This window comes from Canis lupus, chromosome 2 (genome assembly GCF_048164855.1).
Source record: "Canis lupus baileyi chromosome 2, mCanLup2.hap1, whole genome shotgun sequence".
Taxonomy (NCBI): Eukaryota; Metazoa; Chordata; class Mammalia; order Carnivora; family Canidae; genus Canis; species Canis lupus.
The window spans coordinates 70,796,369-71,341,459 of NC_132839.1; the positions used below are offsets into that span (position 1 = coordinate 70,796,369).

The following is a 545,091-nucleotide window of genomic DNA, read 5'->3' on the forward strand; positions in this document are numbered from 1 at the left end:
TAGTGAGGTCTTTTGACCTTGTTGCTTTTTAATGTTCCGACAGATAGGGAAACCTCTAAAGACACAGATTAAAGAGTCATGATTGAATGTAACAACTGCTGGTTACATATAAAAGCAAGCTCATAAGCTTGTTATAGCCTAGCTATCCTTGAGTGTATGTGACAAAAAGAAGTATCTAGAAGTTGTGCTGTAGTCTTCAAGTCTTAAATTGTCCAAAAATATTAGAACTGCATGTTTTTAAAGTATTCCTTTTAAGATGCCTAGATAAAAGCTAGGTGCATAATGTAGTCTCTTATCTGGCTAATACCTGTTTCTCCTTTAGATTCAAACTACTACCCCCCCCAAAAAAAAAAATGTTCTTGTACTCTTGTGCTTACTATCTGTAGCCCTGGTCCCATAACCTTTTGTAGGATATTAGGGAGGTAACAAAGGCTATGTCAGAGATGGACGACTTTACCTTGGGGGCATTCCTCAGAGTAGTGGAGCTAACATCCCTGTCCTGTAGGCCCAGGCTTTGGTAAAGACAGCCAGATTCAGGGTTCAGTTCATAGAACTAGGTCTCAAAAACTGACATGCCATGTACATAAAAGATCAAGGAAGAGGGCTGAGATTATCTCAGGAAGACTTGACACCCTAGAGAAACATGTTAGAAACTGCCTACTGGTGCTGGTAGAGGTGATGGAGAGAGGGTGACTGTCTTTCAGCTTTGAGCTCCATTTCCTTCTGCATTGAACTTAGAGCTAAATGTGGCTTGAACTTTCAGGCGCTCAGAACAAGGCACAATAATCTCCCATCTCTACCTTTCTGAAGTCAGAGGTGAAGGACAAATTTCCAGGTTGGGCGGGGGGGGGGGGGGGGGGGGAGGAGGTGGGCAGGGAGTAGAAACAGGATTCTCTTCCAGCCCAGGTTCTTTGGAGAAGGGAAGGAGTTATCTTCCCTTCTAGGTTCACTTTCTAGGCACTTCCATCAATGAATCTTTCTGAAATGAGTGCTACCAAGTTTCTAGTACCTAGAACTACCTGGAAACAACTTGCAATGGGTATCAACCAGGGCTAGACGACGTTTTACATCATTAAATCCCAGTGGCAGAAGATCTATGAAGTTGAAAGGGAGAGAGCCAAGAGAAGATATGCAATGAAGTCTGATGTTACAGGGAGAAGCTATAAATTCAGGCTCTAGTTAGGCTCCAGTTAACTATAGCTTAGTTAGGATTTAAGTGAACATTTTTTTATACCTTAGTACTGAAATAGCAATGCCAGTCACATAATCATCAGACCCCCAGTGTGGTAACAGAAAGCAGTTAGCATAGAAACGCATCTACCTTCAAACTTTGGCATTTGATTCAAGTAGTAAAGGCAATGACTCCCATGGGAAGCCAGACAGAAGTTGTCAGACTCCTGACAAAGTAACTCTCCAGAGGACAGTGCAATGCAGCCTGCATGGTGGCCATGACAACATGTCCTGATGGAAGTTTGAGCTGCTCCAATAAAGCCTGTTTTATCAGGAGACATGTTCAAAAGCTGTATAAGGTTAGTAAGATCAGCCTACTCTAGTGACCCTAGGTGTATACTTAGTTCTGTCTTCTGCTCACTTCCATGAGACTGATTACCTTCTAGGGTCTAACTTACCCTGTAATTAGTGGTCATAGTCTTCTGGTCTCAGTGCCAACATCCCCCTTTGCCTGCCTTCAGAACAAGACCTCTAGGCACATGGTCCCTCACAAATCCTCAGATGTTCATGAGCTGCATTTTTGTCTGCCACAGGGGTATGAAATAGGAATTATGGAAGAAAACCTTATTCAGTTAGCACCTATCAGTCAGCCAACAGCACAGACCTGGTCGATGAACAGGACTAGACATAGAGTGTTACTGGGAGAAGCCAGGCATTAAGGAGCACACCAAAGGCTAATATTGGGCCTAATTCGACGGGACATGTCCTCCATTCTAGAGGGGGCCTCAACAGAAGGCCGAGAAGCAAAATGACCCAGCCGGTCTGAAGATTCAACCCAGGAGAACTGGCAGAAGGGTTACTTCTGGATACGTTCAGATGAGCATCTCATGAGATTTTAGCACAAGTGGAGAAATCTTGGACAAGAGGTTAAGGGTTTAGAACCTCAAAAATATGTCTGTGATTAAAGTTCACAGATTGTATACTGCTCCCAGTAACTCTCGCCCTACCCCATTCACCCAGTTCAGGGAACTATGTAAGATGCATAAAAGATTCAACAATTGACAACCTAGTTGCTTCTGGCTTTTCAGAAGTGGGATTCATTTGCCTCTGAAAAACTGAAGGACAATAATGGTCCTTTCATTCTTGTAGTAATGTATCTGGCATATATAACACCACTGAAAATCTGTCAGTATAACAAGTATGCTATGGAAACTTGCACTGATTTCCAATACCACAAAGATAGACCAAGGCTTTGGAGAAATTCATTCAGACCAGAAATTAAGTATTGCAATAGGAGGGTAACAGTAAGTCAAAAAAACCTGAGAATAAGGCTTTTATGAACTAGTATTAGACACTGCAACCATTACAGTGGTACTCTGAATGTTATTTATAGGTTTCCATATGAAGTCTTGTCAATAGCATCACCCTGCAGCCATATCCAGCACTGCAGCAATATTTGGAAAGATACTTGTCAGACACCACTGGCTGATCCACTTTAAAGATGATGACCCATGTGGGTGCAATAGCCCAAGTTCCAAGGCCACTGGAAACCCATGCAAGGGAGTTTTTAATCCTGAACACTCTTGGAATCACTAAAAAGTCACCAAGTCCATGTGACAGAACTGGCTACTGCTTATAGAAGTCTAGATATGCCCAGTTTTGAGTATCCCCCACCAAGCCTCTGTGGAGACTTTCCTGTCCTTCTCTTGCCCTGAAACCCCTACCCAGCACTTGTCACGCTGCCCCACTTTGTTCTCAAGGCAGGACACTCCTTCCCTCTCAGATGTGCTGTGGGATTTCAGGAGGCACCCCGCATCCCTGTAACATTCTTCACAGTTGTGGACCTGAGGTGCTCCCTATACCTCCCTAATGTGCTTTTCCCAAAGAAAGGAACACCCAGGATAGGTAGACATGGGAATAAGGATGGGGAAGTTTGGAGGCTGTTCCTCCTTCCAGCAATGTTCCAGTATTCGGCCCCAGCTGGGTGAAATGCTTTACCCAAAGACTCTTGTCTAAAGAATCAAGACTTAATGTATACAACAGGATATTAATCAGCCATCAAGAATGAAATCTTGCCATTTGCAACACCATGAGTGGAGCTACAGCATATTAGGCTAAGTGAAATTAAGTCAAACAAATACCATATGATCTCACGCGTATCAGGAATTTAAGAAACAGATGAACATATGGGAAAGGGGGGAAAAAGGAGGGATGCCTGGGTGACTCAGTTCATTAAGTGCCTGCCTTCAGCTCAGGTCATGATCTTGGGTCCTAGAATCGAGCCCCACATCGTGTTCCCCATTCATAGCAGGGAATCTGCTCCCCTGGCCTCTTCCTACTCACTGTTCATACTCCCTCTCAAAAAAAAAAAAATATATATATATATATATTAGAAAGAGAAAGCCGTAAGTGACTCTTAGCAGAACAGAGTTGATGGAGGGAGATTGGGGAGGGATGGGTTAGATGAGTGATGGGTATTAAAGAGCACTTTTGAGAAGCACTGGGTCTTGTAAGGAAACCCTACAGGGTTTCTGGAATGCATTCCAGAAACCAATATTGCAGTATATGTTCACAAAATTTAAGTTAAAATTAAGAATTTAAGAAGTTTCTACAAAGCTCTCTGTAGTGAACTTTCAAGGCCAGACTCAGGACTCATGGCTACTCCATTATATGCCCAAGCAAGAAAATATTGGAAAACCTGGAGATTGCATTCAGAAGATAGGTTTAGTATTGGAAATTCCTGAAAAAGGACAGAGCCCAGCTATTATGTCTGGGGCATTGGGGTCAGCCATGTCTTCCCACCTGGAGCTTCTAAATCCTGGTTTCAGGTCCATTACCATACAGATGTCAAATGTTTTTCCACATTGCAACATGCCACCACAGAGGTGTTATGGAAGATAACTTCCATAGGCCTGGAGTGACTGTTCTTGTGCCAAGGACCAGTAGAGGAATATAAGAACAAATCAGAAGGAGGTTAATTCCCTCTAAGTGCTACACATCCAGGGAAAGTCCCTATGCTTGGTAAGGTTGTGATTAGTTCTAAGAGGCTTGTTTCTCCATCCCTCACAGGAGTGGGTCTCATGATTAAGCATCTCCCAGATCTGGGCAAATGGGTCTCTCACCTACAGGACAGCAAAAATACATCTAGGGGAGGCATTTAAAAAAAAAAAAAACACACACACACACACACCCAGGAAGAGAACATGGGTACCTCTTTCAGGGAGAGAGATTAACAAGGGAGTGGTCCCTCAGGCCTGGACACGAAACATTCAAGAGGTGACTCAACTCAAAGAGGGTTGATGCTTTAAGGCATTCAGAGAAGGGACTGGTTTGTGTCAACTCCTTTGGAAACGTTCAACTCCTATCCCACACCTCACTCCCCAAAAGTCTCAGTGGGCTGTGTTTAATGCCCAAAATTTCACTGGAGCACTTATGAAGTTCTTAGCATTCATGCAGGTCACAAGATTTTTATCCAATGATTCCCATTATGACAGCCTAGTCCTTCACTGACAAACCAGAAGTTGGCCACAGGGCTGTCCTTGCTTCCTGTGTCCTCTAAGGCTGTAGAACTCCAAGTCCCATGAGTGAGCCTCCCAGCCCAGCTCCCACCATCCCAGATCAGTTGGCACCCCTTACCCAGCCACACCTATACTTCACACTGGCCCCATGCTGTTTGTTGTTATTTTGGGGGGCATTGTTTTAAGGTACATTGCAGATCATGTGATCAGTCTACCCCAAAAGCAGGTCTTTGAAGATAGAACTCTGATGGCCAGTTGCCCAAACACTGGGTGTGTGTGATCTCACTTTACATGCGGTCCTTCCAGCAAGAGCAAGGATTTCAGAGATTTGAATCAGGTATTCATAGTTTATAACTTATGCCATAAGAAACATCTGTTCTAGACAATACCTGGAGGCTGAAGAAACAGTGGCCAGTGATGGAAACTAGGAAAAGTGTGTTTATGCAATTGCATTTTCTAAGCCCCAACCAAGGACTGAAAATTGAAGTCTCTATCAACTTTCTGAGGGTGGTCAGAAATTATGTGAGGATAGCTGCCAGAACAGGTTGTCAGGGGGCCACTCATGCCACCTCCAAAGATACATATCAGTGACATCAACAGGACCTCTTCTCAACATCTGCATAAACACTCTAAATGACCACACAGCTTCCTACATAAGGATACAAGGGTTAGATTCACATACTTTAGTACCAAGAAGCCGATACTGGCATATACAACAGGATGTAGCTTTGACCTACATGTTTTGCAGGACCAACATAAGAGGCAGAAAAGGATTTCCCAGAGTGAGAATGAGTAGAGACCTCTCAGAAGGCCTATTAGCTAAGTTTAGGGTAATTGTGGGAACTCCCTAAGAGCAGGCTCTCTACCTCCTGGGTTGGCATCTGACATTCAAACTCTCCCACTTACTGTAATCAGTTGAAACTTCAGTTCATCAGCTGACATTCCACCATTCCAAAAACTACAGGACACCCCCTAGGGTTCCTAGAAAAGACCCAGTTAGTAATCAACTGTGGAGTGAGATCACAGTGGAGGAGAGGTTTGTCATTTGTTGAAGGGTACTAATGGCTTCGAGAAGAGGTTGGGGTGCTGCTAAAAAAATTCTAGAGCGTGGTACAGCCATGTATACAATTCCCCACCCCACCCTGGGCAAAAAAATCATTTAGTCTAAAATGTCAATAGTCCTGAGGTTGAGAAGCATAGAATAAGCTGGTGCTTTTACAGGGAAATCTGAAGTTTGCAGCCTTTGGTATCTGTTCAGCACAAGACCTTCAGGATTTTGAAGTATTCATGACCTGAAGCAGCACACAAACAAGTCCAACCCAAACTGCTGGAGCTGATTTCCAAGAGAAGATAGATAAGGCATATTTAATTGAGCTCTTCGAGCTTTCCCCAGTGACCCTTCTGCAATGCACTGTTGCCTTCGAGTATATAAACACTGGAGGGAAGTTGGCTTCCCCCCGCCCCATTTCCTTAAGGGTACATCACAGTACAGGGGCTGCTTGACAACTCTAGGAAGGTATGACTAGGAAGCAAACCTACCCATCACTCCTCTGGAGGCTAAGTCTGCCATGCTGGGTGCAGGACTCAGACCCCAGAACAGCACTCTGTGGTCCTGCCCAGGTCCCTTTTCCATGCTAGGTTCTTTGTTCACTCTGGATCCTTCCTCTACTTAGCAGCAAAGCAGCATGGACAAGAGCCTCATGGATGTGAATTTAAACTAAGCTTCAGTAAGATCAGGGTATCCATGAAATATGCCTTAGTCTCAATGGCAATTGGCAAACAAATTCTTTTCCTCCATGCAGAGTAACTTCAAGGAGCACATGAGGCCCTGACACCTCAACCATGGGAAATACCTCCATAGCCTCCATGTTTCTGTTGTCCTGCAGATTCTGCAGGCAGGCTGCATTCTATAGGGAAAGTGTCCCTAATAGAGTTTTGCTGGTCAACATGCGTTGAGATTAAAAGACCATTGTTTGAGGCAAATAAACATGAACTCTGGCTACAAGTGTCCAATAAAAATGATTTACAACCAGCTGAACTAATTAGGGCACCTTCAGGAGCTTTAGATCTTATTCCTGTCCATCACCAGCTGCCCCTGATGAAGGCCATTGTGCTGTATTGTGGCATACACTGAACACCACCACTGCGCATCTCCCAGGAGATTGGTCCTCAGTAAGAACTTCTAGCCCTAGACTTTATGATAGAGAAACTCATGGCTCTGGAGCGCCTAGATTTGAAGGTAATCCTGCCCATAATATTTAACATTTCTGATGCCCTTCAGCCTTTGGTTGGTGCCACCTTCCCAGCTTTCCTTTCAGTCCCATTGCAATATCAGTTCTTATAGGTCCTTCCACATTTAACACTGAAGGAACTAAAGATGTAGGGGAAACCCAGCTCTATCAAGAGGAATTGGTCACACTGGAGGGAAGCAGCCAAGGTGATATCCAGATATACAACAGACCTAGCAGCAAAGGGTAAGTGACCTGGAAAGCAGTGGACTGCATTAACGAAGTAGCAAATATCATGGGAAAGAGCACAACCAACACAGAGGAACCTGAGAATGACACCTAAGGCTATGCTGATGGCAAACCTGAACTGTGCAGGTGACCTGATACTACACAGGAAATACTGCATGTTCCAAATGAGGTCTAGAGACCTGGGGTGAAGACTGGGCCTGTGTGGTCCTGTGTCTCCCACAAAAATGTGTATTCAAAGAGAACAATTAAGATATCAACTGAAAAGGTCTTGGTCTGCTATCGCCTACTTCAGGACAAAACCAGGCATTTTGCCTGGTTTTAGGAAGCTCCTGGAAACAAGCTTGATCATAGACATTCAAGAAACAGACTTGCAACAGTTGACCATGTTTGGCTTAGGGCTATTGGAAAGCAGGAGACTGTGTTCATGAAACAGCAAGTGTTATGAGGAGGAAGAGAGCTCAACCAATACAAGGGAACCCAAGAATGCAGCCTAAGGCCAGGCTGATGGCAAACCTGAAGATAAAACCACCTGGTTGACCTTCAGGATCACCTCCATGGGAAACAAGCAGCAGCCTTTTTTTTTTTTTAAGCCTTCATCTTTCTATGTGACACCACCACCTAAAGTAGAGCCTAGCCTATGAAGACGCTCAAGTTTTTAACTGGGACTAAGGACAACACTGGAAAGGTGAACCACACCTTATCAAAACATTCCTATACCCTGGCCAGATCCTCATATTCACAGTACATCTCTGAGCATTATCATTGAGAAGATGTACCCTGATCAAACAGGCCAGGCTTCAGCAGGTCCATGACCACCCCTCCCAGCTGGCATCTACACATAGCCAGCCCCATCAGCCTACCTCTCCCATCAGCTGTAGCAGCCTACTCCTTCTGGCCAGATGTATATACCCTATAAGCAAGCTCGGGGAGGCTTGAGAACATTCTAGGACACTGAGCACAGAAAGATTGCCATTTTATGAACAGTGAGGAATAAGTCTGAGGCCATTTGTCTAGGAGATGGATGCCTGATTGGACGAGCCTATGTCATTTGTTCTGATACCTTGAGGCCCAAGTGAAGGCCAACTGAGCCTGTCCTAAGATTGTTCAATCCAGATAGTACTACATATTAAGGGCAATTACCAGTGAACAGCTATCCTGACATCACCAGTCCCTTTGGCAGCAAGCCAAGCCTGCCCAGTGCCAGTATTTAAAAGGCCATATATGAACAATAAACAGACACTTCCTACATAAAAACAAACATGATCCTCTGCTTTCATTAGAAGCCTCTTCCCTTCTCTAAGTTACCCCCAATTGCTCTGAATTATCTGCAGTTACTGGTGTTGTGACTTAGACCCCACACCAATGATCCAAAAGTAGACTTTGTTATTTATCAGGTAATATGAAGATATCTAGTAAAATAAATGGAAGTCAAATATCTGCCTCTTAAACTCCATTGTACCATCCCGCTCTCCAGATCCATAGAAGCCCATAGAATTGACATGGGCTATAGCAGTACAGGAAGTAATAAAGAATTTGTGAACCCATGCAGGCCTGGAACCCTTTGCTGCAGCACACACTGACATATGCAGCATGAGTAGGACATATGGGGTACTGCTACATGACTCGAGTCTGGATACCTATTGGGATTTTGGATTTATGTTTTGGGAAAAGAGCACCCTGTTGATAAAGTGGTATATAGAAATGTCTTATTGTATAAGAGATTCCCCTTCCCCCGGGGTTTCTAGCACTGGACTCCATTTCTTCAGAAACAATCTTAGGATATATGATGGGTAGTTTTATTTGTCAACTTGTAGCCTAACAAGTCCTGTTCTTCCAAACACTAATCTAGGTGTTTCAGTGAAGGTATTTTGTAGGTACAGTTGAAGTCCATAATCAGTTGGACTTAAGGGAGATGATCCTAGATAATGTAGGTAGGCCTGACTTAGTTGAAAGGCCTTAAGAACCTAGCAGATTTCCCTGCTGAAGAAAGGTCCCTTGTAGGCTGCAGCCTCAGTTCTTTCCTGAGAGTTTCAAGCTGCATTTCCTAACAGGGTATACTATGGATTTCAGGCTTGGCACAGCAGTCTCTTCAATCAGATGATCAACTCCCTGGGGAAAAAGGAAAAAGATTCAGCAGACTTAAGTGAAGCCCTGAATCGTACCCTTGACTTCTGAAGCTGGTTTTGGCTCCAGGAGGACATGGTTCAGGTGCAGCCCCTTAGGTCAGCTATTAAGGTAGAGGCGCCACTGTAGTCAACAGGGCACACTATTCAGATAAACTAAATATGAACCAGGGCATATCTGACAAACACTCGGTCAGATTCAGATCCTGAAACAGTAAGAAGCCCATTATAGGCTGTGTGTAACAGGAGGTTTAGCTCCAAGTTTGATGGCAGGAATCAGTGGTGGAAAGGACTTCTCAAAGTAAGGGGGTGGGGGGGGTGGGGAGGAGAATGGAGCAAATCCCTGGCTATCACAGAGCTAAATCTGAGGGAGAGAATTTTGGCTTCAGTGTAGCAGGGAAACCATTTCATCCCTTCCCCAATATATTCTCTGCCAAGGAGCTTGTAATATTCAAGAATCCAACATTCCATCCACAAAGGCCCCACAATGGTTGACTTCCCATTAACCACAGTGAGCTACAAGATGCACTCAGGTGTTTCTTGAAGCACTTTTCCAGTGGTTCTCATCCTGGCTACATTTCACTCCTAGGCAAATATGGCTACATTTGGGGACATTTGTCACAACTGTGGAGATGCTATTGCATCTATTAGGGTTAGACAAAGGCTAAACATCCTATGATGCACAGTACAGCCCCCCACAATGAAGGATCATCCAGCCAAAGAGGTCTACACTGACAAGGTTAGATGCAGCTTTGAGATGAAGTCTAAATATGAAGTCTTTGGATATTGTATAGGACTAGCAAAACCTTCAAGTTTCAAGGTTCTTTGTGCTGAAGAAATGGCTTAAAAATTCCTACCTTTGTTGGTGAAGCTTATTCTCCAGATTGGATGTGAACTATCTTCCACCTATTCCCCCTCAAACTTTCCCCCCAAAGATCCTGCCCCTCTGCCAGGCACTGTTACCTCAAGGGCTTTTAAGGCATTGAAAGTAACGGACAGTTCAGTGTTATCCATGGACAACACCGATAATATGGTTGCCACATTGTGAATCTTGAAAGCTAGGACTGGAGACCAGTTTGCCAATTACTTCATACAAGACAGACTAGACATGTTGAGTGCAGGCCTTGAATCTCTGGTCCTATCCAGGCACTCTTTCATGGCTAAGCTTTGTGCACACTTTCTGCATTCCTTCTACAAATGAGACTAGCAGGAACAAGTGTCTCACTGACTAAAACTAAGTTTCGGTAGACCGAGGCACTGATGAAATAGATTTTGACCTTAATAATTGACAGTTCAGACAATTCTGTCTTTGTACAGAGACTTCAAAAAACTTTGGGTCCTGACTTCAGCAAGGGCAACTTCTGCAGCCCACACAGCCAATCAAGTCTTGAAAATGCTGCATTCGACAATGCAGAGGACTGTTACTGGAACTTCACTAGTTCCCATAGACAGAGCAGTCCGCTTACACAGAATCGGGCTAAGAGGTCCCCAGTTAATAAAGTTCAGGTGTTTCTACTGGTTCTGAAGCTTAAAGAACATGATCACAGATACCAATAGCCACGTCGCTGGCCATAAATGTACAAAGAGTAGATGCAGAAGTTCAACTTATCTGGAGGATTTCCCTCTAGAAAAATCAAGAGGTTAAGGGTGAAGTGAGCCAAGGTTCCGAAACATTCCTGGCTCTTTGTTCAAGTGACTTCATTTTGATTCAACATAAGACCCAGTACCATGTATCAGAACAGAGATCCTCAGGAGATGGATAGTATAGACAAAAATCCATAAAGGAAGTCCACTCACCTACTGCTCCAGGATGATCCAGATTTATGGGCTGATTGAGAACTTATGAAAGATCTCCTAGTAAAACATATGTTCCTTCATTTTCCATGAAGGGCCACTTGCTCTGTTCTGTAGTTCTGGATACCTGAACTCATCACCACGGATGCTAGTAGGTCTTTGTTGGCAGGACAATTTGTTCAACCTTCCCCACTTAACCACATATTGGGGTCTGGCCTGCCCAACTACATAACAGGCCTTGCCTACAGCCCCTCAGCCTGTGGACAAATATATCCTTTATATCCTTTATATCAGATTTTAGTGCTCAGCTACCCAGTGAGAGAATCATCTCTAAGTCTAGTACTAACAGCACATCAATTTTTCTGTAGCTCAGACAGGCTGGGTTCTAGATCTAGCTCCATATCCAGAAACCAAAACGGGAGAATCTTGGTCATCGAAGGACCTCACGTGTACTGAGAGGTTATAGTGCCAATTCTTTACTTTTGTGGAGGAATTTGTACATCTTATCAGAGGACAGGATGTGAATGAATAAGTCAAAGAAGTCTGAAGTGTACGGTTTCCTGCAAGCACTACGCAGGTTCAGAACTATCACCCGGGCCTCGGTAACAGACAGAAGCGGCCATTGCAATGACAGGCCTCAAGCTTCATTACCACAACCCCTCAGGCAAGGTTCACACAGCCATGTGTTTCCTAGTATAGACCCCCTATCTAGATTCTCATTCCACTGGGGAAATAGCTGCCTAGATGCCATCCAGTAAGTGGGTATAGGCCTTCTCCCTGAGAAAGGCACAAACATGAGGATTCCCTTAAGCTTTAGTCAGACACCTGAAAGGTGACAGCCTCTAATCTTCAGTTCCCTACAAATTTAAGAATTTGTATAACAAAAATGGTTGACTTCCCATTAACCATTCTACGACAACCCCTGCAAAAGCACTCTCACTAGGCCATGCTTAATACTTAAACTTCATTGGAACAGTTTAAATCACGAAGTTGCCAACGTTCATCTTGGTCATGGGACATTTATCTAATGATACACCTACTCACACAGCCTTTCCCATTGCCAGCAAACCATAAGCCTGGCAAGTCTTCCACACTCCCACCTTCCCAGTTTGGTGAAAAGCCTGCTAAGCTTCAACACTGTAAGTGGACTTTAAAGCCCTATTCCCATAACTCCAGACCTATCATCAGCACTCAGGCCTGTGACTCTTCAGCCAGGCACACCCACCTCATATTGGCCCTGGGCTTGAAGATATTCCTGGACATATTCAACTCCCAGGTAACAGAAGTTCTGAGTACAGGAATCAGGACTAGCTGTCCCAAACAGTGTATTCCCATCGAGCCCTGCCATCCTAGGACCCATACTTTAGGGCTATACATGAAACAGAGTTCTTGATCTTTCCCTAGATGGGGATCCATAATACTTCCGTTTAAAAAAATCCTTCCTGCTCCCCTTTTTTCTACATTAGTCTATTGGTATTCATTTAAATGTCAGGCAATGTTAGAGCTCTGGGTAAATGGAGCAGACATAGCTAGTACCTTATGAAGACTATCAATATGGGACTCAGGGACCATTTAGACACCATCTACCTGTCCACATTTTCACGTAGAAACCGCATTCTCTGGATTCTTGTGGAGGATTGCTATATAGGAAGCTAACCAGAGGGAAGTTCAGAAAAGCATTCCATGGTCTGGAGCCATTCATGCCATCTGGACAATCAAGATCACCTCCTAGTATCTCTTCATGGTAAACCACTCAGTCTTCAAGTAATCTTGCTAACAAGCCAGGTCTCTATGAAAAGTTAAGGCTGGTGTCCTGATGAAAAGATGCCTCCTATATCTTAAATCTCCCATAGACTTGCTCCAGGTAGATCTTTGTGAGCTTGACCCCTACCTCTATCCACTGTAGACAGTTCTAGGGACAAATGTGTGAGTAGGACTACAGTACTGGTTTCATTCTTATTACTTTGTAGTCAAAAAGACTAATCTAAGCAAGGAGTAAGGATCTGGAGTCAAACAGCATTTCTTGGCTTGGGAAACCTCTTGATTCACAGCGAGAGGTTCAGTGAACCTAGACTATGACCTTTTGCTGCCCACACACGGTCTCTCCCTGCCACCCCCTCCACAACTAGCTTGACAGCTTGTAAGTCCTTCTAGGTGTGAATGTGTACAAACTGGAAGAGGATCCGTTTCTGTGAAGGTACTTCTCTTAAGGTGGATAAATATGGCATCTTTAGGAAGCAGGCAGCCCCACAGGAGTCAAGCAGGTATTGCTGACCTTCCTTCAGGTTGCTTCTAGGACATCGCCCTCCTCCCTTTTGCTCAGACTCCTATACCCAGAGCAATGGTTAAGGCCAAGTAAGCAGGTCAATTTCCTCCCTTTCCATCCAGCATCTGGGGATGGAACACCAGTTTTCCTAAAGTTTAACCTAGATTTCTAAATAATGGGTCTGTAAAAGAAGTAGAATAGTGGTTGCCAGGGTCAGTGGGGGAAACAGACAACGGGAACTTATTCTTTAATGGATACAGAGTTTCACTTTGAAAGGATGAAAAATTACTGGCAATGGATAGTGGTGAGGATTCCAAGGTAATGTGAATGTACTTCATGCTACTGAATTACACTTTTAAAAGTGATTAAGACGTAGATATCAGATGATGTATGTTTTTCTACAAAACATGAACCAATTTGAAGTGGACACTTCGGTGGTGTTTAGTGCATTTGCAAGGTTATGTTTTAGAATAGGGGTAGTAGTTCCACTTCTATCACCCCAGAGTAAAGCTGCTAAGCTTTCCTTTGTCTTATTTAGCTAGTCTCCAGAAGTCACCAATTTGTGTTATATCCTGTGTTAGTCTTCTGAGTGGGGCCATAATGGGATACCACGGTTTGGTGGGGGGGGGGGGGGGGGACGGGACTTTAATTTCTCGAAGTTCTGAAGGTTAGACCGCTAAGATCAGTTGTCAGCTGGTTTGATTCCTAAGGTGTCCTTTCCTTGGTTTGTAATTGATCATCTTGCTGTATTTCAATATGGCCCTTTTCTTGTGAATAAACACTCCTGGTGTCTTCCTTTTCTCAGGAGGACACTTATTTGATTGGGGCCCCACCTTTAAGACTTTAGCCTTATTCACCTCAAGGACCCTATCTCTACATGCAGTCAACATTGGGGGTTGAGGCTTCTGCCTATGAATTTGGGAGGCGGCGGGGAGAAAAGACATTTCAGTACATAGCATTCCACCCTCTGACCTCCCAGTATTCCTGTCCTCATCTACAATAGATTTATCCCATTTCAATAGCCCCCAAGGTCTTGACCTATTCCAGCATCAACTCCAAAGTCTCATCTGAATATCTAAAGTCAAGTCTGGGTAAGACTAGAAGTTGCAATTGTGATTCATCCTGAGGCAGAACTCTAAAAACTAATTTAGGTGCTTCCAAATATAATGGAAAGATCCAAGGACATGAAGCTTCCCCTCCCCACACCACGTGCTTTCTTCTAATAGATGGAGTTTTGATCCACTTTAAGATAACATGCATATGGCATGGCTTAGGGGTACAGCCTTAGTCTTTTGCATGTGGATGTGCAGTTTTCCCACCACTAGTTGAAGGTTGGGTCTTTTCCTCCATTGAATATTCTTATCACACTTGTTGAAAATTTTTATTTTATCCTTGTCCTATAAGTCATTATGTCAATACCATACTATCTTGATTACTGTAGCTTTGATAGGGAGTTGCATTGCAAGGATCAGAGTTTTCTGTAAGAGCTTCTAGTGGGAGCATCAACCTGCCTCTACATTAATTTGACCTCTTATCTACAGACCTATGAGAATACATTTATAATGCGGTGGAAAATAAAGTCTTAGCTCAAAATAATTGCAACAGCTACTTCAAAGGCTCATCCTCAGGTCTCCTAGAAAGTTGCCAATAGTTCTGGAATGTTCCCCAAGGAGCAACTCTGTTCTACTTCAGTGAGCAGACTAGGAAAGCTTCTCAGCATAGAAAAAACTCCCTTTGACCACTGGCTCAAGTTGACTAGCTAACATCAGGTCTCTCACTGGCCTGCTACTCACCCGGCTATTAAGTATAGAAGAGAGGTCACCCTGCATTTGACTTGAAGTCTTTGAAGTTCATTTAACATTTGGAGTCCCATGGCAGGATAGTAAGCTACTTATATTTAATCTGTCCTAGCTGTTATGCAGGATATGGTATCTTGATTAGAAACACTATTTCTGACATTTAGTATGTAGCTACTGGTCTAGATAATTAGTTCTTTAATTCTCCATGAAGGTGAATATCAAGTCTGCTTTTTTCATGGGAAGGTCAGCAGTACACATTCACAGCCTCATAGCTTGGGATTATGCTAACTTTTCTCATCTTTGCCATAATAGAAGCTGCAGGAATCTTGATTATATTGACCTTCCACAGATCATCTTGCTAGTCTACCATTAGCATTAGACTGTTGGACTTAAAGATCAGGAAGTAGTAAATACTCTGGGAAAACACCTATATGCCAGAGTGTGGGAGGTAAATTTACAAGGATTCAGGGGCCTACCACTTGAGTGATGCTTTTAGATGTCCAGGACATGCAGGAACAACACTTCCAACTTGCAATTCAAGGACAATGTTATATCTCCTACCATGAAGTGAAACTTCAAAACTGGTAGGGCTCTGGATTGTAGAGATAGCACATATCCTGCTTGGAAACATTTTCCACTGGAATCCAAAGGCAAGTTTTGAGTAGAATGTAGAGCAAAGATGGCTCTGCAACTGGTCTAGGTTATAGTACCTATGGCCTTGCCACTCAATATATAACTTGACAGATCCTCAGTGTTAGGCATACCCCATGGTAGAAATGTATGTGAGGCCTCCATAGGACTCAACAGGAAAGGTATGAGTGGACCTTAAGATTTGAAAGTCTATCCATTTGGCAATAGAAGACAACTTAGGACCTAGAAATTGGTCCCAAGCATTACTAGTCCTTAGTAGAGACTGAACCCTTAGCCATGAAACATCAAGTAACTGTTTATCACTTCCCATTATAACTGGATGCTGGTAAGGCTCAAAGGCATAAGATGAAGTAGGCACAATTAGTTTTATGCAAGAAATATACTTACAGGGAGTCCCAAGCATATCTAAGGTCACATTGAAGTTACAAGAATGAATAGCTCAGACCCATCTTCCCCTGTTTCTATAGCATCTCAGCTCATACTTATGGCCTCATGGGAGATTCCTATGACAAAGAAAATTAAAGCCCTGCTTCATAGATGGATTGGTTCAATATGTAGCAAGGGATAGTAAAAGGATTATCTCAACACTAAGACTCCTTAGAAGGTACCTAAAATGGTTCTGAGAGAAAATCCTCCCAACAGGCAGAAGTTCAGTCAGTGCTTTTGGTCTTTTTTATAAAATAAGGAGTCTAAAATAGATATTCAGAATCCTATGCATTAGTGAGTTGGCTGGCTGGTTAGGGTCCTGGGAAAAGATTAGAGAGGTGGTCTGGGAAAAGGCATGCAGGAGGGACCTATGGGAATAGGCACAAAGCCTGAGGATTTTTCTATCATGAGAATATGCCTACCAAAGCATTTGCCATAGAAGTTGCACTAGTCAAGTGGACAGGATGTCTTTGGTAGAAGTCAGCTGGCTTCTGTGTTCAGCCACCCCACTTATAGAAAGTGCCTACCTGCCCTTTGGGTCCAACACCTCGGGCTCCCTGTACCCATTGCCACAGTTTAAATATTTTATTATTTATTCATAGAGAGAGGCAGAGACACAGGCAGAGGGAGAAGCAGGCATCATACAGAGAGCCTGACATGGGACTGGATCCAGGGTCTCCAGGATCACGCCCTGGGCTGCAGGTGGCGCTAAACCGCTGCGCCACCAGGGCTGCCCCCATTGCCACAGTTTTAAAGTTGACCTGTCAGCAGCAGCAGATAAAATCCTTCCTATAGTGCCATCCAGCATCTTGTTGGCAAGGGGATTATATCGGACCATTTTGCCCTTAAGGAAGGATCCATCTTATGGTGATTGGTAACTATTCTGGATACAGATTTCTCTTCCATTCCCAGGCACGTCTACACTCAGCCGTCTACAATCTCCCCCGGACTCGCCGTCTACACTTTCAGAATACTGCAGAAAAGCCTATAGTCACCTAGAACAAGGGACGCATTTTAGAGTGAAAAGGGTAAAACAATGGACACATGACCATAGAAACATTTTATGTTCTCTAGAAGCAGTCAGTCTGATAGAATCTTAAATGATTAGCTAAAGTCACCAAATGGAGGATGAGCTGCAGAGATGGAATGGCTCACATACACGAACATACCACCCAGATTTCCTTTCCAGGAAGCACATGCTATTTGGTAGACTGCTGTCAGTAGAGAGCCTCCAGCTAGTGTCCCCTCCAAGGCAGCCCACATCCAGGTCTAAGCAAGCCAGGTATAGAAATTCCAGCCATTTTAGTCTGAGTGGGACAACTCCCACAGAAGATATCTGCTATGGAGCCCCCACCTGGTTCACCAGGGCTTGGCCAATCTTCTGATTTCTACCCAGCCCCACTCCCTCTCCCCCCAATAAGTCTTTTATACCCCAAACTCTTTTGTAGTCCTAAGTCAGCATCTCAATATCTGTCCCAGAAAACTCAACCACACAAATGCCATGAAGCATAATAGACTCAACATGGTCTAAGAGGTAGAAAGAACCAGACTTGTGATGTCTACTTTTATAGTCCTCCTGAGGTCACTAGTAAAACAGGAACTGGAACTGCAACTTGAATGTACTCACAGGTTGGGGTCCTCTGCTAGCCTTATGCCCAAATAATGCCACATTTCTGGGAACCAGAAAATAGAAGGGAGAAAACCCCAACACCCTGGGACTCCGTTGGGAATCTAGTGTTTTCCATCCCTCCAGGTTAAGTTCAACAGGTCGGGAGGTCTTCAACCCATAAGATTTTGTCAGGGGACTCAGAATTTGCTGCCTGGTCGTTTAGGGCTCCTTTTGCCAGTAGCCCAGCAAGATTTTCCACCACATGAAATGGGAAAAGGAATATAAAACCCAGATGATCCACTGGAGTACTTTGGTGCTTCCATGCCTGGTGTTAAAAGTATATAGGCAATCATAGTAAACATGGCCAGATAAGGCCACCAGGGGTTCAGACCTGTTAAGGTATTGCTCACCTACCAAGAAAGCTTAATGATGGAAGTGCTGGCTAATAGGGAAAGACTTTAGAATTAAGGGTAGGAGAAAGAATACCAGTTGTATTTTATGTCAATGGTCCTTAAACCGGTTGCAATGGCAACGGCAGTTAAAGAATGGGGGATTGCAGCTGCCTATCACTAATGTACCAGATAGCTTCCCCCCCAACAGAAGGGACTATTCAGCTGTGAGGAGCATGGTCACCCGACTGCCTGCCTCTACTTGTTAGCTTTTGCTCCTAGGGTGGCTCTAAGCCAACAACTGGGTGTGCTTAGCCATTCCTGTCTATGTGGGATTTTTAAGCTGGTCTCTGCCACAGGCTGTTGGGCTAGCAGAAATCAGGTTCACATTATGGTCTGATCTCTCCCCTCTGCATAATCCTGCCTCTTCCCTGGTCTTTTCACAAGTGTCATTCCCAGGTCAGGTTTTTGTATTCCTCATCTCAGTATACAGCATAACCACTGAAGCAAGAGGGACAGTGGATTCAACAGATTTCAGGGGTAGAAAGAATCAGATTTACAATGCCCTCCTTCCATAACCCACTAGCCATTTTAGGAGGCACCTCCAGCACACCAACTTCCCCACCTCAAGTGTCTATATCTGCCTGAGGACAGTCTCTGGCACCACTTGAGTTTACTTGGTCAAGAGAGAATGCATGTGACTTATTCTCGGGTTGTGAGTTCAAGCTCCATGTTGGATATGGAGCCTATTTATAAAACAAGACAGCCATATATGCAACTGATAAGTATTGAACTACATCTGAGACGAATGATGTACTAGATGTTGGCTAATTGAAGTTTAAAAAATAGACCTCGGGATCCCTGGGTGGCGCAGCGGTTTGGCGCCTGCCTTTGGCCCAGGGCGCCATCCTGGAGACCCGGGATCGAATCCCACATCGGGCTCCCAGTGCATGGAGCCTGCTTCTCCCTCTGCCTATGTCTCTGCCTCTCCCTCTCTGTGACTATCATAAATAAAAATTTAAAAAAAATATTAAAAAAATAAAAAATAGACCTCTAAATGCAAACTAGAATAGGTGTATTTAGGATAGGGCCTAGAATGCCCCTACGGTGGGCACACACCATCCTCAACCACTGAAGGCAGGATAATCCTTGAACCAGCTCACCAAGCATGCACTCCCATCCCCACCCCCACAGTAAACTTACTTATAACCACATGATCTTCAACTTCCTATTCCTGCTTTCCTCACTGCTTCATTCATGCTTCCTGGAACCCCCTACCAAATGACCTCCTGCTCCCAGAGCCTCACCTCATGATCTGCTCTGGAAAGAAATTGAGAAGTCTGGGTGAAGCTATAGGATTACAGGGAGTCGATGAAGTCCAAAATCCAGGGACACTGTTAAACGCTGAACGTTTGGGTCTTCCTCCAAACTTCATATGAAGCTCTAACCCCTAGTATGCTGATATTAGGAGGTAGGGTTCTGGGAGGTAATTAGGTTTAAGTGAGGTCATGAGGGTAGGGCTGAGGGTCTGAAGGATACCAGAGCTCTCATACTCTCCACTATTTGAGGACACTAGAGAGGACAGCTGTCTGCAGGTCAATAGCTCCCCCACTGGAACCAAGTCTGCCAGCACCTTCATCTTGGACTTCCCAGCCCTCTATCCCTTTAGACCCAACAGGTCCCTGGCTCAACTTTTTTTTTTTCCTCCACCTTACCCCAGAAGGCTGCAGGGTCTCAGCTTCACTTAGTGGCATTTTCATATGTAGACCTCTGCTTTGCTGGATGAAGTTTGGCTTTCCCAATGACCAAAAGAACAAGGATGGGGATATTCCCCAGTACTGAGCACAGGTATATGCATGCCTGTCCAAGACCACCATGTTCCTCAGTCTGAGCCAATAGGTTCCCCTATCCAAAGTGAATCTGAATCAGGTCTGCTATTAGTGCATGAAAGAATCTCTCACTCACTCTCACACCCCAAAAGAAACCTCTATATCCAGAGAGGCAGCTAAGCAGAGTTTGAGAGGGAGAGAATGCCAACATTCTTAGATCAGGAGGTCATTAATTGCAGAGGACTAGTTCCGACTTTCTGTAAAGATACTATTTGAACGCTTGCCCATGTATCTATCCCATGTATCTATCCCTTTAATTGGTCAGTACAACTTATTCTAGCCTTACTTCCAATGTATTTAGGGTGCTCTCAGGCTGTTAATAAAGTTTAAAATGGTTTAAGTTCTTAGAAAAAGTTTATAGTCCTTAACACTTTGTCCCTTAGATATTCAGTAAGGCCTGGCTTGTGGAATCGAGCAAAAGTAGTTGACTGGCAAGGTGGGCCAGAAGTTTAAAAGTAGTAGAGGAACTCTGGATAGTCTTCCTATCTAGTCTTCTAGATCATCCTGAGAATTTAGCAATTGAAATATGCTTGTGGGCCTTTCGGTATGTTACCAATGTTTTATGTAAGACCTGTTTCAAGTAAAGCTTTAGACTGTTAGTCACTATAGGTAACTGCTAGTTATATATTCATCGGTCTTGAAGTCAGTTTTATTATCTTTATACCCTGAATACTTAAGAGCCAGGCTTAGAATCAGATCAAGATGTGTTGACCACTACTTCATGGATTACTGCGATCTGTAGTGTTAAGCTCTTTGCTTGGAAGCTTATCTTTTATTATTGTGAAACAACTTGGCTTTACAAAGTTCAATTTCTAAATTGGGTTTTACCCAATTTCTAAATTGGGTTTTGGCTTTATGTTAATAAAAATCTCCCCCAAAATTACGTGAGGCCACATGAGTAAGATCACAAAGTGTTCATGATCTACAGTTTGTTGAAAAAGGAGTTTATCTCCTTAGTACATAGCCCTAGCTTGGGAGGTAGGAGGAGGCACCCGGACCCGTGGAAAGATCTTGGGCTCCCTGGCTCAAGAGGGTGGCTCCCCACACATGCATGACATCCAGTAGGTCTTGAGAGGTCTGCAAGCTTGGTGTGAAGGATGGCGTGGGGTGATTCGTGGAGGATAAGGCTTTCTCTGAAGGGAAATGGGGCAAGAGCAAAAGGTGCTGAAGCAAAGGGAAAAGCTCCCCACAGATGTCCTCAAAACCCATTCTTTCAGGTGAAAGCCCAGGTCTCTCCTTGTTCCACCTGGCTGCTGGCTGAGGGGAGTCCTCTATCACCACCTGGTGGCCTTGAGGTATAACAATAAGAGCACAGAACCCTGTGGAAGCTTAACATTCTGGCCTCAGTGTTACACTGGAAGATCCTATGTACTCTGTGACCAGTTTTCTAGGAAAGTGAGATAGACATCCCATTAAAGGGAAGAAAAGGGAACCAAGCTGGATATTTGAAAGCGCAAAATGGTGTGGCTGTGTAGAACCAGCAAGAGGCAGGCTCGGACCCATGGTCTTCTCAGGATGGAGCATAGCAGCCAGCACTCTGGCCGCCAGACAAACAGCTTCCGAGACATAGGGGGTCCTCACAGCTTAGGAAGATCCTCACTTCCTTGTCAAAGGCACTTGACCCCCCCCCCCCCCCGCCATGTGACTGTAGGGTTACATCAGAACTTGACAAATATACAGAGCGACCCATCTCTTACCAAATTGTGATTGGGGAATAACTGATGTCAGTTATGACAGATATTGAAGGATTTCTATCAAAAGCTGCTTCCTAGGATGGCTCCCCTCACCCCTGAATCCAAGGTAACATGTTCCCATTACATCCCTTCATCCTTCTATCCCCTATCTCAAAGCCCACACCAGGCCCCAGGAAGCCAGGCTAGCATGCTCATCAGCAAGCTCACTCTCAACACCCCCCACTCCAAGAATGGGCTGAGGAGCAAGTTCTGGTGGCTGACAGCCCTACAGAGGAATATACAATGTTGAAAGAAACTGGTGTCCAGTTTCTCTAAGGACTATACCTGTGCACAAACCAGTCTTCCATTCTCTTCAGGTCTCCTAAAAGAATTCACCTACTTAAAACCGACTCCTGTATGATCACTTTGCTTTGTGAGAAGACTCACAGGAGAGCTCTGCTGCTGCTTCTGGAAAAAAGCAGGTCATTTAAGCCCCCAGAAACCTCCCCAGTGGCGATAATCAGAGCAAACTCTGCCTCTGCTTCTTTCCGGTCAGTGACCAGCCAACTGGAGACCTCCTGGGCTTCATGGTAGAAGGTCAAGGCAATTGATTCTCAGTGGGAGGATGCAGAACTAAATATGGGATTTGCACTTAAAAGGGTATTCTTTCTGTGAAGGAAACTGGTCTCCCAGGACATTCCTTGAGCTCTGGCTCTGAACTTCAGCCTCCCAGCTGGTCCCTCCAGTCCCACTAGAGTTGGTTTGTGCATTGCCCTTTACTTTGAGCTGATGACCACTCGAAACAATCTCCCTGGAATCTCCCCTCCTCAGACAGGTTAAGGTCAGGTTGGGCCTGGGCTAGCAACCATTTCCTCTCCAAGCCCTGACACAGGATGAGAGCCTGCTTACCATATCTTCTGGCCAGAGAACACTAGAACAGAGGACCTCCAAACCCTTGCCAAGTTGCTCCCAGCCACCACCTTTTCATGACAGCTGGGTGAGCCAGAGAGGATGATCACAGGCAGTAAGACATGCTGAGATGACCCTGAGAAATATACCCACCTCTGGACAGTAGCATGGCCTTATCTAGGGAGTTTGGTGTGGGAATGCCGATAGCACCAACTCCATCTGATGTCCATGCAGTGACCACTACCCCCCCCCTTTGGGTCTACATATAACAGGTACCATGTAGATTAACATATGCCCCAACTGGAATCCAGGAAGCCTTGTTCTGATCTTCCTTAAAATGGTTTACTAGTAGAGATAACTTAAGTTTCTTCCCCTCCTCCACTCAGGTGCTAATGGTACCACAGGATCTGTGCAGTCCTCTTGTTCTACAAGATCTAGAGATTAAGGTCCAGACTTGGTGGAAAATAGCCGCCGCAAGGCCCCTAGGTTTTCTGCTACTCAGCCCCCAATTAGTAAGTTACCCTGAATAAGACTGCCGAGAGTGTAGAGTGGCTGAATTCATTTTTCAGTCTTAAAATATTGTTTAGAGGGTACTTTACTGTCCCCTCTAACAGTTGGGGGCGCATGCTTCTCTTTGACAGGAGTACCCAGCTATCAACTAAGAACTTGGGAGTCGTCCTTTCCTGGATCCAACCTGTAGGTGGACTAGCCCTGGTGACGTTTGTGCTCCATGATTGCTAAAGCAGCAAGTGCTGTAAGGCCATTTTCTTAGTCTAGGCAGCATCCCATGATCACTTCCAGCATAATCACTACCTTAACTGCCTCAGAGGGGACTCAGGACAGCATCTGGTGAACAGCAGCATGCAGAGTCTAGGAGATCATGCTGCATTCATGTTATACTGTGTTATGCACATTTATAAGCTCTTAAAACTGTCACACAACAGGATAAAGTGGTTTCTGCAGTTCACTTCCTTAGTAGTAAGGGATTAAGAATTAAAAGGGTTGGAGATGTGAGGGCACAGCAGCATTTACACTTTCCATTCTAAGACAGAAAAGCAGGAACAGTCTAGTCAAAGTCTAACCTTGACAAATCTGATCCATTTTCCATGGAATGGCTTCAGTTCATATTTAAGATCTGTAGAATGTATCTGTTTTAACATGAACAGCAAAACGGAATAGCCTAACGAGCCAGGAAAAGGGGCCATTTTGCCAAACCCATTGCAACCTGGCACAAGTGTTAAATTTCAAGGCCTATGATGGATAAAAGCCATGATGCTTAAAGTCCTTGTTAGATGCTTAAGTCAGAGGATTTTACATAAGTTTACTCTTTGATCACAGTTCACACTGAAGAAAATCTAGGAGGAAAAAAAAAAAATCAGGCTTGACTTATCACAAGTGACCCTGATGAACTTGACTGACTTGCAGGTTGCTCTTAGCCCCTACCCACCTGGACCCCACAGAAGTAGAATCAGCCTCCAGACATGTGGACATGTGACTGAAGAATGAAGACCAGCAGAGGAGATCTGAAATTCTGGTGTCCTCTGGCCACCCTCAACTACCTTTCCTCTGGGCAAGGGGCTTAATAGTCCTCTCCCTTTGTCTCTTGGCCAATAGCTTCATCTGACCAGCATAAACACTGGCATCTCTTACTCTGCAGTAAAGACTACTCAGGAGGCAGGAGTTTCCTAGAACAGTGAATACAGATTGAAGGAGGACAGCAACTCCTTGGAGATTGAGTGCCAAGGTGTACACACCCAGAGATAAGGAGGTTTCATATTTAATCTGGGAGAGTGCAAGTGATCAGGCTGTGCAAGATTTCCTTATTCTGCATGGCCAACTGACTTAGGCAAACCATGCCTGTAGATGAAGGTACATGTACAGCTTATAGTTGAGGATGATCTACAAAATGGCAAGTCTACTTAGGAGTATTGAGGATTTGGGACATCCCAAGTCTCTACTGGCAGGTGTTCATGATTGTACTGTTCTTGTAATCAGAAGACCCTCAACATAGCTCTTTTCTGGGAACATCCTTCACCAGAGATGACAAGGGGGTCCAGTCACAGATGATCACCCAGGACCTCCTGGGGTACCCAACAGACTTGCTCCAGGGCCTGCTCTTGACCACTCATCTAACAAGGCTAGTTTCAATGCTTTAGAACTGACCCCTTCAAGATTACTATAACAGTGTAGATGTTAAGCAGCCAGTCCATCCAAAGGACTTTGGGAATGTGATAGAAGCACTCAAGTCTTGATTTTAAAAAGATAAAGTAGAAGTTTTAAACTTTGTTCCTAAGTCACCAGACGGATCTACCTTCAGGGATCAAGGACAAAGTCTAGAAAGATTCAAGAGTGACAGATCAGCATCATGGTGAACCACTCAAGGCTTAATATTGCTTGCCTCATGAAGATGGGCAGGAAGAGGACTGATTAAGCTTTCAGTGGTCTTTGACTCAAACAGCCTGTGATTAAGTGTCCTTGAGGTAAGAAAGGATCTGGACCATCCAAGTAGGTCATTGGGCTTCTTGATCTAGATACTTGGAAAGCATATAGGACCTTCCGAGGTGCTGTTCAAGTATAAAACACCAAGGAGTGATTTTTATCAAGGCGGGGGTAGGGGGGGTAAATATTCCCAAGAGACCTCAGGAAGAACTCTTCTAGAGAACCACCTGCAGGAACAGTTCATGTTTTGGCAGTTCCTCAGAATACTAAACATGGAATTACCATCTGACCTAGAGATTCCTGTTAGGTAAACATTCAAAAGAATTGAAAACAGGGACTCAAGCAGACACCTGTGCATCACCATTCATCACAGTACTTAACAGCCAAGATATGGAAACCCTAGCATGCATCAGATGAATACATAAAATGTAACCGACAAGATTGTTCATCCAGAATAGTCAATGAAGTTTATATGTTGTTCTAACTGGCATGGACCTTGAAAAAAATTCTAAGTCAGACAAAAGAGTTGTCTGAAGTAATCTGAAATCTTGAGCGCAATAAACAAGCTAAATTAGAGGCTTCCAAGGGCTGGGAAGCAGAGGCAATGGGAGTTTAATGGTTGTAGGATTTCTTTGTGGGATGATGTACATCCCTAATTTGAAAATTTGCTCAGCATGGAGAATCTAATGCCCCTGAAAGATGGTTCTGTTGGCAAGTTGTGCTATATTTCTTACAAAAAAAAAAAAAAAAAAACAGCTACTCTATTGGGGGTGAACTATTTTTTAAAGCCTACCTGGTAGAGACTAACTTGTATGATGGGATCTGGAGGTAGTGCCTTTGGGAGGGAATTAGGTTTAGGTTAGGTCAAGTTGGTAGAGCTCATATGACAGGATTACTGCCCTTCTATGGAGAAGGGACTGGAACTCCCTACCACATGAGGGCACAGCAAGAATGCGACAGTCTTCAAGCCAGGAAAAGGGCCCTTACCAATTTGCCAGCACTTTGACTTCCAAACCACCACAACAGAGAGATCCATTGTTTAAGCTACTCGGTCCATGGTCTTTTGTTATAGAAGGCTATAAGGAGGTTAGGAAATTTCCTCTAATGTTAGGATCTGATGTGTGAGAAGTTTAGAGGTCAGCTTTTCCTTTAGAAAAGTAACAAGATGGCCCTGAAGAAACTTGGGGGGAGGGGGGAACCCCTTAGATCCAAAGAGAAGGCTAAAGGCTGAACTGCTGTCCCAACTACTGGAGAGCCAGATAAGGATACCGAATCTCCATTTATAAGGAACAGAAGCCCAGAAGAGGCTGGGGGCAAGCCAGTACCTTTAGGAATAAGTTAAACTGGAATTAACTTCTTGATCCAGGCACGGTGTTAGCTGGTTGAGGATTAGAACTCCAGTGGGAGCCCAGTCACAGGAGGTTTCAACAGTTTTAGGACTTACCTCTAAGAGCCCCTCCAAGTCTCACTGCAGATTAGAAGGAAATTTTTGTGCTTTCAAGCAGGCAGAGGGCAGAATAATCATTCTGGAATCTACTCAGCTCTGTTTAACAAGGCCTGTAAACTATTACCAAAGCTTAATTCATCTGAATAATGGACAGTACACAACCCTCAGTCCCTTTAAGAGGCTTTCTAGCTCATCTGAAAAGTACTTGAATGGTGGGCAAGAATTTTCCAATGTTAGTGGCAGACAATAAGCCAGATCCAAGAAACAGAAATCCAAGATAAAGGCCAAGATATTTATGCCTAGCCATATCACATTCAAGTCTCAGGAAGTTCAAGACAGAGCAAACTTCAGAAGTTCTAGGATAGACAACCAAGACTGAAGAGAAGGGCTATGAACCTGATTCCCCACCAAGAACCTGGTGAGGGGTTTCCCCAGCCACGCTCCTCTTATGTGCTCTGAAGCCATAGATCCCCTTCATGAGGAGACAAAAGTCCATGATGGCAACCCCCTGAGCTAAGACCTTCACCAAGCTGTGTGGGGACTGCTCAGTGAGAAAGCTACAAGAGGAGCCTCCCCATGCACAAGGCCTGAATGCTCATTAGAAAACACTTCCTGCAGATAGGACATGATTACTTCTGCCTAGAAGTGGCAAGTATAAGAGCGGAGGGACCAGGAGACCACTTAGCACCCAGCCCCCTGATCCTCATATCCCATGTGGTCCTTGGTTGGGAACAAGTCCTAACAAAAGATACCTTAGGACACCTGATCCTAGAAGTCCCTGGCTTGCTGGGACATTAAGGGACTAGAGTTAGGAGGCAGGCATGTGGAGCACAGGAGGTTACAAGACTACCCTAGCTGGGTCCAAGGCATGAAAGGATTTATTCCCACCCACTGAGACCAATAACCAAATGGTTCATGGACTAAGTACAGCAACTTTATCCAGACTTCTTTCATTTGCTTTAAACTTCCCGGAGTCTCCTCTGGGGAGGTAAATTTGAGGCTTGCTCTCCCATCTCCTTTGGCTGCCTCTCAAATAAACCCTTCCCTCGCTGCATATTCCATGTCTCAGCAATTGGCTTTGCTTTGCATCAGGCAGATGGACTGAGATACACTCCTTCCTCAGCCTAAACTAGCTCAGCCTTGCCCTAGAGCTCAGGAAAGTCTTCACAGTGTGGTGTGCCAGGGCAAGATTGAAGGGAACTTCACTTTCATCCTTATGTCAACCTGGTGAGTTCACAAATATCCAGGTTAATCCTGGCCCAAGCCCAACCTCTGCTCCCTGGGGTCCTGTTCACCACAGTCCAGGGGTGACCCTTAACTATAGGAACAAGGAACCTGGTCCAGGAAGAAGTCCCGTCTCTCAGAAGGTAAAGACCTGCAGGAGCGAGGTACTCCATTTTCCAAACCCAGAAGCTGATAGGTTTCACAACTGAAGGAGAACCACTTCCTGGAAGGTCAGTGCCTGTAACCAACATCTAAAACCAGCAGCTCATTATGGACTCCATGGGACTTCTCCAGCTGTCCTAGATACGGGACCACTGATGTGCAGGACTCCCCACTTGCAGGTTATGGACCTATACATGAGTCCAGGTACATGAGGAATTGAGAAACAAGCCACAACTGAGTGAACTAAACTTTAATTCAAAGGAATCTTGCCAACTCAGTGGTGTCTAACTTGACCATATAAAAAGTGAGTCACCCAATGCACAGATTGCCATCCAACAGTGAATGAAGACTCATTGGCATCAAATCTGACATCACATTTGTTAGGGCAGATCTTAATGCTTCTTTAATTTGTGAAAGTGAGTAAAGAAAACCTCATAAACAGAAGGCCCCGAGGAGTGCTTTTACTCATTACTACTGCCATTGGCAAACCCCAGCAGGAAGTAGCTACCTCCACACCAGCACAAGGAGCATTTCCTCCTTGCCTACCAATAACCCAGCCAGCAGGATCACCACAGCCTGAACTCCAATGGACTTTCATTCCAGATATCCCCTTCCTGACTTCTACAATAAGGGCTCCTCCTCTTTCTCTGGATTTGTGCCTCTTGTTTGCTTATGGTTTGTGTGTCCCAAATTGTAATCCTATTCCTGAGTAGGATTACCACTTTGTTGGTAATCTGGCTATGTTTAAGGTTGACCGTTTACAAAATGACTGATTACTGATGTGTCTGTTGAATCTTAGTAGCATGGACCCCAAAGTGTCCTTGACATAGAAAGGATGTTGACACTCTAAGTGGGCGGGGGGGGGGGGTGGGAGGGGGGCAGGGGAAGGCTTTCTGGATCCGGATACTGAAGCAGTTATCTTCTTTCAGTGTGGAATTTCAAGCATGAAACCAAGCAGCGGATTTTGTCACCTAAGGGGGAAGGTGGTGTTATTCCAAGGACCCTAGAAAGGTTTTCTACATAGAACTACCTCCCGAATTAGTCTAAAGATTTGCCAGTTCCTCAAAATACTAAGTATAGAAGTACCTTACAATGAAGCAATTCTGTTATATACCCATGGGAACTAAATCAGGGACTCCAGCAGGTAAGCATCAGTATTTACTGTATTCACAGGATCCAAAAGGAGGAGACAAGGGTCCTTACTATGGAGGAATTTATGTGCATGCGAGGGGGTTCTCAGCCACTGAAAGGAACAAAGTGCTGACAGATGCTACAATACTGATAAATCCTGAAGACAAAGTGAAATAAACCAGACACAAAGACAAGTGTGGTCTTTTTCCACCTCTACCAGTGTCCAGCAAGGAGTTATCAGTTGTACTGCTCATGTGCTCTAAAACCACATATTCCACAATGGTAACAAACAAGAACCCATGAAGAGCATGGGCCAGACATAAGGAAAGCTATCTGGTGATACCTCAGTACAGAACTACAACAGTCATTCCTCCATGCATTAGGTCTGACTACACATTTGCAAACACTTGCCATTATTCTCCGTGATTTAGACATTCTTCCTTCTACCTCAATTCAATGAGGTGGCAACATGACCCAAAAGCAGCATATGAATATTAGAGCTGAGAGAACGACCCTTAAGAAAATCCTGGTACCAGCCCTGGACTTCATAGGTCTCTTGTGGATAAACCATGGGCATTTCTGGCACTGGGGTTACAAGACAACCCCAATGAGGTCTGGCCAAGGACCAAAATGAGACCCCATATTTCCCAACCTCCTGTGCAACCAGTGTGTACTCAGTCTTACCTGGATAAAGACTACTATTTGGGGTGGGAGGGAATGAACAGAAGAAAACCTTGTTTCCTTCTTGAGTCATTCATGGAGGGATACACCAGTGAGCCACAAAATAAAGCCCAGTTTAATCCTGAGAACAGAACCTAACAACTGAACCTGTAGTAAACCCCATCTATAGGGAAGCCCCACACTGACAAGTATGCCGGTTTCCTCTCTTCTGGCACTATGAGGGGACACCTCTTAATAGAGGAGGAGCCCCATTCCCATAGCCCGACAACTTAAGGCCACCAGTGATCCAAGGTCTGGCATCTAAAAAAAAAAAAAAAAAAAAAAAAAAAAACACCACCCAACTTAGCATCAAAGGCCACTGCTTTACCCCATACCGATTCTGTAGCTGATAACTAGACAGGGACTAATGTAATTTCCATGGGTGAGGCTTACACTTCACTTCCAATGAAGACCAGTAGGTAAAGAGAAAAAGCAAACAGGGAATTAGAGGCTAGCAAAGACTAGTCGCTGGAGCTACAAAAAAAAAAAAAAAAAAACCCACCCTCAATAGTCTACATGGAGGGTTCCAAGTCCAAGATGGAAGAGTAAGAGGCCTTAGTTTTGTCTGGTCCCAAGAATTCAGCTAGATAGTTTGAGAACTATCTGTTCTCTGAACACCTGCAAACTCAGATCTAAGAAAATAGCTGCAATTCTACAAATAGAAAAGCAACCACTTTCTACAAGAAGGACAAGATAGAAAAGCCTAAAAGAAAAAAAAAAAAAAGCGGTACTGACTGCCAGGGACTTAATCAGTATCAACATAAGACATCAAACTAGTTTCAGAACAATTATAATACTAGCTGGGCTTTGGGGGGGTGGGCGGAGTATAAAAGATGCTAGAGAATCCCTTTCTAGAGAAGAACTAAAGTCTAAGTTTTATAGAAATCTAATCAGGATTCACAGAAACATGAAGAACTGTTCAAAACCTTTAGGATACAGCAAAGGCAGTCCTACGAGGGGAAACAAAGGTCTCCAATATACAACCTAACCTTACACCTTAAAGATCTGGTGAAAGAGTAGCAAATAAGCCTAAACCCAGCAGAAGAGAAGATTAGAGCAGAACTCCATGGAATAGAAACCAAAAGAACATTAGAACAGAAGAGCTGGTTCTTTGAAAGAACATCGATAAGCCCCTCAGATTGAAGAGAAAGGACCCAGATCAAAGTCCTGAAGAGGAGACATCACAACCAAAGAACTACAAAATTGCAAGAACATTATGAGTAACTATATACCAGCAAATTAGGCAATCTGGAAGAAATGGATGCATTCCTAAAGATCTGTAAGCTACCAAAACCGAAACAGGAATAGGATATTTGAACAGACCCGTAACCAGCAAGGAAATTGAAGCAATCTTCCAACCAACAGGAGTCCAGGGCCAGATGGCTTCCCAGGGGAATTCTACCAAACATTTAAAGAATATTTTTTCTTCTGAAGCAGTTTCAAGAAACAAATGGAAGGAAAACTTCCAAACTACGAGGCCAGCATTACCTTGATCCCAAAACCAAAGACCCTACCCAAAAGGAATTACAGACCAATATCCCTGATGAAGTGGATGTATGCCAAGAGTCTCACCAGGATGCCAGCCAATAGAATTCAGTATGTTAAAAGGATTATTCACCACTACGAAGTGGAATTTATTCCTGGGCTACAAGGGTGGTTCAGCATCCACAAAGCCATCAATGTGATATATTAAGAGGACAAGAACCAGATGATCCTCTCAATAGATGCAGCAAAAGATTTGATGAAGTATAGCATCCTTCCTTAAAACTCTTTACAGTGTAGGAATAGAGAATACATTCTCTATCACAAAAGCCATCTACAAAAAGCCTACAGTGAAATTCTCAATGGGGAAAAACTGAGGAACACCACAGGGATGTCTGCTCTTCCCACTGTTCAACATAGTACTAGAAGTCCTAGCTTCAGCAGTCAGACAAGAATAAAAGGCATCCAAATCAGAGAAGTCAAGCTCTTCACAAACGACATGAATTTTTATGTGGAAACCCCCCCAACAAAGACTCCACCCCAAAATTGCTAGAACTCCTACAGGAATTCAGCAGTGTGGCAGGATATACAAGTGCTCAGAAATTAGTTGCATTTTTATACATGAACAATGAGAAATTGAGGAGTCGATCCCCTTTATAGTTGTACCTAAAACCATAAGATACCTGGGAATAAACCTAACCGAAGAGGCAAAAGATTGGTATTCAGAAAAGCTATAGAACATGTGAAAAATTAAAACAGATGAGAAAACATTCCCTGCTCATAGGTTGGAATATTAAGATGTCTATGCTTCCCAGAGCAAACTATACATTCCAACCAACCCCTAACAAAATACTATCAACTCTCCCCCCCCCCCCCAGCTGGAACAAATATTCCTAAAGTTTGTATAGAACCAGAAAAGACCCCAAATAGAGGAATGTCAGGAGAAAAAAAGCTGGTGGCATCACAATCCTCGACATCATCAAAACAGCATGGTACTGGCACAAAAAGATCAATGGAACAGAATAGAGAACTCAGAAATGGGCCCTCACCTCTGGTCAAGTCTACAACGAAGCAGGAAAGAATATTCACTGGGGGGCGGGGTGGGGGGGGAAGACGACTCAAATGGTGTTGGGAAAATTGGACAGCCAAAGGATGGAACTGGACCACTTTCTTAGATCATACACAAAAACTCAAGATGGATGAAAGACCTAAATAGGAGACAGGAATCCATCAAAATCCTGGAGAACACAGGCAGCAATCTCTTAAACCTTGGCTACAGCAACTTCTTGCTCAATACATCTTCAAAGGCAAGGGAAACAAAGGCAGAACTATTGGGACTTCAAGATCGAAAGCTTTTGCACAGCAAAGCAAATAGTCAACTGAATTAAAAGGCAACCTATGGAATGGGAGAGAGGATCTATAAAGAACTTCTCAAACACCCCTAAAAGATTGGAGAAGTGACTGTTCAGGTCTTCTGCTTAGGACAACCTACAAATGGCCGACAAGCACAAGAAATGTTCTCGCATCACTTGGCACCAAGGAAACAAACCAAAGTCACGGGATACCACCCCACATCAGTCAGGATGGCCAGAACAACTCGGGAAACAGATTGGTAAGGATTTGGAGAAAGGGAAACCCCCTTACACTGTTGGTGGGAATGCAAGCTGGTTGCAGCCACTCTGGAAAACAGTATGGAGGTTCCTCAAAAACTTAATAGAGCTACTCTAGGACCCAGCAAGCACTACTAGGGATTTACCCTAGATACACAAATGTAGTGATCTGAAAGGGCATTACAGTGTTTATAGCACTAATATCCACAATAGCCAAGCTGTGGAAAGAGCCCACACGTCCAACAGATGAAGATGTGGTACATATACACAACGGAATACTACTCAGCCATCAAAAAAGAGATCTTGCCATTTGCAACAACGTGGATGCAACTAGAGGGTATTCTAAGCAAAATAAGTCCACTATTTCACTTGTGGAATTTAAGGAACAGGATCATAAAGGAAGAGGGGGGAAAAAATAAAGGTCAGAAACTGCAAGACTCAATCATAGGAAATAAACTGAGGGTTGCTGAAAGGGAAGGGGTGGGGAGACAGGGCATCTGAGTGATGGGAATTAAGGAGGGCACATGATGTAATGGGCCCTGGGTGTTAGAGGTCAGTGGCTCATCAGTCTAACCTATCTCTGAAACCAACAGTTTAATTGAGTTTAGAGACAAAACAAGACAAAACCCTAAAACCCTAGAATGGTTTTCTTAATAGGAAAAAAGTCTAGATGGAAAAAGTCAATGGAAGGCCCCTCCATGACTAAAGCTCTTTAATGAAGTGCAGAGATCAGAGGAGAGGTGTCTAGTGGTGAGATCTGATCCAGGCAGTTCACAATGAAGAGCAGAACTATCTGGTGAATAGAAACAGTTTATGGATGGAAGGGATTAAATGCTGAACTAGCAGAACGCATATAATGGGCCAATAGGCCCCCTTATAGGGACCAGATCTATGATTCCATTCTTTCCCACCCTCATCCCCCTTTCCTAGCACTCCCACAAAGGAGGAGAGTACACCACGGAGAACAAGAGTCAGGAAGGGTTGAACATCCAGGAGTTTCCATGCCTGACACCAGGTGGTCATCTAACAAGTAGCAGCTTCATCCCACTCATGTGGGAACTATTAGGTGTCCTTGGTTGAGCACATTGTCCATCCTGAAGGGTGAAACTTCAATTTGATCAGGGGAACAGGGCTCTCCTTCGGAGTGTCCTTAATCACTCCTTTAGTCAAGATACTTTGCAAATCCAGGGATCCATCATAATCTGGCTGTTCTTTGGTGTAGGTCACAACATCTATATGCTCAACACCCCTGGGGATTACTGTTGAAAGGTCTAACATCCTAAGCTAAGATGGAAAGGAGTTGGTCACTTTTAAGTACTAGAGGCACAGCCATCACACTATGCATGTCCTTATTAACAGTCTGCAGAGACTCCAGCTCAGAAGGTATAACAATTATTAATCAAGGGAGATGAGAATCAGCATGTCCTGCAAGTTCAAAGATGGCATGAGTGTAGGAATTCCACATCCACTAGGGCAACTGCCAAGCCAAGCATGCTGTCCCCAAACCAGCTGCTGTACTCCTGCCCAGCACCCCCATCCCAAGCAGCTGGCCAAAGCCTACATGAGATAGTGTCATTGGTCACAGCCCTTCAGGACATCAGGGATTACCAAGAAATCCCCTGAACTTATTCCCCAAATCTTTTTAGGCAGCCCAAGAAGCCCCTCGGACTGTGGCCCATCCCAGGCCTTGAGGTGCAGTGATAGGCAACTGCAGGAAGCAAGGTCTCCCGGCTTCACCTATTTAGAAGCTTCCATATGTATGCCCCTGGGAACACTGGGCACCTGGAGGATACTGTCCTCTTACCAGGGGGTCTTCAACATTGGACACTTTGTCCTGGGTAAGGTTCCACACATATACAAGTGTGAAAGTGAAAGGTTAGAGAGGCCATTTCTTGTCTTCCCCATTTTCGACCAGTTACTATATCTGTGGGACTCCAGTATGGTCACACTGGCCACCATCCCCTTTCCTTCTGTTGAAGGGTTAATGTGCCAATTTCCATCACAGCCCAGAACTTAGAAACTCAGTGCCAGTTTATCAACTCCAACTACGACTGGATGCAACCCCCTCCTCCCTCCTGTGCTCACAACTCTAGCTCCTATGGGTGACCCGGTCCCAAGAGCCCCCATATTCACCGACGTGTCAAGATACTAGCTCCTGATTTATGCCAGGCACCCAGGTTTTAAGATTGCTCCTTAAAAGTTCTAGGACATGTTTGCTGGATAGGACCTGATAAGGACACAGGTTGGCACTAAGCTCACTCAGTCATGACTCTCACAGGAAGGACTTGGGAGGCAGGATTCCAGACGGCTAGGCCTGGTTAGGTACGATGGGAGGCACTTCCTAAGGGACTTACTAGGAGAAACTGCCGCACCCTTCTACCCAGTTGGCACAGCCCTCCCAGGATCGGATGTCTGATGCCTCCCCATTCTACTTTGTCCCAATCCTAGTACAATCTTGCAGGAGGGGTTGGTGGCCCACTTAAGCTGTGCTGTGCAGAGCTGGCCACACTCCCCTGCCTTTGTCTCCTTCAGATACCTGTCACATCCAGGGCTCCTTGTTCATAGACTAGGGCCCCTGGCTAGTGGAGAGACTCAGATACAGACTTCAAGAACAGAGGTGTCAAACTAAAAGCCCTACATAAAGGGAGGTATTTGGAGAAAGTTGGGCAGGGGGATGTTCCAAGATGTTAGACCATGAGAAAAAGCCAACCTTCCCCTGTAGCTCTCAGAATGGGGGAGGAGGGGGGTCATTTTTTAAAGGAGGCATTTGTTCTTACTACAGTTCTTTTGAATTTGACTTTCTCCCTTACAGCTCATTCAGTTGAATACTTCGCTTGAGCCCATCACAACTTAATAGGACCTAGCTGCTCACGGCCAGATTGTGTTTTTCCTTATGGTCTCCCCGCCCTCCCACCTCCATTGTATCTGCTAAATGTTCCAGGACACCAAATCACGTTTGGAAGGCAAGATGAACAAATGTCATGAGTAAAAAGGAAAGTTGGAATAGCATCCACCCCTCTCCGGGCCAACCTTGTATCTGTATCCATGGCCTTCTCAGGGCATCTTCATCCAGAGTGGAGGGGTTTTAATCTGACGCTAGAGAATTAGGCATGGCAGAGTTCCTGTGGAGAAATGGCCAGGGCTGCAGGACTAGAACTTAAGACCAGGGCAAATTAGCTTCATCGAGGGGCTATCAGCACAGGAGTACAGTCCCCAGAAGTCCTATCTGACCACCAAGTCTTCAAACCAACGCACACTGGCCCCTTCCGGTCTTCCATCTTAACGTCTTTTATATAACCAGTTAAGGAGTAGATTCTGTGACCCAAACACCATCTAAAGGGGCTACACAGGATGGGAAGCTGGCTTCCCTGGGGAGCACGCTCTCAGCCTAACGGCATCTTCGTTGTAGTCTTGCAAAAATATTTCTCAACGGTGAGTCTGACCAATTTCTTTACAGCCAACAGTAAGAGAGACCAACATGTTTAAACCCTCCAGTTGCTCTATTCAAAATTCAGATTAACAGATGCTGAGGGCATCCCCACATTGAGGCCATGCTATCCTCCCAGTGAGACCAATACACACAAAAGGGAACCCCTCGCCATTTAGCATACTTGGGTCCACCAAGTTTCTTCCCAATAAGATCAGATCCCACCCCCCAAGGGATGCAGGACAACGCAAGGCAAGAATTCTTCTCCACGGTGGAGAGTTGCAGGTCTGAAGAGGATAAGGACCATTCAAGGTGTTCGCAGTTACTGCATTCAGAGTTTGTCTCCCAGGGAGCCCTCTGTTCTAGTGAGTGTATACCGAAAGCTCCTCACACTGACGACATTCAGGGTGTTTCCCTCCATGAGTTATGCCTTGTCTCCTACAGGTAAAAAGCCCTGAAACCAGTTGCATTCATAGGGTCCTCTTAATCCAACACAGAGGAAATTGGTCTCCTTGATCCTGAGACTCCAACACCATGGTTTAAGCATCTCTGTATGGTGACTGGTGATAAAGGCCCAGGAAGGCCCTACCTCTGGTGAATTTAATAGTTGTGCCCCCATAGGTAGCACCACCTTAGCTGCAGCCCCTGTGAGACGAGCTAAGTCTTAAGACTGGCACAGATCGGGGACAAACTGGCTACCGAGACAGTAAGTTTGCTTGAACGAGGTCGTGAGGCCACCCCAAGTCCGCTTACTCCGGGCAAAGGATGGCACACCCAGAGATCCCAGACCAGGGACACCAAGGCTTAAGAGTGGTACCCTCCATGATCCTGGAATGGCTCCCCCTGCCTTGGCTCACAGAGCCAGTTTTTTAAGTTGTGATCACTGCATCACCAAGCAGGTTTCTCCAGCTAAGTTCTATGGTCAGATCACACTGAATCTATTTCACTGTGTCAACCTACCAAGAGCTCTGAAGATACCACCCAGTAGTATTCCTGCTCCATTCCAGGACCTCTTCTATCTTAAGTCTGACTTTTCTCGTTGAGCATGGCCCCAGAGGAATCAGACTTGGTCAGTAGAAGAGCCAGCTGAGCTCCTGCCTGGGCCACAAGCTCTGGTGTTGTGTCCTGGCTTCCCTACCTCCTCAAGCCTCTTCAGATTCTGGCAAAGAAACTCTGCTCAAAATTAGGGTGTAGACAGGGGTCTTAACCTAAACCTTTCTCCCCCAGCCCAGCTAGAGCCTTGGGCTGAAGGGTTGCAGCTAGAGACATATTTGATGCTCTAGATGTTAAAGACCCCAAATGGCTGTACGGGTTAAAAGCAGTTGTAGCCATGGTAGAGGCTAACTTCACCCAAAACTGCCACAGAGCAGTCCTTATACAGCCCATAGCTGTAGTCATTTAAGCAGAGAACATCAGCACCTTCGTAGCCACACCAAGAAGTACAGTCTTCAAACTGGCCTTCAGGGTCAACCCAATGACGACCATGTACTTGACAAGCAATTAATAGAAGTCCCATATTACCCTGGAGTCTAAGCAAGCTGAGCTTTACCATTACAAAATGGATTCATCTATTGCCATTGTTAGGAGTTCCTTGAGTGCATGGCCTTCCAGAGACCTCAAGGGCAAGAGGATGGTTTGGATTTAGGCAATAACACTTCATCCCAAGTACAGGAGGCTGACTGGGTAAGCTTCCATGAAGCATACTATAGGACCTTAAGGGCAGCCACATAGATCTGACACTAAAAAGAGCCAGAAGCCAGGGCACACAAGAGTGGCCTTCCTTCCCAGAGAAGCCAATTGTTCTCACTACCAGACAATGGTGATTAAGAGCAGGTCAAAGGGCAGCTGTTCCCTCCTGTAGGGTGTGGGGGGTGCCTTATTCCCCCCCTCCCATAGGGAGGTAGCTACTTTTTGACCCTTCACCTCTAGTATCCCTTGGATTCCCCAATCACAGAAGCCAAGGAAGCTTCTCCTAGAGCTTAAGACACCACCCGACTCCAGCACCAAATTTCTAAAGAATCCCCAAGAAACAGCTAGTCCTTTAAGTCAGCTGAAGTCCGCACTTAGAACCCTACCAGTTCTCAATAAGCCAACAACATGCAGTCCCCTATGAGCATTCAAAAGAATGCTGGGCACAGCTGGGTTTTCTAAAAATGCACATAGCAACTGCCAAAACTAGCAAGACCCTCCTCTCCTCTTAACTGCACAAAGCAATGAGAAGGCCTTGGTATAGGAATGGTAAACAAGGAGCAAAACTCCCTGGAAACAAGGGTTTAAGTTCAGAATTTCAAGACCACTTTCATTTGTGGTTCTCAAAGTAGTAATTCAGTGGTCTTTCCATGGGTTCAGAAGTATTACAGAGGCGATGCACTCAGTGATAAAGTCTTTGTACCCAGACTGGTCTATGCTGGCAAGTCTTCTCACTAACCTAGGCACCACAGTGGTTTAGGGAATCAAATGCAAATCGCCACCACATGCAGACACTGCTTTCGTCTGGATACTTGACATTAGTGAAAGACATGAGGCAACCATGAGGGGATCAGTGCCTATTCTACAGAGTCCCTATCCATCAACTTCAACTTGGCCGTGGCCACAAGAGAGCCAGATACTCCCAGACTCCAGTCAACTATAAATGATGTCCCCATAGGTGCACTAACTTGGTCTATTCCCATGCTCGTTTAGCACAGTCTACCCTGCAGGGTCAGCACAATGTTGCCAGGAGAATGAGCATTTGCTGCCAGTCCCTAGGGATGTGAGGATGCAGACAGTCCTCAAGCAGTAGTCTGGTGAAATTTCCTTGCCCACCACCTCCTGCTCCCCACCCTCAGGAAAAGCACATGCCTCAACCAGGCCAGCCCTGCATTCCCCAGCCCGCTCTCTGGGTAGTCTTCAAGGACAGTCCTTAGCACCTGCACCTTCCCCTGCAGCTGCCAGCCTTCATTCTACTTCCCTTCTGTATATTCCTTGGCTGGGAATATCTGCATATCTCAGCACCTAAAGGAATTTGTAATTCCAAAGCTATTTCTGCCATAGGGGCATCTGAGTGGCTCAGTGGTTGAGCATCTGCTTTTGGCTCAGGTTGTGATTCTGGGGTCGTGGGACCGAGCGAGTCCTGCATAAGCCTCCCTGCTGGGAGCCTGCCTCTCTGCTTAATGTCTCAGCCTCTATCTCCCATAAACATCTTTAAAGAAATTTCTCCAGATCACAAGAGGTAGGGAGCAGCCCTCCCCAATCTGAGCTTACCCACTGTTATTCAATTGGTTATGGACTATCATTCCTTTTACCACCCCTACAAGTCATCAACCTCCTTCCCACGAGGGAATCCTGGCCAAGGCAGCAGTCAGTTGCCAGCACCTAGACCTTGAGTCCTTACAGACTAGAGTAGATCTAGGAGCAAGGACTTAGGCACCAGAAATCCATGGGCCCTCATTGCCTTTTTAGCTGAGAGGTCTTGGGTTCTCAGCACCTCATCTGAATGTAACTTTACAGGTATAGTCCATGTGGACTTCTATTTGGAAAGCAATGTGACAGTTTACAAAGCACTTCATCTTCAAGCCCCAAAAGCTAGTACGCATTGGTGTGGTGGAGACTTAGTGATACGTTCTATTGAGCAAAGAATGCATCTGAGGTGGTTCAAGTTCCTGTCCATAGGGCCAGAAAAAGTTTGGTACATGAAGTTCTTTTGAGTTGATCTGGAATTAGGCAAAATAGAGGACAAGACCAAGTTCTCCTTGAGTCATTTGTACATACAGTACTCCTAATGCAGATGATCAGAAATTGCTTTCATTTAGAGGTCTTGGGATCACGTTATAGTTTTGGTCATGTTAGTGACTTGGTTTGCCATGGGATTAAGGGGCTAATTCGGCTGTAATAACCAAGTCCGGAGCTAATTTGTCGACAGTGAAGATTTCTTGTATACTACTGCAGCACCATTAGTTCAGCCAATTCCCTTTACATTAGGCATATTTAGCCATTATTCTTAGTGAGCCAGTCAGAGGGAGTTGATTTGCTGCCTAATCAGACTGCTTTATAGGAAGTAGCTTTGGGACTCTATGTCTACTCTCCAACTTTAGGGTTAAAGCCAGCTCTGTCCAGGTTGAGAGTTTAGAAGTCCACTGTGCATCTTAAGTCTAGGTATCTATATCAAGTGGGAATAAAGCAAAGCAGAAAATATTAGCATTTATTCACCCATAGCCATGTCCCAGGGCCCTCCTCCGGATGCTTAAATAGAAGTGGTTCTTCTAGTCACTGGGACATACTCCAAAAACCAAAGACAAAGACCATGGCACAGGGCAGTATACACAAGGATGTTATCACTTCAAGTTTGAGCTTCCAGTGTTAGGACCATAAACCCACACACACACACACCTCAAACACCCCTGGTAGCTGAGACTCCTCTGCAGACCTAAGGAGCTTGAGATGAAACTATTTTAGAGTCCGGAGGCCTGGCTGCAGGACTTTGCCTAGCAGTCAAACAGCCGCTCTTGAAGACTATCACTACGTGTTTAATATACAAAGTTTTTAGAAAGCTGCTAATTACAATTTCAGGCACTATCAAAGAGTACAGGTTAGCCCCAGCTGTCTTACTCCCTTATACATGGCAGGGGTCCTGGGAACTGGAGTTCGCAATTGCTGGTTCAGACAAAAGACTAACATTTAGCCATACATGAGGCACATAGACCACGCACTTGATGCTTGAGGTCTCCGTGCTTAGGTACTAAAGGACTCACCACTCCAGTGTCCACACCAGAAATTGGGCACCCCTGGGCTCGACTCCCCCACCTGGAGGTTAGTTCTGTGCAGTACAGTCTAGCACGTATCCGTGTGGCTCTTGTACATCCCTGCTGCCACCAGCCTCACCCTGCCTACTCCGATGATCCTTAGCTGGTCCTCCCACTTCCAGCTTTGTTCTACCCAATGCACTCCACAAGGCCAGAAAAGTGGCCTCAAAATCTGACCTTCATCCTGTTTAACATATCCTAAGATGCTCCCTTCAGGGCCACAAAGATAGTCTGAACTTAAGACCCTCAGAGCCTTTTAAGAAAGCCTTAGGATCCCCCTTGCACCTTCTCTGTGCCACTTCTATTACTAGCATTAATAGGGATGGACTGAGCAGTTTCCTGTCGGATACATAAATTCTTCCTTCATAAGGCACCCCACATACTTTTACTGGTCCTTCAGGATTCAATTGGAGTCGTTTCTCCTGTGAAATTTCCCCAACCTTCTTAAATTGAGGGCACAAAGCCCCATGTTCCCTTGGCACTTCCAACTCCCTGGCATGGTGCCTAGCACAATAAGGCACTCCTGTTCTTCCAAGTTACATACTTCCAGTACAAGCTTGTGATTATGCTTTATACCATGACGCACTCAGTTTTACAGAGGGCTATAAAGCCCAATGCACACTAAACTCGAATATTGTCCATTTAACTTTTCAACGGGCACAGCCTTAATGCAAAGGGTATGCAGGTCTTTCATTTACTGTAGATGTATGGAAAAGACTTGGAAACGTCCATGTGTTGGTTTAATTCCTCAACAGTCAAAAATGATACTCAAGCATTTAAGTACTAAAAAAATAGGGTGGTTGTTGGGCACCAAGGAAGGGTTGAAGTCAGTGTTTTGTGAACCAATACTGAAATACCATATTCTCACAATAAAGAGACATTCACTGGAAAGGCTGACTTTGTATCTGCTCTATGACTAAGCTCTTGTAGCTAGTAAACTATGTAAGCTATGAACATTTCTTAACACTTAGAATTTAAAAGCTACTCCCTATTGATTTTTAGTTGGAGAATCATTCAATTATCTACAACATACTTGGCAGACACTAGCTGCATGGCTAATGTGCACATGTCCTACTGCCTGACCTTTGTCATCTCTAACCTGCAGGGGCAAGGGTCTCAGGACCTACACTCACTCTCCCCTGTGTAAGTTCACTGAAGCTAATGGCACCATCCCCCAGTTCCAGGTGGGAGGAGGTAGTCTCAGATATTCAAATATCTACCAATCCTGAGAACTAACAGCTGTAGCCCAAAGGCTATTTAAAGATTTAAGACTCCTGTCTGGACAAGATTAGAAAACCTTGCTTTAAAAAAAAAAAAAAAAAAAAAAAAAAAAAAAAAAAAAAAAAAAAAAAAAAAACCAACAATCTAGAGAACTTTTCAGTAAGCTCTACACCAAACATGGGGCTTGAGAGCATGACCCTGAATATTAGGAGTCATCAGCTTTTGCAACTAAGCCAGTCAGCTACCCCTATATAGCCAAAGCAAACTTGGAAAATAGCCAAGCTGGAGGCCTCACGAGTCTGGATTTCAAGCGGATATTACAAAGCTGTAGTGAACAAGACAGTAGGGTACTGGCATAGAAAGACCTGAGTCGAGGAAACCGGAAACCCAGGCGTGAATCCCAAAACTATGTGGTCACTTCATCTTTGACAAAGCAGGAAAGGGTACCCGATGAGGAAAAAATATGGGCAACCCACATAGCAATATGAAGGCTGATACTGGACCACTTACACCATACACAAAAAATTCAAGATGGATGAAAGACTTAAGTGGGAGGCTTGAAACCGTAAAAATCCTAGACCACACAGGAAGTAACCTCTGACATCGGCTGCAGCAACTTTCCAGGTGTTATTTAGCAAGTATCTTCTCCAGGTGTGTCACTTAGCATCTTCTCCTATTCTGTAGACCTTTCCTTTGCTACGTACAGGTTTTATTTTGATGAAATTTGCTTTTGTTTCCCTTGCCTTAGCATAAGGGGTTTAGTATAACTTCTAGAACTCCAAGAGGACCCAAGTAGTCCAATTAGAAATTAAGACAGGAAAAGACCTCCAGATGGCCAATAGAAATGAGAAACATCACAGATCAGGGAACTAAAAGTCAAGACCACAAGGAGCTACCCCCTCACACCTGTCAGAATGGCTAAATCAACACAAGAAACAGGTGCTGGCAAGGATGCGGAGAAAGGGAAAGTCTACTGCACGGTTGGTGGGAAATGTAAACTGGCGCAGCCACTGACAGTATGTAGGTTCCTCAGAAAGTTCATAGAAGTACCTAGTGATCCAAGAGTTGCACTACTAGGTATTTACCCAAAGGATACAAAAATACCAATTCAAAGGGATACATGCATCCTAGTGTTTATTGTAGTATTATCCACAGTAGCCAAATAATGTAAGTAGCCCAAATGTCCATGGATAGATGAATGGATAAAGATGTGGTCTATGTATACAATGGGTTACTCAGCCAGAAAAAAATTCTTGCCATCAGCTACGACATGGAGCTAGAAACCAGATGCTAGTCACGCCCGAGTATATATAGTGGTGCTCAGTTAACTTTGACTCCAGAGTCCACTCCATCTCCAGCCTCCCTCCACCCTGCAGTCTCTGTAGAGCTATTGCCTGTAATAAGTATTACAATATGGAAATCAAGTTCTTGTACAGAGGCCTACTGATCCAGTCCCAACACCACCATTGGTATAGAACCTACCCAGGCAGGACAAGAGGCCAAGAATTCCTGGGCCCAATTGGTCTTAAACTGAAGACACTGAGGCCAGAAAGCAGCTCCTGGCCATCTAGGAGCTGGCTACCACCAGCCTGCAGCTGCACTTGAATGCAGAAGTTCCTTAGTCCTACAGGCATGGCCGTGAAAGCATGGGGCTCACAGCCCCAGAAACCAAGTAGCTCCCAAACATGACAATGTTCTGGTGCTGGTTTAGAAGGTCACTCTAAGCTGCTGTATTGGAATATTTTATGATAGAAGCCAGTTCAGGGGTGGGATGGGGACTAGTCATTTGATCATTTCCTTGGGGATCCTTTGGCAGGACACTTGTCCATCGATCTGTTTGCACCCTAGTTGGTGGTTTTTCAAGGGCAGGTTCTCCAAAATAAGTGGCAAACTTCTGGCGCCAATGCTAAAGTCCCTGCCAAAGTGCATGCCTGCACACTCAAGCATCTTGGTCTTTTCCCTCCTAGGGGGCCTCAGGCCAGCAGTCAAGGGCTCAGGGAGGGAAGACCTGCAAGCCTCTTACCTACTTTCATGGATTGAAGTGTATTCCCCAATGATCCACTCAAGGCTTTCCTCCCATCCTGCAGAGGGAACCATCAACTATCACCAGATGGAGATGGTCTGTTGCTTAAGTCCCTCAGCTTGTAGTACTTGACTACAGCAGCTCTCGTAGGTTAATACACCTTTGCCAGCCACATGCAGATTTGGACAGTGGGCCCCGCTTTGGGGGTTGGGTGGTCTATATAGAAACACTTGACCAGTTGGAGGAAGCAGAGGACCTGTTCGCAGAATGCAGGCACAAGGGCTCAGCTATGCTTGTTTGGCCAATTCCATTAGCTGAGCTACTGGTCTGAGCTAGTGGATTCTACGGTTTGCTGGAATGAAAGTTGCCTATTGTGAGTTTTGTGTTCCTGGAATGGTCCGGTTCGCTTATGATTTTATCGGGGGTGGGGGAAACAGGGAGAGGAACAAATCTAGACTGAATGAGCTCAGAGCCTGATGTAGGGTTCCATCTCACCTTAAGATAACCTGAGCTGAAATCAAAGTCAAATGCTTAGCTGACTGAACCACCCAGGCGCCCCTGGTTCTTTCACTTTTCTTAATAAGGAGGATAGCTGGGTTCTGGAGAAAGCAGACTCAAGCTTGAATCCTGGCTGTAGACCTTTGCTTGGGAACTTGGGCAAGCCATAACCTTTGAGCCAAAGGAGAGTATGCAAGGGAGGGCCGGACTCACAGGAATTGCTCCCAAGTTCGAGGCTAGGGAAGTCTGCAGTTCTAGCAAGCCTTACAGGGAGGGAGAGTTGAGGACAGGACTCCATCTGCCCTCAGGGCACCATTTCAGCCACTGTGCTGAGTATCAGGCAGCAGAGAAGCAAAAATAGCTGTGCTCATTCTACAACTCCAGAGTTTAGTGCAAAGAGCAAAGACAGGCCAGGAAGTGGTGAGACTGGCCCAGAGTCTTCTCCACTCCAGAATGGACCCGGAATGAAGCATCAAGGCCTTGTACTGACACCTGGAAGCCGATCTAAGGGTTTTGTTGGGAGTTAGCCGAGTAACTGCAACCAGATTACCCAAAGCCAGCCTAGGAGTTTAAGCTTTAAGGAGTTACTTAAGTAGGTTTTTAAGACACTAATTGATGCTTTGGAATGCAATGCAAATTCAGGTGATACTCTTCATTGGTCTGGTGGGCCTTTTGTTCAATATTTGAAGAACATGTGGTCCCTATTCAAGTTCACTGTGGGTGTGAGGAGGCAAGTCAATCCAGCAAGCAGAGGAGTAATGTGGCCTTAGGCGAGTTCAGTTGAACAGACTGGCCTAGAACTGGAACGTACAGGGAAGGCTCAGAAACCACAAGTGCAGCAGCCAGGCAGATGCTGTGCAGAGCAGTGCTGCAGAGTCCTCCAGGGTGGGCCCTGTGGCTAGAAGGGAGCCAGGCAGAGCTACTGGAGAGTAGGACAGGGGCTGGGTCCCCCAGGGCCTTGGAGAGCAACATCCTTCCCAAGCCTACATCTTAAGAGATAGAAGATGCTGGGGGTGCTGACAAGGTTTGAGGTTACTCTGGCTCCAAGTGGGCACAGCAGTTAGGAAGTGGTTAAAGCAGCCCTATGGCAGGTGAGGTGGGTGGTGGTGGTGGTCTTAGTCTGGCCTGGCCTCAGGAAGTGCCTCCAGGAATATTCCTACAGAGATGCCAGGGAGACAGTTGGTAATGGAGGGGAGGTGGTGGGATAAGTAGCTGGATGAACCACGTAGAGCAGGAATCACTAGGATACTGACATTCAGAGTCCCTACTAGAAACCCAAGGCAGGTTGTTAGGAGGTTGTATTAAGGTGTATGTATGCAGAACCCAAGAAGTGCTGGAACCACAGCTGATACCAGTTATTACTGAGTCCTTACAGCTGAGACCACTAAACAGACCATCCCAGAGATTAACCAGAGAATAATGCTGACGTCTCTCCCCCGCTTCAACCCTGGTAACCTTCTACCAAGTCCTGTCTGTAGAAGGACTATGTTTAAGCTAGGACCAGCATCCCCTCACAAACTTCGGGTCCCCAGGTTAGCAGAATTTCCTAAACTAGCAGCAAGATCTTTTGCCAGGGTTTTGAGGTGGTTTTACTTAAGTCTCCTTTTCAAACAGCATTAAGTCAGATTCTGTACACCTGTCAGTACCAGCTTGCAAGAGCTTGAGGTTGGTGCCAGTTTTACTTCCACATACATCCTTATGTTAAGCATCCTAGGGGTGAACTTCAGTCCACCTGTTCTGAATCCAAGTCCCATTAAAGGCTGATAATTAAATCCCGGTTTCTCAGGATAGTTACAGCCACCACTTGTTTGACTACTTGTTTCAGTAGTTACTCTTTTGTATGAAGGCTTAACATTCCTTCAGGGTCCTTCGAGTTCACAAGACTACCCTCCCATCCATGGTTTCTTGATCGAAGATCCCATGTGGGGTGTGAGGTCAACCATTTGAACATCTGTGTGCCAGGTGTATACTCCGAATGTTTCAGGAAAGAACCAGGAATATGCTCCTAAGGGCTGGAAGCTTGGAATTTAAGAGAAGGTGGTCAAAGAAGCAGACCTGCATGGAGCAGGTGACACTGGAGCAGTTAGGTACTTGGGAAGAGTAATTTGAGGTAGAAAAATTGCCCAAGGCCCTGCGGGCAGGGAGCATTCCTGGAGCAACAAGGCGGACAGTTTGCAAGAGAAAGAAAGGAAGGTAGTTGAGGGCAGTAGATGGAGGCTTTCCTAACCCTTAGACTTAGCCCTTAGGGCCCAACCAGCTTTTTTTTTTTTTTTTTTTTAAAGGCTTTAAGCTCTGGAGACTTGAAATTCCCATAGAGTTTAAGGTGAAAAGTAGGTTTCAATTGAAAGGCTGCAATCTGGATAGCAGACGGAGGTGAAGGTGGGGAGGGTAGGAGCCTAGCAGGCCAGAGAGCAAACACCTGCCCACACTAACCCAAGGGCGCCTTCAGAGCTTGGCCCTGTGGGACTAACAGCCAAGGAGGCAAGAAGGGATTTGTCCGGACGTATTTTGAGAAACAGTGCCTTTCCAGTATGTTAGAGGCGTGGAAAGTCAAGGATCACCCTCCAAGGGTTCCCAGGTGCTCCCTGCTCAGGAAGGCGGTTCCCCTGCTGGAAAAGGAGCCTTGGGGCAACACCTCGGAGCCCTTGCTCCCCACCCCCCCGCGTTAATTTAACGAGAAGCCGCTGCCTCGGTCTAATTCAGAGTCGCTCCTTTCCTTCCGCCTCACTGATTGACAAAAGCCCCGCGGCTTCCCTTTGCTTTCCTCGGCTTTTGGCTTTCCCTGGAAGTTTTGAGCTGGGAGTTCAGGCCCACCGAGGAGATCCCCAAAGTTTCCGCTGCCGTCGGATTTTTTAGGGGAAGGGCGACTCCTACACCCAGGTTCTTAAGAGAAGCAGCAGCAGTCTGTTTGCGACAGCTGAGCGAACACAAGCACGAAAAAGGCCCCGGCCCGCAGCCCCGCAGCCCCGCAGCCCCGCAGCCCCGCAGCCCCGCAGCCCCGCAGCCCCGCAGCCCCGCAGCCCCCGACGCCAGCCTCGAGCGGCCGGAGCAGGAGCCGCAGCCCCACCGCGGCCAGAGCCAGTCTGACGCCCGCCGGCCCGCGCAGCCCCCTTTTCACGGGGCCGCGTGGGACGTCACTTCCGGGGCGGGCCGGGGCGGGGCGGGCCGCGCGGGGGGAGGGGCGGCGCGGTCCGCGCAGGCTCACGCGGGCTGCAGCCGCCGAGCCGAGCGCTTGACTATATATGGTCAAAGCTGGGGGCGAGCCGCGCGCGGGGCCGCGCTTCCGGGTTCGGCGGCGGCGGCGGCGGCAGCGCGCAGGGCAGGGCGCGAGCCGGCCTCGGAGCCCCGGCCTCGGACCGCCCCCTCCGCGCCCGGCACGCCCGGCGCCGCCTTCCGGCCCCGCGTCCCCGGCCCGGCCCCGTCCCGGTCCCCGGCCCGTCCCCCGCCCGGCCCCGGCCAGTGTGCTTCGCGGCGCGGGCGGCCCCGGAGGCTCGCGGTAACAAGTGGGCGAGGATGCCGTACGAGATCAGTAAGTGCCGCGCCCGCCGCCCCCGGCCCGGGCGCCCCCCGCCGGGCCCCTCGGCGGTCGGCGGGGCGCGGGGCGCGGGGTGCGGGGCGGCGGGGCCCCGGCCGCGGGGGGGGGGCGGGCGCGAGCCGGCGACGGCCCCGCCGCCCTCGGGGCGCCCCGCGGCGACCCCCGGCCCGGGCGCCCCGGACTGGGCGCTGCAGGCGGGCCCGTGGGAGCCGCCGCCGCCCCGCAGGGCCTGGCCCGGGGCGCCGGCCGGGAAGTCGCGCGGTCCCCTGCGCTCCTGCAAAGAGGCAACAGGTGACCGGCTGGGACCGGCCGGGGCCCCTCTGGCGTCCGCTCGCGGCCCCCGGCCCCCGGCCCCCGCGGCCCCAGCCCGCCGGGGCCACCCGGGGGCCGCCCCTAACGCGCCCGCGCGGTCCTGTCTCCGCAGAGAAGGTGTTCGCCAGCCTCCCGCAGGTGGAGAGGGGCGTCTCCAAAATCCTCGGCGGCGACCCCAAGGGCAACAATTTCCTTTACACCAACGGAAAGTGCGTCATCCTGAGGAACATCGACGTGAGTAGCCTCGCCCCACCTCGCGCTCGACCCTGGCGAGCTCCCGGGTTAATTCCCCTTCGCCTCCACCCCCGCCCCCCACGGTCTCCGCGGGAGCCGCGGCCCGGCCCGTGAGGACACGCCACGCCCCCGCAGCCCGGGGGACCGCACCTCGGAAGCCGGGAAGGCGGTTTTCAAGCTTACCTAGGCCCTCTTCTGTCGGTTCTGGGGAAACTGAGGCTCAGATTAGCTCAGTGCATAAGTATGGGGCCCCGGATTAATCCGGTTAGCTGCGGCCTGACCGCGGGGCACTTGCTGACTCGGGCCTCAGAACCCCTGTCCTCATCTGTAAAATGGAGGTGGTGAGAGGAGGCTCCCCCCGCCCCCACTTCCCTCTGCCGGCCTGGGCCCACGGAATGCGACGAGGCGCCCCTCCAGCCCAGCACGCCTGGCACACACCCAGCACTGGGTAGATGGCACTTAGGTATAATCGTCGTGAACACCCAGGGTCTCCGCGTGGCAGAGCCAGGACTCCTGCTCAGGCCTCTGCGCTCCAGCCTGGTGTGAGCCCCAGTGGAAAATCAGGAACCAGTTTACTCCCGTGAATCCTTTAGACAGACCTCCTGTACCCAGGCCGAGAATGCTCCTGGAGCCAATGTCGTGGGAAATCCTCGCAGATTCCTCTTACTCCTCTGTAATTACTGAAATGGCCCAGCCTGCTTGTTGGTCTCCCCACTGCTGGGTTCGCACACTGAGATCTTTCTTCTCCCTTCCTCAGCCTGAGTTATAGAATGGGGGATGGAAGGTGGAAGTGCCAGCACGACCATTGGTGGGGGGAGGAGTTCTCCTGCCCAGCACTCGGGGGTTGGGCCATGCGCACAGTTTGTAGGTGGATGATTTTGATTGGTTATGTTCCCAGGGGTTGTCAACTTAGATTCACATTTGTTGTGATTACCCTTAGTTGGTTGGGATTGTTGCTCATCAGATGCACTTGCCCTCAGGGGCCTCACAACTGGCTGAGGGAGTAAAGGGGCTCTGTGGGCCTCGCCTTTTTTCCTGACCTGTGAAAGGAGAGCTCTGAGTGGTCTGAAGTGCTGCTGGCCCTCCCGTCATCTCTGGGTGATCCAGCCTGTCACTGCTGTCCCTCTGCTGAAGGACCGAGCTCCAGGTGGCAGTTGCAGTCCTGCCCCTGGTTGCTGGGCACCTCACATGAAAGGGTGGGAGGGTGTGAATGTTCACTGAAGGTGCTAAGAGCTCTTGTGCTAGTCACACAGATTCCTAGAAAGCTGATCTGGCCTCCCTCAGAACTGAGGGAAACCTCACCAGGGACTTAGGTGGGAATGATCTGGAGCTTTCCCGGGTGAAGTCCCAAGATTTTTGAGTAAATAAATGTTAGATGGCCCTAAGCAGGTACTCACTTGTAGTCTGGCAAACAAAATGGACTCAACCATTCTCAGAGATCCAGCAGGGGGGCTCCCGGGTTTGGCCCTGACTGACGATCCCCTGACTGATGATCATGCACGTGTCGTGGCGGTCTACATGTACTTCTGGGGGGAGGCCTCACGTGAGGTACCTACTGTGTGTCTGGTTGCCGTGAAGGGTTCTTGCACTGCAGCATCTCCTGCAGCCCTGTGGGCCCATTGCTCTGCAGAGGGGTCAGGCCCGCAGGCAAGGGCGGAGCAAGTCATTGGAGCTGCTTCCCAACCGAGAAATAGTTCTCAGCAGTGCACAAGCACCCCCTTTGCAAACGTTCCCCAGCTTGTGAAAGCCATTCTGCTCATTCTTCCGAGGTCTTTTTTTTTTTTTTTTTTTCCTGGTACCCCAGAGTTTACCATTCTTTTTTGAGGGCATGTCTCCTTTCCTCTCCTATCTATATGTAAGTTTCTGCAGGGCCAGGACAGCATGAGATGCTGCTGACGTGTTCCTTTTCTGGATGTAACTCAGGCACTTAGGCTCTTGTAGGATTGGGAGCCATTGGTACTTACTTAACGATGGACACCATTTTTATTGGGGCACAGCATTCCTGGGAAAAAGACACAAACCCTTATGAACGTTCAGGCGATAGGAAGGAAGGTGGTCTGCCTATAATACAGGCTCAGGAGGGAGAGGAGGCCTGAAAGAAAGGTTGGGACCAGGTGAGGGAATGTCCCAACAGCTATCTGTTTGGCTTCCCCTACTTTGATGTGTCCAAAGCACGTTCAGGTTTCCCACATGTCCTTCCCCCAAAACAACAGTGCCGTTCCTCTAGCTGTTCAGGCCCCAAACCTTAGCCTTCTACTTGATTTCCTGCTTTCTCTCCCATCCCATAGTTAATTCTTTAGTGGATCCTGGAGACTACTTTCAGACTAACGTCAGAACTGACATTTTTTCTGCCTGTTCTGCTTCCACCCTCATCTAAGCTACCATCCTCTCTGGATTGCAAAACAGAAAACCCAGACTGGTCTTCCTGATTCCATGCTGGCTCTCCTCCAGTCTCCTCTCAGCACGGCTGGACCAGTTATGTCACATATCTGTCTCAGGATATAAGAATTAACAGCACTTCCATCCTGGCCTTCTCTGCCCCTCAGTGCTAACACAGAACGAGCCAGGAAGCAGGCCAGCACATTCTACAACTATGTGTGCATCTACCTATCTTCTGTAACTAGACTGGAAGCTCCTCGAAAGCAGCCCTTTGTTCTCCTCTGTTTCATTTGCTATTGTGTCCTCACCCAGGAAAGTACCTGACACATAACAGGTGCTCAATAGGTTTATTCATTGGTCAAAAGGCCTTGAAAGCCAAGCTGTGTCATGGAGATAATAGGCAGCCATCGAAGGTTTTACTGCTGAAAATAAAAGTTCAGCCGGCTTGAGGTTGCTGGACTTAATACTTTGCAGCATTCCCCCTTCTTTCAAACCAAACAGGTATCTATGCCCATATGACTTCCCGGTTGGAGCCACTGCTGTCATCCATTGTGTTGACTTAAAAGTTATTTTGTGAACCTAGCATAATGGTATTTCATAAGCTTGTAGAAAAGAGTGTTGCTTACCTATTTTCTTTCAACACATCTGTGGCCACACAGAATTAAAAGCATGCAGTGATGTAGCCATCTAGGAAGAATAATCCAGAAGGGAGGGCCTGGTATATTACCGTGAGGCCAGAATGCCACTCACTGCCCCTACCTGTTCTGCAGAGACAGGCGAGAGTTACTCCCAATGGCAGTGAGGGAGCCTTTTCAGGATTCTGAACTGCCCAGCATCATGGCCCTGTAAAAAAACAGCTTTGGCAAATGAACTTCCCAGCAGAGGCGCCTCAAAAGCTGCCAGAAGCAGCCAGCAGACCTGCTACAAGGGCAGGTTTGGAGCTTCCTTTTAAAGCAATCCAATCCCTAGATTCCAGAACCAAAACGTATATTTGAAAAAGTGACATATAAAATCAAATTCCAGGAAGTGAACTATCTGTTGCAGTTCAGCATGCTCTGCTTCAAAGCGCAGCGTGAAACGCAGGGTTGTTGAACTTGAGTCCTGAGTTTCTCCAGGAGCAATCTGCTGCCAGCCATGTGCAGAAGGACCACCTGTGCGTGCCCACCCCTCAGGGGGTGGGGGGTGTACATGAAGGGACAGATGGCTCGAGAAGGATTGACATCGTCCCTTCTGTCTATTTGTACATGCCTCCTGAGTCCCTGCTGTGCGTCAAGGAAGGCCACCAGCCCTGGGGGGAGCACAGATACAGAGGAGGCCCCTCCTGCATGGAACTCCTGCTCTTGGTGGGGAGTGAAACCAGCTTCCAGGTGACAGAAGGGAGTGATGTATTTGGTTACCCCCTGGATGGGAGACCAGCAGGCAGCATGTGCACGAGGTTGAACCAGTGAGGACACGGGCTCAGACAAGGCCACGGGCTCAGACAAGGCAGCTGTGTGGGGCCCAGCTGGAGCTGTCACATGGGCAGTCATGGCAGGGGTTCCCTGAGCCTTACCTGGCCCAGGACAGGCACTTCCTTTCCACCCCCGCCCAGCTGCCTTGCTCCTCCCTCTTCTGTACTTGTACTTATCAAGCATCTGCTTCGCTAAGCCCAGGAGCCTGTCCTCAGAGCTCGGTCTAGTGGGGAAAACCGACACGAGGGCATGGATGGGACGGACACTGCGGGGAAGCACGTGTGCCGTGGGGCCCTCGCTACAGGGTCAGTACTGTCAGGCAGGTGAGGTAGGCTTGGCCAGAGGTCCCTGGCAGGGGTTGTGGACTTCTGGGGCTGGAGCCCTGGGTGTGAGGGAGCTGAGCATGTGCAGGGCCCAGGGGTGGGGGGCTGGGCAGCCCTGTTGTGGAGGCCACCAGGACAGTTAAAAATTAGGCAGAGGGGATCCTTGGGTGGCACAGCGGTTTGGCGCCTGTCTTTGGCCCAGGGCGCGATCCTGGAGACCCAGGATCGAATCCCACGTCGGGCTTCCAGTGCATGGAGCCTGCTTCTCCCTCTGCCTATGTCTCTGCCTCTCTCTCTCTCTCTCTCTCTCTCTGACTATCATAAATAAATAAAAATTAAAAAAAAAAAAAAAAGAAATTAGACTGCAGGGCACCTGGGCAGCTCAGTCGGTTAAGCATCTGCCTGTGGCTCAGGTCACAGTCTCAGGGGCCTGGGTCAAGCTCCACATCAGGCTCCCTGCTCAGGAAGGAGTCTGCTTCTCCCTCTCCCTGTGCTGTTCCCTCTGCCTGTACGCACGCGTGTGTGCTCTCTCTCTTAAATAAATCTTAAAAAAAAAAAAAAAGATGAAGCCGACCAGTAATATGACCAGATCTGTAGTAGAGATTGTTCTATACCTAAGATTTGAGGTTTAAGATGAACACACTCAGCAAGTGCCTAACAGATGATAGAACCAATCCTTGGCTCTTGGTGTTTCCCACACACATTCACTAAGCTCGTCTTTCTGAGCCCTGCCCATGGCCACAGTGCCCAAGATTTAAATCCGTGGTTATGAGGAGATTTTGCCCCAAGCTCCACCCCCTGAGAGATATTTGGCAATGTCTGAAGTTATTTTTGGGCTACTAGTACCTATCTAGTAAGTAGAGGTCAGGGATGTTGCCAAGTGTCCCACAATGCACAGGACTGAGCTACAGGTAACCTGGCCCAAACTACCAGTAGTGTTGAGATTGAACCTTGGTGGGTAACTTTCGAATGCTCTGGTTAAGCATTTTAAAAAAGAATGTCCTGTGTGACTTGGGAATAAGAGGGAAGATCCAGTTTGCCACGGAGCAGCAGGAAAGGTTTTTGGAGAAGGGAAACATTTGAGTTGGGCTTTGGAGGCTGAGTAAGAGTTTTCCAAGAAGAGGAAACTGTCCAAGTCAGAGACAGCAGAGATGAGAGACAATATAGATAGGGAACCATGTGTGCACAGAGTGTGCACAGAGGTTGGAAGACCTCTGATTTGTATGCTCTCAGCACAGTTATGGGCTCCTGCACATGGTTGGTGGGTTTTTTTTTTTATTTTATTTATTTATTTATGATAGTCACAGAGAGAGAGAGGCAGAGAGGCAGAGGCACAGGCAGAGGGAGAAGCAGGCTCCAAGCACCGGGAGCCCGATGTGGGACTCGATCCCGGGTCTCCAGGATCGCGCCCTGGGCCAAAGGCAGGCGCTAAACCGCTGCGCCACCCAGGGATCCCCCTGGTTGGTGGTTTTGATGTGTTTCTTACCCTGTTCCCATTCGTAGAGGTAGAGAGAGGGACATCACACCCTTGGAGGTTAAAGAAAACAAGGTTGCAGCCTCATGCTTGAGGCCAGTGGAGAGGTGGTCCTGATTCCTGTTGGGTGGTGGAAGCCAAGCCTGTCCTAGGATGGCTGGAGATGCCTGTTTGGATCCCCGTGCGATCCTGACCCTGTGACTGTGCCCCCACCAACCCATCACCCTCCACCACGGGGCCTTCTTACAGATGGTAGACTCCTGGAGTGGAAAGGGCTGTTTGTGCTTCTCTTCTAAAGTCTCAGTGGTGGAACCTGCCCAGCTTTGGTGGTGATATACCCCCTAGGAAGACCTGGATCCCAAGCTTTGGTCTACTTGCTAGTAGCTTCTACCCCTGGTTTTATCTCTGCTCCCTGGGATCTTATCCAGGAAATGGCTGTTCCTCTCCCCCACACCATCCCAGTGTGGGCGCTCCAGGCACTTAACACCCCCGCCCATGTTCAGCTGGTCTCCAGGGAACACAGACTTAAGGCCAGTCCAGCATGCAACCCGGAGCACTGGCTCTGGCAAAGGAGCTCATCTTGGTTGAGCGCATTTTGTGCTGGGCTGTGGCCGAGCACTTACTGTACTTTATCCCATTTGGCTTTCTTATCTGTAAGAATAGGGACACGAGTCATGGGGTCACTGTAGGATTTAGCTTAGTTCATTTACAAGTATCCCTAGGGCCTCATGCTTGAGGCCAGCGGAGAGGTGGTCCTGATTCTGGACCCCTAGAGGGTCACCTGGGCTGAGATGGTACACATTGCCCTCCTTTTCACAACTGCCCTATTGGCTACAGACTGTCTCCTAGAGATGTGGCCACCGAAGCCCCAGGAGGTGCTGGGAACTGTCCCCAGGTAGTCTCCCCTCATGACTCCTCAGGAAGGCTCTAGGCAGAAGAGGGAAAGGTGGGGGATAGGCGGGGAAGTGCCAGTGTCCTGTGTGCAGGGGTCCCTGTGTTAAATGTGATTTGCTCCCGTCAGGAAAAGGTTGAGCTGGAAGCAGGAGGAACAGTCCCTTGGGGAGTGGCAGACCATAGGGATTCCTGAGTGGCCCCACATGGTTCTGAAATGCTCAAACATTAGCCACATTGATGTGCTCCTCTGAGTCAAAGAATCCGGCTAACAATGGTACCAATCATAGGTAAGAGACTAGAACTGAGGAATAAAGGCTCTTACCTGGTTTCAAGTCCCCACCCCCACCACTTACCAGCTGGGAAGCCTTGGGTACATCACCCTTTCTGTGCCCAGTTTGCTTGTGAAGTGGGTTGCAAGCTTACCTTCCTGTGAGGCTTTAGAGGAATCAACAGAGTGAAACTTCCATGGAGCACGGTGGTTCAGGAATGGTTCTTGGGGTCCAGCCAGCCTGAGTCTTCTGGGGCATTTGGAGGCAGTGGTGTTGGATCAGATGCAGGCCCTATTCTCTGCGGAGTCTGTTTAGTGAGAAGCCATGTGGGTGTAAGAATGGTACAAGGCGGAAAGTCGTAAGGGTGATGGGGTGGGAGGTGAGGCAGGTAGTGGGCATTCAGGGCTGGAAGAGATTGTTTCCAGTTGGAGCAGCAGGAAAGGATTCTTGGAGGTGACTTTTGCCTGGGTGGTAGAAGATAATTAGAAGGCATCATTGAGGACCAGGAAGGAGGGAAGGCATTTCAGGCGGAGGCAGGTGAAGAGAAGAAAGTCAGTTAGTGATTTCACGGAGGAAGGAGTGAGTCATAATGGACGATGGACTTTGGATTGCCAGTTAGGACGCCAGTCCTCTGGGCGAGCGGGAGCTTTGAAGGTGGAACAGGGAAGTGCTCACTGGTCGCTACTGATCGCAGGTCATATTTGTATGAAGCATTTGCTCACTACTGGATGTCTAGGGCCAGCTCAGAGGGGGTGCAGGGAGTTCTTGGAAGGAGTAAATGAGTCATACTTAGGTGTTCTTTCTCTCTTCAGAGGCAGCAGGGGTGGAGGGGGGGCTCAGCCTCTGGGTTCAAGCTTGCCGCTTGAAGCACACATGTCTGCACGAACCCCACACAGGGTTACTGTGCAGTACTTTGAGTTTGTCCTCAGTCATCAATGGACAGAGGTCCCTGCAGATCGTGTCGGATACCCAGGTCCAGCTACCAGGGAACTGCTTTTAGGAACTAGAAGTATTTGGAAAGCCAGTGCTCTGAATGAAATGCAATCCTCCCAGAAGGTCATGCTCACTTTGTCTGGTCTGAGTTTGGAGGAGCCCAGGACACTCTCTGGAGGCACCAGGGACCAGCAGCTGCTACAGGAGAGCACAGAGGCCCTTCTCAGAGTGCCGTGCCCAACAGCTTCTACACTGGTCTGTCAGGGAGGCCGCACTGTGGGTGGTGTGGTGACCTCTGATCCCTCCTGAGCCTCAGAGGACATAGGACCTGAAAGAGCTTTGGGGAGCCGGTGGCTTAGGTAGACCCTGCCCGAGGAAGGGAGTTTCAGCATTCCTTTGGTTGATGTCTTGAGTCTCCTCCTGCAGGGTGGAGATTGGGACAATGTGGGGCATTTGGGATCCTTTTCTGTTTGACAAGATTGTCAGAAGGAAGTCTGGTCCTGGGGAGGGGCCTCCACAGGTAGGAGCCCCCAGGCCGTAGTCCACAGGAGAGTGGGCCTCCTCGGGTTGGCCGTGGTGCCTCCTGTCACCTGGCTCCCACTGTGGCCAGAATGCCCTCACCTTGCTGTCCCTGCAGGTGTTTGTAGAGTCTGCAAGGCATGTGATAGGCCAGCCGTGTCCCAGAGTCTTTTGTCACATCTCTGACTGTGTCTTTTCCTGTCTTCTGTGAGGCTCCCTGACCTCCCAGGCGGTGGGGGTGGGATGGGAGGTGGGCAGCATTCTGGGGCTTATGCCAGGATCTCACTAGCCCTGAGCTCTGCCCCTCACTTGGCAGTATTGCTGAGTGCCCACTGCCAGGCCCTGAGCTAGGGGTGGTGCAGGGGAGGGGCCTTGGCCTGGGAGGGCAGGCCTGAGGGGGGCCAGAGTGGGGGTCCTGTGTGTGGTGCGGGGTCTGAGAAGAGTGCAGGCAGTGGGATTGGGTCTTGCAGCTCCTGGGGGAAGGATACCAGGCAGGGAAACAAGGTAGTCAGAGGTGGGACTTAGAGACGAGAAATAGAGACTAGTGGTACTAGTGTAGGCCCCAAGAGGGGTGGGAGGAACTGGATGGAATCTGGGGAGGGGGGAGGAAAGAGGAGGTGGGTTTGGGAACTGTCAGAGAAGACTGGGCAGGGCTGGGCCAGGCCTGGGTCAGAGACCAGTCAGTGGGAAGCTGTGGCGGGCTGTGTCAGCCAGCCCACATCCCCTTTGACACCCATGGGGCCTCAGGTGCCAGGGCTACCCCTGTTTTTTCTCTCCCTGTAGAAGTGCAGGAAGTCCTGGGAGAGGGGTACCCCAGCTTCAGCACCCCTGGTTGGATGACTTCAAAGCATTCCTGAACCACCTCCCCAGGCCCCTAGGGAGGGGGAGCCCCTGCCGTAACAGGAATATTCCTGTTACGGCAGGTGCACCCAGAATTGGCTTTCTTCCCTTTACTGGCTCATTTTCCCTCTTCCCTAGCTCTGGCCAAATAAATTACTCATCCAAGTCCTAGTCTTCCCTGAGGCAGCAGGGGAGGGAGGATGCGTGAGGGGAGCTGCTGCCGCACCCTCCCCCCCCCCACCCCCCATGAGGCAGGGAGTATTGGGTCCAAATAAATCCTTGTGCCTTGTAGACCTTAGTTGATCTGGAATGAGCTTGACTGGGCAGGACAGCAGTGGGAACAGGAGAGCTGTCCTTTCTGCCTCTAGAAGCTAGCCGCCTTGTGTCTGCTGAGCAGAGGTGGAGAGCTTGCCACCGACTGCGATGAAGTCATTATGTTCAGCTTGGAGAATCTGGCCCCCTCCCTCGCTGGCTCAGTTGTATTTGCAGTGCAGACAAGGGAGATGTCTCATCCAGCCTGGGATTCTGGTGCTGAGCCTGCTGGGGATGACCTTGGGTGTCTACCACCACCCCCCACCCCTCCCACCCCCCCCACCCCCCCCACCCCCCCCCCCCCGCACTTGCCACCCTGACCATTTAGGGGAAGGAATGTGTAGGGGCAGAACTTCTCCCAGGGGCAATGCCTACTCATCTTGCATCCTTGACCCTGTGCCCTCAGAGCCCACCCTTTTAAAGGCAGAGCCCAGTGGGGCTGAGTGCCAGCATGGGCAGTCCGTTGCCCATGGGATGTGTTTCTCATATGTAAAGTGGGCTGGTGGTACCCACTGTGTAGGATGTAAGATCCCTCAGTCAGCCTTGAAACAGAGGCTTGGAAAGGATCTCAGTAGGGGTGGCCTGTCCACATTTGGCCAGCTTCTTTGCTGGCCACCTTCTTTGCAAGGGATCTTGTCCATGTTAGAGTGTTAGAATAAAGCACTAATCTGGGCACGAGTGGGTTGGATTAGGGAGCTGTCTACTGGATACCAAGTGTTTTTGTTTTATTGAGGTGTAATTTACATACAGGAAGATTCATCTGCTACGTGACGGTGACAGATATGTTCAGTCCCATAACCACCACTTCAGTCCTGACACAGAACCTTTGCATCATTTCCAGAAGTGCTCTCTTAACCCCTCACCATCAGGGGTTGCTTCCTCACCTAACACCTGGCAAGGCCCAATCAGTTTTCTGTCCCTTAAAGTTGGCATTTTCCAGAATGTCATAAAAAAAGGAGTCCTGCAATCCGGTGTTATCTTTTGTGTCTAACTTTTTCACATAGCATAATGCCTTTGAGGTTCACTGGAGCTGCTGAGCATGTTAGTTAGTTGGTTGGTACTATGTTCCTCTTTGTTGTCTGGGCTGGGGCACAGTGTTTCTTCAAATGCCTGTTAGTAGACATTTGGGTTGTTTCCAGTTTGGAGCTGTTAATGAGTAAAGCAGCTATGAATCTGCATGCATGTGTCGTTTTGTGGATACATGCTTTTGTTTTCCGGGCATAGACCTGAGGGTGGGATTGCAGTTTTTATATGTGGTAAGTGTATGCTTAACTTGATGAACAACTGGCCAAACTATGTTCCAGTTGCATCCTTTTACATTCCTACCAGCAATCCATAAACTTCCAGTACCCTGTGCCCCCCCACTCCACCCTTGCCCCCCCACCTCCCCACCATCCTTGCCAGCATTTGGTGATGTTGGTCTTTTAATCTTGCTAATTCTGGTGGGTACGTAGTGGTACCTTGTTGTAGTTTCAATTTGCTTTTCCCAAAAGGCGAATGACATGGAGCACGTTTGTGTGTGCCTATTTGCCATTCACAACAATCCTCTTTGAATACCTGATACCTTTCTAATTTCATAAGCAGATATTTATCCTGAGATGGATTAATTTAGGAAGTATGTATATTAAGTGCCCACTGCATCACATAATGATGAGTGTTAAGTCTTAGGGGTGAAAAGGACTTGGTAAACTTTTCTCTCCCTGCCAAAAACCATTAATTGAGCACCTACTATTTGTGAACTGCTCTGATGGTTGAAGAGATAAATGCACTTGAAGCTGGTCACAGAAAAACTAATTGGAAGAGATAATAACAAGGTTTGGGACTACAAAATTTGGGACTACAGGTTTCCCCACTATCCAAAACCAGAGCATTCTATGAAACCTTACATGAGCCAAAATGGACTAAAGCAAAGAAGCAGTTACCGTTACTTTATACAAAAAAAAATTTGAGCATTCTTAGACCCCCCCAAAAATCACCTGTCCTGGTTTTTCTGATACCTTAGGACACATCTTGCTAACAGATGCACCAAATAAATGGAGGTAAAGCCCAGGTGCTTCCAGACACAGCTTGGAGGTCTGGCAGCTTGATGCTGAGATGCTGAGTGGGTCTCCTGGCGAAGGAGCCGTGGGCGCCACTTGGCTGCTCCCGGGTGCGTGCTACCCTATACCGGCTCATCTTGCCACAAAACCAGTGCTGAATGCTAGTTGGGCTTTTTGCCTTTTTTCGTGGAAGTGAAAATCCTTTTCACTTTTCCACAGAAATCCTGTGGATTTCTTTCGGTTAGTGAAAATAGGTACTAATGTAGGTCTTTGGAAAAGTAAAGTGGCATAGTGCAAACTTTGGAAAAGCAGGGGATACTTGTATCGCGCGTGTCATAACTGCCGTAGGGACATGTTCAATGCTTTAGGGGCACAGAAGAGAGGCCGTCACAGTAGCCTTCCTGCAGGAGATGGCTTTTCAATTAGGCCTCATAAGTGTGAGGTGTGGCCCTGGCCAGGGGAACAGCATTTGCAGATAGACATGGCACTAACAGGAATGCCAGAAGGTGACTGGTGGTGGGTGGGGGTAGAATTTAGGGTCATCTTCTCCAGTCTCGGTCTGGTAGGATGGGGGATGTGCAGATCCTGTAGCCGGAAGGCTGAGAATAGTACAGGCTTCTGATCTTGTGGTCAGATTGGGGACAGGTGAGGACAGTTGAGGGTCAGGCTAGATGTGCCTGCAGCAGCTGCCTCTGAAAAGCTGGGTGTCCACCCTGGGACCTGATGTGCCCTTAGCCTCCAGCCTGTGGGAAGCTGCCTCTTTCAGGAGCATAGAAAGCCGACAGTGGGAATTGAGGATAGATGACCGACTCTTTATTCCCTCCTCAAGAAAGCCCGGCTGTAGAGACAAATTGAGAGCCATCTCAGTATGTGTGTTTCAGGTTTGCTGAGGCCACTCGACTGTGTGTGGAAGTGGGGGCGCCACAATCTACTTTTAGTAAATTAGATGTTAAAACCTTCTCGCTGAGTAGTGACGGTGCTTCTAGTCCCAGATGCTGGCCTTGTTTTTGCTGTGAGTCCAGCCAACCTTCCATCTGTGCTACAAAGCGAGTAGGAAGTCCACATTTCCCGGCAAAGGTTGGGACAAGGGGAGGCTCCCAGCCCCACGCCCCACCGTGCTTGCTGCTGGAGCTCAAAGCCAGGCCTCCGCTTCAGGCTGTGCGCGGCTTGGCAGCTGGGGCGGAGCTGCTTCTGAACAGGGAGACCACACACAGGTGACTCAAGAAAGCAGCCGCTACTGGAAGCTTCCCATAGAGAAACGTAGAAGAGTAGACTTTTTTGCAGTGACACTTCATGTGTGTACTTCACAGGTATGTAATTCACACGCATTTGTGCCATGTCAAGGGCAGAAAAGCAAAAGACCATCATCTCAAGTTCATGACAGCCGTAAACTAAAGAGAAAGAGTTAGAACACCGTAGATTTCTATGACCCAAAGATAGGCAGGCAGGCGGCAGGTGCGTGGGCAGGTAGTCATACCGCTGGGATTTTTCTTTACGAAGGTTTTGACTTACGTGCGTGCGCGTGTGTTAATTTTAGCCCCCAGATCCACTGATCGGGATAGTGGGAGGCAATTGACTGCTTCTCCGTTCCTTGTGTTCATTCTGGTCTCCTCCCTGCAGAACCCAGCCCTTGCTGACATCTACACGGAGCATGCCCATCAGGTGGTGGTGGCCAAGTATGCACCCAGCGGGTTCTACATCGCCTCTGGAGGTACCTGTGTGCGTGCGTGGCTCACGGATGCGTGTGATGTGGCCCAGCAGTCCCTCCCAGGCCAAACCCGGCTCCTGGCTTGTCCGGTGGTGGGAGGTGGAGAGGGAGGGTAGAGGAGTGGGGGGCGGGGAGGGTAGAGGAATGGGGGGGGTTGCAGCAGGTGGAGCCAGTGTGATTAGTTTCATTTGAGGCTGACAGGAAAGCACATAAGCCGCCAAAGAGCCCCATTGCAGAACTTTGTCATTGGCGGCGTTCCAGCTGCTTCCAACTCAGAGGTCAGCAGAAATGCTCCTGTGAGGTTGGCCAGGGGCCTTCACGGGTAGCTGTACCATGATGTTTGAGAGCTCACTTTGTGTGTGTGCGCGTGCGCGTGTTTTCTGGATTGTGGCTTTGTCTGGTGTCACCTTTATTCATTAGCTGCTCCTTTCGCAGTCCCTGTCAGTGCTGGCCTCAGGCAAGCGCTCCATTTCACTCTGGTCTGGGCCTTTGCTCTCTCTAGCCTGGCTTTTGTGTGGCTCTGTGGGAGGCTGGCTAGGAGGAGGGACACAAAGATCTTTACCACGTTGGATGCTTTGTTCACCCACTTCTTTGAGGTAGATGCGTTACCATTTACAGATGAGAGCCAGGAATCACAGAAGTTAGCGCGGCTTACCGGTGCCTCCCATTTATTCACCCATTCATTCATTCACATGCTCAACAGATACTTGCTGCTTTGCCGGTGCCCGGCCCTGTCTCTCGCGGGCCTGGGCCTTGTCAGCCTCCCCAGAGAGGAATGAATTGCTGAGAGAACTAATATCCTGCTGAGAGAGGAGGGCTGGGATTCATATGCCCGAGGGGCTGGTCTGTCCTACCGTTTGTCCCTCCCTGCTTGGGAGGCACTGGGAGGCATACCCCTGGAGGGTATGTCCCTTACTGCTTGGCCTTCCTTGAAGAACTTACCTTCCTGGGTCTCCCAGAAGCTGGACAGAGGTTCCAGAGCGGGAGCGTATACAAAATGCCTAGGAGGGTCTTGTGCTGGTGGCACCTGACAGCAGGTGATCAGTGTCTTCCACTAAACCCAGGACATGCCAGGGAGACAGGCATGCTATGGCTGGCTGCTGGCTAAAGCAGGCAGTCAGGGTTGTGTGTGATGGGCTTGGCTGGGAGTCTGGCCCAAAGTGGGCACTTAATGATGTTGGTGTTTAGACCTACTCCAACTCCATCTGTAAAACTTGCTCTAATTTATATGCCTTGATTCATTTTAACTGTGTATTTTTTTTTTTCCGGCCCTGCATGCCAGCAAAATACCTTTTCCTTGAAGGCCCCAAGACGTGGCCTTGGTTCCTTTTAAAATTATGTCTTCTTCTCATAAGAGAAGTGTGGTTGGCGAGGGCCCCACTGCCTGTTTGGCGTAGCTTCTCTGCCCTGGCACTTGGAGCTGCAGGCCCGGCTGCTGAATCACTTGGGAGCCCAGGCCTGCACTCCTGCATCCCAGGGCACGGTGTTCCATCTACCAGAAATCTGGGCTCTTCACATTCTAATGCTAAATCAGTGAGGCAGGCTGGCACAGAGACCATTACAAAGGGCAATTCACATAAGTAAAGGATCAGTTTGACATTTTTTTTCTCATGAAAGCACCCTGATTTGCTAGAGGAACTGAGGGAGGTTTGGGCTGCATGCAGAGATCATATTTATGTTTCTAGCTGGTCCTTTGAATTGAATGAAGACCAACCTTCACTGCAGGGATTAGGTCCTGGGCTAAAAATAGTGTGATTGTGTAGGGTTTGGAGTGAGAGGAGGGAGGCTGAGAAAGTGCTATGCTCTCTGGCTAAGTGGGTTACCTGTTACCTGGGGTTCCCCTGGGGTTGAGGTGGGAGTCCCACCTCTGGAGGCCTGTGGCTTGCTCCCAGTTGGGGTTCCAGCCCTCTGTGGGACCTTTAGATTCCTGTAAGTCTGATGGTCGGTGTTTGTACTGAATGATGGAACCTTCCAGAAGGCCTGCTGTGTGAGAAGTCCATGCCAGGGGCTAGTCCCCCAGCCCTCAACAAAGTGGTCAGTCTTTGCCCTTGGATTGACATGGCCCATGGTACCCTGTTGTCTCATGCAGAGCCATTTCCAGGGCACATCCAATTCCCTTTTTCTAGCCCTGTCTTCTGTGCTAGTGGTCTATGCCGCACGCTCAGTCCCTTGGGCACCCACCAGGGCTGTGAGTCCCAGGCTGCCCTCAGAGTAGTGCACCCAGGCTGCAGAATGGCAGATTTCCTAGAGGCGGGGGGCAGGGGGGGTAGTTAAGGGTTGCTCAGGTGAGGAACGTAGAGGAGAGACCAGGCTGCGGAGCTGAAGAGCAGGGGCCTCAGCAGGCACTGGAAGGCCCATCTCGCTCGCTGCTCCCCATTGCTACCCCATCATGTTGCTAAGCTGCTGAGGAGAGGGGGCAGGGGGCAGGCTCACCCAAACCTTTCCCCTTGGGGCGGTGTATTATCTGGAGGGGGAGATGCCTTCCCAGCGGTGGACAGAAGGTACTTTGTCCCTGTTGTCTCTGGCCCCGGGCAGGTGTCTTTGTTGTATCCCCGGAACTTAGCACGGGCCTTGGCACCCGTGGGCACCTAGTCTGTATTGTGACTGCAGGGGGCTGCCATCCTCATCGGGGCCCAAGTGCCTGGTCTCCAAGCCCCACTCTCTTTCTGGCCCCAGCTGCTTCCAAAAAGAATAAAGTGTATAAAAGCAACTTAAGTGTCCCTGAATAGATGAACGGATACAGAAACTATGCATATGTATACGATAGAATCGTGATGCAGTCTTAAAGGAGGATGAGATCGTGCCATCCCAGACACCATGGGAGACCCTAGAGGGTATTAAAGTAAAATAGACTGGGAAAGGCAAAGACTGTATGATTTCACTTAGGAGTGGAATCTAAGAAAGGAAAAAGAACAAACAAAAGCAGAATCAGACTATAAATACAGAGAACACACGGGTGGTTGCCAGCAGGGAGGGGCGGAAGGAGGGAGAGAGACACGGGCTTCCAGGAATGGGATGAGGGAGCCTGGGGATACAGGGCGCAGGACGGGGAACACAGTCGGGAGATACATCGGGTCAGATGGCAGTTACACCTGCTCTGCGCGCAGCATAATGTATCAGCCTGGCGAGTCACTAAATTGTACACCTGAAAGTATGGGCCATTGTCAGCCCTCCTCAGAAGGGTTCATGGGGCAAGCAGGGCCCACCCGGGGAGGCAGTGGGAAGATGACTGGTGCCAGCCTGGAGAGGAGCCTGAGCCCCCCCGAGGAGCAGGAAGTGGCTGGCAGGGCCCCGGGGAGGCAGGAAAGCTGGCTCTGTCCTGTCCAGGAGGGTGGGACACCGTCAGCCTGAGCTGTGGACGCTGATTCCGCTGGGCTGTAGAGCCCCTTGGACCAGCCTGAGCCTGGCTGACCACACGGCCTAATGTGTGCATGAGTGTGAGCACAAAACCACGTGCACACGTGTGTCCTTCCTGCACACACACGGTGCTGCTCCTTTTCTGATGCTCTAGCCTCTGCCTCTTCCTGTCCTTTCCCTCTGGCCTGTTTGTTAGGGACTTACCTAGTTCCAGGTCATCTTTGGAACTCACCTCCACCAGGCAGCCTTCTTGGACCTCACCTGGAGAGGCCGAGGGCCCCCGGGGCCCTTCAGGTAGTGCTCCTCACATGGCAGTCGGTGTCCCCTGGGTGAGCCCGGGTCTCGGGTGGCCTGCAGAGCAATGGCCAGCTTGCAGCGAGCACCCACAGCATAACCAAGTGCTAGGCTGAGACTGCACATATGCTAACTCGTGTTCCCTTCTCTGCCGCAGTCCGCTACCCCCACCCCAGGTGGCACTGTCGTTTCTCCTCTGGTAGGTGCAGTTGTAGGGGTAAGGTGGTGTTTGCCACCCGTGGAGGGCCCTGCAGCCTCTGTCTCCTCCCTCAGCTCTGCGGCCTGGATGGGAAGACAGAAGCTGTTCTGTGCTAAAGTGGGCCTGGGGATCCTGGGAACCCACGGGAGCCTACCTACTGAGAGGACTTGTCCCCAGACCCAGTCTGGCCTGAGGATTTAAGCCTGAGGAGTTAGTGTAAAATCCTCCATCCTCATGCTAATTTGGAAAGGGCTATGTTGGGTTTGGTCTCAGATCTTGGTGACAGGATCCTTCTGGGAAGGGAAGGGGGTGTGCCTCTCCCTCCCCATCCCGTTCCTTTATTACTAATCCTGGAGGAGAAGCCTGGCTTCTGATCTGCCTGTAGTACCACCCTCCTGGCGTGCCTCACACAAGGATCCTGCTCACACCTCAGTCATCTGGGCTGTGGCATGCGCCTTGCCCTAGATGCTGTAGATGCGGGGGTGCCAGCGGGAGGGTGCAGGCAAGGCGCTGGAGGGGAGCCCAGGTGGGGGCTGCATGCAAATCATGGCCCGCGCCAGCCACACACAGCTCTGCTCCTTGTTAGCTCAGCCACTGCGCCGGAGAGGCAGCTGTCACTAGTATTGTCATCACATTTGGCAAACGAAGAACTTCAGTCCCAGACCTTAAGAAAGCTGCCCAAGGCCCTTCTACCATTTTGATCCCCCCTTGAGATTACTAGCATTTTAGAACCAGACTGCTTCCTGATGCCTTGGGGTGTGCCTTGGTGTGTCTTGACTTTCTGATCCCGCATAGGGCTTGTCATTCAGCTGATGGCTGGTGAACTGCAGAGGCCCAGAAGTGGTCCTCACAGAGGCCACAGGCTCTGCTTGACCAGTGGTAGATTTTACTTACCTGAAACAGGTCCCTCTTCCCAGCTGCATCCTGGGGTAACTCCAGCAAGCCTGTGAACCCCTGGACAGCGCTGTGTGGGTGTGCCTTGTGCCCACATGGCCCTGGCCCAGTGATGAACCTGGCTCTCACCACCCTGTTGTGTCCACAGATGTATCTGGAAAGCTGAGGATCTGGGATACCACGCAGAAGGAGCACCTCTTAAAGTATGAGTATCAGCCTTTTGCTGGGAAGATCAAGGACATTGCTTGGACAGAAGACAGTAAGAGGATCGCAGTGGTCGGGGAAGGAAGGGAGAAGTGAGTCTCTGGCCTTGGCCCCTCCCTGCCCGCGTTTTGTCTTTGCTTTCCTCCTGGGTGTCCTGGCTGGGAGGGGAACAGTGACACCTGTGCCAGCCTGGACCTGGACAAGTGTGTGTGCGTTCCCATGGGGCCTGGCCTCTTGGGGCCCAGGCACATTCCCTCTCTGTCTCTGACATCCTTGGTTCCTCACCTCCTGGAACATTCACGCTCCAGTCAGCAGGAAGGGAGAAAGTGGGAGGGAGCCTGAAGAACATCCTTGGGGTCCCTCCCAGCAGACCACACAGCCACACATGCCTGCAAGGGGTTTGGGCACGTCCCCAAAGGTGGTGCAACATTACATGGGAAAAGGGGACAAGTGGAAATAGGGTAGGGTGGCCCTTGGCAGTGGCCGTACTCAGGGGTCCGGTGACAAGCAGCGTCAGTACCACGGGTCAGGGCCCCTCCAGGGCACTACGGCTGTGGCAAACACTTGGACCTGGCAGGCACGCACCTCGTTTCCCTTACTCAGAGGCTATTTTTACTGTGTGCTCCTGCAGGTGGCAGTTCTTCCACTGTTTTCAGGTCATCTGGTCCAACCAATTCCATTTTCATTCAGTCACAAAGTAACCCCCGCAGTACATTTTCATTGGGTGTCCGCTGACAGCAAGGTATCCTCTCCTTTCTCAGAGCGATGGCAGTTTGTAAATACTGCCCAATGAAACCGTTAGGAAATTGATAAGCCCTGGCAAGTGTCTGTAGGGGACTGTCCACATGGGAGGCTTGTTGGCCGTGGACCACGTAGACGCAGACGTCCAGTCCCTGCCAGGGGCGCCCGTGCTCAGATTCTTTGACAGATAGGGCACACAGCCGAAACCACGGTGTGTCCAGCCACAGCTGTGGTGGGTCTCCCCTCTCCACCCCCAAGCTTTGGCCGTTCGGCAGCCCACATCTCCCCCATCACTCCCAGCGCTGATTGTTTTCTTCCTGTGGTCCTCTCTTTGGGTACAGGTTTGGAGCCGTCTTCCTATGGGACAGTGGCTCTTCTGTGGGCGAGATCACAGGACACAACAAGGTCATCAATAGCGTGGACATCAAGCAGAGCAGACCGTATCGGCTGGCCACGGGCAGTGATGATAACTGTGCCGCGTTCTTTGAGGGGCCACCATTCAAGTTCAAGTTTACAATCGGCGTAAGTGGACTGTCCCCTGGGGTGGTTTGCATGTGAAACCAGCAGTCTAGGCCTGCAGATACCGATGGCAGGGTTGTGGGCACGTGCCATTGATGCTATGATGTGTGGATGGAAGTGGGGTTTATAGGGGAGCTTCAGGTGATGGGGGACAGCACACTAGCCCCCAGCCCATGTGGCCCTGTGCACAGGCCAACAAGGGTGCTTTCAGCAGGGAGGGGCCCACCCTGGGAGACCTTTGTGTTTCTGGGGTTGCAGGGAGGGCGCATCTCTGATGCCCTGTGATCAGAAGAGCATCCTGGCCTAGAAGAGCCTTTGTTAGAAAGGGGTAACCCAGGCTTGGCTCCGCCAACTAGAGACCTGCTGAGCCTCCTCAGTGGTGGAGCTGGTGAGCTTCCAGGGACACCTGGACTTGTCTCCTCTGGTGAGATGATGAGAGCAGGGTCACAGCTGGAATGTGACATGCAATGTGGAGAGTTAGATGCTTTGCCTGTAGAAGACGCCTTAGAAGAGTGTCTCAGCTCTGAACCTCCTCCCTGGTTGGATTAAGGGTCAACCTCAGCCTCACTTATCCCATCTACAAGGTGGGTGTGGGGGACATCGATATTAGTGCATTTTAACCATGAACTTAACTGCACAGGGCTGCCTACGGGTCCAGAGCCATTCCCTGTCCTACCTCATCAAGGATTAAATGAGAAAATGTCCTTAAAGTGACTCAGTGGGGACTGTTTACTTGGACGATTGAATGCAGTGATTCATAAACCGAGGGCAGGGTGTGGCTGGAAAGGATGATGCCGCTTCCTGAGCAGGTCCCCACAGGGTAGCACTTGGGCCGTGGGCAGAATTTCCAGTGCACACCTCAGCTCAGGTACAGCAGGGCTCTGCGGGGTCCTCTGCTGGTAGTGAAACAGACTCCATTCCATCCCCAGGGCCCCTGAGCCAGGGCCAGGCTGGCTGCGTGGGAAGCACAGCCAAGTTTTCTGTGCCCTGCGGGCTGTGCAGCTCGGAGGTCCTTTTGCCGTGGTTCTTGTGGCTGCTGCCCGGTTGGTGGGCGGTGAGGGTTTTGTCCAAGGCTGTGGTTCAAGGTCAGTATTTACTAAGTGCAGGTTAGAGGTACTGTGGGATGAGTTAGATAACTGAACAGCCTGCCTGGCACCCAGGAGAGCGAGGAGGAGGGAGATAGGACATTTCTGTGGCAACAGGAGGCTGTCTCTCCCCCCCCCCCCCACTGTTTGATTTCACTTGGTTGATCTGGGCCATAGGCCGGTGGGGCTCGAACCCCCACCCTGGGGGAAGAGGAAGATCACTTCCTCTTAGCAAATGTAGGCCGAGCCCGGCACAGAGCAAGCTCAGTGGCAAGTAAGCAGAGCCAGGTTTGAGTCCAGTCAGCAAAAACCTGTCACTTCACCATACTGTCAGCCTTCTTCTTGTGCTCTTGTGCTCTCCTGGGAACTTAGCTGGAATATTCTTTCTCTTTCTGGCTTCCTTTCCAACATGAGAGCACGGCCCAGGGGTGTCAGGTACAGACATTTGCCCAGCTGGCACCTGTGTCGAGTATGGGCACACAGCCTTGCCCTCAAGCCTGCCTGTGGAGCCTGTCACCCATGGGTCCTGCGTAAGGACTTGGCTGCGGACCAGGAGTGGGGGACACTGGGTGGCAGCCCAGCGCTGCAGCTGTCTGTCTCTGTGACCCCTGGATGGGCTAGTGGTGTGTCTGGGTCCCCTCAGGAGATGGGACAGTGATGGCTCTCCCCCTATGGCCCCACAGAGCTGTGGGAAGATGTGAGATGCTGGTGAACGTCTGAGTGTCCATGGGGAGTTCTCTGGGCTTCTGTCAGAGAAGATTGTAACAGACTCAGTTGGCCAGTGTATAATGGATGGGAGAACACTCGGGGCCCCCCACACCAACCCACAATGCCTTGTAAATTGTTGACAACTGTGTGGATCAGTCTGACTTACCCACATATATCTGCCCTGGACCCTGGAAACCCCAGGGTACAGCTGTAGTGGATGGCTGGCTGCCTGCCTGTCTAGGCCCCAGCTCCTTGCTGTCTTCCTTTGACCGTGTTTAACACCGTGAGATAAGGGGTGAGCATGTCCAGAGCACAGAGGGGTTGCCCTCAAATTGCTGCCTTGAAAAAGAGTAAATTGTGTTCTCATGTTCAGTACGTGCTGAAGTAAAACGTTGGTGGTGTGAGTACCCAAGGGGAAGTGAAAGCACTATTTCAGACAAACCAGAGTGACCATACATTCTCAAGTCAGACCACTTGTCCATCCTGCTGGCCTGAGTGGGGGGTCGAATTGCTTTTCTTTTTTATTCTTGAGTTTACTGGCTTAAACCGGCTGGCTGCTCACGTGGTGCAGAACGAGCGTAGACTTCTGGTTCCTCCGGAGCTGAGTCATGGATCAGCTTCACCCAGACTCTGCTAGGCCCTCAGGCGGTCAATTAGTGTTAGTTTTCCTTTTGCCTAAATGTGCTGTGGGCTCAAGAGGCTGCAGGAAGATGGGATGGAGGACCCTTTACATGCAATAGGCCCCGGCCCACCCACGTTACAGATGCCGTGGGCCACCTGGGGGGAGGTGGCTTCCAAGGGTCATAGGAGACCATATGGCATGGAGACTTTGGGCCTCACTGCCTCTGCCTCTAGCATTCTGTGGACAAGGTCCCTTGGGGGACCTGAGAAAAAAGGGGCAGGGAGGCCCTTACCTACTCCTGCTTCTGCAGCAAGAATTTCTCCTTGCCTCTCTCGGCCCTGTAACAGATGCTTGGCTAGCTTGCCCGCCTCGTCTGTGCACCTAGCCCTCGGGGGCATTGGACAACTTTCAGTGCTCCTCTGGCCTTGTGCTTCCTCTTCTGTCGGCCGAGCAGGTTGGCTGCTGGGACTGATCGTGGAGCCCCTTATGGAGCTGGCCCTTGGAAAGACTGTGTCCCGTCCCACAGCCAGGTGTTACGGTCAGTAGGATAGTTTGTCTCATTCAACGATTGCTCAGTCGGCACTCAATTACTTTGGGCCCGTTTGTCCAGTCTATGACTGTGTGATCAGAAAGTGGAAACTTCCAGTCTGTATTTGTGAGAGCAGACTGAGCACACCTATGGCAGCGGGGACACCTGGTGTGTCCTCTCCACCCAGGCGTGCTGTGTGGTGTGGTCGGCTGCTCCCGGAATGGCTGTCCCCTGCCACCTACGTGCTCTCACCTATCACAGGTGGCTCTAGGTGGGGGTGCCCCACTTCCTTCTACACAGTGGAGGTGAGTTGAGCTAGAAATCCATCTTGGCTATTATTAGAGGCATTGCCTTTCTAGACAGTTAATTAAAATTGGAGCTCTGATACGCAGGATTTTCTGTTCCTATTTTTCCTGTTTTCTGACTCACAACGGGGCAGAAGCAGCAATGTCGTTCCTTCAAATTGTATCAGATGCCTGCTTTGTCCTGACCCCGGATAGGGCCCACACAATACCCTGCCTCATCCTTAGCCATTCTGCCTTCCACCCTTGCATCTGCTGGTCTTGCTTTTCAGAGAGCCATGGGTGCATTAGTGCTGGTCACTCTGGGGGTCGGCAGGGCAGGTCTCCTCCTCAGCAGGCTGTGGCTGACGGCAGGGGAGTGGCCTGGCCAAGCTCACATGGACAAGCTTCCTGTCCCTTTCTCTAGAGCAAAGTGGTAGATGAACTGGCCTGTCCAGGGTGGCAAAAGAGGCAGGCAAGGAGGGGGGGTCATTTCTGTGCTTCTCAGCCAAGCTGAAGCAAATGAAGGATGTGTTGCTACCCCTCCAAGCCCCTTACGGGGAAGACTTCACAGAGTGAGGGCGAAGCCAGGTGTGGAGGGGACCGTCCACCGAAGGAAGGTGAGGCCGTTTCAGGTGAAGACGGGAACCCATTTTCAGAGCACCAACTATGGAGCTTGTGCTGAGCTCAGGGAGGATGAGGAGGTGTACGCAGGCATCAGAGCCTATTTCTCCCTCCGTGAACTCATGACAGGGAACAAGACAGGTGGGCAGGGCATTTCAGTATGTTAATAGCAATTGTACATTCAGGGGACAGCTGAGGCCAGTGAAACCAGGGAGGGTTCCCAGAGGGGACACCTGAGCTGACACCAGCTCGTCTGCCTGTGCTCGCTGGAGTCAGGCCATGGAGCCCAGTGGTGCTCTGACCCTATCTGTGACATGGGCTCAGGTACATTACTTATTACCTAATGGCTTCAGGACTCTGTTCTCAGTGTCAGGAAGGGGTGACTGTGGGTCAGGTGATGATGGGGGAGGGATAGTGACAGCAGGGGATTCTAGGGAGGATCCACTGACTCGGTCCCCGCCAGAGCTCTTGTCGGCTGTGACTGATGGGAGGGCAGGTGTAGACCAGAAACCGAGGGCCTTCCACATTGGGGGATGGCCTGCAGGGTGGTGCTGTGACTCTTCCAGGGAGCATGAGAAGGGCCAGGGGCTGTGAGCCCTAGCTCAGTGGGTGGTGGCTGGGCTGGGCCACCAGAGGAAGCCTGGCATGTGTCTGGACCCTCCCTGTACCTTACCCCCCAGACCCTTCCTTCTTTGTACTCAGGCCTCACCTCCCTGTGGAATAGGCTATTTTTAGCCCTCACTTTTTTGGTTAATGGGCTGTTCCCGGCTGTTTCCCTTTAAGTGGGCTATTTCAGGAGCAGACAGTAGTTTCCTGCTCATTTGGACTCTTGGCTCAAGCTGCGGGAAAAGCTGACGGAGAGGAGTTTCTAAAGCCAGAGACCTTGGGTTCACATAGCACCTAGTCCCGGGGGGGAGGGGCGCATCTGCTGTTTCTGGCCCTCACCAAACCTAGGCTTGCCCAAAAGGCTGCCTTGTTCCGGGGCCTGAGGAGGGCCATGCCATGTCTCAGCAGAGGATGGCCACAAACCCATCATACGCAATGCTCCCTAAACATCAGGGATGCTGAGTACTGTGAGGAACCAGATCCAGAGAGATGGAGGCAGATGATCAGGGGAGAAAGCCTTTCTGAGGAGAGACAGCAGCATCATAATGGGATTACTCTGGCCGCTGGGTGGTTGTGGGCAGGTGCCGGGCTTGGGTCTCTTCAGGAGGGCATCCTAACTTGTGAGCTGGGCTTGGGGTATAGGAACATTCCTGAAACCAGGGAAGCAGCAAAACGAGTGAGATGATCTGCTCCATCTGTTGTGTATTCTTTGGGCATCCCAGTTCTTGGGGATAGGATCCCTACTTCCCTGGGTCAGCTGTGGCCAGCTCCCTTGTAGCCTTGGGTGGATGGTACCACGGTGGTATTTGGCATTTGACCAGTAAGGATTGGACCTGGGTGGCTCTGCCACAAGGTGCCCGGCCTGCCCAGGCCCCAGAGGCAGTGCAGTCGAGTCGAGAGTTCTGGAAGAGAAACAAGAGACTCAGGTTCTCTCTGACCCTGGTTGTCTCCTAGGAGGCGCCTGGAGGCTCCCCAAGACCTGTGCAGCAGTAAGGTAATGAGTGACAGGGGCAGTGGTGGAAGCAGACAGGAGGGCTTGAGAGATCCTGGTTTCGAAAGCAGATCCGTTCCACTGTGGCTTGGATTGGTGGATTGCACCTGCTGTGAAACATGGAGCACAATACCTCAGGGCAGGGAAGGTCAGCCTTGACACAGATGAGCACAACCAGAAGCTCAGGTCCGTGGCCTTGCTGTCACCCTACAGACCTGGCCTGGTTGAGGCTGGGCCCTGGGAGGCAGGTGGGTGGCATGTTAGTAACAGGACTGCTCCCAGTGGTCACAAAACCAGGGCCACATTCAGGCTGAAGCCACTAGCCACCCCCCCCACCCCCCCCACCCCCGCATCTCTGTCACAGGCACTGATGACAATGCCCCAGAGGACAGGCTCTTCAGTCAGAGCACGGTTCAGCCCCCACAACAGTGCTCGCTTAGAGGAGGCAGGACAGAAAGCCAGCTTGTGTGGATCACCAGTGTCACGGGGCTCAGAGTGCTCAGGCTTTTCTGTGTCTGCCCCTGCAGGGGATCCCTCTGAATGACATGAAGCGTTAGCTGCTTCTGGCCTTGTCAGCTGAGGGAAGTGATGGGATTGCTGAAGAGCAGGATGCGGGGCTGGCTTTGTGCACCAGCTCTGGACCAATTGCCGTGGGGCCCAAGGTGCCTGGCCTAGAAGTGTCAGCGGGTAGAGATGGCAGTCTCGTGGTTCCACGGGACCAGAGCTACCTACACCAGGGAAACTCCAACTTAGGGATGACTGTTCTGCTCCCCCTCCCGGTAGACCTCTGCAGACACATGGATTCCTCTGATCCTGGCTCTGTGGCTCACCTCCTTAGGGTCCTGGCCCCCATTTCTCCTTCCTGGCCTGGGTGTCTTCACCAGTGCAGCGAGCATAGTGTCCTTGGAGGGTTGTTATTACAGGAGCGCTACAGATGATGTGTTTACCTGTTAGTGTCCTGGGGCCGCCATAACAGAGTACTACAGACCAGGGGCTTCGTTGGGAAATTATTCCCGATTCTGGAAGCCAGAGCCTGAGATCAGGTGTTAGCAGGCTTGTGTTCCCCTGACTCCTTCTAGATTCTTTCCCTGGTCTCCTCCATCTTTACATGCTCTTCCCTCCCCACCCTCTGCCTGTGTCTGTTCCGATCCCCCTCAATTGGGACACAATTGCATTGTGTCCCACACCAGTCATTGCATCAGGGCCGCCCTACAGACCTCACTGTAACTCGATTTCATCTGCACAGACCCTCTTTCCTAAGGAGGTTTCTGTGCACAGGTTAGCACCACTTCACGATTCCGCCTCGAACATGACCCAGACAGGTGTAAGCCTTTCTGAGAGCAGCTTCTGATTTTCGCTCAGTGCTTGGTCTTGGAGGGCGAGGTGTGGGCAGGGGTGGGCAGCGGTGTTCTTCCTGAGGTTAGGTGTTGATACCTGCCGAAGCCCTTGGCCCTTCCTACTTTGAGGAGAGTCAGTAGTTTGCTAAAGGGGGCTTGCAGGTGGGGAGGGGGCGGGGGAGTGTTTAGAGGATATTTTCTTAGGCAAACCCTTGATGGAGGAAAGTGAATTTACTTATTTGGGAAAGGGAATCATTCCTGGAGATCATTTGGAGTCTTACTCCCTGAAAATGCAAGACCATTGTTTAATTTCTTCGGAACCTCCCTTCGGTCTGCTCCATCCTGATCCCACTGGGCACCTACTGTGTGTTGGCTTGGAGACTCAGGGAAGAGGCCTAGGGTTCTGGGCTGGGGATGAGGATGAGGGGAACCCAGCATAGCGACCAAGCGTGGGGAGGGGAGGCCTAGCGGGGGGACAGCCTCCTGGCACAGATGGGCCTGGGCCAAGGCAGGCAGGCTGAAGCAGACCTCCCAGTGAGTCAGGAGCTGCCTCGGGCTTGTGTAGTGAAACTCGGAGGTCTTCCCATGGACTCACACTTCACATTGGCAGCCAGAGCAGATGTTTGAAGCAGGCTGCATATTTCATAAGGAAACTCCTAGAACCTCCTGTCATCAGGTGAATAACCGTATGCATACGCTTTCCCGCAGGACCACAACCGCTTTGTCAACTGTGTGCGATTCTCTCCTGATGGGAACAGATTTGCCACGGCCAGTGCAGATGGCCAGGTGAGGCCCGGGGCCCGGTGCAGTGGGGGCTCATCTGACCGCCTCCCAGCTGTTCCAGGCAGACAGACCTCCCAGGAGGGACTAGGACTCTCCCCTCATCCCCCTCCTGGAAGCGCTCGGTTCCTGGGCTGTGTCATCACAGCGTGGGGGACCCCTTTCCATTTTTCTCCTTTTAAATGGAGCTGGAAACTCCACCTGTTAGCACGTATTTCAGATTCCTTTTTTAAGAGTCACAGTAGCAAATTCTTGACGGTAGAGCCAGGGACAAGGAAGAGCTCATTTCGAGTGCCAGCTGGTGAGAGCATCCTCCCACCTGTGACCCACATGTGTGTTATTCCTTGAAAGATCTACATCTACGACGGAAAGACAGGAGAGAAAGTGTGTGCCCTGGGAGGAGACAAGGCTCATGATGGAGGCATTTACGCTGTGAGTACGGATCTGTGTTGTGGGACTGTGACTGTGGCGGGGCCGAGGCCATGTTTGCAGTTGTTGGCTCACAACTTGGGAGATTAAAAGCGTGAAGTGTGAGGGGCATTGAGGTAGGGGTGGTGGGAGAGCGCTTCAGGGGCACACAGAAAGGGTGTCGTGGCCTCGAGAAGCCAGCGGTAGGAGCTGGCACCTGGACACTGGTCCCCCCGGGTCCCTCCTGGGCTTGGCTTCTCCCTGCTCAGAAATGGAGGTGGTGTGGGTGGGCTGCTTTCAGAAGCCCCTTCCCCCTCTGTGCTCGCTGACATGTAGCCCACGGTTTCATTTGAGTAGATCAGTTGGAGCCCTGATAGCACCCATTTGCTCTCTGCTTCCGGAGACAAAACCTCTAAGATCTGGGACGTCAATGTGAACTCTGTCGTCAATACGTTTACAATGGGCTCCACCGTTCTGGACCAGCAGCTGGGCTGCTTGTGGCAGAAGGACCACCTCCTCAGCATCTCCCTGTCTGGGTACATCAATTACCTGGACAAGAACAACCCCAGCAAGCCCCTGCGGGTCATTAAGGTAAGGCTGCGCTAGGCAGTGGCTCTGCCTGGAGGGGCTGGCAGAAAGAGGTGCACACCCAGCGAGGGAAGGGGAGAACCTGCGTGAGGCTGAGTGGGGCACCGGTGGCCCTGGGGGTCTGGTCAGGGGCAGGATGTCAGTTGCTTTGGAATGTGTGAGTTTAGCAGAAGGAGGCTAGGGGCTCAGGCCCTTGGGCCGCGGGGATTGGGACAGTGGCCCACACCCTGCTATCAGGAGTCCCTGTGTCCTGGGGAGAAGAGCCAGCCAGGAGGGAAGGGCTGCATGCTGAGGTTCGGTCAGATGGCCGGTCAGCTGGGGAAAAGCTGGCCGTGGCTCCTGGAAGGTGTTTGCGGGCACACTGCGTGCGGCACAGTATTGGGACTGACCTCAGGCGCAGTGTCGAGGGTCTTCTGCCTTGTTCCCCCGCCCCCCCAAGGGCACAGTCCATGTAGGGCGGTCAGCAGGTCGCAGAGGCAGAATGGCATGTTCTCAGCCCATGCCACCCCGTCTGTCTGTCTCCACAGGGTCACAGCAAATCCATCCAGTGTCTGACGGTGCATAAAAACGGCGGCAAGTCCTATATCTACTCCGGGAGCCACGATGGACACATTAATATCCTTTGACTCACAGAGCTGGCTCCAGGGCCACTGGCAGGAGAGAGGGGACTTTTCTGTCCCCATGGAGCTGGGGGCCCAGCCAGCCAGGTGGCGGCAGCAGGGCTCCAACCAGCCATGGCTGCTCAGGCGCGCTGTGTCCATGCTGGGGGCCCCTGGCTCCAGGCTGCAGCCTCCACCTGCTGGGTCACTTCTCCCTGTGCAGCAATAGGTGGCTGTTCAACTCTGAAGGGAGCTGCTGCTCCCGCCCGAGCCCCTAGTACTGCCTGGTTCCTCTCATAAGCCATGAGCCAGGAGTCTGGATTCAGTAGGACCTACAACCTGTCAGCACTGTCCCCATTTTAGAAATGGAGAACAGAAGCTCAGCATGCTCAGGTGCCTTCCCCAGAGTCACACCGCTTGTCGGCAGCAGCTGGGACTGGGACCTGCATCTCCCTTCTCCTGGGTGAGGTATTTGTGGTCCCAAGAGACTTTCCCTAGAGGCATGTGAAACTGCCCCTAAGCCCCCACTGTGTGTTTGCACCCCTGGGGCCGGTATCCCCCTCCTCCCAGGACTGTTGTCTGTAGAGTGAGGTGCAGGTAGTCACCACAGGCGCATCGTCAAGCATTTCTCTCCTGCTGCCCACATTGGGGCCCTGGAGCTGCGTGAAAGGCCTGCACCTGTATGGACCGTGTCCTAGTCCACACGCTTCTTACCTCCTGGCAGGGGCTGTCCAGGAACCCCATGTTTCTCACCTCTGCAGAGCTGACTTTTCCCTGTGGGGCTTCACAGTTTCCACAAAAGAGCTCCAGGCTAGGGAGGTCTCCCTGCAGTCCTGGGGTAGGAGGGCAGATAAGTCACCCTCTTCCCCATAAAATGTAAGGAGGGGAGTGTGGAGGGATAGGGGAGTGCGATTAACATGAGGGGCAGAGAAGGCTCTGCAATCTGCCCCTCCTGGTGCGGCGTGCCAGTCTGCAGTCATGCCGTCTCAGCTGCCCTGCCTTGGCTCCCCTCCTGGCGCTACGCCTCCTCTTGCAGATCTTCCCCAACTCCAGCGCCAGTGCACCCTGGCATGACCTCTGATGCTCTCAGACATTTATGTGTCCTTGGGTATCAAGTGCTGGGGTCTCTGTCACAAGAACATGTTCGCAGTGGAGCATGCCTGTGGCTCTCGAAGGCGACAAGAATCTTCATTTGAAATGAGATTTCCAGTTGTTTCTATAGAAGAAAAATCTCATCACTTAAAACACCCCTCTTACCTGAACACCTCCGACTCAGTCTGTGAACCAGCCCTGCCTGGGTGCGTCAGCTCCAGGCTGCTACCTGGCGGCACCTGGCTGGCACCCACTGAGCAGGGCGGGACAGCCAGCCTCCTGCAGACGGTCGTGAGCTTGACAGCACGCCACAGAGAGCAGAGTAAAACATGGGCTCAGCTGTGCAGCGCCCAGTGAGCAGCTGTTCCCTCACTACGGGAGCCCATCATGGGCAGCTTGTGATCCGTGGGTACCCCTAGCTGGCAGGGATCCGCACGCCTCCTTGCTTGGCTCCCTTGGCCTTGTGCAGCACTGCTGCAGGAGGTCCAGTTCCAGCCTACTGATGGCCTGGCTGTCTCGCAGCTTCACCGGAGCATCTGTTCTGGAACTCAGACCTAGACTTGTCATGTAGACTTCCCCTCGGGCCCTGTGCTCACAGTCCTGTCCCAAATATGCTGCCCTGAATGTGGGATGGCCAGGCCTTCCCGGTGGGGCCTACCCTGAGTCCAGGAGACTGCTCTTCCTTAACCCCCATCCCACATTACTGGGATTCAGAGACAGGGGAGAATGACTCCTTTGCTGGGAAGGGCCACACGAACCAGGTGTCCAGGATGACGGTGGACGAATCTGGGCAGCTGGTGAGCTGCAGCATGGATGACACAGTGCGGTACACCAACCTCACGCTGAGGGACTACAGGTGAGGGCGGCCGGGGGCCGGAGCATACCCTGGAAGAGGAGGCCTTTGCCTGCACTGCGTGCCGCTCTCAAGGGCACTTTGCTCCTCTCACTGCTCCCCCCTGAATACTACTCCTGTGGCTAGGCCCTGGGCCAGGGGCCAGGTTAGAGTCCAGGTGGCCCGTGGGGATGGTGCTCAGTCTAGCCTCTGCCTGGGAAGCCAGGCGGAGCATCTCAGCCCACATGCCCTCCCTGTTCTGTTCCTCATCAGCAAAGGAAGGTAACAGGAGATGGACGAGAAGGCCTGGCACGGCCCTCAAAGGCTCCTGGCACGTGGCAGGTGCTCTAAACGACAGACAGGCACCCGGGCGATCCGCGGAAGCTGCAGTGTGGTTTGGCTTGGCTCCAGTGCCTTGGATTGGCCATCCTTGGAGCTGGGGTAGTAGCTGTTAGCAAATAATCTGTAGTTTCCTGTGCGCAGTGAGGAGGACGGAGAGCAGGGTCTGACTCGTGGAAGTACGGACTGGCACTTGTAGCCCCCACGCCCTTGCTGCCCTCAGTACGCAGACCCCTGTCCTGCTGGGCTTGCCTCGCTTGAGGCAAGAGGGGCAGAGAAAGCTTTGCATGGGGGAGGACATGTTGGTGGCCCTCACTTGCCTGGCCAGACTGAGCGTTAATTATGAGTTGGTCGAGCTTCATGAAAAGTACAGAAGATGTCCCAGAACCTGGTAACCAGGCCCCGGCCGTCCTCTTCATGCTGCCCTCTGGCGACCCTGCATTAGCACAGCCCCCATGAAAGCCTTCCCACTGCACATACTATACTGCCTCACAGGACACAGACCCTGAGGCTGAGCCATGGGGACCCCCCCACTTGGCCCAGTCACATGGGATTTTCCTTAGTTTACTATTTTCAAGAAGTTTGCATGTGTGTGCATGCGCATGTGTGTGGGTAGGATTTTTCCAAGAACGTGTTTTCAGGGTATTAGCCAAAAACAAAGACATGATTTTCATCTGTGAAACCATTGATTCTTCCAAAGTGTCACCCTACTGAGCTGAGTGGCTGTGACCATGGGAGTAGGAGGTGGGCTCAGTTCCTTCTCCACACAGGGATTGCCAGGGTGTGGCCGATGGACACAGGGCGAGATCGGGTTGGGGTCTCCCAGGGGGTGGTGGACAGCCCTCACACCACAGCAGCAGAGGAGCCCCCCGCTTCCCCACTTTATCACTTCCTCTGCCCCCTCTTCGCTCCACCCCCAGCCCCTGCAGGATTTCTCCTCTCTTTCCCTGGAGCTGGGAGCCCTTTCTCATGGGTCCCAGGTTTTAGCACCTGGCTCCCTCGGTGTGGATGGAGCAGAATCTCCACTCGCCAAACCCTGAGTTACTGTGGGTGTGCAGCGCCGAGCCCCCGTGAGCTGGACGTAACGCCTTTTCCCTTGTCTCCACCAGTGGTCAGGGAGTTGTGAAGATGGACATGCAACCAAAGTGCGTGGCTGTCGGCCCTGGAGGCTATGCTGTAGTCGTGTGCATCGGGCAGGTACGGTCCACTTCAGTTTGGCTGGAAGGAGTGGCAGGGCAGCTGGGCACTGCTGGCAGGCGGCCGCATCTGACGTGTGTCCTCCACCGGCGTCCTGTTCACTGGGAGCTCTGATGCGTGTCTGTCCGAGCACCCTTTGCATGTGTGTTCACTCAGTCTGGGAGGCACGGGGTCCTCCCCATTATACACATAAGGAAACAGGCACCGGGAGAGTAAGTTCTTGCCTGGGGTCTGCAGCTGGCAGAGGGCACAGCTGGGATTTGAACCTAGGCAGCCGTCAGGCATCAGCCTCCGTGTGTGTCTATCAGCCCTTGGGGCCTGCTGGGGGCCCAGCAGGAGCAATGCTGTCTTTCCAGCCCTGAGCCCCGGAGCTGTGTGACTCCATGCGTGTTCCTCACCTTCTCTGAGCTCTGGTTTTCCGCTCCCTGACAGCTCACAGGGAGGCTTATGAGGAAGTACACGCAAGGCTCCTTGCAGCCTTGCAAGTTCCTTTTGTAAACAAGGCTGAGGCGGACAGTGATCTGGTGACTTCCCCAAGGCCACATGGTGGCAGGGCGCACCCGGGGCCAGAATGGGATTTGGAATCCCAGCTCTGCAGCCTGGGTTCTCATTCAAGGCAGGTCATCCCCACACCTTTCCTTTGGAATTTCTGGAACAAAGTGCCCTTGGCTGAGACCCTGGCATGACCAATGCATACAGCATACTGTTCCGAAGGAAGTGGCATCTGTCAGTAGACCCGGGCATCTCAGGGTATAGATCAGGGAGGGCAGGTGTGATCGAGCCCCTGATGGGAGGAGAGACAACCCTGCTGAAGAAAGCCGCCATGCAGGGTCCGCCACCCCTCTTCCATTCTGTGCACTTAATTGCTCCAGGGAGGCTGGTTTTGTGTGTGTCCTAGATAGCACGAACTTCTGCCAAGCAATTACTGCCAGCAGCCTGGATGGGTCAGTGGGGGAACGGTTGGAATGAGTGTGCGGAGAGCCATAGCAGCGTGGGGGCTGGGGGGGCTCTGAAAGGCAGCCTTCTAGAAGCACGGGGGCTGGGCTGCCTCTCCACCGGGTAAGCTCCGTGTCTCGGGCCCCAGTTTCCTGTCCTGGAAGGCCCTCCAAGGCTCACGGCGCAGGAGTGCACGATTGTTCCGTGATGTGCCACTGCTACCCTGGCTCTGTGCCCGCCCTGGGTAGGAGGCTGTAGAACCCCTCCTTGCAGGTTCGAGGGTCAGCAGAATGTGCTGGGAGGGGCCCATGATTTTAGCTCAGGAAACAGCTAGGTTCATGTCTCACCTCTTAGGCGAGTGGCAGCAAATGCTTGTACCCCTGGTGCTTAGCTGTCGGATGGGTAAATCCACTATCTGAGTCATCCAAGGGGCTGGCAAATGTTTCTCAGCCTGCGTTTTCAATAGTAGATCTTATCGAGGGTGCTGCCACCTGTCTGCCTGGGGGTGGGGGTGGGGGCCTGCCTGCCTTTTGTGGGGCAGCTGGTAGCTTGGGCAGGGGTACAATGGGATGAAGCCAGAGCTGTCACAAATCTAGGCCATGCTGTCTGGGAGTAGTCCAGTGAGCTAGGAGCAGGAGGGGGAGAGGCACGTGGGGGGAGGGCACAGAGGGCCTCTTCTGTGAGCACCGGAGGGCAGAAGGTACTGGGTGGTAGCCAGGGATTCTGAGTCCCAGCTTGGTTTTGAGAGTTGAAAGGTTTTGAGCCTGTGATTCTCTCTGTACCTTGTTTTCTCCTCCATTACAGGGGTGGGGGAGGCGGTGATCCTGTCATCTCCAGGGGCGGAGTGTGTGTAGTACTATTAGCATGTGGCACACGCTAAGTGGAATTTAGCTGCTATTTTTGTTTGCTTTTATTAAGGACTTTTTTTAGCCAGGGAAGCTGAGGCTTAGGACAAAGCTGTCCCCACAAGCAGTATGCGGCTGTGGGGGAGGGGAATCACGCCCTAGTTTGTCTGTGTGCAGGTCCTCATAGGGTCTGGACACCAGCACACCTCAACCCTGCCTGGGGACCCTGTCTTGCGCCAGCTGGAGTCAGGGGGAAGCAAACAGGTGCTGGCTGGGGAAAGCCCGCATAGGCTGGGTGCCTCCAGCCGTCTTGCTATCACCATCTCCTCCCACCCTGCTTCCAGGGGCGAGGCGAGCTCTGGTGGGAAGCTGGTTGGGAGCAAGGAGCTTCTGTGTACCTGGGGCCCAGCTCTGCTGTCCGTTCTCGGCACCCACACCTGGGACCCTGTTTTCTGCTGGAAGACGGGTACCGAGAGCGTCTCCCCAGCTGTGGGAGACGCTCACAGGGGCGCACATAGGATGTTTTATGTGCTACGGGGCAGAGCTGCAAAGGGGGTTTCTTTAGACCTGGAAAGCCAGAACTTAGAATCCTGCACTGTTCATTCCCTGTGTTGCTTTAGAGCCTTGTTCTTTGGTTGAGTGAAGAAACGCTTGTGTTCTCTAGAACCTCATGAGGGCGCCGTCCCACAAAGCTTGTTTACTGGGTAATGAGAGGAAGGGAAGTTCAGGTGTCCAGTGGCTTCCTGAGAAGTCCGTGCTCGTGGTGATGACAGCAGCCCATCCTTACTATGATTCTGTGACTAGGAACAGTCACTGTCCCTGTCGGCTGATGAGGGAGGAAGTACCACGCAGGGTCACAGGGCCCCCACCCCCAGCAGGCTCCGGGTCGGAGCCCGTAGCTGGGCCCAGCGGTCTTCCCCAGCCTCAGCACCCTTTCCCGGGCCTTGGCACCCTGACCACCATCTGTGATTTTCAGATCGTCCTGCTCAAGGATCAGAAGAAGTGCTTCAGCATCGACAACCCAGGCTACGAGCCCGAAGTTGTAGCAGTGCACCCCAGCGGTGACATGGTGGCTGTCGGGGGCACGGTGAGTCCCTGTCCCTCACATCCTCTGCCCCTGGCTGTCAGGAGGTTTTGGGGTGACATGCGCTGTGTGAGTGTGGAGCTGTCCCGAGGTAGAACAGGAGGGAAGTGGTGGGAGAGCAAGGGTCCAGCCCTGAGCAGGGGCTGGCCTGGGACGGCGCCACTTGGCCGTCAGCCGCATGAGTGCTTGGGGCATACGTGACCTCTCCCACTGAGCGAGGACCTGCATGGGTGAGCTGGGCTGGCTGGTTGCAGGTAAGACTCTGGCTAGAAGGTTCCTAGCACCGGCGAAGCAGCACTAACCCAGTGGTTCGGGGCTTTCCTTCACTGCTGACATCTGTCCTGCATGGTGTGGACTCCTGCTTCCCTCAACTGAGAGCCGCAGGGACCCAGTGGTCCCTGCCTACCAGGCCGAGTCCTGAGTGCTTTACAGACCAGCTCCCTTTGTCCCATCCGGCCCCAGGGGGCTCAGGTGCCCTGACAGGGGTTCTGCAGCCAAGATGACAGACCTTCACGCCCCCCAGGAAGGAAGCCAGCATTGAGCAGCACCTGCCGTGCCAGAGGCCAGCCCAGGGGTCACCTGCAGGTGCCTCCTATGAAACCACCTGCTCCCCAGCCACTCAAAGACCCCTGGGGCCAGCTGCCCACCAAGAGGCCCATGGCCGTTCTCACAGAGCCACATGAAGGCTGATGAAAGGCTGGTACGTGGGCAGTGCTTTGCCCAGTACCTGGCCTGCGGGATGCGTCAGCTCTGCGCTCACTGGCCACTCCAGTTGCTCACCAGGCGGTCCCGCCTCCAGCCTCAATCCTCCTTGGTACCCTGCATCCAGCCTGTAGGAGGACCAGCCAAGCAGGCCACTGGGTGTTCTGACTGCAGGTCAGAGTGCCTTCTCGAGTGGGTGAAGGAACCCATGGACGCCAAGTCAGCCACCACTGCCCAGATACAGAGGGCAGGGCTTGTTGTCCTTGCATCTTAGCTTCTCATTTGCTGTCATCCTTGGTGGCAGTAAGACGTGGGCTTTTCCGTTTCGCACCCACGTAAGCTGTTTCCAGGGTCAGATGCGTCCTGTCTGTGGCTGCCCCTCCATGGAGTGCTGCATCTCCCTATCACCCAGCCCCACCCCTGGACTGGGCAGCAGCCCCACTGGTTCCCACGGGTTCCTTGGCGCTGCTCTCCTGCACGTGCTCTGCCTGGACGCTGTCCCTATAGGCCTGCACCCCAGCAGTGCTGCTGGTCCCTTCGGGGCCCGTCACCCTTTCTTGCCCGAATACCTGCCCTCTGGCATGTCTTGAGAAACAGCCTTCCCTTTTTCAGGGAGTTGTTCATAGCTGTGGTCCTGGGGCAAGAGGTCACAGTGAGACGTGGGGTTTGAACCTGGTGTTCCCCCTTGCAGGGCCGTAGCACCGTGCCCTGCTTCTTTCTTTGACTTTTTACTTTTTTTCACTTGAAAAGAGATGACTATCTCGTTGTCCCCTCAGCTACCACCTCAAGGTCTTGGCAGCTCTCATCTTCCTGGTGCTCTGCGAACCCTGGGCCTGTGAATCTCTCTGATCACACAAGACACATTTGTGCTTGTACCAAGTTTCCCCTTTGTCCCGCACACACTAGTGGTCTCCATTCTCCATTGATTTTCATGGCATTCCAGCGAGTGGGTGTCCCATCACTTAGCCTGGTGGTGGACATTGGTGGCTTAGTGCCTTCCGTGATGACCTCTGTGTAGTCTGTGAACATAGCCATTTCCTTCCTTGGAATGGTTTCCTTGTGGGCAGTTTACTCACAAGACCTGGAGCCCAGACTCCCGCTGCGGGTAGGCATCAGGTGGGCTTGTCACTTCCAGGGCATCTGTGCTCAGAAACCCTGCAGGGCCGACTGAGCTGTTCCTCTTGTGTTAGAGGCGGAGCCAGGGCTGTTTCGTGGACATAGCTGGGAGACCTTGGATTAACTTTGCCTCTCTGACAGCTCAGTGACCCCAAGAGGGCAGGCTGGTCCGCGATCGGCCTCCCAGGGCAGCCTTGGGCACTCACAAGGACACCACCTGTCCCTCTTCCTTCTGTCTGCCCATCATTTTTCAATCCCAGAACCTGGACAAGGCTCTGGAGGCATGAAGTTGGGTGTTCCCTGGCCTGGAGGAGAGATGCCCAAGGGGTGTCAGCCTGGCTAGGCTCCCAGCACAGGCGGAACTTCCAGCAGAGCTGTCAGACACCCCTTCAGAGGCTCCGGCCAAGGAGAGCTGGGTAGAGACAGATCATCCCATGGGCATCCCGGGCTCCAGAGGACAGCCCATGGGCTGAGTGGCACAGGCCCTCTAAAAGAGCAGGTGTGCCTTCCCTGTGAAGAAGTGCCTGGGTCACGACAAGGGTGGGAGACAGCAGGCTGGACAGAGGGGTTTTGGTCAGAGAGTGAATCCGTGCCCAAAGGAACCTGCTGGGTGCTGAGAAGGGCCGTGTGGCCGGAGGGGACAGAGCCAGACCAGGGGCCCTCACTGGAGCACTTACACATGTATAGGTGGTTCTCCATGTTTGGCCTGTGGACACCTGGATTAGAACTTACTGGAGTGTTTATGAAAAAGGGCTGTGTCTTGAACACCCAAACATGCAGAATCAGAATTGGGGCGCCTAGCATTCAGCATTATAGTGACCTTCTGGAGTAATTTTTCATGCACTGCTGAGTATGCCGTGGGAGCTGCTGAGAGGTCTTAGGGGGGCGTCTGGAGCGTGTGCGCGCGTGTGTGTGTGTGTGCACATGTGTACACTCCTGTGTGTGCTCCCCCAGTGAGCACATCGGGAAGTGACTCACCGCCCCTCTGTCCTGCAGGACGGGAATGTCCGCTTGTACTCCATTCTGGGCACCACGCTGAAGGACGAAGGCCGGGTCCTGGAGGCCAAGGGCCCTGTGACCGACGTGGCGTATTCCCACGATGGCGCCTTTCTCGCCGTGTGTGATGCCAGCAAGGTGGTCACGGTGTTCAGTGTTGCCGACGGCTACTCGGTGAGTGGGTGGGCTGCAGAGAGCACGGCTTCTCCCTGCTGTCATCAGCATTTGCAGAAGAACTTGTGGCTTCCTTGCTCTTGGAGCTGAATGCTGTAGGACGAGGCGGCGTACCCTGTCGTCCAGGACCTGGTGGTTTTGTTAGTGGTGTAGAACAGCCGCCGGGAAGTTAGGGCCCTGGGTGGCAGCGAGGCCTGTTGTGAAGACAGGCTGGTTGGTCCACCTGGGCTGTCTGGCTAAGTGACTTCCTGGCTTTGGGGACCTGGTTTTCTTCTCAAGTCTCATTGCCATTTAAAGTCTTGTGAAGATGAACTCGGATCATCCCGGCACAGCCTCGTGTGGGGGCACTGGGCAGTGGACTGGCGAGGGCAGACCAGGGTGCAGAGACACCTGGGCGTGGGAGGGCAGCCGAGGGGCGAGAGCCTTCCATTTCATCATGGGACAGACTTGGCAGTGGGAGCTGCACCCCGGTTCACAGACTGAGCTTTGTTAGGGGTTCAGTCACTTGTTGGCCAGAGTGGGAGGGTGCAGGATGGAAGGTCTCCGGTCCCTGGGCCCTGTACCCCATCAGTCCCCCAGCACTTGGATGGTTTTGAAATGAGGCAGAGGCAAAAGAATTCACCCCCCAGATCTTGCCATTAACATCTCCCTGTGTTAGGTTACCCATCTGATAATCTCGATTCTGGGTGTACTTAAAGTAAATTTAAGCATCCATACACTTCCCCATAAATTCTTGTGCTTATATGTTATTAACTAGAATTGAGGGTTTTGGGGGTTTTTTTGTTTTTGTTTTTAACCTATCTGATGCTATAATGTTAATTCTGACAGAAGGAGCAAGTGAATGCAGGACATAAACCTGTAGCCGGGACCTCCATCGGCCTAATGCCCCACCTCCCAGGAAGTTTCCTTCTGTCCCTTAACTGCATTTCTCAGATTTTGTGTTTAACTCATTTTAAGTGATTTCCTTCCTATACAACTGAAGTCTTGTTGAGGGCATGCTAAGTCAGCAGTCTACAGAGTGGGATCAACACAGCACAAAACAGGCAAACTGGAGAAAGAAAATCATCAAGTCGACCCTTTCTAGGGATTAAGAAAATGGAATGCCCTGAAGAGAAAGCATTCCTAAAGCGTCCTTGCCCAGCTTGCAGAGTCCTCGCTCTGGGCTGCAGAGTAGTGGGTGGGTGTCGGGTGGGGAGGCCGGCTTCCCTCTGCTGCCCCACTCACTGAGTGCCACCCACCCTAGGCGGGGCCTCCTTGAGCCCTCCTGTCTGCACTGCTCTGTCCGCTGGCTGGGCTGAGCTCCGTGAAGGAGAGTGGGCACACCTGGCACCGCAAGCTGCGTGCTGTGATGGAGGCCCTCTGGGCTCCCGGGGCCGCAGTGGCTGCTGCCTGATGCTGGGCCGCGCCCTCTTGGGCCTCATCACGGAGCAGCGGGCGCCTCGGGTCCTCATGAGGCCTCCGTGAGGCGTGCCAGGTGCCTGGCAGAGAAAGCACTGCATAAATGTTGGCCCTGGTGGTGGTCACTGCGGGCCGGGGGAGATGACCTGCGCCACTCCGGCCCAGACCCTGACCTGCTACATCTCTGTTCTCAACCCGCCACTAGGAGAACAACGTTTTTTATGGACACCACGCGAAGATCGTCTGCCTGGCCTGGTCACCGGACAACGAGCACTTTGCTTCCGGTGGCATGGACATGATGGTGTACGTCTGGACCCTGAGTGACCCCGAGACCAGGGTCAAGATCCAAGGTGACTCTTGCTTCTGCCTCAGCTCCTTAGAGAGGCTGTCCCCGGGGCCTGAGGGTCCCATCTGTGCTTCTGGGCTCTTGTTCTGCGGGCCCCTACCAGACCCTCAGAGGGATGGAGGACGTGCGTGTTCCTAGTGTGCGGGCAGGTGGTCTCTGTACCCCAGGCACGTGCCTTAGCACATGGAGCGGGGGGTCCCTCTTGATGTCTCTTTCTTAGTCCATAACAAGGTACCGCAGCCTGGGCAGCTTATAGACCACAGAATTATTGCTCACGGTTCTGGAGGCTGAGGGCCCAGATAGGGGGTGGGCAGTCCCAGACTTCTCATGGGGCCTCCCACACAAGGAAGGGCGGTGCTCCATGGGGCGCGTAATGAGGCACTGATCCCCTTCGTGTCCTCAGCTCTTTCTCGGCATACAATTTTGAGGGTCAGACACAGACATTCAGACCCCAGCACTCCTCTCCCCCGCCCCACCCCTGAATTAACTTGCTGACCAGGTTCTCTCCACAACCGGCAGTGCCCAGTCGGAGTGTAACAGAGCCTCATGTGCACTTCCCATTTTTTTAGCAGCCCCATTTAAGAATAGTCTCACCTGTTTGTTTGTTGTTGTTTTTTTAAATTATTTTTATTTTAAGATTTTACTTATTTATTCATGAGAGACACAGAGGCAGAGACATAGGCAGAGGGAGAAGCAGGCTCCTCACAGGGAGCCCGATGTGGGCCTCCATCTCAGGACCCCAGGATCACACCCCGAGCTGAAGGCACATGCTCAACTGCTGAGCCACCCAGGCATCTCTGTTTTTCATTGTTGTTGTTGTTTTGTTTCTTTTGATAGTAAGTTTTATTTAGCCCAACGTATTTTTTCTACATGTAACATTTCTTCTACATTTCTTCTACATTTTTCTACAATAACTCACTTCAAGGGCTCTAGTCACATGTGGCTCGTGGCACCAAGAAGGACTGCACCTGTCCAGGGTGGATCAGAAACCTTCCTGTCCCGGTGCCACCTGTGACCGCACCTCTCTCCTGAACCACTCCTCCCTGGCCTTCATGTGCCGTCCACTCCCCATTGTCCTTATCTACCAAGTGGGCAGCCTTTGGCATTAAAACAAATGGGATGATTTCTATTTAAAAATCCATCTGAGTCCACCTCTAGGCCCCTGGCACCTGCTGTGGAGGGAGGGCACGGGCAGGCTGCAGCCCCAGCCGGATGGGAGGGCCAGGCTGGAGGCGGCACAGGGCATTCTCTGGGGCCTGCTGGTGTGAGGCTTCTAGTAAGACCCAGCCAAGGTCACGATGCAGCTGGAGTCCGTGGGTAGAGGCGGAAACCTGAGGGGGAATCTGGTCATCTCTGGTGCACCTCTTACAGAGGGGGATTTCTCAGGGTATTCTGGTCACTGGTCCACTTCTTATAGAGGTTTCTCAGCCTTTATTCATTGTCTCCCCATCTTATTACAGCAGATGGACAAGAAAGCTGTGTATTTTCTGTGCATTGTTGCCTTATGCATCAAAAGAAAGACTTTTCACCCCTTTGTGGGAGGAGCAGTTTATCTCCCAAGGGACGTTTCTGATTGTCGGGATGGTACTGTGTCTGGGAGGGAGAGCAGGGATGCTGGGCTGAGAAGACCTGCACCCACCTTCCATCTTCCAGATGCTCACCCTTCTGTGAAGAGGGCCAGGGGTCTGATGAACAGCAGCCCACAGTCAGCTCTGAGGGCCAGTTGTTGGTGTTGGCACAGCTTGTCCCATGCCCCTAGTGTGGGGCATTGGGGGAGCGGAGACGCTGGGCTTCCCTTAAGCGCCTGCTTTCTCCCTAGATGCGCACCGGCTCCACCACGTCAGCAGCCTGGCCTGGCTGGATGAGCACACGCTGGTCACGACCTCCCATGATGCCTCCGTCAAAGAATGGACAATCAGCTACTGAGGAGCCCCCTCCTTTGGACAGACCGAATCAGGGACTAGAGCTTAACCGCAGCAGAACACGTCATTTCTCTAAATATTTCTGTAATGCGCCCCCATGCCCCCCACCCGCTCAGGAGGGAGGGCCTTCACTCGAGTGCCCTCATCTCTCTGCAGGGTGTTCCTATCTGTACACGTCCTTCTGAAAGCTTTAGACAGTGACAGTTTGCACATGAAAAATAAAACAAGCACTTAAACAACTTGTGGAGCGTAACTAAAACCCCCCACCTAGCCCAGCCCCGGTGCAGAACATTCCAGAGGCAGAGCCTCAAAAGCACACAGACCCGCCCCCGCGGCTCTTGCTGTCTGTCCGGGGAGGCCACAGTGGCAGGCCGCCCCCCGACCTGCAGAACGTCCTGTGCTGGCAAGACGAGGGGGCGCCCGTGGCAGCTCAGCAAAGCCTGGGGTTCTGTGTGGAGCAGGTGCCGCTCGGGGCCGGGGCGCGTGTGCCACACCATGTGGCGGCCAGCGGGGCACACTCGTGAACCTTGTATTCACTGTCAGTTTTTGTGCTTGATTTCTAAGAATGGAATTGTGGGATTTTTTTTTTTTTTTTTTTTTAATGTATCTTAACTGTCGCCTGTCCGTGTTTACAGGCTAGCGCACCGAGGGCACCGCTGTCTCCGGGTTTTCGGAGCCTGAGTTAGCCAGACCCGGGCGTCTTGGCCACCATTTTGCTCTCCTGCTCTGATGTGTTCCTGTCTTTCTTTCCTCCTGCCCCCAAGAGCAAAGGTTAATTTAAAGGCAGAGGTGACGTCACTGTAAACTAACCTGTCATGGTTTTCACCTTTTTTTTTTTTTTTTTCAGTGCAGAAATTAAAAGTAAGTATAAAGCACGGTGATTTGTAGTTTTTTTGCGTGTGTTGGAATTACTGGTAAATGTTGGCTGAGAGCAATCGCTCCCTTTGCACTTGTGAAAACACTTTGAGCGCTTTAAGAGATAAGACCAAGAAGTGATTAAATGTCTTTCTCTTCACTGTGGATCGCTGACTTTGTGTGGCGGGGGGCCTGCGGGGGAGGGGACGTGGAAAGCTGTGTCGGACCCTGTGGCTTCTCCCCGGCCTGCAGCCTCAGAGGCCTACGGTTCAGGAACCTGAGTCAGGAGAGAGATACCCCCAGGAAGGGACCGTGACTTCTGGATCCTCATCCCAACTGCCAGAATGCTGTGTGACCCAGGCCACCTCCCCTCCCTTCTCTGGGCCTAAACTTGATTGTAAGCTGAAGACATTGTACCAGATGTACCTAGATCCCACCTGATACTCCGTTCTGGGGCAGGCTGTGCCTTTTTTGGTACTGCCTTCAAAAGTAAGGAATAACATGCATTTAGGCATTGAAAAACCATTCCCAAACATTCATATTAATCATGAAAGATGATCTTGGCTAGAAAGATAACATTAACATTGTAAAGATGTCTAAATTTGCAGTTCCAATAAAAAACTTTTCCCCTCCTGGTTTCATCATACTATTCTACAACTCCTATATGAAATAGACCTAAGGAAGGAAATGAGGATTAAATGTTAGTCTAACATCTGGAGCTGGAGCCGCCACAGACGAGTCCAGAAGTGTACTTCATGCCTGTGCATTTGGATTTGGGGACAAACGGCTTTTCATTTCACATCAATGGGAAAATGGCAAATTACTCGCTGAACAGTGAAGATTCAGTTAGTCCAATCTGGAAAAATAAGATTTCTTACTTGTCCTCACACCAGACTAAATTAAAAGTAGATCCAAGTTTTAAATTGTAAACAATGGAGTTTAAATAATACTAGGAGAAAAGTTCAGGGACTTTGTGTCCCTTCAGACATGAGTGTAAGGATGACAAAAACTATAAGGGATAAAAGATTGATGCGTTTAACTTTTTCTTTTTTTTAAGATTTTATTCATGAGAGATGCAGAGAGAGAGAGAGGCAGAGGGAGAAGCAGGCCCCATGCAGGGAGCCTGATGTGGGACTCAATCCCAGGACCCCAGGATCACACCCTGGGCCAAAGGCAGTCGCTAAACCACTGAATCACCCAGGGATCCCCCTTGACTAATTTTTAAAAGTGTATTGAGGCAGAAAAAAACCCCTTGGTAAACAGATTTTTAAAACATGGCAAATGGCACACTTTCTACACATGCGAGGCCAAAGGCTGTATGTGTTTTGATGCTCAGCATAATTTCCCTTGAGTACATGGAATTTTTCAAATGGAAGTTTATCCATACATGGGAAGTTTTCAAAATCTGTGATGGAAAAATAAGTGATAAAATAATGCATATAAAGTCACCACATTTATGGAAAAACATCACAGGTGAGGATCTTTGAAACCAACACTTTGAGATTGAGAAGACCAGTGAAGCTGGGGGCCAGGAGGACGCCCACCAGCCAGCCGGGCGCCCCCTCCCTCAACTCCACTCCTCAGTAGAGGCTCTTTCTAAAGCATAACTTGCCCCAAGATCCCTACTATAGGAGGGAGACCTTCATGCTGCACCCTATGACTCTAAGGGAGAATGGAGCGTACTTCCAGGCAGGGGTTGTTAAAGGCTGGGTATATCCATCTCTGCTTCCACCCCTGATGTCAGAGGTCACATATTCCAGAAAGGCTTGGCCATAGATGGAGGAGGGCCAGCAAACCTGCAGAGGGTGGTGTGAACAAGTAAACCTTAATTCCATCCATCCGTTGAGGTTTCATTGTTAGCACAGCAGAACCCATCCCAAGCTGAATTAACGCAAACAAAAACGAATGGTCTGCACGTGGGGACTGTTAGTGTCTACAACAGTATGCATCAACTTCCACGGCTGTAAGATGGGGGTAATGGTACACGCCTCAGGGTCGTGTAGGAATTATGTGAGATACTCCAGGTAAAGCCAAAGTCGGTTTGGCCCACAGTAAACGCAGTAACATTATTGTAGATGTAGAAGGAAGTTTGCCAAAACTAACGTATAGTAGTTGTGTGGGACACTAAGTTACCATCATCAAATGGAATAATATACAATGAACTGTGACCTGTGTCCTGGGAGGAAAATCTCAGGAAGGAAATAGAGGCAGGCTTCCTGGAGTAGGTGTTCTCTTGAAACTGGGGAGGAGGCTTTCAGAAAGCCAAACAGGAATCAGGTTGTGGCATCCTTGAAAAATATCCAAGAGTATTTAATATCATCATCCAATGTTCTTGTTTGGATTCATTCGTCTCTTCATGGAGATAAGTATAAACTTCACATTCTTTAATACCAAAATCACTATTTTTTTAAAGATTTTATTTATTTGAGACACAGAGAGAGACAGGCAGAGGGAGAAACAGGCTCCATGTAGGGAGCCGGACATGGGACTCGATCCCGGGTCTCCAGGATCACGCCCTGGGCTGAAGGCGGTGCTAAACCGCTAAGCCACCAGGGCTGCCCTATATTATATATATTTTTTTCTATTCTTGCATTAAGCCCCAGGTTTCTGTGAGAATCCTGTTTTCTGATTTACCCCTGGCTATCACAATCCTGTCTAGTATCAGGAGTTAGGAGCCACTAGGAAACAGAAACTGAGAAGGGAAGTTCTTTTCATAGGTTTACTGTAAGCCAGGATTGCAAGGGGTGCAGGGCACAGAAAATCTCAGGGGAGGAAGAGGAAACAGCATCAACAATATACAGCTTTCCCCGAGATCTGAAAGTACAACGTGGCTGTGGAACTTTTCCTGAGCTAAAATGGCCAAAAGCAAAGAAAGTTACCACTAATCTCTCCGAATTTTTTTTTTTTTTAGCATTCCCAGACCCCCAAATAAAACCTCCCTTAGGTGCTTTTCTGCTACTTAGGACACAGCTTGCTGACACGCACACGGCACGGGGAGGTGAAGCCGGGATGCTCACACACAGCTCAGCTGGCCGGGGCGGAGATGCTGAGTGTACTTCCGGGGGGGGGGGGGGGTGCGCGGGAGGGTGGGGGGGTCGGGGGGCGCCACTCCTCGGCCAGGTGCGCGCTGCCTCCTCAAGGCTCCTCTCACTGCAAAACCAACGCTGACCGCTACTTTTTTGCTTTTCACCATTTTTCGTAGAAGTGAAAATCGGTACTAATGTTGGGTTTTTCCCAAAAGCGAAGGGACATAACGCAAAGTTTAGAACAGCGAAGGACACCTGTTTGTGCTTTCCACTTGATGAGGTGGACGTTTGGGGCCATCCACTTGCCTTCCTGCTCCTTCCTGAAGACCTTGTCACCACAGAAGTGTTCCTGCTACGTGGCTCATAATTTATTAATTTATCACCAATTTTTTATTTCTTCATGTATCATCATTTTAATAGAATGATGTTAATAAATATTGATATAAATTAAAATTGTTGATACAATTAATTCCTAACTACTAACTAATTTTGAAAAGTAAAAAGAACCTTGGAAACCATTGACCTGAGACTTTAGAGATCCCACGTCAAGGTGTGTGGGATCCTGTTAATAAATATTGATATAAATTAAAATTGTTGATACAATTAATTCCTAACTACTAACTAATTTTGAAAAGTAAAAAGAACCTTGGAAACCATTGACCTGAGACTTTAGAGATCCCACGTCAAGGTGTGTGTGTGAAAAAACTCTCTTGCCTGAACCAGACTAGCTCCAGTGGCCCTAAATTGGGCCCTTTAATTTGGATTCTGCTGCATTTTGTAATTGTGTATCTGATTGGTATACCTTCCACATCCTGGTTTAAAAAAAAAAAAAAAGAGGGATCCCTGGGTGGCGCAGCGGTTTGGCGCCTGCCTTTGGCCCAGGGCGCGATCCTGGAGACCCGGGATCGAATCCCACATCGGGCTCCCTGCATGGAGCCTGCTTCTCCCTCTGCCTGTGTCTCTGCCTCTCTCTCTCTGTGATGACTATCATAAATAAATAAAATTAAAAAAAAAAAAAGAAAAGGAGGAAGATGACAGCCCTCTTGCCGGTCGGACTAGCACCCCGCAGGTAGATGGCAATCACGGTGGGGGAGATGGGGGAGCCACTCGATCAGTTCACACCACAAAGCAGGTCTTCCCAGCCTGGTGGGTGGGTCAGTACTCTCCGTCCCATGTTCAGGCATGCGGAATCGAACTGGAGGCCAGGTGGCTTGCAGGGACTCAGGACACAGAGTGCTGGAGCTGGCTGCCCCCCAGGCCTCAGGGTGAGCACCCCAGAGGGCAGGTGCCACTGCTGCTGCCCGAGGACAGAACAGACTGTGGGGCCGAAGTGAGCAAAGGGTTGGCAGAGCAAAGGAGGCCGCCGTTGGACAAATTAAGCTTGAAGCCTGCAGAACCAGAAATAGTAGTATATTCCCAGGACACACCTTCAGCATCAGATGCTGATCAGAAGAACAGCTGTGAGTTTCGGATCTGCCTCCCCTCTCAAGGGATCTGGGACAAGCTAAGCATCCACCCTGAGCCTCCAGATATAGAATGGGCATGGTGAGATGCAGGGAAGCCAGATTTAGGGGTGACCTTTATGAATAGTAGGGTGATTGAGGTACAAATGCAGGGAACGATTATCAAGGACTTTATCCAGGATGTGTATTCTTGTATAATAAATAAATTAGCTTGAACTAGTACAACCTTCACAGAAGATCCTGTTCTATATCCCCCCCTTCCCCCAAAAGAGACTGAAAGAAATATTGGCTGGAACCATCATGTGGCCACGTGGAGAGCCACATAAGCAGTCCGCAGGTGAAGACTGACACCATCTTACTGGCAACTGAATTATAATCATCAGCTTGCTTTTTTTTTTTTAAGATTTATTTATTTATTTATTTATTTATTTATTTATTTATTTATTTATTTATTTATGATAGACATAGAGAGAGAGAGGCAGGCAGAGACGCAGGAGGAGGGAGAAGCAGGCTCCACGCCAGGAGCCAAACGTGGGACTCGATCCCAGGACTCCAGGATCGTACCCTGGGCCAAAGGCAGGCGCTAAGCCGCTGAGCCACCCAGGGATTCCCTCAGCTTGCTTTCTTATGATGTGGTCATGGATTAGACTTCCCAGCATACCAAGGATGATAAGTCTGAGATATCTTATTTTTTAAGGGACTAGGAAGTGGGAAAGTTCACCCTTCTGGTCGCTCCGGGAGAACCACAAATGGCCTTGTCTTCCGACTTTTTGTTTACCCTAATGTCCTTTCCATGACATGAAAGCAGGGCAAGCAATGTGCCCCAAATAACTTGTATTTTGGACAATTATGCTTTCTTTGATTTAATCCTTCCTTCCCTGGCTCCCTCCTTCCTCCCTTCCTTCCCTTCTCTTCCTCTCTTCTTCCCACCTTCTTTCCTTTCCATTCTAGCATCCAGTTCATTGGGTATGGGAAACAACACCAATAATATTTGAAGGTTGCAAAGTACTGTTCATCAAAATGAAGCCAATACTCCAGGTCTGGCCAAATGAAATGGCCGCACACCACAGTCCTTGGGCTGGGAGGAAGGCTGCATTTATCGCCGTCTTAGCTACAAGATGCAAACACATTTCTGGGTTTAGGTGGCACGGACATCCTAGAGAAACACCACCCATTCACTTCTTGACACACAGATGTACCAATTCTTTGGCTTCTGCTGATACAACTTGTGAAATCTTCTCTGACCGGTTCTTACCTGTTCCAGTCTTTTCATCTTGCTTTCAATCAGAGCAAGTTTCTCCCAGACAGCTTTCGCTGCTGCCACTCTGCACAAGCAACGTCAACGCCAGCCCTCCAGCAGGCCACGTGCCCACATCTGGCTCTCTTGGCCTCGACACTATTGACAGTTTGGTTAGGATGCCTCTGCGTTGTGCTGGACTCTCCTGTTCACCTCGGGGTGTGTGATGGTGTCCCTGGCCTCTACATGCTGGATGCCAGTAGCACCCCGTGCTTCAGTTGTGATGACCCCAAATATCTCCAGACATTGCTAGTTCAGACAACAGGGTCCCTTTTTATTTTGAAAGAGCTAGGGATTTCTTGTTAGGAAGAAGATCACTCTGTGATCCTAGCAGCTTAATTCTCTGAAAAAGAGCATGAATAAGATATTTGACTTCTTCATTCATTCATTCAAAATTCACTCAATTACTTATTCACTCATGTATTCAACAAAATATTCATTGATCGTATTATGTACCAGGCAACACATTGAGCTCTAGGGACATACTCAGGTTTGAGGTTAAAACACTGTTTGTCTTGTTTCACTGGGTTTCTAGAGAAGTGAGGGTGAGTGTAAACAGTAGTGTTCTGGTAGAGGACACTCAAGGAGGGACATAGGGCCCAGCCAGGTGGGTGGGGTGGGTGGGGTTTAGAGCCTGCTTTCATGTGAGGAGCCTGGCTCCTTTAATAACCACCTCTCACTCCCCCTGCCCGCTTCCACGTGGAAGCCCTTCTCCCATTTCTGGAGACCTGCAGGTGTCTCTGTTTCTGCCACCCCTGTTGTAGTGCTCAGCTGAAAACAGTAGAGAGCAGGTTGAGATCATGGCTGGGCCAAGGCTAAGCCAGCCTGCTGAGATCACTGGAATCTGGAAGGGTAACTGGCTTCTGGCAGAGAGACCAGGGAAGCAGCACATTGGCCAACACGACAGGCAGGCCCTCCTTCCCACACCTCTGCTACTTTCCCAGCATGAAGTCCTAGAAGTTGGCTGAATCAATGGCAAAATGGCCAGAGTTGGCTAAAAAGGATGGTTTTTCTATAACTGGCCTTTGTTGTCAGACCTGCTGGGCACCTCAAGAGGAATGCCATCTCTCTTACTTCTTGCAAGTCACTTCCGTCATTAAGAGAGTGGGGGAAATGGCTTTGCAATTAGTATCAAGTGAGTTGGAAGGGTCAGTTGCTCCCCATATGGACAACCCAAGGTCCCATACAAATCCCCCCTTGCCAGCAAATAAATGGATGTTATTATACTAGCTCATGGTTGGGATGAGATAGGGCTTGGTTGATGGGGCACAGTGACCTGACTTCCCACTTTCCCAGCCTGATCAAAGCTTCCCTTGTCTCAATTTCTTCTCTTGGGAAAAAAGTAGTAAATTACAAAGATTTGTTCCAAGGAGGTGCTAAGAGGTAGTATAAATTTAGTTTTCTTATTCTCCTCATTTCCCCAAGTCACTTAGCTGGTGTCTCACTGTAAGCAAGCTCGTCCCCACTTGTACCCCAAGTAGCGTACCCCAAGGAAGGGTCAACTCAAGGGAATGTGTTTGCTCACATAATGGGGCTTTTAGCTAAGTAGAGTTTCTCAAAGTGTGATCCAATACCACCTGCATCAAAACTCCTTCTAAAAACATGGATTTCCACTGTGTGGCAGTGTCTACTGGAGTTAGACACATACCTACTCGGTAGCCCAACGATTCCACACCCAAAATGAAGAATGAAAGTCTACATTTCGCAAAAGATATGGATAAGAACATTTGAGCAGTGCTATTCAAAAAAGCCTCAAGCTGAGGTCATCCTGGGTGCCATCCACAAAAGAATGGAGGGGTTGTCCACCACATTCAGCGATAAAAGTGACCAATTACCTTCCAGGTAACAACCTGGAATTCATCTTGTAAACATGTTGTGGAGCAGGAGAAACTAGACACAAAAGAGTGATACAATATGGTTCCCTTTATGTGAAGTTTAAGAACAGACTAAGTTATCCACGTTGACAGAATAATGGCTACTTGGAGTGAGGGTAGGGATTATTGATTGGGGAGGGGTCTTTGGGATGCTGGAACTGTTCTTCACCTGGATCTGAATGGTGGTTAGACAGATATATACATATGTGAAAAAGCATGTATACTCAGGTATGTATGCTGGTATATTACCTGTACCTGTATACCATATGTATTCTAGGGTGCGGATATACTGTATGTGCATACGTGTATCATGTGCATTGAGCTCTATGCTTAAGACTTATAAACTTTACTGTTTGTTTCACACACACTTCCCAGCTTCATTCCAGACCTGCCAAAATGAGAATCTCTCAGTATGGAGACTGGGAATCTGCATTTTGTATATTCGGTGGTATTGATCACCATGAAATTTGACGACCAGCATCGTAGGCTGTGGAGCATGTGAGAGAAGTGGTTTCGTCATTTCCACAAATCACACCGGAACCCCTTTTCCCATCTGGGTTAAAATGTTTTGAGATTCTTGTAAGTCAGTCATTTGGGAATAAGATTGGCATGAGATTTCTCACCTGGAGATCTCCTACTAGGATCCCGTGAACAAGATGGTCCCGATCTCCACCCAGGACAGAAGCCACACTCTCATGGAAATTTAGACAGGCAACTCTTTTCCACATTTCCTTAAAAATGGAAAATTGAAACCAACCATGTGTCCTTCTAAGTCTTAATGGATAATAATACATATTTATGTGTTTTAAACTTATAATCAGTCTGTACATGAATCTGGGTTCTTGCCTCTTCCCTCCACATGCTACATAATCCCCATGTTCAGCATTATTAATAAAAGGAGGCAGGTAGGGCTATCTTCTTTATGTGGTTTCATTGGATCCTTAAAACAATTCTGTGAGTAAACCTGAGACTCAGAAGGACGAATCAACTTGGCAAAGGTACACAGCAAACAAGTAGTGTCTCTGGGATTTCACCCTGATGTGTCCAACTCCACTAAAAACTGCTGTTGCATTACTGGGAAGAGTCTACAATTCCAGTGTTGTTTTTATTTGTTTTAACTTAGAGCCATGAGAATTAATCTTTGTCATTAAAGCTATAAATAGGGCAGCCCAGGTGGCTCAGCGGTTTAGCACCGCCTTTGGCCCAGGACGTGATCCTGGAGACCCGGAATCGAGTCCCATGTCAGGCTCTCTGCACCGAGCCTACTTCTTCCTCTGCCTGTGTCTCTGCGTCTCTCTCTGTGTGTCTCTCATGAATAAATAAAATCTTAAAAAAAAAATAAAGGCTATAAGTAAACAATCCCTTAGATGCCTGCATCTCATCCAGCAAGTGGGTACACATACTGTATTTCATGATTCCCCTAATATTTACTCTGTTTCCATTTTTGCCATTGCAGATGTCTTGATGAATGGGTTTTAACATCAACTACTTCATTTACCACTTTTGGTTGGGAAGGATGATCACAAATGGAATAACTAGAACACATTTTTAAGATGTAGGAACAATCTTACCAAACTGCTCTCCAGAAACATTCTAATAAATTTGCATTCGGCCCAGGACAAAAACAGTGAGGGAACACCTATCTCATTCCACTGCTTGCCAACCATAACTCCCACTTTGCCAATATTGCGCTGCAATTCCACTTGCTATAGTGAGTTTGATATACTTATTATTTTTGATATTTTTACTATTTCTGCTTTTCTTTATATTAATCTTTTAGTCTTTGGATTGTCAGTGTGAGCTTTTGATATATCTCAAAAGGTTAATAGTGTTTCATATTTATTGTAAATGGTTTATGGATTATTCTTTGTCTTCTAACTTTGTTAGGGTGCTTTCTGGAAAAATGAGTTACATCTTTATGCAAATATTTTTTATGCAGTCAAATTTATCAGTAACTTTCATCATGATTTTTTTTATCGCTTTTAAGCTAAAACAATCTTAGGAAATTTATTACCAAATCAGAGGAATATTCACCTATATGTTCTTTTGTGTTATACTCCACTTTTTATCTACATATCAACTGATCAGGAGTGCACATATGTGCACACACAAACACAAGCATACTGCGAGGTTAGGATCTGTCTGGATATTTATTAAATAAGTAAATATAAATATTAAATAAATTGCTAATTTATTGGAAATTCCCTTTTTAAAAACAGTGTTTATGATGTTACCTTTAATTTATATTAAATTATTAGGCATAGTTGGGTCCATTTCTGGTATATTTATTCTCTCATTCCATAATCCATTCTTGTAGCAGAATTGCATTAGCTTTATAGTCTTCTAGTATCTAGTAAAAGGATCTATTTTATTTTTTTCCTTTTTCAAGATATTTTGTCATTACTTTCTTTCTATGTATTCTTCAAGATCAATTTCAAAGTTCCTTTGTCAAGTTAAAAATTACCCCATTGACCATGTCCTTATTATTATTACAGAGTTAGTTGTGTGTGCTTGCCAAACATATCCCATTTAGTGATACTTACATAGATGATAAATCTATGAAGAAAAGCGTAGGAAAGATCTAAACAAAAATTAGGATAGTGCTTGCTTCTGGGGAGGAGGGAAGTGATGTGTTAGGAAAGGTACGTTGAGTCTTAAAGTATTGGTGGCAGTCCATTGCCTCACTCGCGTGGTGGTACATTAGTTATCTATTGGTAATAATAATATTTCCCCCAATTCAGCAGCTTAGAAATATATACATTTGTTGTCCCATGGTTTCTGTAGGTCTGGAGTCTGGGCACAGCTTAGGCATGTTCTCCGCTGGGCTATAATCAAGGTGTGGTCTCATCTGAGGCTCTACTGGAGAAGGAGTTGGTCCCTGGCTCATGTGATTGTTGGCAACACTTAGTTTCCTACTAGCTACCGTGCTGAGGGCCTTAGGGTCTTGCTGGCTATGGACTAGAGGCTGCCCCTAGTTTCCAGCCATGTGGCCAACTCAGAAGGGCAGCTCACAATACAGCATATTATGGATGTTACCATCTTCTGTAACACACACACACACAATCACATATGCTCCCTCACTTTTGTTATATTCTCTATGTCTAGAGGTAGGTCACAGGTTCTACCAACACTCAAAGGGAGGAATCACACAAGCACATGAAAGCCAGATCATAGGGCCTCCTTGAGAGTCTATCCACCCTAGATGGTTACATGGGTGTTCATTTAATTATTTATTAAACTGTGTGTGTGTGTGTGCACGTGTGTATAATATTTCTAAACCTGTGATATGTTTCACAATTTAAGATATTAAAAACTGTAAAGTATGTTTTTTGATAAATTAGTTTGGAACTTGCTGTGCCCAGGAACAGCCCAGCAAAAAGAATCTCATGGCATAGGTGACTGAATCTGAAATGAAGTGGGGAAGTGACTCAAGTGCTCAGGAGAGCTAACTTTTTCCTTTTGAGATACTTTGAAGTTGCTACGAACTCAGAAGGCACTCTGTATTGTACTTGGGACTTTTTGAATTGTTTCAAAATTATTTCAATGCCTAGTTTTTATTTGAAAAAAAAAAAGGAAATTGCTTTAACTTAAACTAACTTGAAAGGAATTGACAATTTTTACAATATTTACCATGTGCACAGACCATGTCTCCAAAGGTTAAATCTTCTCTAATATCCCTTAATAAAGTTTGGTGGTTGTATTCATTAACCTCCCTCACCTCTTTTGCTAAGTTTATTCCAAGTGTTTCATGTTTTTGTTGCTGTTATGAATGGGATCTTTGTTTTTAAGTATGATTTCTGCTTCCTGTTGCTTTTCACCAGGAAAATGACTGAATTTTGGATATGTACCAAAATTTTTGTTAAATGACTGTTTTATAACAAAAGTCTCTATTAAATAACTAATGGCTCTGCTCCCATATTAATTTTAATTTCTTTTTTCTTGGGTTCTCTAGGTACATCGTGGTGACATCTGGGAACTCTGGCTTTTTTTTTTTTTTTTTTTTTGCCTCCTCTTTACCAGTGGCTATAATCCTGATTTATGTCTCCTGGAAGCAAAGTTCTTAAAATATGTTAACCTTCAGAGTCAGATAAATCCAAGACTGTTAACAGCTTTCTTGGGCAAGTCACTTAACCTCTCTGTGCCTCAGTTTCCTCTTTTGTAGCCTGGGACCATCACGGACTTTTCTGAATTGGGTAATTGTGAGGATAAGAAAAATGCCTACTTTTAGTGTAGTATTTGCCTCAAAATACAGCACATGTTAGATAAAATGTAATTGTTACTATATTTTAAGAGGAGCTTACATGAAAATGGCAAGAGACACACGGGTTGTTAATACCGAGCCGAGGGGTGGGAGCAGGTGTAAATTGATGTATGATGTATGTTGCATTTCCTTCCTCCAAGGAGCCATGCTAGGTGCTTTCCAAGCATCTTCTTCATCAAGCAACAGCCTTAGGGAGGTGTAATGGCTATTCTAGCATCACATAACTCACTTGGAGGGAAGTGGGACTCAAGCCTAGTCCGCCTTGCTGCAAAGCCTGTGCTCATCACTGCTGGTCTGTTCTGGGGGGAGCATCAGACATTCATTCTGCCCAGGGGCTCTCAACTTTGGTCAAACATTAGGAGCATCTGAGGATCTCTAGCAATGCATCCATGTCTGAGCCCCACAACAGACTAAATGGATCTGGCTCTTTGAGGGTGACTCCAACATTGCTATCCTTTCAAGGCTCCCTAGGAGATTGTAATGGCCAGGGTTGAGGACCACTAATGGCTCCAGTGTGGCCTCTATAACATTGACATTTCAGACAGTAATCATGGAAGTCTGGAAGTCTGGCCCCACATTTCCAAATGAGTTCAAGTTCATCCTCCCCGTCTTTGCCATAAACGAATCCATCCTTGTTGCCTGTGAGGATTGATTCTATGCACCAACATAGCTGAGCCACAGTGCCCAGATATGTGGTCAAACATTGTCCTAGATGTTTCCATGAAAGTGTTTTCTGCATGAGATTAACATTTAAATCAGTAGACCTCAAGTAAAGCAAATTCCCCTCCATAATGTAGGTGGGCCTCATCTAATTAGTTGGAGGCTTTCAGAGGAAAAAGACTGACCTTCTTTGAGCAAGAAGGAACTCTGCAACAGACAGCCTTTGGGCTTGGCCTGCAACTCTTCTCTGAGTCTGCAGCCTGCTGGTCTGCCCTACAGATTTTGGACTTGTGTCTCCACAAATCATATGAGCTGATTCCGTGATACACATCCTATTGGTTCTGTTTTTCTGGAGAGCTCTGACTAATCACTACCATAAAGGAAATTGACCTCTTATTCCACACAAACATAAATAAAGCACCCTACTTTCATTTTCCTTTGAAAAACTGTAACTAGAGAAGGGGTGACTGAGAGCCATAGATTTTCAGTCTAGTGGAGAATAATACAGATCACTTGGTCCAACTGAAACAGAGGCATGAAGGTAGAAATAACCCTGGGATGATTCTGCCCCTCAGGAGACAGTCGGCAGTGTCTGGAGACATTTTTGTTGTTGTCACGAGGTGGGTGGGGGATGAGGGACAGGGGTGGGGGTGCAAGGGTGCTCAGGCACCAAATGGGCAGAAGGGCCGGCGATGCTACTAAACATCCTGAAATGCACAGAATTATTGTTTAAACATAACTACCCAAGTTGCGAAACCCTAGTTAGGATGGAGAAAGAGTTAGTCATTAAGGAAATTAGCTTCTCACCCTGTGAGAGGAAGGAGGATTGCAGTCAGATCAGGAAGGAGTCCTAACGAGGCAACGGGAGTCTGACGGGCGGACTGGACAAGTAGGCAGGACAAATATTACTGGAAGCGCCAAGCGACTTCAGGCAAACTCTTGAGAAACCGGCCCTACCGTGGAGGTAGGCCTGGGAGTCCAGCCAGCGGGAACCTCATGGGCATGATGCGGCTCAAATCAGGCTCCTAAGTGGCTGTGAGGCTCTCCCCAAGGCGCCAGGTCTGAGCACTCGACCAGAGGCGGTGAGTAGCTGTCTTGTGTTTTGTGGCTGCAGCTTGTGTGGTTGTTTTAAATATCAGGGAGCCCTGTGAGCAGAGCTGGGCGGCCGGAGCTCTCTCTCTCCAGGGTGCTGACGATGGAGGCTTCGCATCCTCGCTTCTCGGGAACTGGGCTACTCAGGGTGGCCGCCGCCTGTGAGGTTCTGAACACAAGGCTGCGCCTAGACAGCCAGCGCTCAGTAAGCGTGTATTAAAGCAATCACAAAGAAGTGGAAAAGGTGAATTCGCGGTAAGCAAGTGGCACTTCAGTCCCTTCATCTGTAAGGTGGGGAGGTGGTCGTGTAAAGCCAAGCGGGATGATCGAGTGACGGGAGTGAGAGACTTCACGTCCCAGAGGATGTTTCCAGGATGGCGTGAGAGAGAAAGAAAACCAGAAAAAGCACAGCTGCATTGAGATGAATGGCAACCAGCACACACGCGACCAACGCAACAGAAGCAGGTTGGACACGTGTGTTGGAGGGCACGTGAATATCCAGGGAAGCCCTTGAATTTACCGTGAGCTCCATGTGAGACAAGTGCCCTGCGCCGCCTTTAATGAAACTCGAGATTCCACTGGAGCAGAAGAGGAGCTGGAAGGGAGAGGCGGAGCTGGCCTGGCTCCGTCAGGCCACCACATCCTAGCCACCACATCCGAGGGCACAGCCGGAGGAGTTACAGGGACTGCTTGGCAGAGGGACCCAGGGCCCTATTCACTCATTTATTCATAGGTGCATCTGGCAAACAGGACTGCTGCATTCCCCATTGCTGCTGTAATGAATTACCCCAAGTTCAGCAGCTTGAGCAACATGCATTTGTTATCTTAAGGTTCTGGAGGTCAGGAGTCTGAGATGGGTGTCTTCAGGCTAAAATCAAGGTGTGAGCAGGGCCACGGTCCATTCTGGGGGCTCTCAAGGAGCGTGCATGCCCTTGGCCTCATAGCTTCGTGAGGACGCTCCTATTCCTCGACTCAGGGCTCCTTCCCTATCCTCTGAGCCGGGCGGGGGTGGGCAGGCCCCTTCCCACATCACAGTTCTCGGACTCTCTCTCCTCTGCTTCCCCCTTCCATTTTTAAGGACCTTTGTGATTACATTAGGCTCGCCTGGATAATCCAAGATAATCTTCCTATACTAGGGCCAGTTTATGAGCAACTCTAATTCTATCTGCGACCTTAATTCCCTTGTGTCACGTAACCAAACCTAGCCACAGGTTCAGGGGATTCACGCGTGGAGTCATGGGTGGGGAGAGAGAATCGTCATGCAGTATTTTTTTCCTAAAGATTTTATTTATTTATTCATGAGAGACAGAGAGAGAGAGAGGCAGAGACACAGGCAGAGGGAGAAGCAGGTTCCATGCAGGGGAGCTCGATGTGGGACTCGATCCCAGGATCCCGGGATCACACCCTGAGCCGAAGGCAGACGCTCAACCACTGAGCCACCCAGGCGCCCCTCGTCACACAGTATTGCAGAAGCAGACTCGCACAGATCAAATCTGTGTCCTTTGAGGGTCAGCCATATATCTCTGATGCAAAGGAACTTCTGGAAATTACCCAGAAAGACAGGAATGACGATGGATGAATGGGGAAGGATATTGATGAGCAAATCACGGCCATAGAAACAGGAAGCCAAACTGATGCTTTGAAGAGTTTCCACTGAAGCGAATTCCCAGAGGCTTGAAGATGAAACCAGTGCACCATTAGACTGGTTCCAGTGGGAGACTGGGTGATTCACTGCTGAGTGCAGGCCCCCGTGTGTGAGGCACAGGAAAAGCTACTGTTAGGGACAATGAGGTCTGAGCAGGTGATGCTCAGTGTTGGGGGGGATGCGGGCGTGGGTACCGACCTCGCTGGAGATGAGGATGTGGCTGGAGCAAACTTTCTGAAATTAAATAAAGTCGTTATTATCTAGAGCCCAATAATTGGAGCCAAGCAACCCCCACCCCCACCCCCCGAGCCCACAAGGGGACGTCTATGAGCACATTCACTGTTGTGCTGGCCCAGAGCTGCAGGCTGGCAAGGTCTCCGTCCCGGGGTAATGATTTCCTGAGTCCAGTGAAGAAGCTGGTACCATTTCTCCCATTTTACAGATGAACAAACTGAAGCTCAGGGAAGTTAGAGTCATTTGACCAAGGTCATACTGCTCATAAATGACAAGGTGGAGACTCACATCCCTATTCCCAAGTCAGTGTATTTGTCCACGAGACCATCCTCTCATGACAGAAGAGGTGGGATTGTCGAAAAGCCCTCCTTCCTTTCACTCTCAGCCCTCCTTCCCATCTTGTATTCCTTCCTTTGTTCCAGATAAAAGCAGGAGAAAAGGAAACAATGACAGAAAAGAGATCCAGAAGGAGTGAGGGTGGAGGAGTCAGTCAGTTTGCCCTCCTAGAGCTCTGACTTACCCTCACCACCCCCCATGATATTTTGCATAATAAAAATTCCTAAAAGAAAACTAATAACGAACACGTATTAAAAGCCCAGTTTATGTCTCTGTTGGTTGATCCTCACAGCAACCCCGCGAAAGCTTTACAGGCGATAAGAACAGAGACCAGAGAGGTTAGGTAACTCGCCCGGGGTCACACAGCTGGAGCAGGAAGCCCGGCCGCCGGAGGCTGTGCTCCACTCCTGCAGGAAGCTGGGTTAGTCTGGGAGCTGCGCCATGAGGTAGGCCCACCAGCCTGGTTTGGTGCCCACTCTGCTCCGGGCCAACTTCATTTTGGATGGGTCACTGACCCACCCCCAAGCCTTGGTTTTCGAGGCATCGGGTATGGGTGAAGACGGTGTTCTCTCCTACTGTTGTTAGGAGGTGTAACATCTGCAAGGTAATCAACAAATAATTGTCCGTCATGTGTCATTGTTGTGGAATTAATTGCACACGTGTTCCCTCTAGGGAACAGAGCCAAAGGCCCCCAGAAGGAGCGTGGGAGGCTGTGTTCTATGTGTGGGCCCTTTGGGGTGGCCAGAGGATCCCCAAGGAGTGGATGTTGGAGGGAGGGTGGTGATTGCATTTAGGAAGCAAGTGAAGGAGCGGGGGTTGAGGCGCCAGGCCCTGGCAAAGAGACCAGGTGGGTTCAGCTGACTTATGCAGGCCTGGAAAATCCAGCCAGGGTTGGCTCTGGATGCTTGAATGAGGGAGAGAAAGACATGGGAGAGAGCCAGCCCTCAAGCTTTGGCACCTGACAGATCTGACTTAGAGTCTCTCCTCATCTCAGCCCTCATGTGACCTTGACACCTTCCTTAGACTTTCCTTGCTCAGACAGGGGCTCTTGATGGTACCCTTACAAGGCACCTGGAAACTCTGGGAGATGAGCTCAGGCCTGCAGGGTGCCTGGCATGGGGCAGTGGCTCAGAAAGCCCCACCTGCCCTGCCAGCTGAGGGCCCAGAACACAGGGGTCTGAGCTCAGCTGGTCTTGGACGGAGTCTGTCCTCGTGACCACAGACAGTGGGCCCCATTCACCTGTTTGGGTTTCCTGATTTCTTCTTTACAAAGCCAGGAAGAAAAACTGGTGATGTTCCTTGGCAAATCTCCCCAGGGCTTTTGGCTATGCAGTTAATTCTTATAATAAAGACATACTCTCTCTTTTTTTTTTTTAACTTGACTCTTAGAAGATCAAGATGGGTTTTTCAATGAAATGTTAAAAGTCAGAATTGGGAGAAAATAGCACCAGACAAAAGAGGGGAAGACTCTAAGATTTTATCTGTTTCCCTGTGTTCCCATCTTGCTCCAGCACCAAAACCCAGCAGAGGAATAGAGCGTGTTTTTCAGTGGACGCATGCGTACAACAGACAGCAAGGACCAACATCGTGACTGACCTTATAAATGGAGCACTGGTTCTCTGGAGCCCTTGCAGCCTTTCCCCAAGAAGTAGCCATGCTTCCATTTTCATACATGAGCATTTAAATAGTGGAAACAGGGAAAGGAAAAGGAGTCATCATAAAGCATCATGGGAGGAAAGCATTGGGATGGAAGAGCTTGTCAGATGTTCACTAGATGGGCCGATGGGGTGCGTTCCTATGTCCTCTTTGGCCTCCAAGTGGACAATCTGCACTGAAGGAGCCTGGATATAGTTTCCTGGCTGAGGACCTCGGCTCTGCTCTCAGTACTGCTCCGATCTCCAGGATGACAGTCACTGCCAATGATTAACAGGCAGCGCACTGGAGCAGACCCTGGCAGGAAGGTCATCTCAGTGCAGGCTCCACACCTGGCGGATTGCCTCTCCTTCCTCTGCACCCTGGCGCTGCACTTCTTATGACTACATTTGACTTCATATCCTGGTGTTTGGAAACATGGGTATAAGTGCTTGGTGCTCGTGGTGTGGGCTGGTCCTGTCCGTATCTGAGTGCTGCTCAAGAACACGCTCCAGTAACAGTTGAACTAGCCTTTAATTGCACCTTTAGAACTAAATCACTGAACTTTTCTTGGGCGATGTCTATAAGTCAGACACCATGCTGACTGTATGGGGTGTAGTAGTGACAGAGACAGACACACAGTCCTTGTTTGCCCCCAAACAAGGACACAGCAAACACCAGGCAGCAGACAGAATGATCAGAAAGGGTGACAAGCTCCAGGAAGGATGCAAACCAGGGACTGGATAGATAAGAAAGGCAGGGCTTGGCGCCAGTGTAGAGAGGTCCCCCAGTGCAATGGGAAGCTGGCGATTACCATACCGGAGAGGTACTGAGAGCGGTGGCAGCCAGGTGACAGAAGAGATGATGTTGAGAGACAGTTTGGGTCTGGAACCAGTGAGTATTACTGGTGTACAATGAGGTTGAAAAGGAAGTGGAAGGAACCAGGATGCTGCCAAGGTTTCTAGTTACCCAAGGAAGGTGGGAGAGCTGCTTACTGAGATGTTGGGGCAACGGGGGACTCAGGATGGGGGATAAGTTTGGGAAATTCAAGAGTGTATGATCCATCCAGGTTGTAATGTCTAGTGCATAGTTGGATGTGCCAGTCTGGAGCTTAGGGGAGTGTTCTGGATCAGACAGACAAATGTCAGAGCTGTCAGCCTACAGATGCCCTGGCCTTCAACATGCAAGTGATCTGGCTGGGAGCAGTGTTAGTAATGAACTGTAGCCCGGATCACAAAACCAGGATTTACATTGGACAAAAAAACAGGCAAACAGAGGGAAACCCACCAATTCTGTAGCAGGGAGAGGGGTAGTGTGAGGAAAGGACTTTTGAACTGAATCTTGAAGGATGAGTACATGGAACAGACATCTAAGCTGAGGGGCAGCCTGGGAAATGACTCATAATCTCCAGAGAAAGAGGAAATGGTGCATGCAGCGTGGGTGGAGAGCCAGGAAACAGGGTGCTAGAGAGTTATGTGTAAGGGCCAGCTTCCGGAGAGCCTTGTGTACCACACTGCGTGCCCCACCTCAGGCAAAGTGGATGACCAGGTGCACCACCCGAAGCTCTGGCCATGGGAGCCGTCCTCCAGCCATCGTCTTTCAGGCCACCTCCGAGTTCCTGTAGGTCAGCAGTAGACCATTTGGCTTGCACCCATGCCAAGCTGATGCACCCATGATCCAAGCTCAGATGACTGTCTTGCTCTGTCCACTGGTGTTATGGAATGAATTTTTGTGTCCTGCCTCTCACCCCAATTCCTCTGTTGAAGCCTTGACCTCCACCATGACTGCATTGGAGATGGGGTCTTTATGGGAGTGATTAAGGTTAAAGAGGTCATAAGGGTGGGCTCTGATCTGATAGGATTAGTGTCCTTGAAGAAGAGACACCAGGAAGTTGCCCTTTCTCCCTCTCTACCATGTGAGGACACACCAAGAAGGCAGCCATCTTCAAGCTAGGACAGCTTTCACCAGAACCCAACCCTGCTGGAAACTTGATCTTGGACTTTCCAGCCTCCAGAGCTGTGAGAAAACAAATTCCTGTGGTTTGTGCCACATATTTATTGTATCATTGTTATGGCAGCCTGAGCAAACTAAACTGGTCAAAGGGAATTTCTCATAAGGCCAAAGGTATGCACTATGGGAGAAGCACCAGCTAGCTAAAGGAGAAGCAAAGCCAAGGGAGAAGCATCAGCTGAGGGAGAAGCATCAGTGCAACAGAGGCAGAGGACCTAGGGTCTGGGGCACCTCTTCTTGCAGTTTCCTTGTGCTCTCTGCACCTTCAACCCCATGTGTACCACCTCCAGCAGGGCCTACCCAATCCCAGAGAATGTCAAGGTCATGAGTGGCCACATGCTCAGGTGATGTGTCATGCTCAGATACAGTTTCTACCAAGGCCCAGCAGCCATACCAGAAGCTGTTTTCAGACAGTGCACAGTTCTCTGCTGCAGATGCTATGGCCTTGCTCTAGACCCTTGGTAGTCTGTCTGCACTGTGACTCTCTGCAGAGATTCCATGTGGCATCCTTCTCCACAGAAGCTTATGGTTCTGTGGGACCTGCTGGGCTGGACAACACAGGGGCAAGGCTGCTTATGCCTCTCCCTGGGCCCACTACACAGGCTTTCCTTACCTTGGGTCTCACTCAAACCTTCCACATCTGATAAATGGGTGGAGGTTGTATCCTTCAATGTGGAATGTGTGTCTCTCAGACCTGGGGAGGGCTGTCAAAGGTTGTACTTCTTTCCGAGGGGTAGGAGATACAGGTACAACACTTTGTCCTTTAGAGGGATTTTCCAGCATGCCCCAGACCAGTGAACCCTAGGAGCTTCAATGATATGACCCTTGGCTCTTTGATCCCTAGACCCTTGGATCATACCTGGTTTACTTCCCCGCTTTGGGAATGAATATGCTTTACCAAGTCACACAGAATTAGTACCTCAAGCTTTTCAAGTGCACTTAACACAATGCTGTCGACATGGTAAACCACTGTGGTGTCCTGTGGAATGTCCAGATGGTCTAAGCCCTTTCAGAGTACATCACAATAACAGAAGAATGAGTTGATCCTTAGAGGAAGACTATACGTGGGTACCATTTTGTTCCATGTAGACATAAACTGCTTCTGATCCTTCTTTCTGATCAGCATAGAAAAAAATGCTAGTTGTCAATTAATAGCTGCATTCCACACACCTAAGGCTGTATTAATCCACATGAGAATACTTGCCATATCAGGAAGTAACTGCAGTTGATGTTCTACTACTTGCTTAAGTTTCCAAAGTTCCAGGGTCTTCTTCTATTATCCGTATGGTTCCTGTAAGGTCACCCCGGTGAACCCAATGGGGATATGATAGGGACCGCCACTCTTGCATGCTTCAACACTCTGAGGGTGGCATTGACCTTTGCAACATAATAACATAACAAATACTACGAACATGTAATATTGTTTCTCATTTATTATCTTGGCAGGGAGTGGAAGTTCTTGGACTTTCTTATGCAATAACTCTCACTCTGGGGGATCCCTGGGTGGCTCAGGGGTTTAGCGCCTGCCTTTGGCCCAGGGTGTGATCCTGGAGTCCTGGGATCGAGTCCCACATCGGGCTCCCTGCATGGAGCCTGCTTCTCCTTCTGCCTGTGTCTCTGCCTCTCTCTCTCTCATTGATAAATAAATAAAATCTTAAAAAAAAATAACTCTCACTCTGCAGATCAAAGAACCCATATAAGAGTTCTTCTAATGGCTCCATGCATCTTTCCTAAACACATTCAGGACCCAGGGAAATGACCACAGGGTGGGATTGTCGACTCAATGTGCCCACTGTGTGACATACCTGGGCCAGGGCTATACTGACTACTTGGCTTCTGTATAGCTTATTCTAATGGGGGACTGTGACGATGCTGGACATCAGCACCAACCCAGATCCTGTATCCAGTGTCCAGTTGCTAATTTGCCCCAGTGTATAGTTACCTGAGTAAATGGTCATAACCCCTTTGGGGATTAAATGAGGGAATCCCTACCATATCCCCTGGCTTTCCCACCTGAAGGCAGGAGGAGGTGCCCTTGTATCAGATAGTCAGTGTCCAAGTCTGGGGACCGCCCCAGCCATCTGCTGGAAGTGAGGGGTAGCTGAGGGGGTTACAGGATTAAGGCAAGTAAAGGAGGCTTGACAAACACTTTATGGAGAGTGAGATGCCAGGAACGTTGACCCATTTGAGCATGGCACCATGTGTTAGGGATGAAATCCACAAGCCAGGCTAGCTAGCCCATCCACAGGGCAGAAGAGACAGTGGAGAGTCGGCCACCTAGGCTTGGGGTTCCACCAGAAAACCACGAAGAAGGATGGGGAAAAGAAGGGTTTAGGACACCATTATGGGACCTTGAGTTAAAACCTGGAGTTTGACTCAGATGAGAATATTATAGAATAGGGATGGCTGCCAGACCTCGAAGAAGCTGGAGACCATGGATCACAACAGTCAGAAATGGAGCAAGATGAACACATGTTGGATTCGCGTCCTGTGGCTGCCATAACAGATACTGGTTTTCTCGTGGTTCTGGGTCTGATGCTCCACCTGTAAGGCTCACCCGCCTTGCCCCCGTCTACTCTTGGCCCTACCAGATTCTGCCTTTACCTAAAATGTTATTATTTTGTTCATCATAGACATAGTGACATTTATTTTGACTTTTTAAAATGTTGCATTAGATATTTATCTTGGTGATTGAGGTTTTTGGTACCTCCTGAGATTTTGCTGCCAAGGCCAATGCCTCACCTACCTCACCTCGGCCCCAGCTCTGGGAGAAGGAACAGCTACAGCAGTAGAGGAAACACAAGAGTATATTGTCTTGGAAGCCGAGGAAAGAAGGTTTACCAAGAAGCTGATACAATAGGATGAGTGTCAACATCAAGCCAGACAGAGAAGGTCATAAATTGCACAATCTCATTTATCTGAGCTGGTTGTACTATTGAAAAAGGGAAAATACCCTACATGACCAACTGGTTAAATGGTATACGGCCATCTAAAAGAATATAAAACAGCCATTAAAAATGACGTTAATCATGAAGAAAAATATTCTGGAACGTAAACTGGAGAAAGCCAGATGACAAAGTATAAACAATGTATAGAAACAACCATATGGACCAATATGTGTGCAGATTAAAAGCAAAATAGTCACATACACGAAGCAAAGAGTGCATTCGGTATATGATTCCACTTATATGAAACTACAGGGTGCAAACTAATCCACAGTGATGGAAAGTAGAGTAGTATCTACGGGATAGAGAAATACAAGTTGATACATATGTTCACTATTCTAATGCGTGACGGGTTCACAGATGTATATTTGTGTCAAAACTAATATAACAGGTACACTTAAAAATATAGTAACACAGAAGCAACGATACTCTTGTTTATTGATGTATTTTTACACTGGGTCAGCACTGTGAGAAGACATTTCATATGTCATGTCTTTTAATCCTGACACAAAATTTGTGGGTTAAGTATCATATTTTCCATTTTACAGATAAAGACATTGAGACTTGTACAGAGTCATGCAGTGTGTGAGAGCAGGAACGCAAACTTTGCTGGCTCTCATCTCTGGGCTCCTAATTGTTATGCTATGTATTTGGACAATAATTGTAACCCCACCCCCCAACAGCTGGCTGGGAGGGACCCATAGATCCTTGGGAAGGGGTGTTGTGGCCGCCTCAGACAGTCTATTGGGACAATATTATTGATAAATAAATGTTAGCTGTTGCTATTAGGCTTGGAACTCATGATCCATCCTTTCCATTGATAACCAACAAAGACTTGGTGCCTTAGAGATGGTGAATGGATATGACCATTCGGAGCTTCTCAATGAACGTATTTTAGGAATGCTCGCCTTCCAGAAGTACCTGGCCCCTGCCGAGCCAGGCTGCGGGAATCTCTGGTCCAGAAACTTGCCCTAAAAGAAATCCATACCATTTTCATATTTTCCCCTTTTCTGCTCTGATCACTGCCACCCTTGTGATTAAAAATGTCAATCAGGGGATCCCTGGGTGGCACAGTGGTTTAGCGCCTGCCTTTGGCCCAGGGCGCGATCCTGGAGACCCGGGATCCAATCCCACGTCGGGCTCCTGGTGCACGGAGCCTGCTTCTCCCTCTCCCTGTGTCTCTGCCTCTCTCTCTCTCTCTGTGACTATCATAAATAATAAAAAAAAAATGTCAATCAGTAAAGGATGAGACTGCCATTTTAAATTCATCTCTCAGTCACTGGGCTAGTAGGGACTCGGTGCTGGCAGCCCCAGGTGCAGAGTCCTAGGACCCGATGAAGGAGTCGTTAGTTCCACCTGGCTGGGTTGGACGCATCTAGGAAGGAGCGTCAGCTCCTGATTTGGATCAGGTGGCGGTGGCCAGGCAGAGAAGCAGAGGAGGTGGGCCGATGCACACAGGCCACGTTGTGTCACACACTCGCATGGCAGAGTCGAGTGAAGGCAAGCAGGTGGCACCTCATTCTGCAAATCCACTGCCTGGGTCTCCCTGAATGCTCATGCCTGGACTCAGTGGGGAAAGTGGGAGGATTCAAGAATGATGTCTGCTATGGCAGGCGCAGGGGACAGGTTCAAAAACTCTGCCTTTGCTACTTCTTGGTTAATGTAGGCTGGGAAGGGAAAGTGAGACCAAGTGGTTGAAGGTTTGCATAGTCTGCTGAATATAGGCTTTTTCTACACCAAAGATTTCAAGCTTAGTTTTCCATTTTATTTTATTGATTGATTGATTTTTAAAGATTTTATTTATTTATTTGAAAGAGAGAGAGTGAGAGAAAGCGCAAGTGGGGTAAGGGGCAGAGGAGGGAGAAGCAGGCTCCCCACTGAGCAGGGATCCCAATGTGGGGCTTGTTTCCAGGACCCCGGGATCATGACCTGAACCAAAGGCAGACGCTCAACTGACTGAACCACCCAGGTGCCACAGTTTCTCCATTTTTAAAACAGAAAATACCATATCCAGAAGATTTCAGAAAAATCAGAAGATTTTTCTTTAGATTTATTTATTTATTCATGAGACACAGAGAGAGAGGCAGAGACACAGGCAGAGGGAGAAGCAGGCTCCATGCAGGAAGCCTGATGTGGGACTCGATCCGGGGACTCCCTGAGCCAAAGGCAGACGCTCAACCTCTGAGCTACCCAGGCATCCCAAGACTGAGGATTTCTTGAAAAAAGCAAGACTTAGGTTGAGTTTAGAGAGAGGATTATGACCCAGAGAAGCAGGAGGGAGGGAGGAGTAGGTTCTGGATATACTCATTCTCTGCTGGGAAGCCTTCTGAGCAGTAAGGAGGCAGGCCAGGGCCAGACAGACACCGGGCTCTGGCAAAGCCGGGTTGTGGTGTCACACCAGGGCTGGTGTACAACCACACATCTATCTGACTTATTCATCTCATCTGTTGCCAGACAAACAACCTTAGTAATATCTTATCTAAAGTAATATCTTAACTTTCTAGTAATATCATGTAACACAAGAGATGCAAGTCAATCAGGATAAGCCATGATTTTCACAGAGCACAGGATGAAGAAAAGGGGAAATTGAGTCAGACATTCAGAGAATCATTGGCTCTCAAAGAGGATGGAGAGAAGAATGTGTTACCAAAAAGGATGGGGGGATGTGTAAGGTTTCCTTAACTGCTCCACAATGCCTGACTCCGAGTTTTTCTGCGCCACAGCGCTTGTCCTGCTCAGAGAGAATCGGATTTTCCTTTCCAAAAAAGGGGATCACAGCTCAGCAGGCTTCCAGATGTTGCCCAGGGTCATAGGGCTAAGTCCTCAGAATTGGAACCCTGCCTGGTGTGTCTGAAGCCAGAGTCCCTGTGTTGCACTATCAAGACCCTTCCTGGAGAGTTTGAGGGAGGATGACAGTGCCTCTCCAGCCTGGTCTGAGGACGTGGGCCACATGGTGACCGAAGCAAAGCCAGGTCGCCTGCTCCCCGAGCACCAGGCCTAGTGTGCCAGACCCAGCACGGGTTGTGGTCTCCTGTCATCCTTGGAACTGCCATGGGAGTGGGTCACTATTCCTGGCCTCACCCTGGTCTAAACCCCCATCATGTCTCACGTGGACCAGACTGTGTCTTCCTGCATCTACTTCATCACTGTCGTCCCCCTGGCCCCCAGTGCTAACACCCCAGCGCTGCGTGGCTGCCTGAGAGGCTGGCCTCATCGTCCCCCTCAACCCCCTGCCCAGGTTTAGAGAACTTCAATCCTTCCCATTGCTCTTAGGATTCAACCCCACATCCCTAACCTCATCTACAAGGCAGGCCAGGCCCAGCACCACAGTCCCTCCAACCCTCACACACAAGCACCTTCCAGCCCAGGCCTTTCTGCTTGCTGCCCCTTCCCCATAGACTGGCACACGACCCCCACCCCACAGACACACGTAGCAGACTGTCACTCCTCAGCTTAGGTCAGAATCTCCTGATGCCTCTTATACCACCTTACACCATTTTCTAGAATTTTTCATTTACACCTAAACACCTATCCAAGTGTGTGGTTGTTAATGTCTGATTCCCCATGATGTGTAAGGGCCAGGAAGGCAGGGTCCTTCTCTGCCTTGTTCAGTTCTGAGGCCATAACGCCTAGAACACAGTGGGCCTGACATGGAGCGGGTGCTCAGCACACACCGTTGAATGAATGAATGAGTGAATAAACGGGTGCATGAATGGGTGAACCCCAAACAGGACAGCTGCATGCCTCCTCTCCAAGACCCTGTTTTACCTCTGTTAAAGTATGTTGGAACATTCTATGTCTGTGACTGTCCCCTACCCCCGACCATGGTGCATTCCGAGGTGCCAGGAGCGAAGCCTTATTCATCTCAGTATCCATGGTGCTCAGGATTGAGAACAAAGTCAACCTCAGGATATGTGGCATCTTCCTCCTCTGGTTCTGCTAAGTAGCCACGTCACTCTGAGTCATTTGTTTCTTCATTTCTAAAATGAAGTTCTGCAGCATGATTCCCCTGATCCCTTAATTACTGGGGCTGATAGTCTAGGATTTCGTAACCAGAAGCATTTACTGTTTCCTTTAGAAACAAAATACATTTGGGGAATTCCTGTTAGCATCCTGCCGTGCCCATTGAGAGGTGCTTTGGAACCCCTCAGAGAGTCAATCTCCAAACACAGAGCTGTCTTGGGCGACCAGGGAGCAGAGGCCTCCCTTACTTACTTTGGAAAATACACCACACATCCCACTGGTCTTTAGCTGGTCAGGAAATCTGAAACTAATTAGATAGGATCAGTAAGCAACTCAGCCCAATTTCAAAATGCTTTCGTGCAATTAGGCTTGGCCAGGAACTAAAGGTCATAAGCCAGCCTATTAGCCACAGGAACCATTGAATAATAACAAATCTGATCTTTATAATGCTGCTTAAGGCTTGACTTCTCAAACAGAGACGAGATTTTATTCCTTTTTTCTAATCTGAGAAGAAACCAGAGGGAGTTAACGGCAGGGGTGAGCGTGGAGAAACTAGCCTGCTTGTGGAGCTCATCTGTACCCCCTTGACCCCCGATGCCCCCCCCCCTTTGAAAAGCCTCTTCCTCAGCTGCTGTCACAAATCAGTACACGTCTAGAGTCCCGTCACCCCTCAATCCAACCCCGCTAGGAGGCAGGGTTGCTCACTTCTCTGCCCCGGGCACAGCAGACAAAGTGTCCTGTTTGGGATCCGGCAGGTAGCGTTGGACTCTTTGAACTCACTCTCAGTAAGTGAAGAGTCAGCATTTGTTCCTCTAAGCCTCAGTTTCCAAATATGTAAAATAGGGATGATAACGACCTCCCACAGTGGCTTGCTGTGGAAATCATGAGGTTACTCACATGACATGGCCTGGTGGAGACTAGCACATGTGAGAGGCTCAATGAGAATAATTCCTTTTTTTAAAAAAATATTTTATTTATTTATTCGTGAGAGACACAGGCAGAGAGAGAAGCAGGCTCCCTATGGGGATCCCGATGCAGGACTCGATCCCAGGACCCCAGGATCATGACCTGAGCAGAAGGCTGACGCTCAACCACTGAGCCACCCAGGCATCCATCCCAACAATTCTTTTCTTGGATGCTGACCTAAAAGACCAGAGGGCCTTTATATTTATCTAGTCTAGGGTTTCTCAAAGTGTAGAACTCAGGATACACTTTAGTTGTTCGTGCACGTGAAAGCTTTTATTTACACGCTTATTTTAATGTCCATTAGGTTGCGTGTGTATCATTGCTTAACGCCGTGGTCCTTAACCACAGCCACACATTACAATTGCCCAGGGAGCTTTTAAAATGCTCCAGCCCAGAGCGGGGCCTGACTTTGAGATTTTAGACAACATTCTGCAAGCACATTTCACATTAATGTGAAAAGCCAGGATGAGAACTACTGGCTTAAGGCAAAGCTGGGTAAAAAATAGAAATTACTCAAAGTAACATATCAACAAGGCAGCCAGCTAAGGCTGACGTTGGGGAAACACAGATAAGCCAATATTTTTTGAGGGCCACATGTCAGGATCAGCTGCGGGTGAGGTGGTTTGGTGCTTGTTAAATTTCAGATGCCTTGTCCCCTGCCGGGTCCATTAAATCAGAATCATGAGGGGTGGACCTGGAAGACCTTTGTTCTCATCAGCCTACCTGGCCCTGGTTCTCTGGAAGGCATTCAGGAGTCACTCATCTTGTAAAGGTTAAGGCCATGCTCGGAAGGAAGGGAGGCACTCTGTGGTCCGCCCAACATAAGAGAGAGGGGGACGCTGGCCAGCTGATGTCAGCCAATCACACTTTGATACTCGGGAGGTATTGAGCCAACACTCAGTCCAGGGCAGCAAGGGGCACAGATGATGTAATTCTGGGTTCACTAGGAGGTAAGGCTTCCCTGAGTGTGTCCCACCCAGTTCCCTAGGACTGGAAGGAGGCAGAAAGGCAGGATGAATGCCCCTTCCAGGAGCATACTGTAAGAATCTGTGCAGCAAAAGTGTTTCCTAGGTGGTAACTTTCAAGTAAGCTTCATGTTCAGACAGGTAGTGGGATAGTGAATAACTCCCCTTCTAGAACCTCCAAATTTGCTGCCCAGAAGGCATGGATAGATCATCTGGAGAATTCCAAACCTACTTATCTCTGCTGTGCCTGGTCGCAGTAGGAGCTGGGAGATTGTGGAGGAACTGAAGAGGAAGGGAAACCCTTTCACACTGAGTAAATCCCCTGGCAAGGATCTACACTAAAGGCAGCAGGCAAGCCACTTAGTCCAGTGTCTGCAGCTCGAAAACGGGTTCTTGCAGGATGATCAGGGGGATGGGATGCAAGAGTGGATCTCAGGCTTTGGCACAGGATAGGGAGCTGATAATAACAAGTGGTTACTTGTCACAGGACAGACGTGGTGCAAACTGACTTCCCTCTTAGCTATGCAGTCAGCACTCGCTAGGCTGCAGAGCCCAGCTAACTTGTTTCAGGGGCTCTCCTCGGTGCCTGTAAAATGAGGCTTTCAGTTTAACTCAGTTCAAGATACCCTGGCTTGAGAGCTCTCCAGGAAGTGCTGGCCTCTCTTGGCTAGGATGAAGCCATGCGGGGAGGGGGTTGTAACCTGTAATGGGGCCGGGGGCTGGGGGGGACCTCTGTTCCTTTGAGCATCCCTTCTCGGGGTCTCATCCAGTAGAATCCTACCTGGTGGCAGCTCTTGATTTTATTCTAGCCTCTGTCCTCGGGGGTGGTACTTGCCAAGGCTGCTTCATGGGTTGCCTTTGAAAACAGATGAGATGATATAAACTAGTAACCAGAGTAAATAATAATCTTATTGAAGGTAACAATTTACTTACTTACATACTTCCTGATGGGTGGATGGATGTCTAGATGGACGGGTGGGTTGGTTGACCGATTACGAAGACTTTGAGAACTGCAGATGGGAAGAGCCATGGGGAGCTTTGTTGTCATGGGAGAAGTAGCGAGTGTCCTAAGCTGAGAACCAAGAAATGCAGTTTAGTTGTGACTCATTTACAACTCCTTGTGTGACCTCCGGTTACCTCTCTGCCCTTTGGTCTTCTCGTCGTTAGTATAATGTGTGGGCTCCCCACAAAATTCTAGGGAGGACTACCTCTGATGATAAATGTGATAAATCTATAAATTGCAGAACTCTATAAAAACATTATTTTTTCCAGTTATTATTTAATTTGCATTATATCATCAGTTCCTCACAAAGCACCTGTGACACAGGGGAGTAGCATCTCCAAGTCCAGAAGGTGCCAAAGACATACTTTCTCATCGCTAATGCTAGCTTTGCTTGAGGGGTCATTTCTGGGCCACCCAGCCACATTCCTGCAAAGATAAGCCCAAGTGGGAAGTGGGAAAAGTGCCCATGGGAGCCAGGAGTCCAGGCACCCAGAGTGAAATGGAGTCCACAGTGCCTGCAAACCATCTCTGAGGGAAATGTCCACCATGACTCCACCTCCCTCTCCACTGGGTGGTTCTGTCATCATGCATTCGTTATTTCTTAGTATATTAGTTCCTGTTTTGTCCATTTCGTTTTAGTGTCAGTGCCCTCGACTCTTCCCAGAATCATGTGTGTCCAGAACTGTGTGCCGGGAGCTGCCAAGCTTGGGGGTGGGGGGAGTATGGGCTCAACTGTGTCTCCCCCAAAAATCATGTTGAAGTCCTAACCCCCAGTTTCACAGAATGTGAACTTAATTGGAAATAGGGTCATCACAGATGTAAACTGGTTAAGATAAAGTCTTCCTGGAGAAGGATGGGGCCTAATCCAAGATGACTGCTGTTTTTATAAGGAGAGGACACACAGGGAAAGGCCAAGGGAGGACATGCATGGAGGCTGGCGTTATGGCTGCATGCCAAGGAACGCCAAGGGTGGCCAGTGACACCAGAAGCTAAGAAAAAGTGGAGCAGCTTCCCCCCTAGAGCTTTCAAGGCAGCACAGCCCTGCCATACCTGGTCTGAGATGTCTAGCCTCTAGAACTGGGAAAAAATAGGTTTCTATTGTTTGAAACTCCCCGGATCACACAATGCGAGGTGATGAATGAAGTCAAGGAACTGAGGGCTCTGATTTCCAGCCCTGCCTCAACTGCCCACACTGGCCGTGCCTCCTTGGGGAGGTCTCTGGACCGCACATTTCCTATCTGTGAAAAAGAGAGAATTGTGTCGGGTCAGTATTTGCCAAACTTGCTGATAATTAGAATTACTTGGGACACTTATTAAAATTATAGCTTATGGGGCACCTGGGTGGCTCAGTTGGTTAAGCATCTATCTGTAGTTCAGGTCGTGATCCCAGGGTCCTGGGTTGGAGCCCTCCGCGCTCAGCTGGGGGCCTGCTTCTCCCTCTCCCTCTGCCTCCCCTTCCTGCTCATGCTCTCTCTCTCTCTCTCTCAAATAAATAAATAAAATCTTTTCGAAATGTGAAAACATAAAACTATGGCTTATTAGACCTTTCCTCTGGATTTTCGGAGTCAGTGGATCTGGGGCAGGGCCAGGAATCTACATTTTTGAGAAACTCCAGATGGTAGCAGTAACTGGCACTTTGCAGTCACTGCCTTCTCTGGTGTTCTAGGCTTCTCAAGGGTGAAGCTTTGCCCCTTGACCCCATGCACTCTATTGCAAGCCTACCATGGATGGTGCGTGTTGAAATCTCTGTCCCCTACCCAGACTGCAAGCCCAAGAGGGCAGAACCACATCTGTACCTCCAGCACGTTGCCTGGAAGACAGCCAGTGTGCCTAGGAGTCATGTACTGAAGGAAAGGATAAATCATCTTTCCTGCAGACATCCCGCTCTGGCATGTGTGATCAAGGACCTTGCAAGCTCTTGTTCTCAAGCTGCAGATGCACCTCCCTGCTGCCAGTCTGGACCAGTCTCTGACTCCAGTCCACTCTTCATGCTTTTTTTGGAGGAACACAAATTCAGTGTTCTACTACAGTTGCAGACGCAGCTCTAAGTCACTGGATCCTACGGAGTGAGTTACGGGATTCTTCCCATTTTATAGGTAGGGAAAAAACTGAGGCTTCCAGAGGTTGAGTGACTTGCTCAAGGTCACAGTCAGTGCGGAGCTCTGATTTGAACTTAGGGGGTCCAGTGTCAGCACCTAGATCTCTCTGTCCCACCACCGTCCCACCACTCACAGTAAACCCTGTGCCAACGGGATCTCGACCAAGCAACTGGACCAGCCCATCTTTTGTCCCGCTTTCCTCTCTGGAAAGATCTGTCATGCTTCTACCCACTTGCTGCACTCTGGTAGCTCCTCTCCCTGTTGGCCCTTCTCTCTGGGCTGTCCTGCCGGAAACTTCGTTCCTTCCTACACGGAGAGCTGTGCCTCTGGGGAGTGAGCCTCTGGTGTGCGTGGCCATCATAGCACACGTTTTAACTATTGTACCTCGCCCACCCAGCATAAGCCCTCTCTTCCTTTGTGTCTTTGCTCACATGTGACCTCCTGGGTGAGGGCTTCTAGAACCATCTTTTAAAAATTTGCAATGTCCACCCGACAGCCCTCTATTGCCCCCTTCTTTGTGTTTTTTTGCATGGCACCTATCCCAATCTAATAAACTATCATTGAATTACACATGTGATCTACCGTCTGCCTCCCCTCCCTCGAATGTAAGCTCCACGAGGACAGAAGTTTGGTCTGCGGGATTTCATGGCTCCACTCCCAGTGCCAGGAACAGCGCCTGGACCGCAGCTCGAGCTCTCCCAGGGCTTGCCCAGCGACGAAGGAGCACGTGCCTCAGTGCTGAGTGTGTCTCCCTCTGACGACTGTGAGCTCCTTTCAGGAAGGACTTCATCTGGTTCATGTCTGGACCTCCAGCAACGAACAAAGGGCCTGGCTCTTCGGACAACCTCAGGAGGCCTTGTCCAAATAAATGAATGAGGAAGTGAGTGACCAAATGAGTGAATTAGCAGGTGGATTTCTTTTCCAGAGTGGTTTGCTTTTGGCAAAATGCAGCGACTACATTTCCACTTGTAGCCTCGCCTGTGGCTGCTCCTCAGGCTGGAATGCACCCCAAACACCACCTCGGGGACGTTTATAGCCTTAGGAGGTCATTTGGGGTCGTACAGGTGGAACAGAGGGGCCCAGTGCAGCTAGCCGGGGCATAGCGCCATCCACTGGGGTGTCAGTCTCCACTCTGCCCTTCCCTTGCTCCTCTGCTTTCCTCTTCCCTGGAGGGAGAACTGGGCTTCCCCTCACTTTGTGAGAGGAACTGGCCTCCTCACCCCAACCCCACAGAGGAAGTGCCTCTGCTTGCTCAGCCACCTCCAGCAGCTGCGTGTCAGGGAACAGAGAGGAGGAAGGGGGCAGCGCTGCAGGTGACTGTCCACCCCCCGCTCCCAGAGCCGCCTGGCCCCGTGGCACTTGGATGTGCTGTCCTGTGTTTTTTCTTCCCGTCGTCTCTATCGGGCCCAAGCTTCAGCAGACCCAGGAAAGCAACGGTCCACCTCGGAGGGCTAAGGTGCTTGTGGGTGTCCCCTCCAAGTCCACTGCTGGTTCTCCACCCTGAGCATTGTCACAAGCCAGGGAAGGACTGCTTGCTGGCTGGAAGAGAGGTGAAGGGGGAGTCTGGCAGAGTTGAAGCTCACAAGCTGGTGCTCCTGCTGGGCGAGCAGGGTCCTCTCTTGCTGCAGAAACCAGTGGGCATTTCCCCTCCTTGGTGCAGAGGCGTGGACCCTGGGGGCTTCCCTGGAGCAGTGAGGAGTCTGTGCTGCTTTGGGCAGAGGGGTGAGCCTGAATGCTCGATGCACAGCTCAGAGGATGTGCGGCGGGGCCAGGAAGCTGGGACCGGCAGCCAGGGCCCCCAGGTCAAGGGGATCTCAGAAACGGTCATCGGTCTGGCTGGGAAGAAGGCCTGTAATCTCAACCTTCAAGATCAGAGCCAGCAAAGGAAACAGATTCAGAACTCTGCTAACTGTACAATTTGAAAGAACACATAGATTCTCTTCATTTTTTTTATGCTTCCTTAACAGTTGCCTAATTAGCTCATTGGCCTAATTCATCCTTTCCTTCAAAGAAACAAACTGTCTTGCTCCATTCTTTGATCTATTCATTCCTTTAAGTTGCATATTGATTTCTTCCCATTCACTCTTCTGCTAATTAATTAATTAGCTAATTAATCAATGCAAGATATTTATCAGGCGCCACATTTCAGGCTGTATTCTAGGTGCCAGGCACAGCGGTAAACGTGACTGGATGGCTGAGTAGGGTTTCAGGAGGAAACCGAACCCACTCCATACAATTCAAGTGACTTACAGAGCTGGGGATAGGGGTACAAGAACAGCTGTAGAATGGCCAGGATCCCCAAGAGAGCGATAAGCCATTGCCGCTGGCCCTGAGGGCAAGGCAAAGAAGTGGCATTGAGAAGCAAGGTGGAGGAAGGCCCCCTGCAGGGATGTGTGTTTGGTGTTTGGGGACCCCATCCCCTCAGCTATTGCCAGAGCTGCCAGATTGGCAGTGGGGGAGGGAGTAGCAGGGAAGAAGCACCCACCTCCTTCTCTTCCCATCCTTTGGTTTCCAGGGCTGATAGCTAGTTTCATGGAAGTTGACCAAAGCCATCCCTCGGGCTTCCCAGGGCAAGAGCAGGACAGAGACCATGAACACTGGAGCCAGGGAGGCAAGGAGAGTGACCAGCCCAAGACCCATTCCCAGCGGCCTGGGCTACACATTCCAGCTGCAGAATGGTGATCAACAACCAGGTAAATATTCAGCACATGCTGACTGGTGCCAAAAGAAAACCAGGGCAGGATAGATGGAGGGTATGCGAGGGTGATGAATTATGAACTTGGGTTTCATATCAGGTGATCGGGGGCAGGGGGGCTCCCCAATGGATCTTATTTGAGTGGAGACCAGAGGGGAAAAAGTTAGGAGTCCTTTACAGACCTGGGGGAGGGTGTTCCTGGCAGAAAAGAGCAGAACCTCTAAGCCGAGAGTGGAGCAGAGCCACTTGAAGGCACCAAGGGAGCCAGTTGACCAGAGTGGACAGGTAGGTGGAAGGAAATGAGGGGGACAGGGTCAGGTATGAGTCATCAGGGTCAGAGGCCGAAGCCCTTGCTAAGGCCTGTGAACGTAACCCTGAGCCAAGGGGGTCAGCTGCTATGGGGTGGGGGAGGCATTTTCTGAGCACAGGGGGACCAGATGCAGCCTACATTATAAAGAGCACGTAGCTGCTCTGTGGGGAAGTGGGGGGCCGGGGCAGGGGGAGTGGCAGGGAGAGCAGACAGAGAGCCCTGGCAGTGGCTCCTCCCAGAGCTGGCAAGACAGCTTGGACTAGGGCTGAGAAGTAGGAACAGATGGGGGGAGGCGGTCAGATCCTGGATCCGGGAGGCGAGGTGTGGACGGCAGGTAGGATGGCGATGTTCCTTACAGGGATCGGAAGACTGACTTTGGAGGAGCTGGTTTGGAGGGGGAGCAGGGGAGCGGGGCCGGCTGTGGACCTTGTGAGTTCGAGATCACGGTTATCCAGTCAGGTGTGCTGATTGGTCACGGCCCTGCCAGGGCCCGCCCTGGCCTCAGACACATGACTCCCCTCCAAGTGCTTGCTCGGCTAGGAACTGACCTGGCCACTTCATCGGCTTCATTTGGTCACCTTAATTCTGAGGATCCGTTTAGGACCCAAGTAAGTGTCCATGTCACGTGGGCTGGCCAGGAACGTGGGACACCTGGGCTGGGATTTAATCGTGGGAGTCGTCAGCATGCAGGTGGGACCAGAGCCGCCCAGGAAGCCAATGCAGAGAGAATAGGGCGAGAGGGAGGACGTGGCCCCAGAGAAGAACGCATGGAAGGCGGCCAGGGAGGCAGGAGAGAACCAAGCAGCAGCTCCTCAGAGGAGCGCTTCCAAGTCTCGGGATAATCCCAGCCAGCTGGCGTCTGGCCCACAGCCCTTCCTTTGACATCTATGGGCCACACGCTGAGTCTCCCTGCAGATCACAAATTCACCCAGACCTGCTCCGGGCCGCCGGAGGCTGCTCCATTCTTGTTTGTCAACTCTGGTCAAGTTGAACAAGAACCTGGGAGAAACTGAATGAACAGCTAAGTATAAATATTTGCTTGGACCCTCTGAATTTCATAAGTGGTTGACTTAAAAGTGCTAAAAATAGGCACAACTTACCAGTCTCTGCCAGGTGTGCAGTAGTATTAGGTCCACACATTAATCCTCACGGAGGGACATGTGGTCGTGTTTATGATACAGACAAGGAAGCTCAGCTCAAGGAGGTTAACTGAATTCCTTACGCTCACACGGTTGGCTGGTGGCAGTTGGGGTTGGAAGCTGGGTCACTGTGGGTGTCAGAGCCTCGGTCTTCCAGCCTAAACCAAACCCATGAGCTGAAGGAGGATCTGAATCTTCAGACATTCCACTCCACTTTTTTTCTTCTTCTTTTTTTTTTTTTTAAGATTTTATTTATTTATTTGAGAGGGAGAGAGAGAGCACAGAGGGAGAGGGAGAGGGAGAAGCAGACTCCCCGCTGAGCAGGGAGCCCGATGTGGGACTTGATTCCAGGATCCTGGGATCATGACCTGAACTAAAGGCAGACGCCTAACCAACTGAACCACCCAGACGCACCCCACTATTTTTTCTTTTTTTAATAACAAGCTGGTATTTCAAACTTACTTAAAATGGTGATCAAACCATTGATCATGCTTCTCCCTAAGGGCTTGAGAGGTCAGAGTAACAGTTCCATGAGGGCTCCTGTCAGACCCAAAAATGAAACCAAGCAAACACGTGATAGGCATTCACGGAGAGTTCTGGAAATACGCAGAAAACATGGGGAGCAGGCAGGAGAACAACCTGGTTAGGGGGTCCCTGATCCCCCACTGCTGGACACTGAGTGCCATTGCCACGAGACTCTCGCTAGACGATACTTTGCTTCCTTGGTGGTGCTCGCCGCTCTGTGTCAAACTCAGGCCCAGTGCTGGTGCGACCCCCTCCCCGGCAGCCAGTCTAGGCCAAACACTCTTGACAGAGGTTTCCGAGGGCAAGAGAGAGCTCAGCAGGCACTGCGGCTTCTCTGATTAGTTCATCACCAAATATACATTAAGTGCCTACTATGTGCTGGACTCTGTTCTGAGCGCTGGGGCAACAGCAGTGATAAGAGACAAGGTACCTGCCGCCCCCCCCCCCATGGAGTTGCATTCTGCAGGGGAGAAAAGACAGGAGCCCCAAAACAAATAGAAAAGAGAACTTCAGGTATTACATAGGTTGAAGGAAATAAAAGGTAAGAGAGAAAGAGGGAAGGAGGGAGAAAGGGGGACAGGGAGATGGAGAAGGACTCAGAAAGGGAGGGGGAGTGGAAGGGACAGGCAGACAGGCAGACTTGGGGTCAGGCTGGGTTCAGTTTAGGCAGGGTGATGGGAGAAAGCCTTCCTAAGGAGACCTGCAAGATAAGACCTGAGGGACAAGAGGGAAGCAGCCCTGCAGAGGTTTGGGGGCAGATCTCTGGCCAGAAGGAGCAGCAGGTCCACAGGCCCCAAGACAGCAGAACCTGGGTGTTTGTGAGGACGGGAGGAGGCCACAGTGAGGGCCATGTGGAGGCCGAGGGAGAGAGTAGAGTGACAAGTTGGAGAGGCAGACATGGACCTTGTCGCTGGGGCCCTTTCTGACCTTCTCAAGTCCCACAGCTGGTGGGCAGCAGAGCCAGGATCGGAAACCATTTGGGGAGGAAGCAATCCCTTGCTCTTCTCATATCACTTGGTAGAATGAGGAGGGTCTGGCTCTGGGTACAGGAAACAGCAAGCCAGGACTTGTTGGAGGAAAGCCACGGGAGGTTGTAAGCAGGGTGGGTCCTACCCCCGGGTGTTTGCAGAGGAAGTCACTTCTGCGCCACTGCATGGAGAGTATCTGTGGAAGGGGGGGTGAGCCGGGCAGCTGTCGGGAGGCTGTGGCAGGTGGTGCCCCAGGGACAGCTGTGCCATCTGCCCAGGATGTAGTCTAGAGCCCAGGTGGCAAGAGTTGCTGGGATTCGGGCAGGCACCAGGAGGGGATTTAGAGGGAGGAAGGAGTCTGCTTTTTGGCCTGGGGACTGGGAGGAGGCTGGACTAGGGAGAGGCCTGACGAAAGAGGGGATCTGGGCAGGGCTGTCGGAAGTTCAGTGTGCATATGGAAGGGTTGAAGGCGACAGATGAGTCTGGATGAGGTCGCCCAGGGTGAGAGGGAAGAGTAGAAAGGAGGCCATTAGGCTGGGTCTTGGGCTGCTCCACCATTGGCGGTCTCTCAGGGAAGGAGGAGCAGCTGGGCAGACTAAGGAAAAGGCAGCTAAGGGAAAACCACGCCAGTGTGTTGATGGGAAGACAGGACAGGGAAGTTTCTAGAAGGACCCAGAAGGAAGAGGAATGGTCACCTTCATCAAAGCTGTTGAGAGGGCATAGGGGATTGATGAGGGACTTTGGAAGATTGATGGCCTCAGTAAGAGCAACTTGAGCGGTGTGACAGGTCAAAGCCTCTGCTGGAGCAGACTAAGGAAGTGCAGAGTAGAGACGGTGAATCCTCTGGGACATTTTAGCTATGCCAAAGAGCAAGGAAATGGGGTGAGAACAGAGGGTCATGGGGTCAAAGGAAGGTTTTTTTTTTCTAATTGAAGTGAACTTCAGGGAACATAAAATTAACCATTTCCTACATCCACAGTGTTGTGCAGCCACCACCTCTGCCTAGCTCCAAAACATTTTCATCTTCCCAAAAACAAACCCATTAAATATTGGCTTCCCATTGGCCCCCTACCCCAGTCCGTGGCCACCACTGACCTGTCTTTAGTGTCTGTGGATTTGTCTCTTCTGCACATTCCATTTAAATGGAATCATGAACAGGTGAATGTTTGTGTCTAGGTTTTTCACCTCAGCGTAAGGGTTTTCCAGGTTCTTCCACACTGTAAACATGTATCAGGACTTCATTCCTTTTTGAATGAATAATCCATGTGTGGATACATCACAGCTGTGTGTCCATTCATTAACTAATGGACGTTGGGATTGTTTCCACATTGCAACTACTGTAAATAGCACTGCTTCGAGCATTCATGTACAAGTTCTGTTTGAACACCTGCTTTCAATTCCCTTGCATATGTACCCAGGAATGATATTGCTGGGTCACAGAGTAATTCTATGTGTGCTCTCTGACGAATCATCAAACCGTTTCTCACGGTGGCTGAAGCAGTTGACATCCCCACTAGCAATGTAGGAGGCCTCTAGTTTCCACTCCCCACCCCCCCACCGCATCCTTGCCAACACTTCTAGATTGATTGATTGATTGATTGACTGATTTGAGGGGGGAGGTGCAGAAGGGGAAGGAGGAAGCAGACTCCCTGCTGAGCATGCAGCCCACCCAATGCGGGGCTCCACCTCATCACCTTGAGGTCATGACCTGAGCTAAAACCAAGAGTCAGACGCTCAGCTGCATGAGCCACCCAGGTGCCCTCCTCTACTAATTCTTAGTTCAGTTTTTGTTTTTTTGATTGGTGATATCGAGACATCTTTGTATTTAGCCTAGAAAGATTCAGTAGAGAAGGAGAAATTGATACTGAAGGGAAACGGGATAACTGCTGGAAGAAGACCCTTGACTTGGGACACCTGGGTGGCTCAGCGGTTAGGTGTCTGTCTTTGGCTCAGGGCATGATCCTGGAGTCCTGGGATTGAGTCTTATATAGGGCTCCCTCCATGGAGCCTGCTTCTCCCTCTGCCTATGTCTTTGCCTCTCTTCTGGGTGTGTCTCTCATGAACAAATAAGTAAAATCTTTTTTTTTTTTTTTCAAATAAGTAAAATCTTAAAAAAAAAAAAAAAAGACCCTTGACAAAGTGAGAGGAATGTGTCTAAAAGACCCAAAATGGCAGATCCTCCGATGTGAGAAGTCTTTTGGATGCTGCACTGCCAAAGAGAGAGAGAGAGAGAGAGAGAGAGAGATGTGTCTGACGCCAAGGTCTCAAGGCTCACTCTGATGGGATTGTCCTCTCTGGTGAGGGGCTTCCCCATAGAGCAGCAAACGGAATGTGGGTGGAGGGTGGAATTGTGGGTCTTGCTTTAAATGTTAATTCTCGTCTATAAATCATGGTGCCTTAGGCAAGTGGGGTGACTTCAGGAACCCCAGTATGCTCGGCCATAGAATGGAGCTAACAAGCACTTAGTGGCTGCTCTTAGGATTAAATGAGGCTGTGTATAACCAGTAGGTGCCTACTAAATGCAGATCCTGTCCATTGGCTCATCCTTCTGACTTGATTGTGAATTACCTGATGAAAGTAAAAGGTTTATCCTTTGCAGACTTCTCAGTATCTAGCACGGCCACGTAATAGGTGCTCCATAAACACTGGAAAAAGAATAAATAAATAAACAAGAATAAAAATAGTGATCAACAAAGAGACTTCCCCAAACAACAGCAATACTGGACGCTTGCTACACGGCAGGCAATTCCAAGGGCGGCATCTCATTTGGCCTGTATTACATGACCCTGAGATGAGCATTCCCTTATCCCCACCTTGCAGGCAGGTGACTTGTCCCCTGTGACCTGGCTGGGGAGTGGCAGGCTGGGATTCAAGGTCTGACATCAAATCCCAGGCTCTTAGTCATCACATTATACTATCTATCCAGATGCTGCTAAACCAGCAGTTGAATAATCCTGGCATTGAGAATGACTTGCTGCAGCTAAAAAGAAGTCAAGAGAGAGGTCGGGTGACTGGGGAAAGTAAGGGCTGGGCACCAGCTGGAGAACTGCGGAAGCTTTGGAAAGACTGGGGGAGCGATCGCATTGCCCAGGTGTGTCTGCACTTCCTTATGCACACCCCGGGCACAGAAATGGAATCCTCCTAGTGTGTCAGCCATCGGAGGGTGGTTGGTAAAGACACCTGCAGTAGATGCTTCACAGGGGTCAGGTGATTTCTTCTCGTTCTCCAGGGCACCCTTTTGTCAGCCTCAAGGTTGGGAAACTGGGGAAATGGGATTAGCCATGAGCAGGTTTCCTGGGTGCTCTGAACTGACACCAAGAGAACTGGATGGGCTGTTCCAGGTGTCCCGAACAGTGCCACCTCCCAAAACCTAAGCACGTGCCTGAACCAGGCACAGGGTCCCTTTTTCCCTGGTGTGTGGGACTCCCGGTGCCCATCCTCACTTTCTATACCCTCAGCTCTCTGTGAACTGGTCAGGAGGATGCTGTCGGGCTGCTTGGGTTCCTCATCTCTGTCCCTCACGTTTCTCTGCCCCTCCAGCCCTCCACTTATCTCAGAGTCCCAAAGATGGAGTAGGATTCCCAAGTGGGCATCTCTTTCAAGCTAGAGGGACAGGTCAGGAGGACATCGTGGTGTTCCTAAAAGAACGACAATGGCAATGCCCCTGGGTACAGCATGTCAGAGGCGATGGCTCTCATGTATGTCTCCATGGGTTCATGGTTCTCCTACATCGACATCGACATAGATCTCCTACATCTCCTACATCGACAGAGTAGCAAGCGCAAACCCCTCGTCCCACTCACTTGGGCTTAGGACCCGATCAACATGCATCCATTTGTGTCCTGCTTTATAGCGGTTGCGTGTCATGTCACTTAACCCTCGCCACCGCCTGGGCAGGTTGGTCCCGCGCTGGCCACAACGTCATGTTAGTGAGAAGCCCTCGACACCCAGGGAGGTCGGTCCTATCATCAGCAGTGGCTTCGAGGGAATACCTCTGCCTTTGACTCCGGTCCAGAACTTGTTGACCCTCACCTGGCATGTTTCTAATAAGCCGAACTAGCCATCCATAGTTCCCTGTTAATCATTTATCTCTCGCCCACCCGAGATAGGCTTCACGGAATGTTTACAGTAACAGCTGGATGCTGTTTAATCATTAATGCTGCTTTCTTTCACAATTTCCCAGGCTTATATCAGACTATATGGGGAGCTGGGTTATCTATGAGGCATATTCTCTTTGCTCTTTAGACTGTAACAGGCCAGGGAAGCCCCAGGAACCGGGTGAGCTATGCTCGCACACTTGGATTGGCTTTGGGGATGATTAAGAGTCGAGACTCTCGCAGAGCAGCTGGAATAAGGGAATTGAAAAGTGAGGAATTTGACAGTCAATTTGGTGAAGATTAAGTGAGAGAATGCACACGAAGGGCTTAGCATGGTGTTTGATAAATGTTAACATGAAAATGAAGTTGATTATGAGTGATTATGGCGAAGGCAATCATTCCAAGGGCTGCTAATCCAGTAATCTCCATCTGCCTTTCCCCTTCCTTCCTCCCTCCCTCTCCTCTCTCCCCTTCTCTCCCTCTCTCTTCAAGCCGCCCTATTTCCCATATTCCTGTTCCATACTGTTCCATATGTTTTAGGGTTAGCTTTAGCTCCATGCCAAGGTCAGCAGAGACTTAACCCTGAAGATTAAGGATGAAGTCACAGCCAAGTATTACTCAATCAAAAATGTGGAGGGAGTAGGAAGTCTGTGGCATTTCCTGTCCAGAGCTGTCAGCCAGGGGCTGGTTGGCACCACGGGGCTTGTGCAGCAGGGTGGACAGTGCAGAGCAGCACCTGCAGGCATTTCAAGGGAGGTGGCCTCCAGCTCACACGAGCCAGCTTTGGGAAAACACGACCCCCTGTACGGTCTGCCGACCTTCTGTGGTGTACTCTGTCCACAGTCCCGTTTCTTTGCCTCTGCCCTTCCATCCAACACAGGCTTACGAGTGAGGATGTGACATGAAGCTGTCTGGGCCCCGATCCAACCTCTGTGACAGGTTGGGCGGGTAAAGGTACTTCTCCAGGCCTTGCTGACTTGATTTCCATCATGACTGGCCATAGTGATCGACACATGGTGCCCTGAAGGTTTTATGATCGGTAGCAGGGGTGGTTTTCTAAACATTTAACCCCCGGCACAGCCAAGGCGGGGGCCAGATAGCTAGGAGCCGAGTCCTGGTGCTCTGCAATGGTAGGCATTAACTCTGTAGCTGCTGGACTGTGGCAGGTGGGCACCTGGGCCGGAGGCAGGGCTATTCCTCAGTGGGTGCTGCACACTTTGACCTTTAAGAACTGGCATAGCCACACTAGTGGACACTTATCAGAGTGTTAGATTAGAACAGCAGCAATTTCTGCATTAATTACTGGAGATTGAAAAGACAGGGAGGGAGCTGGGAGTTTCAAAACCTCATGCCCAGAGCTTACATATATACTTTATTTATTCATTATTCTATTCAAGCCTTAGAGAATTATTTTGAGGCAGTTTAGGGTTCTCTTCTCATATACCCAATAGTTTCCCCTCTTTTTTTCTCTTAATAAGTTCTAAGACAGCATTTCAGAATGGTGTTTCACGAGGCTCTGACAAACGAAGTGCCTTATGTGTGCTCCACAGAGACCATTTGCTGTGAGTTCAGTGACAGTGGTGATCACTTAGCATTTATTATGTGCTCCATCTACCTGGACTCATTTGATCTTCACAAGGGCCTGTGAGATATGTCCTGTTGCTGTGCCTCACTTGACATAAAGAAACAGAGGTACAGAGAGGTTAAGTTACTCGCCGCAAGTCACACAGCTAGTGAGCTATAGAGCTGGTGTCTGAACTCATGGATCCATGCTGCCTGTGGTGCAAGCTGACTGCATTTGGCCTCGTGCTATGTCTGTGGGCAGCTTCCTACCTGGGACATGATGTCACTGTCAGCTCTGTGGTGGTCTCTGTAGGGTGAGGCACAGAGTCTCACCTTCATGCTCACCTCCTCTATGCGATTGTTCCTTTTGAAATCTGAATCACTTCCTTCTGTGTATGGGAAGGAGGAAAGGCATTCTAGGCTGAGGGGCAGCCAAAGGAGCATGAGAATGGCCTGCAAAGGGAGGTCCAGTGGGCTGGAGCATCCCAGGGTGTGTGCTGGGATGAGTCAGGCAGGGTCCTCCAGGGGAGGGCCTCGGACATAACATTCGAGTGCTGGCCACAGAAGCTCACCAACCAACATACTCGTCAGGCTACACAGATGACTTCTGGATCTCAGAGCCCGTCGTCCTCTAAGAACTAAATATTCTTCCAGAATTGTATTTTGTATCTCTACTTGGCCATTTGATACCTTATGGACTTAACTGAAAAAATTTTTTTAAATTTAAAGCAATTTTTAAAACTTACTTTTTCTAGTTACAGAAGTGGAGTTTTTCCAGTGTCAAAAATTGGAAAAGAATAGGAAAAGAAACCAGATAAAATTGGGCTAAAATACTATGGCCAGGTATAAACTGCTGTCTGTTTTGCTACTTCCAGGGGGTCTATTTTCTCTGCATATAAATATGTGATGTGTCCTCTGCTCACCTCAGCAGCCTGGGCTCCTGCTGCCCTGTGCTGGGCCAGGACCCCTTGCCTTCCCCATGCTCCAGGAGCACTCTGTATGCTCCTCCCAGATTGGCTCTTCTAGAATGGAAGCTCCATGAGGGCAGGGCAAAGTCTGTCTTCCTCTTACCTAGGTAGTAGGGGTTTAGTGAATAATTGTGGAATAAATAATGTATAAACATTTAAAAATTTTTAATTTTACATTAAAAAACACATGGCGGGGCACCTGGGTGGCTCAGTGGTTGAGCATCTGCCTTTGGCTCAGGTTGTGATCTTGGGATCGAGTCCTGTATCTGGCTCTCTGCAGGGAGCCTGCTTCTCCCTCTGCCTGTGTCTCTGCCTTTCTCTGTGTCTGTTATGAGTAAATAAGTAAAATATTTTAAAAATAAATAAATAAATAAATAAATAAATAAAATCTAAAGACACATGGACATAGTTTAAGACCTTATATCACATAATAGCATGGATTTATTAGTAAGTGCATCTATTTCTAATGCTAATGGATATTCTTTCATAGATCTTCCTCCGCTTGTCAAGTAAGATTATGAGCATTTTCCCATGATGTTAAATATTCTTTAACATATTTTATAAATGCTACATGAGTAGCATAGTTTCCATATATGGATGTACCATAACTTATTTAAACTTCCCTGTTAGATATTTTTCCTTTCCTTTTTTTAAAAAAGATTTTATTTATTTATTCATGACAGACAAACAGAGAGAGAGAGAGAGAGAGAGAGAGAGAGGCAGAGACACAGGCTGAGGGAGAAGCAGGCTCCATGCAGGGAGCCTGACATGGGACTCAATCCTGGGTCTCCAGGATCACATCCTGGGCTGAAGGCGATGCTAAACCGCTGGGCCACCGGGGCTGCCCCTAGATATTTTTTTCTATTGTGAATACCATTTGTTAACAATATCAGGCTGAAATCTTTGTCACGCTCTTTATTACTCCTTTAGGATAGCTTTTTATACATGGAGGGGTTGGGGCAAAAGGCCTACATATTTTTATGGCTCTAGAAACCTATTTCCAAACTCCAGAAACCTGCCCATTTTTCTACTTCTGACCTGCCAGGGATTCTGGTTACAATCTTGGTGAATGTTTCCAATTTGACAGGAGAGATTGGCATTTGGTTTTAATTTACACTGCTTTTATTTTCATGTCTTGAAGACAGAAATTTTGGTGTTTCCAAGATGTGTGGCACCATAGGAATGACCATCTGAACAAGAATGTTCTGGGGAGGGGCCTGTATTGAATAAGCAACATGGCAAGCACGGGAAGCAGAGATGTCCAGCCCAGCCATCCTTCAGATGGAGACAATGAGGCCAGAGAGGAGTATGGAGGCGCCTAGAACTCCAGGGGAGCTGTCTGCACCACACCCCCCACCCCGTCCTGGTGTCCTCACCAGGCAACCCCTCCATTTGGAGCCACCACCCCTAATTACGTATTGGTGACAGCAAGTGTCTAATGATTTCTTTCTTTTTTCTCTTTCTCAGGAACAAGGAAACCCAATCCAAAATCTGAAACATAAGCCATGAAGCTCAGTGAAAAGGACTCAGCACATTCCAAAGAAAGTGATTTGGTGAAAGAGAAATTGGTCAGTCCTGGTTTCCTTCTCTCTCCCTGTTCTGGTAACACTGGGGCAGTCCCTCCTGGCACCCTCGCTGCTTTCGGGGAGATGTAGATGGAGGCAAGGTCAGGCAGAGAAGAGAGAGCAGGGGATAGAAGTAAAGGTATGTGGGAAGTTGCCATGTGAACAAGGAAGCATGTGGCTTGAGGAAGTACAGGCCACTGATTATATTATACTTTGGTTGATGATGATTATACTGTTTGCTGGTGGCCTTCGGGACTTGAGAGAGGGTCCCCCACTCCAGAGATCATTTCACGATGAGGGAACACCGACGTGTGACAGTGATGATGTCTCTATCCTTGAGGATATGCTGAAACCCATCCCCCTGCCCCACCACAAGGCCCAGTCCACCTGCCCTCTCCTCCAGGACGTCCTGGGCACTCAGAGAGGCTCTTACTCCTCAGGAGTCCTTGGACCTTTTAATCCAGACTCAAAAACCAAAGCCAGTGGCACCTGCTCTGGTCTGGCCCTTTACACGGGTCTCTCCTTCGGTTCTCTTGGCCACACAATGGTGAAGATATCACTGCCCTTGTTTCACAGGTGAGAAACTGCAGCTCAGAGAAGGATGAAGCCACTTGTCCAACGCTCCATAGTTAGAGTGAAGGGAAGCCAGTCTTGAACCCTGGTCCCTCTGTGCCTCATCTGTGATGGGTGCAGAAGCAACCAGGACTCAGAAGAAAATATGTTCATATTTTTATTAAACCTTATTAGCAGGACAAAGATCAATTCAGGTGTATTTATCAAACCACCAGGGAAGTGTGGAATTGGAAGACTGAGAGTGACTGTCCCCACCCACAGGTGTGAAACGGAGCTTCAGGGAGGCTCAGCCACCATCTCAGGTCATCCAGGGATGTGACAGTGATTCCCTCCAAGGATACACTTGTATCAGGTTAGGTCAAGGCTCTGCTGTCTAGGCATTTGGTGTAATGAAGGAAGGGGATTAGTCATCTTAATAATTCTGCTTAAATGATATTCAACTAAAAAAAAACTACCCCCCAATTTTTTTCCTTTCCTGGTGGAAAATTTTATCTTGTCCAAGCTGATTTTCTAGCTTTAGGACATCATCCAGAGGATAGTTTGAGTTCCATTCCAGGAGTATCTACCTGGTCCCTTCCCTGAGCCTGGTGGGAATCCAAAAAGGCTCAGGACACTGGATTCCCCTAGTCAGGCCACCAGGACAAAGCACCACATGCAGGGGGCTTAACACCAGAGATATACTTTCTCACAGTGCTGGAGGCTGGAAGTCTGAGATCAAGGATGTGGGCACAGTTGGTTCCTTCTGAGGCCCCTGTCCTTGGCATGTAGATAGCCATCTTCTCCCCGCATCCTCACATGGACCTTCATCTATGTGTACCTATGTCCTAAGCTCTTCTTATGAAGGTATCAGTCATAATAGGTTAGGGTCCACCCTAGTGACATCATTTTACCCCACTCTCCTCTTTAAAGACCCTGTCCCCAAATGCAGTCACATTCTGAGATACTGGGGGTTAATGCTTCACCTTATGAATTTGGGGTGGGACCTAGTTCACCCCATAACAGACACACAAAGTCCCTGCCCTTGGTGAGCTCCTGTCCAGAGGCACAGGCACACATGAGGACAGACAGTTATAAGTAAGGATGGTCACAGCCAGTACAGTTATGAGCAGCATATAGAACACAGAGTGGCAGAGGTGGGGGGCAGAGGAGCTTCTGGGGTGATCTGGTGAGAGATCTGAGTACTGATGGATGAGCAAAGTCATGGGTAGTCAGAAGGCAAGCCTGAGCAAAGGCAAGGAAAACTTGGCATGAGTAGGTACTCAACAAATAATGGTGAATGGGTGTGTGCATGCAGGATTAAATATCAGAAGAGGATGATTGTGTCCCAGCCCCACGACACCTGGGAATATTTGTCTAGTGACCACATCCTTGATAGAGTTAATTTTCTCAGGGTCTGCTGGAGAGCATGGGGCTACAGGCCAAGCAAGTATGGGAATGGCACTGCCTCTCCCAAACTTCACTTCTTCCCTGTAACGTCAGCCTAGCAGCTCCTCAGATGGCTGTTAGAGGACTCATGATATCAAGGGTGTGAACACATTGGGCCAAGGGCAAATTAGCATAGACATGTTCTGGAGGTGCAGGAGGAGGGTGCTTGGGGAACATAGAAATCTCGAGTAACTACCGTCCAACCCAATGAGCCGCAACACATCATGTTCAATGCCGAGAGACCAAACATGAGCACTGGAACGGGCCTTGGCAATTGTCCAGGGACATTGACCTGGCCCCCCAACCTCCCCTTTTACCATCGAGGACACTAATACCCTAGCAGGGCGCAGATCTTTCTACACAGAGTACACACGATGGCCTTAATTTAGAAAAAAGTGAGAGCATTTGGGTCCAGATATGGCACATTATCTGGGGACAAGGTGACTTAAAAAAATAATAATGAGTATTCATTGCACGCTTGCTGTATGCCGCATGCTGTCGTACTTGTGTGGCTCTTCTACATGCTTTTCAAGTATAAACTCACAGAATATCCCAGAAATGAGTCTATGAGGTGGTGGCAGGGTTGTGCCCATGTTACAGAGGAGGACATTGTACCACAGAGAGCCCAAGTGACCTGTGCAAGGGCTCACAGGTTGTAAGTGGCTGAGCGGAGGCTCAACCCCAGGCAGTGTGCCACCCATGTCTGGGTTTTAAACCACTAAGCTGTGGCAAAGCAAAGGGACAGCTCCTATCACCTTCACCAAGGTGTCCCAGAAAGTAGAGCTGTTTGCCATCCGGAAAAGCCCTGGGAATTTGAGATCACTCTCCTGCCCGCAGGAAGGAAGTGCAGTTAGTGAGAAGCCCAGGCTCTCCAAATAGCTGGAGCGCTGGCCTGGAACTTGAGCTCAACTTTTAGGTGTGTGACCTGGGGCAAGACACTGCTCACCTCTGGGTTGGTTTGTTGGCAGGCCAGGGAGAGAAGTTATGGAAGAGGAAGTCTTCAGCCCAAGCACTGCCTCCAGGCTGCTAGGCCAAGAGGGGACATGAAATCTGCACATGTCCAGTCTTAGGAGCTGGGATAGCCTGTGGTGCAGGGCTGGACCAGGGGCAACTGCTAGAGGATGGTCTCCTTCCACCCCTGGGATCTGCATCCCCTCTGGCATCCACCCTCAGAGCTCTAATTCAGCAGGTCTTGGATCAGGGAGGTTGAGTCAGGAGAGGTGTACAGGGACAGCTCTGCCAGGGGCTTGCGTCCACACTCGGAGTCTGCAGGTGGCTGGTGGCCATGCTGTGCTCCACTGGCAGGGCCTTTAATGCTTGCTGGCTTTGGAAGTTTTCACAGCACAGGGGTGTCCCAGACACCAGGGACCTCCTCCCTTTGGTAGTTGCACTTTAAAAAAAAATTTTTATTTATTTATTCATGAGAGACACAGAGAGAGGCAGAGACACAGGCAGAGGGAGAAGCTGGCTCCCTGAGGGGAACCTGATGCGGGACATGATCCCAGGATCATGACCTGAGCTGAAATGCACATGCTCAACCACTGAGCCATCCAGACATCCCTATAGTTGCACATTTGTGTTGACCTCTTGCTCCTGGGGCCTACTGAATTTTCAACCCCACTGGGGAAACATGAAACAATTTTAAATGGCAGAGAGTGGGGGAAGATCACTTGATTCAGTTTGAATTTTAGCAAAATCAGGTGAGATGTCCTGTTAGTCACGATGAAGCCAGAGATAACCCGTGGAAGGGCCTGAGATAAGGGGGGAGAGAGGGGAGGAGGAAATGGAAATGAGGATGGACTTAAAGTCCCGTCAGGACCGCACCCTGTGGGTCCCCAAGACACAGGGAGGCAGCTGTCCTGGTCCCTTCCCACCGCCTCCCATAGCTCAGGGCCCAGCCATGCTCAATTATTTTGTTCCTCCACCTACCCCAGGGCATCTATGCCTGTGGGTCTTGGTTCAATGACACCCTCCCCCCCATCCCCACCCATGCCCCTTCTCTGCCTGCATATTCCCTGGGCTTACTCAGGAATCTCCTCTTCCAGAAAGTCTTCTGCGATCCAGCCCTAGTTTCAATGTCTGCGATCCACTAAACCTAGTTTGCTTGCTTCTTGTATCTTTGTGGGCTTGATGCCTGCCTGGCCTTCTAGGGCTTCTGCATTCCCCAAACATACCATCGCCCGCTGGCCTCTGTCCCTGCTCTCTGCCTCCGGAAGCAAATGGCACACTGTCCTAAACCTGTCATGATTAAAGATACTTGTCTGACATCTGGGGCAAATTGGCCACATGGTGAATTAATTCTCATGATGTCGAGTATGCATTGAGGGCTCCTGCCTCCTTATTGATTTCCCTGCAGGGGCAGGTGAGAAGGAGGTCTTCCCCCTCCAGAGCCAGTGCTGAGTGAGCAGGACAGAGGAATGGCCAAGTGGCAGATCGTTTTTCTTCCAAACCCAGAACCTCCCCATTTGTTCCAAAGCTGCAGGGCGGCCATCCCCACGTCCAGCAGGCTGCTCAGGGGCTGTGTGTTTTCTGTTTGAGCCTCAGAATAACTACGGGATAGACAGTCCCGGACGGATCAGTCTTCTCATAAATGCAGTAGCTCAGAGAAGCTAAGTGACTTGGCTAAGGACACGGTTAGACAGGCAGGGTTGGGGCCCCACCAGGCATGCCCTGCCATCAGGGACGCTCCGTTCTGTCCCAATCCTTAGACACCCTGGGTTTATGCCCAGTGCTCCCTCTCTGCACGCTGGCCTTGCTGGGAGGGAGAATCAGAGGATTCGTGAGAAGGCAAGTTTCCCTTCCAGGACTCTTGGGTTGCCCCTCTGACTGGGAGCGGGACACAGCCCACGGTGCCCATTTCCTGTTCATAGAGACAGAACTGCCGCATTTCCTGCCGGGCCCCCGCCCCCTCGTGGACTCTGCCTCTTGCTCAGAGATGCCCTGGCCCGGCTCACAGCCTGCGGAGCATGGACTCCCGGGCCCGGGCTCACCCAGGGGCTGCCAAGCGTGGCCGCACCCCAAGAGGGACGCCGGGCAGGAGGACCAGAAAGGTAAACGCAGAAACAGGCCTGTGGACCTGCCATGGGGCTCAGAGGCCCAGCGTGGGAGGCTGTGCCTGCCTCCCTCCGCTGCCTGAAAGGCCTGGGGCCCTGGTCCCCGTGACCTTGGCTGTGGAGCTCTCTCTCTGGGGCTGCAGTTTCCCTCTGGCAATGTGCCTGTGCTTACGAAATGAGGCCACGGCAGAGAACTGCCTCGCACGGGCCGGGGGGGGGGGCGTCCCCTTTTCCCTCCCTGCCCCCACACAGCAGGTAGCCTCTGTCCCTGGGGCAGGTGATGAGAAGTGGTGGGGACCTGCTGGCCAAGCAGGGGCAGGGGCCCCGGGAGAGGCTCCCACCTGCCCTGTCTATCCTCTGATGGGTGTGGACAAAGGGACAGGGATCAGGGCTGGAAGCAAGGGGCCCAGGGACAGATAAGTGACTATGGAGCATGGGCATTTTGTCTAAAATGCAGCTTGTTCTATTGCTGAATCTCATACAGTTCAGCCTCCTCTTAAAAACAGTAAAAGATTCTGGCCCCATAGCTGGCAATGTCCATCCCGGTGGCTTATAAACCCCCTTTCTCACCTCCATCCTATCACTAGCATTTACTGAATACCTTCTCTGCAGTAGGCATGGTGCCTGGAAGCAAGACCCCCACCCTCAAAAAGTAAGACCCTTGCCACTGTCCAGCCTCTGCCACTAACGCTCATGGGCACAGTGTTAACTCAGCGTAACAGCCTAGGGGGTGGGGTCTGTTATCACCTCCACTTTCAGATAAGAATACTGAGTCACAGAGCAGCGATGTACTGGCCCAAGGTTACAGGCCTAAGCTGCAGATCCCAGGTAAGACGGAGTTGAATCAAAGAGAAATGTAGGGCAGCCTGGTGGCTCAGTGGTTTAGCACTGCCTTCGGCCCAGGGCCTGATCACAGAGACCCGGGATCGAGTCCCACATCGGGCTCCCTGCATGGAGTCTGCTTCTGTCTCTGTCTCTGTCTCTCTCTCTCTCATGAATAAATAAATAAAATCTTAAAAAAAAAAGAGAGAGAGAGAGAAACACGTAAACATGAGGAGTTGGAGCTTTCAGAGAAGAGGCTGGCAATGGGCCTTAGATACAAAAGTCTCTAGAAGGGGGGAATTTCAGGCCTACAGGCTAGGCCAAGAGAGACGTTGGCATCTGACCTGAGCAACAGCCATTCTGGGTGGCAGGCTGCAGCAGAAAGAGTAAACAGCCCTTCTGAACACTCCCTGTGTGCACGTAACATTCTAAACATCCTCATCCAGCAACACAGTGAGTCCGCAACAACCTGCACAGCCAGTGGTGTTATTAGATCCATTTTACAGCTCGGCAAGCTTGACCGAGAAAGGTCAAGAAACTGGCTCGGGTTCTCACAGGTAAGTGGTAGAACCATCCAGCACCTCTAGCACTGCCCCCCATGCTAGAGGAGACTACTGAGGTGGGCAGAGCAGGGAGTCGGCTATCGGGGTCCGGCTTTCCCTTCCAAACAGTGTTTGACTGACACAGTTGCCTGAACTGTGGGCCTTGTCTGTTTTGTTGCCGGTGAATCCCTGGAGCTTTATCAGGGCCTGACCTGATAAGCACACACGTGCTAGCAGAGATGATAGCAGAGAGAGTGGATTCTAAGAGCACCTGGGTCCCCTCCATCTGGAGAGTGGCCCATATTCCCCTGGCCAGCTTAGGATGGCAATTGCTCCCGCTGCCAGCTCCTGCCAGCCGGGCAGCTTTTGCCAGGGGGCCTAGATGTTTCTGCTCCATGGTCCTGTCTTGATTGTGACCATCCTTGGATGAGGCCAAAGGAGAGGATTACATGGAGGCAGATGCCTCGTTCTCCGGGCTGAGCCCTGTGTCTCTCTAGAGGTCCTTGTCCTGAGGTGCTCAGACTGGCCTGCAGATCGACAGCTGAGTCTGGAACAGCACGTGCAGTGCTGTGTGTGCGTGCATGTGAGCGTGTATGCACCTGTGCAGCTGTGAGCAGCCTCAGGCCCTAGACGCTGTTCCCAGATGGAGAGCCGGTGGGGGAGAGGCAATGGGGTGCAGGGGGACACTGCATGGGCTCCAGCCCCCATCCCAGACAGCACCACGGACACCTCTGTGCCTGTTTCCTCACCTATAAAATCAGCATAACATAGTACTGATCTGAGGATTCCATGAGACAGTACCCCAGAAAGTGCTCTGAACAATGCCTGGCCCATACCTCTTCTAAGCGCCAGCTGCTACTGCCGGTGGCTGAGTCTGGCTTTGCTTTTTGCTCCGATGTGGTTCAGAAAGTGGCCAAGTTCAGCCGACATAATAGTGTGTGGCTGCTTGCACAGCACCCGCTAAGGGCGTCAGGTCTGCGAGTCCCTGTCTGTTGCAGCCGTCAGAGGCGAGCCGAGCTCGGTGCCTGCGTGGCCGGAACTCACCCAGGAGCCTGCCTGCGCAGGTGGGCCCCGACAGGCAACGCACCTGCGGCAGCCTCCCCAGACCAGGGGACAGCCCGGGTACGTCCGGTGGGCCCCTAGCTGTGTGCCGACTGCCAGATCTGACGTGCTGTCCTCTTGCTTCCCAGGACTGGTCCTGCTTGCTCCTCGTGGCCTCCTTCGTGGGCGCCTTCGGCTCCTCCTTCCTCTACGGGTACAACCTGTCGGTGGTGAACGCCCCCACTCCGGTGAGTGCCCCGCGGCTGCGGGATGCGCCCGGCAGAGGGCGCTGCGGCCACGTGCAAACTTCGGGTGCTACCTGCCCAGCGGGCTGGCACCTGATGCTGCAAACCTTGGCAGGCTGGTTCTGTAGCAGAGGGTCTGGGAGAGCGGGAGAGAGCCAGAGGGGGAGATGGGAGACACAGAAACAGTGGTGACAGCACGGGGTGTTCAGTTCCTTGCCGAGTGTCCTGGGAGAGCGCAAGGCAGGGAGGGGGGGTCTTGGGAGGCCCAGGGGCTGATCCTGAGGGACTTATTCCTCGGCATAGACTCCGAGGAGCCAGAGAGACCTCATGCATAAACATTTTCCTGATGTTCTTTTTGTGCTTATGGCTTTTAATCGTAGCTAGAGGTCACTTGGGTATCTGTTGGGTAAGATCGATTGTTGGCTTTTGTGTCTGGAATCAAGACATTAGGCATGTCGATCAAGAAGAAGAGGCTGTAAAGCAACCAAAGGTGTTTATTTGGGATCTTAGGGTTTGCAATGTGGGAGGCAGGGAGAGGATGGAGATTGACATTGCGCTTGTAATTGCAATGGGGAGTGCAGGGTTATAAAGGCAGACCCCAGGAGGCTGGGTAGCTCGTTTTGAAGGAGTTGTGATCGGTGCTGACAGAAGAGTTTAACTGACCACCTAATGCAGGATTGGCTCTGGAGCAAAAGAGCGCTACCTTCTCTCTATTTCAGTCCACAGTAGAGGAGGTCTTCCAAGAGGTGGCCAATGTGCAAGTGACAAGTCATAATTGACAAAAGTCAAGACTTCATGGTGTTCCCAGAATTCAAACAGGAGTCAATAGGCTCTGCTTCCTCAATACCCTCCCCACCCCATTCTGAGGGACTCTCTTAGCAATACTTACTTCCCTTTTGGAATGTCCTTTTACAAGTGCGTTTCCCTAGGCCCTCCTAATGCCTCCCTGCCCCTTTGCTGGTTTGGTTTGGTTCTGCCTACCTAGACTATTAGGTCTAGGTGCTACCCATTCCTGGGGGTGCTGGCTTCTGTTTGACCTACCTCCACCCTTTGGGGGTAGGGTGAAGGATGTGGGGGAAGGCTTCCTGGAGGAGATGATGCCTCAGTGTCATCTTAAAGGCAGAGTAAAAGTTGGGATCTGTGAAAAGTTTGCAGGAATGCAGGTGTGATGCGGTTGGAGCACAGGAGGCCTTTGGGGGAGCATAAGGCAGGAGCTAAAGGAACAAACAGAAGCCAGACTAAAGACCTTCCTGGAGGCTTTTCAGGCTTTTCCTTGTTTGGGGGTCCAGTACCTCCATATGCAAAACTGGACAGTTGGGTCTCAAAGGGTTCCCAGGAGCCCTAGGCCTTTTTAAAATTCGGATATCTTTCAAAAGTCCCACAATGTCTTTAATAGCTGGTTTGTCCAAACTAGGAAAATAAAAAACAGTACCTATATATGTGACAGAAATATAAAAAAATAATTACAACTATGAAATCTAGATGTAGATGTTCATTATTCTATTCCCTTACTTTTCTATGCATTTGAAAAGTTTTAAAACATAATGTCCAAAATAATTACATCATTACATCTCTACAAATGTGTCTACATATATGCAAGAAGAGGGAAGTTTCTAAATCATGCTACTGAGCCTGTCCTGTTCAATGTTGTCAGCAACTATGTGGACAATAATATAGGAAGGACATCTATGATGTTTCTCGGTGGATGAGCTAGAAGGAAAAATGAATGTGTTAGGAAATGACACATGTTAGAGTCATGGGCCAGGACAGTTCTGATTTCTGTGTTTTGTTTTGTTTTGTTTAATCTGTTAACTCTTGAACATTTTGGGGTACTGTGTAAGTTGATTTGAAAAGCGGATTCTGACGCTAAGACCACTTTGAAAACCAGGGGCCTCAGTGGCATCCTCGAATTCTTGCAGCAATCAGTGGCTTTGACTTTGTCATTGTGCATCATCCCGACGTGGGGACCTGATTTGTCCATACTTGTCTTTAAAAGAAGATTAGAAGTTTACACTCTTGCTTTATCTTGACCGTTCAGCAGAAATTCCAGCAGAGGGTGGAAGACCTTTGCACTCATGGTTTGTGGAGCAAAACCCTTGTGAAACTTGAACCCTGAATAAAATGACGTAGGCAGAAAAACATAAGTTCACACAACAACAGTCGGCAGAAGAGGCAGGATCAATTCGGTCATTCATCCATTTACAACTTGTTTGTAATTAATAAACCTTATTTTTTAGAGCAGCTTTAACAGAGTTTACAGCAAAATGGAGCAGAAAGTTCAGAGAATCCCCCCACATCCCTTTCTGCCCACCCCCCATGCACTGCCCTCTCCGCTATCAACGTCCTGCACCAGAGGGGGGGTACATTTGTTGTCATCAGTGAACCTGCCGCGCTACATCAACATCACCCAAAGCCCACGGTTTACATTGAAGGTTGACTCTTGGGCTGTGTCTTCTATGAGTTTTGACAAATGTAGAATGACATGTACCCACCATTGTGGTGTCTTAACAAAACAGTTTCACTACCCTAAAAATCCTCTGCTCTGCTATTCCTTTTTCTCTCCCTACTAACCCCTGGCAACCACTGATCTTTTTACTGTCTTCATAGTTTTGCTTTTTCCAGAATGTAATGCGGTTGGAATCACATAGTATGTGGCCTTTTCAGACTGGCTTCTTTCACTTAGGATTATGCGCTTAAGCTTCCTCCATGTCTGTACATGGCTCAAAAGTTCATTTGTTTTTGTTTTTTTGTTTGTTTGTTTGTTTTTTAGAGCTGAATAGTATTCCATTGTCTGAATGTACTAGTTTCTCGAGCCACTCATCTGCAGAAGGACATCTTGATTGCATCTTTGCTTTGAAGACTATGAATAAGGTTGCCATAAACATCCATGTGCAGGTTTTTGTGTAGACAGAAGCTTTCAGTTCACTTGGCTAAATACCAAGGAGCATGATTGCTGAATCACATGGGAAGACTATGGTTAGTTTTGTAAGAAACTGAGAAGCCACCTTCCTAAGTGGCCGGGCGGTTTTGCATTCCCAGCAGCAATGCGTGAAAGTTCCTATTGCTTTCCATTCTCACCAACATTTGATGTCGTTAGTGCTTTGGATTTGGGATGTTCTAAAATAGATGAGTCCTGGTATCTCATTGTTTTCATTGTAATTCCCTAATGACACAATGATGTTGAATACCTTTTCATATGTTTTTTGAAAAGACAGGAATATCTTTTCATATGTTTACATATCCCTTTCGGTGAGGTGTCTGTTCAGATCTCTTGCTCATCTTTCTTTTTTTTTTTAAAGATTTTATTTATTTATTTGACAGAGAGAGTGCACAAGCAGGGGCAAGGGGTAGAGGGAGAGGGAGAAGCAGGCTCCCCGCTGAGCAGGGAGCCCAATGCAGGGCTCAAACCCAGGACTCTGGGATCATGACCTGAGCTGAAGGCAGATGCTCAACCAACAGAGCCGCCCAGGGCTCCACTTGTCTATTTCTTTAATTGGATTATTTGTGCTGTTATGGTTGTGGGTTTTTTTTTAAGAGTTTGTTGCATATTTTGGGCAACAGTTCTTTATTAGATGTGTCTTTTGCAAGTATTTACTCCCAGTCTGTGGCTTATCTTCTCATTCTCTTGACATCGTCTTTCCAAGAGCAGAAGTATCCAGTTGGTTGATGAGGGGTATTTCAGTGTCTGAATATAATAATGGTTCATCTATTTTTCCTTATAGGTCTGTTAGCTTTTGCCTTATGTACCCTCATGCTCTGTTGTTAGCATATACACATTAAGGCTTGTTATATTTTCTTGGAGCATTGGTCCCTTTATCAGTATGCAATGCCCCCCTTTTTCCCTATTAACTCTCCTTGCCAAAGTATTCCCTGTCTAAAATTAATATAGTTATTATTGCTTTCCTTTGATTCATGTCAGCATGGTGTATCTTTCTTCATCCCTATATTTTTAAGCAACTTGCTCATGGTGTATCTATACTTCATCCCTATACTTTTAATTCATGTCAGCATGGTGTATCTTTCTTTCATCCCTATACTTTTAATCTGTCTTTATATTTTAAGTAGGTTTCTTGTAGATAACATATAGCTGGGCCTTGTTTTTTTTTTATCCACTCTGACAATCTCTGTCTTTTAATTGCCATATTTAGTTCATTGACATTTAAGGTGATTATTGACATAGTTGGGTTAATAGCTATATGATATGTTATTGTTTCCTATTTGTTGTACTTGTTCTTTGTTCCTATTTTTGTCTTCCACACTTGTGCCTTTTGTGGTTTTAACTGAGCATTTTACATGGTTCCATTTTCTCTTTCCTAGCATATCAATTTACCTCTTTTTTACCTCTTTCTTTTTTTAACTTTCTTTAGTGGTTGTCTGAAAGTTTGTGATACACATTTTCAACTAATCCAAGGCTACTTACAAATAATACTACCTTGCTTCACCGGATAAGACTTCACTTTATAATAGCAAAATATTTATAATTCCTCTTTCCCACCCCTGTATTATTCATTTCACTCACACATAAGCATTTTATATAGATAATCAAATACATTGCCGCTATTATTGTCTTGAACAAACTGTTATCTGTTAGATTAATTAAGAATAAGAAAAAAGGGGCATCTGGGTGGCTTGGTTGGTTAAGTGTCTGACTCTTGGTTTCAGCTTAGGTCACAATCTCAGGGTCACAAAATTGAACCCTGCATCAGGCTCTGTGCTCTGTGTGGAGTCTGCTTAAGATTCTCTCTCTCTCTCCCTCTGCCCCTCCACCCTCAAGTAAATAAATAAATCTTTAAAAAAATGAGAAAAAGTTGTTCATTTTACCTTTACTTATTCATTCTCCTGTGCTCTTTTCTTTATGGAAATCTGGGTTTCAAGCTTTATCTGGTTCCTTCTCCCTGAAAAACTTCATTTGACATTTCTTGCAAGGCAGATCTACTGGCAACAAATTCCCTCAATGTTTGAAAAAGTCTCTACCTCTCATTCACTTTTGAAGGATAATTTTGCAGGATACAGAATTCTAGGCTAGCAGGGTTTTTTTCCTCCCCACCTCAGTATTTGGGTATTTTACTTCATCCTCTTCTTGCATGGTTTCTGAGAAGTTGGGTGTGATTTTTATCTTTTATCTGCTATAGGTAAGATTTTTTTTCATCTGGCTTCTTTTAAGAGATTTTTTTTTTATCTTGGATTTTCTGAAGTTTGAATATAATATGCCTGGGTGTAAGATTTTTTAAATTCAATTTGCCAACATTAGTTTCAGATGTAGTTTTCAATAATTCATCAGTTGCGTATAACACCCAGTGCTCATCACATCACATGCCCTCCCTAATGCCATTACGTTTTTGTTGTTGTGTTTTTTGTTTGCTTGTTTGTTTTTACATTTATACTGTTTGGTGTTTTCTGAGCTACCTGAATCTGTGGTTTAGTGTCTGACATTAATTTGAGGAAATTCTCAGTCATTATTGCCTCAAATGTTTCCTCTGTTCGCACCTCTGTCCTTTCTCCTTCTGTGTGTTCCTGCTATGTGTATATTACACCTTTTGGACTTTTCCCACAGTTCTTGCATATTCTGTTCTGGTTTTTTTTTTCTCTTTGTTTTTCAGTTTTGGGGTGTTCTGTTGTCATATCTCAAGCTCAAAGATTCTTTCCTTGGCAGGGTCTATTCCTCATTTCTATTACTTAATTTTCACTATTGGTTGATCTCTACCGTTTCTTTTTGGTTCTTTCATAGAATAGCTATCTCTGAACTTACACTGTTCATCTGTTGTTGCATACTGTCTTTTCCCAATTAAGCCTTGAGCATATTAACCAATTAAAAAAATTCCCAGTCTGATAAGTCCAATCAATATTCCTGCCTGCCATATCCAACTCTGGCTCTGATGCTTGTTTACTCTCTTCAAACTGACTTTTGCCTTTTAGTATGCCTCATAATTTTTCTGAAAGATGGAATGATGTACAGGGCAAAAGGAACTGCAGTAAATAAACTTTTAGCAGTGTAAGGCATGAAGGGAGAAGAAGCATGCTGTAGTCTTATGATAAAGTCTCAGTCTTTTGGCCAGCCCTCAACCCTAGACTATGAACTTCATCAGTGCCTCTTAGGTCCTGCTTACTCCCAACTTGGGTGAGACAGGATGGCTAGAGTAGGCTTGAGTTGGGCATTTCCCTTCACCCAGATAGATTAGGTTCTGATAAAACCCCATCAGGTAGATTAAGCTCAGGTAAAATTGTTTCTCCGGAGGGCAGGCCTTGCAAAGAACAGAATGCTTTGATGTATTTCAGAATGATTCTTTTCCTCTCCTCTGCTGGAAACACGAGGGGATTTATCTTGGATATTCGCCATGAGGATCTTTGATAGAGTTCTTGGTGATAAAACTCACAAAAGTGTATGCAGGGGCTGTGACTAGGCACCCCTAGAGTTTTAACTCTGAGCTATGTCTACGCTGAGCCTCGAGCAATTTGTCAATCCCAGTTCAGGTTTTCCTACCCTAGTATTTTTTTCCTTCAGGGGTTTATGCTATGGATTTTTGCTCTAGTAAGTTGTGATTCTCTGTCTGTCTGCCTCTTCAATTTTCAGGACAGAAGTTTGCCCTATGATTTCATTTCTCTGATTGATCTAAGAGTTGTTGATTTTTCAATTTGTTTAGCTTTTTACTTGTTAGGACAGATTAGTAGCTTCCAAGATTTTTACATGCTGGACTAGAAACCAGAAGTCTCTTTTAACAAATATTTACTGAGAGCCTACCAGGTGTTTAATGTTGGTGATCAGGAAAGGCAACATGGCATTTGAGCTGAATCATGAGAGATGGGGGAGGATTTCCATGGGCTTCAGGGGGAGAGCCTGAGAGCTGAAGCATATCCAAAGGCCTGGCCATGCTGAAATGCTAACATGTTGGGAATAGTTAGTAGAGGTGTAATATGCTGGTATCCAGAGGAAATAGGGAGACGGAATGGAATAAGAAGTGGAAAAGTAGGATGGAGCCAGAAGCAAAGGGCTTCAAATCTTAAGCAGCAGATTGAGATTTAGTCTATGGGCCCTGGGGAGCCATGGCAGGTTCCTGAGATGGGGGTGATATGACTTATCTTTTAGAAAAAAGAACTTTATTGTCAGTGGGAAGAACAGAAGGGCCCAGAGCTTGGAGGTATTTAATGGGAGAGACGATGAGCTGAGTTGAGAGGGTTTGATAAGTCATCCTTCTAATTCAGGAGAACAGATTTCTGAAGATCTACACATGGTTAGGGTGGCTTTTAAATTTCATAATATTAATAATAAATTTTAAGACAACATCAGTAACAACACACATGAAAAGATCACATGTTAGGTGCCAGCCTTTCCTCCAAGCACTTTCCATGCATTTGTGCCATGCATCATTATGACAGCCCTATGAGGTGTGTTTCATCATTATCCTCATTTTATAGGTGAGAAAACTGATGCATACTGTTAACTGGCTTGCTTTCCCATGGGCACACAATAAGTGGGTGCCAGAGTATGACTCTGGCCTGTCTGGCTTCAGGGCTCACATGCTCGAGCATTAACAGTGTCCAGTTTTAGGTAAAAGTTTCGGGTTTCTTGATTACTGGACATGTTTTTAATCAGGTTCTTTTCTGTGCCAGCCAGATTCACAACATGGGACGTAATGTTGTGGCTCTACTTTTGTGGCTAGCATGCCCTGCACACTGTTCAGTCATTGTGACAGTGTGAGACATTTTCAGCCTGGTGTCCTCAGGCTTTGGGGACCATGGCTCATTATACACATTTTAGAAAGGCCAAGAGAGCCCTAAATGCAGTGCAGTGCCCAGCCTGCGTAGACACAGAGGCCTGGGAAGAATCACCCTTAACTGCTTTCCAAGATCTACTCTCTACTACTGAGGGGGACACAGAGTTGATCACTAGCCTGTCATCTCTGCAATAAAATGCACATGCCAGGCACATAGAAATTCTCATAGACATGCTAGCATATTAGTCTATTCAGGCTGCTGTAACAAAAATGTCACATACTGGGAAGCTCAAACAACTGACATCTATTTCTCATGGTTTTGGACGTTGGAACTCTTCAGTCAGGGTGCTGGCATGGTCAGTTCCTGGTGAGGAGCCATCTCCTGGCTCACAGATGGCTGCCTTCTCATTGTTCCCATGTGGCAGAGACAGTAAGCAAGCAAGCTCTCTGATGTCCCTTCTTATACGGGCACTAACCCCACCATGAGGGCCCCATTCTCAGAACTTTATCCAACCCTAATCACCTCCCCAAAGCTCCATCTCTAGATACATTCACACTGTGGGTTAAGGCTTCAACATGTGAATTTGGAGAGAACACCATTGAGTCCATAGCAGTTAATTGTTGACTTTCATAACCATGTCATGGATGAGGAAACAGAAGTTAAAAGTTTAAGCAACTTGCTCAAGGTCACACAGCTAGGAGGTGGCAGGTGGCAGACCTGAGATTCGCACTCAATCTATCTGAATCTGAGACCCATGCCGTTTTGGCCACTTCACTATCCACCATTGCCAGTCTCCAGAAGTCAGGCAATGGGGGAGCCTCGGGATGCTAAAAAGGCAAAGGATGATTATGGGGAAGGCCTAAAGGACCCACAATGAGCCCAGTGGGCTGTTTACCTGTGATACCTGCTACCAGAATGACTGTGCGGGCTTTGTCTATGGCAACTCTGGAGTTTTAGGGATCAGTTCTGATGATATTGGGATGGTATCACCACTAGAGACCTACCAGTACCTGAATTCTGCCCTTAATCCCTACTTCCTAGGGGCTCTCCTCAGAGAGGGCTCTATATCTGACCAGTGTGAACCAGAGAGAAATGAAGGACTGCTTTTGTATTGGCCAGGCCAGCACCGAAGCCCTCCCCTACTCGCTCCTGTGAGGTTGTGGGTCAGGAATCCCCTTTTGTGCTCTGTCTGAAGGGGTGACACAGGTCCTACCTGACATTTTATTTCTCCCTCATGTTACTACTCAAATGCAGAGAGGATAGGCAGGCAGTAAATCCCCCTGTACCTGGGCTGGGTGTTCACCTTGCTTGTATCATGTGGTTAGGTCTTGGAGATGGCAAGATGAAAGGACACATGTTCTTGTTTTCAAGACCAGCAGTAGTAATAAGATGTGCTGAGCAGAGATATGAACCCAGCGCCAGGGAAGGACATTATTCTATCTGGGGAGGGCAGGGGCTGTGGCTTGAGGGAGAGAGTACAAGGCTTTCTGGGAATGGTGAAGAGCTGGGGTTCTGGACAGCAGGCTCTCAGGGGTGGACAGGGAGGAGGCTGGGAAGGGGGCCAGGGCCAGGCCAAGGAGAGTTCCAGAGGCCAGAACAAGAGCACTGGCTAGCATTGCCTAGCCTTCTGGTGCCAGAGCAGGGCTGAGGGCCAAGGCTCAGCCTGGGAGTCCATTCCAGGGTGTGAGTCACCCCAAGCAGGAGTCCCCATCCCCAGCACACAGGCACCTCTGCAGGGGGGCAGTGGCGAACCCCTCATGAGTGGCTGTTGGAATAAAGGAGGCCTGATGGAGGAGCTCAGTCCATGTCTAGCAATCACTTGACACTCTCTGCCCTTTGCAGTGGGCATGGGGAGGGGTAAGCAGGCAGCCCAGGGTCCAAGAGCCCAGGATGAGGGCAGAGACCCCAGCGACTGTAACTTAATACAGGTGGAAAGGGCCCACACCTAGGGGTATTTTTTTGTGTGGGCTCTGGCACTTTCGAAGGAGAAACTGATCCTCGTTTGCACAGAGATGCAGATATTGGGGGCAGAGGGCATCTGCCCACAGAGATGGCAGACAGAGGCTGCCACGAGGGGTGCTGATGAAAATCAGTCACAGTGGGGACGTGGACCCAAATAAAGGGATGCTGGTTTAGCGATGACATAAGGCCCTGAGGCCTTTGCCAACCAGCTTTGCCTCCTCAGCAGTGGGATAATTGGGGTGCAGGTGGTGGTCAGGGGGAACACAGAGGGGCTGCAGGCCATGGCTGTTTGCCACCAGGGCAGAATTTCACGACTTGAATAATCCACGTGGTAGCAGACATTGGCACTGGCTGCTGCCCAGCTGCAACCGCACAGATGCTCGGTGCTTCTCTCTCCCCAGGTATTTGGAAACTTTCTGGAATACAGATAATGGAAATGGTTGGTTGCCACCTATGAGCACTGACTACACTTGTCTGTGTTAGGAACAGTTTGCGGGGCATAAGATTTCATCCCCCTTACAATCCTGTGAGGGCGCCATCACTCACTCCCTTTCATAGATGAGGAACCTAAGGCCTAGGGAGGTTAATGTATCTAAGTTCCTGGGGCAGCCTGGGGAACCCTTTAACCCCTACTCCTTAAATTTTCATGGGTTTCCCCTCAAAACAGTCCCTCTTGAATGTATATCCTGTCCACGCCCCATTTGGAAGAGAACACCCATGTGCCTTATGCATCCATGAGGGGTCCTTGGCCAACTTTGGACAATGGGATATGAGCAGAAGTGAATATAAGCCACTTGAGGACTAGCCCTTGAAGATATATTCCAGAAGATTCTCAGTTCTTTCTTCCCCCAGATGGCATAGGTACAAGATGTTAGAGAACTGTCTGGGAGGCAGTAGGCACGCTAGAAGTCTTTACTTTAGCCACTGAAGCTTCAAAGTTTCTGTGCTGTGGTGGTGCGTCCATCGCCATGACTAAATACCTCAGCACCTACCTCTCAAGCCAGTCTAGCCTGGCCCACTGCAGGGATTCTAATTGGTTTACCTGTTTCTACTGTGACTCCTACGGTTTATTCTCAACCCAAAGGCCAGAGGGATCCTTCACAAACTGAGGCAGGTCATACTGAGCCTTAGCTTAAAACCTTTGACAGCCACCCAGCACACCTAGAAACCAACCCAGATTGCTGTGGCCTATACGCTAAGGGGTCTGTGTCTAGTAACCACTCAGCGCTTACTACTGGCACATTCCTCACACTGCCCCTTCTTATCCACATGACCCCCTCTCCCCACTGCTACTCCTCAAACACACATGCACATAGATACCTTAGCACCCTTGCACTGGCTGTTCCCTTTGCTGGAATGCTCTTTCCCACATTCCTATGCTCTTTCCTCTGATTACTTCTGGCCTCTGTTCAAATGTCCCCTTCTCAGAGATGTCTTTCCTGACCAGCCCATCTGAAACAGCACTTTGCCATCACTCTAGCTCCCACTCTAATTTATTTCTCTTTGCAGTATTTAACTCCATCCGAGGTATTATATGTTTATTTGTTTCTTGTATATCCTTTCCTTTATTTTAAAATTTAAGCCCCATGGAGACACCCTAGAAAAGGGTCTGGCACACAGTAAACCTTTATAATGAATATTTGCTGAATCATGAGTAAATGTATAAATTTAAGATTTTTAAGAAGTTCTTTATGTGTAAATGCAGTTCTAAGGCAAGCCCCCTATATCTCCTCACCCTTGACCAAATTGCCAACTGTCCTGTGTAAAAATTCTAGTGCTGCATTGGTCACATTCACACAGACAGGGATGTGAATGCAGGTCTGTCTACTTCTAAAGTTTATCTTCTTTCTTCTTCACCAAGCTGATCTGCTGGAGCTTTTGCAGACTTTTGGCTTAGCAGGGTACAAGGTCTTTGTCCCAACTACTCCGTTTTATCTTTGTAATGAGAAAGCAGCATTAGACAATAAGTAAATGAATGAGTGAGGCTATGTCCCAATAAAACTTTATTTACTGAAACAGGCAGAGGGCCAGATTTAGCCAATTGGCCCATTGTTTGCTAACCTCTGAGCTAAAGGTTCTAGGAAAGGAGTGAGGCTCCAGTAGATGCTGGTGTCATTAGGAGCCAAAGAGCTGACTGGCTTTATGAACAATTAATCCATGAGTGGCGCATTTTCCCACAGATGTTATATTTCTTTATATTTTTTTCTTTTGTCCATTTATTGCTACATATCTAAGCCTTTGTCTTTTCTCTCTCCATGACTAATTCTAACTGGCATAGCTGCATCTGGCCATCTATCTATCCATCCATCCACCTCTCTTCTTTCTCTACCTATCTGTCTCCTACCTATCTTCCTTTGATCTACTTTGTCTATCTATCTATCTATCTATCTATCTATCTATCTATCTAAAGCATTCTGATGCCTTTGTAAAAGGCTGTGCATAATCCAGGGCTAATTTACACACCAATCAAATGTAACATGATGGCTGAAATTTTTAAGCAGTCATGCATGCAGGCTAAAGATGCCAATCTGAAACCTGGTGAATGGCCTCAGATTTGTGCCATTTTAAGCCTTGCTCTTTAGTAGGAGAATGCTTCTTGTTTGAAATCTGCTTCATTAGTACTGCTACAATAGTCTGGGGCTGCCAGAGTTGTGGTGGGAGACTTCCCCTTGGTGTCTGAGGGCCCCTGGTGTCTGGATACCACCTGAGAGGCCACTGAGTGCTGGATGGGGGTGTCAGAGGCAGGATGGGAGTTTCTAGGTTTCTGGGGTTGCTGCTGGGAGCCAAGGTGGGTGCCAATATTTGAGAAGGCAGAACTGATGTGCCTTGGGTGAGGTGAAGTGTCAACCAGAGCATGAGTCAAAACTCTTCTTGCTCTAGGGTATTGTCTGGAGAGCCTACAGGAAGATTATGAAAGCAGTATTCTAAAGAAATGCAAGGTTTGAGCCTGAGTGAACAATACAGAGCCCAGGCCCCACAAAGATGAGGATAGAACCAAAGGGGATGGGGCTCAGGTGTAACCAAACCAGAGTAGCATCTGGTGAGGAAGAGTGGGTCAGCAGGTTGAACCCACAGGTACATGTAAGGGGCCAGCTCAAGCAGGATGACCACTGGGTGGGCATTAAGAAGAGTCACCAAGAAGGACCAACACTGAGCTAAATGAGTGTGTCAGATAGGAACCATGAATGACAAGGGAAATGAGAAAGCAGACAGGGACTTCTGGGGCTAGGAGGACAGACAGGAAGGTGGGCAGGAGGGACCATTTAGGGCTAATTCCAAGATGGAGAGTGAACACCTGGCACTCATTTTCCCATTCCTGGCCTATAATTCAGATAAGTGCTTGGAGGATTAGCAAAAGCACAGCAGATAGGATCCTGCATGTCCAAGTATCGTCCCATAATCTTGGTCATTCTCTTTCCCCAGTGCCCAGAGGGGCTTCTGTTGCAAAGGTTTGTAATGACTTCAGATGTTGACTACCCAGAGGTAGGCCAAGTTCAAGGTTAAGAACACAATTCGCTAAAGACTTCCCTCATGTCAGACACCAGCTGTAAGCTTGGGGATACCAGGGCCACCCATACTTCTTACAAACTGGGGAGTTCCCATTACTCCGCAGGAACTTTTGATAAGTTCCTGGAATGACACAGAGCACTCATGAAAGCTATAACAACTACAGTTTTATTATAGCAAAATGATACAAATCAGAACCAGCCAAAAGAAGAGACATAGGGTGAGGTCTGGGGGTTTGAAACACTAAGCCTCTGGTCTTCTCTCTGCAGAGGTAGGATGCGTTACTCTCCCAGTAAATGGACATTTAACAATATGCAGAGTCCTGTCCTCCAGGGATACTCACCCAAGCCTCTGTGTCCAGAGTTATTAATGGAGTTTCCTTACATAGGCATGATAGATTGAGTCAATCCTAAGGCCCCCTTCCCTTCTTGGAGGTAGGGCTGATACCACCTGGCATGAAGCTCCAACCCTCTGATCACCGGGTTGGCCTTTTTGGTGGGGCCAGCCCCTCACCTGAGTTATCTCATTTGCATAAATTTCTGGGTTGGGGCTGAGAGGCCCACCATGAATAACAAAGACACTCTGATCACTCAGGAAATCCCAAGGGTTTGGAGGCTATTTTCCAAGCACAGGGACAAAAGCAACCCCAAATCTTAATTATCTAACTGTATATATACATGTGATATATGTCATACACATGTATGTTCTCAACCTAAAAATACCCAAAGATGTTTGTTAAATGAATTTATAAACAAGAGCAGGAAAGAGTGAGAAAGGAAGAATGAAAATGAGAACTTTGGGCTCATTCATGAGGACTTAATTGAAACAAAACCAGAATCCAACAAAAGTAGCAGTGAATGGTTTGACTTTTGTAATGAACTACTTACTCATTGTCCCATTGATTTCTGAGCTGGTGACATTTGGTCTTTTCTTGAGACAGGAGACAGAGTTTGACCTTTTCGATGTTAGTACAGTGGACCTCCCACACATCCCCCATCTGTGGTTCCACTTTCTATGGTGTCAGTTGGCCTCAGTCAGGAGGCCACAGATACTTCCTGTGTCCTGGAAGTAGACGATCTTCCTCCTGACATATCTTCAAAGGACAAGAGTGGCCTAATGCTATATCATGGTGGCTCTGTCACTCACCACATCTCATCTCCCCACCCAGGCATTTCATCATCTCATGTCATCACAAGAAGGAAAATGCAAGTACAGTACAATAAGGCATTCTGAGAGTGAGTGAGGCCACATTCACATAACTTCCATTATCATGCAGGATTATAATTGTTCTACTTCATTATTATTATTACTGTTTTTAAAACTATTTTAAATTTTTAAAAAAGATTTATTTATTTATTTGAGAGAGAGAGAGAGAGCACATACAGAGGGAGAGGGAAAAGCAGCTTCCTGCTCAGCAGGGAGCCAGACACGGGGCTCCATCCCAGGACCCTGAGATCATGACCTGAACCAAAGGCAGATGCTTAACTGACTGAGCCACCCAGGCGCCCTTCATTTTTATATTGTTAATCTATTACTGTCCCTAATTTATAAATTAAACTTCACCATAGGTATGTAGATATAAGAAAAAACATAGTACATGTAGGATTCAGTACTATCTGCAATTTCAGGCATCCGCTGGGGGGGTCATAGAACGCATTACCTGTGGATAAAGGGGGGGCTACTGAACTTAAGCCCAGGGCTTCAGCAGAACACTTAATTTGACTCCCCATGAGTTCCCAGCAGAAATGGCATATTTCACCCTTTTCTTCTACCCTAAGGGCAGGTAAACAAGCAGTGATAAAGAATAAAATCATCTTTCTACAAGAGCAGAGCTGCCCCAATTAGCTGCAGATGTTAGATGCCAGTCAAAGGAAAGATTTCAGTGAACTAGCAGAGAGCCCAGAAGGGAGTTCTGGTCCTTTCAATTAATCCCACCCCATGCTGCTGTTTTAGTGAGTTTCTCCGAGAGCCCCAGCACTTTGAGGGAAGCAGAGGCACATGGCAGGGCCCCTCCCTGTGGCCCAGGCCTGCTCTCAGGGAATCTGGCAGGGCGTGATGAGCATGGATCATATCAAAGACATTAACGCTGGACGGGCTGACAGGAAGGTGCAGTGGGGCTCTGCATCTTGGCAGGAGACCCCTGGGATTACAGGAGAAACCTGTGCATCTTGTCATTACAAGGAAAACTTGCAATTTTTTTTTCTTTTTACTGGCAATTATTTGATGAAGCAGGTATCTCTGGATAATTTAAATGTGGAACAAGACTGTCTTTAATTTTTAAAATCAAGGTCTTTTCCTTTTGTTTTTGTTTTCTTCTGTCTCAACCTCTCTCTCTTTTTATTCTTCTTCTTCTACTTCTTTTTTATTTATTTATTTATTTTGCCTCACCTTGTCTCAGTAGTTATATAAGCCAAACGGGCTTCTCTTAGCAAAAACAAACAGCACAAATTTAAAATTCTATAATTGAATAATAAAACTACTGCTATGAATCACTTTCTATCTTCCTCATTTGTATAGCAGCCCACATGGAAGGCACTGTGATAACAATCCTACTGTACAAATACAGGAGCCTGAAGGAGGGAGACTGGGTAGTTGGCCCAGGAGGCTGAGCTCATAGGCGGTAGCTCATGTCTGAAGAAAAGTCACAACCTCAGCCCCACCTGGAGGCCATTTTTAATAGCCTTTATCTAAATCTACTCTGTTTTCCAAAGATCATTCATATCTTCTGTTTTGTATCTTTTGGGAGGGGCTTAATATTTATATTGTAAGTATTTTTCCACGTTCTTGAAAATCTCCCATCACCAGGATCTCCAATAGTGTACACTGAGGCATCGTGTGGGTGTTCCATCTTCCTAATGTGGGTTTCTTAGATTGTTCCCAATATTTCTCTAGTGTAAAATGCTGCTACACTGTTTAAATCAGGCGTTGTGAGTCATTGGTTTGGTTGGGATTGAATCAGGCTGACAGAGCCGCTGGCTGACAGGAGGAGGTACCTTTCCAGGCCTGCGGGTATTGGTGTCTGTGTGAACCACATGTGCCTGCTCCATCCTCTTAGGTCCCCAGCTTATTGGAGCTCAGAAACCTGCATCTTTGATTCAGAATTTTCCCATTTCATAAATATTCTCTGAAAAAAAGTGCCTTTGTTGAACCTAATGGAGAAGGAGCCATGGCCCCATCAGGGCTTAGGGCTCTGTGTAGAGGGGTGAAGGCAGTGGTTGCTGTAGCCAGACAGAGAGAATAGAGGATAGGTTACCCCAGCAAGGCTTACAGTTGGGAAAACTTGGAAGGGCGCGTATCAGAGTTGGGACTGCTGGTATAACTAGTATAACTAGAAACATTCTGTTTCTGACCCATTGGAGAGAGGTGCTGAGATTTACTGAGTGCCTACTACAAGCTGGACATCATTCTGGGGACTACATATCTTCACTTAGTCCTCAGGGGTCCTATTTGCAGGCTAGGGTTTTTATTCCTTTTCTATAAATTATTCCAGAACTTGTGCTCAAAACCATCACCCTGAACTTGGATTGGATCAGATATCCTATGAAAGCTGCTGATGCCTTAAGACTGGTTTTTAGAAGCCATAAGCAATTTAAACAGTAGTGAAAACTCTCATTATTTTTATTGATGATAATATAAACCAGAGGACTTACAGAAAGGAGTAGGAAGTGTTATTTCAGAGTAAATGAGAGACATGTCAGTGTGAATGCACTGACCCCCTGCAAACACAGCTATGCAAGCTCTCAAAAGAATGTTCTAGTAGGAAAGAGGCCCAGGATTAAAATTTTCATTGAATAACAAGGTTATTTGGGAGTGTATACACTCCACTGCTTCTGCCCAGGGCCAGATTTGGAAAATGAAACGTTCTTTCTTCATTTCCTATATGATCAAACACAAAGGTTCCCCCTCTTCCCATCGTAAAAGTGGTTGGCGGAAGAACCCAGGAAGCTCTGAAAGTCTTAACTTGCCTGACTATTGCTTGCAATTGATGCATCCTCTTTCATTGGCTTCAGTTTTCATTCTGGAAGCCAGCTGTGGGGAGTAGAATATACCCGTGTGTTTCAAGTACAGTCAGTCGCTGAGCTCCTCCCGGAGAATCACACAGCAGGGAGAGAAACCCCAGCACAGACATGCAGACTAAGCATCAAGCCATGTCAGAATGGGACCTGGGCATTGTCCTTAGGGCTGGGAGCTGTGTCAGGTCCCCAGGATCACCCTTAGATTTGATAGCTCAGTAGGAGGACCCAGCATGTCAGGACTCAGCATGCCAGGACTCACTACTCTCCACCCATGGCTTGGATTTACTCCAGTGAAAGGATTCAAAGACAAATCAGCAAAAGGAAAAGGCACATGGGACAAAGTCAGAGGAAGCCAGGAGCATGCTTCCAGAGTCTTCACCCGGTGAAGTCACTTAATTAGTCCTCCAGCAACAAGTATGACAACACATGTGGAATGTCGTCCACTCAGGAATCTCATCAGACACTGAGTTCAGGGTTTTCATGAGGGGCTGGTTGGTCCCAACTCTGGTCGTGTGCACCACTTCTGACTCCCAGAAACAAAGCAGGTGTTTAGCATAAACCAGACTCTTTGCTTAGTCTAGGCTTTGTGAGCCACTTTTATCAGCTCTGGGAATGGTGAGAACCCTCCCGATATCCCAGTTCCCCGACACCAGCTTCAGGCCAATCCTGCATGCTGGTCTTTCAGAGGAGAGCGGTCTCAAGAGGCCTCACCTTTGCTAGTCAGGTGACATCAGGTGGCACCCCTGGGCCTGTGGAATTTTGTCCTTGTGTGATCCTTATTTCAAGGAGCCTGGTTTGGTGGTGGGCACTTTTGTTAGGACTTCCATACTGTTTTCCTCACTCTGCCAGTGTGCTCAGTGGTGTAGACTGTCCTTATAAATCTGGAAAGAGTTATGGGCATGGCCTGCTTGATTATGCAATGTGTGTGTACTCTGGCCCAGCCACCAAAGTGTGCTATTTATGTGCATTTTTATAGCACTCTTGAGAATATTTTTAGATGAATTCATGACAGGCTGTGTGTGAATCAGTGAGGAGCATTAATATTATAAAGCAGACTACGACGTAATTTGCCTCCCATTGCCTGGCAATTTCCTGCCATCATTTGGAGGTGTTCTGAGCTGGTCTTCCTGGCTGGGAATTGTGTGCTTTCAACTGGTTGCCAGAAGTTTGGCCTCCGAGCTGTTGGCTGGGGAGCTGATGGTAAATTATTCATGGGATTCATAGGCCTGAGAAATAAACAAATCTAGGCCCTTTATTTTACAGATCAGAAATAATGGTATCAACACTGCCAGCAGCCACCCCAATTTCTGACCTGTATTGTGTGTTTCCTGTGGACTCAGCTCTGTGTTTTGTATTCATTCTCATGACAAATCCTCACAGTAACTCTTTAAGGAGGGAAATGATTTAACAGATCAGGAAACTGAGGCACAGAGAGGTTAAGTAACTTATCAAGATCACCCAGCAGAGAAGTGACAGAACTGAATAAAGTGGATTCCAGGGTCCTTAACCACTGAGAAGTCTGCCCTCAGAGGCAGGACCACTTGCTGGATGTCACAGAGGACTCAGTGGTGCTCTTCACTCAGTCTCCTTAGCTTTAGCCATATAACCTCTCATTTATTTCTTTGCAGTATAGGCTTGAGTCAGTCCTTGCCATAATATAAATGCTCCTTTCTGAGTTTAAGAAAGAATTTTCTTAGATTCACTGTTCCTTGCCGCTCCAGGCTCTTCCCGGCTGGGCCAGCCACCTCCAGTCTAAACTTACTGAAATAACTCCCATGTGCTTCTAAAGCACCAGTTAGACTCCTGATTCCATTCTCAGATTCTCCAGCCACTCCCCAGCACCCATACGATTATGTGTGGACTCCTCAGGCTGACAGCAAAGGCCAGTTATGACCAATTTCTGGGTCTTCAAGGATTCTGTTTCCTCTGCTGATGACTGTCCAACCCAAGCCCACCTCTGCCGGCCCTTCTTGCTCACCTGATCTGGTGAGCATGGCATGGTCAGGTGTCCACAGCCTTTCTCAGCTTCCTTCCTGCTATCACTGCACTTCACTCCATGTTACAGTCAGACGTTTATTCTACTGTTGCCCACTAGATTGGAAGCTCCTTGAAGGCAGGGGGCTACAGCACTTGTATCCAGAAGACAGGATGGGAATCTGGGCCCCCTGGTGGTAAGGAAGCAGGTGTTCTGTAGAGCCAGAAAGACACGAATGGGCTTCTTGGAAAGAGACCCAATGGAAAAGGGCAATGTGGAATCCATAAATGAGAAGGCCCAAATCAGGCCTAGAGATTAGTTAGCAAGTAAGCTTAAAACTATATTTTATTGCAGAATACTTTTTTCAAATGGAGACTTGCATTTGAATTTGTTTCCCAAAACATAAAAGGAAACCTCTAGCTGAAGGCTCATATTTCCTACTCATCTTTTATGACTTTGCTGAAATCTTCCCTCTTTCTTAAAGACTCATGGTACAGTAATTTTCATGGCATGGGCTTTGGAATCAGGTTGTGGTCGTTGGGTAAAGTAGCTGCTCTAACAAGCAACCCTAAGGGCACCTGGATGGCTCAGTCAGTTAAATGTCTGACTCTTGATTTTGGCTCAGGTCATGATCTCAGGGGTCATGAGATTGAGCCCTGAGTGAGGCTCTATGCTCAGTGGGGTGTTTGCTTGCAGATTCTTTCCCTCTGTCCCTCCCCCAACTCAAGTTCACTCTCAAATAAATGAATAAATAAATAACCAGCAACCCCTAAATCTCAGTGGTCCAACACAGTGAAATTTCATTTCTCATCCATACTACCATTGAGAGCAGGTGAACGTCTCCTACTCCATGAAGTTATTCAGGGGCCCAGATTCCTTCATTTGAGTGGCCCTACCATTCCTAAGGGCTTTAGAGGTCTCTGCTGGTTAATCTGTGAATGATCAGACTATAAGGAAAGGGAGTGAGTGAGGAGAAGGCACACGAACTCTTAACACCTTGGTGAAGGTCACACACACCACTTCTGCTCATACTCTTTTGGTGAGATGTAGCCACATGACCACACTCAGATACAAGGCACTGAGAAATGTGACCTGGCAGTGTAGCCAGGAAGAGGAGGAGACCCAGACATTATGAACAGAGGTATGGGGAGGGGGGGTGGCTCTGTCATTCCACTAGATTCTCTCTGGCTTTCAGGTGCATTCCTCAGGAGCAGTTTTCTGCTCTTAATGAAACTTCACAGGATGGCTGCAAGGGTTAAACAAGCTGAGGTATATAGATGTCTGCTACTTAGCTGTCAACCATTATTCATTCTATGTCCCTTCTTCTCTCCTAATCCAGGCTTTCAATATGCAACAGAAGTACCAATATGATCATCTTTGTCTTTTCCATACTAAATTGGAATAGAGTAGTGATTAAGAGATGGGCTCTGGAGTCCAGCTACCTGGGTTTGCATCCTGACCCTCCCACATGCCAATGGCATGACCTTAGGACAAAGTCCCTATGGATGCATCCCTATGGTTCCTCATCTGCCCAAAGAGAAGTCAAAAACCAAGACCTAGCTCATAGGGTTGTGGAGGGGATGGAATGGGTTCCTATGTGTCCAGTTCTCAGGATAGCGCATGGCATATTGTAAATATGTGTGGGTTACCTATTTTTATCATTACATGGTGACTGACACACAGCAGAAGCTCAATTTAAAAAAAAATGCTTACTAAAACACCTGTTCTGTACAATGCAGTGCAAGTCAGTGTTCACATATATCGGGTCCACATATCTCAACTCAATGAACATTTGTGTAATGAATTAGTGGAACAACCCTCATCACCTGACTCCTATCATAGAAGACTTCAGGCTGCCTTTCATCCAGGCCTTTGCTGAATTCATCCCTCAAGAAGACAAACATTTAGTCATTAAAGCCATCACTTTGAAACCAGCTTTTAGGGCTTTTGGGAAATATGTCTCTGCAGGGGGCACAGCTTTTTGGCAAGTCTTTCAGCCTTCTCCAGCCCCCTGCAGGGACTTCTGTCCATACTCCATCTTCCCCAAGCTGAGATATGAAATCTCTGCAGGGATGCCCAAAGCAACTACTAGGAGTGTGCAATATGAAAGCTGCTCCTTTTCCCAGCAGGCTCCTGAATGCCTGAAAAAGCAGGAAAAAAAAAATTTCTTCCTCAACAGCATCCTTCTAGTTTCTGCACATCAATTCCAGGAAACTGGTTGTTGCTGCAGGTGTGCTAAGAGGTTCTCTAGAGTGGGTGTTAGCAAGGCTCTTTGCAAGGTGGCTGTGGTTGCTTGAATCAGTGCGGGATTGCAGTAGGTACCAAGGTGACATCCAAGAATGACCTTCTATGTGTGTTGGATGGGGAGCAGGGGGGGACTCCTGATTATTGAGCAGCAAGAGAGGTGCCTGTCCTGTCCTGGATACTCATTCCTTACACCAGCTTCTCCAAGGGTTTTGACCCTGTGAATGCTCGCTGTCACTCTTGGGGTCCTATATGCCTGCCTTCCTCAGGCCTCTCCAGCCACTGCCTTAACAGTTCATCACACTCTTCCTCCCACTATGTTCTGTGTCCCTTGGTTGTCATCCTTGTACTTCAGGGCCTAGCAGAGTGTCTAGCCCCTAACACAGACTTAATTAATACTTTTAAACCGATAAATACACCATTTTACTCAGCTGCTTAACATGGACACCTTGACTGTGAAGTTTGGAGCCTGGATAACGGAGTTGTCCTTCAGGGCTCGGATGTGAGGCCGACCTCGCACAGCCCTCCCCTCCTCCACCTGTTAGCCGCGTGACCATGGGCAAGTTGGCAACTCTTGGCTCCCTCATCTATCATTGAGGCTTTCTGCCAGCAGGGTTGCTGTGAGGCTGAAATGGGATAATTCACGTGTTTTGGTAGTTTCAGCAGTTGGAAAGAACAACAGCAATTTTGTCTGATTGAAGCTAAAAGAGTTGTTGACAAACTAGGGAGAAGCTCGCAGGATTGTTGGCAGGGCTGGTGAGCCGGCCTTGAAGCTTTGCAGCCTGGCTGATGCCCCACCTCATACCCAGGGGCCACCAGTGTCGGTTAGTTTACAGGTGGCACAGGACACGGGGGCTCCCCTGCTGTCTTAGTGGTCCCCAAACCCAGTCTGGCCTGCGCTCCCTTGGCTGTGGAAGGAGTCCCAGCCCCGCCCCCGCAGAGCCCCGCCCCCACAGAGCCCCGCCCACCGCAGAGCCCCGCCCCACACAGCCCCGCCCACTGCAGAGCCCCGCCCCCACAGAGCCCCGCCCACCGCAGAGCCCCGCCCCGCAGAGCCCAGGCCTCTGACTGGCTGAGCCCGAGTCACGTGACCACTGGCCAGCTGCAGCGGATGCTAGGGGAGCAGGTGTCTAGTGCAGTCAATCTAAATAGGGAGGAGTGGACTGTGTGTTCCCCCAGTGCTGTGGAGCATGAAGTTCCCCAAAATGGGACCGGGTTCCCCATGCAGGGGAGCCAAAGGATGACAGGTGGCCACAGAGTGGTGGACACTAAGGGTCAGCAATGATGTCCAGCCACTGCCAGCACGCGACTCCTTGGTGAGCTGAGCGCGCAGCAGCTATGGTGGCCTGGACCGGCGGGGGTGGGCTAAGTGGTGACAAGTATTTTGGAGCTGAGGCAGGGTCAGTTCCTTCCGAGGCCTGCGAGCAATGAGTCTGTTCTAGGGCGGACCCTACCCTGTGCCTCTTCCCATCGTCTTCCCTCTATGCATGCCTCTGTGGACGCTTTTAATAAGGATGCAAGTCATTTTGGACCATGTCCACCTTAATGAGCTCATTTCAATTTGATTACCTCTGTAAAGAGCCTGTATACGTTCTGAGGCACAGTAGGTTAGGATTCAACCTACAGTTTGAAGGGGGGGGAGGGGAGACACAGTTCAGCCCATAAAAATGTGTTCAAATTTACCCTTTTTATAAGGACACCAAGCAGATTGGGGTAGGATCTTACCCTACTCCAAGATGACCTCATCTTAATTAATTAACATCTGCAATGACCCTATTTCCAAATGAGGTCACATTCTGAGGTTCTGGGACTTAAGACTCCAACATACGAATTTGAGGGGAGGAGGTTCACAATTCAACTGATAACACAGGGATAAGCCAGGATGGCTTAATTGAGGGGTATGGATCAAGGGCAAGAATTTAGGAGGAACTCCCATGTTTTGACTGAGCAATTAGAGAATGGTGTTTTGTTTAGAAGCTGAAGAAGAGAAGATAAAGAAATGGAATTCAGGGCCAGAGATCCAGGGGACATTTCCTATCCCATTCTTTAATGATTGGCTTAGTGAGGGGCCTATGCCCAGATCTGGGCCAGTGGGATATAAAGAGAGGATTGCTAGAGGCTTCTGGAAAGATTTTGGCATCAAGAGACCCTTGAGAGGCCAGGATTACTCTCTTCACTCACATATGTGGCCAAAAGGGTTTCTAAAAGTCACCCTGTACTTGTGAGTGGATGCAGCCTTAGGACCAGGTCAAAACTGTGGAGAGAAGAGTGAAGCAAAAGGAAGCACCTGGATTCTTGGCCATGGTACTGAGCCACCAGATCAAGCTCAGCGCTCTTGTGAGTCTGCACTTACATAAGCTGGTAAGGGTCCTTGTTGCTTAGCTGTTTTGAGTTTTGATATCCTGTTATATGCAGCCAAGAGCATCCTTAAATGGTACAGTGCATTATCCCCTCCAGTGGACTGGAGTATCTCTGAGGTCTGGAGGCCAAGTTTTGTTTGTCTCTGTGTCCAGCTCAGGTCCCAGTACTCAGGCCATGCTTGTTGAATGAATTAGTGGATGATGAGTGCTGTGTGCATTAAGGTGTGGAAACATCATCATGTTTCAGAATAGCCCTAGTTGTTGATAATATATTCTGTCCTCGCTCCATACTATGAGCCAGGTAGTTAGAGAGAGAGAGAGAGAGAGAGAGAGAGAGAGAATGGGAAGAGAATAGATATCTCATAGGGAGAGGATGCTACCCCTCCTCCCTCATCTCCTGCCATCAGCCCATTTGCTTGGGCCAGAAACCTAACAGTCTTCTGTGTTCCTCTTAGACGTCTCTAACACCTTCCCTCCCCAGATCCGGAGTCAGTTGCCCAGTTAGTCTTGTCCATCCTATTCTTGAAACAATCTCAGATCCAGCCCTTCTCTCTACTTTCACTACTTGGTCCAGGCCACCAAGATCTTTGGACTGTTGCTGTGCCCCCAACATGCTGCCAGCTTCCTTGTTAGCTTCCTCTAGTTCTCTTGCCACTCTGAAGCCAGAGCAGTCTGCTAAAGATGGAAACCTGGAAGATTTCTATCCTCCCCTTGCTTAAAGCTCTCCAACAGTTTTCCACTCCATCCCCCAGAAAAGTCCAAATGATAAGCAAACTCATTACCATGACAGGTAAAGTCCTATGTGACCTCCCTTTCCTCCCCCTTCAACTTCTTACAGCCCCTTCTTCCCTCCCTTGTCCCATTCCACCCCCACTGGCCTGCTTTCAATTCTGTGGACACTGTAAGCTCTCTTCTGCCATGGCTTCATGGCACATGCTTCTCCCTCTGCCTAGAATACTTCCCCACCATTAAAAAAAAAAAAAGGTTTCAGGTTGTTGGGATGCATTATAGTTAAAAAAGAATATATAAAGTACATACATATGCATTGTGTACACACAGAGTTTAAAGAATGATTATCTATCTATCATGCAGCTAAGAATAAGAAGATTAAGAACAGAGGATCCAGGGCAGCCTGGGTGGCTCAGTGGTTTAGTGCAGCTCTCAGTCTAGGGTGTGATCCTGGAGACCCGGGATCGAGTCCCATGTCAGGCTCCATACAGGGAGCCTGCTCCTCCCTCAGCCTGTGTCTCTGCCTCTCTCTCTCTCTCATAAATAAATAAATAAAATCTTAAAAAAAAAAAAAGAATAGAGGATCCTGCCAGGTGTCCCACCCCAGATCATTTCTTCCACTACATCCCAGGAATGACCACTGACCTGACATTTGCAATAATTCTTTGTTTTCCTTTGTAGTTTTACAATCTTTTTAAGATTTTTGTTTATTTGAGAGAGGGAGTGCAGAGAGAGAGAGAGAGGAGAGAGAGAGAGAGAGCATGAGCAGGGGCAAGGTGTAGAGGGAGAGGGAGAAGCAGACTCCCTGCTGAGCAGGAGCCCAATGTGGGGCTGGATCCCAGGATCCTGGGATCATAACCTGAAGCAAAGGCAGATGCTTGCTGACTGAACCACCCAGGCGCCCCTGTAGTTTTACAATCTACTTGTAATTCCCCTCCCAAAACTTATATTTGCATAATTTTGAATTTATATATGGCATCATACTATATGTATTCTTTTGTTTCTGCCTTATTTTGTTCAATGCTATTTTTTGTGAGATTTTATTATGTGTGTTTGCATGTTGCTGTACTTCATTCATGTTTGCAACTGTAGTGTTTCATATGATGACTATTCCACAATTTATTTATCCATCCTACTGCATGGGGACATCTGGGTTGTTTCCCATTCGGTGCTTTTATAAGCAATGCTACATGGAATTTTGGGTAGATATGTCCTAGGGCAAATGGAAAAAAGTTTTTTAGAGGAATTTTCTAGAAATGGATTTGCTGGGTTGTAGGTTTGGGGCATCTTCACCTTTTTTTAGATGATGCCAAACTGTTTTCCAAGATGGTTGTACAAATTAAACACAGTGCATGAGAGTACACTGCTGATCACTCCTTGGTCTTACCAGACCTGTTAGTTTTTAGTCTCCTAGGAACTGTGTTAGCTTCACCGAAGCACTGGGCGCTGCGCCAAAGTCTAGCGTGACCCTCACAATAGCCCTGAGACATTAGCGTCATCATTCCCATTTTGCAGATGAGGAAGCAAAGGTCCAGCTGGTTTAAATCATTAGCAAATTGTTGTGCTGGGATTCAAGCTCAGGTCTGTGCATCTAGAACCTATGCTTATTCTGCAGTGTCATATGCTGCCTCTGGAAATGTTTGTGGGGCTATGTCCGGTATCAGTGGATACCTATGAGCGTCTTGGGGATGAAACTCCCTTGAGGAGAGCTAAGTGCCGTGACCTTAGTCTTTGGTGCACATCAGAATCAGCCAGTCACCATCCCAAGTCCACTGAATCAGAATGGGCAACAATGGGGATCTAGACAATGCAAAGTGGTATCTCATTATGATTTTAATTTGCTTTTGCCTGTTGACTAATAACATTAAGCATCGTGTCATTAACTTACTGGTCATTTGAATTTTCCTTAGAGTCTGTTCAAGTCCTTTGCTCATTTAATTGGGTTGTCTTATTGACTTGTTAGGGTTCTTTATGTATTGTGGATGTAAGTCTTTTATAGTATATGTGTTGCAAATATGTTATCTCAGTCTGTGGCTTGTCTTTACATTTTTTTCAAGTCGTCTTTTGAAAAATAGAACAATTTAATGTTGCTGAAACCCAAATGAGCTTTTTGTTTTTGTTTTATGGTGTATCTTTGCCTACCTCAAGGTGGGAAAGACTTTCTGTTATATCAGGTATGTGTATTTTTAACACATTTCCCAGTTGGTACTGCTGTGCACCAGAGCTGGGGACCCCTAGGTATAAATGGTCACCCCAGGTTTGGGGTCAGATCTGAGTTTGACTTCCATCCAGGCTTGCCACTTACTGAGCAAGTCACTTTGTCTCTCTGAGCCTCCCTATCTGCAAAATGAGGCAAAAATAGGGCCTGTCCACAAAATTTGTTAGAGGGGTTCAATGAAATAAAGCTCAAACAGAACTTAGCAAAATGCCTAGCATGCAGAAAATGCTCTATAAAAGCTGTTTCTGTTTACATACTGGCTGGATTCAAGCAGCAGGATGCAATAACATGGTTTGTTGTTTGTTTTCAGTACATCAAGGCCTTCTACAATGAATCGTGGGAAAGAAGACATGGGCATCCAATAGACCCAGACACTCTCACTCTGCTCTGGTCTGTGACGGTGTCCATATTTGCCATTGGTGGACTTGTGGGGACTTTAATGGTGAAGCTGATCGGAAAAGTTCTTGGGAGGTTAGTGGACGCCATCTCTGCTTGGGGATCCTCTCTGTAATGTTCAAAATATGTCTGTATCATAGTCAAGATCCCAGGAGAATTCCATTAGACAGTCCAGCTGGAGAGATTTTAATGCCAGAAGAGCAAGGGTGGGGGGAGACAGGGCACCTGAGGTCAAAGAAGAATAGAGACCATGGACAATGGACTGACAAGCAGGAGCTGAGGTTGTGGAGGGCTGCATGGACAATCAATAAATATTGTCCAAACAGGGAGGGACTAGGGAAGTAATACCCTGGCTTCTGTTTCCGACCTGCTGCTGTGCCACTTATTGGTCAAACCCAAGTAGAAGCTGGAAACACCAGGAGCCTTGCTGGCACAGTCCAGGAGGCTCAGCTCCCAGTGCTCAGAGCAGGATTGGGAGGGAGGAGATGGATCTGGCTGCAGGAGCAAATGGAGAAGGTTCAGCACACTGTCTTAGTGATTGTTCCAGGTAAGTCCATAAAGGACAGTGTTTTGTCAGATGACTGAATGATAACTTATTAAACCAATCTCCCATGGACAGACATTAAGGTTGTTTCAGATCTTTTGTATTACAAATACAGTTGCAATGAGTGTCCAATACTTCCTGTTGAACTTTCCCATCCGGGCCCTCTCCAGTCAGATCCTCTTTACCTCCTGGGCTTCATTTCTCAGTTATTTCTATCCTAGAAACTTATCTGAGATCAGATCTATTATCAATAAATTTCCCCAGTCATTCTCTCTGTATCTTCACTTGTAACTTTCTGGGGGATATTAAAGTATTAGTGGAAAAGTAGAGTCCCTGCAGCATTCGTGTCTGAACTTGACTCATGGGTCTTCCAGTTTCCAGTTATGTGCCTTTGGCCAAGTCCTTTAATTATTTGAAGCTCAAACCTCCTCCTCTGTAAAATGCCCTGTAGGAAATGTTAGAGGGACTGGAGAAAATGAGTGGAGTGAGAAGAGTCTGTTGACAGAAACTCAGTAAATAGAAGCTGCTCTTATTACCATCCTCCTCCTCATTATCCTGACACCCATACACAGGAAGTGCTCAACAGCTCCCCGTATTGCGTTGACCTGAATTGGAAAGGAGATTCAACAGACTCCAGAAAATCTTTCCCCTCCCCAGGGCTATAGGAACACTATTTAAAAAGGTGCCACCCCTTCCTCTACCCTTGGCCTCACATCCCCAACAAGGAGCAAGTTAGACTGACAGTGTTTCAAAGCAGACTTTTGCAAGGCTGGGGCAGGGAGCCATCCTGAAAGCATGCATGCCATGCTCATGTGGCCCCCCAGCGAGGCAGGGAAGGTGCTGACACTTTCCTTGACCCAAAGACCACTTCCAGGTGGCAACTAATGGGATCTCCATACTGTAGAGAAGTACACCTATTGCATAGTGGAGGGAGGGCTGCCATTTCCAGAGGTGCCCCAATGTATCAGACACTCACACACACTCTCATTGAATTTTCTTCACTCTCTGGGGTCCTGGGTGGGGGATGGAGTTGAGAGCTTACACAGAGCCTGAGCTCACGTTGGAATCCACTCCACAGCATCATGTCCCTTCCAGTATGCCAAGCAGATCTTAAGGAGGAGTCTGCTGGCAATGGTACTGTACAGTCCATGACTGTTTGACCTCAGGTAAGTGACCAGCTGGCCCTCAGATTGGCATCACGGATCAGGGTCCATGAAGTACTGTTGCCAAACCCCCGGCCTGGGCCCATTTCTGACCCCAGTTCTCTTATCTATTCTAGTTAGATAGAGTCACCCTCGGCCCCAGGATTCGTGGTCATGACATATGCTTGCCTTGTGCCTGGCCATGGCACTTATACTCCAAGGCTGCCCCATAAGGAGTCTCTGAACCCAGGTGGATGGTAGAGGGAAAGCCATGCTGCTGTCGGGGTCTGGAAGTTGTGGCCCAGCAAGTCCTTACTCCCCAGCTTGCCAGGTGTATGATATGGGACTTTGCTACCTCACCTTTCATCCAACACTTTTCCCTCATGTAAAATGAAGGCAATGAAAGTGACTTTGCAACTGTCAATAGCAGGGTGCAAAAACAAAAAAACAAAAAAAAAAAACCAAAACCAAACCAAAACAAAAAAAACAAAAACAAAAACCTGGAAGGAGTGGGAAAGAGACAATGTTTCAAAGAAATTAATTTTCTAAGTGAAGGAGGAGTTCTAGGCTGGAGAAAGATTCTATCAAAAGGTGTTGGTCCTTTTGCCCTGGCCAGCTGCCAATTCCTTTTCTCATCATTATGTGAATAAAAGTTGAACATAGATGAAGTCTCAGCTTGAATAGTAACTCTGTTGGGAGGAAAGGAGCAAAACCCAGAGAAGTCTGCTACCATTTATTCACTCCCTGCTACATACGAGTGCTTGACTTTCCATACCTCATTTACTTCTACAACTCTGTATTGTGTCCCTGGTCTACAAGCATTGAGTCCAAGGCCCTGAAAGGCCTAGCAACTTGCCCAAGGTGACAAGAATGAGGTTGATCTGACATTCAGATCTGGTCTGTTTGATAAGAGCCTGTGATTTTCCTATCACATGGCGTCTATTAAAACTGCTTCTTGATGGCTCATTATTTGTCTCCCAGGGGTGCTGTTGGGGAAAAAGAAGAGGTTGGGCTTAATGTACAAGGCTGGTATGGGGTCCAGTGGAAGGGACTCAAAGATGTGGCTGGTGGGGGGAAATTTGGGTGGAGTTGGGGGGACCTCAGAGTCAGGTGAGCCTTGTCATCAGAGGTCCAGCAGGGGGCTGATCCTTGCTAGGACATGTTGAACTCATCTGTGATTTGGGAGAGGAGTGAGGACTGCGGGAGCATGAGGGGCCAGGAATGGCCTCTGTAGATGAGTCACCCCATTATCTGGTCTCAGGGGTACAAGTTCCTTGTCTCCTGGAATCTCTGACTTGGAGAATTCTGGTTGAATCCTTCCCCTTCTTTGAGGTCATCTGTCCTCGGCTTAAATGGTTCTAGTGACCGAATCTTCCTTCCCTCATGAGACAGGATCATGACCATGTTGGTGCATGGATCTGGCTAGAGGATCCACAGCGCTTACAGCTCATGAGGCCATGTATGAGTTACTCAAGTTCTCCAGGCTTTGTGTAGTGGCAAAATGAAGATAAAACAATGCCCGTCAGAAGGTTGTTGTGAAGATGAAATGAGACGGTGGATATAAAGTGCTCATCTCAGTGGTTGACATGGAGTCAGTGCCCACCTTACATTGGCTAGTGCCAGTGTCATCCATGTGCCCGTCCTCATGAGCTCTTCCTGAGGTGCGTCATCCCATCACTCAACAGAGCTGGTTGTGAATGTGTTCTTCCAGTCTCTCTGAAATTGGCCTCCTTACACATATCATTGGATCTAGTTTTTCCTTCTAGAGCAGAGCAGAGCAGAGCAAATATGCAAAATCCATAGGGAAACTCCCTCGGGCTTTAAAATTAGATCCTCAGGCATATTCCTGAGCAAGCCATAAAACCACGTTCATCCATGCAGCAAATATTTTTGAACATTGACTGAGAGCCAGGCACTGTTACTGGCACCTGAGTGTCAGTGACAAACAGCAGAGCCTGAGCCTGCTGCCTAGCCATGAACAATCCATTCTGCTCGTCACCATGGCCTTTGGAAGAACTGCAGATGGGTGGATGGGTAGTAGAGGCACAAGAAGAGGCAGCTGGTGCCTCTTTCAGTTTTAAATCTGGGTAAGTAAGCCCACCTAAGGGAGTGGATATGAGGATGGCACAAAATACTGTTTACAAAATGTGTCACATCACTCATGCCTGTGACAGGAACCCAAACTAAACTGGCTCAGGCCCAGAGGGAACTAATTGGCTCACATAACTGGAATATAACTCAGCTGAATCCACCTGTCTGTTTTCTCTGTCTCTCAGCTCTGCCTTGCTCTGTGTTGGCTTCTTGCACAGGCTCGCTCTCCCCGGTGGAGGCAAGATGGCCCCAGCAGCTCAAGGTGACACTGTTTTTGCTCAGAGTCCCCAGCATAGACTTCTCCTTCCAGTAGTTCTAGTAAAGTTCCAGGCCTGAATCTCATTTACTTGTGTGAGGTTGCATACCCTCAGAGTTTTTCAACCAGGGGCAATATTTTGCCCTCAGGGGACATTTGACGGTATCTGAAGGTATTTCTGGTTGTCACTGCTCAGAGGTGCTACCAGCATCTAGTAGAGGCCAAGAAGGCTGCTAAACACCCTGCAGTGCACAGGACAGCCCTCACCACAAAGAAATTTTGGGCTCCAAATATAACTATTCCAGATTGAGAAATCCTGGTGAATAACATTCTAAATTTAATTTAAAATTACTGTATTATGTGCCCATTCCTGGAGTCACAGTGGGGTGGGGGCATGACCATGATGAGCCCCCACACAGAGTTAAGGGCAGGAGTGTTTCTTGGAGGAAATCCAAGGGACTCCCACCAGAAGAAGGATGATGGGTATTGAACAAGCAGTAACAACCAGCCTCCTAAACATCATGCCAGGCAAATAGCAGGTTCTCAAAAGTGTTTTTCTCCTCTTTTTCTACTTCAATATTTTAAAATGTGTCTTTGCTTTATAGAAGTGGGAATGAACATTAGCTCTCTAGGTGCCTGCTGGAGGAGTCTGAAATGCACATGGCAAGCACATACTAGGCTTGAACAACAGAAATTTCTTCTCTCACAGTTGGGAAGGCTTCAAGTCCAAGATCAAGATGGCAGTGGGGTTGGTTGCTCCTGAGTCCATTCTCTTTGGCTTGCAGGTGGCTCTCTTTGTACTATGTCCTCACACAACCGTTTTGCCCAGGCAGGAGCATGCCTGGTATCTGTTCTTCTTGTAAGGACTCCTATCCCGTTGGATTAGAGCCCCACCCTCATGACCTCACCTAACCATAGTTACCTCCTTGAATGCCCAGTCTCCAAATACAGTCATGTTGGAGGTTAGAGCTTCAACAGAGGAATTGGCACATAATTCAGTCCATAATAGAATATATACACTGGTTCCTGAACCATCTCTTTCAGGCTGGAATTATCTTAGGAAAGCAAGTTCCCCAGAAGCAGAGCCTGCAAGGGAGCTTGGGATGCACATGTTTTGTTGAGGGAGGGCTCTTCAGGAGTTCCCTTGAAGGTGATGGAAGCAGAAGAGAGAAAAGGGGAAGAGAGCCAAGCCAGGCTGTGCTCTCAAACCCAGGCTGGCTTTGCGCAGGCATCTGGAGCATGAATTATACCCAGGAGCTGTCCCATCTGGGGCACATTCTCCTCCCACCACTATCCAGTCATTGGCTGTAGGCTGCTCTGGAGGAGGGGACCACCTTTTGGAGAAGGGCCAACCAGGAGCCTTGAGCAGCCACATGGACAAAGCGGGGGTTGGGGGAAAGCTGAGGGACAGAGAGGCACCCACCAGGATTCCTGATATTCCACCTCCATTCTGCTAGCCTTGAAGCCTTGCCAAGCACTGTGAGCCTTGCCATGCCAAGGACTGGGAGAAGGAAGCCCGTCCTGGGGTTCAAGGCAGACTATAAGGAGAAAGACTGGGCATGGTACACGTGGGCTTCAGGAAGGCAGAGTTTCAAAATCTGAAACAGAGTCAGCCAACCCTAAACTCGTAGCAACTTTGGTACAAGTTGTTTCTGCACCATCTGTTTGTCTGATTATGGGCACGACCTGTTTGGGGTTACAGATGCATGAGCTAGAAATGACAGTTAAAAGTCAATAAATAGTCACTCCTGCCCCACACTGCCCGCCGCACATCTGTTAGAACCAAATACTGGCCTTCACTGGGCTCACGTAAGACTTTCTGTTTCCCTCTGTCACATCACTTTGCATTTTGTGCTGTTACCACTTAATTATATTTCTGTCTCTTCCCTGCAAGAGCAGTTCCTTGATGCAAGAGCCACGTGTATACATGAGCCCTAGAACGTGGTGCAGAGGCTTGTACATGCTAGGCAAGCAATAAGGGTTGTTGGATAGATGGAAGGACGGATGGAGGAATTCTTGATATGTGAGGGTTTTTCTACTATAACTTCCCAAAGTGGCCACTTTTCTTTTGCTTACATACTTTCATTCACTCTTGCATTTATTTTCCCAGCAAATATTTATCAAGCACATGCTATATGCCAAGCACTCAGGAGTGAACAAAGTGAATAAAGTCCCTAAGGTAACAGCTCTCCAGGCAGAGGGAGCAGCAGCAGCTGCAAAGACCCTGGGGGATGAACAGGCTCATCTTCTTTGGAGGTAAGACAGGATGTCAGTGTGGCTGGGGCCAAGTCAATGAATAGATGATGAGGTAGAGAAGTCACAGAGATTAGATGCAGAGGGCCTTATAGGGCAGGGTTGGGACTTTGGCTTTTCTCTGAGTAAGAGGGGAGTTACTGGAGTGTTTTAAGAACTAGCCTGACTTACACTTTGAAAGGCTTGCTGTTAGTGCATCTGGGGAGGCTGGTTGGGAGCATCTTGCCATCATCCAGGTAAGGTGACCTGATTTGCACCAGGTTTGTAACAAGGCATAGTGAGAGGTAGTGAGAATTTTATGAGTTTGGGACATATTTTGGAAGTAGAGAAAGCAAGCCTTACTGTTGTATTATATGTGGGGAGTGAGGGAGAGAAATAAAAAATAATGCTAACATTTTTGGCCCGAGAAACTACTAGGATTGTGGTGTGTTGTTGTTGCTGTTTTGGTTTTTGGGTTTTGTTTTGTCTTTGCTTTTGCTTTTGTTTTGAAGTAGGGAAGACTTTAAGAGGAATAGGGTTTTTTTTGGGGGGGGGGAAAGAGGAGCAATATTAGGAACTCAGTTTTAGGTATATTAACTGTGAATTGTCTGTCAGACCTCCTAGTGACGATGTGAAGTAAGCAGTTAGCTATAGAGGTCTAGCACTCAGAGGGGAGTGAAGAACTTGGATGTAAGTTTAGATGTCATAGTACATAGGTGACACTTGAAGCCAGAAAACAAGATCACCTAGGAAGTGTATAGAGGCCAAAGGAATAGGCTTAAGGGCTGAGACCAGGAGCACCCCCCTCCAACATTGAGAGGGTTGGGAAGATGGTAAGGAGGCTGGTAGGAGCAGACCTACCTGAGTGAGGGCTGGAAAGCATGTGAAGGAAGGAATGGCGATCACCTGTGTTCAACGCTGCTGAGAAATGAAGATAAAGCCTGAGCTCTGGTTGGTGGGTTTAGCAACGTGACCTCTGACTACCTGACAGGAGCTGTTTCAAAGGCACAGTGGGAGAGACAACCTCTGGAGTGGATTTAAGCGAGAAGAATAGCTCAAGACAATGAGCATAGATGAGTGTAGTTTCCTTCTAAGATGGCAGCTACAGCACGTTAATGAGATGTTCCAGCAGAGAGGGAAAAATTGGTAGCCAGGAGCAAGAGAGGAAACTTGCTGAAGCAATGTTCTTGTGCAGGTGAGAGGGGGTGGATGGGCCTCAGAGTGGAGCAGGGACACTACGTCCATAGGAACATGAGGGCAAACAGCGTATGCGTACAGAACCAGGTAGGTTATTCCAGGTAGAGGGAACACATGACATCCTCTCCAGATTGCTTCTACTTTCTCAGTGGAGTACAGAGTGAGGTCATCAACTGAGAAGGAGGATAAGGGGACTTGAGGAGAGAGATGTGTGAAATAGTCCTATAGATGAGCAGGAGACTGAATGAACCAGGGAACCACAGAATGGCTGCTAGGAGTCCCAAAAGCCCACTTGAGATTGGGGTTCATGAACTTAAAGTTGACACCAGTTAACATAGTTGTGGATTGTTCTCCAGCCACATGCTCTGTGGTGGATGTGTGAGGTAGGTCAGGATGTAAGCAGGGTTGGAGGTTGCCATATAATGAGGGCAAGTGGGTCAGTGGGTCAAGGAGTTGAGGGGGTATGGCTGTTTCAAATGATGGATCATGGAATTCTGGCCGGGTTAGCAGGAATGGATGGACATGAGGAGGGTGAGGATTGGGGGAACAAGGTATGATCCTGGTTTATAGGCCAAGTAGCCTAAAGAATTGTTGGAAGGGTGGGTGGTGACAGCCCTATCTCCAGAGGTTTCCCATTCCACTAGGCCTTTACAAAAGCACTTTTTAAACCCAAACTGAAATAGTATTCCCTGCATCTTTCACCATTTGGTCCTGTGCATGGAGCTTAAGCATGACCCAGTGGAAGCTCTCACATCTTCCCTGAGCCTTCTCTGGTCTGGGCTCAGCGTGCTGAGTCCCTTGGCTGGCCATTCCTCAGGTGACAAGCTCTCCATTCTCCTCATCACCTGATTACTCTTCATCGTATTTGGCCCCTTCTGCCGAGAGCTGATGATCTCCTGGACCGCACCAGAAGATTTTGCCCTATAGCAAGGCTCAGGACAATGCATCAGGTATCCCAGGTCGGGTTCTCAGGGGTCGCTGGAGTTCTGAGCTCAGGAATGGCACGGCCCTGGTCTCCCTTGTTTCTGTTGCTGTGTTCATTTCTGGGGAGGAATGGAAACACAATCATTAAAATCTCTGTGTCTGAACCCCAGTGAGTCAGCTTTGCAAATTATTTGCAAGTAAGGTTTCCATCCTCACTGGGACACTGTCAGGCTGGGGGTTATTTTGGGAAGGAATATATTAATAGGATGAACTCACTTAGAGGGCATGCAGCCTTGTTTGCAAATGTTTCAAGTCAGACCAGAATGTGACTTTAATATTATCTACATCACACAAAACAGACCATCACGTCCAGTGCAAGAGCTCAGGCTAAAGCACTTGGTGGCATCCTTGACTCCTCTTTCCCTCCACTTCTGTCCAATCCATCTGTAAATTCCATCAGCTGCCTTCAAAGCACCCCAGGATTTGACCATGTCTCACTACCTCCACTGCTACCATCCTGGTCCTTATCACTATCAGTACTTGCATGATCCATTGCCAAAGCTTCCCAGCTGGTCTCCCGTATCCACATTTACTTCTACAGCCCATGGTCAACATAGAAGACTGCATGATCTTGTTAATATAAGATTTCACTCAGGCCCATCCCATCCCTCTCCTTAGAATCTTCCAGGGGCTGCCCATCTCTCTCCAGGTGGGAAACCAGGTTGTCATGGTACCTCATACAAGACCCTCATGAGCTCTCCTGCCAGTCTCTCCACCTTCCTTCTACTACTTGCTCTCCTCTCCTCCTCTGCTGCCAGCTCTGCTGGCCTCACTGGCACACCTGAAAATAGCCCGCATCTGACTCTTGTACCTCCCTGCCAAGATTGCTGCTCCCCGATATTCATATGGCTCATCTACATTCCTTCTTCAAGTCTGTGCTTAGATGTCACCTTCCCAGATGTCTCCCTGCATAAACTTCCACCCATTCCCTGCATTAGTTTTCTCTACAGCATTTGTCACCATCTGACATGCTACATATGATTTATTTTTACTTGTTTATTGAGAAGAACATAAGAGCAGGGACTTGGCCATTGTCACAGCTATATGCCAGACCCTAGGATGGTGTTCAGCACTCAGTCCACACCCAAATGTGTGTTGAGTGAATGAATGTAGATTATTAGAATGTAGAATGAATGAATGATTATTGAAAGAATGAATGGCTGTGAGTAAATATGGCAGCCACCATTGTGGATAGCTTAGTTTCAGGGCTCCAGTGATGTTAAATCTCCCATTTAAGAGTATGTAAACTTGACCAAGTTCTAGATCTGTTTCCTTTACGTGGGAAATGGGTAGCAAGATTACCTTATTCATAGTGTCCAGTGAGTATAAAGCACTTAGAATAGTGCCTGGCATATAGCAAGTACCCGGTGTCTGTTAGCTATCACCATATGAATTTTATTTTATTTCTTTTTTAGTTTATTGAGGCTCCAAATAAGTTCTAGGTGCCATCCTCAGCATTTTTCATAAATCATCTGATTCTTAGAGGAGCCTTACAAGGTAGACATTGTTATGTCCATTTTACAGGTATGGAAACCAAGGCTCAAAAAATGTAAGAAATCTGCCTGAAGTTGTTGAGTTAGCATGTAGCTGGGCTGTCCAAGTGGGAACAGTACTGGAGGTGGATTCAGGAGAACAACATTTTTCCTGCCAGCAGACCTAGAAGCTAAAGGAAGACTGAGAACAGGACAGAGCTGGGACAACAAGGAGGAAGCCTGGCTTAACATGACTTGCCTCCTAGAATGTACTCCTTCATTTACACAACAGAGATATGGGGCACCTGTATGTGCCAGGAACTGGTTTAGTGGCTGGGGCTACAGTGACAAGACAAAATCTTTGCACACATGGAGCTTATACTCTCGTAGAGTGCATGCCAACATAAACACAAATAAATGTGGGCTAATATCCTGTGTTGTTGGGGCTATAAAGAAAAATAGAAAGGGGGTAGGGTTATGGGGGATGGGCCCTGCACTTGGAGGGAGTAGCCACAACAGATAGTGTCAGAGGTGGCATTCGAATCACTTGAGTGAGCTGACACTCATACAATGAATAGAGGGGCTCCCAGGACATGGGTCATGAGGCACTCCCAAGAGATGGTGGGAAGGCTCATGAGCATGAAGACACAAGTATCAGATGGTGTGACAAAGGCCATTTCATGCAAGATTTCATAGGCCTCAGTGAGGAGTTTATCTTCAGTGTAGTGGGAAGTCACCAGAAGGTTTTTCAGTTAAGGGGAAGTATGTCAGTGTTTGCTTTGAAAGGCTCTTCTGTGGACCATGAATTATACAGCAGCACAGGAGCCACCCAAGTCTCTTGCAGTTGTCAGAGCATGAGATGCTGGTCTGCACCACTGCGGCACTGTGGATTGGAAATGCAAGAAGTGTGTTGCTCTGAGATTTATTTTGGAAGCTGTGTAGGTATGACTCAGTGATGGATTGCACGTAGGTTGGAAGGAAAATAAGAGATGTAAGTATTATTTTATTCCCAGATTGTTGGTCTAAGCCACTAGAGAGTGGAGGCTTTATTTACTCAGATGGGGAAGACTGAGGAAAGAGGGGTTTGGATTCATTTTTTGGGGGTGGTTAGCAGTGGGAGCTCAAGAGTTCCATTTTAAATATGCATGGCTGGAGATGCCTGCTGGACATGCAAGTGGAAATGTCTAGGAGGCAGTTGGACATGTAAGTCTGGGTTGAGATGAGTCACGGCCAGAGATATATTTGGGAATTGTTATCAATTAAGGTAACAGGACTAGGTGAGATCACTCAGGGCGGAGAGTGTAGAGAGAGAGGAGGACAAACCAGCCTCAAGACTGGGGAGAAAACAGGAGAGGACAGGATCCCAGATGTCCCAAGAAGATTCTGTTTCCAGAAAGAGTGCACAGTCAACCATATCAGATGCTGCTGAGAGGCTGTACTGGGGGAGACAGCGTTGTCAGTTGTGTGTGTCAGAGTGTATGTTCCTGATGATCTTCACAAAGGCAGTCTCCGTGGAGTGCTAGCCATGATCTAATCAGAGTGGGACAAGGAAAGAAGGGGAGGTGAGCAGACCATGTTCTTTAAGAAGTTTCACTCTAAAAGGAAGCTGAGACAGGGACAGTGGCTGCAGAGGGAAGAGGGCCAAGACACAGTAGCTGTGGTTGTATGGGAATGATGGAGTAGAGGAGTGGATTCTCTCTGGTAGTGGATAGCCAGTGGCTCTTACCTTTTTGGGGCAGTTTTAGCCACTTGCCGGGGGCCCCCCACCTTGTAACACCTCCACCTCATCCTCTGTGAATTGTCCAGTTCACAAATGCTGCAGGATACAGGTGTAAAAGATGAAATGAGATAATTTATGTAAAAGCCATGCTCTTCCTCGACTCTTCTAAAGGTCTCTTGCTGAGTCTGCATCAAGGATTGAGATTCTCTAGGAATGGACCCAAGAGTCTCTCTTCTTATGCGCTGTTAGTGGATCTGATGAGCAGCCAGCCTTGAGAATCACCAACCAATGCCAGCATTATTGCTACCAATATCACGATTATCTTTCTAGCATCAAAGGTCCAATTTATCTGGAGCAGGGGCATAGGAGTCAAGGTGTAATTTCTGATCAAGTCCTTTATTTCTCTTTGTCTGTGGGTTATGAAACCTATTGTTTTGCTCAATATCCAAGAACCTTCTGAGTCTGGCCTCAACATTCTTCTCTTGCCTCCCCTCTCTCAACAACCTCTTCACAAACTTGACTTACACTGGAGCCTACACCCACAGGGATTTGTGCTGTGAGGTCTCAAGGAGTAGAACTGGGGCCAGAGAGGAGCTACAGGGAGAACATTTTGGCTTGTGAGAAATCACTTTTTCACAGGCAAGCTACTACCATACCTGAGATGGAAGGCCAAAAGGCAGGGGCAGCACTCCTGGGGCCCATGAGCCAGGCGCACTTGGTGGAGGGGGGCAGGTTGCTGACACCACAGAGAAGGCTGGGGCCACAGAGCAGATGTACCTGCTGCAGTGGAAGCAGGGAGACAGGAGGGAGGTACCCAGCCTCTTTTCCCCAGGGGAGACTAACAGCGGCCTCTCATTGGCCAATCCTACCAGAGAGCTGGGAAGCAAGGGAGTCTGGGAAATGTAGTTCCCTTTGAGACAGGAGAGCAGAGAAAGGATTCCCTGGATAGACAGGCAATTGAGAGGCACAGGTCCCACTTACACACTCTCAGCCTCAGTATCTTTACTCCTTTTTAAAATTTTTATTTATTTGAGAGAGAGAGAGAGAGAGAGAGAGAGAGAGAGAATGAGAGAGAACCAGCGGGGGCAAGGGAGAATCAGAGGGAGAGGGAGATCCAGACTCCCCACTGGGTAGGGAGCCTGATGCAGGACTCCATCCGAGGACCCTGGGATCATGACCGGAGCTGAAGGCAGATGCTTCACCAATTGAGCCTCCCAGGTGCCCCTCTTTACTTCTAAGTGACTTCTGTGTGACAGTTTATTTTTCTGTGTTCCTCACTAGATTTAAAACCCCGTGAGGATGAGGACAGAGATGACTTCCTCCGATGGTAAAGCCATTGTCTAGCACTCACTAAATATTGGCTAAGTGGATACGCTGGTGAAAGCTCTTGCTGTGAGAGTGCAGGTCTGCCCGCCACCACCCTGCTCTCTTCTTACTGCTGACATGTCAGTTCCTCAGAAGACTGAAGGGAAGGGCTGTGAACAGTGCACAGACGTGGGGCACCAGGATATTCGCACTATGCTTTGAGGTCTCACTAATAACAGAAATTAGTACCTTTAGGTTCATCTTATTGAAGCCTGACTCTGTGACCTTCTGCATCAAAATAAGGGAGGTCAGCCTAGATTGGAATTTCTATTTTAAGTCTTGGCTAAATCATAATTTTCCCCTCATCTTGACATCTATTTAAATTAATTTTTTGACAGTGATATTGTATTTATATTTTGAATAATTAATACATTTGTATGGTATAACTTTCAGAAGGATGAAATGAATGTAAAGTAGAAAGTTTCCATTGCAATTCTCTTCAGTCAGATCTCCTTCCTAGAGGCAATCTGTGATGCCACTTTTTTGTGTATCTCTTTCAAAGTTTGTGTCTGTCTTTGCATGCATGCATACATGTGTGCGCGCGCACACACACACACACACTTCTTTATTGCACAAATTGTTGCATATTCTACATAAAGTCCTGTACCTTGCTCTTTTCATCTAACAATATATCTTGATCTTCCCATATCAGAATATAGAAAGCCACGTGTGCTTTACTGTGTGCATAATGTGCCTTCATATAGATGTATCATAATTTATTTAAATAGTCCTTTGCTAAAGGACACTTGGGTTGTTTACAGTTGTTCACCATTGAAAGTTGTTCACCAACATAGAAGATGTTGCAGTGAGCAGTCCTTGTACCATCATCACTGAGCTGTGAAAGTCGTTAGCTTTGGGATTCTCCAAAAAGATGTAGGAAGGGGGAAAAGTTTAATGGAAAGTTTGAGATATGTAAAAACTAGTGTGAAGAGCCCTGGCCTGGAATTTAAGGGCTCTAACTCCTAAAGGTAATGACAAAGTCCCTTTTAAGTCCCTAGGTTTTTTTTTATTTAGAAAATAATTCAATATTTATGAACTCGTTGAATTATTAGGGGAAAAATATCCTGTGGAGAAGCTATGATGTTTTTCTCCAGCTTCTTGACTCACTAGTTGTATAACAAAATAAATTTCCAATTTGTCTATATTCTGGTTAGTTTATCTATAAAATAGAGATAAATAAAGTACCTACCTCATAGGATCATTTTGAGCAGCAAATGAGCTACTCATGTAAAGTGCTTAGAACAGGGTTTATCACATAGCAAGAGTTCAGTAAATGTGAGCTATTACTATTGTTTTGTAAATAAGGAAAGTAAAACACAATCAAGTACAGTCACCTAGCTCATAAAAGCTACAACTGGTGCAGGGATCCAGGTCTCCAGACCCCCAAACAGGTCACACTTCTCAACTATGACATTTTGGGGATATGTTCACAGAATAGTGATAGTAATCCTGGCACAGAGCAGCTAATAGTATTATTGCCATAGGAATTTGGCTGACCGTGTTCAAGGGGATTAGTTCAACATCACAGATAGTGCTGTAGTTCATCAAATTGAAGAGGTCATCATTTATAAGAAGCATTGTTACATGAACTGCAGAGAAGGAAGGGAGGGAAGGAGGGAGGGAGGAAGGAAGGAAGGAAGGAAGGAAGGAAGGAAGGAAGGAAGGAAGGAAGGAAAGCAGGAAGGCAGGCAGGCAATAAGGAATTGATAATATACAGTAGTGCATCAGGGAATTTATTGGTCATGACAGCACCTTTGAAGGTGATCTAATCAGCCCCAGTGGTGAACCCAGAGGGAGGAAGTGCCTTGCTCAGGGTCACACAGCCAAAGGTGGCAGTAGGGGCCCCTGGGGCTCTGGCCCCTGTTCCTGACCCTTAGGCCAGTGCTCTTCCCACTGTGCCTGAGTCTGGCTCTGCTGATCATTCTGAAGGGCCTTATCCCTGCTCCTGGGACGAGTGGGTTGACATCCTCATGGTGGGCCTCCTCATCAAACCACCCATTTTTTTTTTCTAGGAAGTACACTCTGCTGGTCAACAATGGGTTTGCGATTTCTGCTGCATTGCTGATGGCCTGTTCTCTCCAGGCAGGAGCCTTCGAAATGCTCATTGTGGGACGCTTCATCATGGGCGTGGATGGAGGTGAGCCTTCACCATGGCTGGACAGGGGTGGCAACACATTACTCAGGGGTGTTTTGAATTTGAGTGGAGTTCAGAGCTGTCACATGACTGGGCTTCCTCTAGTATGGAGTTACCAGGGACTAAAGATGCAAAAAAGTCTGCATAAAAGAGGCCAGTCCCATTAGATGGTCCACTCATGGGGCTCTATCATATTAATTGAGAAACACTGAGTGGGAAAGACCCAAGTCAGTTCCATAACTTTTGCTTTGTCATCTTCACTATAAAATTCATATTCCAAGGTCATCTGTGGTTCCCAGGGAGTTCTTAATGAGGGTTTTATTTCCTGTTTGGGCTTCTGGCTTATTTATTCTTTCATATATTCACTGAGCATTCATTTTTGAAGCATCTGCTGTGCCTGGCATTCTTCTCCATGTTAGGGACACAGTGGTGAATGAAATCCCCCAGTCCCTACCCCTGCAGCTTACATTCCAGTGCATGGACAGATATATAACTAGATACATAAGGTAGGTGGGGGCAAGTCCTAGGAGAAAAATGAAGCAGGACAGGGGGATAGTGTGGACTATTTTAGATAGGCCAGTCAGGGAGGACTGCTCAGTGGAGGAAACATATGAGCAAAGACTGGAATGAACCAACAGTGAGAACCAAGTGAGTATCAGGGGGCTTGGGATTTTGGCCAAGAGAAGAGTGTATTGGCCCTGAGGTGGGAGTCATGGTTGGTACATTAAATCATGGCTGGAGCTTGGTGAGCTGGGAGAGAGTGTTTGCAGATGAGGTTAAAGAGGGGCCGGTCATATCACGTAGGGCCTTGTAGGATTTGTGCTGAGGGCAATGGAAAGCCAGAGGAGGTTTGAGAGGAATGTGACATGAGTTGGTTTTGTGTTTCAATAGGATTCCTCCTGCTTCTGTGTAGAGAAGAATGTAGAGGAGGGCAGGAGTGAAATCAGGGAGCCAACTGTCCAGGGGAGATAGCCATGGCAGGGCAAGATGGCAGCGAGGTGCAGCCGGTTGCTGGCTGTGGGGTGTGAGAGAGCAGGAACCTCAAAATACATTGCTAAAATCAGCCAACCAACCAACCGACCTTGCTTTCTTTCTAAATACCACAAGTCTGTAAGGTATTACCTGTAGGCATTTGTGGAAAGAATGCAAGCTTTTGGATTAGAAATCCCTACCTTTGTGTCTGAGCTCTGCTGCTTGCCAGTGACTGACTTCTGACAAGTTGCTTAATGGCTTTGGGCCTTGGTTTCCCCATTTGTAAAATGGAAATAACAATACCTACTTTGAAGTGCTGTCATAAGGTTGACATGGTGATATATATATATATAAAAGCTGCCAAATGCAGTTGGAACCTGTGAGCCCATTAAAGGCTAATTCCCTTCCTTGCTGATTCTTGCACAATGAGAGTGGGCACCAGGCTTTGGCAGTGAGCTGCACAACAAGTGTACATCAGGGAGAGGTGAGCAGGAGAGTGAGTGCCTGAGGAAGGCAGGGGAAAAGACTTCCTGCCCCTTACCTGCTTGGATGGCAGGAAGCATTTCCAGATTAGTTATAACCAGACCCGGGGTAAAATTATTCCTCTGTCTCAGTATTCAAGTAGGAAGGAGTTAGCTATAGAAATGTTAATTTGTAAGAATAATGCTTGGAGTTTTCTTTTTAATAAATTTATTTTTTATTGGTGATCAATTTGCCAACATATAGCATAACACCCAGTGCTCATCCCGTCAAGTGCCCCCCTCAGTGCCCGTCACCCAGTCACCCCCACCCCCCGCCCACCTCCCCTTCCACCACCGCTAGTTCGTTTCCCAGAGTTAGGAGTCTTCCATGTTCTGTCTCCCTAATGCTTGGAGTTTAGGTGGTGTTTTATAATTAACCAGTCATGTTGGTGGTTTCCTCTGCTCTGATCTCCTGCTAATGCTGAAGGACTGTTATTTTGTCATTTTGCGTCAAGGACACTGAGGCTTAGAAACATGGGACAGTAAAGTGGTTAAGGTTGAGGGCTGTACATTCTACACTGACTGGGTTTTCCCACTCACCTGGCTTAATTTCATTACTTTGTATCAGTTAGATTTTGCTACATTAAAAAAAAAAGCACCTGAAACATAATGGCTTAAAGCAATAACCTTTATGTTGAGCTTATAGTTCTGTGAGCTGGTGGGACAGTACTTTTTTTTTTTTTTAAGGATTTTATTTACTTATTCATGAGAAACACAGAGAGAGGCAGAGACAGGCAGAGACAGGAGAAGCAGGCCCCATGCAAGGAGCCCGATACGGAACTCGATCCCAGAACTCTGGGGTTACTCCCCAAGCCAAAGGCAGACGCCCAACCACTGAGCCACTAGCTGTCCCTGGTGGGGTAGTTCTAACGTGAGCCAGCTCCACTGCTCTCTGCTGTGGTGGGCTGCAGAGCAGTTAGCAGTGGGGGTACTGCAGATGATCTCACTCACTTGTTTGGTTGTTGGCCACTGGGTTGGTCTCAGAGGATCCCAGCAGGGCCAGCTCATCTCTGCTCCCCGTGATCTCTCGGCCTGTGGTAGGGGGATTCTCAGAGTGCTGCAGAGTGCTAATGGGAGCGAGACTTCACAGGCAAGCACTTGCTGAGTCACTGCTCATGGCACATTTGTCAGTGTCCCACTGGCCAAGCCAAGTCCCATCCATGACCAGGGGCATCATTGATGTCAGAGGAACCTAAGCCCCAGGGATGCAGACTCCAGGGGTGTGAACCCGTGGGGCCACACAGCAGCATTCTGTCTCGCTGTCTTAGCCTCTTTCCCTGACTTGGCAAAGGGGCTTAATCAGAAGGCCTCTCTGGTGGGGTATGCAACAATTAACTGATGGGAGGCATGTGTCAAGCACTTCGTACATTCCAGGCCTACAGTGCCTTCCCCCAATGCCGGGAATGGTGATGGGATCATTGCCATAATTGGTGCTATTATTTTTATTCTCAGCTGATAAGGTACAGATCCTGGGTGTGGACGGAAATGTCTGGTTTCAGAGGCCCTGTCTGCTTAGAACAAAAGCTGGGGGAGATGCCCACCAGAGGCTCCTGAGGGCCTCCCTTTTGGGCAGGTTTAGATTCTATCCATTAGCCTCTTTCCAGTTGTTTTGTCTCTCCACCTATTCTGGGGGAAGGCGACACTTACTACACAGAACGTTTCTCTCTGAGTTTCCTTTGTTAAAAATAAGCTGGAATTGAAGAGAGGTGCCATTTTTATAAAGCCCCATATTCAAGTCAGATGTCTGTTAGGACCTTTTCTGATAAGTTTTTCAAAAACAGAGAAAAAAAGGGTAAAAACAAGGAGAGGAGAAAAAACCTGACTCCTCTGACTTCTGGAACCTAGCCTATTGGAGGTAGACCAAGACATGCAGGCTTTGTGTCACTAATTCTCATAAAACCATCTCAAAGCAGAGACAGGGACTTTCAGGCATTTAAAGTAAGGCCATTGGTCAGAAAGAAGGGAAAATTGCTGGCCAGGAGATGAACTGGCTGTCCTGCTTGTAATAAATAATTGAAAGACAAATAATAAGTCTGGAGGATTTTCGGAAGGCTATGCTGCTCAAGCCAGGTTTGTGGGCAGTATTTGGGACCATAGTAGAAACGCAGGACAACTTCCCCAAATGTCCTTCCTCTAAAAATCTTGGCAAACAGATAAACACACTTTTACATTGAAACAACTTGATGCAGCATGGTGTGAGAGACCAAAAAAATCCATGCAGATTATAAAGTCAAAGTAGAAGAGTACAGAGGTGTTTTGTGTTTGTGGAAGGTTGCATTGGATAGGTTCCTGCCAAGCCCTCCCAGGACCACACACTCCCCAGGTGCAAGTCCATGTCCACTGCACTAGGAGCTCTCCCGTGGACAAGCTCATCTACTGAATTAGTTGGTCTCAGTGTACAGATTTGAGCAGGAGCATTTAGAGAAGCATCTGACGTGGAAAGAACATGAAATCGGGGTCAAGGATGTGACTTTAAATTCTGGTTCTACCAGTGACTTGACAGGTGACTGTGGGACCACCATTTCACCTCTCTGGGCTGGTAATGTCATCTAGAAAGCAAGGAGGATTGGACTCTACTAGCTGAGGTCGCTACCAGCTCTAAAAATCTGTCTTGGCTCCTTTTTGTACTCACCTTGGAGTTACTATCTTGAATATTCTCTTAAAGCTTCTGCACCTCACATGCCACACACAGCTGTATTGCTCACTCATTAAACATCACAGAATAGGTGATTATGAAGTAAGAGTATAGGGCAGAAACACCAGCCCTCTCTCTGGTGGGGTCAGCTCATGTGTACCATACCCGAGGACCTCCCCGCCAGTTATGTCCCAGCACGGGCTCCCAGCAAGGGTGTGGGCTGCTCTTATAAGCATATCATTTATTATTTATCATAATCCTGTCTAATGCCCCAAAGATGCTCATTCACATCCTCACCCCTGGAACTAGCTTACATGGCAAAGGGACTTTGTAGATATGATTAAGTTAAGGACCTTAGGTGGCGAGTTTACCCTGGATTATCCAGGTGAGTCCCATAAAATCACAGGGGCCCTGATAGGTGAAAGAGGAAGGAGGAGGCAGAGCCAGAGAAAGGAGACATGAGGGTAAGAGTGGAGGCTGTAGTGATACAGAGGCAGGGAGGGACCATGAGCCAGGGGGTGTAGGTGTCTCTGGAAGCTGGGAACGGTGAGGAAGCAGACTTTCCCCTAGAGCCTCCAGAAGGGTCACAGGCCTGCTGTCACCTTGATTTTAGCCCAACTCCCATTTTAGACTTTGGACCCCCAGAACTGTGTGATAATGAGTTTATGTTGTTTTACATCACTAAGTTTGTGGCAGTTTGTTACAGTTGCAGTAGGAAACTAGCAAAAACACTAATAATATTTATCATTACTGATATGAGTCCAATTTTAACCTGACAAAGAGCATGTGAGGTGTTCAGAAGGGTGGATTCTGGCCTCAGCCCTGCTGCTTACCAGCTGGGTGACCTTAGACAGATTTCTTTACCCCTCTGAGCTTCCATTTCCTCACAAGTACAGTACAGATAGCAACAAAGCTACCTGACAATGTTCAGGTACTATATAGGGGTGTGTCTCTGTGTGTGTGTCTGAGTCTGTATGTATATGTATGTGTATCCGTGTGTGTATGTGTGTCTGAGTGTCTGTGTCTATGTATATTATGTGTGTGTGAAAAGAAAAAAATTAAAATATGCAATTAAAATAGCATGTGAATCAGGAAGGCAATAAGAGAAGTTGGTGTGTATTAAATTCTTTGCATTGTCCAGGAAATACTAAAAGTACTAATTTATATTAGATTTCACTAAAACATGGATTCATGAAATGATTTCTGGAGCAATTATTAAAAGAAGAGAAAATAACATAGAAAAATCAAATGACTTAAAAATACTTAATCCAGAAGAAGGCAAGAGAAGAGAGAAAACAATATATTCCAACTAAATTGAATTTAAATAAAGATTTAAAAAAACAATATAGAAGAGTGCCACATAGAATAGCAAATGGTAGGATATTATATTTTAAACACAAGCATATCCATAAATAGACTTAATACTCCAATTAAAAGGTAAAAATGATTGCCTTGGATATAGCTTAGATATAAAGATATAGGAAGATTAAAAAATAAAAATTAAAAATAAAAATTAAAGATATAGGAAGATATAAAATAAAATAAAAATATGACGGAGAAGGACAAACATTATATGTTCTCATTCATTTGGGTAATATAAATAATAGTCAAAGGGAATATAAGAGAAGGGAGAAGAAATGTGTGGGAAATATCAGAAAGGGAGACAGAACGTAAAGACGCTAACTCTGGGAAACGAACTAGGGGTGGTAGAAGGGGAGGAGGGCGGGGGGTGGGAGTGAATGGGTGACGGGCACTGGGGGTTATTCTGTATGTTAGTAAATTGAACACCAATAAAAAATAAATTAAAAAATAAAATAAAATAAAATAAAATAAAATAAAAATATGAGCATAGGAAAAATCTATGCTCATAAATCCAGTACTGCAACACTGATTACAGACTAAGTAGATTTTTTTTTATTCATGAAAGACACAGAGAGCGAGGCAGAGACACAGGCAGAGGGGGAAGCAGAGGCAGAGGGAGGCTGTGGCGAGCCTGATATAGGACTCCATCCCAGGACCCTGGGATTGCTCCCTGAGCTAAAGGCAGATGCTCAACCACTGAGCCACCCAGGTGCCCCTAGACTAAGTAGATCTTAAGGCAAGAAGAAGGCCTGGAGACATGAGAGAGATTTCATGATGATGAAACTTTCAGTTCTAAAGTTGACATGCACATCATGTAAAGTATCAAAATGTGTAAACTGAAAATGAGTATGAATTAAAAATTAGCCAAACTAAAATGAGAAATACCATTTCAGTAACTGATAGAACAAGTGGACAAAAACATCAGTAGTAGAAGGTTTGAGCGACACAATGAACAAATATGAGCTAATTAATATATGTGGAACATAAACCTCCGGGTGTAAAACACGCATTCCTTTTCAGCATTCATGGGCCATTTATAAAAACTGATCATATGATGAGCCATAAAGCAAGTCTCAACACAGTTCAAAGTGTTAAAATTAGGCTCTGTTCCATGACCACAATAGAATTAAATCAGAAGCTAATTACAAAAAAAGGAAAATTCTCACATATTTGGATATTAAGATCTAAGTGGCATGTACATTAAAGAATGTGTACTTCTGAGTAATCAGAGGGACAAAAAGAAGTCATGATAGAAATTTTAAAATAGTTTGGATTAAATTATAATGAAAATACTACTTAAGACATATCCAGACTTGTGGAATACAGCTAGCTAAAGCCATGTTCTGGGTAAAATTTATAACCTCAAATGCAAATATATAAAACAGGAAAAGGCTAAAAATCAATGACCTAAGTTTCCATCTCAAGAAGTTAGAAAGGAGATTTTCATTTGAGAGTATCAGCAAGGCCAAAGTTAAGTTATATAAGAGATGAATAAAATTGATAAACTGCTTGTGAAACTGTTTACAAAGAGAGAGGGAATTAATAGCCAATATTAGGGATTAAATAGATCGTGAAACATTAGAAAGATAAGAATATATCGTGATGTGATATATTTGAAAACATAAATGAAATGTACAGTTGCCTAGAAGGAAAAAATGTAACCAATAGTTATGTAAATAAAAAAGGAGTATCTGAATAGTCCCATTCTATTAAATAAGTTGAACACACAATTAAAAACCTTCCAACAAAAGAGGTTCAAGTCTTCTTTAAGAGAGAACAATGCCAACTCTGCATAAACATTTCCCAACTCATTTTATAAGATGAGCGTATCCTTGATACCATATCCTATTAAGAACTTTATAGGAAAAAAAATACAGGCCAATATCATTAAGGAACATAGATATAAAAATCCTAAATAAAGAATTAGCAAACAGCTTCAACAATAAACATAACAATATTTCAGTAATAAAACTTAAAAAAATAGTATGTCGAGACCTGGCTAAGTTATTCTAGTGATGGAAAATTGGATTAACATTTGAGAATGAATCAAGGTAATTCACCATGTTTACAGAATCCATTTTAGACAAAATCATATGATTATTTTGATATATGCAGAAAAGCCATTTGATAATGTTCAATATCTTTTTATGGGGAAAGAAAAGTAAAAACACGTCTAGCCAACTTGGAATAGAAGGAAATTTTTTTTTTTTACCGAATTCTTTTTTTTTTGAAGATTTTATTTATTTATTCATGAGAGAGAGAGAGAGAGAGAGAGGCAGAGACACAGGCAGAGGGAGAAGCAGGCTCCATGCAGGGAGCCCGACGTGGGACTTGATCCTGGGACTCCAGGATCACGCCCTGGGCCAAAGGCAGGCGCTAAACTGCTGAGCCACCAGGGATCCCCAGAAGGAAATTTTCTTAAACTAATGAAGGCTACCTTCCAAAACCTACAGCAGTCAACATATTCAGCACTAATATGTTTATAGGTTTTTCTCTGAGCTTGGGAGCAAGACAAGATACATGCTGTCACACTCTGAGTTAACATATTACTGGAGGTCCTAGCTAATGCAATGAGGCAAACAAAAATTTTTTAAATATAAGATATAAAGATTGGAAAAGATGAACTAAAACAGTCATCTGTCACAGATGTCATGGGTGTTTAAAACATCTAAGAGAATCTATAAATAAACTTCAGAATAAGTGAGTAGATTTGGCTACCAGAGTCTCTGGATAAAAGTCGCCGTACCTGTATACTTGCGGTGCAATTTGTATATGCAGTGTCATCTTCCTGTATAAGGTCAATACACAAAAAGTTGCATTCTTATGTAGAAAATTGTTTTCTTATGTAGAAAATGAAATTTATAAACTATACCATTTAAAATGTTATAAAAATCATTAAATGCCTAAGAATAAGTCTAATGGGAAATGTACAATGTCTCATTTCCTTATTATCTATACAAAATCTATAAAATATTATATAGAGAAATTAGACACATAAATGGGAGGTATTTTGTGTTCATAAATTGGAAGACTCTACATGATAAAGATGTTCCCTCTGTATTGATCTATAGGTGCCATGGAAATCCAAGCAGGTTTTGTAAAATAGAAATTGCAGGCTGCTTCTAAAATTTATATGGAAATGCAGACTGCTGAGAATTCATGAGATAATCTTCCAGAAGAAGAAAAATGGGAACACTTAATCTGGATATCAACACTTAGAGAGTTACAGTGGTTCAGACAGTGCAGATCGGGGCAAAGATAGAAAAATAGATCAGTGGGATAGGAACAAGACTTCTGAGGTTGGCCCATACATATATGGACACTTACTTATGGCAAGGGGGTAGCTGGAGAGCTGAAGGGAAGGAGTATCTTTTCAGCAGATGATGTCAGGTCAATTGGGGCCCCCGGTGGTTAGGAACTGCAGACCCTGGCAGGCTGGTCCTCGGCTGTGATTGTTCAATGGGAACAGGCCTCAGTAGCCTTATGGGGGCTGGAGACTCCAAGATGAGCAGATGTTGGTATGCACCGGTGTTTTTGTGCTTGGAATATTTTATGTGAGATTTGTTTAAAACAGAATGTTTCTATGTGTCACATCTTTCCAGAAACATGGAATCCTGGGGTAACAAGGAAGGGAAGTAATCATCTCGGAAACCATAAAAGAACCCCTTCTTTACTTATGTATACAGTCATGAAATTTCTACAGTGATAGCTTAAGTTATTATTTCTCCAGCTTAGCTGTTTATGTAAAGCAGAGGCTTATGGTTCAATGTTCATATGTGTATTTTCTGCTGCTGCTCCTCTTTGGAGAATTGTGTTAGGGATAAAGTACAGACTGCACCATCCAGGATGGCAAATGCTGCATCTTTATTGACACTCTGACATTTTAATTCCATTAAAAATGAAACTAGAATACTGCTTTACGTCATACACACAATCAATCCCAGGTGGATGGATTGTGTCTCTAAGATGAGAGATAAAACGGTAAATATTCCAAAAGATAACATACAATATATTTCCACCATATTAGGATAGGAGAAGATTTCTTAAACAGGACAGAAAAACACTAAAGTACAAGAATTCATAAATTGGACTACATAAAATTAAAGACTTTATATGAAAAAAAATCACCATTAATGAAAGGACGACCAGAGAGAGCAGGAAAATATTTTCAGTGAATGAAATTGACAAAGGGCACCATACAGAATACATTAAGAACTCTTACAAATCAAAAGTAAAAGGACAAAAAAACCTCTTACAAAAATAGCTGAGAGATGGAACAGGTATCTTCACAAAAATGGCCAAAAGATATATAAAATCACATTAGTATTCCTCAAAAAGTTAAAAATAGAACTCCCGTATGATCCAGTAATAGCACTACTGAGTACCCCAAAATACAAAATACAAAAACACTAATTCAAAGGGATACATACACCCCTATGTTTATGGCAGCATTATCTACAATAGCCAAATTATAGAAGCAGCCCAAGTGTCCCTCAATAGATGAATATATATATGGAATATTATTCAATCATCAAAAAGAATGAAATTTTGCCATTAGCAACAACATGGATATAGCTAATGAGTATAATGTTAAGCAGAATAAGTCAGAGAAAGACAAGTACCATATGATTTCACTCATATGTACAATTTGAGAAACAAAAAAGGAAAAAAGAGAGAGACAAACTAAGAAACAGACTCTTAACTATAGAGGACGCACTGATGGTGGTTACCAGAGAGGAGAGGGGTGGGGCATAGGTGAAATAGGTGATGGGGATTAAGGAGAGCATTTGTTGTGATAAGCACCAGGGGACGTATGAAAGTGTTAAATCATTATATCGTACACAAGAAACTAATATAACACTGTATGTTACTAAGTGGGATTAAAATAAAATAAAGTAAAAAAAATAAAATATATCACTAGTAGTTAAGGAAATTCAGATTAAAACTACAACTGCTAAAAATTAAAAAGACCACAATAATGTCAAATATTGGCAAAAATGTGGAGCAAAGTGTATTTCATGCATCTCTCATAAAGGTGTAGATTGGTATGATAATTCGGGGAAATTGGCTTTCTAAAACCCAACAAATGTATCATATGGTTGCTATATCTATCTATCTATCTATCTATCTATCTATCTATCTATCTATCTATCTATCTATAAAATAGCTAACTATATATATAGTTTATATATATATATATATATATATATATATAAACTTGCATACGTGTGTGCCAGAAGACTTGTGTAAGAATGTTTATGGGGCACTATTAGTGTTTTTTTTTTTTTTTTTTTTGGGGGCACTATTAGTGTTAATCCCAAACTAGAAAGCACTGAAGTGTCCATCAATAGGAAGGAGGGTGAAGTGTGATACACTCATACATTGAAATACTACACAGCAATAAAAGTAAATTAGTTACATGCTACAACATGGTTGCATTTCACATCCATGAGAAACACAAAAGAGATGAGAGACAAAAGAAATGCATCACCTATGATTCCATACACAGAGCTTTGGTGATAGCTGGCAGGCTGGCAGTGACCTCTGACAGGGAGAAGAGGGAGGATGAAGATTCTGAGTAAGCACAGGATGGGGGGCTTCTGGGTGCTGGCAGTGTAGGTTGATTCTTGCCCTGGGTGGGGGTTGCACAGATGAGAGGCATTTGTGTGCATTTGTGATGATTCACCAGACTTCATTGTGCAATTTAAGGATGTGTGTCATATTTTAATTTTCAGAAGTTAAGACTTATATTTAGTCAAATGCTTTGGACTGGACTCAATTTTTTCTGCACCCCAATAGGAAAACGCACATACCCAGTTGTCCCTAAAGTATTTCCTTCAGCATCTCTGATTTCCCTAGAGAATATTTTCTGAGGTCCTTTCTGCTTTCAACAGCTGAAAGCTGCTGCTCAAATTGAACTCTAGGAGGAATCGGAAAGCTAAGCTAGCCCCATGTGAGGGAGTGTGCCCCTGACTGCTCCTCGAGTACCATCAGGCCATGCAGCCTGAAGAGGGAGAAGGCATTCTGGAAGCTATGGCAGGCTCAGTACATTGGAACTGTTGTTGATGTTTTAGATAAGAGCCAGAGGCACACTGCCCTCTGCTCGCTTCCCGGAGTCTCTGCCCCCATCCAGCTAGCCACTGGGGCCTGTTTCCATGGACTAGTTGTAACCAAGGACCAGCTGGCTGGGGTGTGCAAGTCCCAATCACTGGTGCCCCACCACTGGGCCTTTCTGCAGCCTGGATTAAATAAATAATAGTATGGTGACAGTGTCATGGGGACTCATTCAGTACATGTCAATTAACGCCTGTCCTGGGACTGGCACTGCACTCTCACCATCACTACCACCACCACCTTCACCACCATCACCATCATCACTACCATCACCACTACCACCACCTCTACTACCATCACCTTCACCATCATTATCACCATCATCATCATCACCACCAATACCAATACCACCTCTACCACCCTCACCACCATTACCACCACCACCACCACCATCACCATCTCTACCATCACCATCATCATCACCACCACTACCAGTACCACCATAACCATCATCATTACCACCAACCACCACCATCATCACCATCTCTTCCATCACCAACACCACCACCACCTTCACCTCCACCATCACCACATCATCTATTTCTGCTTCTCTGAAATTTACCTCCAAGCCCCACCTTATGGATGAAATGATACAGGGCATGTGAAAGCATCAGCAGTCTGTGCAGAATGCTGGGAGTGGTGTTGTGGCTACACTGTTGTTCTTGTCAGAGCACGGCAGGAGGGGCTCTGACCAGTCTTCCTTGAGGACGATGGTCCTCTCCTTGACCAGAGTGCTCCTCCCTCAGAGAAGGCAGCCCTCTCAGCCACCATGTTTCCTTCACAGGCATCTCGCTCAGCGTGCTCCCCATGTACCTGAATGAGATCTCACCCAAGGAGATCCGTGGCGCTCTGGGGCAGGTGACTGCCATCTTCATCTGCATCGGTGTGTTCACCGGGCAGCTGCTGGGCCTGCCTGAGCTGCTGGGGAAGGTAAGCGTGGCTCACTGACCCACTGTGACCCTTCTCACCGTATACCATCCTCTCGGCTCCCCTGGTCCCTTCCAGGACCAAGGGTATTTGGAGGTGAGTCCTGCATCCAAATACTCATCCTTGTGTCTCAGAATTCCTGAGCACTCAGGTCCTTCACTTATTATTGGAGGAAAGTTGTTGAGTTCCTTCGATTGTGTTTGATTTTGGGGGGTTATTTTTTTAGAACATAAAGAATACATAACAAATTCAAACCTTATGGAATGTTAAGATCCACCTACCCAATAGCTGTTGTCAACAGCCCAATTTGTATTGATCCCGGCTTTCTTCTTTGCGTATACAAACCTATATAAACATCTATAGTTTTTTTTTTTTAAATGGAATCATGCCATGAACATTGTTCTGCAGCTTGCTGTTTTCATTTACTACAGCTCAGGCATCTTTCCAAGATGTTCTGTTCCTTTGCCTCAGTGTTTTTTTCCTAAGTAAATATGTGATTGCGTGATCTTCTTGTTTTGGAAGCAGGAGGGCCTGACTTTTGAATCCTGGTTCAACGGTTGATTTGCTGTGTAGCCTTGACAAGGAAGAAAGCCTCACCCAGGTTGGGGTGGGGAGGGCGGGATCAAAGAAGACTTCCCAAAAGAGGTGGCCTCTAAATGGAGCTCTGCAGGTGAGCAAGAGTTAGGCAGGTGACAATGGGGTTTGGAGAGAAGATATTGCAGAGAAAGGGATAATGGAAGAGAAGGCCTGAGATGAGGACTGGCCCTGCCAGGATTCAAGTACCTTGAGGGCTGAGGGAAGAACCTGTGTGGGGAGGTGCCTGTTTGCACCAGTAGGCTTCATCCCGGGGAACTAGGGAGCCCAGTGGCCCTTGAGCAGGGGAGTGACATGGCCAGGTCCAAGATAGGAGGTGGCTCTGGGGGTGGGGATGGTGTGGACTGCAGTGGGAAGAGTAGGAAGGGAGGGGAGGACCCAGCAGAGACTGGAGAGAGGGACAGAGGTGGTGGCCCTGGGGAGAGGGGGCAGGGATGGAGTCCACAGACTTGCTGCCACCAGGATGGGGGAAGAACAGCATGGCCTTCCCACGTACACTGGAGGATCCAGAGGGAGGGAGGAGTTGGAGCATTGGTGATGGTGGGATGCCCACTGCCCACCACGGCCTGGTGCTTGAACAGTGTACACCTGGCAAACCCTGTGAGCAGCACCCCTGTGGGGGGAGGCTGGCGGTAGGAGCAGACATGACTGCGCACAGTGCTTATTTTTTATGCCATCCAAATCCTCACAGCTACTCTGTGAGCAGCTCCCCTCCGCAGCTGTGGAAGTGGGAGCCGAGGGAGGTGAGGTATAGAACTGACTCATAAAAACATGGAGCTGAAACCAGGACCCGTAGGGGGCATGTCTTACACAGCTAAGAAGAGGGCACGCTGTGTTCTCGGGGAGTGTGAGCAGGATTCTGACACTGATTCTGATGTGCGGCTTCTTTCCCCACATCAGGCAATGCTCTGATACTGGCTGGGTGTCCTCTAATTCAGCTCAATTCTGACATCATCTACCTGGACACAGTGTCAGACCCCACGGGATAAGGGCTCAGTCCCACAAGACTGTCCCCACTTCAGATGCCAATTGCAAGTCCAGGTTGTCACCTGCGCTGCTGACTGGCTATAAATCAGTGGTTCCTACCACCTCCTCCTTGGGTCCGGTTATCTGGTTAGAACAGCTCATAGGACACAGGGGGCCAGTTGACTGACGAGAATGCTGGTTTATTATAAAAAGATAGAACTCAGAAGTGCCAGGTGAGAGAGACACACGGGGCAAGAGATGTGGAGGGCGTAGCTTCCCTGCCTTCTCCAGGGCGGCACTCTCCCAGAATCTCCATGGGTGCACCAATCTGGAAGCTCTCCGAACCCCATCCTTTGGGGGTTTTATGGAAGCTTCATTACAAAGGCAGGCAGGGTTGTTTATTGTTTAGACCATTGGCCATTGGTGTCAGAACTCAGTCTGCAGCCCCCTCCCTGGAGGTTTTGGGTCACTTGGTCAGCTCCACTGGCACCTAGCTCCCTTTTTTTTTTTTTTTTGTTAAAGATTTTATTTATTTATTCATGAGAGACACACACACACACACACAGAGAGGGAGGCAGAGACACAGGCAGAGGGAGAAGCAGGCTCCATGCAGGGAGCCCGATGCGGGACTCGATCCCGGGACTCCAGGATCATGCCCTGGGCCAAAGGCAGGCGCTAAACCTCTGAGCCACCCAGGGATCCCCACCTAGCTCCCTTTATAGGTGCTTTCCAGAAGACACTTCATTAACCTATTATTTTTCTTTTTTTTTCTTTTTATTTATTTATGATAGTCATCACAGAGAGAGAGAGAGAGGCAGAGACATAGGCAGAGGGAGAAGCAGGCTCCATGCACCGGGAGCCCGATGCGGGATTCGATCCTGGGTCTCCAGGACCGCGCCCTGGGCCAAAGGCAGGCGCTAAACCGCTGCGCCACCCAGGGATCCCCAACACTTCATTAACCTAAACTCAGGTGTGGCTTAAAAGGGTTTGGTGAATATCAAGACACTTTTATTACTCTTATCACTTAGGAAATTCCAAGGGTTTTAGGAGCTGGGTACCAGAAATCGGAGGAAGACCAAATATATGCTTCCCTTTATAAATCACAGTAAGATAGAAAGAGCTTAGGTAGGGAGAGGACAGGGCCCTTTAGTGCCTGAGCCTAGCAACCCTAGAGCCAGCTCCTGCCTCATTCAGGGAAGGTTTTATAAGCTGAGGAGTCAAGCATGGCAAGATAGTGGGAGCTGAATGACATTTATCATTTAAAAATAATTTCGAATGTTTGCTAACACTTTTTATTTTCTATGACTTTTTATACTTCACCTGATCCGGGTCACTTCAGAAGCATCTGCTTCTGCTCTTTCATTATCAACCCTCTTGGGTTTATGGCCATAGTTTTGTTTTTCCTCTTGCAAAAACAAAAACAATTCACACTTTACATTTGTGGTTGTCACATGCATGATGATTTCTATAATTAACGCAAGCACATCAAAATAGTCTCCTTACCAAAGTGAGATCCCACATTAAAGACTCTTTTGCTTTTTGTTTTTAAAATATTTTGAGATTCTAAAAGTCAACATTATGTGTGTGTGACAAAAATAAAGGCAATGTAACAATGACAGCCTGTGTCCCCTAAACATAAAAATGCATTTTAAAGCCAACGAATACGACTGTTGTCCTCCCAGAATAAAAAAGGAAATAAGTATCTGCCTCCATAGAGGCTAAGCTTTCCCCTTTCAAGATTAGTTCCAACTCCTCATCACACTCTCCTCTTGTAAATCAGTGTCAGGTCCTTTCTGCCCCTGGGCTCCTGTCTTAGCTCAGGCTGCTGTAACAGATGCCATAGGCTGGGCAGCTTACAAACAAGGCAGTTTGTCCCTCTCACGGTTCTGGAGGTGGGAAGTCTGAGATCAGGGGGCCAGATCTGGAGAGGGCTCACTTCCTGCCTTGTGGGTGGCCACCTTCTTTCTGTGTCCTCAAATGGGGAGAGAAACCTTTTTCAGGTCTTTTCGGATAAAGGCTCTGCCCTTATTACTTACTCACCTCGCAGACGCTACATGTCCTAGAGTCCCCGGCTTGGGGTTAGGTTTCAACATGTGAATTTTGGGAGGGACACAGACATTCCTCTGTCTTGCCTCTTCATTCCCTTACTCCTTTACTCATTCAATATACTCTTCAATACTGAGATGGATGCTGTAGCTGTAGCTTTGAGCAAGTACATGAACTGGGCGTATTCCTATTCTGACATTTAGAATGCTCCTGCTCTGCGGAGACCTTGTGACCCTAGGCAGGTCACCCGCGTCCATGAACCAGAGTCCTCCTTGGTAGCAGGCATGCTTGCAAGTCCCAAGTCCCCAAGCTCTACTCCAGCATGACTCTCTGGGGAATGTGTTTGGCAAACAGTGACACTATTCAGCATGTCCCCGGAACAGACACCTTGCACAGATGCCTGTCCCATGCTATTATTTCTGTTTGCTTCTGCATCTTTTCCCTCTGGTAGATCTTGTCTTTCTGATGTGTATGTAAACAAAATCCAGAGGTTGCAAGTTTATTCCCTCATTCAGCAAGTATTTAGAAAGCCGCTCTGTGTCAGGCTGGCTGCTGGTGGCCGTTCACAGAGATCAGACTAGTCCCTCCCCTTGGGGAGTTCATAGGAAACACAAGTAACCAAAGATCACCAGCATGACGGGGGAAAGGTAGGGCACTCTCCTAGGACAAGGTGCCAGGAATGGTTAGTTTTTCTGTAGAAGTGACATTTAAACTCATGCTTTGAGGATTAGTAGGATTTACCCAGGCCAGGCTGATGGAGATAGAGAGGGGAACAGAGGCAGGAGAGTGTTCCAGGCCAACGGGACAGTTTAAGTGAAGGCTCTGTCCAGAGGCAGAAACCCCAGGGGGGACTGGGAGGCACTGAAAGGGAGAGTAGGGAGGCACTGGAAAGGTAAGCAGAGGCCATATCCCGAGGGGCAGGAAGCCCACACACTGTGAGTACAATGAAGGTGGGCCTGTGGCGGCCAGGGGGACATGCCCTGTCCAGTGAGAGCAGCTCCTATTGTTTGCATGGCAGATACTGGGCTACAGCTGATAGATTTTTCTGATTTTCAATAGATGTTAGAATCAAGTATTTATGTCATTTTTTTTTATTTTTAAATATTGGAAACCAGTTGATCTTAAAAACAAAACAAAACAAAACAACCTCCCACTTATGGGCTGGATCCTGCCTGTGGGTGATTTTTCATATACTTTGATGGGGAGCATGAATACCTGTGGAGGCTTATCTTTATTCAAGAGCCCTGAGCAATCTTCCACGGGTAGAAGTAAGGCAACAATAAGATAAGATGTGCATTTGAGAAAAAGATGCCTGGTGGCTCCATCAGTTAAGTGTCCACCGCTTGATCTCAGCTCAGGTCTTTTTTTTTTTTTTTTTTTAAGATTTATGTATCTATTTATTCAGAGAGAGAGAGGCAGAGACACGCAGAGGGAGAAGCAGGCTCCATGCAGGGAGCCTGACGTGGGACTCGATCCTGGGTCTCCAGGATCACATCCCGGGCTGCAGGCAGCGCTAAACCGCTGCGCCACAGGGGCTGCCCTCAGCTCAGGTCTTAATCTCATGGTCATGAGTTCAAGTCCCACATTGGGCTCCACACTGGACGTGGATCCTACTTAAAAAAAAAAAAACAAAAGGCTCGGGCTGCCATGTGGAGAAAATGTTGGATCCCAGTCAAACCCAAGAGACTGCACTGGTCCAGTGAAGAGACAGCTTGGATTAGAGTAGTGGCCATGGGCATGAGGGCAAGTGGACGAGGTCCTCTTGGTGAGTGGTGGGGTACAATGTCCAGGGGAGGAGAAGTCAGGATAACTCCTGGTGTCTGGCACGTTCCCAGGGAGAAGGGAATACCAGATGCTGAGCTAGGAAGCCCTAGAGGAGAAGCAGCTTTACAGGAGATGGGATGACCAGGTCACTGAAATGAAGTGCCCAAGTCACAGAACAACTTGAAGGCAGAGCTGATTTGAGAACACAGGGATGTGGATTCCCAGGCAGAGGTACTCCCTGCAGCACCAAGCCTGGTGCTGAGCAAAGGCACGGCACCGGCCTCTGGCCTGAGCCAGCTGAGGTGCGCCATGCTCCCTAGAGGCTGTCTTTTCCCATCAGGTTGGACTTTTCCAGAGTCTTGGACCTGGCTAGAGGATATATAACACAGCAAATGTCTTCTTTTCAAATCCATGCTCCAGGAAGATGGATATTGGGCTTCTGGCACGGGGAGGAAGGTCAAATGGAAACTTTCATTCATCTTTGTGGGCATTTGTGATGTTTTGGCTATGTGAGACCCAGTTATTTCTGAGTGTCAGAATTTCATTTTCTGTATTTTCATTGTACTTCTCCTTTACCTTCAAAGACAAAGACAACTGAGCTTGTGGAGAGAAAAAAAAAAAAAAAGCAAAGAGAGCATAACTGACTTTCCGTGCATGCAATTGCTTTGAAATGCAGAGGCTGGAGGAAGCAGTGGGAAGACTTTCAGAACAGGCCGCCAGAAGGCAAGACAGAGAAGTAAATGTAGGAATTAACACTTGTGCCGCAAATTTAATCAAAGACACATCGTAAAACATGTGGGAGTTGAACAAATATGTGACATTTTATGCTTCTAAAGGATATTTTAAAAACATATTAATTAGCTACTTCTCCTGCAGTGAGAAAGAAGAAAGGAACTTGGGTGAACGTTGTAGGCAGAGGTGCGAGAAGACAGGGGAACAGCGTGGGCCTGTCCATGCGTGGGTCGTTTGCCTTGAGTGGGGAGGCCAAGGGTGGGCATCCGTTCCCGGTGAGCTAGCAGGCTAGGCCAGACCCAGTGGGGACCCCGAGTCCACCATTGTTCTCATGGGGACACTCCACAGACAACTTACATCCATTTTGTTCTTCTGTAGAAATATTTTGCACTCAGCTCAGAACACTTGAAAAACATAAAGAAGGAAGTAAAACCACTTGAAATTCTGGCACATGAGAGGAAGCAGGTCCTTTGAGTATTTTGGTCTATTTCTGTTTCCATATATCTGTTATGCAATAGCGATCAATACTATGCCTAGCTTTGTGTTTTTGCTTTTAAAAAAATCACCACTGGGGTTCCAGAGTGGCTCAGTTGATTAAGTGGTTAGGCATCTGCCTTCAGCTCAGGTCCTGATCCCAGGGTCCTGGGATTACACCCCACATCAGGCTCCCTGCTCAACGGGGTGTCTGCTTCCCCTTCTCTCTCTGCCCTTCCCTCCCACCTCATGTGCTCGCTCTCTCAAATAAATAAAGAAAATATTTTTAAAATAAATTAATTAAAAATCACCACTATGTCAAAATCATTTCTGCATATCACTAAAGATTCTTTATAAGCACATTTGTAAAGTAAATAAATGTTCAGCATTCACATCATATTCCATCACAAAGGTACACTGCCAACATTGTACATTACTGAATGCCTTAGCCTTTGAGCTTTCACTGTGACTATTATCAAAACAAATACCTTTCAGAAATCTTTTTCTTTAAAGTTTTAATTTAAACTTCAGTTAGTTAACGCAGTGTAATATTAGTCACAGGCGTACAATATGGTGATTCAACACTTCCATACAACACCCGGTGCTCATCATGACAGGTGCACTTCCTACCCCCACCACCTGTTTCTTCCATCCCCCCACCCCTTCACGAATCTCTTAACTCTTTTCTATTAACTTACTTGATTTTTATGATTATGATGCACCTCTACCCATTATATACAATATGGAAGAATGTGGAAAATAAGAACATTAAAACTTCTATATTTTACCATTTCTGGATAAACATTCTAACAGTTTTAAATTTTTCTTGCCATTATTTTTAATCATAATCTTGCACACACACATACATTTAATTCACTCCATGTATAATTTTTAATATGCTGATTATTTTGCCACAGGTTGTGAAAAAAGGCATTGAAGTTAATTGACATGATAATTTTAATAACTGTACAATATATTATGAGTTACTATAGTCTGTTTCATTGTTCTTTTATTTTTGGGACATTTGGATTATTTCCAGTGTTTATTAGTGAAACACTGCAATTTGAAAACTTGAGACAAACAATCCTCTACATAAATCATTATTCAACTCTTTAATTCTTCATGTGGTTTAGTGCCCCAGAAATGGAAACAATAGTCAAAGAATATAAATTTATTTAAGGCTTTTTATACATATTATCAAATTTTTCTCCTGAGAGACTGACTTTCCCACCAGCAGTGTTCAAGAGCAAACATGTCACTTTGTCATCCATAAGCATTTAAATAACTCTGGTATCTTATAGGAAAAATAATATAGTATGGCATTATATTATTTTGGTGCTATAAGAAATTACCACAACAGATGGGCACCTGGGTGGCTCAGTTGGTTGAGCATCGGACTCTATTTCAGCTCAAGTCATGGTCTCAGGGTCATGAGATCAAGCCCCACATCAGGCTCCATGCTCAGCACAGAATCTTTCCCTCTACCTCTGTCCTTCCCCACACTTGTGCTTGCTCTTTCTCTCTCACTCTCTCTCACATCTCTCTCTCTCAAAGAAAAACTATGGAAAAGCTACTGACTGTATGTGGTAATCTGGAACTGTCTTTTGCCTTCTCATCGTTTCTTTTGTTTGCTTACCTAGACAATTCACACGAGTGATTATTGATAGCATTTGCAGAGACTGATGATTTGTCTCCTCCTTTCTAATAGTTATGCCTCTTATCTCTTTACTGACGTTCATGTCTTCTTGCATTGGCCAGGATGTTTCAGTGTTGACTGTAGGGAGCATCTTTGTTCTTCCTGATTTATTGGGAAACCTATTATGTTTCACTATTGGGTATGTTAATTTTTATTAATTTAAAGTTGATATTATTTACACTGGTGAGGAATTATCTATCCCATCTTGGTTTTAATAGACTATCTGCAATGTGTAAAATATCTTCTGATTTTTATTAAGCTAATGATGTTTTTTGTTACCTGACAATTACTGGATTTGTTAGAATATTAGAATGTCTTATATTAAACCATCCTTACATTCCTAGGATACATCTTCCTTGATCTTTGTGGAATATTTTTATATGTTGTTAAATTTGATTTATTCATATCTTATTTAGTGTTTATATACTTAGGTCCATAGATGAAATTTGTCCAGAGTTTTTAGAGTTTAACCCACATTTTTATCTTCTTTTATCTTTTACTCTTTCTAGAGCAGTTTCTGTAACATTAGTTGGTAATTAAAGCATCAGAAGAACTCACTAGTAAAACAGTCTAAACCTAGTCTTTTCAGGAGGAAATTCTTTGAAGAAACTTTATCAGCTTCTTTTTTAATAACCTAATCTATTTTCTCTTGGGTCAGTTTTGTTAATTTCTGTCTTTTTCAATAAAGTTATGTATTTTATTGACACAAATATGCATGCAGACATACATATATTATATGAGTTTTAAAGTTCCATATTGATATGTGTTCTCACTCAATTTAGTTTTACTTACTGGATTTTCTCTCTCTCTTTGCTCTCTTTCTCTTTTCAAAAACAAGATTTTCAAGTTGTTGCCTCTGTTATTTCATAGGCTAAACTCTGTTATTCATTTTATTGCTTTTGGGTTTTATTAATTTCTGTTTTGTCATTATTATTCATAACATTTTTACTTTGAACAGAGATTTGCCAACATTCCTGAGATTGTAATATGCCACTTTCTCAATATGATTCTTTTCTAAATAATTCGTTGTTTTGATTTCATATTCAGAGCAATTATTTCAAATAATGTTCTCAATCCTCAAGTAGATGTGACTTTGTTATTGTCTCTCATTGCTAGTTTTGTTTTGTTGTAGAAAGAGAAAGTAATCCATTGTGTCTCCCATTCTGTGGCTGGTTTGTGATCAACCTGGGTAGGTATTCCATGTTTGCTTAAGGACAGTAGTTCTTTCTTATACCATTACACCATATAGACCTGGCATTACAAAATGATCATTATTTCATCACAGTAATTATTGTTGATCTACAAAAACAAAACATCTCATGCCAGAAAAATTCCCCATGATATTAAAAAGGGGTGAGAAAATGGGATTCTATAGCAGAAGAATAAAGTCCAAAGGGAAGGTCATGGAACAGCTCCAGCTGCAGCATAGTATGGTGTGGGATGGTACAGTGTGGGGTGGTATGGTATAGTGTGGGGCAGTGTGATACAGCATGGGGCAGCGTGGGGCAGTGCGGGGGTGTGGGGCAGTGTGGGGTGGTGTGGGGCTGTGTGGGGCAGTGTGGGGCAGTGGGGTACTGTGTGGGGCAGTGTGGCATAGTGAGGGGCAGTGTGGGGTACAGTGTGGTTCAGTGAGGTACGGTGAACTGCAGTGTAGTGTGGTGCAGTGGGGAGTGGTAAAGTGAGGTGTGGTGTGGTGCAGTGTGGGGCAGGGCAGTGGGCATGTGGGTTCCGGTACCAGACCAGTCCCTGCATCACTACCTGTGCACTGTGGGATTTTGAGTAGGTTACAGAGCCTCTCTTGGCCTGTTTCCTCACCTCTTCAATGTGATTATAATGGCACCTGTTTCTTGGGGCTTTTGTAAGTCTTGAAGAAGGAAATGCATGTCAAGCACTTGGAACAGTGCTTACAGCTGGTGCTAAATTGATGTCAGCCAATATCTCATTTAATTCGTGTAGCAATATTATTACTTTCTATTCTACAGATTAAAAACTCAATCTCAGATGGGTTTAATAATTACCTAGCTGGCTGCAGCAGGAAGGCAGTCCTAAGCTTCCTGGCTTTGAAGCCTGTGACCTCTTTGCAGTAGAACCAAAGTCCTGACTTGTTTTAGGGGAACTCAGGAGGGTGTCCCCAAAGCTTAGAGTTCTGGGATAGGAATCCAGGCAGGGCTGTCTTCTCCAGTCTCATAATTTTCTCAAGTGGGCCCAACCCCTAAATGCATGAAAGTGCTTACTTTCTGTGAGCTTTTGATCCATAACGCTCTGGACTTCAAGCCCTGGAAGAAAAGAGAGCTTGATTTTTATAAGAATATAAGAAGAAACGTATTCATCTAAGTTAAAGTGATTTCAAGCCCCACACAACCCAACATTCTCTCCTGATAAGAATCGTCTTTATTGTTCAGTGACTTCGAAATCACACTTTTCCTCTTTGAAATGAAGAATCTCATTTTGGGCATGACCCAGATGCTTTCTATAGCTGGAGAAAACTCTCCGCTGGGTTGGGAACAGCCACAGAATGAATTTCCTTTGAAGGGAAACAGGAAACAAGAAAATTGGAGACTGTCACCCCTGCATTCTTCTCTCCCTTCAGAGCTCTGCACAGGTCGAGGCCCGTGCGCCTTCAAATGGCCCTCAGAGATCTGAATCTTCTCTTTTGGATAATTCAGCCTTTTCAGATGGAGCAGTTCGAGTCTTGTGAGCTTCCGGAGTCAGCTGTAATTCATAGTCTGCCTCTTTAACAATAGGAAAAGGAATTCTGTTCTGTGTGGGAAGCAGTAGAGCTAATGTCTGAAAATTGCCAGGGTTAGGGTTTAGTTGGTGACAGCCCACAGCTGTGGCCAATGTGCTGTTGTTCTGGGCCCCTCAAAGTGCGGCTCCTGCCCAGACCAGTTCCTTCTTAATCTGAAACTCTGGGGGCAGCTCAACAATGTGTGCTTTAACGAGCCTTCCAGGTGCTTCTGATGCCCAGGCAAGTGATTCAGAGTGGGCACCCTGAGTCCAACAGCCAGGTTGGGATCTCAGCTCTACTACTCACTAGCTCTGCGACTTTGGACAGGTTACTCACCCTCTCTGTGCTTCGGTATCTTTGTTAGTATACGAAAATAAAGGCACACAACTCACAGAGTTGTTGTGAGAATTTATGTTCTTGGAACAATGCCTGGCTCGGAGAAGTCAGTTCCTTCATGTTAGTATTAGCTGTGTTTAGCTTCCCTGTGTGCAGGGTGTGTGCTGGACACTTGACATGCACGAGCTCTTTCCTGTGAGCCTTCAGAGTTGGTTGTTCTCACATCAGTCTTCCCAAAACAATCCCTTCTCAGATACTCTCTTTGTCCTGTTTTGGAGTCAAGTGGTCCTTCACCTGCTCGTCTTTCTCAGGAACTGAGGTCAAAGATCTCATCTTTGAATCATCCTGGGTCTGACTGTGGTGTCAGTGACGCTGAGATGCTCCCTAAATGTGGAAGGAATGCAAAACCTTCCTTGACCTTGGAATGATGAATACCCTAATTCATGAATTTTCTTTTTTTTCCCCTAAAGATACATTTTTCTTGGGGTGGGGGAGGGGCAGAGGGAGAGAATCTCAAACAGACTCCCTGCTGCGTGCATAGCCCGACAGACATGCGGCTCTATCTACTGATCCTGAGATCATGACCTGAGCCAAAACCAAGGGCTTAACTGACTGAGCCACCCAGACACCCCCCAACTCATGAATTTTCCAATGCTTCTTCACTTCCAAGAATGCAAACAGACCCTCTGCTCACCTGCTGTGAAGTGTGTGGGCAGCACTCAGGCCACTGAATACCGAGAGTGCTGTGACTTTGGGCAAATGACCTCTCCTGACCCCAAGCTCCTCATCACTGAGAAGACAGGCTTGCAGTGAAGTCACCCTGAGGCTCCTGTCTCCTTGAGCTTCTGGTTTGACGATTCATGTGGTGTGGTGATGCATGTCTCTGGCCTGGGGCCACTGGAGCCCCTCAGTCAGCCCAGCTGGTATCTCAGTCTACAAGCAAGGAAGGTTGGAGGGATATAGAGATAAATTTAATAGTTCTTGAAGCCATGTCATCTGGAATCTTAAAGAAGTCTTTGAAGCTTGCCTGAACTTTGTTGTCCTGTCTTCAAGACAGCTTCAGGGGAGAACAACTAGTTGGGCTGCCATCTGAGTGGTGGCTTGGAGTGGGTGTTAGAAGGTACAGAATTCCTAGCCCATGTAGGGAATGATGAGAGGTTCTGGAGATGGCTTGGCCATGAGGCTCCTGCCCCATGATTCCCGTGGCCCTACCAGCCAGGCTGGAATTGCCTTGGAGTGAAGCCTTGAAGGCAGAAGGATTCAGCAAAGATCAGGCCGAGAGTGGGGTCAGTGTCATCAGACCTGGGCCCAGAGCTCCAAGAGTTGACATCTGCTGTGGTCCCCTCTGTTCTAAGCTCGGTTAGATGTGTTATCTGTGCAATGGAATCCATGCAATGACCCATGATTTAAGCACCATCAATATCATCCCCATCTCACAGGTAAGAGCACGGGGACGTAGAGAGATTCAGGGTCACCCAGGTAAGCAGGCAACAGAGCTGGGTTTGGACACAGGTGCTAGGATCCTCACTATTGTCCATTTCAACCTAGGCCTTTCTCAAGCAGATGTCAGTTCAGTGGAAGCACTTACATCAAAATGCTCCCAGTCCCTGGTCAGCTCTTACTGTCTGGTGGGCCTGGCTGTAGCATGTTCCTATCAACAGATGCTTCTGCACAGCAAGGGTGCACACTATCTCCCGCTCCAGGTGTTCAGCCATTTTACCCTCGTCCCATTCCATGGGGATGCTGGGAAGATAAGAAGATGGATCAGAAACTCTGTGATCCACACATTCCTGTGCACATGTGCAAAGGACCCTACCATCTACAGCCTCCAGGGCTTTTTGTGTAGCAGGTCATCCTCACTTGGGGGGCTGTGGGGTCAACAGACCCAAGTCTCAGAGACATGCAGCACCTGACTCTGAGCTACATAGCTGCCAAGGAGGACTGTGCCCCCAGCCCCTGGCCGACAGGCCCAGCTTTGTCCACTGCACTGTGTAGTGGCTACTTGCTCTTGGAAACAGGTTCTGAGCTCTACCATTCCCAGTGGCTGAGCTGGGTGCCGACAAGTGCTCCCATGCTCTCCCCACCACCACCCAGGGTGGAAGCATGGCACAGGTGAGAGGATTGAGGCCCAGAGAGGCTGAGCAACCTGCCAAGGATGACCCATCACTCACACAGCAGAGGGAAGATGAGAGGGTAGACTGGGGCACCAAAATATACGAAGCGCTTACCTTGTGTGAAGCAGTGGCTTTATCCATAACCCTGCCTGAACCTGGGAAGTACCTTGTCATCCCCACTTGACAGGCTAGAACATGGAGACTCAGAGAGGAACCTTGCCCAGAGCTATCTCACTGGTGGTCTTGGACACAATCTGAAGCTGGGTAGGGGCAGGCATTACCAATTTGTTGTAGTGTGTGAGACCCCTTAATGTCATGTTCAGTCCTTCATCTATCTGTGAAGATAAGAGGACCCAACTCACCTCTCCTCTTGTGAGCAGTCCATGCGCCTTCCACCTAGAAGACTCACAGCAGGTGCTGCTGAATGAATGGGTGAAAGATTCCCTCCTATTTCTGAGAAGGGCTTCCCAGGTCAGGAACTGTGTAGAGCTCTTCACCAGCATTGTCTAGTGTGATTCCCCACAACACAGAACAAGCCTACTGGATACGATTGCTGTGATTATACCCATGTTGCAGGTGAGCAAAGTGGGTCCCAGTAGAGTTTGGAGAACTTGCCCAAGGCCACACACTAGTAGAAGTTCCAGCCAGGTAGTCTGGCCCAAACCCTTGCTCCTATCACCCTTCTGTAAGCAGGACTCTTACCCCAGGGCTTCCTCCTTCTGGGGAGCTGCTACCCAAGATGCAGGGTGCAAAATTTGGGGTGCTCAGAAGCACTGCATCGAGATCTGGTTCATCATTCAGCACCCTCTAGTGTTCACAGCCCTCAGGAGCCCACACCTTGATTTAAATCACTTGGACAAATTCACGATGTATTCATTTGTTTGACAAACATCTATTGAGCTCCTACTGTATGCCTGGCACTATCCAGCAGTGGACCAAACAGACAAGGATCTCTGCCCTCATGAACCTTTAGTGGAGGACACAGATCAGAGACAAATGAATATATGAAGTGAAGCAGAACAAAAGTAAAAAAAGAGGGGAGGGTAGAGATGGGGGCTGCTCTAGACAGGGTGGCTGGTGGAGGGAGCCTCTGGGGCTGAGAGGAGTAGGAAGGGGGAGGGGGGCACGATGGCTGAGGCACATACCCAGAAAGCCCTTCCCGGGGATGTCAGGGTCCTTCCCCAGAGATGCCTCTACTGGAACTCTGTCCTAACTCAGCTTTTCCTACCTCCCTGATGCTCCTGACCATCTCCCACCAAGTCTTCCTCTCATTCAGCCCCTTTCTCCCTTTTTCCCCTTTCTCCAATGATGCCTCCAGATTCAGGTTATTCTTGCTCCTTCTTCAGATCGCTGCAGATGACTTGACCCTATAATCTCTACCTCCTGTATCCATATGATTCCAATCAACTCATTTTGCTCAGATCACCCGGTATTTACCGAGTGTCCACAATGCACCAGACCCGCCCCCCTGCCAAGAGATGAGGCAGGCGAAGTTCCCACCTGCAAGGGGCTCACTGCCAGAGGGACAGTGCCTGGGCAGGAATCCCAAGGGTAGGAAGACTGGGGGAGCAGCCCCACTGCAGGAGACAAGGGCCAGGGAAGCCTTTTGGAGATGGTTAGGGGACCACTGGGTAGCCAGGAAGGAGGGAGGCCAAACAAGCAGCCATGCAAGAAACCAAAACCGAGAGGACTGAGAGCACTGGGCACATGATAAAACTGACAGTGGCTCCGTAAGACTGCCAGGGCAGCCACCAGAGATGAGGGGGATGGGTCACCTGGGGCCACACTCACATTCTTCTCACTCCCCCTTGTTCCTGTCATGTCAGTCCTGCCTGCAGAACCACCCTCCTCTGACTGTGCTTTGCTGAGGTCACATCAGCACCCCCATGGGAGGGCCCAGAGCCTGGGGAATGCCCCAGCTTGGAACTCATGAAGTTGTAGATTTCCTACCTTTGCTACTTTCTAGCTGCATAACGTGGACAAGTTCCTGCTGTTCTTTGAGTCTCACTTTATGTATCTGTAAAGTGGGCACAGTAATGCATACTCAGTGGGTTAATGTAATCATTGAAAGATGCGCTGTAAAGTGCTTAGCGCTGTATTCTATTATAGTTGGCATCTGGCAAAGTAATGGATCCTGTGTCCACCACATGAAACATAAATTCCTCAGTCTGGCATTCAAGGCCCCCACATTCGGGCCAATGTCCAGTCCTAAAACACCTAACCTCTAGCACCATCCCACCAGCCTTACTTTTCTGAATGCCCTTCTGCTGTTCCGCCATCTCATGATCCTCCTGCCTTCCCCTCTGCCTGGTACCATTTTATTCTCTCTTACCTCTTTCAATCCACGTCACTTAACCTTTAAGAAAGGCCCAGCTCCAGCAGTCATAAACTCAGAAAGGGAATATAAGTTAACAGCCTTTCTGAAAATAGAAAGGAGAAGCTAAACACCACTTGAGCTTGGCCTGATGCTCCTGACAAAAGCTTTTCACTCGCTCTGTTGAATTCCCATAATAGCGTCTTCTGGGCCTTCGGTTTGATAGGGCAACATTGGGACGTGCCCTTTCTTATTGCTTCCCTCTGACTTCACATTGACTGTAATCCCTTCAGGGGCTGAGGCTCTCTGTTTCGGATTTACCTTTCTCTCCCTGCACTGCCTGGTGTGGAGTAGACATCTCTGATATTGTTGACTAAGGAAGCATTTCATTGGGGAGGCTAAGCAGCCTCTTTCATTAGCTTAATTCGATGGAGGGCACTCTCAGGGGCTAGTGAAGGTAGAGCTTGTTTTCCAGGCGTGAGAGCCTATTCTGTTTCTTCCGTGCCAGTCTGTGCAGTTTGATGGAGGCTGAGAGACTTGGTAGGCAGAGGGCCCCCGGGAGATGCAAACCCAGACACTGTACTTCCATAATTAGATGAGGCAGATGTTGCTTCTGGCAGATTCCAAATCCTAATATTGGAACAATAAGACTCCTCTCACATGTAACTTGACCTCTGAGCTTCTCAAACAGCCCTCACTGATAACAATTCTCTTCTATGCTTTGAACACCGAGGAGAGAATATCACCCTGTTAGCCTGGCTTCCTGCCCAAGAGAGCTTGGTGTTGAAAATAACAGTTATTTAAAGGAAATCATCCTGCCTCATCTTGTGTATGTGAGCACGTGCACACACCCCATCCAGCTGTCACTAAGACCTGGTGATGACTCAGTACCTCCCCGAGACCAGAACATTCAGGTTGCTCAGGCCCAAGCCAGTTCCCGTTGTATGGCTGAATCAGAGCAAAGGAAAGTGAACCTACAGACCGGGGATTCACCACCCAGAGTCTCAAATGCTAGGCTGATAAAATACTCTAAGGAAAGTCTGTAGTATACATATCATAGTGGGAGACGGAGTCCTCTCCGTCTGCTTGAATGTGTCTAGTAACAAAGCTTTCACTACTTTTAGAGCAGTGGTTTGTAGGAGGAGGTGGTATGCATCAGAGTGGCCTGTGATACTTATTTTAAAAAGTTAGACCTGAGCCCTCACTAAGACCTCCTGAATTAGAATCCTTAGGGAATGTCTGATGGACTTGGAAAGGTTAATACCTACCCACCCACATTTGGAACCATTGAGAAATGGAGGTCGGACCTGTTGTGCATTGGGATTCAACACAAGGTCTGGCTACAAGAGCAGTAAGCCAGCCTGCTATTCTCCCCAAGGGAGCAGGGGGTCTGCAGAGTCAACACACACTCACCTAGGGATGCAGCTAAATCCTCATCTAGGGGAAGAAGCAGAAAGAGGCCATACTCCGTGCACATATCAGCCTTTACTAGATTAGCCCACCAGCCACTGTGGACCAATGGCTGCCACCCAAAAACCTAGCAACCCCACTGTTGTGGGGATAAGTAAGGGATGGGCAGAAGGACAGGAGTATGTAGGCAAAGTCCCTCTTCATGCAGCCCAGAACACGCCAAGTCTGTCCTCCCCATTCCACCATCAGATAAAACACAACAACCATCACAACAGGAAACATTAAAAAAGAAATAGACGTGGGGCACCTGGGTGGCTCAATGGTTGAGCACCTGCCTTTGGCTCAGGGCATGATCCTGGAGTCCTGGGCTCGAGTCCCACATTGGGCTCCCTGCAAGGGAGCTTGCTTCTCCCTCTGCCTATGTCTCTGCCTCTCTCCCTGTGTCTCTCATGAATAAAATAAAATCTTAAAAAAAAGAAATAGACGTTACATGGACATGGGCTCCAACATCACCCACTCACTGGCAGACCCAGGGGTGTCCTCAGGTGCTACTCTCTGTCCTACTCAGAAAGTGATGACGGGGGACAGCTGTGAGAATAGTCAAAGCTTGGGTGGTCAGGGAAGGCTTCTTTGAGAGGTGGCATTGAAGGTGACTGGTCAGAAGGACCAAGCTTACAAAGATGGGGAAAAGGTCAAGGCCAAAGGATGGCAAAGACAGGAATGAGTGTGGCAGGTTTAGGAAGAGAAAACATGGCTGGGGACTGGAGTGAACAGCGAGGGTGGTGTGAGACAGAGGTCAAAGAAGCAGACAGGGCCCAGATACAGAGAGAAAAATGGCTTGAAAACTTTTGTTTTCAAAAAGCAAAAACAAAAAATCTTTTGCTTCCATCCATGATTAACCCTCCTACGCCTAAACCACCAAGAGACAGACGAAATATATGAAACAATGGTTTTTAAGATTGGATGGCAGTCAGAGCAAGCTAGCAGTCCTGAGAGAAGGGAAACAGGTGTCCCAGCAGCAGGATCGGGGCGGTGGGAAATGCTGGGGAGGAAGGAGCTACAGAGGGAAGGAGACAGAGAGAGTCGGCTCTGGATATCAGCAAAACACAAATACAAAAACAGCAGGAAATCTATTGCGTCAAAAATCACGCCATGGCATCACTCAGAGTATATATTTAGAAGCTGGTATGTCTAGAAGGAACAACAGAGCTGGCCTAGTCAATCTTCTCAGCAGGCTGATGGGGGAACCGTGGGAATGACTTACTCAAAGACACAGCACGGACTGGCAGCAGTAATGACAGTCACAGTGATTCAGTCAGTCGCTGGAACAGCACCAACTCCGTGACAGACACATTCTAGCGCTTTGCACCTACTGACCTGAGTCATCACAACAACCCTGCCAAGTAAATACATTTGATTGGCATCACACCCATTTTTCAGATAAGGAAACTGAGGCACAGAGAATTTAAGTAACTTACCCAGGGTCTCTCTGCCAATGAGCAGCAGAGCTGGGACAAGAATGCAGGTGTCCTCAATCAGTAACCCACTGCCTTCCCAGGGGATTCAGGAGCTCTGGCTCAGGGCAGCCAGACTCCCTCAGCCTGAGACTCCCCAGCCCCACACCAAGGCTCTACACCCCAGCCCTGCAGGTGCTCTCACATGCGGTCAATGCATTTGCTGCCAGCCAGTGATCTCTGATATAATCAGCTTCTTGGCCAAGCTGAACTCCAACAAGAAAAGCAGGCCCAAAGAAAACATGAACCCAGTGCCACATCAAAGGGGCTGTAACAGAGGCACATGCCAACGGAGTGTCAATGAGAGGTCCTTTAATTCTGCGGGTATCAGGGCAGACCCACAGGGAGGTTTGCAAGAGGAAGCAAGAATTTGCCAGGCAGGTCAGAAGAAGTCAGAGGGCTTCCATGCAAAGGTAACAGCATGTGCAAAGGCTCAGAGGTGTCAGAGAACAGGAGCTCTCTGAGACAGCCTGGGCCCTCTGGGGATGGGAAGGGGCAGGGAAGGAGCTGAGGCTGCAGTGGTGGCCACATGGAGTGCCTTGAGTGCCAAGCTAAACAGTGTGAACCTTATTCTGGTAGTTTCTTTCCATAACAAGGTGTGGCCTCTCCTGAGACACCTAGACACAAGCTATGCTACACAGCACCTGGCAGGCTTCACTGGCCCAACCAGCCTTTTCTCTCAGGTATCTCCACCTACCTGCTTGCTTGAGTCACATAGAAGTAGGGACGCCCCTGTGCTGAGTGGCTGGTGACAAGAAACAGTGCCGGAATATAGCCCTTGGTTTGAAATCTCTGCACTTTCTTTGGCTGTGATCTTCTAACATTTAATATATTTGAAAGATCAGGAGAAAGGGTGAGGCTCTGATAAAAAACAACAATACCATGTGGAATCTCTGCTCACCGGGGTGTGGCAGATACCCAATGGGCTGGGACGTGTTGACCACAGCTTTATGAATAGGGGGCATGTGGCAGGTAAGAAAGCTGTGGCTGAGATTCCTTGGGAAGAGCCTAGTGCAGGTCTTCCCACCTACTACCCTGTTTCTCCTGTTACTGTCCTCAGACCTGCCCCATCCTTCCGGACATGGGCATGGACAGAGTGAAGGTGATGTGAATGAGTTAAGGAAAAGAGATCCTAGCCTCACTCTTGAAGTCCAGCTTCACACCTTACATGTGCTAAAAGTCAAGGGCACTCAGAGGCAGAGGGGATGGGACTGTGCACCTTGGTGCAGCCTAGCATCCCACAGATGAGGAGACAGCACCCTGAGACAGAGGGGTGCCATGCTCCTTCTCAGTGGGCTCAGCAAAGGGCCACCACGGCTGTCTGTGTCTGGGGTAGGAGTACCGGGTAGCCAGCAGAGGCCCCAGGAGCAAGAAAGCATCCAAAGAAGGGAGGCAGTGGCTGGTGAAATTCAGTGGGGGCCACTGGGAGCAGGTGTGCTAGCCCTCAACTCCTAGACTTCCTGTGTGGATCTGAGACTCCATATACTCAAGCAGACTCCAAGTCATAGGCTAACTTTAACCCACTCTTCTATTAGGGTGGGCAGCAGGTCTAACCTTTGATTAGGCTGGGCCACCTACATTGGCTCAGGACCATAGCAAAGGGAAGAAAGAACCAGCATCTTTTGGCTCTCACCTATATACCAGGCTCATGCTTAGGATATCACCTCATCACCTCTATTACCCTCATAGCAACCCTGCAAAATAAGTGTTCATCACCATCCTCATTTTCTTGCTGAGACAACTGTGATTCCAGAAAGAGTAAGTCATTTGCTCAAAGACCCAGAGCTTGTAAGGAGAAGAACCAGAATTTTAACTTGGATCTAACTCCAGAGCTGAATGGAGCTATGGAAGGGAGAGGATGGCATCCAAGGTCACAGAAACCTTGGTAGCCTGGGCTGGTCCCTAGCCCTTAAAAATCATGCCTCACACCATACATATGCCCCAAATTGAGGTCATCAACAGGAAAGGTGCAATTCACATGGATGTCCTTATGCTTTTAAAGCCTTAGAACAAACCATATTTGTCTTCCTTTCTTGAGTTTCACTTGGAGGACCTAGCTGATGGTAGATGACCCACAATGAGGGAAGTGGAGGGAGTGCCAGACAAAACTATGGTGTGAATGGGTCTGAACAACGAGACCCAAAAACCAGGATGACTCAGCTAGAACACAGAAGGCTGACAAAGGGATTAATAATGGGATTCAAGTGCAAGGAGCTTTATTTAGAAAAGAATGAGGCTACCTAATTCCCTGGGAAAGAGAAGGTTGATCTCTATAAACGTAAAGTCAGGGAAGTTGGGTCGGCCTCAGCAAAGTGCAGCCAAGGAGTACCCCGTCGGTCCATGACGCTAGTGTGGGAGTTAAGAGTGCCCCGTGCTGGGGTTAGTCCCTATTCAGCCATTTAGAACATCCGTGACTGTGAATGCATTATTTAATTTCTCTGTGCCTCAGTTTCCTCAACTGTAAAATTCAGATGAAGGCAGGGGGTATTGTGAGGATGAAACTGAGTGACTGTATATGAAGCACCCAGCAAATTAGAACGTGCTTGGTGCTAGTCTCTTACTGTAGGTTGGCCCGGGAAGGTACTCTGCAGGTCAGCAACCTTTAAAAATTGCATGGATTTGTCTCTCCCAAATGGAGAAGGGACAGTCTTGATTTTATGGAAGATTTTGCTGCACGATCAACTGGTCTCTCCACCTCGGTATTCTTATCAGTAAAACAGGAATAATAGCTTCTGACCTAATTTTGCATAAGATTGCTTGAAAACTAAGCAAGGCACAGGACAACAAAACCCTTTGAAAAGCAGAAAAATGTAGGACGGGGGTGAGGATCTGGCATGTCTTAAAAAGCAACTATGGGTCACTACTCAGGTACTTCCCTCACATCTAGAACTCACAGAAGCCTATTGAGAGGCAAGTGTTATGCCCTTGGAAGGTACTATTAGTATTATTTTTCACACAGGAAAAGGCAAAAGTACTCCTGAAGCCAACGTTCTGGAGATCCGGGTTATTGTTCTGTTGAAATAAAATCAGAACCTGAATATATACAAAAATAGCAATTCTACAACAATGTGTTTGCTATGGTGAATTGAACAGTAGTAGCAGCTGGATTGTGCTCTGTAGTATCAATTTATGCATGATCTAGAGTGGAGGGGTGACAGATGGACCATCGGGGAGGCAGTGTAGACACAGTGGGGTGCAGGATCCCCACCCAGAGCTCTGTAAAGTTGAGGCCAGCAGGGTCCCTCTCTGAAAGGTGCTTATGTGGATGGCAAGGTCAAGGGATTCTATGCATATTTGTTGACCAATGGTGATTCCCATGTAGACCCAGCTCAAAAAGGGAGGGGTGTACACATGTTTCACCCAGCATGCCTCTGAAGGTGAGCTCATTTCCATACTGTTTTTCCTTATGGAATGGCTGATGCCTGCACCAATACAGATGTTTTGGTCATAGCCAGAGCCATTGGAGCTGAGCTTGAGTGATCTCTGATGAGTTCTGTTTAGGAACCTCCATGGAGAAGCTGGACTGGTTGCGCCTGATATAATCTGCGTGGAACTTCTCTATTCACCTAGCCGCTGCTGGAATGGCATGATGTCAGGAATAATGTCATGGAATGAGCCCCGTGCAGGAATCAAAAGAGCCAGGCTCTCATTCAGCTGCACCCCCCATTTACCCACGTGACCTTGCATGAGTTGCTTGACATTTCTGGCCCTCAGTTTTTTTGGGTTTTTTTCCTTCCTTCCTTCCTTGCTTCCTTCCTTCCTTCCTTTTTTGATTTGAATTTTTAAAAAGATTTTATCTATTTATTTGAGAGAGAGAGCGAGCATAAGCAGGGGGAGGAGCAGAGGGAGAGGAAGCAGATTCCCCACCAAGCATAGAGCCAGACTCAGGGCTTGATCCCAGGACCCCAAGACCGTGACCTGAGCCAAAGGCAGACGTTTAACAGTCTGAGCCCCATGGGCCTCGGTTTTCTCTTTTATAGACTGGAAATTGTAATAATATCTCAGAGGGGAATATTATTTATATTATTTATGGTATTTATTTATTATATTTATATTTATTATGTTTATATTTATTTATTTATTATATATTTATATATTATATTATATTATATATAATATATTATTATATATTAAATATATGGTATTTCATATATAATATGAAATATTATTTCATATATGGTATTTCATATATTAAATATATTTCATATATTAAATAATATATGGTATTTCAGCCCTTTAATAGGATACCACTTGGGAAGTTAGAGCATTAAAAAAAAATACAGTACTTTAAAAGCAAGGGTGTGTTATTTCATGGTTCCATCTCTAGCAGCAGCATTGGTGATGTGTTCCATTCATCTTACCCAACATGCACTCAGTCAGCAAGCTTTAATTGGACACCTGCCATCCGCCAGGCGCTGGGCCGAAACATGAAAACACATGGCAGGGGAATGGCCCCAAAGAGCCCAGACTAGTCAGAGAGACACTCCCAGAAAGAAATCCGTAACGAGTGCTTTAATGGAAGTCTGTAACTGGTGGAGATGTTATCCATGAGTAGGAATGCTAAACTTGGAAGGGTAGATAGGTGCTGTTTAGGGAGGGGCCAGGCACTCCCTGGAAAGAACGTGGCTAATGCAAGGGCGTGGCATCAGCCCGTGGAGGCAGGGAGGCAAATGGATGGGCAGGACCCGAGTGGAGGCTCCTGGGCCATTGTTCAGCTCGCAGTGAGGCTGGCATTGTAGAAGGGTTCTGATAAGATAAGGTTGTATACTCCTGCCTAAGAGATTTGTACTTGACCCTCAGGGCAGTGGGAAGCCCCTGAAAGGTCTTGGAGAAATAATTTAGATTACCACATCCACCCTCCGGAAGGATCACTCAGGCTGTGAGGGATGGAACAGAATGGGGAGGATTTGGGGACATTGGAGATGCCGCTGTAGGAAGCCAGGCAAACGGTGGGAAGAAGGTCCCCTAGATCTAGGGCTAGCAAGGGAGAAAGGGAGGAGATGCATGAGAGAAAGACTGAGAAACAGCCAGCGGGGCCATAGCAGGGCAGGCGGCCAGTCAGGGGGCAGTGGGAGGGCTGAGGGTCAGTGGTAGGCATGGAGACACTACGTTTCTGAATGGGGTTGCTGGACAGGTGGTGATTAAGGGACAGGCCTGGGTTGGCTGGGAGATGAGAGACCCAGTGCTCCGATATGGAACCAAAAGTTCTTAGTAGGGCTGCTGCCAGGCAACTGGAATTGAGAAGAGCCCTGGGCAGAGATGAGGGGTGGACATGGACATTTGGAGGTGTGGGTCTGCAGGTGTGTCCTCGGTTGGGTTTCCCAGCAACAAGACCCTGGGATGGAGAATGGTGAGCAGGAAGTGGATTGGGAAGTGGGCTTAGCTCAATACCTGTCAAGGAGTAAGGAAAGTAACACTCAGCAAAGGGGGTAGGGGAGCTGCCCTCAGTCATATGGAGATCTTGGCCCAGCTCTGGATTGGGAGGGCCCCTCCAATTTTCACATTTTCAGACAGGAGGAGGAGAGGCAGGCCTCTGTGCCCCCACATCAGCCAGCCCCTGGGTGCAGGTGGGCAGTCTTGGTGGAAAAAGCATCCTCTAAGAGTGCTCTAAGAGTCTCCTTGGGGAGACCCAGCTGTGGTCCCACATTCAACAAACACTCCTGGCAGCTGGAGGATGAGCCCCTCAGTTCTGGGTCCTGCACCACCATGCACTGCAGGTGGAGAGGAAGCCGTAGGCTCTCATTGCCACTGGAGCCACCTGGAGATATGAGCAACCTGACACCCAGGCCACGCTCCCAGACCAGAAAACTCAGTTCTCTAAGTGGCAGAGACAGTACGCACCAGCAGTTTTTAAAACTTTCTGAGCAATTCCAATGTGCAGCTGAATTTAAGACCCTCAGCCCTGGGGAAAGTGCTGGAGATAAACAGAAAGAAAATTGGGCTCACATCCCTGGGGTGCTTGAGGGAGCTGGAGGAGAACTGGGAGAGTGGCCTGGAAGGCCAGGCCTGGGGCGCAGAGAGAAGTGGTTGCCCGCAGCAAGAACCTGCATTTGTCATGCCTCGGGAAGGGGTGGCCCAGCCATGCTTAAATGTACCTGGAATTGACTTTAATCAGGTGACAGGCATGGAGACACTGCTTTTGAAAGGAGTTTATTATTCACTGTTCCCAAGCACAGGGCCGATGCCACCCCATGTAGGGCCACAGATCAAGCACCAGGGTCTCTCAGGTAGCAGAAGGAGGGAGGGGAGAACCTTTATTTTGGTTTCTGCATCAGTAGTGAACCAGGCAGGGTAGACAAGCTTGAGCAAGATTAGGATTTGCATAGTTGGACTGATTTCAGGTGGGTTCTGGGCTGTGGGGGCTGTCTAGCTATCTGGTACCTGACCTTCTGGGAACTGGGGCAGGGGGGTGGGAGGGTGAGGGGTAATATTGGCTTACGTGTGACAATTGGATAAAGGAGGTCACTGCAGGGGATGGGCTCTGATTGGTTTGCATGTGAAAGACATGCTCTAGGGCAAGTTGTTGCCTAGGACCAGCCTTAGCCATCCCTGGGAGGGGCAGTCTCTGCAGGATCAGTAAGGACCCCAGATGCCAAAGCACTGTAAAATGCAGAAAATTATAAGCGTGATTAATAAGCCTGCTCTGTGGGCTGTCAGCTTGGAGATTGGAGATTTCAGTAGCAGTACAGGGCGCGACTTCCGCGACAGTACTCCGTAGCCTTGACCCTGGATTCCTTAGTGCTGCAGAGGACAGGAGCCTTTGGAAGAGATGCGGACTCCCGCATCCAAGAAACTCCACGTGGAGTGCTCAACACACATTTAGCTGTTACTATAATCAGGTCCTAAATATGATGAAATAGAAAAATGCTTCCTTCCGTCCCCCCATTGGCTTTGTGAGGTAGGCTTCCTTCCTCCCCTTCTTGCCTCAAGCAGCACCGGGCTGCTGGCCCTGGAGCCTGTCCTGTGGGTGGCGTGTGCACACGCTGACCAGCATCCCCATCCCTGCCCCGCTTGTCTGGGGGAGGAGAGCACACTGCGATGTGTGCCCTAACAACCTGACATGGGGTAAGACCAATGGTTCCAGCTCTACTTAAGATTTTGTGCTGTCTCATCGCAGTCCAGGAGGATATGATTTATGGAAAGGCCTAGAGTCATCAACAGCTTGGGGGGAACACAACTCCGAAGTCTATTTTAGAAAGGAAACCTTGCAGTTGCAAGAACAAGATAACAGTTCTTGTGCGACCCCCTCACCTTGCCTGAGAGGGGGTTGGAAATCATCTTGACCAACAAGATGATACATTTTTCTTTCCTCCCAAGTAAAATAAGCAAGTTTAAGAACTCTGACCTCACGCTCTGCCGCACACAGGAGGCTCAAACCGGCCTTGCAAAGGCTCATCTGAGATTGACTTTGCGTAGCACCTCGTGGTCCTGTGTTAGGCGAGAAATACATGTTCTTTAAAACACACCTTCTGTTTTGAACAGCTCCCGAAAAGGAAAGTTAGAGGCTATCCTCTGAGGTTGCCCAGGGGCCTGTGTGAAGGTGATCACAGCTGTGTGCACAACAGCCCCTTCCCACACTTGCTTGTTCTTCCCAGAGACACTGTGCCAGGCATGGGCTCTGTCCTCAGGAGGCAAGAAGTCTACATGATGTTACAAAATGCTGAGTCCTTGGCTCCATGTGGGACCAAATGCCCAGGAGCACTGTCAACGGCCACTGAGGATTCTTTGGCCTGAGGCAATGGAAGAAAGTCAGATGCCATGTCTGGTAGCCTGATGACCCCTCCCTGGTATCTGAGGCACCTGCGGTCAGGCTTCGTGGATCAGAACTCAGGTTCTCAGACCCAAGACCTGGTGTTCAGTCATGAATATCCGGAACCATATTGTGGCCTCAATGAGCCCTGTAACCTCTCTGTGCAGCAGTGAATATTTTTGAAACCTGAGTGTGATCGTGTTCTGTACCTCCGAGGGCTATGTGGAAATTCAAGAAGATTATCTATGTAATGGGCTTCTCATCACAGTTGATAATTAAAACCACTCTTTCCTATTGAACACTTAGAGTTGCAGGGTCCTGTTGAGCCCTTGTTATATCCATTAACTCATGTAATACTCCTGACCCGTGAACAGGTAGTAGTGTTACCCCATCTTACAGATGAGAAGACTAAGCGTAAGCAGTTAGGTTGGCCAGAGAGAAGGGGGAAAAGAGGTAAAATTCAAATCCAGACAGCTGGGATTTCATAGGAAGCAAGTTCGTGAACTCCACTGTTGGCTAAGCTCAGCCCCTCCTGAGTAACGTGGCACCCAAGCTCTACTCTGGACATTCCTGCCATTCGCCTTCTTCCATCCAGACACCATTAGCATCGTGAGTTAGGGGTCACCCACCCTGACTTCAGTAGTACCCACTTTACTCCAGAAGTGGAGACCAGACCAGCCACCAGAGTGATGTCTTTAGGAAAGAGTCCACATGTCTTTGCATTTAAGACTTCACAATCACAGGCTGTACCACAGACTTAGCTGGTCATTAATAATAGAAATCCACTCACTGTGCTCACTGATAGCGTGACACCAGAAATGCTGGACCATAGATTCAAGGAAGTAGGTGTGCAGACTGTTCTACAGCTCCTGGTTGTCCTCAGGGACACGTCCAAGCTCCATGGAATGGCAGTAAAGCTGTGCATGACCAGCCTCCACGAGCATCCTCTGGCCCTACGTTCCCACTATGGTGGGTTGTTTCCCAGTGAACCTGAATGGATCAGGCCACAGTGCTACATGCTGTTCCATACTCCAGGACTGCCCTTCCAGTTTCTCTCCTCTTCCCAGCCTTTGGTAGCATTGAGGATGGCCCCCCGGAAGCCCCCCAAGATCCTGTGGGAGGAGCTTGGCTTGATTCCCATCTGCACAGCAACTGGCTGGCAGGCCTCAGCGTGGGCTTTTCTGTCTCCACATCTGGAACATGCAGCAATAGCTTTGGCCTCTCTGGCTGCTGGGAGGTGAAATGAGACAATTGTGTGACAACCTCACACTATGCTTGGCACATAGTAGGAGCTTAATTGGGTTAATTCCCTTGTCTTTCCCCAACCCACCCCCCAGCTTTCTGTTTTTGCTTTTACTGAGGCAGCAGGTAAACGCTAAGAAAAAACAAAATCAGCAACAACATACACACACCAAGTAGGCATCGCGAAAATCCCACTTGCATGTGAGTCATTTTTCTTTCTTGCTCGGTCTTTTTTTTTTTTTTTTTTTTTTTTTTTTTTTTTTTTTATTTATTTATGATAGTCACAGAGAGAGAGAGAGAGGCAGAGACACAGGCAGAGGGAGAAGCAGGCTCCATGCACCGGGAGCCCGATGTGGGATTCGATCCCGGGTCTCCAGGATCGCGCCCTGGGCCAAAGGCAGGCGCCAAACCGCTGCGCCACCCAGGGATCCCCTCTTGCTCGGTCTTAAAAAAAAAAAAAAATGAAGCTGTAACTCATCTACCATAAAAGCCATCCTTCTAAGATTTTTAGTATATTCACAAAGCTGCACAATCATGGGTCTTTTCTAATCCCAAATATTGTCATCATCCCCAGAAAGGAAGCCCATTCCCGTGGGCAGTCACTGAGTCACTGTCCCTGTCCCCGCTCCCTCCGCCCACCCCCCTCACCCCCCCAGCAACCACTCTTCTGCCTTCCATCTCTGCCTGGTCTTTCACACAGAGTTCTCCACCCATCCCCAAGCTGGTGTTGGCCTGGCCGATTCCTCCCACGGCAGTGGGGACATCAGAGGAGCTTGTGAAAATAAATCATTATTATACACAGAAAAGGGAGTAGGATTGAGGATCCCTTTACAATCAGGACCTGGTTGTTGGCCTTCTGTGAGCCAGTTGGCCCACTCCATGCTTCAGGGGTCCCTGCCTGCTGGAACCTCGTGCAATCTGGGGACTGGGAACCTACCAGTGTCTCTGGGCTCAAAGGCCTCCTTAGGGAGCTAGGCCTGGGACAACATGACAGTGAAGTTCTGCCCCTGGGGGTTCTCAGAACCTGACCTGAAGCCGCCTGAGCCTTGGCCCAACAGCCCACTGTGTGAAGTCTTTTCAGGTCTGAACATGCCTCTTTGTGGGTCTCTATTCGCTTTCCGAGGAAATAGAACATGTCAACTATTTAGCATTGAGCGTTTTGCTTTCTCCCCCATCAGAACTGCCTCCTGTGGGCATTCTCTTCTTGCACAGTGAGAGCTTTGTTTGTAAACTTGGTTAAAAAAAAAAAAAAAAAAAGCAGCTCAAGAAGAATGCTGCTCAGGTCAGCATAGGAACAGCTCCGGCTGCATTGAGCTGCATTAAGACCACGGGGGCTGCGTGAGTTCATCCAAATGCCCCTTGAGTGGCCCAGGCTCACCTTCCCAGCCCTGGACAGAGAAGAATCCCCTGCCTAAGGGGCAAGCTGTGCCCCAGCCCCACCACACCAACCCACTGGGAATCAGGGAAGCTACAGCTACTGCCTTTGTATGTCCTCAGACAGGACTACTATGGATCTGGTCTTGTGGGCCACAGAGGCATCTGGGAACTGGGACCAGCAGAAACAGTAGCTTCTTCCATGCATCTACCGTGTGCCAGGCCCCACAGCCCAAACACTATCCGATCGCACTCTCAGGACAGCCTGCGAAGTGGCTGTGGTTGTCCCCATCCACTGGTGAAGAGACAGAGATTTCCAGGGGCTGTGAGCGTGGTTTCCCCCAGGGCTTACCATGATGCCCCAGGGGTCATGGCATCAGCTGGTCCTGAGATCCCTGAGTGGCCTTGGGCCCCCTGAACCCCACAGGTCACCACCGCACAGGTGGCTCTGAGGACTGGCCAGCCTCGTGCATGGAGAACGCCATACACGTAAGGCTGGTGCTAAACCTGTGTCCGGTCTTGTACTCAGCCTTTGTTGGTGGGGATCACGCTGGTGCAGTAGGGACTTCTGCAGAGGGCCAATGCTGTTTGGCCTAGGGGCCGAGCCCCAGCAGGAGGACTGAAGGCCACAACCATTCACTGGCCGCCTCTTTCTCCCTGCAGGAGAGCACCTGGCCATACCTGTTTGGAGTGATTGCTGTCCCCGCCTTGGTCCAGCTGGTGAGCCTGCCCTTTCTCCCTGAGAGCCCGCGCTTCCTGCTCTTTGAGAAGCATGACCAGGCAGGAGCCGAGAAAGGTAGGAGCCCACGGCCTTTCATATATAGCTCAAGCCTCTTCACGGGGGTCAGCACTAAATGGCATGCTGGGAGCTGGGTTCATTCCTCTCTGCGGACACTGCACCAAGTGCCCCTGGACACCTGTGTTGCTTTATCTTCCCAACAGCCTGCAGTGGGCACACAGATCATACAGGGAGCCTGGAAAAGCCAGGACAGAGCTGGATAAGACTCAGGTCTGCTCACATCTGGGCAGTGTCTCCCCATTGCCATGTCTCAGGTGGTCCCAACCACAAGACAATAGGAACCCAGTTACTTAGCGGTTTAGGTCTATTTGGCTCTCTTCCCCACCTCTCTTCTTCACTTCCTGGTTCTGTTGTCCTAAGACTCATAAGGAAAGGAAACATGCAAGTGCAATATGAGCACCCATAGCCTGCCAGCATGGGCTGGGCGCCAGCAGCTCTGTGAAGGAGAAGCAGAGCATGCCCATTTTACAGGAGAGAAACATGATGTGCACGATGGGGCTGGGGACTGGTTTTAGGTCACTTTCCTTAGATCCCCTGAATGATGAGGTGCCGGGTCAGATGCAGAGCATTCAGAATCAGAGGCATTCCTACAGGGCCCTGAAAAGGCAACCTATTTTGCCCAGACGTAGACAACTGGAATGAACAATGCATTCTTCTTGTAAAAGGAGACAGCTGACAGCACCTCTGTTACGCATGAGGGGCTGGATGAACCAGTGCTGCTTTCACATCCCCAGCTCTGCTGCCTGACCTTATTCTAACCTTCCTGAGCCTCGGGATCCTCATCCGTAGAAGGAAATAATATAACCCTCCCTCTGGGCTTGTTATGATGGTTAAATTAGGTGATACATATGAGGTTCATAGTAGCATTTGTTGTCCATCATTCTGAGAACTCTGTCCATTTTCTTATCCATTCTGTCCTCTGGTGTAAATTTCACTAATGTCCACATCTGAGAAAAAAAATTGAGAATTATATAGTCTTTAGTTTACTATAATTTGTGCAATGCATTTTAAAATCCAAACAACCTAAGCATTTTCTGAATTAACAAATGGGATACTAATAATTGCATCTCTTTGCCTAGCAGTGTATGGTCAGGATCTATTTTCTCATTTACAGCATTCCTGTAAAATGTGGAATCAGATGACATTCTCATTACCTTCACTGTTTACACAAAAGAACTGAGGCTTACAGGGCTGAGGTGACCTGACCAAGGCTGTGGTTTTCGGTTTTTGGTTTCTGATGCCTTTAAAAAGATAATGGGAACTGCAGATCTTTCTTTAGCGGAGTGCCCATGGTCACAAAATTGTCAAGAGCATGGCAGTAGGGGTGGGACTTGATCCTGCCCCCCTCCAGGGGATTCCCGTTAACAGCCCTCCTCCATCTTTTTTATTATTATTATTGGAGTTCAATTTGCCAACATATAACATAACACCCAGTGCTCATCCCTCCCCCATCTTACAGCTCTAAGTGTCAGGAGGAGGACTGGAACCAGATATTTTCCTCCCACCCTGCTCATGCACAGAGACACCAGTGGATCGTGTTCCAGGGAACTTCCCACGGGGCCCCTGGGGAGGCAAACCATCCAGAAGTCAGGCTGCAGAGAAGGAGGCTGGTTGTCAGATACGGGAGGCTCTGGAGCAAAACTACTGTGGCTGAGAAAGAGCCAAAGGGAACTGAGTCCCAAAAGTAGCCAGATTATGGATCAGTGGAAGGCGGTGATTCCTCCAGTTCCATCCCTCCTGGCTTCATCAGCAAGAACTCTTGGGAAATGCATCAATTAAGCATGGTTGGAATGGGCAGTGCATGTAAATGCCTGAGAGTGAAAAAGGTTTATTTCACAGCACAGTAGGGAGTGAGATAGAAGTCTAGTTATAAAAAATGATAAATATTACACGTGTGCTTTAGACAAAGAACAAAGATGTTGTTGGCCTTAGGTTGAAAGAGAATTTTGAAATTTGCATCTGTGCTAATAAAAGTGGAATTTCACTCCAGACGTTCAGCAAACAACAGATGTTTACTGTACTGGGCTCTCTGCCAGGTGGATGGGGAGAGAGGGGAGAGCAGGATAGCGTCCCAGCCCTCCAGGAGGTGAGGGCGAGGGTAGGAGAGATGGGCAAACTCATGGATAGCACATCTGTATTGAGAACTGTATCATTCTAAGCACCTCACACACATTAGACCATTAAAGCCTCCCAAACATGGAAAGTAGATCACATTATTATTCCCATTTTAAAACAAACAAACCAAAATAAAACAAACAAATAAAAAAAACAAGACAAGATAACTTGATCAAGGACACAAAGCTAACAAGTGGTGGCACTGGGATTTGAACATTGACAGTCTTGCTCTAGAACCTCTGGCATAAACAAAACACATTCTATTACCCGGCACTTACTTTGTTTGGCACTGTTGGAGATATGCCTTGTCTGATCTGTTGGTAATTTGGGGACAGAGGCCCTGCAGCTGTCAGCTATTGCTTATAATAATGCTGCCCATCAAACCACCTCAAAAGTCACTGGCTTAAAACAATAGTATTTATGATTCCCTAGTGTATGGGCCAGCAGTGAACTTCTGTTAATCTTGATAGGGCTCGCCCTTGCAATGCTTCTGGTCTTAGCAGAAGTTCTCTGGTGTGTCTGGTGGTTCGCTGACTGACCTAGGCTGGCCTCAACTCTGTTCCATGGGCTCATCTTCCAGTGGGCTGGCTCAGGCATATTCTCATGGTGAACTCAAGAGTTCCCAGAGAGGAAGTAGAAAACACAAGTGTTTTGAGTTTTTTTTAGGATTTTATTTATTTATTCTTGAGAGACACAAAGAGAGGGGCAGAGATACAGACAGAGGGAGAAGCAGGCTCCCTGTGGGGAGCCCAGTGCAGGACGCAATCCCAGGACCCCGGGGTTAACGAGCTGAGCCAAAGGCAGACTTTCAACCACTGAGCCATGCAGGTGACCCTACAAATGGCTTTTCAAGCTTCAAATCAACTAAAAATCCTATTGGCCAAAGTAACTGACATGGTGAAGCCCACAGTCGGGGGGCGTTGAGGTTGGTACACAGCTACAAAGCAAAGGACACACATGTAGGGAGGTCGTGAATCAGGGCCATGGATGCAACCCAACCATATCACAGCCCCCTTGCAGGATTTCCCACCCTACCCCACCCACAGTTCATAGTTCTAATTTGATCTCAAGTTACCGGTGGCCCTCTTGTTGGAGAGGAGTTGAGGAGAAGCCCCCAGTGTCTAAAAATAGGGAAAAGAGCCCAAACTTCCATTGTGAGAAAGGGGGGATATTGAATTGATAGAAATGAAATATTAGCATAGGCAGCGTGATAGGGCAATAAATGCCTGTCATGAGGATCAGGAAAGTGGCATTGAGCAGGACCCTTTGGGGTGTAAGAGACAGAAGCTGCAGCCTAAGCAAAAGGGAAACTCTTAAGTCATGTTCCTGTGAGTGGTATTTGAGGTCACCAAAAATTAACACCCTGCTCTCTGGCCCAAGTTTGACAGCAATGAAATATGGATGCAGGAGCAGAGGCGATGGGGATGAAAATGTTACTTTCAGTGGCCCATCCAGGAGGAAAGTCATATCAGGAGCGAACCATAAGAGTTCTTCCTCATAATAGGGAGGGAAGGGCCTGGAATTCCTTCAGACACAGTGGGGTCCAAGAGCTAAAATCAAGCTATGAAGGCGCTCTCTCTCTCTCTCTCTCTGTCTTTCTCTCTCTCTCTCTCTCTCTCTCTCTCTCTGGGCCTGGAATTCCTTCAGACACAGTGGGGTCCAAGAGCTAAAATCAAGCTATGAAGGCGCTCTCTCTCTCTCTCTCTCTCTCTCTCTCTCTTTCTCTCTCTCTCTCTCTCTCTCTCTCTCTCTCCAAATCCTAGACCTTTTTAGGATTCATTGGCTTTATTCTTAGACAAGCTCTCTCCACTTGGCATCAAGATAGTCCTGAGTGGCTCCAACTTTATAACACTGTTTTAGGGGGACACAGATTCCCTTTATACATAGCATATACCTCAACCCCTGAAGGAAAGAACCCTAATTGGCCCTTATTAGGTCACATGGCCATCCTTGAACCAGTTGCTTCCCTGGGAATTAAAATTCCTTGAGTGGCCTGCCTGGGGATTACTATCCCATCTGGTAATTGGGGGGTGGGGGGCTGTGATATTTGAATTACCCCTCTACTAGAATTACAGGGACCAGGGGAGGAGAGCTTCAAGAAAAAAGATACAGGCAAGAGAGGAAGGGGAATAGATGCCCATCACCAGAAGAAGTGATACCCCTGAAAGCTCCCTTCCTGGGAGTGCTCCATCGCCCCTCACCTTTGGTCCACATTGGTCTTTGCTGCTGGAATCCCAACTGGGCATTTAGACTTAGTGGAGAGTTCAGAGGTAGTGGTGGTTTTGTGGATAGGATGGAGTGTGTTTCCGCAGCAGCCAATGATAGGCTAGAACCCTGGCCTGAACAGAAAAGGGAGACTGTCACTGTTGGCCACCATTGTAATTTGGGTTGGAACCATGCTCTAGGGGAAGATTGTTTCTTTCATCTTTTTTGGAGAGAAAGGTATGTGGGTCAGGATTCAGGTCCACCACCTTATGATAGAAAACCCAATGGTAGCGTGTTAGACCAAATAGAAGAGTATTTCTCTCTCATGCGTAAGAAAATGTTGAAAGTAGGCGATCTATGTTCTGATCCTTTGTGGTGTCAGGGACTTTGTTCCTTCTAATCCCTCTATCTGCCATCCTCAGAGGGTTGCCTCAGGGTCCAAAGTGGCTGCTGTCACAGCTGTATTCCAGCCAGGAGGAGGAAGGTGGGAGGGAGGGATCACTTGCCTGTCTACTTGAGAAGTCTCCTTGCAGGCTCGCACACTCTGTGTATCTGTTTGGTCAGAATGTGATCATGTGGCCTCTCCTATCTGCCAAGGAGCCTGGGAAATGTCATTAATTAATACCCTGTAGCCACAGAGAGTTAGGACTGCTCCTGAGGAAGAGGGAAGAAGGAGTAATAGCATCTGGCCCCTGGTAAGTTGGAAGTACTGTTGGCTGGGACCAGTAAGACCAACCAGGCTGAGGCATTTTGGGTGCTCTGAAGGCTAATTTGGGCTCCTTCCAAATGGCACTGTTTTAACAGCCCTATGATACTTACATAAAGGTGAGGCTGAATGAGCTCTGGACCCACTCAGCTAAGCCCTGAGATTAATGGGAACTACCTTCATTTATCATTCCTGAACATTTCCACGGCACTCCTACACCCACCCCGTGAGAAGGTCTTCCTCCTTCCAGTGAAAGCAACTGTCTGCATCTCGCTACATTTCCAATGATGCCTAGTGCCTTAGGGAATGTCATGAGGCCCCTTCTCTGTAATATGCCTCAGTGACCTGAGCTGGACGAAGGGGCTGTTCCAGGGGACAAGGTCACATGCCAGGTAGATGGAAGCAGGTCCCCGTAATGGTCCTTGATGGAGACAGCTAGCCTCAGTTTCTTTTAGCGAGGGGTGAATTACCCCACCTTGGCTACCAGAGGTTTGGTTTTTATTAAGTCAAGAACTATATGCAAATGAATTCATATCAGAGGAGAATTGCAAACACGAGCTTTTCCGAAACCATTACAACAGCTGGCCTCCAGAGGAGCACAGATCCCGTGGATGGCCAGGTGTGAGGCCCAGGCTGTCGGGCACATCCATGTGGCGGCAGAGCTAGATGAAAGCCCAAAGCACGCACAGCCTGGAGGTCTCGGGTGTCTGCCCCAATGGACCCACCATGATGTGAGCACCCCCTGTTCTTTCTGCTCTCCTGGCATCCTCCCCAAGCCCCTCCCAACTCATGGCCAGGATGGCCGCCGCCCTGTCTGTCTGCCTCCAGCCTGTCCAGTTTCATAAAGAGATGACACTGACAGGCTCTCCAGGGGAAGGAAAAGCAGCCTTATTTGGGGTGACAGATTCAGAACCAAATGGGAGAAGCCACAGCGGGTCACCACTAGAGCGGAGATGCAAGATGGAACAGGCTGCTTGCAGAGGTGGGGAGTTCTTGTTTCTAGAGGTGTTGAGCACTGGGCAGGAATGGGAGGAACCATGGAAACTGCTGGAAGGTGGGCCTCAATCATGCCCCGGTGCCCTGCCTCCCAACATTCTGTAGGCCTTGGTTTCCTAATCCGTGCCCTGAGGCAGGGCAAGGTAGTCAAGTCAAGGAGAGTGGGTGTGGGGGGGAAGGGCGTTGTCAACTGTAAAGGATTGCACGCATAAAAGGGGATTGTTTGCTTCTGTCCTTTCTGCATCACCTCACCTTTGAAGAACAGGATTCTGTGGCTAACGTGAATGAATTTTTTCCTCTGGGAATAAAGAATTTGTTTAATATTAGAGGGAAAAAAATCCCCCAGCTCTTCAGCCCTCTTACCAATCAGCTGTCATTTGTACCAGAACTTTTTCTGTCCTTTTGCATCACGTTTCCATCATGTTTACATGGGGATCATCACTCGGATTCATATATGAGGCTGCTTTTATCCCCAGCCCCTATCTTGTGTCCTGAGCATGTCTCCTCATTACTGTTTGTATCTTGTCATGTGTGACTGGCAGAATGAGGGCCCCCAAGTGTGTCCCCATCCCAATGCTTAGAACCTGTGAATGGCACCTGACATGGCACAAGGGACTTTGCTGATGTGACCGCCTTAAGGATCTCGAGGTGGGGACAGTTGTCTCGGATTGTCCAGATGAACTGGGTGTCATCACAAAGCTCCTTGTAAGTGAATGAGGGAGGAAGGACAAGGTCAGAGAAGGATATGTGGCCGTGACAGCAGGTGTCAGAGTCAGAGGGAGACTGAGAGTGCCCTGTGGGTGCAGGACGGGACACCTCTCGAGGCTGGAAATGGCCAGCAGGCGGATTCTCCCCCGGAGCCTCCAGAAACATCACAGCTCTGTGACACCTTGGTTTTAGTCCCGTGAGACCCACTGTGGACTTCTGACCTCCAGGACTGTCACATAAAAACTTCGTGTTGTTTCAGGCCTCTAGTCTGTGGTGTTTTACTGCAGCAGCATAACATCAGTTTAAGAAAGCAAAATCTGTCCAGGCTGAACTACAAATTAATCTTATTTTTAAATACTGTTAATTTTTTTTTTACTTGAACTTTCAACATTGCTGGGCATTCTGATTGTTTCTATTTTTCTTTACAATAAGTAATTGGGCGAAAGGAGATGCTCTGCTTTCATGATCCCTGGGAGTTGCAAATCTTTGGGACACCAAAAATCTCAGGGAGACCTCCGATCAGGGTTGAACAGCTCACCTGCAGCCCCCGATAAAATAAGGAATAAGGTTCAGATTCGGCTTGTCTCTCTCTAAACCTGGGGTCGTTAAAGTACATTGTGCTCCCTTGTGTGTGTACACGTACACTTGTAATTGTAACACACAGTGTGTGCAGACAAGTTCATTAGTACAACATAGCTGATCCCTTGGTTGCTGCACTTAAAGCCCAGAAAATTGCCTCCTCAATATTATGATTTCCTGTATTTGAGCCAGGTTGAAACTCCACACAGGCACCTTTAACAGCAGAAGATGGTTAAGCAATTGTGTGTCTGTATTCTGAGCTGAAAATTCTTTCTCCCAACTTGATTCACTTGTTTAGCAATTATAAAATGATTGTAGCATCATGAAGTGGAGGGGAAATAGAACAGAAATAAATCCATGGGCAGCCCCGGTGGCTCAGCGGTTTAGCGCCGCCTTCAGCCCAGGGAGTGATCCTGGAGACCCGGGATCGAGTCCCACGTCGGGCTCTCAGCATGGAGCCTGCTTCTCCCTCTGTCTCTCTCTGTCTCTAATAAATCAATAAAAAATCTTAAAAAAAAAAAAAGAAAAGAAATCCATGTGATCACAAAAGCATGGAAATAGTAGAAGCAAGTAGGACAGCCTGGGAAGAAGGCAGGCATAGGTGGAGATCACCGTTTTGTGAGAGAGCTGTGCTTTGTGCTGGGCGGGCTCTGGGTAAGGGAGGATGTCTGATGTGCCCCTGCAGCCTCCTAACCACCAAATGCATCCACCAAAAACAAAGCCTTGTGCCTAGGAAGGAAGCCCTGGTATGGCCAGCCCCTCCCAGACGGCTCTTACCTGGGGATTCTTGGCACACGGTGTCTCCTGGGAGATGACGATGACAAGGGAGAGGGGGAGGGGCAGTTTTAGTGCCCTGCTCCCTAGGAAGAGGGCACCTGAACCTGGCAGAGGAGGAAACCTCCTCCCAGGTCCTCTCCCTGCCTCAGCCAGCACAGTTAACCTGCTCTAGGAAGACCAAGCCCTCCGCTGGTAGTGCTCTGTTGTCATATTTATTGTGTGAGTCCGATGAGTGACCCCTGAGAGTGCCCCCCTCCGTGCCCCTGGAGTAATTATCTCTCAGGACTCCCTTTCCCCTGGCTGGAGACCCTGCTCATGGGCTGGCTGCCAAGCAAAGGACCAGGTGCCTTCCTACAAAACACCCAAGGGTCTAAAGGATCAAGAAAACAGCTCAGAAACCACCCTGAGTTCCCGGAGCACAAAGGCACATCTTGAACTTGCTCATACACTTCATTCCAGACTGAATCCCTTTAAATTGAGAGAATCGTCAAGGGTTCCAGCCAAGCAGGGGATGCTTTCTGTATTGGGTCTGTGGTTGCTGCCAATCTTGTGCAGCCCTGAGCCTACTGGGGGTCTCCATGCCTTGAGAGCTGGGGCAATTGCCTGGAGCCCCAATTTTACAGCACAAGGTAGGTCCAAGCCCTCTTCAAGATGTCTTAGAAATGCTGAGCATTTCTGGGCTCCAGGCTGTGGGGGGCACCAGCCTCCCTGTGTGCTGCTCTACCTCGCATCATAAACACCCCAACCTGAACTTCAGGAAGCTTTGGTTTCCTCAAGCGCCATAGCAGCAGGCAAGCAGCACGCATCCCTTGAGCATTTCAAGGCTATATTGAAGGTTTCGGGAGGGACTCCAGGCATGAGGTCCCTGAGGCTCAGCACCCTCTTCTTTTCCCTCTCACCGCTGCCCATGGTCGCCTCTGCCTTCTGGGTGGCCCTGGAGCTCGTATTCCTCCCCTGCTAGCTTGCCTTCCCTTCCAAAGCTGGAATCAGACAACGTGCAGATGTTCAGCAAACACCTTCCACTCCAGGTGTTTGTCAAAATACTTTCTCAGCCAAGTCACTTCTCTCCTTCCGAGACACTCTGGTGTCAGCCATTAAGTTTACGTGCTTTTCTTTCCTTTGTGTACCTGGTAACCTCACTGCTGCTGTTCTGATGCTGCCTGGCTGTCTGGAAGGCGCCCGTGTGCCACAGTGCCGCACTGTGGGCCCGGGGTGGATGGAGAGGCAGCCGGGCTGGGTGCTGCCCCTGCCTCCCCGCATGGTAGCCGTAAGTCCAGGCGAGTTGCCCATTGTCTCAGACATGTCCTCAGTGCCCCTCCCCCCACCGCTGTGAAATAAGAGGAACACAGTGCTTATCTCCAAGGCCCAGAAGGATCCTCAGGTTGAGATCACAGATGTGAGAATGCTTCGTGACGTGTGAAAACACGTGGTAACATAGGGTCAGTGATTATGAGCATGTGGCTGAAATCAGCCAGTCAACAAACAGTCGTGGTATATCAAGTAGGTCCTGGTTGAAAGGGTGGAGGAAACAACCTCCCATAGAGGCCATGAGTACCCTGGACCCAATAATGGCCTCGGGGTCCTGCAGATCTTTGGGCATCATGAAGATCCTTCCACAGCATTCTGTAATGTTGGGCCTGTCTCAGAGGGCCTTGAGGAGGACCTGGGAATGCTGCCAGGTTGGAAATAATTGTCTTCCTTTTTGGTCCAGCTTATTCCCATGGAAGCTCAGTGCTTCTCCATGGAGCTCAGACTCCGTGTGAGTCACTTCTGTGTCACTCTGGGATCTCTGGGAAGTGGACACCAAGTGGGACTAAGCGGCACGGATTTTATTGGAGTTAGTGGCTGTATAAGAAACGTGGAGGGAGTCAACAGATCATGATACCAGTTGGACCCTCAGTGGGCAAGAGAAGGGTGGGGCTGGCAACCCCCTCAGTCTCAGGGGAGTCCTATGTCCCTAGAACAGGGATGCCTTGGTTTCCTTGCTGTGTCTGGAAGCAATCCCTGCCATTGTCTGCAAGAGTCCCTGAAGAATATGGCCTGGACACACGGGGCGATGATTTGCAGAGCACAGCAGCTGTGGCCTTTGGTCAGTTCTATCCCTGTGGTCAGAGGTCTACAGGCACATCTCTCCAGCCACCACACAGATAGAAGCCACGTGCTTCTAGAACCATGCACTCAACTAAGAAGTGAGGTGGAGCCACGCCTTCCCTGAGGTCCCAGCAGGGTTGGGATGGCCCTATATTAGTCCAGGGCTCTCCACAGAAACAAAACCAACAGGGTGTGTTGTCTGTGTAAATATTAAAAATATGTAAATACATTTTAGAAAGAGAGAGGTTTATTTCAAGGAATTGGGTCATATTATTGTGGAAATTGGCAAGTCCAAAATCTGCAGGGCAGGCTGCTGGCCTGGAGACCCAGGGAAGAGTTCATGTTGCAGGTGAAGCCTGAGGCCATCTGCTGGCAGATTTACCTCTTTTTCCTGGGAGCTCAATCTTTTTAGTCCTTCAGCTGATTAAATGAGGCCCATTCCCATTATGGAAAATAATCAACTTTATTCAGAGTCCACCAATGTAAATGTGACTCTCATCTAAAAACTCTCTTCACCAGGATATCTAGACTGGTGTTTGACCAACTTATCGTTAACCCTAAAAATTGTGGGGGTTAGGCCTGCCAACAGCCCACACAGTTGAAAATCTATATAAAACTTTCGGCTTCTCAAAAACTTAACTATTAATAGCCAACTGTTGACCAGAACCCTTACCAATAACATGAACAGTCAACTAACACATATGCTGTATGTTATATGTATTGTATACTGTATTCTTACCATGAAGTAAGCTAGAAAAAGGAAAATGTTATTAGGAAAATTATAAGGAAGAGAAAATTCAAATAGTGCCATATTAAAAAATCCATGTATTAGTGGATCCACGCAGTTCAAAGGTCAACTGTGTCTGGGTGCCGTGGCCCAGACACGCTGACACATAACATTAGCCAGTCATGGTCCCGCGTCATCTTTCCCTCCCCTAGTCATCCCCCGGCACTGGCCATGCTGTGGTATCATCGCCTGTTTCTGTGACTCTCCTTCTCTCCTTCTCCACACAGTGATCCTCTCAAGGGCAGAGACTGTGTTTCCTTGAGTGCTATGTCCCCGGCCTCCAGCACAGACTTCCATTGGCTATGCACTGTATAGACAAGGCTTTGGAAAGAAATAAAAACCTTGAAAGTGTGCTTCAATCTGTTGAAGACCATTCACCTGTTAAAGGTCATTAAAAATACTGAATTTTCCAGAATTCCTTGGCCGGGCAAAAGCAAATGGGCCTCCCCTTTCCATAGATAAGCAACTCAACCTAGAGATATTTGGGAACTTGCTCAACCTGGCCATTTACAGAGCTGGAGCTCAAAAACCAGGCTCCCTGACTCCCAGGAGGGAGATTCTTGTAGCTACTTCCCATCTGGACCACTCACAGGTCCTCTGTGATAAGGATGGAGATGGGGTTCTGGCAGAATGGCCCCACTTTCTAGGAGGCAACATATTATACTTGCCTCCTCTCAGGACTCACCCATTGAGAGGCTGCCACTCGAATGAGTAGAGGGGGATCCATAGGTGTACCTGGGCAACAGAACACATCCTAGAACAGCCACCCAAATATCCCATGACTTGTTCTTCATAGACTGGGCACTTAATGAAATGGCAAGGATGTCGATTTTAATATTCTATGAACCAAGGAGCTCCCTGCCGGGCAGAGAGGAAGGGAGACTCCTAAGCCCCAGCTTTGACTGGGCGGTCTGTGGATGAGACACAGCCTGCAGAAAATGCTCAAAAGCAGAATATGTGCATCATCTGAGCATCCCTGCCAGTTATTTCCCAGGCATCAGTCTCATTAAGCCCTTCCAGATGACAGATACCGAAAGAGACCACTGTGTCCAGTGTTACACACTGGCCAGGGGCAGGAGCCCCTCTCCTGTCATATGACCTCTCTGGGCTATGGTTTCTCCACCTGTATAATCAGGACTGGGTGAGATGCTTTCTTCAGGTTGGCGCAGTCTGGGTTCTGAGGTCAGGACCTGGCATGTTGGGACAGAAGTGGTATTGGTCCCAGTGCTCCTGAAAAACAAGTGCTCAGGGTCTGCTACCACCCACGAACAAGCTCACACAACAGGGTAGTCACAAGTGTCATTGCTGGAGTGGCCTACTTTCCATCTAAGGGACAGTGAGATGGCACAGAACATTGCACACTGAATAAGTTCAAAATGATTTCTACCATTTAATAAATCACTATTATGTGCTAGTGTGGGAGGCAGAACCACATCCCTCTCCTCTGAAGGATGTCCACATCCTAATTCCCAGAACCTGTGGATATCGCAGGTTACACGACAATGGAATTGAGACCCCAGATGGAATTAAGGTTGCCAATCAACTGGCTTCTGGGGAGTTGGGAGACTAGCCTGGATTATCCAAGTGGGCCCCATGTAATCACAAGGATTCTTTGTTGTGGAAAAGGAAGACAGACGGGACAAGAAGGGTTTGGCCCAAGGTTGCTGGCTTTCTAGATAAAAGAAGGAGCCACAAGCCAAGGAATGCAGGCAGACCATGGAGCCTGGAAAATGCTGAGAAACGCATCCTCCCTAGAGCCTCCAGAAGGGACACACCCTGACAACACCTTGACTGTAGTCCATTGAGACGCATTGTGGATTCTGACTCTGATCCAGAGCTATGAGATGATAGGTTCATGTTGTCTGAAGTCACCATATTTGTGATGATTTGCTACAGCAGCACTCGGAAAGTAGCAAAGGTTGAGTATGCTGCATCCACTGCCTTAATCCTCACCAGAAAAGCCTCCAGGGTTTCTGCTCCTTCTTTTATAGATGAGGAGACAAATATGCAGAGGGATTCAGGCGCATTACGTCAAGGGGATGCTGGAGCTGCTGGCGTGAATGCGGGTGGTGTGACTGCCATGAAGGATGCCAGAGCCTCAGTCTCGAGGCTGAGCAGGGGTCTCCACTACTCATGGTGCTGTAGGTTCCACCAGAGGCAGAAGAGAATCTTTCTTCCTCCTACCTCTGGACCTCCATCTGCACCTCGCATAGGTGGATCTACCAGGAACCAGCTAGCATGGGAGTCCAGGAAATATGGACTACAGACCACACAGTGACTGGGGACTCTGTCCCAGTGGGCAGACTCTGACACAGCTAGGCAATGGTGGGATGCTCCCGGTATATCTCACCTCAGCCCTTTGCACAGGCTCTTGCGGCCAGAAGGCTCCTCCCCCAGATATCTGCACACTGCACCCCTTCTCCCCTGCCCCAACACTCCACGTAGGTCTCTGCTGAAGGGGCATCTGCTCAAAAATGCCTTCCCCAATTACAATAGCTCAAACAGCATTCTCTTCTCTTCACTGTCCCTCACCCTGGTTTATTTTTCTTCTGAGCACTTAGTACCTGAAATTGTATATTTATATGCTAATTTGTTTAGCATCTGTTTACTCCAGGAAAAGCTCCCTGAGAGCAGAAATTTTTCCTGTTTCGCTCATTGCTGAAGCCCCAGGACCTAGAGCAGAGCCTGGCATGTAGTTGGTGCTCCCTGAACAGTAATTCGAAGAATGAATGAAACCGAGAACTCCTAACACCCAAGTGTATTCTCTGGTCTCTGCAGCACGCTGCTCCTCCAAGCTCTGTGCTTCATGCTATGAGCCATGTCTGACTAAAACTTCTTTGAACTGGAGCCTTCACAAGCATGAAGAGCATATGCCTTTATTGAACGCTTTGCAAAAATTCCTAGTTTTAGTCAGACACGGAGACTCTCTGAACAATGTCTAACAATGAACTCTCTGAAGGCTGTCCTGTCTCTAAAATCAAATCTCAAGCACTAGTCACGGACATTAAGGTGCTGTAGAGACCTGTCTTTTGTTGGAATATAGTAGGTATTCAGTAAATAATACAAATAAATGATGCTACTTGAGACACAGGCGGAGGGTATCCTAATTCTTTGCAGTGATGTGAGAGAAGGGAGGACAAATGGATTGTTCATGTGCTAAGGGCCTGGGGCACATAGGCACATGCCTGTTTCCTCCAGCTCTGAGAGATTATGTTCTTACCCTCATGTTACAGGTGAGGCTAAGGAGGTGGGTATAACCTACCAAAAGACACTCAGTTAGGAGGTGGTGGGCCAGTTCTTGAACCCAAACTTAACTGGAACCAAAGTCTGGATCTTCGTCTTTTAGCAAGTACTTCCACTATTTCTACCTCAGAAAGCTACTACTGATAGCTGTCGTTCATCGGGGATAATCCCTGGCTTATCACCTAATAGACACGTCAGTTGATTCCCATGCATACCTTCTGAAACATAGAGTAGCCTTCTATGAATCTAGTCTTGTTTGCGTTGACACTAGTCACTCTAATTCTTTACAGAAGACAACTGAGGTTTTAGCTGCCAGGTGACTGCCCAGGTTGCAGGGGGAGAAATCTGTTGTGCCCTGGCTCTCTCGCCCCCCAGTGTGACCCCTTGGCCATCTTGCTATTTTGCTCATTTCAGAATCACAGCTGGTTGAAGATCCATTGACTGTACAGCTGTAGGTTCATGTCTGGCTCTCTATTCTGTTCCACTGGTCTCTAGGTCTGTTTTTTCTATGCCAGTACCTACTGCTTGAATTACGGTAGCTCTGCAGTATATTTTGAAATCAAGAAGCATGATGCCCCCTGCTGTGTTGTTCTTTCTCAAGGTTGTGTTGGCCATCCATGGTCTTTTGTGGTTCCATGTGAATTGTAGCGTTATTTTTTCTTTTCCTGTAAGATATGCCATTGAGATTTTAATAGGGATGGCATTGAATCTGTTGATGGTTTTCGGTAATACGGTCATTTTAACAATATTAAATCTTCCAACCCATGAACCCAGTGTATCTTTGCATTTTTTTCTGTCTCCTTTAACTTTTTTCATCAACGTTTTAAAATTTTCAGTGTAAAAGTCTTTCTCCTCCTTAGGTAACCTTATATTCCTAAATGTTTTCTTCTTTTTGATGCTATTGTGAAGGGGATTATTTTTCTAATTTCCTCTTCTGGTGGTTTATTTTTTGTGTACAGAAATGCAACTAATTTTTGCATATTAATTTTGTATCCTGCAACTTGATTGAATCAATTGGTTTAATTTTAGCAGTTTTTTCATAATGTCTTGGGGGATATATATATATCCATATATATATATATATATATATATATATATATATATTATATATATATAATCATGTTGTCTGCAAATAAGGCCAATTATACTTCTTTTTCAGTTTGGATGCTTTCCTTTCCTTTTCTCACCTAATTGCTCTGGCTAGGACTTCTAAGTGGAAGTCATGAGAATATATATCCTTGCCTTTTTCTTGACCTTAGAGAAAAGTCTTTCAGTTTCTCACTATTGAACATGATGTGGCTGTGGGCCTTAGTGTCTTCTGGATACAGGATAACTGAAAAACTGGGTATCTTTATGCAAAACAAAGGTTGGACCTCTACCTTACCCCATCTACAAAAATCAACTCAAAATAAATTACAGACTTAAATGTAAGACCTGAAGCTATAAAACTCCTAGAAGACAACATAAAGAGAAAGCTTCCTAACATTGGTTTTGGCAAGGATTTCTTGGATATGACATCAAAAGCAAGGCAACAAAAGCAAAAATGGATAAGGGGAACTCTATCAAATTAAAAGGCATCTGCACAGCGAAGGAAATAATCAACAGAGTGCAGAGGTAGCATATGGAGTGGTAGAAAAAATTAGCAAACCATGTATCTGATAAAGGGCTAATATCCAAAACAATAAGGAACTTTTGTAATGCAATAGCCAAAAATCTAATAACCTTATTTAAAAATGGACAAAGAACTTGGACAAAGATTTCTCCAAAGAAGATATACACTTTACCAATGGATATATGGAAAAAATTTCAACATCGCTAATGATCAGGGAAATGCAAATCAAAACCATAGGGGGTTGTCACTTCACACCAACCGGATGGCTAGTCTCAAAACACAAAAGGCAAGTGTTGGTGAGGAAGTGGAGAAATTGGAACCCTTGCACACTCTTGGCGGGAATGCAAAATAGTCCATTTCACAGAACCAAACAGTGGAATAGTGGTTGTCAGGGGCTATGGGGGAGGGGAAGTGAGGAGTTGCTATCAATGAGTATAAAGCTTATACAAGTTGGATAAATTTGAGACATCTGCTGTACAACATTGCGCCTGTACTCAACAATACTATGTTGTATACTTAAAAATGTGTTCAATGCCAGATCTTATGACCAGTGTCCTTACCATAATAGAATAATTGTTTTAAACTTTGTGATAATAAGCTAATCATCCACTAATGGAAAAAAAGAAGGCACAGCTATAGAGATCCTGTCAATATGAATGCAACTGCTGATTTCATTGCATGCAAAAGCAATCATTGCAGAGTCAGAATGCCAGCAGATATCTAAAAAGCACTCTGGGGAAAGAGGACCTTCTATTTGCCTAATGGCCTGACCTAACCTCTCGGACAAGGGTTGCACGATATGAGATCTGCGCTCTGTGAGAACCTCCTGTCAGAATCAGCCCCTAAGTCATGCTTGCGCTGACCCTGGCACTCAATGCCATGGGAATGCCAGCTCAGCTGTGTGACTTAGACACATCACTTCATCCTTCTGAGTCTCAGTTTCCCCACCTGCTGAAAGACAAGTAGGAGCAGTGGACTTGTGGGGGTTTCATGACTCTCCTGCAGACCCCACATCCAGCACCATCCCCCTGATTTGCAGGGGGTTGTATTGTCTCCCACTAAAGGACTCCTCCTGAGCAGAAACCATGCCCTTTTCCTCTCCTAACATAGGATACCTTTGCATTCCCAGCACATAGCAAGCCCTGAAAAGCTGCAGGTTAATTGAAATGAACTGAATTTGGTTCTGTTGGCTTCTCAGCTCTGTGGTTTCTTTTCATCATTCTTTGAGGTGTGTGCAAAGAAAGATCAACTTGGAACACTGACTCTCTCACTTTCTACCTGGGATCTCTGGTACATTTCCCAATTCCTCTGAGGCTCCGAGAACAGAACACCATGTTGTTTCCATAAGGTCTTTAAGACACCTAGCCCAAAGGCTGGCACATAGTAGGTGCACAATAATGTTAGCCTCCTCTCCCCTGCTTGGTCTCTTGACTCGCCTTGTATGAAGATGAGTCTTTCACTGGTCCAAGATCTAATTACATAACACCTTCCTTTCCTGGCCCAGAAACTGGACACACTGCCCAGGGGCTTTTCTCTCCACTTGGGAAATGCAAATTCTCATTCCTTTTTCAAGTTCTTTGGAATTAGTGATCAGAACATAGCCATGGATATGAATGAGGTGTGAGCTATAGGAAGCCTTTACTTTAAAGTACAAGGGTAAGGGTGGGAGCCTGAGGGGGAGAGAACTCACATAGATCAGATGAACTATTTAAGTGACTTGGAGATTCAAGAGAACAGACCCCTCCAGGAGGGTTATTTTCCATAAGCAAATGTCTTTTTGATATGGACTCACTGACCATGAGTTTCTAAGGCCCTTTCCTCTCTCTCTAAGGACAGCTAGTTAAAATGGAAAGTGTCTGTCCTGTTTGCTCCCCACCCCCTAGATGCCCTGGTCTCATTCTCTCCCAGGCTTCCATAGAACCAGCACACTTCTTGGGTTCTCCACTTGCCTAAGAGACCTTGTCCTTCTTCCTGTTCAATGCCTGGGTCCCTCCCATAGCATCTCTGACAGGTAGTCATCACGCCTCTCTTTGCATACCTCCAGGGGTGGGGAGCTCACTGCTTATGAAGCCTCCCAATCTACCCTTGGCCATATCAGAGCTCATCCTTGATCTAACACATCACAGCTGCTGCCATTGGCCCTTGTTCTGACCTCAGGGCCAATGAGTCCCAACCCCATCCACATCCAGGCTTCTCCTTCCAGAGGATCCCCTTTTCCAGACTAAGCAAATATGAGGACGGACCGGTTACATTCATCCAACATGGTCTGAGTACCTGCTGCATGCCAGGCCCTGAAAAAGACCCAGCCCCTGGCATGAAGTGCCATAAGCCTTACACCAACATGAGCGCCTGTTTTGATCTGGTAGGACCACAGTGATGACAGGAGCAGCAGTGACAGCCATTAGCCAGCCTCAGGCACCCCCAAACACTGCACTACTTTGTGTTTTGTCTCCTCCCTGCAGAGTTTCCTGCCCCTCTATGAGTGGGTCCCAGAGAGAGATTCCAGGCCTTTCCCTAGAGACTGGAAGGAAAGCAATGTTACTTAGGGACTCTCAATGCAAAAAGGATGAAAGAGTTAGCTCAAACCAATCTCCTCTGGGCTTCCAAAGTGTAATGAAATTGGTGCTGCATTACACCTTAGGCATTTGCCTCACTCTCATGTAAGTGATGGGCAAATGGATGGGTGAGATGAAACCAGAGGATGCTTCTAGGCTCTTCAGGAATTCGGGCTATGGAATGAAGACTTAGGGAGGGAAGGAAGGAAGGAAGGAACGAACGAACGAACGAATGAACGAAGGAACGAAGGAAGGAAGGAAAGGAGAGGGGAGGGAAGGAAGGAGGGAAGGACAGTGTTTCAAAGGTCAAGGTCCGGTTCTAAATTCCCAGGGAGCATAACCGAACATCCAGAGCAAAGCTTTCAGAGCCCTTACCCGGGCTCTATTCCCAGCTACCCCATTTACCAGTGGGGATAGTAGTGGTTTCCTCTGGTGTCCTCATCACACCATCCTTCTGTTCACTATGATTTCAGTCCAGGTGTGGGACAGTCCTCGTGAGTGCAGATGCAGGCTGATATTTCCTGCACCTCCAGCACACCTGGTGTCTCTCTGCAAACCCAGCTTTCTCTGTGGCCAAGATGTAGCTCAGCATGTCTGCAATGCAGTGTGCATGCATGGGAGTTAATGCTTCCTGGTGGCAAGAGTTGGTGGACAGGTGCCCAGCCTCCCCTGTGGGACAATTCTGGGAGATGTTCCATGTTCTACTCACAAGTCCAGCAGAACTGACCCCTTCATCCATAGTAGGCTCCTCAGTGATGTGCCTTGTGTGGCTTCCCTTTCCCCACTTCACTCTTCCTGCCCCCTCACACCTGCTTTCTGCAACCATCATGTGTATCAACTTCTTATACCTAATCCTTGTCTCAGGCTCTGCCCTCAAGGATCCTAGTTCCCCTGATCATGGGCAAGTTGCAGAGTGGGGACACCAGCAGAGTCTCCTTCAGGGAACAGTTATATAAAAATTAAATGAGAAAAGGCCTATGAACCATGTAGAATCATAGCTGGCCCAGAGGAACTCTCAGCAAGTGTTGGCTGGTATCTTTGCAATATTGACCGTAATGGTGACGAGAGCTCAGAAAGAACCTCAGGAATCAATGGAGATCCAAATGGAAGGCTGCAGCAAGGCTGGTTGAACTTAACACATTTGGAATTTGGAATTCATCTTGCAGTCTCATCTGCTAGGGATACAGACAGCGTCTGGGGGAAGGGGAACTGCAGCAGGGAGATTTCCACCCTCCCAGAGTCACTCAGGTGCTCCTGCAAAATCAGGAGACAATGTTGCCTTTTATGTTTTAATGACCATGATTTAGCAAAACCCACCAAAACTCTTCATTTGGAATATCTTATAACAGGAACACTCTTGAAACTTTTTGCTGGGGTTTTGTTTCCCTAATGTGCAAATGTGGGAGTTTGAACTGGTGGCCGGTATGCATCACTTGGTGTCCCTGGCCACAGAGTGACGGCACCATTCCCACAAATCTCCTTCCACAGAGCAATCTCCTTTGAAAAGCTGCTACTTTCTCACTTGCCTTAAAATGCAACTTCTGTCTTGAAGAGGTTGATTATTTTATTTCTTATGTTTTAGAAGCTCGGCCAGGCAGCCTACTGTTGACAGGCTCCAGAGCTGACTGTGGGCTCGCATCTGGAGCAGAGGGGGCTGCTATGCTCCTGTCTTTGTGCAGGCACCTGAGTTTTACCTTAATCTGTCCCTTCTTTGGAGGACTCTTTATAAGCCGCCCATGCATTCATCAGGATTAATTCAATTAGAGTCCAACACTACCATTCCCAAGTCCAAGACTGACCAAGGGGACCCATAAGCTGAATGTGTCAATCACTCTGTGCTGAAAGCAAAGGTGAGGAGCACGCTCCGCTCCTCCTGGTGGTGGAGCCCCCACCACCCTCCCCGCGGTCCATGAGAACACTCCGGGGCCTGTCTATAATGAAATCTTGTAACAGTACAAACAGGGCTTCCAGTGTCTTCTACTCCCCCCACCCCCCACTCCCCACCCCGTGGATCCCACTGCTGTTGGTGATAAATTCAAACTTCAATCCCAGTTGCTGCTGAAAATAAATGCTTCAGTGAAACCTCCTAGTTTTTAAGCACTGAGCCCTGCTCTGGGCAGAAGAGGAGCTCGGTGCTTTGCCAGCACACTAAAGCGAAGGGCCATGGCCCTGTGATCTGCCTGGAATCCCCTTGCCACCTTGTCACAGGCCCCTCCTGGTCATACAGGGAAGGCTCCTGGCTGCTGTGCACTTTGCTCTAGCAGGACGTGATGAATGCTGACAGAGCTGTCAGGTGCAAGGGCTACCTAACCAAGCGCCAAACGCCAGGGACATACAACAGTAGGGGTTCTCTCCCAGTTCAGGAGACCAGGAGTCCAAAGTCAATCCATCAGCAAGACCTGCTTCCTCTCTCGGCTTCCGAAGTGTGCCCACCATCCTTGGTGTCCCATGGCTGGCCCTGCATCTCTCTGGGCTCTGCCTCCATCCTCATGTGGCCATCTTCCCTGTGTCTGTCTCTGTGTCTCTTCTCTGCCTCTTCTTAAGGGCCCCTTGCTCCAGGGTGACCTCATCTCACTAATCCCATCTGCAAAGACCCTGTTTCCAGATAGGGTCACATCCACTGTTACCAGGTTAGGACTTTCACATCTGTTTATAGAGGACACCATTCAATTCATGATGGAAGGTTATAGTATTTTGTACCCTTTGTTGGGCTAAAAAGGAAGAAAGAAGGAAGGGATGGTGAGGGGTGTAGCAACTGCCTCCTACAACAGTTAACAGACCTCTAGTGCTCGTTGCCCATTAAGAGCAGTAGTGTTCTGAGGACCTCGCGTGTGCTGACATACAATACTGCCCACGGCCCCGATGCTGCTATGTCCACCTTACAGATAAGGAAACTGAGGCGCAGAAATATCAAGTGCCTCAGCTGGCATCAGACTAAATGACAAGGAGAAAAACGAGGTAGTGTGGCCCCAGAGTCGGGGCTCAACCACCCCGTCACACCAGGGCACACCTGGTCACAGGTGCAGACAAACCAGGCAGGTGTTATTGCACCAGACGGTCGCTCCAACCCCCACCCCCCAGAACCTGAGGAAGCAGGGGTGCATGAGGCACCCGAGACGGGCCCAGGTGCCAGGCTGGTGGGGGGCAGATGTCAGACAGAGCCCGGTCAGTCTGTCCCCACCACCCACCTCCACCTTCCCTCTCTGCTGCACAGCTCTCCCCATTTTGCTCAGGCTGTGGCCCTGGTGGGCATCGGAGGGCCCGATGTGGGCTGCAGTCAGCCTTCAGCTCTTAGTCTGAGTTGGTCAGGCACAGGCACGCTTCAGGTACCACCTCACTGATCTGGAAGCCCAAGGGACATGAGGCAGACCCTGTCCAGAACACCTGCCCTTCTTCATTTATTTGGCCTTGCCGGTGTGGAGCTCAGCTGGCGATCGGGAAGGAAAGGCGCTCTACAGGGTCGGCTGTGTCCAGCTCGTCACCGTTTCCCTAACTGGCACACCAGCCCAATTCCAGATCCCTGAGGCCATCCAGGCTCCGGCCAGGCGCAGGCTCCCGGGCCCATCGGGTGGAGGTCACGGCCTGTGTTGTCCACCCGGTATAGCTAATACGTGGATGTGAGCCGCCGCCCCACGCAGCACCCCAGCACCCCCCGCTGGACAGGGAGGACCACCTCGGGGTCCTTTGCAGCCGAGCCCCGGGCAGCCGTGCCCACTCAGGCAGAATTAGCTGCCAGGATAGCCCTGTCCTCCACGCTGGTGCACCCAGAGAGGCGGCCTCCAGGAAGGGCCTCTTCTAGAAGCCAGACTGACCTTTGGGGAAGCTCAAGCCCCCCCCCAGCCCAGGCTCCCCAAATGACATGGGACATGCAGTAAACACTTCCCAGGCCAGGCGCCTTGCCTGGTGTATGCCCACCACCTGCTCTGCAAACCACAGCCTGCAAGCCAGGCATTACACAGGGCACAGAGAGGCTGAGCAACTCAGCCCTGGCCACCCAGCCGGACGTGGCGTAGCAGGGGCTGCAGCCCCAGCAGCCTGGCTCTAGGGCTGTGAGCTTAAACACTAGGCTGTGGCCACTCAGTTGGAGTGACTCCTGTCCCTTCCAGCCCTCCCTCCCAGACCTCAGATGGCACTGGGCAGACACACCCCAAATTTGCCCTTATTAGGTTTTACGTGATGCTCGCTTCACTTGTCTCTGCAAGGGGACAGTATGGGTGTCGCATCCGCAGTGAGCAGGGCTCGGGGCTGCTGCTCTGCATCCTCGCCCTGAGGAGCTGTCATTATGACTGGAGACAGAGATGGGCTGGGGTCAGCCCCACCTTGCAGATGAGCCCTCTAAGGCTTGAGAGGTCAGATGCTTTCCGGTGTCACACCAGAAATGAGTGGTGAGGGTCGGGGGGAGCCACCGCCGTCTAAAATGGCTCTGTATTTGTTTTCTGTGGCTGTTCTAACAAATTACAACAAATTACCACAAAGCCAGCGGCTTAAAATGATACTGGAATAGATGAAAGCTATTCAGTCCTTACTTAGTGTTTTAGTTTGAGCTGCTGGGTCAAGCCTTATCTGAAGCAAGACTTTCTGGCAATTCCTTTAAAAAAAAAAAATTTGTTATCTTACAGTTCTGGAGGTCAGAACTCCAAAATCGGTCTCACTGGGCTAAAACCGAGGTGTTGCAGGGCTGCACTCCTTCTGGAGGGTCCAGGGGGAAATCATCCCTTGCCTTCTCCAGCTTCCAGAGGCACCTCCATTCCTTGGCTCAGGACTCCTCCCCCATCTTTAAAATGCAACCCGTCCATTCTCTGTTTCTAACACCTCTTCTCTGACACTGACCTCCTGCTTCCCTCTTATGGGGATCCTTGTGATAACATTGGGCCCACCCTGATAATCCAGGATAATCTCCCCATCACAGAACCCTTAACTGGATCATATCTGCAAAGTCCCTGTGGCCATATAAGCTAACATAGTCATAGGTTCCGGGGATTAGAATGTGGACTTACTTGGGAGGACATTTGGGCTCTTTCTGGTTTTCAGGGTGTGATATTTGCCTCTACTCCCTGATCAATGTCCTCCATTGGGATTCTTTCTCCAGACCACAGGGAATTCCTAGATTCACTCCCTCTGTGACACATGTCACATAAAATTAAAATAAAATTTCTTGATGTACTTCTGCAGGTTGCAAGTAGGTGCTCCAGCAAATATGTTTAGGAAATGTGGAGCGAAACAAAATTAAATGGGTGTCTTTGTGCAGGACTTATCAGAATCTTTAGTAATCTAATGTGAAGTTTGAACCAAGAGAGTGTACAATGATACTAAATCTCCTTGACCAAAGAATTTTAGTCTATGGAGCTTCTCTGGGAATTGATCATGGCAAAATGCATGTTAGGAGAAGCAAGTGACTTTGATGGGGACGCTGCCTGTGAAGGGTCTGTCGCTTTTGTTCTTGCGGCTCCCACACTTGGCACATTGCCTGAGTCAATACGTGCTGCAGATTGGCTCTGGCCAGGGCCACGGTTTCTGTCAACCAGCCCTGAGCCCATCCCTTTAAAATGCGGGTGCTTCCTCCCCAAGGCCTGTGTGTTCCTGAGGGCTGGTCAGAGTTGGGAGTCTGCCAGCAGCCTGGGGCGCCTGAAGCTCAGCTGTCCTGGAGGTGCCAGGGCCTGGCAAAGCCAAACCATTCCCCCTCTGCCCCGAACATCCCAGATGGCCTCAGCTTGTGGGCTTTGAGGCCGAGGCAGCGGAGGATTCAAGGCCGTGTCTCCACTTGACCGCAGGAGTGTGGCCACCAGAGAGAGGGAGGCACTAGAATCTACCACCAGAAGCCTCACAGAGGAAGCAGTGCACCCCCTTCCTGCCCCACAGGATTCTGTGGCCAGCCAGGTGCACAGGCAGGCCGGGTCACAGTGAGGTCCTCCTGGTATCGGTGGGCCCCTGGGGGGCCTGAAGCCCGAGAGGGTCTCCCGCCCAGGATGGAACCTGTGCCAGGCCCCTATGAGGCCGAGAGCACATCCACGGTGCCTCGGTTTGTCACCGCTGCTCTGCTCTGTGGGGTGGCTGGGGGCTGCGGGGGCTTGTCATCTGTCAGCCACACTGTGCTCAGATACTGGATCCCTCACTGATTGCAGTTTGTCAGCACTCACTCTCATTTTCCTCTTCCTGCCCACTCTGTCACAGCCCCTCTGTGTCCCAACCTGCTCCTCCTCCCCTGTCACCCCACAGTCTCCATTATTACTCTTCATGCAAAGCACATAAGTTGAGGGGTGCCTGACTGGCTCATTCAGTTGAGCATCTGGCTCTTGATTTCAGCTCAGGACAGGATCTCAGAGTCCTGGGATCGAGTCCCGTGTCAGGCTCTGCGCTCACCAGGAAGTTTGCTTGGGGTTCTCTGTCTCTCCCTCTGCCCCTCCCCTCCCTCCAGCACATGTTTTTTTTCTCTCTCTCTCTGTCTGTCTGTCTGTCTCTCTCTCTCTCCCCTCTTCCACCTAAAATAAATAAATAAATCTTTAAGAAAAAAAGGCACATTAATTAATACGCCCTTGGTACCTGGCTCTAAGGGAAAGACATAAAATAATAATAGTAGTAATAATAATTGTTTATTGGACACCACTTAATGTGCCAGGCACTTCATGTACATTGTTTTCATCCTCAAAAACAACCCTGGAGGGAGGCCTTATGATTTCCACTTCATAGAAGCACAGCTGAGAGGGAAGCGCACAGGTCATGCAGGGGGGCGGGCATGGGTATGCACCCTCCACGGCCCAGGTACTTCCCACTGTACCACAGTGTCCCTGGAGTAGCCCCTACCTAGGGACATCGTGGGGTGGGCATGGCAGGTGTGTGGACATGTTAAAACAGCCAGGGCTGAAAGTGGGGGTATCTGCTCTGGGTGAGGTCCTCCCAGGAGGAGCCAGAAGCCTGTTTGAAACAGGGATTCTGAACTGGGGGTGACTTTGTCCCAGAAGACATTTGGCAGTGTCAGGAGACATTTTCTAAGTCATTTTTTTATTGAGGTATAATTGACATAGGGATTTAGTGTCAGGTGTACAACGTAGTGTTTCCATATTTACATATAACATAAAATGGTCACCACAATAGGTCCAGATGACATGTGCCACCACACAGTTACAATTCTTCTCCCATGATTATAGCTTTTAAAATCTATTCTTTTAGCCACTTTCAAATATACAATACAGTATTACTAACTATAGTCACCATGCTGTATGTTACGTGCCCAGGACTTGTTTATTTTATAACTGGAAGCTTGTACGTCAGACCACCTTCACCTGTTTGCTCGGCCCCACCCCTCACTCTGGAAGCCACCAGTCTCACCCCTGTATCTGTGAGTTTGGTTTGGGGTTTTTTTGGGTTTTTTATTTTTTATTTTTTTATTTTTTTTAAATTTTTATTTATTTATGATAGTCACACACAGAGAGAGAGAGAGGCAGAGACATAGGCAGAGGGAGAAGCAGGCCCCATGCACCGGGAGCCTGACGTGGGACTCGATCCCGGGTCTCCAGGATCAAGCCCTGGGCTAAAGGCAGGTGCTAAACCGCTGCGCCACCCAGGGATCCCGGTTTTTTAGATTCCACATGTAAGTGAGATCCTATGGTATCTCTAAGGTGACTTATCTCACTTAGCATACTGCCCTCGAGGACCACTTGCATTGTTGCGAATGGCAGGATTTCCCTCTTTTTACAGCTGAGTAATATTCCATTGTGTATATATGTGTAAGTATATATATATGTGTGTGTATATTTCTGTATCCCTTCATCCATGGGCAGACTCTTAGGTTATTTCCATGTCTCAGCTATTGTAAGTAGTGCTTGGAGACAGTTTTGATCATCCCAGCTGCAGAGCTGCCTCTAGCATCAGGTGGGTAAAGACCAGGGATGCATCCCGCAAGGCACAGGACCACACCTATCACCAAGAGTTATCCAGCCTAGGATGTTAAGAGAAACCCAGCTTTCAGGGAAGGGAGTGGGTTTTCCAGCTGGGTCTAGGTCAGCTCAGGTCAACAAACTCAAGCAGCACCTGTCCCCCAGTTGGCACCAGGAACTGGGCCTCAAGGTGCTCACAGCAAGTGGCAGGAGGAGGTGGGAGGGGAGGTGCTGAGATGGGAAGGCAGGGGGGACAGGGACAACCCAGAGTGGCTGGGCATGCTTTCCTTGCCACATGGGCATCTGGGAGAGAGGAGAAGAATAGCCAGGCAAGGAAAGGCGGGAGGGGCATTCCTGGCAGAGGGAACAGCGTGCAGCGTGCCAAGTGCAGGCAGCCAAGAAAAAGGAAAGATGTGTAGGAAAGTGTGTAGGAAAGATGAGCCAGTGATATGTTCAGGAGTGATGCAGCAGGGGTGGGAGCTGAGGGAGAGCTGTGGGCCAGGTGCGGAGCCTGGGCTTCACCCTGCTGTGCGAAGAGCTTGGGAGTGGGGGTGGCTGGTGGCTGGTGCTGCAGTGTGGTGGACGTAGAGGGCAGGTTTACAGTAGGAGCTCTATGGGGCATGATGAGACCGGACCAGGAGAGCCCTTAGTGGACTATTGTCACAGATCAAGAGAAGGTAATGAGCACCAAAGCAGCTAAACACTTCAAAGGTCGAGAACAGAGCTAAGTTGATTGATGTTTTGCTGTCAAGCGGTTTGATCATTGTTGCAGGCCAGCTTCTCCAGGAAGCAGGTGCTAGGGAGGAGGTAGGGGTGCCAAAGGTTCACTGGAGAGTCACCCTGAGAAAGCAAGAGGACAGAAGCAGGATTGTACAGGGGAGCATCGGACCAGGATGCCACCTGGCCGAGTCTCTGCAGGCCCAGCAGGGAGCTCTGGAGCAACGCTTACGCATTATAGGTCCCCCCCCCACCCCGCCCATGGAAACAGCCACACCCTTGCATCCCCGCCACACCCAGCCGAGGGCTGGGAACCACTGTGGGAACAGCATCACTGGTGCTTCAAAGTTCAGGTGAATATCCACAAAGCCCAGAGTGGGGGCTGTCCATAACCGCACACGCCCAGCCAAGCAGGGCGTCCTTTCCTGAAGGCGATCCGAGTGGGGCACCCCCGTGTCTGCCACGATCCCTCACCAGATACTCTTCCTCACCCAGTCTCAGGAAACTTGTAAGAAAGTGTGTGGAACAAGTAGAAACTATATGAACACATATACAACATGAAATTAAATTGATGCTTTAAAAGAAGGAGATCACAGCTTTTAAGAAAAAGGAGAGATTTTTTTTTTCCCGGGAAACTCTGTTAAGAGCAGAACATCAAATTTAGCAAGAGCTTCCTGGCAGCCAACATGAGAAAGGAAAAAAAATAGGCTATAATATTCTCTTTATTTTACATGAAAGGCATGTATGTCAGGAAGGAGAGAGACATTTTCCTGCCCTAAAACTTTAGGATCACTTTATCAAATAAATGTTGCATTTTGAACTTTGAGAAAGTGTTAGCAATACTATGATGTAGTGAATGATGTAGGAACGTTACTCATTCAGGTACTTGTCCCATTTATCCTTAATAAAATACTAGGAAAAGTATTAAGTCATAGTTTACAAAAGAAACATTCTGAAGCCGTTTTCAATGTACTACTGGAAATAACACTCCAGAGGCTTCATGGGCTTGCTTTTTGTAGAATCTGGAGCAAGTTTAACAGCCTTTCCTCCCCCTGCTACTTAAGAAGAGCAATTTCACATGCCCTGAGGTGCAGAGCAGTGTTTTCAAGGATGATGCCCACTGTGTCTGGAATGGACTGTCCACAGGAGCCGTCACCAAAGCCACCTTTCTCTGTAGGAGGATAAATACCAGAGCACTGAATATTTAAATCCGTGTTCTAAAAGTGTCTCCTATTACCTGATTATTATGCTCTCAGGGGTCTAATCAGTCAGCCTACCTTTGCATATATATATGTGGAGGTTTGCACAATTAAGGGCTTGGTAACAAATGACAGGTTCGCTGAGGCTGGAAATTTGCTACGTTCAGCCTGGGAAAGGCATAAGTCACGTGGGTGAGTTTGAATCCCAGGAAGATTAGCTCTTTGAGAATACATCCCCCCACGGTGCCTGTGTTTCAGAGGTCATATGGAAAGGGCCCTGGAGGTCATTTAGTTCAGTTCTCCTTCCAGTGATGGAATCTACTCCCAGCATCCTGGCCAAGTGGCCGGCAGTCTGACCATCCGAATGCCTCCAACAAGGATGAGCACACAGGGCCAGGCACACATTATTGAGGGGCTCAATAAATATTTATCCAAAGAGCATCTCCTGTGTGCAAAGCTCTGGGTTCGGGTTTAGCATGTATACACCGTCCAGTTACTACTGGAGCTCTGTGAGGCAGGAATGGTCACAAGCAATGGACAGATGCTCTGTGGTAGTAATGGGACTTGAACCCTGGACATGCTCCTCTTCGCTCTGGGACCATCAGGAGACCCGTGTTCTCTCCTGGCTCCTCTCCTAGCCAACCAGGTGACCTTGGGCAAGTCACTGCACATCTATGAGCCTCCGTTTTCCTACTTTCAAACAAAGGCTTGGGACTTTGTGGTTTCAAAGGCCCCTGCCAGCTCTGCCCCTGACAAGGTGTGTGTCTGGGTGGTGGCACCAGCCCTGCAGAGCCCAGCATTAGACACAGCAGACATCCTAACCCCTGCTAAAAGTCTGCGATCGTTCCTGTTTGCAGCCTTCCAGACTTTCCTGGGCAAAGAGGATGTCTCCCGAGAGGTGGAGGAGGTCCTGGCAGAGAGCCGCGTGCAGAGGAACATCCAACTGGTGTCCGTGCTGGAGCTGCTCCGGAGTCCCTTTGTGCGCTGGCAGGTCATCACTGTGATCGTCACCATGGCCTGTTACCAGCTCTGCGGCCTCAACGCGGTGAGTGTCCCTGGCCAAAGAGAGGAGCTGGAGGGAGGTGAGGTGGGGCGGGGCAGGGCCTGGGCCTTGATACCAGGATCCGGTCCCAGCTCTGCCACCTGCACCAGCTCTGTGCCATTGGGTAGCCACATGATTTGATCCATCCTCAGTTTCCTCATCTATAAAATGGGCCGACGTAATACTGAAAGAAATAATCCATACCGAGTGTTCAACGCAGCAGCTACACAGTCGCCCCTTAATAAATACTGCCTATCATTATAATTTATGATCCCAAACCTCAGATTTCTTTATAAAATGGCTATTGGGATCTTGTAAGTGAAAGATGATCTAAATAAAAGTACTCTTGGCTGGGCTGGCTTCAATGTGCAACTTTGGTCTAAGAAGACCTCAGGCTTGGAAGGCAAACTTTCTTGGGGCCTGAGCTGATGTGGCAGGGATATCGGTTTAGGGGGTCTTCCATGCCCTAAACCCTCTGACAGATGCAGCTGCTCCTTGTCTCCTAGGGAGTCCTAAAGGTGGAATCCAAGAATCCCAGGACCAGAGAGGCAGATTTGGGATCATTATCATTGTTGCTTCTGAAAAACAGTGGGTCTGCCTCAAGGAGGGATGGGTTCCCCATTTATGAAGGTGTGCAAGCCAGCTGACAGGACAGTGTAGAGGTACTTACACAGCTCAGGAGAAGCAGGGCTGGACCCAGAGGAGGGAAATGGGGACCTTCCAAAGAGCCCTGGAGAAAAGGGTCCTGGAAGTCATTTAGCTCAGTTCTGCATTATGAGCCTGGCATCCCCTAAAAGTCAACAGACAGGGTGTTCAGGAGGTGTGTGGGGAAGTGACATAAAATGGGAGGTGTCACCGTCCCGGAGAGGGAAAGGTGACAGCATGGAAAGTTACAACCATAGTGTTTTACCGCATTTCAACTACTCTTGATTCTATTTTTGGAAACATTGGGATGAAATGAAATCGTCTTGCAACTTATTTGTTTTTACCTTTTTCCTTGGTCTGTTAAAGTCAGCAGAAGGAGGAGGGCCCAGGACAATGGCATGGCCTTAGACAGCTCCTGCTGTTTCCTCCCCTTTGAACTCCCTGTTCTGAGAAGGTAGAGAGGGAGCAGACCTGTTCTTAGAGCTAACATTTGGAGTCGTAAAAGGCACATATGGAATCTGTATTTAATGAGGCATTTAGCTTGAGAACCATGACATTTCTAAACAGAATTCTCTTCCTCTCCTTGGACAAAAGTTTCCAATTTGCATTCCCTGTACAACTTCCTATATGAATTCCACTAGAGTGTATCTGTACACCCCACTGCATCGGCATAGGATGGGGAGAAACCACCTCATCCTCTCCAAGGACCCGCAGTGGGGAGGTCTTAGCCCCCAGGAATCCCCCACCCACCTCGTAGTGACTGCCTTTCATCTCTTTTGTTATTGTCATGAGCACATTTAACATGAGATCTACCTCCTTAACTAATAATTAAGTGTACAACACAGGATTGTAAACTGTAGGTGCATTGTCATACGGCCCATCCCATCTGCAGAGTGTATGCATCTTGCTTCACTCAAACTTTGCACCTGTTGATTGGAAGCTTCCCATTTCCTCCTGCTACAGTCCCTAGCAACAGCCACCCTACTTCTATGAGTTTGGCTGCTTTAGATACTTCACAAAAGTGCAAGGATGCAGTATTTGTCCTTCCATGATCAGCTTATTTCCTTCAGCGTAAGGTCCACCAGGTTCATCCATGTCACGCATTGCAGGACATCCTTCTTTTTCAAGGCTGGATAATATTCCATCATGCCTGCATGTAGCACATTTTCTCTATCCATTCATCTATCAACAACATTTAGGGTATTTCCACACCTTGGCTACTGTGATCTGTGCCGCATTGAACATGGAAGTGCAGATATCACGTTGAGATCCTGATTTCAATATGGATAAAAACCCAGAAGTAGGATGCTGACTCATATTGCAGTTCTGTTTCTAATTGAGGAACTTCCATACTGTTTTCCAGAGCGTCTACACCAGATTACATTCCCGCTGAGAGTATGCAAGCATTCTAATTTTTCCATTTCTTCACCAACACATTTTAAAAAAATAATAATAGCCATCCTAACGAATGTTAGGAGATGTCTTGCTATGGTTTCAATTTGTATTTCTCTGATGATTAGTGATATGGAGTGTCTTTTCATGTCTGCTGGCCGTATGTATGTCTTCTTCCGAATGATGTCTGATCAAGGTCTTTGCCCATTTTTAGTAGAGTTATTTGGAGGTTTTGGGGGCTTTTGTTTTATCTTATTCTGTTTTGCTATTGGGATGAAGGAGTGCTTTATATGTTTTGGTGATTAACCCCTTATCAGATATATGATTTTCCAATATTTTCTCCCATACTGTAGATTGCCTTTCCACTCCATCAAATTTTTTTTTTTTGCTATGCAGAAACTTTTTAGCCTGATGTGGTCGCATTTGTTGATTTTTGCTTATGATGTTGTATCCAAAAAAATAATGCCAATATAAGTGTAACAAAGTTTTTCTCCTATATTTTCTTTTTTCTACAGTTCTTATGCTTGAATCTTTAATCCATATTGAGTGAGTATTAGCATCCAATTTCATTCGTTTGTATATGGCTGTCCAATTTTTCAACACCATTTGTCAAACTATCCTTTCTTTATTGAATATTCTTGGGACCTAAGAATACTGACCATATGTGGTCAATTGAATATTCTTGGCACCTAAGAATATTGACCATATGTGGTCAATCAGTTGACCACATATAGGTTTATTTCTGGGATCTCTATCCTGTTTCCTTAGTTGTATGTCTGTATTTTTGCCGGTATCACGCTATTTTAATTACTGTTGCTTTGTAATATATTTTGAAAAGAGAAAATGTGATGCCTCCAGTTTTGTTCTTTTTCAACATTCATTGTCTTTTGTGGTTGCATATGAATTTTAGGATTTCTTTCTATTTCTGGAAAATATGCCATTGAAATTTGAATAGGGGTGGCATTGAATCTGTAGATCATTTTGGGTAGTGTGGACATTTTAATAATATTAAATCTCCTAATCCATGAATGGAGTATTTTTCCATTTATTTGTGTATTTGATTTCTTTCCTCAGTGTTTTGTAGTTTTCAGTACAAAAGTCTTTCATTTCTTAGTTAACTTTTATCTCCAAGTATTTTTTATGCTATTGTAAGTACAATTATTTCCTTAATTTCCCTTTCAGGTGGTTCCTTGTTTAGTATATAAAAACACAACTGATTTTTGTATGTTTATTCTGTATCCTGCAACTTTACTGGATTTGTTTATTAGTTCTAACAATTTGTGTGTATGTGTGTGTATAGTGTGTGTCTGCATGTGTGTGTGCTATATTCAGGGTTTTCTGCATATAAGATCATGTCATTTGCAAACAGTGATAATTTTACTTCTTCCTTTCTGATTTGGATGACTTTTCTTTTTCTTATCTAATTGCATTGGCTAGGATTTACAGTACTGTGTTGAATTGAAGTGAGAGCGTGGGCATCCTTATCTTGTTCCTGATCTTAGAGGAAAAGCTTTCAGTTTGATGAGTATGATGATATTATGATATGATGTTAGCTGAGTATGATATTAGCTCTGGGCTTGTCATGTATGGCCTTTATTATGTTGAGATAGTCTCCTATTTATTATTTATTTTGCGTTATTTCTAATCTTGGCATGCTTAACCTGACATAGAGCAAAAAGCTTTGGACCCATATCCAGTGGCCTGGCTAACTATCTCCCTGTGACCACAAGCCTGCAGTGGGAAGCATAGTCCAATCATTCCCCCACTCAGCCTCTGTCTGCTCAACTATAATAATAATAAAGCATACATTCGTTTAGCACTTAACATGAGCCAGAAACTGTCCCCATGGCAGTCCTATGAGTTAGACACCACTGTTAGCTACAGAGACATTGAGAGACTTTCCCTAGGTCACACAGCTACAAGTGGTAGAAAGGGGATTTGAGCCCAGCTATTTGGCCACAAGGTCTGGCTGCTTGAGCCCTGAGCAAGGAAGGTCCCCAAGGTCCCCTTTGAGCATCCTCATATGTGTCACTGGGCTCTGTCCTGAGGTCATTCCTAGGCAGACAGTGGGACAAGTCTTACCTCCTCTGTTTTACATACAAAAGGACAAACAGCAGATGGCAGCCACCTCAGCCTTAGAGCCTGGCTGTCCTGTGCTTCAGTCCAGGCAGGCTCTCTCCCCCTGTACCTCTTGCCTCTAAATCCAAATAATACATGAGACCAAGAAAGAATGCTGTCGACCAGATGAAGACTTCAAATGCCCTTTAAAACTTGCTTTCTTCCCTTAATTTTCCCAGAAACTATTTGGGAGGACATGCTCTAAAGTTTAAGACATTGCAAAAACTTCAAGGCATCTCCCCCATTTATCACTTTATTCCAGCCCCAAATGTCCTATGGGGTAAATGATGCCATCCTCATTTTCTAGAATAAGAAGTAAGGTTTACAGAGGGCCAAGGACTTACTCAGGGTCACAGTGGGAGCGGTGCCTATGCTGTCAAACTCACACTTCCTGGCCCCAGGTATCCTTCCCTGGAGCACCTGCCCAGGCTTGGCCAGCCCGTCTCTAAGACTCAGATACTTACACTAACCTGGCCATTCTCAGCCTCAGCATGCACATTTGGGTCCAGAAAATCCATTGCGAGGGGGGCCATTCTGTGTACTATAGAACGTTTCACAGCATCCCTGGCCTCGACCCACCGGATGACAGTAGCCTACCCCACCAGTTTTGACAACCAAAAATGTCTTCAGCCGTTGCCAGATGTCCCCTGTGGTTAAAATTGCCCCAGTTGAGAATCACTGCATTAAACGAACATTGCATATTGCTCAATACATTTTTGCTAAGAAGTCCATGAATAGTTTCCACATACCTTAGAAGTCAAGCGAAAGTTGGATGTAACATTTAGTTGCTTCTGAATTCCTTTTCAGTGTGGGATTGTTTTTTTCCCTCCTTCTCACAATGGCTTTCAAATTCCCTCCTCTAAAATTAGACCTGTCACTTAAAATTCCTTGTTTTATGCAACTGCCTTTCTCCTGAGCAGTTTGTCCTTTGCATGAAAACCAGATTTTTGTGTGAATGTTCAGTCTCTCACCAGCAAGGAGCCTCCTGGTTACTGACTCCATCCCCTTTCCTGGGGCGGTCACAATATCTCCTATGCCCCCACTGCCACTCCTCTCACTATGACTGTCCTTGTGAATGGAGACCACATCTCATGGTCCCTGTGCTGCCAGAACCCAGAACTGCCCATGGCACATGGGAGGCACCCGAATATTTGGGGAAGAAAGGGACAGGTGAGAAGAGCAAGGTGTAGGGAGGGTGCTGCTTCTACCAAGTCCTTGCATGGTCACACCTAGTGCAGGAAAGTCATGGTTTTCTGGAGACTTCCTAAATCTTCTGGAAATACCAAGGATTTTGGTGGTATCTTATCAACACCTTGGGTTGCCCTTCCTTCCTCCAGATTCCTTCCCTCTTGAACAGAGGAAGCCAATCATACTGACTTCTCTGGACCTCAGTTTGCTACTATAAAAATGGGGATGACAGTAATCAGTCTGCAGAGCTGCCATGGGGATTATACAAAATTGTGTACGTGGACTGCTCTCATCAGCAAGGCTATTTCTAGCACTGTGTTCTTGTCTCTCAATGCCACACATTTTCAAACTTTGCTGCTTCCACTATGTAGTCTTGGTTGGGAAGCAAGACACTGGAGCTTAAAACAAGAGTAGAGTGGCACAGAGTGCAGGCTATGAATGAGCCTGGTAATGCCCGTTCTGGACCCTTAGAGGTGTTTTATGGCCCCCTGGGGTTTGTCCACTTGGTGGGTGCCCGCGTGTCACAGCGTTCCTGGGCATCTGTGTGTCCCTCTGGCCCATCACCTATAACGCTGTTGTATAACGCCTCCCTTTGCTGCTACCCCAGATCTGTGAGGCTGAGGACGCATGCGTATTGTTCCCCCACATGTTGTAATGTGTGTTGTGATGTGTACCTAACAGAGTACCAGACATCCTACACCCTCCACAAATAACTGAATGTCAGGGAGGCAAGGCTGGGAGAGGGGAGGGAGGTAGGGAGGGAGGTAGGGAGGGAGGGAGGGAAGGAGGGAGGGAGGGAGGGAGACAGCCTGAGACAGGACACCTTCCCCCATGCTGGCCAGGAGGCCTGTAAAGATCCATCTCCTTTGTCCAACCATCATCAAGGTTGGACCCTGGAGCCCAAATCCTGTTTTGCACAAAACTTTTAATCACAAGTCCAGAAGCATTTTAAATAACTTCTGTTTTGAAGTCTCCTCCCAAATAACGTACTAACTCAAATCACAAGAATTGCCTGTTCCATTACCTTAGTAGCTGAGACCATCTCACTGAAAGAACTTGCTCTGTCCCCTAATGGAGAGAATGCTACCCAGACCCCCTCTGTGCAGCCACCCTAGCATTGTGGTCAAGAGCACATGTCCTGGGGTCAGCTGCGTTCAACTCCCAGCATTGAGCTTGTGGACTAAGGGGCAAGTTGCCATGACTGCTCTGTGCCTCAGTTTCCCCAGCTGTAAAGGGGTACTCTCCTCATATAATGGCAAGAAGATGGATGAAAGGATGTATATAGAGCCCTCAGCACAGGGTCAGCCACACAGGTGGTGCTTGACAATCTTAGCTACTATCTTGTCAAAAGAGCCCTGCCCTGAGACCATGGGCACCTGGGTTATAGCCCGTACCCCACACCGCCTGCCTCCCAGCTCTGGAACCCTGGGTAAGATGCTTAACCCCTCTGCCCTCAGTCACTGAGATGTAAATGGGCATGTGACTCAAAGGTGGTATCAGCTGGTTGAGAGCTGGGTCAGGCTGAGGTTGTGTTTTTACCTGTAAAAGGGGGAGCGAGATGAGGTAATCAAATACTCTTAGAAAAGCTTTAAAAACTAGCATATTCTGGGGCGCTTGGGTGGCTCTGTCGGTTAAGCATCCAGCTCAGCTCAGGTCAGGTCATGATCTCAGGGTGTGGAATCAAGCCCTGCGTACAGATTCCTTCCCTCTTGAACAGAGGAAGCCAATCATACTGACTCCTCTGGGCCTCAGTTTGCTACTATAAAAATGCTCCCTACTCAGCATGGAGTTTGCTTGAGATCCTTTCCCTCTCCCTCTGCCCCAGTAACCCCTCCCAAATAAATAAATAAATAAAGTCCAAAAAATAAATAAAATAAAAGACTAGCATGTTCTGGCCATTCTTAAATTTGAGTCCTTATTTTGTATCTTTCTGGATTTCCATGAAGAGTAAGGGACAAGGGAGGGAGCTGCTCCTCCCTGAGCACTGAGAGGCACCCCAGATGGGTCATCTAGCAGATGCTCATGTGCACAATCAAGGTGTGACATGGGCCCCAGGGGAGGCGGGAGAGTCAGTCACTCATTCCCTAACCTCTGTGGTCAGGCCACCTCTGTGGTCAGGTCGAAGGGGGCCTAATGGGAACAAGGGGTGACACTTACTTGAGGGGACTTGGGCCCAGACTGTCAGGCATTGTCAGGAGAGTAGAGTGTCTTCCTTGGAGCAGGGGTCCTGCCTCTCTTTGCAGCAGGGATACACTGTTCCCTTCCAGCCCTTAGACCCGCTGGCCCTGACTGGACCCCCACCCCATTCCACCTCAGGAGGGGAATCAGCTGCCTCCCACCCCGATGTAGCAGAGGTCAGGAAAGTGTTGGGAGGGTCTGAGCCGACATCCCAGCTCTGCCACTTTGAGCTGTGTAGCCCTCACTGAGCTGAGCCTCACTTTCCTCATCGGTTAAATGGGGGCAAAACACCTACCTCACTGGGTTGTGGGAGGATAAAATTGGGGCATGTGGGTGATAGGTTTGCGGAGTCCAGTACATAAGCCCCTTTCTTCCCCTCTGAAATTCAGAGCGGATTAGAGAGACTGGCACAGGAATCAGATAGATGGGGATCACAATGTGCCCTCTACTCAGGGCGGAGCTGGACTGGAGGGTGTGACTCCAGAAACTGCTGTGAATTCTGCATTCCCAGATTTAAGGCACCTACCCGGTCCCAACAATAGGAAGCAACCCAACCCCTGGTCCAGCTACACTGGGCAGGTCTCTCCCCGAAAGGAGAGGGCAGAGGGGACCTGCAAACTGCCTGCCAGAGGCAGGTACACAGACAGCCCAGTGGGAGGCGTAAATGAGCACATTAGTGCCTCTTCCAAGGGCCCCTCTGACCTTATCCCTTATTCCTTATGTGGTTACTTGCCCCTTGGCCTGAGAGACAGGTGTGTTCCCCAGGTAGGAACAGGAAATGAAAGGAAAGGGCGTCCCATCCCTTCAGGAGGTGAAGCACTGGCAGGGCTCCTGGGACATAGTGGTTAATAAATGGCAAGATCTCCTCTGTCCTCTATACTTCAAAATAGATCCTGTGCGAGACCACCTGTATGTTTACAACTCTCTCCCTCTGACCTCTGCTTCCACCTTGGCGCCTGCCTTCTCCAACCTCTGTCCTCTACCAACCCTCATGATTACATTTCTAGCTCACTTAGATAACTCAAGATAATTTTTTTTATTTTGAGTTTATTTATTCATGAGAGACACACACACAGAAAGACAGAGACATGGTCAGAGGGAGAAGCAGGCTCCCCATGGGGAGCCCGATGCAGGACTCGATCCCAGGACCCCAGAATCAAGCCCTGGGCCAACGGCAGGTGCTCCACCACTGAGCCACCCAGGTGCTCCAAGACCCCTAAACCTAACCGCATCTGCAGAGCTCCTTTTGCCGGGTAATGTAACCTCTTCATGGGCTCCTGGGATTAGAACATGCCCATCTTTGGGGGAGTCACTGTTTGGTGACTACCCCCCACAAGCATGTGTTAAGTCCATTCTCTGCATCCATACTCTGCAAGAATCACCTTGTTCTGGGCAAAGGCAGATAAGGTGGTTTCTTGCTCCTGAAGTTAAGCCAGAGAGATGGGTTAAAACACATCTCTGAGGACAAGGCCAAGTGCAGTGAAGGCCATGTGCATATATGGGAGTCAGGGCAGCGGGCACATAGAAAACAAATCCCATCGGCCAGCTGCCCTGACAGCCCCAGCAGAGCCCGAGCAGCGGAAGAACTGTGGGGCAGGGAGCAAACAGGCCTGGGTCTGCACCCGCTCCTTCCCTATCGGCTGTGTGTGGTCTCTCTGATCCTTAGGCAACGTCACCTTCACAAGCTGTTGAGAGAGTTGAAAATGAGTGTGCCTGTTATGCTCTGTCTCTAACACACTGTGTCAGGAGTTAAGAAGGAGGGCTTGGGGGCATTAGAGGCAGCCAGTCAGGAAGCAGGCTGAGAAGCAGAGCCAGAGGCGCTTCCTCCCCAAGGCATGTGCATAACTGGTTTGACATTTTCCTTTACCAAAGAGCAAGGGTGAGATTCAATAGAGAGATGGAAATCTTCTAGAATGATACCCACCATTTATGATGTGCCAATTCTGTAAGAAATGCTTGGAGTGTCCAGTGTGGCCTAGTCGGTTAAGGGCCTGACTCTTGATTTTTACTCCGGCCATGGTCTCGAGGTCTTGAGAGTCCACTTGTCCCTCCTCCTCCCCTTCATCCCCTCCCCCAATGTGCACACAAGCTCACTCACTCTCAAATAAATAAAATCTTTTTTTTTTAAAGATTTTATTTATTTATTCTTGAGACACACACACACACACACACACACGAGGCAAAGACACAGGCAGAGGGGGAAGCAGGCTCTGCGCAAGGAGCCCAATGTGGGACTCGATCCTGGGACTTCAGGATAACACCCTGGGCTAAAGGCAGACCCTTAACCACTGAGCAACCCAGGCGTCCCGATAAGTAAAATCTTTTAAAGATGCTCTACTTCATCACTTAAAACATTTTTTACAACCACTCTGAAAGACAGATCGTTTTACCTTCTTTAGAGATAAGTAGTCACTTGTCTACAGGCCCACAGTTCACCAGAGGCAGCATTGGGGCTGGAATCGGGTGTGTAGGCCTCCAGACTGCTGCTCCTTCCAGTCCCCTGTCCCCCTCCATGCGAGGAGGCCGTCGGAAACCTGAGAGCGTGATCTCATGGATGAGATCAACACAGAGCACGCTCCTTGGGAGCACTGCTGCGGGACACACTCCACCTTTCCTGGTGCCTCCATGGTATACAAGCCCTCAAACTGCCTGTTCAAATAAACCTCAACGGGAGTAGAGGCAGTACCGTCCTGCTCTACAGGATGCTTCAGCGGAAGAGAAATGGCTTCTGGAGCCAGCAGAACGAGACAGGCAGTTTGTATGATGGGCAGGCCTTCCCCCCACCCCCTCCAGGGACAGGGCCAGCCCAGCAGGACCTCCGCACAAACCCTGGAATGGGGGAGATGGTCCAGAGGGCTGGTTTCTGCCTGTTGATGGATAAATGCATTTACCATGAAATGACTCTAGGGCCACTTTTATAAGAGCCCCCCACCCCACCCCACCTTGAGAGTTTAGTTTTATACACCATGACTCGCTTCACTAACATTGAAACCCCTCGGGGAGGCCCAAGGCAGTGTCGCTACAGGGAAAATTGGAAGCAGGGAAGGTTGCAGGGGTTGTGAGGAGCCAGGAAGGAGGCCACAGGGGAGGCCAGGGCACAGCTTGCGCAGGAGAACACATACCCACTGGGATCGCAGGCTCACCGCTCTGGGGTTCAGGCTGAGGCAGAAAACAACAATTCCAGCACAGTAGCCTGGGGCATGAAAGGGATCCCGAGAGCCTTGGCTATTAAACGTCAATGAATCTGGGTAAAGATTAAGAATGGTATTTAAGCCCCTCTGACCCAACTCTGAAGATGTGCTGGAGATCACAGTTTCCTTCCAAAGGGAAGGAGGTTATACAAACAAATCCCGTGAAGACTGGGGCTTTCTGGAATAGTTTTAGCTTCTGGCACAGCCCTAAGAACTATAGGAATGAATGAATTTATCGGGCCCCTGTACTCTGTGAATGTGGAAGCAAAGATAGAATGTAAAGTTCTAATTTATCAGCTCAGTCAAATGTGGGCCAGACACAGCCAAGAGGGTCTTTGTTTTACGAGAACATAAGAACGCATTTTGCCGGCGAGCTCACAGAAATCCTGGCAGTAATTTTTACTGGACTCTGAATGTGCCTATAACTTTATGAACAATTACTCCCGTCACTAAAAGATAAGCCATCTATAGATACGGGTAGGTCCTAAATTACACCTTCTCCCCCAGCGCATGAAAAATGTTTTGCTAAACAGATGCCAGTAACAAGACAAATTTGTAGAAATGAGAGCTTTTTCCAAAAAAAATGAAGTAAGAGTCAAACGCAAAGAGCATGCCCAGCTACCGTCGGGCCTGACAAGTTATAAGCAGCTAACAAGCTCTAATGTTTCTACTTAATATCGGTCAGAGTATAAACGCTTCCAAGGCCCTCGAAGGTGGCGGTTTCCTCGTCAGATGTCGTACCAAGGACACCTTGGTGTTCTATCATTTCGCAGACTCTTGTTCTTTAAGGAAATGGCTGGGATCGTGAGGACACAAGTAACTCGTGTCCAGCCTATGGACCCAAAACGTAAATAGCGCACAGTGACAGTTCCTGCCCAATTCTGACACCCCACAGGAGGGGCCTGGCTGTCCTCCTTGCCTGGGGAGGGGAAGGAAGCCCAGCAGCACAGAGTGAATTGCTCGAGGTCACACAGCCAGCTCAACACAGAGCCGGTCCCCCAACCTCCAGTCAGTGACCGTCTGATGCCCTGTGAGTGTCAGTAGAGCTAGGTTTGGTCTCAGTGGTGGAAACCTCCACACTGACCTAACTTCGCATGAGGAAATTGGGAAAAGTGGCACCGCAGTCCCAGGACCACACATCCTGGTTTGCCTGGGCAATCCCGATTCATGCCTGTTGTCCTGAACTAATTATTAATACTCTCAACAGTGCCCAGCTTTGGCTAATAAGTTACAGAATCACTGTAGTGAGCAAGGACACAAGCTCCTTCTAACTTCTTGCTCTAGCGTCTGAACGGGTGGCTTCCATCCCAAAGCAGGGGCCCCATGTAGGGTTTGCAGGTTGTGTGTTATACAATCCCCAGGGCATCATTCATGTTGTTCCCATTATAGGTTTATTGTGACAGCTTTCTAGTGGATGACAGTAAAGTATCTGTAAAGAACCTTTCCTGTTTCTCACAGTTACCACGGAGGCTACCATGCTGTCCTGAGGTCACCTAGTGATCCGAGAGGGCTGCTGAATCTCCAGCCATCACATTCACCATCTGGACAGCAGAAAGGAGGAAGGGCAAAAATGGGACCCCACCTCCTTGGCGGAAAGCTCATTTTCAGGAGACTTCCGAGAAGCCTCACCAACATTTCCGTGTGCATCTCCTTGCCACAATTAGCTCAGCACATGTGGCTCCCTGTATCCCTGTCAGTAACGAAGAAGAGACAAAGGTGGGAGGAGGAAGAAAACAGATAGTTGGCCACACCACAAAGCTCCATGCTGGATGGAGCAGCGAATCTCAGGGACCGCCTTGCACCTGAATTTAATTTGGGAAATAGATGCCTTTCACTGACTCACCTTTGTTTTTCTTTCCTGCCTTACAGATTTGGTTCTACACCAATAGCATCTTTGGCAAAGCTGGGATCTCACCGGAAAAGATCCCATACATTACCCTGAGTACTGGTGGCATCGAGACGCTGGCTGCCATCTTCTCTGTGAGTAATCTGGGGTCATTCCTGAGAGCATCCCGGGGCCATGGGGCCCCCAGGCAACTGTGCTTGCCTTTAAAGGAGTATGTCCTTGGTGGCTCTGAAGGTGTCTGATTTTTATGATGTTTCCCCCACCTAGAGAATATTCTTACTGATAAGTTGCTCCCCTACTGTCTTTCTTTTAACAAATAGCTCCCTTCTCTGAGCTCTCACCTGGTCACAGCCGATACGATGGGACAAGCACCCAGTGTAAAGGGGCATTTGTCCTTGGAGGTCCAGGACAGAGTCCCTGTGAACCTAAGGTCCAGTGCCATGACCTGAAAAATGTTTCCAAAGCATGAGTGGTCATCTTTCTATCCCAAACATGTAGGACTCTGCAGGCAAAGGAAAAGAGAGAGGACGTTCCAGTCAATCCGTGTAACAGAGGGTGTTACACCCTCTGTTAATAATGAGCAAAAATGTGCAAAGAAAGATACAGAGCTTATCATTCTGCCTCAGCCTTAAAGATGCACACTACCCATGCTTCCACGAGGGATTTGGGAGACTTCAGAATGTCCCAGAAATTGTACCAGTTTGGGCAATCACAACAAACCAGGTTTGAATCCTGGCTCTGGAATTTCTTGGCTGTGCAATGCTGAACAATGCTCTCAACCTCTCTGAGCTTCAGTCTTATGAGATGTCCGACCTCTTGTACCTTGTAGGTGTGTGGTCTGTGCCTCACATTTCAGGCACATAGTCCACAGTGGGGCTTCTTCCCGAAGGAGAGAGAGGAGGGTAGAATCAGAGTGAGAATCAGATCCTCTCTCATGGGGGAGCTCATTTATTTCCCCTCTCTCGCGCCGACTTCTGCTGACAGGATGGACACGGTGCAAACAGGCAGAGGCTTCTAGTCGCATCTCTGACTCGCTGTCAACAGAATGCCTTATTTTGCTCCTTGCTCGTAATGGGTCATTCTAACGAGATGCTTCTAAAGATGGATGTCAGGAAGGGTCGAGGGCCCGTGTTCATCTCCTCCTCTCACTCACAGTCTTTCTGTTAGAGGAAAATATCTCACCATTTCACAATCGGAGTTTCACAAAATTCTCGTTCCCCAGTTGTGGTGATTCATGTTTACACTGATCCATGGAAAAGCACAGTCAGTCTGGAATGAACGTGGTGGGAAACCACAGGGTTTGCTTTGGGGGAGGGGACTGGCTGGTAAAGTATTTTGTTGTTGTAAGAAATCATCACAAGCTCAGGTGCACAAGTACAATTCAGAAGAGTAGAAAGAACCAAAGGAGAAATCTGTGATCATACCTCCCAAGGCCACTGGGCAAAATCTCCCCTTGGCTTTTCTATGCGCAGGTGTGTGTTCTGTTCTTCTGTGGTAGTCACTCTGCTTTTGCGCACATGACCTCGTGCCAGACTTGCTTTTCATTTCACTTTCCTTTTTCTCATCTGAGGCATGTTTTGTTGACGTGTAACGTGTATATACAGAAAAACATGCTGATCAGCGCCCCTGTGATGGAGCGCTAGCTGCGCAGGCTCTGTGGCTCTTCAGAAACTGGCTATATGGCAGGTTCCCTAGCTGCTCCCTGCGGGGTAGCGCTGTTGAGTATCTGCCCTCGAAGCCTAGATGGCAAAGCCACTCTGCCTGGATTCTGATCCTGTCTCCATCCCTTTGGAGCTGCGTGACCCTGGTGAAGTTATTCAACAGCTCTCTGATTCAATTACCCCATTTCTATAATAAGAACACCATTCCTCTCCAGGGTGGCTCGGTCAGTCGAATGTCCGACTGATTGACTTCAGCTCAGGTCATGATCTCAGGGTCCTGGGTTTGAGCCCGGTGTTGCACTTCATGCTCTGCAGGGAGTCTGCTTCTCCATCACCCTTTGCCCCTCTGCCCACTCCTGCGTGCTCTCTCTCAAATAAATAAATAAATCTTAAAAAAAAAAAAAAGAAAGAAAAAATAAGGACACCACTTGCCTCATAGGGATGGGGTAAGGATTAAACAAGTGAATACTGGAGAACAGTGCCTGGTAAATGAGGTGGGCTCACAGAGTTAACTACACCATTTGTCAGTAAATAAGGCTGTGATGAACATCCTTGTAGAGAGGAGGATTTTACAGGGACTCTTGCAATTTTCTGACAGGCGAGAAAACCAAGTGCCAAAGAATTGGCTTTCTCAGGATTACATAGCCAGTAGGGTCAGAACCCAAGGGAGTGGGGATAGCTGATATTGGGGGCCCTCACTGCTCCCCAAGGCCCTGAAGTGCCTTACCTGGGATCTCCTGGATGTTCATTCACATCACTCCTAAAAGTCCGGTTCTCATCCTCATTTGAAAAAGGAGCAGAGGGTGATGATGCTTTCAACCCCATCTCCCTGACTCCAGGTGCCCACCTTCCAGCCCCCTCTCTCTGGCCAGTGGATCATCTTCGTTACAAGCTGACAATATTTGACAGAGTATTTCTTATAAGAACTAATCCCAGGAAGGAGGGAAAGTGACTTCACCATCCTGGGAGAGGCAGAGAGGACCTTTGTAAAAGACTGGGAGTTGGCCTGTTGCCGCCTTCAGCTGTGGAGCAGGATGGGTCACAGTCACTCGGAACATATGTGTTCTAGGGGTGCGGGGACTGCCATGTGGGCCCACTATGGGGAGTGGCATCATGGTGGGGTCATTCATTCATGCATGCATTCCACAAGCAGCTCTGGCATATCCGTATCATGCTTGTGTTAGGTCATTAGTGAATTTGTGTTTTAGAGAGAAAGATCCAGAAACAGACACATACCACGTGCAACACTGGCATGAACTCTCCTGGGAGAGTTCCTGGAAGAGGTCCCAGGAAGGTGAGTCCTGAAGGCCCAGCAGGCATTAGCCAGGTGAAGGGAAGGGAAGGGAAGGGAAGTGCATTCAGCAGCCTGTCCACTGGCCTCATGCACATGGCCCCAGTCATCTATACCCTTCCCAGTTTATCATCCAAAGGAACTGGAGATCCAGAATAGTCCCCTGGGAGTAGTTCTTAACATGGTTGCCTTTTCCCTAATCTCTGGAGTACCTTGAGATTAACTCTAGCATGAGAGTGGGAGTCTGAGATGGAACACTGTGTTGGGGGAGAGAGCTTCTGTTGTAGGACCCGGCAGCTCTGGATTCCAATCCTAACCACCCATCTACTAGCTGAGTGGCATGGGGAAAATTGCCCAACATCTCTGAATTTATTTGTCATCTTTAAAACAAACATAACCAGGCTTACCATGGTAAGCAGAATTACAACCCCCCCCCCGGCCCGCACCCATGTTGGTCCTGATTCTTGGAAGCACGAGTATGTCACCTTACCTGGCAAAAGAGGCTTTGCAGACATTATTAAGTTAAGGATCTGGAGATAGGGAGGTCATCATGGATTAGCCAGGTGGCCCAGTGTCACCACAAGGGTCCTTAAAAATGAAAGAGAGAGGCAGACATCAGAATCTGAGAGGGAGATGTAGTGACAAAAGCAGAGGTTGGAGTGGCAGTTGCTGGCTTTGGTGGAGGAAGGAGCCATGAGCCAAGGAAAGCACATGGCCTCTGGAAACTGGAAAGGCAAGGAACGGCCCCCAGAAAGAACACAGCCCTGCCAGCAGCTGTGATTTTTGCCCCCTGAGACCTGTGTTAGACTCTGCCCCCCCCCCCCCCAGGGCTGTAGGAGACTGTGGCGATCTGCTACAGCAGCCACAGGAGACGAATCCACAGCCTCGCACAGCTGTCGTAGAAGCAAACCTCACAGTGCAGGAAGACCCACTGCTGCATGCCTGACAGTCAATATGCAGCAAATCCCATGGTCTTTCCAAAGTTTTTATTACCTTGTTTCCAAAGATATGGACCCTGTTTCATCCAACCCTGTGAGGCAATTGCCCATCTTTCCAATTTGCTTTCTTCTTCCTGAGATTTTGACAGTCTGTTAAAATGGCTTTGGGACCTAATAAACTTGAGAAAGACATTTTTGTTCATTTGATTTGCAATTATTCTTGGCTCCTGGCATTGCTCATTGGCTTGGGCAGCTGTAAATAACTGCATCTTGCAGAAACAGCTGGTTTTCCAAATTGACTTTCTTGGCACGACATGAACTTTCCGAGTGAACGGCCACCAAGTGTCACCAGGGCCACACAAGCCTGAGCATCAGCTGCCACCCAGGGTGGCATCAGGGGAAACATAATTCACATAAGTTCTTCTGGCTTCTTATTCTTCACAAGTTGTCAGGAATGGACTATGCCATAGCGTTGAAGTTAAAAAAAAAATCCTACCGGTTTCCATCCATCCTCTGCATCCCAACAAACCCACAATTTCAGAAGCAAAACTTTAGGGTTCACAGCTACATCTTGAGCCCCTGGATCTGGCACTTGTTGGGTGAGAAAGTGGGTACAGGCAACAAAGCAGGATGGTGGAGTGTCTGGGCTCTATGGTCTCATGGCCCTCGCTCACTGGCTGGGTAACCTCGGGCCACTTACTTAACCTCTCTGAGCCCCTGTTTTCCCCAAGGAAAAGTAGGGATGATACAAATCTATACCTTAATAGGTCTTACCATGAGAAGTAAACAGTAATTCACAGCATTTGTATTCAATAAATGCTAATTATCGTTAGGGGTTGTGTTGTCATCCCTACAAAATGTATATATTGAAGCTCTGACTCCCAGTACCTCAGAACATAGCCATTACAGATGTAATTTGTTAAGATACGATCATTCTGGAATAGGGGGACCACTAATCTAATATGATTGCCATCCTTATTAAAAGGGGGGAATTTGGATACAGACACATACACTCAGAACACCATGTGGATTTTGAAGGCATGTTGCAAAAGCCAAGAGAAGAGCCTAGAACAGATCCCTCGTTGTGCCTTCAGAGGGAGCACGGCCCTGTCATGGCCTTGATCCTGGACACCCAGCTCTAAGAACTATGAGAGAAGAAATGTCTGTTATTTAGCCATACCGCGTGGGGTCCTTTCTATGGCAGCCCTAGCAAACAAATACAATATTTGTTGATTATTAATGTTCCAGAAGAGAATCAGGCATATGCTATGGAAAAAGCTGAAAATACCCTGCAACCTTCTGCAACAATTAAAAGATGAAACTGGGCCAGAGTGCTTATTCTTTCAATACTCGGCAAGTGCTAGTTGGGCCTCTGCTCCATGCCAGGCACAAGTCTGGGCATGTGGGGTGCGTCCGTGGACAAAAGAGACAAAGGCCCTTGCCCTAGAGAAGGCGAGCCCCTAGTGGGGGACAGATAATGAATGGCAGGATGAGTAAGTCAAGCATATGGTGGTCTAGACAGGAAAGGATGTGGTGAGAACCGTTGGTGCCAATCGAGGGGCACTGAGAGGTGGGCAGTTGCTGTATTAAATTGTGGTTAGGCTCAAGGGATGAGGAAACTGTCACCCAGATATCTGGGCTGGAGGATGGATTAACTCAGGGATGGATAGGTCTGTAGTGGGGCAGGCCACTATCCATCAGGAGTGGTGACCTTCGGTGGAGAGAAGCAGCCAGCCAAAATGTGCCTGGCGAAAGAGAGTCAGGACCCAACACCCTGGTCCCATTTTCTTCCTTCCCTCCTTCTGACTTCTTACTAGTGCCCTGTCTGCTGACACCAGCTGGATGCTGAGGGCAAGGGGGCCTGTTGATCTGTGCCTGCAGGTCCTCCTCCAGGACAGAGAGCAGGTCACAGCAGGGATCTGGAGAAGCAAACCAAGCAGGAGCCAGTCAGCAAGACTGAGGCCAGCCGGTTGATGGGGCGCCCCCAGGGTATAGGAAGCAGAGCACCATGGTGCATTTTAGAAGGATCCCTCTGGCCTCTGTAAAGACAGATATGGGCAGGGTGGTAAGAGCAGAGCAGGGAGGCTTGAAAGGAGGCTCGCTGATGGCAAGTGATGCGGAGCATTTTCTCACGTGCTTGTTGGCCATGTCTGTGTCTTCCTCTGTGAGATTTCTGTTCATGTCTTTTGCCCATTTCATGATTGTATTGTTTGTTTCTTTGCTGTTGAGTTTAATAAGTTCTTTATAGATCTTGGATACTAGTCCTTTATCTGATATGTCATTTGCAAATATCTTCTCCCATTCTGTAGGTTATCTTTGAGTTTTGTTGACTGTTTCTTTTGCTGTGCAGAAGCTTTTTATCTTGATGAAGTCCCAATAATTCATTTTTGCTTTTGTTTCCCTTGCCTTCATGGATGTATCTTGCAAGAAGTTGCTGTGGCTGAGTTCAAAAAGGGTGTTGCCTGTGTTCTCCTCTAGGATTTTGATGGATTCTCACATTTAGATCTTTCACCCATTTTGAGTTTATCTTTGTGTCTGGTGTAAGAGAGTGGTCCAGTTTCATTCTTCTGCATGTGGATGTCCAATTTTCCCAGCACCATTTATGGAAGAGACTGCCTTTTTTTCCAGTGGATAGTCTTTCCTCCTTTGTCGAATATTAGTTGACCATAAAGTTGAGGGTCCACTTCTGGATTCTCTATTCTGTTCCATTGATCTATGTGTCTGTTTTTGTGCCAGTACCACACGGTCTTGATGACCACAGCTTTGTAGTACAACCTGAAATCTGGCATTGTGATGCCCCCAGATATGGTTTTTCCCAGTGAATCATCAGACAGAGGGTACCCTAACTCTGGCATCCAAATGACTGAGTTCAGCTCATTCTCCTTTACAAACAACATTTTCAATTGATAAATCACAATTCTGCAGCATTTCTATGGGCCACAAAGTGGCAGGAGGAAACAGCCCCCACCTCCACTAAAATGTTAGAGTCATCCCCCCATTTATCTAACAAAACTTACAGGCACTTAGCAGAGGAGAGGCCACATGAAACAAAAGAGGAACCAGATTTCTCCTTTGGTCCCCAAAGTCCCTGGGGGACAAGTGGCAGCCAGGGCTCCATCCTCAATGGGTAGCACCCACAGGGCCGAGAAATCATAATTCAGTTGAGCAGCTTCTCATATTTGGTGCCCACATCACCTTTCAAGAAAGTGCTGTGTAACCTGTTGCCTTGAGAGGAAGCATGCATGTGGGCGGGGGGTTCTCCTGGTTCTGAGGGCTCTTCCTCATGGGAGGGGCCAGGAGGACCAAAGCAGACAGGTGGTTTTGCCTTGGAAGCCCACTCCCCTGCTCCCACCCCCTCCCAGCTCTGATCATACCTTTTTATCAGGTGGTTCTATTTCTGGGTTTGGCCAAGGACACATCTGCAAGCAAGTTCCTTCCCCATTGCCCACCCTCTGGCTCCCATAATGTGCTTCCTTCTGATGCTTTATTTCCCAGGAAATGTCTTCTGATTCCTTCCTCATCTCTCTGTTAGCTACCTTTGGCTTCCCTGCCTCTGGGCAGGTTCCACCAGCCCACCCATCAGAGAAAGGTGGAGACTCACACTGTTCCTCTGTCCCTCTCTGGAACTCCAAGCGCACGCCGCCCCAACCCGCTCACCTGGCCCCCAGAATGATAATCATTTAGAAAATAGTTTTTTCATTTCTTACAACTTTGGCCCAAACAGATGTACAGATCTCATACATTCATCCTTTTTTTTTTTTTTTAAAGTAGGCACCACACCAAACATAGGGCTTGAACTCAGGACCCTGAGACTCGAGTCACGTGCTCTACCAACTGAGCAACCCAGGCACCTCTCACACATTCATCTTTTAAATAGAAATTTCTGAACAAATTTGTTTCAGTGGATTTTTTTTAAGATTTTAATTATTTTATTCATGAGAGACACACAGAGAGAGAGCCAGAGACATAGGCAGAGGGAGAAGCAGGCTCCCTGCAGGAATTGCAATGTGGGACTTGATCCTGGGACCCTGGGATCACAACCCAAGCCGAAGGCAGATGCTCCACCAGTGAGCCACACAGGCGTCCCATCAATGGATTATATTTTATTTTCAATTTAGACAGCCTGTTCTAGGTGGAAAATTGTTTCTGAGACCCTGTCTTCTGAACACAGACTTTAAAACTCCATTAACTTCCAGATATCCACAGCTTTCCAAAGTCTCACAGAGATTTGTGAAAGCAAAGATTAATGCTTGCATGCTTAAAACAGAACTATTAGCAATACTGAAACTTGGCATTTCTTCTCATGCAGCCTGCCTTTCTTTCTCTTCTCTGCGAGAGACCGGAGTCAGCGATAGTAAAACCATTCCTGTTCCTTTCTCCCATTCTTCCAGAAGTAAAGTCTTGGCAATAATACAGTTTCTGCCTGGAGACTCAAGAATGGCTGTGTGGCAAAGGCTCCTCAGGGACCCCACCCCCACCCCCCAAATCATCAAGATCAAGGGCAGCCATTTGGGATACTAGGGTGCTGGCCCCAATCTGGGAGGCATCCTGCGCCAGTGGTGTTTATGTGTATATGTGCGTGTGTGTGTGTGTGTGTGTGTGTGTGTGTGTGTGTATGAGACAAAATAGGCTTAGAGAAATGTCTGTGGTAGTTGTCATCCTGTACCCCAACAATCCCTGGTCTTCATGTGTCCCACTAGGCTGAGTGCCAGCCCAAAGCAAGCACCCAGTACACAGTTGTTTGAGTAAAACCCAATTAAGGCCACTTGAGGAAAGGTGTATCTTTAGCCCAGACAGAGTGCTCTGCCCATGCTGGGATCCACACCCTCTGCTGGGGGCAGCCAGATGACAGAGCCCCTACCAACGGCCCTTCCTCCTTCTGAGCCCTGCTGCCAGCCATATGACCCCCGTGCTTGCGAGGAGCACATCAAGCCAGGCAAAGGCTGACTTCATGGAAAGAGCAGATTGGAAAAGACCCAGCCTGGATTAGGACAGGAATAACAGGGCATCGCTTAGGATCCTGTTGAGGAAGGATCTCTTACAAGGCTCTGTGGTCCCTGAGATGTCAGGAAATCTGCCAAGCACGGAGTATTATTTCATGTCCTTTAAACTTAGATGGACACAAAGAATACAACAGAGACAGAGATTGGCCTATAAAATTCATATAAAGTAATACCTATAAAATGCTATAAATGCACATTAAGTCAGCTTTGAGTCACATTTGAAATAAATGACATATTAGACCCTATTTTTCTTCCCTCCATCCCTTCCTCCTTTCTTCATGTGTATTTAATCATCGAACAACAACCTGCCAAGTTCTGCTCTGCATCAGATGTGAGCTCCCCATGCTAGTTTGCTAGAGCCGCATAACAAAGTACCACAGACAGAGGGGCTGAAGCGACAGAAATTTATTGTCTCACCGTTCTGGAGGCCAGCAATCTGACATCCAGGTGTCAGAGGGCAGATTCCTTCTGAGGCTGTGAGAAAGAATCTGTTCCAGGCCTCCACCACAGCATCTAGTGCTTTGCTGGCAATTGGTGGTGTTCCTTGGCTTGTAGAGGACCACCCCTGACCTCTGCCTGCATCCTCACATGTGCGTGTCTGTGTCCAAATTTCCCCCCTTTTATAAGGGCACCAGTCGCATGGGATTAGGGCCCACCTTAATGTCCTCATTGAATTTGATTACCTCTTTAAAAACCTGGTTTCCATGGGTAGCCCAGGTGGTTCAGTGGTTTAGCGCTGCCTTCAGCCCCAGGGCCTGATCCTGGAGACTCGGGATCAAGTCCCATGTTGGGCTCCCTGCATGGAGCCTGCTTCTGTCTCTGCCTCTCTCTCTCTCTCTCTCTCTCCCTCTCTCTCTGTTTCTCATGAATAAATAAAATAAAATCTTTAAAAAAAAAAAAACCACCTGGTTTCCAAGTAAAGTCACATTCTGAGGTAGCAGGTGTTAGGATTTCAACATATCTTTTTTGGGGGAGGACACAATTCAACCCATAAGATTCACCAAGGGCAAGGACTGTTGTCTCCTTCCCAATGCTCCTGTGCCACAGCCTCACACAAAGGAAGGAAAGCCTTGGGAGAGTGCATATATCCTTCTGATAAATCTGTATGTGCCAGTAAGGAGAGGCAGTACAGCTCAGAGGTTAAGAGCAAGACTCTGGAACCAGAATGCCTGGACTTGAAACCTGGCCCTGCCACTGTGTGACCTTGGGCTGGCTGCTAAACTCTCTGAACCTCTATATACCCATAGAAGTGTTATGAGGATTAAATTCTTACTATATGTAAAGCACCTATAACCATAGCTGGCACATAGTAAGTGCTGTGTAACATTCACTACATAGTAATCAAGACAGCATGGTGTTGGCATAAGGACAGCCATATAGTCAATGGAACAGAATAGAATCCAGAAATACAAAAGATGTCAAAGTAATTCAATGGGGAAAGTTAGTCTTACCATAATACCAAAAGACTAAATATTCACATGGAAAAAAAGGAAATAACCCCAATCTCATGCTACACACAAAATTAATTCAAAATGGACCATGGAATGAAACATAGAAGCTAAAATTCTAAAACTCCTAGAAGAGAGTGTAGGAGGAAGTCTTTGCAACCTTGGGGTATGCAGAGATTTCTTAGATGGGACACAAAAAAGCATGAATTTTTTAAAAATTGATTAACAGGATTTCATCAAAATTAAAAGCTGTGGCTATGTAAAAGAGTTTGTGAAGGGAACGGAAAGGCAGGTCAGTCAAATATTCACAAAGTATACATCTCACTGGGGACTTGAATCCAGAAGATATAAAGGACTCTTAGAATACAACAAAAACAGGACCAACAGCCCACTTGGAAATGAACAAAAGACTTGAGCAAACATTGTACAAATGAAGCTATCAAAAGTTTTAATAAACACATGAAAAATTGCTCGACACCATAAGGCTCCAGGGAAATTAAAACTAAAACTCACAATGAGATACCTCTGTTCACCGTAAGGATGATTAATACCAAAATGTCAATAATACCAAATGTTGATGAAGATGTGGAACCACTGGGAATCTGACGTGGTACAGCCCCTTGGGAAACAATTTGGCAGTTTCTCATAAAAATTTTACCCATACACTCGAAATATTCTTCTCATGAGTATTTACCCAAGAGAAAGCAAAGCACATGTCTACACAGAGCCTTGGATCCCAATGTTTATAAAATTTTAGTCAGAAAAGTTCAAACTGAAACAGCCCAGATATCCATCCGATGAATGGAGTAACACTGTGGTATATCCATTCAATGAAATACTACTCAGCACCAAAAAGGAACAGTATGTGCAACAGAGATGATTCTCAAAAGTATAGCGATCACCAGGGCACCTGGGTGGTGCAGTTGGTTAGATGTTTGACTCTTGGTTTCAACTCAGGCCCTGGTTTCGGGTCATGGTCTCAGGGTTGTGGGGTGAGCCCTGAGTCAGACTCCCCACTCAGTATGGAGTCAGCTTGGGATTCTCTCTGCCTCTGCCCCTTCCCATCTCCCCTCCTGTGCGCTTGCTTTCATTCTCTCTCTCTCTCTCTCTCTGTCTCTAATAGATAAATATTTTTTTTAAAGTATAGTGATCACCAATATGGAATTCTAACCTAACCTAGTGTCATGGAAAGCACATCAGTGGTTGCTTGCAGCTAGGGAAAGGGGCACAGGGAACTCTGGAGTGATAGAAATGTTCTGTATCTTGATATGGTCATGGCTTTACAAGTGTATAAATTTGTTAAAATATACCACACTTGATCTTAGCCAAAAGGCCAAGAAGCGATAAAATATACCAAACTGTACAATTAAAATCAGTGCATTTTATTGAATCTACGAATTGAATGTAAGTCAATAAAGTTGATTTTTAAATACTAACCATGACAAAAAGCCTTCTCTTTATTAGCCCACCAGCAGTCCTAGCACTGTGGGGTGGGCAGGAGGTGTTGGGTACAGGACTGCTGAATGACTAAATAACCCTTAGCTCAGAGGTCCCCAGAAGAGATTTCTTGGAGGCTGACAGTCCATCTCCAGCTGATGTCAGTAACCGTCAGAGGCCATTGTTCATCTTAAGTTAATGTTTTCACTAATGACTTTAATGTTGAGTGGAAATACCGTCTTCACCCTAATCCCTTTCAACAGGCTGCACTTTAAAACAATTTAAAAGAGGAAGAGATGAAGAAAGGAGCCCTGCAGACTGGTTGGGTTTCCCACTAGGATGGACAGAGTTGTTTTTATCCCTTTCTTTCTCACAGCTATTTCTTTGGTGTCTTCCTAGACACCGTCAGAGACTATTTCCAAATCAAGGACAGTGTTTCCAGCTCTACCTTGGTTCATCAGGAGACTTTAGGGAAATGAAACTGCCAGATCCCCATCCCCACCCCAAAGCATTTGATTGTTGGTATCATGATGTAGGACAGTGATTTTCGGTTGGTTTATATCTGGGGCATACTTGCTGATACTGAAATTGTTGGTGGTGCCTTTGAAGAAACTAAAACGAACCAAAAGAAAAAAAAAGAAACAGAACACTGGAGTCAGTAACAAGTACACAGTAATCTCAGGTAACAATGCAACACGTGTTAATCTCGGGACAGCAACTTAAGTGCTCGGTGTCTGGCAGTGACTGTGATGCTTGTTGTGGCAATTTCTCTTGTCATTTCTGTGCTCTGTCACTGGGCACTGTAACCCTAGGAGACAAGGCTGTCACCACACATTCCAGCTATGAGCAGCCTTGGTCTTCCTTGCCAGCGTAACGGTGGGGAATGGGGAGGCCATCCTGAGATTGTAGCAGAGACATTCTACACGGTGAAGATCTACATGTGTGGGTATCAGAAGTCAGCAGGGGTAGGGGAAGAGTAACGATTTGTGACTCAGGGCATAGTGTCTCCAATGCCTTAGCTAAGTCTGTGTTTTAGACTTTTTTTTTTTAATTAAAAAAAAAGAAGCTTACAGTGGAAAATTTGGAAAAGACTGAAAAATGATGATTAAAAGAATAACCACATATTCCCACAAACAGCCATTATAAGCTATTTTTTTGCATAAATTTTTCCAGGGTATATCAGTTTAACAGAATCATAATTTACCAAACTGTGTACATAAATATATGCGAGATACAGCTCTGTGTCTGGCTCTTTTCCCTTAGAGTCGTAACCTGAGGATTTTTCTGTTCTTTAAAATTCTTTTAAAATACATGAATCCCTACATAATTGTCATCTGGATATTCCAGTATTTATTGAAGGATGCAATTGTTGGTGTACTCCTAGATGCTTTCTATTTCCTCATTAGTATAAACTACAGTATTTTTGAAGATCTTTGTCCATAAATCTTCTACCAAATGTCTATTTTCTTAGGATAAATACAAGGCAAATGACTGAATGGAAGAGTATGTATATTTTTCAGCCATCCCTGCAGTGTGAGAGAGCATGTATTCCACTTGCTTATCTCCGAATAGCAATAGAATGTGGCTTTTGACAAATCCCAGAATCTCTGATCCTGGGTGTCACTGACCTTCCCCATTCCCCACCCCAACCCCCAACCCAGGGGCCCAGTTTCGTTATGCATGTTGCTCTCGCCCTGGCAGCTCCTATCTGGACTTTCCCTTTGGTGGAACCCAACTCATGACGGTTTTAGGGGGAGAGATGACTTGGATGCTGGCCCTTGTTTCTCTTTAGAACTTTCTCAGCAATTGCTGATCTTTGCTGCTTCTGTGGGTCTCACTGGGCCTGGCTTCCCACTGAATGACCAAACTGTCTTCATCCTCCTCCTCTGCAACCAGAAAAGACTTTGTAGATGATCCCAACCCTACTTCCTACCAGCCACATGGCTTTGGACAAGTTCCCAAAACCTCTGTGTCTCTGTTTCGTTACTTCTTCTGTAAAATCAGACAACTAATTAGTCCTACTTTGGGAAAGGCTTCCCAAAGGAAATTGTGGATGTTTTTGTTTGGTTTTAAAGATTTTTTAATTTATCTGTTATTCATGAGAGACACTGAGAGAGAGGCAGAGATATAGGCGGAGGGATAAGCATGCTCCCCAGAGGGAGCCTGAGGCAGGACTCGATCCCAGGACCCTGGGATCACACCCTGAGCCAAAGGCAGATGTTCAACACCTGAGCCACCCAGGTCCTCAAGCTGTGGATGTTTTCCAGCCGTGTGGCCATCAGCCAAGCATGTTTTCCACTCCAACCCCTGACTTTCCACACCGGACCCCCTGGTCTCCTCACTGTTTACACCACGGTACCCAGGCAACACCCTGTGGCCTGTCCTCTGGGCACTCGGCTGGCCTAGAGCTGTGCCCACTCACCTCCTGAGGTGCACTTGGCCAAGTGGAACAGCAGCCCACGCTGTCTCTGGGAGAGCTCTCCCTGCTCAGAGCGGGGTGTGAGGAAAGAGGAAAAGGAGGAGGGCTCTGGGTTCCTGCAGCAAGACTCCTTCAGCCTTGAGGGCAGGACTGTGACCATTCAGCTGGGCAGAGGTCACTAACAGCCCTATAGCTGTGGGACACTGGGCCAGGGGACATGGCTTCAGGAGCTACAGTCACGTGGACTTCCTGGTATCACACCCTAGAATGAAACTGACCCACCCACACTCAGGGAGAGTGGAAAACACCAGAACCTTCTCTGCCCCCTCCTACCCCTGGGCCCCTGCCTTGGGAGCCTGCCTCTATAACATCTAAAACACAGGGGCATTAGAAGTCGAGAGCACTTGCTTTCCATGGCAGGCTGGCACCAAAGGGTGGGTGAAGGGCTACAGCAACCATGTCCATTTGGTTCCTTTTGCAGACCTGGCAGGTAACCCCACCCTTCCCTAGAGAGGAAGATTAGAAGGAAAGGGGAGTGTGTGGACACTCAGTAGGTGCTCAAGGTTGGTGATTTTCTTCTCCCCCTTTCTCTTAAAGATCTTTGCCTCTCTGGCTGTGGCCATAGACAAAATGGCTGGGCTATCTGAAGGTCAAAGCCACCCTTTAACCATGATCCCAGTGCTGGTTCCCAGTCCCAACATTCCCTTTCTCCTGCTACTAGAAGTGAAGTAATAACCATCTGTCCTTTGCCTTGACCTAGGGCTTGGTCATCGAGCGCCTGGGACGGAGACCCCTCCTCATAGGTGGCTTTGGGCTGATGGCCCTCTTCTTTGGGATCATCACCATCACATTGACATTTCAGGTGAGAGGATGTGCCTGTCATGCCCTGAAGGAGGTCAGAATGGAGCCAGCCTCTGGCTTTGGTGCTCTGGGGCCTTGGATTGGGAAGTTCATACTGTCTACGGACAACTCTTATGATATGGCATTCCAAGGGGCATTTCGGCTAGAAGCTGCTGGATGCCCTCAAGGAGGAGGGTTTAGTAACAGGTCCTTGGACTGGAAGACAGACACTGGATATATAGTCCTCTCACTGCCTCTAGTGAGCTGTCTGAACTTGACCAAAATACGTCTCCTCTCTAAGCTTCAGTTTTCTCATTTATGGAATAGAGAAGACTGCTCCAGACACCCCTAAGATACCTCCTCTGGCTCCCACATTTTAGCACAAAGCAGCTGGAAGTGCCACATGAGGCACTTCCACAATTATCATATCATTGCCTGTGGGTTCCAGCAGGAGCTCTGCTCCTTAGGGCCCCAGCTCTAAAATGAGACCGTTGTCCCTATGCCCAGGGGTGTTAGGAGGATTAAATGAGAAAATGTACCTACAGTACCTGGAAGGGCACCCAAATGTAGGTTTGGGGGGATGGACTATGCTGTACCTAATCCTGGTGAAAGTGGTATTTTTCCCTTTTATGGAGACAGGAAACTGAGGCATAAATATAAATGCAGAAGCTGCTCAAGGCTGCACAGCTAGTAAATGGCAGAACTGGGATGAGATTCCGGGATCTTGGGGTTTCCATCAGCCCCCTGTGCTGCTCACGACAGCCTGCAGTGACTGAGCACTTTCTTGGTGCCTAGAGCCTGTCTCAGCACCAAGTGAAGCACGAGGCCAAGGTCACAGTAGTCAACAAATCTTTGCACTTTTCAAAAATGAATCCCTAAGTGGAAAGTTGCACATGTTGATCATTTGCCAAATGTCTTAATGTCCCAAAAACCTCTAGAAAAAGGCAATATTAGCTGAGTGGTGCCTGACAGCACCTGTCCTTCAGAAAGGTGGTGCTACTGGGCACGCTGACCACTCAGGAGGCAGAAACATCTTCCTTGGGGGTGATGTACTGGCAGTGGCTCCTCCTTCCCAACTGCCGACCAGGGTTTTCTACCAGACAGGATGCCCTTGCAGGCCCCTCAGACTGACCAAGCTGGGTCCCTCACTGGTTGGGTGATGTTCTGGGGCATTGTCTTTCTGCTGCTGTGGCAAACATTTGGAAGGGCTGTCTGGAGCATGTGGGTCCTCCTAAGCCTGACTTCACAAGGTCTCAGAGCTTTTCCTTGCTTGGCTGCCCCATCACCCTTTATCCTATGTCTCAGTGAGTCACCCTCCTCTATGTTCCCAGGGACCCCAGGGGAAATCCTGCAGTAGCACTTATCACAGGATTGGCTTTCCCTGTTGACTCATCTTTCTTCTCTAATACAGTTGTGGGAGCAGGGCCATGCCTGTATCATTCCTGTGTTCCCACCTCCTAGCCCAGTGCATGGCACCCAGGAGGAACCAAAAACAATCTGCCATATGAATGAATAGATATATGTATATATGTATGTATGGATGGATGGATGGATGGATGGATGTTGGATGGATAATGGGCAGATGGATGGATAAATGGATGGGTGGATAGGTGGATGGATGAATGGATGGATGATAGATGGGTAGATGATGGATTATGAGTGGATGGGTGAATGCATGAATAGATAGATGATGGTTGGATATATGGATGATGGATAGATCAATGGGTAGATGGATGGGTGGATGATAGATGGATGAATGGGTGGATAGATGGCTGGATGGTGGATGGATAGATGGATGAGAGTGAGTGGATGAATGGTTAGATGAATACCAGATGGATGGATGGATGGATGGATGGATGGATGGATGGATGGATGGTTAGGTGGATAACTTAGTGTAGCAGTGAGCCATGCAGTGTACAAGAGCCTACAATGCTCCTCTCAATCCTAGATCCTCCTTCATCAAGAGCTGATGGACTTGGGCATGGAAGGGCTGCTCTCCCCATTTCTACCCATCACCCTCTACTCTGAACATTTGCTGCTCACTCCTGTGCTGTGCTCTCCTGTTCCTCTGTGCCCTTGCTCACATAGAACCCTCTCCTGGAACCTTTTCTCCTCTCCTTTTCCTGTTGTGTGATCCCAGCTCAGCCTTCAAAGGTGAACACAGTCTCCTCCCCTCCCTGAATCTCTCTAGATTGGGCTCACATGCCCCTTCTCCTCCCCCACATGCTCACCATGTCCCATCATTGGTGATACCATATTCTAATTATCAGCCATTCAGTCTGCTAGTACAGGGGCAATTTCCTAGATATCTTTCCATGCCCAGCACCGAGCCACCCTGACCCTGCCAGACAAGTGACAGCCCCTTCAAACATATTTAATGCCTACAGTTAACTTATCTCATACCTATCAGGAGGAGGGATAGAAATGTAATGTTTCACACAATAATAGAGATTAAGAAAATTTTTTAAATGTGATAATGCCTATAAAACTTCCCATATTGCCTGTTCAGACTACACACTCAAGCAGTGTTGGTTACTCATTTATTTACCACCTGCTGTATGCTGAGGACACTGATAAATTCTTGGGAGGCATCAAATTCTTTCACCTCACATTTATAAAATAGGCAGATAGAATGGCTTGGGGGTTATCATTATCTCCATTTTATGGACACTGAACTGGGACTCAGAGATGTGAAATGATCTCCTCAGGTCATGCAGATAGATCAAGGAGGAGTTGGGGTGAGAACCCAGATCCTCTCTACCCCAGTACCTCCTTCCCTGCCCACACCTTTGCTCTTTCACAGGACCATGCCCCCTGGATCCCATACCTGAGTATTGTGTGCATCCTAGCCATCATCGCCTCCTTCTGCAGTGGGCCAGGTAAGGCACACCTCCTTCCCCATGGGCACCAGTGAGCTGGGGTGTTCTCGCTGGGCAGATGCAGTCCGGGAGGGGCAAAGCCCAACTGGGAATGGAAGGGAAAAGAGAGTCCCCTACCTGTTTTAATGCAGTGCTGGCTTTCATTTCCATCCCACAGATGGTAGGTAACAGGTAACAGGGTCACCCAGAGTTAGATGGCTGATAACATACTGCGACATCACAGCTACAATTAACAGTTGAGAGCTCTGAGCCAGATACTCAAGCTGGGATGAATGAGAGATACTCAAGTTGCCATCTGTGCCCATGGAGAAGTGACCATTTAGCGTGGAAGATATTTATGATATTAATAATAATGATAATAGTAATGTCTGAGATTTATTGATCGCTGGGTGTGTGCTAGATGTGGCCAAGCACCTGGTGTATGCTAGCTCATTTAAGACTCGTGGCAGCTGTAGAGAAGGTGGGGCTGGGAGCAACTTGCATGGAGTCAGCTGTGGTGGGATCGCCTGACTCCCAGAGAGAGCCCTAACACCACCTTGCACTGTAGCTGCATGAGGGTGGAGTCTCTCAAGTGTTCTCAGCCTTGATTTCCCCAGGACTTACTTCCAGCCCCAGCTCTGCTGTTTCCCTAGTAGGAAAGTCCTCTCCTCTCCATCTATTAAATGGCCTTGCCATTCCCTGGCTCTGTGTCTGTGTCCTCAGGGGCCCCCACCAGAGAGGGCCCCCTCAGCTGGGACTGAAAAGGGTTCAGGGCAAGGCTGACACTTGCATACATCTGGCTGGCAGGTGTTGCTGTGGTTCTTTGTTTGGGTTTCTGTGTTGATGAAAACAACGCTACGTTTCTATCAACGCATAGAACTGAATTTCTGTTTCTCCCTTCATGTTGCTGCTTTTCATGGGCCGTCATGTTCATGTCCTGTCACATCCGTGATGGATGAACAGCATCCGTCCCCAACTCAGGACAGCAGGGTGTTATAGTGAGAGGCAAAATGGGCTGCAGAATGACTGGGGGAGAGCATCAGACACACACACGTGTGTGTACACACCCATACCGTGTTGTGATGGTGATCAGAGGGCCAAGGAAAGTGGAAGCACCCTCTGGGCAGGGCAGCAAATTGACCGGAAGGCCAGGAGGCACATATTGCCATTAAAGCGATTCAGGGGGTATTTGTGTTCAGTCCTACAGGGCCCCCGTCATCCCCTCTGTGGGCAGCATTCATGTGGGCACCCCTGCAGGGGGCAGCCAGAGGCCCCACACTAGGCCTTAGAACACTGGGGAGCAGACCAGAAGGGCAGCCTCTGCTCCCATGGGGCTTACAGGCTGGTGTGGAAATCCCACTTGACACATCAGGCCCAGTGGGTCCTCTCCTGACCTCTTAATCTAAAATCAGCACCCACACATGTACATGCATGTGCCCACACACACACACACGTATGCACACATGCAGATACACATATGTGTACATACATAGATACATGCAAGTACACACATGCACACATGTACACACACATGCGCACAGAGACATGTATGCACATTAATGCTTTTTGGGTTATCGTCTTCCATAACAGTTTTTCCCAGGAAGAACCATGAATGTTCATGCTGTATGTCACTGGACATCTTCCTGTCTGCTTCACAAGTAGGCTAAATTGGACTCACCCACAAGCCCTGTGCTTTCTTGACCAAAATCACTCAGCTGTGCCTTGTGTTTTGTCCCAAGCCCCTCACTCTTCCTAGGGTGGTGTTAATTTTACTCCCAATGTGGGCAAACATGGTTTCCTTCTGATCACAGAGCCTACTAAGTCTCTGGTGGTTTAGACTCTAAGCTCTCCCTCAGGATCTGGGAGCCTCCAGGTGGTCCACCTGCCCTCCCTAACCCCAGATCAATGGGGGCCCTCTACCCTCTACTCTCCAATCCCCGCCATGGTCACCCAGCAGCCAGACTTCACCCACTACGTGATTGGCCAGGCTTTAGAAACTTCTCTTGAATTCACATTGACAATGTGCAGCTTAAGCCCCAGGGGAATTACCTGTCTAAGGGAGGCAATTGCTCGGGTGGGAGATCATCTTAACTGGACAAGAAGAAGTGGATCCCAAGAGGAGCCTCATTGGGAAAATGTGTCGCAGAAATGCTGATAGATAAGGGGCTGAGACTCCCCGTTTTGAGGCCGCCCCTCCAGGATTAAGTGAAAAGGATATCCTCCTGGGAAAGAAACCAAGAGTTTGCCTGAGGCAGCTTCTGTGATGAGCAAATCAATTCACGGAGGCTTGACAGGAAGTTGAAATTAGGTGAAGGAAAAAGAGAGAAACAGGGTAGGCAGTTTCCTGCTACATATTTTATCTGTGCGCATAACCCCGAGGCAGTGGCTGTGACAGCTAATAAATGAGGCACCATAAAAGAGCTTTATCTCTGAGGGAAAGGAGATGCCACCAAAGCATTTCAGTTACAGTGTGAAAAATCTTATGATGTGGGGGCTCTGTGCCTGGCACCAAGTGAAACCCTCCCAGGGAGATTCCCATGCTGGTGGGGAGGACAGACACAACATGGAGTATGGTCACTGCTCTTATAAGGTCACTCTGCTCTAAGTGCTCCAGAAGGCTAGAAAGAGTCACCCTGACGGGTATGTACCAAGTGCCTAGTGAGCTTGTGACCAATACAGGGCTCCCTGATCTATGATGTTGATTTAATATGCAAAGACGGCCCACCCAGTTGCATTAAGTGGTCCAGAGCTTAGATGGGGGTCAAATCAGATGACTCATTTCCCCTCAGAAGTTAGGAAACTATGTGCAAAGCAGAATAACAAGTAAATTAATTTCTAACCAAGCAGAAATCACTGAGTAGGAGCAATGGCATGTATACATTAAGAAGTTAGACCTGCAAATCAAGAGCTATATCCTGACACCAAATCAGTGTGTGGTCCTCATTTTTGAAGCTTGCTTAATGACAATTAAATGGGAATGTCTCACAAAAGCAGGTTAAACAAGCAGTGGTCATTACTCAAGATACATCCACATCCCTAGAGTGTGTTTACACAGCAGGTGGGCTCTAACCCAAGTGAGCGCTGCTAATGGGAATTCTTCACAGTCCCGTTGCAAGCAGGAGACCCAGCTTCCACACCTGTTACCATGCAGGATTTGGGGGAGATGCCCTTTATAAAACCAGCCTGCAAACTCTTAACTTATTATATAAATTTGAAATTAGGTCAAGGTCCAGCAGGAGAGTACTGTTGGCTGGGATTTTAAAGGGAATTGCATGAACATCCTGTTTACAGAGATGTGGGCACAGTGAATCAAGAGAAAAGATGTAGGCGCCTGAGCAACAGAAGTAGTGGGAGGCTGCCACCATCCCCTGGGGCCTGAGCAAGCATGGAATAGACTAGTTTTAATTCCAGTCAATTTCTCTGTAAGAAGAGAAATTAAATGCAAAGAAATAAGATCATGTCAGGTAAAACTAAACTTTGAAGCTCCATGACCTTATTTTGTACTTAAAATAAGACAAAATCAGAGAGGGAGACCAACCATAAGAGACTCAACTCTAGGAAATAAAGTGGGGTTGCTGGAAGGGAGAGGGTAGGGGATGGGGTAACTGGATGACAGGCATTAAGGAGGGCAGGTGATGCGATGAGCACTGGGTGTTGTATACAACTGATAAATCACTAAATTCTATCTCTGAAACTAATAATACACAATTAAATGTCATTTAATTTATTTTAAATTCAAAAATATTTTTTTGCTCCCACTCTCACCTCCAAGAACCAATTTTTATCCCAACTGAGAATGCATGATGTAGAGAAAGATATGGTTTCATGGAGTCTTTTTGTGTAGGGCACTCATGTCTGGGAGCATAAAGAGCAATAAGAACCATCCCAACCAGGAGCTTGGAGCCCAGGATTAAAAGCAGGTCCAAGTAAAGAAAAAGAAGAAATGAACTCTCATGGAGTTGGGAGATGATAGAAAGTTGAAGCTCAGAGAGGTTAAGTGCTTTCCCAAAAGTCACACAGCTGGTAACCCAGAATTCTAGTTCAGGGTTGTGTCAGTCCAGATCCCGAGCTCTGAAGACCTTTAATAGGCTACCAGGTGTCAAAGAACAAGAGTTCCTGTCCCCTTTAAGGTCCTTCTAGCCAGCCTAAGAATCAAACTGGCATGAGAAAGATTAATAGGAGAAAGTCAGATTTAATAGGATAAGAAATCCACACAGATATGGAAATTCCAAAGACAGGCAAAATGAGGCAACGAATAACCCCAAAACCTAGTGAATTGAACAATGACTACTTATTACTGCTCCCAAGTCCGTGGGTTGACGTGCTGGCCATGCCACGCTAGCCCAGGTTTTGCTCATCTCCACTCATGTCTGTGTTTGGCTGGCAGGTTGGCTGGATGCCAGCTGCTCCAAAGTGGCCTTGACCACTGGTCTGTCGTTGAGAAGGGAGACCTGGCCACATGTCTGTCACCACCAAGCAGATTAGCCTGGGCTTGTTTACTGATGGTAGCAGACCTACAAGAGAAGAAGTGTGCAAAACCTCCCGAGGCCCAGGCTTAGAACTCAATGTCACTTTGGGACAAAAACCAAGTGACAAGGCCAGCCCAGAATGAAGGTGTAGAGAAAGGAGACTTTACCTCTTATGGGAGGGGCTGCAAAGACCTGTGACCCTTTACAATCTTTCCAGAAGTTGTAACCCTAGAATAGGCAAGAGATGACAGTTATGGGCTCTCATCTTAGAAATATAGATAGATAGATGGATAGATGGATGGATAGATGGAAGTAGATATCATTCATTCATTCACCCATTTCACAAGTAGTTATGGAGTGCATGCTTTGGAGCAGGCATCCTTCCAGGCCTGGAGATATAATGGTCTCACACACACACACACACACACACACACACACACTCACAATCTGCCCTCAAGGGAGCTTATCTTGAGTAACAGAGGTTAGGGTCCTACTGGGAGGATATGGCACACTCAAACTGGGGTAACTAGAGGAATGGTTGAAAACAAGAGAGAGTGTAATAGTAAAGGCAGATTATAGGGAAATATCAAAGACCTGATTATTTAGATGATCTCAGCTTACAACACTAACTTCCAGCATCCACCCTTCCACCTATTGGCCATGTAGAGAGCCAAACAGGTCACTGGAAGTTAATTCATCAAAAGTCAACACTCTGAAGGTCAAATTGCTGAAAGCCAATCACACAGAAAAATAATTTGCTGGATTTTTCTTATTTCTATATCTATCGAGAATGTATAGAATTCTGTACAGAAAAGAATGATTTTTCACTGCTTTTATAGATTTCTGTGTTGTTCATTTTGTCTGCACACGTGAACTTTGAAGAATTTTCCTCTTTTTTTCCTTCCTTCCCTGTTGTTGTAGGTGAAGGTTTCTGGGGAGTGGGAAGGCACAGCTGAGTGGCATAAAGTATATTCTCATCCACAATAAGAATACATGTCTTTCTCCTGTTCTAAATCCATTTGGTTTCAGAGATTCATGTTAAAAGTAACCAGATTTGGATAGCAAGGATATGTCAACACATTTATCTTAATTTATTTTATTCTGTGTTTGGGAAACAAGAGTGTGGATAGCAAAGGTTCTGATGCCCAGAGATTAAGGTTTCTCTTAATGTATTCTTTTTTTCTTTTTTTAAAGATTTGATTTATTTATTGTAGACACAGAGAGAGAAAACCACAGGGAATGGGGAGGGGAGAGTAGAGGCAGAGGGAGAGAGAGAGAGAATCTCCAGCAGACTCTCTGCTGAGTGAGGAGCCCCATGTGGTCATAACCTGAACCGAAACCAAGAGTGAGACGCTAAACCCACTGAGCCACCCTCTCACGCCCTTCTTATTAACATATTCCTAATCATTCCTGCATTTTACGCTTTTGGCTTGGCTGCATTGACCTTGAGCCAAACATGTGACCTTCCTTGGTCACTTCTTTGACTCCTGCTTCCTAGCCAGGATGGGAGACACACTCCCTGCTGCCCCAGCTAACACACAGGAAGATGTGGGGCTCCAGAGTGGCCCTCTGTGGATGGTTTGGAACCTCACTCCACTTTTGCCAAAATCTACAGTGATTTGGGCAAAGCCATGTCCCACTGTGGGTCTCAGTTTCCCTGTGGGTGAAATAAGGGGCTGACCCAGATTAAGAGTTCTCTAGCTGGGAAAAAAAAAGGGGGAGTTCTCTAGCTGGGTGGCTACCCTTCAGAACCCCCATCTGTGGTCAAACATAACCCCAGGGCCCCGTGCAGGCCACTGGGCAGACAATAGGAATGGCATTACTTTTTAGATTTGATTTATTTATTCATGAGGGATGCAGAGAGAGAGGCAGAGACACAGGCAGAGGGAGAAGCAGGCTCCATGCAGGGATCCCGACGTGGGACTCGATCCCAGGACTGGGATCTCAACCTATTTTGAGATCAGCGGTGCATGAGGAAGTTGAGGAGGAGGGAGGCTACTATAGGATCCTGAAGCTACTGAAGCTACTGAAGCTACTGAAGCTACTTTGGCTACTGAAGCCGAAGGCAGATGCTCAACCACTGAGCCACCCAGGTACCACCCAGGAGTCGCATTTTAACATGTTTTCTGAACGATTCCTAAGCCACCAGCCCAGCCCAAACCACTCCTGTCTGTGGAAGCTTCCAGATGTAGTGACCAGCTCCATGACTGCCCTAAGACCCACACTCAGTGAACTAGCCAGACTGAGCACTGACCATTGACGTCTCCAGCACAGACCCTCAGGATGACAGTAAAAGTCACAGTGACAATGATAACAATGACAGTGTGAGCGGGCGTGTACCTAGCAGGCGTGTCAGGGTCTGTGCCGAGTGTCTGACTCCAGCCAGCTCTCTCAGCCCTCACACCAGCCCCATGGGCAGACCACGGCTCTCCCACTGTGAGCATGAGAGAGCCCAGAGCCCACCCCCAAGGAGCTCTGCTCTCCAAGGTCACACCTGGCAGATGCTCCCCAAGCCAGCAGGAGGGCAGCACTTGTGCTCCGAGCTCCTGAGTAGGGTGAAGAGTGCACCCCCAGATTCGCATCCCCCTGGAACCTCCAAATGTGACCTTGTTTAGAGATAGGTCTTGGTAGCTGTAATTAGTTAAGGATCTTAAGATGAAATCAGCCTGGATTTAGGGTGGGCCTGAAATCCAATGACTGGTGTCCTCTTAAGACGAGGAGAGGACACAGGGAGACACACAGAGGCTAAGGTGATGTCGAGTGACATGGGGAGAGTCACAGAACAGTGAGGACTCCTGGCAACACCAGAAGCTGAGAACCTCGGGACCTGGGAAGAACGACCCCTGCCCGCCGACCCCCACCACCACCGACTTCAACTCTGGTCTCCAGAACGGGGAGAGAATACACTTCTGTTATCTCAGGTCACCAGGTTTGTGGTGATCTGTTTCTGCGGCCTGAGGAAACTAGCACGGCACCAAGTTGGCAGGAAAATATTCCCTTACCCCCCAAACAGCCATAGGGGCAGGGCCAGTGGGCTTGGAGATGGGGGGCTTGCATCATCTGGCACTCAACGCCAAGCAGGAGGGTGGCGGGCTACTTGCCCGGCTGAGATGCACCTTCTGCTTATTCAAGAAGGCCAAGGCGAATTTTTAAAATTGATTATTTTCTTCCTTAAATTGAGTGCCTGCTCAGCTAGGTACTTTGGCTCATTCACCCTGGTCCTCACAGCACCTTGCAAAGGGGACACCGTATCCCCAGCGAGGACACCTCTACTCTGGGGAGCTTGCCTTGCCCACATCACCCCCCTCCCTGTGCAGGTGGCCTAGCAGGACTTGAACCCACGTCTCCCCAGCTCTGAGGTCTCATCTTTCCTGCCATTCTCACCTCCTTCATTTTTCCAGACATTTCGTTTTCCTACTTATCTTTTTCCCACAGTCTACAGCAGGCTTAATTAGTGAGCTTATCTCCTGAAACGTGAATAGGAACACGAGGCAGTGCTCTTTACGATTTTTCTGCCACCTTCTCTCCAGAAAGGATCCTCCCTCAGAAGCGATCCTAAGCAAATGGTGCTCTGAGAAAGAATCTGAGCCCCCCAAAGTTTCACCATGTAAGCCTGGATTTTCAACAGAAGTGTGGGAAATTCTGGTCTTGCAGTCCCTAAAATGAGTGACGAGCTCCCAGCTTCTAGGCCCCCCTGTGTCTGCAGGCAGCTTCCTCCTCCTGAACAATCCCTAGGAGCCTGGCAGCGGAATCTGACACTTAACTGTTCCTCACAACCGCTGAGGTGAGAGCCTGATTCTCCGTTTGAGGGTGTTCGTTTCCTGTGGCTGCTGTAACCCAGGAGCACAGGCAGGAGCCTTTAAGGGACAGATATGACAGATATGTGTTCTCTCACAGCTCTGGAGGGGGGAAGTCGGAAATGAAGGTGTGGGCAGGGCCCTGGGGGAGAACCTGTTGCATGCCCCCTCCTGGCTTCTGGGGCCTGCTGGCTTTCCTCAACTTGCAGCCACATCCCCCGTCTCTGCCCCGTCTTCACGTGGCCTAGTCCCCTGGTGTGTGCCCCGCATCCCTCTGCCTCCCTCCTGCAGGGGTACCTGTGATGCACTTAGGGCTCACGTTGATAATCCAGGGTGAGATCATGCACTGACTCATGCCTTGTGCCATATGAAGTGACTATCACACCCTCCAAGGGCTAGGAGAGGGGGTGAGCGGAGCACCCCAGCACCCCTCCCTGTGGTTGGGAGGTTTAGGATCCTACAGTAGCCTCCCTCCTCCTCGACTTCCTCATGCACCGCTGATCTCAAAATAGCTGAAGGAGCTCAAGAGCAGTGAACTAACCTTTGCTGGCCTTCCTTGTGCAACCTGCATACAGAGACATTGGCATTTCTGCTTCTCTTGCTTCTTGGTCCTGAGTCTAAGTGAAGCTCATGTTTGAACATGTTTGAACACCCTGTCGCCCATGCAGTGGAGATATGAGCTAGATGTAATGCAGGTGCCAGGCAAGGAGCAGTGACCTCTGCTCAGGGGGGTCAGAGAGCGTAAAAAGGAGTATGTTCAGTGTCTAGATCTTGAGGAGTTAGTAGAATGCAATTCTTGGATACTGGTCAGGGTGAGGCAGGGCTGTGCTTGATTCCTGTGGCCACCACTGCAAATGACCACTCACTTGGTGGCTGAGAACCACCTGAGTTTCTTTCTTTCTTTCTTTCTTTCTTTCTTTCTTTCTTTCTTTCTTTCTTTCTTTCTTTCTTTCTTGTGTGTGTGAACCACATGAGTTTCCTCTCCTATAGCTCTGGAGGTCAGAAGTCTGAAATCATTTTCTCTGGACAGGGTTGTTTCCCTCTGGCTCTGGCAAATTTGTTTCCTTATCTTTTCCCACTGAGACCACCCACACCCCAAATCTTGTGTCCTCTCCTCAGTCCTCAGAGCCAACAGCATGGCATCTCCTCTTGTCTCTGATCTCCTGCTCCCTTTATATAAGGACCCTATGATTACACTGGGCCCTCCTGGATTGGATAGAATACTCCAGAATAACCTCCCCAGCCCAACATCCTTAACTTAATCACACCTGCAAAGTGTTTTGTCATACAAGCCAACATGTTCACAGATTTGGGGGATTCAGATGTGGACACCTTTGTGAGAGATTTGGGAAGGGGCGGAGGAATGGGACATTTGGTAGTCATGTTAAAACAGCCTGTAGGAGGCCAAGGGTAAAAGCTTGGGTAAAACCAGTTAGGTTTCTCATCCTGCAGGGAAATGGTGGTGGCCCCTTGGCCAGGGTTGCAGTGGAGGAAGCGACGAGAAATGGTAGATTCCAAATTACAGTAATATTGTAAGTTTTATTATTTTTTTTATATTGTAAGTTTTAATGGGCAGATTGCTTGAGCATGTTGGATGTGGGATGTGGAGCAAAACCAGAGCCAGAAGACTCCAGGAACAGTGCTTCTGTTAACAAAGGTGGTGAACGGGAGCAGATTAGGGGTTGGTCCTAGATATGATAGCATAAACATGACCATTAGCCATCCCAGGGCACCTGAGCTGACATGTATAAAGTACAGGCCCCATCACAGTGTGGCTGGTCCATAATCTGATGCCAAGGTGCAGTTTGGGATGAGGGATGTTTATCGGGGGCCCTTACCCATTGAAGGGAGCCATGGGGTGGGTAGTGGAAGACGTTGGGCTGTGATGCGGGCCCAAGGACAGCTCAGCCAACCCCATAGGGAGTCTGCAGCTGAAATGAGCCATCAGATCAGGCCATGGTGTGGCCCAGGCCTTTCCACCACGCCGTCTGCAGTCACCAGAAGTGGGCCACCCTGGGAAGGGTGTGCGCTGGGGCCAGGTGGTTCTCTACAACTAAGGCTGACCCTACTGGGACTGATGGCTGGAGGCATCTGCTGACAGCACTCCTTCCCTGAAGCCTGATCAGGACAGTGCAACTCCATGCCTGTTATGCCCACATGCCCTTATCTGCAATTCCAAAATTCAGAAAAAAATAATTACTTTTCAGTTGTTTGGCACCACAACCTGGCCTGAGCAGATGTAGGCCTCTTTGCTATCTTTTTGTCCCATTTAGTGAGACTCTTGATGATTCTTTCCTTAAAGCTCTCTTCTTTCTCAGGCTCTGGGAGGTCTGTTTCCTACATCTTCCCCTACCTCTCTGGCCACCCCTCCTTTGTCTCCTCCTACTCTCATCGTCTTCCTGTTCGTGGATGCTGGCACTCCTCAGGTTCTGCCCTTGGCCCATGCACTTCTCACTACAAATGCTGTCCCAGGATGGTTTTCTCCACTAATCATGTCCTGTCCCTTCTCCTCTGGTGCCCCCACTCTACCTGCACTTCTCTCTCAATTCCAGACCCAGGCATTTACCTCCCTATAGAACAGTTCTACATAGAGATCATATAAGATCCTAAAAACTGAACATGCCCAGTCAGAAATCATCATTTCTTCCCTAAATTTGCTTCTCCTCCTATATCCCCTTATTTCAATGTATGAAGCCACCAATGACCTACTTGCCCTATAGGTCATCCTAAGCTCTCCAAACCCCTCATTCCCCACTCCCACACAGGCACTGATTTTGAGCTGGGCTCAAAACACCATTGTCAGTGCTCAAGAGGGAAACCAACACATCTCAGCAGAGTACTGAGATTAGACAATTATTGTCATCACCACTACCCCACCACCACCATCACCATCACCACCACTGTCACTATATTATCATCACCATCACCATCATCACCAATACCGTTTATGGAGCACTGATGTTGGGCCAGGCACAGGGCTAAGTATATGACCCACATTACCTCCTCTAACAAGAAACTTAAGTTAGTTGAGACAGAAAGTGAGGCACTTGCATTTGCAACAGAAATGCACATGGGCTCAGAGTCCATAGGCTGGGGCTGGTGGAGAAACAGACCTGAGGGGAACACCACTTCCACCTTCATTTCTTCTCTCACAGTGTCAATGACTGGACTATCACGGGAACCAAGGGAATTGGCATTAACCTTATTTAAATGTGCATTTTCCCAAGTGAGATATAATTACATGATCATGATTCAGTTCTCTGAGGTGTCAAAAACAAGCTTCTAAAATGGAAAAATGGCCCACTGTGTGCACACACTATCCATCATTTCATCTGAAAGAGGGCAAGTTCCCATTGATGAAAGTACCTGAAGGATTTTTGCTCAGGTCCCCATATTAGGGGCAGGATGGCCAGCACTTAGGGGGATTTTAGGCAACCAAAAGTTGACCTTTAAGGAGTAAAACGTGATATTCCCCAGGGAGCCAACATGAAGTAGGGAAGGACCTTGGCTCAGAGCCCCTCCCATGGGTTCAAATCCTCAGGCAACCATCAGTGTGGCCTTAGCCTTCTTACATGCTCTAGTGTCAGTTTCTCTACATGCAAAATGGGTCTTAGATGTCCTGAGGACAAAGCAAGTGTGGATGTGGCCCTGTGTGCAGACATCTAAAGGGAAATTCTTCCAGGCAGAGACAATAACTAAGGCAAGAACCTGACTGCCATGTTCCAGAACAATGCTGCCTAATAGAAATAAAATTCACACCATGAATATAACTTAAATTTTTCTAGTTGCTACATTAAAAAAGTAAAAAAAGGAACTGGTAAAATTACTGTTGGTAATGTATTGTATTCAGCCCACATATCCAAAACATCATTTCAGCATGGAATCATTATATAAAATGTGTTAATGGGGTATTCCAAATTTCTTTTTTTATCCTCAGCCTTTGGAATTGGTGTGTACTTTATTTTTTTTTTTTTTTTGTTTTTGTTTTTTTTTTTGGTGTGTACTTTATACTTACAGCACATCTCAGTTCAGCCTGGCTCCACATCAAGTGCTAAACAACCACATGAGGCAAGGGCTACCATGTTAGTGCAGTTCTAGAAAGAGCAAGAACATGTGTGTGGCTGGAGGAACAGGAACAGGGTGGAAGGAAAAGGAACAGAAGTCCGTGCAGGAAGGAGATGTAAGACACCATTAGGTTAGCTCTTGGATTCCAGTGCAGTGGGAAAGTGTTTGGGGGGCTTATCAGAGGGCTGTTGGAATCTAATTTCTATTTCAAATGCTCCCTTTGACTGCTCTGGGTAAGAGATTGGAGAAGGTGCGCCCCAAATGTCCTCAGAGAACTGCTCTGCAGTGAGTCTTTCAATAGTAATGATAGTAGTAGTCGTAATAGTAGTAAAAGTGGTGGTAGTGGTGGTAATAGTAGTAATATTTGTGGTGGTGGTAGTAATAGTAGTAGTAGTGATGGTGGTAGTAGTGGTGGTAGTGGTCGTAGTAGTGGTGGTGGTAATAGTAGTAGTAGCAGTAGTGGTGGTAGTAGTAGTTGTAATGCAACAGTGACAAGCAAGTACTTTGACACCTATCACCCTTTTAGATCAATGTGCCCATTTTATGGATAAGAAAACCAGGAGCCTGAGAGTAAGTAATTGCCCCCACACATCACAGTTAGTACCAGAGAAGGGACTGAGGCCCCTTCCCCTGGGCCACAATCCCTTCCCACCCTCCTGAAATGGCTGGTAGGAGGCAGAGGGGTCCCAGGAGAGGCACCCAGCCCTGCTCAGTTCTCTGCACTGTGTCCCTTCATTTGGGAGCCATATGCTTTGAAATACTGTTTGCTAAGATGGTACAGCATGGGCTGTGGGGCCAGATTCCTGCAAACTCGAGTTCCTGCAGGAATCTGGGGCTGTCTCATCAGTCTGGTGGTGGCAGACCTTCAAACACTGCCAAACACTGAACCAGCTCCCACCCATTTCCTTCCCTTGTGTTCTGGAAAGAGAGGAGGAAACTCATTCCTGCAGCATGACACTGAGAGACAGGCATGGGCTTGGGGTCTGATCAGGCCACCCTTCTGACTACTTGTGACACCCTTGGAAAGTAACTTAGCTTCCCTAAGCTGCATTTCCTTGTCTGCAAAATGAGGACAGCAGCCTCCATCTTGTTTAGTGATAGGCACAGTGCTTGGCACACAGAAGGTGCTTCCTTCCCTGCCTCCCTCCCTTATCTTAAGGCATGTTTAAATGCATTCCATAACAACACAAATGATAAATTCAGAGTTCTAGAAAGAAATAATAAATATTCTGATAGAAATTTGGTTTTTCACAAGCCCCCCAAGATGATAAACGCGTGGTAATTTAGTGATGCCATTACATGACTTTCTGAGGAAAATTCTAGAGCCTCAGCACTACTGGCATTGGAGCTGGATAATCTTTTGTGGTGCAGGTCGTCCTGGGCATCATGCGATGCTGAGCAGCATCCCGGGCCTCTACTGCCCAGCAGCCAGTAGCGTCTCCTTTTAGTTGTAACAACCCAAAATGTCTCCAGACATGGCCACATGTCCCCTGTAGGCCGAACTTACATCATTCTGTAAGATGCTCATACAGGGTCCCACAGCCAGTTTCAGGCCAGCTTGTTTTCAAGTCTGAGCCGTTCGTTCACACCCTGTGCTCTTCTTAACCCTGCTCCACACCCGTGAAAGGCTCACAAGACAGTACCTAGCACATCTAGAACCTGGCCAGGCACATAGTAAATGTTCAGTAAACACTAGCTCACCTCCTCACCAAATCCATTTCATCCAAGAAGATTCTTAGGGTCCCACACTCCACAGTTACATCCCAAGGTGTTTATAATCAGAATAGGAAAGGAGCTTAAAATCTACTAGTGATCTTCTCTTGTGTTAGGATACCACACCGGCCGGGGTTTGACTCAGTAAGTGGGGGGAACAGGGGTCACTAAAACAGCAGAGGATGAATCGCATGGTCTTGCTCGCATGCTGAGAAGAGGCGGGAGCTGGATCTTCAAACCCATCTCTTTGTCTTCAAGCCGAGACCTTTCTGAGGTACCCTGTCTGTGTGAGTGGGGCATCTTTTAGACATCTGTATTAGGTTCCTGTTGCTTTTGTAATAAATCACCACAAACCTAATGGATCAATCGGCACATATATTATCTTAGTTCTGAACTCAGATGTCTAAATGGGTTGGCAGGGCTGTGTGCCTCCCTGAGGTTCCAGGGAGAATTCATCCCCCGGCTTCTCTGGTTTCTCAAGCCTCCTACGCTGCTTTCCGTGGCTGCTGCCCCCCTCCATCTTCAAACTTCTGTTTCTGTAGTGACATCTCTTCTTCAGACCTTGATCCTCCTGCCTGCCTCTCTCAAGGACCCTTGTGATGAGACTGAACCGCCTGGATGATCCAGGATCTTTGCCATCCTAATCTCCTTCACTTAATCCTGTCTGCAGAGCCCCTTTGCCCTGTAAGGTGACACATGTACAGGTTCTGGGGGTTGGGACACAGACTTCTTTGGAGGGAATAATTCTGTTATAGCCTCCTTCACGTTCTAAGTTTGCATGAGGGGAAATAAAAACTGAGAAGATGAAATGGCCTTTCCTCTCTTTTATGCCTCCCATGGGCAGCTTGATGCAGTCGACATGCTCCAGGCTTCACACTGACACAGCAGGTTCCCCCGACAACCCCCCCCCGCCCCCCCACACTCTGCAGTTCCGGAAGCCACGCTTGGAAGACATGAAAGTCTTCACTACATCAAACAAGCCTCCGGCGAGAGAGCTGGTTCTGAGAGCACATCAAACCCAAAGTGTTTTCCTGAGACAGTGGCAGCCTCTAATGGGAGGTCTTACCCGCCGCCGAGTCTCATTTATCAGACCCAGTCAGGGGGAGCTGGCCCATGCCAGTTCCCTGCCTTGCCCCTGAGCTTCTCCATCTGTGCACCCAACTTCTTTATTTAAATAAAATATGGGTGAAAATATAAAATCAGGCCTGCTAGAATTATGTCTGAAAGGGGCCCACAGGGGCTCGCCTTATGAGAAAAACAACGCCTGCTTTAGTGATGGATTTTGCCTGCGTTGGCTGTTTACAGTATATTTTTGCTCTCTTACTTATTCTGTTATGTCCCAAATTAATTCATTCAACAAAAGAGTCTGAACACATGCCAGGTGCCAGGTCCTGCGCTCTGTACTAAGGATGCAGAACTAGAGTCAGAGACATTTTCTTTTCATCTGGAGTTGATCATCTAATTGAGAAGACAGACACTCAGACTGATCATTACAGATCAACCTGGGAAGTGTAAATGTAGTGAACTTGACCGTCATGTCTAAAAAGAGAGGAGTTGGAGAGGTCAGCTATATAGGTAAGTGCATTCTTGGTTTAGAAGTATTTACTGAGCACTCCGTACGTTGATCTGGGCACAGCAATGTGGTCTTTGTTCCCAGACCTTACATCTCACAGGAGTGGGGGAAGGGGCCCCCCAACAGATGCAAATTTATAGAAGCCTGACTGATAAACTAAATAATACCTTAACATGAGTGACAAATGCTAAGAAGGGATAAAGTGAGGCACTAGAGTCATGGAAGGCATGGCAGCTTCAGTGAGGGTGAGTAGGAAGGTCCTCGATGAGAAGCCAGCACTGGAGGCAAGAATTGGATGCTATGAAGGAAGCAGCCCTCTGAGGATCATGGGAAGGCTGTGCAAAGGTCCTGAGGCAGGAACTTACTTGAAAAGACCAAGGGAAGCCAGAATGTTGTCAGCAGGGGAAGGAGATAAAGTTAGAGAGATAGCAGGGACCAGTGATGGAGGATCTCATAACTCTCCTAAAGAGTTGGGACTTTCTTTTCTTTTTTATTTTTCCATTCAATTATAATTAACATACAGTCATATTAGTTTCGGTTGGACAATATTATGATTCAACAGTTCTATACATTACTCAGTGCTCATCAAGATCACTGTACTCTTCATCCCCATAACCTACTTCAGCCATCCCCCACCCACCCACTTTGTTCTCTGTATTTTAGAGTCTGTTTTTTGTTGTTGTTGTTGTTGTTGTTGTTGTTGTTGTTGTTAGACATGTCTCTTTCTATTCTGTTTGTTCATTTGTTTTGGTTCTTAAATTCCACATATGAGTGAAATCATATGATATTTGTCTTTCTCTGGCTTATTTTGCATAGCATTATACCCTCTAAGTCCATCCATGTCATTGTGAGTGGCAAGATTTCATTCGTTTTATGGCTGAGTAATATTCCATTGTATATATATATACGCACACACACCACCTCTCCTGTATCTATTCATCTATCGATGGACACTTGGGCTGCTGCCATATCTTGGTTATTGCAAATAATGCTGCAATAAGCACAGGGGTGCATATACCCCTTTGATTAACATTTTGGTTTCTTTGGCTAAAATGCCTAGTAGAGCAAGTACTAGATCATATGGTAGTTCTATTTTTAATTTTTTGAGGACCCTCCATCCTGTTTTCCACAGTGGCTGCACCAATTTACATTCCCAACAACAGTGCACAAAGGTCCCTTTTCCTCCGCATCCTGGCCAATGCTTGTTAGTTCTTGTCTTTTTGATACTAGCCATCCTGACAAGTGCAACTTCTTTGTGGTTTTGATTTACATTTCCCTGATGATGAGTGATGTTGATCATCTTTTCATGTGTCTGTCAGTCATGTATGTGTCTTCTTTGGAAAAATGTCATTCAGGTCCTCTGTCCATTTTTAAATTAGATTACTTGGTTTTTTAGTGTTTGTGTATTTTGGATGTTCACCTCTTATGAGATATATCATTTGCAAATATCTTCTCCCATTCAATACATTGTCTTTATGGTTTTTTTTGTTTTTTTTTAATTTTTTAATTTATTTATGATAGTCACAGAGAGAGAGAGAGAGGCAGAGACATAGGCAGAGGGAGAAGCAGTCTCCATGCACCGGGAGCCCGACGTGGGATTCGATCCCGGGTCTCCAGGATCGCGCCCTGGGCCAAAGGCAGGCGCCAAACCACTGCGCCATCCAGGGATCCCATCTTTATGTTTTATTGATGGTCCCTCACTCTGCAGAAGCAGGGGTTTTTGGTGTAGTCCCCATAGTTTAATTTTTCCTTTGTTTCCTTTGCCAGAGGAAGCATATCTAGAAAAATGTTTCTATAGCCAATGTCAGAGAAATTATTGCCTGTGTTCTACTCTAGGAATGTTATGGTTTCAGGTCTCACTTTTAATCTTGGAGGCCTCGGGGATGCCTGAAGCTCCCATGGTGCACCCGCCAACCTCAGAAAGGCTCCCAGAAGGGAGACATGAGCTTTGAGCTAGGGCTTCAGAGATGATCAGACTCAGTAGTGACATGCAGTGAGTCTGAAAAGGTGGGAAGGAGGTTTCCAGGGAGACAGGGGGAGGAAGGGGTTCTCCACAGAGGAGACCACCAGGTATGGGCCAGGCTCATCGAGAGCTGTGGGTTCTCCTCCTCTGTTGCTGTCTCAGCTGCTTTGGCCCTTTCCCAAAAAGGCTGGAACTTCACGTGGCAGGAGGAACCCAGGCTGTGGAAGTGGGCTGGCCAGGCAGCTGCGGGTCAGCTCGAAGGAAGATTTCTGCTCCCCACCCACAAGAGCCAGGCTGAGCGGAGCCCATGCAGAGGCCTGTGAGTCACAGCCGAGCAGGGGGGACCATGGCTGGGGCCTCTGGTTCCAGGGGGAGCTTTTAGCTCAGCGTTAATGTCTGCCACAGCAACAGGAGCTGGGGGCAGTGCAGATTTGAGGAAGACACCTGGAAAAGAAAAATAAGCTCATCCCTCTGCTCAGAGAAACTCCCAAGAAAAGTCAGGAAAAGGCACAGAGCCTGATGAGGTTGCACATGCACAGAGTGCTTCAACTTGGCCACATGGCACTTGTTCCAGCTTCTCCAGGTCCCGTTTTAAACATCTGAATGTGGGCTTCCTTCTCTGCACTCCCTTACTTAGCCTCAGCACTGACGTGGTGGGAAGACCAGGTGTCAAACCCTATCTCTGTTGCATATTAGGGGAATCACCTTGGGCAAGTCGCCTCACCTTTCTGTGTCGGTTTCCTGGTCTGTTACTTGGAAATAACATTAGCTACCTGGAAAGAGTTTCAGGCACATGGGAATTAGTCATGATGACTGCATACACAGCTACACTGTCAGTGCCTGGCACAGGAGGCTATTATTTTATTTAAGTTCACCTGGACTGAGAGGATTTCAATGGAGAGTCCAGTAGACCTGGGTTCGAATCCCATCTCTGCCACTGCCTCACCAGCTGTGGGACCTTAGCTAAGAGTTTTTACCTTGGGCCTCGATTCTCTCATCAGGAGTGTGCTCAGACTCTACCTGATAGCCAAAGCACCATCATCAATGGCCCCCACTGGCCCTGAAGAGGTCTGGGTTTGAAAACCAAATCATGTGTTGTCCCCACTCATCAATAAAGTGGGCCTGACAGCACATCCCAGGGAACTCCTGGAAGGGCAAACAAGGAGAATGCAAAAGAAAACTGCTGAGAAGCCTGCAAATGCCCAGCCAGCCCCACCCCCCAGCCCACAATAGGCCCACCCATAGTCACATTTGTGGAGGCATCAGACTGAGAGCTGCGAACAAGAAGCAGTTTCATTCTACCACAGATAGTCATGAAGACCATTTGCAGCACAGAACAGAAGTTGATAGAAATGTCCTTCTCCTTCTCTCTTGATCTCAGCGCTGCTAATGTATTGAGCTGCCCACAAAGGCCACCTCCTGCTCACTGCAAGCCCCCGAGCCCCCCTCACATTCCAAGCCCTGTGCTTCCCCATCTCCTCTTCTCCTGCCCAGTTGTTTCCTACATAGGTCAACTTGGTCTCTCAGAAATATGTACAACTTGACATCTCCTCTTTCCCCTGTCTACACAATCAACCCTTTCAAGCAACTGGGAAGTACTCAAGCTGAGATACCATTGGGGTGACCAGTCAACCCTGAGAGTGCCTGAGACTGGATGTTCTGTTTTTAGAGTTGGGACAAGGTGGTCAGCCTAGATGTCCCAGGAGTTTTGATTATCAATCAGTAGGAGTTCAGAAAAGGGAAAGGCTGGTGTGGGTCTCAGTCTCGGGCAGGGCAGGACTTTGAAAAACTAGGATGGGTTTCTCTAGAAAGGGACCCTTACACAAGGACTCAAGGAAAGCAGCTTATTTGGGTGATGATCCCAGGAGGTATCAGAAGGGGAGCAGACATGTAAGGTGGGGAAGGAAAGACAGGTGAAGGAAGAGGCTCTTCGGATCAAGTTGCTTCCGTGGGCGAGCAGAGCAGAATCCAGCCAGAGAACTCTGAACAACTGTAGGAAGTACATGTATCACAGTCACTCTCATCCCAAGTCCCTATAGTCAGTCCTGGGAAGGAAGAGGTGTCAACTCTCCAGCCCTTTGGCTTGGCTCCTGGAAAGGCAGACAGAGCCCCCCTGCTGGTGGTGCAGGCAGGCAGGGCATATGGGGCCAGCAATGAGATACAGAAAGCCCATGGGATAGAGGTGGACCACCACCCGCCTCTGCTTGGCCATTCTAGGGTCTTGAGCCAGAGAACACCATGCATCCACAGGATTTGAGATACCATATAACCCAGGGACTGTGGCTCCTTCAAAGCTGTAGACCCAGTGCCCAGCACAGCACCAGCTCACTTCAGGGGCTCAGTAATTTGTGTTCACTGAATAGATAAACCAAACCATTCTGCAGCTGGGAAAACCAAGACCCAGGCTGAGAGTGTGCTTGCCTCCAGTTATGGGTGTCCCCAGGGTCCTGGACCTTATTCCAGGCTGCCTTATTACTGCAGCACCCATACCAAAGACCCGTCCTTAGCCACAGACCCACACTTGTCTGTTTCAACACCCCAAACAAGGAAGAATGTTAAAGCTTAAAGTATGCCCACAGAGAACTTACCACCAAGCCCTCTGACCTCTGTGTTCATTGGAATATAAGCTCCTGATCCCACTTAGTAACAGATCATCAGTGTGGTTAGCCCACCCAATAGACCACGTCACTGTGGGTTTGTCCCAATAGATTTTAATTGTGCTTTCTGACCTGCTAATTAGCTGTCCTCACTCATTAGGATGATTAGTTCCTCATTTTTAATTAGAATTGGCAGAGTCAGTTTGGCTTTATGTGGCCCATTTGCTCCTAAGGCTCTTCAAAAACATCCTCTCTTCCAGAAACTCCAGAGTGGAGATGTTCAAACCTAAGAATTTGACGTAGAAGTCCAGATTAAAGAAATTCCACTAGAATAACCATTCCACTGTCAAACCATGCTAATTGGAAGTCAAGAGGGGACTCATTTTGTGTTTCAGTGGAGAGGAATTTGGGGAGGAATTTAACAAAGTCAAATTGATCCCAGGCAAATGCAAGATAGAACCACAGAGGGCAGCTGTTAATGAGACTGAGAGGCACTAATTGTTTTTTTGCAAACATTTTCCACATTTTCCCAGGTTTTTATTTACATTCTTAGCTGCCATCTCCCAACAGTGTCCCCGTCTGCCTGTACTCTCCCTCTGTGACCCTGGCTCTACTCTATAAGGGACCACTCTCCAGAGCACAGTCTCCCTCCTGCTAAAACTTCATGCCTACAAACTCCTGACCCCCCACCCCAGCAGGACAGCACTGATCCAGCCTGGGATCCAGCCAGCTCTGTATAGTCCTGTACAGACATGCCTATGCTGCCCCCAAACAGACACCCTCTAAACCCACTCCCATGTGTCCTTCCCCTGATAATTCCTTGACCACGTAATGATTCTCCACTCCCTTAAAAGACCCATTTATTAATCGTTATTTCTTATTTATTCATCCATTCACTATTCAACAAACGTCCTTTAAGGAACACAATTTGCTATGGAGAAGGTGACAGTGAGCAAAAGAAACATGTTACCTGTCCCCAGAAAAGCAGGATAAACAAGCAAAGGAATAAAGAAATAAAAAAGATAATGATAGTGACCATGGGAGGTATGGAGGGGGGGTGGTAAAGGGACCTCCATTTAGGCACACACTTGAGTCTCATTCCCCCTCCTGGAGGAGCCTCCCTTTCATTTCTTTACAAGACATGCTCCATGTGGGCAAGACCCCAAGCTTGGGTCAGGACCTTTGCTGGTTACCTGCCTGGACTGTAGTTAAGCTGAGAGGAAGGGAAGAAAGGTGCCACCGCATACAAGTCACATACTGACGGCCAGTCCCATGCTGAGTAAATTGCCCATATCCTGTGTGCCCTGAAGTCCCTCCGACGCTGGGTGCATTTCCAGCAGTGGGCACCATCTGAGCAGGATGGGAGCTAGAAACTCCCAGAAAGGACAGTGCACACAGCAGACAGGGCAGTTGGGAATTCTCAAACAGGGAGTCTCACTTCTCCTCTCTGGCCTCAGCCTCCCCATGTGGAAGGTGGGGATGGGGCTGGACACTTGAAGCCTGGTTTTGCAGCATCTCAAAATGCAAAAGAAGCAAACTGCCTTTGCTCCCTCAGTTCAGACCAATGGCTTCTGATGACTTGTAGCTCTTCTTTACCTGAGATCAGCAATGTCTGATGCCAGCTCCCTGTGGAGTTTATCCCTCCCTTTCTAAAATAATTTAAAACCCCACAAAGGGCAATCTTTTCAAGAATGTGGCACATAGGAGGTACTTGATACATTAACTCTTTCTTTATTGCTGTAATTGCCCAGGAGAGATGTGGTCCAGGAGAAAGTTAATCTTATGGTAGGTCTGACTGTTTTGACTCCGTGGATTCCCAGATGCTAAAAGCCCCGGAGGACCGAAGCAGAGCCTGCTCCTTGCTCACCACTAATGTTCCAGTGCAGTGGCTGGCACATAGTCAATACTCAACAGGCACTTCAGTAATGGCATGATGGAAAGAAGGAGAGCTTTAACAGTTGATAGGATTGAGCCTTTACAATGTGTTCAGCACAGTGCTTAAACACTCATTTGATCCCCAAAACAATGCTACAAGGTAGGCGCTGTCCTCATTTTATAGATGAGAAAATTGAGTCATGAATATGACTTGTTCATGGTCCCGCAGGCTGTATGTGAAGAGTTTATCTGACTCCAAAGCCAGTGCTCCTGGCCACCAATGTGGCCGCCTCATTATGGTAAAAATTTACCATATGCCAGGTAAGTGCTACAGCTGGCTTCACTGAGATGCCAGGTAGCTCATCAAGTGCCCAGATTACAGGTGGGGAAACTGAGACTCGCAGAAGGACCAAAGCCTCCCACCTATTGGCCATGGAGCCACAAGTGCCCACTCGGAGTCAGGACAGGACAAGCCTCTGCCAGAGGTTCTGGGGAGCACCTGCCACATCTCCCATCCTTCCCTACCTGGGAAGCACACACCCAAAGAGGTGGACACCCCCTCTGAGGGGTCAGACCTGCCTTTTCCCCATTTGGCTGAACAGGCATCCTCCAAGGTGAATAGCTTCTGGAGCAGATAGCCACCGCCCCACAGGGGAGCACTGCTCCCCTTCCCACACCGAGTGCATTCTGGTGCCAGCTCCCTGCAAGCTGCAGGTGTGTGTTCTGTTGATATACTCCTGGTTGTTGTCCTAAAACAAACCTGCTTGGGAAACAGTGCTTTTGCCCTTTCTCCAGTGTCTCCTAGAGGATGGGCAGGGGAGAGGGGCTTTTCTCTGAACCAGAAGCTCCTGGTGACAGGTTGTGGGGCCGTCTGTAAGTCATCTGGCTTCTCTGTGCTTCAATTCCCTCAACTGCCAAATGGATATTAGGATACCTGTCTCCTAAGATAGTTACATGAACTCACCATGCAGACTAGTAGATTCTGACAATGCCCAGCACGGGGCTTCTAGTGCAAATGTTGGAGGAAAATGGATGCATGAACAGACAAAAAAAGACTAAGTCTAGTGAGATAAACACAGCAAAATATCCATGAAGAATTTTCAAAATTATTATATTAAATTGAAAAAATTTAAAGGTATTTTTAAAACTGGTGCTTGCAGGGAAAATGTGTTTAAAGGATTGAGTAGCATATGGGCACACCTGTGGGGATGATAAAGGGGATTTAAGAGCCTTTATTAAAGGACTTTTAAAATTGGTGGTAATGGTTCCATTAAAAGAAGGTAATGATATGAATTATAGAAAAGTTTGGACAGCTGACCTTTATTTCTTGTACACAAAAATGAAATACAATTTTATATTTTACCCAGATACCCGGCAAGAGCTAGAAAACAGAGGACGGGGGGCAGGGGCAGGAGGTGGCGGAGACTGCAGGCCATGTGCAGGAAAGCTGCCAGAAGCAGAAATGACAGAGATGCCTGCTGGAGTACTGCAGGTGCACATTGCCAAGCAGGTTCCATTTGGTCCTTAAAACAATGCCAAAGAGGTAGGGGCTATTGCTGCCTTCATTCTGAGCTGGGTTTTCCACAGTTTCCCGAGAGCCCCCATCTGGTGGCTCACCCACCCTCTCCGCACATCCTTCAGTTACCCACACCCTTACCAGCATTTCCTAGGATCCACTCACACACAAACTACACGTTGGAGTCTGCTTCTGGGGGAAGCCAGAATAAGCTAGCCAAATAAAATAACAAGTAATGGCCAAATAAGATAACAAGGTATGTTGGCCTAGAGACATAACCGCTTGGGGCTTACTTGCAAAGTCTAAGCCATGCCACACTACTAGGCAGTGGTATGAGTCCTCGATGTGACGAGAACCCCATGCAAGTTATGCCAGGTACAGGGTGGAAGCAGTAGCATGAATCCACTGTCATCTTTTTATCCTTTTAAACTGAGAGGTACGGTCAAAAGAAGGCAGGATTTTGGGATGCCTGGGTGGCTTAGTTGGTTGAGTGTCTGACTCTTGATTTTGGCTCAGGGTTGTGGGATCGAGCCCCATGTTGGGCTCCATGTTCAGTGGGGAGTCTGTGTCTCTCCCTCTCCTTCTGTCCCTCCCCCTGCTCATACTCTCTCTCTTTCTCTCTCTCTCTCTCTCTCTCTCAAATAAATAAAGAGGCACCTGGGTGGCTCAGTCAGTTAAGCATCTGACTTCAGCTCAGGTCATGATCTCTGGGTCCTGGGATCAAGCCCTGAGTCAGGCTTTACATTCAGCCAGGAGTCTGCTTATCTCTCTGCCCCTCCCTACCCCACTAGTGCATGTGCTCTCTCTCTCTCTCTTTCTCTCTCAAATAAATTAAATTTAAAATCTTTTTAAAAATAAAATAAATCTTTAAAAAATTTTTTTTAATTGAAAGAAGGCAGAATTTTGAGTCTGAAGATCCAAATTTGCGTCCTCTTTTGTGGGGCGACCTGGTCAAGTGGAGGCTGGTCATGCAGATGGCAAATGGATTCACCCAAGACAGAACAAAAGAGAAAGTTTATTGAATGCACTGCAAGGGAGCAGCGGGCAAGAGAGCAGAGGAGAGACTGTCTGCCATGAGGGGTGGTGGGGGCTATAGTATTGAGGGTAATGAGGAGGTTTGGGAATGTATGGAATTTTCTGGTTTTGACACCTGCGCCCAGGTGTAAGTAGCCCGTTGGTGAACTGGGGCCTATGGCTGTTTCAAGGCAGGTCACTTAGGGCACCTGTTTGCATTCAATCCAGGGGTTACTATGGGCCCATGTGCCTTGGTCAGGTTTCCATTGCTCAAGCCTGTTGCCTAAAAGTAGCCTCTGTGTCTTCCACTTACAAGTGGGACCAGTAACTTCAGCCCTTCCTCTTCTAGAGTCTCAGTTTCCTAATCTGTAGTGATAGTTTATAACTCAGAGTTTGGTCATGAAGAAAGATCTGTGCAAAATCTTTTTGTAAACAAGAAGATCTGAAACCAGAGAATTTGGAAGAATTTGTCAAAATCCTTTACTAGAAGGGATTTTTTTTCAATTGCTCTTTAATTTTGAAACACATTATTATAAAATGAGCAGCAACTGCATGCCTACCACAAGAAATACTGATACCTTACCTTGAGAAAACAAGTTATCAAGAGATTTTAGGTAAATATGGTCACGTAACATGACCTTATTACAGAATCTTCCTCCCACATATACCTAACCTGGGTGGCTCAGTTGATTAAGTGTCTGCCTTCAGCTCAGGTCATGATCTCAGGGTCCTGAAATCAAGCCCCACATCCATCAGCACCCTGCTCAGCGGGGAATCTGCTTCTCCCTCTGCCTATGCCTCTTTCCTTACTCATGCTTCCTCTCTTGCTTTCTCTCTCTCTCAAATAAAATCTCTTTTTTAAAGTTTTTTTTTTTTAAAAAGCAACAACCAAACAAACTTTACACAGGAAAAAAAATGGCCAGCAGCAACCAATAAAGAATATTCTAGCATAGTACATTCTGTCTCAACCCTTCAGAAACAGCATTGACCAGGGAAGGGGATTCAAAAACCCCTAAGAGCCCTTACTAACACCCCTGATTTGTGGGGAATATAGAGTGAGGAGGTGAGTCAGCAATCCTGAGAAAAGATACCTTCCCCCAGAGCTTCTCAAAAGGTTTCTCACTTTCCAAGACTTTTTTCTAATTTGAGGAGACCTGTTGAAGCCCACAGAAGCTGAGTGTACTCCTAACCTCTGGGAATGGGCTCTGGTACACGTCATTTAAAATCTCAGAGGCTAGAATAGAACCCAGATGCTCCAGAAAAGCCTGCCAGCAGCCCCCACCCCATTTTCTCTACTCTCTACCTCCAGCATGCCCTCCATTCACGGAAAAGTACTGAAAGACATGTTCATGCCTCAAACTGTGATTTGAAAGACACCCTGGAAGAAGATAAGAGAAAGTGTCAGTGATGAATCACCATATCAGAGAAGGTGGAAATCTGGATGGAGTTACTCACTCTATGTAAAGACAGACAAAGAGCAATGGCTTAAAGAATGTGCCAACATAGAACAAGTAGAAGGAAAAAGAGACAAGGGATGTCAAAGATAAAGAAGGGAGAGATTGCCCAGAGCATGCAAAATCTGTGTGAAAACAAGAGAATAAAGTCATTCAGGAGATGAAAGATATGGAAGAGGGACAAAATCGATCCGACATAAAGATAATAACTGTCTCTGGGGTAGAGCCCAACAAGTAGAACAGAAGAGTTCTAAGTCTAAGGTGGGAAGTAAATGGAGAACGGATCTATGCTTGAGAGGGACATGCTATGTTCTAAGAAAGACTATTACAGGGAGACCAGCACTAGACACATCATAGTGAATGGTTAAGTTAATAGTTTCAAGCATAAGGAAAGATTTCTTCGGGGCCTTAGGTGGAAAAAGCCAATCATCTAAAGGAGAAATATTAGACTAGCTCTAGGCTTCTTAATAGCAACAGTCAATATCAATGCCAAGTACCAAAACAAGTGGAGATCATCTCTGGATAGAAGGTTCAGGGATGAATTCTGTTTCCTTTCATACTTTTCTATAGTGTATGCTTTCTTTAATTGTTAGAAATGGGTAAATATTACTCATGACAATCAGAAAAATATAGTAACACTATTCTCATCTTGAAAAACAACACAAAAATAAAGGGCCTACCAGAAATTCCTTCTGTTTTTTGTTTTGTTTTGGTTTTGGTTTTGGTTTTCATGAGAGGCAGAGAGAGGCAGAGACACAGGCAGAGGGAGAAGCAGGCTCCATGCAGGGAGCCCGATGTGGGACTCGATGTGGGACTCGATCCTGGGACTCCAGGATCACACCCTGGGCCAAAGGCAGGCGCTCAACAGCTGAGCCACCCAGGGATCCCATCCCTTCTGTTTTTATATCGACCCCATTCTTTCTCATTTTACCGTGGATTAAAGAAACAGTGAGAGGCTCTTAGGAAACTAAACTATCAGTGCTGGCAGACAAAGAGAAACAAACTAATTCCAGGATTTGGGAGGGCATTCAAATAAAACCATGAAGACTTCTAAGTTCCCTTCCCATATTTAAAAAATTATAAGCATCTTGGTCTTACTTGCATCACAATGGATTCGTTAAGACTCACAGTGGCAGTCACTCACCCTGGAGGAGCTGGAATCTCACTGGTGGTAGGATTTGAGGAAATTAGTTTCTTAGGCCTCAGTTTTATACATTAAATGGGAAAAATAGTAGTCATAGCTATCACATAATTGTGGTAATTAAATGAAATAAAGCCCTGAAGAAACAAAGATACATGTGGGGAGGCAGGTGTGTCAACATTCTCTGCGTCATTGTGAGCTGACGTGCCAGCGTCAGAAATATTAACAGAGTTATCCACAGATGCTTCCAAAACACACCTAGGGAAATCAGGGAAGGTGAAACACCAGCCTTCAACCCTGTTCAGGCTCCACATAGCTGTGAACTAACCCCCAAGGATATGCTGCAAGGCTCACAGCAGTGTTAGCTGTCCACCACTGTGGGACCACCCCAATGCAGTCAACAACTAAGTGTGTGACACAAACACTTTCAACAACATCTGCTCTCTACAGACCTAAAGGCTGGTTTTAGCACATTTCAATGTGTAACCATTGTTCCTGCACAGTTTGATAGATACCTTCAAGATATGGAAAGCCTACTTTCAGTTAACAGGATATCCAATCTTTTCAAAATCAAATTTTGAGTGTCTAATTCAAGTAAGTAAATATCGATCAAGTATCTACTCTCTGCCAAAGAGACCAGTGGGGAGGCTGCCTGCCCTGGAGGGCTCATGGTCTGGTGGGGATTGGAGGGACAGTCCCTTCCGAGTCATTTTGATGTGTTTTAGTCCAAGGCTTGCTGGCAGATTAAAGGAGTGATAATAGGGAAAGCTCTGGAGAGACAGGCTGGAGTTATCCCAGCTCTGTGACCTTGGGCTGCGTGGTTGAACTTGATGATGAGTGTTACGGTCGTGTCCAATGCTCACAGTGAAAGTTTTGCCTCTGTGGGGTGACGTCTCTGAATTCTTCCCCTTTCTTCCATCCCTGCTGCCACCACACAACCCCTCTACACAACCATGGCCTCCCTCCTGCATTGCCTGGCAGCTTCCCTGCAGCCACTCCTCCATCCTGCCAGTCCCCTCTCCAAACAGCGGTAATGTCTACGAAATGCAAGCAGATCACATCAGCCCCTACTTGAAACCCCACATTGGTTTTCTTCCATTGGTTTTCTTCAATAGTAGATCTCTCCTTGATCTATAAGAGGCTGCTTAATTGGTCCTTCTCGCTTTTTCTGCTTCACACTGTTCCTCTCTCCCCTTGCTCAGCTGTCCAGACAGAATGGTCTCTGCTCTAGACCTTGACCCAATCCCTTTCACCTTCCAGGACCTCTGCCCTGCCATCCCTCCACCCAGCAGTCTTCCCCAAACCTTAGTGAGCTGTGTCTCTTCCTTCAGGTCACATCTCTGCCATCACCTCCCAGAGAGACCTCCTTGGCCATTACAAAAGCAGGCTTCCCGCATTGCTCACTGCATTCCTTCTATGCTTATCACATGTTGAAATTACTTATTCATTCACTTCTTTTTTGATAAACAAGTCATCTTTCTCCCCACCACAAACAGATGAGGGAATTCCATGAGGGCAGGACATTGTCCCTGTTGTCCACCACTGTGGGACCACCCCAATGCAGTCAATAATCATGGTCGGACCTTTCAGTGTCTCCTTAGAGTTTGGTAAAGGTACCTCAAGCATTCCCCTGTCACTCCCCTTGTCTGTGGAATGCCAATGTATAGATCTGATTGGCAGAGTGAGAACCCCATTGGGGGAGGGTACAAACAGGCCCCCAGTGGTCATGCAGAGCCCCGGGTCTGGGGTATGGGCACAGGGCCCAATCCCAGGTCTCACTGAGTACTAGAAGAGGAGACTGTCAATTAGGTGTGGTACCCTGCAGACATTTAGAAATGTGTGCAAGTAGTTCAGGTTGCCACAGTGACTAGGGGAGCTCTGGCATCTGGGAGGTGAGAGGTGACAAACATCCTGCAATTGCACAGGACAGCCCTCAAAATAAAGAATTCTCCTCCTTTAATGCAATCACATTTCTACTGAGTAACCACTGCTCCGGTGATGAGTTGGGCCACCACATACCCAGTCACGGGAAGATAAGGAGGACAGAATGATAGTCAGTTGGGCAGAGACTTCCATTCTTTCACGCAAGGATTAATGAGGAAAAGGGCTGGGATTTGGAGATTGTACTCCCAAGCCTGAGTTCTGGCTCTGCTACCCAGGGGTTGGGTAATCTTGGGGAAGTCCAGTGACCTCTCTGGGCTTCAGTTTTCTCATCCAGGTACAGCTGCCAGTACCTGACACACTGAATCAGTAAATGTCAGTTGCCTTGTAAATCAAGTTTGTACATATTATACTCATTTTGTAGCAGATTTCAGCTTGATTCAGAAAGCATTTGGAGAGCCAAGAGGATGACTCACCTCTCATTTGGATGGGCCAGATCAGGGAGATGGTTTGTATACTTTTAGGAGTCATAGGCTAACTCCAGCATCCATTCTTGAGACTGTCACTCACCCAGGCAGAGCCGGCTCTTATGCAGAGGGTGCTACCCTGCCGTCGGAGGTGGATGCTGGCGGCATGAACTTCTCAGTGTGATTCACTCTGTGCCCTTGCCCTGACATTGCAGGGGGCATCCCATTCATCCTGACCGGCGAGTTCTTCCAACAATCCCAGAGGCCAGCTGCCTTCATCATTGCGGGCACCGTCAACTGGCTCTCCAACTTTGCTGTCGGGCTCCTCTTCCCATTCATTCAGGTATGACTGACCCGTGGTCTCTTGCCCACGGGATGCCCTCTGATTCAGCAGCCCTCTGCGTGAGGGGTGATCCGCAGAGCAGAGTTGAGTCTCTCAACTGGAAACTCACACTGTTGGCCGCAGGAAGGCAGAAATGGGCCATGGCTCCAACCCTGAATCCTCTTTCTCCTGCCTGCACCTGCCAGGAGCTGCCACTAAATGCAAAGGACTGCCTCATTGCCAAGGGTCTGCAAGGAAACCTGGGTTAGAATCTCAGACCTGCACTTTCACAATGTGCTTATCAGGGTGTTAGGCAAAGTCCATGTTATAGTTACAGTGCACACCGCAACATGCCATGCATATGACATCCTTGTTGTCATCCTCATAACCAAGCTCATGGGGTCGCTGTCCCAAGGGTGACGGGGTGGACAGGAAAATGTAAACTTGGGAAATGGATACAAGTTCCTTTTGTGTAGGTGAAGAATCTATTCATTCACTCACTCATTTATTCAGCATGTTTTTATTGAGTCCCTGCTCTGTGCTGGGCACTGTTTCAGGCAGTGGGGATACAGTGGGAACAAAAACCCGTGTTCTATGGTTCTGAGCTAAAAAGGGAGGCAGAGACCTGAGTGAAGTGAAGCAGCCCAGGAATGGAAAAGTCCAGGCAGAGAAACAGCAAGTACAAGGGTCCTGAGGCAGGGCCATGCCTGGCCTGTATAAGAAACAGCAAAGAGGCCAGTGTGGCTGGAACAGAGTGAGCAAGGAGGATGAGGAAGGCAGGGAATAAGATCAGAGTTCTCTGGGAGCAGGAACACAAAACACAAGGATGGATTTATTTATTAAAGTGTTTTGTTTTTTTGTTTGTTTTTTGTTTTTTTTATTCATGAGAGAGGCAGAGACACAGACAGAGAGAGAAGCAGGCTCCCTGTGGGGACCCCGATGTGGGATTCGATTCCGGATCGTGGGATTCAATCCCAGATCCCGGGATCATGCCCTGAGCCAAAGGCAGACGCTCAACCGCTGAGCCACCCAGGCATCCCAACAAGGATTTAAAAGTGGGCCCCCAGCTGCATTCCAAAGAGGGTCAAGCTTCTCTGCTCTAATGCTCCCAGAGCTCCCACTGCCCATGATAGAGGTGATGTCAGTGGAGGTGAGAACCCATCAGATGTGAGAGGTGAGAACCCACCATCCCTTCTCAGGGCCTATTTCAACTCTCTCGCCTTCCCCTCAGCTAATAGTCTGCCTGTTAATTGACTAGCTTCAAGCCCAGCATGTCGCAGAGACTCTGCCACAAGCGTGGCTGAGTCCAAGGTCAGAAGCCCCGCCCACAGGCCCACGTGGTGGTTACTCCTGCTTTACAGAGTGGTTACTCTGTGCCACGTCCCCTGCACGTGGCATGGCTTTTTCTGTGCTCAGATATCCACGCAGCCCTGAGCTGGGGTGTCCTGTCCTTCTCACTTTGCTATAGAGAGGCTGAGGCTCAGGGAGCAGACACTGTCAGCCTGAGGTCCTGCGGTCACCATCCAACCCGGCCCCTCTGCCCACAGCCTCTTCCTGGTGGACATTCTCTGTCATTCATCAGTCTCCAAGTTAGAGGCCGACTCTCCGTGTGACTTTTACAGCATCTCTGACCATCTTAGCTACAAGCACTCTGCCTCTGAGCGTAGGTGCCTTGGGGGCTCCTTGGGCCCGACACCCATTTCCTCCCATCCTTGGACACCTTCAGCAGCAGGGCCAGAACATAACAAGTAGTCTTTTCAATTGACTTCAACCCTTAAACAGTTTCTTCGTCTTTGGTTCAAAGCCAGCAGAGCCAGGAGTCAGTAAAATATTCATTATTATGGGGAAAGCGAACTTGAAACCACTCCTTTGTCAATGCACATCCCCCTACCACCCCTATAATTTAAGTGGAGAAACTCTAGAGCCCTCACCTGGCCCAGCACTAAGCTTTCTATGTCACTGTACCCTCACACAAAACACGCCATCTCCCTTTCCTGCCGCAGTTTAGGAGTGGACGGCACAGACGTGACACTGGCATTTGCTGAGCGCTTGCTGTGTGCCAGGATCCTCTCAACCCCTGTCAATGCTGGGAGGTTATGCCTTCATGTCTCCCTTGTACTGACCAACAGACTGGAGCTCGGAGAGAGGCAGCCAGTCCCCAAGGTCACCCCCGTGGGAAATGACAGAGTGGGATTTGAACCCAGTCTCTCATCCTCACCTGTAAGACAAGGTCATACAGCAGGTGATTTCATCCTACAGGTCCATTTTAACTGGGCTTGAGGAGTTAATTGATGTTTAAACACACACATGCACACACATAGGCACACAGGCGTGCTCTCTCACACACAGGCACGCATCTCAGAGAAGTCTCCAGCGGATTGGACTCATCTGACCTTTATTTCATGTTGTTGATTTGGCAAATCACAGCCCATCCGCGGCTTCTCCCAGACATAGAAGTCATGCTGCCTCTGCCTTGAGATGCTGCCTGGACTCAGTGTGCGGGGTGAGCGGGGGACAGGCTTGTGCTGAGTCCTGGGAAGCTGTGCTACCCCCGCCTGCACAGCTGGATTCCTCGTCAGGGAAGGGGCGAAGGAGAAGACAGCGACCACGCCAGAGCAGGTCCACGTGCAGTCACACCATCACACAGAAGGTCGTATTACCGCCACGCGTCAGTCAGGATGGGTTGGGTTTGCTGCAGGAAGAAACAGCCCCCACGTCTCAGTGGCTTTAAATCACCCAGGATTATGTCTTACTCATGCCAGGTGTTCATTGCGGGGGTTGCTGGAGCTTCTGTGTCCGGCTTCCCGACTCAGGCCCTGCAGGTCAAAGGCATGTGGCAAGCCTCATACCCATCCATTAAGGCCATGACCTGGCAGCGACACAGGTTACCACTGTCCAAATTCCCGTGACTGAAAGCCACACCTTAGCCCAGGGGAAATGCAAACTGCCTCATGTCCAGAAGGGAAGAGCCAGAAATCTTGTGTCCTTCCTTAATGACGGCCATAGCCCAATCTTTGAGGAGGGAAGTCAGGCTCAGCAGGCTCAGGACACTTGCCCAAGGCTCTGGACCAGTGAGAGGAAGATCATGGTCACCCCCATGGATGTCACCCCCATGTGCCTTTTCTTGGCCCACAGGGCTATTGTGTGTGTCAAACTTTTTGCACAATAAACCAGTTTCTGAGTCTCGACCAGATGTTTAGGGGATCATGTTCATTCCAAGTGGCTCACTTCCAGCTGAGTGTCCAAGAGTCTAGGAGGTCTCCGGGGCCATAGCTCTTCCTGGAACACCCTGTCATGATGTGCTGGAGTGTCTGAGGGACTCCCAATGGTTAGAATGTCCCTCCTGCAAGAGCCCCAGGGGAACCCCTGAGCATGCTGACACCATCACTGTTATTAAAAATGCACCCATTCACACCATAGGCATGATCTCATGTGCCAGGATTCACAGAGTTAGCCCGAGGGCCTCATGGAGCCTGGCCTGGAGCAGGGGAATCAGATCAGTGCCCAGCTCAAGGGCTCAGGGCCAAGAGGCATGCCCCCTGCTCACAAAGCTGAGGCCCCCATGCACACACGACACAAGGCTGCATGTCTGTCTTTGAACACTCAGGCCAGCTGTGTCCTCTCAGATGTGTCAAGGGCACAGGAGTCACAGGAGAGCTGTGGGCACCCATCCTTAGAGGCTTAGGTTTGGGGTTTGGGACAAGGCAAGGAGAAGTATAGGGAGCAGCAAAGAAAGAAAAGTGATGGGGGAGGACCTGGGAGGCAGGTCTCTGACCCCTGAGCTATTGGGCTCAGATCTGGTCACTGCCTTTGGCATTTTGAGGCTAGAGCTGGACAGATCTGTGGCTCCCACACCAGAGAGACCACCTGACCTTGGCCTTGACCTTGCCTGGCAATGTCTGCAGCCACACAAGGGACATGGGCCTGTGGTCGGAGGAGCCAAGGATGGATGGATAGAGAGACAGACAGACTGATGGATAGCTAGAGGACTGGGGGAGGAGAGGGGACAGCTTGACTTAAGGACGCTCATCCAACGCTTCCACCCAAATTAGTCCAGAGGTGGGAGGAGGGCATTGCAGGGCAGATGGATTGAGACCCGCACTAAGGATAAAGGGGAGAAGCAGAAAAACAGACAAGGGAGGATCGTTGCCAGGTCCAGTGACAGGTCAGGAGGCACGGAGCCCCGGGCAGGGGAAGGCTGGGGGGAGACTGAGGACAGATCAGCGCCACCCGCCCTGCCCCGCCTTGGCCCCGGAGCCCTGCGGTAATGCATCAACTCAATGACATGACCCCATGGCATCATTTCCCTGGGCATCTTTCTGCTTTGCGTGCCAAGCCCCAGAGCAGACGTTTTACGTACATTTTCTCAGGAGCCCCTTGCAGGGTTCATGACGTCAGTCAGTGTTTGAGGACGGTGACTGGGTCCCTCTCTGGGGGCAGAACACAGGGCCAGCTCTCTGTGGAGACAGTCACTGACACTCTTCCCCTTCCTCTCCTTCTCCTTTTCCTTCTACTTATTCCCCCTCCCCCTCCTCCCCTTCCTCCTCTCCTCCTCTTCTCTCCCTTCTCCTCCTCCTTCCCCCTCCTCTCCTTCCTCTTTCCCTGTAAAGTTACAAGGGGATTCTAATGACCAATGATGCAGGCTCATCGCAGAGACTGTAAAGTGGTGAGGCCAGGCATGTTCATGGCTTAATGACACCGTTTCCTTCCTTTCTTCCAAATCTCCGTGATTTTTCATATGTATAAAAATCAAAACCAATTTTTTCCGTTTGGTTCTTTTGCTCTTCTCACCTGGCATGATATCGTGAGCCTGTGGGTATTCCCAAGGCAGATTCCCTCTGGAAGCCAAGCTCCTGGCAGCCAGGGCATCTCCAGTGTCTCTGGGTTTGGGGACCATTCAGGACACCTGGAAGGTGCGATCTCTGACTCAAGCCCAGCACCCTTGCTGGCCACCCTGATGGAGACACTGGCCAGGTGTGGCCACATTCAGATTCTGTGACATGTCAGCCTCCTGACCCGGGATGGGGAAGGTGGCAGGGATTTGTTTCCTTTCTGGATGGGGGCTTGCCAGGGCAGAGGCCAGGCTCAGGGGCTGCTGTTGGCCGCAGCGATGGCACTAGAGAAACACGGGATGTACAGGCTCTGGTTTGCACCCCCGCCCACCCAGACCCTCCCACGGGCACAGCTTCTGCCCCTGCAGACTCCACAGAGGACCATCTCCCTTCCCCAGCCCCTTCCAGAAGTCATCTCAGTGACAACCCAGAGCCTGAGTCTGCTTGCGCTGCCACGACCAAGTACCACAGACTGGAGCTTAACAAACAGGAATGTGTTTTCTCACTGTTCTGGGAGCCAGAAGTTGCAGATAAAGGTCTTGGCAAAGTTAATTTCTTCTGAGGCCTCTCTCCTTGGTGGTGTAGACAGCATCTGTTCCCATGTCTTCACATGGTCGTCCCTCCATGTGCATATGTGTCCCAATCTCCTCTTCTTATAAGGACACGAGTCACATCAGGGCAGAGCCCATCATAGGACCTCATGTTACCTTAATCCTCTCTTTAAAGACCCTCCCTCCACGTGTAGTCCATTCTGAGGTTCTGGGGGTTAGAATTCCAACATACGAATCCTGGTGGTGGATACAATTTGTCTCGTAATAGCCACCAAGTGCAACTTTGCAAGCATCCTGATCTTTTCATTTTTTTCCAAAATGTGTCAGTGGCAAATGTATTCCAGCCCCCAAGCAGGGATCTGCAAGGAGCCTGGACTGCTTCCCCAGAAAACACATATCAGAGCCAGCACACTACAGTGACATGACCCAGAACTTCCACATCAGCAGGGGGGCCTTAGGCTAGGCCCTTGCCTGCTCCAAGCCTCAGTTTACCCATCTATAAAATGGAAAATACTCAGTTTACCCATCTATAAAATGGAAAGAGCATGCTGAGGTCATGAGCAGACACCGGGGGCCGCCTGCCTGGACTGCCTCACTGGTGGTCCCAACCACCCCATCTGCAGGTCGACCTCATGGGTCGCATGAGGGCTGAGTGAGTTTACCCAAGTGAAGTGCCAGTAGTACATGGCACAGAGCAAACACCGCAGAAGCACTAGCAATTGTTGTCACCTTCTTGGACTGGGATAAGGATCAAAATGAGCCAGGCTTCTGGGACAGATGCTGCTGGTGCTGCATCCACATCCACTCACCCTGACCTTCTCTACAAACAGCTCAGAATCCTATCGCCAGCCCGTGGCCTCTCTGCGCTGGGCTTGCTCTCAGCCTGTGGGAGGAACAGGCAAAAGGTTGGGACAGCCCGCAGCCGGTGGGGTCAAAAGATAAATACCCAGCTTCCCCCTCCTCGTATGTGTGGGGACAACTCTGGTGTGTGGTCTGTGTCTCCCAGAGACCCCAAGAAGAAGCACTGAGTTCCAGCTGGACACATCCCTTTCTGTCTCAGTCTCCAGGGCTGCCACGACCAAGCACCACAAAGTTAGTGGTTTACAGCAACAGAAATGTATTCTCACACAGTTCTGGAGGCTAGAAGCACAAAGGCAAGGTGTCGGCAGAGTTGGTTCCTCCTGCAAGCTGTGAGGGAAGGCTGTGTTCCAGGCCCTTCCCTGAGCTGCCAGTGGCTTTCAGTTCCTTGGCTTGTCTGCATCACTCTGATCTCTGCCTCCGTGGGCACATGGCCTTCTCCCTCTGTCTGTCTCCACGCCTCCCGTATTGACACCAGTGACCAGCTCTGAGGCCCACCATAGTCTCGTATGACCTCACCTCAACTTGATTACACCTACAAAGACAGTCTCCAAGCAGTGCCACATTCACAGGTCCTGGGGTTAGGGCTGCACCATATCTTTTGGGGGACACAACTGAACCCACAACTCCTTCCCTGTCCAGAGTGACTGACTCATTCCAGTTTGCCAAGACTATAAGCCCAAGACTATAAGTCCCACATCTCAGAAAACCACCTGGTCTGGAGCAGCCCAGGAGACTTGGTCACCGCCTCTCCAGCTCAGCCCCTCCCTGGATCATCTCCCACATTAGTTACTTGCCCCCGTCTGAGGCTCTGTGTCTGGGGACTCCCTGCCTGGGGCAGTGCCTATAACACTAGAACCATCTCCAGTACAGAATAGCTTGGTGACTAGTAGCTGCTGTAGCTGTTTGTTTTCCTTAGTCCCCTTATTTGCCAGGCACTATGTTAGACATAAATGAGACACAAGAGAAAATGCACAGACTTTGATGTCAGACAGCTTGACCTTGAATCCTGACCACGCCTCTCGGCAATTAGGTGAAGCGCATGCTGGTCAAATTTGCCAACTGAGACTGCTCTCTGACCTGTGATTTTCATGTCTATATAATAAGAGAATTGCCCCAATTTTGCAGTGGGGCTCCCGAAAGAATTAGAGATGAAAGTCAAGTCTTGGGAGTAGTGTCTGCTCATGGACACTCAGGACCGGCTGCTATCATGGTCATTAACTGGTACCGTAAAGGTTGCTTCTTGCCATGTGGTCCTAGGGACATTTGGGAAGAGGAGACAAGACAGAAAAATCAACTCTTGGCGAGTGCTAGAAGCTTACACCGCCACTAACTCAATGAGCCACATCCAGGACAAGTTGCCTCTCAAAGTTTGCCTTCTCCCCCACCCCTTTCCCTTCTCTCCCACACCCTGCCCCTTCCTGCAAAATGTTCTAGATGTGCATGGATGGAGCAGGTTGCCTTGACCCCTGGGGCAAGTAATATCACTGTTTCTCTGCCTTAACCTCAAGCTGCCTTTTCCTTGGGCCCTTGGTATGGTCAGCATCAGTGCATCCCTTGGGTCATTGGTTGTACAAGCTACAGACTACTCAGCCTCTGCCATTAGCACCAGTATTTTCTGGTTCAGAGAAAATTGTATGCAAATATATGCCTGCTTGATTCCACTGGAGTTATAAAATTTCGTTTGAGTTCAGTAAAATCTGGAAGGGAGAAAATTATTCTTTTCAACATGAAAATTATTGGGTCATATCCCAAATGCCTATGCAACTTGAGGAGGAAGCCGATGCAGATCCAGGATCATGGGATCTAAAAGCAAATAAAACTGCCCCCCTAGCCTCTGTGGAGGGTCCAGCTGACATCCTTGGGTCTGGAGGGAGGAGCATCTTTCACTAGCTCCATCTCTGCCAGCACCAATGTGGAGGCACAATCGTGTCCTAACATTTCAGAGAGAACATCGCACTGCTCAGGGGGACAGGTGTGGTTTGTGTTTCACAAAAGGAGGTAAAATGGGGTGTAAGTGGGCGGTCAGCGCAGGGACATTTCAGGCTAAGACTGAGGGAGTCAGTGGGGGTGGGGGTGGCGGGGAGCAGGAAGATGCTGGCAGAGGCCCCAAGCAGGCCCAGAGCAGGCAGCTGAGGGACATAGGGGATCACAGGTGGTTGTGAGGGAGGCCCACCCCAGCACATGAGAGGGATTTGGAGTTTTTCCAAAAGACTCTGGGAAGCCACTGCATGGCTTTGAGACATGATCCATTTTGTGACTTTAAAAGAAGTTTTTGGCTGCCTGGTGGCCACTAGATTCAGGATAGGGGCAGGAAATATGGAGGCTAAGATGACAGAGACCAGGACGGTGGTTGACCGAGTGTGTTGGGGGCGGCAGTGGGGCACTGGGAGAGAGGAGGCTGACTACAGATGAGTGGCACAAGATTTCCGGAGTGGTAGAAACATTCTACGTCTTGACAGAGGTGTTAGTTACCCAGGGCAGTACGCCAGTCCAGACTCACTGAACTCTACACTTAAGATCTGGGCAAGTTACTCTACATAAATCCTATCTGGATTTTTTTTTCAAGTATATTTTTTAAAAAAGGAATAAGATGTTTCAGGGTAAAGGCATCAGGACTCAGGAGCAAAGACAGGTGGAGAGGGAGGAAGTAGTCAGAAGTGATTCAGTTGTCCGTCTTGGCCAAGGGAAGATAGCAGCGGGTGTCTGAGAATGGGTGGGAAAGAGCAGGCCTGCAGGGGAGAGGGGCTGCGAGTGGGAGGCATTGCCAGGGCTGTTAAATGTGGCTTCCAGCCGGGCATGTTAAACAGAAATGCCAGCAGGCAGCCACGGGGCTGTGTCAACCTCATAGGTTCCTGGGCCATTCCCACAAGATCCTAAGTGTACATATGACAGTGACTCAGGAGCCACCACACAGGGCAGAGACAGAAGACATCATTTAAAGACCCCCGCTTCCTTACGGCTTCCCCTAGGGACATCTTAGCATTTCAGGCCGACTCTGCTCCAACAGTGGAACAGCCTTGCCTTTTTAAGCTCTACAGAGTTGGAGGTACAAGCATAAGGAGGCGCTTGACTTCCCATCAGTTCTTAAGTGGCAGCCCTTGCACTGACTCACTCAGGAGCCTGGTGTGACTCACCAGTGAGCCAGCATTTCATGGGTCAGGGTGGAAACCCAGCAGAAGGATTCTATTTTTATCACATCGTGAAAATCTAACTTGAACCAACTTTGGTCCCTTCTTCTCCACGAAAGTGCTCTCATTTCATTCATTTATCCACTCATTCAACATATTAAGAGAGAGCTTTCAGTGAAGCAGGCAACTGTCTTGGGCTGGGATATAATGCAGAGCAGGTGACATGGATCCCACCATCATGGAACTTACAACCCGGGGCCCATGGACTCCAGATGGCCTTTGGATGAGTTTCAACAAGACCATGACATGCCCCCATTCCAGAAATGGCATTGAAAATGTCAAGTGTACGAGATTTTTTCCCCTTTTTGTGGAGAAGAGGACCCGTAACTTTTTATCGCGTTCTCAGAGAGGCATGTGGAATGTCTCCACCCTCACCTGTACTCCCTTCCTCGATCTACTCGAGTCCTGAAACAGCTGCAACCTCTACACCTCTCTCATTCTTCAAGATTCCACTCACTGGTGTCTATTGAAATATGGCTGAACACACCATACTGCCTGCCCCCCCCCATACCTGGGATCTTAGATATACTCAAAATAAAAGGTACAAACTGCTAGAAAACAAGATGGGGTCCCAAGGGTAGAGTTGTAATTATGAGGACAGGTCTTAGAGACCGGATGGGATGAACTGAAGGAGAGAGGCTGGCCCAGAGTGCATCCAGGACAGGGCTGCTGAGAAAGTGGAGGTGATCCCAGGACATGGTGGATAAAGGGCTGGCTCGGGGTCTTCACCAGGGAGTGGTCAAAGAAATGACGGAAGGAAAATTCTCAGACCTGCAGAAAGACCAGTCCTCAGCATGAATGGTCCACCTCATGCTACGCAAACTGGGTGCGAAGGATCCCTTTCTAAATGCAGTGATGTCCAATTTAAGAACACAAAGTTAAAAGAAAATCCTAAAAGTTCCATAGGGAAAACTCAGATACCCTAAAAAGAAATGATAATCAGGTGATGTCACCCTCCTCCTGAGCAAGACTCTACCTGTAGCGTAAGGGACACTGTCTTCAAAGTCTGGAGAGGAAACTCTAATTTTGAAATTAGAAGTCTGTACCCTTCGCATATGAGAGAGAGGAAAAGGCATTTTCAGACATGTGAGGCTCAGAAAGTTTACCGCACGCCTCAGCCACCTGTTACCTAGGGAACTGGATGTACTGGATGTGCCACAGCTCCAAAGCCTGGCCACCAGGAGCCAGTAAGCAAAGTGGTTAAGAACACGGAGTTTGAACTTGCGGCCTACTGCTATCCAATGGGAGCCCTCAAGCAAGGTGTGTAATTCCCTGAGTGCAGAGAACTTAGCTCAATGTCTGGCCCAGAATCCTCAACAGACACAGCTCAGTACTGATACCAGTAGTAATGTCAGGAACGCTCCCAGCTGTGGGCAGAGGCTGGCTCATGTCTGCAGCAGGAGCGCGTGGTCCTGTTTACATGTCTGTTGCAAAGACTAATCATTTAAACTATCCTTTCTTCTTGACGTAGACATTCCCAGTAGTGATTAAAATATTTGAATTTGCACAGATTTCAATTAAATGTCCTTTATTTCAAAGCAGAGACATAGGTGGTATACTTATTCATAGTCATAAATGATACGAAGAAAAAAAGTAAAAAATAAAAAAATAAAATAAATGATATGAAGTTAGGGCTAGGGGTATTTTAGTCTCCCAGGCTGCAGTCTAAGCAACAGAAATTAATTACTCTAGGTTCTGGAGCCTAGAAGTGCAAGGTCAAGATGCCAGCAGGGTTGGTTTTGTTACCGACCTTGGGGTTCTTTGACTCATGTGTGTAGAAACAGACACAAGGCCAAGGATGGCGCGGGAAGTATTTTTTGCTAGCTCACCCCCCAGCTGAAGAAGATAGCCTTGGGAAAAGGGATACAGGGCTGCTCCCTGAACAATGGCCAGGGGAAGTTTTTGAAAGGGCTGAGGTAGGAAAAGAGTCCAAGCTCTTAGGAGTAAGGAAACATGGAAACATAAGAAGCTGGGGGCATGGATGCAGTTGCCAAAACTTGCTTCTTCATACATCATATGCTTTATTTGCATGTTAAATCTCTACCTCAGGCATGATTTTTAGCATTATAATGAGGGGAAATTCTGTGGGAGGCCAGGGCTAGGGTCCAGTGCGGCTCTGACTGGTCTGGTCTGGTCCCTAGCTGGAGCAAGCCGATGGTTAAGTTGGGCCCTGGAGTTTGTTTCAAGCTTCTGGCTTCCTGCTTCCTGGTGTCATGCAGCACGTGCCAGGTGGGCTAGAGAAATGGGTTATCTGAGGGGCCCGAGGTGTTCTTCAAGTTCATGTTCTACAAAAGAAGTACCTCAGAAAAGACAACTGCAAAGGAGCAGACATATATTTAAAAAGCTTTCATTTTGAAACAGACTAAAATTGTAAGGAGATTAGGGCCCAAAGGCAACTTCATCCCAAGGCCTGCTTTTCTAGGCAGGCACCTAAGAATATCTATCTGGCTCAGTTTCTAGTAAGGTCTCTCTTCCTGACTGGCAGACAGCCACCTTCTCACCGTGGCTTCACATGACTTCTCCTCAATGTGCACAGAGAGGGAAAGAGTGATCTCTTTAAGGCCACCCATCCTATGGGATTAGGACCCCACCCTTATGACCTCATTTCATCTTAACTGCCTCCCAAAAGCCATATCTCCAAATATAGTGACATTAGGAGTTAGGGATTCAACATATGAATTTGGGGGGCATATAAGTCCATAGCAACAGGCAAACTTAAAAGACAGATTGATTTGTCAGATTCAAACTTGATGGGATGAGCACTGGGTGTTATGCTATATGTTGGCAAATTGAACTCCAATTAAAAAAAATATGTAAAAAAAAATCTGGCTGACAGATCAGTTGATTTGTTCACTCCATAAATATCCACTGAGCACCTACTATTGTCCATGTGCTGGCCTGGGTACTGGGCCACAGTGATGAGCAAAACCAGATGTAACCCTGCTGCCTCATGGAGTGTACAGTCTAGCAGTGGTCAGTCATTCATCAAGCAACCACACCACCTAACCATGAAGGTAGCATCAACATGCAGGGAAAGAGGACAGAACCAGGGGAGATTATGACACATGGGCCCTGCCTGAGGCATGCAGGCACCTGGAGGAGAGAGACAGGAGCTAAGGAGGTGGAAAATCACAGGAAGAGGGAAAAGCAAGTCAGCAGAAGCATGGTGAGAGGTGGGAGGTGGAAGGTAGGAGTGATGAAGACCATGTGGAGGAAGCAACAGAGAGGAGGAGACCTTACGGACTCTCCAGGGCAAGCTAAGGAGGTGGGTTTTCATCCTGAGAGCAGCGGACCACAATTTAAAAGTGTTAAGCAGGGGGGCAGCATGACCAAGATATGTTTTTGCACGTCTCCCTGGGCTGCCTTGCAGAGAACAGACAGGGAAGAGGCCACATGGGTGTGGGACATGGGTGGAGAAGGTAAGAGGCAATGATTGCTTGGGTGAAGCAGGGTTTGACAAACTGCCTACCACCTGATTGATTTTTCTATAAATAAAATTCTACTAGCACACAGCACAGCCACGCACATCCATTTATGGATCATTGTCTGTGGTTGCCTTCCCACATGGGCAGAGGCAAGTGGTCCCACGTGGCCCTAGCCAAGTGTTGGGCTGGACTTCCAGAGTGGGCATGCCAGGGGAGGTGACACCGGGGAGGTGACTGAGGAAGGAAGCCCGCTGGCGCCTAAGGTATGCGTCCCATATGATGGCTGAGGGGACAGGAGGTGTCACGGGTGACTTTCAGGCTTCAGCCGACAGGGTCCAGCCTCAGACACCCTCATATGATGTGTAAATATGAACTTAAAATAACGTTCAGCAAGTATGACATTTTGCTTTCATGATGGCTATTTTTTTATATGCCTAGTTTTTCAAAAAGGAGAACAAAAGACTGCCATTTCCTCATGGGTCCCAGGGTTTGAACCTTCTGAGAATGTGAGAACGTCTCCGGCAGACACCTCATCCAGCACCAATTGCCTACAGAGTCCACGTCATATGCATGGTGTGCCATCCGGGAATATTGATATAGGAATGGAGAGCTATAGAGGCCCATTCGGAGACGGTTTCTCAAGCAGTTTTGTGATTGTCTACTTGATGTTCTTTGTCTCTCCTTTCCACAGAAAAGTCTGGACACCTACTGTTTCCTGGTCTTTGCCACAATCTGCCTCACGGGTGCTGTCTATTTCTATTTTGTCCTGCCTGAGACAAAAAACAGAACATTTGCGGAAATCAGCCAGGCATTCGCCAAAAGGAACAAGGCAATCCCACCAGAGGAGAACACCAACTCAGCTGCATCTGATGCTAAGGTGACCAGAAGGCCCGAGCCAGACCCTGCCTCCACTCTGGACAATTATACCAAAAATGGGATTGTCTAAATGGATGATCTCAGCATTTCAGGAAACCAAAGTTTTCCCTACATGGTTAATAGTATTAAGTATTTAAAAATAAACCTTTGCTAATCTAACGTCACAACCATTTGGGTTTTATTCATAAATGAATCTCCAAACTCTTCTGGAATGCAGAAGGGATCAGCTTATATTTCAGTAGACTCACCCTTCTTCCATTTGGATCCATGGCCTGTCTTCTTCATGACTTCACCCATGGTTTCAAAATGAAATTGGGGAAATAGCACTTGATGGCTTTCTCACAGGGAAGCAATAGTCTGACAGAGGACACAAGTGATGGGAAACCACAGGTAGAGGTATTGGTTCTGGCTCTCCCATAAGTAGCCTCGAGCTGCCCTCAACCTGGATCCTGAGGCCTCAAGGGACCCTGGGCTTTGGTCCTAGATGAAGGTTTTCAGAATTCAGTGGAAAGACTCTTTGTACCTCCTAATAAATGCCTGTTACCAACCTCTGGCTTGACTTTGTGGACCTCGGGCTCAAGAAGCTGATACCAACCCACCATCCTCAGGCTCTGCCCCTCCCAGGCTGTGTCCATAGAGCTGCAGACTTCCATCCCTTACTGTCTTCACCTCAGAGTATCAGATCTATCTCAGAAGGTATAAAGAGGATCAAGATGTAGGAGAAGTAACTTGCCAGTAGCTGGGGCAGGAACCCCAAAGTGAGTTCTGTTCAATTGAAAAAAGAATATTAAGAATGACAGGGCGCCTGAGTGGTTCCATAGGCCAAATGACCTTCAGCTCAGATCATGATCCTGGGGTCCTGGGATCAAGCCCTACATCAAGCTCCCTGCTCAACGGGGAGCCTGCTTCTCCTTCTCTCTCTCTCTATGCCCCTGCCCTGCTTGTGTGTGCTTACTCTCTCTCTCTCTCTCTCTCTCTAAAATAAATAAGTAAAATCTTAAAAAAAAAAAAAAATTACTCGGAGGCTTAGCCTAGTCTTGGTGGAAAGACAGGGCAGAAGAAGACCAATGTCATAGCTCAGCCAGTAAAGCTGAGGGCAAAGTCTCCCTTCCTCTGCCCCTTTGCTTTCTATTCAAGCCCTTGACAGATTAGTTGAGGCCCACCCACAGTGGGGAGAGCAATCTGCTTTACTCAGTCCACCAGTTTAAGTGCCAGTCTTTTCTGGAAGCACCCTCACAGACATGGCCAAAATAACATTTAACCAAATATCTGAGCACCCCATGACCCAGTCAAGTTGACACATAAAAAACCATTACAGATAGTGAGTTCACCATTACACGGAGTGCTCAGGCAAAGGTTGGGTGATTGCCTATCTCGATTGTTATTAAGGAAATCTAAGTGTCACTTGTGGAAGAAGGTGTTAGGAGTAAACATTGAGGATTCTTCCAACCCTTGTGTGCTAGGGCTGTTTGGGTTGGAACAATGTGCAGCCCACCATGATAATCCATGCCTTGTGGTTTGAGTGATTCCCTGTACTTGCCTTCAGAATGAAACAAATTCAAAATGCTCACATATAAATGAAAGTGCACATGAGTCAGCATGCACGTGTTAGAATTTATATAACAATAGGAGTGGGCCGGAGAGGAAATCTCTGGACATAGCAACACCCTTGGAACCCCTCAGCCACAATGCCTCAGGCTTTTCTGACCATTCTTGACAAGGACAGCCTTAGCCAAAATCTGAATTCTGAGTTTCCTTTTCCACTGAATACTCTGTCCGCACTGAGCTTCTCCTTTGGTTGATTGCCAACTCAATGCACCATACTTCCCAGCTTTGGTTTCGCCAAAAGATCTGGGTACTAGGTAGCTAGTGAGGACACATCAGTGAGCAGGAAAGTACACTGCTCTTACCTGCATCCGCTCATGCCTACCACAGAAGACTGAAAGTCAAAGAAGCATTAACAGTGAAGTGTCCCCTCAGGACCCAGAAGCCAGGAGACATAGCAATATAGGAACAGGCCACAGGACCACTTCATCAGGGGCCAGTGAGGAGTGAGGATCAGGAAAGCCTTCCCAAACAAATGATGGTGATGAGATGTGGAACAGCATAACTAGTAGGCAGTAGGCTCGGAGTTACTCTTATGTGTTTCCACATTTGAAAACTCAGCAGAGCAATATTTGTAAATGTTTGAAAGAGAAAACAGTATGGTGCCCATAATCTCACATGCTTCCATGTTCACCTAACACTATCACTCTAATTTTTATCCATCTCCATCCATTTCTGGCCTTGATTTACATTGTGATAGTCACAAAACACATAAAACAATGATTTACAATTCTCTTGTCTCTTAGCCCCTATTTTTCCCACTTTCTGTTCAATCAAACACAGCATCTCCATTCCAAAGCCTTTCGATCACTCTCTTAACATCGGCTGCAGTGAACTCTGCACATACAGAGTTGTTTTACCGATGCTGAGGGAGAGTGAAGAGTGGGGAGGCAGAGAGATGGGCATTTCCTTGAGCCTTGCCTTTCCTTGAGCTTGCTGACAGGTACTAACAATTTACAGCCCCCCATATCCATTTGTGGACCCTAAATAAATCACTGCTCAAGCTAATAGACCTCTGTCCCAACCCCTGCCCAAAGATTAGGGATTAAGTCCTAGTCTTACTGTTTTACTTTATCCTTTCATCTCTAAGCCATGAGGGCTGACATCTCCTCTTTTCGGGTTCACTGAAAGAAAAGTAACTCTTCCAGCCTCTGGGTCTGGCTAAGATGAAATGAGCATACTCTGCTCTATTTCCCTCACTGATGATGATAACCAAAGCCCCTGGATAGAATACATAACCCAGATCTATGAAAAATAAATGATAGCAGCAAATGGAGGAAGCCCATCAAAACACACAGGACAGCCTATATGGCAGTGAGTTTTCTGCATTTGTTTTCCTCTCATATCTCCTGACTTAAACTCCAGGACAGGCCAATTCCCAGAGCCACACAGTCAGTGCCAAAGAGGAAGCTCCAAGAGAAACCCTCCCTGTCTGTCCAGAGGCACGGGGGAGGGATGGGGCGGGTGACCCTCTGGGGAAAGAATATAGGGGGAGGTGAGGGAGAGTCTTTGAAGAGTAACAAGTTCTTCCCTTTTCTGGCCTTGAGGCCAGCTCCTGTCATGAAGCTGAATTCCTGGCGTTGGCAGCAGTGGCAGCCACAGAGAATGGTGGCCTTACTCTTGCATATATTCACCTGCTCTGGGCTTTATAAGCTGGTGCTTATCTTTAAAATATGAAGCACTGGGGATCCCTGGGTGGCTTAGCGGTTTAGCGCCTACCTTCAGTTCAGGGTGTGATCCTGGAGACGGGAGATTGAGTCCCACATCGGGCTCCCTGCATGGAGCCTGCTTCCCCCTCTACCTGTGTCTCTGCCTCTCTCTCTCTCTCTCTCTCTGGGTGTGTGTGTGTGTGTCTCACGAATAAATAAAATATTTAAAAAATAATAAAATAAAATATGAAGCACTATGCCAGGAGGGCAGGAGCCATGTCTGTTTGACTCCAGCTAACAGAATACCTGGCACATAGTAGGTGCAGAGTAGATCTTGGTTGAATGGAATGGGTAATGAGGTAGGCAGGGAAAAAATGGCCCCCAAAGATGTCCAAGGCCTAGTCCCCAGAACCTGTGAACGTGTTACCTTCTTACATGGCAAAAGAGATGCTGCTGGTGTGATGAAGTTAAGGATCTTGAGATGGGGAGATTGACGTGGATTATCCGGCGAGCCCAGGGCAATCGCAGTGGTCTTCATGAGAGGGATGCAGGAGGGTCAGAGTCAGAGAAGGACATGTGACTTCAGAGGCAGCAGGGGAGGGAGGATGAGAGGGGGAGAGAAGGGAGAGGGAGAGAGAGAGATTTGAAGATGCGACACTGCCCACATTGGAGATGCAGGAAAAGGCGTCACAAGCCCAGGACCGCAGGCAGCGTCCTGGAAAAGGAAGGGGAGAAAGGGAAACAGACTCTCCCCTAGAGACTCCAAAAGGGATGCAGCTCTGCCAACATCCTGGATTCATCACTTCTGGCCATTAGAACTCAAAGATAATACATTTGTGTGGCTTTACGGCACCAAGGTTGTGGTGATCTTTCCGGCAGCAGTAGGCCACTGATACAGGGAGGGGTGAGTAAGCAGGGCACAGGAGGGTTCCCTGGGGTGTGAGAAGAAGGTGGTAGAAAGTCTTTTCATAGTTATTTTTCATTCTGAAGTAAATATCACTGGACTCCTTTTCTATGATTCGAACACTGTCCCAACCCAGGCCAGCTGTTGCTTGGGTTTCACATCGGGCTTCTCCTCATGGACGTCTTGAAGACCTTCTCTCCCTCCCCCTGACCTCAAGACCTCAAGAGTCTGACTTCTCATCTCACACGTGTAGCACTTCATGGTCTCTTCCTGCTACGAGCTAAAGTGCCTTTTGCAAGATGTGGCTGTCGTAATGGCAGCATGGGCCACCGCCTGGGACCCTACAGTTGACACCACACCCTAGGGGTGCAGGGCGGTGAGCGGTAAGGTGCCTGGGATCACAGCTCATGGACAGGACTGCTCAGCCATGGCCTCTGCTCCAGAGTCAAAACTTCCGTGTCATTTAAGTGACTGTCATTTGGAGTCGCTCTGACTCGTGACTAAGCCTAAACTCACCTCATTCAGGTCATAACAGGAAAGAGCCCAAGGCAAATGAGAATATATGAAGCAAAAAAAAAAAAAAAAAGAAAGAAAAAGAAAAAGACTGACTTCTCTTCCTCTCAAGACCTGCTTTCATATTACTGCCTGTGATGCTGAAGGTAGCCTGTGGAGTGAATCCTGGATTCATTTCATCTGATTCAAGCCCTGCTCTTCCAGCTCCAAATCCAGCCAAATTTGGTATTCCTGTGACCACCTACGGGACTTCAGAAATATGGCCCCAGCCCCTTGTCTCCAGAACAATGGCTGTGGCGTGTGCATCCCTTCCACTGTGACAACCAGACACCTGCTGACCTGTGGTGGGCTGAAGCATCAACAGCCCTGGTGAATCACACCTCCCGGGTTGCTTGTCCTTGTGTCATCTCCGACCACACTGAGTCTAGATATGGCCACACAACTCTCTGGCCACTGAGAAATCAGAAAATATGACACAAGCAGAAGCTTCATAAGCACTTGTGCTCTGGGGATTTCCCTCCTGGAATGCTGATGTCATCATGCAAGAAGCCCAAGGTCCCTCTCTGAGGATGAAAGGTGCCAAAGGGGAGGGGCCCGCTATCTCCACTGTCCCAGCCGAGCCCGGACCCAGTGACCCTGCAGCTGTATGAGTGAGTCCAGGAGATGGTAGCACAAGTATCACTCAGCCATTCACAGAATCACAAAGAATAATAATAGGCTGCTGTTGCCTTGAACTGCCATGTTTCGGCATGGTTTGTAAAACCACGTACAGATAGCTGATATAGACCGTTAGCTCCCGTTATGTTTTGTCATTACTGAGTTACATGGCACTGCTTAGAGCCCGTATCCCAAACAAGAACAGAATTAACATTCTCTGGGGTCAAGTCTAGCTCATTCACCCCACGAACCTTTGTTGAGCACCTAGCATACACCCATCCTAGATACTGGGGATCCAGACACGGATGAAACCAATCTCTTCCTTCAAGAGGCTGAGAGTATGTTGGGAAAAACAAACCACTGATGATCAGCAGAAGTCCAGTGGTCCCTCTATGTAGAATGTCTTTCCCCTTCTCCTCACTTTGGGTGATTTCTGTTCATCCTCAAGGACCACGCCGAGGCCCCCCCGGCTGTAGGAGTGCCGACCACACTGGCTCTCTCTCAGGCCCTCCATCTCGCGTACGTGGCTGGTGTACAGGTGACGCCACTTTAGGTAACTACCCTGTGACCTCACCACCATGCCCCTCACTGTATAAAAGCGGTGAGTTATAAAGTCTGGACTTTATGGAGAATCGCTGTGCGGGACCTGGATCATTTGTCCACCTATCTTCCCCGTCTGCAAGTCACCCTGAATAAAATTCTGTAAACGATACGGAGTGGCTTGCTTGGGTTTTCAATCTCAAAGTTTCTTCTCAGTCAGGAGGCTAACTTCCTGTCCATCCTCTAGCTTCTAACACCTGCCCCTGAAACTCCTTCTCTGCTTCTGCAGTCTTGGCTGGGTTCTTTTCTTTTGCTTCTCACAGAAGCCTGTGTTCCACCTTTATTCAGGGATTTAACACTGCATCACCATCATGGTCATCTTTTTTTTGCTTAGATATCTCCCCAACGAGATTCTGAGATCCTACAAGAAAATGACCGATGCGTCTCAGGATGCCGTGTTCCGGGCAAGCGCTCATTACACACTCACTGAACAAATTAATACCCTGACGAAGCCATGAAGAGGATATGTTGGGACCCCCTGCAGAGTGACTAGCTGCGGTCTAGGGTGATTGGGCCAGATGCTTCCAAGTGGTAGCATGTGAGCCTCATCTCAGTTGTAGTATTAGGCATTTGTCAGGCTGAGGAGAGGCAGAGAGGAATTTGAAACAAAAGGGCCAATGACTCTGGAATGTCAGCCAAATACAGTAGCTATGGGTACAAGACTAGGAGACCACACTGGTCGGTGGTTTGAGTCTGAACTGTGAAAAATCATGAGTGTGGCAGCCACACTACTTCCTAAATATGCTCAGGACCAACCCTGCCCCACACCTTCAATTTCTGGCTGAACACAGGTCTATGCAGACAACACCCTCTTCTGATACTACTTCTCACTGGAATAAATGAGGGGACTCTAGGGGGGTCCGATCATTATAATCAGGCATATTCCCATTTCCTTTCCACTGAACATTTATTCACTGCTTGTGAACCCCAAAGGATGGAGGTCTCATTGAATGACAGGGGCTCGGCAGCTGCACACAGTTTCAGATATTTGCTGTAATCTACACTAAAATGTGGATATAATTATCCTTATCAGAATCATGTCCCCTGGCAAATCTGTACATTAAGTCAAGTAAATTTCCTCTCATTAAATCACAGCATTTGGGGACTGCGGTTTGTCTCAGCCAAGAACCGGAGCTGGAAGTAATAAAGGCCAAGGCAAAAAAGAAGTTAGGTTCTCAGCAGGACATGTGGGTGGTGAAGACAGAGGCAGAATTTCAGAAGTGTGCTAGGAGCCCAAACCTCCAGCAGCTCCATGACTGGGCCTCTTGAATTTAGAGCAGGCACTTCTCAGCCGCTCACCACCTCCCCACGTGGCAAATCGAGAAGGTTGCATTCCGAGTGAGCTCTCGGAGCAGCAAAGAGCATCTAAAAGAAGGTATTTTCAGCAATGAAACAGATACTTCGGAAATGGCCTTTATAGTTTTATCCTGTGAGTGAAACAAAAAAGAGCAGCTTTGTGCAGGAACTATGGTCAGTGTTTCACACATGCAACCCCCCCCCCTTGTTTCCACAACAGGACGGTGAGGGGAGTTGTAAACACACTCATAAAGTCCATTTCTTTTTCTACAGAGAATCTAATGCAATCTAATTAAAGAGCTTGGCCTGGAGCCTGGGGACCCTGGACATGTCCTCCTACCTGCTGAATCTCCAGCAGCTACCACTGTTCCTTGCACACAGTAAGTGCTAAACAGAGAGAAGCTGAATGAATAAATCGTGAATACAGTAATTTGTTGAAATCAGGACATTTTGACAGTTTAAAATGGGAACCAAGTTTAAAGATATTAGAAATCACGAGGCCAGCAAAATGTGGCCGACACCTAATTGCAGGGAACACACCCAGCAAATGAATGTCTGTCAGTTGAATGAATCCTGACTCATACTAGCTTAAAACTTAAAGATGGAAGTTTTTCATTTGCTAAACTAGATGTCTAGTAAGGCAACTAGCTTAAGTCTTGCCTGGATTCAGGGGCTCAAGTCACGTCACTCATGGTTCCAGCTCTGTCTCTGTCGTCTCTTGGTTCTGCTGCCCTCTGCTTGGTTTTCTCTGCTTGAGAGTCCCAATGTGGTGGACTCCAGTTGCCCCCAGCCTTGCATGTTCTCAGCCTGGCCACCCAGTGAGGGGAAAAAAATCCCTCTCCCAATGTATTATTTGTCTATTGCTTTGGAACAAAACTCCCCAAAACTTAATGGCTTAAAAAGAACAGCCATGTCTCTGCTCACAATTCTGTGGGTCAACAAATCGGGCAAGGCTCAGCTGGGCAGTTCTCTGGATCCACGTGGTGTTCTCTGTATTCAGTCAAGTATTTGCGGTCAGGTGATGTCAGCTGGGGGCTGGTTGGGCTCAGATGGCCTCATGCACGTGTCAGAGGCCTCAGCCGAGGGGGCTAGAACAGCTGGGATGGTTGAGCCCCTCTCTCTACATGGTGTCTCTCTGCATGAAGTGTTTCCATCTCAGCCTGGCTTGTTCAAAAAGCTTCAGTGTTCCAAGAGAATGAGAAGAGAATCCGCAAGCCCTCTTGAGGATGAGGCTTGGAACTCACACATCTCCTCAGTTGATCAAATCAGGTCATGGAACCAGCCCCAGTTCAAGAGGAATGGATTCCACTTCTTGATGTGAAATACATGAAGTCACATCACAAAGGGACAGATAGGAGCTGTAGTGGTGGTGGTCAGCTTTGCAAACAATCTACCACCCTCAGTGTCTACGTATCAACCTCACAGATTCTTGTTTCCCTACTCAGGTCACATGCATGCATGTCCCCCAGGCAGTCACAGTGACCAGGGAGGATGAGTTGCTCATATGCTCAACCCAGAAGTGGTGGTCAGAGGGTGGTATAATTGGAATGGCAACTCTTCCAGAGCCACCTAGAATCAGAGAGGGACTCCCCAGCAAACCAGAAGAGGATGGAAAGTGTGTTCAGGAGACAAAGCAAATGCTAGCAAGCTCCAAGGCAGGCTCTGTGCATCATAAGGGGATGGTGATCAGCCATGAAAGCCTAAAAATAAAGCTGGAAGCATCAGAGGGCATTGGCCATTGGCCCTCTCAAGGTTAAAGATGCCCTGACCCATAGACTCAACCTGTCCAATCGCTCTTTAATTATGGAAACAAATGCGCAATTCTCAATGTCAGCTGCCAGAAATAACAAATATTTGTGTCCCCTAACTCTCATGTCTTTTTTTTTTCTCATTCCATAATGCCTTGGTGGCCTTCTCATTAGAATGATTTCCAACAAGCTGCTCAAACCAATTGGAACTCTTATTTTTCTCAATCCTTTATTTCACAGCAAAAATTGGCAAATTATCATGCCTGGTTTATAGATCACTCTCTTGTGAGGACAGTAGGGATGTGTCACCCCCACTCCCAATCAATTCTCAGGTACCAAGAATGTTACATCTTTAAGGCTAAAAGCCAGACTGTGCTGAATTTACAAATCTCTATCCCTTGAGGCATCTTGGAGGTGCCTGAGCTCCACTGTGTCTCTGGGTACTGTCCCCACTTGACGTCAGAAGAAACTAAAGCTTCAAGAAGCAGCTTGCCCAAGGTCATGAAACTGTGGACCGTGACCCATAAAGTGGCTCCTCCTCACTGATTAATTACAATCCCTTTACTCACAGGACTCTTGGCGTGGTCTCACTCTGTGCCCGACAGTGCCCCAAGCGCTGCTGCCGAGAGGATGGGGAAGAGGAAAATCTCCAGCTATCCTGGAATTGGCATTCAAGTGAAGTGCATGGCAAATAAGAACAAAACAAACACATAGGTCACACACAAAAATCTAATGGGGATGAATTCAGTACAAAGAATCAGAACACAGTGTCCAGGTTGTGACTTCAGATCGAGTGGCTGGAGAATGACAACATGAGAATAGCATCCTACTGTTACTCATGGAGCTCAAATGCCCACCTGCAAAATCCCTAAATCTGTTGACAGGACAAAATTATCTCTAGAGCATCATCACGCACAACACATCCTGTGGATAAAAGACTCGGTGGGCTGGGTTGGCATCCTTCAGGTCAGGATCAGGTGAAACCATGAATGCTTGCAGCAGAAGCTATAATTTATTGAGCCGTGCTGGGTGCCTAAAATGAATTCTCTCTCCTGCTCATGATGACCTTGCCAATGCAGGTGTTGGTCTCAGCATTTAACCAGTGAGGGAACTGGCATCCACGAAGACATTTATCCCAAGGGAGGTGGGAGGGGACAGGTCATGTTGAGCATGTAGGCCAGGCTGAAGCACGGTTTGGAATCCTCTTCCCCGCTGCAGACTTGAGCCCCCTGCCACCATCCCCTTTCCTCCCCCTCCTCCCTAACGGCTCTGCTCCCCTCACAGTATTCCAGAGACCCCAGCCCCACCTCCCTTTGTGGTCTCCTCCCAGATGTCAGCAGTTTCTATTTGCATGGGAGAGGCATCTGGCTTCCCATGGCCAACCCATTCCCTCCAACTCTCACTAACCGGGTGTTCCCCAGCCTCTGTTTCCCAGCCTCTGAGCCTAGTGAATCAGCAGCCAGGACCCCTGGGCCTGGGGAGGGACTGGAGAAGGAGGAGGTGATGCCCAAGGACTTCCCTCCCATCCCATCCTTTTGCCTCAACCAGGAAACTTTAAGGCAGAAATTACTTGCCCGTGTGTACCATTTGTATTCTGAAGTCCAGGACCTGCCCAAGATATCCTAGTGGATGAGCAACGGAGTTTGTATTTGAGCCTAAATACTCTAAGTCCTAACCTAATGCGCATTTCACTGTGCCACACATGTCAAAACTATAAAGGAATTTTCTCACCGGGGGGATTTAGAGTCAACATGAGGCGCACAGACCCTCCTCTTTTCTTCTCATGGCATCAAGAGCCTCCCAAGAAACGCCACTTGGCCCAAACCCAAATGTTGCCCACCTCCAAGGCTGCAGGGAACCACCAGTGTCTGATCATGTGGAAACAGAGGCAGAAGAGAAATTATTAAATTCCATTACCACTTACAGCCCGCAAACAAGTCCTTGAAACAGGCAGAGTGATCTTCCTCTAGGGACTCAACTGCCTCCATGTTAATACTGTGCTGAGGGCAAAAGGCAATACTATCCCGACCCCCAGGATCCTGTGACTCTACTAGAATATGTAAAAATTTCCTTTGGAAACTTCCTTCATCTCTACCCCCACCCAAGATACGTATTGACAATCACCCCCCAGGCGAATGACCCACCGACTTGCATCTGAAGGGTTTTGTGACTAGGGTTTTACTGGAAGGTAATAAATGACCTTTTCCTAACAATAGCTAGACCCCTCAGCGTCCTGGAAACCTTGCTTTGAAAGTTCCTTAGACATTTATACCACCCCTAATCCTCTAGGAACTCGAAAGTTTATAAATCACCACCCCTCACCACCCTGATGCAGCTCTTTCTGCCCACAGGTCCTGTCCCCATGCTTTAATAACACCACCTTTTTGCACCAAAGACATCTCAAGAATTCTCGGCTGTTGGCTTCAAGCCCTAACATCTCTCCTACATCACCTGGGACAAGATAGAACTGATCTTGTCTGATCTTGTCTGATCTGCTGGGCTGGTCCAAACCAAGGTCATCATGCTGCCCCTTCTTCTGTGTGAATGGTGGCCCCGGGGGTAGGGTCAGGGCAGCCCTGACCCTAATCAGCTAAGACCCAGCGGAGAGATTCCTAAGCCAAAAGACAATGTTCTTCTGGGCCTCCCACTGCTGCTGACCTTGGAAGTGTGTTGCAAAAGGGGAGAGAGCAAGCCTTTCTCAAAGACTGGATTCATGAGGCTTCGTCCAGTATGTGGGCGATCTTTATCTGTGGGCTTGAGATACCCGTGGAAGAATTCCAAAGTCTTTCTTTTAAATGTGCAACCAAAAAAATTTTAAAATAAATAAATGTGCACCCACACTTACCATCTCAGGAAGTGAAAGGGCGTACAAGAAAGGGCCCTATGGACCAGGTAGGACTCTAGAATGGGAGGGATTGCTCGTGGGTTGGTGACAGCTAGGCACAAATTTTACCAGCACGCTCTGTCTCTGCCTCTCTCCATCTTTCCATTAACTCAAAACACTACGGTTAGGAAGGAGCACTCCGCCTGTGGCCAGCCCTGGGGATGGGAGAGGCCTCCAACACACCCTCTGCCTCCCAGAAAGGCAGCCGGCACACAATTTCAGCGCCCAGGGGTGAGTGGGAAGCCAGAATGTTATGGAATTAAAGGAGGGCACCTCAACGGCGGCGGCGAGAACCAGAGAAGGCTTCCTGGAGGAGGTGGGCTCTCACTAGAGGGAAGCACACAGGTAAGGGGAAGAGCCCGCTACCCAGAGCCCAAGGGCATGTGACACAAGAGAGCATGCATGTGGCCAGTGCGGTGGAGCGCAGGGTGATTTAGAGGGTGGGAAGGTGCCGTAAGATTCCAGACCTTGCATTCCTTTGTGAGGAATCCAGACTTTAAGCTGAAGTCGAGCAGTGACAAAATGTACTTTGTGAAATCCTAGACCCCAGGTGCCTGGGAAAGAGTGGCTCCTTGGTCATATGCGTCTGGGAAATCCTCCTACTCTTCAATTTTCTTGGAGGGATGCCCTGGGTGCCCGTGGGGCACAGCAAGTCAGCACGTCCAAACCAGAACGCCCATCCTGCATTACACCTGTTCCCCCTGTGTTACACCTGTTCCTCTTCTGTCACCTTGACTCAGAACAGCATCATCCCCACCTGCCCAGGCTGGGACCCGAGAGCCATGTGGACTCTGCTGTCTTCCCTCCACCCAATCCTGACAATGCTACCTCCTGAAAGGGCGCTCCTCCTTCCGTGCCCCTCCCCCCTGCTCTGCTTGACCCCGGCTTCCCCGTTGCCCACAGGTACCACTGCAACAGCTCCAGGACTGCTTTCTCTCAAACCACCATCGCAGCTGCAGGAGAGCCATTCTTCTAAAGCACAGATGTGTCACATCCTGTCCCTGCTTACAACACCCGTGACTCCCCACTGACTACTCACCCCCAGGACTCCCCTGCTCCCGTCCCTCTCGCTCCTGCCCATGCCTCATTCCCTCTGCCTTTCAAAAAAAATGTTCATTCAAATTAAATTTAAGTAACATACATAAGTATTATTTGTTTCAAAGGTAGAATTTAGTGATTCATCAGTTGCATACAACACCCAGTGCTGGGGCTCCTGGGTGGCTTAGTCAGTTAAGCCTCTGCCTTCAGTTCGGGTCATGTTCCCAGGGTCCTGGGATCAAGCGCCACATCTGGCTCTCTCCTCAAAGGGGAGCCTGCTTCTCCCCCTCCATCTGCCATTCCCTCTCCTAGTGCTCTGTTACTTGCTCTCTTTGTCAAGTAAATAAATATTTAAAAAAAAAAAAAACAAACACCCAGTGCTCATTCCATCACATGCCCTCCTAATGCCCATCACCCAGTTACCCCATCTCCCACCCACCTCCCCTCCAGCAACCCTGTTTGTTTCCTATGGTTAAGAGTCTCTTATGGTTTGTCTCCCTCTCTGTTTCCATCTTATTTTATTTTGTGTTCCCTTCCCCTATGTTCGTTCATTTTGTTTCTTAAATTCCAAATATGAGTGAAGTCCTATAATAGTCTTTCTCTTACTGACTTATTTCACTTAGCATAATACCCTGTATTTCCACCCACGTTGTTGCAAATGGCAAGATGACTGAGTAGTATTCCATCGTATGTATATGCTACATCTTCTCTGTCCATTCATCTGTCAATGAACATCTGGGCTCTTTCCGCAGTTTGGCTATTGTGGACATTCCTGCTATAAACAGTGGGGTGCGGGGGGCCCCTTCAAATCACTATGTTTGTTTCCTTTGGATAAATCCCCAGTAGTGCAATTGTTGGGTCATAGGGTAGCTCTATTTTTAACTTTTTGAGGAATCTCCATACTGTTTTCCAGAGTGGCTGCACCAGCTTGCCTTCCCACCAACGGTGTAAGAGGTTCTCCTTTCTCCACATCTTTGGCAACATTTGTTGTTTCCTGACTTGTAATTTTAACCACGCTGACTGGTGTGAAGTGGTATGGCATCGGGGTTTTGATTTGTCTTTCCCTGGTGCCCAGTGATGTGGAGCATTTCTTCATGTGTCTATTGGCCATATCTACATCTTCTTTGGAGAAATGTCTGTTCATGTCTTCTGCCCATTTCTTGACTGGATTCTTTGTTTTTTGGGTGTTCGGTTTGATAAGTTCTTCATAGATTTTGGATACTAGCCCTTTACTTGATAAGACATTCGCAAATATCTTCTCCCGTCCCATAGGCTGCCTTTTAGTTTTGTTGACGGTTTCCTTTGCTGTGCAGAAGCTGTATATTTTGATGAAGTCCCAAGAGTTCATTATTGCTTGTTTCTCTTGCCTTGAATGCCTTTCCATCCTTTTCCTGCAGGAAAACCCCAGCTATCTCCAGGGCTACCTGTCCTTGGCTTGTCCTCCGGGGCAGCTTAGGCCCCTTTTTCCCCAGCTCCACAGCCCTGCAGTCTCAGCATCCTCACATGAAAAGACACAATCCCTACATCAACCCTTGTTGTGAAGAACAGAGAGAGAGAATTCTGCTGTGCTCAGAATGAAGGAGACAGTCCTGGCTTAGGGGTACAGAGGACAGTTCTGCCCCCATTCCCAGAGTGGCCATGGGGAGCCTCCTCGAGGCCGACCTCAAGAGTTCCTCAGGCCTTGCCAGCCAAGCCCAGCCTCTCAACAGGAAACCACCCCTCCCCTACAGCTGACTGGCTCCCACTGTGGCTGCTGCTGCAGAGCGTCACCAAAAGCCCCAAGCCTGTGCTGTAAAGTTTGAACATGATCAAAAACCCCTGAAAGACAGGCATGTAATACGCCAACGACCAAGGACGGACTACAGCTGGCCCCAGGGTGCAAAGAACCTCATCAAAATGGAAATAGATTTGCTGAGAAGAGTCTGGCCTGCGTTTAGAGGGATGCTGTGCACAGCTGCCGGAAAAGGAGAGAACATGAAAGTCGAAAGTCAAGTCCCTGTGCCAGCCGGACACTGTGACAGCCCAACTTCCACCTGGCCAAAAACAGAACCGTGGGGCCATCGTCCCTCCCACAGGTGGTGAGCTTTCTGCACAGTGCCGTCATGGCTTTGAGTCAACCTAGCTGCCAGGTGGCAGGGTAAAGTAGAATTGACAAGGGAAGAAGGAAGAAGCAAGGCCGGGGGCAGAGTGGGGCTCACAGAGGGCCCCAGGGTCCCACCTCGCTCATGGGGCAAGGAGGCTTATTATGATTTCAGTCTAGAACCCAGAGAGTAACAAGAAGCAGTGGCAGCCTTTCTGCATAAAACTGTCGTGGCCACTGACAGCTGGCCAAGGACTTGGGTGATCATAGATTCTAGCCAAATCTTCCATCAGCCTCAGGTTGACGTGGGACAGCCTGGCCCCTGCCCTCTAACACGGGCAGTGAGATCCCTGCCCATCACATCTGCTTACTTGAGCTTGTGGAGTCTTCAAGCAACCAGTCAGCTGACAGGGATCCATCAGGCACAGATGCTCTGCACTGGGAGTGCAAGGGAGCAAGGGGCACGGTGCCTGCTACTGCAGAGCTCAGTCCAGAGGGGGAGAAAGCTGATAAATAGACAAGCAGAGTCTGTGACCAATGTCAGAACAGGCTATGGAAGCTCATATGAGAGCTAGCTGGCCCAGTATTAGCAGAGAAGGTGATGGAGATCAGAGGCGGCTTCCTGGAGGAGGAGACACCTTAGGGAACCTTGAAGCCATGTGGGAATGCATAAGATAAATAAGGGAGAAAGAACATTCTAGAAGACAGAGTGAACAGAGGCACCAAACATGAAACATCGTGGTGTGTTCCGGGGATGTTCAGCACTTCGCTGTGGCTGCAGCCCAAGGACGAAGAGGAGAGGGCCAGGTGACTGGCTCCCGAGAGGTGCAGAGGCCAAGAACGTGGCAGGGAGAGGGCCTCACGCGAATGTGGTCCCTTGTGAACCAGCCGCCCCTGTTTTTCCAGAGTCATGATATTTCTGCCTTTAGTCCACACACCAAAAAGCTGGATGTCACTTAGGTCTTGGGTTATTTTAAGCAACAGGGTCGATTTTTCTGTACTCAGATCCCAGCACTGAAGCCCAAACTGCACATGAACATCTGATGAAGCCAGGGAGGTGGATGTCGGTCAGCTCAAACCATGGGTTGAGAAGGGAGCTCAGGAAGAAATCAATGATTTTGGTCCCTCCCAGTCCTTAAGAATCTTAAAAGCCCCTCAGATGTTTCTCCAGCCAGTCAGAGCATCTCCCTAAACACTATTTTGAGCCAGGCACATCCCCTTAAGTGGCTCTTGCCAGCCTGAGAGCCAGGCAGCAGAGTGCTAGTTTCCCAGCTTTGAAGAGAAGGATCAATAAGCGACAAGAAAGCCCATTTTCAGGGGTCTCTGTGCAGCCGGGGCCAGTGCATGGTGTGCCCCCAACTCTCCCCACTTCTTCCTCCTCCACACACATGCAAGCCTTACCCAGGAGGGAGGGGTGGCTTCTCCACTATTCTCTCCTCGAAAACCCAATGTAGCCTGACCTGACTTGGAGGGTGGGAAGAATTTAAAGACTGCTGAGTGTCCTCAGCTACTGAGCTGAACGCTCTTTATATGTTCCCTCGTTTGGAGCGCAGAGCCCCAGAGCAGCCTCCGCAGCCTGAGTTCGAGCGCAAGCTCAGCCACGCCCTCACTTCTATCAGCCTGCTTTCTCTCCCTTGCCTCAGTGTTCCTCATCTGTAAAATGGGGATGATGGTGCCTACTTCTAGGATTTCAGTGAGAACGCAGCAAGTTAATAAATGCAAAGCGCCCAGAACAGTGCCCAGCACTCAAGAAGCACACAATAATTGTTGGCCAGTACTCTTACTAGTTCGTCTGTAAGATAAGAGTGGAAGTTCCCTTATCACAAGCAGCTGATGCCTGTGGCTGGTGGGCTTGCTGGGCTGTGGAGGAGGAGCCCAGCCTCCGTGGAGGAGGATGCTTCCTCAGCCAAGTGACTGCAGGAGGGATCGCATGACTTTGGTGAGCCAATGAAACGAGGGTGGCAGTGATATGCATCCCTTCGAAGCAGAAGCGTTGAGAGGCAGCTCGTGGTTCACCATCTTCCTCTTGTCCTTCTGCCACAAAATCGGCAGTTCCCAGGGAGAGCCTGTCCCGGCAGCCCGGCTTCTGGAGTGGTCCTGCTGCGTGAGCAAGAGATAAACTTTTGCTGTTGTAAGCCACTGAGATTCAGAGTTTGGTTATTACCGCAGCAAAACCCAGCCTAGCCCAACTGATTCCGTAGATGAATTAAATCAAAGAAGTTAAGGTGGAAACGAACAAGCGATCCGTGCGTGACACCTGCCTTATTTTGAAATGCAAACATGCATTCATTCACTTTTTATGGAAGTCAAGAACGTTCCTTTCAGGGTCATTTGGTTGATTGGACCTTCATTTTGTCTTTCACAAGCCGGCCTCTGACACTCGTGGAGCAATCTGAATGTAGATTTCTTTCTTATTTCTACTAGGTTTAAAAAGTAGTCTACAGATGTCTCTCCCACTTTAATTTGGCAGCAACTACTTTAGTGAGTCCAACTTTCAGAGCTTTATAAACGAAATCAACTTTCTTTCATGAAACCCATTGTATTTCCATACTCAGGTTCCATTGGTCTCTGTAGGATTTAGTTCAATTATGAAATTACTATGACACCAAGAATAAAGGGATATAAATGTATATGTGGGGTCTTGTCATGGCCACCCTAGAAACTAATTCAATAACTGAGGTCTCCTCTTTCTCAGCCCAGGACCACCCATCACATGACCACGGTCCTCCTGCAGTCCTCCCAGACACAAAACTGTGAGAACTGCAGTCCTGTCTCTCCATCACATTAAGATCACAGGGATGGGACTGTTATCATTTTTCAGTAGACAAAACTGAGGGTGGGGGAAGTAACTTTTCTAGATAAGAGTAAAAATGACTGATGCTTACTGGGTGTGAGGCTTCCATAATTCATAAGCAAAATAAATAAATAAATAAATCACCCATGTGATTGGAAATAACTCTGAGTACAAAAATGAGACCAGCAATTGCAGCAGCTGCAACCTTGAGGTTAAGAAGGCCAAGGACCCCAGAAGATCAATTCCTCATGAGTCACTGGGACAAGACAGCAGCAGTAGACACTCATCCATGCCAAGGAAGACCAGAAGGCACACAGCTGTCCCGAGCCTACAGCTGTTCTGAAATTGGGCTGGGCAGATGTTGAGGGCCCCACCTTGAGAAGCAAAATGCTTCCTGAAGATGCCCTGGTTCTGCTCCTCAGCAGTAGCTTCCAGACCACTGGTTTTCCATGGCCCTTCACTCTACATTTTGGAAAATCCTGTTTTCCTCCCAAATAAGTCATTGGAGAGTACTCCAATTCAGGGACTGCGCTTCGTCCTTAGCCTGCTTTCTGCATGTAGAACTGAGGAGGCCCAAGGGTCCATTTTAGTCTTGAAAAGCATAGGGTTTAGAGCTCCTATGAAAGCGGAACTCTCTCAAAAGCTTCACGGGTGTTTTATTACTTTATTCCAAGAGGCAATAACCATACCATGATCCTTTCAGATACACTCCTCTCCCTCTCTTGACTTAACTGTGAGCACTCAGGCTCTCCAGCTTCTCAGGCGGAGCCCACTGTTCTTCTTCTCTCTCTATTTTGTCCACTTGAAGGATGTAGTACCTCGTAACTTAATTGAGTCAACAATTTAACAAAAACCATGACAGCTGCACCCTTGATTTGGCCTTAGCCGTGATTTCTAATTGGCATTTGTATCTAGGACCTTCTACGTTTGGAGATGACAAGCAGCTTTGCCTTCCAACCCTTGAGCCCCAGAATTTCCAGCACTCTCCATTCCTGTTCAAACCTGCTTTCAGATTAGCCCTTTTTTTTTCTGAGCTCATTTCTTCCCTACAGTGGCAGTAAGGACATGGGGCAGGCATTCTGTTTCTCAACCTCTCCTCCCTCCAGCCCCATATGCTCCTTCGACACATCATCCACATCCCTGTTAATCAGACAGCAGTTTTACCAACTATTTTTCTGCTGCATGACACACATTAGCTCCCCGGTGACAACTTCTTTTTTGCCCACCAACTGGCGCCCGAGACGATGCCACACAGTCTACTGTTGTAGAATGCAGCTCTGCAGTCTGGGTACACTAATACAATATTCAAAATTCTTTATGGGAGGTGTTCTCCCCATTGAAAGCTCCTGGTGTATGAGGGGAATATACTCTGGTTTTGCTGTTAGTGTCGTTACTTTGGTTAAAGCAACCTGGGGTGATGGCACTAACTTGTTTGCTGTGCCATCACTGTAGCATCTACTAGGGCCAGATGCTTATACACAGTATCTCCAACCATCACAGAATCGATGTCAGCCTCCCCGCCTTCCAGAAGGGAAAACTTGGGCTCAGAACCATCAGGGACTTGGCTCAGAATCACTCATATTGTAAGTGATTAATCATGAATTAGAACAAAGAGGTCTCCAGGCCCTGGCCCTTTCTGTAACTATTCAGCTTAAACAATTAGCTTCCCTCCTGTGATCCTCAAGTTTTTCCATCTGTAATGCTGGAAGGTTAGACTAGAAAATCCCTAAGGCTCCCTTATCTTCGGGGCTCTTTTTCTCTTAAAGATAAGAGTAACAAAGCTCCTCTGCTGTGAGTACTTTCCAATTCACAAGCCCATTCATTAAGTCTGATCACTGCAGGCAGAGCCTTCCGTGAAATGAGAGATTGACAACCCCGGGGGAGGAAATAGCCCTCTTTACATAATGATTCCCACTATGATTTGGTTATAAATAACCCACGGAGAAAATGAGGCTTCTTGGCAGGCTCTGATTGTAGTGGGTGTTGGGATGCGTGGCCGTGACTGCACAAACACTCTAGGCTGATGGGGAAGGTGCCACTTCCGGTTCAGGGGGCCAGGCACTTCTGCATAAGAGGAGTATTTGGGTGACCTGATAGAAGCCCAAAGCCACCTGATGGAACACAGCAAATACAACTATCACAACCTCAGGCCTACTTCTCAGAAGTTACAAGACAGTGGGATTGCACGGCCACTGTTCGCTGGTAGACACAAGGGTACTCCAGGGGTGCCTGCACCTGCATCCCAAGATACGCTGGTGTGTGTGTGTGTGAGCCAGACACTTCCTGGCTGAAGGTCCTCCAGAGGACAGAGCGGGGACAGGGACAAGCATAAACCTCATCCACTCCCCTTCCTGAGCTCTCAGCAGCCTCTATTGATGCAGCCATTCATACACCCATTCCATACACTTCTGCTCAACCGCCTCTCGGTACCCCTCCCTGGGCTGACACTCTGGGGACCATGGAGGTGAAGCTGAAGAACACAGGCTTTCTGTGAGCAGTGATGCCCTGGATACACATGAATATAGAATAACAGCGGAGACATCACCTGGCAGATAGTGCCCAGCACTGTGGACAGACAAGGCAGGCAAAACTCCAGGGAATCAAAGATGTTTTCCAGGAGGGAACAATGGGATGGGTGATGTGGAAAGCAGCCTCTGGACAATTCACTGGACTGGCAGTTGATGATTTGAATCCGCCCTTCAGATGGTTGAAGTCACTAGTCCAGCTGGGAAGATCTAGGTTTGCAGATGTCCCTGCTGGAGCTCACATGCCTGCCCACCAACTCCTACCAGAATCAGGAGTTTCGACTAGTCCTCGTCGTGGTCCTGCTGTCCCTACCTTCACACTTGAGTTCAGAGCTGTCATGCCAAGAGCATGTGATTGGGACAGTCACAGCAGGGTGTCGATCCAGGCTCTGCCATTTTCTGGCTACAGGACCAAGTTGACTTAACTCCCTGAGCCTCCTTATGTGTAAAATGAGGCTGGTGATATCTAGTTTACAGAGATCTGGGAATTTAAGTAGTTCTTGCTGGCCCCCAGGAGGGGTTAAGTTCTGCTAGGAACCTCCCATGACCTCCTGTGCCAGCTCTTGCTGGTGTAGTGAGAGTACCCTTGAGGGCAGGTCCCTATTTGACTCACTTCTGAATCCCTAGAGCTTGGAACACATCCTGGGAGCTGTTAGGAACCCAGGAAATGTTACTGTGAGAAACTGTATTCTTGTAGACTCTATTATTATTCGGCTCCCACTAGCTCCCCTACCCCCATGAGGGCAGTATGCCTCTCACCCCACTGCTCTTGGGTTTGGCTGTGTGCTGTTGCTTTGGCTACTGGAGTGTGAGTAAACTTAGTGATACTACATCTCTGCAGAGGTATCAAATGTCCTTGCTTGGTTTGATGTGGCCCCGTGTGACTCTGTCCTCCAAAATGGGATAAGCATGTCTCAGACAGCTGCTGCCCTTTTCCTGGGTCTTCTAGTGAAAGCCAAGTGAAGGAGGCATGAACCCAACTCACAGCCTGGACCCAGGCCCATCAGAATCTAGGAAAGCCCTGTAGGGTCAGAACTAGAGCCTAGTTCATCCATGAATGTGAGAAGTAACAATTTGTTAGCACTGAGATTTGGGGACTGTTTGTTACACAGCATTATCACAACAAAGCCTAACATGTTATATAAAGTTAAGTCAGTACTAACAATGTGCCAGGTATTATTCTAAGGGCTTTATACAGAGTATCCCATCTAATCCTTACAGCATTACATGGGGTGGTATTGTAATTATCCCCCCTCAACAAATGGGGAACTTAGGCATAAGTTACCCCTAGGATCATATAGCTAGTAAGTGGGAATTCCAAACTAACAACCCAACTCCAGAGCCTGAGTGGCATAACCCCTATACCACGCTGCCTCCTGTAATGAGTCAACAAATTAATAAATTAATCTCTATATCGGTCAGCCTGGGGCTTTGCCCTGAACCCCCAGACACTGAACCCCACCCATTTGGTACTTCTGCTGCCCTTCCTGCATTGTGCTGATGAGACACCTCACCCCCTGAGCCCCATTTCCCAGCCCAGTGTCAGCCAGGGTCTTGCTTCCTGAGGCCAAAGTTCCAGATAACCCCACTAGACCTTCAGGAAGAGACTCTATCCCTGGATTCTCAGATCCCATAATGAGAAACTCTCATGCCAGCTGCTGAATTGCTGGCCACCCACCTTACCCCTGAACTTCTAGAATGAGTCACTAAACCTACCCAGTTCTCATTGTACTAGGTCCACCTGTTAAGCCTGCTAGCCAGTCAGAGACTGTATCAGTCAGGGTTCTCCAAAGAAACAGACTCAGTAGGGTGTGTGTGTGTGTGTGTGTGTGTGAAAAGAGATTTGTTAGAAGGAATTGGTTCATGCAACCATGGAGGCTGAAGAGTCTCAAGATCTATAGCCAGCAAGCTAGAGAGAGACATGAGACCCAGTTAGCACACAATCTTCAATCTGATGGAAAGTATTTAAAACAACCAAATTAGCAGTGGAATTGACCACTCCAAGAAAATATGCCAATTCTGGGTTGTCTGAGATTTGATCACAAATTTCTCATCAGTTGGCTAAATGATAAATCCAAATTACCAATTTTTTAAGATTTCATTTATTTATTCATGAGAGACACACAGAGAGAGGCAGAGACAGAGGCAGAGGGAGAAGCAGGCTTCCCAAGGGAGCCCAATGAGGAACTCAATCCCAGGACCCCAGGATGGCGACCTGAGCCAAAGGCAGACACTCAACCACTGAGCCACCCAGGCATCCCCCAAATTCCCAGTTTTTATTCTGATTCATACTGAATATTGCTGATAGAAATCATCAATGAATAACAAACCTGGCAATCACACAATGAAGTGGTAAATTGCTAAAAATAACACCCTTCCCCCAAACAGAAAACACAGTGGCAGAAGATATCGGTGAAATTTGATACGGAGAAAAGAAGCTGATGAATAAATGACATCTTCACTGTGAAGTTTTTGAGGAAAATAATTGATTCAATAAAAACAAATTTAGTAAGATTAAAACAAGAACACGGAAAGTAGCTGTAAATGGCTTCCTTGTGCCAAAGAGAAAAATGATCGATGCATTTAATTTGTTCAGTGCATTTTCCTCTAGAAAATACTTGCTAGGGGAAAATTTGCCAATGTTGATAGACTTATGGTTAAAATGTTTGTTTCTAGAGACACAGCATCTTCATCAGTGTTCAATGGTAGGGACAAAATATCTGTTTATCTTTGCTCTTTGGAAATGCTCTTCCATCTTCTCATGTTGCTTTTCCCCACCTTCTCTCCTGTTACCGGCCTATCATGGGCTCATTTAGGTGCTATGTTAGCTACACGATATTTCCTGATGCTCCCTCTAGACGGGAACTCACCCTCTTTGAATTATCCCTGTGCTTTTTCTCACTGTCTCACTGCATGGAGAGCTTTCAACCTGTACCACAGTTAATGGACTTAAGACACACTTCTTCCCCCCCCGAGCTCCACACAGCCTGTATCCTGCCCACCTAGGCAATCCTGGGGCCCAGCTCACAGCCCTAGCACCCAGGACTAATCAACAAAAAAATTTTTTTAAGATTTTATTTATTTATTCATGAGAGACACACAGAGAGAGGCAGAGACTTAGGCAGAGGGAGAAGCAGGCTCCCCATAGGGAGCCCAATACAGGACTCAATCCCAGGATCCTGGGATCATGCCCTGAGCCAAAGGTAGATGCTCAACTGCTGAACCACCCAGGCGTCCCTCGCTAGTCAACAAATTACAGAGGGATGACCGGGGGTGGAAGCGATCACTTGCACACCAGTATGAATTTACGTCCATGTGCCACCTTTCCCACAGAGACCTGCCTCTTATGTGTGCAATAAAATCATTGATCTGTCAAAAGTTCCCTAAACATGATAGCAGGTGGGGCAGATGTTGTTGGGGACTGAACACCCACGTCAGAGTTTGGATCTCTTGCCTCCTGTGTGACACGTATTCCACTGAGGTACCTGGTCAACCCCATTCATGTTATTCCTCTTCACTTCCTGCCTCCAGGTTAACCAGGACCCCATGTTCTTTAGAACCCCTGGCCAAGGTTGCTGGAGGAAGGCATGGCTATGGGGAATGGGAATGGTCTGGGAACAACTACAGGTGACAATGTCAAGGTCAGGAAACAGCTCTTTGTCACCTCAAACAATTGTTGAGGTAGTGTTCAAGAAAAAGATAGGGATGGATTGAGGTCTCTGGATGGGATATCTCGGGGCACTCCCCTAGCCCCCAGCCTTCAGGGCTAAGGGAGCATTAGCCACGCAGCCACATGAGGCAGAGTATTTAGTGGGGAGAGTGGGCTCCGAGCCTTACTGCCCAGATCTGAATTTCAGATCTGCCCATACTCGCTGTGTGACCTTGGACAAGTCACTGGACCTCTCTCTTCCTCAATTTTGTCACTCATAAATGGTGGCGTTAACTGTACCTACCTCCTGGGTCTTTTGTGATCATTAAGTGAGTTAATGTTTATAAAATGTTTAGCATATAGCAAGCACAGAACAAACCACTGTTCTCATAACCCTCTGCTCTGGGTGTTCTCCGGCGCCCCGAGGTACTCCATGGACATGGAGCGTGAAGGTGCCCTGTGCTTGTGTGGGGAAACATGACTGGGAACTAGGGGCCTGTGCTCCGACCAGATCAATGCGTCCCTCCCCCCCTTCTGGACCAGCAAACCCTTCCCTGGCATCTGGCAATCAGGAGTCAAGGGGGAGTCCCTCCTATTTGTATGCAAAGGCATTCTCCTGAGGATCCGTCAACCCACCCATCACAAAATGCTTTTGGACTCTCAGGGAGAAAATTTCAGACACCTGCAGAGTGCCTAAGATCAAGAGAAGCAAAACAAAGGCACAGAGGAGCTCACACTGAAAGTTGACCCTGGAGGAGCCAGGAGGGTCTCCGTATCACCAGGCAGGAGAACCCAGGCCCCGAGGAAGCCATTCTCCGTGAGGCTCCAGCCTTGGCTTTGAGTGGCAGTGAAGCGAATTTCTGGACTGTGCTGCACAGCAGGGATGCTGGGAGCACCTGTCTCAGAGCCCCAGCTGGCGCAAGGACTCACTGGCTCATACCCAGAAGCCCCGGGCACAGTGCCTGGCACTGATTCAGTAGTCAGGCAGCACTGGCGACTGTCTTGGGGGGTGGAGGTCCCAGACCCAGACCTCTGGTCCTCACCCCCACTTGGATGGCCTTGGGCACCTGCACAGACTATGATAGCAGGTCATGGAAGCAGAGACCATGATGCCAGTCCACCTTTACTCCTGGGCACAGAGTGGGCAATTCATACATCTTTGGAGCCCCCGGTTTATTCTGTTTGGCTGGCAAGTTATCGTCCTCGCATTCTTTCCATGGGGGAGCAGTGGCGAGCCACACAGACACTTCTTAGCTGTGTCATCTAGAGCGAGTAACATGACTTCGCTGAACCCCAGCATCCTTAGCTGTGCAATGGGAAGGGGCTGTCGCACTTATAAGGCTGCTATGAAGGATCAGCGAGACCACTCTGTACAAACCCCCATGTGCCATCTGACCTGGAGTGAAGTCGAGTAAATGAGGCTTTTTTACCTTCATAATGACCCTGTGATGGAAGCATGATGGGTTTTTTTTTTAAGACTTTATTTATTTATTCATGAGAGAGAGAGAGAGAGAGAGAGGCGAGACACAGGCAGAGAGAGAAGCAGGCTCCATGCAGGGAGCCAGACGTGGGACTCGACCCCGGGTCTCCAGGATCAGGCCCTGGGCTGAAGGTGGCACTAAACCGCTGAGCCACCCGGGCTGCCCGATGGTTTTCATTATTTGAGATGAGGAACGCCGACTCAGAGATATTGGATCATTTACCTAAAATCCCACAGCTGGGACTTGAACCCAAACCTCCTGCTTCCTGACGTGGTGCTCTTTCTTCGTGCCAAATTATTATACTGAAGGGGAGGGGCAGGGGGAAGGGGACAGAGAGGCACTTACAGCTGTAGGCTGCAGCCCCTCTCCCTGCAGGAGGGCACCGCAGTAACGGAGACCTAGTGCCTCTGAGCTTGTATTCATTTCATTTCTTTTTAAAGATTTTATTTATTTATTTTTGAGACAGACACATGAGCCGGGGGAGGGGCAGAGGGAGACGCAGACTCCCCACGGAGCAAGGAGCTCGATGCAGGATTTGATCCCAGGACCCCATGATCATGACCTGAGCCGAAGGCAGAGGACACTTCACTGACTGAGCCACCAGGGGCCCTCATTTCATTTGTAAAGTCCTCTTCTCTTCTTTGACAATGGCTTCCTGCCACTTCACTAAGAAAGTCCTGCTCTCTCTCATGAAATAACAAGACAAAGAACAGGCCTTTCAGATGCCCATACCCCCCACCCTTACCCCCTCACTCTCACCCTGCCCCTGCCACCTACGGTTTCTCAGCGCTAAATGACCATTCTCAACTCCTTTCAAAAAGAACTAATCAGGGTCCTAAAAATCCCTGAGCATCTGTAGTTCATCCACAAACAACTAGCAATACTCCATCTTATCGGGGGAGAAGGTAGGAAAAGAATAAATCTCATCAACTTATTTTATATAGAAAGGACAATTGGCCGTGGACTTTTTTGCACCGTGATCACCTTTGGAAAAACCTTTCTGAGAACAGGAAGCACCTTCTGCCTCCCAATGAAAGGTGCAAATGGCTGTGGAAGGAGCACTGATCCGGGGGCCTGGAGACCTGGGTTCTAGATTCCTACGACCTTGCTGGGCTTCTTGGACCAGTCCCTCAGCTTCTCTGGGCCTAGTTTCCACATGCACACAATGCAGGAAGGAGACAAAATGAGTTTTGATCAATCAGCTTTCAAATTTGCTGAAAGTACCTAAAACATTGCTAAAGAAAAGAAACAATGGTGGCCATTTCTGTCCAGAAAACAATGTTCTCGATGTTTCCCTGAGCCCAGTATTGTGTTCATATCCTTACAAACGGGACACATGCGTCCCCAGGCCCCAAATTGGGAATGGCAAAATGGCATCTCCTTAACAGTGTCAAAGCAAAAGTCTGATGGCTCTGTCCCCGCTGTGAGTGGGCAGGGCCATGCTTCCTTTGAGTCCTCCCCCAAAGTGGGCTAAAACTTCAAGGGGTCCCGTAAGAGTTCAGGAACATTCTCTTCTAAATATCCCCCTCTGGTCTCAACCATTTCTCCCCTTATCACACTTGACATCTTGCCCTGATTCTTCTTGGTCCAGTTGTGGCTGAGTCTGATTTGCTGTTGACCCAATCCATCCCTCTCTGGATATTGGCTCCTGAGCTCCTGGTTTCTAGAATGGAGCATCCAAAAATGGAGCAAGCATAGGACTGCTGCATGGACACAGAGAGGCCTGCCCTGCTTTCCAGTCTTGTGGATACAATCGCAGAGTTATTAGTGTTCAGATTCTCACTGTCGACGTGGCCTTCCATTCTGCTTGCATCATATCACAGAACCCTGCCAGTCGACTGCAAGGTAAGTCCAGTTACTAATCCCCTTTTTTAATATGGAAAAACAAAACAAAACCTTGGCAGGTAACTTGATCTCTTTGACCTCCAGACCTCATGAAGTGAGAAGTTAGTGAGTCAGAATTTGAATGGGAGTGATGATTTCAAAATATGTCCACAAGGTATCAGAATAAACCCATGGGACTTAATGCATGTACGTAGCAAGGTATAGAAATGGAGAGACGCTTATGGGTATGCGTGTATGCACATAGGAGTACACGTGTGCGTGTATATACCTATATCTACTTCCCAGCTCTGTCCTTTGAGGGCGCCTAGAAACCAACTGCCTCAGTAGCAGGAACACCCCAGTGCCCAAATCTTGATTCCTAAATATCATTCCCTGTTAAAAGGAACTGAAACTCCTTAAAGAAATGGTTGATTCCAGAGCTCAGGCAGGAAATATACAGGATCAGTCTGGAGTGTTTGGGCCAAAAAACAGCAAACTGCCCAAGGACTAATGGCAATATCTCAAAAGGACACCGGGGGATCTGGGTGGCTCAGCGGCTGAGCGTCTGCCTTTGGCTCAGGTCATGATCCTGGGGTCCTGGGATCGAGTCCTGTATCGGGTTCCCCCCAGGGGGCCTGCTTCTCCCTCTGCCGGTGTCTCTGTCTCTATGGAGAGGAAAGGATTATAACCTATTATAAAATCTAGGAGTCCACGAGTCTACACAGGTATAAATTAAAAAATAAATAAATACTCTAACTTACAGTAAAAAAAACCAACAGTAAAACAATGATGGACTTTTTCTGCACACACCGTCTGGCAATCACAACAATGATTGATTCAGGGAAGGATCATTAATAGATGCTAAAACCAGTGGGTAAAAGCTTGAGGAATGAGGGGGTGTTTTCATAGTTTCAAAGTGTCTCTCCAAGGGATACTTGTCAAGTATCTTTGTATCAAGTATCAAGTACCTTTACAGCAGACACTGCCATAGCCCTGTGGTCACAAGGGACACTGCCAGTGGTGGGAATTGACAGCATGTGCCCCAAGATGATGCTCTGGGAGGGACACGGCATTGCTTCAGTGGGATTCCTGCCCGAAGGTCATAGTGGAATCTGTGCAGGAGCAAACACCAGACAAATCCAAACTCTAAGGACTTGCGACCAAGTGACAGGGACACGTCATTCCTGTCATCACACATAGCCAGGAGGGGGTGAGGGTGGTGAAGCATGGATTTTAAGGAAGTGCTTGTTGCTCGCCTGTTGTCACGTGTTCCTCCCATGCCGTGGGGTGGGTAGGGAGCAGGCATTATGGCCACCTTCAAATTTAGTGTAGGTCTCTGTCTGGGTGACCTTGGATGAGTCTCTGGACATCTCTCCTCCCACCGTGTCCTGGGTCAGCTGGAAGGGACTCACAAGGGATTTGTGGAGCTCTGGGGGAAATATGGAGGCACCTTGCTAGTTATAAAAGAGCACCCAGGTGTGTTGCACAATGATAACACTCACTCCCTATGGGGCTTTCAGTCCTGCAGGCTTTTGATCAGCCCCAAATTTGAGGACCACCACCCTGCAATGGGCAATACCCACCCAGGGCTTGCTGCGTAAACACCTACATACTCACTCAGTCGTAACACCTAAGACGTGTGTGTGTGTGTGTGTGTGTCCAAGGTGGATGCTCCATAGAGCATCTCCTCCACACCAGACACTATTCTAAGCCAAGAAGACTGAGGGCAAGACAGAATGAATCTCGGTTCTGGTGGCCTCAGCTTCTAGGACGATGTGGTTCAACCCAAGCTAGGAACCTCAAAGTCTACTTAAAATGTATCAAGCCTTGAACTTCTTTTAATGAGGAGCAAGAGAAAGAAAAAGAGCACAAAAATAAGCTCCGTGTTATACACACTCATTTAACCCTCATCCCAACCTTTGGGGTTAATGCATCCATTTTTCAGATAGAGAAACTAAAACTGGGGTTGCTCGGGTGGTGCACTAGGTTAAGCATCTGACTCTTGCGTTTGGCTCATGTCATGATCTCAGGGTCCTGGGATTGAGCCCCACGTCGGGCTCCATGCTCAGCGCAGATCAGTTAGAGATCCTCTCTCTCTCTCTCTCCCTCTCCCCCCCACAGTCCCACTCTCTCTCTCTCTCTCCAATAAATAAATACATCTTAAAAACAAACAACAAAACCTGAAACTAGAAGAGGGGCCTAATTTAGATAACTAATAAATGCTAGGTAACTAATATTTATTAGTTATCTAATAAATGGCTGAAATTTGAACTCGCAGCTGTGGAGCTTCAGAGCCCTGGCAGTGGTGGCTCTGTGGGTGCACTGCTGGGACCCAAATCCACCAGCCTGGCTCAGGGCCTCTCAGGGCTGGATAATTCCTTGTGGTGGAGGCTGCCCCGTGCGCTGTGAGATGTTTAGCCTTGGCCTCTTCCCACTAAATGGCAGGAGCACCCCACACCCGGTTGTGACAATCAAAAGTGTCTCCAGACATGGCCAAATGTCCCCTGGGGAACAAAATCTCCCCAACTGAGAACCACTAGCCCAAGTGTAAACAGTTGTCCCACCACTTACTGTCGTATAACCTGGATAAGCAACTTAAGCCCTATGTGCCTCAGTGTCCTCATCTGTAAAATGGACAAATGACAGTATGTGAGGTTAATGTGAGGATCAAATAGAATCAGGATGGCTAGGGTGGCTGGGTGACGGGCATTAAGGCGGGCACGTGATGTGATGAGCACTAGGTGTTATACTATATGTTAGCAAATTGAATTTAAATTAAATATATATATAAATGTAAAGGAAAGCACTTGGCTGTCCACATAAGGGCTCAGGACAAGATTCCTTTTTTCCACTGCCCTCTGCTGCCTCCCCTCCAAATATGAAAGAGTGTTCAGAGCAGGTGCACAGCGGAGGTTGGCTTACACATAGAAAGTTGTCACTGGAAAGTGTCAGGTAACCAGCTAATTAACAAATGGACAAGGGATGTTCAGATCCCCGCATTAGTGACCTGCTAACTGGGAATGTCCTGGCAGCCCTTCTCACCACTGCAGGGCAGTGAGGATTAAAGACTCCACAGCCAGACTGCCCAAGTTCAAGCCCAGCTATGAAACCCTGGGCTCATTATTTTGCTTCCTAATGCTATCATTTCCTCGTCTGTAAAATGGGGGTAATAAAGGTGCCTGCCTGGCAGTGAGCAATGAATGAATTAACACATGCGTGGTACCCAGAGCCCAATGCGGCCTATAGTACCTGCCGTTGCTGCTATTCCATTCCTAGAATAAGCCTCTCAAGGGCCTCCAGCCACACTGACCACCTTTATTTTCTCCTGGGGTGCCAAGTATAGTCCCATTTCCAGGCATTCACACTCCCATTCCCTGTGCCAGGAGCACTCCTCCTCCTAGACATTAACATCCCCCGACCCTCCTCCTTTGTCTGGGTCTCTATGCATACCGCCTCTTCTGAGACACAGCACCCAAAATAAGACAGCAGCTCCCCACCCTACTCATTGTGCTGTTGGTATCACATCAATCATCACTGCCTGACCCGATATATCAGAGTCTAAGCAGTACAGCACACACTGCAGAACAGTACAGTGTGGTCGTGTTCCTCCGCTTGTCTCCCTCCTATGAAAGCAGAAGTTCAACACACCAGAGTATCTAATTGGTGACTACATTCGTAGAACAGTGACCAGCACACGGTAGATGTAAATAATTATAAGAAATGATTAGAGAGGGGATCCCTGGGTGGCGCAGCGGTTTGGCGCCTGCCTTTGGCCCGGGGCACGATCCTGGAGACCCGGGATCGAATCCCACGTCGGGCTCCCAGTGCATGGAGCCTGCTTCTCCCTCTGCCTGTGTCTCTGCCTCTCTCTCTCTCTCTCTGTGTGACTATCATAAATAAATAAAAGTTAAAAAAAAAATGATTAGAGATATTTTGCAGAAGGGATTTTCAAAGTCCCCACATAACTCATTTTCCTAACACGGAAACTGTTGGAACTGGGGCCTAGAACAGGTTTGCAACAAAAACAAAACAGAACGAAACAAAACCTTGCTTTCTTATAACAGTGGGTCCTTTAGAACAGATTAGCTCTACTTAAGAGACTTCCAAACTGTGTTCCCTGAAACTGTGGTCTCCGGAGAGAAGGGTATAAGGAATTAAACCAAGCAAGGATTCACAAGGTCAAAGACATCGGGAAGCAACACAGAATTCTTTCCTGCTTGGGGATTCACACTGCACAGAAAAGCTCTAAGAAGCCCTGTAGAGAAAACACTTATTTGAGCAAGGTTTGCTGAGCTTACTTCACCCGAGACCCCACCCATAATGTCTGCATCATGAACAATTTGAAAAACAGTGCTCTAGTAGAAGTGTCTCAACTTACAGAGGCAGACAGAAAGTACGGCCCAGAAAGGTGATTGGAGTCACTCAAGGTCACACAGACAGCTTCTGAATCCTAGAGCAGGGCACTTCTCATGCCTCTCGAGGTATCCCTAGTGGTCCACACAAGTGATAGGTTCACCAGAGGCCAAAAACTGAGCACAGACCTCAGATTCTATTATCAGTTTGGCTAAATCACTAATGAAACTTAAGGTACCAAATAGGACTTGGTTTCAACCTCACCATTCCAGAGGTATTCACTCAACAAATATGGATTAGCCATTATGTGTCAAGCACGGCACGTTTTGTGGTGAACTAGACACAGTTGTTCAGTAGATTGACAATAAAATTATCCCTAAGAGACCAAAATTGATTGAACTGTCCTTGATAAGCCTGCTTCAGAGTAGGGACTTGTAAGACATCACATATTCAGATCTCATTTGCTTCCATTAACAATGCTCACATTTAGATCTAGTGGTAATAACATGCTCTCAATTGGAATGGTTCTGGAATAAAAGGTTCCCCTTTCCTGTGCAGGCTTCAGAGAGGAACCAAAAGCTAGGAATTCATTGGGCTCTTTTTTCTGTTGAGCACCTCAATCAATAGATTTTCCCATTTCTGATTCATTCAAATATCATCTCTGGCTCCTCGATTTTCATTAAAATGTGTTTTCTCATTTCCTGTTGTCTACAAATGAAAATGACTATTTAAAAAATGAGATTTGTTTTTTAAAGCATATCAGCTCACACATTTCAGAGCCCTTCAGAAATGTGGAACCAAAGCCACGTAAGTCTAAAACACTACAGATTCAAGACAGAGAAAGACTCGGCTATTATTCTTTATGACTTTTCAATGAACTAATAGCATCTGCCTAGGAAATGGGAATATTCTTGTATGTTATTTTTAAAAAGGAGATTCCAAATGAGAAAAAATATATTAGAATTTCAGACCGGAGAAGTCCCTATTTGATACTTTGTGGCACTAAAGCCAGCTCTCAGCACAGACTTGAGATGTGTGTATCTAAAAAAAAGAAAAAAAACTGCACACACACGCACACACACACAACAAAACCTGAGGAACTGGAAGCTCTTCACGGTCCTTGTTCCTGTGTGTACCTGTAAGGACAACCTGTCTGCAAAGAAAATAAAGATGTGCTTCCAGACCAAGCCAACATCTACCCTGATATTAAGGATGCTCTCATGGTTTCTCCAGGAACTATCCTGAAAACCAATCTGGCAAAGCAAAGATAATCACCTCATAATCCACATATTTTGTGTTTATTAGACACCAGAACAAATCAGAAAGAGTTGCTCAGCTGTTGTAAAGACACACACAGAGAGCAGAAATTGCATAAACAAAGGGCCACAGGAAGCTGGATACAGGAAAGCCACACACACACACCCCATCAGCGCAACACACACATAGAACCTGTTGTCTAAAAATCAACTGAACAAAAATAAGTCACTGATCAATCCATTTGTTTAAAAGGGAGGGGAGGGCATATTTTTTAAAGACCAGCTGCTATTTTTTTTTTTTTTTAATCAAACACCACCTTCTCTTCTCTAACCGAACCCTTGGTCCATTTCTGCTGGACTGGGGTATATTTGACTGAGTTTATGTCAAACACTTCTGCCAATTCTTCAAACAGCAAATCAGTCTGGTGAGGCTTCTCAGCACACGGGCGACTACAGACACAGACACAGAAAATGTGATCAACTGAGCAGCACTGGAGACGTATCTGTGAGTGTGTATTCCGCATGCTGGTTAGTGTCTGTGCAGTCATGTAGATCCAGGAGGGGCGCTTCTTAGGCAGTTTAATGGATTCCGTTTGGGGTGAAAGGTGTTATTTTGCCCAACGAAATCTCCCCCTCGCAGTCCAGCTCCCAGAGGGACTCGGCAGCAGGGTCACCATCGGGGGACGCCTGAGAGATCCGGGACATGCGGTCGAAAGGGCTCTCCTCCTGCTTGTCCACCTCCCCGTCCCCCGGGGTCACGGCATTGGGGATCATATGGATGTAGGCAGCTGCGATCTCCTTGTGGAGGACGGTGTCCTGGTTGTAGGAGATGAGCTCATTGCTGATGTTCACTGTCTCCACGGGTGTGCGGGCGCACAGGTGGCTGCACCCCAGCAGCTGCGCAAACACCTTCCGGAAGTCAGCGTTGAAGGCGTAGATGACCGGGTTGAGCGACGAGTTGGCCCAGCCGAACCAGACGAAGACGTCGAAGGTGGTCTCGCTGACGCAGGGGAGGCCCGCCCGAGGACCCTCGGGGCGTCCGCTGCAGAAGGGGACCATGCAGTTAAGGATGAAGAAGGGCAGCCAGCAGCACACGAAGACCCCCATGATCACCGACAGGGTCTTGAGGACTTTGGTCTCCTTCTTGATGGATGCCCGCAGGCTGGTGTCAGGGGCACAGGCTGCGCGGCTGCGGCAGCTCTGCGCGTGCTCCGCGGCGCGCTCCAGGGAGGAAATCCTGCGGATCTGCACCTGGGCGATGCGGTAGATGCGCGTGTAGGTCACGATCATGATGGCCACGGGGATGTAGAAGCTGATGAGCGACGAGGAGATTGCGTATGTGCGGTTCAGGCTGGAGTCACAGTTTTCCGCCCTCGCCTCTGGCTCCCCGGCGTCCTCCCAGGGCGTCCCGTTGGCCAGGACCGAGGGCGGCTCCACGCCGCCCCAGGGGTCCGCCTTGTCCCTGTGCCAATGCAGTTGAACCGGGATGAAGGAGATGAGAATGGACAAGGTCCAGGCCAGGCCGACCATGACCAACGCCACACGCTGGGTCATCTTGCGCTCATAGCGGAAGGGCCTGGAGATGGCCCAGTAGCGGTCCACGCTGATGACGCACAGGTTCAGGATGGAGGCGGTGGAGCACATGATGTCGAAGGCCACCCAGATGTCGCAGAAGGCCCCAAAGGGCCAGTATCCGGCCACCTCGGCCACCGCCTTCCAGGGCATGACCAGCAGCGCCACGAAGAGGTCGGACACGGCCAGAGACACGATGAAGACGTTGGTCATCTTGGCGCGCAGGTGGCGGCTGCGCACGATGGCCGCGCACACCAGCACGTTGCCCAGCAGGGTCCAGACGATGAGCAGGGTCAGGAGGCCGGCGGTGACCACCTGCGCGGGCCCCAGCGGCGCCGCCCCCTCCGCGCCCCCCGCGGCGCCCCGCGGCGCCCGCTGCTGCTGCCCGAACCGCGCCCGGTACGCGGAGCCGTTGCGCCCCGGCGGCAGCATGTCGGGCTCGGGGTCAGGGGCGGGCTGCGCGCGGTCCCAGCTTCGGCCTTGCGCCCCCCGGGTGACCCCATCGGGCACCCGGGGGCTGGCGCACCGGGACCCGCGGCTGAGGGATGCCCGAGCCCCGGGGGGGCCGCTCACCGTGCGCCGCGCCGGGCCCCGAGTGCGCGGGGTCCCCTCTCGCCGCCTCCGGTGCCTCCGGGTGGGTGGCTGCGTTGCGCCCCTCCGGCGCGGGCGCTGGGGGCGGGAGGCCGGCCGGGGCGCGCCGGGCGGCGGTGGCTGCGGCTGTGTCTGGTTCGCAGCCGGAGCAGCGGAGAGCCAGCCCGCACCGAGGGGGCGGGGGCCGGGAGCGACCCGCGGCGGGCGAGCGCGGCGGCGCTGCCTGCCTCCCGGTGTGCGCCCCGGGCCCGTGCCCCCGCGCCCCCGCGCAGCAGCCCCACCTGGGCCGGGGCGCACACTCCGCTCTCCGCCCGCCGCCACAGTCTGGGGGCGACTCCGAAGGTGGGAGGCCACCTTCGGGCCAAACCCTCGCCCCGCGCCAGGGAGAACACGCCCTGGGGCGACCAAGAGGTCCCCGACCCAGCCCTGGTGCCCTAGCCCCAAACACATTTGGGGAACGGGGAGGTGGGCTAGGGATGGAGGAAATCCCTGGCCTCTGGGTTGGGAAAGCGTGTTTGTGAGGCAGAGGGCAGCCTTGGCTTTCTCCCAGACCCAAGCCCCCAACTGAGACTTCATTCCTGGCTTGTGTGACCTTGAGCGCCCTAAACTTCCCTGGGTCTTGGTTTTCTTACCCACAAAATGGGCTAATGATTCCTCCTCCTCTCCGGTTCAGTGAAATCAGTCATCTAGGGAAAAAGCGTGCAGGAGGCCTGTCTCCTAGGAACCACTTCTCTTAAACTATCCCCGCCCCACTCGTCCATTCTAAGAATTCAGGCTCCGGGGATCCCTGGGTGGCTCAGCGGTTTAGCGCCTGCCTGTGGCCCAGGGCGAGATCCTGGAGTCCCGGGATCGAGTCCCACGTGGGGCTCCCAGCATGGAGCCTGCTTTTCCCTCCTCCTGTGTCTCTGGTCTCTCTCTCTCTCTCTCTCATGTCTATCATAAATAAATAAATAAATCTTTTAAAAAAATTTTAAAAATAAAAATAAAAATTCAGGCTCAACCTGACCTCTTGGGAGAGTCTTTATGCCCACCATCACCCCCGATCTTCTTCCCTTTGGGGATAATTTTGGATGAACCCAGAAGACAAGGAGGAGGAAGGGAGGCTCCAGCTAGCTGGAAGCCTCCTCCCTGCTGGACATCCTCAGTCTTTCTCTTTTATAGCCTTGAGAAAGATGGATTAATATCTCAGTGCTTGACAGAAGTGAAAATTGAGGCTTGAACCAGTGGTCCAAAGTTTTGAAAAGAATGGCAGGAAGCCCTGGAGAGGAGAGCAGTGTTCCAGGCTCTTAACATGCTTCCTCCCTCCAGCAAACAAGTTCTGCTTCTGAAGGGCCAAGTTTCTGCCGGGGTTAAGCTCAGCTGAAGACAGCCAGGGAGAGAAGAGGCTGAGGCATCCAGCCACCCTGCCCTGAGGTCCAGATACAGGGACTGGACTCTCACATCCCCTCCGTAATCTCTCTCCCCACTCAGACCCACAGGCCCCATTCACCTCAGCTCCCATCTGCACCTGCAAGTGTCCCAGCTTTGAAGACTCAGCCTCCTTGGCCTTCTACAGCCTCTTCTCCCTCCAGTCTTCTCTCCCTTCAGCACTTTCTGCTGCTGGAGGCAACAAGACCATCTGTCCAGGGTCCTGCACCTAAAGCTGGAGAGTCATACTTACCTCCTCTCTCTCCCCATCTCCTAGGGGCAGGTCCACTCCTCTCCAGATGTCCCATCCAGGACTGTGTCCCCTCTAACCTGTTTTATGGTGGCACTATGCTAGCTTCCAGCTTCTGTCCCAATCCTCTGTGGCAGGCAGAGTGATCCTTCTCAGATGTAATTGTGATCATGTCATTCCCCAGATGGAAAACCCCCGGTATCTCCCTGCCATCCCTGATCCTTAGACTGTCAGGTAAGCTCTTTGAAGTCTTTAACCATCTTCCCCTTGTTCCACATCTTCTCCTGCCCCTCCTCCTCCACATACAGTCTGGACTCAAGCCACTACCACCACAAAACACAAGCAAGCAAGCAAACAAAAAAATGCTAATTGTCATTTCCCTAGTGGGTCTTACAGCAATCCCTCCCCCTGGAGTGACCTCTATCCCATCCCAGTCTTCCTGGAGAACACCAACTTAGGATGTCAGAAGAGGACTTGGGTTTTGGAAACAGGTTTGAATTTCAATTCCTCATATTTTTATTTGGCAAATGCTTATTGAGCACCTGTTATATCTCAGATGCTGTTTTATTCACTGAGAATACAAGGGAGGATAAAAAATATAATGTCCCTTCCCTCTACAAGGTTATAGTCTAGTATTGAAGATGGACTTTAATACAAGAATTATCCAAATAGGGCAGCCCGGGTGGCTCAGCGGTTTAGCACCGCCTTCAGTCCAGGGCCTGATCCTGGAGACCTAGGATCAAGTCCCATGTCGGGCTCCTGCATGGAGCCTGCTTCTCCCTCTGCCTGTGTCTCCGCCTCTCTCTCTCTCTCTCTCTCTCTCTCTTTGTCTCTCTCTCTCTCTCTCTGTGTCTCTCATGAATAAATAAATAAAATCTTTAAAAAAAAGAATTATCCAAATAAATGTACAATTGCAATGGTGACGGGTGCTGTGAAGGAAAAAGTGTAATCATGAGGGGTGACCTAGACAAGATATTTAGGGAAGTCCCTTTTGGGTTGAAACCACAGTTGCGTGGACCGAGGGCAAGACAGAAGGAAAGAACAGGCAGGAAGAGCAGGCACTTGCTAGCTGTGGGAGCTTGGGCAAGTTTTTTTATCTCTCTGTGCATCGGTTTCCTCCTCTCCGACACAGGTTAAGAATAGTAGGTTAGAAGGCAAGGGAGATGAGGCCAACACGTATGGTGTGCAAGACCCTTCCTTCACTCTCTGGCTGTGCCCTGGGTGCCCTGCAAGGAGCCTCCTGCCCTGGTTTCTGTAATGGAGCCAGAAAGTGGATACACTATCGGACCTGAGAGGCTAGAGGAGGAGGGACTGGTCCCAGAAGGAAAACACTGTGTTTATCTTCAAAACAACGAGCCCACGGGTGGCAGGGGTGGAGGATGGGGGGGTGGGGAAGCCTTGCAAGAACCTTTGTGCGAGAGCTGAGGCATGAAAGAGAGCACAGGAAAGGCGAAGGGAATTTTAGAGGATCGCCTGTTGCCTTCACAGAACTTAAAAAAACTATTTGAATTTGGGGATTCTCTCTTGAACACAGCACAGCTGAGAGCCTGGGCCACATGGATCATGGCTTTGCAAGTTGCCTGGAGCGCTGGACTACACCGGGGCCTCTCCTTCCTCTGACAGCTCACCTAAGAAGCTGCTCTCCAGGAAGCCTAGCTGGCTTCTGGGCTGAGGCACCTCCTCCCTACCCCCCCCCCCCCAAGCTCCAGAGGACCCTGTGATACCTCGCAATGCAGCAGGATGATATTGTATTGTTACCAGCCATGGACGGGGCTGCCGGCTCCTCTAGACTCTGAACTTCTGAAACCAAGGAACCATGTCTTATCCATGTCTGAATTCCCCAGGCCAACACAAGGAGTGGGTGCTCGGCAAATCTTTACTGATGGAAGAGTGCAAAAAGAGGGCTCCAGGCCCAACACTGTGACAGTAAGGGACACATGCTCACCACACATAATTGCATTTGTTTTCAGGCAGTTCTGACTCCCTGAATTCCATCTACCATTCATTCATTCATTCATTCATTCAGCAGGGCTTTGCTGAGGACCTAGTATGCGGAGAGTCATAGCCCAGGTCACAGAGGCCTAACCCTTCTGGACTGAGCAAGTCCTGCTCCAGCAGACCCCTGGGTCGGCTTATAAGGCACCAGTTATGAGACTGGAGGAGGAGGGAGGGGGAAGGAGAGGAGAGGTGGAGGAGGAAGGAGGAGGTGGTGGAGGAAGAAAAGGAATGATGAAGAGTAAAAGCCTCTAGACCCATTAGTACCCTGGTCTTTGCAGCTTCAAAAGCCAGTAACTCACCCTTTGGTGAACGCTTCCCTGAGTTGAGCTTCCCTTGTCACCTGCAACTGGAACAGCCCAGCCAAGCGCAAGGAACAAACACAGCTCGGAGGATGGTCTGGCCATTTGAGCAGGCGGCTTGGGGAAGGGCCACACAGAAGAGAGGACACCGAGCTGGAGGGTGCATGGAATCCACCAGCATTCCAGGTGGAGGGCACGCCTAACAGAAGGAACAGCTTGCGCAAAGGCTCAGAGGCACAGAGCTTCATGTGTGAAAGGGCAGATTCTTCAGAACTCTAGGGCTTTTCCCTCTGTTACACAAAAAAACTGTTTCTCATCATTTTTGGAAACAAGAGTTTTCTATCAATAAAACTCTATGCGTGCAAAGTAACGCCAGGCAGCCAGGTTGCTATAGCCCGTGTCTCTCCTGTCTTCACGGGGAGGGTTCCTGGAGCCATTTGTCTGCTGAGGATGATGGTTCCGTGTGAGCAGTGGCCGACCTCTCTCACCCAGGCTCTTTCCCACATTTTCCAGAAATCTCTCATCATCCTGGGAAGCCAGACTTATCAGCATGGACTCTAAGCAAGCAGGTAGCCGATAAGCTCCCTCTCTTGTGTCATCCCAGCCACAGCCCTGCTCCAAAGGAAGGGATCCTCCCCTACCTTTGGCTCCTGCAAAATTGTACTAAGAGGATTTGCTTAGAACATTTTAGCACAAAGGGGGTTTCCCTAAGCCAGTCAGCAAATATTCTTCTGTTTGAACTCACTGATCCTCCTTCCTCCGAAGATATTATTTTCAATTGGATTTGCTTCATTGAGACAAATAGCAAAATCCACAGGAGTGACAGCCAGGATTTTGGTGCTCCTGCCACAGCTGGTATCAAAAGACTTAACTCTTTTATACCACACAAGCCTTGGTCCTTGGTTACAGGACACACTTGAGCTCCCCAGGGGCCAGCCTTGCCAGTGCGCTCAGCTTGGCTCAGCAGAGCTCAGGCAGAAAGGTAGAGATGAGCCACTCACATCCATCCTGTGGCCTCAAGCACACGACCATGGATGCTGACCTGGAGGCCTCCTCTTCAAACCCAAGCATCAGTCCCTAGGTCTCCATTCCCTCCCAGCTCAGACACACAGGAGACATGGAGATTCAGGTGTGTCAACAAGACACAACCACCAATATGAAGGGGCTCTCACTGGCCAAATTTGGGACAATATGAGCATCAGAACTAAAAGCCATAATAATGGATTATAATCTATTTGATAAAATGAGAATCTATGGTGATAAAAAAGGAATAGGAAGGAAGGAATGAGAGAGGCAGGAGAATGCCAATTACTGCCAAAGGAATAACAAAAAAATCACATTTTAGGGGCACCTGGGGGGCTCAGTTGGTGAAGCATCTGCCTTCAGCTCAGGTCATGATCCCAGGGTTCTAGGATCCAGCCCTACATCGGGCTCCCTGCTCCATGGGGAGTCTGCTTCCCCACCCAACCCCCCACTGCCCGCCACTGCCCCTGCTTTTGCACTCTCTTCTCTCTATATATATGTGTGTGTGTGAAATAAATAAATAATAATAAAATCTTTTTTAAATATTTTTAAATATTTTTTTAAAAATCACATTTTGCAACCATATGGTAATAACTGATTTAGACAAAAGTCATCACCTCGTACAAGGTTAGAGAGGAACAGAAGGGATGTAAGGGTGGTAACTTTATCGTTGAGAAACCTGGCAGGCCCTGCCTTAACAAGTAAAGACTTAACATGACTGGGATAGAACAGATGGACACCAGGTACCCTCTGGTGGGACACACCAGGGCACAGCGTCCTTACCTAGTATCCTTGCCGCCCTGAGGAAACAGCAGACATGCCCAGACAGAGGAACTGTCAACAATTGACCTGAACTCTTCAAAGTACTGATGTCCCAACAGACAAAGAAAAGACAAGGAGCTGTCCCAGTTCAGAGGGGACACACAGGCATTCCAGCTGGATCAGGGGACAGACCCTCGAAGAATGTTATTGGGACAGTCAGCAAAATGATCGTGTGGACTGTATATTCTACTATTATTGACAATTAAACCATTGACAATTTATAGTTACTGACAATGAGACCACTGTATGGCATCGATCCTAAATTTGCTGAATTTATTCACCTTGTTCTTGAAGAAAACAAGCTGAAACACCAGGGGGGGAAAGAGCAGGACGCCTGCAACCGCATTTCAGTGCTTCAGGAAGAGATGAGTGTGTCATATCATATCATATCATATCATATCATGTCCATATTGGAGAGAGAGAGCAATGTGGTCAAGAGCATTCAGTGGGTCTGGTGGAGGGTATATGAAAGTTCATCATCCAACAACTCTCCTGTAAGTTTGAAATTATTTTTTAAAAAAATAAAATTTAAATAAACATATTGATTAGAAATGCTTTCAGTGGTGAGTAACAGAAAGCCTGCCTACTCATGGCTTTATGCAATAAAGACATTTAATCCTCTAACATAAATGGGAAATTCAGAGGGAACAGGCAAGGTGCTGGCACAGAAGCTCAGTGACGCAACCAAGGACTCAGTTTCTTTTTACCCCATGTTCCGCCTTTCTCAGTGTTGTGGTTTTGTGTCCTTGGAGCCTCAAGGTCCCAGGATGGCTATTACAGCTTTGGGCCTCATGACCAAGTTCAAATTCCAGGAGAAAAATGGGGAGAAGCTATCAGGGGCATTTTCTTAATGTGTCTCTTAGCTATCACCAGTGAAGAAGACCCTAGAAGGACCTTTGTCTCGTTAGCCAGAAGCAAACCCCATGGCTGCCCCTGACTACAAGGCAGACTGCAAACTGTTTCAAGTACCAGCCCAAGGGACACAGAATGCCCATGCTTTGGCTTAAACAAACCAAAATTCATCACCAAAGACTGGGCACTTGGCTTCTCCCACCAAAATCAGGGTTTTCTTAGCAAGCAAAGGATTGTCGCTAAGAGGGCAGTTAACAGTGTGTGCCACAGTTAATATTTGTGAAGCTCCTGCTCAAGTCAACATTGTACCGATGAGGACTCAGTCCCCAACCCCAGGAGCTTGTAGTGTGTGTTCTTGAACAATCCCTATAACTCCCCCTCACAGCTCTCCATCCAGAGCATGGGAAGTCCCTTCAGAGCTCAGTTAGGAAAGGATGCTGCAGTGTCACCTGGGTGGCTCAGTGGTTGAGCATCTGCCTTTGGCGCAGGTCATGATCCTGGGGTCCTGGGATCAAGTCCTTCATCAGGCTCCCCACATGGAGCCTGTTTCTCTCTCTGCCTATGTCTCTGCCTCTCTCTCTCTCATGAATAAATAAATAAAATCTTAAAAAAAAAAAAAAAGGAAAGAATGCTACGAAAGGAGACCTCACTGAGTTGATTCAGGTTTTTCCAAAAGGAAATACAGAAATAATTTTTTACCTGCCCAAGCAAATACCAAATAAATACATGCATTTTCTTCCTGAGCTTTCTGCCATATTGAAACTATCTCCCAGTTCCCTTTTTTATAAAAGATTTTATTTATTTATGCATGAGAGACACAGAGAGAGGCAGAGACATAAGCAGAGGGAGAAGCAGGCTCCATGCAGGGAGCCCGATGTGGGACTCGATCCCGGGATCATGCCCTGAGCCGAACGCAGGCACTAAACTGCTGAGCCACACAGGGATCCCCTCAGTTCCTATTTTTATCTCAAAAGATCATCAATGGGGCACCTGGGTGGCTCAGGGGATTAAGCATCTTCTTTCGGCTCAGGCTCAGGTCGTGATCTCTGGGTCCTGGGATGGAGCCCTGCATCAGGCTCCCTGCTCAGCGAGGAATCCGCTTCTCCTTCCCCCTGCCCCTCCCCCTGCTTGTGCTCTCTTGCTCTTTCTCTCTCTCTCTCAAATAAATAAAACATTTTTTTAGAAAAAGATCATCATCCATTTCTTTGTCCATTCAACTATTATTATGAAGCTCCTCCTCTGCTGGCAAAGGGGACACAGCTGGGGACTCAAACAGGCATTGTCCCTTCTTCTTGAGGCTTATAGTAAGTGGTCAGACAATCCCACACGTAATTGTAGAATTAACAGGTGCAATAGTCACGATGAAAAAAAGCTAATTTGTGTTGTGAACGTTCATAACACAGATGCCAGAACTGACCTAGGGGTGAGTGAAGACTTCCCGGAGAAGCTGTCGTTTGGTTGGAGATCTACCAGAGGAGTTGAATTAACTAAGTGAAGGGCAGAGGAAGCAGCAAGTGCTAAGGCCCTGAGGCAGGAGGAGACATGCCACGTCCAAAGAACTAAAGAAGCTGGTCAGTGTGGTGGGGCACAGAGCGAAAGTGAAGCACAAGGGAAGGCTGGAGAGGTGGGCAGCAGAGACCACAAGGACCCCTGGGGGACCAAGGTAGGGATTTTGCTTTTCATCTCAAGCACCGAGAAGCCATCAGAGGATGTTACACAGGGGAAGGATAGAAACTTATTTGCCCTTTTCAAACACTGCTCTAGCCGCAGTAGGGAGGGCAGACTGGTAGGGACCAGGGATACATTTGCATGCAAGGATACATGCAAGGGAGCGAGGAGGCTACTTCAGGAGACCCAGAGGAGATGATGGTGCATCGGAGTGGGCAGGGGATGCAAGTGGAGAGAAGCACATGGAGCCGAGAGATTTGTGAGTAGATGTGACAAGTGTGGCTGTGGCTTGGAGATGAAGCACAAGGACCATGTAAAGACAGCCCTTGTATGTCGGCGTGTAGAGGCCAGCGCTATCCATGGAGATGAAGACAAGGAGGGAGAACTGGCCAGAGGACTGAGAACTCTTGAGTTTGGGGGTCAGACTCATTCAGTTTAATGTGCCTCTGGGACATCTAAGCTGCCGGAAATAACCCATAGGGAGCTGGGAGGTCGGGCTGAAAATGCACATTTCAGAGTCAGCAGCATCTAGATGGTAAGTAAGCCAGTGGCCATGGGCTGGACCACCAAGGAGAGACGAGTGAGAAGCCAAGGGGACACAGGGCACCCCCCTGAAAACTGCAACACCACCTGCGCAAGGAGAAGGTGAGGAGCCTGCACCCCAAGAACAGGGTTCAGAGAGATAGGACGAGCCTCAGGGGAGCATGTCATCAAAGCCAGGACCCTGTGCCGGCTGCTCCTCCCTCCCCTCTGCAGACGAGGAGACCGAAACATGGAGGCACTCGATCAGTGCCCAGGCCGCCCAGCTTTTCCTGGGCAAACAGCAATGACAATCCTAGGGTCTCATTAGCTCCATTTCCTGCTCTCATGTAAGGCACGAAACACAGGGTAAAGGCACCATGCAAGTTTCTGCAGCTGCTCTAACAGACCACTACAAACTTAGGGGCCTAAAACAGCACAAGTTTATTATCTTATGGTTCGGGAGGTCAGACATCTGAAATGAGCCTCACTGGACTAAAATCTAGTCTTGGCAGAGCCATCGGCAGAGACTGTAGGGGACAATCCCAGGTCTGCTTCTTCTGGCTGCTGGCGGCTGCCGGCACACCTTGGCTTGTGGCTGCATCACTCGGCCTCTGTCCACCCTCTGGAGCCCAATTTCCTCCCACCACCCCTTATAAAGACCTGTGTGATTATATTTTGGACCTGCCCAGATAATCCAGGATAATGTCCCATCTCAGGATCCTCGACTCAATCACACTGACAATGTTACTTTTGCTGTGTGATGTGACATATACACAGGTTCATATACACAGGGATTAGGACATGGACATCTTTAGGGGACATGGTTTGCTCTCCCCCAGGCTCCCCCGGGCCATGTAGAGGACCAGTGATCTGAAGATTTTCTGGAGCAGCACCACCACTCCTGTGGGAAGACATCTGGTCTACACAGCAACAATCCCTGAGGCAGAGACCTGGGATCATCCGTGTGGCCTTAACAGAGCCTGCTGCATGTCAGACTCGTGGGCTCTACACGCATCATCTCAGCTCATTATCCAGTGACACTTCAAGGTGTGCACTTCTGTTGCCACTGGCAGAGGAGAAAACCAGGTGCTCACAGCAGAGACCCAAACCTGGCTTCAAGCCTTGTCCCTCGCCCTGCCCCACACCTTGGAAGCTCCATTCCTTGGGGACCTGGTGCAGGGGCAGTCATGGCTCTGTGTGCGCCTGCAGGACCCTTCCCCAGAAAATCCCACATTCTCTTGCAGGAAACTTGACTTCTTTCAGGGTTGAGTGTAGCAGCCAAGGAGCCCCGATTCTTTTTTTCTTTTTTTTTAAGATTTTATTTAGTTTTTCATGAGAGACAGAGAGAGGCAGAGACAGAGGCAAAGGGAGAAGCAGGCTCCCCACGGTGCCGGATGCAAGACTCAATCCCAGGACCCCAGGATTATGACCTGAGCCAAAGGCAGATGCTCAACCACTGAGCCACCAGGCCTCCCTGGAGCCCCCAATTCTAACACTGGGAATGGAGCTCTCATGTGTTGCTCTGGTTCATGGATGGCCTGTGGCCTTAACAATCGTCATGACACGTCACCTTACACTGTTGCAGAGGCTGCATTCTGGGGACTGTGCCCAGTCAGGGAAGGCGAGTGCTCCTCCAATCGTCTTGGAGTCCTGCTCCTGCTCTGCCACCCGTGGGCACAGCCACCCTCCCTCGCCCTGTCACTCTGTGTGGCTCAGTCCTGCACAGTGGGTGGGCCTAGTGCCCAGCCACCAGGTGGGAAGGGTGAAGGCCTGACCACCATGGAAGCAGGGACACCTGTGATTCTCTGGTGTTCCCTCCACCATGGGCCTGGTTAAGGGGATGTGCTCACAGGACAAGCATTCAGATGAGGAGGAGCTGGAGGGCGCAGTGGGAAAGCATGACTGTGGACATGTGGAAATGGCAGGATCCAGGGGTGAGGGCCTGTGCTGCAGACCCCGCCCCTCTCGGGCTTATCCCTCTACCAGAACCCAGGGCCCCCGCAGCTCCAGTCCCACCTCCTCCCACAACCACTTCAGGCAGGGAGAAAGGCAGGCCTCTTCCTCATCAGTTTCTATCAGGGATCACAATCCTTCCAGAACCATCCAGCAGAGACCCCTTCCCTCTCATTGTCAAGACCAAGGGCCAGCAAACTTTTTTCTGTAAAGAGCCGAGGAGTAAATATTTAAGAGTCACGTCTCTGCTGCATAATCTTTTTATATAGGTATTTTGGTGTTTTTTTTTTTTAATCTCCTTTCAAAATATAAAAGCCAGGGCACCTGAGTGGCTCAGTTGGTGAAGCATCTGCCTTTGGCTCAGGTCATGATCCCGGGGTCCTGGGATCCAGCCCTACATTGGTCTCCCTGCTGGGCGGGGAGCCTGCCTCTCCCTCTCCCTCTGCCTCTGCCCCTCCCTGCTGGTCGTGCTCGTGCTCTCTTTCTCTCTCTCTCAAATAAATAAAATCTTTTAAAAACAAAATGTAAAAGCCATTCGTAGCTCACAGGTGGGAGTTTGCAGACTCCTAGCCTAGAGCTACTCACAGGCCGTGCTCTGAACCAATCTCCAGCCAAGGCGGAGCGGGCTTATTATGTTTGACTTAGACCAATCATCCAAAACCAGTGTCCAGAAACCTCTGCCAGAGATACCTAGGCAGCACTTGCCAGTTGTCAGGAAGAATCCAAGCTCCACCTTCTTCCCCAGTGGGAAGAAAGAGCAGAAGCCACAGTAAGGGTCTGTAGAGGTGGTCCCACTGCTCCCTCCGCCGGCCAGAGCAAGCCGAAGAGCACATCCCAAGGCTGGACTCTTTATTAATATCCAGGCCTAAAGCGCCACCTTGTGCCTAGAAGCAGGCGGAGAATCTCTGCCAAGGCGTTAAAAACTATTCATGGAAACCGCCAGCCAACCCTATCCTGAGCACCCCTGCGTCCCCGCACTTCCTCACCCCTGCAGTAGTCCGAGGTGTGAGGGCCGCCACCTGTGTGGTGAGGCCTGAGGGAGAAGGAGGCTGGGCCTCTACCCTCACAAGACAGATGGTTGTGTCCAGAACAGATAAGCAGAGATGAATAAGTAAATGACAATGGTAAAGGGGCCAAGGTGAAGCATCATGGGGAATCTGTTTAGACAGGTGTCCGGGCGCCCCCTTACAATGGAGGGCCTCCACACACGGCCTGAGGGAGGGAAAGAGGCTGATCCATTTCAAGGAGCCAGAGAAGCCCTCTCCTGGGGGCGAGATTAGCACGTGCAAAGGGCCGGAGGAGCAGCATTTGCAGTGTCCAAGGCCGCAGGGAGCTGTGTGTGGCTGCAGCAGGCCTGCAGGTGGGGGCGCCTGGGGGAGGGGGCAGAGGAGGGGACTGGCCTAAGAAGAAGCCGAGGTCCGGGAGGCCAGATCGTGAAGATCCTGCAGACCACAGTCAGGAGTTTGTCCTTTCTTCTAAAAGCAACGGGAAGCCAACGGAGGGTTTCAGCAAGTGACCGGATTTCATTTACGTTTCTGAGACCATGAGCCATCACAGTTGTTAGTGACGTGCCTGAAGCAGCACACCACAACTGTCACTCCTCCTGAGCAGGAAAACACGGCCTCATCCTCTCCCGTCCCCTCCCCGGGGCCCCCTAGGGTCTGCTCTTTGGAGGAGCTAGTGTCCCCAGCCCTCCGCCGCCCCAGCCTCCTGCCCTGGGCGACTCTCCTCGCCAGGGAACACCCCGCCACCTTGTTCCACCAAAGGCTCTTGGTGGGGACAAGATGCCCCTGGGGGGGCAGGAGGTGGGGGTGGTGGGCAGGGCAGGGGAAAGGAACAATCTTGTTGAAACTCGTTCTCAGCTTCCCTAGGCCTCACCTGGGAGTGCGGACGGCCGTCCCCAGCTGTGGGGACAGGGCAGGAGTCCAAAGCTGTGGATGGGGCACAGACGGGGCGCTTTGCACCCATGCCCTCGCTGGCGACCCTTGAGGCGGCTGCGGGCCAGCCAGGTCGCCCCGACTTGGCCCAGGTAGGACTCGGAGGAGGGGCACCTGCGCCCCCTGCTGGTCGTGCTCTTTGGCAGCAGGGTTCCCATCGGGAGAAGAACCAGTTTTCCAGTAGCTTCCGTCCTTCACTGCTTTAAGCCAAGTGCAGCAATTCATAACTGGGTAAAAGGGGAACTATTCTCTCAGCTGATGGGTTATTCTGTGCATATATCCTCAAGCAATTGTTTGACGGATTTTTTTTTTTTGGCCTGATTTTTTTTTTTTTTTTTTTTGGCCTGATTGACGGATTTTTTTTAACCAAATTGACTTTCTTTTGAAGACTATATGGCTAGCGGGAAAAGGCGACAGGTTTCTCCAAGGCATGATAGCCCACCGCTACAGCCTACCCGCCACGCACGGTCCCTAGCATGCTGAGGTTTCCTTCCCCTTGAGTAGAGTAGTCACGGCAGATCCCCGAGGTTCCCTGCGAGCTGCCAGGGTTATGCAGCCCGGAAGGCTCCTGACTGGCGCTTGCGTGGTCAAAGGAATCTGATCTGACCTCAGGTGACTAGCAGGTGCTGGTGGCATCTCGTTCCAGAGTTTGCAAAATGTCTTGTGGGAGGGGTGCCTTTTCTAATGCACACTGGGCACCCCAGGGGCTGGGTGTGACCCCCGGTGCCCAGCTCCAAAGTTCTTGCCCTGCCACTCGGTCTCACCGAGAGCGATGATACTCATAGAACATGAGTTGAAATCCTGGGTTGAATGAGCTCAAGCTGGCAAATGTACAGGCTCGTCCTGTACGAGGTTGCAACAGGACAGTAAGAAATTTTCCGGATGCCTTGGGTGCCTAGGGCATCACTCCCCACGGTGAAAAACTATACAGGAAGGCACATTGATGTTGAGTTTCCCGATGAGCGCAGAATCATCCAAGGGGCAAAAGTTGGGGGATCTTGACAGCTAATGGCATCGAGGTACCCCACCTGGGGTGTCTGCCCACTGAGGGACCAGACAGGGTGCCTTTGACACCTTCCTCCCAACGATGGTGGATGGATGTTGGAAACTCACCTTCTCTGATGACTCTAGTTGAGCTTCCTTACATTGACTTTCTTTCCTCTTTCATTTACATGTTATTATTATGAAACATCTCAGGTATATAGAAAAGTCAGAAAATATAGTGAATGCCTCTGTACAGGTCACTTTGCCAGAAAGATCAAGCACCGCAGACACAGCATGCACTCAGCTGGTTGTCCCTACCCTGGTCCTGCCTCCTCCCTCCTCGCCAGCCCACAGGTGACTGCTACGCTAAACTTTGGGTGCATTCTTTCTTCATATGTGTTTTTCTTTTTAAAGATTGTATTTACTTATTTATGAGAGACACACAGAGAGAGAGAGAGAGAGGCAGAGACATAGGCAGAAGGAGAAGCAGGCCCCCTTGCAGGGACCCTGATGTGGGACTTAATCCCAGGACCCCGGGATCATGACCTGAGCCAAAGGCAGACGCTCAACCACTGAGCCACCCAGGTGTCCCTCATATGTGTTTATAATTTTGCTACACATGTATCCAAGAAACATCAGATTGTTTTGTCTGTTTTAAAATGTTGTATTGATGGTGTCATGCCAATGATACTTACTTGTCAACATAGCCTTGTAGTGTTATTGCGTGTAGTTCCAACCCATTCATTTTTCACTGCTGTGTAATATTCTGTTGTGGGAATAGGCCATAGTTTATCCAGTCTCCTAACTGATGGACGTCTCGGCTGTTTTGAATTCGGCTGCTTTGAATTACAAGCACTGCTGCAGGGGAAGTTTCTGAACACCTCTCCTTCCACATACAGGTGAGGGTATCTCTGGAGCTCACTCCAAGGAGAGGGATGGCCAGGTCTTAAGGAATATGTGCCTTCAGCCCTCCTCGGTATTTCCAATTGTTCTCCCATTTGGCTTCATCAATTTCGTCTCCTCGAAGTGTGTGTGCATCCCCTTTCCCTCACATCTGGCCAACCCGTGGCACTCTGATGAATGGGAAATGCTATCTCCTTACTTTTTTGATTTGCATTTTTCTTATTCTAGCCCTGAGGGCTTAACTTTAGTTTATTGCACACTCTGCTTCCTCATCGGTGAGTTGCCTTGCTATTACGGTGACAGATTTTCCTTCCTGCCTAAGCTGGCTGAGTGAGGAAGCTTGACTATTTGTAGGTCAAAGCTGCCTGGCTGGAACAGCCAGCCCTGAGGCCGCAGGCTCTACATTCAGAGCCAAGAGATGATCCACCCTTAAGATCACCCCTCACAAGTTCTGAGCCCAGCAAGCCTGCTGACCTTTCCCAGCTGTGGTGGTACCCTGTGGCCACCCTGAAGCCACCACACCTGGATCAGTCATTCCCAGCGTTACTATGATTCCCTTTGTCTCCCGGGCAGGGGCATAACCCCACAGACTGAGGCCCTAGGACTGTACTACGGCAAAATCAATGCCAACCAAAATGGGGTCCCCTGGATAAATTTGCGTTCATGTGCAGTCATCTCATGCAAGGTAGTTTATCAACACGTGCAAAGACTTAGCCATGAAAATGCTTGCCACAGTGTCATTTATAATTGCAAAAGGAAAAAAAAGAAAAAAGAAAGAAACCATCAAATGTCTCTAAATGTCCAACATCAGAATCTAGGTAAGGAATGGTACATCCCTCCACAGAACCTACTTTGAAGTTGGCCAAGGTCGTATTGCAGAAGAGTACACAATGGCAAGGAATGTTGTTCAGGGGTCTTGACTTGGGGTCCGTGGACTCCCGAGGAGATGCTTCTAGAAGGGAGTTGGCATCACCTGAGATGCTTATTGAAGCATCCTGAGCCCCACTCCAGCCTGACAGAACCTGAACTTCTGACTGTGAAGGCAGGAATCCTAATAGACTCCCACATGCTAAAGGGTGAGAATCAATGCCATGGGGGTGCTAAAATCGTTAAGAAACATGCTGGTGTATTTAAGAGAAAAGGAAACTAGTTACATGTGAATTCAATGCATATAAAAACAATCCTATTCATGTGTATGTGCCTATGTGTGTGTGTGTGCGGATGTGTGTGTACAATAGGTACTGAGGTACCAAAAACAAACAGCAATTACCACTAGATTAGTTTTTCAAGGCATTATTAACCTTTGGGACCAGCCAATGCTTTGCTGTGGGTACCATCCTGTGCATTGTAGGATGTTGGGCAGCATCCCTGCTGTCTGCCCACTAGGTGCCTGCAACACCCCAAGTAGTTACAATAAAAAAAATGTCTCCAGACTTTGCCAAATGTCCCCTGGGGGACGAGAGGCCCCAGGCTGAAAACCACCACCCTAAAAAGAAGGCATGATAGACATTCTTTTACTTTTAGTTTATCTGCCCATTGTCTTTAGTTTTTTTCTGGAAAGAACATCAAGTATTTTAGTCGTGTAAAAAATCTGGTGCTTCTTAATGCACCATTGCCTGTGCTGTAAAAAATAACAAAAACAAAACCACTCAGATGAAAAGATATTCACATTAGCATTTATGGTTAAGTAAACTAATTTTATTATGATCTTGCAATAATTATGGCAAAACACATACAAAGGCATTCCATGTCACTATTCCTTGAGAGGCTTTAAAATCTTTATAACCTTTGGAAGAGCATCCTGATTTTAAGTATTTGTCTTATAGAAGCAATTATACAGGAAATGCTTTACAAAGATAGTTGATTCTTGCAGAGTCCCTTATAAAAACCAAAAAGTATAAACATTCTAAAACCAACAATAGGAAACTAACTATGGCACATCCATTTGGTAGAGATCAAAATGATATGTACTAAGACTTTGGAACAATGTGTAGAAAAGGTTTATACTCTATTGTTAAGTGGAGGGAAGTGGATATAAAATCAAATTTGTCACATCATCACTAGCAAGTATAACAATGATAACAACAACAAAAAGAATCCTGTGCAGGCACACAGCTAAGAGAAATACAAGGTGAGAAAAAGTGATTGTCCATTGAGCAATGGCAGCCGAGATGGTCTTTCTCTCTACCCTTCTAAAATGTCCCCATTTTCTGTAATAAGCATGTATATATTTACAGTGAGAGAGAGAATAGTAAAAATTTGTTTAAAAACTCAAGATGATCACAAAAATGTGCCAAATTTTCAGTAAGAAAGACGTCTCCATATTGACCTATGTGCTAATTTCCATCCAGTTGATAAAAAATAACTTTGTTCAAAAACTCACACCTATTCAGAAAGTACAATGTGAACCAAATGTGACTGTATCTACATTGATCATCCCTGGCAAAGATAAAACGTAACGATGATGGTACAACTCAGATGGTCGACGAAAGTTATAGGTAGTAGTAAAAAAAAAAAAAAAAAGTTATAGGTAGTAACATGATAACAGAAAACAATTTTTATGAAAAACAAACTGGATACTCTTTTCTCCCAACCGGAGATCACATTCTCCTAAGACAAAGGATCGCATTTGAAAGGAGATAATAATTGGGGTTTTATTAGGACGAACGAGCCGAGGCCAGATTTCAGCCGCCTCCGCGATGCGGATCTAACTTGCTTGCATTCATCCGGGGTGACAGCCGATCCCAGCTCACGGGAAGAACGATCCGTGCAGACAAAGGCAGCGCTCCTGCATTTGTCAGGCAATGTTTGCCAGGCCTGGCCCTGCCCAGGTGGCCCCGGTGAATTCTCTTGTTAGGTCACTCCTCGGGCTTTGAGGTGGACGCAGACTATATCTTACAATAGACCTCAAAGAGAGAGGCAGCTGCATGCATTCGGTAGAAAATAGAAAAAGGCATGGCCAGGTTGACCACAATTATCCAAGGTTCAAAGCCAAAGACAATTTCCTCCAATCCGTTGTCGTACTCAGGGCGGCAGCCGAAGGCGGGAGGAATCCAAAGCTGCAAGAGAAGAGGAGCTCGTGCCAGCAGCCGCCTCGGGAGCCCCGCACAGCCCCCAGGCGCTGGCCTGGACTCGGGGACGCAGAGTCACCCCTGTCTCTGCTCCGCATTTCACGTCTCCACGGAGCCCGTCAAATCCACACAGCCCGCCTGACCCTTCTCTCCCCCTTGGCCCCGTCCTGAGCAAACGCCATTCACACCTGCCTGATTCTCTCCAGCCCCACAGCCCTCACCTTGGTCGGGTCCTCAGTATCCCCCACCTGATCTGCCACCATGCCTTCACGTGCCCCCCACCCCCAGCCCGCGCCAACAGCAGACACCCTCCATCCGCTCCTGACCCCACTGTGAGAGTGATCTTTGTAAAGCACACATCTGACCCGTCACTCGCCTGCTTGTCACTCTCCAGCAGCTCCCTTGGCCTTCTGGAGAAAGTCCAAATTCCCCAATGACCTGTCCATGTCTCCATGTCCCTCACCACGCCCTTCACTCCAGCCTCCGAAGGCCGGATATTCCTTTCTCCCCCAACTCTTCAGGCTTTGCTTGAGCCTCTTCCTGTATCATGGGCATCCTGTCTTCCTTCTTTGATGGAATCCTACCATCTTCCAAGTCCTGAGACACCACTCCTTCCAGGAAGCCCTCCTTGATCTAACTAGTCTGGGTAGGAACTCCCTATGCGTTCCCACGGCCCCCAGTGTTCTCCTACAGCAGAGGTCCCCTGTTTATCTCACCACACTGCCTTCACACACCAACATGGGTGCTCAGAGATCCCAGCCACACGGGCCTGGGCTGGTGGGTTCTGTAGTCTCCTTTCTGGCTTGACCTAGAGAGACAGCCCAGGACCAGGGGCTCCCGGTCAGGGGAGAGGAGCTTTGAAGCCACTCCCGGACTTGTGGCACTTACAGACTCTCCTTTAACCCCTCCAAGCCCTCAGTCTCCCCATAGGTAAGATGGGAACACCAACACCTATTTCCCATGGCTCAGATAAGAATAAAATCCCACCTATGTTTGCAAAACCAAAAGCCATAACCTATTGTCACTGCTGTTCGTGGAAACCACACACTGGTCACCCCTTGGTCTCCCTGTCCGGGTCCTCCTCCCTCCACCTCTGCACGGTGGCAGGCAGCCTCTCAGGTGACATCCCCCACCACCAATCCCACCTCCTGGAAGTCACATCCTTGTGGAGTCCCCTCCCCATGGTTCGGGCTGAGCCTAGTGACTCGCCTCTAACATCAGAATATGACAGAAGTCATGAGGTGTCACTTCTGAGACTAGGTGCCCAAAGGAGTATGGAGTCCACCCTGCTCACATCCACCTGCAGGAGAGGAAGCCGGCCGCCCTATTGTGTGCTACCCCATGGCCAGGCGCCGAGGGAGGCCTCAGCCCGGCAGCCGCAAGGAACTCACGCCCTCGGCCCAACAACCCACCCGGAACAGAATCCTGCCACCGGCCACGTAGGCAGGTTTGGAAAGACCCCCCCGCATCAGCTCTGCAGTGACTGCGGCCCCAGTGGGCCGTTTCCTGCCAGTGAGAGACCCAGGCCAAGGCACGAGCTAAGCCGTGTTGGACGCCTGACCACAGACACTTTGACAGAACAAAGACCTGCTGTTCAAGCCGGAGCGTGGGGTAATTTCTTACGCAGCAGGAGCTAACTGATACCGGCTCTCCATGCAGGTGTTAGCTCGTATCCAGCCGCTCTGGCTCTCAGGCTCTGCCTCTCAGGGCTCCTCCCTCCCCTCTGGCTGTGTCTTCCTGGCTCCTCCTTGGCTCGGCCTCCCAGGGTGGCTGGAGGGCTCATCCCTGGGTCCTCTCCTCTCCTCCACACACGACCCCTGGATGAGCTCACCCAGCCTTGGCTGTAAATACCAACTATTGGCTGATGACTCCCCGGCCTGAATCACCTGCCTGCTCCGCCCTCGAGGACCCCCTGGGCCAACTTGGTGTCCAACTTGTGTCTCAAACTGCCCCCCTCGCCATCGACAACATCTTCCTCCCTGTTGCTGTCAAAACTCTAGGTGTCATCCTTGTTTTTCTTCTCACCCTCAAAACCCTCCACCTGCCACGCAGCCCATCAGTGAGGCTGGAGGACTGAGCCTCCACGACGCCCTGGCAGCCATGCAGCCATTTCTGCCCCTGAGCACCTGCCAGGCCACCACTCCCCGCTCCCACCCAGACCATCACAGCAGCCTCCTTCCCGCTCTCTGGCTTACGCGGCGCCACGCACATGTCCATTCACCGCTCAGCTGCCAGGCTAATTTCTTATGTCAGTAAGATCACGTCCCCACAAGTCTTCATAGAGTGCTTACAGTGAAATCTACCCCATACCAGAGATGATAAAGCCCTCTTTCTGCCCGCTGATCCCTCACCAACCCCCTAACCCCACTGCCTGGATATCCCACATGCCCAGGGCCCCAGTCACATGGCCCATCACCCTTTTCCTCAAATGAGACAAGCTCCTCCCTTGGGGCCAGCCTTGGATGTTTTCTGGAACCCTCACCACCAGCTGCTCCCTGCCTGTTGGCACCCAGCCCCGATGTCACACCTAAGAAAGCCCCTCCCACCAACTTGGGCCTTCAGACCTGAAACAGCCGCCAAGTGCTACCTCACAGCCTCTCTGCTCATTCTCTGCAGAGCACACGTCACCATAAGGTGTGTCCTGCTTGACTGCTTGTTGCCAGCCCTTCCATATGGCTTGCAAGCCCCAAGACCGGGAAGAAGGCCAGACCGCGGTCACATTGCCCCCCATCGCTCATAGCCATGCTGGCTCTTGGTAGACACCCAGTGGATCTATCTTCAGGAGAGAGAGGGAGGGAGGGAGGGCAGGAAGGAAGAGAAAGGAAAGGAGGGAAGATAGGGCAGAGACTGGAAGGACAGAGAGTGACCCTCCTAAAATCCAGATCTTTATGTCTGCTGTCAAGTTGGCTGGAGATCTTGCTCCTCACCCCATTAGGAGGTGGGTCTATGTCCCCTTCCCTTGAATCTGAGGGAAGCTGTTACTGCATGGCTCGTAAAATGGGGCAGAACCGATGCCACACAGCATCCACACCCAGGCCGGAAGAGACTGGCACTTCCAGTCTCCCAGCAGGTTGGCTCCAGGCCCCTGAGCTGCCACATAAGAAGCCCTGAGACCCCCTCTCTCCATGCTGGAGAGGTCAGGTGTAGACCCCCCTCTCTCCATGCTGGAGAGGCCAGCCAAGCATCCTGCCAAGCCCTCCCAGCCACCCCCACCCCAGTCACCAGATCTTGGATCCTCCAATCCAGTCCTCCAACCAGCCTCAGTTAATACTGTGAGGAACAGGAGAATTTCCCAGCCAAGCTCTGCCAGCATTTCTAACCCCCAAGGTCATAAGACCTAATCAAACAGCTGTTTTTTTGTTTGTTTTGTTTTTTTAGAAAGGGAGAGATTGCGGGGGGTGGTAGGTAGTTCTTTACAGAAGGAGAGAGAGGGGGGGGTAGTTCTCTAAAGAGGAAGAGAGAGAATCCCAAGCAGGCTCCACACCCAATATGGAGCCTGATGGGGGCTCGATCCCATGACCCTGAGATCATGACCCAAGCTGAAACCAAGAGCCTGATGCTTAACCAATTGAGCCACCCAAGTGCTCCAAACAGCCATTGTTTTTGTCCTGCATCTGGGGTCATTTGTTATGCAGCAGTGGGAAACCAAAACATCGGCCACGTCCACCTGGGTGTCTCAGAGGCACCTCGCAAATGCACACGTCCAGGACTAAACTCAGGGGCTTCCTTTCATGCTGAGCCCCTCCCCGAGCCTGCCTCCTCTTCTGAGTCTCCACTCTCCATGAATGGCGTCAGCATCTCCCCAGAAACTCAAGGCAGACCAGGGGAGTCATTCTTGACATCCCCACCCCCCCACCCCCCACTTCACACGCTACCACATGGCTGACCCTGGGGATGTTATGCTGAGTGAGATAAGCCGGTTACCAAGAGAAATCCCTCATGATCGTACTTACGTGAGCTGCGTGGAGATAGGAGGTAGGGTGGGGGGGTGGGGGTACAGGGGGCTGTTTCCTGGCTACCAATTGCAGTTTGCAAGGTGGAGAGGTTTCAGACACAGGTGGGGCAGTGGCTGCACAAGAGTGCAAATGGACTGCACGCTACAGAACTGTATGCGTTAAATGGTTAAAATGGTAAATTTTATGTTATGTGTTAGTTATTACAATTTAAAATTAAGCTGGATTAAAAAGAAAAGAAGCACGAATCAGATCCTGCCGCTACCGTGAACCCCTCCGATGGCTTCCTGCTGTGTTCAGGCTTCTGTCCTGGCTGTGGCCGTGGCTCCGCATGGTGTGCCCGGCGCCTCTCCCGCATCCTTCCCTTGCTCACCCTTGTTCACCTGTGGGTCTCCCTTCCTGCTGCTGGAGCGCTTCCAGCACGTCGTGCCTGGCTCTACATCCCCCTGTGCCTGTCATTCTGCCCAGACTTCCCCCACCCTCGCCCACCACCCTCTCCCAGAGGAGGCCCTCCAAGCCCCCTGTGTTCCCACCATACCCTAAATTCCATCGTCCCCCCCTTCTATGCCCACTGCTGCTATCCCCACACAGATGTGCACACAAGCCTGAAGACACAGCTCCCGTGCCCGCACTGGTCCCAGAGCAGAGCAGATGCCCTCCCATGGGATCAACCACAGGTCTGCAAGTGCTGTCCATGGAGTTGGCTGAGGGCACCCTGGCCATCACCCTGCAACGATTTCTGGCCTCTGGATCACTCCCAGGTGAACAGAGGCAGGACCTGGGGACATCAGGGGTGGAGTGCAGAGATGAAGAGCCAACACGTGTCCCCCTCCTGGGACAGAGCCCTGAGTCTGGCCTCTGGGTCCCAATGGACCATCAGTTGCCACTTGATTCTATTATTGCACCACTGTTCTTGTTCAAGCTCGTCTAAAAATGCAAGCCAAGTGTCTTACCAGCAGTCAAGCAAGAGCCCATGGGGACAGTGGCTTTACTGAATTTGCTGAAAAGAGATCTATCATCCCTCTGGGTGTGTACAAAAACAATACACGGTAGGGAAATTCTGGAACCAGCTCTGACTCTATCCGATGAGCTGATAGACAAGCCTGGGATACGAGCCTCACATAAAACACAGCCGCGCTGCAGTCACTCATCTCCGTCTCTCTTGTTTTCCTGATTAACTCCTCCATTCACTGCTGTGCCCACACAGTGCCCAGGATACAGCAGCTGCTCCGTAAATGTCTGTTCAAGGAAAGAGGAGGGCCCACCTGGAGCCAAACCCTTCTGGAACCCCCTTCTTCCTTCAGAGCTCCTTGTAACTCTCTGCCGACCTGGAGGGGGACCGAGGTCCAGAGGACCCAAAGCAAGAATCAAATTTGATTGGCAGACACGTGGCCATTTCAGCTTCAGACAGACTGTATCAAATTCCTGGCCTTAGAGTGGTATCAAAATCTGCAGTCGCTGGGCATGCACCCCATGAAATCAGGAGGAAAAAGCTCAAAAGCCAGTGACTGACAGGAAACAGTAGCTGGCAGCAGAGAGCTGACCATGACAACAGGCAGGTGCCCTGGATGGGGTGTCCCCGCCATCCCACCAGCCACGGTCATTGTGAGGCTTGTGTGGTGCCAGAGGCCACCCGCCTTCCTTTCTGCCAAGCCCTGCCTTCCTCTGTGAGTCTCTAGAACAAATCCCGACAACACACAGTGCCTTTGGCTCCTTTCTCTTCTCTCCATCCCCACAGCCACTGCCCTGGTTCAAGTTCCCAACATTTCCCATCCGGGCAGATGCAGGGCTTCTGTTTGGGTGTCCCGGCCCTTGGTTTTCACACTCTCCAGCCTCCCCACACCAGCTGCTAAGGGGATCATTCCACAGCACAAATTGAGGTCCTCTATTGCCTGCAGCATAAAGACCAGACTCGGCCAGGCTTACGAAGTTCGCTCAAGCCAGACCCACTAACTGGACCCGCCTTCCTCTTTCCCTGCACTTCTTGATGTGTATGGAATTCATGCTAAAGTGCTCGCTGCTTCCAAAATAGGTCAGGGTGTCTTCTGCCTCTGTGTCTGAATATTATGTGCCCTATGCCCCAAGTGCTTTTGCTTGCCTTGGCCACCTGGTAAACTTCCAGCCATGTCTTGACTCTGAGGCAGCCAAAACCGAGTTACTCTACATCTTCTATGTTGCCACTTCCCATCAGAGGCTGGAAGGCAAAACTTCCACTTCCCCAGTCTCTCTTGCAGCTAGGGGTGGCCATGCGAAAGCCACTGCCTGGCACTAGTACTTCTCTCCTTCATGTTGTAAGCCCAGACATGATGTTTGGTGCTGCTGCACCCACCTTATGACCACATGGCAACAAGCACTGCACTAAGTGGGGTCGAGTGGAAAGATGAACAGTACCTGGATCCTTGATGATAGGGTTCAGCTGCCAGGCCAACCCCAAGCAGCCAAACTTCAGAATTCTTACCTTTAAGACTGAAGATACTACTGGCCAAGCTTTCTATTCTTCGTAGCCAAAAGCACTCCTAAGTGAGCCTGGCCCTCACCTCAAGCATGCCCAACTCATTGAAGTCCCTCCCTAGATCCATGCTCCCATTACACCTGGCACATCCTTATCACAATGCTTGCCCTACTCACTATTTTTCCCTTGTGTCCCTCCTCCCTATACTGTGACCTCTCTGGAAGAGACTGTTGGGGAAGGTCATCAAGAAGACATGACTGCCTATTGACCCCTGAGCTGGACCGGGCACTCAGAGGCTCCTCATCCCCATCCCTTTGTCCTTGGAATGTGGGTTCTGCTTGCCTTTTTCACTCCTAGAGGCTGCTGCAAGGACACAGTCCTGAAATAACCATGTGGTGTTGAGAACACCTGCATGGTGTATGTGACCAAACTTGGTTAAGGCCTCTCTCTATATATAAACCTTCACAATTTGGCAGGCAGGTGCACAGATCCACTTGTCTTACTGCTGCCTAAGACAGGCCTCGTATGTAAATTCCCTCTGGTTATGAAAACCGCCGCCTACGAAGCTGGAGTGGCTTGCCTCTCTTTGCTGTCTCCACGGGGGCAGGGGGGCTGTTTCAGATCACACCTGGGAAGGTGGCTAACCTACAGACATTGAGTCTTCTCAGCTGCAATCTTCGGCCCCGACCCCAGCCCCCAGCACACAGTAGTACTCACTAAGTGGATTTATAGAACAGAGGCCTTCACTCCAGTCTCATTTTTAACTTTACACTTAAGTCATTTTGATAATAAGCTGCCTTCATTCCTTATTTGAAAAAAGCAAGGAAAATAGGTTGGTCATTTTTAAGTTAAATAACTTAATGCAGATTACCGAGATATTGCAGAGGAACAAAAAGGCTGTGATATTCCTCAACACTCTTCTCTTGGCATCACCCCGCAGGAAATGAGGGCGGCAGCCTGGGCCTGGGGTCCCTTCCTGGCTCCCCTCCTCTCCCTCCCTGTCACAGGCTTCTCTCAGATGTGCATTTCCGTTGACTGTATGTGGCATGTCACTGCCCAGGGAAGCCACATCCTCGGCCACAGCTCCGCTCTTGAGGCAGGAAGAGGCAAGGGATATGGTATTGCCATTGCAGACTGTGACCACCCGCAGGGTTCTGATGTCCTCGGAGAGCTTCTCTGGCTCTCGGTGAATGGACTCGATGATGAAGAGGTTCTGGATGTACTTCTCGACAATCACCAGGATGGAGTAGGGCAGGTTGAACCAGGTGTAGGGGGGACAGGCTTCAGCACAGAGGATGGCCAGGATAGACCCCCAGGAGATGAGCCAGGAGCCGGAGGCAGTGCCCACCAAGAGGTCCGCGTCCAGTTTGCGGGCTGGGTTTCTGGACTCATCTAGTGATCTCTCATCTATCCTGTAAATCCGGATTCCAAGCACCCCTGCGGCCCCCATGAGTATCAGCAAGGCGATGGCATACAGGTAGAACATGATGAGTGCCGACTCGCTCTTGGTTTTGGAGCGCCCAATCTGAATCAGATAGACCACCACGACCCCAATCGTGGCAGCCAGCACGGTCAGGCCCAGGACCGAGCCCGCCATGACCCCGGGGAACTTAAACTGCATGTTGTGGTTCTGCTGACTGTCCACATTGCGCCCGATGTTCTTCCACAGGACGTAGAGCATCGTGGAAGCCAGGATCTGGTATTCTATGTTGAAGGGGTAAAGGTAGTAGATCCCCTGCGAGATGGCAGAGCAGAACGTCGGGGGCGAGCAGTTGCACGGAGGCGTGTGGTCATCCAAGACTGGAGGCAAGAGGGACATGCGTGTGAGGGCGGTCAACATGGTCAGTGGGCAAGTGGGCAACACACAGGAGTATTTTCACCAAGGATTCGCACGTGGGTTTTCCCATCGGATTAAAGCTCTGTTTTGTGGCTTATTGCCATGTTTAAGATCACCACTAGAAAGGGAGGTGGGCGGGGGGTTGGAGTGACTGGGTGATGGGCACTGAGGGGGGCACTTGGCGGGATGAGCACTGGGTGTTATGCTAAGTTGGCAAGTTGAACTCCAATAATAAAAAAAAAATTAAAAAAAATAAGATCACCACTAAATTGACAGCCACAAACATCCCCCAAGGAATCCTATTTTATCCCTACATCAGCCCCTATGAACACTATTGTGGAAATTTATTTAGCATATAAAGATGTTCACAAGATTTTGCTGAACCAAAGAGGCTGGCTAAAGAGGATAGAGTATAATTCCTTTTTTTAAAAAGGTTTTATTTATTTATTCATGGGAGACACAAAGAGAGAGAGGCAGAGACACAGGCAGAGGGAGAAGCAGGCTCCATGCAGGGAGCCTGATGTGGGACTCGATCCTGGAACTCCAGGATCACGCCCTGGGCTGAAGGCAGATGCTCAACTGCTAAGCCACCCAGGCGCCCTTAATTCCATTTTTTATAAACGATAGATGATAGATAGATAGATAGATAGATAGATAGATAGATAGAGAAAAAATCTGGAAAGATATAAGTGAAAAGGTTAACAATGGTTATCTGAGAGTGGAAAAATGGTAGGCAATTTTTCTTTTCTTCTCTTTTCTTTCTTTTTCTTTTATCTTAGTAGAAGAAAGTTCTATCATGTCTCTTCCCTCCAGGTTTATGGGGATATAATTGACATGTAACATTGTAAGTGTGGGGTGTCCAGTGTTACTTCTCTCCAGGTTTCGCTTCCCTAAATTCTCTAAACTTTCTATGTGAATGTGATTTACATGCGTGATTTTTTTTAATTGTTGCATTCTTCTAAAGATTTATTTCTTTATTTTAGAGAGAGAGAGTTCATGCAAGTGGGGAGAGGGGTAGAAGAGAAGCAGACTCCCTGCTGAGCGTGGAGCCCAATGCGGGGCTGGATCTAACAACCCTGATATCATGACCGGAGCCAAAAACAAGATTCGGACGCTTAACCGACTGAGCCACCGAGGTGCCCCTAAATTACTATTTTAAAAAAAATAACTTTGTGAGAGAAAATGCCCCTTTTCATCAGCAAAGATTTTGCTCTTGAGAATATTTAATACTAGCAAGTGTAGTGTGAGACAGTCACCATCAAACACCAACGGTTGGTGTGGGAGTTGGCACCACCTTCTGGAAGGCACTTGGCAATGGTATAAAGAACTATTCCATAACAAGGAGAGAAAATGCTGTAAATAAATAGTAAAATATGTAACAAAAGCCTTAAAGATGATACAACCATAGTCTCTGACCTATGATTCAATCTATTGTAATGGACAAGTAAAAATGTAATCAAAGCATTAGGTAGAATTGTGTGTGTATGTGGGTGTGGGTGGGTGCGCGCCCACGAGAGAGAGAAAGAGAGAGACCTCAGTGTTCAACAATTTAGAAATTTTTTAATGAATTTTGGTGCCTCCATACAATGGAATAGTAAGCAGCCATTAAAAAGTATAAGTTGCGTTTTAATGATACAGGAAAATATTCATGTTACATAACAATGGAAACAAGAAGAAAAAAAATTGTATATACAGTATTTTCTAAATGCATACCCCAGCTCAGTACTCAGTCATGAAATCAATTTGGCAGGTAGCTGCCAATATATTTTTTCAACAGAATGGACTCCTTGTGGAAGAGGACAGAATGGAATAGAATGACATCAATAAGAATAGAAATCTGACTGTCTCTGATACGGTGAGGTTATTTCATGACCTACGTGTGCACACACACAGGTCTGTGTGCATTTGGGTTGCAGTGTAAGTTGTATTTCTTATTGTAAGCTGAAGTCAAAAAGAAAGATTGAATTTATATAGTATGATCTTCACCATAAATAAATAGGACACTACAAAGAACTAAGCCAATATTAATAGCATGTAACTGCAATTCTGGGCAGGTGCTATTGAAGGTTTTTTTTCTTTACACTTTGTCATTGTTTTAACTTATGATTTGCATATGCCAGGTATAAAATCAAATGGAAAGCCCTGTGGCAGCACAAATCACCTCACCTTAGCAGAGTACTGCAGTTTTGAATTCATAAGGAGTTTCCCCCAACTCGTGACCCAGTACGGTACTACATAAAAGCCAGGGGAAGGAATCGAGGAGAAAGGCTCAGATGAACAGAATGTTAGAACTGATGGAGTCCTTTGTGAATGTATCCAATGCCATCTTTCTACAGAGGTTCCTGGAGACAAATTAAATCCTGGTTCTTCAACCATTGGCTTGCTGTGTGAACCTGGGGCTAGTTACTTAACTCCTCTTTGCCTTGATGTCTTCATCCGTATAATAAGATCAACACTGACTACCCCACAGTGTTTTGGGTGCAGAATTAAATGAACCACGTGGTTCTAGAACAGTGTGCCAGGCACACAACAGACGTGTATAAGTTTGTTTTTGTCATTGTTTTCGCTGCTATTACTGTGATGGACACCAAGGAAAAGAGAAGTGCTTCCCCAAGATTTGGCTGCTAGTGTGGAGCAAGGGTTGGAGGGTAAAGAAATAGCATGTGCCCCTGATTTCATCATCCCCACCCAACTGGTGGGGAAACAGTTTTCAGGTTGCCCTCAGGACGCCTGGGTGGCTCAGTTAGTTAGGTGTCCAACTCTTGGTTTCAACTCAGGTCATGATCTCAGGGTTGTGAGATCAAGCCCAGCATTTGGCTCCATACTTGATGGTGACTCTTCTTGAGATTCTCTCTCTCTCTCTGCCCCTCCCCACTTTGCTCTCTGTCTCTCTCAAATACATAAATAAATCTTTTTAAAAAATAGTGAAGTTGCTCTCAGTGATGGCCGTGGGGTCATACAGTGAGTGTAGATGTGTAATACATCAAAGCTGGAAAGACTCCCTATAATGCCTGGTGCAGGTCCCCTCACTTGATGAATGAGAAAAGGGAAGCCCAGAGAAGTTGAATGGCTTCCAAAAGTCATACAGCCAATATGTAATGAAAACTAGACCCAAATCTGGGATGTCCAGTTCCCAGGACATTTCCCCTCCACACATTCCTGTCAGCCCCATCCCACTGCTCTAATAGAGAAGCGACAGGTCATAAACGTTAAAGAACTTGGAAGGAAAAAAAATAAAATAAAATAAAGAACTTGGAAGGAGGTAGACTGGCGGGGTCTCAAATAGGAGCAAGGGGGAATAAAGATGAGCCAAAAGTGCAAGCCCAATAGAGTTAGATAAAAACTTCAAACAGGGGATCCCTGGGTGGCTCAGTGGTTTAGCGCCTGCCTTTGGCCCGGGGCGCGATCCTGGAGTCCTGGGATCAAGTCCCACATTGGGCTCCCGGCATGGAGCTTGCTTTGCCTTCTGCCTGTGTCTCTGCCTCTCTCTCTCTCTATGTCTATCATAAATAAATAAATAAATCTTTTAAAAAAAAAAAACTTCAAACAAACTAAAACCAATTAACAGCAACCCTTCGATTTCTTGGGTATTTTAAAGCTATACTTTTAGCAGAATGAACCGGTAATAGAGGCTTAATTAAAAACACAATGACTGCCAATCTTCCATAGCTGTAAACAAAGACATTCACTACCACACCAAACTGTACCGTGAGAAATGGTACCCTAAATGATACCCCTTGGGTCTGACAAGCCCCTGAGTCACCGAAGAAACCACTAATTATGCTCAGCACATCCTACTTATGGAACCAGGATGAGGGACTTGGGAGGTTTTGAAAGATTTTCAACAACAGATGATTGTCTGGCCAACATTGAATTGGGTGAACCCTGCCCCTCCATCTCTGAACCTTCTGGTCTCTACAGGTTTCTGAGAGGTTCCAGCATGGGGGCAGGGCAACTCTTATCACTCACCTATTGTGATGTTCCCAAAGCCCAGGGTGATAAGCCGTTCCTTGTGCTCATTAAGTTGGTGCTTTGATTCATTCAGGACACCATTGGTCCACAGGAGCAGATTGGTGAACACTGAGTGGATCACCCCAAATCTGAAAAACACAGGGACTCAGTTATTGAACAGCCCTGGGGAGCTCCAAGCCCCATGGGGTGAGATGGAAACATTGCATGTGCATGCATTCACACGCGCACACACACATACACACACACGCCTCCTTCTTAGCCATGATTCTAGTTTCACCAGGCAGCTCAGACTCTGGGTGGGTCGCTGTCTGGGGAGAGGCAGTTCCATGAGAACTTCCAAAACCACAGTCTGGGCATTTTGTCATAATCGTGAACTGCCAGTACTCAATTCATTGTCAATGGGATAAAAAGAAACTGGGTCTTAGAAGCAGGGGTTCAGGGGTGGAAACTTACTGAAAGCACGCACCAACCCCACCATACCCCAAATCCTTTCTTCCAGAAGGGAAGAGGAGAGAACCATGAGGGAAGGATGAAGGGCTACACTGGAAATGTGGAGAGTTGGGCATGCCCTTACTATTGTCTGGCCAACCCAGCAGTCATCAACCACCAGCTCTGTTTGGCCACTAACCTCTAAAGAAACTGAAACAAGTCAGAGACTTGCTCTCCGGTCTCCCCTGCAGCGAGGCATGGCCACTCTAGCCAGTGGGACGTGAGGTCAAGACTACTGGGCACTACGGAGAGCTTCTACTTTTATGATAAAAGGAATGAGAATAAGAAAAACCTACTCACTGTCCCTCTCACCTTTATTTCCAGCCTTGAATACAGACATGAAGGCTGGCCTTCTGGCAGCTATCTTGTGACCATGAAGCAACCAGTATGGGATGAAACACTAACCCATTGAGAATGGCAGAGCAAAAGCATAAAAAGCATCACGCTGAGTTTCTGGAATCTCAGGTTCAGGGATTAGGCTGAAGTCACAAATAAAGGCAGTAGCTGCCTTGGGGTTTGAGGAACTAGTAAGCAGCAGGGCTGTCCCAGTCTGACCCCTTACCTCAATACCACACCCCTAAGAAGGAAGAAGATGACATGGAAGGTGGATGCTGGACTCGGGCACAAAGAGAGGTCTGTGGGGAATATGGTTCCAATGGGATCAGAGCGCATCTCAAAACCTCCAGGCTGCCCATGCCTGTGGTTTAAGATGTATGCACATTGGTAGTCTCCAGGCACTTAACAGTGGGCCTTGCAGGTGGCAGAAGCAGCAAACCCTGGGGATTTGGGAGAGGTATCCTTCTAGAATGCATCACTGATGGCTCCTATGGTGGAGAGCACAGGCCCCAGAGGAAGCACGCCCGGACCCATCTAACCAAGAGCATGCTTGTCCACGATCTGCCTGCGGGAAAACTGGTACACCTGTCTTCTCAACCTTGACCTTTCCTCTCCTCTGAGTTTTAACACCAGCTGATCCCTCTCAGGCTCCCACAAGTGACTGCACGCCAGACTTCCCTCATTTGAACCCTGGCTTCCTTGGGCAGCTGCAGAATAACCAGGCACAGGTGGACAAGGAAACAGGTGTTTGCCCATCTGCTTGCCCCCGTGCTTGCCCAGTTCTATAGACTGTGGCCAGCCTGCCCTGGGGCATCTGGAAGGCACTGGATAGATCCTTGGACAAATGAAGACAATGCTGTTTGCCTCGGGCTAGCTGCCTTTTCTTTTACTTATAATGCACACAGCTCCCTTTTCTTCTCTTTCCTGGGCCAAATGGCACCGTCCAATCCCAGGCCACTGAACCCGATGAGATAATGCCCATGCCACCTGCAGCTGGAGCCTGGCGTGCCGTGCAAGCTCCCTGAGAGCTAGCAGCCTCCTGTTGGTCTGACCTGGAAATTGTCCTACACACTAAAGGCAGACATCACTTTCTCATGCCAGGTGGCCTTGCTCATACTTGAGGCTAATAGTCCAAGACCACAACAAAGACAAGGCTTCCATGAGCCACTTCTGATCTTGGTTTATGTTCTCAGTTCTGCTTGCAGAACTCCTGTTCCTCTAAACCTCACCCTGGGGAAGAGAAAGGACTCAAACAAGTTAAGGGGAATTCTTAGATCAGGAGAATAGTCCCAGGACATACTAAAAGCATGGAACAGTAAAATGAATATTGGCTCAAAAGACCAGGGGAGAAAAACCCAGCAAGTCCACAAGTGGTAAATTCTGAAGCCTTCAGGGCCTGGCAGGAAATGAGAATGAATAAAGGAGGTCTGGGGCACATTAGGGAGTGGTGGGGTCTGTAGCAAATTGAAGGGACAGCCTCCACTCAGCTCTGGCCCTTTGCTGCATGCACATTTAGGACTGTCAAATCTTCTGAGTTTTCTAGAGAAGTCTAAACCTAAAACCTAAACGTGGTAACTAAAAAATGTTTAACATTTCACCCTACAAATAAAACAAGCTAAATCAAGCTCTATGCCTCTCCCTGTCCAGGTTAGCACAGGGCCCCAAGACAGGGAGAGGCTTGTGTCCAGTCACTCAGCAAGCAGGGCCGACACAGCATTGCGTCCCATCCAGTGAAATCCCCTCAGATGACAGAGCTGGGTGGTAAATGTCTGGGTGCGTGGCCTAGAGCAGTGTTGTCCAAACACTGACAGTGCAAGACACAGGTGTGAGCCACATGTGTAATTTTAAATTTTCTTGTAACCACATTTTTAAAAAGTGGTAAGATAAGGAACAGATGAAAATAGTTGGAATAATTTTCTTTGAAACCCAATCTATCAAAGACACTATGATGTTAACATGATCAATACCAACAAAAAAAATGATTATTGGGATATTTTACATTCTGTCTGCCATCCTAGTCTCCAAAATCTGGTGCATATTATATACTTCCTGCATATCTCAGTTGGAAGTAGCCACAGCTCAAGTTCTCAGTAGCCACATGCAGCTAGTGGCTGCTGTACTAGACAGCGCAGATGCAGAAAGCAAAGCCAAAGACCCTTTTCTACCTGGTGGGAAATGGGCCCAATGTCCTGAGGCTGCTATCACAGAAGTGACAAAAGCAAAGAGAGAGACCCCACCAGCACAGCCAGGGAGCCATAGCAGTCACAGCAACACATGGACATCCCATTGGATTTAAAGTTGACAGTCAGAGCCCCCCGGCTCTGCACAGGCAAGCTGTCTGACCTTGAGCTTTTGCTTTGTTTCTTTGAGCCTCGGTTTTCTCATCTGATGAATGGGACTTACAGTCGCATGGGCCCTAAGTGACAGGACTAGCATGAGAGAAGTCCTCACAAGTAACACGCATAAAAGAAAGTGCTTTCTACGTGGGCAAGTCCACTCCACTCAACTAGGAGCTTCTGGGTAGAGACAAGAGGCTCAGTGCACACCTATTGAAAATATCTCACCCTTTATCCCAACGGGTCTACTTCTAGGAATTCAACCAAACAGATCATCAGAGGTGTTTACAAATATGTTTGACCAAAGATGTTCATCACAATATGATTTATAATAGCAACAAAACTTTCAGAAAGATTAAGCGTTCCACAATAGGTGTTATGGACTGGCTCGTGTCCCCTCACAATTCCTCTATTGGAGCCCTGGCCCCAGTGTGACTATATTTGGAGACGGGCCTCTAAGGAGGTAAGCAAGGGTAATTGAGGTGCTAATGGTGAGATCATAATCCAATAGAGGAGGAAGAGACAGCAGAGCTCTCTGTCCTTGAGCACAGAGGGAAGGCCACGTGAGGCCACAGCAGAAAGGCCCCTGAAACCAGCCCTGCTGCCACCGTTATCCTGGACTTCCAGCCTCCAGAACCATGAGAACCACGTGCTTCTGTTGTTCTTGCCTCCCACTGTACGGCATTCCATCAGCATAGCCCGAGCAGACTGACACAATAGGGCGCTGGTGAGACAAACTCTGGTAGTGGCACACTGGGCTGTCAGGAGAGGCCATGGGGTAGACAAACACCGATGGCAGGACATGAGAACAGAAAAATGGAAAGAAGAAGCCGAGCAAGAAGAGCAGGATCACAGCTGCAAAAAGAAAAAGAAGGGGCACCTGGGTGGCTCAGTCGGTCAAGCCATCTCCCTTCAGCTCAGGCCATGATCCCAGGGTCCTGGGTGGAGTCCAGCATCGGGCTCCCTGCTCGGTGGGGAGCCTGCTTCTCCCTCTGCCTCTGTCCCTGCCCCCTGCCCATGTGCCCCCCTCAGAGAAATAAATAAAATATTTTTTTAAAAAAGGAAAAAGACATGAATAAATAAGTAAAGCCTTTAAAAAAAAATAAAGTAGGAAACATTTGGCACCACAAAAAAAATAATAAAATAAAATAAAATAAAATAAAAAAGGAAAAAGGAATAAAAACTATATCTATTCATGAAAACAAGACTGGCCCAAAGCAGACCACAATGTTAATAGTAGTTACCATGCTGGGTGGTGGGGATCACTCTGGCCGCTATAACCAAGCAATTATTTCTCACAGTTCTTCAAACTGGGAGTCAAAGTTTGGTTTTGGTGAGAGCCCTGTCCTTGTGCCTCACATGGCCTCTCCTCTGGTTGTGCAGACAGAGATGCAGAGATCTCTGGTGTCTCTTCATATAAGGGCACTAATCCCATGTTGGGGGCCCCACCCTCAGGACCTCATCTAAACCTAATTACCCTCCAAAGGCCCTGCCTCCAAATACTGTCATGTTGAAGGTTAAGGCTTTAACATATGAATTTTGGGAAAACACAAACATTCATTCCATAACAGTGGCATTAAGGTGATCTTTAGAGCCTATTTGATCCTTACAAGTCTTCTTAGCTAAAAATTATAATCCTGGGGTACCTGGTGGCTCAGTTGGTTAAGCATCTGCCTTCGGCTCAGGTCATGATTCCAGGGTCCTGGGATTCAGACATGTATCAGGCTCCCTGCTCAGTGGGGAGTCTGCTTTTCTTTCTCCCTCTGCCCCCTCTACCCCTGCTCGTGTGCTCTCTCTTTCTCAAACAAATAAATAAATAAATAAATTTCAAAAATCTTAAAAAAAAAGTATAATCCTTAAAGAGCAGAGTAGATGAAGTGAAACTCACTCCCCAAAATAAAGACAGCAAGTGCTGTCCTCATGCTGGGCATGTAGCCCACCCTTGCCAAGGGGAGGAAGAGACCATACACATACTCCTCGCTCCCCAGCATACATAATGGGATAACCCAGGACAGAAATCCCAGGCCTGCCACTTGCGTTCTGGAGACCCGGGGCAAGTCCCCTAAACTGCTAGAACCTGCAGCCGCACCCCGTCAATGCAGGGAAGCATAGTTACCAAGTTACCCCTTACAGAGCCCCCATGCAGGTTAAATGTGAGATTGGGCATGGATGTCTTTGCTGTGCTCGAAGGGACGACTAAAGTTCTCTTTGTTCTGTTCTTGAGGGCTGGACCTCATTTGTCCTTGATTTGTCCATTTGACTGCATTTGTCCATTACCTTCCCTGGAAGCAGAAGCACTGGTGCCCCTTTGGGCCCCTCCCCTGCTCCTCCTGCATCAGAATGCCTGGCTTCTCCTGTTACTGCTGGGGTTAAAGATCACTACCAAAGCCACCACTCGGAGCTGTGGAGGGATAGCACAGGCTGCCAGGGCACAGCTCCTAGACCTCCCACCAGGTGCCTGGGATACCTTGGCCCATCAATCCTACATATCCCCAACAGGGCCTGGCAGTGGGCTCTGCACACAGCAGTAGCTCAAAGATGCTTAACTGCTTGTTGAGGCTGATCTTTTCTGCATAACGAGATAGGTAAAAAGTTATTTCTCTAGCAATAGTCGAGCAAAATAGTTCTGCCCAGTGGTCATCCATAAATCAATCCTTTAAATACTTGTTATCATTTCAAATGGTCCTGGGGGAGTTGTCTGTTCCTCATTTTTTTTAAAGATTTATTTATTTATTTATTTATTTATTTATTTATTTATTTATTTATTTATTTATTTATGATAGACACAGAGAGAAAGAGAGAGAGGCAGAGACACAGGCAGAGGCAGAAGCAGGCTCCATGTCGAAAGCCTGACGCGGGACCCGATCCTGGGACTCCAGGATCGCACCCTGGGCCAAAGGCAGGCGCCAAACTGCTGAGCCACCCAGGGGTCCCCTGTCTGTTCCTCATTGATATGGGTTCTTTCTAGGAAGCAAATGCTAAGGGTAAGTGATTCACTGGTATGTGTGCATCCAGGACTTTCTTACATGTTAACAATACTTCCCATCTTGTTAATTCACCCTATTTTCCTATAGGTTCTGTCCCTTGATCCTCACAAGCACTGAGAGAAAGGTGACGGATATAATAACCTGACCCCACATTTACTGAGCGCTTGTCATGCACCAGGCACATACTTAGATCAATTGCTTCATTCGGTCCTCCGAGGTTGGCTCTACTATTACCTCCATTTTACAGATGAGGAAAACGAAGGATCGTAAAGGAAAGTGTCTCAGATGGCAGCGTCAGAGTTGAAACCTACATTGTCCTACTTCCATGCCCAGGAAGAGGCAGATGGTGCAGGGTCTCCTCCCCAGGCCACAAGTGAGGGCTTTGCTTGTCAGGATGGAGGGAAGAGTTGGTTTCATAGTTACAACCCAAGCATGATGGCTGTGATGAGTTCATTTGTTCTAGACATACACCGAATTCAACAGTAGAACAATTCCCATGACTTTTACCTTTCCAGTGTTTTGAAGGACTGGATGACATCCTTTGCATGCCCCCAAAGGAAATACACCTAGGAAATGAAGAAAGAAAAGAAAAATGCATCGGTGAAAGCCATCCTTGTATTTGTATGCTGAGAAGCTAAGAAACGTCCAGAAATGGAATGGGAAAGAAGATGCTGGAGAACATCAGAGACCTCCCATCCCAAGGGTGCCAAGTCTCCGGATTCATCTCAGGTGGCAGTGGCGTCCCTGGGTGGGGACTGTACTCCAGGAGCACAGAAGTGAGAACTGATTAAGGAGGCTTCCAGGTTTGGGAGGAAGAGCCGTCAGGACAGGTGGAAGCTGTCAGCAGGGACGGGCCTTGGGACGTGGCAGCTTGCCTGTCATGATCCCTATTATCCCAATTCTATCACCCGAGTTAGGTTCCCTCCAAGAAATATCCACCGAACAGTTCCTACACCAGGGGCCTGAAATCAAATTTTGAGTGCTTTAAGTGAAGAGCAGATTGATTCGGGCTGGTCCTTCATTTCACTGTGTGACATGCGCCACCAGACAGACCCCTGGCCTGCCTGCAGCACACCACAGGGACTGATGATGGGAGGTGCTGGGGTGGGACCTGTGGCAAATCCTGGGCAAGTCGGGGGACCTTTCTCCGTGTGTTTTCCCTTCCATGAAACAGGGATGATCACGGACCCTACGTTGGAGATATTATGATCAGTTAAATAAGACTATCCATGCCAACTACTTAGAACAGCGCCCCGAGTGGGTGCATTTTCAGTAAAATTCTCCGCTGTCAACTCACTCGCGCACTGGCACTGACTGAACACCTCCTACGTACCTGCTATTATTTGAGCTCCTAAAACATTCTGCGCTTTATTTCACACACAAACACACCCACTGCGTACCAAGCACTGCTGGGCACTTTATAAATGAGTCTCATTTAACGTTCATCTTGCAATTAAGTGCTATAAGAAGAAAAGCAGACAGCACAAAAGAAAATTTACGTACACGTCCTATCCTTCCACATTGTTTTAGCTAAGACTTACTGGCCTGCCCTGAGAACACTTTCAGGGCATGGTTCTTGAAACATCTAACAACTTAAGAAACAGATAGCAGTGGCTCCTGGAGGAGATGACATCCAGCCCAACAATAGCGAAACAGTTCTGTAAGTGGACTTATCCATTATTTCCAAGTTAGCTTCTTAATTGATACTTTCATAAAGAGTACATAGCACCACAAAAAAAAAAGTTTATAATTTTTTTAAGTGAAACCTCAGAATAGAAAATTCCGCACCTTCTCTGTAAAGCTTCCATGAGAATGTACGCTTGAGTACAAGGGAGAGAACCCAAAAACGGCAACAAGTGTTTCAGTTAATGGGCCCACAGATGCATTGTCTGTACACTTTCTCCTTTCCAATTTTTTCTGTTAAATTATATTTTAAAATTAAATATTTTTTAATTACCATGTAATCCAGCAATCCCACTTCTGGGTATATATCCAAAGGAATTGAAAGCAAGGTTTCAAAAAGATATATGTACGCCCATGTCTATGGCAGCATTAATCACAATAGCCAAAAGGCAGAAGCAACGCAGGTGTCCATTGATGAAGAATAATCAGAAAGTGGTCCAGCCATACAATGGACTAATGCTCAGCCTTAAATAAGAAGGAAATCCTGACACCTGCTATCACATGGATAAACCTTGAAGACAATGAGGTCAATGAAACAAAGCCAGTCACAAAAGGACAAATACTGTATGATTCTGCTTATCTGGGGTTCCTAAAGTAGTTGAATTCATAGAGACAGGAAGTAGAAATAGTGGGTACCAGGGGCTGGGGGAAGCGGGAATCAGTAGTTAGTGTTTAATGGGTTGGAGTTTTAATTTTGCAAGAGGAAGGAGTTCTGGAGATTGGTTGCACAGCAATGTGAGTACACTTAACACTACTGAGCTGTAGCTAGGACAGCAGACTTTATGTTATATGTATGTTAGCACAATTTAAAAATAAATAGCATATTGTTTTAAAATAAAGTCTTTCATTCTCCAGTCACCTAGTGCAGCACATCTAGAGCAACAAAGGCATGCAGTAAGTGTCCACTAGGTACAGAATGTTTGATGAAATGGCTGATAAAATGCCTTAAATTAGGAAGATAGAGATCTGTAACCCACCAAGTAGCAGAGTGATTATTTTGAAAACTCACATCTGTCCAGGTTATTTCTCTACCTAAAGCCTTCAATGGCTCCCCATTGCCCTCAACATAAAGTTTAAGCTCCTGAGTGGCTGCGAGCCTTGACCAAGTGCTCACTGCCAAGTACTTTATACACATTAGCACCATTATTCTTCACATCAACCCCGAGAAGTAGGTCCTTCACAGATGAGACCCATGAGACCCAGAGAGGTTAAGTAACTGGCCAGAGTTCACATTGCTGATATGAGCCAAAGCCAGGTCGCCTGAACAGAGTTCACCCTCACAAGCCCTACCTGAATCATGGCTCTGTCTGTGCCCATTGCCCCAGCTCACTTTCCCCCACAGCCCCACACGTCTTCTCCCCATCAGGTGGGAAGACCACACATCCCCCAAATGTCCTTCTGTGATGTCTCTTACACACCATACCCCTCTTTCACTGACAACTCTGGGGATCTTTCTGGCAGAAACCAGCCCTCACCCCAAAACTGGCAAGAGTCCTCCCTTGTGCTCCCTTGTCACTGGGTAACTTTGGTCAAAGCATCAAGCCCCCATGCTGTCACTGTGTTATGAATTTCTCCCCACCTAACTGACATGCCTGTAGGGCTCAAACCACAACTCTTCACCATGCACTGCTGGTCTTGGGAACAGTATTTGCTGAGTTCTGGATGAAGGCAGGAAGGAAGGAAAGTGGGAGGGAAGGAGGGAAGTTCGTTCTTTCTGGTCTCACTAAAGCTCTCCACATTATTGCTGGTATCACTATAAGACTCTGTCATCATGGGATTTGACTTCCCTGTAATAAAAAGCCAATCAATGAATTGTTGGAGTTTTCACGACAAAATACCATAGACTGGGTGGCTTCAAAGGCCAGAAGTCCAAGATTATGGTGTGGGCATGGTTGGTTTCTCCTGAGATCTCTCTCCTGGCTTGTGGATGGCCATCTGCCTCCAATGTCCTCACATGTTCCTCCTTCTCTGTGAGTCTGTGTCCTAATACCCTCTTCTTATAAAGACACCAACTCTTTTGGATCAGGGCCACCCATATGACCTCATTTAGCCTTAATTACCTCCATAAAGTCCCTATCTACAAATATAATGTTTCAGTGACCCAGAGAAGTGACCATAATGGCACAGCGTTTCTTCTGGGGATGATGAAAATGTTCTAAGATTGATGGTGGTGATGGGTGCATAACCCCATGAATATACAAAGCCACTGACTTGTACACTTCAAAGGGGTAAACTGTATGGTATGTGAATTATAGCTCAATAAAATATATTAAAATCCCCACCACCACCACCACCACAAGCCTTTGCTGGTAGACTCAAGGTTGGCAAAATTTCCTGACTCTCCATGACAAGTTTTGCCTCATAGGATTCTCACAAAGACAGCCAGAGGGACACAGACTCATTTTACAGTGGAAGCAGCTGAAACAGTGAGCCTCAGAGAAGGATTCAAGCCCACCTCATGCTTCCTGCCCCCTACACATCCAATTTCATACACATCCTGGGGATGCACATAACAGAAGCTAAGGCAACATAAATAAACATCTTAGGGTTTACCTGCAAGAGAGTATGTACTGCATGTGTGACAGGGAAAACTCCTTCAGTGGCTGATAAACATTCAGAAAATCCAACGAAGTACCCAACTTTAAGGCATCCCAGGATGATGGTAATGGCTGCAAACAACGTGATACTACCTAAATTGGGGGTGGGGGTGGGGAGAGCATAGAAACACACATATATAAGCATTGATATGCATGGATGTCATTTCAAAATAAACCACATTAAACTTTCCCATACATAGTCAAGTGATTTTTTTTTTAAAGATTTATTTATTTATTTATGATAGACATAGAGAGAGAGAGAAAGGCAGAGACAAAGGAGGAGGGAGAAGCAGGCTCCATGCTGGGAGCCTGACGTGGGACTCGATCCCGGGACTCCAGGATCGCGCTCTGGGCCAAAGGCAGGCGCCAAACCGCTGAGCCACCCAGGGATCCCCCAGTCAAGTGATTTTGATCAGGGTGCCAAGACCATTCAGGGAGGAAAGGGCAGTCATTTCAACAAATGGTGCTGGGGGACGCCTGGGTGGCTCAGCAGTTAGGCACCTGCCTTGGGCCCAGGGAGTGATTCTGGAGTCCCGGGATCGAGTCCCATGTCGGGCTCCCTGCATGGAGCCTGCTTCTCCCTCTGCCTGTGTCTCTGCCTCCCTCTCTCTCTGTGTCTCTCATGAATGAATAGATGAAAATCTTTAGAAAAAATAATGGTGCTGGGAAAGTGGATCTCCAATTACAAAAGGATGAAGTTTACCTTACCTTACTCTATATACAAAAATATATTCCAAATAAATCAAAGACTCAAATGTAAAACCTAACATAAAACTCTTGGAAGAAAATACAGAGGAAAATCTTTACAGTGATTTATTGACGATGACAGCAAAAGCACAAGGAAACAAAATTAAGATGGATAGACTGGACTACACCAAAATGAAAAAACTTTTGGGCATCAGAGGACACTAGCGACCCACAGAAGGGGAGAAAATATTTGTAAACCATATATCTGGTAAGGTGTTAGTATGCAGAATCTATAAAGAGCTATAAATCAACAACGAACAATAAATAAAAAAACCCAATTAAAAAAATGAGCAAAGGACTTGAATAGACACTTCTCAAAAAACCCCACATATAAATAGCTAATTAACACATGAAAAGATGCTCAGCACCACTCATCATCAGGGAAATGCAAATCAAAACTACAAGGAGATAGCACCTTACAGCTATTAGAATGGCTGCTATGAAGAAAAAAAGGAGAGAAAGAGGAAGGAAGGAAAGAAGAAAAAATAAATAGATAATAAATGTTGGCAAGGATTTGAAGAAATGCAAACCAGTGTACATGGCTGATGGGAATGTAAAATGGTGCGACCACTGTGAAAAACAGAATGGTAGCTTCTCAAAAAATTAAAAGCAATATTTCCACATGATCCAGAAGTTCCACTTTTGGGTATATGCCCAGAAAGATCAAAAGCAGGGACACAGGAGCACCTGGGTGGTTCAGTGGTTGAGCATCTGCCTTTGGTTCAGGTCATGATCCCAGGGTCCTGGGATGAGTCCCCCATCAGGGTCCTACAGAGAGCCTGCTTCTCCCTCTGCCTGTGTCTCTACCTTTCTCTCTGTGTCTCTCATGAATAAATAAATAAAATCTTCAAAAACAAAAGCAGGGACACAAAAGGATATTTGTACATACATATTTATGGCAGCATTATTCACAACAGTTAAAAGGTAGAAACAACCCAAATGTCCATTGACAGATGAATGGATAAACAAAATGTGGTTCATCCATACAATGTAATATTATTCAGCCTCCGGAAGAAAGGCCATTCTGACACATGCTACAACACAGGTGAACCTTGAGGACGTTATACCAAGTGAAATAAACCAGTCACAAAAAGACAAATACCATTATGATTCCACTTAGATGAGGTTCCTCAGAATAGTTAAATTCATAGAGACAGGAAGTAGAGTGGTGGGTGCCAGGGGCTGGGGAAGGGGGGAAAGGTCAGTTGTATAATGGGTACAGAGTTTTAGTTTTGCAGGATGAAAGGCTTCTGGATATAAATTGCATATTGTCATTGTACTTAATGCTACTGAACGGTACACTTCACAAACAAGTCAGTAAACTTTATGTTATGTTATATTTTACCATGATTAAGTAAGTGTATATAACAAGACAGTACTGGGTCCTGTTTATCATTATTCCTACCCAATGCATATCTCAGGGTCTGACAAATGATATACATTCAACAAAGATTGACCAAATAATAGAAGCTTCTCCCTGAAAAAAGATCAATCTAAGAGTGTCACTGATCTATTAAAAAAAAAAAATCTCAGTTCTCTAAACGGAAAATCCTGCTCTTGAGAGAACAAAGATGAGGGGCATATGGGTATTCAGGAACTCTCTGTATTTGCAACTTTGCAACTCTTCAGTAAATCTAAAACTTCTCCAAAAAAGAAGGTATATTTTTAAAACTGATAGGAAGGGGGTTCCATACCAGTGGCATAGAAAGTGCCCACACTAGGAAAAGTGAACAAAGGAAGCATCCTTTGATGGCGTATCCAGCGTGGTGTTGACCAAACAATAAAAACAAATGAAAAATATGAATATGTAAAAAAGACTGGAAGGAATTTATAAGATACATTAAAAAGAAACTTGTAACAAATGAAAATATTAGCAAGAAAAACAGTGATTCTGGAGACTTCATCATCAAAGTTCCTAATCCTTCTCCTGGGCCAACATTGACCTCCATTCACACGTTCTCTCCCACGAATGGGAGGAAACTGGATCGTGTGTGACATGCATTATGGTGAGAGAGAGAGGACAGACTCATAACACCGAGCTATAACATTACAGCTCCAGTCCAAGAAGCCTCCAGTGAAAAGTAATGCAATCGCCTGGCTCCTTTCCATTGCTCAAAGTCTTATAGAAACAACTCTAAGTCACTTTTTTTTTTCCATTCTGGAAAGCCCCCAGTGAAATAAAAAACTCAGTAAGAGTGGAGATTCAATCCCAGGGCTTTGAAATGGTTTGACAAATGCACAGTTCCTTTTGGTTACAAAAGAAATAGCAAGATAAGGTGAGGCAGCCTGGCTGGTGTGGCAAGAGCACAGGCTGTAGCTCTGGGGACCCGGGCACTAGTCCAGGCTGTGCCACCGATGGCATGTATGAGTTCAGGCGAGTCACTTCCAGGTTCCTAGCCTCGGTTTTCCCATCTGGAAGATGAGACTGGTCCCCAGCACTGGTTCTCACATTTGAACATGCATCAGAATCACCTCGAGGGCTTGTTAAAACACAGATGGTGGGTCTCCACCCGCAGAGTTTCTGATTCCATAGGTTTGGGTGGAACCCCAAAATCTGCATCTCTAACAAGTTCCCAGGTGGGGCTGACACTTGATCTGGGACCCCACCTTGAGAACCACTGGTCTAGAACATCTCGATCACTGATATTTCAAGAGTTACGATAAATACATCATATACCTTCTCATAGTCTTGAAGTCCTTTCTTCCTTTACCCATCCATTTATCTCTACAACAAATATTTTGGGGACTCCTACTATGCATGTGGCATTTTGCCAGGGGCTCAAAGGTAAACAAGACTGCTGGAGAAGCAAAAATACACATGTGTAATACTGCATAAAATTGGGGTGTGCACAAAAATACGGACATGCAAGCTGGCACCAGACTTCCTATCTGCAGCACCGGAAACCAGAAACCAGTGGAAGAATAGTGAGAGTCCACTTCAAGGAACAGATTGCAGCTCAAGAACCCTATTTCCAGCCAAGATGTCACCTGCTCGTCAGGGCAAAAGACAGAAAGCGATTTATAGATAGGCCAAACATATAATTCCTTCAACAAAGATTCATTGAGCAGTAACTATGGTCCAGCCACTGTCCCAGGCACTGGAGACATAAAAAGTGCAATAAAATGAAGTGTCTGTCCTTGGTGAATTTAAAATTCGAGTGGGGAAGACAGAGAATCTGCAAATAAATAGTAACCACAGAAGAAGTGTCAGGAAGCACTAAGTGCATGAAGAAAAGTAAATCAGAAAGAGGATTAAAGTCAATGATGGATAGTCAGGAAGAACTGTCTTAGAAGGTGACAGCTGAACAGAGAACAGAGGAGGAGGGGAATGTTGTCCACACAACTCACCTGACAAAGGACATTAGCCAAACAGCCAATGAACTGTGGAAGAGTCCTCACAATTGGGGAAGATGAAGAGGAGAGGGACAGTGGTGAACAATAAACTTAGCATCAGACTGGAGAGGATGATGCATTATAATGGAAGGAGGGAGGGAGGGTTTAAAATGACAGGATGGGTGGGTGGATGGGTCGGTGGTTGAATAGTTCAGTAAATAGATAAATAAATTAATAGGAATGAAGACAGGATAAGAGAAATTAAATTCAAATGGATGAAGATAAACCCACTGGAAGGGCGCCTCAGTGTAGGATTTTTTCTGGGGAATAAATAAAAATGGAGTAATATGCATCTGATTGTGGGAATGAAGAGAGGAAAGACAGTCATTAATTTAGTAGAAAGACACAATAAAATGTTCAAGCACTCCGAAGAGCAAATGTGTGCAAAAGGAAAATGGGGGGAACAATATGTAAAAGAAATCATTATAATCATCATAAAGAAAAAGGGGAACAAAGTCAAGTATGTAAATCCTACCAGTGAATGAGAATGATTTAAATCTCCCATTAATTAATCAACAAGTTGGGGGACCAGGGGTGCTCAGTCGGTTAGGCCGTCTGCCTTTGGCTCAGGTCATGATCTCAGGGTCCTGGGATCGAGCCCCTCATCAGGCTCCCTGCTCCTCCCCCCTGGCTCGTGCACACACCCTCTCTCTCTCAAATAAATAAATAATATCTTTAAAAGATAGTCAACAAAGATGGGAATATTGAATAAAAACAAAACCTAGCTCTTTTATGAATCACGCTTTTCACTTAGTGGCAATGGCAGAAAATCAAAGTATGGACAAAGAGGCAACCTGAAGGGGAAGCAGGAATAGCACTATTGATGTCAGACCATCTGAAATTTAAGTAAAATGGAGTAAATAAGATAAAGAATACCTTCACCTTTATCATCACACATGAAAAAGAAGACATAATGTATGAGGAAGATACAATAGTCCCTTGTGTGCCAAATAAAATAGTTTTACCCTTGTATATTTATCTACTTTATTTTTTTAAGATTTATTTATTTGAAAGAGAGAGAGAGGAGGGAGATATCATGCACTCAAGTAGGAGAGGAACAGAGGGAGAGAGAGAGAGAGAGAGACTGTCAAGCAGACTCCCTGCTGAGCATGAAGCCCAAAGCACGGCTCTCGATCCCACAATCCTGAGTTCACGACAAGAGCTGAAATCAAGATTGAAATAAAATCAATCACTTAACTGACCGAGCCACCCAGGCACCCCTTCCATGCTACATTAAAGAGATAAAATGGGAAATTCTAGAACTAGACAGATTTGATAGAATGAAACATAAGGAAGGGCACAGAAGTATGAAGTCACACAGCCAATAAAGTTGGTTTTATAATATCCCTTTGTACACCTCAAAAAGAGAATATATAATTTTGGAAGTCAATGGAATATTGACAAAAACCGAGTAAGCTATAAGAAGACAGTAAGGCTGTAGTGGTAGGAGCTCACTGCCTGGCTTCAGACACTGTTTTCTACCAATTATTAGTTGATGATTTCAGGCAATCACTTAACTTCTCTGAGACTCGGTTTCCTCATCTGTAAAATAATAACAAGACTGCCTCTCTCATAGGGATGCAGAAGAGATTAAATGAGTCACTACATGAAAGGCACCTAGAATAGTGCCTCACACGTAGGAATTCTCTATACAGATGCTATCATCATCATCATCATCATGACAGTCAACCACAAAGAAAAACTTAATGCATTAGAACCATTTAGAAAGTTTCCCAGCCACATAACTTGAGACTAATCCTGTAAGGTCTAGTGTTGACAGAGGGAGACCCCTCCTCTGTCTTAAGCACCCAAATCCCCCCCTACAAGTCTGGAATCTTGAACTGTATGGTCTTGGAGGTAGATGTTCCCACAAAGTCAGTGTACAATCCCCCCTCTTATGCAAGAATGTTTCCCAGTGCATCATGACTAGTGGCCAACAGGTCTGTATCCAGACATGCCCAGGGCTGGGAGGCTCACCATCTCTCAGAGAACACCCTTCCATCACCTGCTGGAGCTTATATTAGAATGTTCTTCCTTACGCTGGACTGCAGTCAGCCTTCTGGAACTGTCATTCTCTTCCCTGGTGATTTTGTCATTATTCTCTCATCTGTCCATCCATCCATGCCTTCCCTTGATGATTCAGTAAATGCCAGCTGGCCCTTGTTACTTGTTAGGCACTGTGCCGGGAGCTCAGGATATAAGGGGGAGCACATTCAGACAGGGGCTCTACCTCCAAGAGCCCACAGTCTGGCAGCCGATGAAGTGAATAACACAATATCCTGCTTGATTAGTGTTAAGAAGAAAATGTAGGGTGCTAGGAGAACATAAAGCCTGGGAGCCACACCTGGTCTGAAAGGATAGGGAAAGGCTTCCCTAAATCCCTAAAGAAGTGGCTCTGTTTTCTGGAAACCAAAGGATGGTCTGGGGCTCACAGGAACGAAGCTGCCTCATTTTCTACCCTGATACTCCTCTCTCCTCTTGACTCAACAGCCTTTCCTTCCTCCTGGGGTCAGCCTTCTGCGGGTGCCCATGTGATGCTCAAAGGGGGCCAAGGCACCCATGTGCAGTCTGACTTCGTTTCCAAACAATGCCAAACCAGCCTCAGCTTTTGGGGCAGCCCCATTATCTTACTGATGCTGAAATCCTGACATTATGTTTCTATTTTCTATTAGACAAAAAAATAAAAAAAAATCCCATCAAAAAAATATATCTGTAAGAAAATGCATGCTGTTAGGCAAGAGTCCCTCATAGTGACCCCAGGTGGGGTCTTGGGGATCGCTCTTTCTTTTCTGAGGGAAGTGCTCAAAACCCCTGAATGTTGATATGTTCTAGAACTTCACTGGATTCACTGTCATGCTCAATTCATGTACTCAGTATATTCTTTTTTCATTTTTTAATGATTTTCAAGGTATTTTTTTCTGGACCCCAGAAAAAACAAAAGATCTTCCTCTGAGGACCCTCCCCTAAGTCCCCAAGCCTGTACCCCCAGGCTACTCTTCTGCCCCAACCCATCCCCTGCACTTGCACAGCAGAATGCTGAATCATTTATCTCACAATAAGACATTTCTCTGACTATGAGCCAGAGGCTTCTAAGCATTTTATATATATAACTCAACTGAGTCTCTTAACAACCCTATGTGATAGGTGGTATCATCAGCCCCATTTTACAGACAAGAAAACTGAGGCAGAAGTAGAGCCTCGTGCTCGGGGTGGGGGCATGCTCTTAGCCATCATGCTCTGCGGCCGTCACTGTCTGCATCATCCTCGCCTTCCCCCGCACCCCTCCGTGCAGGGCCATGCCTGATTGTCCTGACATCCCCAGAGCCCCTCCAGTACTGGGAGCTCAGTCCAGGCTGTCAAGCAAAACCGGATCGACATTTTGGCCCAACCACCACCAAAGTGTCCATGCTGTGCACTTGGCTCCTTTCTCTGTTGCTCTCTGCACGTTCCCAGGATCCTTCCGCTCAATGAAGAAAGCAAAAAAGAAGTAGACTTTTTCCTTCTCTGACACCTGTTGCGATCATGCCATCTGCCCTGAAGCAAGGAGCTCATCCCTCTTCTCTTTCTCACTGTTTGAACATTTCCAGTGATGGGGAGCTCAGTCCTCCTCCTGAAACCCAGCTTCCTGGGCTGGTAAATGGGGCTCATGGCACCCACCTCAAGAGTCACTGTGAAGTTGAAAACGTGGTATTAAAGCTCGTCACAGAGATGACAGATCGCATGATTCCATCCAGAAGAAATGTCTGGACTGGGCAAACCTACAGACAGGAAGTGGACCCGTGATCGCCTAGGGCCCGGGTGGACTTAGAAGTATAGGGGTTGACAGCTAAAGGGTACAGGGTGGTACTGTACCCTTTTCAAGATGGTAAAAGTGTTCTCCAATTGACTATGGGGGTGGCTGCACCTACCTGTGGATATACCACAAACCACTGACTCCTGCACTTCAAGTGAGGGAACTGCAGAGCATGTGGACCTTAACTCAATAAAGTAAAAGAAATCTCTGGGACACACTCTTGCAATCCCAGTGGCAGAGGCAAAAGCCCCAAGAAACAAAGAGTGTGTGCAATAGGCTCTGGCTGCAGGAGAATGAGGCTGTGAAATTCAGGTGAACAGGCCTCCAGAGGAGGGAGAGCCAGGTGAAGCCCAGACCAGGGCTCATGAGCTTGCACCTGCCCCAAAGTCAACAGGGTGGGCTGGGATCCAATGGGACCCACCCGACAGCCCCTCCTCCGACCAGGTGCTACCCCGTGACAGCATCCAGGATTCTGGGATCCTGGTATCATCCCTGGTGGTTTCTCGGGAGTTCTGGCTACACTTTCAGACCGTGGGCCCCCTGGGTGCCCAGACTGTCGCATCTTTACGTCCTGTAGCCTCTGCCCCTCCTCTCATCCCCTTTTGTTGCTCTCTGCCACCATCCCCCATGGTTCCCTCCCCCTCTTCACACGCACACCAATCTCTTTTATTGACCTTCACTTACTCACAGGTGGGGACAGGCTGTTTCCCAAACCATGCTCATGTTCCCGACCTTTATGTCGACAGCCTGTACAGCCACCACCCTGAGGCTGGCCTTACGTAACAGCTCACCTCTGTGCCTTTACTTCCGGTCCCTTAAGGAACAATGAGCAGCCCATACCCAGGGGTGGCAGGCTAGACAAAGATGTATCACATACATGGGTGCGTCTCGTTCTAAGAAAAAGGTATTATGCAAAAATCTGATCTAATAAAAGGAATACATTTGGGAGTGATTAATCACAAGCACTTAAAAAAGAATCGCTGTGACAAATAATTGAGACAATGCTTCTGACATACCTGCATTCCGAACTCACTCAATAAACACAGCTATTATTCCTATTGGCGTTATTCCCATAATTTCGTGTTACTAACACTTCTCTGGACTTGAGAAAGAACAGTAACAATAACAAGATCCTACACTGGTAGGGAAGCCACTGTAGTCTTTTAAAGGGACTAGAAACAGAAGAGAAATAGGACCCTGGAAATTCACCGGATGAACCAGCTATTTGCTGGGCTTGCACGTCACTGCTCACACTGGGCTGGCATGAGATCCAGGCTGCTGTCATTCCTTGCAGAAAAAAAAAAAATCAATCTCTTTCCTTAGCAAACAGAGGAGCTGGATGAATAATCCATCATTTCTACTAAATATTTCAATAGGTCCATATTTTTTATTCCAAATGAAGTGTTCACTTTCTCACACCCAGTATGCGGACCAGAAACTTTTCTCCTCAAACAAATCCCTCACAGCCCTTACCAAGACCCAAAACCTTTCTCCGGAAAATGTGAATGTCCTGAATCCCACAGCCTGGCTCTTTCTCGGCACCCCAGACTTCCAAAGCTGCCGCAGAAGCCAGGGCAGAGCTAAGTCAAACCTGTCTTTCCAGCTATGATTCCAAGGAAAACCTCAGTCCTGGCTGGGGCCGAGGCACTTCCCTTGGCACCCCAAAATTCTTTCCTTTCAAGACAATTAGCCTCTGGCTTCTTTGATGAACTCTCAGCTCATTTACAGGGATCATAGTGCCTTGCAAACTGCATTCACTTGATGCAGTTCTTCCAACCCTTTCCTGAAAAGCAACTGGGAGTCTCATTTTACTGATGAGAAAGCAGGGAACTCAGAAGGTGAAGGTCCTAGAGCTGGAACATGGAGTCAAGCCTTCCAGGCCAGCACTATTTCCATTTTCCACATACCTCACTTGAATGGTTATCAGGATTATCTAAAGAGCCATCATGTACTGAACACCTACTACGTGCTCTCTCTCTATTGCCACATTTATTCTATCACTTCTTGGTGTCCTATAGACCTCTCAAAAGTAACATGCCCAGAGCAGAAACTTGATTCTGCATCCCCACCCCCACTCCTCCCTCTGTCTTCCTAACCTTGGAAAATGGCACCAGCATTCACCCACTGACTCGGATCCCAATGCTTGAAGTCTTCCTGGAGAGAGGGAGAGAGAAGGGAAGAGCAGGGAAGAGAGGGGTGGAGGAGGGAAGGGGCAAGGACAGAGGGAGGAGGGAAGGGGAGGAGTGAAGGAGAAAGGAACAAAAGGAGGAAGAGGGAGGAAGGAGGAAGGGAAGAAGGATGGAGGAGGAAGGAAGGGAGGGAGGGAGGGACAGAGAAAGGATCCGCCCTTTTAGAGGAAAGCATAGGTCAAAAGCCTGTGTGTGTATTTTTCAGTCTGTGTAAATCAGTATTTTCAAAACAACATTTCAAGCCTATTTGTTTGTTTATGTGATATGGCGCTGAATTCCCCACCCTTCAGTCACAAACCATGAGTCTTCCTAAAACAACCATTTTCAGAACAGGAATCTGAGCCAGCCTGGAGCTGTGTCTATTTTTTCCAAAGGCAAGATGAACTAGACACAGTCCCTGACCCTAAGAAGCCTCAAATTTCAAATCTCATCCAGGTGACAAGGCTCACATCCAACTAGTCATAACACAAGGTGAAAGTTGGCAAGAAGCAAAACTCTCTCTGCGGAGAGGTGTGGTACCCAGGGCGGAGGGGAGGAGTGGTTCCTGCCGGGTGGGGTGGAGAAGATGGCACTGCGGTCACACCTTTGAAGGGATGTGGGTGGCGAGGAACACATGTGTGCCGGGCGCCCAGCCTGCACCCGGGCAGCAGTCACTGGTCCTACCAAGTGTGGGATTCCCATTCTCCACCTGGTGAAACTCAGAGTGGCCGGATTAAGTCACTGCCTAAGGCCACACAAAGACCAGGAAAGCCGCACTCTAAGGGAGATCGAAATTCAGACCTGTACACCATTCAGGTAGAGACGGGAGATGTGTCTGGTCCACACGGAGTGAGATGTACCCCTCCTCTCCCAGACAGGGGCTTTCTCCCCGCACACTCCCTCCTCCCTCCACTTCCTCCCTCCTCCCTCCACCCTCCACCCTCCTCCCCTTGACTCCAGCACTGTCTGCCTCCCTTTTAAGAGCAGAAGCTCCTTGAGGAGGGGCAACCTTCCTATCTTGACAATGTTTCAGTCTGCTGGGAGTCCATAGCAAGTGCTTCCACCCTGTACCCCAATATTTATCACTTATCCATGACTCTGTCGGACCAGACTGCATGCTCTTGCGTGCTCTTAGCATCTACTCTACCCCAGACCCTGCCGTGGCTCTAGGAATGAGAGAGGGGCATCACAGAGCCCCCCACCAGGGTGCTGAGGGGTGGAGGAGTGTGGTCAGAATCACAAACAGCAGGGGGAATCAGAAAAGCATCATTGGGGTTGGGTGGGGGGGGACCCCGTGAGGCCTGAGCCCTGCCTTGGAAAGCAAGGCAAGGGGGAAAGCACTGCGGGGAGGAGGGAACAGAGTATGCAAAGGTATGGAGATGGGAAAACTTGCGTGGGAACTAGAACCTTTCAGACTGGAGCACAGGATGAGGGCAAGGGAAGGATGAAACTAGAGGCCCTCTGGGGACTGATCCTCGAGGGCCGGGAACGCCAGGATAGGGAGGGGGCCTCCCCCAGGGGCCGGTGGAACCTCGGCAGGAAGTTCAGCCAAGGAGAGAGGCGAACAGGTGCAGCCGTGCGGCTCTCAGGATGAACTGCGCGACGGGAGGAGGCTGCTGCAGCAAACCAGGCTTAACAGAGAAAAAGAGAGAAGGAAGGGAGGAGGGGCGAGCCAGAGAGGCGTCGGGGACGCGGGGCCACTCACCGCGGAGCCAGCGCGCGCCGGCGTGCGTGTCCTTGGGACGGATGAGGCGGCGGTGCGCGGCGCTGCGGCGCACGTACCACAGCATCCAGAGCAGCTGCAGCAGCATGAGCGCCGTGAGCAGGCACAGCAGGTGGCTCTTGCCCACGCCCGAGGCGTGCACCGCCCAGGCCAGCAGGAGCAGCAGCCCCGCCACGAACACGATGAGCCCGTACTGGCTGCTCAGCGCCTCGGCCAGCTTCTGCGGGACGCCAGCCCGGACCGCGCCCCGCCGCCCGCGCGGGGGCTCCGGGGGCTCGGGGGGCTCCGGGGACTGCGGGCACCCCGCGGACCCCCGGGCCGGGAGGCGGGGCGATGGGCGGGTCGCGGGCCCCGCAGACACCCTGGCCGGGGCGCTCCGAGCCGCCCGGGGAGAGGGCGGCGCCCCCTGGCCCTCGGGCATCGTGGAGTGACCCGCGCGGGGTCTGGGTCCGGGAGCGGCTGCCCGGCCCCGGCCCGCGCCCCCCGCCCCCGCCCACGCCCACGCCCCCGCCCCGATCCCCTCCCCTGCGACACCTGCGCTCCCCGCTTCTGCCCCTCCGCCCTCCGTCCAGGTGCGCACCGGGCCCCCGTACCCGGGCTGCCCCCCGCTTCTTCCCCGAGCTCCAGAATGCGCGCCGCGCACTTCCCCCGACCCCGCGAAGGGGGGGTCCCGCCCTCCCCCCGCGCCCGGGACCCAGGACAGCGCCCCTCCCCCGACCACGGCCTCCGCTCGTACTCCGGGGCCCCCGGGTCCGCGGCGCCCACCCCGCCGCCCGCCCTGCCCTGCCCTGCCCTGGCTTGGCGGGACTCTGGCTGGCGGCTCCCGGGGCGGGGTGAGGGGCGAGGGGTCACCCTGAGCCGCGGGGGGCGGGGCTGCGGTCCAGCGGGGCGCCCGGGGCGGGGGGGGGGTCCGCAGGTGCGAGCCCTGCTCAAGCTGCCCCGGGGCGCTGCGCCGCGCACCCCCGAGGTCTAGCGGAGCCTGAGAGCGCCGGCGAGGGAGTCCTGCCGGCCGGCCTCCGCCCTGCGTATTTCCGCGGTGTGTTTCATCTGTGCGGGTCTCTCTGGGTCTGGCTGGCTGGCTTTGGGGTGTGTCTGCTTAGGGCAGGGAGGGGAAGGTGTCACAGCGCTCGTCCCTGCATCCATGAAAAGGAGGCGGGGGTGTCTTGGTGATTGTGTCTGTGTCTGTCCGTCTAGTGTACCCGTGTGTCTGCCAGGAGATGCCCAGATGAGGACAAGAGAGGAGCCACTTCCCAATAAAACAGATCGCCCCTCCCTCTTCTGAGAGAACCAGAAGCTGCTTCTGCACTGAGCAGTGCTGGGAGTGGGGGCTGCCAGGCACCCCTGGAACCGTGGAGGCCTGAGCGCCTCCCTCTGCACCCCACCCCTACCCCAGCCTATCTGAAGTTGAGCGAGTCTGCCAGGGTGTCCCATTCAGATGCAGCTGAAGAGGAGATTCCCTCCCCCAGAGGTTTCTGCAAAGGAACAATCCTAAGGGTGCACTTGGCTGAGAGCAGGGGAAGGAGCCAGGAAATTGGTGGGGGGAGCCTCTTGGGGGACTACAGTCTGGAAGAAGCTCAGGCGGGCCTCTTGGGTGAGCCCCCTGTGCAGTAGCAGAGGCCTCCTCACCCAGGAGACACCGCCTCTCCCTCTTGGTTTAACGCTCTGCCCTTGCTGTCCTGAAATTAATTTTTGGATGACGAGACTCACATTTTCATGTTGCAGTGGATCTAATAAGTTACATACTGGTTCTGACTGCCAGAGGGTCCTGCCTGCAGTGGCGGGGGGGTATGGAGAGGGGAACCCTGGGCCAGGAGGGAGTCAACCTGGGAGCCCTGTGTTGCCTCCTTTTTTTTTTGCAATCCATTCATTAACTTAAGGAAGTCAACACTTATTTATCCAACGCTGGATCATTTGCCCGGCTCTGTTCTAGGTGCTGGGGTTCAGCTATGAAAGACTGCCCTCAAGGAGCCAGCGTTCTGACGGAAACGTGCTGAGTACACAAGTGTTTACCGAGAGAGCCCTGGGAAGCTAGAGAGCATCAAATATGAGACTCGACTCTGCCTTCTAGGAAACATGGCCCAGCGGGGGTGACTGGAGCGAGCAGCCCCTGGGAGCAGGGCTGTCTGGAGGGGAGGGGTGGATGAGCCTGGATTTTGCCAGAAGGGTGATAGGTTCCCAGGGGTGGCAGCGCCTGCACAGTCTTTACACCTAGCAGTTGGAACTGGCCGGGAGACCGAGGGCAGGGCAGCAGAGGGCGGCTGGTCCAGAGAGAGGGTGGAACATGTGCACAGAAATGAGTGTGAAAGGCAGGAAACCTGTTCATTGTTATGAAACTTAAGAGTGTCTTTCAGCTGGGTTTCCCCAGACCCAAGCCAGGTGGATGCTCAGTAAATAAACCAGAGTTAATGAAAGTGCATATGGATGGACGCTGCGTGAAGAAGCAAGCCGGCTGTGGGTCTCGCCAGATCAGCAGGGTGTGCAGTCAGCGCTGCATCCGCCCCCTGTGCTCTGTCCCATTCCTTTGCTTCAGATTCCCCCTTAGATCACGTTGTTCATTCCCTGGAATATGTATACATCTGTGGCCTGTCTCTCCCGCTGTAACGGAAGCTCTATGGGAAGGACATTGCCTATCTTGTCCACGGCTCTATCTCCAGCACATAGAACAGTGGTGACCAGCACATCATGAGTCCTCATTAAATATGTGTTGAATGTGTCCCCTCAAAAGATGTCAAAGTCCTAGTCCCCAATACCTGTGAACGTGAACTTTTTTGGAAATGATCGAGTTGAGGTCATTAGGGTGCGCCCTAATCCCATACAACCGTGTCCTTACAAAAAGGGGAAATTGAAGACAGACACAAAATAGAAGGGAGAAGACGTGAAGACTCAGAAAGGGTGCCATCTACAAGCCGGGGAACAGCAGAGGCCACCAGAAGCTAGGAGAGAGGCCTGGAACAGACATCTTGATCTTACACCTCAAGTCTCAAGGATTTTTTTTTTTTTAATTCATAGAGACACAGAGAGAGGAAGAGAGGCAAAGACACAGGCAGAGGGAGAAGCAGGTACCATGCAGAGAGCCTGACGTGGGACTCGGTCCAGGGTCTCCAGGATCACGCCCTGGGCTGCAGGTGGCGCTAAACCGCTGCGCCACCGGGGCTGCCCGTCTCAAGGATTTTGAGACAATACATCTGTGTTGTTCAAGCCATCCAGTTGGTGTTCTTTGTTATGGCAGCCCCAGGAAGCTAAGACACCTGACTTCTTCCTTCTGGGGTCCCCCGTGGGCTTGTCCAGCTCTGCATCCCTCTATCCCCCCTGCTATAGATTATTATTAACTGCCTTTCCAATGCTGAGCTTCCTACAGGCAAGAACCATGTCTGATCCATTCTGCCTCCTAGCATCTGGCCTGTTTTTTTTATCATACATTGAAAAACATGTAGTGATGCCTCCCAGGTATGAGGCTGGGCCTGGGGACAATAAGGTGAGGCCCATAGTTTGTGCCAAATGCCACGGGACCCTGGGAGGAAGAAACAGAGAAAGAAGGAGGGAGAGCTTAGTGCCTGGCAGATGGCAAGGACTCCATGAATGCCCCCAGGCTCCCATAAAATCCACTTTTGCTTGTTTCTCAATTTTACAATGCACATCACTTCATGATCTCTTTGTCATAAATCAGTTCGTGTCAACATGGATTTGTAGGGAAAGGCACTATCAAAGAGTAGGTAGGTAGTGAGTTCTAAACCAGGCTGCGAGGTTTGATCCCTGACTCCATTATTTCCTGCTTGTGACCCTGGACCAGTTACTAAACCTCACTGGGCCTCAATTTCCTCATCTGTAAAGTGGAGCTCTTCATAGTCACCATTCTTCAGAGTTCTATGAGGACAGTACAGGCTGATACACGGGCAGTACCTTGGAAGGTGCCTGCCGAATACAATGCACCTAAGACACGTTGTTATTTACTGAGCACCTACGAGATGCAGGACGTGGAGCTGAGGCTGAGTGGAGAGGTGGCTGGCTGGCCATCAAACATGTGCTCCCCTTCCAAGGTGTGGAACTGTCCCTGGGAAGTGGCTGTCCAGCTAGGGACTCTGATTCCCAGTGTCCCTGCATCTAGACAGAGCCAGGGGACTAAGTTCTGGTCAGTGGATTACAGGCAGAAGTGATGACACCAACTCCCAGAGCACCGTTGGGAACTTGATGCTAAAGATGGCAGAGTCTGAGGGCGCCTGCGGGGCTCAGTAGGTTAACCGTCTGCCTTCAGCTCAGGTTGTGATTCCGGGGTCCTGAGATCGAGCCCCACATTGGGCTCCTGCTCAGCGTGGACTCTGCTTCTCCCTCTCCCTCTGCCTGCCAACCCCCTGCTCAGTCTCTGGCTCCCTCCCTCCCCCTCTCTCTTTCTGTCGAATAAATAAATAAAATCTGTAAAACATAAACCAAACAGGTGGCAGTCTGTCAGCCTGAGCCCCCCAGTGGTGAGGTGGTGAAGGGGACGCTCCCTGCAGAAGCCAGGCCTCCCTGTGAGAAGTGAACTTCTCTTGTGCTCAGCCCCCATAATTACACAGCTCAGCTGTCGCTGCAGCCAGCACTGCCTTTACTCCTTTAGAACACAGAGAAAGATAACACACACACCCCCCATCTGAAAGTCAAGTGGGGCTCCCTTTTCTGTGCTACATCTATTCCTTTTGAGAAGCAACAAAATGTAAGTTTCTGGACACATAAGAGAGAACCCGAAGTCTGTCCCCTTTCCTCTCTACTCAAGACAATCCTCAAGATTGAGAGATTTACTCATCTTTCTGCCTTCCGCTGATGTAAGTTGTTCAGAGGTCTGAGCCACACACGACCCTGTTTCTTACGGCTGCCCCCAGCTCAGGGGTGGACAGACATGGGGCATGAGAAACGGTGAGCTCCGATGGCCTCCGGGCCCCCAGCTTTGGCCTCCTTCAGAGCATGTTACTCCCACCCACAGTCCATTGATCACATGTCATCTCAGTGAAGGACCAGGCAACTGCCGCCTAGGGACGTCAGTGCCACCTGGATGGTGGTGAGACATGGACTACCCAGAGGGGCAGAGGCCAGCTGGGAATGCTTAATTAGCTGCCACAAACAACACGAACAACAGGACCCAGGGCCAAGTGGAAGATTTTGCTCCCAGTTACCTTCAGTGGTGGCTATATAATCCCAGAGTTTCTAAGAATAAAAGAGGTGAGCAGTGTTAATTAGTTTTCTAGGGTGGCTACAATGAAGGACCACCAATTTGATGGCTTAAAACAACAGAAATGTATTATCTCATAGCTCTGCAGCCTGGAGATTGGAAATCAAGGTGTCACCAGAGACACATTCCCCCTGAGGGACCTAGGGGAGGATCCTCCCTTGTCTCTTCTAGTTTCTGGTGGCTGTTCCTCATCCTGGGTGCCACTTAGCTTCCAGCTGCATGATCAAATCTCTGTGGCTGTCATTGTCACACAGCCAACTTCCCTCTGGGTCTGTCTCTCTCCTCTTTGTATGAACACCAGTCATATTGGATTAAGGGCCAACCCTACTCTACTATGACCGCATCTTAACTTACATTGTTATTACATCTGCAAATAAGGTCACTTTCACAGGTACCAGTGGTTAGGACTTCAGCACATCTGTGGGGGCGGGGGGCACAATGCAACCCATGAGAGGCAGCCTATTAAAGCGTTATTTGATCTAAATAACTGGAAAATCTCTAGGTAGGGTAAACTGAGATCTATCTTGAATCAGTACAAGAGATCATCAAAAACTCTCACTCGGTGCCCCAAACCTGAGCAGACCTGGAGTCTTCAGATGAAGAAGGGGCTGCCTGGATCTCCTTGAGAAAGGCCCTGCAGCATTGCCACAAACATCCTGTGAATCTTCCTCTGAGCCTTCCCCAGAAGGACCCACAGCATTATGGCATGGTGACCATCCCTGAGGAGAGGTCACTACCGCATCTATTTTCTTAACTTTTCCTTTTGAAATAATGTTAGATTTACAGAAGAGTTGCGAAGATAGTAGAGATGTTTTGGTTCACCCTCCACTCAGCTCCCCTCACTTCCTCCGAATAGCTCATACACCATGGGACCTTTGTCAAAACTAAAAAATTAAAGTTGATACAAAAGTATTAGCCAAACTACAGTCTTTATTTGAATTGAACTACTTTGCCCACTGATGTCATTTTTTTCTACGTGGATCCTTTGGGAAACACTAGAATGGGCTCTGAATGGATGTTAAGTCTTGGGCATTGGGTGAAGTCCATGGTTGTGAATCAGAAGCAGTGTGGCGTAGAAGACCATGACCATATAAATACCAGCAGAAGCATCACGGGAAGGAAAGGCAAAATCATCCAGAGAGAACAAATCTCCACTCCCTTCATGATGGAAGGGATCTGATATAATCAAACGTCCACCAGGCAGCTCAGTGGCGGCCTCCGCTGTTGGCAGCAAGTTCTATCACAACCTAATCAACTGCCCAACATAGCAACCCTTTTGTTGTGCACATGGATCCGTGGGTCAGCATTTGCAGGGGACACAGTGTGGGTTGCTCTTTCCTCCGCTCTACGGTGTCCAGAGCCTTAGCAGGGAAGACGAGAACAGCTGGGAGTGACTTGATGCCCAGGGCTGGAATCCCCAAAGGTTTAATTCACATTCTGGTGCCCAAATGAACCCAAAGGCTGGGCTCAGCTGGGTTCCCACGAGTGTCCTCTTTATGTGGCTTGAACCTCCCACGGCCTTGCCACTGGGCTCTGAGCGGGAGCATCCCAAGAGGGGACACCGGGACAGCATGCATTCCAAGAGAACCAGCAGCAGCTGAATGGCCTTCATGACCTAGCCTTAGTGGCCACACGGTGTCATTTCTGGCACACTCTATTGGTGATGGCAGTCATAGGCTCGTCCAGATTCAGGGGAAGGGAGAAATGACAAAAGTTCCAGAATGCTCTTCAGATCATCACAGCAGAGGCTGCACTCAGCACCAGGGTCAACCGGGTCAGCTGTGGGGAGAGGATTCTGCGTAACCAAGCGCTTGCCCCTCCTCTCCCCCCCAACATGCCCTTGTACCCGGCCTGTGCAGCAAACACTGGGTGGCTAGGCAGCGGCTGACAGACACGCACAGAACATGCTGTTTCACCCCCTCTTCTGTAGGGGGCGCCGTGGGTGAACATTCGTGTGACTCATGCTTCACTCTGGATCCACGCTGAGAAACCCCTCCGCCTATTACTCCCCAAACCTCCTTGCCACTAAGTTACCAGTTCTTCATTCCAAGTCACCGACCAGTCAGCCAAACTGGTAGCCCTGAGGTCATGGAGATTTGCGCTCTGGACATCTCTCAATCCAGACAAAGCGCCCAACAACATGTACCACTCAGCATTCAGTCCGCTGGGAGGACTTTCCTTCAGCACCCTCCCTTCGGGGTCACCTCTGGGTGGGGCTGTGATGCTACAGCTGCCTACGCGGCGGGTTGGTGCCATCACATCATGCAGAATCACCCGTAGACTAAGCCTGAGCAACTTCCCTCCATCCTGAGAAAGGCCCCCATGGGACCACAAGTGTGCTTTAAGGAGAGGAGACAAAGCAGCTGGAATTGATCTCAAAGGCCCCTGGGCCACCTGTTTCCAGCCCAGGCCAAGTTCAAGTCACATATGCTCTTTTTCTACTCGGTAATATAGTACTGCTGTGCGTGCCCAACCTTGAGTTTGGTGATCAGATGACATCCGGTTCCGGCCATAGGTAGGTAGGTGTCCATTTCTCAAGAGCTGGTCCTTCCCCTTCAGGCGCTGACTCTGGTGGGTGAGCTTTCCAGACTGAGGAGTCAGCCCTCAGCCCAGATACTCTGCCCACAACGAAGTCCTGAGCCTGGTCCTGTAGCTCCAGGAGGTAAAGATTTCTTTAAATGCTCCTGAGAAGACCCCCTGCCTCTTGTTATTTGCAAATAGTTCTAGGGGAAGCACCTCCAGCTCAGACCAAAAGGGACAGCCAGTGCAAAATGAAGAGTACGCAGATCTCACACTTCTGGGCAGGGGACAGGCAGAGAAAAGTTGCTGAATTCCAAACTGTTTTCTTACAGAAAAAGGTGACACAAGGGTGAGGGTGGAAGAGAGCCCAGAGGGTAGAGCCTGAAGCTTTGACACAGTCCCAGGAAGCAGCACAGGCTCCTAACCATAAAAGGGTGATATGCGCCCAGCTGGATTTCAGATTTCTGTGGACCAGCGACTGTGTGCCTTGCTCACTGCTTTTTGAATGGGAATGTCCTAGTGGATGTCCTATGCCTGCCTCACCACTGTATGTCCCGTGTGTAACTGGCCGGTCACTCCCCTGCTCCCAAGCAACCACACCTGCACGCACCTGTATTGATTTAGACGATGTGATCCTGGAGCCCAAGCCTGTGCCTGGTGCTGTCATGAGATGAGGCTTCCCGGGATGGCTGGCTTTTGCATGGGGGAGGAATGCAGAGGATTTGTAGCCAGAGACTGGCAATTTTATTTTTTTAAGATTTTATTTAATTATTCATGAGAGACACACACAGAGAGAGAAGTAGAGACACAAGTAGAGGGAGAAGCAGGCCCCCTGCAGGGACCCTGATGTGGGACTCAATTCCAGGACCCCAGGATCATGACCTGAGCCAAATGCAGACATTCAGCCACTGAGCCACCCAGGTGTCCCAAGATTGGTAATTTTAAAGTTTTTTCTTTTTAAGATTCTATTTATTTATTCATGAGACACACACAGAGAGAGGCAGAGACACAGACAGAGGGAGAAGCAGGCTCCATGCAGGGAGCCCGATGTGGGACTCGATCCCAGGTCTCCAGGATCACGCCCTGGGCTGAAGGCAGGAGCTCAACCGCTGAGCCACCCAGGTGTCCCCAAGACTCATAATTTTAAAACATGGCCCACACCTTCCTTGACCCTCCTCCTTTAGGATGGGGAAAACTATGTCCCCTTGGACTTGGAGTCTGCGACTACTTGCGGTTTCTGAGCCCAAGCTTTAAGTGGAAGCTTCCATCTCCTGTCTCTGGGACACAGTGGTGAGCAGAGGGATGCTCCCAAAGAGGTCCACACCCTGCTCCTGGAAGCTACCAAAAATGTTGCATGATATGGCCAGAGGAACGCTAAAGATGAGTTAAGGGCTTTAAAATAGGAAGTGTATCTGGGGTTGCCCAGGTGAGCCTGGTGTAATCACAGCGGCCCTTCAGCAGAGGGGAGGGTGGAAGAGGAAGTCAGGACGACGGAGGGATGTGAGGCTTTCAGATGGAGGAAGAGCACCATGAAGCAAGAAATGCAGGTGCCTCTAGAAGCTGGGACCGGCCTCACTGACAGCCAGCTCAGAATGGGGAGCTCAGTCCTGGGACTGCAAGGAATTGAGCTCTGCTAACGACCTGAAAGTACAGGAAATAGATTCTCCCCCCTGGAACCTCTGGGAAGGACCACAGCCCCGCCAACACCTTGATTTTAGCCCCATGAGACCCATACCAGACCTCAAACTACAGAACTGTACGACAATCAATTTCTGTTGTTTTTAGCTGCTGTTTGTGGCAATCTGTTACAGCAGCAACTGAAAATTAATACCGAAGCTCCCCTTTGGATCAGAGAGCCTCTGCAGGGGGGAAGGTCCTGCTGCCCCATGGGGGGGCCCATGCGGAGAGAAATCGCAGCCAGCGCCCTCACCAGCCCCGAGTGAATCCTCTTGGACGGGCACCGTCCAGCCAGCCAGTCGAGTTGCCCCATGTGGAGTGGAAACAAGCTGTTCCTGCAAATTCCTGTTCGAACTTCAGACTCATGAGCAAAATAACAGTGGTGGTAGTGGTTTTAAGCCCGTGTAGTGTGGTTCGTCACGCAGGTGTAGACAACCAGAACATACAGATGTGTGCGGAGATGAGATGTGCCCCAGGAGTCGCAGGTCTTTAGTACTGGCCACCGTGACAAGGACAAAGGGGTTATGAGAAGAGTCTGGATGGCCTTGGGAGAGACATGGTGCTCAGGTGAGGGAGGGGGCAGCGGGGAAGCAGTGGCTGGACTGCGGGTCACTCCTGCCACTGGGGGCGCGTGGGCCAGGTGGGACCCAGACCCTGAGGTCCTTTTAGACTCTTTTTTATTGTAAACACAGGGAACATTAAATATCCTCCTTTACAAACATATCTCATACTTTTTAAAAGAAGAAGCACAGCTGGAGATTGTGAGCACAGGGAGCCCTTCGATGGCGTTGTGCTGTGAGGGAGACCAAAGCAAATGGTCCATAATTGGAGGAGCATGAGGGAACCTGACTCGGGGTGTGCATTCAAAGAAGGGAAACGGGACAACAGATCTGTGTGCACATGGGAATGATGCATCTCAAGGCACCACGGATATGCCCTAAGTGAGGTTTATTAAAAGGTTTGCAAAGGCTGCAGCTAACATGAAAAGCTAGTTGCTCACGCTGCTTGATGGAGCAGCCGCGGAGGCCCCCTTCCACCTGAACGGGGGAAATCGTGGTCCTCCATGTGGGCAGCGGAGTCTGAGACTCAGGGGAGGAGGGCTTCGCAGTCGGCTTAGCGCCAGTCCCTGGCCAGCTCTGCTCTCAACTCCCCACCATGCTCAGCCCAGAACCTGCAACGCTCACCTTTGGAATCAGACCTCAGTGTGCCAAATACTCCTGCCGCTGTTTCACGGAGTTATTTTTAGGAATTCCATGTTCCTAGAATCCACCAAACTCTTTCCCACCTCAAGGAATATGGAACGGAATCAGTCTTTCAAAAAAACTGTTTTTAAGTAGAGGGCATTTGGGGTGCCTGGGTGGCTCAGTAGGTGATGCATCTGCCTTTGGCTCAGGTCAGGACCTCAGAGTCCTGGGATCAAGCCCCACGTAGGGCTCCCTGCTCAGCGGGGAGTCTGCCTCTCTCTCTGCCCCTCCCCCTGCCAACTTGTGCACATGGCTGTGCTCTAATAGATGGATAAAATCTTTAAACAAACGGAAAAAAAAAAAAAAAACCCTCTTTATGTGGACGGCATTTATCCCGACTGGGGCAGCTGTGGACAGCACCGAATCACTCATCACCCAGCCCCAGCCGCTCCCCCTAAGCTAGGAGCCCACTTGCAGAGACACGGCTGTTCAGCTCTCCCCAGTCCCTTCCATTGCCTCTCTGGCTAAAGAAACCTTTTTTATGGTGCATAAAACCCAAGGGCCCCGACAGAGCCAGGGTCTTAACTCCTGCTAGTCTCCTAGCAAGGCTTCAATCCCCCAAGCTGGGTCCCAGACATAGATTGTGGGGTTGAGGAGGGGCCGGGGAGGAGTCTCAGTCTGGTTTTTATCCTAGTGAGCAGTTAGATTCTGTTATCTCTACATTCCCTGTTTGTGCTGAGAGGTCTCTCCCCAAACTCACTGGACCAGGAGAGCTCCTGACCCAGGCCTGACGTTAGGATGACCCGCAGGACCCTTCACACAGAATAGCCTTGCTCACCACCCGAACCACAACCCTTGAGCAGCAGGCCTGGGCAACTAGCGTGCAGGCCGGGAGAAAACTTGGACTTGACACTTGGGATGGTCAGTCAGGGACATTTTTTCAAAAAAGTTTTTGGAAGATCGTATCTATTGGGGGTGAGGGGCAATAAACAGACTCTGTGCAGAGCTGGACACGGGGCTCTATCTCATGACCCTGAGATCAGGACCTGAGCTCAAAGCAAGAGGCCCATGAAACCAAGAGTCAGAAGCTCAACCGAGCCACTCAGGCGCCCCAAAGAGTCAGGGATATTTTTAAGAGCACACACATGCTTCTATCATATCCCTGGCCTTCATGGTAGAGACTTGCAAGTGTTGATTTACTCTTTACCCTGCAGAGCAGTGCTCTCCCACAGGCTTGTTTGGAAGCACTGTCAGGATGGCCTGATAGCATTTTTCTTTATTTAGAAGTTATACTAACAGGCAAAGACCCACAGATAACATAACATGGCAGTTATTTAACAGAAACAGGGACCAGGCATGATCCAGTTTTAAAATTATTAAACTGTCTCTTTGCAACTAACAGGGTCATCTTACCATCTTAGTGGGCCACACCACCAGCATTTTGCCGACTGGGTTTTAACAAACTACATACAGAAAATCCCAGCCTTAGATTTCTATCCAAACAGTAGATCTACACTCTGCAATAAAAGATGGGGTTTGGGGTGGGGGTGGGGGATGGAGGGAGGATAGGTGTTTTCTTGCAGACTCTAGCCAGATATCAAGTTTGTGGGCTCTGTCCCAGACCCCTCCAGTGGGTCAGAACCAATGCTCTTGTTACCGGGTTCTTGTCTCACTGAGTCAAAGAATGACTCTCATGGACACAAAAAGGGTGAAGTAAAGTGAAAGTTTATTAAGTGGAGGTGAGAACAGAAAGAAAAAGCTCTCTAGAGAGAGGGGTCCCGAGTGAGTTGCCACTGCGGGCTTTTATGGTCAGGGTTTTATAGAAAACTGACCAGAGAACTTACATCTTCTTGACATGACCACTGATAGCAGCATGATTACTTCTTTGAATATCTCATCTCTGAGGCTTAAGACAAACGAGGTGGTCTGGTTCTGTCTCCTTATCTCTGGTTTCCTTATACCTCAGACATTTCTGGGGATTTTGGGGGAGCTGGATCACTTAGCCCCTTACCTATCTTCCACTACCTAGCCCTGCCGGTTCCTTACTCACTCTCATCCCAACTTCTAGGGTTTGCAACCTCAACTCTGCACGGGACCCCCCCATGTCACTGACTGACATGACTACCTGACTCTGACCTGTCTGACCTTGTTCCTGACTTGTCATGAAACTCTCACGTGTGTGTGCCCAGAGTGGGCTTGATTCTGCTCATTGATCATGCCCGCCTTTCCCCATTCCTGATCCTGAATCTACTTGGTCTTTCATTCCTTTTCAATTACCATCAATGGAATGAGTGCCTACTGTGTCCCAGGCACTGTAACAGGTGTCTTGTAAGCATTATTCCTATTAGCCACAACCCTACAGAACAGAGAGCGTTCCCACTTCACAGTTGGGAGAAAGATTACTACTCAAGGTCTGGTAATGGCAGGTGCAGGGTGGGATCCAAGCCAGAGCCAAGTGGTAACTGAATACCCCATCATCAGCTGAAGCCCCTTCTGAGGGGGTGGGGTGAAGATCAACACCAGGCCTGTGATATTTGGGTTTCATATGAACGTATTTGCATTTGTAGGCGCAAATACTGTCTTCCCGAGGTCTTTGAAGAGCAGAGCAGACTTCTCTAAGAAGGAGCCCTATTCCTCTAGTTAACTTGAAGTGTTAATAGCTGAAAACAAACTTTCCAAAATCTGTAGTAACAAAACCCACAAGAGTTATAAAAATACTTTATTTAAATGTCAAGGAAAAAATTACACATACTTAAAAATGATTAAAAGTGCTTATGTTAAACAAATGCTAGAAACCCAATAATTTACACGTGATAAAATCTAAAGTGACAGGAATACACAAAATGCTTTCAATTGGTCCTCTCACCTAACAAAACTATTATAAAAATGAGATCTATATTAATTGCTGAAGCTGGGTTAAAGGCACAGGACATGATCATTCCTTTATATACACCCAATGATCATATACAACCAAAGAGTGAACATTTTATCTGCAATTTGGGGAGGACATCATGTATCTATAATGAAACTCAGCCAAAATGTTTACACCACTGCTTGCTCCAACGATTCAAACTGATCAACAATGCAAACTAATTACTTCTGTTTTAAACAGAATTTGAATTTGATTCAATTACTTGAGTTTAAGGAAAGGCAAATGAACTTGAATTTATTCTGATTTCAACCACACTGCAAAGTTTACTTTTTCCAAGGAAACCACTCACTTCCTAGATAGACACACTTTAGCGTTTCCATTAAGTCTGTGATGCTTCCAGCAGCCTGAAGGTCTAAACCTGAAAGAAAATCAACAGTGACATCCTAAGTGAGACATTCTACCTTCTGCTGCTGGATTTACTGTTAAAAAGCACAGTTTAGCCCACAGGCCTACAACAACTCTGGCTCTCCATTACCAGATGTAAATTCACATCAGCAGTACATCAAAAACTCATGAACATGTGTAAGAAGTCAAAACTGAACGACCAAAAATGTAATGACTTCAGGGGGAAGGGGAGAGGCAGGACACGTGGTAGGAATAGGTGACTTCTTGTGACGACAGACTTGAACTGGGAGAAAGGGCTAGTGCGACGCCGAGGGCCCCAGACATACCACAGTGTGTGCAGGGGACTCTCCCCACAGTGCGGTCAGGGACATGCCAGTGACCCCCTGCAGCCTGGCAGCAATGAGTTTATGTCTGTTTCTCCTCTATATGGGCACAGTGACTCTCCTTTAAAACTCCAGAGGGAGCACATGCTAACAGCTAACAAGCTGAAGTCAGTTTTCTAGCACCCCAACTATTTATTTTCTAGCACCCTAAGTATATTAGCGTCTACTTCTTTGGGCCTGTTTTCAGGCCTGTAAACTAAGTATGAAATAGATTTCCTCCAAGCCCTGAAGTAAGTGACATGAAAGTAGTGGCTGTCTTGGTCCTTTTTGCCATGTCCCCAGCACCTAGAGGGAGAGCTCTCAACACGTATTTATGTGACAAATGAGTCATGTGACACTCAGGAAACAGACCCTACTGTGAAAGGCAGGGGTCCAGGGGGGGCAGTTGTCTGCGGGGAAGAAGAAATTCTGTAAGTAATACAAAAGGAAAAGGTTGATGTGTCATCTGTTACGAGGCAGCCAGAGTAGGTTAGAGTGCCTGTTCTCTCTATGCTCCCATTCCATCAGAGCAATCTAGCCTGTCACCATGTATGTATTAGGTGAGGGAGGCTGACTTCAGGAAAAAATGATCTACTGTGTGAACTTCTCTGTTCTGGAAGGTGCGAACCCTGTCTCAATGACGTCTCTGAATGGCGGGTGCCTTGCCTAAGAAGCAGGCATAGAGAAAGAATTTATGCAAAAGGGAAGGGGTCGCAATCCCTTTTGTCTGAGTTCAGTGAATGAATAGTCGACAAGTTGGCCTGCACCTGAAAATTGTCATAGAAGATGCTGTTCCAATGCGTTCAATATGAGACATGCCATTCCAGAGCTCCTACCTTTAGAAATCATCCAAGGAGTGAGATGAGCATCACAACCCCCATGAACTGTGTGAACAACAGCAACGGTGTGAGGAAGGACCACACGTGCCACAAAGCAACGTTGAAGCTGAAAAGGACAAAGCACACATGGTGGGCAACTCCAGCTACAATCTATACACATATCCTGCTGTGGAGTCTAGATTTAGAGAACCCACTGTTGACTCGGTTTGGGGAAGTTCACTTAACCAGCAACTTTATACGTATGACACGTTTCTCAGAGATGTGATTTAGCCGACACTGGAAATATCACAAACTCTTCCAAAAGCACTGGGAGCTGGAGTGGGTAGAGGTCCTCCCATGAGAGTGGGCCCAAGAGGAACCCAAGTGTCTAAAAGTCAGCATCTGATAGAGCAGGAATTATAATGGCTACAGCCTGCTTTTACGATCCACAAGCCATCAAACGATCATGGTCAAGACAGTTTCAAATATTTTTTTATTAGAAAAATAAAGCATCTGCCTTTGGTTCAGGTCATGATCTCAGAGTCCCGGGATCGAGCCCCCACATCGGGCTCCCACCTCAATGGGGAGTCTGCTTTCCCCTCTCCCTCTGCCTTTTCCCCCCCATTCATGTTTGCTCTCTCTCTCTCGGCTCACCCTCTCTCTCAAATAAATAAATAAGATCTTAAAAAAAAAGAAAAACAGAACGAAAAAAAGTAATCACTTATAAGTTGCTATTAAATTTCCTATTGAGAAAAACACTATTCCGGTCACCTAGGTAAAAATAAGATAGCTTCTAAGTGCAAATGATTTTTTTATGGACTGAATTTCTAAGAGCAGAAGTTAATTAGAAAAAACTATAGTCAATTAAATCAAGGTTTTATTATGTAACAGTTTGATAAGCAGGACTTTAAACAACTATAATCCTACTATTCTAAAAACTAACATATTTGGGGTGATCTTGCTCTTACAATGTAAAACAGAACACCTGGCCACCCACGCCACTGAAGGGTAACATCCACATCACAAGGTAATACATGTCAATTACCCTTAAACTTCAACTACAGAAAATTCATCATAAAAAACATGCATTTAAACTGAGTATGTACAAAAGTATATGGTTTTTCCAAAATCAAAATTCAATTAGCATAGAAAAAGGAAAAAAGCTATAGGAATATAGACAACACATAAAGAATAGTTTTTCTCTCTGGCTGGTAGGATCATGCTGATTTATTTCCTTTGTGTTTTTCTGTAATTAATAGATTTTTCTTCAGAGAACAAGTATACTTCTATACATATTAAAACAAATCAGTATTTTTCATTGAATAAACACCCAGGAGACACGTGTGCACATGCGCACCAGACTCATATTCCAGAATGTTAAAAGCATCATTAAAAACACCACCAAACTGGAAACAGGGATTCGGTGATAGGCCGAGATGCTAACCAGCAATGAGCAGCAGTGATACACAAAGCAGATCTAACGAAGGATGGGGTGAGATAGGATGAGACTGAGGCAGCAGCAAGAACAAAGGTGAGGCTCTGCACACTCTCTATGAAGCATGGTCCCAACTGCAGCTCCACTCATGGCAATGGGTTTTTCTTTCACGATACAGGAAAGACAGCAGCTTTCTACTTGTTTCTAAAGTTTTGAGCATGAGAGTAATAAACAGCACACAAAATGTGTAAACAGCCAAATGTAAATGAATACATAATACATGAATCCATTTCTAGAAAGCTCAAAAAACTAGACAAAACAAAAACAGTATTTAAGAGATGCAAAAAAGGGGCATCTGGGTGGCTCAGTGGTTGAGCATCCGCCTTTGGCTCAGGTTGTGATCCGGGGGTCCTGGGATCAAGTCCCACATCGGGCTTTCCTGCAGGGAGCCTGCTTCTCCCTCTGCCTGTGTCTCTGCCTCTCTCTCTCTCTCTGTCTCTCATGAATAAATAAATAAAATCTTGAAAAAAAAAAAAAAAAAGAAAGAGAGAGATGCAAAAGAAAGCAAATCCCACACAGGTCAGAGCAGTGTCTGTCCCTGGGCAGGAAGGACGGTGCCTGGAGAGGTGGCGGAGAGAGGGGGACATAAAGGGATTCTGGGGCTGGCACTGTTCTCCTTGACCTGGGTGGGCTCTTGCCAATGTTTCTCTTAACTTGTTCAGCTCCACAACTTAGGTTTTTCCACTTTCTGTATGTATTATATTTCACACTGAAAATGACTGAAAAAGCAAAATATCCGAAATACACACAGCGTGTCACCATTTGTATTTTAAATAGTTAAATACATAAAGAACCTACTGGAAAGGAACTCCAAGACCAGCAATGATGGGAGGCCATTTTCTCATTATTCCTTTTCATTGAGTTTTGTACCATATACATCAGTACCCAATCAAAAAACGTTTCATTCCTATTAGTCATTTCAAAGTTAACTTACCAAATTCCAGCCGCAATGAAAGTAGCAGTTGTAACGGGTATCAAGGTGGGATACTTGACATCATAATCTTCAATTCCACAACACCACTCCAGGTAGAGGATGCAGTAACATGCGATCGACAGACTGATAAGCAGCAGGGCACCGCCCACGACAAACCAACTGCAGAGACAAAAGCGACAGGAGGGTTGACAGCACTGAGCAAGTCAGCAAGTGTCTTAAACGTTTTCACTGAGAGCCTAAAAATCAATTTCCACAGCTCCTCAATCCCAGCTTTCAGAAGGCCTCTGTCTAAAGAGAGGTGGAGTGAGACAAGAGGAGGCCAGCAGACACAGCAGAAGAAAGCAGGGCCTTCAACACACGTGTGCTGCACACACTCCAAAACCACCACCCAGAGCACAAGTGCGCTCAAGGCTATGTGTCTTCCTTAATGATACAGGACACGCCGCAGCTTGGTCTCTTTCTGAAGATCTGAATGTGAGAGTAAGAAACAGGTACTGCGAACACCTCCAAGTCAGGGAGGGTTTCTGGGAGTACTGACAATCGATGTGGAAAATGGTTTCTTCAAACTGCCTCTCAGAAGAGATTGCTGAGGGAGACACACCCATTTTGAGAAAGGGCTCCAATCCTCCTCTTGAGGGGCAGTGTCTTTTTTCTCACTTCTAATTCTACCCAAGACCCGAGACTCTGCATGTGAAGGTGGCCTCCTGGGCCCCTGCTGTCAGGGGACAAGGCCAGATTTGGGGAACAAAGCCCTCTCCATCCGCCAACATTCCCAGCCCCCATTATCTTTCCCTTCTCCTTTGGGAGAAGGCCAGTGTTCCATGTGGACAAGATGGGTCACGGGGGCTGGAACAGTCAAGTCACACAGCCGCTGAATACACATCCAACCAATGCAAGATTCCAGATTCCTTGAAGGCATTGAAGGATGCCAAGTTCTGGGATTAATTATGAGAGACAGGAGAGCATGGCAATTAAAGCAGGGCCTTTCACATGTGCCGGTCTGGCTTTGGATCTTAGCTTCAGCATGACTAGCCTTGTGACTCTGGGACAATTCCTTACCCTCACAGTCCTTTGGAAATGTCACCAACACTTACAGAATCACTGTGAGAATCACACAGTTGCTCAGAAAAGCACTTCCCACACAGTTAATGCCCAGGAGCAATAAGTATCATTCCACTGGGGTGATCTATGAAAAAAAAATTTTTCATGATCCTCTTCAAAGAGGCCTTCAAAGACCTCTCTTCTGCCACAGTGTACATTCTCAACAGGGGTGATATTGCCCCCAGAGTGAAGACATAATCTTACTCCTTCTGCGTGTACAAAGCACAGATATTCACACAGTAGATAAGGGAGTGATTAGGAATAACATGGCTTGCAAAGCCTCCTTAGGACATGCTAACAAAGGCTGAGGAACACTGTGCCAGAGTTACAGTGACCTCCTTGCTTGGTCAGAATCCTTCTGTTCATCCGTATTTAAAATCACACAGAATCCTAGTGTGGCCACAGAGTCCAGATTTGGTAGCAGACAGACACAGTTGAAGAACCTGCCTAAACCGAAACAATACTGCAGGTCAGTGGCCCTCAACCCTGGCTGTGTATGAGTCACTGCAACAGTCCCAAAGGAAGCTAACTTGCCCTGGTTTCCCAAATTGTGGCGTGGTGGCTCTGAGGAAGTTGCCTGGGCAACTGCGACGGTAATTTTTGTTGTAGTTTAATCAGCTCTCCAGTCCCTACACACAACCAGCAATTTCCTAAAAATGGAGATTTCCAAAGCATGGTGATGATCCGCTTTAATGTTGACCCGTCTCTCCTGTCTTTGAACACAGTCTTACAACCTTGCATAGATTTAATCTTTTTTTTTTTTTTTAAGTAGGGGTTAGGGGAGCAGAGAGAATCTTAAGCGAGCTCCATGCTCAGCACATAGGCTGATGTGGGACTCGATCTTACGACCCTGAGATCATGACCCGAACCAAAATCAAAACTCCACTGACTGAGTCATCCAGGCGCCCCTAAGCTTGCATAGATTTAAAAACCCTAAAGCCTCGAGCTTCTGAACTTGGGCTAACAGCAGGACAAGTAATAAGAAATCACCTCAGGTATTAGAGAAATAAGCCGTTTGCAGAGAGCAGATTGTGGCCTATACTCCCTCTTGGGTACTGCTCTCATCCCAGGACTGCTCAAACTCCTCACTGCTTACTGAGGCCCTCGGGAAGAATACAGTGCTACTCAAAATCCTCAGCCTTTGAGTGTCTGCTCATGCTTTTCTCTAAGAGGACATTTTTTTCAGGCCAGGCCTGTGACTTCCACTTCCTTCTCTTGCTCCACAGCCCTCCGTCCAGATTCTGAGTCCTGGCTCTGCCACATGACAGCGTGTGCCCCTGGGCACTCCACTTACTCCTGCAGCTGCCCCCAACATCTTTTATTGTAACAAATTATCCCTCAGCTCACCATTTCCTTAAACTAGTGAGAATACTTAATATAAGGAGACAAAGAGGTAAATCCTGTGCATAAACTTACACAGCACATGTCACATGACTGATTTATCAGTCTTGGACTAGAAGAGACAGTGAGAGGCTAGAAATGTGCCTCATTCATTGCTGTCACCACAGCCAAACACATCTCAGACTCTCATGACATATCTGAATAACAAAGAGACAGCTGCCCCTGGTAGTGTGCAAAGTAAACACTCTCTCTTTTCCCAGCCCAGGTTCTAAACCAACTGAGGGACAAGAAGGAATTAGGCTAATGAGGTCAACTGTCAGCTTTTTTCACAGATGGGAGCACAAGAAGGTAGCTCTGGTGACCAGACATACTTGCCAGGCTCCAAGTTGTCAGGAATACCTAGAGACCCTCTCATCTGGGGGCTGCTCCCATAAATGATGGCAGAGAAAAGCAGACAGGAATCTGTGCTTCCAATGGGCAACTGGCTCCCAAGAGAAAGAAGGAGCTGAGCGACATGTGCCTGGTTCTTCATCCTGGACTCGGTCAGGGAAGGAGCAAGGAGGGCAAAGGGCAGGATAATAGGAGTGTTTGAGGAAAGCTCCAGCTCATGGGAATGAGGAAAGAGAGGCCCAAGCTTTTTCCCTCCAACAGTTTAAATAAAGTCCCATATGCTTCCTTTCTCCTAACTGCATGCTTCGTGCACCTCCTGACTCTCTCGCCAGTGGTCACTGCTCTTCCTGAAGGCTTCTGAAGAGAAGATAACACGGAATCAGAGAGTTCTAGCTACACCTTTCTAGCCCGGCTGCTCTTTGCAAACAACTGTGTTCATACCCTATGCAAACCACCACCCCTCCCTATGCCTGCTCCACTGCTCACCAACCTCTCTCCTTTTTTCTGTTATGGGGCAGGGGCTCCAGAACACTCTCCAATGTTCAGTGAGGACTCAGGTCTGATTCACAACCTTGTCTCCCATGTCAGCTCCTGAGATTATATCAAGAGATCCCTATCCTCTTGAATGAGACGATTTGACATCCAGCCTCAGCTCCCAACTCCCCCCTCAAGTGACGTCAACTCTAATTCAATCACTCCCCTTACCTTGTTAGCTGTAACTGCTCTCTGAAAACAACCTCTGACCTGGTTCTCACCCACCATGGTCCTCACGCCCTCCTCCCAGTGCTCCTGCACTTTATCTTCAGAGAGACCTCAGCAGAATCTTTCTTCTTCCACCTTTTACAAATGGATTAGATTCTTCTTAAATTCACTACGTCTGCCGTCTTACAACATACATGTGCTGAAAGGCATGCTGAAATACTTTCCAGGCTCATCTGTTCTGCTGTTCATGTCCAAAGCACACACTCTCTTCTTCAACCTTTGTATCACTAGCACATCCAACATGGCACCTGGCAGGAAGTAAGAGCTTTCTAGGCATTTGTAGAATTCAATTGACAAAACAGAACATGAAAAATAAGATGGTGATGCTTAATTTTACAAAGCTAAGCAATAAAGTTTTCTCACCTGCTAGTGTGAAAGTTTTCTTTAATGGTTTTAAAGAAGTCAACATAGTAGGTCACAACGATGGATGCCAAAATCCAGAATCCAGAATGGATATTAAGTCTTGGAAGAGGTTTCTCCTTTTTCTCAACAGCTGTAGAGGCTTCTGCAAATAAGAGAGATTTCAACTTATCAAGTCACCATAGATTTATGAGGAAAAAGAACATCTATTTTCAGCCAGATAAATTAATTTCCTGGAGCTCTCCAAAAACCAGATTCTTTCCAATTAGAGTACCACTTTCTTCCGTACAACCACCAAAATAGGTTTATAAATGCAGAATTAGTAGGATCCTGCTATAAAACATGTTCAATATAGGCAACTTTTCCCCCCTAAACATATTTTAAAATCAAATTCATAATTATTATCATCTTTTGGAAAGAATGACACCATCTGGCAGTGTAGGAATTTTAGTTTTTATGTTTCATATATCGCCTAGGAGAGCAATTAGTCTTGTTAATTAAGAAAAATGCGGACAGCAGACATTACAGCACAAGATGGACTTGTAATTACCCCCAAAATACTACTTTTAACTATGTAGTTCAATTATTGCAAACAAACACAACCTTTTGCAGCAGCTCAAAAGTGGCAAGGGCACAGTGGAGGTCTAGTCTCAGCACAGTACTGTCTAGACAGGTAATGGACAAATCAAATTTCTTCCATATGAGACCTAATCTGAAAGATAAGGTGGCTGGGGTTGGGTCTAATGCGTCATTTCTAATAAGTTCCCCAGATGAGTGACATGCCCATGCCCGCTCTCTCAGTTCTTGTGAGAATCACTGGGATACATCTGAGGTCCCCAGCCTTTAGCAAACTATCAGAGTCCCCAGGAGACCTGTTTATAATGCAAATTCTGGGACAGAGCCTGAAATGAATAAACAAGCATGCCTGGGCATGATGTTTTCTGTTTATTTTTAAAAGGGTAATAGGGATCCATGGGTGGCTCAGCGGTTTAGCGCCACCTTCAGCCCAGGGCGTGATCCTGGAGACCCGGGATCGAGTCCCACGTCCGGCTCCCTGCATGGAGCCTGCTTCTCCCTCTGCCTGTGTCTCTGCCTCTCTCTCTGTGTCTATCATGAATATATAAATAAAAAAATATTTTAAAAAAAATAAGGGTAATAGGGATCCCTGGGTGGCTCAGCGGGTTTGGCGCCTGCCTTCAGCCTGGGGCCTGATCCTAGAGTCCCAGGGTCAGGTCCATGTCGGGCTCCCTGCATGGAGCCTGCTTCTCCCTCTGCCTGTGTCTCTGCCTCTCTTTCTCTCTCTGTCTCTTATGAATAAATAAAAACATCTTAAAAAAAATAAAAGGGTAAAAAAAAATAAAAGGGTAATAAATGCACATAACTTACAGCACACAGAACAGAAAGATCTAAAATGAAATCTTTTCCTATCCCTGACCCTCATTTCTCAACCCAAAAGCAATGACCCATCAGCTTCTACGAATCCTTCCATATCCTCTGCATTTACAGCTGAACAGACCTCACACGTCCCTGGGTTCGTACCCAAGGGGTGGCATACCATCCTTGGTTCTGCGCCGCCCTCTGAAAACCACCCACGGCGGTACAAAGAAGTCCGCCTGCTGCGCCGCGTGTGAATCATCCCAACGTACCGAGCCCGCTCTCTGCTGACGGGCAACGAGATGTTTTCAGTCGTTCGCTGTTACAAGCAACGCTGAGGTTAAACACTTTGCACATATGTCCTCAGGTTTTGGTAAGAGTAGGATTCTTTGGTAGATTCTTATAAATGCAATCAGACGGCTGGTTTTTTGTTTTTGTTTTTAATTTTAACGGCTATTACCAAACAGGTGTTAAACCAGCTGTCCTGGGAATCCCGGAGCGCAGCTGAGATGAAGATGCGCAGGGCTAAGAGATCACCAGGGATCTCTCAGGGAGCTAAACACCCGACTTGCAAAACTACTTGGCAAGCCTTGGAAAACCAACCCCGGTCCCTCCAGCCAGGGCAGGGCTGCGGGAGGCCCGCGGGGCCGGCCATTTCCGGGCGCCTCGACTCCGGCCCCCCTCGGCCGCGCCCGGGGGAGCGCCTCACCCGGCCTGGCGTAGCCCTCGCGGTCCTGCGGGGCCTCGGTGTCCGGCGGGAACAGGTACCGCCGCCGGAGCTGCTCCCGGGCCCGTGAAGCATCCATCTTGGCGCCGCCCAGAAGCGCGGCGGAAGTGACGCGAGCACCGGACCTTCACCGTCACTTCCGCCCTCGGATTCCCAGATGGTCGGTGTCGGCTACGGTGAGAGGGTGGGGGTTCTGCCGTCTTCGTGTTGGGGAGACTGTAGGATGAGGTTGGCTTAGCCACCTGTGCGTTCGAGTGCGCGGTTCGAGTACGCAGACATGATTTGAGTTTCAAGATACTAATCCTGCCCGGGCTGCGCGGACGCCGAGTCGATTCCGACCTACGGAAGCTCAGAAGGACCAAGCTTACGGATGCCCCCTAACGTGTGCCGGGCAGGGATGCGCGGCTCCGCGACCCCGGGGTCGCCGGCCTCCTCTGACTCCCCTGTGCCCAAAGCATCTGGGCCCCGGCCTCTCCCCTCGTCCTCCTCCTCTGCAGGAGACGCCCGGCCAGACTGGAAAGGCCCGCAGGCAGCCCCAGGAGGAGGAAAGCCCCGCCGGCCGGGCCCAGGTGCCTGCAGCCCCCTGAGTCTCAGGCTTGGCCCCTTCGACCTGGAGGGGCTTGGGCAGGAGATAAACCTCGCTGGGCCGATGTCGTCTTCGGCACCTCGGGGGGGGGGGGGGGGGGGCGGGGATACCTGCTACACCTTGGATCTGTTGTGGGATTTAAGGGGGGAGCACCCGTGTGTGTTCCAGGTCAGCCCCCTCCCTCTGACTCGTGACAAATTGCCCCCGCTGGGGACGTGGGAGCCAAAGTTGCACTTGGCCAGAGAACTGCTGATCCCCATCACTCACGGCTCAGCAACTGAAAAAGACTGTCACTAATTTACAAGCTTTTCTCCATCAGTAGTCCTGCTAATTGCTCTCCTACCCCACCCGCCCTGCGCATCACGTGTAGAGAAATGTGCCTAACCACCGAAACGTTTACTGAACACCTACTATTTGCTGGAAACTGTTAGACACCGCGCTCAACAATGGAGATAAAGATGAAGAAGACATGGTGTTGCCCTTGAGGAGCTCCTGGACAGAAGATAACCTCAGAGACCTGCTACAGCATAGTTCAGTGTTTATAAATGTAGGCAGTGTTTATAAATTTAGAGTCGTGTGTCACCACGACCACCACCATTCAGTCACCATTTTCTGAGCAGCTTTATCTGTTAAAGTGCTGAGGACAGAGGTGAGTTAGAATCTAGTGCAGGAGTCCATTTCAGTACAAGGCCATAATAGAAATACTGTATTGGGGTGATGGGGTCACCAAATAAAGGACAATGTGCAGTGCTGCGAGTGTGGGTGGCAGGGAGAGCAGTGTGAGATGGATTTAATACAGGGGTGGATAGCCCAGAAAGCCTCCACCCAGGAAGTAAAATTTGAACTAGTAGGCACTCTGGTATCTTCTAGAGGTCATGAGTATTTGCAGAAGAAATGTCATAAATATTCAAGAGAAGAACGTCCAGTTTCTGCTGGTTCTTTCATTTCTTCAGCCTTTCTAGCAGACCCGTAGGAGCAAAGGATTTAACAGCTGGGCAGATCGTATGGCCTTTCTACACAATACCTCCTTTTTTGTTTGTTTTTGTTTTTTTCTTTTTCTTTTCAGACTCCGCCATAACCGGGGTTCATCAATTCAAAGCCAACTGAGGTCTCAGCCCTCCCCTCTTCTCTCTCTTGTACAGGTTTAGAAGCCTTGTCAACAGGAAGTGAATTCCTCCTATCAAATACAGTGTTCTGTTGATTGTCTCCCTGCAAAAAGGTCAGTGCTGGGGCTCCCTTGTAACTGAATATTCCCCAGAGCATTGCAGGGATTCCAAGGTTTCCATATGTAGCATGTTCAGGTCAGATCCGGTTTCCCCTTTGATGGTTTCAGGGCTTTTGTATTTGGATCTGAAATCCTTTGAGCCTTTTTTCCCCTGATATTTTTAATGGCACCACTCGCACACCATATTGATGATACTTAAAAGCAGGTTGGGAAAAGTCCAGAATTTAATGACCACATCTTCATTGCTGGGGCCAATTAAATAAGTTCTTAACTGTGTGTTCTGTGTACCTTAATAGATACCTGATATCAGATTGCGACCAACCAAGGAATTTCATTTTCAATGTCAGTTACTTAGGGCGGGGGGGGGGGGAATTGACTATGACCTTTGCTGGCTCTTCTTAGTAACAGGGTTATGTCAAAGGTGTTTATAGATTTTTGAATCCTGGCTCCTTTGTGTTGGGACCTTGGGCATGTTATTTCATTGTTCTAAGTATCAGTTTCCTTATCTATTAGACAGAAGGTACCAGAGTGAAGATAAATATGTACCAATCACTTAGCCTAGTGCCTGGCATGTCCTATGCATTCAAACAGGTAGTTACTATTCACTACTACTTAGCTTTTTCCAGATCCTGCTCACCTCCTGATCAGTTATTTATTCCCTTCTGCTTGGGCTCCAGAAAAGATTCTTGTGATTTCCCTTTGCTTGCGCTCTCCTACCTGATTGTGGGTAACAACCATATCTTAGTAGCTCCCCAATGCCTTGCAAACACCTGGCACATAGCAGGAATTCCATTACCCGGTTTTCACCTTGACCCTTGACCATCATTAACTGGGTCACTGTGGACACACAGTGTCCGCATTGTCTGCTCTCTGGTAGTTCTGCAGAGGTCTCATGAGGGTGACCCTGTCCTAGGGGAAGACACTGGCCCCAAACCGACCTGGCAGTCCTGGGGACTTGGGCCGGGGCTCTTGGGGAAGACATCCTTTGTTGGTATGGTCAGTGTGGTCTTGGGGCTGTAAGGTCAGCATGGTCTTGGGGCTGCAACCATGCACACTCAATGGAGGAAGCCTACCTAGGACGGAAGCTCTGAGATGCAAGCCAAGCCAAGAGGTCACATTTGTTGGTAGCATTTCAATTCCTGACTCTAGCCAAGCCCTGGTTAACCTAGTTAAGAACGTCAGCTCTGGAGCCGGCTACCTGGTTGACTGGCATTACTGATTCTGCAATTACTGGCTGTTTCGACATTGGGCAAGCCACTTAACTGCTCTTCTGCCTTAGTTATCTCACTTGCAAAATGGGTTGAAAATAGCATCTACCTCACAGGATTAGGTAAAGATCAAAAGTATTAATACCCGTAAAGCACTTAGAACAGCATGTGACCCAGTGAAAGCCCTCAATAAGTCTTACCTGCTGTTAATAATACATTGCTGAGATGTCCCCGATTTTTGAGCCAAAAAACCCCCCAAATATCATTTTTTAAAAAACTAATGCCATTGGGATGCCTGGGTGGCTCAGTGGTTGAGCTTATGCCTTTGGCTCAGGGCATGATCCCAGTCCCGGGAACGAGTCCCACATTGGGCTCTCTGCAAGGAGCCTGCTTCTCTCTCTGCCTCTTTCCGTGTGTCTCTCACGAATAAATAAGTGAAATATTAAAAATAAATAAAATAAAAACTAATGCCATGTAATTGGTTTTGTGTTACCTGCAACCCTGAGTCCAGACCAGTGCAACTCTGTTCTCGTGCTGTGGCACATAGTTGCTACTTGGCTCAGCTAGATGGTGAGCATCTCTAGGAATGAATTAAGACATGCAGGGCTCTGAGAAAAGCGTCTGGCCTATGGGAAGTACTCAATAAATGTTAACTTGTGTCACTTGGGATACTGCCCTTCCTTCCGGAAAGAAAGCCAGTTTAAAAAAAAAAAGTCTTAATTATATAAACAATGCAATGAAATACGGGTCTCTCTACACAAGTCCGTTTCCCTGATGAAAGCTACAGAATGGGGATCACTATGTAAAAAGATGATGAACAAATTTTTGAAGGCTTTTGGTCCGTACTTTGAAAAAGTGGGCAGACTGCACGACTTCACGCTCCCACCAACAGTGGGCAGGAGAAACTGTCTTCAACATTTGCAACAACTGCTTTATCATTTTGGTAAATTTTTCCTAAATGATAATGGTTAGGGGGTGTTGCTGACATTTTATTTATTTAGGTAGTTATTTTAAAGATTTGTTTATTTTAGCATGCGGGGGGGGGGGGAGGGGCAGAGGGAGATAGAATCTCAAGTAGATTCCCTACTGAGCATTGAGCCTGACATAGGCCTGGATCTCATGATGCTGAGGTCATGACCTGAGCCAAAATCAAGAATTGGACAGTTAACCCACTGAGCCACCCAACCATCCTATTTCCCTGTTTTAATTTTATTTTCTTTATTAATAGCTTTTTTTTTTTCACACATCATCTGTTTGTACACCATTTTCCTTTGAGGATTTTCATTCTCTCCTTGTTTTTGTGAGTCAGAGAAGCCTTTGAATATCAGATCTGTGGTACTTTTGCTTTTGTCACTTTACTGTTTGCCTTCTAAATTTGATCATGTTCATGCCTATGTTTCATTTAGTTTTGTGTTTCTTCACTTGCCATAGCTTATGATGAAGGCAAAGTTGGGATGAGCCTGCCTGGGGGAGTATAGAACGGAAATCCTGGCAGGTGGGAAGTGCTCAGCCACTTTGAGGACATACCACGTGACAACTGTACTTGGATCCTCTTCAGATGGACGTAGTCCTACCCTGCCTGTTTGTTAGGCAACTAGCTATACCGGGAGAATTTACTTAGTTAACCACAGTTAAAACCAACCCTAGACAGCCTAAGCAAAATAATAATGACAGTAATGACAACCATAGCAATAACTATTATAATCATAAAATACATGAGCAGTTTTTTTTGTTTTTAAAGAAGCTTAGTGGAATTCCTCTAAAGTATTTTACAAAACTGAAAGCAAAACTAGGATTTCAGTCAGGTCTCAGTGAGGTAGCTCCAGGAGCACACACAAGACTCGGCTTTGAGGACACTGTGTGTATAGTGGATGGCGGTGTGAAATCCTTGGCCTGGAAGTTTGTTTAAAAAGCTTTACATGGGGGACGCCAGGATAGCTCAGTGGTTGAGCATCTGCCTTCAGTTCAGGGCGTGATCCTGGGGTCCAGGATCAGGTCCCGCATTGGGCTTCTTGCAGAGAGCCTGTCTCTCCCTCTTCCTGTGTCTCTGTCTTTCTCTCTGTGTTGCTTGTGAATGAATAAATAAAATCTTAAAAAAAAAAAAAAAAAAAAAAGCTTTACGTGGAAATGTCTTTATAATGATGATCTAAATCACCAGTGCTAAGTCAGGTGGAAACAAGGAGTGGGTTCCTGACCAAAGGAAAGTTTGACCAGGAGAAAAACCTATGATACCTATGATATCAAGGAGACACCAGAGTTCACATCCTGATTCTGCTAACTACTCATATGACTTGAGGCAAGTCACTTTAGCTCTCTGCATGTTCTCATCCATGAAATGGGTATAGTGACATCGCCCTTCTAGATTAGTTGAAAGATCTGGGAGATGTACAGATACAGATATAAAGGGCTTAGCACTGTGCCTGATATATGGGAAGACTCCATATAAAGGGACCCACGGTCATCGGGGAAGTGGAGTCTAGAGAGTAGGGAAAGGCAGCCCGGGAATGGCTGTGGTCAGTACCATGGTCAGTACCAGTGGAGCAGCAGCAGGTCCTAGCAGTGCAGCCTTGAAGGGGTCAGGCTGTGGAGCAGCAGGAGGATGGATGCTGATGGAAACAGTGGCCGTTTTTGACCAGCACCTTACATGGAGTGACTAATCCTCACAGCAACCAGTCACTAGCATGACTTGTTCCATACATGGGGATACTGAGGCACGCAACTTTGTTATTCTGGAATCCGAGGAAGCTTTAATTTAGTCTCTTGATATAAGGATTAAACTATCCGTTTGTAGATTCATTGTAATCTCTGAGTAAATACCTTATTTTGTCAGAACCAAAAGGCCCCTCATCACTTGGGTCTTTGTCTGCTGCCTCACAGCTTGTGAAATGGAGTGTGGACGTGAACCCAGGCAGGTTTGGCTTCAGAGCCTGAGCTCTGAGCTGCCGTGATAAACCGGCTCTGATGTCTCAGCATGTCTCAGGACATACACTCTAGAAAAGTCGGTACCCAGGGCTCATTCTTGCAGGAACCACAGTGCTGGACCACTTCATTCATTCAGCTAGATACCAGGAAGGGAGTATGTGGTGACCTGATTGCCCTTTTCCCACCCAGACCCGTGGCAGACATTGCTAATCATTCATAGCATTTCTTACCATTCCTCAGCACCAGGGGAGGACCTCCAAATCCTGAAGAACACCAGAAAATTACCATCAATTGACCAGCATTAATAGGCCAGATAAAATCTAGTTGCTATAGCTAGCATGAAGTCTTAGGCATGCCAGACAGTAGTACAGAAGTGCAAACTGGGCATCGCTTTTATGCTGGTAAGAATCAGCCTGTCATTCCTTTAAGGAAGTAACATGAGTACTGATGTCGTGAAAGTCACAAAAGCAAATCCATGAACACACACACTTTGAACAGAGCAATAGAGAAATCCTCCTGCCAACCTCAGGAAAATGAAGGCATTCCAAGGTTGTACTGGTTGGGGACTCCTCATTCGCCAAGACTGAGTTGGATTCTGTACCCCTCCTTGGGCATCACCCCAATACCATGGCCACAACTTCTGGGGAAACCTCACGTTATAAAAACAAAACACGGGGAGAAAATCCCAGCCTTCTGAGATTGGTGGTGGAGAGCAGAGCCCCCACTTGCGAGGCCACATCACAAATCACTGCACCAGGGCTCTGATGAGGATGGAATGAGACCTGGTTCCAGGGACGGACACAGCCTGGCACAGAGAGCCCTCGAGATCAGTGCCTGACGTCATGACAATGATTTGGAACAACCAGCACCCTTAACCCATGATTCTTAAACTTGTTCAAATACTACCCAACTCTTCAACTACTGAACAGCATCAAAAACTACTCCCAGATCATGGAATACCAGGTACGTTTGTGGAGTATCATGAAATATGGAAAAATTAAGTGAAAAATAACCCAAGTGCTATAAAAGTTTATGCCCACTCTCATAGCACCTGAGCTAGAATTGCGTGCATGGTGACAAATGCCAAGAGGCTGACAATTTTTAGGGGCAGACACCTTAACATTGAGAGAGTTCTGTTGCCTTAACTTTTTTTCTGAAGCCTAGAAGAGGGATTGTCATTTCAATTTTAGCTGTAAAATAGCTCTCTGTTTAGCATAAAATTGGTCGGAGCAGAGCTGCCCTATAACATTACCATTAGAATCCCGATGCAAACTTGATGCCAGGTCCCAGGAGCAGTGCTGCTGGAGACTCCCCAGTAGAGCTGAGGCTTTACCCACCTTTGATCTACAGTAGGGAAATCTAATCTATGGACTACCGAGAGCCTCCAACACAAGTCGGCCTGAGGTCACTGGGAAGGCAGAGCAGCAAAGGTAGGGTTTCAGCAGCTCACAATACCTTCTCTGTGGCCAAACAAAGGCCTGACCTCTGAGCCATGTCTGACCTTTCAACTCTGACATATGAGTTTACTCAGCAATAACAGTTTAAACTACCAAAGGGGCAGTTTCATCATTTATATCAAAGGGAATAAATTAAAGCTTCCATGGATCCCATCACAAAAAAGCTAGATGAGTCTTTGCACTCACAAACAAGGAAACTTCTCTTTTACCAGCACATACAACTGCTTGGTACCCAAGACGGAGAGTTAGAAGGGAGGGCTGACCCCAAATCACAGAAGTTCAAAAATCTAGTAAGTGAGCTGAACAAGATCTTGGTTTTCTTTAAATGCTAAAAGGGCAATAGTAGAGTAAGAAGATGTCATTGTTTAAGAGGGGGGATTGCTGTACTGACTGAACCTCACTCAAGACAAATCTGCTGTGAAAATTTGGGAGATACCATTTTCTACAGCTTGGTAATCAAGCGGTAACCACTCCCATCCCACCCCCCGCCCCATGATTTGACAGCACTAAATTAACAGAGCTGTTCTGAGAAGATAGATACAGAGATGGAAATTTAGAAACACTGCATTTCAGTGTACCTTTGGGCAAAACAAACTCATCTACCCTCACGCGCGGAAGCTGGCTGTGTTCACTAGTAAGAGCACGCTGGAAAATCGATGGGCTGCATGTCTTAAAGTTGAAATGTAGTCAGTGACTCAGTGGTCCTTCTCATTGGCAAACTCAGCAGAAAGGGAAAAGTATCCTACCTGCACCAGAAGGCTTGTAGAGGACGCTGATTTCGTCAGAAATCCAGCCCCCCTGGGGAAAGCCAAGCGTGTCATCAACAGATGAACAGATCAGTGCTGGGCATCCATGAAGACAGTGTAAACTCCTGCTATGAAGCAACGTGGTGAATCTCACGAATGTTGAGTGAAAGAGGCCAGGTACATGCCATAGAATTCCACTTACCTGAAGTTCAAAACCTGGCCTAGCCAATGCATGCCAACAGAAGTGAGCATATGGCTGCCCTTGGGCTACAGAGTCTGCTTTGTTGGCTTGGGTGGTCGTGGCACAGGTGTGTGCGCTTTGTGAACCTCATTGAGCTGTCCATTTAGGTTTTTCTACCTTTCTGTATGGATGCTTCAGTACAAAGTTTACATTAAAAATTTAACTTATCTAGGTTTGTCGGGCAATTTAACAGTTGCATCCATGTCCTGGAGAATGTTGACATGTGAATTATAAACTAGAGTGCTACTTCAGAATCGATCTGGATCTCCTCATTTTACCAGTGCCACACTGCCTGGTACCAGCCACCTGGGCTCTTCCTGCTGTGGTCCAGTCACTTGGAGAACACTGTGTACTGGGCAAAGCCAGGTGCCTGGAGGGTGGGGACTGTGGCCGAAGCCAGAGCCTCAGACAAGCAGGGGTGAACCTGCCACCTGGGCATACTTCGTGTGCTTGAAGGGGAAATATTTGCAGACGTCTGCTATATACCCAGACACCTGTGTGCAGCATTTTAATTCCATTCTGTCTACCCCAGGAGTCAGGGCAGACAAAACCCCCAAGATTCGGGAAGGCTACATAACCAGCCCAGGAGGGGCCCTCAGCTAGTAGGACACAAAGTTGGATTCATCGTTGGTTCCACTCTGGCACGCAGAGCCCCACTGATAGCATATCACCTTGTGCTGTCTCCAACATTGGGTGGGGGTGGAGGTCTGGAGGTGACAGTGGGTGCAGTGGCAGGAGGAGGAGAAAGATGACCTAATATAGAAAGTAGGTGAGAAGCACCTTTCAATAATCAATTCAGGGGGCTCTTAATGACCCAACACCCTCTACCTCTACCCCAGGCCCACATCCAGTAGACCAGTACAGCCAATACACCTCCATGACATGCTCCTGAGCTTGCCTCAAGGCTGTTTGCCTCCCCTTCCCTAAAGACCACGTGGAGCCTGGCCCAGGGCAGGGCACTCTAGAATTACCTCCTTAGTCCTTATGGCTTCTCTCGGTTTCAATGACAAGAGCCCCGGGGCTCCTGGAGGATTCAGGTCCAAACATGTTTGTGAGGAGAAAAAAAATGAATGCACACAAGACATTGGGAAGAGCCCATCTCCTCCCAAATCCTGCTTCTCAGCAGCACCATGGGAAACGGCAGTGCACACAGCTGACAAGTGCCAGGCAGTGCCAGAAAGGTGTCCCATATGAAAACCGCAGTGTCAGAATGCATCCCTGGTGGGTTTAGGGACGCCCAAGGGCCACACCCAGCAGACCAGCATGGAAATAGGCAGAATATGGTAGAGTTCGGTCTTACACTCAACATGGACACAGTGAAGCTGTAAAGCCAGATACAAATCATTAGAGGGTCACTAAATTCCCCAGGGCTCCAGTGTTGTGCTGGAGTCCAAGTCAGGCAGGCGTGGTCTCTGTGCAGGGACTGGGGATGGTCTGTGGATCATGCTCACAGGCAGACCCATGGGCGCGACTGCACGCTGGGGGAGGCCTTACCACCAACTGCACCGGTGAAGACCCCTCTCTGACACGGACCATCAGAACCAGCAGAGCTGGCCCTGCTTCCTCACCCCCATGGAGCTTGAGGGGAAGGAGGGGCCACCCCCTCCATCCCTCAGCCCCAGCCACCGGCACTCTGCTGGCATTCCTGAGCAGCAGTCAGCCCCGCGTCTGCCCTGTGCTGCCAGCGAGTTCTAACCTGAGAACTTGGTTAACAGGATGACAGAAACAAGGACTCTGTCATGGTAGAAGTCTATGTTGTAGTCCATTTTGCTACATTTGCCCAAATTTGCCTTAAATGCATCCCAGTAAAGGGGCCCCTGGGTGGCTCAGTTAAGCGTCCGACTCTCGGTTTTGGCTGGGGTCATGATCTCAGAATCATGAGATGCAGCCGCTCAGTGGGCTCCTTCCTCAGCGGAGAGTCTGCTGCAGATTCTCTCCCTCCCTCTGCCCCTCCCCCCTTCTCCCTTTCCACCCCTTGCTCACATGCTCCCTCTCTAAAAAATTAAATAAATCTTTTCAGAAAATAAAACCCGGCACAGCTCTCGACCACAAAATGCTATGGAGCTTGCACTTGAACGTGTGACTGGGGGGAGTAGGTTTACACCCCTGACCATGCCCAGGGAGGACAGGGAAGCAGGAAAGCATCCTGTACTGGACTCAGAGGAGTTGCAGCTGGGCTCTGCTCTGTCCCTAACAAGGTATGTGGTCCGGGTCAAGCCTCACTTTACCCTTTGCTTTTCAGAATGTCTAAAGCTTCTCATGGCTCAAAAATTGTTACTGATAAATGTACAGTAGTGACAGCTGGGTTTGAGGCACCATGCTGTGCACTCTACATGCATCAGTTCATTCACTCACAGACCAAGAGGAACCTGCAGTGTCCCCATTGTTCAGATGAAAAAAGTGAGGTTTTTTCACTATTAAAGGACCAAGCCAGGACCAGACTCCAGGACCAATTCCAAAGCCTTCATCCCAACACAGTGCCCCTGAATCCCATCATCACAGCGGCACATCCCCTGTTGAGCTCAGGGGCTGAGTCTGGGAGACAAGCTGGCTCCTCGGGCTCTGTCTGCCTTTTTGCCCCCACTCCTGTTAATCCCCCTCTCACACTTGCTCTCACCTGTAACGAGGGATTAATAACAAATGTTACCAGCTCTTAAGGGCTCTTGTGGGCAAAGCCTACTCAAACATCAACAAGTGGTACAGCACAGCTCTCCTCCAGCACATCACACTAGGACTCAGAACACTATTTCTGAGAGCATTTCGGTCCAGTCGGAATTCTGTCACAGCAATACAGCTAAGTCACAGGCTCCGTCTCACCTGGGTGATTTCCCAAACGTGGTTACGGGCCATACCCCCAGTGTCTCAGGCTGAAGAGGGGCAGGGCCATGGTTGAGGATGGGCCAGACCCTTACGGAGAAATCTCTCAAGAGTGGGCCTTCCAGAGAGGCACCGATCGTTAAAAACAGGACTGTCCTGACCATAACTCACATATTTGAATGACACAACCCACAAAAACCTCTCATTAAAACTGTGTAGAAGTGATGCACTTAAATACTTTTTAGTCTGAGCAAAGGAGGCATTTTTTTTGGACTCCTCACATTTTTAAAAGTTTTCCACAATAAAAGTATTCTTTAAAGTACAATAATTTTCACCACCACAGATTTAGAATTTTGGATAAGAATATATTTTCTCATAAAAGTTCTACCAAAAATAGACTTTTTCTTTAACTTAAAAATACAGCTTTGGAAAGCAAAATTGGGAGTTGTTACACGTCATTACATATTTTATAAACAGTAGTGAAAGAAATCAACAGGATGGATTAAATTTTCAAATATAAAAATGCTCATTTCAAAAGCTTGACTTTGTCCTTTAGTAACTTAAAGGTGGGGTTCTTGCTGATTTTCTTGTTAAAGATTGTCAGGAGCTCCTCTTCCGATCTGTGATGTTCATTCGTGACTGCGTAATACTGCGCCAAGACCTTCACAAAGAGAAGCAAAAATCAAATGGGTGATTTTTCCTGAAAATCTACCTAAAAGTACCCAGAAGTAGGCCAACAGTAAAAAATGAAAGAAGCCCAGGTGTTGATCACACAGGTGTGTTCTGCTTGTGGAAATCCAGGCAGCTGTACATACAGGAACACCTGCTGCATGTGTGTCACACAGTGACACAAAATTAAAAGCAAAATCCGAAGAAACCATTGCTTTGGTATAAGCAAAAGAGCAAAACATCGAGAACAGTAATTTTCACATATAACAGAATACTGTTCTGGCTAAGGAACTATGATGGGATCCCACCCAATTCCCTCCCATCAGCCCTGAGGGGCTAGTGAGCAGCTTGAAAATCACCAGGATACAAATGTGTAATAGATAAGAAATTAAAGAAAAAAACCAAAAACTGTACAATAAAGAAGGGACTCTCTCCAGCTTCTATACCAGGGTTTGTGCACCATACCTTTTTCCTCAGCTTTTTGATTGCTAGTTCATTGTCTGGGGCCTGTTTCAGAACTGCTTTAATAGTTCCCTTCCAGTTGAATTTACCTACAATATAAAGAATAATATGTAAAACATTTGGTTTTAGTGTCACTACCAGAGGGATAAGGAAACCCTCTGTGTGACATTTATTTTGCTACCCAGGAAATGAACCAGCCCTGACACTACCGAGTAGCAGGTGCCTGACCCGTCAGATCGCAAGCCTGACTCCCCTTCCAGGAACTTGCTCTTGGAGGGAGTGGGTCAGGCAGGCATCCTAAGTACCATCACCACTATGAGAATAAAGTAGGAAGAATAAGTTACTCAATTTCAAGACTTCTGATCAAGACTGTAGTAGGGACAGATGCACAGGTCAATAACACAGAATTAAGAACCTGGAATAGCACCACACAAATATGCCAAGCTCATTTTTGACAAAGGTACAAATCAATTCAAGGAGATGAAAGTCTTCTCAACAAATGATGTTGGCACAATCATACACTGTTGGGCAAAAAAGCGAACCCTGTACTAAATCTCGTACTTTACATAAAAATCTACTCAAAATGGATCACGGACTTAAGAGTAAAATACAAAACTATAAAACATGGAGAAAAATCATTGGAAAAAAACTCTCTGGGATCTAGGGCTAAAGCCAAGAGTTCTCAGATTTGGCACTAAAAGTGTGACCTGTTAAAGGTAAAATTACAAATCAGGCTTCATCAAAACTAAAAACTTTGCTCCATAAAAGATTCTGTTAATGGGGTGCCTGGATGGCTCAGTTGGTTGCGTGTCTGATTCTTGATTTTGGCTCAGGGTTTTGAGGTCGAGCCCCTTGTCAGGCTCTACAGGGAGCGTGGAGCCTGCTTGGAGGTCTCTCTCCTTCTGTCCCTCCCCTCCCCCACTTGTGTGTTTTCTCTCTCTCTCGGAAAAAAAAGGGAAAAAATTTTTCAAAAATTGCTAAAGAGAATAAAAAGACAAAATACAAACTGAAGGAAAAAAAACCTTACAAATCATGTATCCCACAAAGGATTAGTATTTAGGACTGGATATGTAAAGAACTCTCAGATCTTAACAGTAAGAAAGAAAACCCAATTTGAAAATGGGCAGAAGACAGGAACACATGTTTCAATAAAGAGATACACAGATGGCAAGTAAGTACATGAAAAGATGTTCATCATCATTACAGATAAATTAAAGTCACCCCAAGCTACTACTACACACTTAGCAGAATGGGAAAAAACAAACAAACAAACATACAAAACAACAAAGAAAAAAACCACCACCACCAAAGCCTGACCAGGACGTGGGAAAACCAACCGAGTGCATCTCATGCTGCTGGGGCGATACAGAACACTACAGCCATCCAGGAAAATGCCAGCAGTTTCTTTAAAAACTCAATGCAGTCACCACACCACACAGCAACGTGCTCCTGGATGTTTCTTCCAGAAAAAGTGATGGGTGTTCCACACAAAAACATGTACATAAATACTGACACAGCTTTATTCATAGCAACCAGAGACTGGAAACCACCCACAAGTGTCCTTCTAGAGATGAATGGTCAAACAAACTGGCCCATCCATGCCATGTGGTGTTCCTTAATGAACATTAAGACTGGATTACCAATTCCTGTAGCAACCTGGATGTATCTTCAGAGAATAAGGCTGAGTGAAAAGAGTTAATCTCAAAAATTCACATACTAAATGATGCCACTTGGGTAACGTTCTGCAAATATGAAATGACAGAAATGGTGACAGACTAGTGATTGCCAGGGGAGAACTGGGCATGGCTCCACAAGGACCCACAGCGGGGCTCCCCGTGGCAGTAGAAACGTCGTCCATGACCAGTATCAGTGTCGGCACCCTGGTGGAGATTCCTAGCTGTATGGGGTAGGACTCCTGGAGGAAACCAGGAAGAGAATATATGGATAGCTAGGTCTCTAGTATTTCTTCCAACTGCACGTGAATCTACCATTGCTTTAAAACAACAAATGAATTTTAAAAAGCCTCGCATATTCCAAGTCCGGAGTGGGTGGGTTCCAAGCTAAGATATCTAACCCAGCTTAGGCAGTTACTGACCCTGCATTAATAAAGCCCTGATTCCCATTTGAATCCTGCAGTCTCTTCTTGATCAGCAGGACCCCAGGGAGCAGCTCTGGAAGAGGCAGCATTTAGCAGAACCATGAAGGCCAAGGACTGGATTCTGACAAGCACACAGCCTGGCTCAGGGAGCCGGTGGCCACAGAGTTCCAAGCAAGGAGATGCAGGGAAGAGCCAGTGGTGGGAGGGAACAGCTCAGTGTCGCAGGCACTTAGAGGAGAGTGAGAGGAGCAGAGGCAGGAAAGCAGGGAGAAGGGAAAGGGAACACAGTCTCAGAAAGCCATACAGGGTTTATCTTCCGCTCCAAAGATCATGTATTTCCAGTCCAGACAGTTTCACCCATAAAGCTAGGTTGGAGGGTGGCCCACAGAGCGCTCCCTGGTTCCTCGGGAGCTGCACCCTGAGTCTGCCCTCAGTCTTCCCTTCATCTGGAGGGGCCGATCTGCACGTAGGCCCTGGGTCATCTCCCCTCTACCCCAAGAGGGCAGACCTCTCCAAATAATGGCAGTGATACCTTTTGCAGGAGATTCGTGGTCCTCTGGTTCTCCACCCTCTGAAGGTCCTGAGAACTTTACCTTTTTCTTCTTAGATTCTATGTCATCTAGGTAAGTAAAAAGATTAAAAAAAAAAAAGATGAGCATTTCTGGTAGCAGCTACCATTCAATGAAAGGCATGCGTGGCCAGGACCCGAACACCCGTGTCATCTTGCCCACTGCCCAAGCAACCCCACCCCATGGGCTCCTCCTCCGCGTCATAGGAGCACATGGTGAGGAGAGGGGGTGCACTTGCCTAGCCTGAGCCCAAAGCTTATGCTGTCTGCCTTATGGTCCAAACGTGAGGTCTAACAGATTTTACATGGCCCCAACTCACTGGTTCACAATATACTTGACAAAGCCCAGAGCATACGCTAGCCACACACACCTTCTGAGTGCTTCTGCTTTCTCTTCCCAGGCCGGGCTTTCCTGGACTCCTCGGCGTCTCCCTCCTCAGCTCTGTCAGCGGCTCCCTTGGCCTCACCCGCCTTGCTCTGGCTCTTCTTCCCTGCAGAGGCAGGGGCCTCCTCTCCGGCCTCCTGGCCTGTTTTGCGCTTCTTAGGCTTCTGACCTTTCGAATTCTCTTGGTGGTTTTCTAATTTTAGTTCTTTCTTCTCCTTCTTTCTATTCTTCTGCCTTTCTTCCTTCCTTTCTCTTTTATTCTTCTTTACCTCTGCTTGCTTTTCTGTGGGGTCATTTGTTCCAACGGCTAGAACCTTGGCAGAGAGCTCTGCGCGGGGCAGGCTGGCCACCTGGGCGAGTGGCTGCTGGGCTTGACCCTTACTGACTGCTTCCTTATTACAAAGCAAAACCGAGAGACACGTAAATACTCCAGACCGTTGTTCACATCACTGCATGTGTCAACTGAGCAAACTGTTCAAGAAAAAGGTCTACTACTTACCATTTTATAACTCTGACCACCCCCAGCCCCCTGCCAAGAGCTAAAACATAGCAGTAAGTATATCAAATGCAAAATAAACTTCCCCCAGCCCACACTCCACCCTGCGTTTAACAGACATTTTCATTCTACTGGAAAAGTAAAGAATCCTTATGTCACTTAAGCTAGACCTTCAATTCTGGCTCACTCTTCGCCTTTCTTCCTGATAGAAGATGAGCACTCAGGTGTGGCAGAAACCACAGGATTTGTGTGCATCTGCAGACCTGGGTTCAAGCACCAACTCTGTGAATTACTAGCCGGGTGACTCAGGGCAAGTTATTTATCTGCTCCAAACCGATTTCCTCACCGATAAAATGGAACGTAGTAATATTTACCTTATACAGCTAATGTGCGAATAAAATGGGAAGTAATGTCATGTGCTTATTAGCAGCTTGTGATGCTCAGTAAGGAGTGGACTGAGGCGGCGGCAACCTCTGGACTTCTGCACCTAAGACCTGTGCCCCGGCCCCATCTTCATTGGTTACCAGCCAGGGGACAAGCGAGTCACCTCCAGTCTTCCTTTGGGAGACTGGGTCGCAAGGAGGGAGCTCCTACTCCACCCCCCCCCCGCCCCCCAACTGAGCCGAAGAAAGGACTGGCTTTGATTCTGGCCTCATTCAGTGCTCAGCCCTGGCCGCGAGTGCAGCCCCTAGGAGAGGGACTGCAAACTAACTGGCTGCCGTGTCCCCAGCAGCTCAGAGAAGTGAGTCAGGCCAGGCACATGGGGGCAGGCAGAGAATGAGCTCAGAAACCAGACTCAGGAGGAAAGAAGAGACAAAGTCGCCTCACTCCTGGCCTGCAATTTCATTCCTATTTTAGAGTCAGGCACAGTTATGCCCACTGAGAGCCACAGACCTCAGCCTGCCTTCCACCCAATCCCGACCATGTCTCTAGCTGGTGCCTCCCCTCTGCACCCAGAAGACAGTCGCCCCATCTGGCAGCCACTCTGTAACAGGGGGATGAACTCCTTTCCCACCTTTTTTCTACTTCATTACAGACTCTCTCTTCAGTGACACCTCCGCTGACCCTCTTTCCTAACAGAGCCCCTCCCACCTCCCATCCCTCCTCCTGCCTTCTATCTCTTCCTTGTGCTTCCCACGCCCTGTCCTGCTGTTCTGGCCCAGACCCACATGTGGTCGCCTGTCCCACACTGGAACGTAGCTCTGCAATGGCAGGACTTTGGCCTGAGGACAGCTGCCTGCATAGGGACCAGGCACGCTCTGTGATGGAGCAGACAAAGCAGCCCAGTAGAAGAGGACAGAAGGCCTCTAGCTGGCTGGATAAACACCAAGAGGCATGAACGGAGGGGGCCACAGGGCCGTTTGCTTTTGCCACACACAGAGATGTGCTGTGAAGTCCATAGGACAGAGGCAAACAGCAATAAGCCATGTTTTAGAATTATAGAGTTCAGTTTATCATAAGCTACATACTGGTTATTCATTTACTTCTTAATATGTTCACAGTTTCAAAAGGGAAATCATAAAAAAAACTTTAAAAAAAACCTCTGCAGTGTACTAAGTAATTCCAAATCTTTGATTCTCACTTAAAATAATGGAAGTAACCTTTAAAAAGCAGGTGCCACAGAAATGCTAATTAAATGACTGGTTATAGCGTTCACTTCAGCACCACACGTACTACAACTAGAATAATGCAGAGAAGATTAGCACAGCCCCATGCAAGGGTGGCACCAACGTGACTAGTTCTAAGATGCCAAAGACCCAACCTGTATGTTCTGGAAGAGACAGATGCCAGGACAGTGTCACGGTTATCCCAATGTGCTGCCCAAACTATTCTGTGTATGTCAGTCAACTCCTGGCAATATGAGTAGAATAAAATACAGTCAGAAAATCCCACTGTCGTTTTTAAAACTACTAATGATGTAAGTCTCCAAATGGGATATAAGCAAGGTGCAGGTGGAATACATGGGGAAAAAATTTTAAATTAACAGCATCACCAATAAGGTGGCCATAGGATATCAAACCGAGACTCTGCATGTAATCCACATCCAGGGGTCTCTCAGATCAAACCTGACAGGTGACAGACTGAATCACGTCAGTGGGGTTCTCACTCCCCAGAGGGAAGGAGACAGATGCTCAGCAGGTACCCACTATACAAAACACCCACAGAAAGAGGTGCTTTAATAGCTTCAGCTGCTTTAAAGCCTTAACATATACGGGGCCTTCTGTGTGCCCCTCACCTAAAGGAACACCTCACCTCGTCACTCCCATGTCCTCAACTGTTTATTTCTCTTCATGGCACCGTCGCCACCTGTGATATTTTACATTTTTTGTTTAGGGCATGGCACAGATCAGGTGCTCACCAAGTACTGAATAAATGCATGAATGGGACTACCCGCTTTTCTTTAAGACAAGGAAACTGAGGCTCAGAGAGGTAAAATAAAGTGCCCAAGATCAAACATTTGGCCAACAGCACAGCAGGGATTCAAACCAGGTCTGTCAGACACCCAGAGCCCCTGTTCTTTCCATTATATCCCACTGCCTGATTTCTAACCCAAGTTGTCTCATGTTAGCTGGTACTGTTATCAAACATTGGGATTAAATACCTTTCTCTGCACAATAAGGAAATCTTCTCTGCAGTACATTCAGTTTATTCTTCCCCATAAATGAAGGCACAAAGAGGCTCTCTGCAAAAGAAGGCTGTCTTGACCTCCAAAAATAAGACATTCCCATTTCATTATTACTAATCACTTTTGCCACACTACAAATCTAAAATTAGATCCGACTTACGTTGCTGGAAGCTTCAGAAAAGATATTCCACACCTGCTCCAGAACAGATTCATTATGGACTTTTAAACTGTTCTTCATCCAGTTCTATAAGGAACAAAAAGAAAAACAAACCCCACTTGTTCCATTTTGACAGGTACAGGTAAATGCGAGCTCAGTCACCAAGGGGCCACATATCCCCTCCAGTCAGGGAAGGCAGAGCAAATACACATACCTGAAATTTTGCCCTTTTCCTGGGAACGTTGTCAAAACCACTAATTTGCTCTAAAAGTTCCCTCACTTTGGGGCTGACATTGGGTCTTTTTATTAATTCATTAATTTTCTACAAAAAAGATGAAACAAAAATAATAAACAAGTGGCACAGGAGCTTCATGAAAGACAAATTAAGCATCCTTCCCATGGCTAGAAGTTTCTCATTTCAAGGCTAGATTTTATTTATTTATTTATTTTTAAAGATTTTATTTATTCATGAGACACACAGAAAAGAGAGAGAGCGAGAGACAGAGACACAGGCAGAGGGAGAAGCAGGCTCCATGCAGGGAGCCCGATGTGGGGCTCGATCCCGGGTCTGCAGGATCAGGCTCTGGGCCGAAGGCAGTGCTAAACCGCTGTGCCATCCGGGCTACCCCTCAAGGCTAGATTTTATATTAACATCTATGCTTACAAATTCACCAGTGTACTAGGAGTCTTTGCCAGAGCAATTAGGCAAGAAAAGGAAATAAAGGCATCCAAAATAGAAGTAAAATCATCTCTGTTCATAAATGATTTTGTCTTAACTTGTACAACACTCTAAAGATTCCACAAAAAAATGCCATTAGAACTGATAAATTCAGCAGTCATAGGATGCAAATCCACACTTGAAAATTAAGTTCTAGATTTCTATACACTAACAATCTAAGAAGGAAATTAAGAAAACAATTCTATTTATAATAGCATCAAAAAGAATGAAATACTTAAAAATAAACATACTTGTTAAGGAGGGGAAAGACGTGTACACAGAAAACTGTAAACATTATTGGAAATAATTTAAAGACACAAATAAATGGAAAGACATCCATGTTTGTGGGTTGGAAGACTTAATAACAAGATGGCAATACTAACCAAAGTGATGTACAGATTCAAATGTAATCCCTATGAAAATCCAATTGACATTTGTGGTTTTTTGCAGAAATAGAAAACTCTATTCTAAAATTCACATGGTATCTGAAGGGACAATAACTATAACAATCTTGAAGAAGAATTAAGTAGGAAGTCTCATGCTTTCTGATTTCAAAGCTCACTGCAAAGTTAGAGTAATCAAAAAAGCATGGCACTGGCATAACGATGGACGTATCAACCAGTACAATGGGGAGCCCAGAAATAAACCTCGCCTATATGGGCAAATGATTTTCAAAAAGAGTGACAAGACCATTCGGTGGAGGAAGACCAGTCTTTACACAAACAGTACTGGAAAAAATGGGTATCTACATGGAAAGGAATAAAGCTGAACTCTAACTGTATACAAAAATTAACTTAAAATGGATCAAAGACCCAAACTTAAAAGCTAAAACCATAGAACACTTAGGAGAAAACAGGGAGAAAGTGCCATGACAATGGATTCGGCAATGATCTCTTGTATGTGATCCCAAAAAAAGCACAAAAACAAAAATTAAGTTGAACTACATAAAAATTTTCTAATTTTTGTACATCAAAGACATTGTCAACAGAGTGAAGAGGCAGTTCAGGGAATAGGAGAAAATATTTGCAAATGATTTATCTGATAAGGCATTCATATCCCAAATATATATAAAGAACTCCTAAAACTCAGAAACAAAAAACAACCCAATTAAAATATGGGCAAAGGGCTGGAATAAACATTTCTCCAAAGAAGATATTACAAATAGCCAATAACACATGAGAAGCTACTCATCATCATCATCGTTAGGGAAATGCAAATCAAAACCACAGCAAAATACTCTGTTATACCCCCTTAGGATAAAAATAATAAAATAAAATAGGCATTTTATCAAAAAAGCTGAAAAATAAGTGTTGGGGAGTATGTGGAGGAATCGGAACCCTTGTGCACTGCTGGTGGGAGTGTCAAATAGCGCAGCCACTATGGAAAACAGTATGGTGGTTCCCCAAAAAACTTAAAAATCCAGCTATTCCTTCTGGATACATGCCAAAGAGAACTGAAAGCAAGGACTCAAACGTATTTGTAGACCCATGTTCGCAGCAGTATCATCCACAATAGCCAAAGGCTGAAGCAACTGAGGTAACTGTCAGCATATGGTATATAAACAAAATATGGTCCATCCATACAATGGAATATTGCTCAACTTTGAAAAGAAAGGACATTCTGACACACGCTGCAGCATGGACGAAACTGGAAGGCATCATGCTCAGTGAAATAAGCTAGTCACAAAAAGAACAAATACTATGTGAGTCCACTTCTATGAAATCCCTAGAATAGTCAAAGTCCTAGAGACAGCACAATGGTGGGTGCCAGGGGATGGGGGAGGAGATGTGAAGACGTAGTGTTTGACAGGACAGAGTTTCAGTCTGGGAAGATGAAAAAGTTCTGGAGATGGGATGGTGGTGATGGCTGCACAATGTGCAGGTACATAATTGTGTACTTAAAAATGGTTAAAATGATAAAACTCTATGTCATGTATAATTTGCCACAATTTAAAAAAAAATTGGGAAAATAAAGAAAAAAACCCAAAACTGATGAAAAGAATCAGACAAAAATGATATTACAGACAAGGAAATTACTTGAGGACCAAGGCGACAGGCAGCATTAAGATCTAATAAATAAATAGCAAGAACAGAACAAAGATGAAAATTAAATTAGTGACCTAGAGAAAATGCTGATGGCAATCTCAGTGAAGGCAGAGGAAAAAGACAATTATTATAGCTTGGACAAGAACAGTACATAAGAAAGATGGTCACTCACAAGCCAACAAAAGGACAAGTAACAACAAACGGACAATGTCCCTGTGTTAGGAAAGAATGAAAGCTATATATAAACAGACCAGGAAAAAATGGGTCCAGGATACTAAGAGGAGGATGAAACAAAGATTCTCTAGGCACTCAGGCAGAACAAATCTAGACAATGACACAAACATCGATAAGGAAGATGCCAAGTGGGCTGGGCACTTGCCAGAGTGGCATACGGTGTCAGAAGAGAACAGGGCATTAATGACAAAGTTTGAAGGAAAACACTGTGACCCAAGCAAGCGGGCGATCTCTCCCTGACCGTAGTATCCATCTGTGGGTAAGCAGAGAGACATCTAGAAGGATACTCATTAATACTGACAAGATTCCAAAATTTTGTCTCTAAAACTATAGAGCTTAAGAATTTAAAGAAAACACAAAACCCCTGAATCCACTTCCATCAGAGAGTTCACAGCAGGCTGGATTTATTCTCCCAGTGTATCACATTTAGTCTGTTCCATCTGTAACTTGTCAACTAGGGGTTTAGGGAGGAATCAGCTGGCTAGTGGACCGGGGGACCAGGACAGAACCTGAAGGAGAACTCTGGTCTATAATACAGAGATGCTGCTACTAAGGCCTGACAGTTTACAGCAGAGGGTAGCAAACCTTCTGCCCCAACTACTCATCACCCTTGCAGCTCTAAGTAACAATGGAGATATGTAAACAAATGGGCATGGCTGTGGTGGACTGTGGTTTGCTGACCCTGCCTGTAGAGAATTTCATTCAACATAGGACAGAACTCATACACCCAAGTACCTCAAGCTTGAGGCCTATAGAACATTATCTGTTTTTCAAGGGGGATTAACATATAGCATGAGCCCAATAGTGAGGCTTATGCCACTAGCCTATGTATCTTAGTTAGGAGAAGTTTCATTAGTTTCTCAATCTGCACTGGGCAGATTAGTCCTTTGTGGATAAAGAACTTTCCCTCCCAGGAGCTGGCTGACTCCGTAAGCTAGTGAATACCAGAAAACTCACTTTCAACCCCTATCATCAAAGGGAGTTAACTATTATTTATTTGGTTTCTAGAATAGAGAATTTCCACAAAGACGGCATTTGTCTTTTTTATCTCCTACCTTCTATTTTGATCCTTTCTTCTGCTATCCGTTCAGTAAGTGGTAAGTACCATTCTGGAAGGTATACCTGTCAATTAAGGATTTTGCTGCTTTTGCCATTTTTACTGTGCATGTTTCCACTTTAAGTAGAAAATTCCTTATACTTAAAGCAGGTAAGTATTAGAAAGCTTCCATTCAGTTTTGTAGCCAAGGGAAAGACCGTGAGAATTCTAAATTGTTTCTGCAAGTCTGCAAAGCCTATGGATTAAAGACAAAATACACTGCAACTGTATTAAACAGAGAAAGAACTCTGTCATGATTTAGTTGTTTAACTTCAGTCTGTTCCAAGACATGATGTTTCTGCATCTCATCTGCACATATGATGCATATATTCTTAGGCTTCCAGAGAAAGTAGAAGATATCAGAAGAAGCTACCTGATGAACCAGAAGGACCTTACCTGAATCCATGCCTGCTGTTTAACATCACCTTTGTGGGTTTTACCTTCATAACCTTTGCCACCATACTTTTGTTCTTCACTGATGCACTTCACATGGTTTTTGTAGTCATCACCCCTTCAGAGTGAAAGAAAGTTCTACCGTCAGACTGATTCTCCAACTGGAGGCTCCATCCAATGCTCACAGGCTGCCCCTACCTTTTGCATTCCAGTTTTACTATGCTTATAACCTCATCAGGCACATTTTTCTTCTTCCAAATTATTCAATATAAAGACCACCATCAAACTTTCCATCCTTTTTTTTTTTTTTTTAAAGATTTTATTTATTCTTGCAAGACAGAGAGACAAAGAGAGAGAGGCAGAGGGAGAAGCAGGCTCCATGCAGGGAGCCCGATGTGGTACTCGATCCCAGGACTCCAGGATCACACCCTGGGCCAAAGGCAGGTGCTAAAGCACTGAGCCACCTGGACTGCCCTCTACCCATTTTTAATGTACAAATGTCTTAAACTCAATTGACAGGCAGTATTTTTTTAAGTGACTATATATAGTATGTAAGAAAAAAAAATTATCTGCAATGGGGTGGCTTCAGCTTAAATAACAATATCTGTATGATTTTCTGGTAAGATAGTAGGCCATCAATAATTAGTTGTAGAGTAAGTTAAAAGCTGGAGTAAAATGGTGGTATCTTATCACTGAAAAGTTCTACATCTGTGAGTCTTGGTAAACAAGGAGACTCAATTCTGTCTCATGATCATTTTGAAACTGCAAGATCCTTGGGAAATATCTGGGACTAGGTTGGGGGCAAAGTCCCCCAATAAGAAACAACCCAACTTTCACCTGTTTTATGGATCAGGTTTCCTCCCAGGATTAGGTATGAACAAAGACTTTAGCAGTTGCCAAAACTGCTTTAAAAAAAAAAAATCACTGCTCTAGAATGAAATTAAAATGGACTGTTAGCAAATGTCATCCAAACACCACAGAGGACACTGAAGCAAATGCACCAAAAGCTGCCTTTGCACTTAACCCGTGTGAAGCTGAAGGGGACAGAGTGTTAAAACTGCGGTGAGCCATCTGCAAATAATGACCCACCTTAGGAAAGAATTGATAAGCATGTCAAAGACCGGTCCCACCCCCAGCCCTTAGTCCTCACCTTTCCAGAGACCCCTCAGTGGAAGTACCTGACACACTTGGGGGCCAGGAGCTCACTCTTACCATCACCCTGAACTTCTAGGGGGACCTAGTCTCTCCCCCTGTCCCCTGCTACTGTGAATAAGTCAACTCATTTTCTGGTTTATAAGTCCAGCTCTTCAGTGTGACCAGCACACCACGCTCCTCTAAAGCCTTACTCTGGGTGGTTACCTCTTAGGGTCTGGTAATGGCAGCAAGGAGGTGTCGCTGAGTGCCACTGACAGGCTACATGCTCCAGACATCCCCATCCTCCTTCCCTTTGTCTTCTCTTTGGATTGTCCTTAGAAAGCAAATAGGCTGTAAAGCACTTTTTTTTTCTTAATTTCTTTCCTCAAATTTGCCTCTATTTTTTTTTTTTTTTAAGCCTTCATGGGGCCAGGGCTTCTAAAACTGGTCTGGACCTTTAATATGATCTACATGAATTATGTAGAACTTACCAGAAATCTTTACCACAGTCAATGCAAGACAGGCATTCACAGTTTCTGCAAACAGCCACATGCTTTTCCACTTGTACTTTCTTCACTGATTCACCACATGCATTGCATGTAAAAAATACCATTTTTACCTAAATGGGTAAGTATCTATTCTCTATCCAAGATAGGTTTGAAGTCTTGTCCTAAGAGAAAATTAAAAGAAAGGAAAAAATAATTATCATTGTAATCTGAAACTTCTATTCCCAATAAACCATCATACTGCACACTTTTCAACCAGAATTTCACATGAAAATAGCTACAAAGAACAGAATCAAAGTTGATCAGCAATCTATATAAAACTCTACCAGCATGTAAGTAAAGTTATAATTAACAGAAATAATAGCAGACATCTGTTAAGCAGATGTTTACCTTGTGCAGGGCCTATTCTAAAAGCTTTACAGGTATTAAATTTAATCCTCACAGCAACCCTGTGAGGGGAGGTCTATTGTGTACAATTTGCAAGACAAATGGAGACACAGAGAGATTAAGTTACTTGCCCAAGGTCACACAGTAGCAAAACCAGGATTTAAATTTGCCAGGCTGGCTCTAGGGGAGAAGTTTTAGGGGCATTAAGCAAAATGTCCACCTTTTCTAATAAGGTGAAGCTTGCTTTGCACCCCCCTTGCCCTTAGATGTGAACTGCCAAATTACCTCAGATCCCCAAATATAAGAACAACATAGTAAGGGAAGCGTGGGGAGTTTAGGAAGGTTTAGAAAATCAAGAGGTCTAAACGTTTCTCAAAGCACAAAAACATTCACACAGGCATGACTACATAGCCACAGGTGTTAAATATAAGGATGTGTTCTTTGGTCTTAGTGGACAAGGAGGAGGTGGGGGAGGGGCCTCCTTCATGTCGCTTCTCATCAGATCAATAAAGAAGTGGAATTATATATATCAAGGTGTCCCAGCTGCTGGGTGCTGAATTACTGGAAGGCATTCACAAACCTACCTGTCCCAAGCACTGCCCCAAGGTTTAGTATATGTTGCAAATACATAACTGCCATTTACCGATTTCATGGAGACCCTACTGTGCTCAACAAAACAAATTCATCTGAAAGTGTTATGGAAGTCACAGTAACTTTCCATGGCTACAGAATTTTTTAATCACATCCTTAAAGATTACTGTCATTTTACATTAGAAATAAGTTTCAGAGCAAAAATACTGACAACTGTTTGACCCAGCATCTTCTCCGTCCTTATAAAGGCGAAGGTAAGGGTCAAATAAACTGGTGCACTTTGATTTATACAGAAATCCTTCAGCACGTATGAGCAGTTGGGTTCACAAGAGAGTTTCCATGGACGAAATCACTCTCTCTCCTCCACTCCCACATTCTGGGTCACTGCCAGAGAGGTCACACATAAGGAAGTTTTCAGGGCCGTTCCCTTCCATTCAGCCTTGAATGGAAATGTACATCCTGGCCTCAACCCCAGGTTTACAAAGGCCCAGCCATCACTCTTGGAAGCCCCTTGCCCTGTGGGGCACTGTCAGATGTCAGCTTGCCTGACATTCCACATACGAAAGCAGGTCCACGGCTCTGTGTTCCCCTCCACAGCTTGCCATCAGCTTGGCAAGGGAGGGCATATGGTCAGCTACCGCCTCGCTAACACCCAATCTAGAGGGAAGCAAATGTGATTCTTCTGGGATGTGAGGCAACTGTGACCATCTCTCATCTGGTTATCATAAAGGTTATCACATCTGGTGTCAACTAGTCACGAGTCCTGGGAAGTCGCTATCACGTGGACTATGACTCAGCTCCCCCCAAGCTTGGCATTCTGCACAGATGGATGCTCAATCAATGGCAGGCAATGATATCATCGGCCGCCCTGCCTCACAAGGAGAGAACAAAGGTCAGACAAGAACTGACGTGTTATTCAGTAGTCTGTGGGAGCACTTTTGTGTACAAACTAGAGCAAATCATTTAGTCACCAAGAAATTGATGGCCATCATAACCACAAGGTACAAGCAGCTGTGTTAAGACAAATTATCTGCTGGAAATTTTAAGAGCACTTTTGTTATGAAATCTGACCAGGAAAAGTACCCCCTCAAACTTAAGCTATGGCCTAGAGCTTTTTGACTTTCATTGCAGAGGTCCGTTCTGTTTCTCGATCGAGGGGATGAGAGGAGGGGAGGTTTCGGCAAGCTTTGAGATCCAACTGGGAGATTCAGTCTGTCATGGAAGGTCAGGGATGAAAGGCCTGGGAAGGACAGCTGGAAACAAAACGTATCAACTGAAAGAAGCCAGTAATGTTGACAAAAAAGATGCTTGGAATATCTGTGCAAAACATGTTCTCTCTCTGGGGATTAGCCTACATGGTGTAAACATCAATTCAGAAGAGGATTAGAATTTGGTCACATGTCCACTGGAAAAATACCCCTTCAATGATTTTCATTTGGTCTTTTGTGGCAAATGTTCATATTTAGAAATCTGGTGTTTTTTTTCTTTCTAAGCAGAATAGGTAGCTTGTGGAGTAAGTCACAACTCTGTCTCTGAGAGCCTCAGGTTCTTAGAGCCATGGATGCATTTCTACACTTGATCTGAATCAGGAACAGTGGGGCCACCTGCTTGTTAATGAGATAAGGTCTGTAAGGAGCTTACCCCTCCCTTATTTAGAGCCCCAAAGACACCCCGGCACTAGCCAAGAGTCACCTTGATTACACCTCTTATCTGAACACCTTTCCTGTGTGCAGTAAACACTTGTGTGTCTGTCTGTAAGGGGAGTGGAGTGCAAAGAACAGCAAGCTCCGAACCACCTAACTGCACATTGGACAAGGTGGCCCAAGTCTTAGCAGGCTTAAGACTGCAGAAGTGTAAATGTTACAAACTTACAAAAAGATGCCTTCTGAAAATTCAGTCCCTCTAAGGGAAGAGGGCAAGCACTGCCTTAAAAATTTAAACTTCCACAAATCTCACAAAACTAAGTAAATGTGAAAGAACCTTAAACTTTCAAATGGATGTTTTTGGTAAATGTGTAACATTTATACTTTTGGCAATTTGGAAAGCTGAAAGCCAGTTGCATTAAGACGTTATGATACCCTATCCACAGGGCTCAGATATTACATATTTCAACTTTTAGCCCACCGTGTAAAGACATGATGGCATGCTTCATTGGGCTAAATAAAGATCCCCTTTTCCTTTCCTGGCTCAGGATAGCCACAGAGATTTTTTTAAAGATTTTATTTATTCATGAGAGATGGAGAGAGAGAGAGAGAGAGGCAGAGACACAGGCTGAGGGAGAAGCAGGCTCCCATGCAGGGAGCCCGACACGGGACTCATCCCAGAACTCCAGGATCACACCCTGGGCTGAAGGTGGCGCTAAACCGCTGAGCCACGGGGGTTGCCCAGCCACAGAGATTCTGTGTGCTCTTCCATCTAGAGATGGGGACCCATGAAAAGAGAAAGCAGTGTTCGTGGACTAGTCAAAAGCATACTCAAGTTTTCACTCCAGTTAAGTCACTGTGATTCATTTCGGCAGACCTCTGGTCAATGCCGAGTGTGCACTGGGATCCACATGCACCTGGGTGCCTTCCCCAAAGGAGGCCAGTCCCTGTGTGAGCTTCTGACTGTCCGTTCACCTTATGATCTTCTCAGCACATGCTACAAGCCAAGAAAAAGATGATGAGTTACAGAACACGATCGCTAGCTCTCCATAAAGCCACTTCACTAATAGTCAGAATTGCACCCAACACCTCTACAACAGGTATGATCACATTACCACCCCAGCATCTGTAAGAGATAGTGGAGGCTCAGAGAGGTTAAGTGATTAGGCTGGAGACATAGGGAGTGGCAGAGGTAGCCTGAGACAAGCTCCTGCCCTGCTCCTCTCTCTTGACTTGTCATGTTTTTGGCCGTTTGCTTGGCCACTACTCAGTGAGCAGAAGCCGGAGGCCCTCATCCCAAAAGAAAAATTAAAAAAAAAAAAAAAAAAAAAGCAAAAACAGCAAAGGCTCTACAGTGACCTTCCATTTTACACCGAGCAGAGATACCATCCTTGTCACAACTGAGGTCAGGTGTCAGAAAATGAGTCTGAGTTGAGGGGAGCAGGCAGCAATAACAAGGGGCTGGGAACTTATGAGGGACTTGGGACACCTCAGGGGTCCTCTTACCAGGATGGTGGCCCTGTTGGGTTGAATGTTGTTGACTCAGGGCCAGAGATCTGAGCTGGAGCCAGCATCTACCAATGAAAAATGACCTCAAGCTATCCTAACTTCCCAGATTCTGTTCATCTATAAAATGGGTCCAAAATCTATCTTAAGAGCTTTGTGTGGAAGATAAGAAATAGGAAAGATTCATCCTTACCCAACAGTAGAAAGTATTTCCTATGACCTATTAATTTGCCCACTCCACCACCCTGTTACCTGATACAAGGGCCTCATATTTAGTTCTAGAATTGGGTTCTAGAGTTCTTTTTAAACCTTCCTGCCTTTACATTTTTATATTGTTTATTTCTGCAAACACTACACTCCCTATTCTTTAAACATTCTCGCACAGGCATGTAGGCGCAGACCTAAACCTCAAACAGCCCACCTGTGGGGTGGGGGGTGGGGCAGGCTGGCAACCACAGCGCAATTCCCAGTGAGCCCCACGACCTCCAACAAGTCACTGTCCCCTCTTAGCTTCGGGTCCTCCCATCTGTGAAGCGAGGTGCCAGGAGCCCCTTCCAGGGGTGGAATTCCAAGACACGAAGGGTATGGCGCAAGGGAAGGACAGAGGAGTACACACTGCCTCCCATGTGGCCTCAGCCTGCGGGGTGACGAGGCTCCCCATGTGCACTCACCCTGTGAGGCAGGTACATCTATGTCCACCCAACAGATGGGCGCACCGAGGCGGGGCCAGTGGAGCCATGTCCCCCCGCCTCCCCAGAACTACATCACCAGCATCCCTTGGGTGTATCGGTATCCGTGCAAGTCTAGCGCGGGTCAGACGCGCTGTGCTAGGCTCTGGGCCTGGGGGTGCTGGGTGAGTCCCAAGGAGCCCTCCGCAGGGAGGTCAGCCGTGCAAGTACCCCCCACGCCGTTCCCCAGTCTCCCCGGAAGCAGGTGCTGCAGGCAGCCCCGTCCTGGGTGGCCAACAGGTCTGCGCGCGTGCAATCCTCGCAGCAGATCTCGGGTTCTGTGTTCGCCCCTTCGTAGACCGACAAACGGCGGCACAGGAGGAGTAACTCGCAGGTCACCCGCGGAGCTAGGGGCAGACCTGAGTCGCGGGCGGCGGCCGGGGCGCCCTCCGTCGGTCCAGGCCGCCCCGGAGGGACGCAGCCCCCCAGGCCTCGGGGAGCGCGAGCTGGCCCGCCTCGCAGCCGGCCGCAGCCCAGCCCCGCGGGGACCCTGCGCGAGGACCGTCCCGCCTCCGACCAGGCTCTTCGCCGCCCGCGGGACGAAGGCCACGGGACGGCCCGCCTCGTCCTTCCGCGGGGAAAGCCCCAGGAGGGGTCCAGCGGTGGAAACGCCGGCGCCAGCCCACCGCCCGCCCAGCCCCAGCCTCCCGGGGCGCCGCCCCTCACCTCTCCGCCGGCGCCCGCCAACGGTTTCAACCCGCCGCGAGGAGCACGTGGAGACGCAGCCGCCCGTCCCGCGCCGCAGCCGCCTCCCTCCGGGCGCCCCCCCGCGCCTGCGCCGTCCCGGCGGAAGTGACGTCCCCGGAAGCCGGAGGCGGATCCGGCCGGCCGAGGGGGCGTTGTCGGGATGGTTCCGCGGCCGGCGGCGCCCGGCGAGCGGCGCTGAGGGCGGCTGGCGGAGAGGCGGCGGCTGGCGGAGAGGCGGCGGCGGCGGCGGCGGCGGGGCGGGGAGCGGCCTCTCCGGTAGGTGCCGTCTGGCGGGAAGGCCGGCCTCGCGAGGGCGCGGCGCAGGGAGCCGGCCTAGGCCGGGGCCGCCGCCACTCCCGCCCCGGGCAGCCTGAGGGTCGCGCGGCGGCCGGCTGCGGTCCCGGGCTCCCCCCGCCCCGCCCCGCCCCGGGCGGGCCCTCGGCCTCCGGGGGCGGCGGCCTCGGTCGGGGGCAGCGCCCGGGCCCGCGGCGGCCCAGGTCCCGTGGAGCCGAGCGCGCGTGCCGCGGCCGCAGGGACGCCGCGCGGTCGGGGTCGGGGTCGGGGTCGGCGCCGGGAGGAGGGTGATCCCGGGGCGGCGGCGGCGGCGGCGGGGGGCGGGGGGGCGGGGGCTGCGCCTGAAGGGCCCTGCGTGGGTCTGCCCGGCCCGCCGACGGCGGTTTTCCGGCGGCTGCGGAGGCGGGGGCCCGGCGGCGGCCTCCGGCGGGGTTTGCACTGGGGCATCCCCCGCGCCGCGCCGGGCCCGCACCCGCCCTCCTCGCCGGGACGTCCGCAGGGCCCTGGGGGGGGGGGGGCGGGGGGCAGGATTCAGGCCATCACAGAAGGGATTCACCGGAACGGGCCGGGAAGAAAACGTTGTTCCAACAGAAGTGACTGACAGCGTGGCCTGGAGGTTTCAAGAGCAGGATGCTTGAGGCGCTTGGGCCCTGCGCGTCTGTTTCCATGTGCTCCCCCAGGAAATCCCCAGGAGGGGGCCTCTCTCGAGCCTGTCTCTGTAGCTCAAGCTTTCAGCCTTCACTCGGCTCACATGTCTCTTCCTCAAGAAGTCTTCCCTGACCTTCCTCCTCCAAGTTAATTTGGATTTCCCTCACTTGGTATCTCCAGGACAGCGGCGTTCTCGTCTCCCCGGAGTCCGGGGCACGAGGGTGCCAGAGCACGTGGCCCTGGGGCCCGAGACAGAGGCTGACAAAACTCAAAGGCCGAGAGACGGGTGGTGATGAAGCAAGAAAGGGACTCATCTCGGGGAGGCCAACGCGGGAAAGACAGAGGATTGGCGTCCCAAACGCCGTCTCCAGAGCCAAGGAAGTGCTTCCAGGTTTATATTCAGGAAAAGATGGGACAGAGGTTGGCGGATACATGCAGGTGGGCGGTGAAGGTCAGCCCGTTGTTGTCCTGGGGTCAGTCACACCAGGCCCTCCTGGCTCAGGCCGGTCGTTACTGCTTGAGGGGATAGTTTTAGTTTCCATCAGGGGATGCTTTGCCCGCAGGGTCTTCTGCCTGAGTTAAGAGATGAGCTGGAGAGAAGAACTTAATCAGTTAGAAAGAACAGAATGAAGTCAGAATGGAAGGAGATGAGTTGTTCTTCCACTCCCATAGATGGACGCTGCTTGAAGGCATGGGCGGCCATGTGAGTGGTTCCCCCTCGGACCCTCAGTGTCTGGCGTGTAGGGACACTCTGTAAAGTTAGGTGAAGGCGGTGAAAAACTGAGGCAGTCTGCGGGCTGCAGGGAACAGATCTCACTCGGTACATCTGCATTTCCTCCTCGCAACAAGGCCTCGCACGTTAGGCTCATGAGATCAGCTCTACCAAGTCGGCCTGCATAGCGTCGCAGTCCGTGTAGAGCTAAGACCAGAAGCAGGCTTGCTTGCTAAAGCTTTAGCTTTTGTCATGGGGTTTTAGGGGGGTGGGACAGCAGATTAGGAATAAGCCACTTGAAAAGCATGATGGCCAAAGATGAAGGTAGGACCACTGTAAGGCAGGCCAGGTGCTGAGTGTGTGAGCTGTGGCCCCTTGGACAGGTGATCCATTAATGGCCCCGGGGAATAAACTTCTACAGATTCTTGGTGTTTGACCAAGTGTTAGTAAAGCGTTCCCACAGAACAGAAGGGTCTTTGCTCTAGGAGTTCTATGGGATAAAATTTTATTCTGGTTCTTATTCCCTTTAGAAGCACCTCTTCATTCACACTTATGCTTTTTCTTAATGTTTCTCTCCCTCCTTTTTTTTTTTAAGATTTTTTTATTCATTTGAGACAAAGACGGGGAGCAGGGGGGAGGGTTGGAGGGAGAGGGAGAAGCAGGTTCCCCACCGAGCAGGGGGTCTGGCATGGGGCTCAATCTCAAGCAAGATCCTGGGATCATGACCTGAGCTTAACCAACTCACATCTTAACCATGAGACACTTAACCACCTGAGCTACCCAGGCACCCTGTGTTTTTCTCTCTTTTCCCATATTTTCATTCCTTTTGATACCATTCAGTCCATCTTTCTACCATCACACTTTTGGTATAGATTTGTAGCATTTAAAACAGGAAGATACTGGGGCACCTGGCTGGCTCTGTTGGTTGAGCATCCAACTCTTGATTTCAGCTCAGGTCATGATCTCAGGGTCATGAGGTTGAATTCCGTGTTAGGTTTTGTGCCAAGTGTGGAGCCTGCTTAAGATTCGCACTCTATCTCTCACTCTGCCCCTCCACACCCCACTCACACATGTGCTCACTCACTCTCCCTCTCTAAAAATAAAATATATTTTTTAAAAAACGGGAAGATGCTTGAGAGATTATTTAACCTGGTGGGGAACCCCTCCATTTTTACATGTCCAAAAACTGAGGCCCAGAGTCTCCACCCATCCAGAAACTATATTAAGCTCCTGGATTGAAGCTCTTGTGTCCAGGGCACTCTTCTAGGTACAGAGATACACTGATCGAGAAGACAGATGGAGTCTGTGTCTTTATCATGGGAGATTTGTGTCACTTGTCACACAGAGTAGCTGCAAAAGTGGAGGAGCTAGGTTTGTGCTCTTTGTGTCACATCATGACACCTGCATCACACACATTCATCCTCACAGATGCTGTCCTTACCTGGACAATCTGACATAGGTGGTCAACTGACAGGGCAACTGATTTGATCTAAGGAAAGCCTTTCGTCGGTCACATGTACCTAAGAGTATGAGTAAAGGGCTTAGCATAGTGGCTGGCATGTTAGAACCGTTTCATAAATACATGCCATTTTTTATTACTGTTCTTAGGTACATGATATTTATGGTTGTGATTAATAGGATACACAAGGAATATGAGATGTGAATTGTTTTTCCAGAGCTCTCTATAACCTTGTTAGGGAGGTAACAGAATTGACATCATGAAGCCATTAGAAAACTAAGTGGTATGGAAGAGTTATGATTTCTACAGTCAATGTAAATTGTGGAAGAGCTTATAACTGTGCATGTTACTTCTATATAGCTGAAAAATGTCTAAAGCAGGTTCAGAATATTTGCTGAGTTTTAGCATTTAAGTCTATAGAGGAAGGTTTTGTGTTGTATATTTAATGTCCTTTTTCTCATGGGATATAGCATAGCTTAAGAGCATGGGCTCCACGGATACGAACCAGTCTTTAAATCCTGGCTTCAGGGGCAGCCCGGTTGGCTCAGTGGTTTAGCGCCTGCCTTCAGCCCGGGACGTGTTCCTGGAGTTCCGGGATCGAGTCCCACGTCATGTTCCTCACATGGAGCCTGCTTCTCCCTCTGCCCGTGTCTCTGCCTCTCTCTCTCTATGTGTATGTCTCATGAATAAATAAATAAAATCTTAAAAAAAAAAAAAAAGAAAATTTAAAAATAAATAAATAAATCCTGGCTTTGGAACACAACAGTTTTATGATCTTGGACTAGTTACTTAAATTCCTCATTTCTTACTTTCCTTACTTATAAAAAGATGAGAATAGAATTCTGGTAGCATTGTGTTAATGGATAGAATGTGCATAGCAGGGTTCCTGGCCCATAGTAAATAATTGGTAAGAGAATAAGCCAATAATGCTTTTCTTTTCAAGCAACTGACAGGGTAAGGTAGGTAACTGGTTGCTCCATCATTTGACTGTTAGGCTCCCTTGAGGATTCAACAGGGGACGGTGCCCGACCACCTGACATAATGCTTCCCTTTCTGTATTCTTGTTTTGGGTGATAAGTAACTTCTCCCACTGCTTCAGTGTTGTTCTTTATAAGGATATCACCAGTTTTCCTTGTATCTCACCCTATCTCAAACCAGGAGATCATGCCAATACTCTAAACTTTATATATCAGAAAATAAGCTTTCCATAAAGAAATAGGGGAATCAGAATAAGGTGTAGAGTTGGGGGTGAGATGGTGGGGGTGAGTTTTAGAGATTCAAAGTTGAGGGGTCATACAGTTGGAGACATTTAGCAAAAAGACACGTTTGGAAGCAGTGATCAAAGCTAAAATTTCACATTTAGGAGTTGTCTGCTTAGAATAGATGAAGGCCGAGAATAGGGGTGATTGTCTAGGGAAAGAAAGGCTCAGGGGCTGAATCTTTTTTTTTTTTTAAATTTTTTTTTTATTGGAGTTTACTTTGCCAACATATAGCGTAACACCCAGTGTTCATCCCATCAAGTGCCCCCCTCAGTGCCCGTCATCCAGTCACCCCAACCCCCCACCCACCTCCCCTTCCACTACCCCTTGTTCGTTTCCCAGAGTTAGGTGTCTCTCAGGTTCTGTCACCCTCTCTGATATTTCTCAGGGGCTGAATCCTAAGGGACATTATTAACATGTGGGACTTGCAGAGGAAGAAGTACAGCATAGAGATGGATCAGGGGCGTAGTAAGAGGACCTGGAGAGTTCTGGGGAGGCAGGATGTCAAGAAGGAGGAGGGCAGGCCATACTCTACATGCTGCAGCACAGCTGGGGAGATTGGGCTGAGTAAAGGCCACTGCGGGCAAGTGTTTCAGCACAAAGAGAATGGCAGCTAGACTGCAAGGGGGGAAAGGAGTCATGAGAAAGCTAAGTGGGATGTGTAGTTGCTGTTTTGGGAGGTATAAAAGAGGCCTGTGATGTATATATGTACCTAGCAGGAGGGTTTTGTTTTGCTTTTTTTCAACGTGGGACGATCTTGGTGTGTTTGTAGGAGCTGGTGAGCCGGTAGGGGACAGAGTGAAGCAGTGAAAGAGCCTGAGGATGGGACTCCTGAGTGGCTCAGTGGTTGAGCATCTGCCTTTGGCTCAGGGTGTGATCCTGGAATCTGGGATTGAGTCCCACATCAGGCCCCTTGTATGGGGCCTGCTTCTCCCTCTGCCTGTGTCTCTGCCTCTCTCTCTCTCTCTCTCTCTCTCTCTCTCATGAATAAATAAATAAAATCTTAAAAAAAAAAAAAAAAAAAAGAGCCTGAGGATGAAGCCAAGTCCTGGGGGAGGCAAAGCTGGATGGGGTCAAGGGGACAAAAGAAACTGACTTTGCAGAGAAGGCACATTTCATTCTGTGAAGCTGAAGGGATTGATCAAGAAATTTGGAATTGAGTAAAGAATTTAAAGGCACTCAGATTATATCAAGCTATCCATGGGCTCAACCTCTTAGTGAAGTCGGGGTTGCAGTCACTTACAGATGAAGGAGACATATGTGGTGGGAAAGATATGAACAGAAAGGACTCAAACTCTATTGTAGGAATATAGAGGGAATCAAAATAAACATTATTAGCTTGCTAATTAGTAATAGAGGTTAGCTAGTGTGGATTTTAATGATCAAGTATCTATCTGCTCTATGCCAGGCAAAGATGAGTAAAAATGGTACTCTCTGAGCTCATAGCCGAGTTGGAGACACAAATGATGGAGCATAGCAAGTTATCTTGCGGAAGTATGTATGGGGTGCCGTAAGATCGCAGAAGAGGGACCTCAGAGTTGGACTTGAGGAGGGAACAGAGGAGAAGAAGGAGCAAGTTTCAGGATGGCAGGAAAGGCTTCTAGGAGTTAGTGACAGCTCAGCTAAGCCCTGATAGGGGAGTGGGCCTTATCTGGGTAGTGGGAAAGTCCAATGTAAATAAAGTATTCCCAGGACAGGAAGTATCAGAACCAAAGCTTTTTGGAGAGAAGCAAGGCAGAGGTCTGTAATCTGCCTGCTTCAGAATCACCTGGAGGCTTACAGTAAATGTAGATATCTACGCTCCACACTAGACTGAGCAGAACTCTGCATAGTATCCAGGAATCTGCATTTTTATCAGACTTTCCAGGTGTTCCTTAGAGATGACATTTGTTGAATAGTTAATGTTAGTTGCTGTTCTAGATGTTCACATAGGCTCTCACAGTTGTCTCAGTAACCCTTGGGATAGGATGAGGAAAGTGGACATTGAGAAGTCATTTGCCCAAAGTCATACAGGTAATAAGCAGTGGCTAGGGTTCTAAACTGTCCCCAACACAGCTTGTTAGGGAGGCACAGGTAGTTTGTTTGACTGACATATAGTGGGCACACTGAGGGATAAGGTGATGGTGATGATGGTGATAATAGAAGAAGGTGATGGTGATGATGGTGATAATAGAAGAAGGTAGTGGTGATGATGGTGATGACGATGATGATAGAAGAAGGAGCCTTGTTAAAAAGCTTAGGTTTTGGCTTCATGGTCTAGTGACTTTTTCAATAATCCTTATGTACTGAGAATGAAAGCAAATAAGGCAGATATTGGCTTATCAGGTTTTTACTGTACCAAACTGCCACTTTAACCTCCATAGGCTTGTCCCAGTCTGCCTTCATTTCTCCCCACTGCATTTCTTTTTTTTTTTTTTTAATTTTTTATTTATTTATGATAGTCTCACAGAGAGAGAGAGAGAGGCGGAGACATAGGCAGAGGGAGAAGCAGGCTCCATGCACCAGGAGCCCGATGTGGGATTCGATCCCGGGTCTCCAGGATCGCGCCCTGGGCCAAAGGCAGGCGCTAAACTGCTGCGCCACCCAGGGATCCCCACTGCATTTCTTCTAATAATCATGTCTCACTGGATTGTGCACCTGGACATGTACCTATGCCTTCCTCATCTGTGTTGTATGTTCAAGTGTCTAGCTCTAACTACTGTATTTATTTAGTTGTGTGTGTGTGTGTGTGTGTGTGTGTGTGTGTGTTTCCTTAGTAGAATTTAACCTTCAGGAGTTTGGGGACTTGGCATGTTTTCTTTGTTGTAGCCCTAGGACCTGGCACATAGTAGTCACTCAGTAATAGATGTTGAATATGTGAAACCTTCTAATATTGACCCTCTCATCTTTCTCTCTCTCTCTCTCTCTCTCTCTCTTTCTCTCACATATGTCCTACCACTTACTTGGCTTCACCACTATTAAGCTCAGCAGGCTCTTACGCTTTCTAATATTTCTGCCCCAGGTTCCTGCGAGACAGATCTCTGCTACAGTAGTGTCCTAGCAGAGAGGTAAGAAGGAACAAATATGTTTGGGGCACCTGGGTGGCTCAGTCAGTTAAGTGTCCAACTCTTGGTTTCAACTCAGATCATGATCTCAGGGTTGTGAGATCGAGCCCCACATCAGTCTCTGGGCTTGGCAGGGAGTCAGCTTGAGATTCTCTTTCTCCCTTTCCCCCTCCCCCCTGCTCATGCTCTCATGCTCTCTCTCTAAAATAAATAAAATCTTAGGGAAAAAAGGGAACAAATGAGTAGACATGCTGCTTTGTGATACCTCTTTTATTATTATCCAGTGGTGCTAGTTTAACTTCTTCCTTATGTCCCCAGATAAGCTCCTAATTTTCCTACCTTCTGATTCAGTGCCCCATACACGGGTGCTCAATACATACTGATGTCATCCAGTTGGCTTTTTTCTAACTTACAAGTGTCTATGTATATGTTTTCATTGAACTTTCCCTAAGTAGAAACGAGAGAAGTGCACATAGCGTTATCACGGTCACATTCTACATCAGCACTCTCAAATATGGTGGCTATTTAAATAAATTGAAGGTTTAGTTCCTCAGTCACTCTAATCACATTTCAAGCCCTCAGTGGCCACATGAGGCCAATGGCAACTGGACTGAACAGTGCAGATACAGAGTATTTCCATCATTCCAGACGTTTTTGTTGAGCAGCACTGGTCTGATACCTAAGACAAAATTTTTATGGTTTTTTTTTTGTTGTTGTTGATTGGTTTGAACTTGACTGACAAGGAATCATGATCATGAGCTGCCTGTCACCTAGTGGGTTCTGGGGCCATCAGGTCTCATTTGTATCACTGAGTCACTGTCTCATTCACATTCTTTGTCCTAGGTCTCCTGGCTGGTTGAGCATGGACCCGGTTGCCACTCACAGCTGCCATCTCCTCCAGCAGCTGCAGGAGCAGCGCATTCAAGGCCTGCTCTGTGACTGCATGTTGGTCGTAAAAGGAGTGTGCTTTAAAGCACATAAGAATGTTCTAGCAGCGTTCAGTCAGTATTTTAGGTACGTATTTTAGACTCTGTACAGAGGAAAAGCTCTTCTAGCATGGTATATTTTGACTAATTTTTTTTTTCTCCTTGGATTTCACTGTCCTTATTTTTGTAGCACATATGTGAGTTTTTTACTTTTTGTATTTAGAGTAACCTGAGAGCAGAAGAGTTTTAATTAAAATATATTTGGGCTGATTGAGAGTGTTTTGGCACTCTGTCTTTGATTTTAATAGTTCTAATTAATGTCAGTCTTCTCTATATATTTCCTATCCTTTTAGGATAACAAGATTGAGGAGTAGAATTCCTGGTAAGAACTTTTTTGTGATAATTGGAGGGGAAACATCCCACATACTATTTTTTTATTGAAATATTTTAGTATTTGTTTTTCATTTGAGTATTCTAAGAAAATAGGTTTGGATTCAATTTACTTATTCCCATAATTATTTTTAGATTATTAGAGTTAAGTATTTTATATACATTTCCTGATTAGCTGAGATTCATCTCTCTAAGCACTAAAGATCTTTTTAATATCTTCCCCCCCCCCCTTAAAATGCATACCATTTTACTGTTCTAGTAAACAGTATACAGAAGGTGATTTAATCTTTCCTTGGTAATCTGGAGTCATCAGATTAAACCTCAGCTCTCATATATGTTCCAAGTACATATTATAATGGGTGAGCTCACTGAGGTAGGCAGTACTTTTTGTCCTTAGGCAACATGGACCCAGATTGGGCTTTTCCTATCCCATTTTAGTTTGTACTTCCTTTAGGTAAGAACAAAACTGAAGATTGTTTTGGGGAAGCAGGTGATCTGGTTAGACACGGTTAGATGACATTTCTGCAGTGAACTTGCATGACCAGTCACCTAAGTAAGCTTGGTAATTTACACGTAGTACGATTTCATTCACCTGGGACTTGACGTGTGCCCAGAGTAGAATGCCTGGGCTTTAGAGGTGCCTCTCTTCCCTCCTTAACTCATAGAGCTTTACTTTTTCTCCCTGCTGGTTCGTGGACCATTGGGTTACTGAGAAACCTCTAACAGATCTGATTACAAAATGAGTGTATATTGTGTCCTGAGAGTTGTCAGATCTGTAGAGATAGAAAGTAGAGAGGTGGTGGCAGGGGCCTGAGGAACTGGGCAGGGAGAGATGGGAGTTAGTGTTTAGTGGGTCCAGAGTTTCTGTTTGGGAAGATGAAAGATTCTGAAAATGGTTGGACATCAGGGTTGCATAATAAATGTGCATGTACTTAATGCCACTGAATTTACAGTTGGGACTATATTTTTAAGCATGAAGTTTTTAAACACTTCAAAATGGATCAAATGTGGGGTGCCTGAGTGGCTCAATCAGTCAAGTGTCTCAGGTCTTGATCTCAGGATTGTGAGTTCAAGCCCCACATTGGGCTCCACCGAAAAAAAAGATCAAGTGGTAAATGTGTATATTTTGCCACAATTTAAAAATTAAAATAAAAAAATGTATCAAAAGTAAGTGTATTATAGCTATTTTTATTTTTAGACGTTTTTAAGGCACTTAGATGTGGAAGTATTTTTGTTACATGTTTTATGGTCTGAAATATAATTTATCAGACTAGACATCAAATACTGAAAACTGTGTCTCCTTTACTATACTTTATCTGTATACAATTAATAATACATATAGATGATTATATTTTTAAAAGAACAACGAGTATTTTTCAAAATTTTACTTTGAGATCTGTTTGGAAGGTTGAATATTCAGCACACTAATTGAATTCATCTGAGTTGCTTTATTGATTGGCTTACCAAAATTTTTTAAAGGATTAAAATGTACTTAATTTTAAAATCTTGGAACTTAGAGAAGGATAGTACTTTTTAATATTAACATGAGCATTATTTATAAGGAAAAATTGTCATACTGTAAACAGATATCCTTTCTTTTATCAGGAGCCTCTTTCAGAACTCTTCAGGCCAAAAAAGTGATGTTTTTCACTTGGATATTAAAAATGTAAGCGGCATTGGTCAGATCTTGGACTTCATGTACACATCGCATCTAGATCTTAACCAGGACAATATACAAGTAATGCTGGACATAGCACAGTGTTTGCAAGTTCAAAATGTTCTGAATCTGTGTCACACGTTTTTAAAATCAACCACTGTGGAGCAGCCACCTGGTGTGTCTTGTAATAATGCATTCTCCCTGCAGAGCGCTCTGACTGCTGATGCTAACTGTGTCATAAATGAAAACTACCCTCCTCATTTGCTGCAGCAAGAGTGTCCTGCGGATATTCCACAGAGTAAAGTTGTGGATGAACCACATACTCATACTCCATCATCCGTTAATCTCCATCACTCTGCAGGTGAAGCATCCAAACAAGCACCCGACACACTGGATGGCAACTGTGCAGAACTGCCTTTCAGACAGCCAAGTTACTACTACAAACTCAGAAACTTCTACAGTAAGCAGTACTCTAAACAGCCTGCATGTCCCACTCACGAGAGAGTCAGCGAGCAGCCCTTCACTTTCAGCACGTCCACAGACCTCAGTGCCGGGGAAAACCAGCCCTGTGCCGGCAGTCATCCTGAATGTGTCCTGGAGTCTTCAGAGCACTTGCCTTCCCACTTCTTGGCCCAGCCGTTGAGTGAATCTGCCCCAGATCCTGAGTCGGACAACACGTGCCAACTACCAACCAGACAAATGAGGCTCAAAAAGGCCATTCACCTTAAGAAGTTGAATTTCCTCAAGTCACAGAAATGTGCAGAGCAGACACCCGAAGCCAAGACGGATGACGATTCAACAAAGAGGATAGAATGTGCTAGCACAGATACTGTAGAGAAAGCTAGCAGCCACAGTGCTGGAGAGAAAGAAGGTGAGGAACTGGTGAGTTCAGAGCAATTTAACTGCATGAACGAAATGGAGAGGCCCGAAGAGCCTGCCGCACTGGAGGAGCAGTCCCAGATGCTTCAGTCACAGAGACAGTACACGTGCGAATTGTGTGGAAAACCATTTAAACACCCCAGCAATCTGGAGCTTCACAAACGGTCTCATACAGGTACACTGATTCAGTGCCCACAGGCAAAAGGGAAGGACCTGATACAGATGATCAGACACTACTGCCTGCTCCTGCTTTTGTAAGAAGTTTTGCTGTTGCTTGATGATGTCATTGATAATCCCCCCCCCCCAAATCGAAGGAGCATTAGCTTCTTTTTTATATTATACTTTGGGTGATTACTTTTAAAGAATAATCTCAAAGTTCTCAAAGTTCTGTAGACGCTTTTATAGAGCCAGCTTAAAAAGATGGTACATTTTTCTTTTTTAATTATGGTTTTATATGATAAACTTTCCATCACTCTAAAAGCATAATAAATCATTCCGATGCACTGAAATGTACTCTAAAATGGATAAGCTATATTTGCTTTTTAGAATTAGAGTAAGTTTATTTTTTAAAGCATGATGCTGTAGATTCATTCAGATGTAAGTAATTTAGAATAATAGTAAAAGTGCCCTGCAAAGTGATTTTCATATCAGATTTTTTTTTTAATTGTGGTTTGGTAGGAAGAGGTAAACTTTTTATAAGAATCAACTTTAACCATGTGATATTTTCAAATGAAAATGCTTCCACTTTGAACATTGAATTTTCAGTCTTATTACCTTAATTCGTACTTCGTCCTCTTTCCAAGAAGTTTATTTTTTCCAGGTGCTCTTTTGAAGGTGTTACATAGTACATATATGTTGTGTTTCACAATACTTACGTGTTACTTTTGTTCCTGTAGTTAAACTTGATGACTCTAAAACAGGTTCTAAATTAATGACAATTTATAGCATGAGAAATAATACGCTAAAGGATGGTTATAGTGTGACCACTTTAAAGTGCTTATGTAATTGTGGTTACTGATCTGACATTCTCTTATCACTGGATTTCCCATTTGCTTCAGTGTTTGCTACCTTGTACTACTGAAAGACTTACTGTAGATGGAAGCCTTCAGAAGTGTTCATGTATTTGAACATAAAGTGCTGTCAGAAGTAGTAGTAGTTTAGAATTACTTTCTATGAGGACACTATCAGTGACTCAGTTTTGCCCTTGGAGAAACTTGATTTAAGTCATTTCTATTTGCATGAATTTCCTAGAGCCTCATGATCATTAGAATTTTTACTTGACAGACATAACCAGTTAGCCTTAAAGAAAACAAAACTTACCTTGTTTCTTCTGAAAGAACATCTTTGGATGCCAGTGGCCATACAGTCATGGCACAGATGTTTACCAGGACTTAAACCAAGAGGAGCTGCACTTCTCAGATTATGGTCTGGAGAACCCTTTTAGGGGGTCTGTGAGGCCAAAACTGGTTCTGTCATACTCTGTGATGTCACTTGCCTTCTTTTCCTTCTCCCACGAGTGTGTGGTGGAGTCAGCTAATGGCTGCAGCTACTCTGGTGGCCAGTGAAGTATCTGGCCACAGGCTTTAAAAACCACTGTTTTCATTTTTGATATGGGCTTTACCAATAGGTATAGCCCATGCAAACAAGAGCTCTTTAGGGTCCTCACTTAGTAAGAGTGTGAAGGGGTCCTGGAGAGTAGGGTTACTGACTTTGGTCACTAGTGAATGGTGGCCTCTATTTTTCAAACTGTTGTAACTTACACTGGGGTCTTTCACTTAACATTATCTGTCATCCCCATAATTTCAGACGTAAGTGTAGTCACCGAATACAAGATTTATGTGATTCTAATTACTCAGGGTCAAAACCTCTGTCTTGGCCATGAGCAAGCCATTGAACCATTTTAGGAAAAGATCAATACAAATATATCCTGGCAGGAGCTCAGAAAGCTGGTAAACCAGCAAACCCTAGCAACACAGTAAGAAGGGAAATGCTAATTTTTTAAAAGAATCTTAATGAAACCACTTGATTTGAGGAGAAGGGGAGGAAAGGAAGGTTCTCAGTCCTCAAGGCCTACTAGGGTTTCACAGGTGAAAGTGATACCTTCAAGTACATTGTCTATCTGTCAGTGTGTTCAGAGATGCTCAGTTTCTCTGTAGCAGAGTCCACTCTCTGCATCTGTTCCCTACCAGAATGCAATTACTCAGAGTTAAATCAGAGGTGAGAAGTGGGCAGGGAAGCCCATCTCCTGGGCTGGAATCCTGTTTCTCCCATCAGCGTGTGTCAACCAAGGCTGAAAGGCAGTGGAGAGGGTCTCTTTCCTGGCACGTTTGCAGGAGGACCACTCTGTTTTGGGCTCCACTGTGTGTCCGCCTCATTTGGTGAGAACGAGTCACCCTCTTGTGTCAGGAATTGGTGATAAAGGGGTCAGGCTAAAGGGCAGGTGAACAAGATGCTGCTGTTGACCAGATCATCTCTGCTTGCCACCTAAGGGTGCCAGAGAGAATTACAAGGGTGTAGAGACTGCTCATTTCTAGACTTTGATGAAGAGGTGATGCTCCCTTTTGAAAGGACATAGGAGATAGTTTAAACATTTTAAACAAAATTATTGTGCAAATATGACTGCTGATTTTACAAGTTGTTATTTTGTTTTGTTTTGTTTTAGGTGAGAAACCTTTTGAATGTAACATTTGTGGGAAACATTTCTCTCAGGTGGGAATACTCTTATTTACTGTTAATAATTGGAAACCTGAAACCCAGTGTTTTTTTATTATTATTACAAATAAGACATACGTTGGACTTGTGAGAGAAGCCTCTGATGATATCTGTAACTTTGACTTCATACTGAATCAGGAGAAAATAATTTTCAAGAAAAACAAATTTTTAGTTTATTGGGGGGAAAGTAGTATTTTTTCTAAGCGTATGAACTCTCACCCCCCTCCCTTTAAGAATAGGTCCAGTCCTAGTATATTCCTTCTCTTTCATGAATAAATGAGTGAAGTTTTTGGTAAACCACAGTGAGCCCACTCCTGGAGGCTGCATGCCATGCTGGGCCAGATCCAGAACACATGTCATCTTAGTCTTATTGGGACTAAAGTTGTTAGAAGGTGGAGAACAGAGTAAGCAGTTCTCGTTCCTGCTCCAAACGCCTTTTAGCTGACCTCTGATTATAGCTCATTTAGGCATATATTAATTCTCTCAGGCAGCCAGCATTTGCTGTACCCTCCTATGGGCCATGTGCTGACCTGGGCACTGGACATAAAGAAACCTAGAGTTTTATTTTTGTTTTGTTTTTTTGAAACCCAGAGTTTTATTAATGTTTTAGTGCAAATGTTGACTGTAGACCAGTGGGAACCTACTTCTGAAGTAGGAGGAGGTAACTTGCTCTGCCACAGGCCAGACCCTGGCATTCCAGAGCTGCCCAAGAGCAGCCACTGCACTGCTGTTTTTATACCTGGCTGTGGTGGGTGCAGTGAATCCTATAGTAGTGGCTTGTACGGGTGCTGCTCCCCAGAACGAGGGCTTCAGGCTGGGCCTTGATCCAAGAGTAGAGCCTCTAGGTCGAGAAGAGCTAGGCAGCAAGTCCTCTCCAGCGCACAGAAACTCAACAGCAGCACCATGTTTTGACGCATTCCACATGGAGCCAGCTCTCCCCTTCCTCCTGCGCATCCAAACCTCTGCACTCAGTGACTTTTTCGCCTGCGACTCCCTGCAATGCTGAGATTCCCCAAGTCCTAACCTCTGCCTTTTGCATCTTTAGTCCATACTTGCCATCCACGAAAACACCTGGCACCCTCTAAATGTTCAGTAAGTTTTTGCAGAACCAAGGGGAGTCATCAGCCCTCCAGCTGCCATGCACTTGAAGCCTTGCTTCTTCATTGCAGGCTCGCCTGCAGCTTCCAAGCTGGGCTTGTGGAGCCGGGCAGTCTGCATTTCGATCCTGCCCCAGGCTTACTCCTCAGTGACCTCAGGCAAGCAGCCTCACCTTTTGGCACTTTAGCTTCCTTGTCTATAAAGCAAAGGAGATTAGATGGGTGAACATGGCAGGTGTGTGGAGAGTACATGAATCAGTAGGAGTAAGAACTCCTGCCTGGCACATAGTTAGTGCTCAGGGACATCACCATTTTTCCATCCTGGTGCTGGCCCTTCTGTTCTTGCAGACCAGTCTTCCACCACCATCTTAACCTTATAGCTTTGGAGTGGGGGAAAACCAAAGGCCTGGGCTAATGACAACCATAACTTCATTTTTCTAATTCTTAAAAATAGGGATCATACTACCTCATGTGAGCATTAGGAGTGGGCTTCATTTTTCTAATTCTTAAAAATAGGGATCATACTACCTCATGTGAGTGTTAGGAGTGAGTGGAACGATGGCCACGAAAGCCCTTCATCCATTTAAAATGTGGTAACAGTGTAGGTTCTGTCCTCCTTGCTTGAAATCCTTCTGTGACCCTTCATTGCTAATCACAGAAAACCAGACATCCAAGCATGTGTAGTCCACTTTCAGCCTCCTCTCCCGGCACCAATGCCAGGGCCTGCCCACAGAGATTCTGATTCCGTTGCATTGAAATGGGGCTCCAGCGCTGGCATATTATTGTATTACAGTGATTTTGAAGTGTGGCTAGGGTTGAGGACCACTGCTCAGACTTTGTCCTACACTTGCCCTCTTGAATCCTGTCAAGGGTAGCCCTGACTGACAGGCACTAGAGAAATCTGCCTCTGTGTTGGTGTCTGTATTTTTGTCAGATTTTTGTGAATGTAGGATTATGTATAGTTGCAGTTTTCAGATGCATATTGCTGTTTTATTTCATTGCGAAATTGTGAATTTTTTTGTGAACAAGGACTTCTTTGAAAAAAACTTCCTTCAGCAAGTGTTTGCTGCAAGCCTCCAGTGTCCAAGGACCTCTGCCACATGTCGGGGAAATCTACCTAGGGAACAGTGTGGGCAAAGAAAAGAGAGTGGTCATTCCTGCCTGGAAGAAGTGGTGTTTGGGGTGGGTGAGGACCTGAAATGTGTTAAGAGATTGTTTAGGTAAGCCCCGAAGACAAGCAGGCATTTGATAATCCTGGGGTTCTCTGGTGTTCTAGGACAAGAGAGCTGTCAGGTTATGTAGGGGTACTTGGTAAGTAGCACCCACTAACTATCCTTCACCTTAAGCCAAGCATACATTTCTTAGAATGAACTGGAGTAAATGTGGTAACACTGGATTGGAATGCTCTCATGCTGTTGCTGGCATGTTTGCTTTGATAGAAGTGAGTTTGTAAATATTTTCCCTTCTGGAAGACTGGCAAGCAAGAAAACAGATTTATCAATGAGAATTCCTCTTTTATGCTGGTTACTCAATTTATATTTAGTAGAATCCATCTTGGGGAAAAATAAAAGTTAACCACAACTTTGATGATAAGTCTGTAAGCAGTATGATACATGAGCTTTGAGAGCTACCGTAATCCGAGATTGCGACAACAGACTGTCCGTCTCTTAACATCATTCTGGACACGGTCTGTGTGCAGATCTCAGCCCTCAGGAGCCCTGCATACTTCAGAGTGTGAGTGAGACTCTGTCCATAGTACCAGGGTCCCGGTCCCCGAGTGCGGTAGAACCTGAATCAGTGGGTGCACCCAGAGGAGAGGTAAGGTAGGGGCAGGTCTGCATACCTGTGATGTGAGAAATGGGAGGAGGAAACTGGGTGTACTGAGCTGGCTTTGAAAGAGGAGTAGAGCTGTTTGGTCTCTTCAAAGGAGCAGACATGGAAACTTGGAGCAGACGATGCAGTGCCTTTTGGCAGTGCTGTCCAGAGAGGGGTGCCCCAGGGCCAGGGCGCAGGGGAGGGGACCTGGAGACAGATGTGCTCCCCCAGGCACTGACATGGCCTGGCGCTATGGGTGACAGGATGAAACTCCACCCACGGGGAATGTGCAGGAAGAAGAGTATTTCAGTGAGCTTCTCCTGAGTCATGAAACTTCTGGCCCTAGGGTAGAGTCCCTACACTCCCAGCATAACATTATGATCTCAGAAAGTACAGCAAACAGCTTGACAAAGCAAGAGTACATTAAGTCTTACATATGTATTTTTATTTTTTAGTGACCTCATCTCCTTGTTTTAGGTGTAAAATTAGAAAATTTATGGTATGCTTAGCATGCTTGGCCTACTGTATCCTGTAGGCCCTGCTGGCAGTATAGTGCTCACTGCTGTTTAGGTAACAGCTTTATGTTCATCTCCAGATTTTTTTCCCCTGTTAATTTTATTATTTTGTGAAATCCTAAAGTCCCAAAACTCTTAAACTAGAAGACTTTTAAGATCTGAGGTTCCTTTTATATCTAAAGTGGTATGATTCTTTGGCTATTTTTTCTATAATAATCAGCTGGCTTCAGAAGAATGCTCTGATAGGGAATATATGCTTGGTTTGTCCATATTTAAATGTTCACATATATAGTAGAAGGAATTATTTTTTAAGTTACTCAACAAATCAGATGTTAGTTCTTTAATAAAGCAGTTTTTCTGTGCAAAATCCTGACAGCTCCTCCTAATTTAAAATATTTGCTTAGAAGGAGCAGAGCCTCCTTCACTGCTAATACACTGTAACATAGCTAGACAGCACAGCCACACTCCCAGCCTTAGAGTCCACAGAGGGGCCTGGGTGGGAATATTTGATCCCAGCTATAGGAGCCTAGGCTGATTACTTCCTAGTAATCAGCATCTGTTTACAGATTATCTGTTTACTTTTCTGTAAAATGCGATACTATGACTTTGTAAGGGAATTGTGCTAACGAGGGGACACAGTGTCTGCAGCTGCCTGGTAACCGATCTCCTACTAATCGATAGTTACCACTTGTTAGAGCTGTCACATATCCAGCTACAAATAATCTCTAAGATGCGGACTCGGTACTTAGCCCATAACTGGTACTAGAGTAATTCAAAGTTTACCAAAAATACAGATACTTGACTAAAGATCAAATCATCTGCCTTCCGGTTTGCAATGTAATTTGGCATAAATCATTATCAGCATCATTGGACTTTTTTGCCTGAGTCTTTCAGTATCTAATCTACTTTTACACCATTGGTTAGATCAATATGTCCTCCTTTATCTGGCAGGAGATTTTCTTTATACATTTCTGATATTAAATAGCTAAAAAAAAACATTTTTAAGGGTTTGTTTTACTGTTGCTTATTACACTCTTTTAAGTGGAAGACCCTTGATACTTGCTTTGGAAACAAGTAATTGTTACACTTGACTTAACCAGAAAAGATGCAGCCCTGCTAAGAATTGACTCAGAATACATTTCAGTCATGACACATGGTTTACAAAATAACTTGAAACAAGAAGGACCTAATTTAACAGATGAGCAGATGGTGCTATTCAAATTGTTACATAATTGATGAGCTTTTTCTGGAATTTGGAATTGACTGACTTAAAACAGTCAGTGGTGCATTATCTTACCTCCCGTGAGCTGTTTCCCCCACGGCCAAGTGACTACTGAATCGTCAACACAAGCTAGTTTATTCACAGAAACTTATGAGAGTGTAGACTCACACAAACCAATGTTCATTTCTGGGCCAATCGTGTAACAGGAGCAGCTCTTTCATTTATCTGAATCTGAGTCTTTCAGCTGGAAAAGAGAGATGGCTCTAGCAGTGACTAAGTGGTTTGGTGATGCATGTAAGGGCTAGCAGGCCAAATGTAGGCTGCTGTTGACATTTGTTGTTTTATTATTGTTAGTAGTCATTCTCATAAAAGCTGGGGATTTCCCACTGTTTTGCCAAATCTTTCCCTTTAGTTATCTGAAATAAGCCTAGGTTTTTTCCTGAGCCACATTTATCACATTCTGAAAGATAGTACATAACTCAGTGATTTCCCAGAGCCTGACACAGAGAATCTCTGTGTTCTGTGATATAAAACTCACAGGTCGCCCTTTCTCTGCTTGTAAGTTTCCACGCAGAAGTAGACCTCAGACCGTCCCCAAACTCATGGCCATGAACTATCTGTGTATTTTATTTAAAATCCAGTTTGCATATTTACAAAGCCAGATTTGTTAGTTGGGTGTTACTGTTCGTTCTCCCTTTTTGGCTTATATTGTGCATAATGCCTGTGCATTATTACCCTTGGGTATATTCATTCATTTCAGTGTTTTTGTAATAGAACACTATAAAAAAAATTAGGTAGGGGATGTGGCAGATTGAGTCTATTAAGTTAAATTCCAGCAGTGGAGGATTTTGTTTTCAAATCCTAATTTGAAACATTAGCCAGGAGCTTTTTTAATACAAGGCAATTGCAGTTTTAATTTCAGTGTACTTTAGGCAATTTCCTATCGACTTCCTATTGATTATTACATCAAATCTATTTTGTGATCTGCATTTAAATAAGTTATTCTTTGTGAGGCCCTGCTAGTTTCAGAAATTAGGAACATAAGAGGCCCTGCAGTGAACCTGCTGCTATGAAGTTCCTGATGTGCATTTTTTGCACAAAGGTAAAAAAAAAAATGACAGCCCTGTCAGGGAGAACAGCAGCACTGCCGGAGGAAGTCCTGTTTGCACATGTCATACCTATTTATGAACAAAAGCATGTTTTTAAAAAAGAAGAAATCCTGAAATAATGAAGTATAGGTATTACTTTTTTTCCCCCTCAAGGGACACTTGGATATACATGGTCCAAGTTAAAAACTCCAAATAAAGCATCCTAAGGTCTATTTAAAATACAAGCTTGGCAGTCCCCAAAGCAGCCTCCACGGTGTGCAGGGCCCATTTAAGAGAGAAGCAGCACAGTGCATGCCTGAAATGGGACAAGCCAGGGGCGCACGTGGAGCAGGCGCTTTTGCTCAGAGCACAGGATGGAGATGCATCTGTGTTCAGCAGATTGCTGGGGCGGAGCTACTCCTGGAGTTAGAATTGGGCTGGTCCCAGATCTCCTTGCACATGGTTGCTTTTGAGTTGTGCATATGTAATCTTCACTTGGAAAGTTGGACCGGGACCTGCCTCAGCCTGTCAGTTTTCCTTTTGAATTATATGACCTTTAAGATCACTTTTCATTATCGGTATGCTTTTTCTCCCCTGCTTTCTTGCAGGCAGGTAACTTGCAGACTCACCTACGTCGGCATTCTGGTGAAAAACCATATATCTGCGAAATCTGTGGAAAGAGGTCAGTGCTGGGCTTATACTTCCATTTGTAAGGAACAACTCGTAGTCTGTCTTTGAACTCCGTGTTCTCTGAGCCACCAGGGCTCACTCTGTCGCTGAGGAACACATGTAAATCGTCCGGCTTTCCATGATGAGAAGAACAAAAAGAAAGAAAAATGTTAATTAAAAGAAAGAAAATCTAGGACAGGAGTCTTACAAAATGGGATTTTATATGAAACAAAATTATTTTATACTAAAATTTCCATTCATTCCAAGAATGTTAGCATAAACGTCCCCATGGAGGTGACTATCTTATGGGGGAAAAGAGACTTGCAACTGAAAGCTTGGGTGTCAGGAGAGAGGACCAGAGGAGGTAGCCTGAGCTGAATCAGGGAAGGGCCTTGAGAGCTCAGCATCGGAGGAGGGGCCTAAGTGGGGGCAGGGCAGGGTCTAGAGGGACCCTCCTCCCCTCACTGGGTCATTTGTTGGGAGTGCACATGCTCTCGAGTGGTTGCATTCAGGCAGCAGCCACCAGTCATTGACATGACAGCGATTCAGTCATTCATTTATATAACCTTTCAACATTTTTTTGGTACCTACTGTGTGCTGAGTGCTATGAGGGGAACATAGAAATAGTACAAGCTCTGCCTCAGATAAGGTCATCCTCAAGGTGGTGGGCAGACATGGGACAACTAAAGTCAGAGTCCTCTGATGCAGCATGTGCCTGGGGATGCCAGCAGGAAAAGCAGCACTGGTTCAGGTCTGGGAAAACCACTGTCCCTGCAGGTAGCAGAAAACAAAGAAATATGAGTTGCCCAATCCTGACGTGTCTCCCTTTTCTGCTGTGGCCACCTGAATACTGATGACCCCGTTCAGTGCCGGGGTACTGCATACTGCTCACTTCCGGTACCTCTGTAGTGCGCACTCCTGGCTGTTTCACGTGGTTGTGTTGCTTCACTGTTGGCCTTGTTTTACACGTCTTAAATGGAAGCCTTCTGAACTCCATTTAAAAGTAAGGCATGTATTTAAAATCAGGTCTATAGGCAGCATCTCCCCAGTGGAACCAGCTAGACAATCAGGTATGGTGGAAAGGAAGCAGATTTATGTCGGAGAGCCTGGCTTGGAATTATTCCCTGAGCCAAGTAGTCAACCATCTCTGCAGAAAGATGAAACTAGGAGAAAAAATAGTAATAACACCAAAACAACGCACATTTCAAATGAATCAGGCCACTTCTGATTACATTCTGAAGGAACAAAGGTAGCAGTTCACCTCCTCCCTCAGTGACTTGCAATTACAAAGATTTGCAGCAATGTAGAAAGAAGTTGTTGATTGGAATTTCATATTACCTTTCAGGTTTGCAGCTTCTGGTGATGTCCAGCGTCACATCATCATCCACTCGGGGGAGAAGCCACACTTGTGTGACATCTGCGGCCGAGGTACTGCTGCGGGTTTTTCCCTTTCTGTCCTGAAGACTACCAATTGCAATGTTCTCGGTCCTTCCGCTGAACACCTGTTATGGTCTCTCCAGGGTTCAGTAACTTCAGTAATTTGAAGGAGCACAAAAAGACACACACAGCCGATAAAGTCTTCACCTGTGACGAATGCGGCAAGTCCTTCAACATGCAGAGGAAGCTGGTCAAGCACCGAATTCGGCACACGGGGGAGCGGCCCTACAGCTGTTCTGCCTGTGGTAAGTGTCTGGAGGGCATGGACCAGACGGTCACCCGGCCATCCCCGCTGGGGACAGACCCCAGTCTCTCCCCACTCTGTGGTTGGCTGTTTTGGTGTCATGCTTAAATCATCCCTGTTATAGATAAAATGAAGGTGGCACTGTTTACTGCCTAACGTGGTCTCTGGTTCGTTCCTGTGTTCACATATCAGACATTTACTCTGTGAGTTGCCTCACAGAGTGTCTGTGAGGTGTCCAGAGCGCTGGGGACAGCCTACTGAGGCTACTGAGAGTCCCAGGTGCTGCGTGCTCCTGGTCCAGGTCGGTGGGGTGTAGACAGTTGGGAAAGTGTGGGAGAGCGCAGTGTGCAGCAGTGGGCGTCAGCATCACGCAGACCAAAGGGCTGGGTGTGGGGGCTGCAGTTTAACTGTCCTGCGGGAACATTGAGAACATGTGATGGGGTCAAGAGGGAGGGCTTCTTGAGATGCTGTGTTCAGAAACAAAGGTCCCTTCTCCAGGCATTTGATGCAGTGGTGAAGTCTTGGGAGGCGGGGGAAAGCTGGCGACCTCGCTATTGAGGGATGTTATTGCTCACGTTAGGAAATGGGGACTGTGAGTCAAGTCACCTGTGACCTACGATCACAGTGTTTGAGCCTCTGAAGAACTGTGTGTGTGTGTGTGCACGAGTGCCTGGGACAGGTGGTTGGCAATGTGAATTGAGTCACTGAGGAACAAGTGAGTGACTGTGTTTGTGGTTTCCCAGTTAGAACAAAAGGGGAAACTGTTCAGGCTCCACAGTGGGAAGGCTGGAGCCGAGCACTACTCAGAGCGGCTCTTTCTAAACAGGGCAGGACTTCTGGGATGTAACCACAGGTCTTTGTTTTTATCTCCCACTTAAATTGTGTACAGATTTCCTGGCAACTCCATGACTATTCTCATTACTCCTTATCAAAGTAAAATTGTGTTGGGGCACCTGGGTGGCCCATTCAGTTGAGCATCTGACTTTGATTTCAGCTCAGGTCATGAGACCTGAGATCAGGGTCATGAGATCGAGCCTTGTGTTGGGCTCTGCGCTCAGCATGGAATCTGTTTCCCCTCCCCCTGCTCACACTCTCTCTAAAATAAAATAAGATAAAATAAAATAAAAGTAGGATTACTTTAAATCACAAATGCAATCTCAAGTCACTAAAATGTCAGTTCCAAATTATATTACAGTTGCCAACTTGATTTAAGGTTGAATTTTCTCTTCCCTCCTCCACTAGAACTTGTTGCTGGCCTAGGACCCCGGGCAGAGGAGGAAGTAGAGGCCCTGCTGCCACACCTTATGCTTCTAGCCCATTCCCCTCCCTCACTAACCATGGTTTCTGACCCTGACAAGGTCATCCTGGAACCAGGGGAAGAAAAAAAGAGCAAGAGTGTTCGTTCTTACAGGACAGGTTCAAATTTTTGTAACAGCTTCATTGCGGTAAAATTCCCATACCATGGGATCCCTGGGTGGCGCAGCGGTTTGGCGCCTGCCTTTGGCCCAGGGCACGATCCTGGAGACCCGGGATCGAATCCCACGTCGGGCTCCCGGTGCATGGAGCCTGCTTCTCCCTCTGCCTGTGTCTCTGCCTCTCTCTCTCTCTGTGACTATCATGAATAAATAAATAAAATCTTTAAAAAAAAAAAAAATTCCCATACCATAAAATTTACTCATTTAAAGTGAACAATTCAATAGTTTTGGTATGTTATTCACGGAGTCATAGAACCCTCACTATGGTCTATTTTAGAACATTTTCATCACCCCAAAAAGAAGCTCCCTGCATGTTAACAGTCACGCCCTGCTCCTACGCCCCAGCCTAGGCTACCATTAATCTGCCTTCTCTCTCGGGATTTGCTTGTTCTGGACATTTCACATAAATGGAATCCTACAGCATGTGGGCTTTTGTAACTGACTTCTTTCACTTAGAAAATCTGCTGTGAACACGTGTATGTAGTTTGGGCGTGTTTTCATTTTCTTGAGTTCAAAAGATGGGCTCAGTTTTAAGGTGGCTTCACATTCTGGGCTTTTTCAGGGAATAGAGCTCCCCTTCCTCTGTTTCCCCTCCCCTCCTCACACACAACCCCCCTCGCCCCCCCCCCCCCCGCAATGTCATTCTTGTTCCAAAGATTTCCTCTCCTACCTTCCCCTCTTCCTTTCCCTGCATTTCTCTGCACTTTCTCAGGTGCAGATGTTTATTTTCCTCAGCCCTGGGTCCTAGCTCCTTATTCCCAGGAGACTTTCTCTGTTGGGGTCTCCCTGCCCCTCTGTGCAGATCTCTCAGGCTGGATTGAAGATGAATCCTGGCAGCTCACTTGCAAGCATGACCTTTGTCCAGTCTGTGGCAACACTACGGGGACTGCAGGCCACGGCCATGCAGAGGGACACCATCCTGTCTGCACTAGTGCGGTGGATTTCCTATGCGGGAGGCAGGTGCCACACCTTACCTTGCCATGAGGACGGTTGTGAAGTCTGGCCCCCCTGTCTTGACTGTCTCCTGGGGGGACCTCCACTGTGGCTAAAATTCATATGCTTTAAGGACCCCAGAAAAGATTCCCATTTGCCCAGTAATTTCCACTACTGAGAATTTTTCTGAAGGAAACAGTGAAAAGAAAAATATTAATTGAACATGAAGTAAAGTAGCAATCAGGTGGAAGGCACCCAAACGTGCAGTAAATCGAGGAATGGTTATGAAATAGCTCCTATCCATATAAACCATATGTTGTATAGACAGTGCAGCAGACGGTGAAAATGCTTTTACTGTGACGTTACGTGAAGGAGACTGAGCCTGACTTGCAGGCAAAATGAAGACATGAAGAAGACTCACCACAGTGTGCCTCAGTGTTCTGTAGGGGGAAGAAGTGCCAAAATGTAACTTGTGGAAGTTGACACCTAGTTTGTTCAAAGGTGTGTGTTTTTTTTTTAATGGCCCACCGCTGGCTGATGAGGGCAGGATGGCCTAGTGTTCACACGCATAAGGGAGAAGTTGTAAGTACATGTCCTCGTACCTGCGTGACGTATTATCTTCTGTGAATACGTGATGTCTTCTGTAAGGTTCTTTATTGGTTGTTTTCTTCTGACCTTCTTACCTACTTTAATCATGGAAGTAGATCCCCTACCTGTGTTGTATACACAGAAAGGAAATCGAACTGAGAGAAGTGTAGGTAAAATTACATTATGAGCAAAAAGATGTTTCTGAATTCTAGATTGGCCATGTTAGGTTTACAAAAACTTAAGCAAGCCTGGCCAGTAGAGGCAGGTACCTTGGCTTCCCAGAGAGGCGCTCCTGTGCAGGGAGACAGGGTCCCTCAAAGGCTCGCCCTGAGGTACCCACAACCAGGTCAGAGAGATGCAGCTCAAGAAGAACAGAGGAGTCTTCCAGAGGAGTCTTCCAGAGTGAGCAGGTGATGGCAGGAAGAAGAGGAATGTCCTTCCAGAATGTCCTCTTCTAAAAGGATCCCATTTTGGACAGCCCCAGTGGCTCAGTGGTTTAGCACCGCCTTCAGCTTGGGGTGTGATCCTGGAGACCCAGGATCGAGTCCCACATCGGGCTCCCTGCACAGAGCCTGCTTCTCCCTCTGCCTGTGTCTCTGCCTCTCTCTCTGTCATGAATAAATAAATAAAATCTTTAAAAAATAAATAAATAAAAGGATCCCATTTTCATTTTGCAGGAAAATGTTTTGGGGGATCTGGCGACCTCCGCAGGCACGTGCGCACTCATACCGGGGAGAAGCCGTACACGTGTGAGATCTGCAGCAAGTGCTTCACGCGCTCGGCGGTGCTCCGGCGCCATGAGAAGATGCACTGCAGGGCGAGCGCAGGCCGGGACGCGCTGCATGAGCTCACTCAGGCCCTTGAGACCCCCGACCTGGAGAAATCTCAAGGCTCAGATCCTTTTGCCCAAGATGTGTCCGTGACCTTGATGCCCGTGTCGGTCAAGCTCCCTGTTCACCCCGTGGAAGACTCAGTGACAGAGTTTGACGGCCATGCCACCAGTTCCTACTGCAAGTTCCGGCCGATGGTTCAGCCTCATGCAGGCGGTGAGCCAGAGAAGGTCAGTCTGGATCCTGGCAGGCGTGCCAAGCCCCCACCGCAGCCAGCACAACATCAGGCATATGCTTACCCAGACGTGGCCACTGCGGCCGGCGACCAGCCACTGCAGGCTGACAGCCTATCCCTGGGCCGCTCGTCTCTGGCTGCCCTGGACAATCACTGTGGTGATGCGCCAGGCAGCCGCGGGCCTGCCACGCCGTACAGGAACTCCGAAGGGCAGTTCTTCTCTAGCATGACCCTCTGGGGGCTGGCCATGAAGACGCTGCAGAATGAAAACGAGTTGGACCAGTGATGTCTGGCGGTGGCATTCTCTGAGCCCAGTGGACTAGTATCCGCGCTTTGGGGGAGAGCATTTTTTCCATGGCATCCCTTTCTGACCAGCCCAAGAGGAGTTGGACCATCACTGTGCTGGTGGTAACAGAACTGGAAGCATGCAGAGCCCCAGGATTTGGGACGGAGGCTTGGCAGCAACTCGTGCAGGAGGGGAGAAGTGGACAGCCCGAGAAACCATCCCACTGACCTTGGCTGGCACAACAGTGCACACATTAGGTCAACTGCTGTCCATTTCAGTCACGCTAAAGGGAAAAAGACATATCTAGTATATAAATATTTTTGCATTTTTTACATTGAAATTTGTACGGTTTGTATTTTTATTTACACAAAAGTTTTATTTGTGTATGAAACTCATGCTATAATTTAATTTGAATAAATGAAATTGACTTTCTATATAATGTGTTTCCTCCAGCATTTTTATTAAAGATCATAGTGGTATAAAAATAAGTATCAATAAGGGCTCGTCCTACAGGGATGAGTCCTAGTTCAGTTCAGCCACGAGAACAGGACGTCAGTCCTGGCTGCCACTTATGGTTAGGTCACAGGCAAGCTCCTCAGCCTCTCAGAATCTTCTCTGGGTTTTCTTTTCTACAGTCTGAGGTAAAAGCCTTGCAGCACCCATACAGGGCCCAGTGACCTCGTCATCCCTGGTTGCTTGGCAGGGCTTCCTGAACATGTATTTCCTCCTTGCCTTCCCAGCAGACCTGCCGGCCTCTGTGACACGAGGTGTGTCTACGGGGTAGTCCCTAGACTAAGTGAGCTCAAGCACGTGGAAATGCAGGTCCCCATGTGGCACAATGCGAGTCCTTACCCTTGAAACTGCACAAAGGACCCTGTACAGATGCCGTCACTGCCCACTGTAACTCCAAAATACAGTACCAGCAGTGAGAGAAGCAGGCAGGTGATGGTGCTCGGGAAGGCAGTGTGGTTGCAGACTCAAATGTGCACTTTGAAGTCCGACTCAGGTTCGCCTCCAGGTTTTCCCCACCAGGACCGGCCCTCTGGTCCTGCAGCTCTGGAGCAGCGAGCATATAGTATCCCCGTCTTACAGATGGGAGAACCTGAGGTTCGCATCGGCACAGCCCCGTGGTCCAGCTGAGAACCGGCTCGCAGGTGTGCAGGCGTCAGCCTGAGCCACGGTGGTCACACACAACTGAGGTTCTCCCTCCTTCCACTTGCCCTCCACAACTCCCGCTGCCTCTTTCCCGCTCCTCCCTCTGGTTTCCTGGGCCCAACAGGCCTCATCCCCCCCATCCAGCGATCCACTGGATCTGTCCACTCGTGTCCCTGTCTGCCTCCTTCCAGGCTAAGCCCATGGCCCGTCACACCAGGATCCAGCCCCCAGCCTCTGTATCAAACCTACGTGGTCGGCCTCCAGCCCTGGCCCCCTGCATGGGGCTATCTGAGCCCGGCTGGTGAGAAACAGCTGTTGTCCGCTTCCTACTACAGCTTGCTCCTGTGACCTAGGCCGCCACCGCAAGGCCTTCCTCGCTGCCTTCCACCCCACGCTTTCCTCGGCGACTCTGCTTTGTGCGCTTCATCGTCCTCTCCAGCCTCCACACCTCCTTTCCCCCTCGACCTGCTCATGACCTGGCTCCCTTTTTGTCTGAGAAAGTAGAAGCAAATAGTGAGGAACCTCGCCTGCACCTACCAGCCTCTCTGGTCCACATCTGTAGATTGCACCCCCATGTAAAGCTGCAACCCTCCACACACACACCCCATTCCCAACTTGCCAGCTTTGTTTTTCTCATCAGGACTTAACCACTGCCTGACCTACGGATTTTTGTTATCGTGTCTGGATGTGAACTCCCTGGATTTTTGTCTCTTGTTCACTCCTTTATCCCATGAGCCCAGCACAGGGCCTGGCACTTGCTGATGCTCAGCAGATACTTGTCAAAAGATACTTGCCACCAGCCATCCCGGGTGGCTCAGCAGCTTGGCCCCGCCTTCAGCCCAGGGCGTGATCCTGGAGACCCGGGATCAAGTCCCACGTCAGGCTCCCTGCATGGAGCCTGCTTCTGCCTCTGCCTATGTCTCTGCCTCTCTCTCTCTCTCTCTCTCTCTCTCTCTCCTTTCTGTGTATTCTCATGAATAAATAAATAAAATCTTAAAAAAAAGTTCTTGAAATATCACTAAATATCATATAGTCAAATATTGGACCTCCTGGATTGATCCTCTGATTTTCTTTTCTCTCTAGAACCCTGTTCCATCAGACAACCCTTGTTCCCAGTACTCCACCAAGGCAAGGTCCCCATTGCTAACCCAGGGGTCCCCATCTTGGTTGACTCCTGGGCAGTACTGACAGTCTAGCAGTGAATTGATGCCTCCTTCCTCCGTGAGACAAGAATTAGGACATGTCCCAGAGAGTCGATCCCTCTAGATTCCCAACTCACTGGCTGCTCCATCTCAGACCCCTTCTCCCCTCTCATCAGTCCACACTTGGAAATTGGGGTGGCTCGGAGCACAGGCCCAACCCCTCCCTGACCTTGCTGCCTCCCTAGGGCACCTCCTCAGGTCCGAGTTGTGCTTCGGTGCTATTTGTTCATGACTCCCAAACTCCTGTCCTCCAGAGCCTCCCCAGGACTGCCCATCATCCTCATCTGAATATCCAACAGACCACTCAGACTGAAAACTTTCCAATCTCAGCTCTGCATTCTTGCCCCTACTCTTACTGACTTTATTAAATGGCAGGCTCATTCCCATTGCTCAGACTAAAAACCCTAAGAGTTGCCCCATGTCCATCGAGAAACATTAATGGAGCACCTCCTGTATGCTAGGTACTGGGTTTGCTTGCCTGAGGCTCAGAATAAGACCTGGTGAGGCTGAGGGGGCTCCCTTTGCATAAATCTGCTGGACAAAGACAGGAATTTGTTCTTGTAGAATAAAACCAGGGAAAAATTAATTTCAAAGCTCTTTTAATCCATAGTTCCTGTCTCTTCCGTTTCTCCCCTTATCACTCTGCCCCAAAGCCTGAACCGAAATAAAGAAAAACGTGTAAGGGGTGAAAAGGCTTGGAAGTGTGTGAATGTGTGCTTGGACAGCAAATTATCTGACAGGGACAGGCCTTGATGTTGTGGGGTGCACCTAGCCTGGGCCACCCACAGCAAGCATAAGCGTCCTCCCCTCTCTGGACATCAGTGTCCTGACTACTATGGCATGAGTAGCTCCAGCTTTAGTGCTTTACGATTCTCTGAAAACAGCCTGCCCGGGGTGAGGACTGCCTTTCCTATTACAAAATTGGGGAGCAGAGGTCAAGAGATTGGGCTGGTCTCCAGAGGAACCCAGCATCTTAGAATGTGTGAGCTGGAAGGGGCCTTAGAAATTATGGGTCTCAACTTCCCGTGAGCTCAGCTTGGAAGGTTTCCCCTGTGACATCTACTGACCGTGCAGATTTGGAACTTTTAGGCAAGGCCTAGGAATCTGCCTTTCAGCAAGTTTCCCAGATGGCTCTGAGGCAGGTGTTGGAAGGACAAGACTCACAGAAACCCTGATCTTGTCCAGATCCCTCGCTGGATTGATGCACTGAGATGGGAGGTGGTTCGCCCGGGTATGGCAGCAAAGATGCACTGTGCTTACCACGCGCCAGGCGGGACAGTACGTGCTTTACAGGAGTCAGCTTGTGCAAACTCCATAACAAAACCTGTGAGGTCAGTCCTGTGATCCCTCCGTTTACGGATGAGGAAAGTAGCCCCCTGAGGGGTCGGGTCCCAGGGTCGCAGGGTGACTGGGCGGCAGGGCCCAAAGCCAGGATCAGACCCAGCCCGGCATGCAGGGCTCACCTGCCAGGTGATTGATGGGCTTGGAGAGAACACAGCTTGCTGCCATGATATTCATGAAAGTCAGAGCTCATCTCTCCGTGGGAGCTTATGCACCTTCCTCTATTTTAATTTCTTCTTCTTTTTTTTTTTTTTCTGAGTAGCATGGGCAGCAGACAAAACTCAGAAAATATGTACAAGTAAAAGGGAAAAATAATTCCATCAGCCAGGGATGATGAGGATGAGGATGAGGATGAGGATGAAGAACCTGATCCTGCCCTGACCACAGCAGCTAACACCTGCTGAGATCTCTCTCAGGCGCGGCCTGGCTCCGTACCCCTTCAACGTTCTGTGTTGACACCTTGGCTTGTTCCCTCCAGCCATCTCCCTTGGCGCTCAGATACAAATAAATCTAGCTACTTACACATTCTCTTAAGTGGCTCATACCATGTGCACTCCTTTGCCTTTTCACATCGCAAATGGTCACAGACCTCTTCCCTGGTCACAAAAATGTGCGTTGCCGTCAGCGCCCTGAACCCGTGTCCTGTATTCCCATCACACTTGCCCTGAGCTTGAGGACGTTCGCGAAGGTCCAAGCACGGCCCTAGGGGCCTAGACAAGCCCGGTTCCCTTGAATGTAGGTACAAGCAAGTCGGTGGGCCCTCCTGGGCTGCTGCTGTCGGGTTTCCTTCAAGCCACCAGATGGCGCTATAGCCCCTCACAAAGCGGAGACCCGGGTGGGGTGACCTCAGCCCTCCCGGGGCCTGGGCTGCTGGGCATTCCTGCAGCACCCGGCAGGTGGCAAAGTGCATTCACCCTCCTGAGCCCCCTGGAGCCCCCCAAGCGGCTTCTGGCAAGGCAGCGTCCTCTCTCCCCAGTCTGGAGGGATGCGTCCTATGAAGGGAAGTCACCAGCTCATGGGTCTCTTGTCCTTGCTGAGTGCCCTTCCGTGTCCCAGACTCCAGTATGCCCCCCTGGGGTGGGGGGGAAGGGGGCACATCACAGCTCTAAGAGGAGACCCCACTCAGCAGCCTCGTGAACTCGGTTCCCTGGGTTCTCCGTGTCTCTGTACAATTGAGCTTTAAAAATAGCTTTACCTGGTGGGTAACCCTTATGAGCATGGTGCTAAGTGAAGGAAGCCAGACCCAAAGGGCATGTGTGGGGTGATTCCATTTACATGGAATGTCTAGAATAGGCAAATCCATGGAGAAAGAAAGAAGAGAAGGAAAGAAAGAAGAAAAAAGAAAGAAAGAAAGAGAAAGAAGAAAGAAAGAAAGAAAGAAAGAAAGAAAGAAAGAAAGAAAGAAAGAAAGAAAGAAAGAAAAAGAAAGAAAGAAAGAAAGAAAGAAAGAAAGAAAGAAAGAAAGAGAAAGAAAGAAAGAAAGAAAGAAAGAAAGAAAGAAAGAAAGAAAGAAAGAGGAAGGAAGGAAGGAAGGAAGGAAGGAAGGAAGGAAGGAAGGAAGGAAGGAAATGAAGAGAAGAGAAGAGAAGAGAAGAGAAGAGAAGAGAAGAGAAGAGAAGAGAAGAGAAAAGAGAAAGAAGAGAAGAGAGCAGATGTCCGCAGCTGGGGGACGGGGGACAGGGTTATGGGAAGTGGCTGTTCACAGGTTGAGATTTCCACTTGAGATGATGAAGTTCTGGAATGAAAAGAAAGTGCTTGCTGTGGACTGAATTGTGTGTCCCCCCTCCCCACTAAAATGAGATCTTAAGGCTGGGGTCCCATCCCAAAACTGGTATCCTTTTGAAAAGAAGAGACCCTGGGGCAAATCGGGGAGTAGGGGCCAGGCTTCCCCTCCGCTCCCACGCAGTGGCACCTGCAGGGTGCATGGATGTCCAATCTCCCCATTTCTCTGGGACAAAAACCTCCTGCTTGCCTCGCCACCTCCTGAGGACCCTCCAAACCAGCGGGGCCAGGCCTGCAATAGGCTGACAAGTGGGAGAAAGGAGTTTTGAAAACCCTGTCTCTCTAACAAAACAAAACCCTGGCTCTTAGAACGGATCATCTTAAGTCCCTTGGCCTTGGTCTTTGCTCCTTCCCTAATATTCCTAACCTCACTCCTATCCCCACCCAAGGCAGTTGGAGGCTTCAGATCATCATGGAGGATGGTCGTGTTCTCAGGAGCGAAAGAATAAAATTATTACTTTTCAAAAGAGCACCCTTACGGTTAAACATAAGTAGTGTAAAAGCATAAACCCAACTCAGCCTGGGGCCACTGGGAGTACAAAATAATTCTTGTTGGGCCACCGGTGGCTCAGTGATTGAGCATCTGCCTTTGACTCGGGTCATGATCCCGGGGTCCTGGGATCAAGTCCCACATTGGGCTCCCTGCAGGGAGCCTGCTCCTCCCTCTGCCTGTGTCTCTGCCTCTCTCTCTGTGTGTCTCATGAATAAATAAATAGCATCTTTTAAAAATAATAATAATTCTCTTCTGAGGACATGCAGACCCTGTCCTCGCCCGCGGGCCTCAGTGGGCTGCTCTCTCTGCCGCGACGAGCCCGCCCTCCCTCCACGTCATTCCCTCCAATGTTCCTGATCTGAAAAATGCATCTGTTCTTTGGATTCTCGTTTGAACCAGTGAGAACATCTGCCTGGTTCGCTCCCTGATTCATGAGTTAAATAAAATCTTCAATGCATATGCATAGTCCCATCTGTATGAGAAGCAGGATTTTACCTTTCTTTGAAAATTATTTTTAACGGTCTTCTGAAAGGGTCTAGATGTAGACAAAAATGTTCTTGTTTACTATCGATGCCTGTGTTTGGTAGATTTCCAGGCACAGGCTGTATTAGCTTGCTAGGGCTGCCGTGACGAAATACCGCAGACGAGGGGGTCTAAACAGCAGATGTTTATCCTCCCAACATTCTGGAGGCCGGTGGTCAGAGATCAGGGTGTGGGCAGGGTTGATGCCTCCTCGCCTCGCCCTGTAGACAGCCAGCTTCTCCCTGTGCCCTCGTAGGGTCGTCCCTCCGTGTCTGTGTCCTGGTCTCCTCTTTTGTAAGGACGCCAGTTATACTGGATCACGGCCCCCCAAGGTGACCTCATTTTCCCTGAATCACCTCTTTCAAGGCCCTGTCTCCAAGTACAGTCATATTCGGAGGTGCTGGGGACTAGGACTCACACCTGAATTTGGCGGGGACACAGGTCAGCCCGTGACATAGAGCAAGAGACAGGGTGGGCCGGGGGCCGGGGCACGGAGAGGTGGCCGGGAGCCCTGCTGGCTGAGCAGCCGAGGCAGCCGCTCTCACACCCCCAGGGCCTGGCACCAATACTGCGCTGGGTGACCCAGTTCATCAGTCTGCCTGCGATTCCCAAACCGGAGACAGAATGAGTGCAAGGCCGGGGACACACAAGTCCAGCTGCTAAAGGGACCATTATACTCTTGGTCTCCCCAATTCTCAAATGGCCAGGAGATTTTCTCAGGGCCCTCGGCTGTCAACTGCCTGACCCTTCCACTGTAGGAAGGAAGGCAGAGAGAACGGACTCTGGGCTCTGAGGACAGACGCATCCTCCTGCTGCTGGCTGACCTCCTGGTGCTGCTTTGGCCGCAGGGTTTTCCAAACAATCGTGGCCACGGAACCGTTAATCCATAACAGGCCACGTGGAAGCCCAACCCACAGAGCAGAAGGATCTAGACACTCCAGCTCAGGGAGCCTGGGGGCCAGAGCCCTGAGTGCAAGGCCCCTCGTCACTGTCCCCACAGCCGCGGGCCCCCCGAGGGGGCTCGTTGAGACCCTGGGGGACTCCAAGGACAAGAGTGGGGAAGCCACTGGCCTGAGCGACAGAAGAGACTGTCTGGCACTGCGTTTCCTGCCTTTTGGGCTCCTCTACGTGAACACAGGACAGTTCCATCATTTCGTTGTTCGTTATCAAGACCTGCCTTGCTCCCCCAAAACTAGAAGTACAAATAAATTTTTGTACTTCTGAAGTATATACAAGGCGAAATAGAGGCAGGGGATAAGGTGAAACCAGGGGTGTGGTTGTTCTATAGAAACGTAGGACTTTATGTTTGTGTCTGCCCCAAAGTCATATGGTAAAGCCCTGACCCCAGTGAGGCTGTGTTTGAAGATGGGGCCTCTACCGACATGACTGAGCTTTATTTTTTTTTAATTTCTTTTATTTGGAGTTCAATTTGCCAACATATAGCATAACACCCAGTGCTCATCCCATCAAGTGCCCCCCTCGGTGCCCGTCACACAGTCACCCCACCCCCCCGCCCACCCCCCTTTCCACCACCCCTTGTTCGTTTCCCAGAGCTAGGAGTCTCTCATGTTCTGCATGACTCAGCTTTAAAGGGTCATAAGGGAGGGCCCCTGATCTGCTAGGACTAGTGTCCTTGTAAGAAGACACACCAGAGAGCCCTGCTCCCCCCCGCCCCCCACGATGCACACCAAGGAAGGGCTGCGCACATAGCAGGCAGGAAGGCAGCGCGTCCCACGAAAAATTACATAGAAGTCCTAACCCTCAGCACCTCAGACTCTGGTTTATTTGATTTTTTAAATTTTTATGTATTATTTGAGAGAGAGAGAGAGAGAGAGCACAAGCAGGGGGAGGGACAGAGAGAGAAGCAGACTCCCTGCTGAGCAGGGAGCCCGATGCGGGACTCGATCCCAGGACCCTGAGATCATGACATGAGCCGAAGGCTGATGCTTCACTGGCTGAGCCACCCAGGTGCCTCTCTCTGATCTTACTTGGAAATAGGGCTGTTCAGATATAAGAAGTCAAGTCAGGATAAGGCCATAGTGGAGTCGGGTAGGCCCGACCCAAAGCCAGCATGCCCCGCATCGCCATGAAACGGAGAAGTTTGGACATAGACGCACACAGGGAGGACACCGTGTGAGGACTGGGGCTGTGCTGCCACAAACCAGGACGCGGCCAGAGGCTGGGAGGGAAGCCTGGAACACATGCTTCTCCGCACCTTCAGGCGGGCACAGCCCTGCACTGCCCGGATCTAGCGCTTCTGGCTCCTGGCCTCCAGAACTGCGGAGACGGTACATTTCTGCTGTTTAAGCCCGTCCATTTCTAGTACTTTGTTCTGGCGGCCTGAGGAATACCCGCATGGTCCTGCCACTTAACCACGAGCCTCACCTTCAGCCATGAGATTCCTGGCGGCCAAAGCAAAGAAGGAATCTGTTACTGGAATCTGAGTGTTTCTTGTGCGCAAAGCGGGCCGCCTCAGTGGAAGTGCTAGGTCCGGGGTGCTCAGAGCAGTGCCTGGCACCCAGGAGGTGCCTAAAAATAAATGCTCCCTGACATCTTTTGTATTTTTGATTTTTCTTATTTTTCATTTTTTTCCCTCAAATATCATCACTTTGGAAAACGGTAGACCAGAAGCTGACGAAGTTCCCCTCCAGCCCTGTGGTTTTAGATTTTATAACTGTCTTCCAGTGGCTAATGTCGGTTTTCATTCCAGAGAAATAGCTGATAGGGGATCCATACGGGCTGTGGGCCCAGGCCAAGACACAGGGCCGGGCATAGCCAGGCTTCCCAGGCACATGTGACGTGACGGTCCCCGGGGTTTGAGGTTGTGGCCGGCCAGGTCAGCCACAGGGAGAGGGTCGGGAGGCACCCACGTCTTCTCATCTGGCTGACGGAAGGGTCCTCAAGTAATTTGTGTTCCCTCTGCTTCCTGCTGTGGCACCTCGGGAAAAGTGCACGCTCTCTTTGGGCCGTGTTTCTTCCTTTATGAAGTGATGGGGTTGGAGCATCAGAGGTGTCCAGTGTATCCCGTGCTCGCCCAGCCCCACCTGCCCATTGATCAACCCCTGGGTTCACGTTGGCTCCAGGATCCTTCTCAACACCCGACTCCAAACAACGCCAACCGGTCCAGCCACAAGAGGAAGGTCTTTGATAACCCAGAGGAAATAATCCCCCAAGGCTCCTTCAGGGCGTGCATGCTCTCAGATTTCCTCATTTCTGTTGGGGCCCCCAGGCCCTGGCTCTTCTTAGCCTCTGTGCTTCTGTTCTCACAGTCTGGAGGGTCTCGGAGGTGGTCCCTGGGGTCGGGTGTCCATCTCTCGCTGGGTTGTGCCTCCGCCGAGCAGACGTGTGTGGGGGCGCCTCACAGCCCCTGACACCCCCCCCCCCCCGCCCTCCCTCAGGCCTCTGCAGGGCACAGACCCAGATGGGCCGTCCTGATGAGGAAACAGAACCACGCTCACCCTCTGGTCCCTCCACCCACGCCATGTACACGCACTGGCGCTGGCAGCGTAGTAAGAGCCCAGAAATAGTTGCCGATACCGTCACACGAACAGACCCGGGCTCGTAGCCATTAGGATGGCTACTCTCAGAAAAAACGAAATGACCAACAGTGCTGAGGTTGCAAAGGAATCAGAGCCCCGTGCACTGTGGGGGGGTCCCCACCGGGGACCACGGCATGGCGGCTCTTCAACAAACTTAAAAATCAAAATTATCACCTTATGTCTGAAAAAACTACAAATGCATCTGGTGAACCCACTCCCAGGGATGCGTCCGAAAGAGCTGAAGGTTGGGTCTCGAGAGAGTTGCACGCCCGTGTTCAAAGCAGCGCTATTCAGGATGGGCCACCAGGTGGAAACAACACAAGTGTCTGTCCACGAATGGGAGACGCGACGCCTGGCACATCCACTCGGGGGGATGTTGTTTGGCCTGAAACTAAGGAAGGAAATCTTGTGGACGCCACCACGTGGGTGAGCCCTGCGTGTGACTCCACTTAGCTGAGGTGCCTGGAGGAGGGCCGGAAAGCAGAGTGGTGGGCGCCAGGGCTGGGGGGTGCAGGGGGGGTGGGGACAGTCGTAATGGGGACGGAGTTGCAGTTTTGCAAGAGGAGAAAGTTCTGGAGATGCAAAGTGATGACGGTGGCACCACCACACCTAGCAGTGGTTAAAGACAGTAAAGTGTACGTTATGTATTTTTACCATAGTTCTAAAAAAAGAGAGAGAGAAGCACACACAAAAAAAACGGGGCACCTGAGTGGCTCAGTCAGTGGCTCAATCTGACTCCTGATTTCGGCTCAGGTCATGATCTCAGGATTGAGGCGACATGGAGCCCCAGCTCGGGCTGCGCGCTCAGTACCGAGTTGGCTGAGATACTCTCTGTCTCTCTCTCTCTCTCCCCTTCCACCCCCTAAAAAACTAAAGAGAAAAGCACTTATGAAAAATGAATAGTTCTGGACTTTAGACAAGGTCTTTGTGGGAACGGGGTGATTGGCCTGGGGAGAGGGCTCGGACCCCGAGCCCGGCAAGCACCCCCAGGCCAGGCAGAGAAGGGCTTTCTTCTACAGGCTGGAAAGGAGCAGTGTGGGGTGTGATGGTCGTGGCGGTGGAGGAAGGGACCGTAGGTCGGAGGCCGTGGTTCCGGGCACCTACCGTCCGCCAGGCTTTCTCAGGAGGCCGCGCCCAGCACCGCACACCGGGCCAGGCTGAGAGCGAGCCTGCCGAGAGGAGAGAGGCTTTGTGCCCGTCTGGTCCGGTCAGATTAGGGGACACGCTTGGACCTTAAGGGACAGACTGGCCGGTGGGGACAAACCGTTCCGCTAACCTTTCATGCACAAAGAGTGGGAATTGGATGGTTTGTCACTGGCCTTGTCACAGTAAACAAGGGGACGTCTGTGAGTCAGACCTGAGTCACACGGGAAGGCTGGTGCTTTGCAGCAAGCTGTTTTTCCAGAACACAAACGGTGGGAGGATTTCTAAATCCTTGCTATTTTCCGGGGGCACAGGGCTCAGGTGAAATGCAACAGCGCAGATTGGAATAGGATGGAACCGGGACGTGCTGTGGAGACGTGCTACCCTAGCTGTCTGTCCGCGGCGCGGAGCGGACCCTCGGTAACAGTCGCCGCGTGGCAGGATGCAGGCGGGGGCTGGTGGCGGGGCGATGAGAACGTCGGAGGGGCCTGAGGAGGTGGGGTCCGAGGTGCTGCGCTGGGGGCCCGAGGCGCGGGTGGCCCTCGTACGCCTCACAACAGCAAAACAGTTACGAGGGCCGGGAGGGCCGGAGAGCCGGGGTTCGTTGGGTGCACACGATGTGCGGGGTGCTCTGGACAGTCCCACGGGGAAGGCAGAAAGCTCTAGTTATCCCGAGCAGAGGAGGCTCGGGACAAGGACGTAACTGCTCCCAAAGCTGCTGAAAGGTGGCCAAGACGGGATGCCGGGCCCTGCTCTGGCGCCGCCTCTCCTGGGGACCCCCTCCTCTCTGTGCTGCCCTCCCCCCTGCTGGTGCCCGCGCTGATGCCAGGCTCCGGCAGCCCAGGCTAGCACCCCAGGGGCGGCCTCGTGCGCCCTGCAACGGCCCCGGCAAGCCGCCTGGCATCTCCTGGAAACACCCCAGAGGATGCGAGTACAGCATCCGAGCTCTCCAAACAGACCTCCCACCCGTACAGACAAAATGCTGGCAGGCCGGGCTCCCACCCAGCTGCACCCCGATCAGAGACGGGCTCCACGCATCAGCCTGGCTCCCCGCAGGCTCAGGCCGAGAAGCAGAACGAGGCCTGGGGTGGTGGCTGAGACGCTGGCCCTTCCCGGAGCCCTGGCCTGTCACCCGGCGGAGAGGGACAGTTCTTCCAGGCCCACCTGGGACCTGCTTTAGGACACCTGTCCCGGAGCCGTCATCACTCACTGCTCCCTGCACCTCCTCACTCCCTGGTTCGGGGGGACACTGGAGAGCGGGGGCTGCGCGCTGCCCACTGTGACCCCCACCTCCCTGGCTCCTGCCCGGCGCCCCGGGGTCCTGTTCACAGTGATAGATACGAAGGTGCTAGAACAAAGGGCTCCGGAACCAGTCAGGCGAAGGCGCAGGCAGAGGTTCCCGAGGGAGCCAGTCTCTGCCCCACAGGCATGTGGATGTCATGCATCCACATTGAACACACGAGCGAGTGTTCAAGCCGCGTGAAAAGGATGGTGGGCTGGGAAGACCCCCCGCGGAGGCCCACGGCCCAGGCCCTCATCCACAATGCCCAGAGCAGTTCCAGAAACAGACACGATGGCCCGTGAGCTCCTGCTGCTTGGGCAGCAGGTTCATACAGGGAGACCCTTTTGTATAAGGGGTCATCACCATACCCTTGCCTCGCCGCTGTTGCTCATTAAACTCAATTTTTGAGATACGGCTTCCTTGTGGTGGGAGCCCAAGGACAACCCCCCCGCGGCAAGGAAGGCTCCTCAGACGGCTTCCTCTCCCACGGGCGGGCCAGTGGTGCTACCGGGTTTTTGTTTTTGTTTTAAGATTTTCTTTATTTATTCATGAGAGACTCAGAGACAGAGAGGCAGAGACACAGGCAGAGGGAGAAGCAGGCTCCCCGCAGGGACCCCGATGTGGGACTCGATCCCAGGACCTGGGATCATGCCCTGAGCCCAAGGCAGATGCTCAGCCGCTGAGCCACCCAGGCCCACCAAGAATCAGAGTTTTATTTATTTATTTTAAAAGATTTCTTATTTATTTATTCATGAGAGACACAGAAAGAGAGAGGCAGAGACACAGGCAGAGGGAGATGCAGGCTCCCCACAGGGAGCCTGATGTGGGACTCAATCCCAGGACCCCGGATCACACCCTGGGCCAAAGGGCTCAACCACTGAGCCACCCAGGGGTCCCTCTACCAGGTGTTCTTAAAGCGAGCCCTGCCCCAGGCCCCCCGGAGGGGGTGCGGGCACCGCAGTCATGTTGCACAAGCAGCCACGGCCAGGGCCGGTACAAGCAAGTTTCTGCCCCGTCAAACCCGGCCCTGGGGAGACCTGGGCAGGTCTGTCACTTCTCAGAAGATGCAAAATGGGGCATTATCCCAGGACCAAAGGTCTGGCCGGGTCAGCTCTCCTGCCCGGTTCTTGGGTGCGGAGGGTGCGGCCTGACTCCACCACCCGGTCCCATCTGGCAGGGGTCTCCCAAGCCCCAAGTGGGCCCGGCTCCCCCAGCGTGGAGCAGCAGCAGGACAGTGTTCCGGAGCGGGCAGCTCAAGTTCACCCTCAGCCATGATATGCCCCCCGCATGGCTGACACCCATGTCCTCTGTGGGCACTTGTGTGGGTTCCTGGGGGGGCCCGCCTCATCCCCACCTCCCCAGTCCCCGGAGCCCATGGCTGTGGGCAACACCAGTTCGGGCCCTAGCCCCCAACAGGCCACCCTGCCCAGATGCTGTCTGCGAGCCCCATGGCTAGCTGCACGGGGTCCCCGACAGGTCTAGGCCCTCACCCCCAGAGCCTGTAAATATCTCCGTGTAGAGCAGAAGGGACTTCGCAGATGTGATGAAATTAAGGATCTTGAGGTGCAGAGGCTGTCGGGGATTACATGGCTGGGCCCTATCTGTCATCACAGGGATCTTTACAAGAGGGGGGCAGAGGATGCTGCAGGCCCAGTTCTGGGGTCGTGAGGCTGATCTTGGGGAAGTTCCGGTTTTGTGGGAAGAGCCAAGTGGCAAACAAGGAGCAAGGTATTTTCAGAGAAGGACAGGGTGGCACAGTCAGCTCAGAGACAGCTGGTGTGGGGATGAGGTAGGAGGTCAGGGTGCCAGGTCCTGAGCCCCGTGCGTGTGCGTGAGGACACGTGTGCACACATGCATAAGGTACTCACCTACGCATTAGCTCAAACCAAGTATGACAGGCAGGCGGGATCACACGCAGGCTTTGGCTGCACAGATACCCTTCCCACAAGGGATGGAACACTCTTGCAAGAATCCGGGGTGTTTCTCTGCCTTCCCCAGGGTGCTGTTGCCATTTGTTCATTTATTGTCAGTCAATAAATAGCTCTAAACACTCTCTACTCTGATTTTGCCGTCAGTCCCCTCATTTGAGCTCTGTAACCCTCCCCCTCCCAGGCCACGATGCCCACCAACTGGCAGGACTCCCCCGCAGGACAGCCTCGCCTGCTCAGGAGGGAGCCACCCCATTGCAAGGGAAGGCTCCTTGCTAGGCATCCCCTGACGCCCCAGGGGAGAAGGATCACCTGGCAGTTGGCAGGTGCCACCCCCAAGAGTCAGAATCACCTGGTCCAGGAGGGGGCCTTGGGAGTGTGTGGCCACAGCCTGTTTCCTGGTGATTCTCAGAGTTTCGGAGACGCTGCATTCCCGTCGAGCTCCTGCGCACACAGCTACCTGGGGTGGGTTAGACGCAGAGTGGAATCCAGCAGCTCGGGGTGGGCCGCAGTCGGCATTCCCAGCCAGCTCCCGGGTGGCACTGCCGGTGCAGAGAGCGGCCCGAGCAGCGAGGCGCCACAGGACTGGCCTCCCTCGCCACCTCGGATGCCTCCTGCGCCCAGTGACAACTGCTTCCCGCTGCGCCCTTCCTGGGAGCAGGGAACATCCGAAGGGCTTCACGCACAATGTCTTGTTCAATGAATAATAGCCTCTTTGACAAATGGGGAAACTGAGGCATGGAACGTTAGGGACTTGCCAAGGGGTAGTTGGGACTCAGACCGTGCAGAGTGGGAGTGTGAACCCCGGCAGTCTGACGCTGGAGCCCACGCTCATAACAGCAACGCGGGAAAGGACTAACACTTTCTGGGTGACTACCGCGTGTCGGAGGGGTGTCCTGTCCTGTAATCCACATCGCAGCGCCACGGTGCACCTGTTAGTGACCTCAGTTGACAGAAGAGGGCACTGAGGCACGGGAACTTACCAACTGGCCCCAAGTCGTCAGTCAGCTCCAGGAGGCAGGGCTGGGCTCAACGTCTTCGTGACGTCTCTGCAGCCCCCTGCACGTGGTGCCCCATGGAGGCCGGAGGTCTGAGATCAGTCAAGGCACGCGGGGCTGCGCGCTAGTTCATGGCTTCGGGGGGGACCCTTCCTGGCCTCGTCCAGCGTCCGGTGGCTCTGGCTGCACCACTCCGATCCCTGCCTCCATTGGCACATGGTCTTCTGTGTCTTTTCTCCTCTTCTTACAAGGACCCGGGCCATATTGCGTTAGGGCCACGTCCCTGCGTGACCTCATCTTAACCGATGATGTCTGCAAAGACCCTGTTTCCAAATGGGGCCAGGTTCTGAGGATCCCGGTGGATGGAAGTTTCAGGGGGACGCTATTCCGCCCAGTGCAAGCCGTCCATCTGGTCTTGACCCCAGGCTCTAGCACAACACAAGAAGACAGGAGAGGCTGCGGGAGCCACCAGCAGTCCCCGCAGCGCCGAGTGCAGTCATGTGTGGGGCCAGCTGGGCAATTCCGTCCCGACAAAACAGGGACACTGCCTCTCAGTGACTTCACTGACCTTTCTCCAATCCCCTCCAGGCTTTTCTCCCTCATCTCTGGTCGGAAACTCCTAGGCTGTTGCTCATAAGAAGTCAGAAGCAGGGCAGCCCTGGTGGCTCAGCGGTTTGGCGTCACCTTCAGTCCAGGGTGTGATCCTGGAGACCCGGGATCGAGTCCACGTCGGGCTCCCTGCATGGAGCCTGCTTCTGCCTCTGCCTGTGTCTCTGCCTCTCTCTCTCTGTGTTTCTAATGAATAAATAAATAAAATCTTAAAAGAAAGGAAGTCAGAAGCAAAGGGTAGCCAGTGGCTCCAAGGCAGGAAATGTCGCTAGTTAACAAGCCTGGAAGTGTGTCCATCGCCCTGGTGGCCAAACAAATATGATGATACTGGATGTCATTTCTTGCCTTTCAAATTACTTAAAGTTTTGCTTTTCTTTCTTTCTTTCTTTCTTTCTTTCTTTCTTTCTTTCTTTCTTTCTTTCTTTCTTTCTTTCTATTTTTCTTTCTTTCTTTCTTTCTTTCTTTCTTTCTTTCTTTCTTTCTTTCTTTCTTATTTCTTTATTTCTTTTTCTTTCTTTCTTCTCTCTCTCTCTCTCTCTTTCTTTCTTTCTATGGTAATCGCCAGTCCTGGCAAGGATATGTTGAAACAGTGACTTTCATGGGATGCTCATGGCCCCCTTTAGGAAGTAACTTGATAACATTTCCCAAGAACTGCCAGGAGAGTTGTTCCATTTCAATTCAGTGACTCCGCTTCTAAAATTCTCTCCTAAGGACATAATCAGAGATGTGGTCAAATTTTCCATACGAAGATGTTATTACAGCATTTAGAAAACCGTGGTAAAGAATAAATTGGGACTAGCTTCAATGACTAACCAGAAGAGACTGATCAAGTAAACAACAGCCTGTCAGCCTGGCAGAAAATGTTTACAGAGAGTCTGTACTAACGTAGAAGAGCGCCGAGTTGGGTGAAACGAGATATGTGAGTGCCCGTCCGGCAGGACCGCGACTGTGTACAAAGATGCCCACAAGGCAAGGACTTGGGGGGCTAGTGACAGTGAACATCCACATCTCTCTAGAAGAGGAAAAACCCTCGTATGACAGGGGGACTGTCTCTGGGACCAAGGGGGTCCCCAGCAGGGCGGGAGGTAGCAGCCTAGAAATTATCCCCAAGGACCAGGAGCACTCGAGGGCCACCCCGGTCCCCACACCTCCCCTCTGGGGTTCTGATCCCCTTCCTCCCCCCATCCTCCACGCTGCAGGCAGAGCCATCTTTCCAAAATGCAATCCAGTCATCCCTCCCATCTGTCATGCCACAAACCCTTCCGTACGTAGCTCCTCACAGGATAAATCCAAACCTAGATGGGAAGGCCAGGTTCTTTGCAGTCCGCTAACCTGTGTTCGCAGCCTCCTCCTTCCCCGCCAGCCACAGGCCACGCGCTTGCATTGCTCTGCACCTTTGCCGATGCCCTTCCCTCGGCCCTCAATCCACTGCTTGCTTATTTACTCCTAGGAAACTCCTACACATCTGCCAAAACCCAGATCCGTTCCCACCACCTTTCTCTGACTCTCCCCAGGTGAGTTGGATTTTCCCCCCTTGCTTCTGCAACCTTCCGTACCACCCTCGTCCCAGCCATCACCGGCTTCCACCGTAACGATTCATTTGGCGTCCTTTCTCCTCCTCCAGGCAGAGCACCTGAAGCACAGGGACCCTCACTTCTTCACCAGGGCCCAGCATGGAGCCAGCCCGTACTAAAGACCCACTAAACGTTTGTTGAATGACGATTACATAGCTTGGCTGACCAAGTTCCAGATCAATTTACTCATTGGAATGACTATCACAAGTAGGAAGCCACTGGGAAGCCAAGACTGGCGCAGGGTTTAAGAATCTGGGGAAGACAGCGGAATCCAGGGAAGCAGAGCTGTGTCATCTGAACCCAAGGAGCTCGAGCTATTTATCCAATACCTGTATCCGCTTCCTGGGGCCACCAAAACGAAGTGCCACAAACAAGGGGGCTGGAAACAACAGAAAGTTGTTCTGGAGGCCACAGGTCCGAAATCCAGGGGTTTTCCAGGGCCGAGCTTTCTCCAAAGGCCCTTGGCGAGAATCCTTTTGTCTCTTCCAGCTCCTGGTGGCTCCCAGTGGCTCCCGGTGATCCTTGGCTCATGGCCACATCTCTCCCGTCTCTGCCTCCACTTTGCGTGCCTCATCTGTCCTTCCTCTGAGCGTCTCAGATAAGGACGCCAACCGTGGATTGAGAGCCATCCCAGGTCATTCCACCTGCAAAGCCTCTTTTTCCCAAATAAGATCTCATTTCCAGGTTCTGACAGGTTCGGATGTGGGCGGCTTTTGGGGAGCCACCTCGCAATTGGTGACATATACCCACAGCCACTGTGTTTATGATTTGTTTTAATTCATTTCCTTTCTGTGCAACAGATTTCATTTTAACCCAATCCAGTTTTATCAGCATTGATTACATACCTGCGGTGGACCAGGCCTGATAGAGCCCCAGAGAGGAGCCATGTGGGCCCCTCCCCATGAAGGGTCCCCCCTCCTACAAGAGGGGCTGCAGGCAGGGGCAGCTGACCCTCCCTGTGGGCCTGGGATGGGGGTGGGGTTGCCAGAAGAGGTGACCCTTGAGCCCAGGCGGGTAGATGAGAAGAAGCAGCCAGGGGACCAGCTTGTCCGGGCACTGCACTCTGAAGGACCCAGGTGGCGCGCCCCAGCAGAGTCCCCCCCCCCCCGACTCCTGGAGGAAGTGCAGGCGCCCCAGTCACGGAGGGCCCCCCGGAGGCTGGGAGCTGGGCTCCGTGAAGTGGACCGAGTAGCCCCAGGGGCTCGGGGGCCCTCCTCCCTTCCCACCCGCGCCCACCACGGGCTCCCCAGGACCCAGCACAGGCTCAGCTCCCTTCCTCTGGTCCTAACGGAAGCCTTCAGGCTGTGGCTGCTTGGTGGTGCCCTTGGGGCCTCCCCAGGACGGGGACGCTGGGCGCTCCTTACAATGAAGAAAAGTGGCCCCCCAGCACGCAGCGGTGCCCAACGCCTGCTCCCACTGGCCGTCCTGCATATGTGAGCTATTTTAAAGGTCTTCTCAGTTCTTCCCTCCTTCCCTACGCTCCCCCCGGGGCCTCTGTGATCCAGAAAAGACCATCCAATGAGACGAAGGGTGAACACATAAATGTGTCCCTGCCTTTGGGTGAATCCCATCCCTGAGATCCTATTCCCTAAGCATTAATGTGGCTTTTCCCAAGAGTGCCAAGTTCACGGGGACCCCCTGTACTCCCTCCACCCTGAGTTCCTGGGCTCCAGATCCCGGAGGGTCCTCTGTGAGTTGCTGGAAGGTAGAACCACGTCCCCACGCACACTGGCTTCACTGTCCCTCCACGCTGGCCCCAGCCTCCAGCCTGCCCTGCTTCGGGCTCCCACGTCAGGCACCCCCTCATTCCCGGACCTGCGGAGATCTTTCTTACCCCAACAGGTGTGCCCCTTGGGGCTCTGTGCTCGGCTCTCCCGCTTCCTTCTGTGCCTCCCCTGGCTCACCTGTGAAATGGGGATAATGATCGCCTTTACTTCATTGGGCTTTTTAAAAAAATTTTAAAATAACATCAAATTTACCATTCCAACCATTTTTAAGTGTGCAATTCAGTGGCATGAAGCACATCCACACTGGTGTGCAACCATCACCACCATCATCTCCAGAACTTTCTCATCTTCCCACATTGAAACTCTGTCCTCATTAAATTGTTCACTCCACGAGCCCCTGCACCCACCGCCTCCCCTCCGTGTCTATGAATTTGACTGCTCTGGGGCCCTCATGTAAGTGGAACCGTTCGGTATTTATCCTTTAGTGATCGGCTCATTTCGTTTAGCATCGTGTCTTAGAGGTTCATCGATGTTGTAGCAAGTGTTAGAACTTCCTTTTTGAGGCTGAGCCACATTCATTGTCCAGAGAGACCACAATTCGTATTATCTGTTCACCTGTCGATGGACACTGGGGCCTTTTCCCCCTCTTGGCTTGCGGGAAGAGCGCTGCTATGAACGTTCATGTGCAAATATCTACTTGATCCTTTTCTTTTTTTCTTTATCAATTCTTTTGAGTAGAGAGACCCAGAAGTAGAATGAATGTATATCCAGGGGTAGGATTGCTGGGTCAAATGATAACTCTAACTTTCTGAGGAACCACCAGACTTTCCCACAGCGCCTGCCCCATTTTTCCTTATGCTCCGAGGGTTTTAGGTGAGAAGTGAAGTGGCAGGCAGAGCAGCCCTTAGCAAGGATACAAGATCAACCAGTGTTGGCTCATTTCGGTGTCACCTGCCTGTTGCCTCCTGGGGCTCCCCATCCCCCGCGGTGGAGCCGAGCTCCTTCACCTGCATCCAAGGCACCCTCAGCCTGGCCTCTCCAGCCGCCCCAGCACCTCCATCTGCCCTGGCTCCCCCCGAACCCTGGCTCTGTTGGGTGCCCCTGACTGGGACTTCTTCGAGGCACCTTGAGTCTTGGTTTGTGCCCACTCTGCCGGCCAACCCACCTGCTTTGCTCATCAATATTGTTATGTGCCTTCTCCTATAGGGAGGTTGTCCAGACTCACTAAGTGTCCTCCTGGCCTTTTAGTGAACCCCTGAGGGTCTGAGAAGAATAGGAAGGAGGAAAAGGCCTCAGACCCTGACACTGGGAGCCTGGGTATTTTATCCATCTCTTGACTCTGCCAAAGCCTCCCTGAGGATATGCTGCACCTGGTCCTTCTGTCCTAAAGCCCTCCATCAGGTGTGAAGTCAGGTGTGAGTTCAGTGAATGAGTGAGTGAGCAAACACCTCTGTAGCCATTGGCATGCACTCTAGTCAAAGGCCCCCTCCCCTGTGTGTAGGGGTGCAGGGTGCTGAGCCACGAGGCAGTGTGTTGGGGAGGCTCGTAGCATGAAGCTGCCCTGTGGCCTCAGAAAGGTGAACTGCATTCTCCAGGGCTCACCTGGTACCTGCTGAGATCTTGTGAGCATCAGAGGTCATGGGTGTGACCTTCTCTCTGGATGGCCCCCCTTGGATGGGCTAGTGAGAGGGACTCTTCCCCATCCTGAGATCGTCCCCCTGGAGCTTACAAAGGGGCACACAGCCCCAGCAGGCCCGCTGTCTACAGGCCCCAGGAGGGCAAGGCCAGGTGTCCCTTGAGCACACGCACCTACACACAGATGCAGAGGAGCACCTCACTCACCCAGAGAACTCCCTCTACATGGGACAGGCTACAAACCAGACTTGCCAAAAAAGAAAGAACGAGAAAGATTCTGGGTTTGAGCTTCCCAGACGGATACTGCAGTCTGGTTGACATTGCTTGTGGCCTCCTAGCTCCTCATAAAAAACCCTTACACTCTTGATATATAAGGGTTCACATCCCATGAACGTGGCCCAGTCTGGGCTCCCAGTCTTCAGCAGCTGCAGAGGGGTGATGGTGACCACGTCTGGAGTTTTCATTACCCACAGGTGGGACCCTGAGCTCTCAGTTCATTCCCATTCATCCCTCTCACGGCCTCAGGAAGCGCAGAATTTGAGAGATGAGGAAACTGAAGCTCAGAGAGGTTAATTAACTTGCTCAAGATCACATAGCTAATAAATAGCAGCACTGAGATTTAAGCCCAGGCAGCTGGCTCCAGAACCTACACTTTGACCTCCAGGCGATGGTGCCATCGAGGCTGAGGGGGCTGGTCTGAGAGCAGCAAGACCTGCTAGGGAAACTGAGGAACGGAAAAGCTATAAAGAGGAGATGAGGGCTGAAAAGGCTGGCGGTGTGGGGCTGTTTAGTGGAAGGATTATAGGCATCGGGGGTGCCTTCCTTCTTCTCTGCCCCCTCCCGCCCAGGTGTTCTGAGCCTCCTGGCCCGCCTAGGTCCCTGCAGCAGAGGGGAGCATCTTCCCTTTCCAGCCAAGCAGCCAGGGACAGTCTCTGCTCCTCCTGTGGTCCAGGCGTGCTGTGGCTTGGAGGGTGGGCTCCGCGCGGCGGCAGGTCAGCTGGCATCCCGGCCTCATCAGCAGGCAAGGCTCCGGGGCCTCCATGTCCCGTTAGAGACGCCAGGGGAGGCGCACCTAGCAGGGCAGCGGGTTGGTGCTTGCTGGGTGGATATGCCCTGGTTGCTGGACTCCTCGGTACGAGTGTCTCAACTGGGAGGCCTGCTGTGTGCAGCTGACGGCTCTCCAGCCCTGCAGTCTGTGGGCCTGGAGGCTTTGCCAAATACGGTCAGCCTCACTGGTTTGCGGCGAGGTGGACCATTGGCCTCTTCTGCCTCGTGTAGGGTCGCCGTGAAACCTGCCTACTAGGCATCTGCAAAACGCCTTACCAACGTCTAGGGCAATAATCATTCTGAGCCAGAGTGCTGCTTGTCTGTGTCCCGAAGCCTCCCTGAAGTTGACAGACATGCCGAGAGACTGCCAGGGTGCCTGTAGGGTTTGGAAGCTCCCTGGAAGGTGGGCCATGGGGCCTATCAGACACGCCGCTATCCTGCGAGGGATCGTGCGGGAGCCTCCCTGGTCCCACAGGGTAGGATCCGAGCTCTGGAAGAGAGCTGGGGCAGCCTCTGGAGCTGTGCCCTCTCTGGTCTCAATATCCCCACATCCCTGAACGCCCAGGGGCTCCGGCCCCACGCCACTCCTGGGGCCGCTCCAGAGGGTCATCCCTCCACCTCCCTCAGCTTCAGGCCACGCTTCCTCCTCCCCCTGGATGCCCTCCAGTCCTCCACCCTGAGGTGCCTGCCAAATCTGCAAGGCCCACCACGCACCCTTCCTCTCTGAAATCTCCCCTGACTCAGGCATTCACGGTTCATGGTCCCCTCTGATGACATGCCCCTGACATGTGCTCCCCCAGACACTGAGGGCCTGGAACACAGGGCTCATCTCTAGCCACACGACCCAGAAACTACGCCTGGAGCACAGCAGGCCCTCACGAAGTGCTGGACAAGTGTGTGCGTGAAGACGTGGGGTCGTAAGCCACCAGGAGACTTTGCAGCCCCCCGGAGCCAGCGGGGTAATCCCAGCTCTGCCCTTCACTAGCGAAGGGGACACAGTCCCAGGACTTCACCTCTGCAAGCCTCTGTCTCTCCGGCTGAGAAGGGGGCACAGAGACTCTCTCTCCTGGGGTTGGTGGAGGGTGAAATGAAGGAGGCCTAAAGCATGCTGCGCACAGCAGAGCCCAGGGCGGGCTCCCCTTCCAGGCAGGGTTGAGGCGTTTTGTCACGTGAGGTGGAAAAGTCACCTAATGAAGAGGTTTAGCCAAGGTTAAGAGCGGGGACTCTGCAGCCAGGCTGCCCAGGTCCCCGTGCTGCCACTTGCTCCCCGGCCGGTCACAGGTAGATAACTTCTGAGAGCCTCGGTGCTTCTCAGTAAGAGAGTTGACGACGGTTCCTCCCTGTTGGGTGTCAGAGAATCACACGGGCTCATCTTAAATTAGGGGTCGAATGAAAGATTGAATCAGGGGCGCCTGGGGGCTCAGTCGGTGAAGCGTCTGCCTCTGGCTCAGGTCATGATCCTGGGGTCCTGGGATCGAGTCCTGCGTCCTCATCCTTTCGTAGGTCTCCCTGCTCAGTGGGGAGCCTGCTGCTCCCTCTGCCTCACCCCCCTCCGCGTGTGCTCTCTCTCTCTCTTTCTCTCTCTCAAATAAATAAAATCTTAAAAAAAAAAAAAAGAAAGTTTAAATCAGCTAGATTTTGTGAAGCACACAGAACAGCACCCGGTTGGAAGACATGCCACCCAGCGCTGCTGAACACATCCCCCTGCGGGAGGGCTGTCCCCCGGGATGACCCCCATGCCATCTTTGTCGTCCCGGGGTGGGACTCCTCTGCCGGCCCCCCGGGGAGGGAAGACCCTGCATCTCTGTATGGGGGACTTTGCTGCGCAGCTCACAGAAGTGGGCTGAGCCCCTTGCACAGGCTGGAGTCCAAATGCCAGGTTTATGGTTTATGGGCCCTATCTTTTTTTAAAGACTTTTATTTATTTATTCATGAGAGACACAGAGAGAGTGAGAGCGTGAGAGGCAGAGACACAGGCAGAGGGAGAAGCAGGCTCCACACAGGGAGCCCGATGCGGGACTCGATCCTGGGACACCAGGATCATGCCCTGGGCTGAAGGCAGGCACTAAACCGCCGAGCCACCCAGGGATCCCTTATGGGCCCTGTTTATTGTCCGTGAGGGAACAGCTCAGGGATGCCACCCAGGGCAGAGGCAGGGTGAGTGGGGGCCACGGGACCTCAGCCTCGGCCCGCAGACGCGTGTGCAGGAAGGAGGATGCTGAACGGCGAGGGGGGAGATTTTGACAGGGGCTGCTCCCCCACCCACACACCCCGAGCGCCGCGAACCTTCCAGCTCTCTTCTCCTGTCTCATCTCCATGACAGTTTTCCCAGATCCTGCCCACTCCCCGTAGCATAAAGCAAAACGTCAAAGGGATGTGAATTCAAAACCCACTTTCACCTGCATGCTGCTGTGTGACCTTGGCCAAGTCACTTACCCTCTCTGGACAGCTTCCTCTTCAGAGCAGGGGGGGATGATGACACTTCCCAAAAAGGAGCACTGAGGGGATTCGGTGGGTCGGGGGGACATGGTGATGGTGCCCTCTCAGAAGCAGTTTGCCTCCTCAGACCTCCCGGCCTCTTCACCCACGTGGGCCACCTCCGCCTCAGACCAGGCTGAGATACGCAGGCCAGGTCTCCACGTCAGGATCCCGCCCACCTTGTTGCGTTCCCCGCAGCACCCGGCTGTGCCCAGCAAGAGCTTGGGATCGTAGCACCTGTCAGCGTGGGCTCCCCACAATGGGGCTTTTGGAATTCTTTGACCAGAAGCAGTGAATGTCTGTAGACGTGCTGAGGGGCCCCCGGCGGGAGGTGTGGGGGAGGCTGGGATCATGGGGGGCCGGGCCGGGGGGAGTGCAGCCAGCCCCCCAGCGGCGGGGCAGCTGTCAGGTGAACACAGCGCGCAGGGGTGGGGGCAGGTGGGGGAGAGCAGGTGCTCACCAGGCACCCGGGACACAGCTGTGCGCAGGGCCAGCGCCCCGCCCACGACGAGCCCACTTAGGCCATTGGGCTGAACCCCTGCATCCTCGGGATGCTGCCTTATTTGGCAGAAAGGTCTTTGCAGATGGGATTAAGGTAAGGGTTTCCAGGCGAGACAATCTCGGATAATCCAGGTGGATTCTAAATCCAGGAACCACTGTCCTCACGGCAAGGAGATGACAGGGAGAAGGAGGCAGAGCCTGAGTGCCCCTGCCCTGGAGCTTTCAGAGGGAGCACAGCCCCACTGACACCCCAACTCGGGGCCCTGGGCCCCCAGACTGGGAGAGAGCAGGTCCCTGTCTTTGTAAGCATCCCCACCTTGCGGTATTTGTCATCACAGCCTCAGGAAGCCAATGCCCGAGCTTTGTGATGCTGCACGAACCCCTAACTCTTACGTGTTTCAGCTTCCTCCCTTACACAATCGTCTCAAGGATTAACCGAAGTATTTAGGCTGAATCATATTAAATTGCCATTTTTACAAGTCAGAAATAATTTGATGTTGGTGGCTTCATTTGAGTCAACCTACTGATCCGTGCAAAGCACCTAGAACAGCATCTGGCAAGAAGTGAGTGCTCAGCAAACATGGGGACACACCCTCAGGGCAAGAAGAGATTACGTGTCAACTGAGGCTGGCAGGGCCAATGTCTTGGGGTGGAGTGGCATTCATGCTGGGCTCTGAGGGACAGCTAGGAGCTCAGATGAAAATGGGGCTGCTCGGGGAACCCGCCCCCGCTCCTGGGAGGTGGGGCAGGGAGAGAGACTGGCTCTGGCAGGTGCCAGTAGAGGACACAGGCAGCTCACCTAGGCAGAGGGTACAGGGGTGATGTGGCTTAAAATCACAGAAATTAATTTTCTTACAATTCTGGAGGTCAGAAATCCAAACCCAGTGTCAATGGGCCAAACTCGAGGTGTCAGCGGGGCTGTGCTCCATCTGGAGGCTCCAGGGGAGTCAGCTGCCAGAGCCACATGCCTCACAGTCCTTGGCTGGTGGCCCCTTCCTCCTTTTGCAAAAGTGGAAACTCACCGCCTTCTGCGTCAGATCGCCTGCAGCCTCCCTCTTCAAAGGACACCTGTGGTTATATGTAGAGTCTGCTCTCATAACCCGGATAATCCTCCCATCTTGAGAGCCTCGGTGTAATCAGAACCACGTATGGTGACATGCACCAGTTCCAGGGATCAGGACCAGATGTGGGGGGGCCATTATTGAACTGACCACAGCTCCCATTCTAGGTTCCTCCTGCTTTGGCCCCTGCCCACCTCTGCAGCTTGAGCTCCTCAACTTCCCACATGCTCCACCATGCCCTGCCAGTGGCCTTTTTCTTCTGGAATGCTCTTCTGCCTTCTACAGGGTTCCTCCTCCTGGAGACCCCACGGGTAACCTCCCCGGTGGCATTTCCCTGGCTGCGCCTCCCTAGTGCCCCCAGAACAGTGTATCTGCACCCCTCACTCATAGCATCCAAACTCTCCCAAGTCTTTCCAGACCATCATGAGAAGGATATATCATAAACAAGCATGTAACCTTGAAGGTAGAAGGTTAGAAAGAAAGGGACAGGTCAGGTGAGAACAGTTGGAGGTGCTGAGAATGTCTAGGACAGACACAGGTCGGGGCAGAAGAAATGCACTTTCTGATGGTTGATATGAAAATTTGGATCTAGCAGCAACTGAGGTCTCACTATATCCCAGCCACATGATGGCTCAAGTGTAGCCCTTGCAAGTTCCCTAAGAGCTAGAAACTGTCATCAGGTCCACTCTGTAGATGAGGACACTGAAACACAGAGAGTTTCAGTAATTTCCACAAGGTCATACAGCTAGCGACCTAGAGCAGTCTGGCTCCGGCAACAAGCATTGCCTGGCACGATGTCATAGAGAAGAGGACATGTGGGTAAGCCTGGAGCTCCAAAGCACAGACCCAGGCAGAAGCCAGAGCTCTGCAGAGGGGAGTGCCCAGGGAAGTGGCTGCTAGAGTGACAGATGTGGGATCTCCCCAGGCTAGCCACGTGATCACTGTTGGTACACAGTAGCTATTATTGCCCATGACAAGCACAGTTGCCAACAGTAGGAAAATATGACATGATGGGTGAGCTGGGTCCCCAGTAAGATCCATACTCAAGAAACTGGGGTCATCTCCTAGGAAGGAGCACAACCAGAGGTCATCCTTCCAACTTGAGGATCCCCAACTTTATAGGACATACACAGACACCAGCAAGCACTGATCTCAGGGGAGCATTACTGTGCTTTAAGAGGGGAAGGAAGGTCTGGCAGCTGGAGCACTATTGGTTGGGGGAGAGAGAAAGAAGGTTCTAGCCAGACTGACCAAGAAAAAGGAGAGAAGACATATTATCAATATGCAGAATGAAAGACAGGATGTCATACAATCTGACAGACAATAATAGGTTAAAACAAATAACTCTGGTCTCATAAATTCACCAATGTTTGATAAATTCTCATCCATTCACAGATGAAACGGACCAACATTTGAGATCTACAAAATACCAATTCATTCACAAAAACCAAATCTCCTGAAAGTCTTATATTTATTATAGATTTTCAATGTTTAAAATGTGGAACAAAGAAAATCCCAGGCCCAGATGGCTTCATTGGCTTATTTTACTAAACACATAAGGATGAAACGATTGTTCTTCAAGAAAACTGAAAAAGGAAAATACTTACCAACTCACTTTATAGGATCAGCATGACCTAATACAAAAACTAGACAACATTACAAGTTAAAAACAGAAAACAAAAAGGTACAGACCAAGATCATTCATAGACATAGATGTGAATGTCAGCAAAACATTAGTAAGTCAATTCCAGCAATATATAAAATGAATAATACTATGTCATGACCAAGTGGGGTTTATCTGGGGAGTTCAAGGCTGGCTCAGCATTTGATAACCAATCACTATAACTCACCATGTTAAAGACTAAAAAGAAAAGCTACAAGATCACATCAACAGATGGTGAAAAAAGTTTTTTTTACAAAAATCAATATCCATTCATGATTTCTTTTTTAAAAACCCCAAACTGAAAACTGTTAGCAAACTAGGATAGAATAGAACTTCCTTAATTGGGAAAAGTGGTATCTCTAAAAATTCTATAGCTAACTCACACCTAATGGTAGAAAAATGAATGTTTTCCATGTTCAGAATGTGAAAAAGGCAAAGATATATACACTCACCATTTCTATTCAACATCATAATGGAAGTCCTAGATAGTGCAATAAGATGAGAGAAAGAAACAAAAGGGCATATAGATTGGGAAGGAAGAAATAAAACTATCACTATTTATAGATGACATGTTTACGTAGAAAAAGCCTATAGAAAAAACAAGTAAACTTAGCAAGGCCACAGGATACAGGGTCAGTAATGAAAACTCAATCGTTCAACTTTCTATGTTCTAAAAATAAACTATTTGAAACTAAAATGTAAAAAAAGAGGACTATTTATAATTACTGTTCCCCAAAATAAATAATTAGGTAGTACCATAACAAAATATGTGCATGATCTGTATATTAAAACTGTAAAAATACTAGTGAAAGAAGCCAAAGACTAAATAAATGGAAAGATATACTATATTCATGGATTAAAAGGGTCAATACTGCTCAGATGCCAATTTCCTCCAAATTGATACATTATTCATCCCAATCATAAACTGGGCAGGATTTTTTGGTAGTTATTAACAAGCTGATTTAAAAGTTATATGGAAAAAATTTATATGGAAAAGCAAAGTAACTAAAAACAGCCCAAACAACTTTGAAATAGAAGAATAAAGAATAAAGCTGGAGGCTGATGCTACCTGATTTAAGGACTGAAAACAATCAAAATATTGTAGTATTGGCTAAAAGACAGGCACAGAGAGATCAGTGGAACAGAATAGAGTTCAGAAGTAGGTCCACAAATATATGGTCCCATGATTTTTGTTTCTGGTAAATGCCTTATTGAGATATAATTCCTATATCATACAATTTACCCATTTAATGTTTTGAAAAGATTTATTTTTTTAAGATTTTATTTATTTATTCATGAGAGACACACAGAGAGAGGCAGAGGCATAGGCAGAGGGAGAAGCAGGCTCGATCGAGCCTGGACTCGAGCAGGACTCGATCCCAGGACCCTGGGATCATGACCCGAGTGAAAGGCAGATGCTAAACCATTGAGCAACCCAGGTGCCCCAAAAAGATTTCTTTATTTATTTTAGAGAGAGAGAACATAAGCAGGAGGGGCAGAGGGGGAAGGAGAGAGAATCTCAAGCAGACTCCACTAAGCACAGAGAGTGACAGAGGGCTTGATCCAAGGACTGTGAGATCACAACCCAGGCCAAAACCAGGAGTCAGATACCCAACCCACTGCACCTTCCAGGCACCCCCAATTTACCCATCTTAAAGCATGGTACAATTCAATGTTTTTCAATATATTCTCAGAGTTGTGCAACCATTACCATAATCAGTTTTAGAACATTTTCATCACCCTCAAAAGAGACTCTGTACTCTCTGGCCATGATCGTATCTCCCCGCTAACCCACACCTCAAGCAACCACTAATCTACAAATCTCTATAGATTTGCCTATTCTGGAAATTTCATGTAAATGGAATCATACAACAGGTGGTCTTCCAAGAACAGCTGCCTTCACTTAGCATAATGGTTTCAAGGTTCCTCCATGTTGTAGCATGTAGCCTTTGTTCCTTTTTATTGGTGAAGAATATTCTGTTGTGTGGATATACTGTATTTTATTTATCGATTCATCAGTTGATGAGCATTTGAGTTGTTTATGCTTTTTATCTATTAAGAACAGTGCTGCTGCGTGCATTCATGTGCAAGTTTTTCTGTGGCCATATGCTGCTATCCTCTTGGGTCTATACCAAGGAGTACAATTGTTGGGTTGTATGGTAACTCAGTTCAACGTTTTAAGGAACTGCCAGACTGTTTTCCATGGAGGTGGTACCATTTCCCATTCCTACCAGCAGAGTGTGAGAGTCCAACTTCTCCACATTTGGGCCAACACTAGTCATTAATTGTCTTTTTAATTATAACCATCCTCCTGGGTATACAGTGGTATCTCACTGTGGTTTTAATTTGCATTTCCCTGATGACTAGTGTTGTTGAGCATCTTTTCATGTGCTTTTTGGCCATTTGTATATCTTCTTTGGAGAAATATCAATTCAGATCTTTTCTTCGCTTTTAATTGGGTTATTTGTCTTTTATAATTGAGTTGTAAGAGTTCTTTATATATTCTAAATACAAGTCCCTTATCAGATATTTAATTGATTTTGACAAAAGTACAAAGGCAATTCAATAGAGAAGAAATAATCTTTTCAGCAAATTGTTGGAATAATTGGGCATCCTTATGCAAAAAAACCAAACCTCAGCCTATACCTCACATCTTATACAAAAAAATTAACTCAAAATGGATTGTAGGCCCAAATGTAAAATGTAAAAAACCATCAAATGTTTAGAGGAAAGCATAGGAGAAAATCTCTGTGGTGTCAGTTCAACAATGAACTATTAGGTAGCAACTCACAATAAGAGAAAAAAACATTGATAATTTACCTTTATCACAATTAGAAACTTTTGCTCTTTGAAAGACACATCTAAGAAAATGAAAAGAAAAGCCACAGACTGGGAGAAAATATTTGCGAATCACACATCTAACAAAGGATTTTGTATCCAGAATACTAGAGAATTCTCAAAAGTTAACAATGAAAAAATAAGCAACCTAACTTTTAAAATGGGCAAAAATTTGAATGGACACTCCACCAAGGAAAATATATGAATGGCAAACACATGAGAAAATCCTCGACATAATTAGTCATTAAAGAAAGGCAAATTAAAACCATGACGAGATACCAATAAAAACCCATTCGAATGGCTGAAACACATGCCACACACACACACACACACACACACACACTCACACACTCACACACGGCAGTACCAGTGCTGGTGAGGATGCAGAGCAAATGGAACCCGTGTATGTTGCTGGTGAGAATGGCACACCTTGGAAAATAGCTTGTTTCTTACAAAGTTAAACACATTTATCATGTATCACAGAAATCCCACTCCTGGACATGAATCCCAGAAAACTATGAAAACTAATGTTCCCACAGAAACCTGTACGGCAAGGTTTGTAGCAGCTCTATTCACAATAGCCAGAAACTCGAAACCACCTGAATGTCCCTCAGCGGGTGAGTGGGTAACACTGAGGTGTCCACACGATGAAATGCTACACAGCAAAACCGCTGGGCTTCAGGGACACACAACAACACGAGCATGTCTAAAATCGACCATGCTAAGGGAAAGGAGCCAGACCCCAAGCTACATACTCCCTGTTGTGAACTGAGTTCTGTCCTCCCCAAACTTGTATGTTGAAGCCCTCACCCCAATGTGACTGCATTTGAAGATAGGGTCTTTAGGGGGTGACTGAGGTGAGGTGAAGTCATGTGGGTGGGGCCCGGACCCAGTGAATTAGTGTCCTTACAAGAAGAGACACCAGGAAGCTTGTTCTCTGCCTTCATTATGTGAGGACACAGAAAGTGGCCACCTGATGGCCAGGAAGAGGGCTCTCACTGGAAACTCAAGAGGCCATGTCTTACAGTTCGAGCTGCTCTAACCAAATGCCATCGACTGGGTGGCTTATAAACTACAGACATGGATTTCTCCCATTTCTGGAGGCCAGAAAGTCCAAGATGAGGGTGCTGCTGGAAGATTCAGTCTGGTGAAGGCCTGCTTCCTGCTTGACAGATGGCACCTTCTGGCTGTAGCCTCACAGGGTGGGAGGACACAGAGCTTTCCTGGGTCACCTTTATAAGGGCATTGAACCCTCATGACTAACCGCCTTCTCCCAAAGTCCCCACCCCCTGATGCCATCGCACTGGGGATTAGGTTTCAACCTATGAATCTTAAGGAGACACAAATATCCAGTCCATAGCAGGCTGGCACCCGGATCCTGGGCACTGGCCTTCAGAACTGTGAGAAGATTCACTTAGGATGCCTAAGCTCCCCAGTGTGTGGTATTTTTGTTAGGGCTGAGTGTTCTCTATGATTTCATTTATATGGCCTTCTGAAAAAGATAAAGCTGCGGGGATGGAGAACAGACCAGTGGTTGCCAGGGGGCTAGAGACAAAAGGAATTGAGCTACAAAGGGAATGTTGTAAAGGGAATTTGGGGGCGGGTGCGTGGAACTGTTCTCTGTATTCTGATAGTGATGGTGGTTGCACAGCTCAGAACTGGACCCCTTCAAAAAGTGAATTTTGCTGTATGTAAATTTTAGAAAGAAACAAAAATGTGCTACCTATCACAGGAAAAAAAGCCCCCCTCTGGCTGTTGTTTGGAGAAAGGACTACACAGGGAAGGGTAGAAGCAGGGAGTGCACCACGCATCCAGGAGGCGAAGATGATGAAGGTGAGGCCAGATGCCATGGAGGGGGGGCGGTCAGACTGGGGCTGTGTTTGGAGGTGGAAGTGACAAGATTCGCTGATGGGCCGAATGGGGATGCAGTGAGACAAGGAGAGGAATTGGCAGTGACATCTGGGTGTTGGTTGAGCATCTCCCAGTTGGAGAAGACCAGGAATGTGGGGGGACACGATGTTCAGTCCATACGAGTGTGGACTCCAAATAATTCTGTCTTCATCCCTGGAAGCTGTGAATGTCGCCTTCGAGGAGAAAAAGGACAATGCAGATGAGATCAAGCTGAGGTTGGCATGGGCCTCATCCTGGATTGTCCGGATGGCCTCACGTAATCACCAGGGTCCTGTGCAAGGGGCAGGAGGAGTCGGGGGCACAGGAGAGGTCGGGGTGACAGTAGCAGAGATCAGAGGCTGCTCTTTGAGGGTGGAAGGAGGGCCCCTCGACTGAGGAATGCAGGAGGCCCCTGGAAGGTAGAAAGGCAAAGAGACAGGTTCTCCCCCAGGAGGAACCAGCTGTGCCGACACCTCGACTTTAGCCCAGTGAAGCTGACCTTGGGCTTCTGACCTCCAGAACTGTCGGAGAATAAATGTGTATTGGTGTAAGGCAGTGAGTTTGTGGCAATTTGTTGCAGCAACTGCTGGAAACTAATACAGTCGGGATTAGGCTTGACTGTGACGGATGATCGCACAGAACAGTGGCTCAACGACGAGAGCTGGAGGCAAAGTCTGGAGGTTAACGGGCCCGGGCTGTGGGAGGCTCTGCTCCATGAGGTCCTTGGGGCCCCAGCAACTTCCAGCCCCCAGCTGCACCACCCAGCTGGGGCCCTTGCCTTCATGGTCCAGGGTCAGAGAGGACAGAGGCGAGGAGTGGGCATCCAGTGTCCCTCAGGGATGGCAACCAGGAGCCGCCGTGCAACACTTCTCTTTCCAGAATGCACGGGTGGGGCACACCTCATTGCAAGGGAGGTAAAACCATGGCACTTTAAAAATCTGAGCAGACGTGTTCTTTTATAAAAGGAAAAGAAAAAGAAGAAGAAGGGGAGAAAGGGTGTTAGGGAATAATGCACATTTCTGGTATACCTAATGAACCTGTGTGAGCCTGTGTCAGTTAGAAATTGCTCAGCCTCGGGGATCCCTGGGTAGCACAGTGGTTTGGCGCCTGCCTTTGGCCTAGGGCGTGATCCTGGAGACCCGGGATCGAATCCCATGTCGGGCTCCCGGTGCATGGAGCCTGCTTCTCCCTCTGCCTATGTCTCTGCCTCTCTCTCTCTCTCTCTGTGTGACTATCATAAATAAATTTTAAAAAAAAATTAAAAAAAAAAAAAAAGAAATTGCTCAGCCTCAAGGAAGAGAAATCCTACCCAACAGGGCCTGAGGAAATAAGGCTTTTGTTTTCTCCGAGAACAAGAAGTGTTTGCTTGCTGATGCCATGTGGCCACTTGGGAGGTGACTGCACTTTGAGGGGTGGTTTCCATCCTCACACTTGAAGCCTCATGGACAGTAAAAGGCTGCTGTGGCTCCAAACATCATTTTTGCACTCAAGCCAGTAAGAAGGATGAAGAGTCCCACCAGCCTGTATGTCCCTTGTCAACAAGAAAACAAAAACTTTCCTATAGAAGCTCCCAGAAGACACGCGGGTCATGCTCGTTGGCCAGAACCGAGTGTCACAGCCTCTTTAGCTGGAAGTTTGGAAAACCAAGTATTTCGCCTTCTGGCCTTCTATTAGGTAGTAGATCAAAAATATCAATGGCCTCTGACCACTAATTTCACTTCTGGGAATTTCAACAGAGTCGTGCGCAGAGAATGGCACAGGCCCGAAGACGCCTATTACGGGGAGGCTTCTGACTGTGGAAAGTTGGAACCATCCTGCGTGTTCAACGTGTGTTGTTTGGGGCCCAACCAACGCGCCGGTCGTTCAGTGTCCGGCCCAGCACCTCTGCTACTTCACCTGGAAAATAGAAGAAAGTACGATTTACCTTTTAGGATCACGATGAAGACCAGAGAAAAGACGCAGAGCGGTCCGGCCCACGGCTGGCGCTTTGTCAACGGTGTTGCATCGGAACCTGCAGCCCTCCCACCAGTCACCCCGTCTTTTGCCAACCAAGGCAACGTAGAACTAGCCTCTGTCAATGTTGCCAGGAGTTTGTCTTTTAGGTCTCAGGAGAGCGAAACTCTGTTCCAGTTCTCTAAACTCAGGAGGGGGACGCCTGGGTGGCTCAGTAGTTGAGCATCTGCCTTTGGCTCAGGTCGTGATCACAGGGTCCCAGGATCGAGGCCCGCATCGGTCTCCCTGCAGGGGGCCTGCTTCTCCTTCTGCCTGTGTCTCTGCCTCTCTGTGTGTGTCTCTCATGAATAAATAAATACAATCTTTAAAATCAATCAATCAATCAATCAATCAACTTAGGAGGAGTGTTGCCCTGGGACCAGTGCGGGCAGCACCAGCTTTGGGGCAGGCTGTCCCTGGGTCACATGGGTGTTGATGACTTCCCACTCTCCCGTCCTGCGGGGGCGACCCTCGGCCCCTCTCCCATACAAGGGGCTGTCGTATCTGTGCCCCGGGCCCGGTATCTGTGACCCAGCAAACCCCAAACAGATGCGGGTTCCCTCGCTCCTGACAACAGATGTTGGAGGAAGCACACTCCCCTGACCTGGGGGGACCCGACATCAGCCGCGAGAACAGTAACATGCTAAGGGGTTCTGTTCTGGCTGGAAGATTCCCTGGCCCGAGCCAGCCAGAGCTCCTGGCTCAAAGGTGACCCAATTATTAATGAACGCTGCAGAGATGAAGCTAAGACATAATCCACCCCTGAATGGATTCGGAAGGAGCAGATAATGGGACGATAAAATTAATCTTGTAGAAAAACACAATTAGCTTTATCATTTATAAATCTCCTCTCCTTCCCCTCGGGGTGAAGCGGGGAGCAGCTTAGCCTGAGCCGTCGGCAGCCCGGCCTCCATTGCACACGGATGGTTGTGTCTTTTGCTGGGAAAATATTTTCATTGCGCCTTCAAGGGGCATTGCCAGAGGCTTGAACACAAGCTCCGGCAGCTAAGATGACCCAGAGACCAGAAGGACCGCCGTGGCCATCGGCCGGCCCAGCTGGATTCCTGGCCTAGCTCAAGTCACTTCCGTGCACCATATCCCATGGTGGGCCTGGAGGGCCCTGGGCAGGTCCCCGACTGCGCCCTCCCAGGGTCACCGGCCAGAGGAGAAGCTGGGCCCAACCCCAGCTGTGTGACCCTGAGCAAGCACTTCACCTTGGTAAGCCTCAGTTTCCCCCCGTGGAGCCTGTAAGGGTGCCTCCCTCATTCCCGGGGCTGGGGGGGGTGGGAGGGTAGATGAAAGTCTGCAGAGCACCCCTGTCCCCAGCCCGGGGCAGGAAGCGGAAGCTGGGGTGACTCCACGGCGGGGGCGCATGCTGCGCACGGGGTCCCGTTAGCTGCAGAAGACAGGAGGGCTTCCCACGGGGCTCCGCGGTGACCCTCACTCCTCAGGCGGGCACTGGGGCTCGCAGAAGGCAGGTGACTCCCCGTCGGGGCTGGAAGGTGACGGGACCCAGGTCTGACCTCGGCCTGGCCCGTGTGGCTTGGAAGCCTGCCACGCAGGGGCCAGAAGGTGCCCCGTCCCCAGCTGCTCATGCTCCAGCCATTTTATGACCTGACTGGGTTTTTGTGGGGTTTTTTTTTTTTTTTTGAGACCAAATTCACATGCCGTGAAATTTACCATTCACTGGTTTTTAGTATATTCATGGAGCAACACAGCCCGCACCCCGGTCTCATTCTAGAACATCATCATCCCTGCGGAAAGAAGCCCCAGGCCTGCTGGGGGGCGCCCCCACCTCCCATCCCCCCACAACCACCATGTCCTTTATTGTCTGCAGGCCCTCGCCTCCCCGGCCGCCGCACACCGGTGGGGGCGTACAGCGCGGGGTCTTCCGGGGCCCATCCACGCTGCCGCGCGGCCGGCTCCCACTCCTGTCCGTGGCCGAGCCATGCTCCGTGGGACGGCGGCCCACGTGTCCCGTGTCCCTCGTCGGTTGGTGGGCATCGGGTGGTTCTGCCCTCTGGCTTTTGCGATCGATGCTGTTCTAAGTGCTGTGCGCCCCTGCCTGTGTGAACGTGTGTGGGGTGCGTGCCTAGGGGTGCAACTGCTGGATCCAGCGATGAATCTATGTTGAACTTTCCGGGGAGACGCCACGCTACTTTCCACGGTGGCTGCGCCGTGCGACGCTCCCATCGGCCGCGTGTGAGCCTTCCGAGTTCCTCACATCCCCGCCAACACCTGTCACCGCTGCCCTGGGCCCGTGTCCTGTGTTGCCCTCTCCCTCCCCGCCACCTCGGCCCTCCACCCCACCGCACCCCTTCCTCAAGGCCCATGGCGCCACCGAGGGTTGCTGATGGCAGGGCTCACTCCTCGGGACTGCACCGTCCCAGGGGCCCCCATGAGCTCGTGTGTTTGACTCAAGTACGGCAAAGGCTTCACAGCGTGGCATGGGCCAGGCACCTGCTCATCCCCTCTGTCTGTCCCTCGGGCTCCCCTCCTGTAAAACGAGGTATCGGATCAGATTAGGGTCTCAAACTCAAGTGCCTACAGGTGCCAAGCAGGTTAGGTGACCCAGGGGAGTGAAGTATAAGCTCATCGAAGGCAGAGGTGAGGCAGATACGGCGGGGGGGGGGGAGGGGGGGGCAGCCATGATCATTTTGCAGCTGGTTTTTGCCATATGGGAATGCTTGTGTTATTAGATCACTCAGTTTTTCAAAAGAAAGTAGGAAATCTGGCTGTTCTGTGAAATCTCCCTGCTTTCCAATATTTCCAATAAAAGTGATTTTTTAAAAAAGATTTTATTTTTAAGAGAGCACGAGCAAGGGGAGGGGCAGAGGGAGAGGGAGAAGCAGGCTTCCCCCTGAATACGGAGCCCAACTCGGGGCTCGATCGCAGGACCCTGAGATCATGACATGAGCTGAAGCCAGATGCTTCACAGACTGAGCCACCCAGGCGCCCCCCAATAGCAGCAGTTTTTAAAAAATGCAAACAAGCAAGACACATCTGTGTGTCTAGTATACCCCACCCTGCAGGACTCCGGATTGCAAGCCTGGGACCAATGAGCCTGAGACCTGAGTGTGCCAGGACCACCTGGAAGCTTGCTAAGCCAGCGTTTCTGATCCAGCAGGCCCGGGGTGGGGCTGAGAGTTTGCACGGCTAACAAGTCCCCAGGGGAGGCAGGTACCGCTGGTCTGGGGACCCCACTCTGGAAACCGCAGCCCTGGACCAATGCTCCGTGTATTCCCTATCCAGCTCGGAGATGCAGGTTGGGGATTCTAAAACCCAAATGCAGGTGCTCGACTCGAGGGGAAGAGGTGTCCTGGACAGGGTGTGGACGAGGAGTTATTAAGCTCCCGTGACGACCACCCAGCAGAGACCGGCAGCACCGGGTGGGTACCACGTACCCTCACTCTATGGAGCTTTAATCGTGGAGATCCACGCCCGGGAAGGGCTCTGAAACTCTAAGGGGTTATTTTAAAAATTGCATCTGATGTCAACATAGTAGATTAAGACATAAAGCCTAAAAGCCTTAGGTCAGCTCTTCGGGCTGTGGAGTTTCTGCGTTCGTTTCCTAGGGCTGTGGTAATAATTGAGCGCTGCGGGGAAGGAGGACTTCCCCTCCTACCCTTCGAGGCCCACCAGCCGGGCTAAGCGTGAAGCTGAAAAGCAACATTTAATTACATGTGCGCAGAGGCCCAAGAGTAAAATGGAGACCCAAAGAAATGACCGAGCAGGAAGTTTTTTATCCTTTTTAGGCAAAGAGACAATACATCTGTGAGGACTTGACCAGACACAGAAAACTCATGTCCCGGAGCTTCAGTTAGTGAGGAATTCTAAACGGAATTTGGGCCGGGGTAGTAAGTTAATAAAAAATGATCAGGTTTGTTTCTACAGCCTTCCCGGCTCTAAATGTCCCATCTCCGGTGGTTAGGATGTCTCTTCACCTCTTGGGGCAGAGAGGGTACCTTTCATGAGGAGATTTATTCCTGCTTTCAGAGGACAGAGGGGGTCTGAGTGTCCTTGCGCTCACTGTCTCTTAAGTAACTTTCATGCAAAATAACCAATGCCGGGACATCTGGCTGGTTTGCAGGTTGAGCTGCCGACTCTTGATCTCAGCTCAGGTCTTGATCTTAGGGTTGTGAGTTCAAATCCTGCATTGGGCTCTATGCTAGGCATTGAGCCTACTTAAAAAATAATAATAATAATCCATGTCGATGTGGTATATTTTGGGGTGGCCTGCCTTTGGCCTTTGTACCACATATGGGGGGGAGGCGGCATAAAACAATGGAAACCTATTCTCTCCCAGCTCTGGAGGCCAGAGGTCCAAAATCAAGGTTGTCAGTTAGGGCTGTGCTTCCCCGATAGCTCTAGGGCAGGATATGTGGCTTGACTGTCTCCCAGTTTCCAGGGGCTGGTGGCATTGCTTGGTGTTCTGTGGCTTGTAACACAGCACCTGGCCTTCTCCTCTGCGTCTCCCCGCGTCCTCTCCTCGCCTTAGAAGGATGCCAGTCATTGGATCTCGGGCCCACCCTCAACCCGGGGCAATGTCATCCCAAGATCCTCAACTAATTTTATCTGCAAAGACCCTATTTCCAAAGGAGGTCACATTCTGAGATGCCAGGTGGACACGAAGTTTTAGGTGACACTATCAACCCACAACGGCCTCCTTGCTCTTTTTTCTTTCTCTTTTTTTAACGTCATTCTAGTAAATGTGGCAATTTGGGTTTTCTGCTCATAGCAAATACTGAGGAAGGGGTGAGCAGCGGGGACGGACACAGGCAGTCCCCTGGCAGGGCTGGAGGTCGCAGAGCTCCCAACTGCGGAATTGGCGCTGAGCAAACCCAGGAGCCTGGGGACACGGCGCACGACGCATGAGGGCTCCCGGCTCCGGGCAGAAAGCTGACCCGGTTCTTCAAGAAGAGATACGATTCTTTACAAGGTCCTCTGCTTCAAAAGGCAGGGCAACATGCCTTGCATTTTTAGAATAACTGGTTCAAGATGAGGGAAATTGGACCTCGTGAGGTACAATGTCAATCTTTTGGAAAATCCACTTACAAGGAACCCCCGCCCAGCTCTCCATCTGGACGGGAGAAACCGGGAACCTGCCCGACAGAGAAAGGGTTATAAATTATAGATGTTAAAAAAAAAAAGCATGCCACAGCCGGAGGCCCCGGGTCGCTCAGAGCGCGTGGCCGGGGCCAGGAGCTGATCCCAGCAGCGGGTGGCGGGCGGGGACAGCGCGGCCGGAAAAGCCCCATGAGGTCACCGCCAAGCGGCCGCAATGCAGCTCAGCCTGGCTGAGCGTCTCCAGGTCTCCAGCGCACTCCACTCCGGGGAGCCTGTGAATTCTAGACACTCTCTCAGGGACCCTGGCTCCACAGAGCGTGGGATGAATTGCGCTCATCCATCTGTGGGCTTTTAAAAAATTCAATAATTAATTCAAGCGTATGCTGGTGGTGTTATTAGAATTTGGCCTTTCTGTGGTTCTTTACTTTGGCAGAGTGCTGTTATAATCCTTCACTGGCTAAATAATTTAATCCGAGTTATTGCTACTCGCTGGAAACCTGGTGCAGAAGCTGGTGCTGGTGATCGTGGAATGCTCCGGAACCCGGCAAGGGCCAGATGAAGTGACGGGCCCGTCATTCCCCAGGTCACATACGTGCAAGGCCTTGACCTCCACCTGTCCTCGATAATCCTGACTCTGATTCGTTCCCGGGCCATCCTTTTCACGGTGACTGTGACCCATGAGAGGGGGACTTCTAAACTGGAGGAGGAGTAGGTTATCATTCTAGCCCAATCCCCTTATTTTGTAGAAAGGGAAACTGAGGCCCGGGGGGGCACCCCCCACCCCTGCTCTGCCCAAGGCCACACCACTAGCATGACTTGCTTACCAACTATTAAGGGAGTGACAGCAGCATGAATGCAGGCCCCTGGGGGTAATATTCAGACTCAGGGAATTCCACCCCCATCCCTCCACCCCTACCATCCCCCATCCCTCACCCTCCCACCCCCATCCCTCCACCCCCTATCACTCCTATCCCTCCACCCCCTTATCACTCCCATCCCTCCACCCCCATCACCCCCATCCCTCCACCCCCATCACCCCCATCCCTCCACCTCCCTACCACCCTCATCCCTCCACCTCCCTACCATCCTCCACCCTCCCTACCATCCCCCATCCCTCTACCACCTCATTCCCCCATTTTGGGGCCTCAGTGGAACGTGGACCTGAGAAGAGGGAACCAGATACATAGCTGGGTCTTCCAGGCCTGCGGCGCCAGCGTGGGGCAGGGCTGGGCTTGGGCAGAGTCCACTGTCTGGACTTTCGGGCTGTCCGGAGTCACACCTGAGTTCTTGAAGCTTCTGGTTTTCTCCTGCCAAAGAGTCTTCCAAGCATCTCCTTGACAATCATGTCACCTAAGCCTCTGTGGCCTGGTCTGAGAGACAGATGAAGAGCAGAACCTGCGCCCAAGGTGGTTTGAGGGCATCAAGAAAGCACCTGTCAGGACTCCCTGAATCCGTGATTGCTAATACAGTCATTTCCACCAATAATGGTGGTTCCTTGAGCTGGAAGATGGGAAGGACCACACCTGCCCCTTCTACCTCAGAGTTTTTGTGAAGCTCAGAAGAGAAAGAAGATGGCAGAGCCAAGTCCTTCCTGCTCATCACGTAATTGTCACCCCAGAGGAGGCTCAGGGTGAGCTGGCTTCCTTCAGGGTGATACCTGTCAAGGCCGCAGGGGTCACCGGCAGGGGCTAAGGGGATCAGCTGAGGGGGATTTAGGTTAGGGGGACCGTTTGCCGAGAGGTGGCCAGGCATGGGGAACGGCCGAGTGATATACACAAAACAACAAACAAAACTCAAAGACGCCCAAATCCAACACACACGCACACACACACAGTTCTCTTTACACACACAGTGAGTCACCAGATGACTATGAGCCCCATGATGCTATTTACTCAGTTTCTCTAAGGACAAAGACACAAAATGTTGTCCATTCATTTCTTTTTTTTTTTTAATTTTTATTTATTTATGATAGTAACAGAGGGAGAGAGAGAGAGAGGCAGAGACACAGGCAGAGGGAGAAGCAGGCTCCATGCACCGAGAGCCCGACATGGGATTCGATCCGGGGTCTCCAGGATCGCGCCCTGGGCCAAAGGCAGGCGCCAAACCGCCGCGCCACCCAGGGATCCCATTGTCCATTCATTTCTTAACACATCCTAAGTACTCAGGACATGGGTAAGTGCCAGGGGTGGAGCACAAAGGTAAATCAAACCCTAAAGCCACTCGGAACTGGATTTATGATTTTGTCTATATCTTATGTATCTTTAAATAAGGTTTAGAGTTTTCCAGAAATGATCGTTTGCAGCAAGGTTAAATCTAAGAGGGAGAATGTCGTGGCAATGTCATGGGCACCCCTGCCTTTGACTTGAATCAGACCACGAATGTTCTTACTACACACTCGAGCTTGGCTTTACAAACCTGACATTTAAATGTCTGAATCTACTGTGTGTGTAAAATGAACAGATGCCTATTCAGTTTAGTGCACGGAGTCTGCGTCCTCGGTGTACGCCAGGCTCTGTTCTAGTCTCAGGGGACGGCGACATGAAAGATTACATTGCCCTGTCAGGATTTGCTCAGGTTCAGGAAAAGGTATAAATAATTGAGCCCAGCAGGAGAGAAGCATAGAGAAGGGCCCGGTGGGGCTCAAAGACGAGGTGACGCGGGATCTGGGCTTAAAGGAGGAGGTGAGTTTGCGAAACAGACCGGGGATGGGGAACACGTTCCAGGCCAAGGAGACAGCCTTGGCCCAGGCGGGAGGCGGGTGGTCTGGGATCGGGGTGGCAGGGTCTGGAGTGTAGGGGTCAAGGAAAGACAGGGAGGACTGCCCAGGTGAGCCGATGCTCCCCATCCGCGGAAAGATCCAGAAGCCTCATTTCTCTCCCTTGTCCACATCAGTGTCCCGACCCGCTCAGAATGAAGGATGGGCCAGACAAACGTGAAACCGTCAGAACGGAGATGTGTGCAGAATAGGCAAGTCCAGAGAAAGTGATTAGGCAAGTCTTCAATTTCTCACAACCAAAAAAAAAAAAAAAAGGTGGTAGACGTGTTAGCTAACTTTGTGGTAGAAATAACTTCACGATCTATGTGTGCACGGAATCATCAGGTTGTGCACCTTAAACGGACACACGGCTGTGTTGGTAGGTAGAGCTGGGGAGAGTTTTAAATAGAAAGGGTGGGGGACCGGGGGAGCAGGGAGACGGGGGTGGCCGACCACGGGGACAGGGCTTCGTTTTGGGGTGATGCACATGTCTGGAATCAACGGTGATGTAGCACAGCCCTGTGAATGTGCTGAAACCCAAACAAAGCATGCACTTTAAAAGGGTGACATTGTGGTGTGCAAATTCTCGGTTCAAAAAAATTAAAAACAAGACGTGGGTGAAGCAGGCCTGGAATCCACACGGTCAGGCCTTGGAACGACAGGCAGGACCCTCCTCCGTCCTCCCTGCAGCCGCTGCAGCGGGTGGGGCAGCTGCGGGGCGAGCCTCCCCCCTGCGCAGGCTCCGCTGTGCCGGGTGCTCCACGGCCTGGGCCCCGCATTTCCTTCTCAGAGCTGCGGGGAGGCTCGCCGGGCTCTGGGCGCTAGTCCGATGCCCACAACACGCGCCTGGCCCCTCACCCTGGTCCCACAGAAACCACCAGGGGTGGAAATGAAGGGGGGCCGAGGCAACAGCCAAAGTAGGCGCTGCTGCTTCAAAACATGCAAGGGCTCACTTAATGCCCACAGCACCACTGAGGCACGGAGAAGTTAGCAACTTGTCGGAAGGCGCACAGCAAGGGGTGGGAGAGGCAGGACTGGCGATCAGACTGTCACACGGCCCCGGCCCCCCACCCCCTGCAGTCTGGACTTCAACCTGTGGGCAAGGGCATCACTGAGAGGCCTGACCTTGGAAGTGGCAGGGAGGGGACAGCAGCCGGCTGCCCTACCTGCAGGGGAGGAGGGTGGACAGGGCAGGGACGGCTGCCCTTGTCCAAGAGGAGTAGTCTGTGTCCCAAGTCAGTAACCCTGAAGTGTCCTTCAGAGTCATTTAGAAAGACTTGTCAGAAGTCCTGCAAGGGGGCCTCCGGGGAGAGCAGGCCCTGCTGGTCTCACCGTGTGTGTGCCTGACGACCTTAAATCTGTCCCCAAGCCTGCCCCACTGCTGTGGCTCCGGCCCCTCCAAGCTAATCTCTTGCCCAGACCCTGCCCCCTGCACTCCCATAGCCTCTGGGGGGTTCTGAGTGCCCTGAACCGCTGCCGCATGCAGATTCTGTGCCCAGGGTGGACCCGATGGTGGCCCCTAGAGTCGGTGAGCCACCCCGGGACCTGTGAACGTGTCCTCGGGGAATGAGATGAAGGACTTGGAGAGGAGAACCTCCTGCTGGGTCAAGCCGGGTGGGGGTGGGGTGGGGGGTGGGAGTGGGGACCCAAATCCATTGCCCAGTGTCCTCATGGGAGACACAGAGAGGAGGCAGCATGACCGCGGGGGCAGAGAGCCTAGATGGGCCACAAGCCCAGGAAGGGAGCCCAGGAACTCCAGCAGGGAGTGTGGCCCTGCTGACACCTGGGCTTCGGGCCTCTGGCCTCCAGAGGCTTGAGACTCCACATCTCTGTTGTTTTCTGCTCCCACTGTGTGGGTCAGTTAGGGCAGCGACAGAAATGACATGATCCTGTGCCTGGCACGTCACTCCCTCCCCACTGCCTGGTGCTTCATCCACAGCCTCCTGCCCCGTCTGTCCATCCGTCCATCCTGGCAGTGAAGGGGCCACTCTGGTGGGTCCTCTGCTCCACCTAAACACTTGCCATGTCATCTCCCTGGTCCCTAAGCTCTGGTGGGTGGGCCGTGGGTTTGCACATCTGCATTCTCCGCGTCCCTCACGGGCCAGGCGTGATTTGGACACCCCCGCACCCCAACCGAATCCACAAAGTCCCGGTGAAAACCCAGGACAGCACAGGCAAACAAGCAAGCGGCACCGATTGTCCCCTGCTGTCTCTGTCGAACCATGGGTCCTTCTCGTCCTTGTCCTCAGTTGACAGTCTTTCAAGGAAGGAGGGGTACACATGGAGTCCAGGCCTGCCAGGCCTGCAGCTCCCTGGAATTCCAAGCACAGCGTGTGTGTGGCCTGTGTTGGGGTCTGTAAAATGCTGGCACCTGAGATGGGGACAAAGCCACTTCCTCCCCGAAGCACACATGGTTTCTTCTGCCGGGTGAGCTCAGACCAGGTACTGACCTAGGCTGGCACCTGAGCGGATTCTAACTACTGTTCCTCACCTGCTGCAGGAAGTATCCAAGCGTCAGCAGGGAAGCTCCACACAAGGGGCTGGGGTTCCACACAAGAAACCCCACACACAGACACGCAGTGGCACCGCATCCGTGCTGTGGTATAAAGGCCTTTGCCAGGAAGATGCCCGCAGCCGGCACCTGGCCGGAGGGGGGCCAGGACCTGGGGCACCTGCCTCCCCCAGGCTGCCAGGGGAGCTGTCAGCAGCCCTGCTGCGGAGCTCGGAGCTCGGAGCTCGGGGCGGGTGGGAATCAATGAATGATCTCTTGTATGGAAGGGGTGGGGCCCTCCTGGGGCCTTGGAATTCAGGGTGCCCGGGGCCAGGTTCCTGGCCTGGGCTGCGAGGCTGGCTCAGTGCATTCCCTGCGGTCCTGGAGCAGGAGAGGCAGGCGGCTGCGGGAACAGGCTGGGGTGCGGAAGTGGGACTCTGGGGACACCTACTCTGGGCCCCGGCACGGCCGAGACAGACAGGTGCCTGCAAAGGCCCAATTCCCTGGCCGCGGCCGCCTCCAGCTCCTGCCTGGCCCCCGCGCCCCGCTTTCCTCATCTGGGGGTCCTGCAGCCGGGGCTGGCCCCGCGTCCGCAAAGTGACGCCCTAACCGGGGCCGCTCCTCTGCGACCCGGACGCTCCAGGCAGCGGCTGCAGGGAGGGGACCCCCGCTTCCTCGGGCGAACGGGAAGGAACCGCTGCCCCCTCCCTCCAGCGCTTGCAGCGCGCCCCGCGCTCCCTCCGCCCCGACCCCTCCCGCCTCCCCTCTCCCC

General features: G+C 48.4%; 7 protein-coding genes and 4 long non-coding RNA genes across 18 annotated transcripts; 4 read left to right on the forward strand and 7 right to left on the reverse strand.

The window, feature by feature from the left end:
* Positions 1-48,228: 48,228 nt before the first annotated feature.
* On the forward strand, positions 48,229-91,440 carry WDR1 (WD repeat domain 1). The gene is made up of 15 exons (XM_072806300.1): positions 48,229-48,387; positions 48,818-48,939; positions 61,993-62,083; positions 66,973-67,120; positions 68,111-68,291; positions 75,780-75,857; positions 76,203-76,283; positions 76,617-76,850; positions 77,375-77,467; positions 79,243-79,394; positions 80,819-80,906; positions 83,664-83,774; positions 86,586-86,759; positions 88,363-88,507; positions 90,323-91,440. Exons 1-15 carry the CDS (start codon positions 48,372-48,374, stop codon positions 90,427-90,429), a joined length of 1,821 nt encoding a protein of 606 aa, XP_072662401.1. The 5' UTR covers positions 48,229-48,371; the 3' UTR covers positions 90,430-91,440.
* A 26,425-nt stretch (positions 91,441-117,865) lies between these two features.
* LOC140621226 (uncharacterized) lies at positions 117,866-126,994 on the reverse strand. Its single transcript, XR_012020961.1, has 5 exons — positions 126,857-126,994; positions 121,703-121,890; positions 120,587-120,721; positions 120,431-120,505; positions 117,866-118,025 (listed from the first exon to the last, which is right to left on the reverse strand). It is a non-coding gene; the product is annotated as an uncharacterized lncRNA (long non-coding RNA).
* SLC2A9 (solute carrier family 2 member 9) lies at positions 126,211-332,321 on the forward strand. Of its 2 annotated transcripts, XM_072806326.1 has the most exons (13): positions 126,211-126,364; positions 136,484-136,584; positions 144,187-144,285; positions 171,317-171,477; positions 186,418-186,542; positions 198,928-199,073; positions 228,788-228,920; positions 257,945-258,132; positions 270,711-270,821; positions 285,645-285,746; positions 288,528-288,603; positions 318,323-318,450; positions 331,978-332,321. In XM_072806326.1, the coding sequence occupies exons 2-13, from the start codon at positions 136,522-136,524 to the stop codon at positions 332,230-332,232; spliced, it is 1,587 nt and encodes a 528-aa protein (XP_072662427.1). In that variant the 5' UTR covers positions 126,211-126,364; positions 136,484-136,521; the 3' UTR covers positions 332,233-332,321. The 2 variants fall into 2 exon arrangements, with proteins under 2 accessions (XP_072662427.1, XP_072662416.1); XM_072806315.1 differs by lacking the exons at positions 126,211-126,364; positions 136,484-136,584 and adding an exon at positions 141,471-141,629.
* On the reverse strand, positions 179,523-183,139 carry LOC140621231 (uncharacterized). The gene is made up of 2 exons (XR_012020965.1): positions 183,047-183,139; positions 179,523-179,907 (listed from the first exon to the last, which is right to left on the reverse strand). It is a non-coding gene; the product is annotated as an uncharacterized lncRNA (long non-coding RNA).
* A 32,720-nt stretch (positions 332,322-365,041) lies between the features above and the next one.
* DRD5 (dopamine receptor D5) lies at positions 365,042-367,022 on the reverse strand. Its single transcript, XM_072786603.1, has one exon. It carries the CDS (start codon positions 367,020-367,022, stop codon positions 365,598-365,600), a length of 1,425 nt encoding a protein of 474 aa, XP_072642704.1. The 3' UTR covers positions 365,042-365,597.
* Positions 367,023-383,520: 16,498 nt separating this feature from the next.
* On the reverse strand, positions 383,521-419,757 carry OTOP1 (otopetrin 1). The gene is made up of 6 exons (XM_072784804.1): positions 419,319-419,757; positions 407,469-407,605; positions 403,740-403,798; positions 397,082-397,212; positions 392,147-393,075; positions 383,521-384,858 (listed from the first exon to the last, which is right to left on the reverse strand). Exons 1-6 carry the CDS (start codon positions 419,755-419,757, stop codon positions 384,688-384,690), a joined length of 1,866 nt encoding a protein of 621 aa, XP_072640905.1. The 3' UTR covers positions 383,521-384,687.
* A 12,865-nt stretch (positions 419,758-432,622) lies between these two features.
* TMEM128 (transmembrane protein 128) lies at positions 432,623-443,186 on the reverse strand. Of its 2 annotated transcripts, none has more exons than XM_072806410.1 (5): positions 442,844-443,186; positions 440,764-440,905; positions 436,807-436,965; positions 434,396-434,504; positions 432,623-433,210 (listed from the first exon to the last, which is right to left on the reverse strand). In XM_072806410.1, the coding sequence occupies exons 1-4, from the start codon at positions 442,938-442,940 to the stop codon at positions 434,405-434,407; spliced, it is 498 nt and encodes a 165-aa protein (XP_072662511.1). In that variant the 5' UTR covers positions 442,941-443,186; the 3' UTR covers positions 432,623-433,210; positions 434,396-434,404. The 2 variants fall into 2 exon arrangements, with proteins under 2 accessions (XP_072662511.1, XP_072662512.1); XM_072806411.1 differs by having other exon boundaries at positions 440,764-440,902; positions 442,844-442,976.
* Positions 442,698-446,671, forward strand: LOC140621284 (uncharacterized). The gene is made up of 2 exons (XR_012021012.1): positions 442,698-444,096; positions 444,590-446,671. It is a non-coding gene; the product is annotated as an uncharacterized lncRNA (long non-coding RNA).
* A 1,336-nt stretch (positions 446,672-448,007) lies between these two features.
* LOC140621292 (uncharacterized) lies at positions 448,008-450,468 on the reverse strand. The gene is made up of 3 exons (XR_012021024.1): positions 450,055-450,468; positions 449,033-449,065; positions 448,008-448,938 (listed from the first exon to the last, which is right to left on the reverse strand). It is a non-coding gene; the product is annotated as an uncharacterized lncRNA (long non-coding RNA).
* Positions 450,469-454,407: 3,939 nt separating this feature from the next.
* On the reverse strand, positions 454,408-473,320 carry LYAR (Ly1 antibody reactive). Its single transcript, XM_072806409.1, has 9 exons — positions 473,172-473,320; positions 467,636-467,814; positions 466,014-466,128; positions 461,739-461,846; positions 461,528-461,611; positions 458,232-458,637; positions 457,825-457,911; positions 455,198-455,283; positions 454,408-454,724 (listed from the first exon to the last, which is right to left on the reverse strand). Exons 2-9 carry the CDS (start codon positions 467,755-467,757, stop codon positions 454,590-454,592), a joined length of 1,143 nt encoding a protein of 380 aa, XP_072662510.1. The 5' UTR covers positions 467,758-467,814; positions 473,172-473,320; the 3' UTR covers positions 454,408-454,589.
* Positions 473,321-473,366: 46 nt separating this feature from the next.
* Positions 473,367-500,045, forward strand: ZBTB49 (zinc finger and BTB domain containing 49). Of its 6 annotated transcripts, none has more exons than XM_072806355.1 (9): positions 473,387-473,468; positions 474,315-474,572; positions 481,452-481,622; positions 483,530-484,635; positions 487,123-487,169; positions 493,518-493,591; positions 494,924-495,006; positions 495,099-495,260; positions 498,933-500,045. In XM_072806355.1, the coding sequence occupies exons 2-9, from the start codon at positions 474,427-474,429 to the stop codon at positions 499,604-499,606; spliced, it is 2,463 nt and encodes an 820-aa protein (XP_072662456.1). In that variant the 5' UTR covers positions 473,387-473,468; positions 474,315-474,426; the 3' UTR covers positions 499,607-500,045. The 6 variants fall into 6 exon arrangements, with proteins under 6 accessions (XP_072662479.1, XP_072662456.1, XP_072662465.1 ...); XM_072806364.1 differs by lacking the exon at positions 473,387-473,468 and adding an exon at positions 480,566-480,611 and having other exon boundaries at positions 474,026-474,572; XM_072806389.1 differs by lacking the exon at positions 473,387-473,468 and adding an exon at positions 481,888-481,916 and having other exon boundaries at positions 474,027-474,572.
* Positions 500,046-545,091: the final 45,046 nt, after the last annotated feature.

Excerpts from the sequence above, each read along its gene's own strand:
- WDR1 (XM_072806300.1), top strand. Across the intron at positions 67,121-68,110 it reads GTCGGGGAAGGAAGGGAGAA|GTTTGGAGCCGTCTTCCTAT; the intron begins GTGAGTCTCTGG and ends CTTTGGGTACAG. Across the intron at positions 75,858-76,202 it reads CGGCCAGTGCAGATGGCCAG|ATCTACATCTACGACGGAAA; the intron begins GTGAGGCCCGGG and ends ATTCCTTGAAAG.
- SLC2A9 (XM_072806315.1), top strand. The coding sequence starts at position 141,546 with ATGGACTCCCGGGCCCGGGCTCACCCAGGGGCTGCCAAGCGTGGCCGC. Across the intron at positions 171,478-186,417 it reads ATCGGAAAAGTTCTTGGGAG|GAAGTACACTCTGCTGGTCA; the intron begins GTTAGTGGACGC and ends TTTTTTTTCTAG. Across the intron at positions 199,074-228,787 it reads TGCCTGAGCTGCTGGGGAAG|GAGAGCACCTGGCCATACCT; the intron begins GTAAGCGTGGCT and ends TTCTCCCTGCAG.
- DRD5 (XM_072786603.1), bottom strand. The coding sequence starts at position 367,022 with ATGCTGCCGCCGGGGCGCAACGGCTCCGCGTACCGGGCGCGGTTCGGG.
- OTOP1 (XM_072784804.1), bottom strand. The coding sequence starts at position 419,757 with ATGCCCGAGGGCCAGGGGGCGCCGCCCTCTCCCCGGGCGGCTCGGAGC. Across the intron at positions 403,799-407,468 it reads CAGTACATACTCTCTTGCAG|GTGTATTTCCTTTGGGGGCA; the intron begins GTAAACCCTAAG and ends TTCATTTCCTAG. Across the intron at positions 393,076-397,081 it reads CTTTGGGAACATCACAATAG|TCTTGGATGACCACACGCCT; the intron begins GTGAGTGATAAG and ends TCTTGCCTCCAG.
- TMEM128 (XM_072806410.1), bottom strand. The coding sequence starts at position 442,940 with ATGGATGCTTCACGGGCCCGGGAGCAGCTCCGGCGGCGGTACCTGTTC. Across the intron at positions 436,966-440,763 it reads GAAAACTTTCACACTAGCAG|TTGGTTTGTCGTGGGCGGTG; the intron begins GTGAGAAAACTT and ends TTGTCTCTGCAG. Across the intron at positions 434,505-436,806 it reads TTCATTGCGGCTGGAATTTG|CTTCAACGTTGCTTTGTGGC; the intron begins GTAAGTTAACTT and ends TGTCCTTTTCAG.
- LYAR (XM_072806409.1), bottom strand. The coding sequence starts at position 467,757 with ATGGTATTTTTTACATGCAATGCATGTGGTGAATCAGTGAAGAAAGTA. Across the intron at positions 457,912-458,231 it reads AAAGCAGAAGCACTCAGAAG|ATGACATAGAATCTAAGAAG; the intron begins GTGTGTGTGGCT and ends TTACTTACCTAG. Across the intron at positions 455,284-457,824 it reads CCACGAATCTCCTGCAAAAG|GTAAATTCAACTGGAAGGGA; the intron begins GTATCACTGCCA and ends TTTATATTGTAG.
- ZBTB49 (XM_072806355.1), top strand. The coding sequence starts at position 474,427 with ATGAAGCAAGAAAGGGACTCATCTCGGGGAGGCCAACGCGGGAAAGAC. Across the intron at positions 495,007-495,098 it reads GTGTGACATCTGCGGCCGAG|GGTTCAGTAACTTCAGTAAT; the intron begins GTACTGCTGCGG and ends TGGTCTCTCCAG. Across the intron at positions 495,261-498,932 it reads CTACAGCTGTTCTGCCTGTG|GAAAATGTTTTGGGGGATCT; the intron begins GTAAGTGTCTGG and ends TTCATTTTGCAG.